This window comes from Apis mellifera, linkage group LG9 (genome assembly GCF_003254395.2).
Source record: "Apis mellifera strain DH4 linkage group LG9, Amel_HAv3.1, whole genome shotgun sequence".
Taxonomy (NCBI): Eukaryota; Metazoa; Arthropoda; class Insecta; order Hymenoptera; family Apidae; genus Apis; species Apis mellifera.
Genome location: NC_037646.1, coordinates 10,927,815 through 11,492,541, shown reverse-complemented (window position 1 = coordinate 11,492,541; position 564,727 = coordinate 10,927,815). Strand labels below are relative to the sequence as shown.

The 564,727-nt window shown below is 32.3% G+C and overlaps 57 protein-coding genes, 5 long non-coding RNA genes and 1 pseudogene across 171 annotated transcripts in view; 23 read left to right on the top strand and 40 right to left on the bottom strand.

The window, feature by feature from the left end:
• Window positions 1-6,009: 6,009 nt before the first annotated feature.
• Window positions 6,010-16,075, bottom strand: LOC408987 (sortilin-related receptor). Its single transcript, XM_006567389.3, has 10 exons — window positions 15,788-16,075; window positions 13,447-13,701; window positions 13,219-13,380; window positions 12,843-13,103; window positions 12,491-12,756; window positions 8,165-12,414; window positions 7,831-8,084; window positions 7,250-7,727; window positions 6,930-7,139; window positions 6,010-6,837 (listed from the first exon to the last, which is right to left on the bottom strand). The coding sequence occupies exons 1-10, from the start codon at window positions 16,049-16,051 to the stop codon at window positions 6,776-6,778; spliced, it is 6,462 nt and encodes a 2,153-aa protein (XP_006567452.1). The 5' UTR covers window positions 16,052-16,075; the 3' UTR covers window positions 6,010-6,775.
• Window positions 16,076-18,132: 2,057 nt separating this feature from the next.
• LOC411744 (spectrin beta chain) lies at window positions 18,133-47,814 on the bottom strand. 10 transcript variants are annotated; one of them, XR_003305321.1, is made up of 14 exons: window positions 47,661-47,814; window positions 35,939-36,127; window positions 29,521-35,427; window positions 29,344-29,435; window positions 29,162-29,266; window positions 28,931-29,073; window positions 28,695-28,753; window positions 28,085-28,141; window positions 26,442-26,537; window positions 24,589-24,744; window positions 23,543-23,810; window positions 23,178-23,360; window positions 22,329-22,410; window positions 18,133-20,297 (listed from the first exon to the last, which is right to left on the bottom strand). XR_003305321.1 is itself a non-coding variant. In XM_006567391.3 (13 exons), exons 2-13 carry the CDS (start codon window positions 36,072-36,074, stop codon window positions 20,294-20,296), a joined length of 7,206 nt encoding a protein of 2,401 aa, XP_006567454.1. In that variant the 5' UTR covers window positions 36,075-36,127; window positions 47,661-47,814; the 3' UTR covers window positions 18,153-20,293. The 10 variants fall into 10 exon arrangements, 2 of the variants coding, with proteins under 2 accessions (XP_006567454.1, XP_006567460.1); XR_003305325.1 differs by lacking the exon at window positions 24,589-24,744; XR_003305323.1 differs by lacking the exon at window positions 26,442-26,537.
• On the top strand, window positions 25,215-25,687 carry LOC113218986 (annotated as a pseudogene).
• Window positions 47,815-48,930: 1,116 nt separating the features above from the next.
• LOC409186 (vam6/Vps39-like protein) lies at window positions 48,931-52,781 on the bottom strand. Of its 5 annotated transcripts, none has more exons than XR_410900.2 (11): window positions 52,570-52,781; window positions 52,196-52,369; window positions 51,875-52,130; window positions 51,551-51,783; window positions 51,199-51,443; window positions 50,690-51,115; window positions 50,284-50,601; window positions 49,784-50,210; window positions 49,586-49,687; window positions 49,195-49,512; window positions 48,931-49,113 (listed from the first exon to the last, which is right to left on the bottom strand). XR_410900.2 is itself a non-coding variant. In XM_392710.6 (11 exons), the coding sequence occupies exons 1-11, from the start codon at window positions 52,637-52,639 to the stop codon at window positions 49,050-49,052; spliced, it is 2,640 nt and encodes an 879-aa protein (XP_392710.3). In that variant the 5' UTR covers window positions 52,640-52,781; the 3' UTR covers window positions 48,931-49,049. The 5 variants fall into 5 exon arrangements, 3 of the variants coding, with proteins under 3 accessions (XP_392710.3, XP_006567461.1, XP_016769446.1); XR_003305338.1 differs by having other exon boundaries at window positions 49,590-49,687; XM_392710.6 differs by having other exon boundaries at window positions 49,195-49,519.
• Window positions 52,782-54,505: 1,724 nt separating this feature from the next.
• LOC552359 (active regulator of SIRT1) lies at window positions 54,506-55,370 on the top strand. Its single transcript, XM_625281.6, has 4 exons — window positions 54,506-54,690; window positions 54,755-54,844; window positions 54,924-55,072; window positions 55,138-55,370. Exons 1-4 carry the CDS (start codon window positions 54,627-54,629, stop codon window positions 55,258-55,260), a joined length of 426 nt encoding a protein of 141 aa, XP_625284.1. The 5' UTR covers window positions 54,506-54,626; the 3' UTR covers window positions 55,261-55,370.
• A 543-nt stretch (window positions 55,371-55,913) lies between these two features.
• Window positions 55,914-56,504, top strand: Nrk1 (nicotinamide riboside kinase). The gene is given in 1 exon segment (NM_001134371.1): window positions 55,914-56,504. A coding segment is annotated over 1 exon segment (591 nt).
• A 1,071-nt stretch (window positions 56,505-57,575) lies between these two features.
• LOC552384 (COP9 signalosome complex subunit 3) lies at window positions 57,576-65,917 on the bottom strand. The gene is made up of 5 exons (XM_026442937.1): window positions 65,735-65,917; window positions 59,828-60,003; window positions 59,142-59,402; window positions 58,333-59,057; window positions 57,576-58,248 (listed from the first exon to the last, which is right to left on the bottom strand). The coding sequence occupies exons 2-5, from the start codon at window positions 59,880-59,882 to the stop codon at window positions 57,952-57,954; spliced, it is 1,338 nt and encodes a 445-aa protein (XP_026298722.1). The 5' UTR covers window positions 59,883-60,003; window positions 65,735-65,917; the 3' UTR covers window positions 57,576-57,951.
• Window positions 60,478-64,047, top strand: LOC726765 (dynein regulatory complex protein 11). 4 transcript variants are annotated; one of them, XM_006567403.3, is made up of 11 exons: window positions 60,585-60,691; window positions 60,894-61,054; window positions 61,354-61,564; window positions 61,652-61,929; window positions 61,999-62,308; window positions 62,375-62,659; window positions 62,799-63,043; window positions 63,115-63,402; window positions 63,525-63,650; window positions 63,718-63,835; window positions 63,910-64,047. In XM_006567403.3, the coding sequence occupies exons 2-11, from the start codon at window positions 60,986-60,988 to the stop codon at window positions 64,023-64,025; spliced, it is 2,046 nt and encodes a 681-aa protein (XP_006567466.2). In that variant the 5' UTR covers window positions 60,585-60,691; window positions 60,894-60,985; the 3' UTR covers window positions 64,026-64,047. The 4 variants fall into 4 exon arrangements, with proteins under 4 accessions (XP_006567463.2, XP_006567464.2, XP_006567466.2 ...); XM_026442936.1 differs by having other exon boundaries at window positions 60,587-60,691; window positions 60,783-61,054; XM_006567400.3 differs by having other exon boundaries at window positions 60,478-61,054.
• A 200-nt stretch (window positions 65,918-66,117) lies between the features above and the next one.
• On the top strand, window positions 66,118-80,588 carry LOC412815 (fatty acid synthase). The gene is made up of 9 exons (XM_006567404.3): window positions 66,118-66,427; window positions 71,744-71,944; window positions 72,033-72,386; window positions 72,455-75,603; window positions 75,686-76,142; window positions 76,213-78,060; window positions 78,154-79,064; window positions 79,149-79,379; window positions 79,482-80,588. Exons 2-9 carry the CDS (start codon window positions 71,830-71,832, stop codon window positions 79,581-79,583), a joined length of 7,167 nt encoding a protein of 2,388 aa, XP_006567467.1. The 5' UTR covers window positions 66,118-66,427; window positions 71,744-71,829; the 3' UTR covers window positions 79,584-80,588.
• A 248-nt stretch (window positions 80,589-80,836) lies between these two features.
• On the bottom strand, window positions 80,837-82,471 carry LOC412272 (2-oxoglutarate and iron-dependent oxygenase domain-containing protein 3). Its single transcript, XM_016914192.2, has 5 exons — window positions 82,362-82,471; window positions 81,471-81,908; window positions 81,254-81,407; window positions 81,060-81,186; window positions 80,837-80,987 (listed from the first exon to the last, which is right to left on the bottom strand). The coding sequence occupies exons 1-5, from the start codon at window positions 82,469-82,471 to the stop codon at window positions 80,845-80,847; spliced, it is 972 nt and encodes a 323-aa protein (XP_016769681.2). The 3' UTR covers window positions 80,837-80,844.
• Window positions 82,472-83,286: 815 nt separating this feature from the next.
• On the top strand, window positions 83,287-91,320 carry LOC409409 (serine/threonine-protein kinase dyf-5). Of its 5 annotated transcripts, none has more exons than XM_006567406.3 (10): window positions 83,287-83,439; window positions 86,616-86,860; window positions 87,278-87,399; window positions 87,477-87,689; window positions 89,020-89,367; window positions 89,489-89,647; window positions 89,753-89,881; window positions 90,062-90,316; window positions 90,730-90,944; window positions 91,103-91,320. In XM_006567406.3, exons 2-10 carry the CDS (start codon window positions 86,705-86,707, stop codon window positions 91,210-91,212), a joined length of 1,707 nt encoding a protein of 568 aa, XP_006567469.1. In that variant the 5' UTR covers window positions 83,287-83,439; window positions 86,616-86,704; the 3' UTR covers window positions 91,213-91,320. The 5 variants fall into 5 exon arrangements, with proteins under 5 accessions (XP_006567469.1, XP_006567470.1, XP_006567468.1 ...); XM_006567407.3 differs by having other exon boundaries at window positions 90,059-90,316; window positions 90,730-90,929; XM_006567405.3 differs by having other exon boundaries at window positions 90,059-90,316.
• A 4,105-nt stretch (window positions 91,321-95,425) lies between these two features.
• Window positions 95,426-98,736, bottom strand: LOC409073 (equilibrative nucleoside transporter 4). Its single transcript, XM_006567583.3, has 10 exons — window positions 98,567-98,736; window positions 98,050-98,204; window positions 97,715-97,843; window positions 97,564-97,638; window positions 97,256-97,479; window positions 97,072-97,183; window positions 96,825-96,992; window positions 96,561-96,748; window positions 96,216-96,456; window positions 95,426-96,122 (listed from the first exon to the last, which is right to left on the bottom strand). The coding sequence occupies exons 1-10, from the start codon at window positions 98,734-98,736 to the stop codon at window positions 95,737-95,739; spliced, it is 1,848 nt and encodes a 615-aa protein (XP_006567646.2). The 3' UTR covers window positions 95,426-95,736.
• A 665-nt stretch (window positions 98,737-99,401) lies between these two features.
• On the top strand, window positions 99,402-102,576 carry LOC410012 (WW domain-binding protein 2). Of its 2 annotated transcripts, XM_393499.7 has the most exons (6): window positions 99,402-99,612; window positions 99,912-100,246; window positions 100,361-100,513; window positions 100,684-100,878; window positions 102,193-102,278; window positions 102,362-102,576. In XM_393499.7, exons 1-6 carry the CDS (start codon window positions 99,557-99,559, stop codon window positions 102,407-102,409), a joined length of 873 nt encoding a protein of 290 aa, XP_393499.2. In that variant the 5' UTR covers window positions 99,402-99,556; the 3' UTR covers window positions 102,410-102,576. The 2 variants fall into 2 exon arrangements, with proteins under 2 accessions (XP_393499.2, XP_006567474.1); XM_006567411.1 differs by lacking the exons at window positions 102,193-102,278; window positions 102,362-102,576 and having other exon boundaries at window positions 100,684-101,363.
• Window positions 102,577-103,465: 889 nt separating this feature from the next.
• LOC552487 lies at window positions 103,466-105,324 on the bottom strand. The gene is made up of 2 exons (XM_624860.5): window positions 103,995-105,324; window positions 103,466-103,913 (listed from the first exon to the last, which is right to left on the bottom strand). Exons 1-2 carry the CDS (start codon window positions 104,748-104,750, stop codon window positions 103,698-103,700), a joined length of 972 nt encoding a protein of 323 aa, XP_624863.2. The 5' UTR covers window positions 104,751-105,324; the 3' UTR covers window positions 103,466-103,697.
• Window positions 105,325-106,216: 892 nt separating this feature from the next.
• On the bottom strand, window positions 106,217-109,126 carry LOC552499 (ubiquitin domain-containing protein UBFD1). Of its 2 annotated transcripts, XR_003305371.1 has the most exons (6): window positions 108,844-109,126; window positions 107,962-108,336; window positions 107,680-107,870; window positions 107,380-107,568; window positions 106,996-107,204; window positions 106,217-106,428 (listed from the first exon to the last, which is right to left on the bottom strand). XR_003305371.1 is itself a non-coding variant. In XM_624874.5 (5 exons), exons 1-5 carry the CDS (start codon window positions 108,854-108,856, stop codon window positions 107,094-107,096), a joined length of 879 nt encoding a protein of 292 aa, XP_624877.1. In that variant the 5' UTR covers window positions 108,857-109,126; the 3' UTR covers window positions 106,547-107,093. The 2 variants fall into 2 exon arrangements, 1 of the variants encoding a protein (XP_624877.1); XM_624874.5 differs by lacking the exon at window positions 106,217-106,428 and having other exon boundaries at window positions 106,547-107,204.
• A 1,045-nt stretch (window positions 109,127-110,171) lies between these two features.
• LOC551264 (upstream stimulatory factor 1) lies at window positions 110,172-112,224 on the top strand. Of its 2 annotated transcripts, none has more exons than XM_623655.6 (5): window positions 110,172-110,316; window positions 110,522-110,592; window positions 110,721-111,001; window positions 111,069-111,233; window positions 111,314-112,224. In XM_623655.6, the coding sequence occupies exons 1-5, from the start codon at window positions 110,276-110,278 to the stop codon at window positions 111,518-111,520; spliced, it is 765 nt and encodes a 254-aa protein (XP_623658.1). In that variant the 5' UTR covers window positions 110,172-110,275; the 3' UTR covers window positions 111,521-112,224. The 2 variants fall into 2 exon arrangements, with proteins under 2 accessions (XP_623658.1, XP_006567475.1); XM_006567412.3 differs by having other exon boundaries at window positions 110,176-110,448.
• A 340-nt stretch (window positions 112,225-112,564) lies between these two features.
• LOC551093 (V-type proton ATPase catalytic subunit A) lies at window positions 112,565-117,181 on the bottom strand. 2 transcript variants are annotated; one of them, XM_016914035.2, is made up of 13 exons: window positions 117,045-117,108; window positions 116,587-116,942; window positions 116,100-116,215; window positions 115,904-116,016; window positions 115,428-115,793; window positions 115,281-115,337; window positions 115,126-115,220; window positions 114,747-115,018; window positions 114,450-114,633; window positions 114,259-114,376; window positions 113,916-114,196; window positions 113,647-113,836; window positions 113,316-113,560 (listed from the first exon to the last, which is right to left on the bottom strand). In XM_016914035.2, exons 3-13 carry the CDS (start codon window positions 116,179-116,181, stop codon window positions 113,468-113,470), a joined length of 1,851 nt encoding a protein of 616 aa, XP_016769524.1. In that variant the 5' UTR covers window positions 116,182-116,215; window positions 116,587-116,942; window positions 117,045-117,108; the 3' UTR covers window positions 113,316-113,467. The 2 variants fall into 2 exon arrangements, with proteins under 2 accessions (XP_623495.1, XP_016769524.1); XM_623492.6 differs by lacking the exon at window positions 116,587-116,942 and having other exon boundaries at window positions 112,565-113,560; window positions 117,045-117,181.
• A 671-nt stretch (window positions 117,182-117,852) lies between these two features.
• On the top strand, window positions 117,853-119,386 carry LOC552514 (HD domain-containing protein 2). 2 transcript variants are annotated; one of them, XM_624890.5, is made up of 5 exons: window positions 117,853-117,971; window positions 118,097-118,277; window positions 118,579-118,700; window positions 118,849-119,017; window positions 119,111-119,386. In XM_624890.5, exons 2-5 carry the CDS (start codon window positions 118,227-118,229, stop codon window positions 119,339-119,341), a joined length of 573 nt encoding a protein of 190 aa, XP_624893.1. In that variant the 5' UTR covers window positions 117,853-117,971; window positions 118,097-118,226; the 3' UTR covers window positions 119,342-119,386. The 2 variants fall into 2 exon arrangements, with proteins under 2 accessions (XP_624893.1, XP_006567478.1); XM_006567415.3 differs by lacking the exon at window positions 118,097-118,277 and having other exon boundaries at window positions 117,872-117,971.
• Window positions 119,387-120,528: 1,142 nt separating this feature from the next.
• Window positions 120,529-123,367, top strand: LOC552524 (nicotinamidase). Its single transcript, XM_026443053.1, has 5 exons — window positions 120,529-120,883; window positions 120,987-121,253; window positions 122,050-122,311; window positions 122,623-122,769; window positions 122,856-123,367. Exons 2-5 carry the CDS (start codon window positions 121,012-121,014, stop codon window positions 123,243-123,245), a joined length of 1,041 nt encoding a protein of 346 aa, XP_026298838.1. The 5' UTR covers window positions 120,529-120,883; window positions 120,987-121,011; the 3' UTR covers window positions 123,246-123,367.
• Window positions 123,368-123,614: 247 nt separating this feature from the next.
• Window positions 123,615-125,697, bottom strand: LOC726639 (oxidized low-density lipoprotein receptor 1). Of its 2 annotated transcripts, none has more exons than XM_006567417.3 (6): window positions 125,364-125,697; window positions 124,919-124,995; window positions 124,626-124,844; window positions 124,442-124,546; window positions 124,053-124,344; window positions 123,615-123,906 (listed from the first exon to the last, which is right to left on the bottom strand). In XM_006567417.3, exons 2-6 carry the CDS (start codon window positions 124,986-124,988, stop codon window positions 123,756-123,758), a joined length of 837 nt encoding a protein of 278 aa, XP_006567480.1. In that variant the 5' UTR covers window positions 124,989-124,995; window positions 125,364-125,697; the 3' UTR covers window positions 123,615-123,755. The 2 variants fall into 2 exon arrangements, with proteins under 2 accessions (XP_006567480.1, XP_001122362.2); XM_001122362.4 differs by having other exon boundaries at window positions 125,405-125,697.
• A 400-nt stretch (window positions 125,698-126,097) lies between these two features.
• Window positions 126,098-138,672, bottom strand: LOC552546 (protocadherin Fat 4). Of its 2 annotated transcripts, XM_006567418.3 has the most exons (18): window positions 138,225-138,672; window positions 136,441-136,550; window positions 131,654-131,940; window positions 131,479-131,571; window positions 129,938-130,045; window positions 129,767-129,868; window positions 129,561-129,686; window positions 128,743-128,937; window positions 128,557-128,644; window positions 128,306-128,415; window positions 128,042-128,188; window positions 127,808-127,922; window positions 127,647-127,716; window positions 127,471-127,581; window positions 127,193-127,366; window positions 126,743-127,080; window positions 126,358-126,632; window positions 126,098-126,212 (listed from the first exon to the last, which is right to left on the bottom strand). In XM_006567418.3, the coding sequence occupies exons 2-18, from the start codon at window positions 136,505-136,507 to the stop codon at window positions 126,123-126,125; spliced, it is 2,496 nt and encodes an 831-aa protein (XP_006567481.2). In that variant the 5' UTR covers window positions 136,508-136,550; window positions 138,225-138,672; the 3' UTR covers window positions 126,098-126,122. The 2 variants fall into 2 exon arrangements, with proteins under 2 accessions (XP_006567481.2, XP_016769527.2); XM_016914038.2 differs by lacking the exons at window positions 136,441-136,550; window positions 138,225-138,672 and adding an exon at window positions 133,243-133,482.
• Window positions 138,673-140,283: 1,611 nt separating this feature from the next.
• On the bottom strand, window positions 140,284-146,421 carry LOC552561 (inactive ubiquitin carboxyl-terminal hydrolase MINDY-4B). Of its 2 annotated transcripts, none has more exons than XM_624937.5 (10): window positions 145,866-146,421; window positions 143,340-143,425; window positions 143,065-143,270; window positions 142,765-142,990; window positions 142,449-142,514; window positions 142,317-142,387; window positions 142,100-142,250; window positions 141,832-142,034; window positions 141,561-141,713; window positions 140,284-141,488 (listed from the first exon to the last, which is right to left on the bottom strand). In XM_624937.5, the coding sequence occupies exons 1-10, from the start codon at window positions 145,996-145,998 to the stop codon at window positions 141,443-141,445; spliced, it is 1,341 nt and encodes a 446-aa protein (XP_624940.3). In that variant the 5' UTR covers window positions 145,999-146,421; the 3' UTR covers window positions 140,284-141,442. The 2 variants fall into 2 exon arrangements, with proteins under 2 accessions (XP_624940.3, XP_006567483.2); XM_006567420.3 differs by lacking the exon at window positions 145,866-146,421 and adding an exon at window positions 143,509-144,697.
• A 2,190-nt stretch (window positions 146,422-148,611) lies between these two features.
• Window positions 148,612-149,962, bottom strand: LOC411491 (DNA/RNA-binding protein KIN17). Its single transcript, XM_394964.7, has 2 exons — window positions 149,498-149,962; window positions 148,612-149,416 (listed from the first exon to the last, which is right to left on the bottom strand). Exons 1-2 carry the CDS (start codon window positions 149,901-149,903, stop codon window positions 148,641-148,643), a joined length of 1,182 nt encoding a protein of 393 aa, XP_394964.5. The 5' UTR covers window positions 149,904-149,962; the 3' UTR covers window positions 148,612-148,640.
• A 2,129-nt stretch (window positions 149,963-152,091) lies between these two features.
• On the bottom strand, window positions 152,092-154,196 carry LOC100576167 (gustatory and pheromone receptor 32a-like). The gene is made up of 7 exons (XM_016914041.2): window positions 153,851-154,196; window positions 153,348-153,616; window positions 153,029-153,202; window positions 152,694-152,943; window positions 152,490-152,558; window positions 152,325-152,414; window positions 152,092-152,269 (listed from the first exon to the last, which is right to left on the bottom strand). The coding sequence occupies exons 1-7, from the start codon at window positions 154,145-154,147 to the stop codon at window positions 152,186-152,188; spliced, it is 1,233 nt and encodes a 410-aa protein (XP_016769530.1). The 5' UTR covers window positions 154,148-154,196; the 3' UTR covers window positions 152,092-152,185.
• A 77-nt stretch (window positions 154,197-154,273) lies between these two features.
• LOC107964982 lies at window positions 154,274-157,405 on the bottom strand. The gene is made up of 7 exons (XM_016914040.2): window positions 156,275-157,405; window positions 155,875-156,140; window positions 155,555-155,806; window positions 155,200-155,449; window positions 155,036-155,104; window positions 154,860-154,949; window positions 154,274-154,787 (listed from the first exon to the last, which is right to left on the bottom strand). Exons 1-7 carry the CDS (start codon window positions 156,554-156,556, stop codon window positions 154,635-154,637), a joined length of 1,362 nt encoding a protein of 453 aa, XP_016769529.2. The 5' UTR covers window positions 156,557-157,405; the 3' UTR covers window positions 154,274-154,634.
• Window positions 157,406-160,148: 2,743 nt separating this feature from the next.
• Window positions 160,149-164,880, bottom strand: LOC102653654 (helix-loop-helix protein 1-like). 2 transcript variants are annotated; one of them, XM_016917739.2, is made up of 4 exons: window positions 164,626-164,880; window positions 164,340-164,465; window positions 163,226-163,559; window positions 160,149-160,493 (listed from the first exon to the last, which is right to left on the bottom strand). In XM_016917739.2, exons 3-4 carry the CDS (start codon window positions 163,351-163,353, stop codon window positions 160,340-160,342), a joined length of 282 nt encoding a protein of 93 aa, XP_016773228.1. In that variant the 5' UTR covers window positions 163,354-163,559; window positions 164,340-164,465; window positions 164,626-164,880; the 3' UTR covers window positions 160,149-160,339. The 2 variants fall into 2 exon arrangements, with proteins under 2 accessions (XP_016773228.1, XP_006572697.1); XM_006572634.3 differs by having other exon boundaries at window positions 163,226-163,530.
• Window positions 164,881-166,673: 1,793 nt separating this feature from the next.
• LOC726535 (secretin receptor) lies at window positions 166,674-170,665 on the bottom strand. The gene is made up of 9 exons (XM_006567433.3): window positions 169,460-170,665; window positions 169,021-169,343; window positions 168,841-168,935; window positions 168,586-168,748; window positions 167,809-167,971; window positions 167,548-167,678; window positions 167,388-167,479; window positions 167,158-167,296; window positions 166,674-167,040 (listed from the first exon to the last, which is right to left on the bottom strand). Exons 1-9 carry the CDS (start codon window positions 169,557-169,559, stop codon window positions 166,777-166,779), a joined length of 1,470 nt encoding a protein of 489 aa, XP_006567496.1. The 5' UTR covers window positions 169,560-170,665; the 3' UTR covers window positions 166,674-166,776.
• A 707-nt stretch (window positions 170,666-171,372) lies between these two features.
• Window positions 171,373-205,910, bottom strand: LOC411490 (probable beta-hexosaminidase fdl). 14 transcript variants are annotated; one of them, XM_006567426.3, is made up of 9 exons: window positions 205,714-205,910; window positions 205,447-205,577; window positions 193,832-193,908; window positions 184,255-184,398; window positions 183,499-183,597; window positions 181,442-181,704; window positions 176,918-177,529; window positions 173,350-174,079; window positions 171,373-173,286 (listed from the first exon to the last, which is right to left on the bottom strand). In XM_006567426.3, exons 1-9 carry the CDS (start codon window positions 205,760-205,762, stop codon window positions 173,139-173,141), a joined length of 2,253 nt encoding a protein of 750 aa, XP_006567489.1. In that variant the 5' UTR covers window positions 205,763-205,910; the 3' UTR covers window positions 171,373-173,138. The 14 variants fall into 14 exon arrangements, with proteins under 14 accessions (XP_006567489.1, XP_006567493.1, XP_006567490.1 ...); XM_006567430.3 differs by having other exon boundaries at window positions 205,442-205,628; window positions 205,714-205,908; XM_006567427.3 differs by lacking the exon at window positions 183,499-183,597.
• Window positions 184,282-199,018, top strand: LOC100576355. Of its 4 annotated transcripts, XM_003250986.4 has the most exons (5): window positions 187,270-187,622; window positions 190,603-190,681; window positions 192,060-192,254; window positions 194,192-194,348; window positions 197,097-199,018. In XM_003250986.4, exons 3-5 carry the CDS (start codon window positions 192,079-192,081, stop codon window positions 197,469-197,471), a joined length of 708 nt encoding a protein of 235 aa, XP_003251034.1. In that variant the 5' UTR covers window positions 187,270-187,622; window positions 190,603-190,681; window positions 192,060-192,078; the 3' UTR covers window positions 197,472-199,018. The 4 variants fall into 4 exon arrangements, with proteins under 4 accessions (XP_006567487.1, XP_003251034.1, XP_003251033.1 ...); XM_006567424.3 differs by lacking the exons at window positions 187,270-187,622; window positions 190,603-190,681 and adding an exon at window positions 184,282-184,416; XM_003250985.4 differs by lacking the exon at window positions 190,603-190,681.
• On the bottom strand, window positions 201,545-205,425 carry LOC107964977. Its single transcript, XR_001704247.2, has 2 exons — window positions 204,825-205,425; window positions 201,545-203,046 (listed from the first exon to the last, which is right to left on the bottom strand). It is a non-coding gene; the product is annotated as an uncharacterized LOC107964977 (long non-coding RNA).
• A 775-nt stretch (window positions 205,911-206,685) lies between the features above and the next one.
• Window positions 206,686-209,199, top strand: LOC411299 (Golgi resident protein GCP60). The gene is made up of 4 exons (XM_394773.7): window positions 206,686-206,999; window positions 207,290-208,344; window positions 208,476-208,535; window positions 208,600-209,199. Exons 1-4 carry the CDS (start codon window positions 206,822-206,824, stop codon window positions 208,699-208,701), a joined length of 1,395 nt encoding a protein of 464 aa, XP_394773.2. The 5' UTR covers window positions 206,686-206,821; the 3' UTR covers window positions 208,702-209,199.
• A 408-nt stretch (window positions 209,200-209,607) lies between these two features.
• Window positions 209,608-217,774, bottom strand: LOC408988. 4 transcript variants are annotated; one of them, XM_006567436.3, is made up of 9 exons: window positions 217,378-217,774; window positions 216,558-216,694; window positions 216,331-216,462; window positions 216,177-216,257; window positions 215,821-216,048; window positions 214,884-215,087; window positions 214,594-214,788; window positions 213,207-214,522; window positions 209,608-213,086 (listed from the first exon to the last, which is right to left on the bottom strand). In XM_006567436.3, the coding sequence occupies exons 2-9, from the start codon at window positions 216,576-216,578 to the stop codon at window positions 212,477-212,479; spliced, it is 2,787 nt and encodes a 928-aa protein (XP_006567499.1). In that variant the 5' UTR covers window positions 216,579-216,694; window positions 217,378-217,774; the 3' UTR covers window positions 209,608-212,476. The 4 variants fall into 4 exon arrangements, with proteins under 4 accessions (XP_006567499.1, XP_392520.5, XP_016769497.1 ...); XM_392520.7 differs by having other exon boundaries at window positions 216,558-216,691; XM_016914008.2 differs by lacking the exon at window positions 217,378-217,774 and adding an exon at window positions 216,812-217,087 and having other exon boundaries at window positions 216,558-216,691.
• A 10,386-nt stretch (window positions 217,775-228,160) lies between these two features.
• Window positions 228,161-233,390, bottom strand: LOC552643 (transmembrane protein adipocyte-associated 1 homolog). 3 transcript variants are annotated; one of them, XM_006567445.3, is made up of 8 exons: window positions 232,906-233,390; window positions 232,207-232,410; window positions 231,849-232,144; window positions 231,570-231,766; window positions 231,430-231,490; window positions 231,174-231,360; window positions 230,965-231,094; window positions 228,161-229,156 (listed from the first exon to the last, which is right to left on the bottom strand). In XM_006567445.3, the coding sequence occupies exons 2-8, from the start codon at window positions 232,353-232,355 to the stop codon at window positions 229,004-229,006; spliced, it is 1,173 nt and encodes a 390-aa protein (XP_006567508.1). In that variant the 5' UTR covers window positions 232,356-232,410; window positions 232,906-233,390; the 3' UTR covers window positions 228,161-229,003. The 3 variants fall into 3 exon arrangements, with proteins under 3 accessions (XP_006567508.1, XP_625021.3, XP_006567507.1); XM_625018.5 differs by lacking the exon at window positions 228,161-229,156 and having other exon boundaries at window positions 229,695-231,094; XM_006567444.3 differs by lacking the exons at window positions 228,161-229,156; window positions 232,906-233,390 and adding an exon at window positions 232,501-232,856 and having other exon boundaries at window positions 229,695-231,094.
• A 92-nt stretch (window positions 233,391-233,482) lies between these two features.
• LOC726361 (ufm1-specific protease 1) lies at window positions 233,483-235,112 on the top strand. Of its 2 annotated transcripts, none has more exons than XM_001122104.4 (3): window positions 233,483-233,880; window positions 233,959-234,129; window positions 234,738-235,112. In XM_001122104.4, the coding sequence occupies exons 1-3, from the start codon at window positions 233,746-233,748 to the stop codon at window positions 235,095-235,097; spliced, it is 666 nt and encodes a 221-aa protein (XP_001122104.1). In that variant the 5' UTR covers window positions 233,483-233,745; the 3' UTR covers window positions 235,098-235,112. The 2 variants fall into 2 exon arrangements, with proteins under 2 accessions (XP_001122104.1, XP_006567506.1); XM_006567443.3 differs by having other exon boundaries at window positions 233,742-233,880; window positions 233,979-234,129.
• A 57-nt stretch (window positions 235,113-235,169) lies between these two features.
• On the bottom strand, window positions 235,170-277,305 carry LOC411301 (dynein heavy chain 10, axonemal). Its single transcript, XM_026442968.1, has 58 exons — window positions 276,994-277,305; window positions 276,838-276,916; window positions 276,550-276,694; window positions 272,449-272,706; window positions 272,324-272,376; window positions 271,468-271,701; window positions 271,264-271,374; window positions 270,864-271,135; window positions 269,687-269,843; window positions 269,337-269,600; window positions 266,993-267,183; window positions 266,319-266,914; window positions 265,920-266,239; window positions 263,001-263,313; window positions 262,662-262,924; window positions 262,441-262,590; window positions 260,131-260,591; window positions 258,683-258,962; window positions 258,362-258,606; window positions 255,608-255,854; window positions 255,252-255,524; window positions 251,613-252,043; window positions 250,977-251,140; window positions 250,554-250,901; window positions 247,661-248,052; window positions 247,466-247,603; window positions 247,151-247,341; window positions 246,879-247,054; window positions 246,542-246,795; window positions 245,935-246,462; window positions 245,437-245,595; window positions 245,104-245,367; window positions 244,747-245,001; window positions 243,542-243,812; window positions 243,160-243,437; window positions 242,811-243,075; window positions 242,517-242,731; window positions 242,271-242,459; window positions 242,014-242,205; window positions 241,478-241,932; window positions 241,207-241,402; window positions 240,919-241,135; window positions 240,514-240,826; window positions 240,140-240,434; window positions 239,567-240,027; window positions 239,177-239,454; window positions 238,955-239,109; window positions 238,108-238,860; window positions 237,693-238,031; window positions 237,402-237,603; window positions 237,189-237,331; window positions 236,949-237,110; window positions 236,576-236,879; window positions 236,264-236,475; window positions 236,015-236,182; window positions 235,768-235,947; window positions 235,522-235,668; window positions 235,170-235,437 (listed from the first exon to the last, which is right to left on the bottom strand). Exons 1-58 carry the CDS (start codon window positions 277,083-277,085, stop codon window positions 235,291-235,293), a joined length of 14,841 nt encoding a protein of 4,946 aa, XP_026298753.1. The 5' UTR covers window positions 277,086-277,305; the 3' UTR covers window positions 235,170-235,290.
• A 99-nt stretch (window positions 277,306-277,404) lies between these two features.
• Window positions 277,405-290,257, bottom strand: LOC100576504. 5 transcript variants are annotated; one of them, XM_006567441.3, is made up of 7 exons: window positions 289,983-290,257; window positions 287,087-287,410; window positions 286,797-286,994; window positions 285,557-285,659; window positions 285,398-285,483; window positions 283,908-284,012; window positions 277,405-280,788 (listed from the first exon to the last, which is right to left on the bottom strand). In XM_006567441.3, the coding sequence occupies exons 4-7, from the start codon at window positions 285,649-285,651 to the stop codon at window positions 277,988-277,990; spliced, it is 3,087 nt and encodes a 1,028-aa protein (XP_006567504.2). In that variant the 5' UTR covers window positions 285,652-285,659; window positions 286,797-286,994; window positions 287,087-287,410; window positions 289,983-290,257; the 3' UTR covers window positions 277,405-277,987. The 5 variants fall into 5 exon arrangements, with proteins under 5 accessions (XP_006567504.2, XP_006567503.2, XP_006567501.2 ...); XM_006567440.3 differs by lacking the exons at window positions 286,797-286,994; window positions 287,087-287,410 and having other exon boundaries at window positions 277,405-278,744; window positions 278,814-280,788; XM_006567438.3 differs by lacking the exons at window positions 286,797-286,994; window positions 287,087-287,410 and having other exon boundaries at window positions 289,983-290,256.
• Window positions 290,258-298,837: 8,580 nt separating this feature from the next.
• On the top strand, window positions 298,838-300,194 carry LOC102656282. Its single transcript, XR_410901.3, has 4 exons — window positions 298,838-299,020; window positions 299,342-299,461; window positions 299,730-299,975; window positions 300,099-300,194. It is a non-coding gene; the product is annotated as an uncharacterized LOC102656282 (long non-coding RNA).
• A 4,294-nt stretch (window positions 300,195-304,488) lies between these two features.
• Window positions 304,489-385,788, bottom strand: LOC102656338. Of its 2 annotated transcripts, none has more exons than XR_003305320.1 (2): window positions 381,780-385,785; window positions 304,489-304,663 (listed from the first exon to the last, which is right to left on the bottom strand). It is a non-coding gene; the product is annotated as an uncharacterized LOC102656338 (long non-coding RNA). The 2 variants fall into 2 exon arrangements; XR_003305319.1 differs by lacking the exon at window positions 304,489-304,663 and adding an exon at window positions 374,779-375,226 and having other exon boundaries at window positions 381,780-385,788.
• LOC102656274 lies at window positions 365,594-371,355 on the top strand. The gene is made up of 3 exons (XR_003305318.1): window positions 365,594-366,113; window positions 366,201-367,779; window positions 369,348-371,355. It is a non-coding gene; the product is annotated as an uncharacterized LOC102656274 (long non-coding RNA).
• A 1,139-nt stretch (window positions 385,789-386,927) lies between the features above and the next one.
• Window positions 386,928-392,094, bottom strand: LOC726289 (transcription factor AP-1). Its single transcript, XM_003250988.4, has one exon. The coding sequence runs from the start codon at window positions 391,358-391,360 to the stop codon at window positions 390,548-390,550; it is 813 nt and encodes a 270-aa protein (XP_003251036.1). The 5' UTR covers window positions 391,361-392,094; the 3' UTR covers window positions 386,928-390,547.
• A 2,257-nt stretch (window positions 392,095-394,351) lies between these two features.
• LOC552674 (shugoshin 2) lies at window positions 394,352-398,540 on the bottom strand. Of its 2 annotated transcripts, XM_006567448.3 has the most exons (10): window positions 398,354-398,540; window positions 397,818-397,948; window positions 397,606-397,748; window positions 397,352-397,499; window positions 397,051-397,286; window positions 396,914-396,974; window positions 396,537-396,817; window positions 395,349-396,454; window positions 394,877-394,999; window positions 394,749-394,770 (listed from the first exon to the last, which is right to left on the bottom strand). In XM_006567448.3, exons 2-10 carry the CDS (start codon window positions 397,924-397,926, stop codon window positions 394,749-394,751), a joined length of 2,229 nt encoding a protein of 742 aa, XP_006567511.1. In that variant the 5' UTR covers window positions 397,927-397,948; window positions 398,354-398,540. The 2 variants fall into 2 exon arrangements, with proteins under 2 accessions (XP_026298656.1, XP_006567511.1); XM_026442871.1 differs by lacking the exon at window positions 398,354-398,540 and having other exon boundaries at window positions 394,352-394,770; window positions 397,818-397,926.
• Window positions 398,541-399,187: 647 nt separating this feature from the next.
• Window positions 399,188-401,035, top strand: LOC409790 (multiple coagulation factor deficiency protein 2 homolog). Its single transcript, XM_006567446.3, has 6 exons — window positions 399,188-399,333; window positions 399,477-399,595; window positions 399,768-399,818; window positions 399,926-400,074; window positions 400,145-400,293; window positions 400,368-401,035. Exons 2-6 carry the CDS (start codon window positions 399,488-399,490, stop codon window positions 400,544-400,546), a joined length of 636 nt encoding a protein of 211 aa, XP_006567509.1. The 5' UTR covers window positions 399,188-399,333; window positions 399,477-399,487; the 3' UTR covers window positions 400,547-401,035.
• A 714-nt stretch (window positions 401,036-401,749) lies between these two features.
• Window positions 401,750-404,433, bottom strand: LOC552693. Its single transcript, XM_625067.6, has 8 exons — window positions 404,081-404,433; window positions 403,831-403,976; window positions 403,656-403,768; window positions 403,135-403,599; window positions 403,015-403,078; window positions 402,644-402,818; window positions 402,377-402,545; window positions 401,750-402,303 (listed from the first exon to the last, which is right to left on the bottom strand). Exons 1-8 carry the CDS (start codon window positions 404,396-404,398, stop codon window positions 402,044-402,046), a joined length of 1,710 nt encoding a protein of 569 aa, XP_625070.3. The 5' UTR covers window positions 404,399-404,433; the 3' UTR covers window positions 401,750-402,043.
• A 3,572-nt stretch (window positions 404,434-408,005) lies between these two features.
• LOC726215 lies at window positions 408,006-419,532 on the bottom strand. Its single transcript, XM_006567451.3, has 4 exons — window positions 419,358-419,532; window positions 408,851-418,482; window positions 408,520-408,759; window positions 408,006-408,446 (listed from the first exon to the last, which is right to left on the bottom strand). The coding sequence occupies exons 2-4, from the start codon at window positions 418,394-418,396 to the stop codon at window positions 408,393-408,395; spliced, it is 9,840 nt and encodes a 3,279-aa protein (XP_006567514.2). The 5' UTR covers window positions 418,397-418,482; window positions 419,358-419,532; the 3' UTR covers window positions 408,006-408,392.
• A 663-nt stretch (window positions 419,533-420,195) lies between these two features.
• Window positions 420,196-423,932, top strand: LOC409357 (COP9 signalosome complex subunit 1). Its single transcript, XM_016913990.2, is given in 7 exon segments — window positions 420,196-420,330; window positions 421,460-421,667; window positions 421,926-422,018; window positions 422,134-423,255; window positions 423,331-423,465; window positions 423,560-423,600; window positions 423,602-423,932. Coding segments are annotated over 6 exon segments (1,452 nt in total). The 5' UTR covers window positions 420,196-420,330; window positions 421,460-421,640; the 3' UTR covers window positions 423,636-423,932.
• On the bottom strand, window positions 423,461-436,583 carry LOC411822 (aldehyde dehydrogenase family 3 member B1). 13 transcript variants are annotated; one of them, XM_026442860.1, is made up of 13 exons: window positions 436,566-436,583; window positions 434,115-434,235; window positions 429,325-429,362; window positions 429,052-429,195; window positions 428,882-428,977; window positions 428,480-428,701; window positions 428,210-428,373; window positions 427,835-428,065; window positions 427,560-427,757; window positions 427,239-427,354; window positions 425,042-425,177; window positions 424,802-424,955; window positions 423,461-423,603 (listed from the first exon to the last, which is right to left on the bottom strand). In XM_026442860.1, the coding sequence occupies exons 1-13, from the start codon at window positions 436,566-436,568 to the stop codon at window positions 423,580-423,582; spliced, it is 1,647 nt and encodes a 548-aa protein (XP_026298645.1). In that variant the 5' UTR covers window positions 436,569-436,583; the 3' UTR covers window positions 423,461-423,579. The 13 variants fall into 13 exon arrangements, 12 of the variants coding, with proteins under 12 accessions (XP_026298645.1, XP_026298646.1, XP_026298648.1 ...); XM_026442861.1 differs by lacking the exon at window positions 427,239-427,354 and adding an exon at window positions 426,338-426,453; XM_026442863.1 differs by lacking the exon at window positions 423,461-423,603 and adding an exon at window positions 424,226-424,284.
• Window positions 436,584-439,070: 2,487 nt separating this feature from the next.
• On the bottom strand, window positions 439,071-445,014 carry LOC408989 (putative glycerol kinase 5). The gene is made up of 12 exons (XM_392521.7): window positions 444,772-445,014; window positions 442,796-442,889; window positions 442,606-442,705; window positions 442,373-442,532; window positions 441,980-442,094; window positions 441,277-441,470; window positions 441,025-441,151; window positions 440,775-440,879; window positions 440,450-440,544; window positions 440,191-440,354; window positions 439,720-439,853; window positions 439,071-439,414 (listed from the first exon to the last, which is right to left on the bottom strand). Exons 1-12 carry the CDS (start codon window positions 444,865-444,867, stop codon window positions 439,260-439,262), a joined length of 1,539 nt encoding a protein of 512 aa, XP_392521.3. The 5' UTR covers window positions 444,868-445,014; the 3' UTR covers window positions 439,071-439,259.
• Window positions 445,015-445,575: 561 nt separating this feature from the next.
• On the top strand, window positions 445,576-448,166 carry nAChRa9 (nicotinic acetylcholine receptor alpha9 subunit). Its single transcript, NM_001098224.2, is given in 7 exon segments — window positions 445,576-445,658; window positions 446,262-446,452; window positions 446,541-446,585; window positions 446,680-446,789; window positions 446,897-447,110; window positions 447,200-447,530; window positions 447,808-448,166. Coding segments are annotated over 7 exon segments (1,296 nt in total). The 5' UTR covers window positions 445,576-445,603; the 3' UTR covers window positions 448,158-448,166.
• Window positions 448,167-448,826: 660 nt separating this feature from the next.
• On the top strand, window positions 448,827-450,968 carry nAChRb2 (nicotinic acetylcholine receptor beta2 subunit). Its single transcript, NM_001098229.1, is given in 7 exon segments — window positions 448,827-449,045; window positions 449,176-449,220; window positions 449,335-449,444; window positions 449,743-449,956; window positions 450,079-450,256; window positions 450,341-450,493; window positions 450,604-450,968. Coding segments are annotated over 7 exon segments (1,284 nt in total).
• A 515-nt stretch (window positions 450,969-451,483) lies between these two features.
• Window positions 451,484-453,297, bottom strand: LOC408990 (neuralized-like protein 2). The gene is made up of 3 exons (XM_006567453.3): window positions 452,488-453,297; window positions 452,032-452,352; window positions 451,484-451,957 (listed from the first exon to the last, which is right to left on the bottom strand). The coding sequence occupies exons 1-3, from the start codon at window positions 452,849-452,851 to the stop codon at window positions 451,839-451,841; spliced, it is 804 nt and encodes a 267-aa protein (XP_006567516.1). The 5' UTR covers window positions 452,852-453,297; the 3' UTR covers window positions 451,484-451,838.
• Window positions 453,298-456,625: 3,328 nt separating this feature from the next.
• LOC408991 (glutaminase kidney isoform, mitochondrial) lies at window positions 456,626-467,190 on the bottom strand. 6 transcript variants are annotated; one of them, XM_016914089.2, is made up of 12 exons: window positions 466,827-467,190; window positions 465,178-465,275; window positions 461,089-461,124; window positions 459,944-460,043; window positions 459,627-459,769; window positions 459,125-459,498; window positions 458,667-458,947; window positions 458,374-458,550; window positions 458,080-458,240; window positions 457,438-457,581; window positions 457,182-457,322; window positions 456,626-457,047 (listed from the first exon to the last, which is right to left on the bottom strand). In XM_016914089.2, the coding sequence occupies exons 1-12, from the start codon at window positions 466,920-466,922 to the stop codon at window positions 456,864-456,866; spliced, it is 1,935 nt and encodes a 644-aa protein (XP_016769578.1). In that variant the 5' UTR covers window positions 466,923-467,190; the 3' UTR covers window positions 456,626-456,863. The 6 variants fall into 6 exon arrangements, with proteins under 6 accessions (XP_016769578.1, XP_392523.6, XP_006567518.1 ...); XM_392523.7 differs by having other exon boundaries at window positions 457,438-457,563; XM_006567455.3 differs by lacking the exons at window positions 465,178-465,275; window positions 466,827-467,190 and adding an exon at window positions 461,188-461,785.
• Window positions 467,191-473,098: 5,908 nt separating this feature from the next.
• LOC552749 (sodium/potassium-transporting ATPase subunit beta-1-interacting protein) lies at window positions 473,099-481,747 on the bottom strand. 6 transcript variants are annotated; one of them, XM_016914096.2, is made up of 7 exons: window positions 481,440-481,747; window positions 480,475-480,612; window positions 480,305-480,385; window positions 480,024-480,215; window positions 479,871-479,931; window positions 478,417-479,064; window positions 473,099-474,992 (listed from the first exon to the last, which is right to left on the bottom strand). In XM_016914096.2, exons 1-7 carry the CDS (start codon window positions 481,491-481,493, stop codon window positions 474,133-474,135), a joined length of 2,034 nt encoding a protein of 677 aa, XP_016769585.1. In that variant the 5' UTR covers window positions 481,494-481,747; the 3' UTR covers window positions 473,099-474,132. The 6 variants fall into 6 exon arrangements, with proteins under 6 accessions (XP_016769585.1, XP_016769580.1, XP_016769581.1 ...); XM_016914092.2 differs by lacking the exon at window positions 478,417-479,064 and adding an exon at window positions 479,431-479,479 and having other exon boundaries at window positions 474,854-474,992; window positions 481,440-481,740; XM_016914094.2 differs by lacking the exon at window positions 478,417-479,064 and adding an exon at window positions 479,431-479,464 and having other exon boundaries at window positions 474,854-474,992; window positions 481,440-481,738.
• Window positions 481,748-482,979: 1,232 nt separating this feature from the next.
• LOC408992 (NPC intracellular cholesterol transporter 1 homolog 1b) lies at window positions 482,980-495,738 on the bottom strand. Its single transcript, XM_016913943.2, has 22 exons — window positions 489,442-495,738; window positions 489,140-489,369; window positions 488,921-489,051; window positions 488,724-488,862; window positions 488,331-488,580; window positions 487,964-488,181; window positions 487,797-487,895; window positions 487,508-487,710; window positions 486,548-486,748; window positions 485,966-486,170; window positions 485,780-485,896; window positions 485,515-485,695; window positions 485,277-485,404; window positions 484,946-485,203; window positions 484,668-484,831; window positions 484,478-484,593; window positions 484,256-484,398; window positions 483,953-484,143; window positions 483,583-483,811; window positions 483,345-483,458; window positions 483,091-483,253; window positions 482,980-483,016 (listed from the first exon to the last, which is right to left on the bottom strand). The coding sequence occupies exons 1-22, from the start codon at window positions 489,668-489,670 to the stop codon at window positions 483,003-483,005; spliced, it is 3,723 nt and encodes a 1,240-aa protein (XP_016769432.1). The 5' UTR covers window positions 489,671-495,738; the 3' UTR covers window positions 482,980-483,002.
• LOC107964955 lies at window positions 486,755-488,348 on the top strand. Of its 2 annotated transcripts, XR_001704198.2 has the most exons (4): window positions 486,755-487,089; window positions 487,167-487,471; window positions 487,818-488,104; window positions 488,212-488,348. It is a non-coding gene; the product is annotated as an uncharacterized LOC107964955 (long non-coding RNA). The 2 variants fall into 2 exon arrangements; XR_001704197.2 differs by having other exon boundaries at window positions 486,755-487,471.
• Window positions 495,739-495,972: 234 nt separating the features above from the next.
• LOC725970 lies at window positions 495,973-525,915 on the bottom strand. Of its 20 annotated transcripts, none has more exons than XM_026442818.1 (31): window positions 525,802-525,915; window positions 522,046-522,823; window positions 519,814-519,998; window positions 519,604-519,722; window positions 519,135-519,342; window positions 518,796-519,040; window positions 518,094-518,652; window positions 516,671-517,024; window positions 516,524-516,580; window positions 516,140-516,305; window positions 515,773-516,000; window positions 515,437-515,566; window positions 509,513-509,658; window positions 509,108-509,375; window positions 508,247-508,390; window positions 507,927-508,109; window positions 506,467-506,721; window positions 505,510-505,680; window positions 503,182-503,368; window positions 502,324-502,590; window positions 501,717-501,997; window positions 501,444-501,638; window positions 501,242-501,350; window positions 500,972-501,151; window positions 500,751-500,869; window positions 499,367-499,543; window positions 499,113-499,300; window positions 498,104-498,516; window positions 497,926-497,994; window positions 497,773-497,856; window positions 495,973-496,901 (listed from the first exon to the last, which is right to left on the bottom strand). In XM_026442818.1, the coding sequence occupies exons 2-31, from the start codon at window positions 522,210-522,212 to the stop codon at window positions 496,864-496,866; spliced, it is 5,892 nt and encodes a 1,963-aa protein (XP_026298603.1). In that variant the 5' UTR covers window positions 522,213-522,823; window positions 525,802-525,915; the 3' UTR covers window positions 495,973-496,863. The 20 variants fall into 20 exon arrangements, 17 of the variants coding, with proteins under 17 accessions (XP_026298603.1, XP_026298604.1, XP_026298602.1 ...); XM_026442819.1 differs by having other exon boundaries at window positions 497,773-497,853; XM_026442815.1 differs by lacking the exon at window positions 495,973-496,901 and adding an exon at window positions 497,144-497,569.
• Window positions 525,916-526,846: 931 nt separating this feature from the next.
• Window positions 526,847-528,716, top strand: LOC411304 (reticulon-4-interacting protein 1, mitochondrial). The gene is made up of 6 exons (XM_394778.7): window positions 526,847-527,304; window positions 527,388-527,620; window positions 527,704-527,913; window positions 527,984-528,096; window positions 528,176-528,443; window positions 528,546-528,716. Exons 1-6 carry the CDS (start codon window positions 527,070-527,072, stop codon window positions 528,651-528,653), a joined length of 1,167 nt encoding a protein of 388 aa, XP_394778.2. The 5' UTR covers window positions 526,847-527,069; the 3' UTR covers window positions 528,654-528,716.
• Window positions 528,685-530,445, bottom strand: LOC411305 (tryptophan--tRNA ligase, mitochondrial). Its single transcript, XM_006567461.3, has 6 exons — window positions 530,350-530,445; window positions 530,125-530,289; window positions 529,684-529,946; window positions 529,404-529,525; window positions 529,041-529,311; window positions 528,685-528,943 (listed from the first exon to the last, which is right to left on the bottom strand). The coding sequence occupies exons 1-6, from the start codon at window positions 530,428-530,430 to the stop codon at window positions 528,712-528,714; spliced, it is 1,134 nt and encodes a 377-aa protein (XP_006567524.1). The 5' UTR covers window positions 530,431-530,445; the 3' UTR covers window positions 528,685-528,711.
• A 1,113-nt stretch (window positions 530,446-531,558) lies between these two features.
• On the top strand, window positions 531,559-548,493 carry LOC411306 (inositol hexakisphosphate kinase 2). Of its 6 annotated transcripts, none has more exons than XM_026442824.1 (12): window positions 531,559-532,155; window positions 532,799-532,925; window positions 533,069-533,192; window positions 533,310-533,389; window positions 533,573-533,748; window positions 533,906-534,111; window positions 534,250-534,531; window positions 542,713-542,788; window positions 542,923-543,088; window positions 543,256-543,480; window positions 543,573-543,722; window positions 548,471-548,493. In XM_026442824.1, exons 1-12 carry the CDS (start codon window positions 532,033-532,035, stop codon window positions 548,476-548,478), a joined length of 1,743 nt encoding a protein of 580 aa, XP_026298609.1. In that variant the 5' UTR covers window positions 531,559-532,032; the 3' UTR covers window positions 548,479-548,493. The 6 variants fall into 6 exon arrangements, with proteins under 6 accessions (XP_026298609.1, XP_026298608.1, XP_026298607.1 ...); XM_026442823.1 differs by lacking the exon at window positions 548,471-548,493 and adding an exon at window positions 545,947-546,042; XM_026442822.1 differs by lacking the exon at window positions 548,471-548,493 and having other exon boundaries at window positions 531,559-531,837; window positions 531,901-532,155; window positions 543,573-544,059.
• LOC552778 (mini-chromosome maintenance complex-binding protein) lies at window positions 544,588-547,508 on the bottom strand. Its single transcript, XM_625153.6, has 8 exons — window positions 547,209-547,508; window positions 546,820-547,097; window positions 546,226-546,549; window positions 545,784-546,106; window positions 545,521-545,700; window positions 545,192-545,435; window positions 544,943-545,116; window positions 544,588-544,833 (listed from the first exon to the last, which is right to left on the bottom strand). Exons 1-8 carry the CDS (start codon window positions 547,213-547,215, stop codon window positions 544,648-544,650), a joined length of 1,716 nt encoding a protein of 571 aa, XP_625156.2. The 5' UTR covers window positions 547,216-547,508; the 3' UTR covers window positions 544,588-544,647.
• Window positions 548,184-550,563, bottom strand: LOC725766 (NF-kappa-B inhibitor cactus). The gene is made up of 3 exons (XM_001121575.5): window positions 549,643-550,563; window positions 548,756-549,108; window positions 548,184-548,593 (listed from the first exon to the last, which is right to left on the bottom strand). The coding sequence occupies exons 1-3, from the start codon at window positions 550,002-550,004 to the stop codon at window positions 548,319-548,321; spliced, it is 990 nt and encodes a 329-aa protein (XP_001121575.2). The 5' UTR covers window positions 550,005-550,563; the 3' UTR covers window positions 548,184-548,318.
• Window positions 550,564-551,693: 1,130 nt separating this feature from the next.
• Window positions 551,694-554,647, top strand: LOC411845 (p21-activated protein kinase-interacting protein 1-like). The gene is made up of 4 exons (XM_026442941.1): window positions 551,694-551,880; window positions 552,391-552,553; window positions 552,632-553,376; window positions 553,638-554,647. The coding sequence occupies exons 1-4, from the start codon at window positions 551,803-551,805 to the stop codon at window positions 554,176-554,178; spliced, it is 1,527 nt and encodes a 508-aa protein (XP_026298726.1). The 5' UTR covers window positions 551,694-551,802; the 3' UTR covers window positions 554,179-554,647.
• Window positions 554,196-561,493, bottom strand: LOC411846 (neprilysin-4). 3 transcript variants are annotated; one of them, XM_006567466.3, is made up of 17 exons: window positions 561,369-561,493; window positions 560,205-560,256; window positions 558,229-558,287; window positions 557,979-558,160; window positions 557,524-557,772; window positions 557,171-557,376; window positions 556,878-557,054; window positions 556,710-556,808; window positions 556,486-556,630; window positions 556,157-556,371; window positions 555,894-556,070; window positions 555,663-555,825; window positions 555,532-555,580; window positions 555,388-555,455; window positions 555,152-555,288; window positions 554,852-555,016; window positions 554,196-554,619 (listed from the first exon to the last, which is right to left on the bottom strand). In XM_006567466.3, the coding sequence occupies exons 2-17, from the start codon at window positions 560,214-560,216 to the stop codon at window positions 554,443-554,445; spliced, it is 2,280 nt and encodes a 759-aa protein (XP_006567529.1). In that variant the 5' UTR covers window positions 560,217-560,256; window positions 561,369-561,493; the 3' UTR covers window positions 554,196-554,442. The 3 variants fall into 3 exon arrangements, with proteins under 3 accessions (XP_006567529.1, XP_395313.3, XP_026298725.1); XM_395313.7 differs by lacking the exon at window positions 561,369-561,493 and adding an exon at window positions 560,891-561,230; XM_026442940.1 differs by lacking the exon at window positions 561,369-561,493 and adding an exon at window positions 560,696-560,785.
• A 1,513-nt stretch (window positions 561,494-563,006) lies between these two features.
• The window catches only part of LOC409231 (dipeptidase 1), a 4,518-nt gene continuing 2,797 nt past the window's right edge, over window positions 563,007-564,727 (bottom strand). For 3 of the 4 annotated variants that reach the window (XM_623765.6, XM_006567464.3, XM_006567465.3), the window contains 3 exons: window positions 563,952-564,036; window positions 563,748-563,823; window positions 563,007-563,529 (listed from right to left, as the gene is read on the bottom strand). In XM_623765.6, the coding sequence (XP_623768.1) occupies window positions 563,295-563,529; window positions 563,748-563,823; window positions 563,952-564,036 (396 nt within the window). In that variant the 3' untranslated portion in view covers window positions 563,007-563,294. Of the gene's footprint in view, window positions 563,530-563,747; window positions 563,837-563,951; window positions 564,037-564,727 lie in introns of all 4 variants that reach the window. The other variant, XM_016913947.2, reaches the window with a different exon arrangement.

Below are 564,727 nucleotides of genomic sequence, written 5' to 3'. Positions count from 1 at the left end.
TTCTTCACTTTATAAGCTTGATTTTTAAGCTTTGCTTCGCAATATAAATTTATTGCTTGTATTTCGAGAGATTCTGGTTTAATGAGATTCTTGAAATTGAATTTTCTTCTCGAATTTTCTGAACGGATTACTATACGTGTTTCTTCTTTTTCTTTTTTTAAATTTTGCAAATAATCGAGAGAGAGAGAGAGAGAGAGAGAGGGAGAGACATGGTATTAATCGATTAGAGGGATCGAAGAGAATTCGAAAATTGCTCCGTCCCGTTTTAACACAGCTGGCTGATTACTGTTATTTCCCTTCAATTTTACACGGTTCGGTAAATTTCGTTTCGATAAATCTCATAAAACGATTCCATTATTACGAGTCGTATTGGGTAAATGGTGTGTCGATCGTTATCTCTCCTTTGTACAAACCAACCAACGTGTAATTACAACGCGTTATAAACGATGTTTGCATCGATAGCGATATGTATACGTAAAACCATCAATCACGAATTTACGATTGTATCAATCATTCTCGCAGCTGTTAATTAATTATTATTTCGCATAGATACGCGGATAGATAAGATCCATGATGATGCAATTTACTTTCGATCTCTACATATATAATTATTACGATCGAAATTATATCTGTGGAAAGAATTAAATTCAATTCTTGATAATCCTTTGATATTATGATACTCGCTTTTCTTTCCTCAATTTTCAATGAAAATTCTTCGATTCATTCGTTTGAACATTGGTTTCGATCAAACGAGTCGTAGGAGGGGCAAATTTTTTTTTTTAGAGAAGATCTTAAAATGGCAAAAATGGAACTACGTACGCGCACGCCGTGGCCGTAATTAAGGAAACAATTATTATTGCGGTACATTTGCGTAGCCCTACATTCTTTGTAAATATGCTTATAATATCTGAATATCTGGATTTTTATATTTATCGTCGAACGTTGAATTTTACGAAAATTATTTTTACATGTTTTTGTATTGTTTAATTTTGATCTATTCGGTGTTTGAATGTCTGTGTAATCTTGGTATTAAAATTTAGACGTCGAGAAAGATCGATTGAATTTTACGAAAATTATTTTTCAATTACGTTTTGCTTAATTTTGATCTATTCAATCGTCTTCTTTGAATGTCTGTATAATCTTGATATTAAAATTTAAACATGGAGAAAGTTTCGTATTATTTAATTTTGATCTGTTCAATTATTTCTATAGATGCCTCTTGGAATTTCTTTATAATCTTGATATTAAAATTTAGACGTCGAGAAAGATCGATTTGAATTTTATGAAAATTATTTTATTTTGTTTAATTTTGATCTATTCAGTCGTTTTTGAATGTCTGTATAATCTTGATAAAATTTAGACATCTAGAAAGATCGATCGAATTTTACGAAAATTATTTTCCATCTACGCGTTTCGTATTATTTAATTTTGATCTGTTCAATTATTTCTATAGACGATATATTTCTATATAAATATTTGTATACTTGATATTAAAATTTAGACATCTAGAAAGATCGATTAAAAATTATTTTATTTTGTTTAATTTTGATCTATTCAGTCGTCTTTGAATGTCTGTATAATCTTGATATTAAAATTTAGACATCGAGAAAGATCGATCGAATTTTACAAAAATTATTTTCCACTTACGCGTTTCGTATTATTTAATTTTGATCTATTCAACTATTTCTATAGACGCCTCTTGGAATTTCTTTATAATTTTGATATTAAAATTTAGACATCGAGAAAGATCGATCGAATTTTACGAAAATTATTTTCCACCTACACGTTTCGTATTATTTAATTTTGATATTCTAATATAATAACTATATCTTGATATTAAAATTTAAACATCGAGAAAGATTGAATTTTACGAAAATTATTTTCCAATTACGTTTTGCTTAATTTTGATCTATTCAATCGTCTTTTTTGAATGTCCGTATAATCTTGATATATATCTTAAAATTTAAACATCGAGAAAGGTTCATATTATTTAATTTTGATCTATTCAACTATATTTCTATAGACACCTCTTGGAATTTCTTTATAATCTTGATATTAAAATTTTGACATCAAGAAAGATCGATCAAATTTTACGAAAATTATTTTCCACCTACGCGTTTCGTATTATTTAATTTTGATCTGTTCAACTATTTCTATAGATAATATATTTCTATATAAATATTTGTATACTTGATATTAAAATTTAGACATCGAGAAAGATCGATCGAATTTTACGAAAATTATTTTTCACTTACGCGTTTCGTATTATTTAATTTTGATCTATTCGACTATATCTTGATATTAAAATTTAGACATTGAGAAAGATCGATTGAATTTTACGAAAATTATTTTCCAATTACGTTTTGCTTAATTTTGATCTATTCAATCGTCTTCTTTGAATGTCTGTATAATCTTGATATTAAAATTTAAACATCAAGAAAGTTTCGTATTATTTAATTTTAATCTATTTAACTATTTCTATAGACGCCTCTTGGAATTTCTTTATAATCTTGATATTAAAATTTAGACATCGAATAATATCAATTGAATTTTACGAAAATTATTTTATTTTGTTTAATTTTGTTTAATCTATTCAATCGTCTTTAAACATCTGTATAATCTTGATATTAAAATTTAAACATCGAGAAAGTTTCGTATTATGCGTTCATTTAATTCTGATCTATTCGCCAAGTTGCATCGATTTCTATAGAAACGCCTCTTGAAATTCAAAATGTAATTCACAAATATATATATATATATATATATATATATATATATATATGTACGTGTATGTAAAGAAAATAAATATGCAAAATGTACGATGTATGAAAATTTAGAGAATTTCCATAATCGTGTGAAAAGAAAGAAAAAGAATTGCCCAATCACGGAAAATGCCAGTCTTCCATTCCTTTATCCTAACCTTTCTTTACCTTCTATGATTACCCTACGATTATCTTCAAATGATCATCGAGCGAATAATTGAAATACTCGAAACACACTGGGACATAGGAAGAAATAACAAAAACAATCTTCGAGTTTTAGAATTGATCATTAATACAAAAGTTTTCACACAAGATTTTTACTTCCATCCAAAAAAAGTAAATCTAACCTAATTCATAAACCTCGAACGATTAATCATACATTTCCTCGCTACGTTCACATGATAACTTCGAACGATCGATAAAGAGGATTTATAAGAGGAACGGTTGACGGAATAAACTCTAGTTTTTTTTCTTCCACTCTATTCTTGACGTTAACGTTTAATCGTATTAATCGGAGAAGATACGCCGCTTCCACACTGGTGATTTTGGCAATTTCATTGTTTCCGGCTGAAATAGGGAACGGAAGTTTGACAATCGGCGGAAACACGTTGTTCGTATTGGCAAAAAAGTGGAACGACGACAACAGGTCTTTCTACAAAATTATACCCATACGAATAAGTTGTTCTGAAATACTGAATATCTTTATTCAAAAAATATATATCGTATATACATTCCCTAACTATGTCGAGCGTAGTTTTCATTCCTTTCGTAAATATATTCCTTTTTTTTCCTCTATTGTCTTGGAGAGAGAAAAAAAAAAAGAAAAGAAAAGAAAAGAAAAGAAAGAAATGGAGAAAGATGAATATAAATAAAGTTATAATATAGATTGTGTGCCTTAAATTCATTTATTTACACGCAAATATATTATATGTATACGTAATAAGATATTTATATATATATATATATATATATTATGTATATATCACTGTTATATTTCTATAACCCTTGAGATTTACACGTACAACCTAAGCTCCATTCCATATCTCTTTCGCTCTACCGCGAAATTTTTATTTAAAAATCTCGGCAATACCTTAAAATTCTTCGATTTCTTCCCTTCGTCTCGCATGAAAATATCAATGTTGCGTATATATATATATATATATATAGTATAGCAAGTTAACAAACGGTGAACGGAATGGCTGAAATTTTCAATCTCGAAGCACTCGAACGGACGCAGTCATATTTCGTTTTTTTTTTTTTTTTTTTTTAATATCATCTCTTTCTCGATTTCGTGATTAACATTTTTTAAGGTGATCGATTCGATTCGAAAATATCGAGTGAATATATCATCGCCAAAAAAAAAAAAAAATATCAAAAAACATTTTAAAAATTTTAAAAATTCCACGTATTTATAATTTCACGTGTATCGTAATTTCGCATATACGATAAAAGTTTAAAATTCAACCATCTCAAAATCTTTAGAATATATGTATATATTATATATATATATATGATATCTTCTTGTTTTATCACAATCGTGATAAATTTAGAGAAACGATGACATCGAGATACAACAACAAGTGGATCTCGAAACGTTGATTTTTTTTTTTTTTTTTTTTTTCTTTTTTTGGTGTTTGTACAAGCTATATCGAAACTGATAATACTGCTTAACACTTTCTGTTCTTTCTACTCTCAACTCGTCTGATCACTTTCCTCTTATTATCTTTCGCCTCTGTTGAGCAATAAATCGTTATTTGTATGGCACGACGATTCGTAAATCAATTAAAAAAAAAAAAAAAAAGCACATTCTTTCTTTTTTTTTGCCTTTTATATCGCATAGAGTGATTAAAAGAAGCAAGTCGGATTACAAGTTTGTCGAAATCGTTTGTTTGAGATTAATAAGATTAATAAGATTAATAATGATTAAACGTAATTAAAATGTTAATCGATATTAAATTTAATATATATATATATATATATATATATATATATCATAAAAAAATTATAATTATAATTATAATTATATATAAATTTAATATAAAATAATATTAAATATTCTGTAATCTTGCAAAAAAAAATCTTATTAAAATTTAATCAAGAATCAGTGCAATGATAAAAAAAATAATGCTTTAAAATAATTCGTATTCTTCGATGTGAGCTCGTAAATTTCCGAAATAGTTTCTTATAACACCCTAAGCATTAAAAAAAATATATATATACATATATATATAACATTTTAGATCATAAATATTTAACTGAAAATTATTCATAATTTTTTGTGCGTTTGTTTCATTCGAATAAGATAAAAAAAATTGATCAAAAAAAAAAAATCGGTGAATGAATAAAAATGAAAATAAAATTCAAAAATGGTAAGATATAAAATTCGAGTGCCTATACTGAATTTTCGATTTCATCGTTTCAAAAAGGCGACATGTCCGTCTGCCATCTCTCGATCGATCGAGCAACAAGTTATTATTCGTTATTTACAAATTTCGTGACAGCAATCAGCACCGACAATTTAGACAATCATCCGTCACTCTATTGCTTCCGTTTCCAACATTGTTAACGTTTATATTAAAAAAAAAAAAAAAAAAAAAAAAAAATTATACATAAAAATAAGCGCCACATATTTGCGATTTTATACACATCTCTAATGGTGCCACCTACAATAGCTCTGCTTGCTTTTTAACGAACCGAACTGCGAATCTTTTGTTTTTTTCTTTTTTTTCCCTTAAAAAAAGAAAATCGGAACTTTGACCATCATCGCAAACATTCGCCACATATATAAACGTGTATAATGACGATGTATATGTTAATTAGTAATTATGAACAAATTCGTTCATATATTTGTTCGTATATCACGAGTATACAAGGAGAAGAAAAAGAATGTGTGTGTGTATATATATATATATATATTATATATATATATATTACAAGGCAGAGGCAGAGCGAGTATTTTAAATACGGTGTCAAAAAATTGTCTTTCATTTGTCACAGTTATTGTGTAATGGCACATTTTTCTTTTTTTTCTTTTTTTTTTTTTTCTTTTGTATTGACAAAAAGTAAAAAAATTGACAAAGCATAAAACTCGAAATTTCAGAAAAAATTTCTTACAAGATGATACGTAATAATTAAAATAATAATTAAAATAATAATAATAATAATAATAATAATAATAATTATAATAATAATAATTATAATAATAATAATAATAATAAAAAGATAATAGTAATGAAAATTGGTCAGATAATTAAACAATTTTCTTTCATTATACATATAGTACAAATTCAATAATCAACGTTATACGTGGCATTTCTCGAAAAAGGGTTAAAAGTGTTGGGCTATTCGTACAAAATATTTGCTATATGTACAAATTCTTTCTTTCTTTTTTTTTTTTTTCTATCTTTTTCTCATCACCGCTTCCTTTTCATTTTCACCCTTGCACAGATATCAAACAAACAACAATATCAAATTTTTCTATATGGCCCACCGGTACGACGGTAAAATTAATTCAACATTTACATGTATATAATAGTCTACAAACGTAAGATAATCCTTTTTTTTTTTTTTTTTTTTTCATTTCACAAAGCTTTCATGTAAGTGCTCTAAACAGTCCATTCAGATCAATCTTGGTTTACTTCCTACAATTATAATGTGTACATATATATATATATATGTATGTGTGTGTGTTGTGTGTGTATTTATATATATGTTTTATTTGTATGTATATTTGTGTACGTCAGTCTTGAGCCACTTTCATAAAAGCTTTCCAATTTTACGATCAGGTCATCTTTTATCCAATATATATACATGTATATATACACACATTTATTTATATTTAAATACGTGTATAGCGTCTTAACACATTTCTCCTAAAATATAAATATTATGTGTACATATATATGCGTATACAAGGTGCACCTATATACTTAAATATTTTTCTGGATATGTTCATTGATGTAAACGTGTCATGTTGTTGTTGTTGTAGTATGTGTTAATTTTTTTTCACGAGCTTATGCTATTACTAGCGGCTCATCATCGGAGAAGCCTCGGATTACAGGACTATCTTCTTCTTCTAAAATTACAAAAATAAATAAATAAATAAAATTTTTAAATATTATTGAATTAAATCTTTAAATTAATATTATATAACAAAACAATATATACCTAAACCGTCGATAGTACCCGGGAAAGTTGCTTGTCCACGTCTGGTATCATAGTGACTATTGGCAAATTGTGTGAAACTGTTGGTCAATCTTCTATGTCTGACAACAAAATATGCCAACGCGGATCCCAAAGCGATAATCAACAAACAGATCGGTATCGCGAATGACAGGATATTGGATGTATTTATCGTCACTGGTAACGATGACACTTCTGAAATTTTTTTTTTTTTTTTGTTTAATTTGTACCAATGATACCGCAGTGTTATTATTATAATTAAAAAATACTAATTAAAAATAATTAAATATAATTCTCATAATTACCGGCACTATATCTAGTGCTAAAAATTTCGCTGAGAGGACTTTGGAAGCCTTCTTCGGTGACCAATCGGATGGCGAACGTATAGATAAGATCCGGTTTCGCATCTTTGTATATATACGGTGGCTGATCAACTTTATATATCTTGGCAGACGATTCTTTCATCACACTCGATCCCTCAACTACCAATATCTCGTAATGATATTTAACGTTGCTCAAAGTGGATGGTAAATCGTGTTCTTGCCAAAAAATAATAAACCCTTGATCCTTGTGCAGAACGTTCACCTGATGAGGGGGCTGAATGTCTGGCGCCGTGTAAGTAACCGATGGACTTGGTATAGCGTCTTCCACATCCGTGGATATTATAATTTTATACTTGCCGCCATGTTTGATCGAGTTGAATTTATGTCTCATTACGGTTTCATTGGTCGGTGGTAACGTCACTACGAAATGCTTATTTAGTGTCATTTCCGTCACAGTAATCTGGAAAAAATAATTTTAATAATTTTAAATAACGAAAAATTCGATATATTCGTTTTCAAAAGTTGATATTGAAGAAGTAAAAGTTTAGAAATTTCTTAATCACCGTGTATCTAATAGGCTCGTCGATGTTGGGACAACTGGCGCTCCAAGAGATAATAATGGAATTAAGATTGTCCGTGGGAGTGACTTTTACTTTCTTTGGTGCAGCTTGTTGATTGAAATGCGTGAACACCGTAACCGGTTGACTTAATGGCCCAGCACCGTAATCGCCGTTCACACCTACAGCGAACACGTAAGATTCGCAGGCTTCCAGTTCTTTGATGGTTGCCGACAAGTTCGTCGTTAAAAGCTTGTACTCTGAAAAATAATGATAAGACCAATGAGAATAAGATCCGTATTTATGAGTCACGCCTTATAATCGAATGATATATTCTTACCCTTGAAGAATTCTATCATGTTCACCGCATAATGAATAGCGTACTGCCATTTTATCTTTCTCGGATTTTTCGGCGGGTCCCAAGTAAGTTTCACCGAAGTTCCGTGCGGTTTCACTAGCTGGGCAACCAGGTTCGTAATAGTTGGCAAAGGTGTGCCGTCCGTGGCTACGGTGATAGTCTTAGTTTTACCCGTGTACGTCTTCCTCACAGCACTCACTTCGAACGTATAATTAGTTCCTGGAGCTAATCTTGACACCTCTATGCGATTAATGGATACAGGAATTGGCAGTAACGTAGGATAATTTGTCGGACCTTTCGGTGTAACTTGATAAGAAACGTCTTCCATTTTCTTCCATGTCAAAATCACGGAATGATTGGTCTTTGATTCCACTTTAAGATCTTCGATATTATCAATATTGGCGGACCCATCGAAATTTAAGATAGCCACGTTGGACGAGGCAGATTCTCGTTCCTTGTTCTTTGCTATTATCCAAAACGAATAATTTTTTCCAGCCTCGAACGGCATATTTAAAATGGCAGAAGTTTTTTGTCTGAAGAATCGTATAGGCGGGATAGGTGGCGCCACGAATCCTTCGTAACCGGTGATAGGTCCATTCGGATGCAAAGGACGTTGCCAGGTAACCTCTACGCTAGTTCCATTCCTTTGAGTCACGGTTACGTTCCACGGTTCCGAAGGAACGCCTTCACCCGTTGTAACAGTGAAATATTTCGCTGGAGGGAATACGGTAGATTGGCCCTTTATTCTAACGTAAACGGTGATGTTGTAACGGGTGTACGGTTTCAAATTGTTAAATTGATATTCCATATCGGCGACCCAATTGCTGGCATTGGTCCAATTTGCACCGGGTATAGCATATGCTATCGAAGGCAGGAACTCGAAAGTGATATTATTGGGCACAGGCATCAACCAATAGAAAACGAAACTTGTAGCATTCATAGATCGTTCGTCCACCCCCATCTCGAGCACTTGGTAAACACGCGAATTATTTTTCTCGCAATTGCTCTCGTCGAAACCATCCACGCAATCCTGTTTTCCATCGCAATATTGCGCTAGAGGGATACACCGTGTCTCGTCACAAGGGAACAAACCAAGGAAACAAGAGGGCGTAGCTGCCGGATTGGAATACTGTTCTTCGGAACAACCGAACTCATCACTACCATCTGGGCATTCCTCTACGTCGTTGCAAACATTTCTTATTGGAATACAAGTACCGTCCATACGACACATAAACTGATCCTCTCTGCAAGAGGAATGATCACTGCTTCCACAATGTATCTCGTCTTCACCCGAGGTACAATCGTTCGAACCATCGCAGAGCCACGAATCTTGTATACATTCACCGTTTAAGCACTGGAATTGATGTTCACGACAGACTTTCGACAGCTCGGTAGGATATATTACGGTCCATTCTTCGGCCTCCTCGTTACCACAGCCTATCTCATCCGAATCGTCCCCGCAATCATCCACGCTGTCGCATTTCCACCAATAAGGCACGCATTTCCTATTGTTACACATGAACATCCAACTGTTGCAAGAATTAGAATTGGGTAGGGGAACCGATGAATGCACAGTGATGGTACAGTTCACTTCATCGGATCCGTCGGCACAATCCTTGTCCCCGTCGCAAACCCACGAATTGTATATGCAACGATGTTTCTCCTTCGACATCAAATTACACGTGAACTGCCAACTTTGACAGACCATATCGTCACACTTGGCCTCATCGGATCCATCCTCGCAATCTTTCTCCCCGTCGCATTTCCAACTCTTCGATATACAAGATTTATCCGATTTGCACTGGAATTCGTCAGATCTACACGTGGTGGGATATTCTTTTTTGGAACAGTTCTTCTCATCGGAGCCATCGCGGCAGTCGTTCTCGTCGTCGCAGCGCCATCTATGCGATATGCATCTACCGTTGTCGCATTTGAATTGCGACTCGGAACACTGCGGATATTTGCAATTCATCTCGTCTTTCCCGTCCTTGCAATCCACGTCAAAATCACAAACCCAGTGCTTTGAGATACACTTTCCATCGCATTCGAAATTTGGCGTGCAACTGGTCAACGAGGCGCAATTGATCTCGTCCGAATTATCGCCGCAATCGTTGTCCCGATCGCAGTGCCACGAACCTGGGATGCATACGTCATTGGCACAAGTGAACTGATTCGGGGCACACGTGCTGGCCACTCTAGGGCAGGTGAAGTTGGCAAATGGGGCGATTCCTCCTGGACACATGCACTTGCCCTCGGTCATTTCCATTCCGTCGGGGCAAAGGCAGACGTGGCCGTGAGGCGCGCCCACGCAAATATGAGAACACGTATTATTGGCGCACTCGTTGGTACCGTGTTGCATACTGTGCGCGAACACCTTAAGATCCATCAGACCCGGCAAGTGGCCCAATATAGTATTTATACCGACACCGTGATCCTTGTCCGCGACAAATATCATAGATTGTTTCCAGTCGTCCCAATACATATTGTCCTTGAATACCGCGACAGCGAAAGGATGGGAGACCCTCTCGTTTTTAGAGATTATTTTCTTGAATTTTTTCCCATCGAAATCGCTGGACCCTATATAATCTTGTCTGGCATCCACCCAATAAATACGTTCCGCTATATGATCTATCGTTATCCCATTTGGCCACTCGACAGTCGGCTCGACAAACAATCTCTTCACGTCCGATCCGTCGAGATTGGCTCTTGATACAGAAGCATTTCCTGGGGCCCAATCGGTCCAGAACATGTAACCATTCATCGGATGAACTGCTATTCCCCTGGGTTTCTGTAGATTGTTAGATCCTAGGATCGTTCTTCGCATTCTCCCCATGGTCGATATATCAGTTCTTATTACTTGAATTCTCATCTTAACACCGTCGACAAAATATAACAAATTAGATACCCAATCGAGAGCCATCCCTTCTATAGAACTCAAGTCGGTTTCCACTAGGATTTCAGGGAAACTCGTACCATCTTTGAAGCATTGCCTACCTATGGTATCGTTAACAATGTCTGCCCAATAGAGACAATTGTTTCTCATATCGAATTCGATTGCTATCACATTCTTCAAATCGTGAATAGGCAATGTTTCTATCTTCTCCTCTATCAGATCTATTCGTGAAATGTGTTCTCGTTGAGCAACTAACAGAAATTCAGATTTCTCCTTCATAGGGCAAGGGATCTCGTCTGGCTCGAAATTTCTGGCCAAACCACCTACACACTCGTCATCGTTTATCTTGATATAACCCTTAGTTCGATTGTAAAATGCCCCAGGCTCGCAAGTGTTCGGTATAGCGTAAGGGTCGTAGAATGTTACGGATTTATCTCTGATACAGTGGTAAGGATTTCCTTCTCGCACGAAGCCAAAATCACACTGATAGTCGTTAAAATCGCACGGACATATTTCCGTTTTTATTGGCCGATCATAATCCACTCCTGTATAACAATTAACGCTCGCTGCCCTTCTTTGATAGGTCTCCTTCCGACCTAATACACAAGACATTACCGGTTGATCGGAACTCGATGGCGACCAGAATTTAAAGTCATCCTTGGTGCAATCTTTCTCGAATACGTTTCTCAGATCAACCTTGATAATTAGCCATTGATGCTGGCCACTAGCCGAGCCAAACATCGTGAAAACCGTAGTATTTTCCCCCGGTTCAGTCATCAATCCATAAACGCGCAGCATTTCTTCATTGAATTCATAAGATTGCCAAGTCTCCCCTTCGTTAGTTGAATAAGAAATATCTCTGGTTTCTCCACGTGACTTGAAGTATCTAACAGCTACCAAAAGACCACCGTGATCTCCTATGTTAAAGAAGTAGTAGTCCTTGAGAACCTGTTTCCAAGTAAGGCCAGCGTCTCTGGATACATACAGGGCAGGATGACCCTTGAGATTCGGTCCTATTACCCCAGTAGCCATTATAATGCCAGGAGCAGATTTCGAGCTCATAATAGATACCGATCTCGTTACCGGATACAATTGGCTAAAACGTTGGCTTAAATGCAATGAACAATCTTTGGCACAGTGAATTAGAAAACCTTCGTGATTTGCAGTGGGTGCCTTTATGGGATTCCACGTTACACCATGATCAAACGTTATCAAAGAAACTAAATGTTCCGGGCCGATGGATCCCGATTTTGGCGTTCCTTTTACTTGTGACGCTATATAAATACCACGGAGACCTTCTACTTTGTACAAGTCGGTAAATGGCTCGTCCGATACATCACTGGAAAAAAAAAAGCAGAGTTTTTAATTTATCATCGTTTCATACACTACTTTTATATTTTATTTGTTTTAATTACTTTAACCAACTGTCTTTCCAAGTGCTATTTGGGAAAAACGCAAGAATCCCTTCAAGAGATAAAGTGAACGTAGCTGTCTTTTGATCTATAACTTCTGAAATGTAAAGATTCGCTTGCGTTTCACTGTGAGAAGCAGCAACAAAAACTCTATTATACGAAACGTCGACGATATGGTAATTCTTGATTGGTAAAGCTGTATTGAATTCAGCTTTGATAAAACTAAAATTTTTGTAAGATACATAGAGATCCAAATGCTCAGTTTCGTTCTATGAAAAAAAAAAATTTGAATTACTTACAATTCAAGCATAAACAATATAATTCAAGTTCAATTCACTTAGTCTATTTTACATGCCTTTTTCTTTGACGTAGCAAACCTGTAATCGCCTCTAATTTGAAAATCTTCCACGTCTGAAATGATCAATGTAAATGGTTCTATTAAGCGTGTTACCGAATCATTTTGTAAATTATTTTGCAAATCAATCTGATAAACAGTATTTCTCCCATCTGAGTGCATTCGTTCAATTATCAATGCAGGTGCAGGAGACCAAAAAAATGCTTTTACATAAGGACGTAATAATGTCCATTTGTAGCCTGTATTCGTTGAGAACCATAGCTAAAAATATAACATCAGCATAGTAAATATATATATATATATATATATATATATATATATGTATAATACATGTATAATATGTACAATGTAAGGTTATAAAACTTATAAAACTTACGCTAGGTAAAGCGCTCATTTTATCCAAAGCAAGAACAATATTAACATCATTTTCATAAAATGAGATTTCACTAGGATGAAATCGTACTGACACTTCATTGATAGTTTCGCCATTGTCTGGTGTGATAAAAAGTAATCTATGTGTACTGTCCACAAAAATACACTGGAAGACATAAGATAAAATTAAGAGAATAAAGAAAATTTGAGGATACTAAAAAGATAAACTTACGAATCTGTTATATTTCGGATGATTAGTAAATTTGTCCAAAGTAGCGTATTGTTGGAAAGTGCTGAATCGGAATTTTTCGGTTATATTGACGAATGTATCGCCATAATTGTAACTTATGTACACAGCACTGGGACTAGGTGTGGGATTTTTGCTTCTTACTGGTGTACTGTCTCTTGCTAGACATATTATCACATTTGATCTTTCTCCCACCCAATGAACTATTAATTGTTGATGCGAATCATTTAAAGCATTGACCTGTAAAAAACATAAAAATTTTTAATTTTTTTAATACAACATTATTTTCAAAAATGAAATTATCATCACATAGTACAATAGTATAAGTTAAAAATAAGTTAAAAATGAAGAAACATATTTATTTATTTAGAAATACAAATTTTATTATTTCTTACTACTAGATATGGTTAAATGATTATGGCAATGATTTAAATAATATATCTATGAGATACGATAATTCGATTGATAAATAAAAACGAATGTTACATCATTGTAAATATATTAATTTATATTTGAAATAAATATAAAGAAATATAATAAAAAGAAATTTGAAATACATATAAAAAAATATAAATAAAAAGATATTTTTCATTTTTCATTTTTCTTTTTTCTTCTGTTCTGTGAACTTAAATAACTTCAAGGACATTGTTCCTGCAATGCAGTATATTATATATAGGAAAAAAAAAAGTGAAAGGAATTCGTAAAAATTTATTAGGTAATATTTGTCTATTAATTAATATTTACATATAATTATGTATGATTTATTATGTAAAATATTAATCTAACAAAAAGATAAAATTTTTATATCAACAATTTTAATCTATTTTGTACATATTATGTACATTTTAATTTATAAAATTTCTAAAATATAATTGAATTTAGTTTATTTTAAAAATATTATAAAAATATTATTTTTTATTTTTTATGACGTAAATTTAAATTTATAATTACAATTATTATTAAAAAAATGGTAAAAAAATGTATAGTATAAATTTTTGATTATAATTATTTTTAAAAAATTACACGTATTTTAAATACTATTACAAATGACGAATATCTTAATCTCTGTTTACGAATATAACATATTTTAACGACTTAACTTGATTAGTCATTATATCACATAATATTTCTTTGTTGTCATTCATATATATATATATATATATATATATATATATATATATATATATATATATATATATATATATTTACTTTAGATATATATTTTATATTGGATATAATTGCATTACTAGTATGACACATATATATAATACATATTATATATGTATATATATATATGTTTACCTATGAGTAACTGTCACGTATTGTTGTATCATCAGAAAACATTGATATAAATAGTATTAATCTGCGCTTCGAAGAAAATAATACTGCATTTTTTCCTCATTTATTTTTTTATTTCCTTCTACGTTTCTTTGAAATATTTCAAATAAAAATTTAAAATTTAAATTTAACTATCAAAAATAATTATAAGAAAATATTGAAAATATTCTTTCTGTCAATTTAATCTAATAATAATCGAAAAAGATAAGATAAATAATATAATGATCAATCATTATAATAACAATAATTTCGATTTTATTTACGACCGTATTAAATGTTATCTAGTTATCAAATATAATCAATGTTTGTTTAATACTTTTATATGAATGTATTGACACTGCGATTGGAATTGAATAATGCATACAATGCAGACATAAACTGATTATTAAATAATTATGATTATGATAATTATGATTAGACAAAAAGGAAAATCAAGTTTTTTGCCCAAAATTTATTGTTTTCGAGAAAAACAAATTTGAAAACTTGATACGCATAAATGTTAAAATATTTTTCGCCGTGTAACTTGTGCTTATTGAATTTAGAAACAATCATTTGTAATTTTTCTTGTATATATTATAAAATGAATGAAAGATTTCATGATTAAAAAATATTTAACAATCAATGAACGCTTAAGCCGAAATAAAGAAGACGAATAGAGCGGTTACTGACCTCTGCATGTCAATAACAGAACGACTATGACGCGCTACTCCGTTTCGTCAAGATTGATTAAATTTAGTCCGGAAGGGACATAATACGGCAATTACGTTCTCCGCTGTCTGCTGCACAAAGACAGCGTTGTATGTACCGCCCTTATTATCTGCCGCGTAAAATTCTAAAATCTCTCCTATCGGTGAATAACAAGTATGCAGTGATAAGAGAACAAAAACAATGTACTACTTTATGCGGCAAATGAATCGATGGAATTATCGTTCCGAATAGGATTAAAAGTATCGGAATGGTAATAAAACAGAAAATGATAATTGCATACCTTTGTCGTGATATTTGGATCATTATTTGAGATCTGTGAAGGAATATCCCTGCGCGTTCGACTAGCTGACGTTTCGCTGACATCCGAATATTCGTCTCGATTGATGACAAGCGGCTGTCTATAACCATAAGAATTGTAATCTTCCGTAATATGAAGAGTTTTTGCTTTGAGACCAAATCTCTGCCCGTTATTGAAACTCGTTAATAATATTAAATGCAAAAAAAGTGCAGAGTAATATAAGACCGAAGTCGTCCGACCGGCCATTTTGCTCAGACTAACTTTCTTTAATCATTATGTACATATATATATATACATTATATATAACTAAAGGTATATATCTATGTAGACATTTCACATAGAATGTTCTCAAGTCAAGCAACTATATATCCAATTTAATACAGATCAATGCGCATGCGCATTTCGTTGTATATCGGACTTTATGTAAAGTGAAATTAAAGAATAATGATAAATATTAATTACAACTAAAATTTTTGATAAAAAAAAAATTAAACTGATATTCTTTCATCATATTTTATTCATATTCTAAATATTCTAATATTTTTTTAATTTCTGTCTTTAATAAATGAAAATTGCCATAAGAAAAATCGCGCATTGGACACGTAATGACATCTTGTAGCGATTACGGATTATTTTTGGAATACGATTAAATTTAAATTGTATTAGAATTAATCAGAATTAATTAAAAAAAAAAACATTAAAAATATTATTAACGTATTGTTTAAATCAATACTAAAATAATAATATTTTAATCAATATATCTATTTTTTTTTATATAAATTTTTTAAATCGATCCATAATATTAATTACGAATAAAATGCAAATGAAAGAAAAAGTTGTGATATTTGTGAAAATTAATTGTTAAGAAATAATAATATTAATATAAATCATAAACTCGTGATGCAATTATCGTATTATAAACATAGTTATTGGACAAAAATATTCGTAATAAAATTGAAAGCCATCTAGCCTAGGGGAGTAAGTACTTTTAATGGTCATTCTCAGATGTAATAATAAAACTATATTAGATAATGACCATCACTTCCTGGAGGCATCATCAAGGTCTTCCTCTATTCACGATATGTATATTCAAATAGAATATGCGATTAAAAATGATTAAATTACGATGATAAATAATTTTATTATAAAAAATTTGTTAAAAATTTATTCCCCTAAAAATAATAAATCTTTAAAATTTTAATCGAATTAAATAAAAATGTATACTTAATAATTATACGTACCTATGAATAGTATTATAAAATTATAATGATGCTTATATAAGGAAATAGGAATATTCAAAGGATTTTTTTATAAATATAATTATCATATAGTTTTACAATTATCATATATTTTCTATCATAAACATTTTTATTTCTTATAATTTATCGTCCTTCATTATCTCGTATTTATATATATATATATATATAATCATATTTATATTTATATATAAAACACATAGCTATGAAATATTAAGTTTTGTGTGTAGTGTAGCAATGCGACTCCGAATAGTTTAAAAAATATCCACTAAATGCACATGCATTAAACTAGAAAAAAAGCGAACTTGTTTGTCGATTTCATCTCTTTCTTTTGATTAAGTTCTTTAATTATGGCTTTTCATCTTCTTGTCTAGGCGTACACTGCATTGATAATGATCGTATGTACAAATTAATATGAAGCGCACAGTATAATATAGTAAAAAAGATGAGACGTTTTACAAACGTATCCTCATGTGCTACTCAGAGGTCTTATTGCGAGAAATATATTATTCGCGTTATTAGAATAAAGTGCATTCCAAGAATAATGGAACAAGTCGACGTCAATTGAAATGAGTCGCATTGTAATTAGATGATATTAAAATAAAAATAATTTCCTTGTAAAAATAATTAATTCTTAAATAATCGTTATTGAAATAAAATAATTGCGAATATAAGTCTGAATATTAAATTGTTCTTATACTCTTTGTACGAAACGGAAAAAAGAAAATGAACATGATAAATATTTAAAAATATCAAAAAAAAAAAAAAGACAAAAAAAACGAAAAATAAAGCATAAAAATATCGCGTGATAATAATATGAATAGGATATCAGTTAGTATCAAGCGAGATACTTCCAAACAGAATCTTAATATCATTCTGAGTTTCTGAACTTGTCTAATTAATAAAAACTCGCTCAATAAAAACTGTATCACACACGCAGAAATATCTATAAAGAACAATTAAATATCTCTTTCTTTCTTTCTTTTTTTAATTCCGTAGAATCATGATATTTTTTAGGATCATATATAAGAGGAAATTCTTTAAATTATTACACAATGTGTGTTCCATTCGTTTTTTTTTTTTTTTTTTTTTTATAATCCTCCAATGCGTATCCCTTGCGGCATAGCATATATTTAACAATTTTTTTAAAGCTAATTTTTTATTTATATTTATATATAATATTTATATATTTATATATTTATATATATATTATGTCCCAAGTTAGTGTGCCGCTTAAAAATATATATATGGCAGTTATCGAAACGCAAACGAATCGTTTGCGGAGAAATATGAAATTAAAATAAACGTGCAGGGCGAGAAAGTGTACGTACAGTCGTTGCAAATGAACGTGCATCACGCAATTGAGCTGTTTACAATAGATGAAACAAAGGCAAAAATTATATAAATTATATAAATTATACAACGCTTCTTTCCTTCTTAAGACGAGCAACAAGTCGCATATCAAGTCACTGCACAAGCTCTGATATAAAAGTTCTTTCTAAAATAAAAACAATGTATATATAGTTCTATAACTTATATATAAGTAATTTTATTTTTTATTTTTACCTAAACTTTTATCTAATATAATATAATATAATATAAAAAGATTAAAAAATTTACTTTTCAATTATTTCAACATTTCAACAACTTGCAATTAAAACAAGAATATAAAATATATTCTAAGGCATTATTTCTTAAATTTTTAAAGCATTATTTCAACATTGAAATATCTAAAATATTAAAAAAGATAAAATATATGTAGAAAATATTGTAGAAAGGAATATTAACAAGTACATATTATGATAAAACAGATGACAGATCATTTGTCGATCATTTTTCATATTTGACTCATTATTATTTTCTTTCAATATGTAATTTTAAACATGAGCATGAATTCAAGATTGAATTCTTATTTCACTTTCAAATATCTGGAGAACTTTTGCAGCAACATGACATTAATAATAAAATTACAAAGACAAATGATCGTCTTAATGACATTAAAAAAAAACAATATAAAATACCACATATTAACCCTTCGCACTCCAAGCCTATTTTTCGCTCGGTCGTACCAGCAACTCCAAACGATTCCCATCCACACGTTCGATGGAATTTCTTACAATTAATTTATAATAATTTCACGCACAAATTAACGCATAAAATTTTTATATTTTAATATTTTATATATCTTTATATATAAAGGAAAAAAAATTAATGAATATTAAAGTCTATATTGTTGTTTTTTTTTTTTCAATATTTTATGAAGCAAGATGCATCCTCGGTTTATCAAAGCAAATAGAGTAATAGTACTTTTCCCTCTAACTTTTTTATTACATAATTATTTGTTTCACGCACTATAATAGTTTGAAAAAATCTAATTCACTTATATATTCTAGATACTTGCAGTTCTGCAGATTTTTCGAATACAAATTCATTTTCCAATTCTGTGCATGTTATCCATTTAACAATAAATCCGTTTAAAAATCAAATCGATAAATAAATATTGTCGCCGTTCAAGTTGCCGCATCAATCCAAGTGATGGCGAAGAAAGAAATCATCGTTGGAGCGCAAAGGGTTAAATTACAGGATCTATCTTGTATCGTGTTATCATTATTGCGTTGCCATGCAATTATGCCAAAAAAAAAAAAAAAAAAAGTGGAGAATTAATTTTGACGATCAATATCCAATATTCTTCGAGTAACTCGATCACGCTAACGTGGGACATTATTCGAATGTGTGTATGTATGTATGTGTGTGTCATTTTCTCAACTAGCGAATATATTGCAAAGTGTGTTCGAAAATTTTTTAAAAAAATTAAAAAAACGCAATCAGAGACTTTAAAAATGGCCTACACGCGCGTGAAAACACATACAGACAGCTGCTGAAATATTTTCTATTAATTTTTTTTTTCTTTTCTTTTTTTTTTTTTTTTCTTTCTGGCGAATAATATTCGAAGATGATAGGCGTATTTTCATAAAACGACACGAATGTTATAATAGCAAGTTGAATTGTCCTTCGATTCATTTCTTTTCTTTTTTTTCTTTTTTCTTTTTTTTTTTTTTTTTCAAACACCATGTCCGCGTGTATGTCTCCTAATTTTAATAATCAGCGTTGCTTTTTTTTTATTATTATTATTATTATTATTATTTGTTTTAACCACGTAGAGCGACGAAACATTTCTTTTAAACTGTGTGTGTTGTGCTGAGCGGCTTATACCGAACTTCACTGCTCCAGTTTAGCTGAAAATTGGCAAACAAAGCAAACGTTAAATTAAAAAAAGTGTTGACGCACCGTGCGTAGAGAAGGCGTGTGTTGTGTCTGTTCTGTTACAGTTTTAACATGTAACAGGTAATCTTTTTTATAAATGAGGCGTAGAGCTAAATTATTCTTATTTATCTTTTTATATAAATTTACGACGTATAAGTTAATAATAATATTCATCTTTTTTGAAAAAAAATTTAATAAAAATTATATGTGTATCTTGAAATCAAATCTTACATTTAAAATAGAAAAGTTGTAATCAAAAATGTATTATGTATTCCTTAACAAATAACATATTTAAAATACAATTTTCTATGAATTCTAAAATGTACAAAATAAAATAAAGCGCTCTAGCCTCTTTAAAATTTAATATTCACATAATATTGGGCAAGAATAAGTGTTGAATATCCAATAAACACAGTGTAGTCGATTTTTGACCTTTCCATTTTTCTTAAATTATTTAATTCAATTTAAATCATAATAAATTGTTTCATTTATACATCTTTTATTATTTAAAAATAATAAAATGGATAAGTTAAAATAGACCACCATGTATTATATATGAAGACAATAGTACTACGTTTTAAAAATATCTTCTGATGCTGCTAAATGAATGCTATACTATCGCTCAATGACACGAGCAAATACGGATGCTACACACATAAATGTGGACAATTAAAGTAAGTTAATGCATGAACCAGCTCTGTCTTTTTAATTGCACGCGTCTAAATGTCGCGTGAAGAGCCAAAATTTACCTCCAACAGTGTTATATCTTACTCAAAACCAAGATGATGATGATGATGTTTCTCTGAAAGTTTTTTTCCGATCAGCAAAAAAGCGTGAACAAATGATATAATATATGATGATATAATGAAGCAATGACAAAAGGATGGCCACAATATAATCCAACAATGATATACAGTAAATCATGTGTGTCTACGCATAGATAATAATAACATTACATGATACTAGAGCGAACGAAAGAAACGTTTCATGAAAAAGCAATGAAAAATGCGAATAAGAAGCACCTTGTGAACTGAGCTTTGATTTGGTGACACGATTAAAATGATTGTGTTTCATATTCTCTTCTCTTCTTTATGTATACTTTCTAGAATAAGCCAAATATATATTCGGTTTTTGAAGTGTTGAAATGTTTTGTCGCTAAAGTACAGCTGTCATTTAGGAATGATAATCATCCATTGCATTTCGTTGACCAGCAATGTTTCACTTTGTAAAAAAGTGAAACTGTTTCTTGATGGAATGCGATATTTTTTTTTCACTTTGCTTTCAATCTTTCTCTTTGATCCATATACATTTATACTTTCAAATATATCAATATTCCTTGACTCTATTAAGTGATATAGTTCATAAAATTCTACAGTCTTCAAATGCAATAATTTCTGAATTCATTAATAACACATAATATCAAAATTTTTTTCAATACTCAATCACATATATTCTTTCGTTAAATTTAATTTAAAATATTATTTTCTTTTAACATTAAAAACCCATAGAAAGTAAAGTAAACAATTAACAATTCTTTTTTTATTAAATTCATTAAAAGTTTCTAATTTTACTTCAGAAATTATTATCACATATATTTCTGATAATTAATGATTGTTATAGATTAAAGATTTTTTTCAAAAAAATATATACATATAACGGATAACGAGACATAACTGTAATTAGCGACTTGAATGAAAGGAACCTTATATAGGCGTGCATATGAAACACAGTTAAGCACTGTATGTATATAGTTCTCATCTTTATAGAGAACTTATAAATATATATCATTCCGCATTCACAATTGGAAGAACATTCCTCTTGTACCTCTCGAGATGTACTAATAAATGGAGAGAAAAAAAAAAAAAAAAAAAAAAAAATAATGAAATCAAAAAGTGTAACAGAAGGAGAGAGAGAGAAATACAACTGGTTAAACGATGATCAATGAAAATCGTGCAGTAGTACGACGGTAAAAAAATGATCTAATGATTGTTTATGCGACTCACCGCAATCTCTCTAAATGTTGTTCCAATTGTGTACTGTTTTCTTACAGTTCATTGGTTTCACACTTTCTACTTTTTGGCTTTTCTAAAATATGATAAAATATGCAAATGTGATCGAATGAAATGGAAAAATGTCTGCCAGCGTTTTAAACGTATTATCGTGAGATGGAAATGAAACATGGGAAAACCTCGAATCTTTCGAACAATCATATAATAATTTCCGAGGTGATCCTGCTACTCGATATAACGATGAACAATGAATATCGAGAAAAAAGGAACAAAATATATATATATATATTAAAATACCTACAGCTTCGAACACGGTATTTAATCGGGTCTTCGTTTTTTACTTTACTCTCAAACGCACTCGATGGCGAAATGCTAACGAAAAATTAGATCATTATGGATGATTAATGCAAGAAAAAAGGAAAAAAATGTTAGAAAGTCCATGGTTTAACATACACACCTTGTAATATCCATTACGAGCAATTAACAATGCTTACAACAATTCACGTTAACAATTGTCACAGCACTCGTAATAAATAGATAAATGAAAGTGATTTAAAAAAAAAAATCATCAGCACGAAGGGAACAATATGAAAGAACTTTTCTTTTATGAAATTGATGTAAATTAATTTAAAAATGAAACGATGATTAAAAGCAAAGAAGAAAGGATTGAACGGGCAAAAAGCTTCTCGACTATAAATAAATCCTCGTTTCGTATCGAATTCCATGAACTTTGTCGTCTTTTTATATTACGTGATATGTCGACGTCACGTCATCGCACGCGGTCACCCTTTTCTTTCTTTTTTTTTTTCCGAATGTTTCACATACTTCTAACGAGAGACTCACTTTTTCTTGAGAGTGAAGAAACTACGTCGTTTAGTTTCGGCTTGCGTGGGCGCGGGCAAAGTGTGCGCCCTGGATGTGCCCGCGCCTGATGTACCTTGTGCCGCTTGATTCAACACGGTAACCCATTCGTTCATTTCAGAATCATCTTTAGCCTGAAATAGGAAATCTGATCCGCTTTGTGACCTAAAAAAATTATACGAAATTTTACATTCTCGTTCTTCTCTTTTTATAAAATCATACAACGTAAATAATAACGAACATAACCTCTAGAACATAACCTAAGAAAGTAACAACCGGACAAATAGATCAAAAAGATATAAATTTGTCTATCCGTTTGTGCGGTCAAGAATACAGGTAGAACTCACTTTACTCGGAAGACGTGTTTCTTCTTAGTATAATCACTCGCCACGGTAATAGTAGCTCCTCTGAGATCGAGAGGAGATTCTCCCTTGTACGGTTGATCAGGCGCTGCCTTGTACGATTTTTGGTCCGTATATACAAACAAGCTTTGTCCACGTACAACCATGTACACCTTGTGCCAAGATCGATTAGACGCTTTCTTCGTTGTACTCTCCCATTCGTGCTTCCGTTGCAATACGCCTTCGAATTCATCGTCGGTGGGACTTCGTTGTTCTGTAAAATTGAATCCAATTTTAAAGAGGGGCAAAATTGATAATCCATGAACGAAACTACGCTACCTCGAAATTAAAATAAAACTCAAAGGATCAAAGAGAAGGAAGAGATAATCTACGTTACATAACATCCAATTTCCTTCCGGACGTACAACACAGGTTGCAAATATAATTATACATTCAGTGAAAGAGATCCATCTCGAGTAGGAGGAGCGAAACGGTTAATCGTTAGATTAGAGGTTATAAACGATCGCTGAAATGCGATTCAGCCACCCAAACGTGTACACGCATACGAGATACAATCGTCAATCGCAAACTTGATTCCGATCACGCGTGATTAGTGGGATGCATACATTATTAATAGTTTCCATAGCCCAGATTCTTAACACATTCCATTCTCGACACATCCCTCGTACACGTGCTCGAGACGTCATACGCACGCGCATACGCACGCGCAATACACACGCAATACACAATTCAGGAAGAACAAAGGAAACGCTTTCTTAGGATCCTTCTGGGATCGTAAAACGCTGAAAAGTAAAAAAAAGTAAGTTTAACGTTTTCTTCGATCCGTCTTTTTTTTCACCACCTTTACCTAGATAAAATAATATATTATATTATATTTTAATCGGCTAATGTTAATTCCTTGATTAAAATTATTTAATAAACTTTAGAGAAAATATTATTATTGGTGATTATTTAAAAATTATTGTAAGTAAGGCGATGGTAAAATAAGAGAAGCTCCAACGTGTGGCCGATGTGTGAATAGAATCGCTTACCAGAAATGCTGCGTTCATCATCACTCACGCCACTGCGATCTAAACTCGGCGACTTGGCGGATTTTCTCCAACGGAAGCTTCTGAACGGCGACTTGCTGCGACTACGTTCCTTACGTCTTAAAGTACCAGACTCGCTTCCGCTTCCACCTTTAGGAGCTTTCAACACGACACACGCAACACGCGCGATTATGTTATTAGCTACTTACACGTCACATCGAGAGCCTATCTTTATTTTATATATATATATATAATTATGATGAAAAGGAAGAATAGAAGGCGAGAATTTGTTAAATTCGTGGAAATCTTTTCGCTGCTCATGCAACATGCCCATGCGAGATCTACTTTTTTATCAAATTATGGCGAAAAGGAATCGATCTTCGAAGCTTTTTCTTTTTAAAGCTGGTCTTTGAGAAAAATAATCTCGAAATTCTACCAAATCGTCTATCTCATCTTTTGAAAAAAAAAAAAAAATTTCTTTCGTCGTTGCTATCAATCAGAAAATCAGAAATATTCAGAACGAATAATTAATAAGAGTTTGCATGAAAGTAGTCGAGAATCGAAATATCGAAAGTAACTCTGTCTCTCCTCTCTCTCCCAACTTTTGTTTCCGTTACCAGGGATAATATTTGCCAACATTCACGTTGTACGCAAAGAAACCTTTTTTTAACTTTTATAAGATCCTATTTTATCTCCTATAACTCAAGATGACGGCAGTTTTTGACCCGATGTTAAAAACCACGATAGAAACGTCCGATATCTGTTACAAAGATCAACCGGAAAAGATGCGTGTAACGGGTGTACAGATGATACCCGCGTTGATGACCGTAGCGCCAGCTTGGTCAGGCATTGCAGTAGTTGAATTAAAATTACGTGAAATATCTTTAAAACAGTACGAGGAGAAGTACTTGATAATGCTGTTTTATCCCTACGACTTCACCTTTATATGCCCGACGGAAATGATACAATTCAGTGATCGCATCGAGGAGTTCAATAAATTGGGTACACATTATTTTTTTTCACTCGTGTAACGATTAAAATAATAATAATAATAATAATAATATAAATGATGAATTATTTTCTTATTTTCTATACGCTCAACTCGAATTAGATTAAAAAAAAAAAAAAAAATGAGAAGAAAATCTAAATCTAATTTCATTTCAAATTGCAAACAGGTTGCGATGTAGTTGCTATTTCTACAGACTCCGTGTACGCGCATTTAGCATGGACCATCACGCCGCGGAAACAGGGCGGACTGGGCGAATTGAACATACCAATTTTATCCGACAAGAATCACAATATATCGAAATTGTACGGTGTTCTCGATGCTAAGGAGGGGATATCCCAGAAAGCATTGTTCGTTATCGACAAAAAGCAATTGATTCGATATATAATGATCAATGAAATCTGTACATCTCGTTCAGTCGACGAGACTCTAAGGATCGTCGAGGGGTGTAAATTCGTGGACGAATTCGGGGCCACTTGTCCCGCTGGGCCGAAGGATAAATTAAAAGAGAATTTGAATTATTTTACCACATGATATTCCGACGCAATACAACACTTTTTACACTACGTTTTTCTATAATTTTCTTTTAATTGTAAGAAAAGAGCGTCTTCTTCTTATATATATATTTCTCTTTTGTCACATTTATCTTGCGCTTCTTTTCAAATTATGAAATTAACCGTTTCGATGAAATCTTTTCGAACAGATTCATGCCAATGATGATGATTATATATATATATCGTTGTATTATCGTGGATTAATCTGATTAATTTTTTTTTTTTGATACGACCTTCCTTTTATCGTGAATGAATGGATGAATGAAGAGAATAATTAATCCTTGAAATGAACTTACTTGTTGGACTAGATAGACCTTGCGGAGGTTTCGAAGAGGTGGCAGGTGGCGTTGCTTCTCCTCGCGTGGATAGACGCGCAGGTTTCTGAACATGCACTATACACCATCACACCAATTTTAACATGCTATACTTTGAAAACGGATATTCAGAGCGAGAAAGATAACTCTCGATGGAAGCGAGATGTCGAGATACCGAACGTCGTATCTCTTACGTTATTTATGTTAAAAATAAGTGAAAGAACATTTATATATGATGAATAATGTTTTTGAAGCTTGTCGATGCGTACTTGTGGATGTAATAAGATGAGAAATTAATAATAGAAGTTAATAACACAAACGAAACAACATGGTCGAAAACGAACGAATGAACAAGCATCCGTTATTCGGAAGGAAAGATGCACGCACACGCACAAGCATATTTTGAAATTTCAGAATCGTTAGAATAAATAAATTAAGTTTTTAAGTGATCACCGGTGTGTGCTTACCTTTCGAATTATAAATTCGAAATAAATTTTTTAATCGAAAAACACGATTTCAATTCGTGAAATTGATTTTAACCTATATTTTTGCAAAAATCATTGTATTCGATTATTGTATAAGAATAGAATTTATTTAATATAATCAAATAAAATCGTGAAATATTTCAACGATTAGATTGCAATATTAACAAACTTTCCTGATGTTATATTTGAATAAATATCATTATTAATAATTTTTCTACATAAATAAGTCACTTTGTCTCGGGTAGAATGTCTCCATCACCTGCTAAAAACAGTTAATAAAAGCAAGTAAATGAACACAGCTTATCGATTATAGCGAAAGGCAGAAGTAATTGGCCTAAGAATATGCTGAAAGACACAAAGATCATCAGTGAAATTTATCATTTAACTCGAATTGTGTAAAAATTGAATCGAAGACATTTTTTTCTCTCCCCTCCCCTCCTTTTTGCCGAGAAAAATATTTATAAGTTTAGCTTGCGTAAAATTACTCGTTGTAAATATTATTACACAATTCGAATTAAATATTTCCACGATGGAAAGAAAGAAAACCGATCTGCCGTAAATCAGATGATGCCAGATGATTTAATTTTATGCTCCATCACCAGCTTAAAGGATCGATATAGCAGGATCTATATATAAAGTGCAATTCAATCATCAAATACCAGATTCTCGTTTGCGGAATAAGAGTAAAACGGGATGAATACAAAGTTGTGTTAAAACATTTTGAAAAAGCTTGATTATTGATTTTTAATAAATCAAAAGAGAATATACTGATATTCAATGAAGTGATGCTATTAAAGAAATGAATAATTAAAATTAGTACATATATATTATTATATATATATATAAAATGATTTCTGTTCATCCTGAAAAAGATTTTTAACCCTTTGCACTCATTAGCCACAATGAGAAAGACAAATGATATTAAAATGAATTGTAAAAAAGAGAGAGAGAGAGAGAATATGATTATAAAAAAATTAACAGACAATGCAATAAAAATGATGATGCGATAATTAAATGATGTAAACAATACGCTATATGAATATGAAAAAAATATAATAAGTTTTTTTTAACAATAATAATCATTTTATAATAAAATATCGAGTGCAAAATTGGCGATATTCATTTCATCAGGACACTCACCTTCCTTGGGCTTGTCTTGAGGCTGTGGTGTACGTGTAGAAGCCTTGCGAGGTGCCACTGTGGATTGTGCATTCCGTGCCGCATTTAAAGGTGCGTTCAGGAAAGGATTAATAATCAGGAACACCAGGATTTTCAAACGGGACGGAGCCACAATGTTGACAATAGGTTGGAAAAAGAGAAAGGCAAAAATAAACGTGCTGTTAGCAATTTCATGCTTATCCAAACAAACCAGTTTGTAAAACCAGTCGCCTAAGAGTTAAGTGTACAAAAATACGTGGAAAGCAAACTTGTACAATACAATATTGTATTAGTGGAACAAAAAAAAAAAAAAAAAAAAAAAGAAAGAAAGAAAGAAAAAAGAACATTTCTATTAATTTTATATAGCCGAATAAAGGTCTCTGTCGGAGCCCGTTTGATTTGAAATTTTCTCAGAGAATCATTTTAAAACACGAGAAAAAAAAACATTCAAGAAAATTAATCTTTTTATTCGATATCATAATTAGTCTTTTGAATAAATTATCGTTATCCTTTAACGTATTAAAATGCAACTTATATGGCACTCTTGTCAAATTACTTTTCAAAATATTATGCATACGTTTTATCATCTTACCATGCGACTCATCTTCTCCAGTTGGACGTTCCCCACTTGGTACACCCTCTGCTTCTGCTCTGTTTCCACAAAAATTATATTCTTACTTTACTATATTTACATCCAATTTGATTGCATTCTAATTTTATTACTCAATTATCAATTCAAATTCTATAATTTCATTACTGTAATAGCTTCTTTCTTATTAAACTATTTTTATTTTTAAATAAAAAAAAAAGAAGCAGTTTAAAAAATACCTCTCGCTAGGTGGTTCGTCTGGACTAGTTACAGGCGTTGCTTTAGCTAATCGAGCTGCCTCGGCTGCCGCGGCCTCCTCTTTCTTGCGTCTTTCCTCTTCTTCCCGTTCTTGTTCCCTCCTCTTCATTTCCTTCAACTCAAACTGCAACACGCAGGAATTTTCATCGAATATATTCGTTTCACGAATAAGATATCTGTAATTTTTAATAAAGGGATGGAAAAACACTGACCGTAGTGAGTCGATGCAAGGCACTAAACCTTTCTTCCTGCGCGGCTGCCGATTTTTCGAACGCTTCGTGTTTCTTGATCAGGTTCTCCACTTCGTCGATCGTGTGCTACAACAATTACACGTTCAGTTAATAATAATTTAAACGATGATCACACGTTAGAGAAATTATTCCAAATTACTTACGCCAAGCTCTTGGCTCATAAGGTACGGTTCTTGGGCGATCAACCACGCTTCGGCAACCGCAGCGTCTCTTGCGAATTGATACACCTCCAAAACTGTAAGAAACACGTTACACGTTAACGAGAGGTGTGTCAACAAGTTTATTTACCTTCAACGAAAATATTGTAATAAAATATTTACTCAGTTGCAAATTCTCCCAGCGTTCCTCCCATCTATGCAACAAGGCGTTTCTATGATCCGTCAGAGCTGCCAATTTCTCTTTGATCTGGCTGCTCGCGTAATGATTTCTAGCCAGCAAATCTTTTCCAAGATTGATGCACGCCATCAAGTTATCCTCCCTGGCGTCTATCTCGGCTTTCAAACTTTGATGATTGTTCATGAGCAGCTCAACCCCGGCCACGTCTCGAGGCTTCTCCGAGGTGTTCATCTGGCGGACCACGTCGTCCATCCAAATCATAAGTGTTCTGACCATGTTGAAGAATCGGAACAGATCACCGGTGTCCTCCAACTTGGTCCTCCTGGCGTCGCACAACGACTGAAGGTTGTTCCACGCGGCGACCACCTCTCCCTCGCGATTCGTTATCTCCCTAGCCTTGTCCCCCGCGTAACTCGCCTGCAACTTGGCGGACTCCTCTTGTATCTGGGTCACCTGGCTTTGCAACGTGGACAAATCCTGCATGAAATTGGCGTGTTTCCGTTGCAGGGCTGAAACGGAGCCGGCGTCCCGGCCCAACTCGTCCGACATCGCGTTCTGCTTCTCCAATATTCTTCCAAGCACGTCTTTGCAATCGTGGAAGAATTTGTGCAACTCTCGGCTGGCTTGCAACATCTGCGTACGCGTCTCGATCAATTCCAACAAATCCTGCCACACCTCGTTCAACCCGTCCTTCCATTCGGCGATCGTGGCAGCGTCCGAGTGGCCGGTCGCTATCAGGGAATCCGCGATCCCGTTCACGGCCGCCACTCTCTCCGACCCTATCGCCTCCGTGTCCCGCGCGAACTCCTTGAACCTTTCCCAGAGGAGCGTCACGTGGTCGTAATCTTGGCCCAACTCGTGGCTTCCAGCGACCAATTCCCTCTCGGCGATCCACTGTTCCAGATCGTCCACCTCCCTGTTCAGCATGAACAACTGAAGCGCCTCGTCCAACTTGGCCCTCCGTTCACCGGCCAGATCCTTCAGGCCTGCGTACAGCTTGTCCACCTGGGATTGTTTCACGGCTATCTGATCGCCTAGCGGGTGTTGATCGTTGATCAATTGCCTGGCAGTTTCGCCCAATTGGCGAATAGTCTCCGCGTAATCTTCGACCGCGTGCTCCAAAGACTCGTGCTTCTTCATCAGATTCTGGGCAGAGATCTCGTCCTTGCCGCGATCCTCGACCATCATGTACAACTCCTGCTCGCTCATCCAAGATTCCGCCTCCGTCGCGTCGAAGAAGTATTGCTGCGCCTTCTCGTTCTGAAGGAGGTGCTTGTTCCTGTCGTCCACCGCGTGCTTCAACTCCTTCCACTTCTCGGTCAGCTCGGATATCAGCTTCTGGAACTCGGGGCTGTCCTCGTGCCCTTCGTCTATCAGCTTCTGCCCGTTGTTGCAAACCAGATTGATCCTCGGCTCGTGATTCTCTATCTCGGTGCGCAAAGATTGATTCTTCTTCTTCAGCATGTGCACGTTGAACAACGAGTTCCCGTACTCGGTGCTGGTCGCCTGCGGCATCTTCTCGGCTATCCACAGCTTCTCGTCCTCCACGTCCCGCCTGAACTGGAACGCCTCCTTCTTCTTCTCCAACTGGCGCTGCCTGTCGATCAACGGCGCCTTCAACTGGGCAAACCTCTGGGCCACCTTCTCCTTCTTGCACTTGATCTCCTCCATCTTGTCCTCGGGCACGGTGCGCTGCAAGTGCTCCGCCTGTTTGTCCAACTCGGTAACCTGCCTCGCCTTCACCGCCATCTGCGTCTCGATCATCTGTTGCTTCTGCATCAGGATGTTGACCGAGGCCAGATCTGATCCCGTGTCCGTGCTCTCGATTTGCTTCTCCAACTCGTTCATCCACGAGTCGATGTCGTCGCAGGTCTGGTGGATGAGAACCTCCCGATTCGCGTCGAACAATCGTTCCCCTTTGTCGTGCGTGGTCGTTTCGAGCTCCTCGAATTGATCGGCCAATTCGGCCACCTTCGGCTTGATGATCTCGGCCAGGTCTGGCTTCTGTTGGATCAACTCCTCGGCCGCCTGTTGCAACTGCTGCAAGCGATCCTTGTTGCTCGCTATCTCAGCCTCGAACGCCTGATGCCTGGTCCACTTGCTGTGCACGGTCTTGGCGCTCCTGTAAGTCTCGTCCTGGGCGGTGATGTGCTTCTCCTGCACCCATTCGCCCAACTCCTCGCAATCCTGCAGGAACATCTGCAACTGCAACTGATCCTTCAGCTTCTCCATGTACTGGTTCGCCTTCTCCCGGTTTATACGGCGTCGCTCGTTGATGCTCTCCGCCTTCCTCTTGACTTTGTCGGCCGCGAAGTGTCCCTCGTCGACAAGCCGTCCAGCGTACTGGACCACGGAATTGATCTTCTCGTCGTTCGCGTCCATCGTGGTCATGAACGCCTCGTGCCGTTTAATCATGTGCTCGGCCTGCTCGAAATTGGCCGGAGTTTCATCCTTGGCGAGAATGTGCTCTTGCTGGGACAAAAGCACCTCTGCCTGGCGAGCGTCGCGGTCGAATATCTGCAAGTTGAGGGAATTGGACAGCAGGATCTTCCTGTTCACCCACATCTGGTGCAACTCCTCCCAGCCCATCTTCAGAGCGTTCAACCTCTCCCTGAGGAACATGTACTGGGTGTCGCCGTCCCCGGCCTCGCTCGTCAACCTCTCCCCGTACTCCATCATCTTCTGGTAATCGTCCGTGTAATTGTCGATCTCCTCCTTGATGTTCTGGTGTTGGGTCAACAGTTTCTCAGCGTCTGCCAACGTAGTTGGCGTGTCCTCGCTCGCCACGTCGGTCTGGGTCTTGGTCAACCACGCCTGGAAGTGGTCCAGATCCCTGAGGAATCTGTGCAGGTCGCCCGCCTCCTCGAGTTTCGCGTCCCGCTCCTTCAACATCTGCGTCAATTGCTCCCATATCGTGTGTATCTGGTCGATCCTTCCCTTGATCACCTCGGGATCCTCGAGGTTCTGCTGCTGGATATTCTGCGCCTCCATCTCCAACGCGTCCAGCTTCGCCTGGATCGCGGCCAAGTCGCGCTCCATCCCGCTCAATCTGCGCTGCAACGTCATCACCCCGGTCAGATCCATCTCCAGGCTGTCCGTCTGCTGGAGGATGCGTTTCTTGTCCTCGATCCAGGACACGGTCTCCCGGCACTCGATGTGGAACGTCTGCACCCCGTGGGCCGAGTTCAACTCGTCCCTCTTGTTCTCCGCCTTCTCCCTCAGCTCGGCCCACTTCTGGTTCAGCTCGTTCTGCCGCGCCACGATCTGCTCCGAGTTTGGATGCTCGACGTGCAACAACTGCCTGGCCAGTTGATTCACCACTGCGACGCGGGACGCGTTCGCGTACATCTCCTTCTCGAACCCGTTGTACCTGTGCTTCATTATCTCCACGTCCTCGATATCCTTGGCGGGGACCATCGTCTCCAGCATCCGATTCTTCTCCCCTATCCACTGCTCCACGCCGTCCGACTCGCTGAACAACTTGTACAACGACAACGCGTCCAACAGCCTCTGCTTTCGAAGCTTGGCGAGCTCCATCAACTCCTTGTACCTGGAGTCGATGGAGGCGAGCCTCTCCAACACCTCGGGCGACTTGGCGTCCTGCTCGCCGAGGGACGAGGCCTGTTGATGGAGTTGGTCGATGGTGGCTGCGTAATTCTTCAGCTCGTCCGTCACGTCCTTGTGCTTCTTCAGCAACGACTGCACGTTGGCCTCGTCCCTGCCGACGTCCTCGGACGAGACTAGCCGCAACGTGTCCAGCATCCAAATGTCTATGTCGTCCGCGTCGGCGAACAACTGGTGGTAGTCGACCGCCTCCTCCAATCGTTTCCTTCTGAATGCAGCCAGATCCAACAGGTGATTCCACATGCCCAGGATCTCGTGAAGCCTCTCCTGGATCCTGTCCGAGCCGAAGTGTTTCTGGCGGACCAACTCGTCCCCGACCGCTGCCACGGACATCAGTTGGGGCTCGTGGGATTGGATCTCGTTCTCGAGCGCTTTGTGCTTGGACAGGAGGAGGTTTATCGTGGTCAAGTCGTGGCCGATGTCCCCGGTGGACACTATCTGCTCCTTCTCCTTTATCCAATTCTCCTCGTCGGCCATGTCCCAGTAGAATTGCCACAACTTTCGAGACTCCTCCAGCCTGGCCCTCCTCTCCACCGCCAATCGTACCAGCTCGGCGTAAGCGTCCTCGAGTTGTTGCACGCGCTCCACTATGATCGCCGGGTCGCAAGGCCTGTATCCCTCCCCGTGGTCGAGGAATCTCTGGCTCTGTTGCACCACCGCCTTCACCCTCTCCCCCAACACGTTGATATCGGCCTCGACCAGGGAGTGCTTCTGCAACAGATCCTCCACGCCCATCAAGTGTTTCCCGTAATCGTCGGTCAACAGGCGCATCTTTATCTCCTCCATGCTGTCGAGGATGTACAACATCTCTTGGAAGTTTTGCTGCAGCTGGAGGGACAGCTCCAGCCTCATCCTCCTCGCGCGGAGCAGCTCCAACAAGTAATTCCACAGTCTGAGCACGTTGTCCTTTCGGGCGTTGATGCGCTCTATGTCGTGGTAATTCTCTGCCTCGAGTTCCTGGGAGACGGCCATCACGGCCTGGACCCGCTCCTCGTACGCGAAGATGTCCGTCTCGATGGCCTCGTGCTTCTTCGCCGCCGCCTCGACGGCCGCCAAGTCGAAGCCGAAATTGTCCTGGGAGACGAGGCGCTGGTTCTCGGACAGCCAGGTCTCCCTCATGCTCGCCTTCCGATTGAACCTCGCCGCCAATTGCTCCAACTTCTCCTGGCGGATCAACTCCTCCCGAAGGGCTAGCTCGCGCTCGTGCTCCGCCTTCTCCAACCTCTCCCACGCCTTGTTTATGTCCGAGATCATCTTCCCCTCCTTGGGCGTGTACGGTTTCTGATTGTTCGCGCGCATCTTCGACTGCAAGGTGAACAGCAACACCTCGAGGTTCCCCTTCTCGACGAACTTGGGCGGTTTCTCCACGGTTCGGTAGTTGGAGAATTGGGAAAGCTGAGACTGGACACCCACCAACGAATTGGCAAATCGGCGGTCGCCCAACGCCTCTATAGTACCCTCGATCCAACGCAACAGATCGCTGGTCAGGCTCTCGTACTCGTGTATCATGCGATCGTTCTCCATTGCAATGCCGACCACTTTGCCTATCCTTTTACCTTGCACCGTCTCCTGTTTCATCTTGGAGAAGTAATGGTAATACGTGACCACGTAAGTGATGATCGATTTCTCGTCCGGATGGTCCACGAAAATATCCTCCGCGTCCAAAAGTTTCGTCAGACCGAGCTTGTCCTCGGCCACGTTGAACGCGTTGTTCAAGTTGTATATGGCGTTCGACTTGGACAGTTTCTCGAACTGGATCAAATCTGGCCGGTGTTTGTGAATGATGGCGTTGAACGCCAACCCGTCGCGCCAAGAAGTCGTGAAATTCCTCACGTTCACGTTATGGTAACCGGCGGTTTTCATCTGGCACCAGAGAAGAAGCGCGTCCTTGGCCGATTTCGTTTCCTGATTATCCGTCTCCTCGATCGTGATATCCTGTATCTGGAATCGCAAGATTATGGTCCAAATGAGGCCTAGGGATAATCGCGGATTTCCATCCACTATGTCGTGCGAGCCCATGTTTTCCAAGTGGACGCGTTGCTCGCGTAGGAATTGCAACGCCTTGTCCACGTTCTCCAAACAGTGGATCCGCATTTTCCCTTTCGTCGGTCGCGGCAACCGTTCCCCGGAGAGGATCTCGAGAAGCTTGATCAGCATTTTCCCGTCGCGGAGATCGACGTACAAGTCCCCGATCCGGCAAGAGCATCGAACCAAGTGGGAGTTGACCCATTTTTGGAAAGTCTTTTTTTGTACCAATTCACGTTCACCTGAAATCGAACCAACGTATTCAAAACGTAAGATTATAAAAAAAAATTTTATTTTATCTTTATTTTTTTCAAATCGAAGGCTTTATCGCTTTATTCTCCTTCTTTTTATCTTCGATATTTCAATCTTTTTTTCACTACAATCTTTACGAGTGATTTACTTCGAAATATATATATATATTTTTCTAACGAAGAGAATTTTCTACGATGAATGTAAACTAAAATTTCACGAGTTTATAAAACAAAAAATATTTGTATCGATAATTAATAATTTCGTTATTCGATGCCTCGGTGTATAAATTTATCTTTACAATTTTAAATATATAACACACGGATCCTTGGGCAGTTGTCGGAACGCGTCAGAATTATCGCGAGCAAAAAATTTTATAATCCTAATTACGACGGCACGTGGTACAGAAAATGGCAAATTCGTCCTTGAGCGAGCGAGCGAGCGAGCGAGCCTCTCGTCGAAAGGCTATAAAAATAAAGAGAAGACAGGAACGGTCGAGCGTACCAGCTAAAGCTTTGATCCGTGAACGTTCGAAAAGTCTCGAACTCGAGTTTCCCCCGTCGTATTCGTACTCATCGACAATCTCTTGTTGTAGCGTCGGGTCCCAACCCCCGCGCACCACCGAGATGTCGGTCGTCATTTTGTCAATCGGACCAACAACTCACTTCTTTCTTACCCTTCGAAAGGGTGCTCCTGAAACAGAAACAGATTCATCGTCAATTTTTATCCCACCTTTTTTTTTTTTTTTATAAATCATACATCATCGAATCTCTCGAATACGTATCTCTCATATACACAACACTTTCACATCCGATCCCCACTTTTCTTCGACTATGAGAGGGCTGGATTGTTATTTTTAAAAACTCTCTATAGATCGACGTATTTTTCCCTTTAATAGTAAAAATATCCGATCCACTTTATCGTGCTATGTAACAACAATCCAGTCAAATTTTTTCAATTACGGATTTTTATAAATAAATAATTATTCTTTACAGTTTCCTCACTTCCCTTTAATGGTAAAAATTTCAAACGATCTGAATTACCATATTACATAACCACAATAATTCAATTAAGCGTTTCCCATCCAATTCTAATTTCCTTTTTCTCTTTTAGCGAACAAAAATTTCATCCGCTCTTATTACATTACTATAAACATGTTCGTTCGATAACAATACTTTATCCAAAATGTTTCAATTTTTTAAAAAAATTCTCTGATTAATATACTTATATTTTTCTTACTTCCCTTTAATAGTAAAAATTTCACCTGACCCATAATCTATATCATCCACAATAAATCGAATAAGCGTTCCAATCCTAATTTTCTCTTTCTTATCCCCCTTTAGAAAGTAAAAATTTTCATATATATATGCTTTACATATATTATTACATCGTGCCCATTCGATGACACGAGATACCTACGTAACAATAGCCAAATTGTTTCAATTACGGATCACGGTATCAGGAAGGAACGATTTAAGGATACGAAGAGAAGAGCCGGGACGAACGAACGGTATATATTCATCCGTTTGTAACGTCCATGGCGTATGCGACGCCATTGGCGCATATTTCGCACGTGTGACATCATTCGCATGATGTAATCGCACGAATCCCACACACGTTCTCATTACGTATACGCAAGGCAACGAGTTGTGTCCACGACTACGATACAGAATAAACGGTGTACGTGCACTTGACAATAAGCTGTGTAACGTTTCTTTCCTCAAAATCCTCTCTCTCTCTCCTCGCGATCGCCAGACGTATCTCTGACGTAACGATCGAAGATAAGATAAGACTTTTTTTTATTAGCCTTACTTAATACGATATATCGTGCAGTATATATCTGATAAATATAATATCGAACTTTCAAGAGATTTCGATAAAAACACCTCTCGCGTTTTTTTTTTTTTTTCCTTTTTTTTTTCATTCAATGAAAATACGATAATCGAGCGAAATCGTGAAATAACACGATTAAATCGAGCGTGTTTGATATAAATTATCGCTTGTCTCGAGAATTAAAGAGTTAAAACTATGTAATATTATTACGTAGAAATAATGTAATATTATTTCTAATATTTTTCGAAACTTGTACTCGAATTGTTAAATATTTTTAAACGAATAATTTTTGGAGAGAAGAAAGGTATGCTCTCTGCTTCTTAAAATAAATTCGCATTGAAATCGAAGCTCGATTTTGATAAACAATGGATGGAAATGGTGTTAATACAGAAGATCTAAATCAACATCTTTAATCTTTTTTAGTTGTATGATGTCCAAGCAAACTGGACGGTCTAAACGACTAGCAAACAGTTCCTAAACCAATAATCTCTCCTCAAACTGTAACTCTCCAAATTTTGATTTCATAGTGCATATTCAACACAATTTTGTGAAATCTTCAAACATACCCAAAGCCTTAAAAGTTTCTCCACTTTCTTTCACCCCATTTCAATAATCTTCGATATTAAAAATCTTGCTTGTATCGATAACCAATATATTCGTCAAAATTATTTAAATCACTTAAAATATTTGCGATCCAAAGAAACAATGGCAACAATCCAAAAAAAATTACCTAAGTAATATCGTGTAATTGTAAAAAGAGAAAAAAAAAAAAAAAAAAAAAAAAAGAAAAAGAAAAAGAAAATAAACGAGCCGTATCAGAGACCGTGGCAAAAGAATAAAGGAATTTTTTCAACTCGACTCCGGCAAGAAAAAGAACCTGAACTGAATTCTTATCATCACGCTTCATTTGCGCTCAATACTCTCGATTATGCAATTTCAATCGGCGATATCCTATAAAAGTCAATTTGCTCGATCGAGGCGATGAAATCATGTCCACGATATGTTTTATTCATTCCTTCGACGTATATTGATATCCTCTGCTCTGTTGGTAAGTAAGCAAGCAACGGGATTTTGACGCATCTCTATCTTACATCTAAATCTAAAAATCGCCGAAGATATCCAGAGATGTTCGATCGCCGTGTTTTTTTTTTTTTTTCCTTCTTTTCGAATTTTTTATCATAAATTAAACGAAAAAAAATTAAACGAAAAGCTTTCTTGCATACGAAGATAAAAAATCGAATGAATGAATTGAGAGAGAGAGAGAGAGAGAGAGAGAGGGAGATTCGTTTTTCTGCTTCTTTCGTTTCCATTCATCGTTTTCTTCCACCATGCTATTTCTATTACACGATAGATATACGATTACGTTTAATTGGTTCACCGCTAGTTCTACGCGAAATATATGCGCGGTTACGCTGTTGCACAATCTTTATTTACTGTTCCGGGAATAACTTCTGTAGTGTATTATTCTGAACGTATCTAGAATTAGTCACGCGTTCGTGGCATCGAAGAATTGCACTTTCGTACGCCTTCGCGAAATTAATCTTCCAGATTTTTCAACACGTTCGTCGATTCACAAATTCACGGTCGGTAAGGTAGAATATTTCTTTTTTAAAAAATAAATATATATATATATATATTAGAGAGAGAGAGAGAAAGTTTTAGGATTAAACAAATTTTACTTCTAATATTAGGCCCAAATATTGATCCATCAGGCTTCTGGGAACCGCTTATCGAGAAAATATTGTTTTTTCGAGTATTTTCCAATATCCGAGAGAATGTATTGCGATCCAGAGAATTTCTGTTCTCGGTCCAAAATCCTTCAACGTTCATCTTGCTCCGAGAGCAAGTGCACACGGCTAATATATCGCGCGGACAGCCGTGCAAAAACTCAAGGAAAACCACAGTAAGTGGATACGGGCATCGTTATTTCACGGCGACATTTCGCTGTGGAAGCGGTGACATTGCCAGTTTCAGCCAAGAAAGAGAGAACACCTAGGACGACATCGATACCCTTTAACGAAAAAAAATTCCGTCTCTATGTACTATGTTTCTATGCAAATAACCATAGAGAAAAAGAAGAAGAAAAAGAAGAAGAAGAAGAAGATAACTGCCTCCTCCTCCTCCTCCTCCTCCTCCTCCTCCTCCTCCTCCTCCTCTCAGTTGCTCAACCTTTTGATTTCTGAGGCGAGCGAGGCTGGGGTCATGGATGCCTCGGGATACGTCTGTAGAACGCACTTTCGAATTTCAACAAACCGTCTACGCCAACATTCATCAACTAATCTTATACCCGCCTTCCTTTTCGCGAGTAAATACACGCTTTCCTCGAATCGATAGTAGGACGAAACGAAGCTACGAATACGTTTATATTTTCCTGTTGTTTAGAAGGAAACTTTGCCCTCCGTTATCCATTTATCCAAATATTGAGTTATTTCACAGATCGTAAGATACGCTTACGATAAACTTATCGATTTTTCCCGATAAGGAACGACGAAGAGAAGATCACGTTATTCGCATATGAAAATAAGCGGCAATTAAAATTTTTCGAGTCACCCGGTAGATTGTCCGATCGAGATTCTCGATCGGCCCGATTTACAAAACTCGATCTGAATGGATCGAAGAGACGGAAGAGTAAAGCGACGTAAGAATGAATGGCATACTCCAAGTGTCTGTCGGACACTTACGGTAAATTAAGAGCAATTACGGGAGGCATGGTTTTAATGAGCATTGCCAGAAAGCAGAAGGGAAGAGAAACCGTTTCGACTACACGGGTAGAGCAGCAAGGGTATAAAGATTAATTCTGCCTCGAGAGCCGACCGAGAGTGGGCGGAGTGAAATGAATCACAAAAGTGAATGACACGGTGAGGAAGATTAACCTTTTGCTCGTTCTATTCTAATTCGCGAGAGAATTGATTCGTGGCGAAAGATATCAAGATTCTATGCTATATTTCTCCTTCTTTCGACGACAAAAAGACGACGTTTCAAAACATTGCGGTTCGACCTCCTCGAAGGTCAAACTTTTATATGTTTACCGTTTGAAGCATTCGAAGTACGAAGTACGGTAACAACTCATTCGCGAGTTCCAACTTTAAACTGCCGGGAGACGAGGGAGCCACTGTCCTAGTTAGTTGCGCGAAAACAGTTGGAAGAGACAGAAACGAAAACAGTGAAGCTCTTTGTCCTTTTGACGCGAGAAAGCAAAGCCTTCTACACTGTGAATTCTTCACAATTCCGCAACGTTTTGTAGTCTTCGCGCATATCGATTTGCGAGTAGACACTTTTCCAACAAACGCTTCTAGTCTCTCTAAACCTTAAAGTTTTTTTCTTCGTCTTAAAATTTCACCTTTTTCCGGTTTTCGACCGATTCTCAATCCTCAACTCCTTTGAAATTATCCATTAGAATTTTTCTTAATTTACAATTGCTAACGCGTGTCCATAAAATTATTTTAGGTTAAAGTTCCATCAATCTCGTAAAATTATATATTATTATCTTGTATAATTATTTTATTATTTCGAATACAGATACACGTAAATGATTATTATTACGCAGGAAAAGGAGTTTTTTTTCCTTAGTAAATTAAATTATATCATCAAGAATTTTTCTTCCTTTTCCTTTCTTCAGCTTCGCCTTCACCTTGACTCGAAAAAAAAAAGCTTCGTGACCTTTCTCTCTTCGGTCAAAGCTATTCTCACATTCGCTCGAAAGTTCATTGCCTAGACGAAATGATTACAATAACACGATTATCGAATCGAGGAAAAGAATGAATTCATCCGAGAACATCATAAGTCCATATATATATATAAAATATAAAAATACATATATATACATAAATTTATATATAGAATTAATCCAATCGGCTTTCCGTGTACATTAAAACCCCTCTCGAGGCGGGTGATTGTATATCCACCAGATGTACGTGTACCTGTACGTGTATTCGATGCAGTGCACAAAAGAGCACGATATACCGACTCGACACCGAAGGTAAGATGAACTCGTCACGAACACAGCGTCAGGCTATTGATTTTCCACCGGAGTCACCGTGGCGCCAATGTTCACGATATAGGTGTATTATATTATACCCTGTGCTCCGATCGTAACCTATCCTCTCCTTTGCCAATATCCACGGATATAAAATTGACGAAAATAATTAAATATTTCTTGTTCCTATCTTTCAACTTGTCTTCACAAATCATTGGAATATACAATCGATTATCAAAAATAGATTTTTACTACGATTCTTTTTTCACCGATATTTAATTTTATCGCAATATTTTTATCGCATCGCGCTTTTATTTAGAAATATATTTTCTTTAATTCGAATATCGTTACGATTATTAAAATTTAATAATTTCTCGATCAGTTTGTTGATTAAATCTTCTTATTAATTTAGAGAAAAAAAGTTTGTGAAGAGAAAAAAATATCGATGCAATTGGAACACGTGTATATTTTTCCAATCAATCAAACGAGAGAATGTAAATATAAATGAAAGAGAATAATTACTCTCTCGTGAATGGATGTCAATCGAAGAAAAAAAAAAAAAGATAGAACAAATAAACGAAGAAAGGAGAGAGAAAACGAAAAGGTAGATGGTTATTGTATTCGTATCGATCGTTTTTTGGAGTGCCACTACGTACAGTTAAGATATATACATATCTTCTCTGAACTTGCGTACAACAATCCCAAAGGGAGTACTACCACTTGACGAGTACCCTTATAACGTACTCGTGGTTAGAGTACTGTACTGAACGTACTTTCTTGAAAAAAAAAAGAAGAAGAGAAAGTATGATCATTTTGAATCGACGTTGACTCGAAATAAATAAAATGGGAAAAAACAACGATGAAATTATTCGCAACGGAAATAATAGAAAATATACGTTCGATTTTATAACGAAGGCGTAAATTAAACTTCGAATTGAAAGAACAATTAATTAAACGTGACTAGTTGCCACGAGACTATCTAACTAAGATATCTAAAGAGAGACAATGGGGCGACGAAAATCGAGGTAGGCGCGGAATGACCTGATTTTCAGCATCTCTGGCTCCAGAAGAGAAGGCCGTCCACAATGTGACTTTATCCGACCCGGAGGAGGGATCCATTCGCTAATGGGGTTAAGAGGAAGACTGGGCTATGCATCGACTCGAAAATCGTGTAAATAGGATACGGATAAGAGTCAATATCGTGTAATAACTTTTCTTAATTAATTTGTGGAACAAGGTTGAAAAGGGAAAATATGGGAAAATGTATTTTGAAATTCGATCCTATTTTCATTATTTTTATCGAATATTTATTTATGGATCATGAATCGAATTAAATGTTCAAATCTCTCAATGTCTAATCACCTGCTAGTTAATTTATTACAAATACACACGGATTTTGTATTTAAGATAATTTGAAGAAACAAAAATTGCGAAAAATTGCGAAAAAGGAAATTTATTTATTGAAGATTGTTAATTGGAGAAAAATTTCTTCATCGCTTAAACTATAACTTTTTCTTAAATGGAATATTATTTAATTAAATGAAATATAATTTTTCAAAAATCGAAATTTCAAAAGAATCATCACTTCTAAAAGATATAATTATATCTCGAAATATCTTCGTTTAGTGGCGTTCTCTATTAAGAAATCGTTAGCATAAAACCCATGGAATGACTCTATTTATCGATCTCGTGTTTGCACGAATGCGATGCGGATTGAATCTGCTTTTCTGAATCCCCGCAAGTTTGCAGGTTTTTGACCTTTCGATGCTGCACGCCGAGTCATCCTCGATAAATAGAAAAGCACGCCGGGTGCCAAAGAATTTCAGATCCGAGTAAACCAATAATCTCCGATCCGCCAGGAAATATCATATACAACAACTTTAGCCTGTTCTTTGTTTAATCGACACAGATTCTTAATAACCCTTCCTTTAGTATTCGCTCGCTAGTTTTTTTTTCTTTTTTTTCAATTGTTTTTGAGTTGATACAACGCACATATATAGTTTCTAATCCACGTAATATTCCATTATAATGCGTTGTCACGGTTATTTTAGTTTTCATTCATTCGAACGAGTAACTATTACATTCAATTTCGAAACGTTCGTATGTAAAAATTGAAAGAAACAAACAGCTGCGCAAATAATTGTTTTATAATTAGTAATAATACAATTTTTTCTATCTCTCTCTCTTTCATTGGAATTAAAAATTATTTTAAATAATTTACATCTTTCTTTTTTTCTTTTTTTATCGCCACAAAAAGACGACAAAACTTTCCTGATTGCGTGATTAATTCGAATAAATTCGAATAATTCAATGATTGTCGTCACAAGATTAAATAAAAAAAATCTAACCTAACCTAACATTTCATTTACAATTGTGATCTTCGATCAGATTTACATTTCCTTTGAATTCCGTTGAGGTTAATGAAAAGAAATTCCGATGATTTAACGATCATCTTCAAACACTCGCATGATCGAACACATTTTTTAAAATACTTTGATACGTTTCAAAAATCCTAAAATGGAGAGTTTTTATCGTAAAAATATAATTGAATAAACGTTTTTAATCTATTCTAATATTCCAATGCACGAATGATAAAATTCTTCGCTTCTCTCCTATATATATATTTTGGTGAATAGGAAATTCCAAGGGCAGAGGTTTATACAGCGTATATTTCGGGACGAATAAGTATATGGAACACGAAGGCCGAAAAAAAAGCGTCGATTAAGGCTACAGAGGCTGGTGCATAGGGCATAGCTAGTCGGCCGTTGTACACGAAATACGTCACGTCCGCATTTACGTTAATCTGCTGTCGGCCGACTTGGATACCTCCGTCATTTACTCGAACGTGTTACAACGCATCGTTTACCACTTAAATCACCGACCAAAAATTTCTATGTCGGATTCGGTAATACACCACTTCGAGTAGAATGTAACTAGAATATAACTAGAGAAAAGTGAAATCCATGGAATTATTATATATATATATATATATATATATATATCAAATAATGAATGATATAAAGATATATGTTTACTTATGTTTACTTCTTTTCTTTTTTAAGAAAATTGTATAATTCTTAGAATAAAATTGATATTCAAAGATTGAAAATTTTGTGGGATTACAGCGATTTCTATTTCTAAAATTTTCCAATGCACATTTTTTCAATTTTATTTTATCATGCAATAAATAAAAAATGCTTGATAAAATTTTAAATACATTTGTCAAGCGTTCGTTTCGTCGATACGATATAAAATATTTTTATATATATATTCATTGACAGAAAATACTTTTTTCGATTATTTTTAAAACGGATATCTTCACTTAATTCGGTCCCTGCAAAATGAAAAGTTTCCTCGTTTATAAATACGCTACCTGTGATTCATCCGTCCCGACAAGCGCAACGTAAAGAATTGAAAAAGCGTCTCGTCGAATAAGAAAGCAATATTTCCTCTTATAAGACATAGACGCCATTTTATATTCGTTTCAATTAACAAATTTGACGTCGGTCAATTAATCGATCACGCGATACAAGCTTCGAAGTAACTTGGTTGGCAAGTTACTTATCTCAAGAACTAGTTTCTTCTAATGATAAAAAAAAAAAAGAAAAGAAAAAAAAAAGTAAAAGCAAAAGCTTCAACAACGACGAATGATAAATAGCTGAAAATAATTATACAATTTTTTTAACATACATCAGTAATGTTATATAGAATTATATGTTTTGTGTACGATATAATAAATCAAACAAAAAAAATGTTATATATGTTACAGGACTTAAAACGTAATATATGTTTCATTCGTAATCTTTCTAATTTTCACACGATTATATTTCTCTGAGTGAGTGAGAAAATGATAATGATGTAATTAAAAAAAAAAATTGAAAATATAATTATAACAAAAATAATAACAATATTTATGCATAATATGTATTGTATGAAACGCGTTATAGATAAAAGAAAATTGGAAAATTGGATAATTAGCACGATTCAATATCTCTATAATATATTATTATGGGATGTATTTATTACATATTATGCTGCAATATCGTTTCCCTATGGCGCATAATATATATACATATAAATATGGATACGCTAATTAGAGCAGAAACATTTAAAATGTTGTGCGAATATTTTTAAAAGAAAGTAATGTAATCTATCTTCTTCAAGAATTTAACAATGCAATAAATATTTATAATTACGGCATATATAAATAAAATATATATTTATATTTATAGATAAAATTATACTTGTATTTACATAACGTAAAGAAACATAAGAATAAAAAAAAAAATATTAAATCTTTGCATATCATTTATGAATATATATGAATATTCAACGATTTCTTGGACACAAAGTAAAGTTTTCTGCAATAAATGCCTCTGAAATCGTTACAAAAAATTACAAGTTTCAAAATTTAAGTTTCCAAACAATCATGGAAAATATAGTAAATATCAAAAATAAAAAAAAATTATATAAATTATATATAAAACAAACTTAAACTTTTGATATATTTAATTTTTACATGATTGATTTGTATATTTGTATATTCCTGAAAATGATATGTAATTTATGCTTTTCCCTAATATAATTTTTTTTATATTATATATTTTTGTAATAGAAATTGTAATATAATTTTTCTACAATAAGAAAAGAAATTTAATTCTATAGATATTATTATATTTTTAACTTGTATGCAGTAGATGGTATTTTGACATACATTGTTATGATTTGAATGAAACGGATAGATGTCGCCAAAAACGCGACCCGGAAGGAGCGATCGGCACGACACTAATTTATTAATTTATTCCAAAGACGTGCACACGCCCAAGCCCGGCAACGGTGACGTAACTGTAAACATAACATCGAACGAGAACAAAAAAGAATCAGTGATTCGCAAAAAAAAAAATTATCAAACGATTATTATAACTTTTTTCTATTTTTAATCCTTCAATTTGTGTATATTAATTTATATATAAATTTTATAAACAAAACTTACGAATGTTATGAGAATCAAACTAGTAAATCAAACTATTTTGAAATTTACTTTCAAATATCAAAATGTTTTCAAATATCGTGAATGTAAAAACAAATATAAACATATAAATTTTATTTTTAAAATCTGACTAGAATAATTTAAATGTAGTGACTTTTTATTCTAATATCGTATACATAATAATTTATGACATTTTATCATCAATTTAACAATTTTTGACAATGACTCAGCATCAGTTTCGGTGATGACGAAATCGATTTGCACAAAAGAAAATGACAAACGTATAACGTATTAAATTAATTAAAGAACTATGATATGTAATTAAGTCACTTTTATTAATATTGAAACCAAATCAATATAAATAAAAATTATTCATCGCTATATTTATATATAATTATATATATATATATATATATATATATATATATATATATATATATATATTTTTAGATATATGTTTACAATTTTTATATTAAAATATATATAAGAATTATTTTGACATAAGTCCTATAAGAAAAGATCATAATTAAATATCTATAGAATTATCAAGATAAAATAATATATACATGTTGTATATATATTTTAAAGCGATTAAGATTAGATTATCTTTCGTTTAGCTTTTCCTAGAAATTATTTTTCAATATAAGATAGAATGAAATTTTAAGAACTTAAAATAATTAAAAACGAACAAAAGTACGATGACTATATTTTCAAACAATAATATATATTCGTAAAACCCTTTTTTTACTTTATATTATGTCACATATTTATAAAACACTGTAAAAATTTATTTTTAATCGATGATAAGATGAAAAAAACATTCAATTTTACACAACGGTATTCAAATACTTGACAGATTTTCAGTAGAGAAAATTAGGTCACCAATAGATAGGTCGTCTTGACAGGTGAATAAAACTGTTCAGAAAACACCATATAGCGGAAATTAAAGCGCTATAAATGAACATAACTCGAAAACACAAAAGTTAATTCCAGAAAATATAATAATAATATGATAATAGTATAAATTTATCGTACCATAAAACTAATTATACGCAAATAAAAAATTATAAATAATCCTATCGATGAGATAAAACAAAAGAACATTACATTATTTAATCGTATAATGAACACAGATTCGTTGTTAGAATCAATGCCGCATTTGATCAAAGACTTATAAGAAATAAAACAATTACGATAAATGACAAACGATCTCACGTACCAAAAGAATATGAATGCCGTTCGAGCGCTGTCAAAGATATATGTAATGAAATGCTGTATAATAATCCAGAAGTAAAGAGAAATCAGAGAAGCTAAGGCGGTACACGCCATTTTTATCTGTAAAGTCTAAGCCGTCACGAGACAACCGATTGTACAATTCAATTACTTTTGCGTTTTCGAACAGAAACCAAAAGAAACCATGTACCTACCTTCTCGTAAGGATACCCTGCAACACCGTTTTATTCCAATACTCGCATAAAAACCAGCCGATGTACACCAAAAACCACCGATAACGATCCACACAAATCCATCCACACATTCGACCAGCGCGCAACTGACTGAGCGCATACGGCGTCGACCTACGCCAGCGTAGCTAGTCCCAATTTTGATCCACCAATGAAACATAAGCGTAACATTATGAACATCTGCAGCAAATTGGTAATTTCATAAAATATTTTTAATATTTAAAAAAAAGTTATTTAATTATTTATCAAAAATGTATTACAACGATATGATTGTTGTACACTATTTGCAAAAATGCATAAAAATATATTTTAATAATATAAATTGTTTAACATAAAACATATCTATATATATTATTTAATACGAGTAAATATAATTTTCTATTATATTTAAAAAAAAAAAAAAACAATCCATGATCGATAAAATATCCGACAAAATGATTGTTATTTTTGAAAAATATTTTTCTTATATATATATTTTTATAATTCTATAAAAATTCTATAAATATTAAAAATTTTTGTGCAATAATGTTTAAAATACAAAAATATTTCTATCAAATTTTATTGAAACGATAGAAATATTTATTTTATTTTATATGATATATATTGTTTATATATAAATGCATAATTTTTTAATTGACAATAATATTTTATTATAAAAATAAATAAAATTATCTTATTAGCATAAAAAGATAACTAATTTATATATTTTTTAAATGGATTTAAATGATCAAAACGTATGTGATTACGGCTACACTTATACCTGCCTTGTAACAACCGGCGTAGGAATACAAGATAGCTTATGACATCACTAGTCCCGTTTACCCACATTCTGGACCGGGCACGCCCCATCCTTACTGTTAATCATTATTATAAAAATTTTAAAACAAAAGTTTATTAAAAATATAACTCATTTTAAATATTCAAGAAAAATTAAATTGACAATGAAGTCATGTAAATAAGAATAAGTGCATATAATATAAATAATTATATTTATATTTTTATTACGAATTATTATTTTCTTATAATTGATATTAATTGATATTAATTTTATACAATATTTTTCAATTAAAGGATAAAAAATAAAAAGTCTTTAATTATAATTTGTTTCAAGAATAACAAATGTATATAAATGTATATAAATATATAAATATATACAATTAAATCTTTTTTTAATTTTTTCTAACATAAAGTAATATTATAATAAAAATAAATTAAGAACATATCACAGTAAATATAAATAGAAAAATAATGGAAAATGTATATATTTATACATATAACATGGCAGAAGTACATCATAATGTACATTTTACATTACTTAATATAAATATATTTAAATTATAATACACATATAAGTTATGCTTTACGATCTTGACATGAATAATGTACAATATCACCATTCGGATATCTCGCAAATGCACTGAAAAATAATTTATATTTCAATTTATTTATATGATGACATTATCAGTCAATATTGATAAAAGATATATTGAATACTAACCTCTGATTACCGAATCTTTTTTTACAGACTGGACATATGTTAAATTCTGTCATAAGAACGCTTTGTGATTCATAATGCATACGTTGTTCTTGTACTTGCAAGTGTTCAGCATAAAGCAAACCTTTTAAGACTTGTATTCTTCGTTTAGCATTCAATTTTTCCTGTAAACTGACTTCTAAAAAATGCCTTATTCTACCTATAGAAACATTATCAGGTAGAATTTCTAATGCCTTTAAAGGATCTATCTTCGCTGCGTGTTCTTCGAGCAATCGAAGCGCCATTTCCAAATCGGGCTGTGCTGTTTTTTGAATTTCTGAACTACACCCTGATATAAATATGTACTATTCATTATTTTAAAATGAATATTATATTGGATATGATAAAATTTTACCTGCCATCAAATTTTCTTTATCATCAGGTTTCAATAATTGTTGAATAAGCATTACATAAACTTCATCAGCTCCATTAGATTGTTTTTGTTTATCTGCATTTTCTTCATATAAAAATAAAATAATTGTATATATTTATAATAATAATATAATTATATAATAATAAATAAATACTTTTTAATATTTAAGCTAATACCTACTTTGATATCTAGTGTATACTTTATTACAATACTCAATTGCTTTTGGTACATCATTAAGAAGACTAATATATATTGAAATAACTTGCTGATGACGTGCAAGTCGTTCAAGAATAATTGCGCGTTCTTCGAATAAATTATCGAATGGAAAATGAACTAATACTGTTTCAGGCATATAATGCTCAGATTTTTGTAAAAATTGTTGTAATTTTTGCCTAATATATTGAGCTGTTTGTTTTTCGGCTGGTGTAGCATTTTCACTCATACATGCTAAACATTTTTCTTTATATTGATGTATTAAAACATTATGGAACAAAAGATTAGTATCTTCCCAAACATGTACTACATGTTCTAAATATGTTATAACTAAATCCTTATGACAACGAAGAAGATAATCCAACACTTTTGCTCTTGGTAATTGTTCGACTTCCTAGAATTATAAACGCAATTTATAAAAAATATATTATAAAAACCTACAAAAAATATTATCCAATATACATTACCTGTATATCTTCTATAAAAATTCGAAGTCCTTGTTCTGGATCTTCATTCAAGACCCAACCAGCAAATTTTAAAATTAAATCTATATAATCTTTACCAAGGTGCTGCAAATATTGTATTGTTCTTGCAGTACCTTTTAGACTAGAATCATTTTCTTTTGCATGTTTTTCAAGAAGTTCTAATGCTTTTCTGTGTTGTCCTTTAGTTTGATATAATATAATAAGTTCAGGATATTTTTGATGCATTAATAAAGTTTTTTCAGCTTCTGCCAAATGACAGTGATTTAACCTGAGTAACGGTGCTACTAATGCATCAGTGGTCTATAAAAAATTTTTATAAATTATAATTGCATAAACATGATTGCATAAATGATTGAAATTATAGCTATTTATTATTGTTATAAATTACCTGCAAATAACATTTTAATAAAGTTGTATCTATTATTTTTAATAGCTGTTCTGTGGCTACTGCTGTCATATTTTTTTTCCCTTCTATCAGAGATTTTTCTTTGATATTATCTTTATCCTTGGCTTTTGAATCTCCCATTAATTTGTGTCTAACTTCAGTAAGAAAAACTATTAATGCACGTAGACCTTTTTCCAAATCATGATCTTGAAGTTTAGGTAATGTTGGATCACTGACTTCAGGATTATTACTAGATGGTGTAACTAAATCAGGAAATAACATAATTACTTCATATGGATCTGTTCCTATTTTTAAAAATTGGTCCATTGCTTCTTGAAATCTTTTACTACGGAATAGATGATGAGCATATAAAGTTTGAATTTTATATATTTGTTTCACTTTTTCCTCCTCAGATATATCTGACAAACTCTAAAATAACAAAAAATTTTATATTAAAATTAGACTAAATACTAGAATGAAAAAAAAAACAATAAAATATGTTATTAACATACAGTTAATTTTAATGCCAATTGAAATTGAGTTTGTTCAAGTAATGTTCTAATTTGGTGTGTTACATCAATTGCTCTCACACACCAAACATGACTAATTGATGCAACAAAAACTTTTCCTTGTTTACATCTATATATAAGCCTAGCTTTGTTTAAATCCTTTATTGTTTGTATGTGCAAACAACCTTCTGTAGTATATACTTCTAATCTATCATGTACAATTCCAAGTAGATAAGGATCATCCCAAGCTAAAATAATTCAATTTATATAATATTTGCATATCATTGCATATTCAAAAAAAAATCATATATAATTCTTAATTAATTAATATTAACTAATTATATATATTTTATACCTATTGCACTTGGTGTATCAGACCATTTTACTGGATTATGCTGAATTAATTCCCCTCTAGTATCCATAACAAATGATTGAGAATCTTTTCCCAACACAAAAGAATTATCAGATAATTTTGTAACACTTGGTTCAGGAGATTTTCCAGTTGGAAATAACTCTTTAGTTTTTCCATTTAAATCTAATATTGTATATGATAATCCACGAAAACCCAAAACTAATGTTTCACCACACCTTTGAAATAATTAAAACATATTTTTTTTATATATAATTAAATAATAAATTATTACAAACAAATTATTCTACATAAAATATAATATGATACCAAGATAATTCACGTGGTATATCTGGCACAGTTAATTCAAGATCATTAAATGTCTCAAATTTTTTTCCTTTTGATTTATATAACTGTAGCTTACGTTTCACAACAACACATAAGTGTACAATTGTGTGTTTTTCACCATTTATGATTTGATTTGGTTTTATGTCTAAACTGAACAATGTAGCACCACGAGTTTTTTGTAACTGATATAATTGTTGAAAGTTTAAAGAGTTTAAATCATGAACACATATTATATTATCTACAAAGAGATATGATAAATTATATATTCTACTCTTAATTTTAAAAATTAATTAATAAAAATACCTGTTAAAATTATTAGCAAATTATATTCTGGTATAACATCTATTTGTGTAATACGCTTTTTGTTAAAATTTTTACTATGACGTAATAATTCTAATTTATGATTATCGTCTGATACAGAAGGTACATTATACATAAGAAGATGACCTTCTCTTGTTCCAATTAATAAATTATCATCTATAATATTTTATTATTATTCACTATACTTAGATATTTATACAAAATAATATTAGAAATAAAAATTTAAATAACTTTAAATTCATTTTTCGAAAAAGCAACAAAAAAAATTTTACATATAAAAAAAAAAGAAATATTTGCATAAAACTATAGATTTAGAATTAAAAACATTTAGTTATTGAAGGTTATGTATTTCGTACCATACGCAGCCATAGACTCTATTTGAACAGATATATTTAATATTGATGTTTCTTCATAAGCGTCATGCATTTTAACGTTATTTATTATTTATTTTTCTATAAATCCACAAAATAAAGAAACAATTTCTTTAATATTAATAATTAGATTTCAAACAACTTGATATTTCGACTTCAACTATTGAACGGCATGTTCAAATAAATTGATATTAAGTAAACTGATTATCAATAAAATATATTTTTATATATATGTAATATTGTTATTTTTAGATATTAAGTATTTAAAAAAAATTTTATATTGATTCATGTAAAATAAAATTAAATTTAATAATCATAAATTTTTATGATTTTATGTAATTATAGTTCTTAAATATTTTTTAAAAATTATATATGACTTTTTAATAAAAAAAAAAAAAAGAATCATAAATTATTATAAATTATAATGTAATTATAATGTACAAATAAAAAATTATTGTAATTGTTTTTTATTAAAATATTACTATTCTATTTATATTTAATTAATATAAATAAAATATATTTAATTATATTCTGTATTTATAAAATTTATAAAATTAAATAGATTAATATAATTTTTAAAAAATATTAAAAAATATTATTATTTAAATAAGAAAATAAACAGGACGGGAAATGTATTTATTACAAATATAGAATATACAGAGCTAACATTCAATACATGTTTTTTCCTATACCCCTAGGTCACTAGGAATCTTTTATTATTTTTGTTTTATTCTTAATATTACTAATTTGACTTAGAGTAACATTACAACTCAGAGTAAAATTGGTAATGGTTGGAATTGAAATTAAATTTTAATATAAAATTACAAATAAGAAATAAAATTACAAAAAATAGATTATGGATTATATAATTGTAAATATATAAACTTACATTTTATATATGATTATATTTATTAAAATAGTTTATATAATTATACTTTGCGAATTAGAAATAAAAATGAAAAATCTATATTTTTTTATATTGAAGATATATTAGAAGATATATTATTATATTTTATATTAAGAATATTATAATTTTGAAAAAAAATGATGAAAATATATTTAATTGATATCCTATATTTTAACTGATCTGGCGCCAAGAATAAGAAAATAATAGAACAGAGAGAGGATAAAAATTATGAAATCAGTGCCTTCTTTATTGCAAATGAAGATAAATATAGATAAAGACAAAACAATAGGAGAAGGATAGAGATAAAGTAAGAATTAATTGAAAATCATTTTTTAAATGCCAAAGATCTTAATTAACTTTATCTTTTAAAAACAAAAGATAAAGTTAATTAAAAATTGAGAACCAACTTTTGAATACTTTTAAAAAGATGATTTTTAAAAAAGACATCTGATATTCAAGAGATGATTTACAATTTTTATATTTATATTTATACTAATTTTTTTCTTGTTTATTATTTTTGTTTGTTATTTTTGTTTTATTTGCGACACTCTGGAAATGACGCTGATTCTCGAATTTTTTTTCATTGACTATGTCTATTTTAAAAAATTTATTCATTTAAGAAACAGTTCTATCTATCTGATTAATTTTATAAGAATTATATTATATTATGTTATAATTTTTTATTCTTTGTCTAATTTATTGATTAAAAATTTTAAGTTTATTTGATATAATTTTTATATATCATAAATATATATATTTATTTTTTTATATAAATTTTTTTTATATGTCAATAAATATTATATACTATTGTTATGTATAAATATTATAATTACTATTGTTATTAATATATTAGCAACATATATAAATATATAAAAATTTTATAAAATGATTATTATATTTTTATTGTGTTCTAAAAATATAAACAAAATTTTTAATTCATAAATAATATTTAATTCATATATAAGTCTATTATCATATCAAATCTAAATTATAGAGATCGTATCATGATTTTTTATGCGATCAGAACACGAGACATTTTTGATTATGTTCGTTTTTCGTGATGATGTAATTTTTCATTATAACATGATGTTTTTTAATTAATATTTTTATATGTTATATAGAAATTGAAATAAAAATGTCAAATTCGCTTGTAAGAAAAGGACTTGAGTTAATGGGTTGTGAAAAAAGCATAAAACAAGGTATAAGTCTTAATTTGTACAGGTTATAAATTTATATCATGTGATATAAAATTTTTATTTATAGAAAGAAAGAAAAGAAAACATATAAAGTATAAAGGTACACTGGATCTAATCCCTCCAAAACACAGGATATTATCTAAAAATGATAAAACAGGTATCTATAATTTTTTAAATAAAATATTACATATAATCAATTATTCATTCAACTTATAAGACATAAATATTTTTTAAAGATCTTGGTACAATTTTTGGACGATCAAGTAAAATAACTGTCTATGAAACTCAAAAAAAATTAGCTGCACAAAAAGATTCTACAGATAAAAATATACAGAAACTTTTAATACTTAGTAATAATCGTATTGATCCAAATACAACAAATAAGGTACTCATTTTTATAAATTTTAAATTACTTGAAAAATAAATTTTAATCAAAAATTTTAATAACAGTTATTAGAGAGAGCCTTGAAAAAGAAATATATTCCAAAAGTAAAGAAACCTAAAGAATCTGAAACTACTGCATTTACTGAAGAAGATTTCAAAAAGTTTGAGAAAGAATATATGGATCAATAATAAGTAAATTGTATTTTTATTAAATAAATTGTATTTCCTAAATTATCTTAGATAAACAAGATTAAGAAAAAATATTATTAAATTCACTTAATAAATTTTATTTGATACTATATTATATGATATGATATTTATCATAAATATATAAAAACATTTTCATATATTTCATCATAAAGTAACTAATATAATAATAATCTATTATAATTTTTAATTATAAAATGTTTAACAGCGATCGTAAGAAGGGTAAAGCAATATTGATTGTGACTTGCATTTTATTTTTGTATTATACTATATGGATCATTGGCTTACCATTTATTGATGATAACAGAATACGATCATGTTTTGGTTCTTACAATATTGCATTAATGTTTCCTGCTATTTTGGGCTTATGTTTCATTGGTGGATTAATATTATTTACTATTTATCATGTTAAGCCATATTATTCAATTTATAAATCAAGTAAAACTCATGAATCATAATATTTATAGATAGAATTTTATTTTATATTAATAATTTTTGTTATAAAACATTTACATTGTATGTTTTATTATTGATTAAATAGGGAAATTAATACAAGTTACGTAATATTATTCATAATACGTTAGTTTAAGATAACCTATTCTAAGATACGATATAAATAACATAAATAATATAAAATGTCTTCAAAAAAATGGTTTGTAATTGGTATTTCGGGTACAACATGTAGTGGAAAAACTTCTGTAGCTACCCAACTTCATGAAAAGTTAAAAAACTCAATAGTGTTACACCAAGATAATTATTTCTTGTCGAAAGATGATCCACGACATGTATTGGTAAAAGAACTTAATCATTTTAATTGGGAATTAATAACTAGTATGGATATGGAAAAAATGTATTCAGATATTTTACAATTAATCGAATCTTTTCCGAATGAAAGTAATCCTTCCGAAATGATCAACAAAAATATATTAATATTAGATGGATTTTTGCTTTTTAAATGTAAGGTTATTTCAAATTTATGTGATCGTAAATATTTCATAACATTAAACAAAGAACGATGTTGGGAGAGAAGGAAAGAAAGAAAGTATGATCCACCAGATGTTCCTGGTTATTTTGAAAAAGTTGTATGGCCAGAATATATAAAGCACAAAGATGAATTAATGAAAGACAATGATTTGTATAATACAATAACATTCATTGATGGATCAAAAAGTAAAAAAGAGATATTTGAAATAATTTTTAACGAAATAAAAAAATTATTATCATAAGGTTTTAATTATTATTATACGTTAAAGAAAAATTACAATAAATATATACCATAAATTAATTTTAAATATTTAACTATCATTTAACAAAAAATAATGATATTATAAGTCAACTTCAAAAGAAATATATGTTATACTACATTCCAGAATATTTAATATAAATTAAAATTTTTAAATATTTTTGATAATAATTTAAATTATCTTTCTTAAATATTTTTTTGTTAACTTTGAGATAAAATAATTGTAATAATAAATCCTGTATAATAAATTTTGTATATAAATGCACAACTGATTTTTATTGAACTGAAAAACATAATAGTCTTATACTTACCTAGTATAATAATGCATTGAGTATTTCTTATTTCTTTTTTCATAAATGATAAATAAACTTGTATTTGTTTACCTTTCATTTTGTGAGAAATATATATATACACACACACACACACACACATATATATATATATATATATTTCATTGTTATATTATCCATATTGATGAATTTTTATGGATTTTTATAGAAATGCCCATATATTAAGTTAAAAAATCAGACATGATGGTTTTTAAATGTATATGAAAATACACGTGTAAATACATGGGAGATATTACATTAAGAAATTCAAAATTTATATGCTTAACATTTGTTTAATGAGAATCATTTTAGCTTGATAACTTGGTTTTTTCACAATAACAAATATTAATATTTTTATAGAATACTTATAACAATATGCAAATTAGATTTTGATCAAAATATTTTTATAGTGCAAAATCAATTAATTAAATTCATTTTCTTTTATATTTTTTTACATAGTTCCTATAAAATTTTTTTGTTATTAGGTTAATGTTTAATATTTGATATTTTCATGAATATACACGTGTATTTATTAAATAGGAATTTCTATAAAAAATTGTGATAATTTTGCAATAATGTATCACAATATTCTAACTACAACATGTACAATATTTTCTTTTTTGCATTGCATATAAAGCCTGCTTCAGATGTTAAGTAATTATTAAGGAAATAATTTTTAATTTTGTTTCATATGCATAGTATATTTTGTACAAAAATTAATTGTATAAGGCTTAGAAAATAAAATATATTTGAATTGGTAACTCCTTCACAGACACACTTTATAACTTACAATATATCAATCAGCCTTCAGTTTTAGATAGATCCAGAAAGGGTACTTATATGATTTATTATAAAAAGGACATTTTATAATTTTTCATATCTTTTGTTACTTTTACTACTTCAATAGCTTATAATTCCATATAATGACAAATAGTAATATTTTTTTTTTGTTTTGTACAAAATAGATTATGTTTAGCCAAATTTCGGATATCCATCTTCATCCAAAACAGGCTTCTAAATGTTCAAGTCCTTGCTTTCAACAAGATTTGCTTCATTTTTTTCTTTTTTTTAATAAAGATAACGCACAACGACGTGTATATGTTACATGGAATAGTTGCTATGTTTAGATTGACCTTGCACATTTGTTACATTTGTTGGAGCAGGACCAGCTGTTTGATCATCTTGATCATTTTGTCCACAAGCTTTTCGAACATATTGAGGTGTAAGAACAACTTCTTCCTCCATTTCAAGAACTCGTTTATCCAATTCCATACACGCTGCCATTTCTTTTTCTAGTTTTGCCAACATTTGTGGCGAATTATATTTTTCTGGATCATCATGAAATACTACCATACCATCTTTTTGATTGATTGTTGCAAAAATCTCACCATCTTCTATCTAAAATTATAAATATAAAATACTTTTATATAATATTTGAATATATATTATTATGTTATTAATAAATATTATTAATAAATTTACCATGTTTAATATATATTTTTCTGCATCAGCAGGTCCAGACAATTGAACTCTGCTAGCCACATCACTTAAGCTAAGAGTTAAAAAAGTTTTTGTCAACCTTTGTATGTTCTTTTTATATAAATAGCTCAACACTTGTTTCACCAATCCCATATTATGGTCTCTTGTAAATAATTGTTGATACTTGGTAATAATATTTTGCACTTCTTCACAACTATTCATTTGATAAGCTGTAGCTAATTCTTGATACTGTTGACCCAATGGTTTCATGTACCTATTAACCACTTGACTTGTGTACCTAGGTAAATTTAAAACTTTTCCATGCAGTATTAAAGAGACCAAAATATATTTTTTGTAGGCCTCTAACATAATATAACTAACTGCCATGGCAGGTGTTGTTACACATACTTCAAAAAAATATAATGCTCTGTCATAATTTTTTAATGCTGTATATATCATACCACCATAATAATAATAAAGTAAAAAATATTTTGAATCAAACTGTCCTTCTTCTTGATTGATACCAGTAACATCTATATCAAGAAATTCAAGTGCTGGCTTAAAACACTTAGAAAGAAGACATAGTTGACAAAGATCTGCATGTATTGAAGTAAGCTGACTATCAAATAGTTGTATTTTACGTATTGCACGGCATAAAAGTTCAATACCACGCAATGGTATTTGTAATTCAACCAATGTTTGAGTAAATAAATGACATAATTCGGCATCTGTAATAAAAATTATAAATAAAATAAAAATATTTTTATTATAATTTCAATATTCATGAAAAAAAAAGAAAATATAAATCTTACATATATCAGAAGCAAATCTAACTTGTTCTCCATTACAACCAATAATAAATTCCTGAACCTGACTAAATAATGGTTTATAAGCATCAGCATTGTTTGCACCATTAGGATTAGGCAGTGAAAATTTTACACATAGTACTGCCAAAATACCTAATGAATGTTCTTGCAAATTTAAGGTTTCCAAAACATTATCTAAGTGTTGTCCATTTTTTATTAGAACATCTGTACTTTTACTTATTATTTCGGATAGCTCCCTAAAATTACCTATGAAACATAAGATAATTAAATAATATAATTTAATAACTTATATTAATATAAAAATATTAATATAATAATAATAATAATATAAAAATAGTAATTTTACTTGCAAAATATTGATTAAAGAAATACATATATTTTTTTTATTAATGCCAAAAATTTTAAGAAAATAATTCATATGGTGCTATGAAAAATATTTAGAATTTGAATTATAAATAAATTTAATGTATAAATTAAATTTACATATAATCTGAATAAAATTACATTGAAGAATTATTGGATAACAAAATGAGAAAATAGTGCGAATTCGAATCTTATTTTTTAAAAAAGGATTATTTCAAAGTAATGCAAAATGTTCTAATAATCCTTTAGGATAATTCTTAGAGGTTAGGTACGTGAGAATGTAAGGAAGATCTGAACATCTGTCGCACCTTGTTTTGAGAGTGTCCGCACATTATTTACAAATAGCTCCAATGCTGATGCCATTACTGCAAATGGTTTCTTCTCATCACCACCTTTGGTCGGTGGTGAACCGTATTTACAGAAATTATTTTCGTGAACAAACGATCACTTAAGATGACGTTTTGAAAGAGGCACCCGGAATGCTCTGAAGCATGTTACGAAAATAGCCGGTTGCATCGAACTCCCTCTTTTATGTTATGGGTTACACAAAATTTGAATTGAAATATATTGAAATAAATATATTTTCTTTACAAATTTAAATTATTTTAAATTAATTTTTTAATTGTATATGTGTGAGAATCATTATAAATTGAAAATATATTCAATATATATATTCATTATATAAAGTAAAATTTTTGTATCTATTGCTTTAAAAATTATAATCTTATGATTAATGAATATGATTATTTTAAATACTACATTGTACTAATTTTTGTAAAAGTATTAAAGTAAATATTTAAATATATCTGTGTATCTTATTTTAAATACATATTACTTATTTTGTATAGGTAAAAAAGGAATTTTATGTATTGTTAACTTAATTGATGGTTGCTAGGATATTAACGATTTCTAACAATTCTAAAAATAGAATAAAGCAAAGTGTTTTCATTATATCTTTCAATTAAAATTCAATTGTATTTTCACTTTTCTTAAAAAAGAAAAAAAAAATATTAAATATTTTTTTTATTATTATGTCAAATATAACATATAATGAACTCTGGAAAAGTGCACAAATTGCTTTGGAGGAACTTCTTCAAGTGGATACAAATTTACAAAATGCTAAACCGCAAAAAGATCGTAAGAAAATTCATAATACGATTTCAGAATTATATGTAAGATATATTATTATTTATAATAAATTAGAACTGTGTTACGATCAAATAATTCAACCACAAAAACGATTATTAATAAAAAAAATGTTAGTTTCATGTCTCGGAAGAATTTTAGAATTAAAACATGAATTAGTCGAAATAGATATTTCAGAGTACAATTATTTTGATGATATTCTAATAAAATTAAATGTTACTCCACAAGAAATTGAAATTCAAATACCCAGATATTTTAAACGCGAACGTTTACAAGAAATTAAGGAAAAACGAAATTATATAGAAAATACTTTAAAAAATATGGGTATTTTGGATAAAACAATTATACCAAAAAAGATGACTGAATTGGAAGCAATAAGGCTTATACAGGTAAAAATTTTTTAAACGAAATTTTTAAAATAAAAAAGAAAATTATCTTTCTATAATTATATAAGAAAATTATCTTGAAAATTATCAATGTATAATAAAACGAAAATATTCGAACGCTTATATTTTTAACTACTTTTAACAAGTATATGTATAACATAATTTAATTAAAATATTTTTATTATAAATTATCGATGAAATACAAAGAAATACTTGTCACAGAATTAAAACTTAAAATAGTATAAGCATATGAATTCTCTCATATATGTTGTATATATTTATATATTATTTACATAAATTAGGCTCATGAACGTGCTAGGCAAGATCGATTAAAATTTCAATTTATGAAAGAAATTTGTCAAATAAAAGATAAATCTGCAATTAAAGCCGAAACAGAGATAAAAAATGAGCCGAACGAAACAATAGCTGCAATAAAAATTCAAAAAATTTGGAGAGGATATCTAACTAGATTTAAAATTCGAAAAAGATGTCTCGAGGAAATGTTGTTAATTGGTATCTTTTATTAAAATAATAAAATAAGTAGGAAAAATAAATATATAAACAAATAAAATATATGAATTATATATATTATTTTTGAAGGTATGCTTCAACCGAGTCAAGAAATTACTGAAAACGCCAAACAAGTTGAAAAGATCAAAGAAGAAAGATATGAGAAACAAATAAAATATCAAGAATTATACGAAAATTTAATGATTACAACTAAGGAAAGGATACATAAAGAAAAAAGCGCTATAATAGAGGAAAATATAAGAACTGAAGTTCGAAATTGGATAAAAACTTATTTCCAACAAACAGGAAAAATTCCTGATTTACCATCTGCAGAAAGTGGTGGATCCAGAATCATATTTAGCAGACAAGTAATTAATATTTATATAATATATATATTTTGATTTTTGAATTAAATGATTGTGTTGATTTTTATTTAGGAAACTGAAAGTACCATAAGTAAATCAACAGCAGTATCATCAAAAGAATCCAAAAAATCTAAAAAATTAAAATCAAAAAAAGATAATAATGTTGAACAATCAGAAGATGAAATTGAACAAGGTTTCAAATCAATCCCTTCTAATTTTCTATCAGAATTAATATATGCTAATCAAGAATATCAAGAAATATGGAAAAATAAAGATGAAACTATGAATGCAGCACAATTACCATATTTAGACATAATAGAGAATGAAACAATTAATGAAGTAGAAAATGAAGTTCGTATTACAGTTGATCAAGCACTCAGAGGTAAATTTTAGATTAATATATGTATAAAATGCAAAATGTTTTTATAATTTTATATTATATTTCAAGGCGATATTGAAGCATTACAAAATGCATTAGATAGAGATAAAGGTTTTAAAGGCAAACGCCCTAAAAAAAGTCAAAAAAGAATTCGCCGTAGTACAAAAAAAAATAAAAAGAGAAAAGAGAAGGATTTGACACCTGATAGAACAACAGAATCTTTATTTGAAGAATTATTAACTCAAGGAATTATTAAACTTCATAAAGAAATTCCACTTAATGACTTTAAAGGCGAAAAATCTTTCTTAAACTATAATTTAAAAGAAAAGAAGATAGAATCTTTGCCAACATTTGGTTAAGTGTTCAATATTAATTTAAATTTATTATACTTTTCACATTTCTCATCCTTATTTTAACTTATTAAATAAAATATATCTTTTAAAAATATAAATCTTTTAAGTAATCTTTTAAATTATGTTATTTCTACTAATAGGAGATATAAGACAATTGATAGCTGAATATTGTATACTTCCTTTGGGAGACAATACTCTTAGAGAACTTACACCATTAATAAGATCCGTATTAATAGCAGGTCCACATGGTAGTGGTAAAAAAATGCTAGTAAATGCAATTTGCACAGAACTTGGAGCTACATTATTTGACATTACACCAGCTAACATTGCTGGAAAATATCCTGGTAAATCAGGATTAATTATGCTTATGCATTTGATATCAAAGGTAAGAAAAATGAAATAAGAATAATTACATGAGTTATAGAGAAAATAATTTTATATTTTTTATGTATAAAGGTATCTCGTTTGCTTCAACCATCAGTGATATTTATGGAAGGAGCAGAGAAACCATTTGTAAAAAAAATTCTAAAAACAGATAAAACTGATCCAAAACGTTTAAAAAGAGATCTTCCCAAGTTAGTAAAAAGTATTACAAATGAAGATAAAGTGATTCTTATTGGAATCTCAAGTTCACCATGGGATGGAGATCAAAAACTTTTATATCAAACTTATGACAAAATTATATATATTCCTAGGCCAGATTATGGAACTATGTCTCTCATATGGAAAGATTTATTATATAAAGTATAATTTTATTAATTTAAATTGTATTAGATATTAAATTTTTATTAAAAAATATACAATATAATATATTTAATCTGTAAAATAAGTTTTTATTATTAGAATATATATATTTATATTTATAGCATTCTGGAATTAATAGACAATTTGATACAACTATTATGACTAAAATTTGTGATGGTTTTACTATTGGCACTGTATTAGCATCAATTAATGAGGTATTGGAGGAAGAATTATTATTTTGTAATAATGTAATTATTATATGTAACATTTTTTTTTATATTTTTTTTCTAATAATTACATATAAATATCATATAGGTAATGACTACAAAACGAATAATGCAATTAAGAACTCATCCATTGACACACGGAGAATTAATAAATGCATTGAGCTCAAAAGATCCAGTTTTTTGCGAGGAAGAATCCGCGTTTTTAGGTTTGTATATATATGTTCTATAAAATAATATTAATATTTATGATTAATTTAATTTACGATAATTCTAATTATAGCATGGCTTTCAAAAATACCTATAAATCGTAAAAAACAACGAGCACTTGAATTAGAGCTTCAAAACTTAAAAGAAGAAAATGAAAAAAAGAAAAAAAAAGGAGAAAGATCTTCATAAATAAATTTATATTTATATTAATTAATAAGAATAATTAATAATTTATAATAAAAATTAATTAAATTAAAATAATAAAAAAATAATAAAATAATAATAAAAATATTAAATATAATTCGTGAAGTTTTGTTACTTCTCTAATTTGCTAATTTTTATAATCTTATTGATTATTCAATCTTATTTTACAGATCTTCGTCACTGTTTATCGAGCTCTTGTAAAAATGCAAAATTTATTTACATAAGTAAAAATAAACGTAACCACGATTTACGTTCGAGATCAAAGTTTCAAATATTGATAAATCTAGTATTATTTTAAATAAAAAATAAATTCACGAATTCGTGAAGTATAAATAAGAAAAAAATCAAAATGAAAATAGATATTATTAATTATTTATTTTATATTTTTTTTGTTAATAATAAAATTTTTGTTAATAACTTTTATTATTATAAATTATAAAAATATCATCTGCAAATCTATATATGCTATAGTAAATATATTTATAATAATATATCATTATATATCATTATATATCATTATATATCATTATATACCATTATATATCATATCATAATAATACATTTCATAATTAACGTTACTTTATCATTAGTTTTTATGGTGTTATTAGTAAAATAATATAAGTTTTTATGATTAAAAGGATGATTCATATTCACATATTAGATTGATAATAGATTCAAAATTTGATTTCATAATCATTTCTTCTTAATTGCGTGTTAATTATGTTTCATAATTTTATCGAGATTGTATTATTAATATTTGATTGTATAATAGCTTTTGGAAGCGTAAATCTGAGTTAGAAGAACGACAATTGCAATCTGACAAGTTTTTATTCATGAACGTCCCTTTTGTAAGAGAGATAACTAGAATAAGATTGTTAGCTTTGGATCGTGACACAAAAGTCTCGTTAAGTCTAAACTTATACAGGTTACATGTTTCTTTCTTCAGTTCACGTGATACAGTACGCGGCGAATAAGTTTTACGATAAGACAGTGGCAAAGATCTTTCCAAATTGTTATCAAAAAGAAATGATGGGGGGATAATATTACATATAATATTACTCATATATTACATTACTAAAATATGTTACATTAATTATAATCCTATTTTAATTATGAAAAAAAGATATATCATGTAAGATTTTACATTTTTTTTAAATATTCAAATGCTAATAACAGAATTTATTAAAATAATTAAATAAATTATTATTAAATAAATAATTATTTAATATATGAATTTAACTTGTTTTATGTAAAAAAATAGATATATAACTTTCGTTGATCAATGCCAATAACAATATAATTGTAATATTTCTCTTGAATAGAAAAAAAATTAAAAAATTGAGACAAATGAAAAAAATTATCTAAAATTTTCAAGATATAGACAAAGCAATTCGTCAAAAAAATTGAATAATCAATTTGCTTTATCTGTTAGAATACTAATGTGTTATATAAGATATTAAAGCAAAAACGTACGAGTTTTTTCTAATATAAAAAAAGTAATTTTTTTTTTAATATATGAAAAATAAAAATGAATTCACTGCACATTTTGAATTTTACAGAAAATTTTGAACCTCTTAAATAACACATTAAAAATATCAAAAAAATTTTTTATTTCCGAAATTCTTTAAAATTTGCACTTTTATTAAATATTTTTTAAAATGACACAATTGTTATAAAAAAAAAAATGAACAGACTTTAATGTTTACAAATGCTCTCGAAATCTGTCGATTACGTTACTGCACTAGGATATCGATTCCTCGCGTCAGTTCATCGTGTTATAGCGGTGAACTATTTTATGCTAGTTATCGATATTGATAACATAAAAATTATATAAAATAAGAACGTGACTAATTGACATGTGATAACAGCATGTACACAGATCGATCAAGACTAAAATTTAAACAAAATGTTGAATCAGTTGAGAGAATAAACGTAATTCAACGTAAAAGCGGAATATTCGTAACGGAAGATGGAACGCCGGTTCATTCTCGTGCGCTTGCGTACCGGAAACGTGAATTCCTATTGGTCGACGCCACATGGTCTGATGTCAGACCATAGGGTCTGTCCAATTCAATAATAACGAGATGCTCACGAGCTAGACGTTAGCCAGTTTTCTGCGACGTGCCCATGGTGCTTATACTGGTTTTATCGATAGGGAAACTGCACGTCGCGTATATATAAAATTACTAAATAGCAGAGCCATTTTTCTATTTAAATATTATTACACATTTCGTTATTCCTTCATTATTGTCATTACAAGTTGATCGACAAGATCTACTCTATTTATTTCTAATTTAGTGGTGAACGTTAATTAAATACGCAGGATTTTTGAGCAAAAAGGAAAATAGAATTCAATAACATTTATCAGGATTATATCCACGTGTGAGGTAAGTGGTTAAACGATATTTCACTTTAAATAAATTTTTAACATTTTATTACTAATTGATATAATAAAGTACACTTAATTTATTAACAATATAATCCAAATTATTGACACTTCAAAAAATTCTTTTCAAGTCTTTTTAAATATTAAAAAAAAAATTATTAAATAGAAAATTAATCGATTATATTTACTTATCAATTATATTCACAATATACATATTATCAGATAATGCAGAACATTAATTTTTTAATAAAACTATTTAATATTATTATAATATTAAGATATAAAATTTTATCAGTGAATATCTAATTAATGATTAAATAATAAATTGTTATCATTTTCTGTTTAGTTATACAAAATAAATAAATATTTTATATAGTATAAATCTTATATATGAATTAAATATTAATTAACAATCAATGAATTAAATTTGGTTAATTTTTCTAATTAATAAAATTTCGACTTTTTAATAACAATAATTCTTTCGATTTCTTTCTTATATTAATCGAAAGTTTTGAAAATAAACACGATTATCAATAATATATAAAATAATTATAAATTTTCTTAGTGATATTAAATTAATAATATTTACATTTTCACGAATTGTGTATATATATATATATATATATATATATATATATATACATATATTACATATATTTCCAACAAAATTATATTCTATGAAAGATTCTTTTGTGTTTTGTAAAACAATTGAAATTTGAAAAAACTTTCATATAGATATAATAGATATAATAATCATAATAATATCAATAAATCTAATCATTAGTGAATATTGATTGATATAATACTATTTGAAACGAAAAAAATATCAGTAAGAAAAAAATTTATCTAAGAATTGAATTACTATTTATTTGTTATCTAAATTAAATTTGAAAAATTATTTTATAATATATATAATATTATCATGATACTATATAATAATTATATATTTTTCTTACAAATAAAAACATAGTGATATATATAATGTGATATTAGCTAAGTTAATATTTGTATATCTATTCAGCACGAATGACGAATGAATAAACGCATTAAATTATAATTTCGCATTAATATTAAATTTAACTTGTTTAAATTTTTATTATTGCGTTGTATACTTATCTTGTATTTTCAACGAGTAGACGGTATTAAATTATCATGTTATTAAGTCGTAAGTGCTTTTTTTTGATACATATATATTAAGTATAATAAATAAAAAACAAATTATAATAATTATTTAAAGATATATTTTTACTTATTCTTTTTATAAACTTAATTTTTTTTATAAATTTTTTTCTTTTTGTTAAAATTTTTATCACTTATTATGAATATTGTTCTAAATTTAACTCTTAGAAAAACAATGTTTTTTATCTAAGCTGACCTAACAATAAGTTTGTTTATATTTTTTCATTTATGATTAATAAGTGATTCTATTTTTTTCTACAAACTTGTAATGAAAATATTTTTTATTTTTTTTAAATAAAAAAAAGTGCAATTAAAAATGATTATTAATTTAACAAAATATCAATAATAAATTTAACATTATAAATATAATTTTAAAATAATGCAAATTTATCTCGAGATATATTTATATAAAAAATATTTTATGAAATATTTAATGTATATAAATATTTTGTTATTATTTTTTTTTTGTTGCATCATTATTTATTTTTATATTGAATAGTAAATTCTTTTTATTATGAATTTTATTTAAAAAATGAATTTTGAATAAAAAAAATATCCTAAAAATATAAAATATCTATAATAAAAATTTTATACATTTATTGATATATTTTTTAATATATCATTAATATATTATGATTATTAATAAAATATTATAAATTTTATACAACAATTTAATTTATTTAAATTTATTTCACAAAATTAAAAAGTAGAAAATTTGATTTTCATAGAATCAGAAATTGATCATAGATATTTTGATCTTATGCGCATCTATTTTGCGCAACACGTGATACGTGATCAACTAATGCTGACAAGGAGAGGTTCCCAAGTATAACGCTGACTTCTTAATGAGTTTTTACACAATAATAAATCTTAAAAAATTGAAACCAATATATTTGAATTTATGTGTAATATTTGAATATCTGATTTTTTAAGGCAAATTTTCAATAATTTAACATTGAAATTATCTTTTTATCTTTCTTATATTTTGAAATAAGATTTTATCGTAAAACGATTATTATCAATTAGATCAGTATAACTAATTATTAGAATAATGGTATTCTTTTTGTTATCGATTTAAATTTATCTATAAATATTAAACTATAAATTACTATATTTATCATATTAAACTACAGTTATTTTCTTTTTTTTTTTTCATTTCATTGTATATGTTATAATATTTACGATTAATCTTAATAAATATTTTAATTTTAATAATTATTTTTTCAAAAAATATAAACATTGCGACTTACTACAGAATATAAGAGTAAAGAGATAAGTTTAAATTTATGTAAAATATAAATTTGTAATTATATATTTTTACGTGATGAAATTATTTAATTATAATTTGAATTTTATGGAATATATTTTTTTAATAATAAAATTAGCATTTATAAGCTTGCAAATTATATATTATTCTTTCAGTTTTTTTATATTAAAAATTAGTAATATATATATATATATATATTGATTTATATATATCACTGTGTAATATATTATAATTAATTTGTTAAAATATTGACTATATTATAATTAAAAATATAAAATATTATAATATAATATTGTTATATGTACTCAAAAAATATTTAAAATATATACATATATATATATATATATATATTTCTGATATAGAATGTATATATATATATATATATATATATATGATATTTTTAAATTAAACATTCTATATCAGAAATTTTTAATTTATCATTATTATTGTTTTATATATTATTAAATAATCAATTAAATAAACATATTTCCAAGTATATATCATAAATAATTAGATTTTGCGATTAAAACTATTCATAATTTTTTATAAATAATTTAATTTAAATCTTTTTAATTTTTAATAAATTTTACATTTTAAAAGATTTCATTGTTACGGTAATTTTAATAATTTTAATAATTTAATAATAAAAATATATATTAAAATTATTTGATTTAAAAAAAATATACTTAAAATACTTAAAATAAATTTCAAATATTTTTGACATTAATCATATTTAATATATATAAAGAATTGATTTTTTTTTTTATTATCAATTCAAGAAATATAGTTTTAAATTTCGAAAATATAAAAAGAAAAAAAATTTAATAATCATATATTATATGTTTCCAAAAATAATTTAATAAATTATTATATATTTTTAAAATCGGAAGATATTTAGCAAAAAAATAAAAATGTAAAAATATGTAGATTCTAATATACATATATTAAGACACAAATATGATAGTAAAAAATGTACACGCACGCAATAAATGACTAAAAAGAAAAAAAACATTTCAGATAACCTTAGAAAAAATAATGTTAATTTTTTTGTTTGATAATACGATATAAATGTAACTTAAGTTGTTTCACAGTTCATAAAATTGTTGATATATTATCAATATATTATCAATATATAATATGTAAAAATAAAAAGATAAAAATAGCACATAATTACTTTTTCTCAAAAATTTCATATTTAAATGAAAGATTTATTAATTTATTTAATTATAGTCTCGATATATTAATACTATTTAAAAATAAATATTAGCAATGAATATTTTATTGTATATTTATACATATTTAAACTATTACCATTTTTAAACAACTGAATTGCAATATCATTTTATTATAATATATTAAGAAATTAATAAATTTAAGAATTATGTGAATATGTATATTTTATCTCTTTAATATATAATATATAGTATATAGTGAAATTTTCTTTTGTAGATTAATAAACGTAAATTTTTTTTCTACAGCAATAAAAGATATTTCATCCAAATGATTTCATCCAAAATTTCATCCCAATACATTAATCTTTTAATTTAATAAAGGATTGTAATTAATTATAATTATATTAATTAAGCGATTGGAAATATATATCATGCGATCATTAATATATAATTTAACTATAATAAAATTTAATTAAATAAAATTTTAATTAAATTGAATAACAAAACAATACATAATCAAATTGTTTAATTGAATTATGTTAATAAATTATGGTGTAACAGTATAATGGATAATGATATAATTTATCCGTTGAGGTCAACGTCGTATCACGTGTTCTACTATTACGTTTTAATCAAAACCAGATCGGATAATCATGTGAAGATAAAAAAATGTTAATTTTATCACTTATTATGTATGTTATGCGCAAATATTTTAATATATTATCATTGATTATATGACGTTAATTGATATTAATTAATACTATGATTCATTGTAACCTATAATAAAAAAATATTTTTTTATTTTTTATTTTTTTAATATCATCTTTTTTATTATTTTATTATCATATCATATAATATTATGATTTATCATAAATTATGATAAAAAAACATTTTTTTTATTTTCTATTTTTTTATTCAGTAAAAATATTTAACAATATCCTTTATTAAAATCATGAATTTTGATAATAAATTTAACAAATTTTAAGAATACCCTCACGCATAATTTTCAAATTATCGATCTATTATTCAGTATGGCGATTGGATTTTGAATTCAAAGATCTTTTTTATATGCGAATCTTAAAAATATCGATAGTTTTTTCCTTTATTAAATATAAAATCTATTAATAAATATAAGAAATAGTTATATAATATTAAAATAACATAGATAAGATAAATATGATAAATTTTAATTTAAATTTTAAATAAAATATGAAATATTTATAAGAAATAACTGTAAGTAACACCAGACAGAAAGATAATGTTGTATCTTTCATGTATAAAGTCTTCACTAAACTGATTTATCCCGAAGTGAATCCAATTGAAATCGCTCAATTGATCACATGACGAGAAGAGATATTTATTACAGTAATTTAATACAATTGCTGAGACGTCTGAAGTATTCAACGGAACAGCTGATTCCCGTCATTTTATATTTACGGAATTTCGATTATAATTAAAAAAATAATTTCTGTAATTATTATATTTCTTAAAATATTTTTATAAAAGAAAATTGATATATAAAAGTTAAATAATTTGTTCTCTTAATCTATAAGTTATATATATAATGTAGTATAATATTAATATATATGTATATATAATATTAATAATATATAATATATATATATATATGATTAATTTAGAATAATAAGTTATGTAATATATAAAATATATTCAAAGTGATGTTATTTTTCTTTTTTAGCTTATAGTCCACTAGGCTCCCACGTCTGATAAATTCTGCAAAATAATTTAAATATTTGAAGAAATTAACTATTAATATTTATCATAATGCCAGCTCAATTTGAAAGTGCAAACACTCCAGTTGTAGGAGAACCAACTATGATGAATGGTGATACCACTCCATATAATATAAATGATGAAATTGTAATTAGCGGTTTTTCAGGTGAATATTTACTGATTACTAATCATATTTATATTTATGATTTGTAAAAATTTTTTTAATTGTTTTAAATGCTCTCTTTTTTATATAGGACGTTATCCTGAATCTTCAAATGTTGAAGAATTTAAGAAAAATTTATTTGAGGGCATCGATATGGTCACAAATGATGATCGTCGATGGCCTTCCGGTATGTATGGCCTACCTGAAAGGAGTGGTAAATTGAAGGAACTCAATTTATTCGATGCTACCTTCTTTGGTGTTCACGCCAAACAGGCTCACGTAATGGACCCACAATTACGTATTCTCTTGGAAGCAACTTACGAAGCAATTATAGATGCTGGTATTAATCCAAATGATATTAGAGGATCTAAAACTGGCGTATTCATTGGAGTTTCTGCATCAGAATCAGACGAATATTGGACTAATGATCCAGATCAAATTAATGGTTAGTATATGAAATCTTTGTTTGATAATAACAAAAACAATAATAATAATTTCAATATATATTTATAGGATATGCATTGACTGGTTGCTGCAGAGCTATGTTTCCAAATAGAATTTCATATTCATTTGATTTCAATGGTCCTAGTTATGCTGTAGACACTGCATGTTCATCATCCCTATATGCTATGCATCAAGCAATCGCTTCGATTCGTTCAGGAGAATGTAATTCTGCTATTGTTGGCGGTTGCAATCTTCTTTTAAAGCCTACTCAATCTCTTCAATTCAATCGATTAAGCATGTTATCTTCAGATGGTATGTGTAAAGCATTTGATGCTGATGGTAAAGGATATGTCAGATCAGAGGCTGTCTCTGTACTATTTCTACAAAAAGCAAAAGATGCACGCAGAGTGTACGCCACAGTTATACATTCTAAAACCAATACTGATGGTAACAAAGTCCAAGGAATCACTTTTCCCAATGGAGAAATGCAGAATAAATTAATGCGTGAGATTTATGCAGAAGCAGGTATTAATCCTGCAGATGTTTCTTATGTAGAAGCTCATGGTACTGGAACAAAAGTTGGTGACCCTCAAGAAGTCAATTCTATAGCAAATCTGTTTTGCAAAGGTAGAAAAACTCCTCTATTGCTTGGTTCTGTTAAATCTAATATGGGACACTCAGAACCTGCTAGCGGAGTATGTTCCATATCGAAATTGCTTATTGCTATGGAAGAAGGTATAATTCCAGGTAATTTGCATTTCAAAATTCCAAATGCAGATATACCAGCATTGAATGATGGAAGTATACAAGTTGTGGATAAAAATATGCCATGGAAAGGTGGATTAGTGGCTGTAAATTCGTTTGGTTTTGGTGGAGCTAATGCGCATATTCTTTTTCGTACACATCCAAAGCCAAAATTATTACCAGTTCTAGACAGTAAAGTACCCAAATTAGTAACTATATCTGGTCGTACTGAAGAAGCTGTAAGAGTTTTTTTAAATAAAGCTCAAGAATATGAAAAAGATGATGAGTTTATTGCTCTACTTCATGATATTTATGCAAATAATATATCCAATCATTTATATCGAGGATATTCTGTTATGGGAAATGTTAAAGTTGAAGAAATTGATCAATATGTTGACAAGAAACGTCCTATTTGGTTCGTATTTTCTGGTATGGGATCTCAATGGCCAGGCATGGGTAAAGATTTATTGAATATCGAAACATTTCAAAGAAGTTTAAGAAAATGTGCTGAAGCTCTAAAACCTGAAGGAATTGATCTAATGAATCTTATTCTGAATGGAACATCTGAAACTTTTGAAAATGTTCTTCATTCATTTGTATCAATTGCAGCCATCCAAGTTGCTCTAGTAGATGTATTAACATACCTAGGAATTCAACCTGATGGTATTGTTGGACATTCTGTCGGTGAATTAGGATGTGCTTATGCAGATGGTACATTTACACCAGAACAAACGGTTTTGGCAGCATATTGGAGAGGAAAAACTATCATGGATTCAAATTTACAGCTTGGAGCAATGGCTGCTGTTGGATTAAGTTGGGAAGAAATAGCAGCTCGATGTCCACCTGATGTAACACCAGCTTGTAATAATGCAAGTGATTCTGTAACAATTTCTGGTCCAATTGAATCTCTTAAGAAATTTACAGAAGAATTAAAAAAAGATGACATTTTTGTAAAAATAGTAAATAGTTCTGGTGTTGCTTTCCATAGCAAATATGTAGCTCCAGTAGGACAAAAGCTTCGTACTATGTTAGAAAAAATTATTCCAAATCCAAAACAGAGATCTTCCAGATGGATTTCTACATCGATACCTGAACAAGCATGGAACACTCCATTGGCACAGCTTAGCAGTGCTGCATATCATGTAAACAATTTATTATCACCTGTTCTGTTTTATCAAGCATTATCTCATATTCCGGAAGATGCGATAGTTATTGAAATTGCACCACATTCTCTGTTACAAGCAATTTTGCGAAGATCATTGCCTCCATCTGTGACCAATATTGGTCTACATAAACGAAACCATTCAAATAATCTAAACTTATTGCTAGAAAATATAGGAAAAATATATATGGCAGGAGGACAACCCAAAGTTTCCAAGTTGTATCCACCAGTTAATTATCCAGTTGGTCATGGTACACCTATGATCAATAGTTTGGTTAAATGGGATCATTCTATGCAATGGGATGTAGCTACTTTCTCTTCAGCAAATTCGTCCTTTGGAGAAAGTGTAGTAGAATTCGATCTAGCGAAAGAATCAGATGAATATTTAATTGGTCATAATATTGATGAAAGAATTCTTTTCCCTGCTACTGGTTATCTATTAATTACTTGGAAAACCTTCGCAAAACTACGAGGAGTTGATTACGAGCAATTGCCAATTATATTTGAGAATGTAAAATTTCAAAGAGCTACTATCATGCCAAAGGAAGGAGTTGTGAAATTTTTAATCAATATATTTGTGGGTACTGGTCAGTTTGAAATTTGTGAAAATGGATCTGTGGCAGTAACTGGAACAATTTCTGTACCAGATGATATCAATAAAATGTTATTAAATATTCCTGCACCAATTTTAAAAAAAAGTGAATCATTGGAATTGAATATAAATGATATTTACAAGGAACTTAGACTGAGAGGTTATCATTATAGTGGAATCTTTCAAGGTATTAAATCCATTTCTAATCGTGGAATTTCTGGTAATCTTCTTTGGAATAATAATTGGATTGCATTCATTGATACTATGCTTCAATTTTCCATCCTTGGAAAGGATAACAGAGGACTATATGTACCTGTTCGTTTGCAATATGCTGCTATCAATCCTATTGTTCACTTAGACTTTATCAAAAATTATAAAGAAAATGAGGGTGTTCCAGTATATTTTTATTCAAATATTGATGTTATTAAATCAGGTGGTATTGAAATCAGAAAAATGAAAGCCTCTTTGATTACAAAAAAACAACAAAATCGAATTCCCAAATTTGAAAAATATTTGTTTGTACCTTTTGAAAATTCCCAACCATTAGCGCAGGATCCAGAAAAAGCCAAGCAATATGCTCTTACTGTACTTCTACAAATTGTTTGTGAAAATATAGGACGTAAAAAAACCAAAATTGTTGAAGTAGCTGGAAGTCGTCCTATAGATTATCTATTTGTGCCTGATATAATTCAGTTTTCTAATTCAGAAATCCAACTTAATGTAAGTATCATTAATATATTTACATTATTTACATTACAGTGTAAAAAAAGATTGAGAAAACTTATAAAGTTTTTTTTTTTAGTTTGAAGTACAAGTGATAGTAAATTCACGTAAACAATATAGTGGTTTGGAAGAATTTAATGTTACTATTGCAATACGTAATGAAGAGAAAGAACCGATCGCCGAAAATTCACATCTTGTAATAGCTAGCAACATATTGTCTAGCAATTCATGGAATGTTTTGAAAAATCTGACAGATAGTTTGTTAAATAATGGATTTCTTTTTTTGGAAGAAACAAGTCAAATTGATGTTAATTCGGCTAATTTATTAAATCAAAATATGATTCATATTGCCACACAAACTGTTGCTGGAAGCTCATATCATCTATTTAGAAAAAAAGAACATAGATCTGCTCCTATTGTCATACAAATAACAGAAAAGAATTTTATGTGGTTAGAAGGTGTAAAAGCGGCCTTAAAAAAAGTTGTAAGTGAGAATCAGGAACTTCTCTTGGTTAGCCAGGGTGAAGAATTACTTGGTAAATATTATCCAATATTTTTATCAGGATACAATACTTTCATAAATTTTAATAATCATAATATGTATAGGTATGATTGGATTCATGAACTGTATTCGTTTGGAAGATGGTGGTGCGAAAGCAAGTTATGTTTTCATTCAAGACAAAAATTTACCTAAATTTAATTTAAATGATAAATTTTATACCCATCAACTAAACAAACATTTAGTAGCTAATGTTCTAAAAGGAGGACAATGGGGAAGTTATAGACATTTACAATTGGATTTACAAAATGAAGAATCTCTGCAAGTTGAACATGCCAATATTAATGTTTTGTATAGAGGTGATTTAAGCAGCTTAAGATGGATTGAAAGTCCACTCAGCTATTATCAGCCAGAAAAATTTCCAAACACATTATTATGTTCTGTATACTATGCACCATTAAACTTTAGGGATATCATGTTAGCAACTGGAAAATTACCACCAGATGCTCTTCCTGGAAATCTAGCTTCTCAAGAATGTATATTAGGTCTTGAATTTTCCGGACGTGATCCAAAAGGTCAACGAATCATGTCTATGGTAGCAGCGCGTGGTTTAGCTACTACTGTTGTAGCTGATCCTGATTTCATGTGGAAAGTACCTGATAAATGGTCTCTGGAACAGGCAGCAACTATTCCTGTTGCTTATGCTACTAGTTATTATGCTCTATGTGTCCGTGGTCGCATGAAACGAGGTGATACTGTTTTGATTCATGCTGGTAGCGGAGGTGTTGGACAAGCTAGTATTTCTATAGCCTTGCATTCAGGATGTACAGTATTCACTACTGTTGGAACTCAAGAGAAACGAGATTTCTTGAAGAAAATGTTCCCTCAATTGACTGATAAGAACATTGGCAATTCTCGAGATACCAGCTTTGAACAATTAATACTTACCGAAACTAATGGACGTGGTGTAGATATAGTGCTTAATTCATTAGCTGAAGAAAAATTACAAGCTAGTGTCAGATGTCTTGCTATAGGTGGTCGTTTTCTTGAAATTGGAAAATTTGATTTATCAAATGATTCTCCTCTTGGGATGTCTGTATTCTTAAAAAATGCCTCTTTTCATGGAATACTTTTGGATGCTATTTTGGAAGGTGATAGTCCAGAGAGAAGAGAAACTGCAAGACTTATCAATGAAGGAATAGAGAGTGGTGCTGTTCGACCACTTCCTTCAACAGTTTTTTCAGAACAACAAATTGAACAATCTTTTAGATTTATGGCTACTGGCAAACATATTGGTAAAGTTTTATTGAAAATTCGAGATGAGGAAAAGCAAAAAGTTATACAGCCATCAACAAAGATAGTTTCAGCTATTCCACGTACATATATGAATCCTGAAAAATCATACATAATAATTGGTGGTCTTGGTGGATTTGGTTTGGAACTTTCAGAATGGATGATCATACGTGGTGCAAAATATATAGTCTTAACTTCAAGATCTGGAATACGTACTGGCTTTCAGTCATTGTGTATTCGTCGCTGGCGTGAGATGGGTGTACATGTTAAAATTTCCACGATAGATATAATAACATTAACTGGAACAAAACAACTTATCAAAGAAAGCAATGAACTTGCTCCTATTGGTGGTATATTCAATTTAGCAGCTGTTCTACGAGATGGTCTCATTGAAAATCTCTCAGAATCTGATTTTGTAATATCAGCATCGCCTAAAATTACCATAACTAAGAATTTAGATATAGTATCACGAGAATATTGTTCCTCGTTAGATTATTTTGTTGTGTTTTCATCTATTTCGTGTGGAAGAGGTAATATAGGTCAAAGTAATTATGGTTTATCAAATTCTGCTATGGAAAGGATAGTAGAAAATAGACAAGCAAATGGTTTACCTGGTCTTGCCATTCAATGGGGAGCTATTGGTGATGTTGGTTTAATTATAGGTATTATACATTTTTTTTATAAATATTGATTTCATGTTATATTTTTCATATTTATATATTATATTTTGTTTTTTTTTTTTTTTTTTTTTGCAGATACAATGAATGGTTCTAGTGATACTGAGATTGGTGGTACTTTGCCTCAGCGCATACAAAGTTGTCTTGATACAATGGATATCTTCCTTCAACAACCACATCCAGTTTTATCTTCCATGGTTATAGCAGATAAAAGAGTAGAAGTTGGATTAAAAGTTAGTGTAGTCGAAGCAGTAGCCAATATCATGGGTATTAAAGCATTGGAATCCATTAATCCCAGTGTTACTTTGGCTGATCTTGGAATGGACTCCCTAATGGGAACAGAAATTAAACAAACTCTCGAGAGAAACTATGATCTAATATTGTCAGCCTTAGAAATTCGTACTTTGACATTCAGAAAATTACAACAACTTGACGCTCCTACTTCAGAAGAACAAGTGAATACTACAGATTCAGAAGAAGATATTGTAGAAGATTTTCTATTTCAAGTTAATTCTTTGGAACTTGTACCTATTAAATCTCTTGTACAGTTGGAAACAAAGAGTTCAAAAGGACAACCGATATTCATTGTTCACGCTATTGAAGGAACACAAACACCATTTAAAACTTTAGCTAGTGAATTGGAACGACCTGTTTGGAGTTTTCAATGTATTGAAAATAGTCCACTAGAATCTGTATCAGCATTAGCTGCTTTTTATGTGAAAGAAATGCAAAAGATTCAAGCTAAAGAACCATATCATATAGCAGGATATTCCTTTGGGGCTTGTATTGCATTTGAAATGGCTGTTCAATTAGAAAAGGCTGGAAATACAGTAGTTTTAACGCTCCTTGACGGTTCACCGGCGTTTGTGAAATTACATTCTGTGGAAATTGGAAAGCTTACTAATCAAGATGATGTGAGTGCAAATGGTTACAGAAAATCTCTGTCGTATTTCATCAAGCAATTTAATAAGAAAATCAATTTCATTCAGGTATTTTTATTTTTACGAATATATTATTTCATAATTTAAAAATATATATTCTATCTTTTTTTTAATTTTTTTTTTTTTTTTTAGACTTATGATATCTTAAAATCTGTATCCGATGAAGAGTTATTAGATAAAGTAGTAGAAATTATAGACCAACCACAATTGAATGTTAACGATTTAAAAGTTGCTGGTCTATTATTCTACAAGAAACTGCTGGCAGTTTATAATTATAATCCAAGTGTATTTAATGGAGATATTTTATTAATTAAAGCCAAAGATAATTTTGTTGATTTAGACGAAGACTACGGTTTATCAAAGGTAATTACATTTAAATATGCAAATAATAAATAATAATATGGAATAAATTTATTTTATTTTCAAAATTTTTTTTATTATATTTTCAATCTTTTTCTTTTATAGATTTGTAAGAAAAAAGTAAAAATTGAAAAATTACCTGGAAATCATAGAAGCATTTTAGCAGGAAAGAATGCATCACAAATTGCAAATATTTTAAGAACGTAAAAAATATATTTCTACTTATAAAATTATTCTAAATTCAGAAAATTATTCTGTAATATTAATATCATTACTTAAATGTACATAAATGTTGCATAGAAACATTCCAAAGAGCTCTTAATGTACATCTTGATGTACATGATAATGATCATCAAAAAACTTAACGTTTAATTTTTAATATGATTCCTACATATATTTTTTGTAAAATTCCTTTTGTACAAATGTTTCTTATCTCAGGTCTTTACATGCATTGTTTATATCATCTACATTATTAAGTTATGTAGTCAATTTTTCTATTTTCTATCAAAAATATCTTAGATTGTGAAATGATAAATAAGCATTGAGGGGGATGGGCGTGTATAAAGGAATAATTGTGTAATTGTGGTCTATTACATAATAATTTCTACATACTATATGGGTATTATTAAAAACATTTTCAAATATTAAATATAAATATTTATAATATATATTTTTTAGATATCTACTATAAGTTTTTATAATGGTTTTATAGTGGACAAATACCATTATTTAAACATATAGTATATATACATAGAATTGTTTTATTAAATTACATCGTTAAATAATTTCACTAATCTAGATTTCTAAAAAATTGACATTTTTACACAGAATAAAAAATATAAAAAAATATTAAAATATGAAAATATTAATAGTAAAAATAGTAATGATTGGCAATTCATACGTTTTTCTTATATGTACACTTTTAGGTAGTGTATTTAAATAAATGTAATAAAAAATAAAGACATTCCAGTGATAAATTTCAATATATATTCTATATATATTTGTATACATTCAGAATATATTGCACATAACAATACTTAATGCTTTATTAAAAGCAACCATTTACATTATATTTTCTCATTAGTAATAAGAGATTGGTTTGTTAAATAATAGATATGTACATGTTCATAATTTTAGTTATCATTAAACACATACAATATGCATTTGTTATATGTTATATGTGTTCTTGTATCATATTGATAAGTGAATAAAGAATATTTCAAAAAAATAAACTGTTTATTAATTCAAGAATATCACTTATATTGTGCTTTTAAAAAAATTTATATAATAAATAAAAAAATTTTTATATAATAAAAATAAATATATAAATATTTCTAATATATTCTATAAATAAATAATTTTTTTCATTAAAACGGAACATTTTATTTTTTGTTAAAATAAAATAAACATTTTATTTATTTAAAATTAAAATGAATACATAATTTTCATTCATATAATAATTTTTTTTTTATTTTATTCGATAATTTGGATCGGAAATAGCGGCATCTGGATTACATGTAAAAGATATGGTTAATGCATATCGAATACCCGATTGTACTTTTTCAACTGCATGTAAATTTTCACTACCTGAAGTAAACATAGATAATCTACCTATAAAATAAATTTAATATTTTTATTATTTATATTTTCTCTTGTAATCAATCTTTTATAATTATTGTTTACCTTTACGAGGTTCTATTACTGTTTTGACATTATTTTTATCAATAAATACAAATCGACCTCCTTCAAAATCTCTTCCAAAATCATTCAAATAAAGTAAAGTTGTATAATGAAAAGATTTATATGTTTCCTATGTTAAAAATTTAAATTTAGAAATAAATTTTAATTTTTAATAAAATTATGATAAATTTACATACTTTGTCAATATGAGGATGCCAATATTCATCATGTATAGTTTTTGCAGATAGATTTGTCATTCGAGAAAAAAATGTAGGCTTTGTTAAAAATATTTTATTTGAAGGTATTCCAAAATTGTGTGCTATTGCATGTTGTATCTTAGTTTTTATTGTTCTGTAAATATTACAGAATTATAAAATTGAAATTCTTTGAAAGAATTATAAATAATTTACATACTTATAAATTGCAAAATCAGAACTATTGAATATTTTTTTTGTTTCTGATAATGTGTAAATATCTATAAAACCTTGACCTTTACTTAATGCACCAGAATGGAGATCTAATATACTTGCACCACCATCAGAACCACCTAAATTCAAACCATTTACTGCTATTTTTAATAATATATCACTTTCTGTTGATAATACTAATTTATCCATAACTATTCTTCCACATTTTTCAGGTACACATTCAGGATATTTGTTTGTTTCTGCTTCATAATCACTTGAACATTCAATATTTAAAGTACGACTTAATAAAATTTCTTTTTGTTTTGCTAAGTAAATTTCTTTACCCTGTTTACTACTATACCAAATTATGAACAATACTGGAAATATAAGGGCAGAGCGAGACCATACTCTTTGATAAGGAAATCTTATAGAAGATTCATATTTTCTGCAAAATAATATATTTTTTATAATATAATATTTTATAATTTTGAAATAATTTATTATGCTAATTATATTGATATAAAATATATATAATGATATATATTTATAATGAATTATATAAATTGGTTTTTTTATATATAATATAAATAACTTAAATGATATTATGATATGATATTAAATAATTTTTATATGAAAAATATTGAATATGATATATAAAAAATAATTAGATAATATATACTTATATATCTTTCATTATAAATATATGAAAATATAACCTGACCTAACCTGTATGTTAATATAAAATATATGTTCAAATTATGTTAAAAATTTTAATAAATAAAGCATTACATTCTCTATAAATTAAATAAATTGATAATGTTTTTAATATATTTTAAATAAATAAATAATGTTTGTAATAATATTTTAAATTTGGATTTAATATTTTTACGTTACATACATTTTACTATTTTCAACTGTATTTTCTTTTATATTTTTTTCAAATTTTTTTTCTTTTTGATTTTCTTTTTCTACTTGCTTCTTTTTTCCTTTTTTAACTTCTTGTGTCATTTTTAATAATTATTTTAATAACATCAATCTGTATATATTTATATTTACTAAATTCTTTTTTGAATATATGACATATATATATATATATATATATATATATATATATTATATATTATAACATTTACAATATAGTAATTTAGCAATTACTATATAAGTTATTTCTATTAGTAATAATACATAAATTATTTATATTATTTTAAAAGAAATAAAAAATTATGATTATATATTTTTGTATACATGAATTTTAACAATGTATAATGATTTTAAATTAAAAATTTTATAGTAAATTCTATATTTACTTAGAAATAAATATATCATAAGTAATATATGTTTTTTTCACTAAATAAAATTAAAAACTTAAATATATCATTATCATATAACATTAAAAAATTTTTAATATCTTTAATATTTGTATGATTTATAAGATATTTTTTACATTATTCTATTTCTAATTTATTATGCGATAAATAGTTATTATTAATATAATATAATTAATCATTAAAATCAAACTTTGATACTTTTTAATTCAAATTCATTAAATATTCTACAGAATAAAAATACCGCTACAAGTACTATTTATTCATATTTATAATTTATATATATTTATTTATTTATTTGGTAATTACTTTAGATTTTTAATGATCGATCTTCTATATAATAATTTATAAATTTCTTTCACTATTTATTACTTTGTATGTATTTATTTTTATTTGTAATTAATATTTATGATTAATATATATACAATTTCAATATTTGATATTTATTTTATTTTCATGAATGAAATTTCATGCGACTAGCTAACGAATCATCATGACATGAGAATTAAAACAACCATCAATGGTTTAAGTTTCAGTTAGTATTTGTAACCATGACTACACATGGTAAAGCATGGCCGCTCGATTAACAGTTTGTGAAGAAAGATTGCGCAGAAAGTAGGTGAAATGCTGTTGAACCAGGTAGTTTTCATCGTAAGTAAAACTAAAGTTCATGCTTCTATCTAATAATAATATTTCGACAAAAGATACCACTAATTATTAACACTTCCGGTTAGAGTTCCGATATGATAAACCTAAATTTAATTGTTTTCTAAATTTCATAAGTTTCAAATTTCGTCATATTTATGATATAATAAAACAAATTTTTGAAATATTATAAAATAAATTAAATATTTATAAAACTAATATATTATAACTCAATAGCACGAAAGTTTTTAAAATTAGATATTAATTGTAATATTTGACTGATTGATTTTGTTTTTTTTATGTCGGCTATACGAATAATATAACAAGTACTAGAAAAGAGTTGAAAGAAATTAAAGTAAACGGAATGAACGAACTATTATTTTTCATACATACCATATTTCTTTTCGTATTTTTTTTTACAAATTATTAATTATGGAAAGTATTACATATTATATGCGAGAAATATTTCATTTGAAAATCGATGATATAAAGTCAAATTTTAATAGAAAAATTTATATCTTTTTAAATGTTAAAACTGTTAGTATAAGTATCACTTTATAACAGTTTAAAAATTTGAGAATTTATAATAAAATTTCATAAAAAAATAATTGTATCAGTTTTCCATTGAATTTTAAAATTAATCTTATAATTGATTTCATATAATATTTTTGTTACGAGTAACAGTTTATTGTACGACTTTATAAGTACACATTATTTTAATCATCTTTTTATCTACGTATCATTATTGCTTCTATAAAACTTTTATTCTTATAAAATATCATTTGCAAAATATATATATTCCATATATAAGAAAAATAAATTAATGAATAATTATGATTTTGGATAGAATAGAAAGTTCTACAATGATCTTTATATTCACGAATTTTCTTAAATCGTGCGACCTAAGAAAATCTATATCCTCGCATGACCGACCTGTCGCATGCGACAGGTTTAAGAAAATACTAATCTCGATACACGTAACCTAAATTATGATTGTTATGGGAGAGTAATTTATTAATATAATTGTAAGACATGTAATTGGAATTATTACATAGATTATAAATTTGTAACTATTTTACAAAAATAAAGTCAAGAATAATTTAAAAACAGAAAAAAAAGACGTTTTACAAACGAGTTATCAGGATTAAAATTATTTCGAAAATAAATAAATAAATAAATAAATATATATATATATACATATATATATGTATATATGTGTTTGTGTGTGTGAATCGATGATTTTTTCCATTGATATAAATTTTTTATTCGTGTATTACATAAACTGAAATCTACATTGTAACGTCATACGATGAATCGATCAATCATCACGATGAAAAAAAAAAAAAAAAAACGAGAAATTATTCTCTAAAGAGATCGTATTTTAAATACGTTTCACAATGTAAAATATCTTTAAAACAAATAGTATTACATAAAGATTTGACATTTTTTTTTTTAACATCAATTAACAACTTATTCGCGAAACTTATTAATATCCATTACAATGTTTAAGATACAAACGAGAGATGCGCAACCATCATTTTGATTTCAATGAATCGAATTTGACGATTCTTTAAGAGATAATTATATTTCTAATAATGCCATGTATGTATATATATATATATATAACTTGTGCAATTTCGAAGGAGACGATGTATAACGAATAATTATTATTTCGTTATGCGATGCTCGAGTATCGCGTTTAAATATACGTGTAAAAATACATGATGCATGAATTTAAATATTAATAAAGTAAAGATTTTTATTACTATTTAAGTGATGAGTATCATTATTTTTTTTCTCGAAATTACGTTGAAACGTTATTATTTTTACTCGCCACTTGTAATAATAATAATAAAAAAAAAAAAAAAAAAAAAAGAAAAAAAAACACTTAATAACGGATGATGCCATATTGCGTCAAATGAAAATAATATTTTCTATTACAAAATGGTAATAATTGAGTCAAAAGATTTTTATTACTTTGAAACTCGAGACGAGCATAAAGTGTGAGTAATTTGAACTGAAAAAGATTATCGTGAATAATATTAAAATGACATTAACTTGTGCGATAGGTTTTCAATGAAAATATCTTGTTGTTGGTTAATGGAAAGATAAAGCAAAAAGAATTATTATTATTATTATTATTATTATTCATATATTATATATTATCTTATTGCACAAAGTACACGTGTCTTTAAAAATCCAAGTTTATCGATCCAGAAAGTAACAAGTGTCATTGTTTGAAACATGTAATTGAAATTCAATGTATATATATAATCAACATGTCTATGTCTAGGCGATTACGTGTATATACCCGTACATAGCGTTTCATATTTCACGAACGGTATGTCAGCATTTTTTCCCATCGATACCATTTACGTTGGCAATAAAATAAAAATTTAATTCGAGAAAAAAAGAACTTTTAAATAGTCGTATACTTATTATTATTCGATCAATTTCATTTTTTTCTCTTTTTTTTTTCAAGCAAAAGGTTTTCTCGTATCACAAAATTATCGTCCACAATGAACAGGAATAAAAATCACTTTCAATAATTTAATTCCTCCCTCCCTCCTCTCCTCCTCTTAAATTATACAATATAATATCATCGAATTTATTACGTAGAACAGAATTTTTTTGTATTAAAACATTTTCTCATGCAAGTATTACATTTACATATATTATTTTTAAAATATACGTGCAATAATAATTTACGTGGAAATAAATAAAAAAATTAACATTCGTTTCTTTATCTTATATATGCATATACAGATGTATATATATATGTAGAGAATACATAGAGAAAAATATATATATGTATTGGTTATTTGAATCAGAGTTATTTAACTATCAACGGATCAAGATGATAATACGACTTGTAAATCAAGCGGTTACAAAAGGTTATCGGATATTTATTATTAATACGAACACGCGGCCCACTCGATGTTACATAATGGAGGCAATTAAAATGTAATCCTGATAACGATATATATTAAGCAACGTATTTATTACAAAATCACTCGGCAAACACTCGGCATACATAATTGATCGAGTTTACGTTACGCAAGAAATAGATATTGTTTCGGAAAAAGAAAAAGAAAAAATAGGAATTTTCAAAGCGGTTTATCAATATATATCGAAACGGAGAAATTTTAAAGGAGAATGAAAAAATAATTTTTTTGTTACAGAGATTAATATGATGCATCCAGAATGCTTTGATACGAACAATTGGCCCACAAGCTGAAGAGATGCTTTTTTTCGTCGAGCGTCGATAAAAATGAATCGATACATAACGTTAAATCAATTAGGGGACGGAACGTTTGGTTCCGTTGTTCTTGGAGAACGTATCGACACTGGGGAGAAGGTTGCCATAAAAAGGATGAAAAGAAAGTATTATTCCTGGGAGGAGGCGATGAACCTGCGTGAAGTTAAAGTAAAAATGAAAGAATACAATACTTGTCTCATCGTATATTGTTTCGTATATAATTGAGAATAGGATAATAATGAAAAAAAAAAAATATATATATACATATATATATATATATATATATTTATTTTAACTTTTTGCAACATTCACCTTGTTCGTTTCAATGACTTATATAACCAATATGTTTTTAAAGTCAATATTGCTATCATTTAATTTCAAAGACATGACACGGTTAATTATTCGAGAATAATGTGCCGATGGTATGAAAAGTTATTGTAAATATACCCAAGTATAGCTGTCAGGTGTACTTAATTCGATATTCCATAATTTTTCCACGGATAGACAACATAGCGTAATTGAAATCAATGAGGTGAATCGTATTGTAAATACAATATAATTTCAATTTTTCCTCTCTCGTCGCAGTCTTTGAAGAAACTTAGTCACGCGAATGTAGTCAAATTAAAGGAGGTAATTCGTGAAAATGACGTATTGTATTTCGTCTTCGAATACATGAAGGAGAATCTCTACCAATTGATGAAGGACAGGTAAGGGAGGATCGTTAAAACGTTGTTATTTAAAGGATAGATTTTTTTTTTTACGGGCATAATGATATACAACATAGGGACAAACTTTTCCCCGAGCCGGTGATCAGGAATATCGTGTATCAAGTGCTTCAAGGATTGGCGTTCATGCATAAACACGGCTTCTTCCACCGTGACATGAAGCCTGAAAATTTATTATGCATGGGACCGGAACTCGTGAAGATTGCTGATTTCGGTCTTGCCAGGGAAATACGATCAAGACCCCCCTACACGGATTACGTGTCCACGAGATGGTATTCATACTTTCAATTTTTCAAACAAAAATCTTATTTTCTACAGAAATAACCAATAACGAAAGTTATTGCATTAAATATTATTATTATTGGATTTTTCTTTTTTTATTTTCTTAAATAATAATTCAATAATAATACTTTACACAATATATACACAATAAGAGAATAACGAAAGTTATTGTATTAAATATTATTATTATACAGTTGGATTTTCATTTTCTTAAATAATAATTCAATAGTAATACTTTTAATATATACACAATGCTAGAACTCCCCTATAAAGATTATGTATCCACTCAACACTTTTAATTTTTTAAACAAAAATCTTATTTTCTAACAGAAACAGCCAATAATGAAAGTATTAAATATTATTATTATACAGTTGGATTTTCTTTTCTTATTTTCTTAAATAATAATTCAATAATAATACTTTTAACATATACATAATGCTAAGACCCTCCTTAAGTATCCATGAGATAATATTTACTTTTAATTTTTCAAACAAAAATCTTATTTTCTACAGAAACAGCCAATAACGAAAGTATTAAATATTATTATTATACAGTTGGATTTTTCTTTTTTCATTTTCTTAAATAATAATTCAATAATAATATTTTTAATATATACACAATGCTAAGACCCCCAATACGGATTATCCACGAGATGGTACTCATTCAACACTTTTAATTTTTCAAATAAAAATCTTATTTTCTACAGAAAGAGCCAACAACGAAAGTTATTGCATTAAATATTATTATTATTGGATTTTTCTTTTTTTATTTTCTTAAATAATAATTCAATAATAATACTTTACACAATATATACACAATAAGAGAATAACGAAAGTTATTGTATTAAATATTATTATTATACAGTTGGATTTTCATTTTCTTAAATAATAATTCAATAGTAATACTTTTAACATATATATATATATAATGCTAAGACCCCCCTTAAGTATCCACGAGATGGTACTCACTTTTAATTTTTCAAACAAAAATCTTATTTTCTACAGAAACAGCCAATAACGAAAGTATTAAATATTATTATTATTAGATTTTTCTTTTTTCATTTTCTTAAATAATAATTCCTCCCTATAAAGATTATGTATCCACGAGATGGTACTCACTCAACACTTTTAATTTTTCAAACAAAAATCTTCTATAGAATTTTCTACAGAAAGAACCAACAATGAAAGTTATTGTATTAAATATTATTATTATTGGATTTTTCTTTTTTCATTTTCTTAAATAATAATTCAATAGCAATACTTTTAACATATACACAATGTCAGTCGCTTGTATAATTGATTTATAATAAATGTTTTCAGGTATAGAGCGCCGGAAGTTCTACTCCATTCGACGACCTACAACAGCCCGATCGATATTTGGGCGGTAGGTTGCATCATGGCCGAATTGTACACGTTCCGGCCACTTTTCCCCGGGAAAAGCGAAATCGACGAGATTTTTAAAATTTGCTCCGTGATCGGCACGCCGGAGAAGGACGATTGGCCGGAAGGTTATCAACTGGCGGCCGCTATGAATTTCAAATTTCCAAATTTCTCCCGGACTTCGTTGAGCGTGTTGATACCGAATGCCGGTCAAGAAGCGGTGATACTCATGGAGGATATGCTGCAATGGAATCCCATTAAAAGGCCGACGGCGCAACAGTCCCTAAGGTGGATAGAATTTCTAATCGCCCCTATATAAGAGAAACAGGGGGGAGGGGGAGAGAGAAAGAGAGAGAAAGAGAGAGAGAGAGAGACGTATATAGGATTATAAATCTAATTTTACCCTTAGGTATCCCTATTTCCAGTTGAACGTGCCACGTGTAATTAATAGTACAAAGATCGGGGTCGCGGCGTCTCAACGTGATTTCGTAATAAACAAAGTAAATCTTCCACCACCGGTTCTTAAATCGTACAATTATTCCCAGCAGGACGGCTTGATGGGATCCAGGTGAATTGATATTTCTCTTCAAATATCTCTTTCTATTCTATCCGTTCAATTTTGCCTGAAAAAGTTAGCTAGCATTGTATAAGTGGATCTATCTATCCTTTACAGAGCCCAGGAGAAAATGATACAACCGAAGGAGCAAGAGAAAACGATACTCCCGCTGGTGAATCATAATAGTTACATGCGCCAAAGTAATCCTCAAAAGTTGGACGAGGATGATTTTGCCGAGTTGTTGGGGTGCGTTGCACGAATTTCTTAAATTCGAGAGAAAAAAAAAAAGAAATATATACATATATATATATATCTGGTATTAAATGGAATCTCACCTCCACTGTTGTAATAATATAAGCGGTATTCTCTCTCGAACGTCTAAGTCTAATTGTAAATCTAATTCTTAAATTGTGTCTACGTCAGTAGCAAGATCGTTCCCGAGAACGTGAACTCAAAGCTAGTCCCAGAACGAGTATACAAAGAGAACCGTGCCAATTGGAATGTGAATTATTTGCCAGAAAACCCGAGGAATTGGGTGTTGCCGGCTTGGAACGAGCCAGCCCCTATTAATTGGAACCAGTTGCAACCGAATATGAAGAATGGTCGAAAAGTTTCTGGGAAACAACATTACTTCAGCTTGGCTCGATACATCGCAGGCCAGAGCGCGAGCTTATCGTCCAGGTATCGAACGTTTCGAGATCTTCTAAAACGAATCCTGACCCCTTCCTCGCTGATAATACTGGGATGTATGTTGCTCTGCTGTCTGATCTGGAAAAACGAGTTGCTTCACAAACATTTCACGTGTCTGGACCTGATAGAATATTTCTTTTGACGTGATCATATCGTACATACATATATATATACATATATATCGATATTCGACAGACATATAACTTATCTTTTGAATTAATACCACCAGAGTCTTTCCTCCCCAAAATTGAATTTTTTCCTCTTAAACAAATTTATATATTGTAAATTTGAAGGTGTTCAATAAATTAAATATCGAAGAATTTTTAATACATTCGAGTTTCTATCTAATTTATTCGACCGAAGTCTCATCTAATTTGCTCAAATTTTTCTTTTCGTGTTTAAAGAAACGGTGATTCCGACCAGACAAAGCCTAGATTAATGCGGAATCTTGTTGGTCAATCGGTGGAGAAGTACGAGGAATTCACCGATTCTTTCTGGATGCCTACTAGGAACTCTATTGAGAATCAAGCAAAACGATATTACATTCCACGAAATCGTTACATCGCCGATCAAACATTAAGATTGCCTTATCCTAGCGTTTACGGTACGCAAAATATTAGTAAGTAATCGAATGAATGAATTATTTGAAACGAACATGAGTTTTTTTTTTTTTTTCTTTGTCAATTATCAATTGTTAAACTATATATTCTATTATTTGATCCATACGCTTTTTACACATACATGTATACGTATAATAATAATTCATGAATCCAATAGAAAATACGGATAAAGGAACTCTACTACCGAGCAATGGAACCGTGGTGAACACGAAAGGCAGCGGAAGCCTTCATGGTAGAACCGACTGGGCTGCTAAATATCTCAAATGACTGTTTCAAAGTTACGTATACAATTTGTAACTGTGATAGAATGGCATTTACCTTTTTTTTTTCATTCCATTATAAGAGAAATCCAGATGGAGGATTTAAAAAAAAAAAGAAAACAGAAATTTGGTGGCCTTTAAGAATAATATATCACTTTGGTGATTAATTATTTAAAAAAAAAAAAAAAAAAAAAAACGCTTAAGTGATCACACTTTTAAAATAATTGATATCTAAATAAAATAATAATCGATCTTAGTTTACTATAATAATAAGTAGGAAGAATCAAAAGAAGAAGAAGAAAAAAAGAAAAGAAAAGAAAAGAAAGAGAACAAATTTATTAACAAGTATTATTTTATTTTATTACTTGGTTAAGTAATAGTATTTTGATAATATTTATTAATTAAGGATAGAATTCAGTATATTTATTTTCCTCTCTTTTTTTTTTTTTTTTTTGTAAAAAAAAAAAAGAAAAGAAAAGAGATAAAATCATTTATTTGTAAAGGAAACTGTCGTAGAAGGCAGTGTATCTGATTAATAATAGTGGTAAAGAGTATTATACTTGGATAAGATATATTAAAGAATATATATATATATATATATATACATATTTATTATTTGTACATATTATTAATTACGATTTGGAGTAACTTCTGATACGTAGAAGACTAATGTAAAAATTCGATCACATTTCCTCCTTCTTTATATATTCTTGTAATTAATAATACACTTTTAACGAATACAATATGAAAATTTATTCAGAAAATTACTCCATGTCGCGTCTATCATACGAATAAAACATTGTAATGAAAAATATGATTATCAAACAAAAGAATTCTTCATATTTTCTACCCACAATCTTTTAGAAGAAGCATTCTTAATTCTGTACATTCATATTCGATATACTCTCCATTTTTTTTTTTTTCTTTTACTCATTTCATATTTACTTCATTTTTAATTATCTTCGTATAAATTCTTCTAATTAAACGTTCGATCGTTCGTGAATATATTTTTATTCACGTGTCGTTCCTTCTTTTTTTTTTTAAATTTCTTTTTCTTTTTCTTTTCTCTAATAATAATAATAATAATAATAATAATAATAATTTCAGCGGATATATCTTGGAACTTATTGCATAAGTTTATGATACGAATAATAATACGAATAATGATACGAATAATAAAGTCAATAAAAAATATACCGCCGCAATCGCGCAACAAACCATCTAAAATATCTTTTTCTAAGTTTATAATACGAGTTTGTAAAATTGGAGTAGTCTCATAAAAAAATATCTCGGAAAGGAACATGCAACGTGAAAAGATTCGCCTTAACTTTATTACATTTCGATCCGCAATGAATTTGTACGCATCATCGTTTTTTTTTTCTTTTTTTTTTTTTTCTTTTTCTTTTTTTTTTTTCCCTGTTCGTAATAAGTCTCGCTTCTCTTCTCTAAATTCGAAAATTTTTCGAAATTCGACCAACAAATGTTAAAAAAGTAAGGATTACTTAAAACACCTCGAGTCTTGACAATCTTATTTCATATATACGTTATACGTGTACATTATTTTAACGCTTTAAGAAACGGAAAATAACGTGTCTTATCTTGTTGTGCATTCTAAAAATTCGAAACAATAAAAAAAAAAAAAAAAAAGAAAAAGATATCCATAGTACGAGAGAAAAATTATTATTATTATTTGAATATTTGAATCGATGATACGATACGATTGATATGATATTAAATTTGTATTATCTCGAAGAATTTGCGATGCAATGTTATGTTATAGACAATATCCTTACTTTATGTATGCTTTACGTATGTTTTTTTTGTATTTGTGTGTATATGCTTCATCTAAATTCGTCTCTAGGCATATTTGGATACACGAGATACATCTGCATAAAAGCTGGTTTGGATGGGTGGTATATTTGGTGAATATTACGCATATACATTTAACCATTAAGATGTAACTTTTATATTTGAAGTAATCCATCGTCAGAACGTTCGTAAAAATTCGCTTCCGAGCCTTAAATTGTCGGTAAAGTCCATTTAATTCACGAGCTTGGATGAGCTTCATTATGTGATTTAATTTAAAAACAGAGACTGAGTAAGTGAGACATACGGACGACAGATGGAGGTAGAGAGGTAGAGAAAGAGAGGGGGGGAAAGGGAAGGAGAGAGAAAGGGAAGGGGGAATTCGTCTACAACAAAGAACCTATGTCCCTTTTTTTTAATAATATGTTTAACTTCTAATATCAAGACGCGTGAAAATATGGTCTTAGAAATTTGCAAGTGTATCTATCTGGTGTGTCAATTTCAAATTCGCTATAAAGATCAAAAATATTTGATTTATAATCCGTTTTACACAACAATGTAGGTAGATATGTTTCGGGCGTATAACATAGATAAAAAACTATGCGCTCGAAAGAAATACATGCTTTTCTTCTTTTCTTCTTTTTTTTTTTTCTTTTTTTCTCTCTTTTTTTCTTTTTTTTTTTTTCACAAGGAAGTAGTGTTGCGAGTATATAAGTATCTTACATTTACATTATAATATTAATTAATTCACGCAGACATGTAACAATTTCTTACAGTATATACTGGCACGATAAATAGATCGTGTAAATTTGCTACATTTCAACCATTGATCTAACAAGTGCAATTGATCAGAAACTACCGAGAAAGACACTGAATTTCGTTTTCGATTCAATTCTTTGTGTCCTATTATAGTCCAGTTGTGTCCTGGACAATTCTATTTAATCAATTTAAAATTAACAAGTTCAAATAAAAAAAAAAAAAAAAAATTCGCTATATATATATATATATCGAACTATATATGAATGATTTAATACGTAAATGATACGAGATTTTAAATACGAGATTTTCAATACCTCTATGTTCTTTTTTTTTTTTCTTTTTTTTTCTTTCTTTCTTTCTTTTTTTTTTCTTTTTTTTGCTTGAGCAGAAACTTAGAAAATGTTAGTTTCTTATTTTTTAAAATTATCCATATAAACAACAAAATATCGTGATTTTTTAACACATTAGGATTGTCTCTATAATTGTTTGTTGTTTAAAAGGATTTAAAAAAATTTCTTACTCTCCTTTTTACGAATAACAAATTGTAATAACTACATATATTTAAATTTTTTTTCTTCTTCCCATTCAACGATAAAAATAACAGCAAGTTCATTTAACGAATTAATCATAATAATATGAAAGACCTTATATCTTATCATCGAAGAAATCTTTTAAATCTTTTCTTTCTAATTTAAATAATTATCCTATAAAAATTAAATGGAAATATTTATTCTATTTTATTATGTAATCTAACTTAATTGCTCTGTTTTTATATTTTATTGACTGTTAATTTTTTTTTTCTTTTTTTTTGTTAAAAATACTTTTCGTCATTCTTCAATGACGAATGAAAATCCGAGTAAAATAATCACTATATTATTTAAATATAGAGAAGAAGGTAGGAATATAAAATAGAAATGTAAAGATATTAATTTTTGATCTATATATAACTATAAGAAGAATTTTTAATAACAATTACAACTTTAAAATTTAAAATGAAAGCCAAAACAATAGCCATTCTTTAATTAATGTCTTGCATTATTAATGCCTTTTTATTTAATAGACATTTCTTATTTGCATAGTACAATGAAAAGTTTTTGCATGTATTTTTCCATTTTAGCATATGTGTATTTAGCAATTTAGTCTAACTTATTTTCCAATTTTCAAAAACTATATGTTATTATATTGTTCAATATTATTAGTTTTAAAATATTAGTAAAAATTTAAATTATATTATATTTTTGATTGTAACATAATAACGTATAATAATAATAATAAAATTTAAAATTGCGTTTGTTATGTTTTTTACTTATTGAATGATTGAATAGAATAGAATTTATATACATTAAAATATAAAATGAATTTTGTAGAGAGCTTAATTTTATTATTTAAGATTTATATATTATTAAAATTTATTTATAAATATTTTAACACAATTTCATAACTTACTTCTTTCAAATAAAAATAAAATACTGCTTCATATTACTTATATATGTATATATATTTGTTGATTTTGTCTTAATTTAGAAAAAAAAAAAAGAAATTCACAAGTTTCCTTTCAAATTCAAATAACAATTTCTAATTTTTCTAAAATTTATAATATTTATATTCATATTTGATACAACATTTGCAAAAATTATTCATTTGATTTTTTCATAATTATTTATACATATTTTAATCTATATCAAGATTAAGAAACACATATCTCTACCTTCTTCTTCTTAAATTATAAGATTCGAGTGTGCGTGTTCAATCTGATGGTTGATTTTGTGATTCATTTTAATTGAATCTATTGAATTAAAATTTTTATGTAAAAATTATACTCTCTGATTTGATTGATATGTTTTAAAAAACGATGTAAAGAAACTAATTGTAAATAAATAAAATTCCTACTTGTAATTGATCTCCTAGAAATTTTATCCATGCAGAACACCACGCAGATTCAACACAGCACACAATTTTCCATGTCCTAGTGTTGCAAAATTGCATTATTCACCGAGGTGGTAACGTTAAAGGAAATTTTCGGCGATATGGTGGAAGATTCCGTCATACCGGTGGTTAACGAACTAACTGTATTATTGGACATCAAGCTAGATGTTGATAAAAAATTTGATAAAACGGTAACGGTAGTATTTACCTTCGATGTGACGTTTTCTGTCAATGTGAATAACGTGAAAAACGTAACATCTGTCAAACTGTTTGGTGTCGTATTGTTAAATGGTATTGATGTTAAGCTTGGTGCTTTGTAACACACGTCTTTCGACTGAACTGGTAACTCGAAACGAGTGTCCAATATGTATGCGAATAACGAGCCCACTGTCAAACCTGTAGTATATGACAAAGTCATGATATTACCTGAAAAAAAAAGAATATACAAAAAAATTATAAGAAATTAGTTATTATTATAAATCATAGTTGGTAATAATATGTTATGCATATATGTTATACCTGCTAATTCTCGATGTCCTTCTGGTACTTTAGTAGGTGCCTGCATCATTGGAATGGAACCAACGATACCATTTGTAACACCGAGCAAACAAGAAAGCAACAGTGGATATCCTTCATTAGCAAGTATTGGAGTTCTTCTAGGTAACGCACAAAGTAAAAATAAAGGAATCAATACAACTCTAACACTGGAGAACAATAATAATTGAGTGCGTTTCCAATCGTAAGGGATCATTGCAAGCATCTAAAATGTTGAATAATAAAAATACTTGTAAATATATATATATATAAAATATATGTAAATAATATATGTACATAAAGAAATATATTGTATACGTTAAAATCTACCTTGCCAATCACATCAGAAGCGTTGAAAGCAGTCATCAAAATTACTGGCATCCACGATCCAAGTTTACAAGAAATAATTTCTGACATAATTCCAGGGTATAAACAAAGTGTCACAAAGTATGCTAATCCAATACTGCCCATGTATGGGAATATTATTTTTGCCACTTCGAATCTTGCAAGTAAACCCTCTAAAAAAAGTTTTATTGTGTTATTAATCTTATTTTTGAAGAGAATTATTTATATCATAAATAAAATATCTTGTACTTTTGATTTCAGGCCACGGTTTACTGGCTTGAGTTCCATATGTACCCCTCATAACGACTACATCTTCGACTTTATACGTAGGACCAGCACTGCCTGGGGGATTTCCTGATGGTGCACCAGGTTCGTATACAGGATTACTGAACGAAAACGGCGAATATTGATTTATCCCTAAAAGAAAAATTATCTAATTTACTATTATATATAAATAAATATTTTAACACATATTGGAACATATATTGTGATTTACCATTTAACTCGGTATTTCCGCTCGTGGATTCATTTCCTAGGGGGCTAGTTTGAATCTTTAGAACGCCATACTGACCTTTCGAGGGATCTCCAATCTGATCCAATGGATCCATCTATTTGAAAATAGCAAGATCAATAAAATAATAATTTCAATGCATAAAAGTTGAATGACAATTGATACATACTAAACCAACATCTTCCGTTGGCTCTAACGTGATACGATTCCTTTCTTGACACAATGTTATGTAAAACTGCACGAAATCAGTCTTGCGAACTTTTTGATTTAATACGAAGCACATCAGGATCGTGCTGTTCGATACAAAAAAAAACATGGATGTATTGCTGCGTTCATCGTCCAGCAAAGATTTGGTTAATAACCGATTGATAGAGACCCAAAGACCGGCAATGCCTACAGAAAAATGCGTATTCATTCCTTGATGTCTTATCGATTTATCATTTTAAAAGAAATTATTTGATTATTTTCATCTCTCACTTTCTCCAATCATCACAGCTTGTGTGTATCGACTGGGAAGCATGGAAGTGTACCCGTAAAAGCTTGATTGTTGGACTGATTAAAAAATTACAAGATTTATTATAAAATAGGAACTTTCAACTGGAATTCGTGACAAAAAGTATTTTTTTACCGGTGCAGCCGAGCGATACTATCGCAACGATGACTAAATTAATCGTGTAAGAAGTAGCCACGTCAAAAGGCTCCCACCAGATCTCGGATATCACAACAAAATTTAGAGTAGCAAAGGCTACTAGATATCCTGAAATTTATTTTTTTTAATATATCAAAAAATATCTTAACACAAAATGATATGCATCAATTAAAAATTTGGAATCATTATTACGAAACACATATTATATTTGTATTGAAATTAAAAAGAAAAAAAATATTACAAATTTATAATCTTGTCAATTTAGAGAATGACTATTAAAATGATTCCAAAATTTTGCATTTATTAACTCTTACCGAAAGTTATTCGCGTATTTAAAGATAACGTTTCAATCAAAATATTATTTGCAAAAACCGCGAAAAAGGCCATAATAATATAGACGACTGACATATCGAATATTACGGTAGTCCCGGGATATCTCGCTTGAAAAAAGTCCACTGCTATGATAAAACTGCAAGAAACAAAAACATCTTCGTTATATAACAATAACAATAATTTATGAACAATAAATTTATTTAAATAGTGTAATAATTTTAATTAACAATATATTATTAAATACAGCCACAATTTCAATAAGTTCAGATAATAATCTGATAAGATTAATGGCCGATTTTCAACGAAAATGAAATCTAGATTCATGGATAAAATACATTAAAATACGTCAAATAAAAATGATTTCTGTATTTTAATATTAACATGCATAAGCATCTATTATAAATTTGATTCTAATTTTAAAAGAATAATATAAATTATAGTCACAAAGGTCTTTGACATTCTATTGTCGATACATAGAGAAAGTGATTGCGGCATGACCTGTTGTATGGTAAGAGAAATCCTATACCGCCAAGTATAAGGGCAAAGTAAATGAAGTTGCATTTGTCGACTGGAGGAGACAAATGTGTGAATCCATTGGAGAATTTAAATTCATTCATGCCCCTCGCTTTTCCTAACTGCACATAGCCTCGGCTCAAATTTTCATCCATGTCTAGATGATGGACGCGTATTACGAATAAAAAATCAATTAATCGTTGATCGTCTTATGATTCCATTGTTTCGAAAAAGTTTCAATTGGCAGTTTTTACTTAAAAAGATGGATTAATTCTGCTGTTTCCACGCACTTTCTATCAATCGGTCAATTGCACCTGATCACTACCTTATTTATTTCTTTCCGCGTAATACATACGTGATTGTCTTCATACACTAGCGCATGCTTTGAAATTTTGCGGCATTGATTTCTGCGTGCGCACCGCATCTTTTCTTTCTAATATACCGCGATATTTGAATACAAAAAATTATATTTTTTTATTTTTTATTAACATTTTAATATTTTGATTATTTTATGAAAAAATTTTAATGATATTTTTTATAATATTAATTTCGAGAATTAATATAAAATTACAATTGAATATTTTCATTATATTTTATAACATTAGTATTTATATATCAATTTGTTAATTATATCTTATTTGCATATAGCATATATATATATATATATATATATTATATATATATATATAAATGAATCTTATTTGCATTTAGTTAAATATTTTAAAAACTATCAAGAAGATTTAAATTAAAAAAGGTAATTATATATTTATATAAAATATCAATTGGTTATATAAATGTGTACATATATTGTAAATACTATGTACTTACTACTTATTACATCGTTGAACATATTGTATTGAGATAAATGCGCTTGCGCACTGCGTCATATAGTCATACTTATCATTTATGAATCAGCTGACGAAGAAAGATTGTTCCTGCAAATTTTAACCGTATTGAAAGAAAAAATAAAAAAGTATGTCGTTAAACACAGCGCACGCTAACGGCGGTGTTTTAATACACGCTGGAGAATGGTAAGTTGTAAAATGTATATACAAATTTTAAGGATGTTATCGTTCTTTCACATGTTCTTGCTTATGACGTTTCTACAACGTAGTTATTATCGTGGCCTTCCGAATGCAACTTCCTTTTTATCAATAATTATTTCTCTGAATAAGACTATTATATAAAAAATATATAATATATTTAATCTTTAAAAAAAAATATTTAAAATTAATTAAATTAATATTTAAAATCATATTTGTTATTTATTTTTTTTCCTACATTACAACTAGTATGATATACATAAATGATAAAATATTTATTTATTTAGCATATTATTATTCTGTGATCATGTCACAATGGAATTCCATGGACAAGAACAAGCAGAATTTATTGGTAGCAAACGTGGCAGATTATATTTAACTACACACAGAATGATTTTTAATGCCAAAGATCAAAAGGAAAAAATGCAATCATTTAGCTTCCCATTTATAACATTGAGTGAAGTTGAAGTAGAACAACCAATGTTTGGAGCTAATTACATCAAAGGTAAATGTCGTGCTCAACCAAATGGCAATTGGATTGGAGAATGCAAGTTCAAATTACATTTTAAAAGCGGTGGTGCAATAGAATTTGGTCAAGCTATGTTAAGAGCAGCAGCAATGGGTAAATTTATTATCATTAATTATAAATTAAACATAGAAATTTTAATAATTTCTTTCTTTCTTTTTGTTATTATAATATTTTTTTTTATATATAAATTGTTTTATTTATTTTTAGCTCAACAAAATGGACCTGTAAATGATGCTCCACCACCATATCAACCTCCAACATCAAATTGGTATGCAGCACCACCACCTGCTTACCAAGCAGCACCAACAGGATATTATGGATGGCTACCACGAAATGATGCTTTTTCAGATACACCACCAGGTTATTCTAGTTTTCTTTAAGATTTTCTCATAATATATAATATTTTCATTATAATATATAATATATAAATATATTGTGTAATATATATCATATCAATTTTAGAATTAACATAATTTAACATTTTAATGTTTCATATATATATATAAAGAATATAAATTTATATTATATAGCCAATAGCGTATATATGACGGATATGCCACCTCCATATCCTGGTATAAATACACCTTATCAAGGATATGCAAATGTACCACCACAAGGTGCATGGGGAAATTCCAGTCAACAGCCTGGTTGGACACCACCTCAACAAAATGGTGCACCTGGATGGGCTAATCCAAGTTATAATGCCCAACCAATGTCCCAAGCAGGTGCGTATCCAAATTATGGACAGCCAGCATATAACAGTTATTCGCAAAATCCTCCTCCATATACTCCATATTCTCAAGGTAATAATTATGTTCAATCTGGCTATTATCCACAACAAAATCCTTACAATCCTTATCCACCCAATTATTAATTTTATGTATCAAGCTATATGTATGCATGTTTATATCATATTTTATGTGATAAAATTTTTGAAAATAATTTTTAAAATAAAATGTAATAAATATATTAATTAATATGTGTTAAAGACACAAAAAAAAAATATATATTATACTATTCTATATAATATAAAAATTACATGTAATATACATATTATAATGAATATTGAATTATTTTTCGATACTTTTTTTTTTTATCAATTATTATTGTAAATTAAGATATTATATTTTTGTTGCTTTTATCATATAATAGTTTTGTGATAATCATTATAATATAAAAACATAGTATGTCATTAAAATTTAGCCAAATATGTCTTGCTGTTTTTATTTAACCCACCAATTTAAAATATTGCTTCATTATAAAAATAATATTATAATTTTTTTTTCGTCAAAATAATCGGAAAATAGTGTCATATTTTTTATTTCATTTAGTGAACTTAAGGTTTTGAATATTATGCAACATTATTGCACAATAACTTTAGTAACTGAAATAAGGTTGACTTTCACTATGCTCAGTTATTATCTCATAGTTGTCAAAGATAGTTCGAAAATTTACGAAGTTTTATTAGTTGTTAATTGTTTTTAATATATTTAGTATAAATTATAAAAAGTAACAACTTATTAATTTTATTATTTTTTTCTTAATATAACATTAAAAAAATCTTAAATTATTAAGTAAAATCAAAGTGTTCTTTTGTAATATAATGCTATTTGAATTGAATAATATTGTTTGAAAAATTGTATTAATTTAATAATCTTTTAGACAAAATATTTTACATATACAAACATATATATGTATATATATTTGTCATATAAATATTAAAAGTATAAATATCACAAATATATAATTCTCATCAAAAACATCTAATTCTAAATATAATTCTCAATAATTTTAATTATATATAATCAAATTTAATAATAGTCATAAAATTATATAAAAAGAATTAAATTACAAAATATTAAAATAATTTGTTTAAATATAAAATATAAATAACTTTTATTAAAAATGCCAGATCGATTTAAATTTACTATATCAAATATATACAAATGTATGTACTTTTTATAAATTTAAATATATTTTTAAATGAAAATTATTTTATTTTTTTATATCAATATTTTATTTTTTTTTATTTTTTGCAGATGCAAAAGCAGCAGAAGCTGCTCAAAGTGCTTATTATGATCCAAATAGACCACAATGTGCCTATGTTCCACCTCCTGCATACTATGTAAGTAAAATATTATTTATTAAATTTTATTAAAAAAAATTTAAGGAAAACATTAAATAGATATTTATTTGTACATATAATAGGAAAGTCCACCAAGTTTCCAGCAAGCAACAGAGAAGAAAGATCAATAATAATGTATCCTCAGTGTGAAAATGTTGCTGAAACATCAACACAATGTTGTTGTTCAATTAGTATTATATGTATAATATGCTGCTACATAGCAACAAATATATGCATTCCATTTTAGATTCTGCTGTATTGTTGTTTTGGTGTGTAATAAAATGAAATAATATTTCTATCTTTCCTATATTATTCACAATTTTTGAACATACTATGTATTGTACTTTTATGCTTCAAAGTACACAAGTATTTATACTTACTATGTAAATTGTATAAATGATCTATTAAAAAAAGCTTTGTTGTGTTTTATGCAATTAAATGGATATATAAAATAAAAAAAGTTGCTATGCATATATACATATGAAAAAAAATCACATCGAAATGCGTTATCTTTACTCATATATTTTATTAAAAATTATAAAATGATATAAAATTATAATATATTTATATATGTACAATACATTATATATATACACATATATATAATTAAATATAGAATAACAATTGATTGCCTTTTAAGTAAAGTTTATATATTAAATATACATGTAGAAAAAATTTCGATAATCAAATCATGTTTAATTCATGTATATTACTTCTTTATTAAGAAAAATAAATTGTTTTATGATTATTTGTAGCATATATATTCAAATATGTATTATTTATATATATTATTTATTATATAAATATTAAATATATATATTTTTTAATATATATATATAAATTAAAATATTAAAATAATATAATAATACAAAAATAATTAAAGCATAAATTATTAATTATTATGATCTAAAATCTTATTAACTTTTATTTCGACTAGTTTTAATTATGGCAAAAACAATGCATATATATATATTTATATATATTCAAAAAGTATATATACTTAATATAATCTACAAGAATTAGAATGAACAAATAATCTAAAATATTGCAAAATTAATCTTTTATAGATTGTATGCATTAGTAAATATGTATAAATACATATAAATATATATATATATATATATATATATATATATATAATATATATTCATTATATATTTAAAATATTTTCTAAATATTATATTAGATAAGAATTTCATATATAAATAATGTAATAACAATTTAATAATTTAAATGTCTCATAATATTAAAGTTTTTATGTATATAAAAACTTTACAAATATTCAGTTAAATATTAATATATAATTGGATAATTTAATAAGACACATTTTAAATTTTTCAATTTTACAATATAAGAATTTTTAGCTACATAGAAAATTATTTATATAGTTTGTAAAATGTATTTTGTAATACATAAAGATTATCCATATTCAGAAGTGACTGTCAAGCTGAAGTTTTTTCCTATAACATAAGTGCTATGATACCAAATTCTTGTATCTAACAAGATAATATCTCCAGCATAAACAGTAAAATTAAAACGAGTACAAACATTATCACATTCTGGAGTTGGAGCAACACTCCACGTTTTATTACCTATAATTTGCCCTTGCCACATTAAACGCGATATATAATCTAGCTGTAAAAATGAATCAAAATCTATAATTAATTAAAAAATAATTGAAAAATAAATCCACAAAATTATTATTATTATACATACATGCATAATGGCACCTTCTTCATATCCTAAAAAAACATAATTGGAATAAGGAACCTCTGCATCCTCTGGTAAAAAATGAGGAAGATTGTAATATTGTTTCATGACATCTAAAATCTGAAGGTGACAATTTTTCCAACCAACATACCAAGGATCTTCACCATTAAGTTGCATAGCTCTTTCTTCATTCATAGCAAAAACATCACGTAAATTAGTGAAATTACTTTTAAAATGTAAGAACTGACATTCATCTACTGAATCATAAGCACCATCAATATTCTCATATAAGTCTTTGAAAAATTTCCAGCTAAATACTTTTGAAGCTGGCCAATTACTTGCAGCATGTTTTATTATCATAGGTATAGAAGAATAAGCATATTGTTTGAATTCTTCTCTTGTTAAATTTGATAAGATCAATGCTGAAGTAACATCCCGACAATAATCACAATTTGATATTGGTCTTGTAAATTCCCATATCAAATAATTATTTGGTATTAAACATCTAGTTTCTCGAATACTTTTGATTATATCAAAATATAAATATTTAAAAAGTATACTTAAAAATATTGGTATAAAAAATGTAAAGAAAATTTTTTTAAAACAAACATAATCTGAGATATAATTTTTTTTATACTTTGCATTATTTTTTACACTTGCAGATTTAAGCTCTGCTAATGATGCACCTTGTTCCAAAAAGCTCTCAGTTAAAGCTACAAATGCTTTTTGTATATCTTCTAACGTATTATTATTTTGTTTCATTATAACAATCTCAATAAGTATTCAGTACTTAATATAAATTTAAATAATTATTGAGAAAAATAAAGAAAGAGAGACAGAAAAGAATATTTTATATTTTTTTTTTTCTATTATCAATTTCCGTGGTATTTTATTGCTGATTTGTTCATTTATATCTTACTTATATATTTCAAATTAATAAGAAAATTAATCTTGTTATCAACATCATAATATACAGATAAAAATTGCTTTTCAACACATTTTTTTAAAATTAGTTTTTTTTCACAATTTGTTTAATCGCATAATCACATTTCATTTATTAATATTATTAGCATTAAAATTTATGCTATAGAGAAAACATTCGATTATATGGAAAATGTTTATTATATGTTGGTTAGAAATATATTCATATTAATAATAGCAAATTGACATGATATTTTATTATCTATATGAAATATGAAAATGACATTCGAAGAGAAATAAAAAAATAACGTTAAAAAAATAATTTAAATAATATTAATGATATAAAAAGAGATTGCCACAAACTATACATACTATATATACATTATCTTACATATAGAACATCATTTGTGTAACACATACAAATACTATTTTAAACCTTGAACCGTTTAAGTAAAATATTTCACAAGAATGTGAAAGTTTATAATTCATTCTGATTCAAGGATTTTCCAAATAATTCTTACATTCAATAATATATCCAATAAAGCGTATGAGTTTATTTAGTTTTGAATAATTTAAAAATTTAATAGAAAACTTCCTATTCACATATCTATTGGATAAATATGAATAGATTTAAATATTCTTTAATTATACAAATAATAAATTCATATTTGATATATTTTGTTTACAAAAATTATTTAAATTAACAAATATTTTAATATATAAAATTAATAATAAATATCTGTTTTAATTGAACTTATAATAAGTAAATGAAAAAAAAAAAACAATACAATAAAGAAGACTTAAAATTGTTTATTTTTTATCAAATCACACAACATGATGTACAAGTCTTGTTTTAAATGGACATTGAAATTTTCAAATGTGCAAATAGTTATGAATTCCATATAGATATTATAATAAATATAAGTTTGATTTGTTGTTTCCAAATTCTCATTTTTTCAGTTGTACATGTTATACAGTATAAAACCTAATTTACAGCAGTTATAATACTAATGTTATGTAATAATTTACGCTCGTCGAGATATACAGTCCACTTGAATTTTAGAATATAATAAAATTTTGACATAATTCATATTCTCCTGGACAATTTTTTGTTTTTATGTAGGCCAATATCAAGACGTGTGCAATTATATTTTGACAAATTCGTTGTTTTTTAATCGAACATTCCTATTATTACATTTTTTATTCATATAAAATGCGGACTATATTTCTTGATAACTTAATTTATTGCAATTTGATGAATGCTATTTATAATTCGTACTTTTTAATTCTTTTTTAATTAAGTCAAATTAATTTGCAACAGTTTTGTCTTTAATGTAACATTTAAGAAAATAAATTTATAAAAATATGAAACAATTCATTTTTTTGAATATTTAAATTATTATAATTTTAATCTATATATTATATTTAATATTGTTAAATATATTAAAAGTTGAATTATTTCTCGACGAACTTCAAAAGATTGTAAATGCAACATCATAACTTCTTTCTTCACTTCCTCCTATAAATGTAATTTTACAAATATTTCACTTTTATTTTTAAAATTTAAATTTTCCTATTTAAATAAACAAAAAAGATGAAATGCTTTTATCTGGTCTTTTAAATAACAATTCTTTTTTTTTCTTAAAATAATAAAACATTTTTTTTAATATAAATATATTTTTGTAAGAATCAAAAAACCTTTGTTCATTAAAATGATAATTTTTTTTCCCTAGTATAATAAAATGTTTTTTTTTTAAATATAAACATATTTTTTTTTTAAACTTAAAAAAACTTATTATATTTACAAATCTTACATATGATTCAGAGAAATCAAGAGAGAAAAGTTACAGTTACAGTATTAATTCAATATATTAAAAAATGTTAATAAATCCAAAAATCACAACATCATATAAACATTTTTTTAAGAAATTATGATTTTAAAGTATATTTAAATACAAGTCAATTTCTATAAAATAATTTTATCATTATTTTTAACAAAATTAAAAATTATCTAAGAAAATTTCCTTAATAGAATATTTTTATTAGAACATATCAATTATTATCCAACGCAAAATAAGTTACTTACTGTTAAAAATGTGTGACTAGTACAGTCGTGTTTGTATCAATGCTTACACCTGATTACGCTTTGTTTTTGAAAAGACAGAAATTTCCTTCAATATTTGATCAGAAGTAGCACCACTTGCCAAGAATAGCATCTTTTATAGCCGATATATATTGCGCAGGAACCCAATATATCCAATATCTCGAAGCTTCAGTCGTGCCTAGTTGTATAGCCTAAAATTTAAAAAAATATTTATGTAAATCATTTGCTTTTATATTAATATTTCAGAAATTAATAAAATATTAATATTATTAGAAATTAATAAAAATTAATAAAACTCAAGCTTAATATTTCAAGTAGATAGAACAATTTATATAATGTAATTCAGAAATTATGAAATTGACAGACCATAATATGGTATTCTGGATGATCATGTATTGGTTCACTGTGTACACCTTTTATGGAATTCATAGGTATTTTATCTGTTCTTTCTTTTGTACCAATCCAAAGCTGATCTTGTTCCAATTTAAATGTTAATCTAACTTTACCACCAGATTTATTTAACATGCCAGCCAATGGAAATTCTGGTAGTGGTTCCTAGAATTAAAAATAATTAAATTAATTATAATACAATACTAATAATTAATTTAATAATATAGACATAAAAATTATTTTTATTATATTTTAATTAATATAAATAAATCTTACCTTACTATCTAATATACCAGGCATCACATCATCTGGCATACCTTTATCTAATACTTTCCTATGCATTTTCTGTTGAGATAAAGGTTCCTTATTTGTAGTGGAAGCTGCTTCATCTGATAAATCCTGCTTTGTTGGAATTGAAATGGCTAATACATCATCTAATTTTGATCCTACTACCATAACTTTGGCACCTTAAAATTATTATTATAATAAAAAATGTATATTAAAAATCAATTTTTTAAATTTTTTAAGAATAAAATTTTGTCATATTATAAAAATTACCTTTTGTGACACCCAAACTTCTTAATGTTTGTTCATCTTTGGCTAATCCTTTAATCATAACTTTTTGCATAGCTTGAGGCACAGATATGATGTTTTGAAGATGAGCCTTTAATTCTGCCACTGTACCATCAAGTGGAAAATTTACATTAATCCTTTGCTTATTATAAATTACTTTGAAGTCTATATTCTCTTGGGGTGGATCTTGCGAGGTAGTTGCAATATTACTATCTGTTTTTTGTATATCTTGAATCTCATATTTTGATGTTGAATCTTTTGTTTCTATCAATAAATTTTCATTAGAATTTGTGTTTGATACTAATTCAGTATAAGAAGTTGAGTTACAAGAGTTGTCGTTGCTTTCACTTTTTGCAGCATCTATAAAATATGAAACATTTAATGTATTTCAAATATATATTTACATTATTATATCAAATATAATATAATTTCATGTAAATAAAAATACAGTTATTTTTAATAAAAATAATTAATAGATTATAAAAAAAAATAGAAATTCAAAAATCGTGCAAATTATAAAAGAAAAAATTTTATGAATGAGAAGGTTATGTTTAGAATGACACATATTAATGAAAAAACAGGAAAAACACAAATTATTAATAAAATTAATAGATGTCGAATACTATATTTTTTAAACGATTTAAAACTAAATTTATAAAAAGTTCTATGAAAATAATGATTATTTTCACGAAACTAATTCAATATATACAATTGCTCACTGTAATATTTTATAATATAATTTTTTCGGAAAGTAGATATTAATTATACTTAAAATAATTAAAAACAAATATAAAAAACAATGATGAAAGATATTTATTGAATAAAAATTATTAATAAAAACACGAAAATCGTCAAGTTAGCACGTACCGACGTACTCCATGATGAACTGTATTTCATTGACCAATCAAACTATTGCAGAATCCGTTGCAGTTCCTGCCATTCGTATTTACTCTGATCTTTGGAATGACTTTCAAATTTTCAAATATGTTCTAAAAATGTAAAACGAAACTACTTTCTTTATTTAAATTTAGCTTCAATTTAATATAATATAATAAAATCTTTATTTTTTATCATTTAAATGTCATCAGGAATTTTTTAATTATATATATAAAAAGATAATTGTATATAAGGGTGTTAATATAATCCGTTAATATTAGAACTCATCTTTAGAGAGTTGATTTTAAAAACCAAAACAAATATAAAAACTGATATATGTAAATAAGTACAAAAATATCAGTTTTAAGATTTATTTATTAAATTACAAGAAATTGAAATTTGCGTTAGATAAAGCGAGACAGATAGATCAAGTAATTTTATTTTCGTCACATTGCCACTTCTCTATCTCTGTTTTACTTTATTTAACACAAAAATTGTTTATAATTTAATAAATAATTTTTAATTGACATTTTTATATATCAATATTTTTATTTGTGATTTTTTTTTATTATTTTTATGATTTCTAAAAACCTATTATATTAATGAATATTTTAATGTTTTGTATATAAAAATGTATATAAAATATAAATATAGTAAATATGTATTAAAAAAATATATTTTTAATTGTTCTTTAAGAATATTTAGTTTAATAGATAATTTTAATTATAAATTTCAATAGAAGATTTATTATTCAAATTTATTGTGATCATAATTATGAATAAATAAATAAATTCTCAAATTTTTTTTTAATATTTGATTTATTTTTTTAAGAAATTAATAATTATTTGATTATTTCAGGTAAAAATAAAATTTCATATATTTTTTTATTTTATTAATTTTTACCATAAATTTTGAAATATTATGTAATTATTTTAAATCCTCTATATCCAATATATACTTAAATATTTTTTTTTGAAACAATATTAGATGACATTAATGTATATAAGTTAAATTTTTGTTTTTATAGATTTTGTTTTGTTACAATAAGTACGACAAAAAAAATTTTCATTAACAACAAATGTTTATTTTTATTTTATTTTTTAATCTAATTTCCTTAATACATATTACTTAAAAGTCTTATAATTTTTTATATTAGATATTAATTAAAATATACTATTCTATTTAAAAATCTTTATTTTTGATATTACAAAATAAAAAAAAATTTTATCTATAAAATGATAAAATAGATAATTTTAATTACCAATAATCGGTATATTTGATAAATTTTAAATTGTAAATTATGATGTAAGGTGGCGTAATAATCAGAAATCGCCATCTTGTGCACCACATGACCTCGTTGCCGTGTCCCGTGACCAGCTCACGTGAATTTTGACAAATTCAAACGTTTTTGGTAGAAAAAAAAATGGATATTTTGGAGCAGCATCTCGAACAACAGGATGTCAGGTAGTGTTTATGTTAAATATCGACTGGCTGATAATGCGAACACCTATCCCTCCTGTTTCGCTCGAGGTCTCCTCAAGGTCATCACGTAGTGCACAGTGCGCACTTACAAGACTTAGGACAACGGTCGTGGAAGTAATAGGCATAGACGTAACTCTAAAGATAATTTACATATCCATTCTTCAATGTACTTATGTTTGTTTTACAGTACTGTTAACGCAAAGGATGACGGTGGCACAGGAATTGTTATTGAAGAAGCGGAAATCGTAGACTGCGAAGGTAAATATATTTTTGTCATGAACATTTAGAAATATATTTTTCAAAATTGTTAATTTACATATGATTGAAAATTAATTATATTTATTAATTATTATAAATATATAATTTGAAATATGAATTTTTTATAGGAGAAACTGTTGCAGAAGATGGAATGCGTTATCAAGAAGCACTTGCATATAGAGTAGTTCAAGTAAATGGAACTACTGCTGGCAATGAAATAGAACTGCCAGTCACTCAACCAGGAAATAACACTGTACAGGTCCTGACATCCCCATTAAATGGCCAGTTTTATGTTATTGGAAATGCCAATGATGTTTTCACGACTGCACAAACTTCTAGATCATTGGTTCCTAGAACTACTACTTTACAAATAGAAACACCAAGGAATTGTACCACTGTATTAAAGAAGGTAAATATTTTATTTATTTTTTAAAAAAATTTTGAAAATCTCTTTTAACTGATATGTAATATTTTAGAGAGATGATAGAAGAAGAGCCACTCATAATGAAGTTGAACGTCGACGAAGAGATAAAATAAATAATTGGATTGCAAAATTAGGAAAAATTATTCCTGAATGCAATGCAGCTGCAAATGGGAGTGGTAGCGGTAGTGGTGAAGGAAAAGCAAATTATGAAACTCAGGTAGTAAACTAAGATATTAAATTTATGATTTTAAAAATACACATATAAGGATAGTAATATTTTATGGATTTCTTGTGCAGAGCAAAGGAGGAATTTTGTCAAAAGCCTGTGAATATATAACAGAATTAAGAGCAGCCAATCAGGGATTGGGTCAATGTTTACGTGATAATGAAAAACTACGGCAAGAAATAACTGCTTTGAAACAACTGGTTGCGCAATTGAAACGTGAGAATCTTCAACTCAGATCACAAATCTCGCCCTCTACAGGAACGAACGTTGACGTTTGAATCCTTAAAGTTGTTAGTTTATAATACATTGCTTTTTTTTGTAAATATTAGGATACATGACCTGATCGATGATTAAAAAAAATATTTCCTCTTTGATTTCATGGAAGCCGAAATTTCATTATACTATTACACAAATTTTTTGAAATATCGATCCTAATGGTATGGTCATAATTACCGTCATAACTTTGTATATCTTTACGCTACTCTAGATTTTTAAATAACGTGATGTGAATATAGCATCATTTGTTTTACACCAAATTATATTTGTTTTTTGATTAAATAATTTGATCAAATATTGAAATGTTATAATCTTAATATATTCATGAATACACTATGGGTGACAATTTATAATTATCGAATAATGTCAATGAAGTTGCATCTATTCGTTCGTTGCATAAAACTTATGAAAAAAAATTTTATTTTTATGTATGCATGAGTGCGTTGGATCGAATTACCTCGTGTATCTTGAACGAGCCAAGGCTGTGAATATTAAACATTGATTTGAATTTTTCGGATGTGCAATTTTAAATGAACTAATTAAAGTTAATTTAAAAAAAAAAAGAAAATAGACAAAACGATTTATTACAGTACAATTATGATGCAAAGTATGACGACTGAATCTTTACAAATATCATTATCAAATATTTTTTATTTTTAATACTGTTTTCAGAAATATAGAATGCATATTTCGCAAAAAAAAAAAATAATCTAGGAACTGAGAATGTAAAATAGATTAATCGTACACGTATAAATGTGTATATATATTTATATATGTATATATACATGTGTGTGTACATATGCATATACGAACACATATAGCAATAAACATATTTTTTTCAATCCATGATTCTAAACGCTATGAAAATGCGTTGGAATAAATGAAAAAATTAAATATTGATTTGTAATATATCGTTAATGTACATACCGCGAAGGTTATTGTTATATTATATTATTATTATTATTATTATTATTATAATTATTATTAAAATGAAATTTATCGAAATATCAGTATTTTTATTTAACCATTAACAATTTTAAATAAAATTTGATCTTTTTATGCGTAATATTTATTCGTTTTTTACATATGATACAATGGAAATGTCGAAGTTATTGGAACACTGTTTCTTTTTAACGATAAAAGATCTTGCATTTTAATAGTTTTAACACTTTGACACTTTTTTTTTAAACTTTTAGACCATATTTCAACGTTTAAAATAACATCTACTTTTACGTAACGTTTGTAACCGCCACTTAACACGTTTACATAATACACTATTATAATACAATATTTAATACTCTTTAATTCCATTCCTTTGTAAAAAGCTACCACATCAGCCCATGCTACAACGAAGTAAAAAGCAATTACTTTCTTCTTTTCAAGAGAATAACAATGTATGGATGAATGGGAAGCTTCTTACGATATTTTTACTTTAACTTTGCATACATACAAAAATTTTTTCATAAAAAGGAATCTATTTATCTGTATAAACAGATTCTTCCATGATTGAATTCCATTCGCGGAAAATTAAATAATCGGAAGCTTAACTCGCCAGACATCGCATCATTTATCCCAACAATTTAAAATAATTACATATAGATTCATTCCATATATGAATTAACTCATTATAGTACTTAATATATAAATGTTTGCTGAAATTGGAAATACATTTAAGGATGTCCTACAACTTTATTGTATATATTGACTTAACATCACGAATGATTTTTTTGTTTAAACATTAGATTTATACATATAATTTATAATAGATTTTATATTTGTAATTTTTTTTATATACAATTTTTTAATAATTCTTGAAAATTAATATAACTGTTTAATGTAATATAATTACAAATGTTATATTTTGCTCCAGTAAATCCAGGACATCCTTAAATATGACCAGCATAAGATTCCTGAACATAGAGAACTTAATTTATATAAATGTTTGAAAATTAATCTTCTAAATTTCTAAATGCCTGTTGAATATCTTCATGTAATTGATCAAAATCAGCTCTGATTTTTGCTTCACCGTCTTGTACTGGATCCTAAAACAACAACAACAAAAAAAAACATAATTTACATTATAGATTTTAAAATGAAGAAATAAAATTATTCTAAGAACAATGTTTACCTTGAATTTCATAGAACTCAATTGATAAAGAATATTGTACATGCTATCTTTAATGACATTCCATGTTATTTTATTATCTGATTGTGCCGTAGATTCAACTGCATGTCTTGCCATATCATAAAATGCGATCATGTTTCGTAACATTCCAACAGTTTTATAAAATGGACAAAAACGATCATATGGCGAATAACTGTATAATAAATAAAAATAGAATTTAATATATATGATCAAAAATAATAATATAATCATAGTGAAAAAATAATTTATACCTGTTTTGTTGCAAAAAATCATCTTTTAAGAGTTTCGCAACTTCTAAAGTAATTTTATCTGTCTCCGCAAGAGAAGCTTTACCGACTAATTGTACAATTTCTGATAAATCTTCTTCTTCCTGTAAGATTTCCTTTACTTTCGTTCTCAAAGGAACGAATTCTGCAAAATTTTTGTCGTAGAAATCATCTAAAGCTCGAAGATATTTACTGTATGAAATAAGCCAATTAATTGATGGAAAGTGTTTACGTTGTGCAAGTTTTTTATCAAGACCCCAGAACACCTAAACAATAGATAGAAAAAATAATAATGTAAAACAAAAATAAATATTAATTCAATTAGTACCTGTACAATACCCAAGGTTGCACTAGTAACAGGATCAGAGAAATCACCACCTGGTGGTGATACAGCACCTACAATACTGACGGAACCTTCTCGATCGGGATTACCTAAACATTTCACTCTGCAAACAATATATAATGTTTTCAGTAATATAATCAATTAATATATATGCATATAAAATAAATTAAAATTACCTTCCTGCACGTTCATAGAAGCTAGCTAAACGAGCCCCAAGATAAGCGGGATATCCGGAATCAGCAGGCATTTCAGCTAATCGACCAGAAATTTCACGAAGTGCTTCTGCCCAACGAGATGTTGAATCGGCCATCATAGATACATTATAACCCATATCTCTGAAGTATTCTGATAGAGTAATACCTGTAACATATAATTATGAATACATATACAATCGAATCGAAAAATGAAATATATTATATCATAATTGTATTGCTTTTTTTTTATTAAGTGTATATATATATATACATATATACCTGTGTAAATAGATGCTTCACGAGCTGCTACAGGCATATTTGAAGTATTAGCGACTAAAGCTGTACGCTTCATGATAGATTCAGTGATACCATCAATTTCCACTGTTAATTTAGGAAAATCGCGTAATACTTCAGACATTTCATTACCACGTTCCCCACAACCAACATAAATAATAACATCAGAATTTGAATATTTTGATAAAGCTTGAGAAATTACAGTTTTGCCACAACCAAAAGCACCAGGAATGGCTGTAGTACCACCTTGAACGCATCTACAATTTTAATATTATAAGTATCTCTTATATTATATGTATCTCATTATATATATATATATATATATATATATATATATATTTATATAAACAAAATAAATTCTTACGGAAAAAGTGAATCTAATACTCGTTGACCAGTAAGTAAAGGATGATTAGCTGGTAATTTTTCAGTGACTGGACGAGGTTGTCTTACAGGCCATACCTATATATATAAAACCGTATTATTATATGAATATAATAATATCAAAAATTATTTACATACCTGAAGCATAGTATATTTGTGCCTCTCACCATCAAATTCTGTTTCCAGAATAACATCCTATAAAATAAAAAATGTATATTGTGATATATGTATATATCAGATATATAATTAAAATAATTAAATCAAATTTATTAATTTATAACTTACAGATACTGTATAATTGCCAGCAGGTGCAATATAAGTCACAGTTCCCTTACTTTTTGGAGGTAAAATCATTTTATGTTTCACTAATGTATTCTCATAGACTACACCAAATAAATCTCCACCAGTGATGTGGCTTCCATTTTTAATATTAGATGGATTAAATTCCCAAGCAGCAGTTCTTGATAATGCTGGTACATTAATACCCTTTGGGATGTAAATAGAGTTTGTAAGCTCATTGATATCTTTCAATGGTCTTTGAATACCATCAAAGATACTGCCAAGAATACCAGGTCCAAGTTCTACAGATAATGGCTTTCCAGTACGTAAAACTGGATCACCCACAGTTACACCACTAGTTTCTTCATATACCTATACCAATATATAAATATATATGTTATAATAATATAATAATAATATAATTTAATATATATATTATTATACTTATATACTTTCAAAATATATAAAAAATCATATTATACCTGTATAGTAGCCATATCACCTTCTAAACGAATTATTTCTCCAACTAGTTCATAATATCCTACTCTAACCAACTCATACATAGCTGATCCTGACATTTGTTCAGCTGTAACCACTATAAGAAAATAAAAAAGAAATTATTTATTAAATCAAAAATATAAATTCAGTAAATTAAAAAAATATATATTATAAACTAACCAGGACCAGATACAGCATATACATAACCAAATTTGGTTTCTCTCTCCTCATTACTAATTTTGAGTAAGCCTTGGCTCGTCATTGTGAATTGTTATTTAAGTAAAACCAACAAATAGCTGAAAATAATTTATAATTATAAAATATAAAAAAAGTTATGATGTACAAAGAGAAACATTTAATAGAACAAAAGTTAAATTAACATTAATTTAACAATTAACTTCTGATTATATGTAAAAAAAAAAAAAATACAATAAAATGCAAAATATATATGTTAATCATTCCAGGAAAATGTAAGTTTTGATATAAAAACAATCCTAAAGAATAATATTCAATTCTAATGAATAATAGAAAGGTATAATTATGATTGATGCCACTTCAGTCTGACATCTAATTAATAGCAATTCATTGCACACTAACAAAAATATGACAAAACGAACATAAAAAAATAACGATCGTGGACAATGTATTTTGAATTGAATGTTCTTACACGCGGTCTAAGTCAATTACGGTCAAAATCGGTGAGAAAGTCGATGTCAGCTAATATATCCATTCATCATAAAATTCACGTGAGCAGTTCATTTAAAAAGTAGGCGTAGCCCTTTAAGCCCGCGAGACGTCTGCTCGCTTAATATAATGTCGAATCCAATCAAGATATTACCATAGAAATAGAATGGCTTAACTCATTTTTTGAATAAATATATATAAAATCGATGATTCCGTGTAATTGTAGACAACGAGTAAAACGCATAAATTCTTATGGTGATCGAAAAACGATGGCGCATTCAAACTGGCACGATCGATACTATACGCGCCAGTCTTTTTTGTAAAAATCTCTGGTTTCCTCTATATAGTACGAAATCGTTATAATTGCTTTGACTATATAATTAATTAAGATGAAATAACATAATCTATAATCAATGAAATAGATGACAATAAGAAACTTACGAAACGAGAAACGAATCGAAGTAAGTCCAGTCTACAATAGCAAGTCAATCTTTACAATCGAGCTTGCTATCACAAGACAGGTCAGCTGACTGAAAGATGTGTTCGTTTTCAATTATTTGGCTCCGTATCTCAATTAAAGCAGTATTTTCAAGTAAGCGAAATTTTTTATCTTATATCATCCTTAATTTAATATAGGCGATTTTTCATAAATATTTTATAAAATGTTAAATTATGAATAAAATTAAGTAGAATATAAAGACCAATTTATTTAATTTTTATTAAAAAAAATGTTGTCTATCTTTTCAAAATAAATTAGTTTCAATTTTAAAAAATAATAATTAAATATAGAAGCATAATATTTAAATATATATTAAATATATATATATTTATTGCGATTATACTATAGTATATATAGATGTATATACACTATATACATGTATGTATACATATATATATATAATATATAATTAGATAAAGTTAGAAACAATTGAATAAATTGTTTCAATTAATAGACATTTATATAGCGCAATAATTATAAATGTGTAAATAAATATTTATATATTTATGTATTTATTCATTTTTAAATAGTTTTAATGAAAGTTAAAATAAAAATTAAAATTAAAAACTGTCAAGGTAAATTAAATTTTATTACTTTATATATATATTTCTTTTTAAATATTTTTCAATTTCCTGAAATTTTTTTGCATAAAATTTCTTTTCAATAAATTTTAATTAATTATAAAAGAAAAAATTTATAATATAATTTTCCAATTTCTCTTCCTCTTCCTCTCCCTCTCCTTCTTTTCTTTCTTTCTCTGAATTTTAATATTTCGTTTAAAATGGTAGAAAGTTAAATGGTAGATAGTTATGTAACCTAGGAAACAATGAATTTGACTTTGGATCGTTAGTACAGTGAAGTATCACTATGTAAGTTTGTATTCGTTTAGTACAGAGTATTTCAAATATAAAATTGCTTGTACGAAGAATTGATATATATCAGTTATATTATCATCATTTTGTTATTATTTATAATATTCTTTTATTATTTGTAGAATTGAATTTTAACAAATAGTTAAAATTTCTATTTTGATTATCACTTAATGGATGTTTATTGTTTAAATATCTAAGTGAAAAGAAAATATTTAATTCTCTAATAATACATATCAAGAAATTACAAGAATCATGGATATCGAGAAATTACAAGAATTTATGGAATTGGTTGGTCGATTGAAAGTAAGTTATTGCAATCTTTTAAAATAAATCCATCATTTGATGATTTATGATCAATTTTTAAAAAATTGTTTAAATGTTGTATAATAAACGAATGTTAAATATTTTCTATTGATTTTTATTTAATTAAATATGAAATTCAAACATTATTATATTTTTATATTTTATCTATTATATGTTATTATTTTTTAGGTTAATTATCATTTCTTTTTATTTTTTTTTAATTAATTAAAATTCTTTATGTCTTAATATATATTATATTAAATATATATTATATATTTTACATATTTATTAATTATTTTAGCATATGAAAAGAACAGGATGGGTTCTTAAAAATGTTTCTGATCCAGAAACAATTGCAGGTCATATGTATAGGATGGCTATGTTTTCTTTCTTGGTAGATAATGAAAATTTAGATAAAGTCAAGTATGAAATATCATTTATATTATATGGATAAAATATATATATTAATAGAGTTCTCGTTAATATCTATTAATTATTATTTTATCTATTATAGAGTTATTTTTTTAAAGATCTTATTTATTTATAGATTTTATTACTAAATTTATTACAGAATTATGCAAATGGCTTTAATACATGATTTAGCTGAATGTATTGTAGGTGATATAACACCTTCTTGTGGTATTCCATCTGAAATTAAGCATAAATTAGAAGATGAAGCTATGGAAGATATTTGCAAACTTCTTGGAGATAGAGGACCTATGATATTGGAAATATTTCGAGTATGAAATTGATATATGTTTATATATACATATACAGAAGATTATAATTTACATTTTTTTTATAATTAAATTATTTTTATTTTTTATTTATAGGAATATGAAAAACAAGAATCCCCGGAAGCAAAATATGTTAAAGATTTAGACAGATTAGATCTAATTATGCAAGCATATGAATATGAAAAAAGAGATAATATTCCTGGAAAATTAGAAGAATTTTTTACTACTACAAGCGGCAAGATAAGGCATCCTTTTATTCAAAAATTAGCATCTGAAATTATTGCAAGAAGACAAGCTTTATGTTGTAATTTAACTACATCAGTATAACTGACTTTGTATTTATGTTTAAAAAAAAAAAAAAATCATCAATTTTATTATTATATTTAATAGTTACAAAAAAATATTTATTTTCACAGAGAATAAAGATAATTATGCCTTATAAACACATGAAAAAGTAAAGTAAATTAGTATATTTTACATAATATTTTTTTTATTTTCTGTGAAAATAGTGTATAAATAAAGTAATCAAATTAATTTAATAATAATATCTATAGTAATATTTAATACTTAATTTATAATATTATTATTAATATAATATTAAATTATTATTAATACTAATATTTAATATTTTTAAATTTTATAATTTCTTGCATACATTTTATTTTTTAAAATAATATTTAATTCCATATATAAATAATAATTTTATATAAATAAACATCGACTTTTTATAAATGTTTTAAAAAATTATTTAAGTTTATTATAATATTAAGAAGATAGTTCATTATTAAGTTATTTATTATTAATTAAAATTACAGATTAATTTGTTTGATTTTATAATTTTGGATTATAATTATAAAATATTTAAAAATTAAATTTATTATTGCATATTTATGAAAACTATAATTTTTATGCAAAAATAATATTTAAGAAAAAAATTTAATTGTGGATAATATTTAAACAATTCTACAATTAACAATTACTAATAATTTTTTGAACTTTTTCTATTTTTATAACACAATTTTTTAAATAATATGTATATATGTATAAATACATAAACATTTTTTCAATATAACATTTTTTCACTTATAAAAAAGTTATACAATAAACATATAATCAAAAAATATATATTTTTTTTTTAAATTGAAAATACATTTTTTTATAAAAATAAAAAAATCTTAATTTTTATATATAAGAATAATTAAATTTTTTCATGTTAAATTATACAAAAAAATTTATAAAAAATACATTTTTATAAATGTTATAATATATATAATATTAGTGTCTTCAACTTTAAATTGTAGAAAAATTTTAAGATAGAAGCTAGATTTTATCAATACTTGATTGTCCTTAATTTTTTCTTGATGAAGTTTTTTAGAAATTTAAAATATGAAAAATTATTATTATAAAAAATTATACATTATATATATTGAATTTTAAAATTAAATAAAAATTGAAAAACTAAATAAATAAAAAGTTCAAAAAAACAAAATCAGAATAATAAAGAATATATAATATTTTTCATAAAATTGTTATTTCGTAATATGTAAACGAAATAAGTTATCACCTAAAAAAATAAAGTCTAATGAAACCAACCTATGCAAACACATAGTCAAGTTACGATTCTTATAATTGATTGAACTTATCATATCTATTAACTATTACCAATAGCATATATCAGTATGTGTTACATTTGATGAGGTTATACACATACAAGTAGTTTATTACCTGTACTCTCCAGATGCCAATTTAACTAACGTATAGTACTTACATATCACATGCTTTATGTGCAAAACAATTAACCTCTAATATCTTATAATAAATTATTTTTCAACAATAAAAAGGAAATAAATTAAGAATTATATATTGATTGTAAGTAGACAAGTATATTAAAATAAGTAGTATATTTTTAGGAAAAAAACTGTTGCAAATAAATGTAAAAGTAATTATAGACAAGTAATATATTATTTTAAAGTGAGCTTTTTATCAATATTGTCAATATGGAAGTAAAATGTAACCAATCAACGGTTGTTGAAAAAAAAAAATGGTCTATTGAAAAATTTCTGGCTGAATTTGATTTATCAGAAAAAGATGGTAATTTGAATTATGCAAATTTTCATTCAATTTGTGTTACGCTTTTTTATCCAAATGAAATCAAACAAGATGAATGGAGGATTCGAGAGATATTTTGTTCGTTTGATCTAAACAAAGATGGTATATTGCAGCAACAAGAGTGGAAAACGTAATTATAATTTATCTTTTTTATACGTAACAAATCAAACAAACAATATTTTAATTGCACATAGTCCTGGAGAATTACGTAATGGGCTTGCTGTTAAAAATGTGAGCATATATATATAAATACAGTACTAGTGTTGTAAGTAAAGTTGATCTATAATATGTAACTTTAATTTCAATTCCAAATTCTAAGTACTACAGAAAATTGGATAATTAATCATACAATATATTATCAAAATTCAATTAATGAAATGAGGCAATGTTTTTATTTTTTATTATTTTTATTAATTTCAAATTATTAAAATATCAATTTATGTTGATTTAAGATTATTTCTGAATACTTATCTTCATGATATCTGTATCCATTTATTATCAAACAACTGGAATTATATAAGCACATGAAAAATATAGTAAATTGGACAAATTGAACAAACTTTTTTATTAATTAATTCTTAATTAGTAATTTAATCTTAAATTTCTGATTTGAGATGGGCATATTTTTTTATGATTTAGAATTTGGGATTGATGTTAAGACTGAAATAATGAAAATAATATCATTAGGACTTAAGATTTAAATTTATCTTAAATTTATCTTAATAAATATTTTATATAATTATATAGTTTTTACATTACATAAAAAATAATAATTATCATGATAAAATATATGAGATAATTTTAAGTATCTAGAATAAAATTTCAATTTAAATTTTCAATCAGAATTTTTTGTATCAATATTGTATCAATATAATAATTTTAACGAATTAAATATAATCATGTAATTTATTTGATTTATTGAACAGATTCTGTGATTGGTTACGAGTGATACTTGAACCTGTAGATGCACTTTTGATTGTAGACATTCAAAATGATTTTATCGATGGGTCTTTAGCCCTTCGTACTTGTGAAGCCAAGCAGGATGGAATTGATGTGGTGGAACCAATTAATTATTTATTAAAAAATGGACTTTTCGATAAAATTATTTATTCGTTAGATTGGCATCCGGAAAATCATATTAGTTTTTATGAAAATTTACATTTACGAGAATTACATCCAGATTCAAAGGTATATAAAAAAGTTAAATTTTAATAATTTTATTGTCCAAGTAAAATTGAATATTTTTCTTGAACAAACTAGATAAAAAATTATACAAATGAATGAAACACCATTTATTGTATTATGATAAGAATATTTAAAATTAATATTATTATTTGATCATTTTGGTATTAATTTTAAATATATAAAAATTTTCGTTTTAGATTAAAAATAATTTATATATATTCTTTTCGTTTCGTAAAATAAAAATTATTTAAACATTTTTTAAGAAAAAAAAAATGTCATCCTTCTAAAATAAAATATTTTTAATTATGTATAAGGTTACAAAAGACAATGCCAAGCTATTTGATACAGTGGTTTTTGCGGATCCTTATTTGGAACAGATACTCTGGCCTAAGCATTGCGTAATGAATACATGGGGATCCCAATTGCACAAAGATCTTTTGATTACACCTAATTCTGTGCAGGTATTTTAAATAATTTTCGGAGCGAAAAATTTAAATTTAAATTTGATAAAAAAAATGGGTTGATTATAATTAGCTTCGTTTTTTAGGTACGTAAAGGTCAAAATTCAGATATGGATGCTTATTCCGTATTTTACAATAACAATTATAAGAAAACAATGGAACTGCAAAAAATTTTGAATGAATTAGGTGTGACACGCATCTTTGTATGTGGCCTCGCTTACGATGTTTGTGTAAAATTTACATGTTTAGACGGACTTCAATTAGGCCATGCTGTGGCTGTTATTGATGATTGTTGTCGTGGCGTTTCAGTCCCTAATATTGAAAAAACAAAAAAACTAATCCATGAGAATGGAGGACTTATTACTAATAGTCACGATGTTCTTGAAATGATAAACGAGGGAAAACGAAGTCTTATTATGAGTCATCAAATTGCAAAAACAATGATTTGCTGCCATGCAGCAAATTGTATGAATTAATATCGTTTAACAATTAATATACACATATATCCTGTTTTAGTAAATGTTCCTATAAATGGTTCGTTAAAAAATTTAAATTTTTTAAAATATTTATTAGATTTAATTTATTATTTTTTCTTATTTTTTTCTTATACTTATTACTTAATAATGATTATTTATAATCATTCCTAATTCATTGTACTTAATTATTAAATTTTATTATAAGTTTTATTATTTAATAATAATTTATATTATTTCGATAATTATATCGAAATAATAGTAATAATGATATAATAATTATATCATTACTTAAATTAATTTCAATATTAGTTGAACTTAACATGCAGTATTTATGATATATATGTATATATCTGATATCATATTAAGTTATATATTGTGTTTACTTTATTTTTATATACATGTATTATATTTTTTAACATTATTAAATATGAATTTTTGAAAGCAAATAAATATATATGCAATAAACATAATGAATTTACATGTTATTAAATAGTAGTTAGTTATTTAATGTTATTCGTTCAACATTTTTGCAGTTTTCTCAATTTTTTTTGCCGAATCATCATCTTTTGTCAATTTACAAGCATATTTGTGTCTTGCACCACAATCATCACTTTGATAAGAGTACAATCTAGATGTAGAATTGTAGGATAATTTTAAACATCTAAAAATGTATTAAGTAAAAAAAGAAATAAATATTTATCTAAATTGAACTTAGAATATTTTAAAATTAAATTTAAAATTAATAATTATTAATCATTAAGTGTATTTTTTAAATTTATAATTTTTGATATTAAAAAATAATTTTACCTGCCATCACCAGGAACAGTGTATTTAGTATTTTGATAAACTGGTTTTGCACTACTAGCCCAGATCCAAAGAAGACCTGGATTTAATCCTCCTGTCCAAAAGGTTTTACCTTTTAATTTAGAATTCGTTTGTAAATTAACTATTACGTCGTGCTTTTCGTTATTAGTATCAAATTCTAATAATTGGCCGCCCATTCCTCGACAAAGACTTGCTGACGACTTCCAGTCGAATTCACGATTGCTAAAGTGATAGCAATTCTGGCCGATTTTGGAATAATTATTGGGACAAGGTTCTAAGGATGATAACGAAGAATTTTTATAAAAATGAGAATCAATTAATGACTATAAATTAATTTACAAGATGAGAAATGGGGAAAATTTAAAACTTACCTTTTTTATTGATATTTCCAGAAATTACATAATACAAAAGTTCTTCTGCTCTTTTGAGACGATTTTCTAAAAAATCTACTCTGTAGACAAGTTTCTCTATCGCACCTTTATATCATAGAAGATAATTTATATAATTCTAAGTAGGGAAATAATTATTCTATTCATTTCTTTATTATAATTTTACCAAGTAAATAGAGATCTGTTTCAGAGACTTCTCGTTTGTTTGGCATCGATATTTTGCTCGTAACGGTTAAACTTTTATCTCCCAATTTCATCACTTTCGACATTCTGGTTATTTTTGAATCGGAAATAGTCCAATTTTCTAGAATTTCACCCCATATTCCTAATGGCTCAATTATTGAAACGTTAAGTGAATTTATAGCGGATACCGAATATAAATTGTCTAAAAATATATAACAAATAATCTTATTAAAAGATATATATTTTTATATAAAGAATTTAATTTTTTTCGTATACCTGGAATTTCCATAATACATAATTGAAAAAATAACATGGAAAGTAAGCAAAAAGATAGTTTATGTTTCATGGTATATCTGAAAATAAGAAATTCGATTGATGCGAAGCAGAATTATCTTTAACTTTCTTAAAGAAAGTTTAAATAGTTGATAGATCATTCAAATCGTTTCTTCGATATTTTTTTAAATATTTTAATTAATATTCAATTGCTAATAATTATATTCCTTTTAATATTCTTGAAATATCATTTAACACGTTAATTTGATATTTCTTTCATTTATTATAAAAGGTATATAAATGTAAATGATTATATTTTTACAGACAACTCATTATGAATTATCATTATCATTAATTATTATTTAGAAATTAATTTGAGAAAAGAAAAAAAAAAGATATATCAGGAAAGATGCAATACAACGATAAAAGATTAAGATGCATTACGTACGTAATATTTATAAAATAAAGATCTCTTAATTATTATCATACCACATTTGCTTCTTCTTGAATATCACTCAGTTGCTCGATCCACTTTCGTTCACGAGCGAAGTAAGACTATCGAGAGCCGAGGTTCGTGCGAAACACTTTCTCTCTCTCCTCTTCGGAAAAATGAGTCACTTTCTTCTTTCTATTAAATTTGACCGTTACTCGTTTTTGCCCGATTTGTCCTCTCGTCAGATTTTTTTCCTTCCTCATTTGATTAAAATTTTAATCAAATCAAAATTATTGTGATTATTTTCTCGAAAATTTTAGAAATTTTAAAATCATATATCGTATTAAATTACACAACTCGAAAAATAAGAATAACACGAAGAGTTCGTAAAAGTATCGTTCTACTGACACGATTCTTCGGATGAAACGAAATTTTATCTTCTTCTGGATAGATGTTCGTCGAGTTAAAAATGTAAATTAAAAAAACGTCATTATTTCTTAATTTTTTTTTGTATTTCTTTAATAATAAAACAACTATGGATAAAGAACGTATTATCATTCGATGCATTATCTGCAACTAATATACATTTTATATGTACATCGATTTAAAATTCGTTATCTGGCAACGATATTAGAACATTTTTAACAGTGTCCGCTTATCAAAGGAATTTATTTATTGAAATAACCTATCGATGAATAATTTTTCGTTCGATGAATAATAAACGATAATTGGAATCATTTTCTTTTCTCTTTTTCAGTCTTTCTCGTTTCATGGTTAAAAATACACGGTAAGGTTAAGTCGTTCGTTCCCGATCTGACTGTTTCTGGACATTGTTTCCGCCGTCACTTCCACGCTATCCACTGTCTAAAAGAGGAAAAGAAAATAATAATAACAAAACCATACGATAAATCCTATTAATCGTATACTATTGTTCATCGGTTTATTACATAAATATGTACGCATTTTCGTAAAATAGAAAGGATAGAATAGAAAGGCCTGTATACGTTACCCTGTCATCGTCGTCCCAGGATAATTTTTTAACTCTCTGCGAAACGGAACAAGCAGGCCACGCGGGCACCAACGAATCTGGAACATCTCCGGAATAATTGGAAGATTGGCAAGAGCTAGCGTTTAAGTTCGTTTTCGCGCTTAAGTCATTCATGTTTTGCACTAGACCGCCGACGTTAGGTATGTTGGACGTTGCGGACAAACCTGGAGGGTTTGGTGGGGCGGGGGCTATCTTATGTCTCGCGTAAACTGGTATTTGTCTGGCTGACGTCACGCCTAATTAACGTAGAGAAAAAAAAAACGAAGAACGGACGAAAGATGAAACAATTTTTCAATCGTTTCAATTGAACGAATAATTATTTCTATTCTATAATTTATTTATTTACTTTTGATCGTGGCACTATAGTTCCTCGCCCCGAAAACAGGATTTTCGACATCGCCACTGTCGTTATTCGCCGGCCGTGTTTCGCCGTTGATGCTGTCGTCCACGATCTCCCGATCCATTCCCTCCAAATCGTCCCCGGCCTCCTCCTCGCCGTTCTCCTCTCCGATATTGTGCGCGTCCTCGGCGCGAGTCCCCCTTCGAGGCCCAACTTCCAGAGCGTCCTGGAGCATGTTCGCCCCGAGCACTTGCGGCGTCGGGCTGAGGGCAGAGGGGACTGGCGATTTTTCTCGATAACCGGTCCCGACCGAGCTCACGGAACCGCTCGTCTTTGGCCTTTTGCTTTTGTTCAAAAGATTGTAGAAAAATTGTAGAAAAATTCGGCAGCAGAGGAATATGCGAGATAAAAAATTTTCTTCTTTTTTTTTTTAATTTAAAGAAAACGTTTACTTACTTCTTGTATATGTACAATATCAGAACGAGTATTATAACGCCAAGGAGGCCCAAGACAGCGCCGAAAACGGCGACAAGGAGGACGCTGCTTCCCAGCCAGGCGGGTGCCGCTCTCGCGGCTATCGGCAAGGATCCGCTATTCGGCACGTGCACGATCACCGGGATCATGCTGGATCTTGAAGAGAGAGGAAGGAGAATCGGAAGGAATTATGAATTTGAATTACAGCGGGGATAAATATTAGTTTTATTCATTTGACTTGTCTGTTCGATATATGTAACCTGGGAGGGCGGCCAGAATCCGAAGCCACTGCCACTAATCTGGCCAAGGAACCGTTAACCGTTGCTACCGATCTCAGAATTAATTCCCCGTTGTCGCGTATCTCGAACGATCTGAATTACAATTGATCTTATTATTTATTAAAATCATCACATATATTCACAATATATTTTCATACCTTGCATCTGGACCTCTAAGGGATAAACTGATCTTGTCGTCCCTGTCGCCATCGGCTGCCTCCAACTTTCCTGAGAAATATAAGAGTTGTTAAAGATAATCAATTCGTAAGGAAAAAAGGAAAAGATATATAAAAGTAGGAGGGGAGATTGGACAGCTCACCGACAATGGATCCTTCTCTCGACGTCGCCGCGTGAAATTCGTATCTGGGATGGCGAAACCGAGGTTCCCATTCGTTCACGTCCTCGACGGAAACGTTCACGCGCGAGGTGTCGTTCTGTTATTGCAAACATATCCTTGCATTATTTCCGAAAATTTAATTTAATATATCGTTTCAAATTTTTTTTTTCTTACTCTCTAAAATTTGAAAGAAAGAAGGGAAGAAATTGTACGCACGTGGTGCCCGTCGGTGACGCGGACCAGAAAACTGTGCTGCACCCTCCTCTCGTAATCCAGAGTACCTTTTAAAATCAATTCGCCGGAATTGGTGATTGAGAATCTCTCGAGATCTTCGATCGCCCCCACCAGCCAAAATCTTAAATTCTGAAAGAGAAGAGAAGAAAATAGAGAGAGGGGGATTGGTTTAGTCGATTCTGATCTTCTTAAGAAAAAAAGAAAAGAATCTGAGAAAATCTGAGAAGAGAAGAAAATCTGACTTACGGAATCTAATTTATTCACCCCTGTCGTTAACAGAACACTTCCTGGAGGAGTGTTTTCCGGGATGCTGGTTTGATGATCCCTTCGTATAAATTTGATAGGTAATCTTCCACCTAATTTAATTTATAACAATGTAATAATAATTGTGCTTACAGTAATTGAATAATTTCTTATAACTATATTAATATTTAGTACAACTATATTAATATTTAGTAATTAATATTTAGATTTATTGTAAATCTGATTATCTTCACCAGCGGTTGGCTCCACGTTCCAGTCGGTCTCTCGAGAAACAACTATGGTGGAAAGGGCGTATTTGTCCGGATTGTCCAATTGCGTAGCCTGGAAACAAAACAGAGATAAGAAATTTAGAGAAGGATATATATGTATATATTGAACGTTTAATTTATTAAACAAATTTGTATTGCGAGGATGTTTGCCTTGACGACTATCGTTGCTGGGGACAAGAGTTCGTGTTCGTATAACGGCCGCGTTATGGCAACCTCGGCTGTTTCCGGATTCAGGGTGAGAAATGGAAGAATACCTCCTTGAATCGTGTACTTGACGGGAGCGTTAATTCCTACGTCTTGATCCATCGCTTTTATCGCCATAGGATCTACCTTCAGCGTCTTTCTCTGAAAGAAAAAAGAAGAGAAAGTGAAATTTATGGCTTCATGATTGTTATTTTTAATCGATTTTCAAACTCTTGCCCCGGTTGAGTCAATAATTCGATTTTTCGATTGACTATTAATTTCTTAAATAATTTCACCTTATTTTTATACATTTTTTCATGCAAAGAGAGAAAATTTGTCGAATATTAAACTATATATATCATATTGTTTCGCTTAATATTTTAGAAAGCAAAATCACTGAGATGCGTTTCACTAATTGAAGTGTCATTCGCTCTTCTCATTTCCAAAATCTTATGTAATCTTTTTAAATATTAATGATTTAATTAATTCTCTATTATTCTTATTTTTTACATCTCTTACTTAATTTTTATTAAATTTTTTTATGAGCAGAATTTTCATTAAATTCGATAACGAAAAATCATCTTACAAAACTCGAAAACTTTGAAGATAATTTGAGATAAAAAAATCTAGCCATTCGACAATTATAGTTAAAGAATTTAGGAATCGAAGCGAATTCTAAAAAAATCGATGGTAAATAAATATTGTCGGTATTCGAATTAATAATAATAATAATAAAATATATAATAATAATATAAAAATATAATAATAATAATAAAATCGTGTACCGTTTTAATGTTTCGAGGAACGAGAATTTTGTATTGGTCACTTTGAAAGGCGGGATTTTGGTCATCCGCGTCGATGACATTGACGTAAAGTGTCGTAGCGGATGATTTTGGCGGGTTACCTTGATCCTACGCGAAGAAAACGACATTTAATTAATAAAATTCATGGATCATACTTAAGAGACATATTGAAACGATTAATGGCTCACTTGTGCGCGTATATCGACAGAGAAATTGGCGAGTGTTTCGTAATCCAGTGGTTTCCTTAGGACAAGAGTACCTTCCAAAGCGTTCACGAACACGAAGTAATCCTAAAAAAAAAAGGAAAAAAAATGGAAGATCTGTTTCACCCAAAGGATCAAGAGAACGAAAAATGGTACCGAGTGTGGTCCAGGCAAAACTGCATACTGTACGGTAGAAAATGGTCCCGGTTGATCCGCATCCACCGCTCTTACACCTTGAAGAACCCTTGTACCCACCACTGTCACCTATTTCAATTATCAACAATAATCATTAATAAGTAAAATATATATATATATATATTTGAAGAACCTTCATATCCAATAATATGATCTATTTCAACAATATTTATTATTATCAACAATATTCATCAATAAGTACAAAGAAAAAAAGATATATATATATATATATATATATATATATATATATATATATATATAATAATATATACAATACATGGTTCTTACACTTTAAAGAACCCTCATATCCATCACTATGACTTATTCCAGTTATCAATAATATTCATTAATAAGTAAAAAGAAAAAAAGACATATATATATAATAATATATGCAACACAGTTCTTACACTTTGGAGAATTCTTTACTGTGACTTATTTCAATTATCAACAATATTCATCAATAAGTATAAAGGCATAAAAAAAGGCATATATATAATAATATATGCAACACAGTTCTTACACTTTGAACTTTCCACTGTGACTTATTTTAATTATCAACAATATTCATCAATAAGTATAAAGAAAAAAAGACATATATAAATATATAATAATATATGCAACACAGTTCTTACACTTTGGAGAACTCTCTACTGTGACTTATTTCAATTATCAACAATATTCATCAATAAGTATAAAGAAAAAAAGACATATATATAATAATATATGCAACACAGTTCTTACATCTTGAAGAACTCTCATATCCACTACTATAACCTATTTCAATTATTAACAATATTCATCAATAAATAAAGAAAAAAAGATATATATATATTATGATATATAATAATATATGTAATATATGGCTCTTGCAACTTGAAGAACCTTTGTACTTACTATCATGATCTATTTCAATTATCAACAATATTCATCAATAAGTAAAGAAAAAAAGATATATATATATTATATATATATTAGATATATAATAATATATGTAATACATGGCTTTTGCAACTTGAAGAACCTTTATACCATGATCTATTTCAATTATCAACAATATTCATCAATAAGTAAAGAAAAAAAGATATATATATTATGATATATAATAATATATGTAATATATGGCTCTTGCAACTTGAAGAACCCTTGTACTTACTATCATGATCTATTTCAATTATCAACAATATTCATCAATAAATAAAGAAAAAAAGATATATATTATGATATATAATAATATATGTATCAATTATAAAAATCATCAATAATTACAAAGAAAGAAAGATCTTATATATTATTATATATAATAACATATGTAGAATAAACCTACCACCATGACCTATTTCAATTACCAACAATAATCATCAATAAAGGAATAGATCAATAATGAAACAATAATCACTGAAAAGAAAAAAAAGATATAATATAATATAACATATACATAAAAAGAAGAAAAAAAAAAAGCGAAAACAAAAGTTTGTAAAAAGCGAAAAAGTTGAATCTCTCACCTCGGAGATGTTTAAGACGTAAGGCGCGTTCACAAATTGAGGCGCGTTATCATTGGCGTCAGTCACGCGAATGTTGACCGGTATCACGAAGCCCTGAAACAAATGGAATTGATCAGAAACGATGTTTCCATTTCTCGACGCTCGCGATAGCACGCTATTAAAAAGGAGCAAGTACAGGGTCTAAAGTGTGCTTCCTCTCGCAGATCACGTTCACGTAAACGCTCGCGGGTCCGTCCACGCCCTCCTTGTCCAGGGGTCTGATAAGGGTTAAATTCTTCGAGTAGGCGGAGAAAGTGACGGGGCTGTCGAGTTCCTGGAGCCTGAGCTCGATGTCGCCTTGGGGCCCGGGGTCCCCCAACACCCCGAGCACGCCCACAGTGTCACCGACCGGCAAATCTTCGCCCACGAAGAGGTGTGCGGCCGTTGCGCCGTTCTCCAAGAAGCATCTCGCGTCACGGATCACTTAAAGATGAAGTAAATATCGTTGAAGTTAGAATTCGGGCAGGATACATGTATCGAGAGGTGAAATGTATACACGGGGGAAAAAAATTGTTGAAAGATAGGAGGAAAAGGAAGAGGAGGAGTTTCGAGCGAAATGATAGGTAAGAAAGTTGAAAAAACAGGTTATAACCGTGTGGAGGGACGATATTTCTTTGCTCGTTTCGAGCGTGGAACGAATCGTGTTCCTTCAATTTCACATTCAGGTAATACCGTGCGGTTTTTGGGTTTCCGGACTTTTTTGTCAACCGATTCACCACTGATCTCTTCCTCTGTCCCTCTTTTGTCATTAATTTGTTCAAATTTTTCTTCGTATCTTTATTCTTATTATAAATACAGTTACGCGCGGAGAAAATAAAAATTTGAGAATATTTTATGAAAATTTCTCTTATGTTAATTACTTTCGAGTCTTTTCTTAATTGGGCCACTTCTTTGTGGAAATCTTTGGCTTATTTTCCTCGTTTCCGTCGTATCTTTGTTCTTATTCGTATAAATACAGTTACGCGCGGAGAAAATAAAAATTTGAGAATATTTTATGAAAATTTCTCTTGTGCTAATTACTTTCGAGTCTTTTCTTAATTGGACCACTTCTTTGAGCGGAAATCTTTGGCTTATTTTCCTCATTTCATTTTATTCTTATTCGTATAAATAAAATAAATTTATGCGCAGAGAAAATAAAAATTTAAGAATATTTTATGAAAATTTTTGTTACGCTAATTCTTTTCTTAATTGGACGACTTTTTTAAAAGGAAATCTATTTGGCTTGTTTTCCTCCTTTTCCGTCGTATCAAAAGAAGAGTTGAACATATTGAAACTTTCAACGACTTATCCGTTCAAAGACAATCACATGTGAAGTAAAAACAAATTTGAGGTTAGCATAAAAATTTCTCTTATTCTAATTACTTTCGATTCTTTTCTTAATTGGACGAAAGACTTCCTTGGATGGAAGTCTTCGACTTATTCAAATCGTATCAAAAAGAAAAAGTAGAATAATATATGCAACGACTTCTTTAGAAGGGAAAAATATGATAATCGTTCGTAATAAGATCGAAACGAGCAGTGTTAAGCGATCATTGCCTCGTGCTAATTCGTCGTGCATCGAGGCTCGTCTTGTCCGTTATTTCTTCGACTTAACGGTGTTATTTGTGCCGTTTTTACATCTATTGAAGTAAATTAATAATTAATCGATAACTAATAATCTGTAAAAAAAAAACGAGAAACGGAAATTAGAATTCATCTAGAATCTACGAAAATATCTAATCTTACAACTAATCTTCGATTCGTAACATCGAAACATCGTAATTTCCCTTTTATCCCAACGTGGATACAAATTTCAAATATTAAACCAACTATACCACGATGTTTTTGTTCCCGATCAAGCCACCGTAATATTATATATCCGTATTAGAAATCCACGTTACAAACGAGTGGTACGAGTTGTTATTTACATATATTCGCGAATACACACGAAAATCCGACACCGAACACACGTATATTACTTGACGCATGCGCGTAGCGCGTGTGTATAGGAAAAAACGCGTGTGCACAGAAGTCATTTAACAGGCGCGCGTGCACGAGGGGTTAGACGTGTGCGCTCCCTTGGAGCGAAGTTCCGCCAGCTCACGGCGTATCGACGATGCAACGTTCCGCGGTTGCCTTTCGTAATCTTTTTTCCCTCCACAAGACTTTTCCAGAAGAAATTGCACGTATATTTATATATATATATCTATATATATTGTTACTTCCAATTCGATGGAGAAAATTTATACCTCTTTACATTTATTATACACTTTCGAATCGATGGATGAAATTTATCATAATAAACGACACTTAATCGTGCACGGGCTCGATTATCGTGCGCACGATAGCTCAATAAAAACGATAACTCCGAAATTTGAAACTTTATTTTATCGGTACCGGGATCGTTTCGAACATTACGCTTCGATGCTCGAGCTAATAAAGCGGAACGAATTTATTCGTTTTTTAGCCGTAGAAAAAGGGGCTAATGCGAGTTCGCACGATTATTACGCCAAGTGAAAAAGTAAACGCGCGTTTAAGCGTCGTCTGGATGTTTAAGTTTCCCGTCTATCCGGATAACGAGACACGCAAATGAAAGGGTTCTAACAACGTCGCGTTACGAACGTTCTATCACGAAGGTTGAGCTGTCTGTGAGAGAACAACAAACCCTTAATCGAGACTTTGACTCTACTTTATCCATGGATGGAAAGAGATAGGATCAAAGAAGCTCGTGAAAAGAATGGCGAAACGGGGCAGCGGAAATATACAGCCGCCTCTCTTTTATCACGGCCCAATTATCGTGCGTGCAAAAAAATGGCCGCCAATTTCTACGAATGTAACGGGGAGAGACGTTAAAAAACCATATCTCGATTTTCGCAATGGGACCACTTTCTAAGTCATTCGATCCTTTATCCTCCGGTGGATATGTCGCGGGAATCGTCGAAGGGAAACGGACTGTTAACATCGTTGCGCAACGTGATTGCGATTTCTTTAAACGCGACGCTCTTCGATTCGACGTTTCCATATTTATGCAATAAGTTTACGATTTGCTTCACAGGCGCAAACTTTCCAATTTTTCGAATATAAATTCCATCTTTATTCTCTCGATATGTGTTGAAGATTATTGTTCAATATAATTGCCATGCTTTTCGATTTCACATTTTTATATGCAATATTATAATTTGCTTCGGATGGTTTTGGAATATAAATTCGATTTTTATCCTTGGATAAATATGTCGTGAGAATCATCGAAGGGAAACGGATCTCTAAGATTACTGTGCAATGTAATTACAATTTCTTCGATTCGACGTTTCTACAATAATTTGCTTTGGAGAGGAGAGTGTTTCCAATTTTTTAATATAAATTTGATCTTTACTCTTTGGATATATGATGCGATTACTGTGCAATTTTTTTAGATGTTCTTCGATTCGACAATTTTATGATGCAATAAATTTATAATTTGCTTTAGAGAGATCAGAAGCATAAAGTTCCAATTTTATATGAAATATAAACTCTTCTAATCTTTATTCTCTGGATCATATAATTGCGATTCGATATTTCTACGTTTATGCAATAAATTTATAGTTTGCTCTAGAGAGATCAAAAGCGTAAATTTTCCAATTTTTGGAATATAAACTCGATCTTTACTCTCTGGATATGTACCATATGATTGCGATTTCTTCAATTCGACATTTCTACGTTTATGCAATATATTTATAATTTACTTTAGAGAGATCAAAAGCATAAAGTTCCAATTTTTGGAATATAAATTCGATCTTTATTTTCTGGATATGTGTTAAAATTGTGCAATATGATTGCGATTTCTTCGATTCGACGTTTTTACGCAAATAAGTTTATAATTTACTTTGGATCAGAGGCGCAACATGTTTCCAATTTTTTAATATAAATTCGATCTTTATTCTCTGGATATATAATGCGATTACTGTGCAATTTCTTTAGATGTTCTTCGATTCGACAATTTTACGATGCAATAAATTTATAATTTGCTTTAGAGAAATCAGAAGCATAAAGTTCCAATTTTTTAATATAAACTCGATCTTCATTCTCTGGATATATGCTAAAATTACTGTGTCATATGATTGCTATTTCTTCGACGTTTTCGACGTTTCTATGCAAATAAAGTTTATAATTTGCTTTGGATCCAAGTGTTTCCAATTTTTGGAATATAAATTCGATCTTTATTCTCTGGATATGTTTTAAAATTACTATGCCATATAATTGCTATTTCTTCGATTCGACGGTTTTATGATGCAATAAATTAATAATTTGCTTTAAAAAAATCAAAATCCAATAAAGTTCCAATTTGATTTCTTCGATTCGATGTTTCTACGTTCATGCAAAAAAATAATTAATTTGTTTTAGAGAGATCAGAAGCATAAAGTTCCAATTTTTGGAATATAAACTCGATCTTCATTCTCTGGATATGCGCTAAAATTACTATGCCATATAATTGCTATTTCTTCGATTTTTCGATGCAACAAATTAATAATTTGCTTTAAAAAAATCAGAATCGTAAAGTTCCAATTTTTCTCTAAAAAACTCTAAATTCTTTATCTTTACTCTCTGACAAATATATCAACGAGAATCACCAAAATCGAACAAAACTACTCCAATTACTGATTTATTTCAATTAACACGATAATTATACTATAATTACTTCGATTTCTTCTCTTCTCTGTTCCTATAAATTTCCGACTCGCCCCCAATTCTTTCTTCCAGGCTCGACGAATTCGATCTGTCCCATCTTCAGAGCCGCGATTCGATCGATCGTTCGCACGCGATCAACCGTGCGATGAAACGAAAGACGGCGCTCGATTAAGGATCGCGATCAAAGCGGAATGAAAAGGGGGGAGGGAGGGAGGGAGGAGGGAACAAACGGATTGTGGATCGAGAAGGCGGCGTGAGAATAGCGGAGGGAAGACCCACATTGTCCCGCGTGTAAATGCAGCGTGTAACAGAGAATGGGCAGGATCTTCAGAATATTCCGTCTCATGGCGATCCTTCAAGGACATCCTTCGTCGGTTCGGGCAACGCATCTGCAAATTCGTGCAAAATTTTATGCTCAATGAAACGTATTATACTGCTCTACTAAAATTAACACGGACTCATAATAATAATATATGAAAAAGTAATTAAATAATTTTTCAATTCCTCTTCTAAAGACAAGAGAATTAGACGACAAGCTCGAGTTTATCGAAATTGATCGAAGCGAGTAGCGTGACTACGAACAATACTCAAAGAACGCAAACATTTGTCCGAGGATCGATGTCGAATCCAAAGATATCGAAGAAAGAAAAAAAAAAGAACTGTAGGAAACCGTGGCGAACATAACGCGTGGTTAGAAAGCATGCGAAGAAACTTTGCTTTATTACGTGAAACCTAGATACGTGGAACGACATTAGCATGGGGGCAATTAGGTGGGGGTGGCGAGAGCGATAGTTTGCCCATTTCTTGCCTTCCTTCGAAGGCAAAGGAAGGTAACGTGAATCGAGTTGAGCGGAGGTAAAAGTGGACTCCTCGAAGGTGGAAAGAACTCGTTGATGGGAACCAAATTCCCTTCCCTCGGAATTTAGATTTAGATCAATCTTTTATATATTTTTATTAAAGTATATTATTCTATGAATAATATTATATTTAAGATTCCATTATGAAAAAGAAATCTTCTTACATTCTCCCTTTTTTTCCCTTCCATTCGTTCGAACGAACGGAAATGGTTGCTCGAGAAAGATTACAGAGAACCGGCGATCTATGTCTTCTTATCGAGTGGAAGAAAGAGAGAAGATATTCCGAAGAGTTGAAGAAGAGGACAGCTTTTATATTTTTATTAAAGTATATTATTCTATGAATAATAAAATAATACGAGATTATATTTAAGATTTCATTATGAAAAAGAAATCTTCATTCTCCCTTTTTTTTCCTTCGTTCGAACGAACGGAAATGGTTGCTCGAGAAAGATTACAGAGAACGGGCGATCTATGTCTTCTTATCGAGTGGAAGAAAGAGAGAAGATATTCCAAAGGGTTGAAGAAGAGAACAGTTTTTATATTTTTATTAAAGTATATTATTCTATGAATAATATTATATTTAAGATTCCATTATGAAAAAGAAATCTTCTTACATTCTCCCTTTTTTTCCCTTCGTTCGAACGAACGGAAATGGTTGCTCGAGAAAGATTACAGAGAACCGGCGATCGCCTTTTTATCGAAGAAAGAGAAAAGATATTCCGAGGGAGAAGGGTCGAAGGAGAGGACAGGCTATTCACACGTGGATAACGAATCCATAAGCCGGATACGTTATGTGGGCCACGATACTTGTCAAATTCACCGACCGTAAATTCAACGCGCGCGCGCGCTGCCACCGTAAAATCCCCCCCCTCTCTTCCAACGATTCCGATTCCGCTCAAGAATCGCGGCCCGATGATGAATCACTCCGCTCCTTACTTCCGTTCCTGGCCTCTGCCGCCACTTTCGCGATCGAAAGTGCGTGGAAATCGATTTTTTCTTTCCTCGACCGAAAGGACAGGGGAGGGGGGAAAGAACGATTTAATAATAATATTAAATTTCATCGTATCCTCCAATTTTATTATTCGAGGAATAATAAAATAATGAAAGATTCCGTTTACTTGGAGGATTAAAAGAGAAACCATTCTACTTACATTCTCCTTTATTTTCCCTTCTTCAAAAACAAACGTTCAATTATGATTCACTTACCACAATTCTCTTGGACGATCGCTCCTCATTATCATCCTTCAGAGCAGCGCCTCCCCCGGCGGCAGTGTATATATGCTCTCTCAAATCGGCATCGTTAACACTCTTTCCCTTCTGTTCTTCTCAACGGAGGTACATTTCGAACACTTATCTTGGTCGGAGAACCACTGGGTGGACGGGCACTGTTAAATTTTTCCGATTCACGAAAATCGAGGAGAAAAAGAAGAATCTTCGAAAAATTTTCGTCTCACTACCTTTCGATAATTTACGATAACCTTTGCAATAATTACTACATTTCCTTCCGTCCACGATCCTTCGAATCTGTCCGCGGCGATCGATTCGAATATTTATTCGGAAGGAAGGAAGGAAGGAAGGAAGAAAGCACCTGTTTCCCTGCAACCAACTTTTTTGACCGGCCGCTGCGAAACACGGGCGAGCAAAGAGACGCGGCAGACAGTCACTCGGGAAGTCGCGGGCTCGCTCTATCGTTCGGGAAGAGGGGGGAGACCGGGCGACCAACCGAACGCGTTTCTGTGGCCCCTGCCTCGAACAGGTGTTTACTTTCGTTGGCAGGAAATTGGACGGCTGCGTGTCCGCTCCGCGCGCGACTCCCGCCCTGCTCGTTTCCTTCCCTCTTCGCCGCCACCGAAATTTCGTCTATGGGAAAAACGTCTATCTATCCGAAAACACGGTTACGGAAAATTGAATTCTTTCTCATTCGTTCCACTTGCTTTAGGCGAGGCTCCGAGAATGATTAATCCTTTACGCTCTCAGCCAGAAGATTCGATACGATTCGAATCTTCTTTTCTTATAAAGAAGCATAATATTTTATCGAGCGATTTGAGTTTTTTTATCTCATATTAGATCGAACTCGCCTCGAACTTTTTTTTGTAAAGAAGAATAATATTTTATTAGATTTAGAGTAATTAGATTTTTCTTGTCTCAAATTACATCGAACTTTTTTTATAATATAATATATTATATTATCGAGTGATTAGAATTTTTTTGTCTCAAATTAGATCGCTACGAACTTCTCTTATAAAGAAGAATAATATTTTATCGAGCGATTTGAATTTTTTTTGTCTCAAATTAAATCGAACTCGCCTCAATTCGAACTTTTTCTCTTATAAAGAAGAATAATATTTTATCGAGCAATTTAAATTTTTTTTGTCTCAAATTAGATCGAACTTCTTCTTATAATATATATATTATTATCGAGTGATTAAATTTTTTTTGTTTCAAATTAGATCGAACTTCTTCTTGTAATATAATATATTATATTATCGAGTAATTAGATTTTTTTTTGTCTCAAATTAGATCGAACTTTTTATAATATAATATATTATATTATCGAGTGATGAAAATTTTGAGTGAGTGAGTGAAAATTTTTTTTTGTCTCAAATTAAATTGAATTCGCATCGATTCGAATTTCTTTTCTTATAAAGAAGAATATTTTATCGAGTAATTAGAGTTTTTTTGTCTCAAATTAGATCGAACTTCTTCTTATAATATAATATATTATATTATCGAGTGATTAGATTTTTTTTTTTGTCTCAAATTAAATCGAATTTCTTATAATATAATATATTATATTATCGAGTGATTAAATTTTTTTTGGTTTCAAATTAAATCGAACTACATTTTCAGCTGAATCAATCTGAGGTAAGTGTAAAAATGGAAATATTATTTTCAAAGTTTATTTAATTTCGTAATACATGGAATACAACAAAATTTATCACTAACAAAATTATTTCTATTCTAAGTTAAAGAATAACAATGAAAAGAATAGAGATATAGAGCAAGAGAAGGTGACGAAAAATAAGAATAATAGACGATGAATACGAGGACACGAAAAAAATAAGAAAGACGTCGAATTTTATTTCTATACTTGCCTCGACGAACCGAGGCGATATGCATTCTCGATGCATAATCACTTTATTCGTTAATCAAATTATCTCAACGAAATGCATTCGACAATCTCCACTCGATAAACTTTTCTTTCTTACTATACCGAAAATATATCAGGATAAAAGTTCTACGCGTGAAATAATTTAAGTCGGGCAAGAAATTCATTTCGTACGGGAGTTCGGCCGAGCGGAAAAGGCCTCGGGTTAATTATCCCTCCTTGTTTTGGTGTCGTTGCGAGGAAGAAAAGAAGGAAATGGTAATGAAACGCGTGCGAATTTCGTGGATTTTTATACGAGTCGCGGGATACGGCAAGCAAATTTGTTAAGAAGATTGAGTCAAATATATATGATACATATATGTGTTATACAAATATACGTTTGGCGCTTCACGCGATCGCGTGTCGATGAAATACGAACGGAAAAGTTCGATATCCGATTTTGGCCAATCTTCGTACAACGATATATCTTAAAGAAATCTTTTTATTCGAAGATTTCAAGCAGCTAAAATCGACTACAATTTAAACGAAAGATATTTTATATTAATTTTCTAAAAAGAAGAAAAAAATATCCGATTTTGGCCAATCTTCGTACAATAAATGTAATGTATCTTGAAGAAATCTTTTTATTCGAAGATAGAAACGATTTCAAGCTAAAATCGACTATAATTTAAACGAAAGATATTTTACATCAATTTTTTAAGAGGAAAAAAAAAATATATCCGATTTTGGCCAATCTTCGTACAACGATATATCTCGAAGAAATCTTTTTATTCGAAGATAGAAATTCAGATTTCAAGCTAAAATCTACTATAATTTAAACGAAAGATAATTTATATTAATTTTCTAAAAAGAAGAAAAAAATATCCGATTTTGGTTAATCTTCGACAATGACGATCATCTTATATCTATACAACGATATATCTTGAAGAAATCTTTTTATTTGAAGATAAAAACAATTTCAAGCGACTAAAATCGACTACAATTTAAACGAAAGATATTTTATATCAATTTTCTAAAAATAAAAAAAAAATATCCAATTTTGGCCAATCTTCGACAACGACGATCATCTTATATCTATACAACGATATATCTCGAATAAATCTTTTTATTCGAAGATAGAACGAAAAATATTTTATATCAATTTTCTAAAAAGAAGAAAAAATATATCCGATTTTGGCCAATCTTACGATACATCTCGAAGAAATCTTTTTATTCGAAGATAGAAACGATTTCAAGCGGCTAAAAATCGACTACTAATTTAAACGAAAGACATTTTACATCAATTTTCTAAAAAGAAAAAGACAAAAATATACATTCACATCAAAGGCGCTCCGTTCCACTGTATATACGCATCTTGCCACCTGTGAAAATATAAAAAGATATATAGAAACGTCTAATATAACAGACGGAGAAAATATAGAATAATTATTCACTTGGAACGAATGAGTTTCTCCAAAGGAGTTGCGCCCATGTCCGTGCATTCCTTGCTCGACCCCTCCAACTCCGAATCATTTCCGGAAGTTGACCTGGTGTCCACGGTCAGAATGGCGTGGCTTCCGCCGCAAGTGAAGTATTGAATCTCGAACCTTCATCGAAAAATAAAGAAAAAAAAAAAAAAAACAAAAAACGAGAGAATTATTTTAAAAAATATTCCTCTCTGACTCCTCTTTCTTTTTCTTCTTCTTCTTCTTCTCTTCTTCTTACCGTCGCTCCGCGTGGTAATTTCTGAGCAGCTCGCGGTTCGTATTGAACAGGACGCCGTGATGGCCGTGGCAAAGGGTGACCCAGATCGGGAGATTGGGGGTCTTCAAGCGGGAGCCCGGTTGTCTGCCTGTCGATTGGCCGTCACCCTCGTGCACCAGGAAGCCCACCTCGCTCCTTGCCAGCACTCCCCATTGCGGCACAGCCTTGCGACGAAGAAAATAAGAATCGAGATCGAGGAAGAGGAGAAGCGAAGAAGGAGGAGACTCACGTATGTGTTCTCATCCCCAACGTGCAACACCCCGTTGTGAAGGTGAGGGGAAGCGCGGCCCGTCAACGAGAACACCACCACGCTTATGGAACCCTCCTCGGGGCAACCGCCCAGCATCGAGCCCCTCGGATTTTCCAGATCGATTTTCACCCTGGGAAAAAAATTACTCATTGTTATTATTCCAGAGATAGAGGATGGAAGGATGCGTTTCGTTTACTTGGACAGGCCTCTGGAGAGCACAGCGCTGTACAGCAGCAATACAGCACCTGGGCTGCCCTCGTCTTGAAACTGTTGGATCGAAACGTGTACAGATTCGAGATATTCGTGGTCCAACGTCGGTTAAACTTACCAAGTACAGGTATCGCTTGATGAATATCTCCAAGTCGTCCAAAGATTCGAATTCGAACAAATGGAGCTGGGGAAAATTCGATTTTGTATAATATTCTTGGAACAATTAGCGAATAATATCTAAAAAAAAAATTATTCTCCGTATTCTATAAAATCGCTTCCCAAGATTCGAACAATTTGAGAAAAATATCGTGAAAGAAAAAAAAAAGAAAATAAATTTTGAAACTCTTTTAGGAATCAATCGAATCAATAGAATTTCACAAATCAACGGAATAAACGAGTTTAAGGATAATTTATGTATATTTATATATACGTACGGTCTCGGTGAGACCATCTTGAAAATATTGCACGCTGTGCTGCACGTAGGGGGTCTCTTGCGGGAGGACAACCACCGCCGTGGGTGCGCTCTCGTTGCCGGCCGCGCTTTGACCCGACGAGCAACCAATATTTTGCACGGCAAACCCGCCTGCGGAACGCCAGATAATCTCCGCTACGGTCGACGTCAACGCTTCGATCTGCCTTTCGTACGACGGCTTCAACAGGCTGAATTTTAAAGAAAATTTTCTTTCGAGTCGTAAGAATAATAATAATAACGATAATAATAATTTTTTGAGAACCTTTCGACCGGGCCAGCGTTGGATTTGAAGAGGAAATGCTTGAGCATTACGGCTTGCACGGCAGTGACGAGGGATCGGGTCGTGTTTCTCGCCGCTCGTAATCCAAACGCCAAGCTCTGCCCGTAAGGGCGCAACGTGAATCCGGTCCTCGCCCATTCAGGCCTCGGTGGGGTGGCACAACTTCCGAAAACCAACGTTCTTAGGGCCTAGAAGGAACGCGTTTTTAAAAAATTCAAAAAAAAAAAAAAAGGCCTTTCAGAGATCAAGGAATTTACCATGCACGTCTTCTCGTCGATCGGTTTGCCCCCGACGACAGCTGTTTTGATCAGCGTTCTCGTGTTCCTCGGGTATATAATCTTTTCTGGAAAAAGAAAAAAAGAAAGGAAAAGAGAGAAACGGGGAAGAGTGAGAACCTTGGTCAATTGTTTCGGAAAAATTCTCCACCTGGATACAACTCGTCGGGCTCCGCCATCAGAGCTGCGCACCTCGCCGATCTGGTGGACAGCGACATTTGAACGGCGATTTTAAATTTTTTAAAAGGGATATGTATATATACGTATAAAAAAGAAAGGAAGAAAAAAAATTTTTTCGACGAAGAAATTCAAAAAATTTAAAGATTCGAAATATATATATATTTCAAGATGTTTCGAATAGTTTGGGAAACGTAGGTTGGAGAGCGAAAGGGGAGATGGAGAGCCGTAAGGAGGATTGTCACAGGCGACGATGCTCACTGGCACAGGCCTCGCATCAAACTATCAAATATCAATTGGGATTCGTGCCGAATTCCTTTTATATATAAACAGATAGGACGGCGACCAAAATTGCCGAAGCCGCACGAAACGCGTCACTTTGGACGTCCGAACACATATTTGCCCGCGAATATAGGCGATAGACATGCCCTAATAACGTCTATCCATCGTATTTGCCGAACGACGTGTCCCTCATGCAACCTGCTCAAAACGGCTTTTCTCTTAAACGGCGCCCGTAAGCAGCAGCGAAATAGTTGCTCCCCCTTTCGTTAAATAGGGGAATAAATTTCAAGCGCGAACGCGAACGGTGCATTTTCATGAGACTTCATGCGCGCCAGGCATGGAAGCGCAGCGACTATAGATATACTTTTACATTTCTTGTATATAATACTAATATTACACGTATTTATTATACAGTTATAAGATCGTTTTTAATACAGAAAAATACATAAACGTACGTTAGATTTGGTAGATAGATACGAAAGTTGTCGCAAAATTGGATAAATTTTGTACGCAATTGTTGTTTCCAATTATTCGAATCGTTGGATACGAAACTAGCTTCCGCAATCTTGTATCTGGAGCGGAGGTTAATCGACAACGGAAAATACTGTATCTCGTCTTAAACCGAAATAATAATCCGTGTTTACCGAGCGATGGTAACTTTAACTTTAAAGTAATCGCGTATATGTACCGGTATACCGTTTTTTTGCAACTTGTATCGTTGTCTCGCGTGACACGTGAACTTTAAAAAAAACATATAAACGTAGAAATACGTTAGGAGAATCCGCTGCTACCTCTTAACCTATTTTCTGTTACGAGATTCACTTCTCTCTTACGTATAAATACGTAATAGTTTCGGTACCTGTCTCTGGTTATTTTTTTGTAAAAAAAAAAAGTAACACTCTTTCTTTCCTTTTTTAAATTTAAATAATATTATTCATTTCGATAGATAAAAATTAAAAATTATTAATGAAATTATTGATCCAATTGATCAAATTGAATTTTTATTTATTTAATATTAAGTAATAATATTGTTCCTATTGATCATAATAATATCGATAGAAGAATTAGATAATATAATTAATAATAAGAAAATTGAATTCCTTGTTATTCAAGCTTTAACCGAAAAAAAAAAAAAATAAAAATATTCGATTCGAAAATATTCGAATTTCTCTTCTTCGATCTTCCTCATATCTTCCAAGAAACGATACGAGTAAAATATTCGCGTATAGAATAGTAAAGAATAATCGAAATAGAATTTTGCACCATAAAATGATGAATAATGACGGACCGTGAAATAACATCTTATTTCACAGGCCAAGGAGTAACGGGGATTTGCACTCTGACACGTATACGTTTGCATATGTATAGATGCGGTCTCGAACGTGCTTCTCAGAATCGCGTGCTCGCGTGTAATCGAGTCTATCGAATTACGAATTTCGCGTCGGAGCAAGCATCTGCATTTCCCGATTACACCTACCGATGTAATGCAGTTTAATTCGCCCTCCCCACCCCACACATTCTTCATTGATCTGATTCGAGCAGCTAACACTTGACGATTCTTGACGACAAAGTCATCGACGAAACGATGGGGTTTTAAATTTAATTCGTTCGTTCGGTAAGCATTTAATATTTTTTCCACGCGTTATTATCGCCTCTTAATTATATCGCGTATAAGCGAGTTTACTATTTTACAGCGTCAAATCAAGTTGAGATAAGATTATATGCATTATGTATCAAAGAAACGAGGGTTTCCTGCGTACAAAGGATAAGTTTTGAATGGGAATGGTTTAATTTTATTTTTTTTTTTTTTTTTATGTATTAAAAGATGGAATGAAATTTAATGGATTAGTGATAAAATAATAGTGCGATGATAAATTGCAGTTTAATTAGGAAAATTTCATCGCACGATCAATCATCAACGAAATTTATCATGTTTGGACGAGGAGCCGATTTCTCGAGGATCGATCTTCTTAAGTTTGGTTTGAAGCTCGTTTGCAAACGAGTTTCCCGATCGATCTGACGTTTGATAAGTAATTTAGGGAATCGTACCTTTCTGGCGAAGGTACGCCGGCTTCTCCGAACGCATTTCCGTGCACCGTTTCTTGCCACGCACCGATGACGAACACGTGGACGTCGAACACGAGTTGCTACTCTCCTCCATTTCCTCCGATCTTTCCTCCATATCTTCCACTTCTCTCGAAAATCCACACTCGAGCGAGACTCGGGAACGCTTTAAACTTCGACACTTAAAATCCAAAATGGCTTCGTTCGAACGTAAAACGACATCGTCGAAGCTGATTCAACGATTCTCTCTATGAAAAATGATTGTAATTTATTGGATAATTTTTTTGAATGAATTGAATATTTTTAACATTTTTTAGAAAGAGAATATCGAAGAGAAAAGCAAGAAGAGAGTTTCAAGCGTTTCAAAAGTTTATCCTTCGAATCTTTGCGAAATCGTTGTTTTTTTTCTTAAAATGGTGTTAACAAGTGGAAGAAGCAATCAAGTGTTCTTTGCTGGATCGAGCCACCTAGACTGACAGGAGTTAATAATTCCAGTAGCTTTTGAGTCGGTTCATCGCGCCGCGCACGAGCTACCATCCCACCAAGGTGTCGGATACGTATATGCATAATACCATGAACTCGAGAATTTGAAGGCTCGAGTAATATAACGTTTCAGGAAATCCGTGATTCAATACAGGTGAAAAAAAGGTTTCGTGCGTCAAACTGACGCCCGAAGTTTTCTTAACTTTAAAATTTTATTTAACTCAAGTTCTGATGGTATCGATCGATGAAAATATCGAAAGATTGAAAAGATTTATTTATTTTATTTTATATGACATAAAAATGTAAAAATGTGTACAATGTATAATATATAAAGGTACATGTACGAAATGCACATAAAATTTGTACATGTAGAAATACAAAAAAATATATAATATGATATGATATGTAAAATATAAATATATGTAATAAAAATATAATTTTTTTCTTTAGTATTTAATCGGTAACGCTATCTTTCTGGAAAGTATTCAAACTTGTTGCGAATTTTATTATAGACACCAAAATGAACTTTATTGATGATCTTTAACTACTAATGCCATCTCTTTGAAAAGTATTCAAATAATTTATACGTTATTATCAACAGTAATTGAACTTTGTCGAATTGTTTAATGTCGCTTTAATGTTGTTAGCATCTTTGACAGACATCACAGTTTAGTTTAATTTATAGAAAAAATTTCTTGATTTTATTCAAATAATATATTTTATTGTCATTAACTGTATGTAAAAAGTTTTAATATATTTCAAAGAGATGGTAGTATTAGTCAAAAACCGTTAACGAATGTAATTTTGTGTTGTCGATAAGAGTTTGAACATTTTTCAAAAAGATAGTGCTATTATTATTAGTTAAGTTAAAAAAAAAGAATGTATTTTAAAAATATATTTTTAAAAATATTGTAAATACATATATTTTTTTATATATAAATTTACTTTATACGTAAAGATTATTCTCTGAAATCCTTGATCAATTCAAATGTACTTTTATATATATACGTACATGCAACCTCGTAGAATAATTATTTCGATATCGCAACTTGATTCGCCTCGCACTATCTCACTTTTATCGTAATTACCAATCTTTGCATGAATTGCATGCAGAGATTGTATCATTCGATCGAAATAGATAATTATGAACAATGTTTATAATTCTGTTTTATCATATATTCTATTGAAATCTTAAAGAGTAATAAATTGAAAGAATAAATTAGTTTTTGTCTTTTTTTTTGTATGATATTAAATTTAAGTAATTAGAATTAAAAAGAAATATAGATTAAAGATGTCTTTAAGAAATATATGCATAATTTTTGTATATAAGTAAGTAATTAATATATTAATAATTGAAATATTTTGTTTTGATTAAATTTAAAAAATTTATCATTAGATTAAATATTATTAGACCTTATATTCTCATTAAATCATCAAACTTCGTGACGAGAACATGATTAATCCACTCTATCGTAATTATCAATTTTACTAGACTAATTAAGTTCAAGTTCATGCTGAACTTGCTGTTTGAAATAGGCACTTATATATTCGGCCTTCAAAAGTTTCGAATTCGAATGTATCTTGTATTTATATATGTATGTACATGCACACTTGAAATATTTAGAATACGCGCACCTTTAATTTGCACACAAGGTATAATCATAATATGTATCATAATAATTAAAAACTTAAAGTTGGATATCTTTTTAATATTAATTATTTAAAAATGAAATTTAGAAGATTTTCTTTTAATATTTGATATCTAAAAAATAAAACAATGATTATTTTTGACTGATTTAATTATTCGATAATTTATTATTGATATGTAAATAAAAATTATTTGTGATATGTATATAACATATAAATATATATTATCAAAGTGCAAAATAAATTGAACTTAGTCTAGGCTAATTGGAAGGCGTATTATTAGAAACGAGGTTACAGATTACGTGCAACTACGACTATTTGATTATTGAATGATCGATCGAATTTATATATTTGTGCAAAGATAATTATCAAGTTTAAGATGTTTTCTATATTATTTATATATTTTTATAAAAACTTGACACAAAAAATATAAGTTTTAAATGTATATTAATATATAATATATTATACAAATAAAATATTTAAACATATTTTACAATTACACAAGTATCAAAAATTTACAAAGTAAAAACGAAAAGAGAAACGTGTTCTGTTTTATGTATTAATCAAAATATTATTAATAAATAATATATTTTATCACAAAAATTGAATAAATCTTTGTAATTTAAAAAATCATCTTACATATTTACAAATTTGTTCATATGGTAATTTTTTTACTATAGTATTATCACTTTCCAATTTTACATCTATACTGTAATGTTCTATGTGAAGCTTATGCACAATACCCTTCATTGCCTTATATTTTCCCCAAAGAATTATAACTTCTTTTCCTATAGCGGGTATTACAGTTTCTAGATATTCTTGATCTATTTTTATAACATGATTCTCAACTTCTTCAGGTGATCGCAATTTGACTTTTCCAATGAAATTGGAATTTTCAACAGATTGAATAATGCCTTTAGATTTATAATATTTATCTCCAAGAGTCTTAGTTATTACTTTTACCATTAAACCCTCTCTTAACCATCCTTCCATATTATCATTATCATTGTTAAGTTTTGATTCACCTTTTTCTATTTTTGCTGAACTTGTTTCCTTATCTGTATATTCTTCATTTGATTCCTCAGATTTTATATTAGAAATCATGGAAGTCGATTCATTACTAGTAGAATCTTTATCTATTTTTTCTTGTTTTATAATGGGAAGTAATTTTGGTTTTTTATTTATTTTCATATTAAGAACTAAAGGTGCATCATTATCAAGTCGTTTAAGTGGCTCTTTAATAGTTTCAGATTGTTCGTTACTTTCTTGTTGGCCTTTTTCTACTTGTTTTTCTATAAATTCCATCATTCTTTCTTCGTCATCTTTATCCATTTTTTGCTTTTTAGCTTTTCTTTCTTGTGCTGCAAGTGTTTCTGGATCCCTGTCAATGTATGTTACGTACCAACCTAAAAACAAAGGAAGCAATAATTAGCATTAGTTTTATTTAATTAAATATTTATTATTAATAGAGATTTTATACAAATTACCTTTCTCCGTTTCATCTACAACACACTGTCCAGTACGTCCAAGCCATTTAACAAATGCAGTCAATGTAAGCCAAATTGTAGCATTCATATGTATATGTCCTCGGTCTGAGATATATTCTTGATAAACACGGTTAGCAGGCACTCTTCTGGTACCAAATTGTCTTTTTAATAAATTTAAATAACCCTGAGAAAACTCTTTTGAAAATTGATCCATATAACGAGAAGCATTATCAGCAAATAACAATAATTGTCTATGATGAGATTCTGACATTGTATGACACTTGAATCCATTTTCGTCTCTGCACTGTTTTTGACACATTTGACAATACCATCTTAACTTTTGCAAGCCTTTTGCCTTAATTTTATTAGCAATATATTTTGGCGTTCCTACTTCGTGTTTACCCATTTTAATATCTAACTAACCTAAAATTCGTACTCTGTGTACATATCGTAAATTAGTACGATTCTGCAAGTATAGAGGGCAGAACCGTTAGTATATATGCGATACTAATGCACTCTATATTATCTATAAAATTTTCTTTCCTTGATATAATTATTTTTTATATATTTATTAATAATATTTTATTTCAACAATAAAAATTTCAATAATATAAATCTTTCATTAATAATTAATAATTGAGATTAATATGTGATTTTTTCGTCATATCAACATAATATTTTTATTTTATTCTATTATCATTATATTATTATAAAAGTTTTATTTCTTTTAACTTGTAAATTTTTATTGGTAAAAAAACAATAAGATTTTTTTCTACTAAAGAAATAAATGTAAAAAAAAAAAAAATTCAAAACCAGAAAAATTTTATTTATATTTAATTGTTGATTAACATTGATAATTTTTAAGAATTAAAAATAAATTAAAATTGAAGATAGATTATTTAAAAATTATAATAATTGGTAACAAAAGAAAAAATTAAATATAAATAAATAACTTACATGTATGTAATGTAGATAAAAAATATATTGATTGAAAAGAAAGAAGAAAATAATTAAAACTAAAAATTAAATCTAAAAAAAAAAAAAAAAGGTAAATTTTTAATCCTTTTTATTTTTTATAAAAAAAATTGGTATCTTATTCTTTTTTTTCTTTTTTTTAAAAAGAAATTTATTAAAAGATAAAAAAAAATGAAACAATAACTATGACATATTATAAATATAAATACATACATAATTAATCAAAATAAAATCGACAATTTTTTTTATTTTCTTTACAATGTCCGAGATATATTCCCTATTCGATATCAATAAACATGTGGGGGTAAACGTTTGGCGAAGATACAAAGTGATCGAATACCCACACCCTCGAGTAGGAGTGGCCGGAGTCCTGTTGTTAAAGTAAATCCGTTTCGACATGATAAACGACGTTTGCGGATTATTAGAATCGTTGCAGTCTGTTTGCGTTTACTTTTCTAAAATGACCATCTTTAATCCATCCCATATGCCTTGGTCAAGGGAAACAATTTTTTTGTTTTTATTCAACCATCTCCAATCGTTCCTCTTCAAATATTATCATTATATTATTCTTATAATTTTATAAAATCGATATTAATATATTTTTTTTTATAAATTAAATGAAAAACAAAAATAATATAATATTAGTAAATGATTTTTTATAAAAGTGACTGCATTTATATTATCATATACATATTGCAGGATTCGATCGCAATGACTGGAATAATTTAATCGACAACAAAGCTGAGATATCTCTCACGAATGTTAGTTAACGAAAGAGAAGAGGATTAGAGATGAACACTGGTACTTGCACCCATCTAAACTGGTCTCTCCGTCCCCTGGGTACAATATATCAATTCTCTTCACCCCACCAATGTTGCACAGTAGCAGGTGGCTCCTGACGGCCACGCTCGTTCGCACCCTTAATTCCCAATTAATGTTATACCCGTCGTAAACGTATGCTTTACCTATGTTGCGTAAGTTGTAACATTAAACTGAATTATATATTATAAATCATGATAAATAAAAAATATAGATTAACGTAATGGAAAAAAATCTGAAGCACAATTTGTACAATTTAATGGAAGTTTTTTTCTTTCTTTTCTTTTTCCTTTATTATTTTGGAAATAATATTGTTATTAATATATATATATATATTTATAATATATAATTCTAAAATTGTTATTAGTCACGATTAAACAGAAAGAGAACAAATTTTCATTTTTCATTTTTAAATACTATCTTTTAATATTGCTGTAATATATAAGAGAAATTTAATTCTGATTTCAGAGACTCTTCAAGCATAATTTTCACAAATTAATGATCGATTAGGAGTGGCTCTCAGAGGTAACTGTCTATCTTCACCGAATTACGAGCTATCGAGTTTCAAGATTACCAAATTTCACGGTCTAACGCCTCCATCTGGAATAGTATGGGGTCTATCAGGGGTGTAGTGTAATTGAGGTATCATCCCTGTCCACGTCCTAATTGGCGGAAAATTGTTAGGGCGAATGTCCAAGAAACTCGAAATTAAATATATTTAATCACAATTCTTTCAATTATTTCATTATATTTACTTTTTTCGAAAAAATTACGATTCATAATCGTAATTTTTAGATAAAAGCAATCTTTTAAATTTTTTTTCCACTCAATACAATTGACTGATATCTTTAAGAGTATAATTAAATAAAATTTGGATTAAATATCGATTTCCATTCATGAGAGTATCGATTTGTCCGAATTTGATAAGTCTCCCACTTGGATCATGACTACGAGATACGTGGTGATCGTTCCAATGACCTAAAAACACAGATTGCGTTAAATATATAAATTTTATTCGATCAAGTATACGTACCCCTTGGATAAACGAGTGATCCAGATTGAAGAATCCGTATGCCGTAAATACCACTGGATTTTGTATCAATTGTAGAGTGAAATCTCGAATCTAAAAGGATCATTTTCAAATCTTGAATTTTATATGAATATTTTACATTTTTTTCTTTCGTATTCAAATTTTTACCTCTGCTTGAAATTCTTTCGTTGCGAATGGTTCATAAAACTCGCAAATAATGTTGCCAATATTTACTGCCTGTAAAAATTTATAAATGGTTCGATAATTCTTAAATATTTTAATATAATTCGATTTTAAATATACACGTAGCATAACCTCCTCTGGAAGGTTTATCAATTTGCATTCAATACATTCAATAGAAAATGCTCATACCTCTGAGTTAGTGCTGGCACAAACGTGATTCACGTACAAGATTTGCGACCCGTAGATCAATATCCAAAAAATCACGGAGATCAATTCCTGTAGAAGCTCAGGGAGGGTAAAATTCAGCCATATAACCCTGTACAACAGGTGGAGAAGATTGGTGGTGAAGACAACCGACACTGTCATCTGTATCAGGATCTGTATTCCAAACGTTTGATTCAGAAAGGACACGATCTTGATTATCTCCAGATGGATTTGCCTTTGGGAAAAACATAAATGTAAATCGATAAACTTTTATCCAATATGATAATTCTCATTTTGAATTCTCATCGAAAAAATCTCACTTTACTGCTCTTATAGTGTTCGTGTTCCTTCTTACGTGTTCATTCCTGTACAAAGCGAATCTGTTGTTCTCGAAATTGTTCGTCATTTCCAACACTCTTTTGTGAATTGGCGATTCCATGATTCTCATACTACGAAGTAACTCGTTCAACTGACGAAACTTTAATTTCAAGCACCTGAATAACATGCGTATTTTATTTTTTAACGTTTCGTTGAAATATCGCTGTTTAAATCAATCTTAAGGCAATCTTCAAGATTAAAACGCGTTTAAGATTGATTTAAACACTCGTTTATTTATTCCTTGAATATTTAGTTTCATACGTGACCCAGAAACAGAAGGAGATGGTGCTGACGCCGAACACTATGAACGGAATGTTCGGTAAAATGGAAAGGCATAATTTAATAAGCGCTGGCGTGGTTGATTCGTAATGACAATGGTAGATCAACACAACGAAGATGAGCGTGTATATTCCAAGGAATATGTATCTTTTGATCTGATACATCATCAGGCAACGATGCTTCGGTGACAATCCTATGTTTTCCATTTTTTGATCGCTTAATTCTACAAGTGACACTATTGTTCGTAATTGCTAAAAAATGAGACGATGTATCAAAGTTACAAAATCAAAAAAACGTTTCCTATGTGAATATATACATAAGAATTTACATATATATATATATATAAGAATTTCTGTTGCAAAGAAATTGTAGAGGTTAACTTATCACAATTTCGTCTATTGTACAAAATTTATATTTGAATTTATTTTCAGATCCAACGAAAAGAATAATAAGAAGAAGAAATTCAAAAAAGCTTTTAAAATCACCTGTGCTTTTATCCTGGTAATGATAATCAACAGTGTTATCGTCCAAATATTCGCGTGGAACATCCATTGAAATATGAAACGACTTAGCTCGAACGTGCTGATGACATAGTATTTGTCGTAATAAGGCAAGGTTAATTTATTGATGAAGTAGAATAACACAAGATTGCATAGCGTGTAAACGTATTCGAGTTTCTTCGAAGGTTTCTTTGCCTCGATACCGGTCAGGCCCATGCCGAACACGAAGTTTACCACCATCAATGGTTTGATGGTTTCTTTGAGCGTTTTAGGCTCGTACATGGCGAGTGGGAAATGGAACTGGATCAACTTAAACGCTTCACACCTTTGTTGTTTATTTTATTCATACATCATCGTATTTACTCGACAGGTAGCAATAGATTGTTATCACGTCATGATTATCGTATAAGTAGTGCTGCTAAGTAATAACGAGCACAACAATTGCTCGTTCGTGTCCGAATCGATATCGCGGTGAAAGTATTGTTAACAAGGTTAATGATTAATTAGTTTATCGAATGGAAATGCGGTTGCACGGTTCAAGTGTATGTCTTAACAATATTGTAAGAGCGTTTTTTTGAATACGATGTTCCGCAAATGTTACATCTATTTCTGAAAAAAAAAAAATCTGGAACTTTATTAAAAATTAATAATTATTCTTTTGAATTTAAAATCAAATCAATTGGAAAAATATTTAGCATTCACTGCGTTTTTTAACTGCGTAGTTTACATTGTTTTATTTATAATCTTATTAATCGACAAGTATGAAAAATTATATTTGAACGTCGATCGAACTTTGATTCGTCGTTTGAACGTTGCTCAAATTGTAACTCGTCATATTTTCCATCGAAGTGTGGTTTTTTATCGATGAATTTTGGCTCCATTGTATCATGATAATAACGTAAGACAATATGAAACTTATGTACTGAAAAAAAAAAACTTTTGTTAAATCTTAATAAACTATAAAAAAAAAAATCGTATAAAAAAGAATACTAACATGGCGAATGTAACAATAATTGATTTTATAATCAATAGTTTTTGATTCTTCAAGTCGTGTGTACGATATTTGAAAACAGAATTGGAGAAACTGCGAACAAATGAATTATTACGTTATTACGTGTTTTTTTTCAACAAAATTTCACTCGACATATCAGACAGTTAAATCTTGTTCACCTCGTTTTTTAATTCGATATCTTTTTCGTCCAAGGGATACGAGTGAATAATGTTTATTGTTTTTTTAGCCTGAAAATCGAATAGATCAAATTTTAAATTTATCACTTAGAAAAAAAGAAAAATCACATTTCCAATTTATAAAAACGATAAATACAATTTCTAACCTCATTTATTGTACATTCGCAATAATAACCTATATAAATGATCTTTATAAAATTTCCAAAGCTATTCCATACAAATATTATTAACGTTTGTAACAGTTTCTTAACATTGGTCGTTCTTTGTATTTCTTCGTATATATAATATGTATGTATTATTATGTAAATCATAATTGTGAATGTAAACGTCAATAATTGCATATTATAAACATCGTTCGTCATCTTCGATATATTGGAAAGTTGCAATTGCGCCGATCTTGAAATTTTATAAATTTTAGCAAAAATCTTTTTATTCATCCATGTAATCCGGAATATTATATTTTTAATTAAATTTATTTAATCTCGATCGAATTTCATTTACCTAATTTGTTGAACCAGACGAATTTTCTCATCGGATTGCGATTCCTGTTTCAAACTTGGAACGTGGTTCGCAGGAAATATTTGGGAGCCGAGTAAAAAACGTTCCAACGACCAACTGTTCAATCGAGATCTATTCTTAAAATTAGGATTCGACTTGAGGATCTCATCTTCCTTCTCCATTTTCGTTCCACCGTTCACCGACAGAGTCGTTGCGAGCAGTTGATTCGTCTGTTCGAATCTTAACCTTAGCCAACTGCAATTTTCGAATATCAATTTGAAAAATTCGATCAAAATTGATATATCGTAATTCGATATACGTACTGTATGAATATATCGTAGTCGTACAAAAGGAGTGACTCGACATTTATAATGTAAGCGTAAGAAACATTGATAATTATTTCGGATATTCTTTTTCTATATTTTAATATTAAGTTCAAGAATAATCCTACTAATATAATCCAGTGGATTAACCATACCAAACCTGTGATCTTTACTTTACGATACACGCTGCGATACTCGATTTCGATCCCGATTTCCTTCAAATTTTCGTCCACTTGGTCGATGCGATTCCGTAACGCGATCATATCCTGGACAAGAAATGAAAATCAAAACTCGAAGAAAAAATTTCTCAAACAACTAATATATAAGAAGAAGAAAAAGAAACTGGAACGAAAAATCAAAGAAAAATGAAGATTCTGAAGCTTCTTTGAAGATCCATTACCTTCGATTTGTACCAACCCGTTATCGTTATAGTTATATATCCATAGAGAAAGATGAAAAGAAGAAACGTGTACGTGATTCGTTCTTTGTTGTACGGTAAGGCGCTCAAATTACATATCTCCAGATAGAATATGAAATAGACGTACGTGAAGAACGAAATAACATTATAGATCCAGCTGAGCAAGAATTTCGACAAACTTTTTTTCTTATTCTGGTAATAACGGAATGATGTCGCGTAAGATAACACGATTATTATTCTCGTCGCTTCCTCGTAACTTTTCATCCTCTGTTTATCTACCTGTATTCGGAATGATTAAGAATTATATTAACGATGAAAATATAAGAATAAAAATACCGTTACACGTATGTGAACCTACGCGGATATTTTTTTTTTAAAGAAGAAAGAAAAGAAGGCACGATTATTCTGTTCGCTCAAAGGTTATGATTAATTTATAATAAAGAGAAAAGGAGAAAAAAAAAGAATATGACTCACGCAGGTTCGAATTAAACACTCGTAATTTTTATCTAAGGTAATTATCTGTATTCAAATCGAGGATAGAACGACATCGACTCTTTCCTCGTTTCTTCGTTCGACTAAAGGTTGAAAGTTGACCCAGAAGAATTGCAATTTGCGTAATTGACGTAAGAATGCGTAAATACGATGAAAAGAGAGAGAGAGAGAGAGAGAGAAGAAAAAGTAATTCATTTCGTAGCATCAAGGCTTGATTATCGAGGGATACACGTATAAGTTGGTCAACTTATAATGCAATTTCGAACGATTGCGATCAATTTAAAATATTGCTTTTAAAATTGTGCCATTTTAGTTAGCACGAGAAAAAAAATATTCTATTTCTTCCTAAATATTGCATACCAATTGTGCTTGTCGTTGAGATAATAAATTACGAGCAGATCGATACTTTAAGATCGAGAGCTTCGAATTTAATTTTAACATAGAATTTTTACCACTTTTACATTATTATATTTTATATTACGTATTATCGTAATTCACTATGATTCTGATCACATTTTTTTTTAAATTTTCATTTTAACCATTTCAATAATGAAATAGTCTGAAGGACAGATAAAATTCCCGATAATTTTTTCTTTACTCTTACCAATAAAATTCCCATTTTCTTTTTTTCTCCTTTTTCTTACTCAATATATATATAAGAAATATTTTATCACCTATTGTAACTCTTTTTAAAATTAATCGTAATTAATCCAACATTAAAATAACATTAAAATTTATTCGCTCGATGATAATTAATTAATTTTTTAATTTTAATAACAACGAAGAAACTTCGAACACGAATTAATCCCTTTTTTTTTCAACTTTTCGATACGTCATCGAACGAAATAATTCGTTCTGTTTAGCTCAAAGGAAAAGTAGAGAGAGGGAGAGAGAGAGAGAGAGAAAACGAGGAAGATCGATGAGCCGTGAAGTTGGAACGACGAGCTCCCTGGTCGAGGAAAGTCTAGTTTCGTAGGACGATGATCGGTAAGTGGCCGGCCCCACGATTCGGAATACGGAGGAGAGACGAGGATTTAGAGGATATATATATATATATATAGAGGCTCGTGGGGCGTGGCGAGTACCCATGGGAATCGGGCTAATCCACGGAACGAGATTGATTTAAGAGTTTCGATCCGGTTATTTGCGAATAACTGCGCTTCCAGGGGAAAAAGAAAAAAAGAAAAAAATTGGTGAAACAATAGATCGCTCCGATTCGAAAGAATTGGAAATGTTTCTGTAACGTTTTATATCGGAGATGATTAAAAATAATTAAAAATTTGTTCCAATTTTGGTTAATATGTATATATATATATATATATAACGCGTTGAATTATATTAATTAAATATACATTTACAGGTATATAAATAATAAATTATATTGACAAGAAGAAATTTACATACATTTCCAATGATTAATAGTTTCGATTATATTATCTACAAAGAGAGATCGAATTGTATGTAATGAGCTTGGAGAGGAAAAAAAAAAAAGAAAAATTGGTCAGAGATAATTAAAAATTTGCTCCAATTTTGGTTAAGATGAATGCATATATATATATATATATGTGTGTGTGTGTGTGTGTGTGTGTGAATTGTGATTATATTAATTTAATATATATTTACAGGTATAAATAATAAATTATATTGACAAGAATTTTTCAATTAACAATTTCAATTATATCGGATTATCTACAAAGAGAGATCAAATTGTGAGGGGAAAAAAAAAAGAAAAAAAAATTGGTGAAACAATAGATTGCTCCAATTCGAAAGAATGTTTCGAAGAAATGTTTCTGTAATATAACGTTTTATATTGGAGATAAATAAAAATTTGCTCGATTCAATTTTGATTAAGATGGATGCATATATATATATATATATATGTATGTATGTATAAATTGAATTCTGATTATATTAATTTAATATACATTTACAGGTATAAATAATAAATTATATTGACAAAAAGGAATTTTTCCAATAATTAATAGTTTCGACTAACGTTTTATATCGGAGATAATTAAAAATTTGGTCTAATTTCTAATTAATTAAAATGAATGTGTATATATATATATATATATATGTACAAATTGAATTTTGAATTTATATTAATTTAATATACATTTACAGGTATAAATAATAAATTATATTGACAAGAATTTTTCGATTAACAGTTTCGATTATATCGGATTATCTATAAAGAGAGATCGAATTGTGAGGGGAAAAAAAAAAGAAAAAAAATTGGTGAAACAATAGATTGCTCCAATTCGAAAGAATTAAAAATGTTTCTGTAATATAACGTTTTATATTGGAGATAAATAAAAATTTGCTCGATCCAATTTTGATTAAGATGGATGCATATATGTATGTATAAATTGAATTCTGATTATATTAATTTAATATACATTTACAGGTATAAATGATAAATTATATTGACAAAAAGGAATTTTTCCAATAATTAATAGTTTCGACTAACGTTTTATATCGGAGATAATTAAAAATTTGCTCTAATTTCTAATTAATTAAAATGAATGTATATATATATATATGTATAAATTGAATTTTGATTATATTAATTTAATATATATTTACAGGTATAAATAATAAATTATATTGACAAGAATTTTTCGATTAATAATTTCGACTATTTCGGATTATTTAAAAAGAGAGATCGAATTGTATATAATGAGCTTGGAGGAGGGGGAAAAAAAAAAAAAAATTGGCAATAGATTCGAAAGAATTGGAAATGTTTCTATAATGTAACATTTTACATTATAGAAGGAGGTAATTAAAAATTTATAGATAATTAAAAATTCAGTCCAATTTTGATTAAAATAAATGCATTATATATATAAATTGAATTGTGATTATATTAATTTAATATACATTTACAGATATAAATAATAAATTATATTGACAAAAAGGAATTTTTCCAATGATTAACAGTTTCGATTAACGTTTCATATCGGAGATAATTAAAAATTTGCTCCAATTTTGGTTAAAATATATGTATATATATATAACGTGAATTGTGATTATATTAATTTAATATACATTTACATATAAATAATAAATATTATATGTAAATGTATATATAATAATGTATATATATAATAATATTATATAAATAATAAATTATATTGACAAGGAATTCTTCCAATGATTAATAGTTTCGATTATATTATCTACAAAGAGAGAGATCGAATTGTATGTAATGAGTTTGGACATGAAAAAAAAAAAGAAAAATTGATAGAGATAATTAAAAATTTTGCTCCAATTTTGGTTAAAATGAATATGTATATGTATATATATAAATTGAATTGTGATTATATTAATTTAATATTTAATACATTTACAGGTATATAAATGATAAATTATATTGACAAAAAGGAATTTTTCCAATGATTAATAGTTTCGATTATATTATCTACAAAGAGAGAGAATTGTATGTAATGAGATGAGTTAGAAAGAGTGGAAAAAGATTTGTATACTTTCTTCTTGTATATTCGATTCGAGGCGGAGGATTCGATCCGATGCAAAAATATAGTGATGATTCGGTTGTCAGGCCTCGAGGACGTGGTTCAAGTAAGCGATGTAGCAAATGGCGAGTCGAAGGATCTCGATCTTTGATAACTTTTTGTCCGGTGGCAAGGTAGGCAGAAGCTTTCGAAGCTCGGCGAAGGCTAGATTGAAAGCTTCCACTCGAACCCTTTCTCTGCGAACAACAAGCAACAACGGTGTTATTAAGGTGATAAGAAAGAGATGTTGAAATTATTATTATTCGATGGAGTAGTTATTTTTGATATCTTTTTTTTCTTTCCAGTGACTCGATTTTATTTTAAGGGGAAATGGATTCGATGAAAGGAAGAAATCTAATAAATCTGTAAATGTATATTAAATTAATTCGATTAAGGTATTTAAAAGCCGCTAAAAATCGATTAAGGTATTTAAAAGCCGTTTTTAGGCTTTAGGATTAATGAGAAATGACAAGGAATGATAAATATTTATGAAAATATACGGGAAAAGTTCTTTGAAAGTAAAAGAATTGGATGAAAGGAAGATTGTTAATCAAAGTATATTTAAGAGCCGCTTTAACAATTAATAAGAAATAGTAAGAAATGATAAATATTTATGAAAATGTACAGGAAAAAAAAAGAAAAAGAATTGGATAAAAGAAAGAAATGAAGGAATTAAAAGCCGCTTTAAAATAATTAATAAGAAATGGCAAGGAATAACAAAAATATACAAGAGAGATTCTTTAAAAGTAAAAGAATTGGATAAAAGAAAGAAATGAAGAAATTATTAATCAAAGTAATTGGTAAGGAATGATAAAAATGTATAAGAAAAGTTCTTTAAAAGTAAAAGAATTGGATAAAAGAAAGAAATGAAGGAATCGTTAATCAAAGTAATTGGCAAGAAATGATAAAAATATATAAGAGAGATTCTTTAAAAGTAAAAGAATTGGATGAAAGAAAGATTGTTAATCAAAGTATTTAAGAGTCGCTTTAACAATTAATAAAAAATGACAAGAAATGATAAATATTTATGAAAATATGCAGGAAAAGTTCTTTGAAAGTAAAAGAAAGAAATGAAGGAATTGTTAATCAAAGTAATTAAAAGCTGCTTTAACGATTAATAAGAAATGACAAGGAATGATAAATTTTTAAAAAAATGTAAAAGAAAAGTTGTTTAAAAATAATTGAATAAAAGGAAGAAATTAAAGAATTAATTATTAATCAAAGTATTTAAAAGCTACTTTAATGATGAATACAAACAAATAATGATAAATTTTTAAAAAATGTTCTAGGAAAAATTAAAAGTAAAAGATAAAAGGAAGAAATCAATTAATTGTCGATCAAAATATTTAAGAGTCGCTTTAATAATTTAGAAGGATTAATAACGAGTGAAAAGGGATGATAAATATTTTAAAAAAATGTACGGAAGAAACTTTTTAAAAGCAAAAGAATTCGATAAAACGAATCAAGAAATTAATCAAATTAATTAAAACCCATTTTAACGATTAATAATAAATAATAAGGAATGATAAGAATGAAACTTTTAAAAAAGCATACAAGAAAAGTTCTTTAAAAGTAAAAGAATTGGATAAAAGAAAGAAATCGAGGAATTGTTAATCAAAGTAATTAAAAACCGCTTTAACAATTAACAACAAATGACAAGAAATGATAAATATTTATAAAAATGTACAAGAGAAGTTCTTTAAAAAGAATTCGATAAAAAAATCAAGAAATTAATTGTTAATCAAATTAATTAAAAGCTGCTTTAATAATAAATGACAAAGAATGATAAACTTTTGAAAAATGTATAGGAAAAGTTCTTTAAAGTAAAAGAATTAGATAAAAGGATTGTTAATCAAAGTATTTAAGATTCTCTTTAACGATTAACAACAAACAACAAAGAATAAGACAAATATTTATAAAAATGCACAAGAAAAGTTCTTTAAAAGAATTGGATAAAAGGAAAATTGTTAATCAAATTAATTAAAAGCTGCTTTAATAATAAATGATAAGAAATGATAAACTTTTAAAAAATGTACAGGAAAAGTTCTTTAAAATAAAAGAATTGGATAAAAGGATTGTTAATCAAAGTATTTAAAATTCTCTTTAATAATTGACAACAAATGACAAAGAATAAGACAAATATTTATAAAAATGCAAGAAAAGTTCTTTTTAAAAGAATTGGATAAAAGGAAAATTGTTAATCAAATTAATTAAAAGCTGCTTTAATAATAAATGATAAGGAATGATAAACTTTTGAAAAATGTATAGGAAAAGTTCTTTAAAATAAAAGAATTGGATAAAAGGATTGTTAATCAAAGTATTTAAAACTTTCTTTAACGATTGACAACAAATGAAAAAGAATAAGACAAATATTTATAAAAATACACAAGAAAAGTTCTTTAAAAGAATTGAATAAAAGGAAGATTGTTAATCAAAGTATTTAAGACTCTCTTTAATGATTAACAACAAATGAAAAAGAATAAGATAAATATTTATAAAAATGCACAAGATATAGTCCTTCAAAAAAATTGGATAAAAGATTATTAATCAAAGTATTTAAAACCTTCTTTAACGATTAACAACAAATGCCAAAGAATAAGACAAATATTTATAAAAATGCACAAGAAAAGTTCTTTAAAAAAATTGAATAAAAGAAAATTTTGTTAATCAAAGTATTTAAGTCTCTCTTTAATAATTAACAACAAATGACAAAGAATAAGATAAATATTTACAAAAATGCACAAGAAAAGTAAAAGAATTGGATAAAAGAAATTAATTATTAATCAAAATATAATAATAATAATTCTCTTCTTTAATAATTTAAAACAATTAACAACATGCAACATGATATTATTAAAAAATATACACAATAAAAGTCAATATTATATCTTTCTTCTGCAAAAGATGAAAAATTTCTCTCTTTCTTTACCTCGTGGCGTGTGCAGTTCGATACTTTTGCGTCGCCCTTCTGCGTCGACGTCTTTCCTCCCTCGAAAGAGTGCCGGCACCAGGTGCACCAACCCCGTTCACTACCACACCGTGTCCACCGTTCGCCATTTTCTCCCTCCCGATCAATAGAAATTCTCCCGTGATAATTTCCTCCTTCCTTTTTCTCCCTCCCTCTCCAAATTTCGCATTCCACCTCTCAGCCGAGGTCGTCTCGCTAATCGTCCCGAGAAACGTAGAAAGATGAAGGAAGCTCGAAACCGTCCATTTCTATCCCCTCAATCCTCTCTGAAATCGAGATCGACCAACCATCGTTTCTACGAACGATAATTACGAATCGAAAAATAATTTATCAATCAATTCCTACAATTCCGAATTACGATGTATATACATTTATTGAGTCATCGTTCCTTCGAGACGAAGTCGAGCCTCGAGGGAATTCGGGGGTGAAAGGGTTTTCCTAGGGAAAAGTAACAAGCCAGGCAAATATTTGTCCACATACTTATATTCGAACGCGTGAAAAATGATCGACGAGGAAGGGGATCGATTTTAACCCGTCTCCTTAACACGTTAATCGAAGTGGAACGAGAGTTCTTTGTAATGCAAAAGATCATTATATTATAATGATATTTATAAAGGATAGGAAGATCGAAAGGCAATGGTGAGAAAAGGGAAAAAAAAAAGAAGAACAGTTTCGACTCTCGAGGGACTCTTAAATTTCGCGTGGAAAACCGACGAAAACGTGGTGTTTCTATTATTAAAAAAAATTCGGCGCGAGAAACCCATCCCTTTTTAATTATTCACGCGGAAACAAGGCCCGGTCTCGTTCGATCTGATTTTTATGGTAAACCGGCAATTCGTATGGACGTGTTCTCGCGTTCTCCTTTTAATATTTCAGAAAATTCCCCCCCAGATTTCCACTTGTCGTTCCACTTTTATTGCCGCCCTTCCCCCCCCCCCCCCTTTCCAGCCACAATCTCGTCTCGCACGTTCCGATTCCGTTCGAATCTTTTTAACTTGTCTCGTTTTCCTCTTCTTCTTTTATTTAACCGAAGAAAATTATTGTGAGAAAATAGAGGAGAAATTCAGGTACTCACCGTTATAAAATCAACATGTGAACGACATCCCTCATCTTCGATCAGTCGTCCGCTCTTTTAACGTGATGCGATTCATTTTTTCCCCCTCTCCTCCCTCCTTGATATTTTAATATCAGCGTTTTCGTTCTAAAAAAAGAAAGAAAGAAAGTACTTTGTTCGATTATTTCGTTTGCAACGACAAATTATTATTATTATTATTATTTTCGTAAACTTGATTCGAAGGGAAAAGGTTATGTTTCGATCGAGGATTAATTTTTCTTTGATTAATTTTAAAAAAGAAACTTACTTTCAATATTATAATTCCAGATCGTGTATCCTAAGTAAATACCATCACCGATTTTCAATTCAATCAAATCCCTCGATAACTGTATATTTTTAATTTTCTTCCTCTTCAAAAAAAGAAAAAAAAAAAAAATTTCCACCGAGCGCGAACCGAAGCAAGAGAAGCTTTACACGATTTATACACGTACGTACGTGCGAGGAGATCGACGACGTCTCTGATAAGATGCCCCGTGGCGCGTGGACAGGATGCGCCCCGAGGGCCGATTTCAAGGATCATCTCGTTGCCCGCCGAAACCACGCCCTCCCACGAAAACAAACCTCTCTCCGTTTCATCCTTCCCCTCCCCTCGCTCGCTCTCTCTCTCACTCGCTCACTCTCGCTCTCTCTCTCTTTCTCAGCATCCCCCTCGATCATCCAATGGAAAAGCGGGAAACCGGGGTGGAGACCGCCCCAAAGTGGCCGCCATTGCCATCAATGTTCCAGACCATGGAACATTTCCGCACCTGGTGTGGAAGGCGAGCGAATGGGTGGACCATTTTATCGATCATGCGACTTTCTCTCGAAACTATTATATACATAGCATGATTATATATAAGAATATATATATATTTGGAGAGAGATATATTTGGATAAAAGTGGTTGGACGAGCATTTGATTATTCTCATTTCTATATTTCCACGTTTTTTTTAAAGATTCATCCGAATCGTTAAGGTTACGTTAAAAGATATTTAAAAATTTATTCGAGGTTTATCCAAACACTGTAATTACGCAACAATTGTGCGTAGAAAAAAATCTTTATGGGATGGGCGTTAAAGGGTGCGAGTAATCATCGTGTTCGCAGGGCGACATAATGTACACGTTATCGCAACACGTGTCGCTGATTGTATAGTCGCGACGAAAGTCGAGATGAGATGATGAACCGCACTCTCGATTAATATTTCCTTTTCGCGGTTAGTGTCATGGGATAGTTCACGCTCCAACCCCTGCCTCTTTTTCGACAACCCTTCGCGGCACGTGACTTTTCAGAGGGTGTTACTTAACCAAAAAGGGTTCATCTTGGCGAATCTCTCTCCTTTGCGCGAAATACAAATCTAGAGACTTGTGCGTTTACGCGTTTTGACGCGATTTTGGGCTTGGGATTTCAATATATTAGAGAAGGAGAACAGTTTCGTGGAAATTTGGAATCTTTAGGATATAATCTGTTGATAATTAAGAAAAAGTTTCAAAATTAAATACAAAGTAAGCGAAAGTTTTATGTTGTTAACTTTTTATACAGCACAGATCAGATGAGGTGATGTTAAGAACGATGCGATCGATATTTAATCGTTGGCGTAGCGTTAACGGTTGAAAATATTAGGAAAAAGATATTTTATCATAGACGATGTATATAGAGTAGATTAATTCAATGTAATTTTTCTTCCCCATATCTCTGGAATTCAATTCGTCTTCGACTCTAAGAATAGGATCGAAAATCTAATCTAGAAATACATTGTAAAAAGAAATGATGGAAATATGTTCAAGACATCTCTTGAACTTCTCGGTTGCAGTCTCGCGGTAATGGTAACTATAAACAAGGAGAGAAAATAATGGGAGAAGGATAGAAATAGTAAAAATATCGAAATCAACGCCATCTGTAGTGTGCCGCAAATGAAACGCACAGAGAAAGGATAGAAGATAGTGCGAGAAGGATAGAGATAGAATAAGAATTAATCTTTAACGCCATCTCTTGAACGTTTCGTGAAATGATTTGTCGAAACGACGTTCTTTGCGCTCAAGAGATGGCGTTAAAGATTAATTCTTATTCTATCTCTATCCTTCTCATACCATTTTCTATCCTTTCTTTGTGCGTTTCATTTGCGGCACTCTAGAGATGGCGCTAATTTCAATATTTTTACTATCTCTATCCTTCTCACATTATTTCCTCTCCTTGTCGTATATATATTCTACAATTTCACGCGTAAGTATTATATTATCGATAAGAATGATCGTGTAATGATATTTTAATCTGGTACATTTTATCGTTGATAATATTTTATATTTCATAAATATATACTTTATACATTTTTACGATGTTAAAATTAAAATTCCTCTGAAAAAAAAAGCTATGTAATCATCTATCTATAGGATATAAAATTGTTCTTTCTTAAAATTCTTTCTACTCTGTCTCCATTTCTAAAACATTTGGCCAAAAGTCATTCGATCTTCTATCAGATTGCAATACAGTTTTCAAACTTGTACTGGTGAGATGATCGTAATCGTTCGATTTTCTGTAGCGACGAATAGCTTTTCTCCTTTTTGATTCTTGACACGTGGACACGAAAATATTTGCATTCCTCGACCATCTTGTTCTCCATGCTCGTTTAATTTCCGTTCTGACTTCGACGTTCAACAAACAATAAAGCAAAGCAACGAAAGAGCCCTGGAGATATATATATATATATTTGTTTTTTTTAAATAATAATTATTTTCAATTATAAATTTACACATTTTTCAAAAAGTTTTCAATTTCCTTTCTTTTTAAGGATAATCGTATTACTTGAAAAGAGACGAATAATTGATCGAAGAAGAGCCAAACGAGTTCCATGCGTTTATCTGCATGATACGAAAAGCCCAGGAATAGCGTGTAGTGAGCGCCAAACAACGGTACCAATACCAGAGTAGATTTGGCCCACCTACTGCGTTTGAAAAAAAAAAGAATTAATAAACTTTATAACAGTTATAATTATCTCGAGAAAAATAACTATGATAACAAATTTTTAAATTTACCTGTATTGCATCTTTTTTCGTTGCAGATGTACTGACGTTTTGAATTTAATGAACAGAGCACGTACTATGTTGAGGAACAGTAGGAAGTTGAACTGAATAACATTTATTTGATTTTATTCGTTGGTTCGACGTTCGTCAAAGCCACGCGAGAATCACTTACCAAGTTTGATATCATAATGGGAATTCTTATAAGCAAAAAGAGGGAAGGATTGTCGTGAATGGTCCAGCAAAGCGTGTCCTCGATAGTGGCGCGAATTATTATCCAAGGTACAACCACGAAAACAGGTAATCCTTAATTAATTAATCGCGTAAATAGAAAATTCAATTCTAAAATAACTAAATTCGATCGAACTTTGAAACTTTGATCTAATTCCCGTTGATTTGATTAAATCACGTACATCAAGTAGACAAGAGATCTTACCCCATCCCATCAAAACGTACAAACTGATCGCTTCGCTATCCGCGCAGAATGCCCAAACGATCAAATTGTGCAAGTAGAGACCCTCCATCAGGATCCAAGAATAATTAGCCACGATAAAGTATTGCCACCCGCTTGTGACCACCTTGCAGATTATTATCTGTAACTAATTCGATCTCTATGTATATATATATATATATATATATATATATATATATATATATATATATATACAGGATGTTTATAAAAATATGGGACACAATTTGAAGGATAATTAAAACAATAAAAAAATTATATATATATACATATATCCATATACAGATAAGGCTTAATTAACGAGTTACAAGCATTTTAATATACATAAATATTGCAATGTGACTATGCAACATTTTTATATCATTAAAAAAAAGTTTAATTATTACAAATTGGAATCTAGTGAATAATTAATTATTCGACAAAAACTTATTCAAGACTGAGTTTAAATAAGGAATTACATAATACGTACATTACACTGAAATTCATTTGAAATAATCGATCGTATATAAAGAAGTATGAGTATATTTACTTTGATCGAGGGGCTCCGCTGCATCGCGATACGGTACTGCCGCGCGTCCTTAGTTAAGTCTTAACGGTCATTCGTGTATACAAACTTTTTTTATCGTTTTTATGTCTCCACGCTCCAAACATTTGTCCCACACTTTTATAAACATCGCGTATACCGATTCGGTTTCATCTTTTCTCTGTTATTTATTCTCTTTTTTATCGAACATTTAAGCCTACGTTTCGTTTCTTGATAAAAGCATCGTTTCCAACGTAAGTGACGTCCACAATTCGGCTGATACCATCGACGAACGTCCAATCTTTGACCAGTGTCATGAACGCTCTCATTATGAACGAGGCGAACAAATGCATGTGCAATCTGTTCCTTGGATTTCTCAGTTTTCTAAGAAGAAAGATGGTATTAAATATTAATTTACGAGCTAATATTACAGTATTGGACGAAGGAGAGAAGAAAAAAGAAAGAAAGAAACGTACCTGAGCAACGAGAAAATGATCATCGCTATGATCAACATGGCGAAGGACGTGGAATATCCAATTTGAGAGACGATCCTGACGACGGGCAGCCATTTCTGACGGGAGGTGAAAATTCGATTCAGGACGATTGAAATAATAATAATAGTAATAAAAGGATTTTTTAAAAAAAAAATTCCTTACGTTCAACAAGGATTCAAAATTTTTGTAATCTCGCGATCGAAGTCCTAATAAATTCACACGATTGGTGAACTCGTCGGACAATTCGCACAAGCTCTCGCGAATATTTTCAGGATTTGAATACCAAAGGCAAACTTTCGTCGCCATTGTCGTTGCAACAGGTGTATCCGAGTTTATAGCTGAATTGGTCGCGGGATCTAATTGGTTTAATGGGCCGGTTTCGGGTTGACATGGTAAAACGGTAATGTCGGATGCCTTGTACAGCCAGCAAAACAGATCGTCAAAATATGACGGGCAATGATTAGATTGCGACGTGATGTTTCCGTCTATTCGTTTGAAAAGAAAAAAAGAAAAGAGAAAGTCAATTTTTCCCACGAGATCTTTTTCAGTGCAAATTTATATCTTATCGGTAAGAAAGAAAATGTATGTACCATGAACTTACATTCCATCAATTCAATGCATTTTCGTTTCGGTTCGAGCAAAAAATGTTCCGCAACCGATGCTTCGTCGATCGTAACTTTCGATCCCTCGAATTCGGCCATCGTGAATTATATATATATGTATGTGTGATACACTTGGTAAAAAAAAATTAAAAATTTAAAAAAATACAAAAAATGTCGAACTCGATCGAAGAAACGGATAGAAAACGGCAGGACGGTGATGCGAGTCTTTCGAATTCTGAAATTGAAGTGACTAGCGCCAGTGGATTAGATAGACAGGGTATAGAAATGTTTGCAGACGCCTCACCCTCGGTCTTCTTCCTCCTACACGTACGCTCATCCGTAGCGAGAGAGAGAGAGAGATACACGGATCGTAAGTAGTACGAGTCAACAACTCGTCGGCCGAAAGCGTCTCTTCCAGTCTCTTATCGTAATTTATCAATCCCTTCTTCCCTTTCCAATCACGATGGATACGTTCTAATGTAATGTATTTTCTATATACGAAAAATAATTACATTTATCAGGGGAAGGGGATAGGACAAGCGTCGCTTATATACAATTTAGAAGAAAAAAGCAATGAATCAAATCGATTAAACATGGCGGTATTATGGTCGATCCATCAAAACACGGCGATAGTTCTGTAGCCTGTCAATATTGATGATAACACGAGGAGATGATCGATCATCGAAATTCTACCAGAAATCCGAAGGTGGGTGAAGGTTATACACACACGGGACGTTAAGTGGAAATGAAATAACTATTTACATAGAATAAATAATAATAATAATACGTGTATCCAAGTGTATACTTAGTAGAAAAAGACATTCTTACATATTTTTTCCCCTTCTCTCTTCAAGTAAAAATAAAAAATTATTAAGAAGTCGACGATTATTCGATAATTTTCTCTCTTTAATGATTACAAAAAAATAACTTCTCGTAAATTATATCGTTATAAAAATCGTTCGTATCATTTATCGATATATTCCTGGACGGAGAAGAGAATGGACGGGGGAGGAGAAATTCTCGGCGGGGGGGCGTGAAGAAAAAGAACGTGGAGCCCGTATATTCAAAATTTGTTTTTTTTTTTTTTTTTTTTTTTTTTTTTTTTATGTTAAACTTACACCAACCACGCTTCACAACAACAGATCGTTATCTCCTCTCTCGTGGATCGAACGCGATTCGATTTCGATCCCGTAAAAAAAAAAAAAAAAAAAAATATATTTCCCATTCAAAACAATTTCACATCGGACATTATTACTCTTAACTAAATTCTAAAATCGTTCTTTTCCATCTCTCCTCTTTACGAATCTTTCCTCTCTTTTTTCTTTTCTTTTTTATTACAATCACTTTTTTTTCGCAATAAACATCACGCGAGATGACACGGTATTACAGCGGATGATTTTCGCTGCTCGGAAATCGAGTTTCTCTAAAAGTTACTTCTTTCAATTTTACAGTTATCAATGGTCGGTAAGTCGTAGTTAGTAAGTACATACATATACATCATCCTTTCCTTTCTCCTTCGATTACATTATTACTATCTACTATCCTCGTTTCCCTTATTATCATCAATCTTCTAAAACGAACGATCGTGTTATTTACAAAGTTTTCACGGCTATTATATATCCGTCGATAGGCCATTTTTCTTTTTTTCCTTGAGACGTATAGAGAGAGAGGGAGAGAGAGAGAGACGCGTCTCGTCAACACGATTTTACAAATATACGCGAGAGATAAATTCATCGAGAAACGAACGAACGAACGAACGAACGAACGAACGGCCTTTGATTCGGACGTTTCTTCTTCGTCGAGAAACGTTCTCTTATAAATAATCTAAACAGAGTTTCCTCGTGATCCTCGTTACAAACGAGAGAGTATTATTTGCGTAGTAGTACAAAGTGTCTTTATGGCTTCTTTTTTTTTTTTCTTTTTCTTTTCTTCAATGATCTCTTTGGCTTCGAGGGATATGATGCGTGTGCTGCCAAAGAACTGGAATTCCTTGAACATATGCTCCCGCACACCTCTATTTCGTTTTTTAATTTTTTATAACAACGCTCTTCGCGGAGAACACACGCTCTTCTCGCGTTTTTTCTTTCTTTCTTTTTTTTTTTTTCTTTTTTTCTCTTTTTTCAAATTTTATAGCAAGTTCTATGTAGGACCTAGAACTGGCAGTTTCAAAGAGGGAAGCCTACGCGGAATGGCGTCATTTTCACGCATCTGACGGCCACGTTTCGCTATGTCGCGTTACGAAAAAACTAATACTTCCAATTTTCCTTGATTCGGGGAAAATTCGACATGAAGGATTGGAATCCTTTTTCCCGCGTTCCGTTCAAAATCGATCAATCGGTTACACAGGTCTCTTCTTTCTTATTAGTTACTTTTGCCTATTTTTTTTTTGGAATGTTTCGTATTTTTTTTTTTTTCTTTCCTCCATCTTTCTCTTTTCCCTCGGTGGAAGTATCGTATCGGTATAACAGTCTTTCGAAAAGAAAGAATCATCTTCTTCTTGTTAATCGTCGTTTTCGAAATTCATCCATTCACGACGAAACGACGCGAGAAAAAATTTCTGCCGATAACATTACACATAATATAATATATGTCGACATATTAAATACACTTTTCTTCGGAATATGACAAGAAGATGAACAGAATGACGATCGATCATCATTTTTCCATTCCAAAAAAAAAAAATTAAAATATTGAAATATCGCTCGAGCAAAATTTCGACACAATTTTTTCAAAAGTGCAATAAGAGTGGGGGGGAGGGCTGGGGGGTCGGACCAACCGTCGAGGCAGATGTCGACGAACGAATCCACAAATTTGCTTGTCCCGCTGCGCCGCGTCAAATCTGCTACGACGATCTCGACGATTCTTTCCCGCCTCGATCGAGATCCTTGGATCCCTAGGAACGCGTTTCATTCGGTGTTGTTTTCACGGTGTAAAACGGAGTCGTTTCCACTCCCACGACGAGTAGAAATTACAAATTGGAAAGGCACTTTGAACGAAAAGTGTGTATGGCGAGGTCGGGCGCGACGCAAATATAAAATTCGCGCGTATTCCTCAATTGACCTTGTTCGTTTCGACCTTTCTCTAACCTGTCTATATAGTGCGCAGCGTACAATATATCTCGTACAAGTATAAAATATCTTTTTCCCTACTTTTTCCTCTCTTCTTTCACCTGGAGGGGGGAGTGGACGAGAGAAGGAAAAACTCAAAGCACATTTTGCTTTCCTCCTGGTCATCTTCCTCGGCAAGAAAACCTCAGGAGAAGAAGAAGTTGAACAGGTTGGATAAAAAAAGAGAAAAAAAACATTCGTTCCTCTCTCAACAAGTACAAGTAAATCATTTCCTTCTCTCTCGAGATTCTTCGATTCTCCCTTTCAATACAAAATTTCTCGATCCTTTCCTCCCCTCCAACTATATCGTTGATATTCCCTTCTTCTCCCTATTTCTTCCATTTCACTCGGTGCTGCTTTACCAAGCCAATCTTCGAAAATCCTTCGATCTCTCCCTCCAGGATTACTTCTTCTCTCGAGAAGATTCGGGAGAGCGGTTGATGAAAAATCGTTATCGGACGACGACCATCTCGACGCACGACGAGAGGACGAACGAGGCGGGGACGAGATCGTCGCATCCACCGGTACAATTCCGCTGCTCGATCATCGTTGCCGGGATCGTGACGAACGGTCAGAGACATTTGCCCGGGTTCTGGGAGCACCATTGCGGCCACATCGCCTCCGTCTTCAATCCCCGGCTCGTCAGAAGCTCCATGTGCGCGGCCAGCCTCGTGTACACGTTCTCGTCCGTGGAATAACCGTTGGTCGGCGTGTCGCTCCTGCGGAAAAGATACAAATTAGTCGATGCTCGTCGATATCTCCCCTGCCCCCCCGCCACTCACCAGAGTCTCTCGGCTAGGGCGGACGCCCTGGGCCACAGTCGGGGGCCCAACGACGCGTCGCCCGTCTGCTCGCTCCATATCGCCGCCTCCCCGCCCAGGACGAGGCCCCAGTGCTGCTGGGGGTAGTCCCGCCACGGCCTGTGGTTGTAGACGGTCTGCCAGGTGCGGTACTCGCCGCAGGCCGCCTCCCCCGTCTCCCTCCACCTGCCGAACCCGCAGTCCAGGTACCAGGTGTCCACGTGCGAGAGGATCACCCTGAACCCGTCCTCGAGGAGGTCGGGGGTCTCGGGCCAATTGCTGCCCCCCCACGACTGGATCACGTGAATCTTGGGGTCGAAGTAGGTGGTGATGTACGGCCTCTTCGTGAGGGGGGAGCTCCACAGGATCACGGCCTTGGGCGTTTCGTCTCGATTCGCTTTGACCAATCTGTGCAGCATCTTGGTCTCGAACTCGGCCCACATTGCGTGGTGGTCGGTCATGTTCTGGGCCTGCATCGCGGCCGTGATGTTCCCGTACTGGGCCCAACAGTCGAGGTTCACCTCGTCCCCGCCGAGATGGACCACGTCCCGGATCCCGGTCAGCTCGAGCAGCTCCTTGTACAGGCCCTCGAGTATTCGGTACGTGTGCTCGTTGATGGGATTCAACTGGCCGCAATTCGGCTCGCCGCAATACGACGACCATGGCTGCTGATCAACGCACAGTGCCAGCTCCCCGTAACCGTACTCCGTCCCTGAATAAATTGACCGGATCAACGCCGGTGATCTTGATAGGCGGAGACCTCGCGCCGTCACGAGAGGTGTTTTATTTCTTTTCTCGTTGTTCGATTATGTTATTGTTGTAGAGAGGTTTCGATCGAGGAAGGTGGAAGGATTTTTTGTTTTTTATTTTTGTAAGAGGTGATCGAACAAAATTTTTTACATTTTTATAATATTGGAAACGAACGTTAAACGGTAACCTTTCATCTACGAGCGAATTTGGCGAGAGATTAAATTGAGATTAGAGGAATCGTACGAAATGTTATTTTTTTTAATAATTCAACACTTTTCATCTTTTATAGAGGAGTTAAAGGAGACATTGAAAAGTATCATTCCAAACCAGATATCATTGAATTTGATAAGAAATATCGTTCATTAACAATAATTAAATCGAGAGCTAGATCATATGAATCATATGAAGTATTATTTGTTTGAATAATTCAACACTTTTCATCTTTTATACGAATTAAAGGAGCTCGACATTGAAAACTATCATTCTAAACCTTTCTAGGGATTTAGTGAGATACATTGTTCGTTAACAATAATTAAATCGACGCTAGATCATATGAATCATAGCAGGTATTATTTTTGTTTGAATAATTCAACACTTTTCATCTTTTATACGAATTAAAGGAGCTCGACATTGAAAACTATCATTCTAAACTTTTCTAGGGATTTGGTGAGATATATCGTTAATAATAATTAAATCGAAACTAGAGGAATCATATGAGGTATTATTTCTTTGAATAATTCAACACTTTTCATCTTTTATAGAGGAGTTAGAGGAGCTTGGCATTGAAAACTATCAACCAGATATCATTGAGATTTAGCGAATTTGACGAGAAATATCGTTAACAATAATTAAATGGACGCTAAGATCATATGAATCATAGGAGGTATTATTTCTTTGAATAATTCAACACTTTTTACGCGAAATCTTTTATACGAATTAGAGGAGCTCGACATGGAAAACTATTATTCTAAACCAGACACTTTTTAGCGAATTTGGTGAGATATATCGTTCGTTAAATAACAATAATCGATAATAGAAAAATCATACGAAGTATTATTTTTCTATAAATAATCTAACACTTTTTATGCGGAATCTAGAATTTTGATACGAATCAGAAAAGCTTGTGGAGCTATTCTTAGCATTGAAAAGTGTACATTAAACTATCATGCTACACCAGATACTTTCATTTCCATTTTAAATAATTTTTTTAAATAATTTAACAATTATCTCACTAAGAATTTATGAATTAAAGAAGTTTGTCAAGATTTTTTTCAACAAAAAAGCTTTAAATTGTTACCTCAAACCAAATATTCTTCCATCTCAAGATCCAAGATGAATTTGACGAAAAATATCATTGATTAATGATCAATGAATCAAACAAATTACTTTTCAAATAATCTAACAACTTTTTCACAGAGTCTACGAATCAGAAAAATTTGCAAAGCTTTTCTTCACTTTAAATTATCATCCCAAATATCCTTCCATCTCAAGATCTAAGATGAATTTGGTGAAAAACATCGTTCGTCGATGATCAACGAATCGAACAAATTACTTTTCAAATAATCTAACAACTTTTTCTACGAATTAGAAAATTTTTGCAAAGCTTTTCTTCATTTTAATTATTAATCAAACATCCTTCTATCTCCTTCGAGATCCAAGATGAATTTGGTGAAAAATATCGTTGATCAATGATGATCGAATCGACAACAATTCGAAGGAACTCAACGAATCGAACAAATTACTTTTCAAATAATCTAAATTTTTCACGGAATCTAAATTAGAAAAGATTGCAAAGCTTTTCTTCACTTTAAATTATCATCCCAAACATCCTTCCATTTCCTTCGAGATCCAAGATGAATTTGGCGAAAAATATCATTCGTCAATAATGAAGCTTTTCTTCACTTTAAATTATCATCCCAAACCAAACATCCTTCCATCTCAAGATTCAAGATGAATTTGGCAAAAAATATCGTTGATCAATGATGATCGAACCGACAACAATTCGAAGGAAACGAATCGAATTAACAAATTACTTTTCAAATAATCTAACAATTTTTTCACGGATTAGAAAAGATTGCTTCACTTTAAATTATCATCCCAAACACCCTTCCATTTCTTTCGAAATCCAAGATGAAAAATATCGTTCGTTAATGATAATCGAGAACAATTCGAAGGAACTTATCTAACCATTCTTTCACAGAATCTACGAATTAGAAAAGTTTGCAAAGCTTTTCACTTTAAATTATCATCCCAAACATCCTTCCATTTCCTTCGACATCCAAGATAAAAAATATCGTTCGTTAATGATAATCGAGAACGATTCGAAGGAACTTATCAAGGGAACGAATCGAACTTTTATTACTTTTCAAATAATCTAACAATTTTTTTACAGAATCTACGAATTAGAAAAGTTTGCAAAGCTTTTCACTTTAAATTATCATCCCAAACATCCTTCCATTTCCTTCGACATCCAAGATAAAAAATATCGTTCGTTAATGATAATCGAGAACGATTCGAAGGAACTTATCGAGGGAACGAATCGAACTTTTATTACTTTTCAAATAATCTAACAATTTTTTTACAGAATCTATGAATTAGAAAAGTTTGCAAAGCTTTTCTTCACTTTAAACTATCATCCCAAACCTCCTTCCATTTCCTTCGACATCCAAAATAAATTTGAATCGACAACACTTCGAAACTCATCGAACGCATTTTCTTTTATTACAACCAAACAATATAGAAATCTAGAATCCCCGATTCGCGAACCTTTTCAACCCTTGCATGTCTCTCTCCAACTCACCCCATTGCCAGCCGGCGCCAGCGTGCGCCGGCGAGTCGATCTCGACGAGGACTCGGACGCCGCGTATCCTCGCGTAGTCGGCCAGATCCTTGACGTCGTCGGGCGTGTAGATCTGGTCCCCGCTGTACGCCCCCCACCTGGCCATCTCCGGGAATTGGGCCGAGTCGAAGGGGAAGCTCTGGGAATCGGATATGTGCCAGTGGAAGGTGTTCAACTTGGACGCCGCCATCCCGTCGATCACGCGTTTCAAACGCTCGACGGGGAAGAACTGCCTCCCCGTGTCGATCAGCAGTCCCCTGTAGGGGAACGTGGGCTTGTCCTCGACCGAGGCGCGGGACAGCACCCGCAACCCGCCCTCCCTGCCGCTCGTCTCGTCCCACCAGATCATCTGGCCAAGCGTCTCCAACCCGTGCCTGGCCCCGAAGTAGCTCCTCCCGACCACCCGGGCCTCCAACACCCTCCCCTTCGCCGCCAGGTCGACGGTGTACGACTCGTCCACGTCCAGGCTCGGCCCTGTCGCTGCCCCGCTCCCCGCGGACAAGTATATCACGAACGCGTCCACCCCTGGCCTGCTCTTCGCGCTCGGCGTCTTTATCAAGCTCCTGATGTTGCCTGCAACCAAGGAAAATACGTGTAATCGTGCGCGATTGTGTAAGGGAATGTTGAGATGAGGATGTTGCGGCAGATGTTTGTAACAGAGTGTACGAATAAGTTCCTTTTTCTTCTTCTCGTCTTTGAATGTTTCGTTAGTAAGGTCGGTTTACTTCGAGTGTTATTATAGGCGAGTATAGTATATTTCATATCACTTTGTATGAAATGTCATTGATACATGTATATATTATGGGCGATTAAAATCCCTTTAGACGACTATAGTTGATCTGCATAAGGTGTCACTGATATGCTATAGGCGATTATAGTTACTTTGTATAAAATGTCATTGATATATATATATATATATATATATTATGGACGATTAAAGTCGCTCTACTTAAAATGCCACTGATGTGCTATTAGCGATTATAGTCACTTTGTATGAAATGCCATTGATATATATATAAATTATGGACGACTAAAATCCCTTTAGGCGACTATAGTTGACCTGCATAAGATATTACTGACATGCTATAGGCGATTATAGTCACTTTGTAAAATGTCATTGATATATATATATATATTATGGACGATTAAAATTCCTTCAGGCGACTATAGTTGACCTGCATAAGGTGTCACTGATACGCTATAGTCACTTTGTATGAAATGTCATTGATACATGTATATTATGGGCGATTAAAATCTGTTTAGGCGACTATTGTTGACTTGCATAAGGTATCACTGATATGCTATAGGCGATTATAGTTACTTTGTATAAAATGTCATTGATATATATATATATATATATATATATATATATATATATATATATATATTATGGACGATTAAAGTCGCTCTACTTAAAATGCCACTGATGTGCTATTAGCGATTATAGTCACTTTGTATGAAATGCCATTGATATATATATAAATTATGGACGACTAAAATCCCTTTAGGCGACTATAATTGACCTGCATAAGATGTTACTGACAAGCTATAGGCGATTATAGTCACTTTGTAAAATGTCATTGATATATATATATATATTATGGACGATTAAAATTCCTTCAGGCGACTATAGTTGACCTGCATAAGGTGTCACTGATACGCTATAGTCACTTTGTATGAAATGTCATTGATACATGTATATTATGGGCGATTAAAATCTGTTTAGGCGACTATTGTTGACTTGCATAAGGTATCACTGATATGCTATAGGCGATTATAGTTACTTTGTATAAAATGTCATTGATATATATATATATATATATATATATATATATATATATATATATATATATTATGGACGATTAAAGTCGCTCTACTTAAAATGCCACTGATGTGCTATTAGCGATTATAGTCACTTTGTATGAAATGCCATTGATATATATATAAATTATGGACGACTAAAATCCCTTTAGGCGACTATAATTGACCTGCATAAGATGTTACTGACAAGCTATAGGCGATTATAGTCACTTTGTAAAATGTCATTGATATATATATATATATATATATATATATATATATATATATATATATATTATGGGCGACTAAAATTCCTTTAGGCGACTATAATTGACTTGCATAAAGTATGATTGACATGCTATAAGCGATTATAGTCACTTTGCATAAAATGTCATTGATATATATATATATATATATATATATCAATGACATTTTACAAAGTGACTATAATCGCCTATAGCTTGTCAGTAACATATATGTATATATATATATATATGTATATATATATATATATATACATATTATGGGTGACTAAAATTCTTTTAGGCGACTATAATTGCGACTATAGTATAAGATGTCTTTGATACACTATTAAGCAATTATAGTCACTTTGTATGAAATGCCATTGATGTATATACATATTATGGGTGACTAAAATCCCTTTAGGCGACTATAGTTGACCTGCATAAGGTGTCACTGACATGCTATAGGCGATTATAGTCATTTTGTATAAAATGCCATTCATATATATATATATATATATATATATATATATATACACATATTATGGACGACTAAAATTCTTTTAGGCGACTAAAATTCTTTTAGGCGATTATAATTGCGACTATAGTATAAGATGTCATTGACATGCTATTAAGCTATTATAATCACTTTGTATAAAATGCCATTGATATATGTATATATTATAGGCGACTAAAATTTTTTTAGGCGACTATAATTGCGACTATAGTATAAGATGATATACTATTAGGCGATTATAGTCACTTTGTATGAAATGCCATTGATATATGTATATATTATGGCCGACTAAAATCTCTTTAGGCGATTATAATTGACTTGCATAAAGTATGACTGACATGCTATAAGCGATTATAGTCATCTTTGTATGAAATGCCATTAATATATATACATATTATGGGCGACTGAAATCCCTTTAGACGACTATATATTGATAATTGATTTGTATAAGATATGATTGATATACTATAGGTGATTGTAATCACTTTGTATAAAATACCATCGATATATATATATATATATATATATATATATATATATATATATATTAAAGTCGCTCTATTTAAAATACCATTGATGTACTATAGGCGATTATAGTCGTTCTGTATAAAATGCCATAGATATATATATATTATGAGCGACTAAACTTCCACTACTTAAAATGCTACTGATGCTATAGGCAACTATATTTGCCCTGCATAAGATATTACTGATACGCTATAGGCAATTATAGCCATTCTATATAAAATGCCATTTAAATATATGTAAATTATGGGCGACTAAAATCTCTCTACTTAAAATGCCACTGACATATATATGGCTGATTAAAATTGCTTTAGATGTCACTACTGATATATAATACTATATATACTATATATAATACTATGGGCGACTATATAAAATTGCTCTACATAAAATACTATTGATATACTATAATCGCTCTATTTAAAATGCCATTGATATATTATGATATATATATGGTATGATATACTATAGTCGATCTGCATAAGATGCCAATGATACACTATAGGCAACTATTATAATCTCGTTCTCCATAAAATACCACTGATTATTTTATGGACAATTAAAGTCGCTGTGCATAAGATATCACTGATACACTATGACTATAGTCGCTCCGTATAAGATTATACATTACTAGGCAACTACTGCAGTCATTCTCCATAAAATACCATTGACGTAATATTATGGGCAATTAAAGTCGCTTGCATAAGATATCTCACTGATATACCATAATCGCTCTATTTAAAATGCTATGACTATAGTCGCTTGCATAAGATATCTCACTGATATACTATAATCGCTCTATTTAAAATGACACTGATATACCATGACTCTGCATAAGATGCCAATGATACACTATGCACAACTAAAATCGCTCTGCATAAGATACCACTGATATACTATAACCGACTATACACTTGCTCTGCATAAAATGCAATTGATATACTATATTTATTCTGCATAAAATATACATAAAGTCAATCTATATAAAATATCACTGACTATATATATATTAAAATCGCTCTATATAAAATGCTATTGATAATCACAAAAAAATAAATAAATCATTGATGATTTTTCTCATTCCAGCTCAGAAGATCAAAACTGACTTTGCGTGCAACTGGAAAAGAAAGAACCATATCTCGCGAAACGCGAAAAATTTGAAGCCGAAAATTTTAATTCAAGGGACGACGATAAGGTTTCTGGTGCAAGTTCGACGAGAATCCGACCGAGAGAAGAAAGATCGAGAAACGATCGATCGATATCCATGTTGTGCCTGATTCGCGCTGTGACGATAAAATCTCGAATTTAGAAGAAAGAAAAAAAAAAAGAACTTACTTGCACGTAATAACTCGCGAGAAACGAAGAAGAAGGAAGAAAGATATATAAATCATGATTCGTCACCGATGAAGACGTCCTTGGCGTGCTCCAACAGATTCCTCGTCTCTTGATCGCTGGTGTTCACCGTGACGAATTCGATTTGCTGCAGGTGTACGATCACGCTCTCCTCGGCGAGCAGCACGTTTCCGGTCGGCCTCGGCCACAGAAGCCTCGTGTTTCCGCCGCAGAGCGCGATGCAACTTGCCAGCGAGGTCCTCGACGATCTCACCGCCCTCCTCTCGCATCTCCCGGCCACGCACACCCAAGACCACGGGCTCTGAAACGTCCTGCGATCCGAGTCGCACGAGTTTTATAAACCACAATTTCCTCCCATCTTTCTCTCCTTCCTTCTTTTTTTTTTTCTTTTTTTTCACCACCCTCCACCACCTTTCAATCTTATCGCCACTTTCGTTTCCTTTTAACACTCGATCAAGCGTCAGACTCATCGTGAGACAAAAGTAAGATCGACAAAGAAGCTGTTGGATGGGAAAAGAAGGCAGGATCGATCGAGTGTGACGGTTAATCTCTTTTTAATGGCGAGTTACACACACACACATATATATAAATAATAACGAAAGTTAAATAATACGATGATAATACGTTATCGATAATATCTTAGAGAAGAGTACGAGAGAGAGAGAGAGAGAGCGAGCAGTGTATAAAGTGAGCGTGAGAAGGGGATGGAATTAAGCGAGAATCGTAGAATTAGCGTCTACGCGTCTTAAACATTCCGAACGAAACATGGAAACTCGATAAAACCGATGATATTAACACGTTGGAAAGAAAAGAATTTCCAATGATTATTAATTTCTTCCTCGATCGAATGCTTCAATTTATAATTTGATAAAAATTAAAATCCGAAAAGGTGGGGAGGAAGCGAAAGAATAGAGATGGAAAATGATGGAAAATGAAAGAAACGAACGGACGAAGTGGAGTTGGACGACCGATCGTTCCGTTAATCCGCGGGACGGTTGATCAACAAGTAACAAACGTAAAATGACGAAACGACGCTTGGAATAACGTTGATAATCCGATCAGCTAGCGACACACATTCGATAAATATTCCGCAAGAAATATTCCGTTAGTCGAAAGAGCTGTGTCACAAGCTCTCGAATTACGATTTATTCCAATTACGTTATTCGATTTTTTATCTTTCTTTTAATCCGATTTCCAGACGCGATTTTCACTCCGACCGGTGGATAACGGTCAACGATCGCTCAATTTATGCCGTTCGGAAAAAGCAGCTCGAAGATGTCCACAGACGAATCAATTAAGTTGAATCTATTTTACTTTACTGGTTTCCTGGTCGCTTCTCGATTATCCACCATTTTCGAATTTTTCCAATACTTGGATTTGATATACTTGTCTATTTAGAAAATAATAATAATAATAATAATTTAGAAAAATGTTGAATTTTAATTTCAAGAATCGTGGATAACGATGAAAAGGAGAGAAATGTTGCTGCGTTGATTATCGGTATATAAAGCACGAATATAAACACCCAGAAAAAAATATTACACACATATTTACATTCTCCATACATCGAAACATCGAACAGAGAGAGAGAGAGAGAGCACATAGAATAACAATTTCGCATTCCTCGTCCATTCCGATCTTAAATAAATAAACAGAATTATATACTCGATCAATATGAGCGAAAAAAAGATGATCGTTGCAAAGGCCAAGCCGGGCAATTTAAATAGAATGGGCAAGGAGGGGGAGGCATGCAAAGGACACTAGGAGGAGAAAGCAGATGGGCGCCGTGGGTGTGGAGTGGGGATGCGTCCCAAAGAATGCAGAGCCGAATGAAGAAAGCGAGATACGCGACGATAGATCGGTTCCTGGACGAAAGAAAGACAGAGAGACAGAGAGAGAGAAGCAAAAAACGGATGGCGTTCGACGATAGAGGGCAAACTTCCTGGGGAAGGTGAAAGAGAGAGAGAGAGAGAGAAGGTTAAAAACAAAAACAAGAAAGAAAAGAAAAGAAAAGAAAAGAAGGAAAGCGTTCTTTTTCTTCTTTTTTCTTTTTCTCTTTTCTAGCAGGTAGAGACATCCCTCCTCCGGGTTGGGAAAGACGTTACCTAGGCTCTTCCAGATACTCGTAGAGCCGTTCTCCGGGTCTCTTCGTGCTTTCATTACCGACCAGGAATGTAACCAAGCCTCGTTGCAACTCCTTCAGTCTTTGATGTCGATCACCGAGATGCGGAAGATAATGAACGAAACGGAATGCGGCAACAAAAGTTATAAACAAAGATTAAATAAATAACGAGGCGTCGTGTGATTTTGCATCGTGTGAGTTGGGTACGGGTGGTAGGCCGGGTGGGGGTAGAGAGGGGGGGGGGCGGGCGGGCGGGCGGGTGGGGAGACTCGTTCGCGAGAAGCGAAGAGGAATAAAGAGCGAAGATAAACACGCGTGTACACGGAGTGGCGAAAGGAGAAGGAATTAAAACGCGATTACTTTCATCCTTCGTCGAACTTCGTGAACATCCTTTCCCACTCTTTGTACACGGTAAAAATAAAATGATCGAAATCGAATTTTTTATATTTATAAGATTAAAGGAAAAATGTGGCGAAGAGAGGATGAGAAACAGAGATAGAAAGAGAGAAAGAGAGAGAGAGAAACGTTAAAAGAAACGAAGGAACGAAGGAACCTTGCGTTCTTTCTTCCTCTCTAATTGGACGAGAGCGCGACGAGAGAAATGAAGGATCGAAGAGTGGCGGCGTTGGCGCCGATCTTCGAGTCTCGAGGCGAGCTTTAATAGGCGATAATAGACGCGGACTGTGTTATCGACCGGGTTCGGCTGGGTGGATCGTATTGTCGCGTGTACGTTACTCACCGTCGCGACGAGAACGGCTGAAGGGAGGCGAGTGGCGGGGCGTGAGCGTACATCGCGATCAGCAGGATCCCGGTTATCAGAACAAGGAAAAGGAGGATCTTCCTCATCCATCCGCTCGACATGTTGCCCACCATCCTTGCGAATCTGCGAAACGAATAACAGGTGAAATTTTACTTTTTTTCTTATCTTTATCTTCGTTTTTTTTTTTTCGCTACAACGAATCGTCAAAAGTGTTGATAAATGAACGAACGAATGAATAAATAAAAGATACTGCGACTCGATGTCGATCGATCCAACGTGATGTAAAAGAAGTGAAGTTTTTCTTCAACCTAAATAACGATTAAAATCACGAAATCGATAAAATCGGACACCGCCACCGTTACAACCTGCGATCCTCGAGCAAGGACTGATTGAAATTGGCTTTGTTTCCAGTATATATATATATAAATTTTACAAATTTATCTATTTTCAAAAGTAAATAAGATATCGAATTTACTAATCTTATCTGCTTATAAATATGACTTTACGTCGATATATATATATATATATATATATATAAATATTATTCCAACGTGTCTTTCTTTTATTTATTAACATATCACGATCCCAACACAGAGTTACGAGACTCTTAAATAATTACTCGCGGAAAAATAACTTTTACAATCTAGAAGAATTGCGCTTTCATTTATCGCGTTTTAAACAAACCAGTCTCCAAGTGAAAAAAGTAAATAAATAAACAACTTATCAATCGAGACAATTTTCCTTTCCTTTCTTTCTTACTTTCTTATTTACCTTTCCACGTGAATCCGTACGAAAGCATCGTATACGAGGGAGCAGACGTTCATTTCGAGCAGTGTCGATGCATCGAAGCTAGAGAGGCCTAGAAGCGACTTATTCCGTAGTCTCGCCTCTACTAAGCCGAGGGACCAGCACTCGTTCGCTATTCGCGTATCGAGAGACTAAAGTTTTCGTGTTAACGAACAACTACTGGCTCGAGAATCGATTAGAAACAACCTGTATGGTGTGGTAAATCAACTCGAAGGACGGGCAAAAGTTTTCTGTCGCGCAACTTTATCCAGTTTTTAATTAATAACGTAAGATATGTCGTAATAAATATTTCGACTTGGATTTTTTTTTTTCACGATGATGAAATAGTTAGATAATTTTTCCTTTTTCCTCTTCTTTTTTTTTTTTAATCAAAACATCACTTTTTTAGCAGGAGATGAAATCAACGTTCGAAGTTTTTTAAACGTTTTTCATTTCTTTTTTTAAATACACAACTTCGTAATGGAAAATTTAAAAAGAAATTGACGAACGTTCAGAATTTAATCGTTTTATCCGAGGGAAAGAAAAAAGTTTGCCTGGCAAAATTGTATTCAGAAAAATGGAAAATTTAAAAAGAATGTTTCATTAATGGATTAATTCTTGTTAAACTCACAATTTTCGAATTAGATAAATTTTAAAAACGTAAGATAACAGGTTCAAATATATTTTCACAAAACGAAATCACCGAATAGAGATTCTTCTCTAAAATAAAACGTTCACCTTACTCTATCGAAAACTCTTTTCTACGTAATCGCGTAGAAAACGAAAGAAATAGGTCGCGGACTGAAAAGAACCGGAACACACGTATATTTCTTTGCACGATAAACACGGCAATTTAATCCTAAATCAGCTACGAAGCACGATCGTTCGTTCTTTTCTCTAAAAAATTCCGTTACAGATTAGATATCGATATTTATGATAGATATCGAATTACTCTTTCTTCCTTTTCTTTTCTAACGCGAAAGCTTAAAGCCAACAAGTTCCTTCTGAATTGGCCGACAAAACGAGGACGTTTTAGCGCACAAAGGGCGGCTGCGCTGGTGGTGGTGGTGGTGAGAGTCCAAGCGTATGTGTGTGTGTGTAACGCCGAAAAAGGAGGCGGTGTTCGAACACAAAGGCTTTTTGTTTCAAGCAGACGGACTCGTCCCGATACACGGCCCCGCTCGTGGTTGGACACGCGTATAAACGTGACTCACCACCGTTGGGAACCGACGCTTTTGTGCAATTAGGTCCGACGACGACCCTTTCTCCAAGGCGTGTCTTCCTCCACCACGAAAATAACACATTCGTCCCTGCTCTGATTAAGAAAAGCCTCGATCCCTTTCCAACGGAGATTGTTATTCGAAATATGAGGAAGAAAGAGACGGAATATATATCGTTGATGCGTTTTTCTACTTTTTTTCTTTTTTTCTCTCTTTCGACAAATAATAACACTCGATTATCTTATGTACTTTATATACTCTGTTTTAAACGTTACGTGTATTACGTAGTGGAATCTCGCCAATTTTTATTCCCCAACACTTTTTTTTTATCGCTTCAGAGAAATATTAACTTAGAGAAAGATTTTGTAATTTCAAATTCGAAATTTTGTTGTTGTGAATCGAATATAAAAGAATTTTCTTCTCTGTAAAAGAAAAATTGTATTAAAAATTGGATAATATCGCTTTGGATCTCATCTCGTAAGAGAGAGAGAGAGAGAGAGACATTCATTAAAATCAAAATTAAATCGATTAAAACAGTACTTCGTACTCTGTTCGAACATTGTTCCAATCTTGTTTTTACAGGAAATTATAGGTGCAGTGGCTCGCCAATCTATTCGAAAAATTCTTTTATCTATCGTTTCAGAGAAATATTATTAATCGCAATTGATTTCATCGAGAAAAACTCTTATCTATTCCACGTATTGCATAAACCCTTTCACTTAAAATCAAAATTAAACCGATTGTAACATCGTTACATCCAACACTTTCCTTTTTTTCATTCCCGAAATTTTGTCCACACGGTGAGAAGCAAAGCGAGCGAGCGAGCGAGCGAGAGAGATCTTCTCGGTGAGGTAACGCGGAGAGGAGGATGGAGAGAGATGGAGGGAAGCGGCAGGTTGCGCCCCCGATAGTTGCACGTGTACGGTTGGAGAGGTCTCGTCCTGCGGCGCGAGGCGAGGCGAGGCGAGGCGAGGCGAGGCGAGGCGTCGCGACGCTCCGCGGCGTGCGCCGACGGCGTACGTCGCGGCGTCACTACGGCTGGTAGCCAGGCAACGCGCATAATACCGACCACCGTGAATAGTTTGAAACGAAACGGTCGCGGGAGCGGATCGACTCCTTCCTGCCACGATCTTTCTCTCTCTCTCCCTCTCTCTCTCTCTCCGTCCTTCTTTCTTTCCTCTCCTCCCTCCCCTCCGTTCCGATCCATCGTCGCTGTCGTCGCCGTCGCCGTCGTCGTCGTCGTCGTCGTCATCGTCGTCGTCGTCGTCGTCGTCGGCGAGCGCGCTCGATGGAGAACGGAAGTGGCACGCGACGACACCGAAGGAGACCGAGGGAACGCTTGTACGTACACGCCGTGCACGTTTTCATGCCGCGTTTCCATATCGTTCGAGATCGAGTTAGTAGTATCTATCTCGTGGCGGTAGTTTATTCGAATTTCGAAAGGCGTTCATTTCTTTTCTTTTCCGTTCTCTTTTTTTTTTGTTATTGTTGTTTTTTCGCGAGAAAAGAATGTTTGTTATTTTTCGGAGATAATTTTTTTTATGGTGGTGATGGATTGGGTTGTATTCCTCTGAGAGCGAGTGTTTCTCTTCTTTTAATTTTCGATCGTGTTTTGAGAAATTCGATCCGTCGCGAAAGGACGAACGGTCGACGAGCGAGTCAAAAGTTGTTGTTGTTGTTGTTGCTGTTATTGAAGAAAGTTGTATACCTCGTTTTCGTCGTATCTCTCGTGGAAAAATTTAAAAATGAATCCGTCGTTTTGCTTTCCATCCATCCCGATATATCGTTCGATAATAATCGAGGAATAATCGAGGGGGCGGGGAAGGAAGAAATATACATCATCGCGGTTTGATGAAGTCAATTACTCCTTTGAATACTTCATCTTTTTTAATTGTCGAAATAGTGAGTTTGATACGATGCGGTCACGCGTGTGCGTATACGTGTACGTATGTGTGTGTGTGTGTGTTCAGTTTCAATTTATCGAGTAAGATGAGTTATGTAAAGTCATTTGAATGACGAAGGTTACCTTTAAATTATTCTTTAGGTGTATTTTTAACAGCGGTAATATCAGTCTGTAGAAAAGAAAAAGGCTCGAACTTTCTACAAATTAGATTTGTTAAAAAAACGAATGGAACGGTAGAAATAATTGGCCCACGTCCAAATATATGTACCACGTTCAGATACGACGATAATTATATACGCGACTCGACTGGATTTAATCGGTAAGATAGCACTTGATGTAACACGGCGTGTTATAATACGCGTTAAAATACGAGAGTTCGAATCGATGGTGTAATAACCCGCCTTTGCTAGTACATGCTGGTTTTGTTTTCGCGTAGCGTCGTAAATAAATGCACGGGATTTTCTTTCGATGTTATAAAAGGAGAAAGGTCGGCAGGCGCCGCCGTTTCATACATCGAGCCGAGCTAAAAGTTTCGACGATCCAGTGAGTAGGCTCGCCACACAAAATCGATCGTGTATACTCGTGAAGGACGAAACAAATGGCGCAAGAATTCTATAAAGAAACTCTGTTCGCTCGAATATCATTTATCTTGCATTTATCGCGGTTAATTTCTCGCGGTAATTTGATACAAAAAAAAAAAAAAAAAAAGAAATTATAAATTTTCGACACAACGTCGAAATATGATTGATGAGAATGAATAGTTGACGATCGATTCGAAAATCTTGCAAAATAAACACACGAGACAGTATATTTGTTGTTGCGTGGCTATTTTAATACCGTGTCAAGGAGTTAATTACGTATGCTCAAGATCAATCTTCGTCCCTCGTTAGAACGGTATGAAACTGGGACGTATTGTAATTCCCACGTGAAATTCCTTGAAACGTTTAATCGAAGCCTTCCATTCATTCCTCTTCCCTCCATGCTAATTTCTTTCGTCACGAACGCGTATTATTATTATTATTATTATTCCCTTCGAGCTTATTTTAGGTCGTTAACTTTCATCGAGTTTTTTCCTTCCTTTGATCGTGCGAATTCCACAAATATGTTTTCAAACCAATCGAAAATTCACGGATCGAAAACAGATTCTTAAGAATCTTTTCTCTCTTAATTAGGTTATCTTTAACCTCGCTCGATCAATTCGTCGAGTAATAAAATTACTTATTACGTCAAACTAATTGAATGTAACATTGCACAATGAATATATGCACAAAAGTAGGAGAATGTTGTTGCATGCAAATTTACCATATCGCGATATAGGTTAAAAAGGCGAGGACGAGTTCGTTGTAACAAACTGTAACACCGTCCAATTCCTTTTCTCTCGCTTTTCGTCGTTGAATTCACGCGAAATCGACGCATGCGCACTCTCGCCTCGGTTAACCGTCAAACCGTCTATCTAGCACCACTCTGCTTTTTCTTCCATACGAAAAAGCCAAACAAAGCATAACCTCGCTTGATCTTCCGAGAGAGATTAAAATTATCCTCGATCGGACGAGTCGCTATCGAAACTTGTTATTTATACTTATTCGCTTAATTTCTACTTTTTTTTCTCTCTCTTTTTCGTTCAAAAATTATTCTTCGTTCGCTTCCAAACAAATGGAAAATATTTTAACCCGAAAATACTACGTGTGTTTGCGCTACCGCTGTGCGCATACCGCTGCCAAATATCGCGATGGAACGCGGACCAACAGGTTGAGGGGGAAATGGAGGGGGCAGGGGGGTGAAAGAGTAAAAAAGGAAGGGATTAAAATTGCGCAGGTAGTGAGTCCGCGGTATGCGAGGGAAAAAGGAGGATTTCGATGGGAGGAGTGGATCGAGGACCGAGTAATTCGATGCAAATGGAAAAGGGGGAGGGCATCGAGGACACGGGTTCCACCAACCTCGAACACGCCGCGAACGAAAACGAGTCCTTAGACTCGTATAGATTCGCATGAAGGCGAGAAGGCGAGGGGTGGCTTTTAGTTGGAATTCTCGCAAAGGGCGTGATCGATAAACCGCGACACCGTTTCACAAAGACCTCCGTGTGCCTTTTCCCCTTCCCTCCTCTTGTCTCTATTCTACCAGAACGGACTAGAGCGACCCCTCTTACTCTCGATTGATCTTTATTTTCTGTTCTCTCTTTTTTTTTTTTTTTAATTCAAAACTCGCCAGACTCGAGACAAATTTGTTGTTGTTATTATTGTTGTTGTTAGATATTTATTGGAAAAAAGATAAAGATAAAAATCATGCGAAAAGAGAGGGGAGAAAGAAAGGAACGTTTCATTCAAAGCAGAGTTGGAAAAAATAACTGGTTAAAAATTCCGAATAAAATTACTTTGAATAATTATTTAATTAAAATGCTTGAATAACATTTATTTGTAGCCACTTACAGTTGATCCGGTTTTCGTATAATCTCAACCGTTATTTGCAATTAATATTATGCGAACGATAAATTATTCAAGTAAGTTTATTCTTGAATTCAAATCATTAAATTTTCCCCCCCCATCACTGTCGTGTATTTAAACCTCGACGCATTAGCACAAGCATCCAGAGCATTCTAACGTCTATCGATACGATATAAAAATTTTTTTATTTTTTCATAATATGCGTAACGATAATCTAATTTATGTAAATGCAATTTTGCATTCGAATAATTAAGATAATAATTGTACGTATACTATAGATAGTTTCGAAAATAATTCATCTTAGATTATTATCCTTACTAAAATAACATCGAATAACATTTATTCGTAGCTGTTATAATTGATCCAGCCTTTTCCCCAACCGTTATTCGCGATTATTATTATATTATGCGAACGATAAATTATCCAAGTAACTTTATTCGTATTATTCGTAACTGTTCCAACTTCAACTATTAAATTTTCCCCATCACTGTCTATAATCTAAACCTCGAGGCATAGAATCCAGAATTATTCTAATGTATTGATAATATAAAAAGAATAATAATATAAAATAATAATATAAAAGAATATTGATTACGAAAAATTTGTGAAAGATTCTTTACAATTAATACTTAAATGATAACTAAATTATCTAAATTAATTACATTTAATTTGTAACAAAAGTTTAAATTATGTAAATATAATTTCGTATTTAAATAATTAAAATAATAATTGTACGTATACTATAGATATATACTTTGCGAAAATATTTTAGATGATATACCCTTAAGGTGACTTTGTAAACGAAACTAAACAAAACTAATTTTTACGATTTCGAAGTAGACGAAATTATAGCTTGTTTACTACTGCGTAATGTCAACAAAGTGGAGACAGGCAGTCCTAGGCGAAGGACACCAACTCGTCGAGACAAAAGTAACCGGTTAAAAATTTCGAATAAAGTTACTTTAATTATTACAGTTGATCCGTTTTTAATAAAATTTTTTTATAACATTTGCCATTACAATTATTTCCAATTATTGTTATTACGTTTCGAACGATAAATTATCGAAATAATCTTGTTCAACTATTATATTTTTCCCATCACTGTGAGTGGAAAAAAATCTCGTGAAAGAAATGTGGCTCTGATTAATTAATTTGAAACATCTATTTTTACATTTTTGCATATATTAATCCGAAATCGACGATCTTTATCCAGAGTTTGGTAAAAAGTAACTAAATTAAAAATTTCGAATAAAGTTAGTTTTTAAATAATTACTTATTAAAATCCTCGAATAATATTTATTAGTAATCGATCCGCTTTTATATTAAAATTACTCGCGCGATTATTTATTATCCTTTCGATCAATTATCCAAACGGAATTTTATTATCCCGAGTTTTATTAAATTGTGAAAAAAAAAAAAAATTAAACGTTTCAGGGAGACGTCTCGACTGACGATGACGATGTTTGTGATGGACGACACCTCGGACGGGCGCAATGGGACGAATGCGTGGCACCAGGAGGACGTCGTTTCGTCGGAATACAACGTGACGACGACGGCGAGCGGAGCGGCCAGCAAGACGAGCCACTTCGAGACCGATTTGCACGGGAACGTTAACATCCTTCTAGGCGGGTGAGCATTTATCGATCGATCCAACTTTCGACCAGTTTTTAAAAAACACGTCAATTTACTTTTGAATATCTTTTTTCTCGCGAGCAGAAATCGCAAAGAATTCGTGTTCGAATTTAAACAATTTGTTTGTCCGAGAATCATCTTGGTGGATTTTTGTCGAACAGGTTTGGAATGAAATTATTTCGAACAAATTATTCCCCGTTCAATTATTCAAAGATCCGTATTCAAATATTTTTCTACCATCCCATGTATATACAAGTATCCCAATAGTAAAATTTGTTCCCAATTTATGGGAACGAATTTCCATAAATCGTCTCTGAAATAGAGATAATTGTAAAATATAATTCGATATTATTTTCGTTCGATCAAGATTCGATTAAATCTTATCGCATCGGACTATTAAATAAATTAATAGCGACACTATTTTTTTCCTTCTCTTTTTTCCTTTCTTTCTTCGCGAATAAGTTATCTTGGTTATTTTCAACGATTTCATCGAATAACATGATTGATCAACGCGTTACGTAACGCGCGTTGAACGACGTAGACGCGTTGCATTTAAAATTTAAATAACACGGCGAGCTGCGAACGTCTGCGAATTCAGGAGAAAAATTCTGGCGAAATGGATGTTAAGAAAAAAAAAATTTGCACGCGTTTCTCCTCTGCCCGTAATCGCGGGGGGAGGGGGAGGAGCGTGTTAACGGACGCCCGCAGCGTCCCGTCCTTCCCTGCTCAATTAAAGTCTAATGAAACTTTCTTCGCCGCTGCTATTCCCGACAAGGTAAAGAAAAGATAACATCCGGCGAGAATGCTCTAGCCTCCTTTCTACACCACACGCCGTACACGCCGTATTTACCGAGCGAACCACCGGCGGATCAGTGTTTCTCAAACTCAAGGGCGAGCGAGGAGCGAAACTTTTCACCGAATTTTTTAAACTTTTTTTTTAAACAAATCTTGAAAAAAAGAGGGAGAGAGATTATATTAAATTAAAAGATAACATACAACAAAAAAAAACCACTCTCTTTCTCAACAATTTCAAACGATGACAGTTTTGAGTAGTTTTGAACGAATTTATCCTTCATTGAATTTACACGTATCAGAATCAGATCCTCGAATTCAGTTGAATGAGGATAGGACGGAAATAAATAAGGAGAACGGGTCGTGTTATTACGGTAACCGTGATCCCTTTGTATCGCGAAGAATAGCCCGCCGAATTGCCACGGTTTGCGGTCGTAGAAATTGCGCCTCGAGCCAACCGTGAAATCGCGGCCTCTCGTCCTTTTACGCGGTTCCTCGAGTCGCGGATTCTTTCCTTCGCTCCTCGAACAATTTCCAACTTTCGAAAGTTCGATATTCGACCCGTCGAGAGACGCGAGCGCGCGCGCGCGAGTGAGTGAAAGCAATAATCGTTATCGCGCGCATCGTAAAGAAAAGGAAAAAAAGAAGAGGAAGAGAGAGAGAGAAAAGAAAAGAAAGAAAGAATAATCGCGAGTTCGCTGCTTCAGACACGGGAGTTTTTGCAACACCGCAGTTAATGGAGTTAGGTTAATCTTTTCAACGGTTACTCTTTTATTACTCACGTTTCCAGGAAGAATCCTCGCTTTCTCGACGGACGTACCATCGTGTAATCGATTCGGGAGACAGTGTTTCCTGTCGCCTACAATATAGAGCAGTTCGGTTTTAATTCGGTCGAGTTTTTATTCGTTCGTTAGAGGAAATAAAATTTTCTTCACACGTTGTTTCTATGGTATTAAAGTTGCCGAAGCTTGTACGGACGGAGGGCTATGATCTAATGGAGTTAGGAGGTTAATCTTCGGCGGTTTCAAGCATGGCAGGAAAGGTTAAACGCGCGCTAAATATACGCGGCTCGATGGTCCCCATTCCCTCTCCTGTGCTATGGTTATTCTCACTACTATGGTACGTGGTCCGTTTACTTGCAGGGCGATGCTGAGCGGGGTTATTATGGTTGTCCTCCTCATGTGCTACTGCTGTCACAAGAGCATTCGAAAGAATCGGCCGCAAGAGTACCCGCAATACTGGAGAACGGAACCAGACGCGCACAGCCTCGAGGTGTTCACCACGGAAGCGCATGCCGCCGTGAGTATCTCTGTTTCCATCCATTTCCAGCCCAGAGATCGATCAACACGAAACGAAACTATTACTATCACAATTTCACCGATGCACTTTTCCTTCTTTCTTTCCTGCGAAAATCAACCCTTTCAACGTTTGTATCGTTGTACCGTTTTATAAATCTTCCGATATTTCTCCGTTCCAAAAACACTTTTTTCGTCGCGAGTCACAGCAAGGCAAGCTTCTCTCTTTAAAATCTCGCGATTAACGTATTCCGTGAGGCCATTAGCACATACGTCATTTTTTGCAAGTATAATAGAAACTAGTCGTGTCTACGAATACACGCCGAGTACAGAAATAATTCGCTCGCAATAATTCGCAAATTCTCTCTCGGGCAAAGAAACGAAGAAGAGGGGGGAGGGGGATAGGGCGATAAGTTCGAGAAAAATGGCGTGGAACGGTTATTAAATACGCGATCGCGTGGCGTTTATTGCGCTCGGTCTGTGTACGCGAGCCGTGCACGCCCGTTATGTAAGGGCTCGGTTAAAATAGCATAGCGAGCACACCGAACTTTCCGTGGTCCGATCGGATCGAGGTGGATTTAGGCGGCGGCCGCGGCGGCGGCCATATCTGCCCGAAACGGCCTCGAAACAATAGCTTATCCCGCGCTTTCGAGCCGGGCCAAAAACTAAAATGGCGGGAAACGGCCCCGCGTTTCATCGAGAATTAGCGAGCTGAATTCGTTTCGATCGAATGAACGATTATGCGCGTATTATAAGCTTTTTGAGATCGCGCTTTTTCGCTTCTTTATCGACTGAGCCGATCTTTTTTTTTTCTTTTATTTGATTACTTTTGTGATTAATTACAATTGATGATCGCGCTTTTTCGCTTCTTTATCGACTGAGCCGATCTTTTTTTTTTCTTTCTTTCTTTTATTTGATTACTTTCGTGATTAATTACAATTGATGAATTCGAGTTTATATAAGTTTTTTAAAATGTTTATTCGATGTTTTTGATAAAGTTGAAGTTATACAGTCGATCTTCGAATAAGTCGATTCGACGTTATTAATTTTTAACCAGTGAAACTTTAACTTAAGTTTTACTTTTTCGACTCGTCGATGCCGAAGCCACTGGTTTCCTAGAAATTCGTGGAAATTGCGGCGCGTGATGTCGAGGAGATACGAAGCAGGCTGTCCGATCTAAAAATATTGGAAAATTGGCAATGACGTAGCGTTCGGGCACCGCGGGAATAACTAAGATCCGAGGGAATAAATAATCACGCGGTAGGATGCTAATTAGAGTCTAGACTAGCTGGTAATTAACGTCCAGATGAGTCAACCAATTGTATATCAAGGCTTATATAATCGAGTAATTAATAATTCGTGGAGAACATTTGGATTGTCATCCGTCCGGTAGATCGAAAGATAAAACCAATCATTCCTTATGTTCGTTCCCTCGTAAATCAATTAAATTTTCAAAATTAACCATGGAAAACATATATATATATAAGCTCGGTTGAAAATGAAATTCTCGAGGCGGGAAAATTATTTAAATTATTCACCATTTTCTCTAGAATAATCTGTTTAAAATATATTCCGTACACATTGTTGTTCAAAAATTCTTTCACGAGTCGAAAATAAAATTCTTTGATTTGAATTTATACTATTCACAATCGAATCTTTTCGACAAATCATTCGAAATCGTTTTCCAAAAATTTCCTTTTTTTTTCCAGTGTTATAAGAGACAACAACAACTATTCCATGCACTGTTGTTCAAAAATTTTTTTACGAATCGAAAATAAAATTCTTCGATTCCAATTAATTTATATTATTCACGATCGAATCTCTTCCTCGACAAAATCGTTCGAAATCGTTTTCCAAAAATTTCCTTTTTTTTTCCAGTGTTATAAGAGGCAACAACAACTATTCCATGCATACTGTTGTTCAAAAATCCTTTTACGAGTCGAAAATAAAATTTTTCAATTCCAATTAATTTATAAATTTAAATTTATATTATTCGCAATCGAATCTCTTCCTCGACAAAATCATTCGAGATCGTTTTTTTTTTCCAATGCTACAGGAGGCAACAACAACTATTCTATGCACTGTTGTTCAAAAATCCTTTAACGAGTCGAAAATAAAATTTTTCAATTCCAATTAATTTATAAATTTAAATTTATATTATTCGCAATCGAATATCTTCTCCGATAAAATCATTCCAAATCGTTTTCCAAAAATTTTCTTTTTTTTTTCCAATGCTACAAGAAGCAACAACTATCCCATGCACACTGTTCAAAAATCCTTTCACGAGTCGAAAATAAAATTCCAATTAATTTAAATTATAAATTTAAATTTGTATTATTCACAATCGAATATCTTTCCCAACAAAATTATTCGAAATCGTTTTCCAAAGATTTCCTTTTTTTTTTCAGTGCTATAAAAGACAACAACTATCCCATACACACTGTTCAAAAATCCTTTCACGAGTCGAAAATAAAATTCCAATTAATTTAAATTATAAATTTAAATTTGTATTACTCACAACCGAATATCTTCCCCAACAAAATTATTCGAGATCGTTTTCCAAAGATCTTTTTTTCCAATGCTACAGGAGACAACAACAACTATTCCATGCACACTGTTGTTCAAAAATTCTTTAACGAGTCGAAAGTAAAATTCTTCGATTCCAATTAATTTATATTATTCATAATCGAATCTCTTCGATAAAATCGTTCGAGATCGTTTTCCAAAAATTTCCTTTTTTTTTTTCTTCCAGTGCTGCGAGAGGCAACAACAACAACAACAACAACAACAACAATCGGCGACGACCGATGGAAACCGGGACGAGAGCGCATACGACGCTTTATCCTGCCCCGTAACCCCGATTTCCGGCCCCGGCCCGCCCCCAACTTACGACAGCCTGATCTTCGATCCGAAAAGCCTGGCCACCGCCACCTTCTCGATGGAGAAGAAGCGCGAGGGTGGAGAGACACCCGGGGCCATCGTTCCCCCGATGGTGTCCACGTTATTGGGGCTGAGCGCGAGATCGGGCCTGGAGCCGAGTAACGAGGCCGTCGAACAGCAAGCATCGGACGAGGGATTGCCTTCCTACGAGGCCGCCTTAAAATTGGACGCGAACGGTTACGTGTGACCGTGCGACCGGCCCACGTGTGAAATCCCAGACGATTTTTCGACGATTGTGTTCCTTAACGTTGTGTTCCTTTCCACGAGGGAGGGGGGAAGCGAGACGAAGAGCGAAGGGACGACGAGGAATTGGATGGAAGAAAGAAACGGGATTGGAAATTAGATCCATAACGTCTTTCTTTAGGCTTTTAGAACGGAGAGAAAGTTGAAGATCTTAGCTTTGATTAATTAACGCGAGCTTAGGAAAAAATTATTTCCCCGATTCCCGTAGGTTTAGAGAGAGAGAGAGAGAGAGAGAGAGAGAGAGAGAGAGAGAGAGAGAGAGAGAGAGAGAGAGAGAGAGAGAGAGAGAGAGAGAGAGAGAGAGCGAGCGAGCGTGGTTTCGATGGACGTGGATAATAAAATATTGGTCCGCTTCTAATGTTAAAAGACGCTTGGTTCTTAGAAAGAAATAAGATCCCTGACCCGTCGATTCCCGATTCTATCGATACGAATCGTAGGGCGAACAAACGAAAAAAAAAAAAAAAAACGAGAGCGAACGAAACGAAGGAAAATCCGCGAAGCGATTTATGTCTCGTCTCGTTGTATAGATTACTTTCGAGTTTCGCGTAACGTAATAATAATAAACTTGTGTATAATAACTTGAGTTAAACTGAATAAACACCGGGGGAATAATAATAATGATAATATAACGCGAGTTATGTTAGCTCGCTAATCTTCTTAAAGATCCGCAGAATTGATCCTAAAAATATACACAAAGCTTCGAAACGTTACTTCGAGCGAATCAATCGATGTAAATTCGTATAAATAAAGGGGACGGTGTTACGACAGAATTATTATTCTGTCCCCCGAAGAGAAAGATTCTAATCCGATTCTAATCATTTAAATAAAAAAAAAGAAAACAAAATGCAAAGTCGAGAAATCGATCGTCTTATCCTTCACCAGGCGAAGGCCACTTTAGCAGTCCTCAAATCATATCGTTGATCAGCTTAAAGACCACTTTAAGGCGGGCATGAATTACGCCTTCGTTTATGGTTCGTTCGCTGGAGCTGATCGAGTGTCGCGAATTCGTCTACGCCGTTACTCCACGCGATTCGACTTCGACTCCTCCTCGGAGTGCGCGTGCGCGCGCAACCAGCGAATATTTCCCATCGTTGCGCGACGAAAAATCGCTATTGAACGGGCGACAATTTTTCGACCGAGACGGCGATCGATGAAGGTATCAAGAGGTAATTTTTCGTGTACGGGAGAGGGGAAAAAAAAAAAGAAAAAGAAAAAAGAAAAAAGAGCTTCGATCGAGATAAAGCGGAAGGTAATAGAACGATTCGGTTTTTTAACTCTTCTTGGAGAAATGGAACGCATCGATTCTACTCGGCTCGGATTCGAATAATTTACTCTCAAGGCTGTTTGCGAATTAATTGTAACGATTTGTTTTCTGAAAGAGAGAGAGAGAGAGAGAAAGAGTTAATAAAGCGAACTTTTACTTAATTATCGGATATCTTAATGATAACGAGTGTGTTACAAAACACATTCGTCTGGTGGAAACAAAAGGGACGAAACAATTTTATACATTATCTACTTCCTCTCGAGTTTTTCTCGGTTACGTAACAAAAAAAAGGGGGGAGGGAAGAAACGTTATTTAGAGAAAATTACAAATCTGAAATGACATTAATGTTAATTTCAATAATGTAAATGATAATGAGCGTGTTACACTTTGCTTATCGTCGTGCGAATTATTTAACGTGTTTCGAAAAGGAGGAACTGATAAAAGATAAGCATCATTATCGTTATCGAGTAAGTAATTTCAAATTAGCATAAAATTAAATATCGCCATCCTTGTAGCAGAAATCTATTGATTTCTAAATGTAATTGAATGATAAAAATTTTAAGATTGAATTTATTTATTTATTTATTCTTATCGCGTGTGATAATACATATATATATATTATTTTTTTTTATATCTTGTAGATATCGACATTGGATAAATGTCTTATGCTCGTTTGTGTATTTTTTTTTCTCAATTTTAATTATTTTGAAAAAAAAAAAAAATACCACGTATACGAGAAATCATTCCATTGATGCACAACATCGAAAGGAAACGTTATCTCGGTTTATCCTTAGTTCGCTCTTATCAATTCCTCTTATCGTAAACCACGAATATTTTTTTTTCCACATAAATAAAAACTCTTTCCATTTATTACATCAATTAATTCAATATAATAACTAATTAGTGTAACATAATAATTTGTGTAACATAATATAAGAAACGTGACGTAACTAACCAATAAAAGTATTTGATAATATATACGGGCTAGACACGATTTCTACATTATACGATAACCTTATCATTGTTTGTTTTAATTTCACTCCGGTTATCATTCGGATACGATAGTGGACGAAAACCATTTTTTCGTTCGAAAGTTGGAAAGTTGGAGATAAGAGATAAAAATAAAAAAATCTCGCGGTTTTCATTTTTCCATCGCCTCGAGCGATGAGCGAAAAAGAAGAAGACGAAGAAGAGATGGAAACGATCCTCGACGATTTCCGCCGATAATAAAATATCGTTTCACGCCCGTTTCTTTTTTAATCGACGAGCATCGAGATATCCGAAGAAACGAAATCGTATAACTCTCCCTCGAATATCCTATCGAACGATCAGACCAAAATTTAACAATAATTCGACGTATATATTCCGTGGTTGGATTTTTAACGAGAACGAGACCTGTTGACTGGAAGAATACTCGATAAGAAGCTCGAAACTAGTGACCCGTTCTCGCTCGCTCTTAAATTCCTCTGTGTTATTCTATAAACAGGAACAGTTTATGTGTATACATATATATATATCTCTGTCTCGATCGATCTCTGTCTCCTTCCTTTTCTACGGTGGCACGGATATTTTATTATCCGCTCGTCGACACCGTTCCACGACAGGATAATCGCGTGTTTTACAACGTAAGGGAAGACCAGCTTTCGTTTTTTCAAAGTCTTCCCTCCCTTTTCCCCTACCCGTTTAAGGTTAATAGGATATTTTCGGTTTTAAAGGGGCATCGAATAGCGTCGACTAACTTCGCCTAGCGAGTTGAATTCAACGGTCGCGCGCATGCGCCGTGGTGCGAACGTTTTTCTTCAACAAGTTTTTGCAGAGTAATGAAATCGCTCGCGATCTCGAAAGGACGTTAAGACGCTCACTTAAAGTGAGATTCGTTTTTCTTCTTTTTTGTTTTACATTAATATTTCTCGAGAATTATTATTGTTTGCCTCGAATTTTATTTTGAATTGTAAAGAGAGAGAGAGAGGGAGGAACAAATTAAATTTTTTTTTTTTTTACGTTCCGCTCACGACTCGGATAAGGAACTCGTTCCATTTCGGTTCAGATAGGCGAGTTGCTTGAACAAATAACCGATCCACGAGCAGCAGTAGCGGCGGGAAAGACAATGGCAGAGGCGAGCCAAGATCGTCTCGAGTCGTTTCCTCGTCGCGTATGTCCTCGAAACCGGTGAAAGCGGCTCAACAAAGAGCATCAGAGTGTCGTAATTATTATATTATTCCGAAGCAAACGCCATTTAATTCTTCTCTTTCTTTCTTTCTTTCCTCTCTCTCTTTTTTTAATCCAATAACAGAGATTATTCCATCTTTTTTTTATCCTCAGAAAAGAAAAATTCTATCTTTAATCTATCTAATCCTTATAATCTCCCCACCAAAGCGAGATAAAATCCAAAATTGATAAATTGAATAACAGAGAATAAAGCTATTTTTATTCGTCCTTTAATCGAACGATTCTTTAAAGGAAAATAAAAGTTGCAACGAAAGTTTTTGTAACGAAGGAACGACACGCGTGACGATAAATTACAAATTAATAACGGCATTAAATTACGGCGTGAAATTTTCGTGAAATAATAGGACGATAAATTCAACAAATTTGCCTTTATCGAAATCGTTCGACGCAGATTATTAATTCTGGAGCAAGGAAAGAAAAGAAAAGAAAAAAACAAAAATACGACACGATAACTACAACTATAAAATTAATTACACGCGTACTACGTAATAATAATATCTCATTTGTTATTAATCTATTTTAAGTTTCCTGTTTGAAATTTCTTTTTTTTTTTTTTTTTATTAAAAGTTTAACGAATTACGAAAGTTAAACGAATAATTCTAAACGATCGTGAAAAATCATCCGAACGATAAAACCGAAGCCAAAAATGAACGATTGAATTTCGATGCTTGAATTTCAAAAAAAAAAAAAAAAAAAAGGAAACGCGGGAAGAAATATTAATTGGACAATAAAATAAAAAGCGATTTTATGGCCGTTAAATCCTCGTCGAACGATTTGTTCTTGCCGTATATTTATCAAAATAACGATAAACTTTTAAACTTATTTATATATAATTGGACAAGAAAAAAAAAAAACGAAGAAGATTTAAAAAAAAGTAAATAGTTGCTTTATGATCAAAGATTCGAAAAGTTTAACCGATTCAGCCTATCCGTTATTCATATATTTAAATTATTTTATTTCTTACTTTTCGGATCGATCGCCTATTTCACGAAGAATTAAAGTAAAAAAAAAACATCGTTATTAATATATGCAATTGCGAAGATTATAAAAAGTTGCGTTATACATCAATACTAGTTAACGATTTAAATATTTCTCACTTTCTCTCCGATCGATCATCGTATTTCATAAATAATGTCACGAAATAAATTGGTTCCTTCTAAAAAGAAAGAAAATGGGAGGGGGAGGGGGAAGAGAAACGGATCGATCGAACTTCGTGCAAACAACGATAAATAAAGCTTATTACCGCTATTTATCTTCGCTGTTAACCAAGTTTTCGCTGCCTTTGGACTTTATCGTGGAAACACGCTTTGTTCGATAAATTCGGCCAAGTACGTTCTTCCGATACCGCGCTCGATTTCATTGCCCCCGAAACCTTGAACGACGCTTATTAAATTGTGCAACTCATCGCACGGCCAGCTTCCTTGTGCGTGGATCTACATTGCGTGGGTGGCCAACAACAATTACGAGAACGTCCAATCCGATCGTCTCCTCTCTTCGACGCTCGTTCTATAATAATCTTCCTATCTCTCTCTCTTCTATGCGTCTTCTTCATCCCATCCGAATTATTTCTTATCTCCATTTCTCGATCGATAATGTAACGATTATTATTAAATGTTCGAAACGATTCCTTCATTTCCCAGAATATTATTACGTTCGTATGATTGATAATTTTAACAGGATGTACTATTTTAGCTCGACGAGATAATTTTATATATATTCCGTTTCCGTGTTATAAAATTTAATTTTAAATCTTAAAATCAATCATACATTCCCAAGTGTATATTTTTGAGAGAAAGTTCTATTTTCTCCCGGAGATTTTTCCCCGGGATACGCAACGAGAACTCATTTTTCGATGGAATCATAAGAAGCTACATATATATATATTTATATATATCATTTTTCCTTTGCGAATTTTCTACGTATTCAACGGGAAAGGAAGTCCAGCCTGGCCTAGTTTCCCCGAGCTTCCCTGTACCCACGTACGTGTATCTCGAACAATGTGAAAGGACTGCTGATACAATGTCCACTATACATAAAACAGAAAAATAGAATCTTTTTCTAAGTTATTCCAAACTTATATTCTTGAGAGGTGACAAAGAAAAAAAAAAAAAAAAGATCATCAGAGAAATCAAACTTTTTTCAAAGTCGATTCAATGGAACGAAAAAATCGATTTTTGTCTGTTACCGATAGCAGGTAACAGGGGAGAAAAGAAAAGAAAGAGAGAGAGAGAGAGAGAAAGAAAGGAAGGAAGAAAGATAAATTTGTAGATAATCACGATGGCGCGTTAGTTGGTAAATGGAAGATGACTCTGGCCAGGGAGATCAAACTCGATTAAACGGGCCGAGCTATAGGTATATTCTGATGCTTGCCCTACAAAACTTGAGGACCTGGTTATGAAATACGCCCTCGGCTAAATATAGATACACCGATACCGACGAAAAGCTTGCAAATTGCAAACTTCTATCATTCCTTGTATTAAAGAGATATATATTACATAATATTAAATATATGATATAGATTGGTATCAAAGATATCAAAACATGTTATTTTTTTCATCGATTATTTTATATCGATGTGTTTAGAATTTAATATTCGATAATTCGGGACGAAAAAGAAATACGAATGGAATTTTAATTTGAATTTTATTGTCGTTAAAGAAGATAATTGACGATGAATTTATCGATAAAAAGAAATTATTTCTTCAAATTTCCTAATAAAACGTTACAACAAGTTTGTTCCTGTTAGTGGTTTAATTTAATTTTAATTTAATTCTAATCTGGAACTAACCTAGATTTTGTACCACGTCTAAATTGAATTAACTATCACTTGTCGGTATCGTGTTATGAGTTTATTAATTAAATAATAATGAAAGCATCGAAAAAAAAAAAGATGTATGACGTTCGAATTGTTAAATAAATTTTTTTTTTTATCTTCTTCAAAGTCTTTAAATCTCATTTAAAAATGGAAAATTTAAAGCAAAAAATTATTATAAATAGTTTTTGAATTTTTAAATCTCTTAAAATTATTTTCTAAACGAGATCACAACGAAACCATATTTTCTTATGTTTTTATATTTTTTCAAAAATGTTTGATTTTTAAATTTTTGGAAATATACGAATACCGTTTCTTTTTTTTTTAAACTTTCTCTTTCTCCACAATTTCGTTTTCCATAGGATTTAAAACGGAATAAAATCATGAAATCGAGCAGATCAGATATATCGAAACGATCGAAACTCGAAAAGTGGAAAATTCTAATTTCAACGCAGATAATATTAATCCGAACTAAATGAAATTCGGCCGATCCGGCGTAATTACGTGCCTCGTAAATATTAACAAAGGATTCGTGTTCCTGGATTTCGATGTGAAATACAATGGAATCGTTTTTAGGAAAACGAAAAACCCGTGACTAGATGGAAGTAACGAGCTTCTCCTTCCCCTTCGTTCTTCTTTAAATTTAAATTTATTCAAAAAGAGATAAAAATTTCGAAATTCGGTCTACGTTACTCTCTACAGACGAAAATAATTAAAAACGCAGCTTAATGATACATAGATGAAGAAACATGGAACGGGAAAGTTGCTATTAAAAAATTATAAGATGATTAAAAACGGAATCCGCGATTTTTTATTCTAATAGAAACGTTAACGAGATAAAAAAAAAAAAAAGAAAAAAAAGAAAAAGATTAAAGAGAGGAAAAAATGAAGACAATAAGTTTAACAACCGTTTTGTGAATTCTGTATTTTCCACGCCTCGTTTGGCGTGGAAAAATTAACAATTATTAATAAGAGATTGAAATGTTAAATACCTTTGAAATGATGTAAAATAATACACAACGTAAAAAGAAACAAGAAGCACGTTTATGCGCGTGTATCAAGATTTCATTCGAATCTTTTGCAATACTCTAAACAGATTAGCGGTAATCACGTTGCATTTAAACATCGATTAGCGTCAAGCCTTTAAACCTTTAAAGGTCCGCAGATTTATTAAAGTGTCAGTGGCGACAGCGACTGCAATGCGAGTCGATCAATTCTTCCTTCGAAGCGATCGCGTCCCACTGAACCATCACGTCACGTTTTCTAGAGAATTTCTCGCACAGCATACTACTACTAGAGAGTCCTTTCCATTCACCTGTGTCCCTCAAAGTGTACACACCTAAGTGTCAATATACGGTGGTATGGCATGTAAATATATTACGCTTTTGTAATGTATATATATATATATATATATATATGTACGCCGCACGGACGAACGTTTGACCATAGTGCGACAAAACACAACAAACTAATAAAAACGGATCGACTAGGGGTTGACAGGACAAAAATGTGGCTGGTGTACGAGGTCGAAAATCGATGCAGCGGGAGGAACGCGTAAAACGCGGCGTACCACGCGATTAAAACAATGCCGGATCAAGAGAGTACTCACCTAACCTTGCTCTGCAGGATCGCTTCTCCGGTTGTTGTATCCGCGTTGTTCTCCCTACGAGGAAACTTCCATGTACCGGTTCCCCTCTTGATCGATCTCAGTTCAGTGTTTAGGGAATACCCTTCGATGTGTACACCTTTAGGGGAGGCATTGAGATGGAGAAACGTTCATGGATAACGGTATATCCCTGCCATGTCGAAAAAAACACGAAAAAGATCCACACAATTTGCCGCTCGCACGCGCGCGCGCGCTCACTAAGCTTTTCTACTCACAATCAGTGGCACACTGAAGCCGCTGAAGTGTACTTCGCCTCGCACGCATCTGTCCGCCAGGTCTGACGAGATCTCCCACGGAATCGAAAGCGTCCGTACGCTTTTGCCTCTCCCGCGCCTCTACATTACGCTTCGCACGCTAAAAGATAACCAACTCGCTACACTAACGAACTACACTCGCGACACTCGGTCGCCGACTAAACATGTTGCTCCCGAATCCAGAGACATCTGCAGATAGGGAATGGAACTAGTAGCAACGTCGGTGGATTTTAATTGAACCATCGACCGGTGAATGAGGAAAGAGTATATAACGAAATATACATGTTCGTTAATTTTTACGTAGGTGAAATAGTGAGAGCAACTTGAAGGTCAAATTAATTTTTTTAAATGGAAAGTTATTCTCTTTTTATCTTATAACATTATTACGATATTATGAAGTTTTATTTTAAGAAAAGTCGTGAAAGGATATTAAGTAAAAATTAGTTAGTGAGATGTTTTATCTATAAAAAATTAATTATCTTTTTTTTCAAATTTTAGAATATTAAAAATTTTAAGACTCTTTCAATTTGATAGTAAAGGAGTAAAATAAATTTCAAATCATTGAAATTAATCGCGATTAAATTAATTTGAATTAACCGCGAAAATTTTGTTTCGAATTAAAAATTGGATATTAAAAAAGTCAACAATTTAAAAATGAATTCTGTGAACAATTTAATCTATTTCAATTCGAATTTTTTCCACTAGTATTACGAAAAAAATTTAAATCTATTTTTAAAAATCATTCTGTTTTCTATTAACTTCTAGTCAGTATTATTCGACGTATCTTAAGATACGACAATTGATCCACATAAGAATTTGAATTATTAATGTTGTATGTATATATATATATGTGTGTGTGTGTGTATGTGTATATAGTATGTATATATATATATATATAAATGCTATTGTAAAAATAGTACTGCATGATGATATATTTGCGAATACAGTACTTTTCTCGTTGCATGATTTTCACAAAAATTTTAGAAATGTTTCCATTGCGGTGTGCTGTCAAAAATAGAAGGTTAGGGCAGTTCTAACAACAGTATTTGACGTGTCAGTGCAATTGCAAATGGCGGGCACCAATGGTGACATTTTCTCAGTAGGAAAGAAAATCGAGAAATTGACGATATCAGGAGAGGAATCAACGAAAAACGAGGATGATAGCGAAAATGGAAAGAAACTGGTACCTCGATTATGGGGTTTCGAAACTAAAGAATTATACAAAATTGCAGTTAATTTCTACAAAGGTAAATCAATTATATTGACAGTTTATTAGAATAGTTTCGTTATTCATTTCTTTAAATTAATATTAGAAAAATGACATGTCCCTATTTATACGCGTTATTACATTGTTATATGATATATTGCCAACACATTAAAATATTGAATACATGAAAATTTTACTAATGATCATTGTGTTGATTTTGTGTACTTTTATTTTCTTTTTATTGATTGAAAGTAATAAGTAGATAAAAATTAATTATTTTAATATTGATATAATTGATAATAATTTATGCAAATTGTGTGATAATTATAGAGAAGGAGGGTAAAGCTGTCCATTTGTCTTATGAAGACAAATTAAAACTAGTGGCTTTTACTCAACAAGTAACACATGGGAAATGTACTGCAGAAAATGCACCACCTTTGGGTGTGTTGGATGTAATTGGAAAGGATAGACGATTGGCATGGCAAAATCTAGGAGATATATCTAAGGAACAAGCAATGGAAGGATTTATAGTTTTGTTAGATAAATTATGTCCATTATTTAGAACAGTTGTAGAAGCACAAAAAAGAGATATTGAGGAGAAATTGCGACTGAAGAAAGAGGAAGAAGCAAAGAAATTAGAAGAAGAAAGAAGATTACAAGAATTAAATGAACAAAAAAAGAAAGAGGAAGAAGCAAGATTAAAGGAAGAAATTCAAAGGAGACAAATTCAAGATGCCTTAAATCAACAAACGTATTATCAATTTAAAATGTATGCAGAACAACAATATCCTGGAAATCCAGAGCAACAAGGTGTACTAATAAGGCAGTTACAAGAACAACATTATCATCAATATATGCAACAATTGCGTCAGAATCAGTTACTCATAGAAGATCAAACCCCAGAAATGACCACTGCCACTATAGAAAATACTGAAAAGGAAGAAGAGAAAGAAACAAGCGAAACAGCTCAATTAAACGAGGAAGATTCTGATGATTTGCAAGATTATCCACCTATAGCTCCACCAGAAATGTGGACTAGAGGGGGTGTAGAAGAATTTAAAAATACTATTAGGAGAGAAGATAGCGATGCAGTTATTAAGGTTGGACATGGAGAAACAGTAACAGTTAGAGTACCAACGCATGAAGATGGCTCTTATTTGTTTTGGGAATTTGCAACAGATAACTATGACATTGGTTTTGGAGTGTTCTTTGAATGGTCAAAACCGGAAACCAATCAAGTATCGGTACATATTAGCGAGTCTGAGGATGAGGATGAGGAGGATGATGATTATGAAACAAGAGATGATTTAGAAAGTGGAATAGCAAATGGTTCCATTCCATCTGATTATAAACCATCGCCACCACCTACAAGTATGGTGGTACCTGTAAGTGTATCATGTATCATTATCTTCTCTTCTAATAGTATCTCTTCTAATAGTGATAATAAGATAAAAGAGAAATATAACTATTTTTATATTAATAATATTTTTATGCTATACATATAATATTTTTACAGACTTTTAGGAGAGATTCGCAAGATGAAATCTATGCAGGAAGTCATAGATATCCAGGACAGGTAAATAATATTATTCAACATATTTGTAAATTATCATATGTTGTTATATATTTATTCGTTACAGGGTGTATATCTTCTTAAATTTGATAATTCATATTCACTTTGGCGAAGTAAAACGCTTTATTATCGAGTCTATTATACACAAAGTGGTTATGTGCAAAATTAGCTTTATTAAGAAAAGAAAAGCCACTGCAATTCACTGATCGTACAATTGTTGAGAACTAGCCTGATACGATGTTTTGCCGATATTGCTAGTCCGACTAAATGAAGAGTCCTATCTATTATTTCTGTTCACAAAACCAAGTGTTTGCAAAACGAAAACAAATATACATTATTATAGTTATGTAAAGACACTTTATTGTTTAATGTGGCAAGCAAAATGGGCACAAGTATAAAAGAAAGGTTCCTATTCCCTTTCCTGTTGATGTTTGTAAAAATGAGGAAAAAAAAAAAAAAAACGAAATGTATAAAAAGTAAACCGATATATTAGTGTCATATTCGATTGTATATTATGCCAGTAATGTATCGGTGACTTCGTGCATAATAATTGTTTTCTTATGGTAAAGATTTTAATCTGTTTTTGTTATTATCTCACTCGTATCTGTATCTTATACTTTTATTAATATTATCCTACGTTTTAGAAAAATACATTGAAATCAAAACATTCCAGTATTTTACTTTTCCTTGTCGTAATTTTTTATACGTGAAAAATTAATCAAAAATTGCAAATACTTTGACGAAATAAATTTTTTTTTTTTTTTTGTGTTAACGTTTATTGTACCATAATCATAACGTTTGTTTTTTTTTTTTTTTTTTTGTTTTTACAAGAATGAATTGTATATCGTCGTTAATAATAATTATAATAGTTACATACGTAGCAGTATATAATTACAGGCTTCTTACGCAAACGAATATGCGTGTATGTATCGCATATAAACACGTTCTCAATTATCGCAATAATGGACAATTCGCCGTATATTAAACAATTTTTTTTTATTTAGAAGAGCACTTTTTGAGACGGCATGAGTATGTTTTTGTTCTTAAATATTGTACGGCAATGAGAATTGTGTTACACCTCTTTTTTTTTTTTTTTAATTACGAATTATCGCATGTTATTCGCATCAACATCAAGCAATAATCTGAAAATGTACTCTTATTGGCATATAATTTCGTGGTAGCCAAATTTTCGTATTATTCTTTTAATCGAAATATTTTATATATTTTTTTATTCGATTTGTAAACGAAGTAAATTTCGATTCGTGTTTAGGGATAAACACGATTCGATTATTCTTATGCACTTATGTAATCAATGTTTATTCACATATTTTTCGTCGATTATCTTAAAGCCTAGATCTGCCACTATTAAAACTATGGATCGATGAATTTTATAAACGTTGAAGGCTAGAGTAGTTCGTTGTAAGAGACACTTTCAAATTGTAACAATTCAATTTTGATGCTAGTCAATGTGCATCCTATTAAATAAAATCATTTATCATTAAAATTACTACGATGTGATTTAACTCGCCGTTAATTATTAATTTTATTTTTATATTTTTATTTTATCATATCAAATTGCAAAAAATGCAACTCTTTTTTTTAAATATTTTGTGTTTAATAGTTATAATACTTACTTAGTTGTAATACTGTTTGCTATGGAAAGTGCCTCTTTACGGTTGATTTTGGTCAGATGTGCTTATCGAACGTTCTACCGTATGCGGAGCAAAAAATTTGTCATACGTTGTTTATATTAATAACTTGAAAAGTAATTACACGCGTTATCCTGAGATGCCTTAACATTTACATATCATGAATATCGAAATCAATTATCACATGCTTCGTCGATCGTCGATTCAACAAGTTGCGACAAGCCTATTTTCTACGGCGATTCAGCTATGCTTTCGTTCGTTTGAATTTCGCGCTAAAATGGCGGCGAGTTCTACTACTTGCGATTATCGAATCGCGCTTACGATTCTCGTTTAATAGTTTGAAATGCGAATGTGCGTACATCGTGTGATTCGGAAGTGTCAAAAGTCGGAAAAAATATCGTGATTTCGTGGAAACTTTTACAGTTTTATGGAAGATTTTGTTACTTGGACAAGAATTCTATGGCTGTGGATAAAATTTCGTCGTTTTTCTCCCGATTTAACAACCAGAATTGGTAAATACAAATACGATGAATTTTCTTATTGTATATATACTTACGACGCATTAATGAATTTTCAATCCATTCGAATAAACGTTTTTTTTTTTTTTTTGACTAATAAACGATAAAATTACATATCTAGAAACAGAAATTTGTATAACCGTATATAATATTTTCTATCTATCCCTTTCTTATTACTTCGAAAGAAGTCGTATTTCGAAGAAAAAATTGTCCACCTTTCTATCAAATGATTTAGTTAATATTGAATAGATCGCGATAAGTAGCACTTAATTAACTTTGCTTTCCGTCGACGGCGAATAATCGTGTAAAATTACACGTACACACACATGTATATATTACAGATTTCAAAATCCCAATTAATTTACTAGATTAAAAATTATCGTGGTATAATTAAGATTATTAATGGTTTTTCTACCAATTAGCAATTAGTAAGTATCAAATAATACTTTTTATTAACATTAATAATTTTTTAATTCATAATTCGCAAAGAATGGAACGAATCTTCCATCCATAAATTGAATAGAAAAAACATTCGTTTCTTTTTTTAGAATCCTAATTATACCACAATCTTTAATTTTTTTTTTTCTTTAATATATAATAATTTCTATTAATGATTATCACGATCAGCAATTGGCATCGATACACATTATTCAAGTATATGAAAAATATCCTCCTAAAAGCATTAACAATGCGTTTTGTTTCCTCGTGTTAATATTATAATAATTATATATGTATGCATATATGTATGTATGTATGTATGTATGTATGCATGTATGTATATATATATATCGTGTGATAATTACAAAGTTCTCGATAAAAATATCGAGAGACCGGTAAAAACGATCAGAATTACGCACAGCTTCTTTCTTCTCTGTTGCAGCGAGCAAACGTGTAGACAAAAATATATATATATACGTATATATACTTATATATATTTTTTTTTCTTTTTTTCGTAATTTTATTTGCACGGAGAAGCGAAGACTTTCAATCGTTTTTCGGAACGGATTTTTTCTTTTCGATTTTTTATTTCTATTTTGCTTGTAAAATCTACGTATTTTCTTCGTTTATATTTGAGCGAAAGTTCTCTTTACGAACGATTGCATTTATTCACGAATTGTTTTTGCGCTTCACGCTTTGGAATGTTCTCGAGTGATAGGGCGCCCTCTTTCGAAATACATATATTCAGTCGAAATATTTACCTATCTCGATATTATCCCCTTCGTTACTTTACGTAACGAGGAATTATTAGTTTAATATCATCCTATCGAAACAAGGACCGAAATACCTTATTATTCGAGAAGGATTATAGAATAATGGATCGAATCGAAACTCCACGAACATCGGCACAAACGTGTTATCGTTTAATACAATCGATTAAAAATCCTTTATTCGTCCTCATATTTCTTTCCCTTTTAAAATCTCTCCTCAAATCTGACGACGCATATATATATATATATATATATATATATAACCCCGTCGTATAATTGACGCTGGCTCAATTATAAATTTTACCACGACGTTTAGAGAAGAGTTATTTTCTTTAAAAATGACACGCGCGATATTGGCAACACCGCGGGCGTTACACGCTCGAAGTTTTTTTCTCTATCTCTACAAAGAAGGAAAGAAATATCGATCGATCTTTCGTTCCGAGACGACACGCTTGAAGCGAAGGCGGGCCCGTGTAAAATCGCATTTATTACGGTGTATGTACAGGATGTTGAAAATGTGGCAGGACGGATATTTACAAATTCAATTCATCTCCCTTCCATCTCTCTCGTTACAACGACGTCTCCATATTCAGATTCGCCCATTTGTTGTTGTTCTCCCCTCTGTAATCCTCCACTCTTCCTGTGAAACTTCGACGGAAATTCGCCTCGTTTCTCGCCGATCTCGTTCGCCTCTCCGTCAACGAGCGTTGCAATTCCCCCTTGCTCGAGGATCCGCACGACCCGTCCACCGTTCGATCCGCGCATTTCTCGCCGCGGCTCGTTCCCCCCTCCACCTTCGCCCCCTCGTAAGGGGGGAACGACGTGCCGTGTCGGTACACGCGAGTTTGGTTCTGTTTGGCGGTGAACCGTATCGCGTCCACCGCGTCCGTGGACGCGGAGAAGGCGTACGGATAGGGATGCTGGCGATCGGGCGGGCAGGAAAAGAAGGAAGGGGGGCAAGAGGTGTCCGAGTAACGCTGTCTGCGGCAATCTTGGAATCGGCGCCGGGACGATCTTCGATCGCACGCGAGGGATCGTCCAAGCTGGCCGAGGACTGTCTGATTCGGCGCCTCCTCGGTCGGGGTCGAGTCCACTTCCTGCCGCGTTCGAACCAGGTCCTTCCCTCCGAAAGGATCGCCCGGGCAGACCTCTTGTATCGGGCTCGCGAATATCAGAGTTCTGAATCGAACAGAATCGTACGGAAGGATGCTGCTCGCGATTCATGTCCCATTTCGTTCCATTCGGGAATTCGAAACGAAAAAAGAGGAAAATCGTTGGAAAAACTTTGAGAAAACTTACCTGCTGCTCCCCCGTTCCTTCGATTCCTCGTCCGTCGACGCTTCGTTCTCCAACAATTGTTTCCTCCTCCTTCCCTTCCCGTCCAGGCTCTCCCTCGATCTCGAGAACGAAAGATCGAAAATTTTCTCCCCGACGTTAGTTTTGGGCAAGACCGGTCGTGTCAGGGCGCAACCCTCGTGATACGACGCCCGATTCTCCAAACGTCTGTCCTCCTCCTCCTCCTCCTCCCCGTCCGAGAAATTTTGAAGCTCCCTCGCCGTGATCAGGGTGTACCTTCGTTTGTTCTGCTTGAGAATCGACTTTAGGCAGAAATACGCGTTCGTATCTGCCGCGAATCCGTCCCCCTCGTCCGACATGGGATTCGCGATCACCCTGCTCCTCGCGCTATTATTGCATATCCTCTTGGGTATAGCGCCCCTGCTCGCGTCCATCCTCGACGGCCGAGAATTCGTTTCATCGAGGGAGCAAAGGGACAATCGAAACTTCCCCTCCTCCCTTCCCCGCCCACCGACCACCTCACCGCGCCCGTCCGCCCCTCCCGTCCCATCCTCGACGCCACCGCCGCCAAACTCCTCCTCCTGCTCGCTCTCCAATATATTTCTCAAACTCTGCCCGTTCAATCTCAAGAATCTCGTGTCGGCCTCCAACGATTCCGACCTCGATCTGAGATTCGGCTCGGACATGTCACGAGGCATGGTCATCGCCGTAGCCATCGTTCTCGGCCCCCTTCTCACGCTTTGGAACCCTCTCCTCGAGCCCGAGATGGTACACTCGCTCGTCGACCACATCTCCGCGGTTTCCAGCCGCGCCTCGACCAAGTATTTCCCACAACTCGCGCACTTCCCGCTCGCCGTAGTGTCTCCCGCATCGCCGCTCGTCCTGCAAGTCGAGGTGGAGGGGGGACGCGCCTCGACGCGCGCCGCCGTCCCCATCAACGGCAGCCCGGTCGCGTCGTCGTCCTCCTCGTGCGCGCCTGTTTCGAGAACGGAGGCCGCGTGGCACGGACAGGAACACTCGAAGAAAGACGTTGGACGATTCGAATCCTCGTTGGGATCCAGGACGCAGCTTTGATCCGCTCGTCGATAGAGCAACGCTTCCGAATAGCTCGGCACCATCTCGGTTATGGCCTCCTCCTCCTGTTGGGCCTCCGTCGAAGATGGACGGTGATCGGGTGCTGGATCCATGAGAAGCGCCTCGCTGTAGCTCGGGGCCAGCATGTAAGAGCCCGGTTGATTGATCGTTTGCTGGCTCATGGACGCGTGTATCGGCTCGCATCCGCTCGGTGTGTCGTAGTTGATTCCGAACAGTTTGGTGATCTGGTGATTTGGTGAGAGAGAAAAGAAGGGATATTGGGGGGATATTGCGTAGAACGATAGTCGATAGTCACCTGATAATCGGCGTATTGTGTTTTGTACTCTATGATCACTCTCAGGGGCCAGCTGAGCAACAGAGCGCTGAGACACCAGTACACGTAGCGATTGGTGAACCAAGGATTGCCGAGAACGGCGACAAGCGTCGTGGGATTCGGATTGTATCCGAGATCCAGGCCCTCTCTCATCTCCATGTAATCGTCTCTCAATTCCTTGCGAGAGGAAAAGTAGGGAACTTGGTTATCGATGGTCGAAAGGAATTCGTACGGATAGATATAATTCGATCGATGGAAATAATGTGTCGTACTTGCTCGGCGAAGAATCTCGATCTGGCATCCTCGAATTCGGTCGCCGATCTCATGTTCGAAAACGCGAATCCCTTGCTGAGATTGATCTTGGTGATCGGCACTTTTGGATCAAGGATCAACTCCTTGCTGATGTCTTTCACCCCGCAGTAGTCGTAATAATAGAAGGATGTCGCGGCGTGAGTGTTTATCCTCTCGTAATAGACCTGGAAAAGAAGAAAGAGAGAACGTGAGAGAAGTGTGGAACAAAGGGAGGACAGATGGGCCATCGCGATTCGATCGCGTCAAACTACATTCCTTCGTGCTCGAGTAGAAATTATTGAGTCGTTCATAAAGTAATTTCGTTTTCTTCATACAAGTGTCGCTAGTTTATCCGACCAACTTCATTTTAGACTGGAAATTATTGGGTTATTTGGAAGGTAATTTCGTTTTCTTCACACGAGTGTCGCTAGTCGAACGTTTATCCAGCCAACTTCATTCTAAACCGTGTTATTATATTATTTCGAGAATTGGCATTTCATGATTTATAAGAAAAATTCGTTCGATTCCGTTATATTTTTCGTGTGTGATAACAACAAGATAAAAGAAAAAAAGAGCATTTACATTTTTGTTATCGAAAAAGTGAGAATGCCGTTCAGGCAAGAAAAAAGTTATGTGAAGTTTATGGAAAAGATGTATTAGCAGTGTGAAAACTGATTTTCAAAATTTTGTTTCGACAATTTTGACGTTAAAGGTGCGCGAGTTCCGAACAACCCAATATATTATTTTATCTCGAAAAATTCGATCCCGTTCGATCGAAAGAAAAGATAAAGAGGAGAGAATGGTCCCATCTTTCCTCTCGACGAATATGAGGTCGCGCGTATCAACGATTTACCATCCCGCGATTTCCTTTCGTCTGGATTACGAGATGTGCGTTGCACGTTGCGCGCTATGCGTTACCTGCGTCGTCGTGTAATTGTCCCCGTTTCTGTACCGGGTAATTTGTCGTTTACGCCGCACGTAATGGTAGGAGACAGCCTTCCACCATATAGTCGGTTGCGCCAATTTCAACTGCGTTATCTTCGACAACACGCTGTCCTGGCTCTCCGCGTGTAACAGATCGATTCTGATCGGCGAGTGATAACACTCGACCAGATAGACCAGATACAGCATCCCCATGAAAGCCACCTGAAAACCAATCTCCGTATTCGTAATTCCTTTTCATAATTTTCAAAATAATATAAAGAATATTCGTTCCTCGATTTTTTAACGAAGAATTAAAATTTGAAATTAACTTTTAATTTGCGATTACTTACGGGGATGTATATATAGCCATCGTCGCAAGGGGACACATGTCTCGTGCTTTTAATCGGATACGTCGAGAAATTGATTATCACCTACGAACGAATTATTATTCAAGAAATCCCTCTTTTTTTTTTCTTCGGTCGAAGGAAGAAGCGTAAGACGTACCTTGGTGACATTCGCGCATCTACACCACGTCACTGCGGCAAGACATCCGTATATCAACACAGACAACACCAAACATTTGCAATTCGGTTCTTTTTGCAACGCCCCGCAAAGAGTTTGGGAGACTGGTCGCTGCTACACAGACATATATCATCGGTTCAGATAATCTTTCACTTTCGCGGCACGTTTACTTTTTCGAATAAAGTTATGAAAATTGGAATTGAACGTACTTCCTCGTTTTCCCGATTCATCGTTGAAACGATTAAGCCAGGTTACTTTTCGGACGTGTTCTCGGATCAAACTTGAAATCTTCCCATCTCACGAATGCTCTTCGGTCTCCTCTATTTCCCCGGTGCTGCTCTTTCTACTGAAAAAATCGAATTTTATTCGGAATCCGAAGAGAAAACTTTCGAAATATTAATTTTTATCTCTCTCTTCTCAAAGGACACGATGCATCATGTTCGGAAGAGAAAGTTGCACGCACGGATTCTTCTTTGAGAGAATGTTCGGCGAGTACGAGTTGAAATTAAAAATTCAGAGACCCGCTCTTGGCTACTCGAGTGCCAACTGCAAAGTTACACGGCGATCCTAATTACAGCGAATCCCAAGGACCACCCGGTTTCTCGCGACTCTCCTTTTTCCACGAGCTCTGGAGGAAGAGTATCGTCATCGTTCCCGCCTTTCAACCCCTCGCGCCTAATTACTCCCCTAGGTCCATCTACCATCCATCGCGTGCCCACCTCTCGATCGCGTTTTCCTTTCCTCGATCGCGTTCGAATCGAACGATTTCCCCTCCCTCCCTCCCTCCTTAAACCTCGAGAGGTTTTTCCTCCCAAATGAAACGATCGCCAAGGAAGAACCCACTCCTGGCTAAGGTAACGATGTTTGCCTTGCTGTTAACCGCGCTCAAAGGTTAGCAGCCGCTCGAACCACGAAGAATCGTTTATCCCAAGGCGAGGGAATGAAATCGATCGCGGGTGTACGGGGAGGGCGGTTATAGAGCAAAAAAAGGAAGGGAAGCGAGCGATCGCCTCGATCTACTTATCGTACGTTTCTCTCTCGTTCTCGCCTCTCGATTCCTCTTCGACATCCTTCCCGTGCTCCTCGTCTCTCATCTCACTCTCCTCTCTCTTCCTTCCACCTTCGATCCACCACCAATATATCCTCCCTCCCTTGACGAAAATACGGATTGTCGCCAAAACGTGTATATATATATACACACGTCGATGATGGAAAGAACAACGATCGAAGGGAGAGAGAGAGAGAGAGAGAGAGTGAGAGAGAGAGGCGAAGGATGATGGAAAAAAAAAATGGTGGAAAACGGGCGAAGCGGAAGTGGAGGACGGTCGGAGCCGTAGTTTCGGCTGGAACCACCCCGATGCTACCCCTACGGCTAACTGACACCGTCGTCGATACGCTTTGCTCGCGGACGCGGCATCTCTACTGACGCCGCGTCTCCCCCTCGTCGCGCGCGCCCCCTCCCCTCCCTCCTCCTGGCCCTCGCCCGCGTCGGCGTCGGCGCCCACCGACCTCCCCAGTTCCCCGCGGCTGCGCTCGCTTCCGCGTTCCTGCGTCCTCCAGTGGCCCGCCTTTGTCTTCGTATCCATTCACCTCCCGTCCTACCTACGTAGCCAGGACGACGATCGGCCCTCCAATTCCTCTCGACCACGAGTTTTCTAACGAGGATTGTTAGCGTGTATTTTTTTTTTCTTTTCCCCTCCTTTTTTTTTTTCTTTCTTTTTTTTTTTTTTTTTTTTCTTTTTTTTTGATTCTGGATTTAGATTTGGAGGAGGGGATTTTTTGAAGGATGAGATAATGGTTTTAGAAAGTGGCTGGGTTTTCTTAAGGGTTTGGCGCAGTTTTCACGGTTGTGGAGATGTAAGAGAGATGTAAGGGGATTGGAGAGAGAGAAAGAGAGAGAGTTTCGGCCAATTCCTCTCAATTACGAGTTTTTTTAACGAGAATTGTATTTTTTTTTTTTCCCCCCTTTTTTCTTTTTTTTTTTTTTTTTGGTTCTGGATTTGGATTTGAAAAGGAAGAGGGTGAATTTTTCGAGATAATTTCCGAGATAAGAATTGTTAACGTGTATTTTTCTTTTTCTTTCCTCCTTTTTTTTTTTTTTGATTCTATATTTGGATTTGGATTTGGATTTGGAGGGGATTTTTTGAGGCATGAGATAATGGCGCAGTTTTCACGGTTGTGGAGATGTAAGAGAGATGTAAGGTGAATTTTTCGAGATAATTTCCGAAATAAGAATTGTTAACGTGTATTTTTCTTTTTCTTTTTCCCTTTTTTTTTTTGGTTTTGGATTTGGACTTGAAGGGGAAGGAGATTTTTTGAGGGATGAGATAATGATTCAGAAAGTGGCTGGGTTTTTTTAAGAGTTTGGTGCAGTTTCCACGATTGTGGAGAAATAAGAGAGATGTAAGGGGATTAGAGAAAGAGAAAGAGAAAGAGAGAGAGTTCGAAAATTTCGGCCAATTCCTCTTCACCATGAGTTTTCTAACAAGGATTGTTAACATGTATTTTTTTTTTTGTTTTTCTTTCGGTTTTGGATTTGGAGAGAAAGGATTTTTCGAGATAATTATTGTTAACATGTATTTTTCTTTTTCTTTTTCGCCCTTTTTTTTTGGTTCTGAATTTGGACTTGAAGAGGAGAATAATAGATTTTTCGAGATAATTTTGGAGATAAGAATTGTTAACGTGTATTTTTCTTTTTCTTTTCCCCTTTTTTTTTCTTTTTTTTTTTTTTTTTGGTTTTGGATTTAAACTTGGAAGAGAGGATTTTTTGAAGGATGAGATAATGATTCAGAAAGTGGGTTTTTTTAAGAGTTTGGTGCAGTTTCCACGATTGTGGAGATATAAGAGAGATGTAAGGGGATTAAAGAAAAAGAAAAAGAGAGAATTCGAAAATTTCGGCCAATTCCTTTTCACCATGAGTTTTCTAACAAAAATTGTTAACATGTATTTTTTTCTTTTTTTTTTTTCTTTCGGTTCTGGATTTGGAGAGGGAGGGGTGGATTTTTCGAGATAATTACAGAGATGAGGATTGTCAACATATATTTTTCTTTTTCTTTTCCCTCTTTTTTTTCTTTTTTTTTTTGGTTCTGGATTTGGATTTGAAAAGGGAGAGGGTGGATTTTTCGAGATAATTTCCGTGATAAGAATTGTTAACGTGTATTTTTCTTTTTTTTCTTCCTTTTTTTTTTTCTTTCGGTTCTGGATTTGGAGAGGGAGGGGTGGATTTTTCGAGATAATTACAGAGATGAGGATTGTCAACATATATTTTTCTTTTTCTTTTCCCTCTTTTTTTTCTTTTTTTTTTTGGTTCTGGATTTGGATTTGAAAAGGGAGAGGGTGGATTTTTCGAGATAATTTTCGAGATAAGAATTGTTTACGTGTATTTTTCTTTTTCTTTTCTCCCTTTTTTTTTTTTTGATTCTAGATTTGGATTTGGATGTGGAGGGGATTTTTGGAGGGATGAGATAATGGCGCAGTTTCCATGGTTGTGGAGATGTAAGAGAGACGTAAAGGGGTTGGAGAGAAAGAAAAAGAGAGAAAGAGAAAGAGTTCGAAAGTTACGAGGTTGGAATGGTTTCCCCCTAATGGGATGAGGGAGATCGAAGATGGCAAAGTAAAGTGCTTTTAGTCTCGGCAGTTTTTATGACGCGAAAATTATGATATACTCGATTCTTCGTGGAAGGAAGTTCAATTATTGAAATTCACGATCTTAATCGTGTTTATTCATTGTGTATAAATTTTTCGTAGAAAAATACAAAAATCGTGGATAGGATGAGAAATATCGAAGATTAAATCTGAAAATTACGTAAGAAAATTAGAAAAATTTAAGAGAGAGATTTAAATATGATTCTAATGAATCTCCATTAGTCCATTGTATCTGTCGTTAATGTTCATCTCTGGCAGAAAAATTCGAAAGAAAAGTCGTGGAGGATATATAAATCCCCTCCAACCCTTCAATAATTAAACCGTTTATCTTTAATGAGAGAGAATTCGAAAATTACGAAGCTAGAATAGGATAAAGAATATCAAAGAGTCATCTCTCGGAGAAAAATTCGAAAGTCGCGGACGATTGTACAAATTGCAATAATTAAATCTATTTTGCCCATTCGATGAAAAAGAATTCGAAAATTATAAATCTAGAATGAGAAATACGCGTGAAAATTACGAGAGTTTAAATATAAAATTTATCCATTGTATCTCTCTTTAATATTCATCTTTCGCGGGAAAATATAAAAGAAAATTCGTGGTCGAGGGTTGCAAAAATCTCTTCCTTCGTCTCTCGATAATTAAATCGTTTGACGCGATTGTTTATCGAAACAATCGAAAGGTAAAGCCAAAAAGAAGCCTAAACAAAAAAAGTACGATTCTCTAACCTTCGAGCAAATTTAAGAAAAACCGCCGAGATTAAATTTAAATTACGTAGCGCCGCGACTCGCGTTTTTCTTTCTTCGCCGTGGTGAAATGAATTCATAAAGGCGGGGAGCACGTCTCTCGATTTCCCTTGGAAAACGAGACGTCAATTCCACCCTCGATTATTTTGAAAGAAAAACGAAACTCTCTCCCAACTTTCTTTTTTTCTTCAAAGAATCCTTGATCGAATGCGAGATCGATTAAATATACTCGATTTGACGCTTTATTCCTATTAACGAGATGTAATAAATATTTTAATTCGATTATTAATTGTTAATTGTAACGTTTATATTTATTAATATATGTTTATTAATATACGTTTATTGTCGTTGGAGAGAAGAAAAGACGTGGCACAAAATAAACCCGATTTTTAAATTAACTTGAAAGCGTCGGAGAACTCGCGCGGAGGGAAGCGAAACGTTGGGCAAACGACACGCGTGACGGTCGAGGCATATGGCGATACGTAACGCACGAGGTCCTTGTAGCGCGACTTTTGGAACACCCACTATTTGTATTGCGACCACGTTGAACAAAGCCACGTTTCGGCGCCGTCTCGTCGCCTATCTATTGATTGCAATTTGAGATAATGGGAGAGCGGGGAGAGAGAGCGCGCATGCATCCGAAAATGTGCGCTCCGACAACTTCGAAATCCTCTTCCCTTCTTCCACGCCCCGATCCTTCGGATTATCCCCCCCCCCCTGCGCGCGGCGCACAGGTGTCGTCTTCCCTTTACGTCTCTTGGAGGGAAGACGATTGGAAAAATCGATCTCGAAACGAAAGTTCGATTCGATTTTTTTCGATCCCCGAATTGCACGGAGATTTTGATTCTTTCGTTCGTTGAAATCGATGAAAAACGAAATTGGAACGTAAAACTCGAACAGTCAAAGTTGAACGAAATTCTTCTGAATTAGAAACAAATCTTGACGCAATAGTATCGACATGCGTAAAATCATAAAGAAAAAAAAAAAAATGTTAAAAAATATTAAAGATCGAACGGAAATTGTATTTCGTAAATCTTAGGTTGATCGTGTCGATTTGAGAAACAGGGAGAAAAAATTTCGACGGTAGAACGGAGGTTTCGTAAGATAAGCGAGACGTTCGGCGTGGGTTTCTCGCTTAATGGCTAGAGTATCCTTGAACGTCGGGAAGTAGGTCTTCAGGCGCCGTTTAGCCGGCGTAAGAAACGCGTCCCAAGCTCCGTGGGAGAGCACCCACCCGGGAAAAACAGAATAGAAGCCGACAAGGGGGGTTGGTTGACATGGTTCCCGACATTACGAACCAGCTTTTTCTCCGGATAAATTATACCATGGAAATATCAAGTGTCAAATCGAAGCGTTTCAACGTCCTTGTTCTTTTTTTTTTTCCTCCCGATCGAATTTAACGCTTCGTTATTGAAAAAAAAAAAGAAAAAAAGAAAATTTATTCGCCGTGATTTTAATATAACGCGATTCACAAGGTATCTTGATTCTTCTCGTTGTTTATAAAATAGATATAAAATCGTTTCAAGATAATTTTTGTCGAGTTTCGAAATTAATATATTACGAGATAATCAAAACAACACCCGATTATTTATTCGAGTCAATTAAAAATTCTACTTCTCCTCTTCTTTAATTTTCTTCGTATAAAATAAACGTATGAAATCCCTACTTTCCTACGTTTCAAAAGTAGAAACTGCTCTCTTCGACGAAGAGATTGTTTCGCGCTCTTGAAGCGTTTCAAGGGTACGTGTCGGATTTCAACGAAAAGGTCTGGTAGTAGGAAGTTCGCCGTGCAACGTGAAACGCGCGCCGCTATTAACTAGAAAAGAGCATATTAGGAGGGGGAGGGAAGAAACGCGTGTTAAAGCCGCGTATAATAAACTGTGCAAGTGTCAACTGTAAAGAAACATCGCACGCCAATTAACCTCGTTTCCCCGTAAAATAATATTTCCTTTCTTATCTCTTTTCCCTCTCCCCTCCTCTCCGACCGTGTAGTTTTTTCTCTCAACCACAACACGAGACTTATTCGCTTTATCGCGATACACAACGATACGAAGTGGAACGAACGTGCAGCTTTGTGTTTACATTGCTACGAATACGTTCGAGAGGACGATTTAGAAAACGAAGAAAGAAATAAACTCTCGAACAAATAAAATTTAACTTTCGATGGAAGGGAATAAATGACGCGACGGATATTCGATTTTTTTGCCGAAAAAAAAAAATAAACAAATATTGAACACGAGGTATATGGAATAGATTTCGATAGTATAGCGGCAGAGAGTTGCAAACATTTTTACGAAGGGAAAAACGAAGGGAAGCGGTTTTCGAAACTCCACGAGTTTCTATCCAAACACATAGGTACGTATGAACGCGGGCCAACCGAGATACCAATCCAATTTTTTGGATCCCGGCCAAAACCGCATTTTCTCTATAGCTCGAATCCTCGTAGGTGTATGAATAACGATCGGTATCAAGGATTCCGAATACGTCACAGGATCATCGACGAAGCGGAACGTTCGTTCGATTTACCAATTTTTTCTCTTTTCCTCGTCGATTCGAAAATATAATAATATTCGAAAAAAAAAAAATAAATACTTTTTTTTTTTTTCTTTTTTTTTTCCAAACATGGAATAAACCGATTGCGAGAACCGTTACTAATTATCTGGTGGTGAAAGTGGCGGCGTATTTAGGCCAATCCCCTTTTTTATCTTTCGCTGGTGGGAACATTGTTTAAACGCTGCTCGGCACGTAGCGTGTCGGGGGTTGATTAAAATCATGCAAGACTTAATTAGGCCGGTATCATTAGGGGAGAAGGAGGTCTCTACTCAATCTCGATAACGCGCCTATGCTTGGTCAAGAACTCATTTACGTAACAAATTCTTCATCCTCGTCCAGCCAAGATATACCTGTATGTATGTATCTCTCTACGGACTCGGCCTGGCTGGAAGCTTTTTCCCCCGTTCCAACTTATCTCCTCCTCCTTTTCGAGAGGGAAAGGAGAAGGAAGAAAAAAAAAATGATAGGTGATATTTCCTGCGCTCGAAGAAGAGAAATTTTTTTCGAAACGAATTTTCCAATTTTACACGCTCGAATAGTTTTCACTCCAAACAGAGAACCGTTTCCCTTCCATTCCACGAATATCGATAGCATCGTTTCGTATACATAGACCCCGTGAATGAATATTTCACGATCGATTCGCAGAGGGGTATCGATTAAACTCGTGAATTATTGAACTAACGATTCTGGCAGTGTGATGTAAAAGGGGATATATCCATACGTTTTTCCTTTTCCTCTCCGCTTTTTCTCTCCGTATTGCATAAAAAAAGGGGGAGGGGGAAATTTTTCTCGATTCTCCTCTCGCGCAAAACAGAAGAAGTATTAGGTCTACAAATAAGTTTTTTCTCCCTTCTTTTTTTCCAAATTCAAAATTTTATTACGCGAATCAGGCATAAGATTACCCGATTGTTTCACTCTCCCAATCTTTTCGTCTATTCTTTCCACGTTTGAATCGGATTTTCTCGGTGCACTCGAACGATCATCGTCTTCCCAATTAAAACTTTCGGCTTTAAATCTTGCTACTATTTTTTTTTCGTGAGATACAGTGTGTTCTCTTCCAGTGGCAAACAAAGTTTCGATAACTTGATCTCCTATGCTGGAACGCAAAAAGTAAGTGACTATAGACGCCCGTAGTTGCATCTTATACAGAGCGACTATAGTCGTTAGTAGTATATCAGTTGCATTTTATATAAAGCAATTATAGTCGCCCATAACATATCAATGGCATTTTATCTAGAACGACTAGAGTCATTCATTAGTGTGTCAGTTGCATTTTATGTAGAGTGACTATAGTTAGTATGTCAGTGGCAGATTATAGTCGCCTATAGTATCAGTATTTTATCTAGAATGACTAGAATCATTTATAGTATATTAGTGGCATTTTATGTAGAGCAAATATAGTTAGTGTGTCAGTTGCATGTAATGTAGAGTGACTATAGTCGCTTATAGTATATTAATGTAAAACTATAGTTAGCGTAAAGTATAGTCAGTTGCATGTAAAGCAATTATAGTCGCCAATAATATATTAATGGCATTTTATATAGAATGACTATAGTTAATATATCAGTTGCATTTTATGTAGAGTGACTATAGTTAGTGTATCAGTTGCATTTATAGAGCGATTATAGTTACCTATAGTATATTAATGGCATTTTATAAAGAACGACTATAATTAGTATAAAGTATAGTCAGTTGCATGTAAAGCGACTATAGTCGCCAATAATATATTAATGGTATTTTATATAGAACAACTATAATTAATGTATCAGTTGCATTTTATGTAGAATGACTATAGTTAGTGTGTCAATTGCATTTATAGAGCGACTATAGTTGCTTATAGTATATTAGTGGCATTTTATGTAAAACGACTATAGTTAGCGTAAAGTATAGTCAGTTGCATGTAAAGTGACTATAATCGCCAATAGTATATTAATGGCATTTTATATAGAACGACTATAGTTAATGTATCAGTTGCATTTTATGTAGAGTGACTATAATTAGTGTGTCAGTTGCATTTATAGAGCGATTATAGTTACTTATAGTATATTAATGGCATTTTATGAAGAACGACTATAGTTAGTGTAAAGTATAATCAAGTTGCATGTAAAGTGACTATAATCGCCAATAGTATATTAATGGCATTTTATATAGAACGACTATAGTTAATGTATCAGTTGCATTTTATGTAGAGTGACTATAATTAGTGTGTCAGTTGCATTTATAGAGCGATTATAGTTACTTATAGTATATTAATGGCATTTTATGAAGAACGACTATAGTTAGTGTAAAGTATAATCAAGTTGCATGTAAAGTGACTATAATCGCCAATAGTATATTAATGGCATTTTATATAGAACGACTATAGTTAATGTATCAGTTGCATTTTATGTAGAGTGACTATAGCTAATGTATCAGTTGCAGATTATAGTCACCTATAGTGTATTATTAATATTTTATGTAAAGCGATTATAATCGCCTATAGTATAATAATGGCATCTTATACAGAGCAACTATATTCACCCATAACATATTAACATTTTATGTAGAATGACTATAATTAGTGTGTTAGTTGAATGTAAAGCGACTATAGTCGCCTATAATATATCAGCAGCATCTTATGCAGAGCCAGATTATAATCGTATCAATTGCATTTTAGTTTGCAGATTTTAGACGTAATACATCAGTGATATTTTATAAATATCGACTATTATAATTGCCCGTAATAACGAAACGATTAAAGACGAAAGAACGGTGTTTCGTCTTTATACACCGCGAACCAATTCGAATTCACCTGTCATTCGATCGTGGAAAATGGGGAAGGAAATTATCCCGCGCGCGTAACAGAACCAGCCTGTTGCCCGTTGTCTCGCGACAAGAGCAAGGATGTGTCGACGCGCTGTGTTGATCGCGCGAGAGAACCGCGCTCGTGTGTTGCCGCGCAAAGCGGGAGGGGAAGAGAGAGGAGTCATCGTGCAATCGAACGGAAAGAGAAGGATGATCGGTGTACTGTGACTAATCATTGGCCGCCCCTAGCCTTGTCCATGAAAAGGTGGTGCAAGTTGGAGCGCGAATAATGCGCATGCATGCACTTTGTATTTATAGCCGCGACCCTATCGCAGCAGAAAATTTAAGTGGCTCGAGTCTCTCTATCCTCGCTTGCCAATCGTTCCTCCCTCGATTCTCTCTTCCCTCGAAAAAATCTCCTGCTTATTTGTCCACCCACCGGACGCGTATTTTCGAAAATTTTTTTTCCTTTCTCTCTTTCCTTCGTCCGTTTCTCTTTTCATTCTAGAACGTTCTATTATTAATATCGATCCGTGATCAGCGAATGGTGGAACGGATTGCGTTGGGATTACGGAAATTGCGATATCGGTTAAGTTTATTCGAAACCACGCTACGTGTTACTAGGTTCAACGATTATATTATAAGAACGGCTATGTTCGGCTAAAGTTTCGCTGGAGAGAAGATAATATTGATATCGATCGAGGCTCGAGGCAAGTGTTCGCTGTTTTTCAATCGGGCGAGCTTGTAAAAATTACGTTGCGAGAGAGAGAGAGAGAGAGGGAGAGAACTTTGCTCGACCTCTATAACGTTAACGTTTGTTTTTATTTTTGTTTCGTCAAATTATATTTATCAAATTTCACTCGAAGAAACGGTGGAACAACAACGTTCGCTTGGCCAATGTCACCTTGGGAATGATGATGAAAAGAATCTGCGAAGAATCGTTCGATTGAAATGTTATTTTATTCTCATTAAATGTATAATCGTGTTTACTCGCGAGCCGAAGTATTGCCTTTCGCATCCCATCGGACAATTATAAAAAAAAAAAGAAAAGAGGTCCGATCAGACATCACAATTAAGTTTAAAACTGTCTGAACGATAGAATAATAAGATGTCCGCCAGTGTTCTCTTTTTTTTTTCTTCTTTTTTAATCAATCAATTAATCGCGCTATACAACAGTGAAGCGCGATTAGTGAATCGACACCGCAAATTGACAAGAGATTTTCGCCTCCTCTCTTTAATATCTCTTTAATCGAAAAAAACACGCGATTTATTTACACAAAAAAGAAAATCATCACCACGAATCTCGAGTTATAAAACGGTCGAACGAGATATGATATAATATAATACGGGTAATGTATTGCTAGAAAACTTAGCCGCCAAATGATATATCCTAGAGGGGAAAGAGTAGGGGGGGGAGCGTTATTTAAAATTATATGTATATATATATATGTATAATAATTCCATCGTGCGAGCACCTCTCATCTCGAATTTCGAACGACGATAAAATCGGTTTAAAACCGGACGTAAAAGTCAACGTTACAAATGGTAGAAAAATCGCGGTTGCTTCGCGTTTCACGGCGAGAGAGAGAGCAAGAGTGGGGAGGGGAGATAAAGTGGGGATAAATGGATGGATCGATATGGAGGGGAAGCGAGATGGGAGAAGAGGAGAAACGTTTCGGTAAAAACGATTCGAATAGTGATCGGTGCGTCGTCGATGGCTCGTATCTTGATTCGAGTTAGGTTACGCAGAATTTCAATGGATATTATTTATCGCCACATTGTTTCGAATGAGATTCGTATGAAATTGAAAAAAAAGGCAGATGAATTCAATAATCGTCTCTGCCTAAACTAGCACGTTCACGGACATACAATATCGATAAATATAATGTTTTATATATATATATATATATATATATATATATATATATATATATATATATAATACATTGGTATATAAATAGCACGATCCTTTACACTAGAATACAGGGTGTATATACATGTTACACGATGGATGGAGTCTCTCGTAAATAGTTTTTAGCGGAGCATCGAGGAGTCCCTCTTGGATTCTAACTTTTTCTCTCTTTCTTTCTTTCTTTTTCCTCGAGAGCGTCTATCTATCCGCCATTTCGGGAACCACGTACTTTCATATATTGTCCTTGCTCGTCGTTTCGTAAAATGCTTCTTTTAATTGCAAAAGTAGGAAAATAGCGAGGGACGTTCGCAGCGGATCTTTCGCGAAAGTCGAAAGGTCTCTATCTTTGGTGAAGAGGACGGAGAAAATAAGTTGTCAAAAAGTTGATGAATTCAATCGATGAAATCTTTCTTCTCGAGAAATTCGGCAGCTCGCCGGCCAGCTTTCCACGCAATGATATCCTTCTCTCTTTCTTTCTTTCTTTCTTTTTTTCTCAACACTCGCCTGAAACGCTTCTTCTCTGTCGAATCAAGTACGAAAATTTCGTTCGCTTTATGATATAACAAAAAAAAACTCGAGAGCTTGTTATTTTGCCTCTTGAAAAAAATAGCTCGTAGATAGCGATAATTAATTGTTTCGAAATGCTATCGCGAAATAAAAATCGAAAATCGAGAATGTTTGATCGCATTATCGCAAATGGACGGGAAAAAAAAGAAAAGAAAAGAAAAGAAAAGAAAACGACGTTAAAGTAACGACTAGATTCTTTCAATGGATTCGTTCGTACGGGAGGGGGAAGGGGGGATCGTTCGTTCCAGTTTTTGGTTGTTTAAAAGGGGGGAGAGGAGGGAGGGAGAGGATCGAACGATTTTCGAACACGTTTTTTCCACGTGGATTTCACGCGGAAATAATTTCACTTTCAATGAAATTGAAACTCGAATTAGGTTGAACTTAATTGATCGTTGAAATCCCAATGCGAGTGGCTGGTGTGAATCGAGCCACGCCACGATCAGACGATTCATTGTTGATAACCATTTGCCTGGGCTTGGCCTTCTTGACTGTCTATACTGTAACCGGTTATGCTATCCGGGCTCTGGAGAGACGCCGCGTAAAGTGGATTCACCGGTGTCGAATTTGTGTCGAATTGGGTCGAGTCATAGACACTGTGATTCTGTGAACAAAAGAACAATTCTCGTTGCAATTCTCGTTCTCTGCTTTTCGCATAAATCGTTTGAGAAATGATAAAGTACGATATATATATATACGTATATAAAATGCTTTTGATCAAAATTTTCTCGACACTTTTTGAAAGAGAGAGAGAGAGAGAGAGTGTGTGTGAGTGTGTGTCAAAGTTTAATTTAGATATCTGTGTAAAAAATTACGACGTTCCATTTCCAAGAATATTTTATCTCGTGCAAAGACCGTTAAAATTTCCACTACTACTTATTATATATAGCACACATACAACGTAAGGATTGTATATTTTCAAGCTGAATGCAAATAAATTCACATGTTCTCTATAATTCTTTTTCCTTCTTCTTCTTCTTCTTCTCTTCTTTATCTGAAAGTACTTGAAAAAAAAAAATAAAATAAAAAAAAAAAAGCGATAAGGTTCGGTGTGAAGGACATTGGTTGCAACACAAAACAAAAAAAATGTTAGCGTTATATCCATTGCCACAAGTTAGTATAAATAAATAAAACCAAGTGCATCGGCTACATTAATGAGTTTAATTAAATCTAGACATGCTGTATATATACAGATAATAATAATAAAGCATCTTGTGCGCTTCTCTATTTTACACTATGATACATCTATTATAGTATTAATTTAACAAATATGCATTTTTTTTCATTTTTCAGGTTTTTTTTCTCCATCCTGATACGAGCTTTCTTTCTCACTTTATATCCTTAAAATCGATAAAAACGAATCGAGAGGTTAAAATTCTCTTATATATATATACAACTACACTTAGTGACTTAGACTTTAGATCAGTTATTAAAAATGAATATTTACAACGATTCAGTCTGTGTATAAAATTTAGTGTCGGAGGGAGAAGGACTAGGATCTACTTCGGTAGATTTTTCGTTTGACTGGACATTCACTGTCGGCGATGTGAGAGATAATAAATATTCGCTCAATCCACCCGACTCTTTTTTCTTCGTGTCTTTCTTCTTCTGTTTCCTCAACATCTCTTCACTCGTTGAAGAAACAACAGGTTTGGACAACAATTGTTGCGTGACGTGTTGTAAAGCATCCGTCGAATCGGACGTGTCTTCCACGTCGATCTCCGACATTTCGGTATCGGTGTATTGCTTCAAAGAACTCGATTCTTTTTTTTCCGTATTATGCGAAGCTTGGTTGGCAATGATATCTTTCACGAAAGCCTCCTCGTTACATGTGCTATATCTGGTTTCGTTGGAACCGTTGTTACTGTTATCCAGAATGGATTGCAACGTATTCTCCAATGGTGGAATATCGAAAAATTGGCTGGGCACGTTCCCCTCCGATCGTTTTCGTTCGTGTATCAAGCTATTCTTTGTCGTCAAGGAAAACAAATTGGTATTGCTATCGTTCGAGCCGGGTTTGTACAAGAAGCTACTAGCGGTGTTTGGCGAGAAAAGATTCGAGACGCTACTAGGTCCACCATATTTGAATTGCGACGTAGAATTGCTCTTCCAGGCATTGTGAGTGAACTTCAGATCTAGTGCACTTTTTTTGTAATCGATAAAATTGTCAGATTTCGTTAACGGATAATTCTTGAAGTCGGAACTGCTCTTTTCTGCGCTTAGCCGTCTTGTAAAACTTTTAATGCCAGACGTGGATTGATACAAAGCGGTTGGAGTTTCATAGGTGTGTCCGCTACCATTTTTAGAATCTTTGGTGGATGTTAAGGAGTGCAGAGAGGTTTTATGCTTTGAGGAGGATGATTTTAACGCTTGTGAATCGTATAAGGGCATGTGAATAGATGGAGTATGGACCTGATAAATATAATCGCTGTCGGTTTTTAACGAGGAGAAACTCTGTTGATGCGGCAGAGACACCGTATCTTCGTCCATTGCATCGTCCACTTGTGCCTTGTATGAGAACATTATCGAAGGTTGTGAAACCCTGTAACAAAATTTTCTTGTCTTTGTCCTTGTACGTAAATTTCAAGGATATTCAATTGTTTCCGGACTTGATAGCTTACCCAAAGAATTCGGACAGGAATGTGTGATAAACCAAAGGTGTAAACAGGGTCAAATAAACCGCTGCGGTAAAATCCACGACGCATAATCCTATGGGATTTTGCGTGTAATTTAAGAAACCTGCTCCGATTGATTGTACTAAGTCTAGCATGGCTAATGTACCGGTGTAAACGTAAAAACTTTTTCTTGCTGTAACAAAAGATAGCGTGTAATGTGTAATACAAAAAGCGTTAAATGTTGACGAGTTGATCAACTTACTTGGAAGGGTTAAACGGTCTCGTAACCGTGTCCATGGCAGTATTAATATAAAAAGATATATCTGTAACAAAATTATAATAAACACTAGAATTGCTTATAATCGATTTGCGTATAACGATGTTTAATTATTGTAAATTTACCATTGTAAAAACAAGACTGCTGCAAAACCAAAACATCATACCCCCATGACCAAACACATAAAAATCTCTACTAGGAATATGGAATGTATCGTCTGGTATAACTAATTCCAAAGTTCCTTGAGTTATGGTAAAAGCCAATGCTATTAACGATGTAGCAAGTAATACCCTACGAATACTTGAGCGACTATCCAAATGTCCTACGAATAAATACACAGTCATATATAGGAAATTTTTAATGTGCAATTTTAAATAATAAAATCAACTTCAAAATCAACTCACCAAAAGCTAAACCAAATATAACCACGCTCATCTCTGTGGACAACAGAAAAAATCTCACTGTTACCCACAGTATTTTATCTGCTTTGCCACCAACAGTGGCTGCTGCATTTACAGTCATTGAAACAATACATCTTATTACTGAAATCACTACATTACAAATGACAAGTCCGTAAAATGCTAAAAATATTGGACTACTCGTTGCTCGTAATTTAAGCCGTGCTCTATTAAATCTCACTGCGATAAATAAAAGAAACAAGAGATTTGGTATCAATATGACAATATCCCATATTCGTACTCTGGAAAATAGAATAAATTGGATCAGGAAATCTATATAAAGCATTGCAAAATCAATGTTTACCTTGAATCTTTGATTTCTTTGTATAAGATGAACTTGCAAAAGTGTTCTTCATCGTTCATCGGTGAACTGACATTAGGAATCATTGTACTGCTCAAATCATACGTGTGCAACCAACTTTCGGATACTTCTTCACGTACTGCACCATACATATTTCTCGTTTTTTTATATACCTTATATTTAAATCATGTCTCAACTCATCTTTCACTGGTAAACAAACAAATAACGAGATATAGATCAGATAACGTAAATCAGATGATAATTAATATTAAGAATGTGAAAATGCAATACGCTTACGAAAATTATACAATCCTTGCCCAATAAAAAGAAAAAAATATAAGTTAAATTATCTATACCGATCAAATACTTAAACGAACTATTGCAAAGCATCATTCGCCAATTAAAGTGATAATAAACATAACCTAAAATACTTGGCAGTATTCCCAAGTGACGACCTTCAAACCATTTAGAAAGCAATGACCGATTCAGACAATGATATATAAACATTGAATCAGTTACGAACTTATTCCCGCGAAATAAACGCGAATTCTCATTGTTTAATCGGTGAAAAATCGATAAATGGCGAAGCCTATTGTACACCTGTCAAATTGACACAACGCTACTGTGACAAATCGCGGGGAATTCTATCGTTCTAATTGGTTCATGCTAATTAAATAAACGGGCATAATTTATGCGACTTACCCATTAGGTGTATCTATAAAATCACCGATCTCATCTTCTTCGTGTAAAAAAAATTATAACTCGCCTTTTGATTCGCACCGTCTTCAACGTTTTGTTTGTTGCAAGTATTTCGCGCAGTACTTTTTTCCTTGATCAGCCAATTATACGTCCGTTCGCCTTATTCGTGCACGCTCGTCTGAATCAATTGTCATTTTGCTATGAGATTCCAGTGTCCATTCTGTCGATCAGCTTCACGTTGATCGGCCTGTTCCTCTCTTTTTTTCGCTCACAGAAACGCCACACCGAGCCACCAAAGAGCGTATACTTGATAACCAGTAAGATGAACGCGTAACGAAGTGCGCGTGACTGCGTATTACGTACTTTACCGTTTCTATCAAATATCCGATTGCACGACGAAAACGACGAGCCAACGAAAAAACGTGTTTCCAGGTGACGCCACAATTTATTGCCTATCATAAAGGCTACACTGTATCTTCTACACGGGAAATAACGACTTTCCAACTATACAGTTGCTTAGATTATGAAAGGTTTCTTCGCTTGGCGGACGCTTTCACTGAATCATTACATATTACAACGATGATGATGTGCGAACCAATTAGATAGGTTAGGTGTTGAGAGAAAAATACACGGAATGGCCGCGAATTGCTGTTAAACCGGGAAATACGAAGCTTCGCGCTCTATTTGTTATTACGTACGAACCTACGCTCTGTTTAAATTTTTTCGAACAGACGCGATTACGAAAGACGTGAAAGTAAGTAGATTGGTTTTTTTCGTGGTTCGGCGAGTGAAAAGGAACGGGTATTATACGGATGTTGTTCGATAATTTTTATTGAATAAACAATGACTGTCAATTATTCAAGCGATCTGTTGAGAAATGTTCATCAGAATGTTCTTCTACCGGAAATTGGCCAAAGTTTCTTGGTTAAAGGAGATTACGAATATTGGCATTATTGTTGCGATGGTTTTAACGATAAGGTGTGTAATGGTTGTCACTTCGTTAGATTAATTTTGTATAGAAAAAAAAGAAAAAAAAAGATGAAATGTTGAATTTAGGGTTGGGGTTGTGGATATAGGACATTGCAAACAATATGTTCGTGGATTATCGAGAACGGGAACTTGGGACAATCCGTTCCAAGTATCAGACGTATACAGGAAGTGCTCGTCACGCTGAATGACAAGGAACAACCATTTATTGGATCGAGGGAATGGATAGGTAGTTTTGAAGTAAGTCTATTTTTTGAATTAATATTAGTGTTCTCTTCTATAATTAAATTATTATTATTATTATTATATAATAAATTATTATTATATATATAGTGATTTATAACCTAAAATTTGTTACTTATCAATTTACTAATTCTAATTAACAAATTACATATTATCATGCAAGAAAATCTTATCGAATACTTAAAGCAATAAATATTTTTATATTGAATCAAAATATTTCGTGCAAAAATAATGTGAAAATAAGAGTAAAATTTATTTACCCGAACCGAATATATATTTATCGATCATACGTATTTGATTTATCATTTTTATTTATAGAAATCAATTAAAAAGATAATAAATATTTCTTATGGTTATATTTCTCATCATATTTACACGATTTTTCTCTTTTTTTTTATTAGTAGTCCATTTTTAATATACTTACAATATATTATAACATTGAAAATCATTAATTTCTACAAAGTTTATTTTCAACGCTCTAATCAAAACAGCGATAACCCAAGAATGTTAAACATTCGTGATATGCTCATTGATACAAACAATGAATACTCTTCTGTGAAATATGATAGAAGCAAACAAATTGATTCGAAGTATGAATTCCGTAGGTATGCCTCGTGTTGAATCATTTGTACGACATTCTTAGTAAAATTGTGCATGTTCCAAATGGTAAAGCATTGCGGGACCATATTCCTACTATCAAGAAACATTTTGAGGAATTTGGTAGTCCGATCATGATGGGCGGAGACAAGGATTGTTCCAGTAAATGCGTTTTAGGAGTCCATGAAGGGTCCAACAATACATATTTTTTAATCTTGGATCCACATTTTATCGGCAGAGCACGAACGACCGAGCAATTGAAAAATTATCATTGGATAAAATGGCAAAATTTGAATAATTTTATCGACAGTTCTTTTTACAATCTATGTTTGCCTCAAGTTAAATTTATAAATAGAAATAATAAATAATCTTCAAGCATATTATATATGTATATATTTTCTGTTGTATATGAAATTGGATAAATGTAATACAATGGGGAATATTTTTAGAAAGATTTTTTTTAATAATTATTAGAAGGATGTCTACTGTACATGACGTCTTTATATTGTTTTCATTGTAAAAAAAAAAAAGTAATTAATATCACTGTAATCCTAATCGCGTTTAATCGGTATTTAATATCAAACAAACTCCTTGCAACACCCAATGAGAAATGTGTTCCGCCGTGGCGAGATTTGCTTCAAAAACCAAACCTACTCCCATAGCATTTCTTCTATTAGACGTGGTATATACCGGCGTTTTAAAAGTATTCTGTAATTTATAAAATCGTACCTATTAATTAATCTAAACAGTTTCGATCGATCATATTCGAATTGATTAAAATTAATTCATTGCCTGAAGCCTGAGTCTATGAGCCTCGATTGGAATGACGATTAATATCGGTAATTCTTCTATCAAGATTTTCGGGAGCGATCTTTTCAGACATTGTTCATTTAGATCCCATCTGGCTCCTTCCAAATATAATCCACTCACATAACAACCCTATATTATTTAATTAGGAATTATTTATAAAATGACAAAGAAATATCAGCATCCGAATAAATTATCTTTTTTTTAATCAAATTAATAAATTTGCATTACCTGATCAGGTTTATCTTCTACGTATTCGGGTTTGGTGAATTTCGACACTGCTGTATAGATGAGAGAACGATCCAAAGACCAATTGTTTCTGTGGCAGGCCATTTGCACAAGGGCTGCCAAATAAGTTTCTGGGATGTGCAGGCCAGCTAACCAGAGAACTATGGGTTCACCCGTAATAGCCTAGCAATATTAAAAAAAAAAAAAAGAAGAAAATTCATGAATCATGAATTCTAAGTTAACATCTTACCCAATTATTGTATTGTTGTATCCTCTTCTCAAAGTGTTCTATCCATCCAGCCAATGTTTTCTTTGTATCTGGCGCTAGCATGGCCCATTGGCTTGGTAATACACCGTTATATAACGCTGTAGCTATACTTTCAAGAGTCATATCCATTCCGATTTCTCCAGCGATAGCCTGACAATGCGTATAAATATTCGATTAAAGGATTTGAAAAATATTATACGAATAAAGGAGTACGTTTTCATCGATACATACTTTCTTCAGTTGAATCAATGATCTTTTCATCATCCTGATCAGTTTATTAAATCTCTCCAATTCTTGAAGAAGAACGATCGAGGTTGGCGTTACGGTTGGTCCAAAACTTTTTCTCACTTTATTAATGTCATACTCGACAGGGATTTTTTCCAATATATCTTTCGCAAGATTATCGATAAATTCGTCTTTGCTTATTCCAGTCGCGCTAACTTCTAAATAAGAGAATAATTTTCTTCGATTATTAATTTGAATAGACAAACTTATCGTTTCGAATCGATTACTCTTATTACGAAGAGTAAGCTTATTACTTACCAGTTTGGGGCTGCAGTTCTATAAGATTGATCCACATTTCTTTCGCGGCGTGAGTGAAATAACCAATTTCGGCATTTGGATGCAATCCAAACACGTCCGGAGTATTGACAAGCGGCAGTTGATCGATGAACTCGAGATAATCATCACGATCCCCTTCTGGTGGTATCACGTAATCGAATTCTTCGTCCACGTAAAAGTGGAAAGGTTGAAAGCTGTCGAAAAGGAAGTCTCCAAAATATTCGTCCATGTAAGTCTCGGATACTCGACGATCGTAGCAATCTATTACTCGTCCACCGTACATTACCTACGTTATTATTTCATTAAAATTTTAATTTTTCAAGTTAGAACTTGGGAACAAAAGTTATTTACGTACTTCACCGATCAAATACTTTAAGCTGTTCCAAGGAAGTTTGGTATCATTCGTTTGAATCGCTTTGGTTAAATACGTATCCAGAATAATGGTGCACACGTTGAAATCCGACTCGTTGAAATCGTAATTTATGTTCCAGCCAATCTTATCGTACCTCCTTCTCTCCTAATTAATCACAATTTTTTAAAAACGATGAATTCATCATAATATATAATATACTTTATAAACTGTAGTTTAACTCACTTGAACGACCGCGTGATAGAAAGCCAACACGTAAATTATATGTTTGTAAGCGGGATGAGTGCAACTTTCCAACACTTGTGGTCTCATTTTTAGATAAGTACTTTCGAGATTCAACTTCAATCCACTGGGTGGTTCCGTGACCACTAAGTTGAAAATTTTGTTTAAAATTCTTTCACTCGGTGGAAATTGCAAGCAACTTGTTCCAATCTGTACCTTTCAAAGATTGTTGTAATATTCCAATAGGAAAATTGGGAGTTGGATCGGTAGTGAGCCACAAACGAAAATCTGGATGAGGCTTTCCGATGTTCTCCAACAATTTTTCCAAATCTTTGGTGAAACTCAAGAGTAGATGGCAGTTTTGCAACATGAGCCATTGTCCTCTAGCAACAGCACCCTCTAGCAACTCTTTTGCGGTCTGGAAAGCAAAAGATATCGCGTTATGAATCTCTTCTTCTTATCAATTACGAATAATTTGATCAAACGTTAACAAAGGATGACGATTACAATTTCCTGGCCCTGGCCAAGGGATAAATATTTAAATCTTCCACCGCCACAGCCGTATTTGTCCGCCAATTTCATTAGCTCCGAAGTTGGATCGGATCCAGGGCTCAGTATGAAAACGATAGGCATAGTTGGTGTGCTCTGCTCGAAGATTAACTCGAAACTGATGTGCGGAGGGGTGATGTATTCTTCTCCCATGATGTCGGTGATGTAATTGACGATGCTTCGATAAACTCGATCGACGCGAAAACATCTCATCAACATGAGTTTCTCGAAAGGATTTAACTTTTTCGAATAATCCAGGGGAAATTCCACGGATTCCGGGGAATCCATGTCGAACCACTGAAAGATTAATATTTATTTTTTAAGAGAATTAATGCGAATTATTCGAAGTTGGAAATATTTGATTTCCACTTACTGTTTGCCATTCATCCGTATGCGTACCGAGTTCATCCGCGATATTTCCAAACTTTTCCGAAAAATCGGTACTCAATTTCAACAAATCGGCCCATCCAGTCGCTGGCAACCATTCCGTAGGATTAATCTTAGGCGCCTTCTCCAAACTGATACACCCTTTGATGAAAAATTCCAATTGTTGTTGGCTCACGTTGTTTACACTTTGTTCCAACTTTGTGCAAATTTGGAACGAGAACAGTAATTTATGCTTCTCGAAGATTCCCGTGCACCCGTAATCGTAAACATTTTTCGTCAACATTGGGATGATATTCTGCAGACGGCGTTGCAACGTCGGATCCGGAAGCGCTTTCCTCAACGAGTAAATAAACACCTCCACGTAACTGATCAAAGAGTATTGATACATCGAGTTAACCGTAGCCATATCCGCCAGAACGAAGAAGAGTATCGCTCCTCTTTGAGCCACCGATCGATAACCATCTCGAAGCTTGTTCACGTCAATGGCTGTAACCTCGGCGAGATACAATTTTCTCATCACATCCTCGGCGCTGGCTTTCGTATTTTCCAAAGTTTCGATCAGCTCGATATTATCCAGCATGTTTCCCTTGTTCGTTGCTATTTCAAGAAGCAAACTGTCTTCCAGTTGCTGGAGAAGATTCTTGTTCTCGCTTGTCTCGGCGATCAGAGATTCGCGTTGCTCCTCGATGTCTGGCCTCTCTGTTCGAACGACCACCGACAACAATTGGTCTTCCAAGCCCTGTAATTTTTTAATTTTTCAATCGATTCATGCGCGTTTTTTTTTTATTTTTGAACGGATAAAAACAATTTGGAGAGAAAATTGGAGAACGAACCCCTAACGTCACCATGTAATTGATCACTGTGGCCTTGGAGTATACAGCAGGATCGAATATAGGATTCGACATCTTGGTGGTAAGGTACATTCGAAATTTCGGGTCGTAATCCACTTCTTTATCACCGAGAAGGACGAACGATCTGCCTCCTATAGCTATAATTAAAATTTTATTAATCATCATCATTAAGCAGAAATTAAAGAATATAAGATATAAGTGTACTCTGTATGTTCTTGGATAGGACGTTATCCAACACGGGATCGATTTCATCGACGTCCTGGAAGAGAACCGGTAGACCATACTTTACCGCCAGTTCCACCTGTTTCAAGAAATCTGGATCGGTGAACGATAGAATTTTCAAATGCTTGTGCTCCTTCTTTTTGATCCAATTCAGAGCTTGTTGCTGAGGATCGATGCAAACGGGGAATCTCGATGCCCTCAACGTCAGAATTCCGTTTTGTACGGATAGCTCGTCCGGTGGTAGACCCTCGGATGTCCATCTTGAACAAATTTTCGCTTCTTTAGAATTTTCGATTTTCCATTTTATATATAGAATTCGTGACATTTTTCTCGAATAAGAGAAAACGAATAAACAATAAATAAATATCTTACTTGCTAATTTCAACATCGTTAGTCAGTTCCGTTTGAATCTTGTACGTATCCATGAAAGGGATCTCCTTAGTCACTATACTGTTCCACCAATCCTCGTACACCATGTGATTTCTGTACTCGTACGAGAATGGACCGCAATAAGCGAGAAATCCAGCGGAGAGAAGACAATTTCCAATGATCTTCTCTATCTGAATTTTCAAGTTCTCCAAATCTTTTTTCCATCGCTCGTTTTCCGAGGACAATCCGCTGATCAATTTATCAGCGGCTATCAAACGTCTCTGAAGCAGATCGGTCTCCTCCTGCAACTTTTGCCTCTCCTCCATAGCTTTCTCGTATTTCGCGTTTAAGTCTGTGATGGTTTTTTCCAGCCTTCGTAATTCACGTTCCTCCTTTTCCAAAGCTTTTCGAGCTCGTTCCGATTCGGCCTCCAATTCCTTAACTCGGTCTATCTTTGGTTTAACCTTGAGAAAGAGGATATCAAAGCGTCAAAGGGAAAGAATTTATAATTGTCGAGGAAGTGAATAAAAGTAACTATAAAGCAACGAAAGAGAGCTCAGAAGATTAAAGAAGAACCTCTCTGAAAACGGCACAGTAATCCAGCACAGCGAGCACGAATCTGTACAAGCCGTATCCTGCTTTGCTGATGTATTGCATCTGATCCAATTTCGTGGTCTTCTTCAGATGCGCTTTAACAGCTTGCTGCTGCTTCAAAGTGATCTTGTCGCAATTCATCTCTTGCAATTGTCTTAGAAACGCTGGATCGCTCATCATTCCTTTCGCACTCTTCCAAGAGATTTCTTTCACGCCTCTTAGAATCGCCACACATTCTGAGACGATCTGTACGGGTTCAGGCGGCGTTGCAAACGATCTAGATTGTTATTTATTTAAATTATTTAATAATTCGCGTTTCATAAAAGGAAAGAAAGAAGGAAAGGAAAGTAACAGACCTTATCTCGGTGATGTCCGCTTTATCCAGTTCTCCAAGGGCCAATCGGGCCGCGTCCAGGGCAGGTTGCGCTTCGGCCAACGCCTCTTTGGCTTCCGTCTCTTCCTTGTTAATGATCTTTCTCTGTACTTCTATCGCCTGCCTCTCCTTCTCGCTGAACTGCTTTTTCTCCATCGCGATATCCGTACTTTCTCCTATAGAGGCCAACAATTGCTCGCAATTCCTCGTCTGGTCGGCTACTTTTACTCTTTGCACGGCTAGAATCTCGTTTAACTCGTTCAAAGTCATCGAAGCCTCGGCGATCTTTTGCAGACCTTTAAAAGTTCGTTTTGGAAAGAGATTCTTTTTCTTTTTCTTTTTTTTTTTTGTTATCCTTCGAGTCCTTCTTTCCTTTTTTTCTACCAACCTCCGGAAAGTCGATTGCATTGCGAGTTTATGTAATTCTTCGTTTCCACCAAAAGCTGTAGAAAGACGTTTATAAAATCCAGATAATGCTTAGGCGTCACATAGTTTCTTCGCCGTAATTTTAATTGAAAATCCACCGTGTACTCGCAGACGGATCTATGAGTGAGCACCATGTGTTCCACTATAATGTCTCTGAAACTTTCCGGTATGTTTGGATTCTGAAACGAATACGAAGGTAATATAATGGAATAAATAATCTAATAGTAAATGGAATCGAAGAGATAATTACGTCGCTAAGAGTGACATTGGCCACGGAAACCAATGCTTGTTCGGGCCAAGGGAACATCCAATCTATGGTGGTACTGCTGACCAGGCCGGGATAACTTCGACACCTCGTCCTTAACAAATCACCAGACGGACTCATCGAAAGTGCTATTCGTAAATTTTGAAGGCTCGTTTTCACGAAATACGACCACACATTTTCTCTGAAAGATAAAATAATTCTTCGTTATCGGACGAATATCCGTATGAAAATTCGAGATTAAAAATTCGAGTCGAACTTGCTGACGCCAAAGCCAGCCTCTACCGCTTGATTCCTGCAAGAATGAACTATTTCGTCCTTCTCCTCGTCCGTGAACAAAGCGGGTACCACTCCGGTCAGCAACATGTTGTTTACCAGTTCCAAGAAACTTTCATCGATGATGTGAGCGGAGGTGAACAAAAACACGATCTTTTTGTTATCCACGCCAACCATGTTGTACAAATTCTTCATGTCCTCGCGAAACGCGGGCTCGTTGTAGCCTCGAGAGAGACTAATTTGAAATGTTCGAAAGCCTGCAGCGTACGCTGCCAATTTGATCACCGACTTCTTCCCGCTTCCGCCTATACCGATCACCAGAACGTGGCCTTTGTGCATCCTGAGGGCACGATGTATCCTGGTCAGATGCTCGAGCGCGTCGTTGAAAAGGACCATGTGCAATTTGCTCACGTTTCTTTCATTGTAATCCTCGTAAATCTGAAAAGTGTTTTATATCAATATATTATATTAATTTGGTTTAAATATCAGAAAGGAAAAAAAAACGTGTGAATCACGAACCTCCAAGAACAAACTGTAGACAGCCTCGTAATCCAACAGATCTTCGTAGAATCTTGGCTCGTCCTCGTTAATCGCGTTTCGAAAATCACCGAACAGCAACGGATCCCTCATCGCGTATTCTATCACTTTACGATCCTCTTCCCAATATTCTTCGATCTTTTTTTGTATATGATCGGTTACAATTTTCGTATCCTGTAATCAGGAAATTATAAATAAAGATGTAAATTTTCCTGTAAATTTACCTTCTCGATACTTGCGTTTTCGTTTATCAAACGATCGCATATAATTCTGATGAACTCGTTTCTCCAAAGTCTAACGATCTGTTTCACCGTTGGCAAATAATCGGGATGGGATTGAAGAAGACCCGCCATGATCCTCGACAAATCTCGCATGTTGAAGATGTAATGGAATCTGTTCGGCGTTGGTAATAGCTCAGCCAAAACTATCTGGAAGAGAATCGAATTTGTACGAATCTTAAATTTTAAAAAGAAATCGAGAAATACCTTATAAAGTTGCAAAGTAATTTGCACTAAAGTTATCGCGATATCTCGCACTTCCTCTGAAAATATCTGCAGATGCCCGATCAGAATACTCGTGTAGATGTAATCGAGGGTCTCGTCCGCGGGAAATACGACATTGTAGATGGAGAACATGGAGATGAATCTCGGATCCACTTCGTTCCTTCCTCCACCCGGTTTTCCCATTGCTGCCAAATAACCTGTCGTCGCGAAAAATAATTATTTCGACTATTCGAAGTCCAAAACCATCTATTAATCTTGATCTAGGATCGAACTTACACATGTCTTTCATGTACATCAAGGAAAGATCCTTTCCACGATCGTAAAAGCCACCTTTCTCGAACAAGAATTTGAGAAAAGCGATTGGCTGCTGAGTGCCATAAGTGTCCACCAATGGCATGTTCATATCGTCGATAAAGATCAACAGTTTTTTACCAGGAGGTGGCCCGTAAGTTTCTCTCGTTCTTTTCTCCACGGCAGCCTCTATATTTCTTTGCACGTCCATCGAAGTCGTTCTCGACGAGAAATTTATCATAAGTTGATTCTGATCGAATTATATCGTGAAAAATTGAAACATACTCGTATAATAAATTTAAATTATTGATAATTAGAAAATTTGGAAATTTACGTATTTTTCAGCGCTCAAGTGTCGAAGAAACTCGTGAATGATAGCAGTCTTCGAGGTACCGGTCTCTCCGACCAAAAGTGCTGGTCGTTCTCGTTCGTTCATTATTTGAACGAACCACGTGGTTCTCAAAGTGTCCATAGTAGGAACTAGGATGTCGGAAAAATGTTTCTTCCTGTCGTGTACATATTCGGGAACCATTAACGTCCATGGGACCCAGATATTTTGTTTCAAGTCCAAAAAGTAATCGTACAACAATTTATTCGTCACGGGAATGTATCCTGTGTCGAATTATTCATCTTCGAATTTATATCGAGTTTTTCTCCATTTTACGCATCGATCGATAATTTTTTTCACTTTATTATTTCTATCTTTATCAACTTACGCACAGTAGCTGGTTTTTCAACGGTGTCCTGGACAAGCATGAAACCGCAAGTTTTCTTTACAAAATCGTCGAACTCGGGTCTATTCTCGACGACCAGGGAGGCTCCCAAGGACCAGTACAAAGCTTGAATGTACATTGCTTCGAAACTTTCCTGCCTGGTGTATTGTGGTTCCAATTTTATTTCTTCCTCTTCCTCGATTTTGAAAAGAGAGGCCAATTCAGTGTCCAAAACCACGAGAAGGGCATCGAACACGTAGCAAAGTTGAACTACCTAAATAAACGAGCAACTCTCTCTCGTATATACAATTATGTAATAAATATGACTTCTTGTTCGATCTTTTACGCGATTGAAATCTACGTTACTAATCAAAATTAAACGATAAAAATTCCTTTCTTGTATTAGGTTATATCATGTGAAATTTTAGAATAAATAACAATTAATTGGGATTTGTAAACTCTACTTAACCTATATTTCGCTTAGTATATTTTGCTGTTATCCTCTTATATTTTCTTTGTGTAATAAATTCTTTTTTGTATTAATTTAACTGTTTTTTGAGAAGTGAACAATATAGTATTTAGAACGAATTTAGAATTCCTGTTTAAGTTAGGAACTGAAGTATATTAAATATTAGGTTAGTTCGGAGAAAATTTTATCAATGAGAGGATTATTCGTTCGATGATGGTTTCAAAAATTTAGATCTGGAAATGAGATAGATCGAAATCAATATTAAACAAAGATAAATCGAAAGTTAAAGTGAAATTAATCCACAAACAAACCGCAGAATTAAGCGTATCTTCAATCACAATTTTCAGACATTTTTGGGTGCAATGGGTAAAGTGAAAAAAATTGGAAAAGGAGGATCAAAAGTTGCGAATCGAAATATGAAATTTTAATGCATCCATTATATTCACCAGATATTTCACCAACCGATTATCACTTGTTTCATCATGCATAATTGTTTTTAAAAAATGAAATATTTCGAGAAGTTTTAATCGTAGCATTCGAAAAATTTCTTCACGCTATGAAGTTTTATAAAAATAAAATATATCAGTTGAAATCTATATTGTTTTTCTTCCGATCAAAAATTTCACGTGATATAACCTAACAAATCAGGAATGCGATTACGCAAGGTTACGCAATTTTTTCTTTAATAATCCTCATAAGAACCGTCCAACTAATTAACGTACGAACGTCTAATCGATACCATGTTCAATCCGGTTTGCGGTATAATCATCTTAAGCGGTTTGAGCTGCTGCAATCCGAACATTCCATCTATAATGTATGTAATCGCTGCATCCACGTATTTGTCGAACATCGCGGTCAACGTTTCCTGATCCGATTCGCTCTTACTACGTATCCATTTCTGCATGTAAGGGTGATAGCCCAGATTCTTCGGATCCACGTACACCATACCTGCCCTGGACACGGTGGCCGGTGAAGCGTATTGCAGGTCGCCTACCTTTTGCCAAAAATAGTGCGTGAAAATAACCGTTCGATTGGCAGATTAAATCCAACGTGCACGACGATATCCGCGAAAAGATCGGATAGAAAAGTGGATCACCTCGAACAATAAACTGCAATGGCCTAGCATTCTGATTCTCTCTTGGTTAGCCAGAGTGAGTAATTTGTTGTCGTCCATTACGGAATTCATATTCTCGATCCAGAGGGCGTCCACATCGCCGTCGAACAGAATGTATCTTTTCTCACTCTTGCTTTTGTCGTCCAACGGTTTGTTCACCTCTCGAAAAATTTTGCTCAACAGGCCGTCCGTCCAATCGCGCGTATCCGGATCCAACACGCCATATAATTCGTTCACGGTACACGCCTAATTAAATAAAAGTAAGAAAGAGATTATCGATTCGGTTTTTATTTATTTTTTTAATCGAACGGATACCTTTGGGTTCAAGGTGTAGAGTTTGGTAGGCATGCCAAGTCGAGTTTGCGCTTTGCAAAGCGTTTCGATCACGACGGTTTTTCCGCCTCCTGTTGGCCCGATTACCATCGTCGAGTGCCTCGTCATCATCACTTCGTACAGTTGAATCACTTTATCGACCTGTTAAATTGGAATATTATTGTTAAGAATAAAATACTGGGAAGCTTGAATTTCATATTTTCAATCGCTTGGTTTCAGCGATTATTATTAATTAATCTAGAATTTTTGCCAAAATCCCAATTACATTTTCCCCAAAATAATTACCAGAAGGAAGAAGCAAGACAGAAGGTTAGAATTCGGTTAGATTGCAATGAAAAACAATTACAATATTCGATTAAGGCAATTCTTTTTCGTGTAATGTATTTAATATTTCGTAAATAATTTCAAAGTCAGTTTCGAGTTATTTTCTTCGAGATAAGTCGATCGTTTTCGTGATAATAATTCCAAGATTAAAAATACCTGTTCGGGTAAGTGCACGTAACTTTGTTCTTGTATCACATGATCAACGGCGTCGTTAAAATCGGGATAATGAACCCTGGGGCAGTCGAGCTCGGGGAACAGATCGGCTATTAATCCAAGGAAGAGTGGGACATCGTCGAAGATGAATTTAGGAAGATTCATGTCTCGTAGCGCTCTCATCAGCACCAGATTCTCGGACAAGTCGCCGGAAGTCCTTTTCAAGTGGCCGGCCATGTTGAGCACCGACTTGAGCGCCCTCAACCCGAAGTCGTAGTGATTCTGCTTGCTCAGTTGCTCGCGTGCCAATTTGTACAGGACTGTCATTTTCTTGGCCAAGACTTTGGCGGTCAAGAAGCCGGAGCTGAACAACTTGATCTGACAGATCAGCTCGTTATCCGGGACTATGCACACCACGGGCCTGAACAACGCTTTCACGGATTCTGGAAGTTCCGTTCGACCCGCGTATCCCGGATTCATCGTGATGAATATGCCGACTTTCGAGTCGAGCGCTATATCCACGCCCTCGAACTGACACATATTTTTCGAGAGATATTAGATACGATCTTTCTTTCTTCTACTTTGTTGTTGAATTTTTGTTTAGATTTACCGTGAATCGAGACGCTTTCGCGATCAAGGCGGATCGTATGGTTTGAAGTTGCGTGGAGATGACGGACAGCACCGATATATCGATGCGATTAAATTCGTCGAAGCATCCCCACACACCGCACTGCGCCAGTCCACCCAGCGTCTTCCCTATCGCCACGTAATCCATTCCTTCGCCGCAATTAGTCACGATGCACAATAATCCCAGAGCTTTTGCCAAATCTTTCGTAGTCTCCGTTTTCCCCGTCCCGGCGGGACCTTAGAAGAGGAGAACGATATTTTTCTCTCTCTCTCTCTCTCGCTCTCGCCAAGATAATATATACGGCGTCGAAAATATTTACCGGCGGGTGCTCCTCCCAGATGCATCGACAGGGCTTGCGTGATGGTCAAGTATATTCTATCCGTCAAAGGCGTGACCACGAGTCTCCCGTTCAATCCCATATACTCGTAACCGTATTCGAACACGCCCGTGCATTGGTGTACCCAAACGTTGTCCAGGCTTCGAATCCAGTAAAACCTTGACGAAAAAAAAGAAAAAAAGAAAAGAAAACGTTGCTTTATCGATTCGATTCGCGGAAAATCGAAGCAATCGAAAGGAATAGATTGAACGAACCGTAACTGACTCTCCCATTCGAACTCGGACGGATCTATGATGCTGTCCCTCACGAAACCTTCCACGATGTCTCTCATGTGTACGTCGATCGTCAACACCATGTCGAACTTTTTCCTGTCGTTGTTCGTCAACGTGTCGGCGCCCATCAACGTCACCACCTCGTTCAACTGATTGTTCAACTGCTTCAAATACTGTGAAAACAATATTTATGAAAGGAAGGATAAGAAACAAATATATATAAATATAATAATATATAATTTTATATATATATAATAATATAATAAATAATATATAAATAAAAACAAAATGGCTCACGTTCTTCATCGCTTCCATCTGGCCGTGAGAAATTCTCACGAACACGTCCTCCACCTCTGCGGTCCACCATATTTGATTAGCGCACAGCACCATATTCCCTTGAAAATCGAGCATCCATTCCGTTCTTGGCCTCCTCACCTACGTAAAAACATCTTAACATTTTAAATATTAATTCGAAAAATTTTCCCCGCTCACCTTCCCGTAATTGAACACCGCTTTCTTGGTGAGGAATCGATTCGACCTCTTCATCTCCTCCAACGCGAGCACCATCCACTCCTCGATATTCCCTTCGGCCAACACCACGTTCCTGAAGTCCATCACCTCCTCCTCGGCGGAGATCAACGCCGTCACTATCTCGCGCTCCGTCTCGCTCAACTCGAACCTGAATCTGTCCAAATTGTCGAACATCTTGCCCACGTGTTCTTGAATCGCGATCGGTATACCGCTGCCGAGGATGTTCAACAATTCGTCGTCGCTGAGGAAAGTGAACCGCGGGAAAACTGCCCGTTTGCTGTTCAAGTAATCCGTCAACGATTTCTGACACTTGTCCAACGCGACTATCATCGACTCGAACTCTTCGTGTCGACCTGTCCATCACGAAAAGATCCATCTTCGATCTTCGATCCAACGAATATAAAGGGTGTCCCAAAATTAACGCAAGATTTTAATTAAACATAAAAGAGAGTTTTAGATATTTATCTTTTAAGCGTGGAATAACGCATCGAGCAAACAAACACCCTTTCGTTGAAATTTTTCATCACGATCGTGGCTGAATTTCGTCGATGCAGCGTTTAATTTCCTCTCGTAATGAACGTATGCTTATGGGATCGTCGACGCGGACCTTTGACTTCGAACAACCCCGTAAGGAGAAATCTAGTGGCGTTAAATCGCACGATCCAATTCTGATCGCCGAAACGAGAGAGCGCGCGAACGTCTCGCGCGGCAATCGAATCGTTTCATCGGCCGCACGGCGCGTGCCACCGTCTCGTCGAAACCGCGCATTGGCCACGTCGACGTCGTCCAATTTCGGCGGAGAGAACCGCGTTATCGCGTCGCGACGTCGAGCGCCGTCAACGGTCGCCGCTCGACCAGCCTCGTCCTCGAGAAAGCACGGTCCAACGACGCCTCCTGGCCAAAATCCGCGCCAAACGACGACGCGTCGCGGTCGCGTTCGTTTCTCGCCAATCACGCGTGGCCTCTCCGAATCCCGAACGCGGCAATTTTGCCGATCAACGAAGCCGTCGAGATGGAAACGCGCTTCGTCGCTTGGGATCGTTTCGCTGGAAAAACCAGCATCCGCTTTTTCGCGATTAACGATCCATTGTACGAACTCTGTTCGCCGTTCGCGGTCGTCGGGCTTCGGTTGTCGCGTTAATCGAATTTCGCAAGCGCGAAGACACGGATCTTTGGCGAGCGTACGCCGTAGAAAGCTCCTCGAAATTTGCGATTCTCGTCCACGACGTCGAATCGACGTTCCTGCCTTTTCACCAATGCTCTCGCGCGTTGCTTCGATATCGACGTTCGAACGGCTCCTTTTTGGACGACCGATGCGATCAGCGTCTCCAACTGATCCACTCTCCGCCAATTTTTCAATTAATCTTTCCACGGTCGACGAGATTGAAACATCACTTTTATCATATTTCGTATAAAATTTTCGAACTTCGGCCACCAAACTTGTTGTAAACCAACGTTGTTGTATTGGGTTGGCAACTAAGTAATTGCGGATTTCGCTCATAGATGGCTTCAGTTGAATTTTTAGGTTTGCTGGCGTAGTCCAAATGTAAAACACATTTTGTTATTTGATAATTGGCAGTTCACCAATCAATCGGTAAAAAAAGTTTTTTGATCGATTGTGTAGTTTTCGTTTGGCGTTCGTTGAAAAATGGAAAATCAAAAGGAACATTATCGTCATATTTTGCTTTTTTATTTTCGCAAAGGGAAAAACGCAAGCTCACAAAAAGTTATGTGTTGTTTATGGCGACGAAGCCTTAAAAGAACGGCAGTGTCAAAATTGGTTTGACAAATTTCGTTCTGGTGATTTTTCACTCGAAGATGAAAAACGCTTTGGTCGTCCAGTTGAAATCGACGACGACCTAATCAAAGCAATAATCGATTCGGATCGTCACAGTACAACTCGCGAGATTGCAGAGAAGCTTCGTGTATCGCGTACATGCATCGAAAACCGCTTAAAACAACTTGGCTATGTTCAAAAACTCGATACATGGGTTCCTCGCGAACTGAAAGAAAAGCATTTAACGCGACGCGTTAACAGCTGCCATTTGCTAAAGAAACGTAATGGAAATGATCCATTTTTAAAACGACCGATAACTGGCGATGAAAAATGGGTTGTTTACAACAATATCGAGCGGAAAAGATGGTGGAGCAGGCCACGTGAACCAGCTCGAACAACATCAAAAGCTGGTATTCGTCGAAAGAAGGTTTTGTTATCAGTTTGGTGGAATTACAAAGGAATTGTCTATTTTGAACTCTTACCACCCAACCGAACGATCAATTCTGTTGTCTACATCGAACAACTAACGAAATTAAACAATGCGGTTGAAGAAAAGCGGGCCGAATTGACAAATCGAAAAGGTGTTGTATTCTATCATGACGATGCCACGCGCATCTTTGGTCACTTGGCAAAAATTATTGGAGCTTGGTTGCGATGTTTTGCCACATCCACCATATAGTCCTGACCTTGCACCATCCGATTATTTTTTGTTTCGATCTTTACAAAATTCCTTGAATGGTAAAAATTTCAATAACGATGATGATATCGAATCGTACCTGATTCACTTTTTTGCTAATAAAAACCACAAGTTTTATGAACGTGGGATTATGATGCTGCCTGAAAGATGGTCATTGATCAAAATGGGCAACACATTATAGAATAAAATTACTTAGTTCCATGAAAAAATTGTCTTTGATTTTCTAAAAAAAATCCGCAATTACTTAGTTGTCAACCCTAAACTCTCAAACTGTTCTTCTTTTCAGCCTCGCCAACAACTCGATGCAAGAATCTTGCGTTAATTTTAGGACACCCTGTATTTACAATCGAAATTCATCGATGAAGGAATGTTTCCACTACCTTTCACCATGCAACACTCGAGCACGTTCAATCTCTTCGAGGTGTCGTTCATGATCTTCTTGAAGGACTTGTCGATGTCGTCGAACCTCTTCGCCTCCTCGGGCAGTTGCATCCTTATGTCACCGCCCACGAAGATACCCTCGAGGTACAACCACCTCTTCTGCAGCTGGAGCCACAACTCGAGCACCTCGGAGATGGTGTGCATGGTCGTCTCCCATTTCTGCACGGTGTCGAGGAAAGGGCCGATGAACTGGGACGCGGCCATCGCGTTCACGTTCATCATGTTGTCCTCCAGAATCTGATTCATCTCGTCCGTCGGACCCAGGATGAATCCACGATCCTCGATGCCTGGGGAAAAAAAGGAACGAGATTTTTAGAACTTTTTCTCGAAATATTCTTTTCTCTTTCTCGTTTCATAATTACCCTTGTAATGTTTGATCACGGTGAATTCCAACATTTTCCACACCTCGGCCAGGTCTTTCAAACCCTTCTCAATGGACAACTCTTTCACGGCGTTCATCACGATCTCCTTGGCTATGTCTTGGTACTTCCCCAACTCCATGGCGAACATGTTCTGAAGGGTGAACCTATCGATCGAAACGTTTGAGTGTTTTTAAAAGAAAGAAAAAGGAAAGGGAAGGGAAAAAAAACGCGGGTTCTCTGGAATTCGAATCAGCGAGACCGAGAACTCACCCCTTCAACGTCTCTATCTCTTTCTCTGCCATTTTATATTTTACAAAAAGTTTCTCTCTCTCTACGTATATATATACATATAATATTATACTATTATTTCATATATTGGCAGGATAAAAATTCTGTAAAAAAAAAAAAAAATTAATTGTATTCGTAGGGGTACGATTCTGAAAGGGAGAAATTTAGAGGGGAAAAAAAGAAAAAGAAAAAGGGAAAAATCACTGAAACACTTTGGAAACACTTTGGAGTATAATAATAGACGCGGTAGAATTAAAATTATTCCTCCTCCTCCACCCTCTACCACCACCACCACACCCTTATTTCTCGCAATTTCTCTCTAGTTCTCGACCGTTCTTGCCGTCGCACCTCTCCGGGTCCATATCGAAAAATTGCCCGGTCTTGGTCATCAACTGTTTCCAATGCCTGTCCCTCATCGCCTCGTTCTTCAACTCGATGAACAACGGGACCGAGTTCTTGAAGCTCTTCATGTTCGCCTCCAACGCGTGACCGATGCTCAACTCCTTCACGAATTTCGGCAGTCGGCGGAATATCCTGATGAAGTGGTCCATACCGTCGATCAATTGTTGGGGGTTCAGGTTCACCCATAAGGTCTGCGCCCATACGTCCCTCATCTCCTTCTGCTCCTTGTACAGGTCGAACAACAGCTCCATCCCGTCGTAATCCTTCTTCAGTTTCAGGAAAACCGAGTAATCCGTCGCCGGAAGATCGAACAGGATCTCGGAATTGACCAGGTTACGATGTTTCTCGTCGTGCCTCGCGATCAATTTCCCGTATTCCTGAAACAAATTTCGATTGGATTGACGATTGGTTTGGGAAAGAAGCACTTTGTTTAAAATTCTTCTTAAAATTATTCTTATTTTTCTTAAAATTCTTTTTTAAAATTATTTTGCTTATAAAATTCTCTTCCTTATCTTGGATAAAAATAGAAGGAAAAATTCAAATGGAGATATATTTGGTAATGGGAAAGAAGCACTTTGTTTAAAATTTTTCTTAAAATTATTTTTATTTTTATTTTTCTTAAAATTCTTTTTTAAAATTATTTTGCTTATAAAATTCTCTTCCTTATCTTGGATAAAAATAGAAGGAAAAATTCAAATAGAGATATATTTGGTAATGGGAAAGAAGCACTTTGTTTAAAATTCTTCTTAAAATTATTCTTATTCTTATTTTTCTTAAAATTCTTTTTTAAAATTATTTTGCTTATAAAATTCTCTTCCTTATCATGGATAAAAATAGAAAGAAAAATTCAAATGGAGATATATTTGGTAATGGGAAAGAAGCACTTTGTTTAAAATTCTTCTTAAAATTATTTTTATTTTTCTTAAAATTCTTTTTTAAAATTATTTTGCTTATAAAATTCTCTTCCTTATCATGGATAAAAATAGAAAGAAAAATTCAAATGGAGATATATTTGGTAATGGGAAAGAAGCACTTTGTTTAAAATTCTTCTTAAAATTATTTTTATTTTTCTTAAAATTCTTTTTTAAAATTATTTTGCTTATAAAATTCTCTTCCTTATCTTGGATAAAAATAGAAGGAAAAATTCAAATGGAGATATATTTGGTAATGGGAAAGAAGCACTTTGTTTAAAATTCTTCTTAAAATTATTCTTATTTTTATTTTTCTTAAAATTATTTTGCTAAAAAATTCTCTTCCTTATTTTGGATAAAAATAGAAGGAAAAATTCAAATGGAGTTATATTTGATAATGGGAAAGAAGCACTTTGTTTAAAATTCTTCTTAAAATTATTTTTATTCTTATTTTTCTTAAAATTCTTTTTTAAAATTATTTTGCTAAAATTCTCTTCCTTATCTTGGATAAAAATAGAAGGAAAAATTCAAATGGAGATATATTTGGTAATGGAAAAGAAGCATTTTGGTTAAAATTCTTCTTAAAATTATTTTTATTTCTATTTTTCTTAAAATTATTTTGCTAAAAAATTCTCTTCCTTATCTTGGATAAAAATAGAAGGAAAAATTCAAATGGAGTTATATTTGATAATGGGAAAGAAGCACTTTGTTTAAAATTCTTCTTAAAATTATTTTTATTCTTATTTTTCTTAAAATTATTTTGCTAAAAAATTCTCTTCCTTATTTTGGATAAAAATAGAAGGAAAAATTCAAATGGAGTTATATTTGATAATGGGAAAGAAGCACTTTGTTTAAAATTCTTCTTAAAATTATTTTTATTCTTATTTTTCTTAAAATTCTTTTTTAAAATTATTTTGCTAAAATTCTCTTCCTTATCTTGGATAAAAATAGAAGGAAAAATTCAAATGGAGATATATTTGGTAATGGGAAAGAAGCATTTTGCTTAAAATTCTTTTTAAAATTATTTTTATTTTTATTTTTCTTAAAATTATTTTGCTAAAAAATTCTCTTCCTTATTTTGGATAAAAATAGAAGGAAAAATTCAAATGGAGTTATGTTTGATAATGGGAAAGAAGCACTTTGTTTAAAATTCTTCTTAAAATTATTTTTATTCTTATTTTTCTTAAAATTCTTTTTTAAAATTATTTTGCTAAAATTCTCTTCCTTATCTTGGATAAAAATAGAAGGAAAAATTCAAATGGAGAGCGGTGAAAGGGAAAGAGGGGAATATGTGAAAAATGATTGGTCGATAAATCATTGGATTTTTTAATTATTTAAGTTTAAGTTTAATTTACAAGGGAGAGAAAAATTTAATATAATCACGAGTGAATTAAAATAGACGTTTTGAGATGTTACGTAAAATTGAAATTTAAAGGCTCGTTAATAAATTTAGAAGAGTAATTGTCAATAAGTTGAAATTGTGATTGATCAATTAAACGGTTTGGATTTGTATTTTGTTCGAATCTTTAGAATTTTGACGTACAAGAATTTCAGAGTTGGAGATTGAAAAAGTAAAAGTAAAAGTAATTGAAAATTTTGAATAAAGGTGGTTCAAGTAATTGGTTAATTAAAATTGCTCGAATAATAATTATTCGTAGCTTTTATAATTGATTCTCTCTTCTTCTATGACTTTTCGAATATTTTTCATAATTATCTCGAGGAAATAAATTATTAAAGAAAATTTATTCGTAACTTCAATTATTAAATCCTAATAGATTTTATTCTCGTGTTCCAATCAAAATTGACCATTAACCCGTTCAAAAAATAAAAGTTAAACCTTACAAACAAATAATATTTCAGATATGATATAGTTTGCAATCGTATCTGATTTCGTTTCCTTCTTCTATTCGAAAAATTTATCATTTTTCTATCGAGAATTTCCCTTTTTCCAATTATTATACTCCTTTCATCACTCATCTCACTTACCTCTCATCAATATCAATCAAAAGCGTTTCTTTTTGAGAATTTCCCTTTTTCCCATTATTATAATAGTGTTCTTAATTCCTTTAAACGAACCATTAAAACGAGATATTACGCAATACCTCAATTATCAAATTTTATTCCCTTTCATCATCCATCAATCACCCCCCATCAATATCAATCAAAAGCGTTTCCCTTCAAGAATTTCCCCTTTTCCAATTATTATAATAATGTCCTTAATTCCTTTAAACGAACCATTAAAATGAGATATTACGCAATGCCTCAATTATCAAATTTTATTCCCTTTCATCATCCATCAATTACCCTTCATCAATATCAATCAAAAGCGTTTCCTTTCAATCAAAAGAATTTCCCTTTTTTCAAATATTATAATAATTCTTAATTCCTTTAAACGAACCATTAAAACGAGATATTACGAAATTAACATCAATTATCAAATTTCATCCCCTTTCATCATCACCAATCACCTCTCACTTAACAATATCAATCAAAAGCGTTTCCCTTCAAGAATTTCCCTTTTTCCAATTATTACAACAGTATTCTTAATTCCTTTAAACGAACCATTAAAACGAGATATTACGAAATTAACGTCAATTATCAAATTTCATCTCCTTTCATCACTCACCAATCACTCAACAATATCAATCAAAAAGCGTTTGATACCCCCACTCACCTCCATCTTGACCAATCCAAGCTCCAGATCGTCCCCCACGCTTCCAGGCCCGTACGCCTCGAAGTCCCTGGCGAACTCCTCGAGCTCCTTGACGAACTCGTATATCTGATCCTGGGTCATCCCCGAGAACCTGTCGGAGGTGCTCTCGAGGGTAGAGGCTCTGTACAAGGCGCCGAGGTACAGGGACTCCCAGTCGCGTTGCAAATCGTAAGCGGCTTGCTCGTCGTCCTCGGGGAACGATATACCGTGGCTGCGAAATGCTAGAAAGGTTTCCTGCGAAGGAAATCATGAGCGTCGAGAAGAAACGAAGGAAGCAAAGAGGTTTTCGTTCGTTTCTCCCCATTTTTGATAGGAACCTGGCACGTGGTGTAGCAAACTTCCGCTTGGATGGCCATCTTCTTTATGTCAGAGATCGCCTGCATGACGGACGTGAATCGGCTCAGACCTGTGATCACCAACTCGACCTCGGTCCGCAACCCGTCCATTATCACGTGCAACTCGTTCATCTCGTTGATCGTACGCATCAGCAGGTGGTTACCCAGCGTCTGCTTCCACTCCTTCGCGTGTTGCTCGATGCCAACGAGGAGGGAGCTCAGGTTGATGCTATTGCAAATTGGAAATTGGAAATTCGAGTTTCGTTCTTTTTTTTTTTCTTTTAATACATATAGTATATATATCGTGATACGAATGTGTATTAGGGTGTGTCGTAAATTTCTTTTCTTTCTTTCTTTTTTTTTTTTAGTACGAAATGAATGTTTTGTTGTTTAAAATTGACTTATCACGTTATATTAGAGTATCTCATAAGTTTCTTTCTTTTTTCTTTTTTGATACTAAATGAATACACGATATTTTGTTTAAAGTTGATTTAACGCATTATATTAGTCTCATTGTTTCAAGTTTCTTTCTTTTTTTTTTTTTGATAGTAAATGAATACATGATGTTTGTTATTTAAAGTTGATTTAACGCATTCTTAAGTTTCTTTCTTTTTTTTTTATGATACGAAATGATATTTGTTGTTTAAAGTTGACTTATCACGTTATATTAGAGTATCTCATAAGTTTCATTCTTTTTTCTTTTTTTTTTTGATATAAGGTTTGTTTAAAATTGATTTATCGCATTATATAAGAGTATATAAGTTTCTTTTTTTTTTTTTTGATATTAAATGAATATACGATTAACGTTTGTTGTTTAAAATTAATTTATCGCGTTTTATAAGTTTCTTTCTTTTTTTTTTTTTTTTTTTTTGATACAAGGTTTGTTGTTTAAAATTGATTTATTGCATTATATAAAGTATATAAGAGTATATAAGAATATATAAGTTTCTTTTTTTTTTTTTTTTGATATTAAATGAATACACGATGTTTGTTGTTTAAAGTTGATTTATCGCGTCCTATAAGTTTCTTTCTTTCTTTTTTTTTTTATGATACAAAATGATGTTTGTTGTTTAAAGTTGACTTATCACGTTATATTAGGGTATCTTATAAGTTTCTTTGTTTCTTCTTTTTTTTTTTGGTAAATGAATATATGATGTTTGCTGTTTAAAATTAATTAAAGTTAACTTATCACGTTATATTAGAATATTCTATAAGTTTCTTTGTTTCTTTCTTTTTTTTTGGTAAATGAATATACGATATTTGTTGTTTAAAGTTAATTAAAGTTAACTTATTATGTTATATTAGAATATTCTATAAGTTTCTCTGTTTCTTTTTTTTTTTTGGTAAATGAATATACGATGTTTGTTGTTTAAAATTTAAAAATTATTTATGGCATTATTATTCATCGCGTTTCTGCTCTATTATTTTCAGGAATCTCTATCATTTCTATTTTTCAGGAAGCGTTATTTCCTTTTTCCAAAATTGTTGGGATTTATTAGGATATCCTATAAGTTTTTTTCTTTTTTTTTTTTTTGATACGAAATAAATACACAATATTTGTTGTTTAAAATTTATTTATCCCGTTATTATATATGAACTGTTCTGTTCTATCACCTTCTTCCATTCCTCAGCAAGCGTTCTTATCTTTTTTCAAAATTGTAGGGATTTACATTACGATATTACGTTGTTACGACATCCCATAATTTTTTTTTTTTTGATATATAAATACGAAATATGAATACACGATATTTGATGTTTAAAATTGATTTATCGCGTTATATTAGCTATCCATAAGTTTCTTTCTTTTTTTCTTTTTCATACGAAATCAATATACGATATTTGTTATTTAAAATTGATTTATCGCGTTATATTAGAGTGTCTCATAAGTTTCTTTTTTAATATGAAATATGAATACACGATATTTGATGTTTAAAATTGATTTATCGCGTTATATTAAGATATCCCATAAGTTTCTTTTTTTTTTTGTTGATACGAAATCAATATACAATATTTGTTGTTTAAAGTTGATTTATAGCGTTATATTAAGCTATATCATATTGTATATATATATACAACATAAGTTTCTTTTTTTTTTTGTTGATACGAAATCAATATACAATATTTGTTGTTTAAAGTTGATTTATAGCGTTATATTAAGCTATCCCATAAGTTTCTTTTTTTTTTTTTGTTGATACAAAATGAATACATGATATTTGATGTTTAAAGTTGATTTATCATGTTATATTAGGGTATCTCATTTCTTTTTTTTTTTTTGTTGATACAAAATGAATACACGATATTTGATGTTTAAAGTTGATTTATCGCGTTATATTAAGGCATCCCATAAGTTTCTTTCCTAACACGTTAGAAATCACTTTAATCCACATTTATTTTTATACGAACACGCAGACATATCTCTTAGCCATTCATTTCTGATATCAATTTCAATCCTCACACGACTGCTCTTTTAAGCTACGTTTCGTTAGTCTCTTTTAAAACATTTTTCTACACCGTTCGAATATAACGTGAATACTCAAAGGAGCATACTACGCCTCATCGCTTTAAAAAAAAGTTACTGCAGTGATGCTATCCATCCACGATTACAATTTAAGATTAATTAAAACTGGCAATTTTGACTCGAAGCCATGCTGGTTGAAAATCCTCGAGACGATAGACGCCACTGAGAACAAGATAACTCAGGATAAGATTAATCATCTTAATGCGTTCGTTACGAACCTTATGCAATAGAGGTTGTAGCTGGATTTCATCTCCATCACCTCGTCGAGGATGTTGCTGTAGAAGGAGAATTTCTCGTCGTATTGGTGGAGGGTTGGCTGGGTGGCCGCGTATTTCTCCGCTGCGAGATTCTTGTCGAACGACCACAGATTGCTGTACTTCCTCCACCTTTGCAGATAGTTCCACGATTCCAACGCCAATTTATGGGCGGTCCTTTGAATCATTATTATCGTGTCGTTCACCATCTGAAGCAGAGACAGAGAGAGAGAAGATCAAATCTCGTTTTGTTCCAGGAGGAGGAAAAGGGTCGAATGAGTTCACCTGAATGCTCATCAAATCCTCGAAGAAGGTGAAGTTGACGAACGTGTCGTTATCGGCCTTCCTCTGAGGCTTACACTCCAAACAAGTGCCGCTCATCCATCTGGGGAACAATTTCACCTGTTCCAACAAATTTCTCTCGTTCTGCAGTATTATGTTGTAGATCTCGGTCGGGGACGGTCTCAGGACCACCTCCGAGGCTATCAGGACAGCGTCCACTTGAAACATCGGTTTTATGTCCGTCAACTTTTTGTTGAAGTACTCGAGATTCTTGGTTATGCATCTAAAGCGAGGGGTTGAGAGAAGAGATCGATTTGAACGATTGTAGTTCAAAAAAGAAAGAAAGAAAGAAGAAAAGAAAGACAGGAGAAAAGAAAGAAAGAAAGAAAGAAAGAAGGAAAGAAAGAAAGAAAGAAAGAAAGAAAGAAAGAAGTAAAGAAGGAAAGAAGGAAAGAAAGAAGGAAAGAAAGAAAGAAGGACGTAAAGAAGGAAAGAAGGAAGGAAAAAAAGAAAGAAGGAAAGAAGGTAAACAAGATAGAAAGAAGAAAACAAAGAAGGAAGGAAAAAAAAGGAAGAAGGAAAGAAGGAAGAAAGGAAAAAAAGGAAGAAGGAAAGAAGGAAAGAAGGAAGAAAAGAAAGAAAGGAGGAAAAAAGAAGAAAGAAAGAAGAAAAGAAAAAAGAAATAAATAATAAAGAAAAGAAAAAAAAGAAATAAGAAAGAAAAGAAAAAGAAAGAAATAATAAAGGAAAGAAAAAAGAAAGAAAGAAAGAAAGGAAGAAATAAGAAAGGAAAGAAAAAAGAAAGAAAGAAGAAAAGAAAGAAAGAAAGAAAGAAATAAGAAAGGAAAGAAAACAAGAAAGAAATAATAAAAGAAAGAAATAATAAAAAAAGAAAGAAAGAAAGAAATAATAAAGGAAAGAAAACAAGAAAGAAATAATAAAAGAAAGAAAGAGAAAAAGAAATAAGGAAAGAAATAAATAAATAAATAAATAAATAAATAAATAAGAAAGGAAAGAAAGAAAGAAAGAAATAATAAAGGAAAGAAAGGAAGAAAGAAATAATAAAGGAAAGAGAAAGAGAAATAAATAAATAAGAAAGGAAAAAAAGAAAGAAAGAAATAATAAAGGAAAGAAAACAAGAAAGAAATAATAAAAGAAAGAAAGAGAAAAAGAAATAAGGAAAGAAAGAAAGAAAGAAAGAAAGAAATAATAAAGGAAAGAAAGGAAGAAAGAAATAATAAAGGAAAGAGAAAAAGAAATAAGAAAGGGAAGAAAGAAAAAAAGAAATAACAAAGGAAATATAATAGTAGAAGAGCTACAATTTAAATATTTCAAAATCAAAAATTAAAAAATTAAAAATTACTTTCATTTATAAAGTTACGTTAAGGATAATCATCTAAGGAAATTGAAAAATAAGAAAGAAATAAGAAAGGGAAGAAAGGAAAACTCACGTTATGAAAGCGGAGAATATTTTCTTCTCGTACTTCTCGTAATAGAGTTGCATGGCGGCGCATCTGCCGGTGTACGTGCCGAATATAAGACTTTCCAATTTGATGAGAATAGGGCTGGTCGATTGGTATATCACGGACATGGCAGTGGCCAGTTCGACCCTCTTCGCCTGCATCTCTTGGAAGAATATCTTGCACGGTAGCAACATTATCAATTGGTTCTCGTCGTCGTAATATTTGGTGGGAAGGGAGAACAGGTCGTAATTCTGTAAACCGTTGAATATCCTGTTGTCGAGATCGCTCTTAATGTGATTCAATTGCTCGACCAACGAGTTCAAATTTTTCAACAATTTCTCGCACTCGTACGCGTAATCGGATATGTTTAAAGAGTTCCAATTTATACGCATCACTCCCGGTTGTATATGCTTCTCGATGTCCAACAGGGTGTTCTTCAATAATTCTATCTGCGTGTACAAGAATGGATGATAATAATTCGTTCTCGTCTAATCTACTTTTTTTAGTTCGCTGGAAAGAAGTACTCGTACAAAAATTTATATACTTCTTTGGACAATTTATCGTTCGAAAGATAGTATAATAATTATTGTCCAAATAGTTACGAATAAATTTATTTGGATAATTTATTGTTCGAAAGATAGTATATAATAATTTCAATGATAAATGGATCGATTACAATAGCTAGGAATAGAAATGTTAGTCGAGCATTTTAATAAGTAAGTAAAATTAAAGAACAACTTAGTTCAAATTCTAGCTGATCTCTAACTAGTTATTTTTTTGAGTTAATAAACTCTCTGCATAGGGTAAGAAAGGTCTTAGGATCATCTATCTCCACTTCAAACGCTTTGTTGATATTATATAATAGTAGAAGAGCTACAATTTAAATATTTCAAAATTGTAAAAATTACTTTTATTTATAAAGTTATATTAAGGATAATCATCTAAGATTTGGAAGTTGAAATATTATCTCTAGCATGTAATTTTATTCAAAATTTTTAACTAGTTATTTTCTTGAGTTAATATCTTTGCAAAGGGTGGAGAAATTAAGGAGAGGTCCTTTGCTAAGACTATTTATCTCCATCTATTTCCTTCAGACATTTATTACTTTGTTTTAATATTTAAAATCGTAAAAATTATTTTCATTTATAAAGTTACGTTAAAGATAATCTAAGGAAATTGAAATATTTTCAAAATTATCTCTAGTATGTAATTTTATTCAAAATTTTCAACTAGTTATTTTCTTGAGTTAAAAGTAAGCCTCTGCATAGGGAAAAAGACATGCTACGGTCATCTATTCCTTTGTTGACACTATATAATAATAGAAGAGCTATATAATTCGAATAATTAAAATCGTAAAAATTATTTTCATTAACAAAGTTACTTCAAATTAGATTTATAAATTAAACTATCTTCATGAATGTAATTTTATTCAATCAATTAGTTTTTTGAATCAATACCTCTGCAAACAAAGATACTAGGATCATCTATTTCTTTGTTAACATTACATAATAATAGAAGAACTATATAATTCCAATATTCAAAATCGTAAAAATTATTTTCATCAACAAAATTATTCGAGTACGAAATTACGAAATTTATAAATTAAACTATCGTCACGAATCATAATTAGCCTATTACGAGAAGTGAAAAAATTTTTATATCATCGACACGTTAGAATAATCATTCTGGATTCCACGTCTCAAGATTTAGATACAGCAATGGGAAAAATTTAATAGTTGAAATTGCGAATAAAGTTACTTGGATGATTTATCGTTTGCATAATAATAATTGCAAATAATATACCAAGATTGTAATAGCTACGAATAAGTGTTATTCAAACAACCATTTAAAGTAACCTAATTTCTAACCAATTTCTTTTTTGAATCAATGTCTCCTCAAGAGAAGTCCTTTAGACTTACCTGTCTCTCCATTATTCATTATTCACACTGCACTCACTGTAATAAAAATGCTATAATTTAAATATTTCAAAATCGTAAAAAGTCACGTTAATCGTCCAAACAATTTCAAAATATTTCCCAAACTATCCATAATTCTAGCTTACCCAAAATTACATTTACAAATCAACGCGTATTACACGAGAAATAAGAAGAAACAAAGATGATGAAATTACATTTACAAATCAACGCGTATTACACGAGAAATAAGAAGAAACAAAGATGATGAAATTACATTTACAACTCGTATTACACGAGAAATAAGAAGGAACAAGGAACATGAGACTTGTTTCCAGCGAATGAAATAAAAAATAAACACGAATATAGATATATTCGCTCTTACGTCCGCTTTATCCATTTTCTCGAGCATCGAGTTGTACCTATCGATCAATTTTTGCATCACGTCGAGGTCGTGCCTCAACCGATTTTTCTGTATACTGGCGTCTTTCACTATGGGCGACAGCTCGAAGCCCAACTGCTCCATCAACTCAGCCTGCCGAACAAAGAGAAACAACCGTTTCATTTTCCAACCTATCGAAAATTCCACCAAGAATTCACGCGTACCTCGTGAATGATTTCGAACAAATTCCAATCGAAGTTCACTTGGAAACGTAGCTGGCACTCGATGAGAATCGAACCGCTCATGAATTCCGTCCAGGTGATCTTGGCCATTTGATGATGGCCCCCTCCTCCCTTCTCCGACGAGGTGCCCGACTTTTGATCCCTGTGGCTCGAGAACCCTCCTCCTCCTCCTCCCTCTCCTCCTCCTCTCCTCTGCCCATCCGTTTTCGTATCCTTCAACCTCGTGATCCCCGAACTGCCGGTATCTTCATTCGCGAAAAAAAGAAAAAAGAATTAGATATCCAATCGACTATTTTAAAAAGAGAGAAACAGTTGGCTCACCGATGCTCGGCTTCGACATCTCGTAGTCGCCCCTGTGAACCGACTCCTGGGGGGTCGATCCAGGCGAAGCGAACTCCCTGCTCCTCGCCCTCGGATTCGATTGGATATTCTTCGTCACTGGTTTCTCGGTAATCGGGAACGGCAGCAAACCTAGTGAAAACCGCGTTTCAGAATTGAATGATATATATAAATATAAAGAGTGTCGCAAAATTAACGCAAGATTCTTGCATCTTGAGTTGTTGGCGAGCTTGAAAAGAAGAACAGTTTGAGAGTTTAGGGTTGATGAAAATGGAGCGTTATATTGAGTTGGCAACTAAGTAATTGCGGATTTTTTTTAGAAAATCAAAGACAATTTTTTGGAATGGAACTAAATAACTTTATTCCGTAATGTGTTGCCCATTTTGATCAATGAATCTTTTGCCATCTTTCAGGCAGCATCATAATCTCACATTCATAAACGAAAACTACGCAACCGATCAAAAAACTTTTTTTACCGATTGACAGCTGAATTGCCAACTATCGAGTAACAAAATGTGTTTTACATTTGGACTACGCCAGCAAACCTAAAAATTCAACTGAAGCCTATGAGTGAAATCCGCAATTACTTAGTTGCCAACCCAATACAACAACGTTGGTTTACAACAAGTTTGTAAATTCCGAAGTTCGAAAATTTTATACGAAATATGGTAAAAGTGGTGTTTCAACCTCGTCGAGCGTGGAAAGATTAATTGAAAAATTGGCGGAGAGTGGATCAGTTGGAGACGCTGAACGCAGCGGTCGTCCAAAAACGAGCCGTTCGATATCGAAGCAGAGAGCGTTGGTGAAAGCCAGGAACGTTGATTCGACGTCGTGGACGAGAATCGCAAATTTCGAGGAGCTCTCTACGGCGTGCGCTCGCCAAAGATGCATGTCTTCGCGCTTGCGAAATTCGATTAACGCGACAACCGAAGCCCGGTGACCGTAAACGGCGAACAGAGTTCGTGCAATGGATCGTTAATCGCGAAAAAGCGGATGCTGGTTTTTCCGGCGAAACGATCCCAAGCGACGAAGCGCGTTTCCATCTCGACGGCTTCGTTGATCGGCAAAATTGCCGCGTTCGGGGTTCAGAGAGGCCACGCGTGATTGGCGAGAAACGAACGCGTCGTCGTTTGGCGCGGATTTTGGCCAGAAGGCGTCGTCGGAGCGTGCTTTCTCGAGGACGAGGCTGGTCGAGCGGCGACCGTTGACGGCGCTCGACGTCGCGATGCGATAACGCGGTTCTCTCCGCCGAAATTGGACGACGTCGACGTGGCGGTTTCGACGAGACGGTGCGATGAAACGATTCGATTGCCGCGCGAGACGTTCGCATGCTCTCTCGTTTCGGCGATCAGAATTGGATCGTGCGATTTAACGCCACTAGATTTCTTCTTACGGGGTTGTTCGAAGTCAAAGGTCCACGTCGACGATCCCACAACAGAGGAAAGTAAACGCTGCATCGACGAAATTCAGCCACGATTGTGGAAAGTGATGAAAAATTTCGACGAAAGAGTGCTTATTTGATGCGTTAGATGCGTTATTCCACGAATAATCCTATACGATTCGCTTGAAAGATAAATATCTAAAAACTGAAAACTCTCTTTTATGTTTGATTCGAATGTTGCGTTAATATTGAGACACCCTTTATATTGAGTTGGCAACTAAGTAATTGCGGATTTTTGTTAGAAAATCAAAGACAATTTTTTCATGGAACTAAATAACTTTATTCCGTAATGTGTTGCCCGTTTTGATCAATCACCTTTTGCCATCTTTCAGGCAGCATCATAATCCCACGTTCATAAAACTTCTCGTTTTTATTAGCAAAAAACTGAATCAGGTACGATTCGATATCATCATCGTTATTGAAATTTTTACCATTCAAGGAGTTTTGTAAAGATCGAAACAAAAAGTAATCGGATGGTGCAAGGACTATATGGTGGATGTGGCAAAACATTCCAACCAAGCTCCAATAATTTTTGCCGAGTGACCAAAGATGCGCGTGGCCTTGCATCGTCACGATGGAATACAACACCTTTTCGATTTGTCAATTCGGACCGCTTTTCTTCAACCGCATTGTTTAATTTCGTTAATTGTTCGATGTAGACGACAGAATTGATCGTTCGGTTGGGTGGTAAGAGTTCAAAATAGACAATTCCTTTGTAATCCCACCAAACTGATAACAAAACCTTCTTTCGACGAATACCAGCTTTTGATGTTGTTCGAGCTGGTTCACGTGGCCTGCTCCACCATCTTTTCCGCTTGATATTGTTGTAAACAACCCATTTTTCATCGCCAGTTATCGTTTTAAAAATGGATCATTTTCATTACGTTTCTTTAGCAAATCGCAACTGTTATTGCGTTAAATGCTTTTCTTTCAGTTCGCGAGGAACCCATGTATCGAGTTTTTGATAGCCAAGTTGTTTTAAGCGGTTTTCGATGCATGTATGCGATACACGAAGCTTCTCTGCAATCTCGCGAGTTGTACTGTGACGATCCGAATCGATTATCGCTTCGATTAGGTCGTCGTCGACTTCGACTGGACGACCAGAGCGTTTTTCGTCTTCGAGTGAAAAATCACCAGAACGAAATTTGTCAAATCAATTTTGACACTGCCGTTCTTTCAAGGCTTCGTCGCCATAAACAGCGCGTAACTTTTTGCGAGCTTGCGATGCGTTTTTCCCTTCGCGAAAATAAAAAAGCAAAATACGACGATAATGTTCCTTTTGATTTTCCATTTTTCAACGAAAACTACGCAACCGATCAAAAAACTTTTTTGACCGATTGACAGCTGAATTGCCAATTATCGAATAACAAAATGCGTTTTACATTTGGACTACGCCAGCAAACCTAAAAATTCAACTGAACCCATCTATGAGCGAAATCCGCAATTACTTAGTTGCCAACCCGATACAAATAACGTTGCCTGAAACCTTTATCAGGATCGGAGCGCATCATCATCAGTATGTTCCTCCTCATAGTGTTTATCACGATCATTTGCGCTTTGTCCATCCACTGTTGGAACTTCAACTCCTCGTACGATTTCAATTGCTTGGACAGATCGTAGTACTGGTTGAACGCCAGGATCTTCAGGTGGCTGTACTTCAGCTCAGCCACGTTCTGGATCGTCAACACGGGTTTCCTCAGACGGTGGAACAATTGTCTGACCCAGTATATCGCGCCAGCCATCGGGGGATGATTCCTCAACAGGGGGGGACTTCGTTTCCCTGATCGAGACAGAAACTCGAAATTCGAAATTCGAAATTCGAAATTCGAAATTCTCTTAGAAGATTTTGAACATTTTACCTCGATTGAATATCCCCTCGACAGTGCTGACCTCCTTGCTGAATTGCTGCATCACGACGTCGAACTTCTTCATCAACTGCTGATGGATGCTTGCCCTCGTCTTGATCTCCTTGAACTTCATCAACATCTCGAGGGCGGACTCGGCGCTTATCAACACGTGGAAGCACTCGTCGAGGAAGAATTTCGCCTCGTTCTCGAGGAAGTGGACCTCCTCGAAGAAGAGGGAGAGGGTCGCCTCCCAGTTCTCCTTGTTGAACTCGTCGAATATGTTGTAGTCGGCGTTCAGTATGGGGACCACCAATCTGTCCACCCTCTTTATCACGGTGTCGATCTGGGCCGGGTCGCTGATGATCGACTTGAGGTAGGGGCCGAAAATGTTGTGGAAGTCTTGGAGGACGTTGGCGATTTGGTTCAAACCGTCGCAAACCGAGGCTATGTACTCGGTCCCTTGGAACAATCGCTTCTGATCGAACTCCCACCGCTTCCCCTTCCCGGATATCTCGATGTCCTCGCGGCTCTTCAAGTAGGCCTGCTTCCAGCTCTTCAGCATCGTGCAAGCGGTCTCCGTCTTTTCGAGAATCTTCTCCAACGGGTATCTGTTACGGTTGTCGATCGATGTTGTTGTTGTTGTTGTTTTGATGTTTGGGATAATGTAAATAAATAAATGATATTACCTGAACAGCATGTTTATGGATAAATTCTTGATCACGTTTTGGGACAATTGCCACGAGATCCTCTCCATCAGACCGACCATCCTCTCCTCGACGCAGTAATAAGGGGATAATACCCAGATCATTCTTATACCTTCCATAAGGGGGACGATGGATTGCATGATCGTTTTGAAGCAACTCGACTCCGTCATCAACTGTATGTCGATTATTTTTATCAGGTTTCATCATCAGGATATTTTATTCGTTAAATGTTACAGGATATTAAGAGATTAGAAGATATTAATAAGACGTTTCTTCTAAGACTTTCTTTCGTATCGTGTTAAGAGAAGACTAATTGGTTTCGACTTTATGCTTTAAAAATTTCGAAATATTATTCTTTGGATTACATATTGATTTTTAATAAAGTAATGTAAATATATATATATTTCTATTTGTTTTTTTTTTTTAATGTTACAGGATATTAATAAGAGATATTAATAAGACGTTTCTTCTAAGACTTTTTTTCGTATCGTGTTAGGAGAAGACTAATTGATTTCGATTTTATACTTTAAAAATTTCGAAATATTATGGATTGAATTTGGATTACATATTGATTTTTAATGATGTAATGTAGAATATATATATATATTTATATTTCTATTTGTTTGTTTTTTTGGAACATTTATATTTTATCGCTGAATAGATTTGCAGAAATCGTCAATTTAATTTTGCCTTTTCGACTTTAAAAATTTCGAAAGAATATTATTCTTTGGACATTACATATTGGTTTTTAATGATGTAATGTAGAATATATATATATATATATATATTTCTACATATATATATATTTCTATTTGTTTTTTTTTTTTTTTGGAACATTTATATTCTAACGCTGAACAGATTTGAAGAAACCGTCAATTTGATTTTGCCTTTTCGATTTTAAAAATTTCGAAAGAATATTATTCTTTGGACATTACATATTGGTTTTTAATGATGTAATGTAATGTCGTTTTTTTCTGGAACATTTATATTCTAACGCTGAACAGATTTGCGGAAACCGTCAATTTGATTTTGTCTTTTCGACTTTATGCTTTAAAAATTTCGAATTAAATATTGGTTTTTAATGATATAATGTAGAATATATATATATATATATTTTTATTCGTTTTTTTCCTGGAACATTTATATTTTATCATTTCTAAATGTCTAGATATATCTATTTTTACGAGAATCCGTCAATTTGATTGGATTAATTTATATGTAGATCAATTATTGTGAAATGGACAAAAGTTAAATTTTCAAGGCAACATTAAGCAAATGACGACTATTTAATGATAAATGCATGATCGAAAACAAGTTATTTTCACAATTGTGATGTGATAACAAATGATCCTTTCAATAAAAGGATGTGAATCTTGCAGAGAAAAGAAATGATTTTTGTAAGTGAAACACTGTCTTATTATTTTATATAAAATAAATAGATCTAGATAAGAGAGATAATTTCAACAGTGATTTTTTTGGTGGGTATTTGGAAGGTTGGGAAATATTTTCGAAATTTATCCAAACAAATATATTTTTTTTTATATTTATATTTTTGCCTATTATTAGCTAAAGATATTTTATGGCCAAGTCTTGGAAAGATATGGAATCGATAAAAGGGAATAATAAGAGGAATAGAAAGAATTAATGTAAATGAAATTGAAGATTCTGACGATAAGTTTCATAAAAGAAAAAGAACGGGTATTATTTCAGATAGTGAAAGCGAAAGTGTAAATAAAACATGCTGATAATTCATATAACGCGTTTTAAACAATCAACTTTAAACAACAAATATCTTGTATTCATTTCGTATCAAAAAGAAAAAAGAAAGAAGAAAAAAACTTATAGGAAACCCTAATAAATTCCCAACAATTTTGGAAAAAGGAAACAACGAGACTTTTTGAAAAATGAAAGAAGGTGATAGAGCAGAATGACTCATATATAACGCGATAATCAACTTTAAATCAACTTTAAACATCAAATATCTTGTATTCATTTCGTATCAAAAAAAAAAAAATTTATAGGATATCCTAATAAATTATATCAACAATTTTGGAAAAAGGAAATAACGCTTCCCGAGAGATGAAAGAAGATGATGGAGCAGAATGATTCATATATAATGTGATAATCATCTTTAAACATAAAATATCGTGTATTCATTTCAATCAAAAAGAAGAAAGAAAGAGACTCTAATATTAATATAAGCGATAAATCAACTTTAAACAACAAACGTGTAATTGTATGCGTATCGAAAGAAAAGAAAGAGACATCCGAATATTTTTAATTCTTCCCGTCTATTGATGCGCGAATACGGACGATCACCTCTTACCTTGAAATGTCTCAAAAGGGTGGACAAGAATCGATTGTTGTCCCTGGCCTCGGTGTAAGTTTTCCACAGGTCCGAATAGAAAAATTGAAAGTTGGATGCGATTGTCGATTGGACTTTATTCAACACGTTCAAAATCCTTTTCGCCATAGGGGTTTTCAATTGTTCCACCAACATTAACAATCCTATCTCCCGATCCTTCCAGTACTCGCTCTCGGCTATGGGCCCTTTACTGGCCGGCACTTTCATTTGAAACGTTTCCACCACCTGCGTTATTTTTAAAATTCTTCCATTTATGATTTTCCATTTTTCTTCGAGCGAGAAAAAAGGAAGGAAAAAGATATCGTTTACACCTTTTCTATGTGCACGCCCCACACCATAATCACGTCCTCCAATTGCTCGATGATCTCTTTGTTTTTTTCCAACATTTCGTCGGTAACGTTGGGATCGTCTAGTTCCGGTATATTGGGCATCGTGAGCAATATATCGCCTTCGATGTGCTCCAACGTCCTGCGGGTATTCAAATTGTATAAATATTCTTTCCAAATTTTTTCTTATTCGACCCTTTAATTGCGGTTTTAATTTTCGTGCAAACGAAAAGGATACTTTTCTATATATTTTGACGAACGACTTATAATAACTCGGTCGATAAGTAGTTCGAATATATTATTGCGACGAATGCCAAGAGTATTATAATATTTGATCTTTTAAGATATTTTAAAAGTAGAGCATCGTGAGCAATATATTCGATGTGCTCCAATTATGAGTATTCAAATTGTATAAATATTTCTTCCAAGTTTTTTCTTATTCAATTCTTTAATTGCGGTTTTAATTTTCGTGCAAACGATACTTTTCTAAATATTTTGATGAACGACTTATCACAACTCGGTCGATAAGTAGTTCGAATATATTATTGCGACGAATGCCAAGAGTATTATAATATTTAATCTTTTAAAATATTTTAAAAGTAGAGCATCATGAGCAATATATTCGATGTGCTCCAATTATGAGTATTCAAATTGTATAAATATTCTTTCCAAGTTTTTTCTTATTCAATCCTTTAATTGTGGTTTTAATTTTCGTGCAAACGAAAAGGATACTTTTCTATATATTTTGACGAACGACTTATAACAACTCGGTCGATAAGTAGTTCGAATATATTATTGCGACGAATGCCAAAAGTATTATAATATTTGATCTTTTAAGATATTTTAAAAGTAGGAGCAATATATCGCCTTCAATGTGCTCCAACGTTCTGCGAGTATTCAAATTGTATAAATATTCCTTCCAAGTTTTTTCTTATTCAATCCTTTAATTGCGGTTTTAATTTCCGTGCAAACGAAAAGGATACTTTTCTATATATTTTGACGAACGACTTATAACAACTCGGTCGATAAGTTCGAATATATTATTGCGACGAATGCCAAGAAGAAGAGTATTATAATATTTCATCTACTTTAAAGATATTTTACTTAAAAGTAGGCGCAGTTAAAGGGTAAACACAATATCGATCGATGGATCTTAACCAACCATTCAACGTTTTCCGTCAATTTATCCAGAAATGCCAAAAAGTCGTTCTTATTTTGATGCAACGATATACGTATCTCCTTCATGTGCGACACCTTGGTCACTTCCTTCTCCTCCTCCTCTTCGAAACTAACTTCCTGCTTGGGTAACCTCCGCCTCACCGCCGTTGAACGACGCACAACAAACTCCTCCTCGCCTTCCTCCTCCACCTCGGCTATCCTCGCCAACGCTATCGACATCCTTCGATATTCCGACGGTTTCCTGAACTGTGCGCTCTATGTGCGTTCCGCGGTAACGATAAAATTAACGATCTATTTCACTTATCCTCGTTTCTTTTTTTTTTTTTTTTCGAAAAAACGATCGGAAAAAAAGGATTATTATCGTTGTTGTTATATATACGCACTCGTGCCGCCACTATGTCCGTGAAACTCGCCTCCTCGATCTCTTCCTTCTCCTCGTATATGTCAACGAGCTCCGGCCCTCTGAATTGAGAATGGATCAACGGTCTGAACACCTGAAGGAGAAGAAAAATTCTTTTTTTCTTTTCCTCGCTATAATTTTTATATTTTATTTCGAGAGAGAGAATTTTTCAGAGAGATAACAATACCTGGGTGATCATTCTGTGCATCGAAATCAAGAACTTTCCATTAAGGGATCCGACTATCAAGTAATGCGTCATTTGCTCGTTGCACTCGGCGTATGAATCGAAGCTCGGTATACCGTCGTGGGTCGTCCTCATGAAGTAGAACAGTGTTACGTTCTGCAACTCGGGCTTGCTACCGTTCACCTCGCCGCAGAACATGTGAAGTATCGGCGTTTTTCGCACTTTCTCCACCAATTTCTAAAATTATACCTTCCTCTTTTTTTTTTTTTCTTTTTTTACATGCGAATCCACGAAAAATAATTTTTGTTAACTCGCGCGTTAGAAATCTCGAACAAAGTTACTTTTTTTTTTTTTTTTACGTGCGAATCCACGAAAAGTAATTTTTATTAACTCGCGCATTGGAAAGAAACGTTAGAAATCTCGAACAAAGTTACTTTTTTTTTTTTTTTTTTTTACGTGTGAATCCACGAAAAATAATTTTTATTAATTCGCACATTGGAAAGAAACGTTAGAAATCTCGAACAAAGTTACTTTTTTTTTTTTATGTGTGAATCCACGAAAAATAATTTTTATTAACTCGCGCATTGGAAAGAAACATTAAAAATCTGGAACAAAGTTACTTTTTTTTTTTTTTAATCTGCGAAAAATAATTTTTATTAATCGCGTGTTAGAAATCTCGAACAAAGTTACTTTTTTCAATTTCAAAATTATATTATCCGCTTTTCGTACAACCTCGAACTCGCGATTATTTAATAATCGGAATAATATTATTCGGATCACGACTCGTCCAAGTAACTTTATTCGACCCTTCGAATTTTCAGGGATAATTCGTTCAGAAATAATTCGCCCCGACAGATACTTTGATCATGATGTACTTGTCCTCCTCGCCCGGCGGCGGCACGAAATCTTTTTCTGAAAACGGAAAGAAGAAGATCGGAACAAGGATATCGAGAATAAATAAAATTATCGATTATATATATATACCGTATTCCTCCTTCTTTTTCATATCGACTCTGTCTTCCCACTCCTCCTCTTCGTAGTCCTCCTCCTCCTCGTCATCGTAATCTTCGTCGTCGATCGTGCTTGTCACCGATTTGTCCTCCGAGCGGAGCGTGACTATCGACTCCTCGAGTTGGCGCAATAACGCAAGCGGATCCGTCACTGGCGCTTTCGGCACCTTCTTCGGTTTCTTCGGTTTCTTCTTCTTCTTCTTCGGTTCTTCCTCTTTCTTTCGCGGCTTCCCTGGTTAACAAATTGTCCTTCGATGTTAAAATTTTTTTTCTTAATGTTTCCTTGCTACTTTTCCAATCAATTAAACTCTTTTTTTCGTTATATAATTCTATTCTCACTCAGTGCTCGATATTATAATTGTGTATATCGTGTCGTGTGAAAATATTTCATTTTAATTAAATATCTACAAGTTCGTGGAAAAGCTTTTAAATGTTGATTGCTAATAAAGGTTGATTTGCTTCTAAAAAGCAGTGTTACAACGACGAGAAGGAGAGCAAGAAAGCGAGCGCGCAATGGATAAAATTATTTTTTCCCGATTTTGCTTTTTATTGTGATTCATTGTTAAAAATGTATATAATGAAAAATAGGTGAAACTAAAATAGGTAAAAATAGGTGAGACTAAATATATAAAATAATGAACGTTGTATTTAATTAATACAGAATAAAAAAGAAGATAATATAATTTGAAATAAAATAGGAAGAAAATTGATGAATAAAAATGAAAAGAACAAAATTACAAAATAAAATATATTTTGCAATTACAAATGTGCTGACTTTATTCATTATTTCAATCTGAATCCGATGATGAATCGCATAGGAAGGGTAAGGTTTATACTATAAAATGTATTATAAAACAAGAGAGATAGTTTATTCTATTGGATCTATTCTATTGGAAAAAAAAATGCAAAACATGACAACAAATTCCTTCAAATTATTCTCAGATCATATCCTCAAGTATACTCTTAAGCACAAAAAAATCTGCGTATCTGCAGGTGTAGGAAAAGAGTTGTAGCGGACAATTGAAGTTAGAATGCGCTTCCAACTTGACGAACATACGATAAACCGGATCTTGAGAATTGGAAATGATATTCCAAAGAAACAAATGTTGAGGGAAAAAAGAGAATTTATTAAAAAGAGAAATTATGGCTATTTTTTATTATCCAATAAATATGAAGCTAAAAAGTAATTTAACAAAGTAACTGAAAATTACAAAATGAAAAAAGCAGTGTAAGAAGAGGTATTGTATATCAAAGATTGAAAGAAATAAAAGATTGCCAACTAAAGTTAAGAATATTATTATTATTGCTTATTTCTTCAAAATATAATAAAGAATAATAATAAAACACATATATTACAATATAAGATAGATCAGAATTAATCCATAAATATCAATGGCCAGATTAAAGAATCTGTCGAGTAATGAATCTGTTATGGACGGACAGATTATTTTATTAGATGTACAAATAACTTTCTTTTTCTACGATCGTAACTCGTGACCGAATACGAATCACTTCCCATTCGTGATCAGAAAGAGCGTTCTTTAACCCTTTCATTAACTATAGTTGCTTTCGATAAAATACCAATGATATATTATGGACGAAATCGCTGAATAAAATATAGTCGATCTACATAAGAGGTCATATATTATGGGTGACCATAGTCGCTCTGCATAAGATGTCATTGATATATTATGGACGACTAAAGTCGTTCTAGATAAAATATTACTGATATACTATAGCCGACTATAGTCCCTCTGGATAAGATACCACTGATATATAGTGCATAAAATACCACTGACATGTGTATTACAGGCAACTAAAGTTGCTCTAATTTAACTCTAACTAATACTAATGCTCTAACTAATACTTAAAATGCCACAAATATACTATGGACGACTATAGTCGCTTTGCATAAGATGCTATTGATATATTATAATCGCTTTGCATAAAATGCCATTGATATATTATGGCCGATTATAGTCGCTTTAGATAAAATATCACTGATATATTGTGGCCAACTATAGTCGCTCTGTATAAGATGCCATTGATATACTATGACTATAGTTGCTCTAGATTAAAATATCACTAATATACTATGGGTGACTATCTATCTAGTCGCTCTATTTAAAATGCCACTGATATATAGCACTAAAGTTGCTCTACTTAAAATGCCATTGATGTACTATGGCTACTATGACTATAGTCGCTCTGCATAAGATGTTACTGATATACTATGGCTACTATGATTATAATCGTTTTGCATAAAATGCCATTGATATATTATGGCCGATCATAGTCGCTTTAGATAAAATATCACTGATATATTGTGGTCAATTATAGTCGCTCTGTATAAGATGCCATTGATATACTATGATATGACTATAGTTGCTCTAGATAAAATATCACTAATATACTATGGGTGACTATCTATCTAGTAGCTCTATTTAAAATGCCATTGATATATAGCACTATGGGTAACTAAAGTTGCTCTACTTAAAATGCCACTGATGTACTATGGCTACTATGACTATAGTCGCTCTGCATAAGATGCTACTGATATACTATGACTATAGTTGCTCTAGATAAAATATCATTAATATATGAGTGACTATAATCGCTATATTTAAGATGCCACTGATATACTATGATTATAGTCGCTCTGCATAAGATGCCACTGATATACTATGATTATAGTTGCTCTAGATAAAATATCATTAATATATGAGTGACTATAATCGCTATATATTAAAATGCCACTGGTATATTATGACTATAGTTGCTCTGCATAAGATATCACTGATATAATATGATTATAGTTGCTCTAGATAAAATATCATTACTATATGAGTGACTATAGTCGCTATATTTAAAATACCACTGATATATTATGACTATAGTCGCTCTCCATAAGATACTACTGATATACTATGACTACTATGACTATAATCGCTTTGCATAAAATGCTACTGAGATATTGTGGACGATTATAGTCACTGTGCATAAGATGCAAGTGATACATTATGCGACTAAAACTGCTCTGCATGAAATGTCACTGATACAGAGCGACTACAGCTTATTTTTTGCGTTCCAGCTTAGGAGATCAGGCATCGAAGCTATCGAAACGTTACTATTTGTGCGCCATTGGGAGAGAACGCGGTATCTCGCCCAACGCGAAAAAGTGGTAGCAAAGATTTGAAGCCGGAAATTTTAATTGGAAAGACGACGATCGTCCGAGAAAGTACGACGAGGAGACGAGTGAGAGGAATCGATCGACTAAAGAATCCGACCCAGAGAAAAAATCGGCGGAAAGATTGCGAGTCATCCGACTGAAACGATCGAGTAATCTTATGCCCGTAATATTCACGTAATAAAATCTCGAATTTGGAAAGAACTTATTAGCACTCCTATTAGTACAGTTTTTTTTTTTAGCAAAGTTTTACGAATCAAATAGAAAGTTTCTACTTTCGTGTTTTCCAATTCTTATCGCGTGGAACATATAAAAAAATCATCGACGAATCGTTATATGAATTGCGTGAATTTCTAGCTCCAAGCTCAATATTTAAAAAGAAAATAAAAAAGTCGATAACTTATAACTTACTTAAATTATAAAACAAACGTTTTCGTAATAAATAAAAATTTAAACATTTCTCGATAAATTTACGGAATAATTGGAAATGGAATCGATTCTCAGCCTATTATTTATCCGCGTATTTTCGATCTGCAAACGTTTAAAAAATAGTATTTAAACTTTCATTATACGTTGCAATTATTTTCTACACATTTGAATTTTCTCCATTCAATGTATAACACAATAATTTCTCCAACGAGGATTCCTTCGAAAACTTCGAGTCGAACGAAAGTGCAAGCAACAAAGCAACAAAGCGCGCAAAAATCGTTTTCCAAGTCAGCTTCTACTTACGACTTTTCCCTTTCACGGCTAACGCCGTCAACGCGGCCAATTTGCTAACGCTCGGCTTGCCTGCTTGCAATCAACAATTGTCGATCATTTTCGACAGATGTTATCGTTTACAATATTCTACGAAAACGTTTTTAGAGGAAAACTCTCGTCACTCACTTTGCCAGACCGGCACCTCTTCCTGATACTTTTCCACCAAATACGTGCAATAGAAGAAGATTATCTTTCTCTCGAGGCTCGTCACGCCGTAAAGATCGAGTATCAAGAAATTCAGCAGCTTGTCCTCCAAGTAACGATTGTTCGCCTGTAAAAAAACATCTTTCCAATTCCACGCGATTAAGGTGAGAAGGGGAGAAGGGAGGGGCAAGTTGGACAAAAGCTCATAGGCGTTGTACGTATGCGGGACAGAGAAAGAGAAGTTTACGGGCGCGTTGTTGCCACATTTACGTTCAAAAGTTTGTAGAACTGAATCTCGTAGCCGGGTATCCCTAAGAATTTCATCACTCTGTCCCGTATCCACATCACTCTGTGAAAATTAATCGATTAATGGATACGATCTTTCGATTCATTCTCTCGTTCCGATTATATTATATCGTTATATACCGATAATCCAAGTGTATTACGGAAGGCCTATCCAAATCGTACAGATCCTCCTCGTCCTCGGTGTGGGTAATCTCCTCTTCCGATTCGGTCATGTTTTTCTTCTCTTACAACCGACTTAAATAAAACGATAATTCTATCTCTATATATATTTATATCTAGAATAATTCTCCTCCTTAATAAATACTTCTTCACGAGAATAACGAGTTTTTCGAATTCATCCTCGAAGAGAGAGGTTGCGCGCACTTTAACCTACAACTTTCGTACTTCGCGAATCGATTAAACGGTTACGAGTTACGAGCGTAACTTGATGTATCGATGTTGCCATGGCGAACAAGCGATACCGACCGATATACACAAGTTGAAACATTCTCGAGCTCGAAACGTTGGAGATGGGTCGAATGAAACGAGGGATTTTTCGCAATTTCGAAAGGAAACGTGTATTTAAAAATCGTACGCGTGTGTATCGGTGTTACATAAAGTTGTAATTTGATTACAATTGCTTCTAGCGCGCTTACTGCTAACGCATTTAATAACGAATCTAATAACAACAAAGTTTTTTTCGGAACCTTGTCCCGCTCGGTCGATCAAGTCGGGTTAACTTTGTACGGCGAGCAACGCCGTTTTCGCATCGAATTTATTATCGACCGAGCACGATGCGCAATATTTACGAGCCTCGTCTCGAAGCCTTAATATTACGCGTAATTTATACTCTATACTCTACGTAGCGTTAGTTTCTTTAATTACAAACAAGATTTCTCTTCTTATCAACTTATACATAACGAAAATATACATATCGAAAATTCATTCCACTCGAATTGTTCGAGAGAGGAAAAAGGACATTTTCTTTTTAATTCCCGATAAAATAAAATCGTGTCTCGATAAAATCGCTTGGATTAGAGGATGAAAGAAGAAAGAAAAACGGCATCGCATCACAGATTTCGTTTTTTAAGTTTCTAAAAAAGTTAGTTGAACCGTTAAGAGAGAAAACCATTCCTTACACCGCCTTTCCCTCCAAGGTTTCGTTCTTCCTCTCGAATGATCTCTCCAAAATCCCCTCCTCCTCCTTCCCGGCCGCGCGTGGCTCGATCAAGCCCCCCAAAACTGCCTCCACGTACTCCTCCCTCCCCTCGTCGGTGTCCAACGAGAATCCCAACGACGGTACGAACTCCGTCTTCACCACGTTCACCGTCCCCTCGCCTTTCACCTTCGTCGCCGCCGTCGTCGTCGTCGAGGGCGTCGTGGAAGCCTCCTCCGTCGTCCCCTCGTGGAAATCGACCGCCCTCTCCTCCCCCGGAAGATCGAAGATATCCTTAACCCTGTAAAGGCTCTCCCCTAAATTCTCCGCCAACCGATCGAGAATCTCCTCCTCCCTTTTGGAGGATCGAGGTACCCAACTCTCCTCCCCTCGCCTCGTCGTGGCCGCGAGGACGTCGTAGAGGATCCTCGCCCTCGATTCCGCCTCCTCCTGTGCTCGTCGTTGCTGTTCGTCCCGCGACGAAGAAGAAGGGGAGGAGAAGGGTCGAGGGACTCGGTCCAGCTTCAACAGCTCGGTCATCAATCGGCGCAGGCTTATCGCGCCCCTCTTGCCCCCCTCCTCGGCCGAAGGATTCTCGACTCGAACAGTGGTGGACGACTCGGTGGTGGTCGAGCGAGGCGGCTCCACCGATTCTATTATCTCCAACTCCCCTCCCTCCCCCCAGTCACCGATCACGTCCACGGGCACCAGTTGCTCCCGTTTGTTCATCGTCAATGTCACCTGGTACGGCGAATTATTATTATTATTATTATTATTATTGTTGTTGTTGTTGTTCATCGTCAATGTCACCTGGTACGGCGAATTATTATTATTATTGTTATTATTATTATTGTTGTTGTTGTTCATCGTCAATGTCACCTGGTACGACGAATTATTATTATTATTATTATTGTTATTATTATTGTTATTATTATTGTTGTTGTTGTTCATCGTCAATGTCACCTGGTACGGCGAATTATTATTGTTATTATTATTATTGTTGTTGTTGTTATTAAGGGTTTCATTCTCGATCCGATTCCTCCACTGGATCTTTCCTGCCAAGGGTCCGAGAGGATCCGAGGTAACGTTGCTCGAGGCCTCCTCGTAATTCTCCCCCCTTTCGTCCCTCTGATTAGAGTCGCTGATCAGAGTCGCGAAGGTGGTCGAGGATTGCTGGGAAGAGGTTTGGAGGAGGGTTGCGTTGAACGAGGGATCTAGTCCGATCGAGGAAGGAATGAATTCGTCGGAATTCGATCGATAGGGAGGGGAGACGGGGGCAGGGAAGGTGGGACGGTCGTCGGTGGTCGTTCGTTCCTCGTCGGAATAATCGCGAGCGAAGGACGATTCCGTGGTGTAAAACTCGAGGGAGGCGGAGGAATCGGGCACGTTTATCCGAAACTTGCCTCGAGGGGGGGAGGATCGATCGACCGCGTCCCCCTCGTTCGAAAGTTCCGTGACTCCGCCGCTCGAGGTAGGTGAAACCGTGGAAGATTCGAGAAGATTCCTCGTAGCTGCTACGATAGTAGTCGTGGTCGCTTTTACAGCGCTCTCGACGACCAACGAAGGGGTATCGGTTGCGGCGATGATGATGGGATCCTCCTCTTTCTTGGCCGCAGGCAGCAAGAAACCACCCTTCCCCGTTTCGTCCCTCGACGGATCCTGGCGAGGGACCGAGATCCCTCTGAACGATTGCCGCAACGCCTGGCCAAGCCCTATGCTACCCCTCGTCTCGAAGTCGTCCTCCAATCCACCACCCCCCCTCTCCCCGCTCCCATTTCGAGCTCGCGGCTCGAGATCGACCACCCTCACCCTGAACCGCCTCCCTTCCTCCTCGTACTCGTAATCCTCGTCCCTGGCCTTCTTCGTCGCTTTCCTCGACGTTTCCACGATCCTCCTCCCGTCCTCCTCCGCTCTGGGGCCGACGTGCGACAGTGGCGGCGGAGGAGTGACGAAACCAGTCCCCTTCCCCCCCGAGAAGTAGTAATCCGAGCTGTCGATCACCTGGTCGAGGGTGTTGTAGGCCAGGGTGGAATGGAGGGGTCTGAAGGTGGTGGGCACGGTGGGGGAGTAGAATCTTCTGGTGGTGGTGGTGACGGTGGGCACGGTGGGCGCGTAAGAGGGCTGGAACTGGCGGTTCGTGAACCGTCCTTCTCCTCCTCCATCATTGGTTCGATGATGATTCGCATCCTGGAGGGATACTGCTCCTTTTCGCCTGCCCTCGTATCCAGGATCGCCGATCTTTTGGACTCGAATGATAGGCGAGTCTTCGTAGAGTCTCGATGATCGATCATCATCTTGGGACGATCCTCCATAGAGCTTCTCTTGGCGGCCTGGTTTTTCGTGGCGATAGGGGAGGAGGAAATCTCGGGGGGAGGGTGGAAGAGGGGCGCGGTGAGGTTCCTCGAAGTTGGTCCTGAGATCGTTGCCCGTCGGGGGGGAATCGATAGGGGGGGAGTAGTCGGATAAGCTGGCCCTCTGGTAGTCGACGATGCTACCGGTTCGATCGGGATCGACGAGGCCGTCCCTTGTCACGTCGGTGCCCGATCGAAGGCTTATCATCGCGTAAGCGTTCCGTATCATCTCGTCGTCGTCCTGCTGGTAACTGTTCCGATTCACGTCCACGTATTTCCCGCTCGACGAGCAATCAACCTTGGTCCACCAGTCGCAGGTGAGCAACTTTTGACTGAATATCGAGCCGATCGGGCAAAGGAACGAGGAGACGAGCACGTCGTGGCACACGTGGAACACTTGGCATCCCGCCACCTCGTCCGCGTAGTAACCTGAAATTTAATTTTTATCTTTTCTTTTTTCTTTTTTAAAGAGTTTGTGAGATGGGAGAGTTTTTAAAAAATTGATCTCGTAGTTTTAGTTTTTCTAGAGTTTCGATCGAGTTGGCTTAGCCGAAGAAGAGAATCGAATGTTAGCAGTTAAATTGAATAGCAATTTTTTTTTCTTTCACTTTCGGATAAGTAAGATCAAATTGTAAATGGAACTCGATAAATTTCTTGGAAGAATTTTAACGAGTCGTCTGTTAGGATTTCTTTTTCTTTTCTCTCTACGATTGAACGCGTTCGTTCCTTTGTTTTTATTATAATTCGAAACAACGATGAAACGAGCTATGTTTACGTTCGACGCTCGTTACGTAAACAGTACGAGGAGTCGGTCGGTCGTTCGTTCGACGACGTCTACGCCTCTTCTCTCCTTTCGAATTATCTAATAGCGGTCGATTTCTTCCGCGAAGAGAGGGCTTCGGGAGTGAAGTTGGAAATCTCGATCGATTCGATATGAAAAAAAAAAAGGATACGAAGGGTACGTAAGAAAAGGATATAAAAGAAAATTTAAAGTTCAGCTGACGGTTATTTAAGCAACGTTTTACGATTGTTTAAGCAACGTTGAGAAAAAAGAAACTGGACGAGGATAGATTATGATAAAATGATTTATTTTCGCGCTCGTGTAACTATCACTTTCTCATCGATATACGCGCTGGATTGCAAGTTGGTAGGATGAAAGTACAACACAACTATTAAAACGTATTGAACTTAGCCGAAGAAGAGAATCGAATGCTAGTCGAATTGCTAGTAATTTTTTTCTTTCTTCCTTTCTCACTTTCGGATAAGTAAGATCAAATTGTAAATCGAGTTGGATCGATGCAAATCTTTTAAAATTTTTTCGTTATAAAAATCTGAATGATAAGTGAGAAATTTTCCAAATTCGTCCGAATTAAGAATCTAAAATTTTTCTAAAAATTAAATTTTTCATTATAAAATAAAATGTAATATATCTGAACGATAAACTAGAAATTTTTCAAATTTATCCGAGTTAAGGAGGATTTAAAATTTTTCCAAAAATTAGACTTCTTCATTATAAAATAAAATATGATATATCTGGACAATGAATTTTTTAAATTCGTCCAAATTAAGGAGGATCTAAAATTAGACTTTTAATTAAACTTTTAATTAAATTTTATTTTTCGTTATAGTAAAATATAATAAATCTGAATCTGATAAGCGAGAAATTTTTCAAATTCGTCAAAATTAAAAAAAGATTTAAAAATTAGATTGTTTTCATTATAAAATAAAATAAAATATATCTGAACCATAAATTTTTTAAATTCGTCCAATTTAAGAAGGATCTAAAATTAGACTTTTAACTTTATTTTTCGTTAAAGTAAAATATAATAAATCTGAACGATAAGCGAGAAATTTTTCAAATTCGTCAAATTAAAAAAGATTTAAAAATTAGATTGTTTTCATTATAAAATAAAACGTGATGTATCTGAACAAGTTAGAAATTTCTCAAATTCATCCACGTTAAGGAAGATCTAAAATTAGACTAAAATTAGACTTCATTTTTCGTTATAATAAAATACGATATATTCGAACTCCGTGCAACTTTTCATACGTTCCGCCATTTTTCTCACCGACCCTAAAAAAAAAACAGAACGATTTGCACTCATCCCGAATGGCAAGCATCGCGACCGCCTCCTCCCGGGATACGTTCGAATTATCGTCCGACTGGCCTTTTATCCCATTGTCGGTTGCCCGCTTTCGCCGACATTACGTTCCTTCTCCGCCTGACAACCTGTACAAGACGTTGTCGGCAGATGCATTGCACAATGAAGAAACTATGCGCGTAACTACGCCACCACAGTTGAGCATCATCAACTTTCCTCCGTCTTTTGGAACTCGTTCAAACACACCTCCCCCCTCCCCACTCCTCCATTTGTCCGAACGTAATAGATCCTCGTCGTCGACGGCGCATTAAAGCGGACGAAACGGCTTATTATTCTCGGGTGAATTGCGAAAATAAAACGTTATTTATTTCGGAAAAATAGACGAGGAATTTACATCTCTTTTGTCCTGGAATCGGTGCGTATGTATAAAACTCTATGGCGTCTGTATTTTCATAAATATTTCTTGAACCCTGCCAAAATTCGTTGGATGCTCGTTGGATAGAAAGGAGGATTATCCTAGAATCTGAACGTTTTATTACACGCAGAAAAGTCGGATACTGCATTTTATTCGCTTCTTTTATTTTTCGTCTACGCGATAATACATCGAATATATCGTAAAATATATAGACGTTGAGGAGGTTAGCTTCGAAGAAGATAATTTTCATTCTTCGTCGCATAAAAATAGATAAGCTCCAAACAAACGAATCGAGTTAACCAATTTTCTAACTTTCGAAAACAAACGATTCTCGCAAACATCGTTCTCGAGGATCCGTTACAATTTCTTATTCAAATTCATATACGACGCGTTTGTCGAATTTCTCGAAACATTGTATTCGAATCGACGACTCGGCGACAGAGAAGAGGATTCATGAAAGTGGCACTTGGCCGAAGCCGGCGACTCGAAGATAAACACGTTTCCAACGTGGAGATATTTGCCTCTCCATGTGGAAAGTGCGCGGGCAAACATTTTCGCGGGATTTTTTTCTTTTTCGCGACAAGTCTCGCCGAATCGCGGTTGGGACCGGTGACCTATTGCAAAAGCGAACGTCGAGTGAATACGCTGCACGTGCCTCCCCCGTCCGCGTGAGAACGATCCTTGACATCGATGCCGCGCGTGGAACGGCGTGAAACACGTGTAGCACAATGGTAATCGATCGCAATCGACGCATGGACGGACGGGCTCGATGCGTCGTTTCCATGCTTCGAGTCGAGAATATTCGCGAATGTTTCCATCGATATCGACCGAGCTCGACCCGTTTTTAAAAGTAAATAAATATCACGCGCGCGCGTATATGTTTTCGACGATCGATAATTATTTTCTAAAAAAAAATTAAAGAATCCATCCGTTTAATTATATTTTAAAATTAAAGAAAGATACTTATACTGGAATGGAAAGGAGATTGGAGATTGAACGTGATTAATGAATAAATATATAATTCCATTCACCTCGTGACCGTCCCTCGCACGTGAATCCCGTCTGAGGAAGCGTCGTGTACGCCGGATAATCGATGCCTGGCTCGCCTGGTACATTCCTTCTGATATCTGACAAATCTGAAAGAAAGAAACAAAAGCGATGCGGGACCGTCGATCAATCGTGGATGCACGTATAAAGTTTATCGATCATCGGTGCAGAAATCTCGTAATACATAATATATATATATATATATAATAAATATCAGGGAAATGCCGGTGAACATTTGATTTGAACTTTGAATTGGGTCGAGGAACTGTAATCGAGCACGGTATGCATTCTGCATATTCGAGAACGAAAGGTGTGTATCTTGAATTACGATTGTAAATGTTATTACGAATATGTCGAGTCGATTATCCAAACGAAACGGAGAAAAAGAGGAAGAAGAAAAGGCGTCGATTGTTGGTTTTGTTAGATTAGAAAGAGCGATAGAAAGAGTCACGTGAGCACCGATGGAGAAGAAAGAGGAGGAAGAGTCAAGGTCAAGCAAATCACGCTTGAAAGAATAATCGAGTGTATTGTGATATTTAGAAGGATGCGTTTTACTTGGAAGCGTGATTTCCTTCGTTTTTCCTTTCACGCAACCGTCGATAACATCCCGTTTTCTCATTTTATATTATCGACCGAGCAGATTTGACGAACGGTGGTCCGCTTCTCTCGACAGGAATATATATACATATGTATGTATATATAATCGAAAAGAAAATTTACAACATTGTGCAACATTGTTGTTCATTGGGATAATTGATGAGTTGGTAAACAATAAAATCGATGATGGAATAGTAGGATCGTTAACAAGGATCGTTAACTATCTTGTGTAAAGTGATTTTACGAGAATAGTTAATTAATGAAATGTAAAAGTGTCAAGGAGGAATCTCTCTCTTAAGTTAATCGCAATGTATCCCAATATATGGAAAATAATATTGAATATCTATTAAAGAAAAAAGAAAAAAAAAAAAAAGAAAAAAATTCTCATTAACGTTTCTCGTAACATTTTACACCTTCGGATTTTATTCCTCATTTTTACAATCACTTTGTCGGTTTCATTGTTCCGTAAGTCAACGATTAATTTACATTCGGCATCGTTTTTCCATCTTTTTTCTTTTTCAACACCGGATAACTCAAGACGAAGGATCGATAAAAAGAATATGTTAATCCTGTCAAGGTGATAATAATATTATTCATCTTCCCTTCTTCACACTTGACTAATTATACAATTGACACCGATTCTATCGACGCAATATTCTTTCGCCGATATCAAACACTTACTTGTCTCAAAATATAAAATTTTCAATCGTAAATCGCGCAATTTTTATTCTTTATTCTTTCAAAATTAATAAATTAATTTATCTCTGTTTAATTAATTCCATCGATGGAATCAGATTGACATGTTAAAACTCGATTGGAGGAATTTAAGTATAAAAAAAAAAAGAAAAAAAGAGATGGAACAAATCGAAATCTCTACCTGTTTTCTCCTGATAAGGATTGTACTGGCCGCCAGCGGATCCAAAGCTGTCGAACGCGCCCTCTTCTTCCGGATCGAAGTATTTCCTGAAACGAGATCGTTGCTCGTTAATGGTTAATGGACACGCGTCCTCGCCAATACGCGAAACCAGCGCAATACCTCCCCCTTGTCCCATCGATGGCTCTTCGTGACAGGAAGCTCCTCCTTGGAATTTCATGTTCAAGACTGGCGTGAACGTTGCACAAGACCAGCATCACGAGACCTGTGCAAACAGGAGTGCCGTGCATACACACACACGCACACATACACACGCGAGCGCGCATGGTTTACGATGTAAATGCAATCGTTTTCCCACCCATTTCTCCGCCCTTCTTTATCCACTTTCTTTATCCTATTTCTATTTCACTCTTCCATGTAGCGACATCTACAATAACGTAAACACGCTTCTCATCTCCTCTGTCGAGACTCGATCAATTTCACTTTCGAACGAATGGACGACGTTTCTAACCTATTCGCCACTTTGATCGCATCCGATCGATATCGCGCGAGATTCCACCAAAAATGGAGCGATATAATAGCGTGACGATCCATCGATCGATCAAGTTCGAAAGTGGACGAGCGTAACTCGTTCAGAGAGCATAGAACGCTTGCTTGCACTATTCCATCTCGAGCATATTACACGGGTTCAAAAATTTTTTTTTCTTCGGTTTATTTGAGCTTATCAAAGAGATTTAATTTTTAAAAAATGATTTACTTTTCGTTAAAAATGTGACTAAATATATAAAAAAAATTAATATAGAATAAAAAAGAAAATAAATAATAATATATGAAAATACAAATACTTGTATTTTCATGATTTAAACCATTAAGAAACCGCGCAAAATATCTGATGGAAAAAAAAAGTTGTAGCGAGCAATTAAACTTTGATAAATTTGACCTTGGAAATGATATTTTAAAGAAACAGATATTGAGGAAAAAATACTTATTATTTTCAATTATTGAAATGAGACCGATCAATTGCTTATATTTTTGTAATTTATAAGCGTTTAAAAAGAATTTTAATTAAAAATTGTAATTTATATAGTTATATTTTACATTATACATTATACTGAAACAATTATTTTTTTGTACATTTGAAAATTAATTTTATCCGATTAATATATATATATATATTTGAACCATCCCGTGTCGTGGAAATCTGGAAATTCGCCAATCCATGTTAAGAAAAAATTCGAACGGTTTTCTAAAATTCATTCTCGGATGTCTGCGATTGCGGAAGATTGGTTAGCATCGTTATGATCGACTTTCGCCGTTAACCGGTGTTAATCGTTCGTTCCATTCGTGACCAATAAATTCAATGATCGAATATTATTCAAATCGTTGTAATTTTCTCACTCACTTTTCGATCGATTCTAAAATGGATGATTTCGTAAAGTATAGCCTATTTTGTTTAATGTCCCCTTTATTAGAACTGCGTAATAGCACAGAGTTGGTTAATTTATTCGAGAAACAGGTTATGGTGTCTCGTTGCTTCGGTATCAATGGCAAGTCGATGAAAAGGCCGTGATTTACTAGGATTCGTTTCTTAATTTCGTTCCTTTTATGAAACAAATTAAAATATTCAATTATCGTATCAAATTTAACGAAAACAAATTCGAAATAACGCGTATGCCTACATCAATACTTTACCTCGATTAATTAATCGATACTTGGTATACGAAAACGAGGTTAAATTATACTTTGACGAGAATCGAAGCCTATTTCGATTTCGACGAGAAAAGAATTCTACAATTGTTCTTTGTCAAGTCACAGAAGTCATATTTTCGTTTTTCAATTTTGACAATTCAGAAATTTCAGAATAATTTGAGATAATTTGGAACAGCATCATCCTTCCCTCAACGATCTCTCTTCTTTCCATGGTAATTCGTAATTTCCATTCTCCGTCCACATTTTTATTTCATCATATTTGCACCAACTGACAACACTGAATTTCTCTGACGCACTCTCTGGTTACTGCAACAGACGGTTTCCTTCTGTTTCATTACGAAGAAAGGATCCTCACGAATGACGAAATTTTTACTGACGCAGTCGCTACGCTAACCTATAAATTCTCCGGCTATATTATAATTTAAGATGTAACGACATGCTGCCATCTAACGACAATAAAATCTCTACTTCGAACCTCGGAAAGATGGAATAGAACACAAAAGAATACTACAATCTTTTCTTATTAGTCGTCATTAATTATTATTCGTTTTTCGAAAAAATGAAATGTAAAATATAGAATTAAAATTTTTTCTAATCGAAAATGCGAAGACACGCTTTTTATCGCCTGATATCCTTGCTCGAAATAATTAATTAATAAATTCAAGCCATTCTTAACAGCGTTCAATCATTATTCCTACACTTGCTTGCACGAATATTGGTCAAGTTCGATACCTATTCGTTTAAAAAGATTTTTTAAATCTCATGACCCTATTTTGTAACAAGGAAATAATCTCTCTTCTTCCTAACTGTTACGTTAAGAAAGATATTTTTAATGGATAAAAAAGTAAATCGAGAAATTTTGTAAAAAGAAAAAAAAAGTTAATGCGAAATATTCAATCGCGAAGAGTCCATTAGGAATAAAGATGAGAATTTATATAGAGAATTCGAAAGAAATGTTACCGCGAATCTCGAACGAGTGGAAAAAAATTTTTAACCAAAAATTTATCGGAAATAACAATAAGATTGAAGGGAATCTCGCGGAATGTTAGATTTTTGGACGATTTCGAATACAGATATCGGATTTTCGACACTCGTATCGAGAAAATGATATCGGGATGGAATGGATAGCCTGGCTCTCGCAAGATCGTGGCGCTTTCTCGCCGCGTAACCCGATTAAATAAAAAAGTGTAGCGCGGAGCGGTGTGATTGGGAATGCGACATAACGGGATCACGCGCGGTGGGAGGGGCGGTTATCGTTAGAGGGATCGAAATTGCACGGATTCCACGCGAATCTTTGTTGAATCGAGAGAGGAAAAAAGAGATCCCCCGTTCGCGGTAGCGATGTTGGCATTAAAAAGATGAGCGCAACAAAGGTCAACATGGTTGGATGGTTTCGAGAAGAGGAGAGGAGAGGAGAGGATTCGTGGATCGTGAAAGACCAGGAAAGTTTGCTTACGTTTTCACGTTTTAAAAGTCACTCGGTTTGCTATTTTAATTACAGACATCTCGTTACATTATTATTATTATTATTATTATGTGTATATATATATATATTTACGTATTTTTTTTATCTGCTCGCGATTTTCATTTTTCGATATTGCAAAATTTGACTAGTTACACTTGTGAGAAAATTAAATTTAACTCGAAATATATTTGTTTGTACATAATGTTGTTGATAATTCATCGAATGTATCGATCGAATTTTCAACTAAATTTTCGTTAATTAAAAACGATTTTATCGACGAGTTTTTAAACTCGGTTGCGTTCTTGCGGAGAAGGGGGCGATCGAATTTCTCTCGTAGTAACGAGAAATTTCGACAGCGAAAATTTCAATTTCTGTTTTATCTAATGCATTGTGACGATCTTCGTGTTACGTACTTCCGATCGATTGAATACCCCGATTCATTTGTACATTCGTAACAGAATTTCGTTGTGAATAGGCTCGTGAGAATATATTTGCGTGTTCCCCGTCGTCTCGTGGAATTTATGAATCATCAGAGATTTCACTCGTTCGTCCGATGTACACGATAATGTGGAGAAAAAAAAAATCGGGGATGCAAATCGGAACGCGTTCAATGAATCCTATCGTGTATAAATCAAATATTTCAAAATTCGTACACATCGTGTAGGGATCGATTGTTTCGCCAATTTACGATATATATATATACGCACCAATACGTATATATAATGCCAATCGTTATAAATCACACACCCACGTAGAAACCTTTGCAGAATCGAAACAATGGCTTTAACGATCATTCGAGACTCCGTCATTTTCGAATTTTCGATCGAAAATGATGGAAAATTGGAAGAACATTCGTCGTTATTATAAATTATAACCTATAAATATTTCCACTGCCCTTGAAAATACACCGTTCAATTAAACGAATAATACACGTAATCATCATCATCGATTACGTATATAATCATTGAAACATAAGAAGAAGAAGAAGAATCAATTACACACAATATCCCTTTCCATCCACTTTTTCTTTCGATCGCACTCTCACGAATACCTTCTTATATGAAGACATATATTTCAGCTACTTCAAAAAAGAAAATCTAGAAAATCTAACGCAGTAAAAACTAAACTCGATCCCGTAAACCCGATATATCTGTGAAACCACAAACTGCACGCCCCACCACCATCGAGGACAACGGATCGATCGAAGCAGGCGTAGACGTAACTAGAGAAAAGGCTGTGGCGCGCGAACGAGAGACAACGACGGATTTCGACGGTCGGCCGACCGATGGACGGACAACTCTTACCTGTTGCGCGGCGGACGGTTGGAACGATCGAGTCGGTTTCGTATCGATCGAAGAAATACGAAGGAGACGCGAAATTGGAGAAGCGCGTGGAGATGGTCGTCGCACTTACACAGAGCGGGCAGCGTGGTCGGCATTTTCTCGCGCGTTGCATCAGTGTGTCCCGGTGATGTGAAGCGTCCGACGTGGAACGTCCGTCCGGCCGGCCGATGTACCAGCCGATGCACTGCGAGCCGATCTCCTCCCAACGGCTCTCTTCTTCCAACCTTCTTCTCGACCATAGAGGAGGAAGGGATCCAAGCGCCTCTTACCTTTCTTCTTCTCGCTTTCCACCTCTCGCATCCCTCTCCGATCCCACCAACTTTTTCCCCGCTCCCTTTGATCCTTCTCCAAATTTTTCCCTCCTCCAAGTTTTCTTCTTTTCAGTTTTTCTTTCTTTTTTTTCCTTGAAATGCTTTTTCAAACTTTTCGAGTTTCGATTCGGATTTTTTTTATTTTTTAGTTCCCGATTTTTCACGCTCTTTAAATTCTTTTCCAAATTTTTCCCTCCTCGAGTTTTATCGAATCTTTTTCCTTTTTTAGTTTCCGATTTTTTCTGCTGCTTTTTCAAACTTTTCCTTCGAATTTCATTACGAATTTTTTTTCTTTTTTAGTTCCCGATTTTTCACGTTCTTTAAATTCTTCTCCAAATTTTTCCCTCCTCGAGTTTTATGAAGCTTTTTATTTTTTTAGTTTTCGATTTTTCACGTTCCTTAAATCCTTCTCCAAACTTTTTCCTCCTCGAATTTTTCCCTCTTTGAATTTTTCCCTCTTTGAATTTTTCTCTTCTTGAATTTTTCCCTTCTTGAATTTTTCCCTCCTTGAGTTTTATGGAGTCTTTTTTCTTTTTTAGATCCCGATTTTTTCCGCTCTTTAAATCCTTCTCCAAATATTTTCCCTTCGAGTTTCATTTCGAATTTTTTTGTTTTTTTCTTCTCGATTTTTTTCCTTAAATCTTTCTCCAAATTTTTCCCTGTTTGAGTTTTATGGAGTTTTTTTTCTTTTTCAGTTCCCGATTTTTCACGTTTTTTAAATCTTTCTCCAAACTTTTCCCTCCTCAAGTTTTATGGAGTTTTTTCCTTTTTTAGATTCTGATTTTTTTTGCTCTTTAAATCTTTCTCCAAACTTTTTCCTCCTCGAATTTTTCCCTCCTCAAGTTTTTCCCTGTTCGAGTTTTATGGAATCTTTTTCCTTTTTTAGTTCCCGATTTTTTCCGTTCTTTAAATCCTTTTTCAAACTTTTCCCCTTCGAGTTTCATTTCGAATTTTTTTTCTTTTTTCCTTCTCGATTTTTCACGTTCCTTATATCCTTCTTCAAACTTTTCTGTTCTTTAAATTCTTCTCCAAACTTTTCCTTCCTCAAGTTTTATGGAGTCTTTTTCTTTTTTTAGATCCCGATTTTTCTCGTTCCTTAAATCCTTCTCCAAACTTTTCCCTCCTCGAATTTTTCCTTGAATTTTTCCCTGCTCGAGTTTTATAGAATCTTTTTTAAATCCTTCTCCAAATTTTTCCCTTCTCGAATTTTTCCCTCCTTAAGTTTTTCCCTGCTCGAGTTTTATGGAATCTTTTTTACATCCCGATTTTTCCCGCTCTTTAAACATTTTCTCCAAACATTTCCCTCCTCGAGTTTCATCAAGTTTTTCTCCTTTTCTTTTCTCGAACCGATCGTGATCATCTTCTTTCGCCTCGCGATCGATATGAACGTATCCAGAGTAGCGTTCGAGTGGAAAGCGTGGCATCTGCCGTTTTCGTTTCCACGCTTCGGATTCCCCGACCGAAGGCGAAACACGTCCCAAGTGTGCTGTGCGGAATCAAAATGGAAAGTGGAGCGAACCGATAAAGTTATAGCGAGGCGGTCGTCCGTCCCAAACGTTGCTTTGTTTACGTCGATTAACCGACAAATATTCGATGGATATTTTCGAAGGAAGGAAATCGATAAATCGCGAACGTAGCAGTACGAAGGGAAACGAAACGTCCCACGTTCTTTTTCGCGTTTATTTCCATCCCCTGGCGGCGGACGAGCAAACTATCTCTCGTGCGCGCAAAGCCAAATGAACACCGCGCATCGATATCTCGCCGAGTGTGTGTAATTGTCGAAAGAGGACGCATTATGTAAGTTCGATGACATTGCCTCCGTTCGCTCGCCTCCACTTTCCTCCTTTCTTTTCTTCCTCCGTTTACGCATCTCTCCTCCTTCTCTCTTCCTCCTCAAGCTTTTCGCCTCGCGTTCCATTATTCGTTTCTTTCCTTCTCTCATATTATTTCCTTTCAATTTCAAATTCATTCGATCAAGATAAATTTCTCTTTCAATTTCAAATTCATTCGATCGAGATAAATGAGAAAACGCGCGTGATTTTACACGTTTATCATCCTTAATTATACGTAATAGTTGATCCTTGCATCGCGTGAATTTTCGCGGAGGAGGGGGGGGGGGAAAAATAACGATCCATTGTTCGCTCGTTCAATTTATACAGTCGCGTGAGACGACAACATTAGAAAGGTAGGATTATATTCGTGTATAAATCGTGTAATAATGTAATTTCATCGTTTTTAATCGTTTCATATTTATCATCTTGCTATTTATCATAATCAAGATAAACTTCAGATTCGATCGAGGTAGACTCTAAACACGTTCCACATTCATCCGTAGATCAAATCTAAATCTGATTCTACTTCGAGCTTTCCACTTTTCTAATCCCTTTCCCTTTTCCATCTGCCAAATACTCTCTCTCTCTCTCTCTCTCTCTCTCTCTCTCTCTCTCTCTCTCTCTCTCTCTCTCTCTCTCTCTCTCTCTCTCTCTCTCTCTCTCTCTCTCTCTCTCTCTCTCTCTCTCTCTCTCTCTCTCTCTCTCTCTCTCTCTCTCTCTCTCATTTTTCTTGAGATTGCTTTGAAAATTTTAACAAACTTAAAGATTATAATCTCATTGGTAATTCTACTTCGAAGGAAGATCGTCTCTCTCTTTCTATCTTTCATTTTTCTTAAGATTATGTCATTACTCATAATTTTATTTGGAAGAAAGATCTCTTTCTCTCATTCTTTTCGAGGTCGCTTTGAAAATTTTAACAAACTGACTTTAAGATTATAATCTCGGTAATTCTATTTCAAAGGAAGATCGTCCTTCTCTCTTTTCGAGATCGCTTTGAAAATTTTAACAAACTAGCTCCAAGATTATAATCTCCTTGGCAATTCTATTTTTGAAGGAAAATCATCTATCTATCTATCTACCTCTTTCTCTCTCTCTCTCTCTTTCACTTTTTTTGAGATCGGTTTGAAAATTTTAATAAATTAGATTTAAAATTATGGTCTCGTTGGTAATTCTATTTCAAAGGAAGATCATCCTTCTCTCTTTTCGAGATCGCTTTGAAAATTTTAACAAACTAACTAGCTTTAAGATTATGCTATTGCTTGTAATTCTATTTCGAAGGAAGATCGTCTCTCTCTCTCTCTCTCTCTCTCTCGATTCGAAAAGCTACTCTCCGCTTACGTAATCCCGTTTTCTGTCTCTCTCTCTCTCTACCACCGATCGTTCTCGTTATCCATTGGCCAGCTTCGATTCCTTTCCGAGCATCGATCTCTGCCTTCTCCCGGGGATCGATCGCGATTCAACAGGCCGACGATGGTCATCGATCGGCATCTCAATTAGGATGCAGCATCCGTGTTACGCGCCGCGTTGCATCATCGATCGCGACTACTCGTTACGAAGCTTGGAAAATTTTTTCGTTTCTTCTTCGGCGGCTTTTTCTTTGTATCGTTTTATATCATTTTTTCTCGAAAGAGAAGGAGACGACGAGTTTCGAAAATTCGATCGAGAAGAAGAGTTGAGAGGAGAATGAAAGATTGTTCGAAAAAATTGTTCAAGGACGATGAAATGTACGGGACATTTGTTAAGAAAGATAGAAACGCGATAGTTTGTTTATTGTCGCTCGAGAGAATGAAAAGCGAATGAATGGTAATTATTTCGAATAGGATACGTGAAATGTATAAATAGAATTCTGGGGAATTTTGATCGAAGCGAAATGAATTATTACTAGATACGAGAATGGATATTTTACCGATTGTCGGTCATTTTTTAGTAGATCGAGTAGATTCGATAATATATTTATTTGTTTTAATTTGTCAATGTTTCTTATTCCCCTTTCTCTCCTCGAATTTAAGTGGAATTTAAACGTTCATTATAGAAACGTAAAGGCGTAATTGTTTGAAATCCATATATTCTTCTCCATGTATTCTTCTTTATATTCTTATCCATATATTCTCTCGTTTCTTTTCTTCTCTTTTCTTTCTTTCTTTTTTCTTTCATGTATTATATCGGATTAATGTTGAAATGATGATACTTTCTATTTATAATGGATCTTTGCTAACGATTCTTTGTCCATTTTGTTCACGAGTATTTTATTTTTTTATTTTTATTTTTTTCCTTTTTTTTTTTCCTTTTATCCTTAAAAATAAGAAGACCATAAAAAATGATTAGGTAACGGAATGATGTACTTTCACAAGGATTCCAAACTCTTTTGTATCTCGGAATTGCGTCAAATTCGCCTCTCGTAGAATCTCCTATTACTTTTGAAACCTAACCTAACTACGGTTCAACGATTTGTTTGGACAATTCGTTCCCTCGCGTGTGAAAGATGGTGGGGGGAAGGGAGTGAGCAAAGCGACTTCTTGTCCTACGCATACACGAGTATATACATTTTCTCCTTTTCAAAAGAAACAGCTCAAAGCACAGAGATAATAAATCCAGAGGATCGCGTTCAATCGATATCTATTCGTCGAGATTCGTCGCGTTTCATCCGTGAAAGAGCACTCTATTCGATTCGAGTAAAGGGAATTTGAAAACAATCCCCTCTCCAATGTGGCAGAGAGCATGCGATTTGTACGGTGGTAAACAATCGCTACACTCGTGTCACGTGACCACTCTCCGCGGATACAAGCGCCACTGGATATTCCGTCGTCCAATTAGCAAATCGCAGGAAGGCGTAAACTGTCTTAACGATCGAGCAAACTCGAGTGGAGCAAACCGTGTAATCCGTGGTCGTAGAAGGATGAGAAGGAATATCGAGATGCTCGAGAACCAAGAGTCGAAGTATATTGCGTCAAAACCGATTGTGAGATCCTAATTAAAAAGATGTTTTTTTTTTTTTTTTTTTTTTACGTCGTTTTAATTAACGATCGAGCGGTTTAACTACGATCCTTGGCACGGTTCCTGTTTGAATAAAACGCGGCAAGATGTCAAGTAAAGACGGTGACATTTCCAAAGCGAGGCTTTTTTTTCCTCTTTCTTTCTTTTTTTTCTTTTTTTTTTTTTTTTTTTTTTGTAAGGAGAATTGTAAAGATGATAAAATTTCACGGTTATGAAAATTTCTAAAAACTGAAAATCCCCTTTGAAAAACTTGCCGCGAAACGAATGGCCGCGTCTCTCGAACCGGTGACGTAACCGGGTATAATAAACGTTTTGCGGTGCATTCCTTTGGGGAAGGAAACGGTACCGTTTTCTGCGTGAAAGCAATCACGTGGACTTTTGTCGTGGTCCATCTCGGTGGTTGGCGCGCAGGCGAAAGGACGGACGAGTAACTCTTCTTCTCTTGGTGGTGTGCTACGGCATCCAACGTTACGCGAGAAACGTTGCCGTTCTTCTTCCACTTTACCAACCGAGGGAATTGGCGGACGGAGAGGGGCGAAGGAGGGAGGGAGAGGAAGATCGTGGGCAGCAAGCATGCGCCTCCTCTCTTCCGTTTCCACGTGAATTTCGTTTCGCCTTGGAGCGAAATGCCTCGTGTGCGAGTTGTTGCGAGTGAATACGATTCATGAATCATTTTGAGAATTATTTATCGGGATACCGGATGGAAGGATGGATGGATGGAAGTGTCGGTCGATTCGTATCACGATAATAGGTTAACTTGAAATTTCTTGGTTAATCGTCTGTGGATAATCGTCGTGATTGTTATTACAATTTGCGTGTAAATTTGGTAAACGGGTCGAGAGCTTCGGTTCTTCTCTCGCAAAGACAGAAACAAAAAAGGGAGAATGAGAAATCTGTGTATAAAATTGTGTTAAAAAATGTTTAATAGCTAATTTCTACGAGACATTGCGTTATTTTATGTTATATTTTATCGCCGAGGATGTCATTTATGAGCTACTTAAAAAATTCGAAATTGCTGTCGGTATCTCATTACAAGATAATGATAATTCGTTAAAGTTAATGATCGATCAATAAAGAACAAAGATACGGAGAGAACCACTGTTTGGCCGTTAATGAATTCTTATTGAGAAAGGTCGCTGCCTAGTCTTTCTCTCGTGAATGACCTCCAGAGAGGTTGGAACGAGGCCAAAACGAAATTCGATGTGTCCCGGATGAAGGGAGAAAGTTGTTTTTGTCATTCCAGATCACAATGGCGCCAGGACAGATTCTTCAACGATTACAAAATGATCCATACCATCTTCGACGTAACTTCCGTCTTGTCCAAAATTTTCTAAAATTTTTCTCAAACAGATTTCTCATAAAAACCTTAAATTTGTCAGAAACGGGCATAATCTCGGGTTAAAGATCGTCGAACTGTTCAAATGTCCTCGATTGCAATTGACATGAAAAAAATATCTAAAATTTTAGAAATTTCGAGAGAAACTGCAATTTTTCTTCTTTCTAGGAATTTCTAAGAGAGAGGTGATGTCACACATGGCATAACAGCATTCGACGAGCTAACAAATCTTTGTCATTAAAACGCGATTATTCGATCGATACTGTTAATCGATAATATATACGAATCTGTTTACGCGCAATTTAATCTTCTAATCTTCCTTTTACTTGCTTGACGATTGAGCAACGAACGTGTGTTGTCGTGTTCTTATGCTAAAATAGGAAACACTACTTCTAGAAGATAATTAGATTTATAAATGCATCGAGGAAAAATTTTTATCATTTCAATTTAATTTTATTAATACTTACTGTATATAATATTTTTTTAGAATTTTTTTTCGTCCGATGAAATAAAAGTTATCGAAACGTGGATATAAAATATTTCAAAAGATCGTGATTTTGAAAATTGTGAAACTCTATATGCGATTAATTTAACGTAGTGACATTTACATAAATTTAGAAATATTACGATAATTCTATTAACCTACTAAACTCAACCTGTATATATTTTTAGTTATATAATATTTAAGGAATGAATTCATGATTTCGAAGAACGAGAAACTGTTTTGATATTATATTTTTGATAATTTTATTCTTTCTTATTCTTTCTTATTCTTCTGTAGATTAAAGATTGTAGATAAAATTTTAATTGGTTTTAATAAAAGATATATTATGAAAAATTTAAATTTCGAAAACTCTATATAATAAATAATTTTTGAATTAATTAATTTATAAATTTAAAAAATAAATTTAAAATTTAAAATGTGTTAAAGTGACTCGTATCAAAAAGATTTATCATTCATAGATAATATCACGTCACGTTTTTGTCTATTATAACACATTGTCTATGAAACACATTGACGTTTATGAATAAAAAAAATATATATATTGTTACATTTGCAAAATGCAATTTTAAATAATATACAAAATCGAATGAAAGAAAGTAGGTTCGATACGTCGGTATCGACAGAATGTATACATTCGGTCGATAATGAAGAATGTCAAGCTCGAATGGATAATGTAAACTTAGAATAAAGAAATATTTAAAATTTCTCTTCCTTTGTCATATTATTAAAAACTAAATAATATAAAAATGCACAAAGAAATATCAAAATAATAATATAAATAAAAAATATGTATATGTTTATTTATCCAATATTATAATTAACTATAATTAATAATATATAATAATAATTAATATATTTATTATATATATATATATATACATATTTTATTAAAACAACTTATATAAAAAATTAGAAATATTTATATGTATATGTCATATATTATAATGTATATTATAGATATGGATATATATATGTATAATGACTATAGTTAGTTATAAAATAAATGATTTTTCGTAATCTATTTTTATTATAATATATTTAATCTAATTTTATTCTAATATATTTTTAATCAACGAGTCTTCGATGTTTAGAAATCTACAATTAAAGTATTTTATGTTATATTTCAATTTTTGCATTAGAAATAAATACGAAACCGCTCCAACCAATCAGAAAGCTTCTAAGTTTCAACGGTTAGACGAATTAGTGTTCATGATTCTGTGCTGTCAAGAATGTTAAGAAAGCACGCGTTACACCGGTAGAGTTACGGTATATAATATATAATCGCGTGGAATTTCATTTTGTAATAATTTATAGATTATTAATGTCTTTGTTTGATTAATATGTGTGTGTTTAATTATTTATCAAATGATGTTATATAAAGTCGAATTGTTTTTTAAACCGTTTTGTCGTTTCTCACGCAGTTACGCAATTACGAATTCGTTATTTGTAATTCATATTATAAATATAATTTTAAAGTCAAATTTATATTTAATTATTGCTTTATTTTAATATTATTTTAATTTTATACATTTGTCTTATATTTTGACTTTTATTTTATTTTATTTGTGCAAATATATTTATTAGAATGTGCAATAGGTTATCCACACATCACGATTTTCATACGAATATGGTAAAATTTGAATTATTTTAACAAAAGACGTAATAATTATTATAAATTTTTTTCTATCTTTTTATTTATATGGAAAAAAGGAATTATATAGATCAGATTAATCAGTTTTACTAATCAACTCGTTTATTTCGATTATTTCTTCGTTGAATCTATCAATCTTTAGCATTTATTCGTACAATGTATTGTTTTTATTTTGATTTTACTCTTAAAGCTGAGAACGTTTTTTTATAATTTAGTTTTTTTAGTCCAAGAATTTTTGTATTTGTTTTGATATTATGATCGATATTTCTTGTAATACAATTTTTTCGGTAAATTAATTTACATTCGTCCATTCGTATTCGACATATTTATATTCATTACATATATTCGACATATATTCGACATATTTTGATTTGTTGTCAAATTTCGATCGTATCCTCTTTCCAATTCGATAATCGAAATCACAACACGAAATGTCATTCTTCTCTCGAAACTCGTGGCGTTTAGACGTTTCGTTTCAGGTACGTAATTAATTTATTGCGTTAAATATTTCTGTAGTTATTCTTTAATTTTTTGTATATTATTGTTTAATTAGTATGTTTATTCAATAATTTATTGAATATTATTATAATTGTAATTCTTTAATGAATAATTTAGCTTTAGTAATTTTCTTTATCCAACAATCTTTTGTATAATTGATGAAATAGATATTATTATTATATTAGCTTCTAATAAAATTAAGATTTAAATCTATCGTTATCTTATTATTATTATTATATTTTATATAATGTAATTATATATCTTATATATTTATTTTAAAAATTTGGTTATTTTTTGTACAGATAATTAGCTATTAAAATAACTGTCAAGGCGGGAAAAAATTTTCAATATGGACGCTATAATAACCGTTTGACAAAATGATTGATCGGAGAAATAATAACATTTGATTTCTCGTATCAAAAGTAAGATACACTTTTATTTTCTTTTTATTGAATTGTAAATGATATATATTTATTAATATATTAATTATTAATTAATAATCAATACATGATTTATTAAAAATAAATCAATTAAATTTATTCTTTTACTACCTAATTTTCAATTTACAGCTTTAGAAGAATAAAAGTATTTTCTTTAACAAATGCTTAATAAAAAAGAAAAAATCGAAAAAATATTTTACTTTTTTTTTAATCTATTCCTTTTTGCTAACATATATATATTTTTTTTCAGATCTCACGCAATGCAGCCAATAGAGTCAGTGTTTGTTTTGAATAATATTTTAAATATTTTTTAAAACATAATATTTCAATTTCAATTTAATTACATTGGCGAAATTAGAATCAGTATTTGTTCATCAATTACAATATAAATAGATGGATTGATAGTTTTTTTATTTTTATTTTATTTTAAATATTCGTTTTCGATGGTAGAGTCAGTGTTTCAAAAGCGTAAGGAGATCAATCATTACACGAAGAGGTAATTATCTTTATGTATTTTCCATCAATTTAGAATTCTGTCTTTTCTTATTTCAACGTTTTAACCTATAATCATATCGTACCATACTTTAAATTACGTACTTTAAATCATTTTTTATTGCAGTTGCCCATTTTCTCTTATTTGATGATGACTTCATTTGTGATTTCACAATAAGGATGAGTCAGCATTAATGGGAATGCAAATTCTTCTCGTCTAATGGTGAGTCGCGTGCTTTTTGGTTAATCCGGTCACTCAATCGTGTCGTAGGACAAAAGGTCTGAATCGACACTGGGTAACTGGGTAGTTTATCTAGAATATTGCACGAGTACAATGACCATGGATATTGTATCCATGAGTAATAACATTTCATTATGTCTTTATTTATTAGTTTAGGATAGGTCTTCTTGCATACCGGGTTTTATTACTTTCAGTTTGCAGTAATTTGTAAAATTAAATGAATACATGAATATTTGTAAAATAATCATACGAATATACATTTATAATGAGAATATTATAATGAATATTATTTTTATTTTCTACGATTCTAGAAAAATGTAAATTTTATATGCAAGAAGACATTTCGCGACAGGTAAATTTCTGAATCAAAGCAACACAAGGTTTGATCATTTCTTTTGCATTTTCGAAAATGTGCTTTGATGAAGAGATCACCTGAGAATATTTTAATTAATATTTCATTTAGAGTCAATTATTTTTAATTATCCTAAATAAAATAATTAATTGTTTATTGTTTTTATATATTTATATATATTTTTAATATTAAAGTAGATTTTTTTTAATTTTATAAAATAAAATAGAATGTTAAATGAAAAAGTATTAGCCCGTTACATACAAAGAATATATAATAATATTTTTTTAGCTCAGGATTTTCAGGTTTAACCCTTTCCATGCTCATTGCCAGGATCTCATTCACCAGGTGCTATTTGATTGAGAGAAAGACGATGGGCATGATGACCACGGTTTATAAAAAAGTTATTAAAAACTTTTTAAGCGACTGACGATGCGTTAGCGTCGTGCACGACGTATTTTCTACATTGTGTGTGCGTATATGTGATTAGAAATTGTGGAATTGCATCTTTTCGATCGTTATTTCCTTCAACTACAGATAATTTATAATCCCAATATTAAATCCGTAATTAAATACAGCAGATATATAATAAACAATTGCATCACTGATCATTAATCTCAAATTACAAATTTAATATAGATTTAATCTAACGATCATTCTTTTACAAAACATTCAATCGTAGATATTCACAATTATAATGTTTAAGTACGCATTTTCACGCAATGGTCGCCGGCCAGTAGTCAGTCGATTTCAGGAAAACAGTACGTAAAAGAGCGTGAATGTAGTGTGTCAAGCTCGGAGGCGTCACGAGACGCTTTCCCTAGTATAGGCTTTTTGCGCCCTAGTATTATGCGTGAGAATCGTAGAATGAATGTGTTGGTATGCCTGTTCCGCCATTTTTTTACATACAGGTTAGGTAGGATAGATAAAGTACACTTCTGGTGTGACCGTTAATTCAGCGCTCGTGGTCGCGAAGCATAATTTCGAAACGAACGTCGAGCTCGAGATTCTACGCTGCATCGTTGACCGTCCGTGTGCGCTTGCGCGGTTTCTTCGCGATCAAACGAATCTCGAGTCTAGATTTAAGTTTTACTGGGCATCGCGCTCGAAGAAGGAAGAGGCCTGAAATTGTCACGAAGAAGGCCATAACGAATGATTTCTCATTTTTTGGATCCAAAGAATGGGAAGTCATTGTTATTACTTTGTCATTGTACTCGTTTTTTACGTAATACGTAATTGTATTATTGTATATTATATTGTATACATAGTTGTAATACATTGTTGTGTTGTCTGGCCAATCACATGCAGGCTCACCGGTTCCTAGTCGTGATTGGGCATCGCGATTTTTAATTAGTGTTGCGATCGATTAAGAATCGGGTTGAATTAGAGTTGCGTTGAAAAGAGGATTGTTTTTAATTTCTTTGATTATAAATTATTTACTATTTCTCAATGTTTTCTTTCATTATTTAAATTTGAATTTTATTCTTAATTAATTTCTAATTGAATTAAATATCTTATTGTTTCTTTTTTTTTTATTTGAATTTAAAATTCTGTGTATATGATATTGAAGAAGTAACTTTTTAATTTATATAATTCATCAATGTAATTATTAGTATTGCGTTGATAAATGATCGCGCATTTTACAGCAGTATTGCGTACACAAATTGCCCGTATTTTTTTCCATTATGGAAAAATATTCTTGCTTTTTACCTGAAAAAGTTGCATAAAGGTCATACGAAGAAGGTAGGCCTCTGATACGATTGCAATCTTCCGTTATTAGTGTTGCGTATATAATAAAATATAAATTCACAAAGTAGTTTTATTAAAGTTTCGTAAATAGTTGAAGAAACATTTTAACGATATATACTTTCTCTGAATGAATCTTATATCTTTCTTTTTTTTTTCTCGATTAAAAATTGTAATAAAACAAAGCACTCTTCGGGTTTTGAAAAAAATAGAAAAGATATTCCAATCGCGGTTTGTTTATACGTTGAGTGAAAAATTATTTTGTTAGAAATATTGTTAAAAAAAGTACCGATGAATATCTTTCGTTCAAAATTAAAATGAATAACTTTACAATATTTTGATAATTTTTTCTTTAAAAATTGATGCTTTCTTTTTTCTTAAGATATAAATTATTTTTTAATCATCAGTTAATTGAGTATATATTACAAGTATTGAAAAAAGTAAATAGAAGAAAAGAAGTATAGTTATGAAGTAATATATTTATATTATTACTTCATTTGCTAAAAATTAATTATCTATTAATTACTGAATTTCTCCAATTCTATTGTATAATTTGTTTCCAAGAATTCTTCAATAAGAAAAAAAAATATCTCATTTTCTCTCATTCATTCATTAAACAAATCTTTAAATTTTCATATAGAGATAGAATCAAAAAAAAAAAAATATATTTAGCTTTTTGATGGATAGGATTTATAAATTGTATGTATTTAATCTTTCTTTTTCTCATTAAAAAAAAAGGCACCTTTGCTTTTCCTACTCTGATTCTGAAAGTTTTCCAAAATAATGTTTCCATTTTTCAAAACCATTTCCAAACTTCCTTCTTTAACAACAATCAAACTCTCGTTAGCTCCATAATTTGTCTCATCAATTGGTTATTCTTATTTAATTCGTGTTGTGTATATAAATTCTTGAAAATTGTGGTGGAATTGTAAAAAAAAAAAATTTATTAGATTTTTGACTAGACAGGATTTATAAACAAAATATTTAATTTTTATTACAAGTAGAGACGTGAAAGGAATTTTTACAAATGTTTAAAAATGCTTAAGTTTGTTTCAGGCTAGAAAGAAATATCAGATAAAATTAAGTGCATGCATAAATAAAAATGCGTAGATAATTAATAGGCAATGTAGTATATCGCTTTGTGGGAAGCTTATTTCGCTTATTTTCATTTTTTTACGCTTTTAATTATCAATTATTTTTCATTTTCACAATTACGATGAAAATGTAAAATATTGATGGAAAGTCGCTTAATTCAGATTTTATTTTCAGGTCTTATTTTTAGTCTTCCGCGCCATTTTTTCTTTACGGTTTATCGTGTTGCACAACGATCAAACATTTTGAACGTTTTGCCTACGAAACGTAAACAAAAAGAATTTATTTAAAGATAAATAAACTTTCGAAAGAAGGGTGGGATTCGTGGCAATCTATAAGCGATAAAACCTGAGAAATCATTATTATTTAATATATAATATATAATCACTGATATTAACTATACAGTGATACAATTACGTGTTTTATAAAAAAAATAATATGAGCTAATTGGTTGCGAGTAGTTAAATTTATTAAATTGATAGATATATATATGTAACATTCTCGTTTCAGTTTTTAAAAATTATAAAATATAAGCACAAATTTTTATTTTGTATTTTTTGAATTATTTAATTTTGTGCATGTATTTAGAGTATAACGTACTAGATGGCGTAAAAAACACTCTTGTCTCTATTAACGTCGATATTTCAGGACATGACACAAAATCCCATAAGATGTCACGACTGTTCTGTTTCTCGTCTATAGAAAGAATAAAACGTACCAACATTCGCGAATAAAAAGAAAACGACATTCTCGAAAAAGTGTACGTACTATTAAAGTTGCGAAATTGTATAATTTTATTTAATTATACAAAATGGAACAAGTATGGAGGATGCATTCGCGCGATATAGAGTTATCTAAAGTCAAGCGTGATAAATACAGAGATAGGATGTAAAAAAAGGTACGAACTGTATATATTTTTGTAATAAAATATTTTAAATCTTTTATTTTTTTGATTCATAGGCCGTCGCATATGTTTACATTTTTGTTATAATTTGTAAATATAAAAGGGAAAAGCAAATAATCTTGACACTCGCGAGATGGCGCTGATAGTCAGTTCTTCTCCTTCTATTCTTCTCCCATTATTTCTCCTTTTTTGTACGTTTAATTTGCAGCACTCTGAGAGATGGCGTTAATTTCACAATTTTTAAGCTATCTTCGTCCCTCTCCCCCCCATTTGTTCTCGTCCACACTCGTTATTAGCGCGTGACTACAGACGAGGTATGGGATGTCGATTCAACACACTTTCGTCATTTCTCTTTCAAATCTGGAATATATATTAAAAAAAAAAAAGAAACGTTAACCAATATTCGATGTTTGAAGTATTTTATTTAATGAATAAACGAAGCGATATCGAATCGCAAATATTTGAAAATCGTAGCAAAGTTTAATTTGAAATTTTCAATATCAATAGAGGAGATAAATTCATCGCGCCGCGAAATTTTTATGTTCCAAGCGTACGTGCATCGGCTCGTCTCAACATTATTCGCATATACGGGTAAGAACCGAAAGGGGAAAACTCGATTTCCCCCAGTCTCGAAGCTAGTCTCTCGGATTGTCCAGTTATCGACGTTATCTCCACTCTTTAAAAGGCAACTGTGAAAAGCCTCGAGCAAACCGTTCGCGGTATCAATGCCGCTCGATCCAATCGTTCCTTTTACCCGATCATTAGGACCTTTAAAAAAACCGCCTCGTTCGAATACGAATCGTTTCTTCTTCCCGTTTTTGGCTCCGTCTTCGTTGGGACACCGTCGAACGCCCACGATGTAAAGATTTCGGAACGAAAACAGAATTTATTTGCATTTTTTATCAAAGATCGAAACTTTCGAGATCCAAAATTATTTATTTATTTTTTAATATTTATATTTACGTAGTTACTCGAGAATTATTTTCTCAAATACATTTTTATATAAAAATAATTTTACCGCGTTTGAACAAGTTACGAACCAACTCTTATCAATTAATAAAAATTTCTTCGTTTATTCGATTCGAAACATCGTGAGAAAACATTTTGTTGAAATTTTTCGAACGGTAATGATTCGAAAAACTGTCTACACGTTATATATACACCAAACCGATAAGATAATGATATACGAGCGTGCAACGAGATAAAAAGTTTGTTTCTACGAGATGACATTATTTGGTCATTCGAGGCTAACCCAGATCGACTCGCGTAACGTAAGTCTCTCTAAATCACTTCGTACGAAGGTCTCGAAAATTTAACAGATATAACTAATCGATTCAACCGCATTCCATTATTTCGAATTCGTTTCAAAATTCTTGCAAATCTTTCCAAATGAAATTCTATATATATATACTTTCGCGAATCTTTTCCTAGAGAACCGTTTTTATTATCGCGTATAAATATCATAATTCATCGCGGGGGGGGGAGAAGGTGAAAGAGAAAAATTAGCCAAGTTTCCAAAGTCCATCCAGGCAATGATACGCGCGCGTGCGCTCACGAGTGACTCAGATAAATTATGAACGGCGGCGAGTCCCTTCTTTCGCAGGAAGTTCTCTCCCTCTCTCTCTCTCTCTCTCTCGCCGCATCGATTGTCGCGTTTAGAGAAAAATTTTTCCTGGAAACGCGCGCGAGATCCGCAGCGTGTGTGTGACTCATCCTCCAGATTCAAGGTCATCGATCCGCCCACCGAATCTCTCTCTCTGTCTCTGTCTCTGTCTCTCTCTGTCTCTGTCTCTCTCTGTCTCTGTCTCTCTCTGTCTCTGTCTCTCTCTGTCTCTGTCTGTCTCTGTCTGTCTCTGTCTGTCTCTGTCTCTGTCTGTCTCTGTCTCTGTCGGAGAAAAAGTCGAGGAAAGGAATGGAAGGAGGGTTTTGGAGGGAAGAAGAAGAAGTCGGAGAGGGGATGGGATGAAAAAAGTTTGCGAAAAGTGGGAAGAGTGGAATTGGAGTGGAGCGAGGAGTGAAAATAAAAAGGATGTTTCGTTCGCTACTTTTTTTCTTGAACTAGATTATTTTAAAGTCGGGAAAGTTTGTAAGGAAAGGCGATGATGATAAGAATATTATTTAATTCTGTGAAATGTATTCGAAAGATTCGTGAAGATTTTGAAAATCGATGCGAGAGAGAGAGAATATCGCGATAAATAAATGGGGAAGATTGTGCGATGCAATGTTTTTCGAGAAAACAAACGAGCCTCCTCCTTCTCTACCTCCATCTCCTCCTCGGCTTCTGAAAGATTCGTGAGAATCGCGTTATAAACCACGGTTCAAAGCGGCTCAGCCCTGACCTCGGTTATAGCGTAATATCCAAGTCTGCGTCTGGCCTTGATTTCTTCGTCCAGAGCCTGTTTCCTAATCCAAACTAACTTCGAACGTTGAAAAAAGAAAAAGGAAGCAAAAAGAGATATTCAGAAATGAAGATATATATACAAAGGAATTACAGATTTTCCTTCTTTTCCTTTATTGCATGAATTGGTTTCGAAAGTTTGGTCAAAAAACACGCGCAAAATGCCATCCGAAACACGTCTATTCTTTGTCTCGATACAGAAAAGTATGAGTGACGCGCTAGCCTCTCTCTCTTTCGACCGACTGCTACGCTATCTGTCTTCACGGCCTGTTGTTATTTAATGGTGTAACAGTATATAGTTAACGGCCGAGTTATTGGTATACGCGAAGAAGAACGTAAGAGACAGAGATAAGGGAAACATTCCTCTCGGTCTCCTTCGACGCGATTAAACCGATGCTAAATGGCATTTAACTCTTCCGCTACTCTCAGCCGGCCGTCCATGTAAAAACCCGCGTTGTTTCACGTTCCAATTCTAATTTCCTCTTCTCTGTCTCGTTCTCGCTCTCTGTCTCGCTCTCGCTCGCTCGTATTGTTACGAGGGAAAAAGGAAGAAAGGGGTGGGGGAAATTGTAATGCGTCTTTCACGATTCTTTTACCGAACTTTACACCTTTGCGTCTTTTTTTATTAAAAATAAAATTGTAGATTAAAAAAAGTGGATAATAATTGCAGTATCATTGAAATATTATTAGATACAGAGATAAGAGATTATCGTGTTTATATACTTTTTTTTTTCTATAAAAAAGAAAAATCTATCCGCTTTATAATTGTCGCTCGATCGATGATAAAAAAAAGAAAAAGATATTTTTCATCGACGATAACAAACGATATAAGCGATTCTTCCGATTCTTTTTTTTGAAAATTCCTTACCCTTTTTTTTTCTTTTTCTATACTGTTCTATGAAAGAGAAAGATCATCCTATTTTTCATCCTCGACGACGATGACTAACGAATTTTCTTTTCACAAGTTATCCACGTTTCGTATCCATCTTTGCTCGCACGAAGAAAGAAAATGAAGAGATAAATAAAATCCTGAACGGGTCGACTTTCGTCCGAACTTTCCATAAGAAAGGTGGGAAACGGGGTGGGAAAGGGGTGGTGGAGGGGACGGTGAAAGGCGGTGAGAGCACGACCCAGAAAATGGGCGCAACAGGTGGTGGTTGGGCGAGCAGGTATGCGAAGGGATGACGAGTCGGTGACTCACGGGGTTGCACCGAGAATGTTGATCCTTCCTCCCCGAACCCTCCCCCCTCTTTACCTGGATGAGTCACATTCCATTGCACGCCCGCAGCGCCACCGACATTTCCTACCATTTACCTCTACACTCGACCCATTCTGATTTTCTCCCTCTCCTTTCGAGACTAACCCTCGAATAATTCATTCGATAATTTATCGACCGAGTGGAGGATGCGAATCGAGAGAGATCCGCGTTGACGCACGGCGGAAGCGAATTTTCGCGGAACAACGGCGACTTGTTTTCGCGAAGGAATGAAAGAAACGCGCCACGCGAGATTAATACACGAGCGCATCGTATACGTGCACGTAACAAGTCGGTTCCGAGTAAAAATTTCATTCATTGCGATTTCTTTTCCTTTTCCTTTTTTTTTTTTTTACGGCAAAGCGAAGTTCCGGCTTCTCCGATCCGATGATTCACGGCAACTCGAATTCCTCGAGACCCGGCCTCATTCACAGGATCGATCTCTTCCGAGAATCGAGAAGAACCCATCCGACGGATTCTTCCTTCCTCCTTCTCGTTCCATGTATAATTTTACTTACCTTTTACTTACCTTTGGAGAGATCTAGATCTGGAAGGATTTTAGACGAATTGTTTTATTAGAAGGGGAATCGTAATTGCGTAGTAATCGTAATCGCGGAGGGAGTGGAAGAATTTTCACTTTGAACGGAGTAGGTAAGAAACCGATTCCAGACAGCTGGCCGCTTCATTAACGATCACGTAAAGTGATTCGTACCTGTTGGTATGCCACTCTATTCGTACCCGTCGCATAGATACGTGAGTCACGTATACGTATACCACGATTCGATAAACAACGTTCCAACCGAGATCCCGTGTTTTCGATAATATTTGAACGGTGTCCGGTTACGGTATTCCCTGTCCTTAAATCGACCGCGAGTTGGTGTTCCATCTCTCGTTCCTTTTTTAAAACTATCCCCGACGATATAACCGCAACCGTTTTGTTTTCCTTTCTTACGATCGAACACGTGGCCGTGGCTCGCTCGAGTTCCACCTCGAGTTTGAAACCATCGAGTCGCGATAATTGGTAATAAACCCCCCCCTTTCTTTTTTTTCTTCTCTCTTCTTTCTTCTCGGTCGTTTTCGAGCTGGAAAGAAAAAGAAAGAAAAGAAAAAGAATTGTTACATAGAAAATTGTCGAGAAGAGAAAGACTCGTGGATTTATATATATATATATATTATATTATTTATATATATATAAAACGCGATTTCTCGCATCCGGATGCGACGATAAGGATTTCGACTCGATAAGCGAGACGAAAAAAAGGGAAAATTGGAGCGCGTGGAATGTGCGATGTCCTTTGACGAGATACAGAAAGAGAGAGAGAGAGAAAATTCATCTTATCCGTTCCTGTGTCGCGTACGCTCTTATCAACTGCACGCTTATCGTTATCTATTCATAGATAACGCGATAATCGCGGACACCATTGCACGACCTCGTTTCGCCTCGTAACCGTTGTTTCATAACGTAGTCCCATCTTGTATCCCTTTCTTTATGGAAGGAGTGGAGGAATGGAATGAAATCACGTCTGTTTCTGTTTTTTTTTTCTTTTTTTAAATTCGAAAATTAAAAAGAAAATACTTTTTTCCACCCATCGAATCGAAATATAGCGTAACGGATTCAACGATTTACTACCAGTGTAGTAATAAATAATAAAATTGGTAAATAATTGGCGGTGTAAAGGAGAGATCTAATTATATTTAGAAATTGAAAAAAAAATACGTACGATTTTGCTTTTCAAGGAACGCGATATTTGTTTTTTTTTTTTTACTTTTCTGTGTTTTCCTTTTTTCGCTCGCTTATTATTATACGTGGCAAAGATACACACGCGCGCGCGCGCGCGCACACACATACGCAATGTTTACAATGTTGCAACGTGTTTTTTTCGACTTATCCGAATGATCGAAAGATCCGATTATCGATATAAACGAACGCAACGTGTTACGAGGCAATTGCGATTCATTTCTTTTTTTTTTTCTTTTTTTATTTTTCTCTCTCCCTTTCTTTTTCGTTCCTGCAACGAAACGCGCGCGTTTGACACGAATCAAGGTTTTTTCGCTTCGACGATCAATTAACAGGATTCGCTTTCGCCGTTCACCGAGCAGAAAAAAAGGAAGTATATTTATTTCAGCAGCAAGGTCGATCGCGGCTCGAAAACCCATCGCGTTTTCTATATCGCGTAATAATTACGACACCGAGCGCATAAATTCTTCTACGTCACGGTTGTTGCATGCGAGAAATATTGTGTTTTCCTTTTAGGTTACGTGTTAATTAACGCGAAAAACAGAGACACCGTAAAAAGATTCGAATCCTGCCTAAAATAATTTCTCAAGGATTTTTCCCGTACGTTACGTTTCTTCGATTACAACTTCCAACATCACTTTCGAAGGAAAAAGGAAACTAAACGTTTTGGACGATCTAGAAACTAGGACTGTAACTGAACACGTATCGTACGATACGAATCAATAATTGAATTCGTTTCGTAAATTTCGACGATTACTCTACGCTTTTTATTCTCCCGTAGCTCTCCGTGTCGAAACAGTATCGCGTGCAAACAATCGAACAAATGAAAATAGATAGATGGGTGGATAAAAACGAGACGAAAAAAAAATCGATGGAAATCGTTAGAACGTTCGCGGCGCGTGGCTGTTACGCAACGAGGTCCGTGGCGTTTCTTCTATCGAGGTGTGTATACCACCTCATCACCATAATCGAGCCAACGTCACCGAGATAAACACAGAGCGGTCGCGTCACCGCGCACACGCGCATGCGCACAGCACACCTCGCTTTTGCCTCTTTCCCTGCGTCTTCTCCACATTCGCCACCATTCCTCCAACCACCATCGCGGCTCTCTACCTTACCTATCTTACCACGTATTAACCTACGTCATCGGTTGAGTGAGTCAGAGCCACGATCCTCGCAATGCATACCGGCTTAGCGTAATTGCGGTAAGCATGCAACGCGCTCGGCGAATGAGGCCGTGAAAAGGTTGTGCCGGAGCGGTCGGAGGGGGGTCGCCTTCTAATTGCCCTGGATAACAAGCTTTCCTATCCTCCTTCTTCTTTTCTTTTCTCTTTTTCGCAAACGAGGAGAGATCGGTTAATTTCATGGATTCATCTTTTTTTTTTTTTTAGTAATAGATCTCGAGGTGGAAAAATTCTTCGGTATAAAGTTTTTTAAAGTATATGGAGAGGTTATTTATCGTGGATTCGTCTTTTTAAATAAATTTGTTGAAAAATTCTCCGCTATGGAATAGATTATTAATTTTATTTTACTTGATGCTTATGATGCATTATAGCGTCTGTGGAGAGGTTATTTATTTATTTCACAGATTATATTTCACGGACCTTTTTGAGTAAATTCTTAATTATGGGATAAAGTTTCTCGTTATTTCGAGGATACGTTTGTAACGATGCTTTTGATATATTGCAGCGTCTTTGAAAAGGTTATTTACTGTTTCAAGGATTCTTAAATAAATCTGTCGAAAAATACTTGGGTAAGAAATAAAGCTTCAATGGAAACAACAGAGGGAAAACATCAATAATGCTTTACTTTACTTGACAATACGTCAATACGTACTGTTTCGAGGATATGATAACGATCCTTTTCACGTATTGTCATCTGACGAGAGGTTATTTTACCTGTCTGTTCGACGAGAAAACGACGAGCAAGAAATACCGCCACTATTGCTATCCGATATCTCAACTTTGCACGATTTATTTTCACAATTTCGAAACGATCAACAAAAATCCTGTTCCATTCGATCATTTATTATACGTGTCCTTATAAATTTACAAAAATTCTACTATAGTTTCAAAGTTTAGTTAACATGCTCAAACTTCTTTTTACCTTTCATTTATCTTCTCAATCGAACAAGAATCGATTTTCCTCGAATCTCGCCGAATTTCATTTACAATAGTAATTTTATAGAATTTTTTCTTCTCGTATATAATGTTAAGTATACGAATAATGTTCTTTCCCCTTCTTTTCCAAATTCGAAATTTTATTATTATCAGGCACAAGATTACCCGATTCTCGAACGATCGTCGTTCTTTAAATTAAAATTTCCGGCTTCAAATCCTTACTATTTTTTTCACGTGAGATATAACTTTTCCTCTTTCCTTCTTGAAGAACGAAATAAGAACGCTCTTTCGAATTAAGCATTTGAAATTCGAATTCGAAAAATTAAAAATCGTAGAAAATAAAAGGGAGAAGAAACTTATTTGATAACAACTTTCGAATGATATCAATCGAAGAAACTGTAAAACCAACTTAATTTCTCGAAATCGCAAGGAAAGGATATCGAATCTGTTTCGAAATTTAAAATTCGAATTTGGCCAAAAATTAAAAATCGTAGAAAATAAAAGGGAGAAAGTAACTTATTTGATACAACAACTTTCGAATGATACCAATCGAAGAAACTGTAAAATCAACTTACAGAATTTCTCGAAATCGCAAGGAAAGGATATCGAATCTGTTTCGACGAAATTTAAAATTCGAATTTGGCCAAAAATTAAAAATCGTAGAAAATAAAAGGGAGAAGAAACTTATTTGATACAACAACTTTCGAATGATACCAATCGAAGAAACTGTAAAATCAACTTACAGAATTTCTCGAAATCGCAAGGAAAGGATATCGAATCTGTTTCGACGAAATTTAAAATTCGAATTTGGTCAAAAATTAAAAATCGTAGAAAATAAAAGGGAGAAGAAACTTATTTGATACAACAACTTTCGAATGATATCAATCGAAGAAACTGTAAAACCAACTTAATTTCTCGAAATCGCAAGGAAAGGATATCGAATCTGTTTCGACGAAATTTTTTGAGAAAAGAGGCAGCGAGCTCTCAATTAATTATTCGATATCCTTTTCTCCTATCCTTATCCTCCTCTCTCTCTCTCTCTCTCTCTCTCTCTTTTCCATTCCACTCCTCCGCGAAAACACGAACGGATACCGTTTTTCCCCGAGCAAAGATAAAATTGTACACGCCGTGGGGAGAAAGGTGGCCGTAAAATATCGATATAACGAGCCGTTATCGGGCCCGTTTGAGCGAGTCGGCCCCCTTTTGGGGGGGAAGGGAGGGGGAAGACGATCGAAAATAATAAATTGAAACGGTTGAAAAAACCGACGGGACGTAAATTCCCTTTCCCCTCGATAGAGGGAGGGGAAGAAGAGAAGTGGACGCGCTCGATTTGGTCAGGAGTGGAGGAGAAACAGTTGGATTCGCGTGTTTCGTTGGAACAAGTTCGTGGGCGAACTGGTATATCCCATCGACCAACTTCCACCTTCCAATTGGGGAGGGGAGGGGAGGGGAGGAGGGGACATAGTTTTCGTCCATAATTTTTTTTTTTTTTTTTTACAATGTATACCATAATTTATACGCCTTTCCAACTCTATCGTTGGTAATGGGGGAGGGGAGAATAAACGCTTTTATTTAAGGAATGACGCTTGATTTCCGGTTTCTCTTTCTCTCTCTATAATCGAAATATAATCGAGGAGAATCTGATTCTAGAAAAATTCTAGAAAATAGGTAATAGATGTTCGAAATTATTTTTTGAAAGCCTTGTTTTTATTATCAGGAAAAGGGAAAAGTTTGGGAGAAAAGTTTTGTTAAGGAAAGGATGATTTCTGGTTTCTTTCTCTCTTTCTCTCTCTTTATAATCGAAGAGAATCTGTTTCTAGATTCTAGAAAATAGATAATAGATGTTCAAAATTATTTTTTGATAATCTTGCCCCATTTTTATTATCGAGAAAAGGGAAAAGTTTGAGAAAATACTTTATTAATGAAAGAACACCGATTTCAGATTTCTTTTTCTCTCTTTCTTTCTTTTTCTTTATAATCGAAGAAAATCTGTTTTTAGACTCTAGAAAATAGGTAATAGATATTTGAAATTATTTTTTGAAAGCCTTGTCCCGTTTTTATTATCAGGAAAAGGGAAAAGTGGGGAGGGAAGGATGCTTTATTAAGAAGTGCCCGATTTCCGGTTTCTTTCTTTCTCTCTCTCTTTATAATCGAGGAGAATCTGTTTCTAGATTGTAGAAAAATTCTGGAAAATAGGTAATAGATGTTCGAAATTATTTTTTGAAAGCCTCGTTTTTATTATCGGGAAAAGGGGAAAGTTTGTGTTTGAGAACGATTTGTTAAGGAATGATGCCCGATTTCCGGTTTCTTTTTCTCTTTTTCTTTTTTTCTCTCTCTATAATCAAGGAGAATCTGTTCGATTCTAGAAAATAGATAATAGATGTACGGTGCATCGTCGAGTTCAGTAGCAACTGTTGTTCGAAATTATTTTTCGAAAATTTTGCTTTATTTTTATTATCGGTAAAAGGGAAAAGTTTTGGAGAACGCTTTATTAAGGAAAGAACGCCGATTTCCGATTTTTTTTTCTCTCTTTCTTTCTCTCTATAATCGAAGAGAATCTATTTCTAAAAAATAGATAATAGATGTTCGAAATTATTTTTCGAAAGCCTTATTTTCATTATCAGAAAAAGTTTGAGAGAACGCTTTATTAAAATATGACGCTTATAATCGAGAAGAATCAGTTTCTAGATCCTAGAAAATAGGTAATAGATGATCGAAATTATTTTTAGAAAGCCTTGTCCCGTTTTTATTATCTGAAAAAGGGAAAAGTCTGGGGAGGGAAGGATGCTTTATTAAAGAATGCCTGATTTCCAGTTTCTTTCTTTCTCTTTCTTTCTCTCTCTCTTTATAATCGAGAAGAATTAATTTCTAGATCCTAAAAAATAGATAATAGATGTTCAAAATTATTTTTCGAAAATCTTGTCCCGTTTTTTATTATTAGGAAAAGAAAAAAGTTTAAGAAAACGTTTTATTAAAAAATGACGCTTATAATCGAGGAGAATCTGTTTCTAGATTCTAGATGTTCGAAATTATTTTTCGAAAATCTTGCCTCATTTTTATTATCGAGATAAGAGAAAAGTCTGTGTAAGATATCGGCCAAGATGAAAATTTTCCTTTTCTTTTTCAAAGAGATAGATCAGAGAAATTGTTTATCCTCGATATTGAATATTTCCATCCTTCCGTCCGTTTCGCAAGAAGAAGAAGAAGAAGAATAGAAGAGCAAAAGAGGCGCCGATCATTGCCTCATCGGTGAAAACCTCGATATAGGGAACATTCCCCGGGAAGCGTTTCGCAGAAACGAATCGTCATCGTCGTCGTCGTAATCATCATCCTCGTTTATCGGAACGCAAGAGAGGAACGAGAGAAACTCTAGCGTCCTATCTAGCGTCGTCCATCGCGGCCGCAATAGGTGGCTATGAATCGATTTATAGAGTTCGCAGAATTCGATCCGTTTGGCAGGCGGAGCGGCCTTTTCTCAGAGGCGCTGGCGCTAAATCCCGGCCTACATACACGGTGTGCCAAGATATCTGCTCTTCCCAAACTCTCTAGGACGAAAGGGTGAATCGGGTCGAGCGAGAAGGGCGTCCTCCTTTTCCTTCCTTTCCTCCCCGATCGATCCCCGCACATTACGCGCGCGCCTCTTTCCCCCCTGACATGTCCATTCCCGATATCGAGATCGATGACGAGAGAGTTAATCGGCGAATCGAACGGAAATCATCGTCCGAAATAGAAGAAAAGGCTAATCCAAGTCGCGCGATCTATATATTCCGAACGCCGTACACGAGATCCGCTATTAATAAACCGCTTTATAAGCGGTTTTTCTCCACTGTTGCTCGAGATAAAATTCGAATCCTATCCTATCGAATTCTCTCGTGAAATTTATACGTATCCTTCCTGGACTCTCCCTCTCGAGAAAGAGAATTATTCGTCTCTCCCTCTCTCTCTCTCGAGAAAGAGAATTTCTCGTGTCTCGCTCTCTCTCTCCCTCTCGAGAAAGAGAATTATTCGTCTCTCGCTCTCTCTCGCCCTCAAGAAAGAGAATTATTCGTCTCTTCTTCTGCCTTTCGAGAAAGAGAATTACTCGTCTCTCCCTTTTTCTCGAGAAAGATGAATTACTCGTCTCTCCCTCTCCCTCTTTCTCAAGAAAGACGAATGTCTCGTCTCTCCCTCTCCCTTTTTCTTGAGAAAGACGAATTATTCGTCTCTCCCTCTCCCTCTTTCTCAAGAGAGACGAATTTCTTGTCTCTCCCTCTCTTTCTCCCTCTCAAGAAAAAGAATTACTCGTCTCTTCCTCTCCCTTTCTCTCGAGAAAGAGAATTACTCGTCTCTCCCTCTACCTCTCCCTTTCGAAAAAGAAAATTACTCTTTTCTCCCTCTTTCTTTCTCTCAAAAGAGACAAATTACTCGTCTCTCCCTCTTCCTCTCCCTCAAGAGAGAAGAATTTCTCGTTTCTCCCTCTCCCTCTTTCTCAAGAAAGATGAATCTCTCGTCTCTCCCTCTCCCTTTTTTTCGAGAAAGAGAATTTCTTGTCTCTCCCTCTTTCTCTCCCTCTTTAGAAAAAGAATTATTCGTCTCTTCCTCTCCCTTTCTCTCGAGAAAGAGAATTACTTATCTCTCCCTCTCTCTCTCCCTCTTTAGAAAAAGAATTACTCGTCTCTTCCTTTCTCTTTCTCTCGAGAAAGAGAATTACTCTTCTCTTCCTCTCTCTCTTCCTCTTTCTTTCTCTCAAGAGAGACAAATTACTCGTCTCTCCCTCTTCCTCTCCTTCAAGAGAGAAGAAATTTTTGTCTCTTCCTCTCTCTCAAGAGAGGCGAATTACTCATCTTTCCCTCTTCCTCTCTCTCTCTTTCTCTCCCTGTCCCTCTCTCTCTCTCTCTCTCTCTCTCTCTCTCTCTGTCTCTCCCCCTCTTCCTCAAGAAGAATGTCTCGACTCGAGACAGTGGAGGAAGAGAAAAGTTTGTCCGAAGTTTAAAAAAGGAGAAGGAGAGAAACGAAAGAAGAGAGAAGATAGAGGTAGATCTATGGAACCGGATGTGCGTTACGTAAACGTTACGGCTGTGGCGCGAATGGCGTCGAAGGGGGTCGTTGGTGGAGCGAGGGCGAGCAGGAAAAGGGGAGCAGGAAGGAATTGAAGAGGGGGAGGGGAGGGAGAGAGAGAGAGGCGTTTCAAAGGCGGCGAGGAAGAACGGAGAACCACTGACAATTGTTGCCCCGCGCGAAGAATTAACGATTGTCAGCCGGCTGATACCGGCTCTAGCCACCACGAATGTTGCGCGCTCGTGCAACGGCCGCCAATCGAAAAGGATCGTATTGTGTTGCGGAGAACGAAAGAACGCGGAGTTGAGAGGAGGAATGGATGGATGGATGGATAGAGATGGATAGAGATGGATAGGCGGATATGGGAAGGGGATGGAGGGAGAGGGAGATATTCTTGTCAGCGATGGAAAGTGTTACAATGAAGCGTTTTTTTTTAAGAAGCGAGATGAAGAGAGGGGAAGGAGAGGGAGGGAAGGAAAGGTTATTTCGTATTGTATTCCGTAGAGGAATTTGTTCGTCGCTCCCTTCCTTTTCCAGAATATATATATTGTATATGTATATGTATTTTTTCGAATCGGTTGGAAAAATCAGGGAAGAAATTATTGTTGGGGAAGATTGGTTATTATTCTTTGGAAAAATAATGGTTTAATTGTTTATTTATAGGATTTAATTATTTGGGATAGGATTTAATAATAATATTAAATGATTAATAAATTTTTCGGTAATTTTGAAAAAAATCTATTGGAAGAAAAACTATTGGAAAATGGCGAAATAATGAAGGAAAGATGATTTAATTATTTATTTAATTTCACAATTTTTACGGGGAATTTTTCGTATTGACTCGAAAAATCATGATTTTGGAAAAATTGGAGAAGAAATTATTATTGCAGAAGATTGGTTATTATTCTTTGGGAAAATAATGGGGGGAGCATCGTTTAATTGTTTATTTATTTTATTTATAGGATATAATTATTTGCATTTAATAATTATTAAATAATTGTTAATAAATTTTTCGGTAATTTTGAAAAAAATCACTATTGGAAGATAGGGAAATAATGAAGGAAAGACGATTTAATTATTTATTTAATTTGTATTTCGTAATTTTTCGGATCGATTCGAAAAATTATGATTTTGGAAAAATTGGGGAAGATTGATTATTATTCTTTGGCGAAATAATAGAGGGAGCACGGTTTAATTGTTTATTTAGAACATAATTTAATTTAATTTGCATTTAATAATTATTAAATATATAATTATTAATAATTGTTAAATATATAATTGTTAATAAATTTTTCGGTAATTTTGAAAAAATCACTACTGGAAGATGGGGAAATAATGAAGAAAACACGATTTAATTATTTATCTAATTTGTAATTTCGAAATTTTTATGGGAAATTTTTCGAATTGGTTCGAAAAATCGGTGATTTTAAAAAAATTGGGAAAGAAATTATTGTTGGGGCAGATTGGTTATTATTCTTTGGCGAAATAATGGGAGGAACACGGTTTAATTGTTTATTTATAGAATATAATTTAATTATTTGCATTTAATAATAATATTAAATAATTGTTAACAAATTTTTCGATAATTTTAAAAAAAAATCACTATTGGAATATGGGAAAATAACGAAGGAAACACGATTTAATTATTTATTTAATTTATAATTTCGCAATTTTTATGGGAAATTTTTCGAATCGGAAAAATCGGCGATTTTGGAAAAATTGGCGAACTCATTATTGCAAAAGATTGATTATTATTCTTTGATAAAATAGCGGAGGTTTGATCGTTTATTTATTTACAATTTAATTACTTGTACTTTGCAATTATTTTTCGAATCGATAATCTTGAAAAAATTGGCGAAATCACTGTTGAAAGAACGATTCAATTATTTACTCACGATACAATTCAATTTTGCCTTTCCCAATAATTACAAAAAATTTTGAAAAAAATTGGCGACATCATTGTCGGAAGAACGATTCAATTTATTTACTCACGATACAATTCAATTTTCTGTTTCGTAATTATCACGGGAAATATTGAAAAAAATTGGCGAAATCACGATTGGCGACTTGTATTATTATTCACCGAAATAAAAATAAAGGAAGGGAGAGGCAGGGTTTCCGCACGAAAGGCGAAAAACCTCGAGGTTCGCAGGTTTCCAGGCGGTGAATAGAGGGGGGCCGGCCTGCTGGCTGGTCGGTATTGATTTTCGTCCGGTTCCCCCCAGAAAAAGCGAACGGAAGGGGCCATTTGCTCACTTCGTCGAATTAGTCGCCCGAAAGAATTGCATTACGAGATTACGAACCCTAAATGCCCCCCCTCCTTCCCCACTTATCGACTTTGCGATTCTCCAAAAGACAGACCCAAAATTATCAATACGTTATCCAAGACAGATACAAGAATATCCTCGACGACCGTGTCGCGAAACGAAGCTCGACTCGACTCCCAAATAATCCTCGACAATTCTGTCCACTAATTTTCCCCGACGAAGAAAAGAAAAGAGGATAGAAAATACATACGCATAAAAATAGAAAATAAATCGCATGAAATAATCGAGCGCGACGATCGACGTAACTCAGTCGCGGCGAATTTGTTGCGCGACAGTGGTGGGGGGATTTGCGAACCGTCCATGACCCAGACGCAGGGAGCGCAGCAATCGGTATCGACAAATTTGCCGACAAATCGTGCGGTCGAGAGCCAATATCGCGGAGGTGCACGGGCGAGTTTTATTCAGGCGGCGTGCACGCCTCGGAATAATGCAGCGACGTGCGCTCGCGCGTCGAATATCAATCGCGATCTACGTATCGCCTAGAACGTGCCGCGCCGCCTGTCCGTCCGCCCGCCCGTCCGTCCGTCGCGTCTCTCCCCACCACCCGTTTCTGCCAGCTGTTCTCCTCCTCGCCCCACGCCCCCACTCCTATCGCGCCTCGAGATCCGCAACGCTTCGAATCTTCTCTTCGAATCGCCCCTTTCCACGCCCGACAAATCTCCCCTATTTCTCCTTATAATTACTCGAATAAATTCCCTCTTTTCTTATCAACCAGATCCTTCCTTGTTGTTATTATTTCTCTTTTCATTCGAGTTAAATATATATATATATATATATATATATATATATATATATGAAAGAGAAGAAAAGAAAGGAAAAAGATGTGTGTAAATGAGAGTTTGGGGCGACAAAGGAATATTCGAGCGTGATTAATATACAACGATTCGGGCCTTCGCGAGAATGGCCACGTGCTCGAAGCACGCCTCAGAATTTCAATAGGCGATTTTCCACGTCGTATCCTTTCTTATTATTCGATAATCGATCTTAACTCGACTTCGATCGCTTCTCAATTTCGATATAATACGTCGAAAAGGGAGTTTTATTATTCCTATCCCCTCCCGTTTTTTTTAAACAATTCTCGCTCTTCCTTCAACCTCTTCTCCAATCGTTCGAGGATACTTCTCTCCTCGATTTCTTTTCCTCTTCTCCATTTTAGGAAAAGTTTATCATTATATTTTTATCATTATATTTATCATTATATTTATCATTATATTTATCATTATATTTATTATTACATTACCATTATATTTATTATTATATTTATCATTACATTATCATTATATTTATTATTACATTATCATTATATTTATCATTATATTTATCATTACATTATCATTATATTTATTATTATATTTATCATTACATTATCATTACATTTATTATTACATTATCATTATATTTATCATTATATTTATCGTTATATTTATCATTATATTTATCATTACATTATCATTATATTTATCATTATATTTATTATTACATTACCATTATATTTATTATTATATTTATCATTACATTATCATTATATTTATTATTACATTATCATTATATTTATCATTATATTTATCATTACATTATCATTATATTTATTATTACATTACCATTATATTTATCATTATATTTATCATTATATTTATCATTACATTTATCATTACATTACCATTATATTTATTATTACAGGACACCCTATAGAAATGCATGTCCATCGTAGCACGAATGTAACAGGATGAGGGAGGGGGGGGGGGAAGGGTCAGCAGGCGACCAGCTGTTCCCACCAACGACGAGGGTCGCGCGATATTTAAATTCTCGATCGAGTTTGGAACGAATTTCAATTGTTTCGAAGAATCGAAATCATTCTCTCTCTCTCTCTTTCCCTTCAAACTCGATCGTTCGATCGGAAAGAAACGGAGTTTCTTTTTTTTATCGGATTGTGCAGAGTTCGCTACGAGATCTTGCGCGGACCTTGGTCCAAGAAGCGATACGTAATTGGCACGGCTCGATGACGAGGTTGACCCTTACCAATCGCGGCCTTGCGCTTTTATCATCGTTAAACGCGAAATCCGGTGGCCGCCGGTTGGTTAACCGGCCAATCTCGGCCGACGGAACACGGCTTCCTGGAAATCCACGTGAAATTCTCACTCTCTCTCTCTTTGTATCGATCATTTCTATCTTCTCTCTTTAAAAGTATTTGGTATTTGGTTAAGAGAAATAAATTGATTCGTTGAAATTGAAATTTTGTTCTGCAGAATTTTTATCGAAATGATTGATTAGTATTCTTTTTTTTTTTTTTAATTTGACAATTCGTTTTTATTTTCTGAGAAATAGATATATTTTTGCTTGTTTGTTTGGAGGGAAGTTTTTAAAGGCGCGTTCGAGATGGCTCGCCTAAAGTTTCTTTAAAGAGAAGAACTAATTTGGTTGGTTTTTAATTTGGAATTCCAGAATTGGGGAACCGATTTTCGTTTGTTTTTGAAAAGTAGATCGATTACGAATATATAATATGGATTTTATATTTGAAGGGAAGTTTCGACGGAAAGAAATTTAAAAAACGTGTTTAAAAAGGGGTGGCTCTTCAAGAAGTTTTTGTTAGCGATCAGTTTGTTTAACGAGAAGGTTAAAATTTCAATAAAAAGATCAATTCTATGTTTTCTTCTAAATTTGACGTTTGTTTCTTCATCAAAAATAGATCGATATACTATTTTACAGCATTTGGAAGGAAAGTTTCGACAGAGAGAACTTTTAAAGAGAGAAGCTTGTTGAATTTCCGCTTAAAATTTCAAAAACTTTCGACAGAAAGAACTTTAAAAACATCTTCGATAATTCTCCAAATTTCTTTAAACACAGAAGCTTGTTGAATTTTCGCTTAAAATTTCAATAAAAAGATCAATTCTATTTTTTTCTAATTTAATATTCGTTTCTTCATCAAATATAGATCGATATACTATTTTACAGCATTTGGAAAAAAAGTTTTGACAGAGAGAACTTTTAAAGAGAGTAGCTTGTTAAATTTCAATAAAAAGATCGATTCTATATTTTCTTCTAATTTGATATTCGTTTCTTCATCAAAAATAGATATACCCTACTATTTTACCGTATTTGGAAAAAAAGTTTCGACAGAGAGAACTTTAAAAGAGAGAAGCTCGTTAAATTTCCTCTTAAAATTTCAATAAAAGAATCGATTCTATTTTCTTCTAATTTGATATTCGTTTCTTCATCAAATAAAGATCGATATACTATTTTACAGCATTTGGAAGGAAAGTTTCAACAGAGAGAACTTTTAAAGAGAGAAGCTTGTTAAATTTCAATAAAAAAATCGATTCTATTTTATCTTCTAATTTGACAATCGTTTCTTCATCAAAAATAGATCGATATACTCTATTTTACCATATTTGAAGGGGAAATTTCGACAGAAAGAACTTTTAAAAGCATCTTCGATGGTTCTCCAAATTTCTTTAAAGACAGAAGCTCGTTGAATTTTCGCTTAAAATTTCAATAAAAATCTATCGATTCTATATTTTCTTTTAATTTGACAATCGTTTCTTCAAAAATCGATATACTCTATTTTACCGTATTTGGAGGGGAAATTTCGACAAAGAGAACTTTTAAGAGAGAAACTTTTTAAATTTTCCGCTTAAAATTTCAATAAAAAGATCGATTCTATATTTTCTTCTAATTTGACATTCGTTTCTTCATCAAAAATAGATCGATATACTATTTTACAGCATTTGGAAGGAAAGTTTCAACAGAGAGAACTTTTAAAGAAAGAAGCTTGTTAAATTTTAATAAAAAGATCGATTCTATATTTTCTTCTAATTTGACATTCGTTTCTTCATCAAAAATAGATCGATATACTCTATTTTACCATATTTGAAGGGGAAATTTCGACAGAAAGAAATTTTAAAAGCATCTTCAATGGTTTTCCAAATTTCTTTAAAACAAAAGCTTGTTGAATTTCCGTTTAAAATTAAAAGATCGATTCTATATTTTCTTCTAATTTGACATTCGTTTCTTCATCAAAAATAGATCGATATATAGATCTATTTTACCATATTTGAAGGGGAAATTTCGACAGAGAGAACTTTAAAAGAGAGAAGCTCGTTAAATTTCCTCTTAAATTTTCAATTCAATTTTCAATTCCAAAATCGAAGAACCTTTCTGAATTATTCCTTTTCTCCTCTTAATTTATCTTAAAAAGATCTCCTCTCTCCACTTCCCCCCAATACTTTTCCCTTCTCCAAAATCCCCTTCTGTATATCAATATCCTCTCCTATCTTACCTATCTTGTTTCAAAGAGACGTTTCAACGATCAATAGAAGACATCTTTCTCAAAAAGATCATCTCCTTGGAAGAAACCCGAGAAAATTCCAAGAAAAGCGAAGCTTAATAAATAATTCTCGAAAACTTGGGAAGAAAAAAGAAGAAGAGGAGGAGGAGGAGGAGGAGGAAGAAGAATAGGAAATTTATGAAGAGCAAGAGAAGGGAGCTAGGAATAAATATCGTCTCAGGGTTGGGATACGCCCGTTTCCAACAGAACTGGCCTGGTTCCATCCTCCCGCGGTGGGGAGCGCACCCCGCGAGACCACGCGTTTCACCCTTCAAACGCGCTCCTTACGTAATTCGTAAGGAGGAGGAGGGGGGGGCACACTTAAAAATAAACCGGTGAATAAGACCTGCCGCGCGATTACGCGCGGTGTCAACAGCTAGAAGGGATTTATGGACGCGTTCGCTTTTCGAGGAAAGTCTAATGACACAACGTTATGCAACCAGCCTCGCCTCCTCTCTCTTTCTCTCTAACGAGGTCAACGTGATAAAACGATTCACTCTTTCTTTGTCTCTCTCACTCGGTATTTTCGGAATTAGATAACTTTTCTCAATCTTTCTCCCCGACTCGAATTTCGAAAAGTGTTCTCTCTCGACGATTTGTCGTGTCTTCTTTCAAAAATTGTAATTCTTTCTCGAGATTCGATACTCTGGAAGAGTGAAAGTTAGGTGGATGGGTGGATGAGGAAGGAAAGGTTAAAAAGGAAAATGGAAATGAATGAAGAAAATTTTCAGGGATTTGAAAAGTGATGATGTAATTACTAAAGTAATTATATCATATCGATATAACGATATGATAATATTAATATACGTGTAATGATAGTAGAGTTACTCGTGAAACTTCTTTTTCTTAAAAATCATCGATAAAAGGGATCGATTTTTTTGTTAAATTAAAATTTATTAAAAGACAGTCAAAATTTAAAAAATGAAGAACATTTATAATATATAACGATCGATCCATTTTTCGTACGAATTTTATTCAAGCATTTAGAATTTTTATTGTTATATTGTTGTTCCTTAATTTTATTCAAGCATCGAATTTATATTATTTTATATTATTTTATTTTATCGTTGTTTCTCAATTTTATTCAAGCATCGAATTTATATTATTTTATTTTGTTTTATCGTTGTTCTTCAATTTTATTCAAGCATCGAATTTATATCATTGTTTTTCAATTTTATTCAAGCATTTATATTATTATATTTGCCTATCGTTGTTCTTCAATTTTATTCAAGCATCGAATTTATATATTTTTATTTTGTTTTATCGTTGTTCCTCAATTTTATTCAAGCATCGAATTTATATTATTTTATTTTGTTTTATCGTTGTTCTTCAATTTTATTCAAGCATCGAATTTATATCGTTGTTTCTTAATTTTATTCAAACATTTATATTATTATATTTGCCTATCGTTGTTTCTCAATTTTATTCAAGCATTTATATTATTATATTTGCCTATCGTTGTTCCTCAATTTTATTCAAGCATTTAGAATTTATATCGTTGTTTCTCAATTTTATTCAAGCATCGAATTTATCTCGTTGTTCCTCAATTTTATTCAAGCATCGAATTTATATTATTATATTTGCCTATCGTTGTTCCTCAATTTTATTCAAGCATCGAATTTATATTATTATATTTGCCTATCGTTGTTCCTCAATTTTATTCAAGCATCGAATTTATATTATTTTATTTTATTTTATCATTGTTCCTCAATTTTATTCAAGCATCGAATTTATATTATTATATTTGCCTATCGTTGTTCCTCAATTTTATTCAAGCATCGAATTTATATTATTTTATTTTATTTTATCATTGTTCCTCAATTTTATTCAAGCATCGAATTTATATTATTATATTTGCCTATCGTTGTTCCTCAATTTTATTCAAGCATCGAATTTATATTATTATATTTGCCTATCGTTGTTCCTCAATTTTATTCAAGCATCGAATTTATATTATTTTATTTTATTTTATCATTGTTCCTCAATTTTATTCAAGCATCGAATTTATATTATTATATTTGCCTATCGTTGTTCCTCAATTTTATTCAAGCATCGAATTTATATTATTATATTTGCCTATCGTTGTTCCTCAATTTTATTCAAGCATCGAATTTATATTATTATATTTGCCTATCGTTGTTCCTCAATTTTATTCAAGCATCGAATTTATCTCGTTGTTCCTCAATTTTATTCAAGCATCGAATTTATATTATTATATTTGCCTATCGTTGTTCCTCAATTTTATTCAAGCATTTAGAATTTATATTATTATATTTGCCTATCGTTGTTCCTCAATTTTATTCAAGCATTTAGAATTTATATCGTTGTTTCTCAATTTTATTCAAGCATCGAATTTATCTCGTTGTTCCTCAATTTTATTCAAGCATCGAATTTATATTATTATATTTGCCTATCGTTGTTCCTCAATTTTATTCAAGCATCGAATTTATATTATTATATTTGCCTATCGTTGTTCCTCAATTTTATTCAAGCATCGAATTTATATTATTTTATTTTATTTTATCATTGTTCCTCAATTTTATTCAAGCATCGAATTTATATTATTATATTTGCCTATCGTTGTTCCTCAATTTTATTCAAGCATCGAATTTATATTATTTTATTTTATTTTATCATTGTTCCTCAATTTTATTCAAGCATCGAATTTATATTATTATATTTGCCTATCGTTGTTCCTCAATTTTATTCAAGCATCGAATTTATATTATTATATTTGCCTATCGTTGTTCCTCAATTTTATTCAAGCATCGAATTTATATTATTTTATTTTATTTTATCATTGTTCCTCAATTTTATTCAAGCATCGAATTTATATTATTATATTTGCCTATCGTTGTTCCTCAATTTTATTCAAGCATCGAATTTATATTATTATATTTGCCTATCGTTGTTCCTCAATTTTATTCAAGCATCGAATTTATATTATTATATTTGCCTATCGTTGTTCCTCAATTTTATTCAAGCATCGAATTTATCTCGTTGTTCCTCAATTTTATTCAAGCATTTAGAATTTATATTATTATATTTGCCTATCGTTGTTCCTCAATTTTATTCAAGCATCGAATTTATATCGTTGTTTCTCAATTTTATTCAAGCATTTAGAATTTATATTATTATATTTGCTGATCCTCGAAATTCGACTTCTCCTCTTTTTCGGATAAGAGATTGGATCGGATAGGGACGAAATAATTTCTTTGAGTATCTCCAATTTTTTTTTATTTTTTTATTTTTGAAGGAAAACGGTGACGCACCGTTTTCCTTATCGGAGAGCAAATTCGTTGGATATCGTTTCCTTTTTATCCGCTTCCTCAAACGATGCGTTGTGCATCGATAGCACCGGGAGGGTAAATAGATATTATCGTTCGAGGAACCGACCCTCGTTATTGGTACTCGTCCGACGATAAGATTAACGGCAAGGTGAACCTTGAGGAATCGATTCGTAAAAATCTTGATCGATCGATCGTTGGGAAAAAGAAAAAAGCGTTTCAAAACGAGATATATATGTATTCTTGGAATCGATATTGACACGTGTATGTTAAAGAGAGAAGAGAGAAGAGTTGATGAGAGAACTAGGAATCGAAGGTCGGAGAGAGAAAAAGGAAATAATGGACGTTGTGAGAACCACCCACAATGATCGTTCCCATTATTTTCCACCGTCGTTTGCGTGCTCGATTCCGAGATCGAAATAGTAAGGTGTAAGGGAAATTTCAAGGATTAAAAGTAATCGGTTGTTTTAAGATTCTCTGCGGTAAAAATTATCGATGAGAAAGCTGATTATTATTACTGGTTAGTTTAACGTGTAAAACGTAAAGAAGAGAGAATTAAATTCCTTGCAAATAAATTATTCTAAAATTAAATTCCTTGCAAATAAATTTATTCTAAAATTTTCCACGATAAAAATCATTGATGATAAAGTTGATTATTATTGAATATTATAAAGGAAAGAGAATCGAAGAATAGAATAATTAAAAAGAAATATCGATTCTTAAATTTATTCTAAAATTTTCCACGATAAAAATCATTGATGATAAAGTTGGTTATTATTATAAAAAAAAGAGAATCGAAGAACAGAATGATTAAAAAGAAATATCGATTCTTAAATTTATTCTAAAATTTTCCACGATAAAAATCATTGATAAAAATCATTGATTATCATTGGATATAAAAAAAAGAGAATCGAAGAACAGAATGATTAAAAATAGATATTGATTCTTAAATTTCTTACAAATAAATTTATTCTAAAATTTTCCACGATAAAAATCATTGATTATGATTGAATATAAAGAAAAGAGAACAGAATTATTAAAAATAAATATCGATTCTTAAATCTCTTACAAATAAAGTTATTTTAAAATTTTCCACGATAAAAATCATTGATGACAAAGTTGATTATTATTGAATATTATAAAGGAAAGAGAATCGAAAACCAGAATGATTAAAAATAAATATCGATTCTTAAATTTATTCTAAAATTTTCCACGATAAAAATCATTGATAAAAATCATTGATTATCATTGGATATAAAAAAAAGAGAATCGAAGAACAGAATGATTAAAAATAGATATTGATTCTTAAATTTCTTACAAATAAATTTATTCTAAAATTTTCCACGATAAAAATCATTGATTATGATTGAATATAAAGAAAAGAGAACAGAATTATTAAAAATAAATATCGATTCTTAAATCTCTTACAAATAAAGTTATTTTAAAATTTTCCACGATAAAAATCATTGATGACAAAGTTGATTATTATTGAATATTATAAAGGAAAGAGAATCGAAAACCAGAATGATTAAAAATAAATATCGATTCTTAAATTTATTCTAAAATTTTCCACGATAAAAATCATTGATAAAAATCATTGATTATCATTGGATATAAAAAAAAGAGAATCGAAGAACAGAATGATTAAAAATAGATATTGATTCTTAAATTTCTTACAAATAAATTTATTCTAAAATTTTCCACGATAAAAATCATTGATTATGATTGAATATAAAGAAAAGAGAACAGAATTATTAAAAATAAATATCGATTCTTAAATCTCTTACAAATAAAGTTATTTTAAAATTTTCCACGATAAAAATCATTGATGACAAAGTTGATTATTATTGAATATTATAAAGGAAAGAGAATCGAAAACCAGAATGATTAAAAATAAATATCGATTCTTAAATTTATTCTAAAATTTTCCACGATAAAAATCATTGATAAAAATCATTGATTATCATTGGATATAAAAAAAAGAGAATCGAAGAACAGAATGATTAAAAATAGATATTGATTCTTAAATTTCTTACAAATAAATTTATTCTAAAATTTTCCACGATAAAAATCATTGATTATGATTGAATATAAAGAAAAGAGAACAGAATTATTAAAAATAAATATCGATTCTTAAATCTCTTACAAATAAAGTTATTTTAAAATTTTCCACGATAAAAATCATTGATGACAAAGTTGATTATTATTGAATATTATAAAGGAAAGAGAATCGAAAACCAGAATGATTAAAAATAAATATCGATTCTTAAATTTATTCTAAAATTTTCCACGATAAAAATCATTGATAAAAATCATTGATTATCATTGGATATAAAAAAAAGAGAATCGAAGAACAGAATGATTAAAAATAGATATTGATTCTTAAATTTCTTACAAATAAATTTATTCTAAAATTTTCCACGATAAAAATCATTGATTATGATTGAATATAAAGAAAAGAGAACAGAATTATTAAAAATAAATATCGATTCTTAAATCTCTTACAAATAAAGTTATTTTAAAATTTTCCACGATAAAAATCATTGATGACAAAGTTGATTATTATTGAATATTATAAAGGAAAGAGAATCGAAAACCAGAATGATTAAAAATAAATATCGATTCTTAAATTTATTCTAAAATTTTCCACGATAAAAATCATTGATAAAAATCATTGATTATCATTGGATATAAAAAAAAGAGAATCGAAGAACAGAATGATTAAAAATAGATATTGATTCTTAAATTTCTTACAAATAAATTTATTCTAAAATTTTCCACGATAAAAATCATTGATTATGATTGAATATAAAGAAAAGAGAACAGAATTATTAAAAATAAATATCGATTCTTAAATTTATTCTAAAATTTTCCATGATAAAAATCATTGATAAAAATCATTGATTATCATTGGATATAAAAAAAAGAGAATCGAAGAACAGAATGATTAAAAATAGAAACTCCTTACAAATAAATTTATTCTAAAATTTTCCACGATAAAAATCATTGATTATGATTGAATATAAAGAAAAGAGACTCGAAGAACAGAATGATTAAAAAGAAATATCGATTCTTAAATTTCTAAAATTTTCCACGATAAAAATCATTGGTAAAAAGAATCGAAGAACAGAAATGATTAAAAATAAATAATATAAAATTAAATAATATAAAATAATATAAAATAATATAATATAAAATAATATAAAATAATATAAAATAATATAAAAAATAAAATAAATCGATCGATTCTTAGACTTCTTACAAATAACCAAAGTTACTGTGGTTTCCAAAAATATGATTCCTCCTCGATAAACTAAAATTTATCCTCCTCCATGTTATCGAATTCTCTTTCTTCACTTGAATATCGATGAGAAAATTCACCTCGACTGCTCGTTTAATCGTCGACTTATCCACTCTCTTTCGACGTGACCGACCAATCCCGTGAAAAATTAACAAATCTGAAAATCATTCTCTGAACGTTCTTCTCTCGTCGTTCAACGCAGTTCAACCGGCGGATAATCGACGAGAGAGGCTTTGCATCACGGATTTCGTTTCTTAGGTGTAATTAGCGGATGGGTTGTGCACACTTCCGCTAATAAAACGCTTTTCCAAGAAACGTTTCCCTCCGCTTAAACGTTTAAAGAAAAACGATCGCGGGAAATGCAAATTTATTTCTCGAAACAAGATAATTCTCTTCTAAAAAAAAAATTCCTTCGAGAAAAGCGGTTAAAAACGAAACGTTGGGAAATTTTATTTTGCTTCGATTCGAGGGACGACAGGCAATCATTATCGTTCCGGACGGAATTAAAAATGACGTTGACTCAGTAACGACTTGGATCGATCGATCGAATCGAATCCTCCTCTGATTCAACGAGCCAAGATTTGCATGCAATTGCGCACGTCTATTCTCGATCGTGCGGATAGATTCCCGATAACGGTTCGTCGTTCCTTTTCTTATTCTCTCTTCTTATTTTATTTTCCCGGGGGCAAATTGTAATTTCGTCATCGACGAAGGGGGAATCGTGGATGGAATTTCGAATTACGCGTTGGCTAAAATTAAAATTCGCTCACCTTTCGAGCAACGAGACTATTAAGGATTAAGGAGAAGGATTTCGTTCGATTCAGGGATAATCTCGTGTGCAAATTTCGTGTGGATATCGAATCGGATAACGTTTGCCCGTTCGTTTGTGCCGCCTTACGCGTGATAATAACCGGCCGATAAGTCACGGCATTTACGACTTCCTCTCCGTTCGTTCTGTACGTTCACCCTTCAGCCGCGAAACCGTTGTCGAGTCTATAGAGAGGATGGGGAAAAAATTTGAACGGTTTTTCGAGAGATATGAGAAAGAAAAAGTGGAGGTAAGGAATAAGAAGTTGGATCGATACGATTTTTTCTTATGATTCGATTGAATTTGAATTATTTCTTATGATTCGAAAGAGCGTTCTTTCGTTTTTAATCTTCTTTCGTTACTATGGGCGAGTATAGTCGCTCTACATAAAATGGTGTTAATGTAGTATATGATGTAGTATAGAATATATATAGTATAGTATAGTATAGTATAGTATAGTACATGAAATCTAAAATGCTGTTAATGTAGTATATGATGTAGTATAGAATATATATAGTATAGTATAGTATAGTATATGAAATGTAGTATAGAAGACTATAGTTGCTCTGTATAAAATGCAATTGATAGATTGCTATGTATATAAAATACCATTAATATATAATTATGGGCGATTATAGTCTCTGCATAAAATGCCGCTAATGTAGTATAGAAGACTATAATTGCTTTGCAAATGCAATTGATACATTATGGACTGCTATATATATAAGATGCCACTGACGTGTATAATACTATAGGCGACTATAGTGGCTTTGCATAAAATGTCACTAACGTAATATAGAAGACTATAGTGGCTCTGCAAATGCAATTGATACATTATGGACTGCTATGTATATAAGATATCATTGACGTGTAACTATGGGCGACTATAGTGACTTTGTATAAAGTGCCACTAATGTACTATAGAAGACTATAATTGCTCTGCAAATGCAATTGATACATTATGGACTGCTATGTATATAAGATGTGTAATACTGAGTGATTATAGTCGCTCTGCATAAGATGCCACTAATGTATTATAGAAGACTATAGTTGCTCTGCATAAAATGCAATTGATACATTATGGACTGCTATGTATATAAGATGTGTAATACTGAGTGATTATAGTCGCTCTGCATAAAATGCCACTAATGTATTATAGAAGACTATAGTTGCTCTGCATAAAATGCAATTGATACGTTATGGACTTATGATATGTTATGTATATAAGATGCCACTGATGTGTAACTATGGGCGACTATAGTCACTCTGCATAAGATACCACTAATGTATTATAGAAGACTATAGTTGCTCTGCAAATGAAAAAAAAATTGATCCATTATGGACTGGTATATATATAAGATGTGTAATTGACATGTAATACTGGGCGATTATAGTCGCTCTGCATAAGATATTACTGATGTATAATACTATACTGGGTGACTATAATCGCTCTGCATAAGATGCTGATATACTATGGGCGACTATTTATAGTCGCTCTCCATAAAATGTCACTGATATACTATGAACGATTATAGTCACTCTGCGTAAGATGCAAATGATACACTACGAGTGACTATAATCGCTCTGCATAAGAATCAACTGATAGACTACGAGCGACTATAGTTATTCTGCATAGGATTTCATCATTGATATATTATGACTATAGTCGCTCTGTATAATAATGCCATTGATATATTATGACTATAATCGCTTTACATAAAATACAAGTGGTATACTATGGATGACTATAATCGCTGCATAAAATACCACTGATATACTATGGCCGATTATAGTCGCTCTGCATAAAATACCATTGATATATTATGACTATAATTGCTATGCATAAAATGCCACTAACTATAATATTATGGGCGACTATAATCTGCATAAGATACCACTGATGTATAATATTATGGGTGACTATAATCGCTCTACATAAAATGCAAGTGATACACTATGGACGACTATAATCGTACTCCATAAAATACTACTGATGTATAAATAGTAACATATACGACAAAGTTATTCTATATAAAATACCACTGATACTATAATCGTTTTGTATAAAATGTCACTGATAAATTATAATCGCTCTAAATAAAATACTACTAATTTATTATAAGCGATTATATCGCTCTGACGTATATAATACTAAACGGGCAACTAAAATCGCTCTACTTAAAATGCCACTTTTATATACTATAGGCGACTATAATTGCTCTGTATAAAATGCAACTGATACACATTAAATGCTACTTGTACAGAGTACAAGCTACTTGTAATTGTACAAGATATCATTGACAGACGACTAAAACTGCTCTACGTAAGATATTACTGACATACTATGGGCGATCGCCCTGCATAAGATGTCGCGTATTGTACATATAACGAGCGATTGGAGTTACTTTACATGGAGTATCTTTCTCTGGAATATAGAATTTTATCATTTGTTTCTCACCAGATTAATAATAAAAATAATAAAAATTACCAAAAAAAAAAAAAATAAAGCGGCCGCTTTTATTACGATCTTTCTCGAATACTGCTCACATTTTTGCCAGTTTTCAGTCCTGAGGGACAATTTCGAGCGATATGACGCGCGAGAAGCATCGTTCGCGTCGCCGTTTATTTTTTGCGTTCCAGTTTATAGGAGATCGGGTGTCGAAGCTGGCGAAACGATTTGCGCGCCACTGGAAGAGAACGTTGTATCTCGCGGAACGTGAAAAAAGTAGCAAAGATTTTTAATTTCAGAAAACGATCTCGAATTTGGAAAACTTATCTGCACACCTAATATTATTACGCAAGAAAATTCCATAAAATCATTATTGACCAAAATGTACGTGTATGAAATTCGACGAGATATCCACAAATGGTAATAGTTGTTAACAATTACTAGAACGATAGTAGAATTTCTATAAATTATAAGGACACCTTTTTTTCAAAAATCTGCAATGGAACAAGATTTTTCTTCGTCTCGAATTGCGAAACGATATTTAAGAGACAGCGATATAATAAACGAAACGAAAGGAAAGGAAAGATCTCCTGCTCGATCGGTTCTAGGATCGGCGCGTCGGTGTCGATTTCTTTTTCTCGAGGAGGAGCGTAAAAGGAAAAGTGGCGGTTGGCGAAGGATGGCCGGCGATTGCGACATCGTTCGAGCCTCTGTCCAGAGCTCGTCTGTTTACCAGGCGAGGCGAAGGTTCCCCGATTAAAAGGGTCAGTGAGCCAGGGTCGCCTCGTCTCGAATCGAATCCGAGAACGAGCGCGCGCTCCCGCTCTCCTCCCCTTCCCTCCCCTCCCCTCCCGTCGTGAACGCGGCTCTCTCTCTGCCTATCGCATAATCCGAAGGCCAACGCGGCGAAAGAACGGGGTGAATGCGTTTTTTTTTCCGAGAAATTGAAACGAGAAGAAACGCGTGGATCGCGTGCGATTAAATCCGACGATACAATCATCGTCCTCCTTTCAACATATTTTTTTTTCCCTTTCTCTCTTTCCTCCCTTCCTTTCCTCGACATTTTCCTTCCAAGGATCTTCACGGATACGTGCACGATATTGTAACAATCTTACGTTAAAATGGAAGGTAAGATGGTAATTGAAAAACGCGTCGATTAATTTCAAAATCGTTGATCGAACAACGGCCACCTATCTTTTCCTTTCGATCGTCTAAACCACTTTCTACTAACAAGAGAAGTGAGAAGCGGCCGAGTTTCTCCGTGCGAATTCTTTCCTCGGTCGGTAATAAAGTGAAACAAGGAGGAAGATAGAGAGGCGAGGAAGGATCCTTCTCGAGAGAGAGAGAGAGAGAGGGGGAAGAGAGAGAATTGACGCGTTAAGGAAGGCGATTGGTAAGAAGGAAACCCTTGGGCATAGGGCATAGGAAATTCGGCAACAGGCCAATTTTCCAAATCCGGAACGATGACTAAGAGGTCGCGAGGCGAGGTTGGCCAATCGCGGCGCCGCTCAATTTTAGCACCGCCAATCGGCTGCCACCTGGTTCGCAGAATCGCCACCCCGAGTGTCAACAACGGGCCACCTTCCTCTCTCTCTCTTTCTCTCTCTTCCCCCTCCCACTTTATCTCGTGTCCTTTCGTGCGTTTCTTGATCGCGGGCCAGAGAGCAGCCGCTGCCTCGCCCCACCCTTCTTTACCATCCGATTCGATCCAGCTCGGTCGATCCAGCAGGTTATGCAACCCGACCGATCTTCTCGCGTGGGACGGAGAATTTTATTTCTCTTCTTCAATTTCGTCTCCATACTTGTTTCTTTCTTTCTCTGCTCTCTTCTCTTTGTCACCTTGGTCGAGACAATGTGTGTTGAAATACGATACTCTCGGCCGGTTTGTTTAACAACATTGGGAAGACTATTCGCGGCAAGAGACAAATTGGGAATTATTTCCCGAGCGAAAGAAAGGAAATTGTTCTTCGTTGTTCTTCTCGAAAGAGACTCGTCCTTTGATAGAAACGAAAAAAGAAATTTCGAAAAAAAGGAACGAAAGAGGAGGGGGAGAAGAATCGCGTATTCTTCTTTTTCCTTTTTCTCCCTCGTATCTATTCTCTCGATCTATCGCAACATCGTAACGAGCAAACGTTAGGCCGACGTTGGCTCGTTTAACAAAAGCCACGGGGAAACAAACGGGGACAAAAGAGTTGGAAGGCCTTTCCATACAAATTAAACAACGTTTAGTTTTATTACCACGGAAACGGTTCATTGTGGTCACGAGTCGGTGAGCAGCATCGTTTTTCTTTCTTCTTCGGCAATTATCACCTTCCCTTCGTCTCTCCTTTCTTTCTTCCTCCCCCCTCTCTCCCTTTCCTCCCCCGTTTTGTTCCTCCTCCTCCTCCTCCTCCTCCTCCTTCCTTCGTCCATAATAGCTTAGCTATTCCCGGACAACGGAGGATAACTAACATCTCCCGTAAAAATTCCCTTATCCCCGCCAAGATAAATGGATCCTGCTTTCGAAATCACAATATGAATCGTGACCGCTTCTCCTCTCTCTCTCTCTCTCTTCTTTTCGTGGAAGGAAGAGGAAGAGGCGACGGAGGAGGTAAGAGGAACGATTTGTTTCTGGGGCCCCCTTAAGCACCGGTCCTTACCTATTCATAGCTCGTACAGACAGAGAGAGATAAATAGAGAGAGGAGAAAGAGAGAGAGAGAGAGAGAGAGAGAGAGAGAGAGAGAGAGAGGTTCGTTAGGTGAATGGGTGAATAAATTTGAGAAGTTGGCGGGAAATGGAAGAAGGAGCGAGGAACAAGGACGAACGTGTTGTTGTTGTTGTTGGGCGGAGAGAAACGATTCCTTCGATTCCACGAATTTAAAGAACTCGCTATAAGAGAAAGAAAATTTCGAATTATTATTATATTTCTTTTTTATTCAATTCGTATTTTCGTAATTATTCTCAGGCGGCCGAGTTATTTGGAACGCGGGTATCGCCGTTTAATTGCGAGAACTCCTCCTCTCGAACGAGAGAAAAAAGTGAAAGAGGGAGGGGAGAGGATCGTTCTTGATTTAAAACGCGAGGCAAAACAGAGAGCGAATTAAAGAGCGGATAGGAGGGGAGTAGCAGTCCTCTCCTCCTTCTCCTTCTTCCCCGACCGCGACGATCGAGTGTCTTCGATTACGACACACGACGAGGGCCCTTAAACGTTTTTGTCCTTCCCTCCTTCCCTCTCTCTTCCCTCGCCTCGAGAGAGAGAGAGAGTATCGTTTCTGGCGAAGAGGAGATAAGGAGTGAGCGAGAGAGAGAGAGAGAGTGAGAGAGAGGGAGAGGCGTGGTCGCGTAAATATTTAGGCTGTCCGGCCGGAGGGAGTGTGTTTTATTTCCACGATTCCTTGCGCAAATAAACGGATCGCCGGCGACGGATCCGTCGAACGAGACTCGAACATCTGTTTTCGTCCCGCCACCGTTTTACACAATTTCTATTCGATCTCCAAAATAGATCCGACCGATCCGCGGTCAATGAAACGATCCCATTGAGATTTCCTTTTTTTTTCACGCGAATTTTTCCAGATATTTTTTTTGATGAAAAGAAGAAGTTGTTTCGGGAAAATGCGAAATCCGAGGAGGTCGTGTTTTCGTGCGAAGCGAAGACAGAGATCTTTCATCTTCTCACTGGTTTCTATCAATCTCGAACACCCGAGTTCGAGCCATTCCATTTGGATACCTAGCTTTCATGCAATCATGCAAGGATTTATAACAGAGAGAATAATTAATTTTGAAAGAATATATATTCTAATATCCGATGCAACGATCGTTTTCTGGACCATTTCCAGAGTAATATTCCTAGCAAAAAAGCCAGCCCCCCTCTTCAATGTGAGGAACGTGATTCTATAACCTGCGTTGAAACATTTAATATCAATTTTTTAACGAGCACAAATTGGAAAGCACGCTCAAAATCTAATCTGAGAAAAGATAAGAAAATGCAAGAAAACTCGGTTCGCTTTTTAAACTAAAGTACATTAAAATCGATCGAGATACAAAAGTAACGTCAATGATCACTCACGACTAGTCGTTAATAACCCCTGGAACTTGACGCGACGTGAAATCGAAAGAGAAAAAAAAGTAAAAAAAAGAGAGGACGAACGTCAATGTTAACGACACGTGTTGCCCGTGCTCGCGCGTGCACTTTGATCCGTGACGAAACGTACACACCGGGCGAGATGCGTACGCGGAGGAAAGGAGGAAGCGAGTCGAAACCCTGGCCTGTTGTCGACGAGCAGGAGAAACTTGTGCACGGGCCGGGAGGAGAAAATCGAGGGACGGAGGGTGGGCGGGCGGAAGGGAGAGAGAAAGACGGGAGGGGAGGGGAGGGGAGAGGGGTGTGTCACGGCCGCGCAACAAAAACACGGCGAAAGAAAATTAACTCGAGCGCACGTGTTCGTTTCCTTTGGGCGAATCTCACGTGCGCTTTTCGTAAACTGTTCGTTCGTTCGTTCACCGCGCACGGGTTTAACCGGTCAAGGAGAGCCGGGTTAATCGGCCTCGCGTACAACGAAAAATCCCCTTTTTCGAATCGGCACATCCTCGGAATTTTTTCTCTTCTCGGATCGCGAAACGAGAGAAGACGAGAAAATAGAGAAAAGACGTCTGTCGAGCGACGACAGATGTCGCTCCGTTCAAAATGTTTCGAGAGAGTTTGAGAAGGGGGGGAGGGAAAGAAAAGAAATATTGCGTTCGAATGGTGACTCTCCTCGGCCGATTTTCGAAAGGAGACGAATTTTTTTAAAATATCCCTTCGCACGAATAGAATTCCTAACCTCTTTGCGTATAATAATCTTATAAAGCGTGGAATAATATATACTATCGAGTGGTTAGATTTTTTTTTATCTCAAATTAGATCGAACTACATTTTCGACCGAGTCAGTCCGAGTTCGACGGTCGATGGGAATAGAAATATTATTTTCAAAGTTGTTTTAGTTTCGTAAGCACGGAACATGAAACGAACGGTAAAATGAAATTAGTTCGAGGATGAGTTTGATTTTTCGTTATCGAACAACGAAATTATTTCTATTAAAAAATAATAGTAAAAATAGAGATGCAGTAAAAGAAGAAAGGTGAAAGACGTCGAACGACACTTTATCGCCATACTTGCCCCGACAAACCGAGGATCCGTTTCACTTTTTTTCCGGTAATCACTTTATCACTAAAATATCGCGCGAAACAACGATATAAGCTTTAATACTCGACGAATGTTCTTTCTTCACGCGCAAAGATGCACAAAATATCAGAATGTAAAACTTTCACGCGTTTCATCGGCCAAGAAACTCAGCGAACGGGTGTCGTTGATTCGGAAAAAGGCCTCGAGCGCAGAGGGCGTTAATATCGCGCGTATTAGAATAATTTTTCGAGCGGTCGATCGGTGGCTCTCGGGTTGCGCAAAACCGCGCAACGGATTGCAAAATGGCGCGATTTATGGGAGGCGAGAGAAAGATAGAGAGAGAAAGACGGCGAAACAACGCATCAATTAGCCCGAGAAGCGGGAATGACCATGATTACGATCGTTCACGGTTTAATCGGCGTTATTTCACGTCTATTTTCACGATACTTAGGCGAGGTCCGTTGCTGACATCATTGAACATTCCTAATCACCCTCTCGATTTTTTCTTTTCGATTCCCTTGCGTTTACCGTCCTTCTTTCACTCCCCTTTTTCCTCAAATTGGAACCAAGTTTCCAGAATCGATTTACAATACCTTTCTAATGGAGAAACCGATCGTCGTTGGTTTTTCGAAAATAAGAGATGTGAGACGAAGCAATACCAGTTGTTTCAAACGATATTTTTTAATATATCCGCTACTAAGTTAATTATACGTTTGAGGAAAGAAAAAGAAGAAACCAAAATCCGCTATTAACGTTTAATTTTTTTTATTGGTCATCGTTAAGAATGGAACCTTTGCAAATTGCACGAAGCGAGGAAGAAGCTATCTCTCCATCCTGATACCGGCATTCAACTCTCTCTCTCTCTCTCTCTCTCTCTCTCTCTCTCTCTCTCTCTCTCTCTCTCTCTCTCTCTCTGTTTCTGTCTCTCTCTCTCTCTCTCTCTGTCTCTGTCTCTTTCTCTCTCTTTCTCTCTTTCGCTCGCTCAAATATGTTGTTGCATATCGAGTATAACGAAATATGCGTTTCAATCCTTTCGAACTCGATACGATTTTTTCTATTCGAAATGATTTCACCCACAAATCGGAACTTTTATATTTCGATATTTATATTTATTTTCATATATAAAGAAGGAAAATTCGTCGAGTATTAAAATTGTACCGCTCGATATTTTATCAAATCGTATTATTCATCTAAAATATTTTCCTCTATTAACTTACTCTCTCTTATCCCTTACAATCTCTTATTTCATCTCTATCTTCAATTTCGTCGAATTGGATGACGAAAAATCGGCTTCCAAAACTGGAAAACATCGAAAATAATATTATTCCTATACGATCCAATCTAATTTAATACAACGAGATCTAACTATTTTATATTATTACTCCTCGCTTCGTAAGATTATACGAGGAATTATTATTAATATTCTAAATAAATTATCGCCGTTCGAAACAGTCGACACTCGAGTTGAAACCATTCGAGCGCAAAGGGATTCGTCTACGAATAATTCGTTTCTAATAAACGAAGATGGACAACAATCGATCGAACATCGATCAGGAAAAATATTGCGAATGGATCATCGAGGACAATGATTTACACGTGGTTGAAAAGAGAATTTTATCTCGATTAACGCCATTTATCGAACGAACGTCAGAGACTCGTCGTTGAGTCGGCCTTGAAGAAGATCGATCTTCGTGGAAAAGATCCTCGATGGAGGAATAATTCTCTTCTTCTCTTCCTCCTTTCAAACTCGGGGATTAAGATGTGTGGAAGAATATCGTCGCGAAAGAGTTGACGTTTCGAGAGTTGAATCGGTTTATAGTTTTGATCGAGACGAGATTGAAAACACGTCGATGGAGGCGCACGTGGCGATCGATCAAGCCTCCTCCGATCCTTATCTTCGAAACAATCGTCGATGAGTCAATCGGGCGGAATGCCCGAGGAGGGAGAGCGAGAGAGGCAAGTGAACGCGTTTGTCGCTTTCGATCGACGAGCCATTTGCATAGGATCCGCCCAGATCGTGCCGCGATCGATAAATATCGGGATGAGCCGAATGACTTCACGCGCAAGGTGCGCCTTGAATAAACTTATTATTATTATTATTAAGTTTTCTCGAGAAGTTTTGTTGTTTGAGAAGTGGCAGGGAAATCTTGTAGGATTAAACAGAGAGGAGAGGGGAAAAGGAAGATCGAACGGAGATCGATCTTCCTTACAAATAATTAATAACGCGTTTCTCGATCTTTTATCTTTTCTGCTCCAGAAAACGATCTTTCTTCGAAATGGAATTATTAAGGAGATTATAATCTGGAAATTAGTTTGTTAAAATTTTCAAAGCGACCTCGAAAAGAATGAAAGAGAGAGAGAGATGATCTTCCTTCGAAATAGAATTACAATAGCATAATCTTAAAGCTAGTTTGTTAAAATTTTTAAAGCGATCTCGAGAAGGACGATCTTCCTTTGAAATAGAATTATGAACGAGACCATAATCTTAAATCTAATTTATTAAAATTTTCAAACCGATCTCAAAAAAAGTGAAAGAGAGAGAGAGAGGAAGAGGTAGATAGGTAGATAGATGATTTTCCTTCAAAAATAGAATTGCCAAGGAGATTATAATCTTGGAGCTAGTTTGTTAAAATTTTCAAAGCGATCTCGAAAAGAGAGAAGGACGATCTTCCTTTGAAATAGAATTATCAACGAGATTATAATCTTGAAGTTTTGTTAAAATTTTCAAAACAATCTCAAGAAAAATGAAACAGAAAGAGAGAGAGAGAGAGAGAGAGAGAGAGAGAGAGAGAGAGAGACGATCTTCCTTCGAAATAGAATCATCAACGAGATTATAATCTCTAAGCTAATTTCTTAAATTTTTAAAGCGAATTCGAAAAGAATGAGAGAAAAAGACGATCTTTCTTCCAAATAAAATGATGAATAATGGCATAATCTTAAGAAAAGTAAAAGATAGAAAGAGAGAGATGATCTTCCTTTGAAATAAAATTACCAATAAGATTATAATCTTAAACTTAATTGTTAAAACTTAATTTGTTAAAATTTTCAAAACAATCTCAAAAAAGTGAGAGAGAGAGAGAGATAAATAGATAGATAGATAGATAGATAGATGATCTTCCTTCAAAATAGAATTATCAATAAGATTATAATCTCTAAGCTAATTTGTTAAAATTTTCAAAGCGATCTCGAAAAGAATGAAAGAGAGAAAGAGAGAGACGATCTCCTTTGGAAATAAAATTACAAGCAATATAGCATAATCTTAAAGCTAGTTTGTTAAAATTTTCAAAATCATGAAAAGTGAAAGATAGAGAGAGACGATCTTCCTTTGAAATAGAATTAGCGAGATCATAATCTCGAAGCTAATTTGTTAAAATTTTCAAAGCGATCTCAAGAAAAGTGAAAAGGACGATCTTCCTTCGAAATAGAATTACCAACGAGATCATAATCTCGAAACTAAAGTTTGTTAAAATTTTCAAAGCGATCTCAAGAAAAATGAAAGATAGAGAGAGACAATCTTCCTTTAAAATAGAATTACCAACGAGATTATATATATAATCTCGAAGCTAGTTTGTTAAAATTTTCAAAACAATCTTAAGAAAAATGAAAGATAGAGAGAAACAATCTTCCTTTAAAATAGAATTACCAACGAGATTATGTATATAATCTCGAAGCTTTGTTAAAATTTTCAAAGCAATCTCAAGAAAAATGAAAGAGAGAGAGAGAGAGAGATGATCTTCGTTCGAAATAGAATTACCAACAAGATTATAATCTCGAAGCTTGTTAAAATTTTCAAAGCAAAAAAAATGAAAGATAGAAAGAAACAATCTTCCTTTAAAATAGAATTACCAACGAGATCATAATCTCGAAGCTTCTTAAAATTTCCCAAGCGATCTCAAAAACAATGAAAGATAGAAAGAGACGATCTTTCTTTAAAACGAGATCATAATCTCTCGAAGCTTGTTAAAATTTTCAAACCGATCTCAATAAAAGTGAAAGATACATAGATAGATAGATAGAGAAATATGGAATATCGGGAGGAAAGAAAACTGGATCATCTCGGAAACATCTCGAGCGACGACGTACGAGCCGTTGCGCAATACGCGGTGGAATACGCGATCGAAGCGTCGGAAAGGCCGTGAAAACGAATCACCGATACGAGCGTTGCGAACGCGCTGTGCCCAGTTATATTAATTATACGAGGAGCGGAGAGGAGCAGCGAGTCGGAAGAGCGGAGAGCACGGTAGCAACGAGAGGAGACGCGTCATCGTCATCCTCCTCCTGGTTCTCCATCCGGCTGGCGCCTTCGCCCGCCATGTCCGCATGTAAATTAATAAACGACCGATCTCGGCCAACGAGGGAACGCAGAGAACGTACACACACACATATATAGAAAGAGAGAGAGAGAATCGTGGTTGATCGTCACTGTCCTTGGCACGTTTTCTTTTAAGGATCGGCCACGTTCTGAAAAAGTACCGTTTCTTCCACGAAATCGCAATCTCCGCATCGTTTCGTTCGTCGTTCCCCTTCTCTCTCTCTCTCTCTTTCTTCCTCTCCTCTCAATCGAATATCTCTCGACTTTGATCCGAAGATGTTTTCCCACTTCTGCTTTTTCTTCCTTCTTTTCGCGTGCAAACACGAACTTCCTGTTTGTACGCAAATACCAATATTTCAATACGCTTCGTTTCAATTCTATAACACGTTTTCCTTTTCCTTTTTCTTTTTTTCAAAGAGAAACAATACCATGATGTTTCCACGAGGCTCGTTCTTCTTCTCGATTTGACAAAGAATCACGTTTCGAGAATAAAGAGAATTCACTGTGTTAACGTGGAACATAGAGAGAGAGAATATAGAGAGAACACACAGAGAGAGAGAGAGAGAGAGAGAGAGAGAGAGGTGGACCGAATTTTTTTCCCCGATCGTCGATATGAGAGCCACTGTCCACTGGTGGCTGACAGGATGTGGGAGGCGAATGTCAAGGCTAAACACACTCGTCGTAACCCCCTCTCTCTCTCCCTCCCCCGCCACTGTCCCCTCCTTCCTCCTCGACTCTCCTCCCCCACATCTCATCCGATTCTGTTTGCACTCCGATTTTCGCCGACGTTCTTTTTTAACGTCGTTTTCGTCCCCCTCTCCTTCCTTTTCCCCGTCTTCCTCTCCTCTCCTCTTCTCTTCCTCCTCTCCCTCTTCCTCTCCCGTCTTTGCTCGTCCTCCGAAGGCAAGGCAGAACCCGCAGAAAATAATTCTCTAACCAAGGACCCAACGGGCTTCGTTGTTACGTTCCTGCGGGCCCCTCCCCCTTTTTCTCCTCGTTTTCACAAAGAATTCATAAGAATAAGTGCGTAGGATTCTCTCTCTCTCTCTCTCTGGTTGTTCTTTCTCTCGAGATTTATCGTTATCGCGTGCGAACGATCGTGGACGGCAATTAGACGAGGTGGCAGGTTTTAGCATGCTTATGCGGCTGGTAGCGCCGCTCTTTGTCCAGCGATGCTCTCTGCAAAGGAAAACAGAGCGAGGTTTTTTTTCTTCTTCTTCTTTTTCTTTCTTTCGAGCGAGACGTGTTACGTTGCGACACGACAGAGTCCGCGCGTTTTCTCCTTCGCGATTTATCGCGCGAACGTGCGAAGAACGGGTTATGTACGGTTCAGAGGGAATTGTAGAGAGAGAGAGAGAGGGGGTTTTAAAGAGCGTTCGTTGGAAATTTCTAGATCTAGTTTTCGATAAAGAAAGTTCGAGGGTAAAGCAGAGTGGAGAGATAGAGTTTATGGTTTTGTAGAATTTTTTTTTTTTTCGAGGAGAACGTGCAAAGAACGATGGAATACGCGCGATGGAAATTTCGATCTAGTTTTCGTTAGAGCGAAAGTTGGAGTGTAAAGCACGCGTAGATAGAGATTCGTTTACGATTTTGTCTCGTTTCGAATTTTTCAAAGAACGATTTATACGCACGTTGGAAATTTCGATGTAGTTTTCGTTAGACCGAAAGTTCGAGTGTAAAGCAGAGTGGAGAGATTCAATAAAGTTTATGGTTTTGTAGAATTTTTTTTTTTTCGAAGCGACGTGCAAAGAACTGAAATATGCGCGATGGAAATTTTGGAGAGCGTCGTTGGAAATTTCGATCTAGTTTTCGATAGACCGAAAGTTCCAGTGTAAAGCAGAGTGTAGAGATTCAATAGAGTTTATGGTTTTGTAGAGTTTTTTTTTTTTCGAGGCGAAGAACGATGAAATACGCGCGATGGAAATTTTGGAGAACGTCGGAATAACGCGATGGAAATTTCGATCTAATTTTCGATAGACCGAAAGTTCGAGTATAGAGATTCGATAGAGTTTATGGTTTCGTAGAGTTTTTTTTTTCGAGGCGAAGAACGATGAAATACGCGCGATGGAAATTTTGGAGAACGTCGTTGGAAATTTCGATCTAGTTTTCGATAAATCGAAAATTCGAGTGTAGAGATTCGATAGAGTTTATGGTTTCGTAGAGTTTTTTTTTTCGAGACGAAGAACGATGGAATACGCGCGATAGAAATTTTGGAGAATATCGGAATAACGCGATGGAAATTTCGATCTAGTTTTCGACAGACCGAAAGTTCGAGTGTAGAGATTCGATAGAGTTTATGGTTTCGTAGAGTTCTTTTTTTTTTTTTTCGAGGCGAAGAACGATGGAATACGCGCGATGGAAATTTTGGAGAACGTTGTTAGAAATTTCGATCTAGTTTTCGACAGATCGAAAGTTCGAGTGTAGAGATTCGATAGAGTTTATGGTTTCGTAGAGTTGTTTTTTTTTTTTCGAACGTGCAAAGAACGATTCATACGCGGAAATTTTGATACGTCGAGTAAAGCAGAATGTAGAGATTATGGTTTGAGTTTTTTTTTGTCGAGGCGAATGTGCGAAAGAACGATTTATACGCACGTTGGAAATTTCGATGTAGTTTTCGATAGACCGAAAGTTCGAGTCGTTAAAATGTAGATAGAGATTCGTTTACGATTTTGTCTGTGTTTTGAGGCGAATTTTTCGGGGCGAATGTGCAAAGAACGATTTATACGCACGATAGAAATTTTGGAGAACGATTTATACTTCGTTGGAAATTTCGATCTAGTTTTCGACAGACCGAAAGTTCCAGAAATTCGATAGAGTTTATGGTTTCGTAGAGTTCTTTTTTTTTTTTGAGGCAAATGTGCAAAGAACGATGGAATACGCGGAAATTTTGATATGTCAAATAAAGCAGAGTGTAGAGATTATGATTTGAGTTTTTTTTTTTGTTGAGGCGAATGTGCGAAAGAACGATTTATACGCACGTTGGAAATTTCGATGTAGTTTTCGATAGACCGAAAGTTCGAGTGGTTAAAGCGTAGGTGATTCGTTTACGATTTTGTCTCGTTTCGAGGCGAATTTTTCGGGGCGAACGTGCAAAGAACGATTTAGTGTAAAGCAGAGTGTAAAGATTCCATAGAGTTTATGGTGGAGTTTCGTAGAGTTTTTTTTTTCGAGGCGAACGTGCAAAGAACGATTTATACGCACGTTGGAAATTTCTATCTAGTTTTCGATAGACCGAAAGTTCGAATGGTTAAAGCGTAAGTGATTCGTTTACGATTTTGTCTCGTTCCGAAGCGAATTTTTCAGGGCGAACGTGCAAAGAACGATTTAAACGATTTAAAGCAGAGTGTAAAGATTCCATAGAGTTTATGGTAGAGTTTTTTTTTTCGAACGTGCAAAGAACGATTTACACGTTGGAAATGTCGATCTAGTTTTCGAAAGTTCGAATGGTTAAAGCGTAGGTAGACAGAGGACTCGTTTGCGGTTGTGTAGATTCGTCCCGTTTCGAGGCGAAGATTTACGATCGTTGATTCGAGAGGATTACGGTTCAAATATAATGGGAGAAGGAGAAAGGAAGGGAGGGGGAATATGGCTGTTGAGTGAGTCAGACGGATGACCCAGTATTCGGGAAGAAAAGTTCGAGAGAGGAGGAATTTCAAAGTTGGAGGACGCGGTGTGAAAACGAAAGGCAATAATTAGCTGGTGGCGCAAACGAGGGACAGCGGTAATTGTGGGGACTGAGATAATGGGTCGTCATGGAAACCCTCTAGTGGATAACTTTCTCGCTGCACTTCTTTCCCCCCTCCCGGCCTCCCGCATCCCCACCTTGTCCCTCGCTTGGAACGAGCACGGCCAACTCGGTGTTGGAAATTGGTCTAATAAACGTAGCCGCTTAACGCGCCTCTAACGGTACTCGTGCAACAAAAACCGAACACGGGAGGAAGGGAAGGAAGAGAAGAAGAAGAAGAGAGGAAAAAGGGAGACTTATTTATCGCGGCTAAGAAATCTCGTATCGTTGCGTGATTCCCCTCCATTCCCTTCGAAGAATCGGCCAATGTTAATCGTTTCCACCTTTCGATCCCGTTCAATTATTTATAACCGATTATCTAAAATTTATGAACGAAGAAGAGTCGCCACTCATACTTTTTTAAAATATTCGAGATACCTTTTCATTTTTCAAAAGTTTTTAATTTTCTTCCACGCGAGGAAGAATTAGGAAGATTCGTAATTCGGACGATTAAACATCTCGTCGAGTAAATCATAAATTTAAAAGGATTTAAAATCGTTCGAATAATATTGTTAAGATATTACTTCGCACATACGGCGAGTAAAAAAATTTCGCTTTCCTTCTTCACGCGTTTAAATTAAAGATGTGAATTAAAGATGAAAGATTAGTAAAAAAAAGAATATTCAATAACAGGGATTAAGATTAAGGAGCGTTGATTACATCGCGTGAAAGTTTTCATTCGGGCACTCTGTATTTAAACGATACAAAAGATGGAAGTTAAAATCACGGATGCGGTGTATATAAAAGTTGATTGGAGTTACGCAACGCTAAGTTCTTCCTGCTTGGAAGAAAGTGAAACGGATGCCGCCCACGGATGGCGCGGCGAAACCTTAAGCCTCGTTCAGAGCCTCAACCGAGTTTACCTTTAAGCCAAACACCGACACTTTCGTCGCCTTTCTCGTTCTTCCCTTTGTTTAAATTAAACGGGTGGAGAAAAATTCTTCCCAACCGAATAAAATTTCCACGGAAGGGCGTAGAATTTTAATAGGATATACGCTTATACGAGTCCCCCTGCGCTTGTCGTAAATTCGACCAAGGGTGTGGTGGTGGGGGACGATCGACGGTGGCGCTACGGCCAGATATTAAATTACGTTTAATAACATTCAGAAGTTGTAAGGCCGCCACGGGAATGGGGCGAAAGCGATTATCCTTTGTGTAGGGGAGCCTCCTCCTTCCCCTCTCCTCCTCCCGCGCGCTATGTTAATTGCACACGTGTGCGCATATGTGCGCGCGCATGTGTGCGCGTGTTGGCGCATCGGTGAGAATACGGCTCGACTTTTTTTCATTAATTAAGAGCGCCACCGTCGAATGCCTTCAACCATCCGTTGACACCGTCATTTTTCGGACGCTTTCAAATCGCGATTTCTTTCCTTTCTTTTTTTCTTCGCGACTCGAATTAATTTACCGTTATATCTTACATCTGTTTGATAATCTTTGTATAAATAAGAGAACGAGAAAAGAGATGTTCGGAGAGGGAGAAATTTTAGTTAGAAATTTATCTTTCCTCGACATCTCGGGAGTGGAAAAATTCGGCGTATTGGTTGGCTCGCTGAGCCGAGGCTATGAATCGTTTACCTTTTCAACCATAAATCCTCTTAAATAAGACGGTACGGCGTAACGACGTTGTAATGACACGGTAGCCTTTCACGAAAGATTATGGATTTAACTGCATAACAGTACTCGATCGTTGCCCATTTGTCAATCGAGCAAACTCATCTTTCCCAACGAAAATACTTTCCAAATGTATTTCGCATAAATCTTTGTCTTTTTTTTTCTTCTTTTTTTTTTTTTTTTTTATGTAACGAGACTTTTAAAATCTCTCTCTCTCTCTCTCTCTCTCTCTCTCTGGGAACGAGGGAAGGAAAACAAGGCGATAAGAAGGCGAACGATCCAGACTAATCTGGGCAAAATGGTTGCCCGAAGAGTCCATTAAGGGGAATCCTCAACGGCCGATCGCTTTAGCGGTAATGCGACGCTTTCTTGCATTCGAGCCGGATTAAGGCCGCATCCGCGTAACTTTTAACCAGGCGATCAGCGGTGATGAGGGTTCGGAAAGGGCCCATTAAGCCGGGTTTTCAGTTGCCCCGCGATAGGCAACGTTGTACACGGTTTCTTGAAAATTTTACGATTTTACGATATGATAAATTAATCGATCGGAACAAAGTTGTAAATATATTTTCTTCAATTTTAATATAAAGAAGAGTTTAAAAATATTTTTCATCGGATATTCCTTTTATCCATTATTCCTCTCCCACCCGTTTCGGCGCGGATAATAATCGAGGAGAATATATCTCGAAACGAATATTCGAAATGCTGCTCGCCCATGCGGAGAGGAAGAGAGTGGCACGAACTGAAATGGTAAGAGCTTTGAGAACGAGTAGGTTAAAGTGTTAATGCCGTATGATTGCCGTCGAGGCTCCGGCCCGACGGGGAATAAGTAGCTTTCCTGCGTTAAACCAGCCATGCGCTCTACCGGGTGGCCAAAAAATCCGCCGATTTTATTGCGTATCTTTTTTCTTCCCTCCCTTCTCCCTCGTCCCCAAAGGAGGGAAGATTCGTTTATATATTATAACTCGTTGGAAATTCGGGGAAGACGAACGCGCGAAATTTCGAATCGAAAGAGAGAGGCGAAGATTGTTCGTCGAAAAAAGCAATCGGTTCGCGTTTTCTTCGGTTTTTTACCGTTTCGACTTATCGCATCGGAGGCAGAGATTAACTGGTGGATAAACGGCGCGGATTAAAGTTGATTCGCGGAGGGAAATATTCATACGTAGAGGGGGTATTATGGAAAGCGCGTGGAAAGTTCTAGAGACAAGTTCTCTGGATAAGTTAAGTTGCGAGACGCGATTCTCGCGAGTCTGCGCCGCTACGTGCGCTGTGTGCATCCTGGCTCTCCACCAATCGCGTTCGTCCATCGACAAACGGAGAGGACACGTCCATCCTGTCGCGAACCATCCACCGATATCGCGATTTCCAATCTTGTCCTTCGAGGGCATCGATTGTCGTCTTCTTAACGGGAAGGAAGTGATTTTGAAAATCGTATTTATCGAAATTAAAATTTTGCGAGGCTTATCTTTTAAACGAAGGAAAAAGTTGTACGATAAGTAATTTGGGAATTTTGAGAATTTAAGAAGGAAAAATCGAAGACTTTTCTCTATACATTCTTTTTTAATATTGTATTCAAATTGCTACGAAGAAAATGAATATTATCTCAAAAAACAAATAAAAATTTATTTATATATATCATCAATAAAGCTTCTAACTTTACCCTTCAGACATAAAAATCTATATTCCTACACAAATTAATAATTTAAATAGTTTAAAAAAAACATTATATTTTCAATATAAAAACAATCTCGTTTAATTTATAAATAATTCCAAGATAAATAAAGAATCTAATTACATAACAAGCTAAATAAAGCTAACAGCTTTGCATAAATATTTATTTTAAGCACAAAATTTTGAATTTTATTAAATTAATAAATCGGATATTGGTTAATATTTATATAACGTTTAAATTGCATTAATCCTATCCTTGAAACAGAGTTTTAAATAATTTTGAAACTTGATCGAACAGCGATTTAAATCGACTTCCGCGCGTTGAGCAAAATTCTTTTCCAATCTTTTAAAACTTCTCTTCGATCGGACAAAATTTACGAAACGCTGCAATTTATCATCGAAAGGAATAATCGTGGAGCGAAGCGTGAAAGGAAGAAATCGAATTTCAACTGTTTCTATTTACTTTCCAGCGGGGGCGTACAAATATAGAAGGTCGGAGTTATCGATAAGCGGTCTCGAGGAGCGGAGTTTTAGCGGCCGGTGTCGCGGCGGCGTTCGGTCAACGTGCGTGCGGCCCCCGCCAGTCTGGGCGTCGGGACGCCCGGCGCCACGTCTCTACGCCCCTGCACCCTCCACGCCCGCGGACCCCTCGTAAATCCAGGAGCGGACCACGCCGCCGCCTCTCCCCCGTTCTCGCCCGCTTTATCGCCGCTCGGGGATCGTCAACGATCGTATAATTTCCCCTCCGCTTCTTTTTCTTCTTTTCTTCTTTCATCGTTCACGCGATCCTCCACCCGCTTCGCGTTATCTCTTCTCCTCGCGCGACATTCTTCTGTACCTTTCGAGTACCAGCGATTTATTTTTTATTTTTGTATGAATATTTTTTATTATTTTTTATTTTCGTTGAATATTTTGCAAGTTATTCGTGGAATTGTTTAGATTTGTAAAAGCGATTTGTTTATAATTTCGGTGGAAGAATAGATGAAACTCTCTGTTTTGTAGGATTCCATGATTAATAAATCTAAATAAGCAATATAATATTGAAATTATTATTGTAAGTTTTAATCATGAAATTAAACTAAAATTAATAATATTAGTTGGCTAATTAAATTTAACGAAACTGGAGATCGTATGTTTGATGAACATAATATAAATCATAATAATGATATTGAAGTTTTATTAATTAGATAGGAATTTGTTTAGATTTGGAAAAAAGGATAATGTGATTGATTTTTGTATTCGGGAGAAAGAAGGATAAAATTTTCAGTTTTATAGGAGAAGTTTTATAGGAAATTTATTTTTGTGGAATTTAAGAAGAAATGTTTGTACGAAAAATTATTATAAAATGAAAGAACGGAGAGAGTTTCTATTTTTCTCGGTTTAGAAAAGTTTTATGCAAGTTTTATAAGTTTCGTTGAAATTTTATCCGTACACAGAATTATTTAGATTTGTAAAAAAATTAAGTAATTGATTTTTATAGATGATTCTGTGAAAGAGTGATAAAATCTCTCTGTTTCGAAGTTTTATCATAAACGATTCATTTTTGTGCAATTTAATATTTATAGATTAGAATTATTTAGATTTGTAAAGAAAAAGTGATCAATTTTTATACATTCGATGAAAGAAGGACAAAACTCCCTATTTCTTTCGAAAAGTTTTAGAACCAACTTTACGTTGAAACTTCTATGATACGGAATTATCTAGATTTGTGAAAGAAATAAAATAATTTCGTAAAAGAACGATAAAATTTCCTATTTCTCTGTTTCGAAAAGTTTTATAAGTAACTTTACGTTGAATATCTATGTGACACGGAATTATCTAGATTTGTAAATGAAATAAGATAAAGAAGAAATAAAATGAAAAATAATAATATATAAAAGAAAAATAATGAAAAAAATAAAATAATTCGGTGAAAGAACGACAAAATTTCCTATCTTTCTCTGTTTCGAAAAGTTTTATAAGCAATTTTACGTTGAATATCTATGTGACACGGAATTATCTAGATTTGTGAAAGAAATAAAATAATTCGGTGAAAGAACGACAAAATTTCCTATTTTTCTCTGTTTCGAAAAGTTTTATAATTTACGTTGAATATATACAATTTTACGTTGAATATCTATGTGACACGGAATTATCTGGATTTGTGAAAGAAATAAAATAATTCGGTGAAAGAACGACAAAACTCCTTATTTCTTTCGAAAAGTTTTATAAGTAACTTTACGTTGAATCTATATGACACGGAATTATCTGGATTACAGAAAAAAAAAAGTGATCAATTTTTATACTTTCGATGAAAGAACGACAAAACTCCTTATTTCTCTCTGTTTCGAAAACTTTTATAAGCAACTTTCCGTTAAAACTTTATCTATATGACACAGAATTATCTAGATTTGTTACAAAAATAAAATAATTCGGTGAAAGAACTCCCTATTTCTTTCGAAAAGTTTTATAAACAATTTTTCGTTGAAACTTCATCTATATAAACTATCTGGATTAAAGAAGAAAAAAAAAGTAATCAATTTTTATACATTCGATGAAAGAACGACAAAACTTTCTATTTCTTTCGAAAAGTTTTATAAGCAACTTTACGTTGAAACTTCATCTATATGACACAGAATTATCTAGATTTATAAAAAAAAATAAAATAATTCGGTGAAAAAACGACAAAATTCCCTATTTCTTTCGAAAAGTTTTATAAGCAACTTTACATTGAATATCTATATGACACGGAATTATCTGAATTAAAAAAAAAAAAAAAATCAATTTTTATACGTTCGATGAAAGAAGGACAAAACTTCCTACTTCTTTCGAAAAGTTTTATAAGCAACTTTTCGTTGAATATGACACGGAATTATCTGGATTAAAGAAAAAAAAAAATCAATTTTTATTATACGTTCGATGAAAGAAGGACAAAAATTATGCGCGTACCCCGGGCAGAAAGAGAAAGAGAAAGACGAGCATGGAAGGCGGATAAGAAAATTCGGGGAATGGAGGAATCGTGGCCGTGTCTAGCGTAAGAATTGTCTGGGATGGAGAGGCAGCTCCGGTTGGAAAACAAAAGGGGCGAGAGAGCATCGAAAGGGGGGTACGCCGCGACGCGGTGGGGTCGCTCGATTTCCGTCCTCTCCCCCGTTTGCATGGCCGAGGGGCATGGGATCGATAAAGTTTCGAGGGTTCACACACCGTTCCCCCTTGTGTTGTCTCGACCCCGGAATTACGAATTCTTAAGCCGCCGTATCCGCCAACGTTCGCGATCAAAATAAACTATCCCCGAAGAAATTCCCCGGCCAATTTTTTTTCCTTCTCTTCGCCCGAGTGAAAATCGCGCGTATCACGACTTGCCTCCGTCCATTTTATCATGTACGCTAAAATTTCGAACGAATAACGATCCTATAACTATATATTCCTGTTATTATAGCTTTGTTCGATTGGTAGGTTTCATAACAATTTTATTCTTAACTTCGAGTAAAAGGGTTGAAGAAATTCTTCTCTGTCGATATAATATCACTCTTTTTTATTTGAAAAATATATTATTCCTATTCGAGAATCGTGTACAGACCAAGTATGGTGTAGGAGTAGAATAAGGATAAAATATATATATATATATATCAGATATTTATTCCAAGTAAAGTATAGAAGTAGAATAAGGATAAAATATATATATATCACATATTTATCCCAAGTAAAGTACAAGTAGAATAAGGATAAAATATATATATATATATAATACATATACCAGATATTTATCCCAGATAAAAAGAAATAAAAATAGAAATATATATATATATATATATATATACATATCAGATATTTATCCCAGTAAAATAAGGATAAATATATATACCAGATATATATACCAGATATTTATCCCAGATACAATACAAGGGTAGAATATATATATACCAGATATAGTATAGAAATAGAATAAGGATAAAATATATATATATCAGATATAATATTATTTATCCCAGATAAAGTATAGGAATAGAAATATATATATACATATCAGATATTTATTCCAGTACAGGAGTAGAATAAGCATAAATATGGAAATTTAAAAAATATATATATATACGTACGTATATATTATATTACGTATATATTATATAATATTACGTATATATACGTAAATATTTATTCCAAGTTCAGTTCAGTAGAATAAGGATAAATATATATATACCAGATATTTATCACAGGTATAATACAAGGGTAGAATATACATATACCAGATATAGTATACAAATAGAATAAAGATAAAATATATATATACTAGATATTTATCTCAGGTAAAGTATAGGAATAGAAATATATATATACATATCAGATATTTATCCCAGTACAGGAGTAGAATAAGCATAAACATGGAAATTTAAAAATATATATATGTACCAGATATTTATCCCAGATTCAGTTCAGTAGAATAAGAATAAATATATATATACCAGATATTTATCCCAGGTGCAATACAAGAGTAGAATATGTGTATATATATATATATATACCAGATATAATATATGAATAGAATAAAGATAAAATATATATATATATTTATTCCAGGTACAATACAGGAGTAGAATAAGGATAAAATATATATACATCAAATATTTATCTCAAGTATAGTATAGTAGTAGAAATAGAAGAAGGATAAAATATATATACATCAGATATTTATCCCAGATACAGTACAGAAATAGAATAAGGACAAACATGGAAATTTAAAAATATATATAACCCAGATATAGTATAATATAGTATAGAATAGAATAATATATATATACACCAGATATTATCCCAGTACAGGAATAGAATAAAGACAAACATAGAAATTTAGAAATATATATACCAGATATTTATCCCAAGTATAGTATAGGAATAGAATAAGGATAAAATATATACATACCAGATATTTATCCCAGTACAGGAGTAGAATAAGGATAAAATATATATACACAAGATATTTATCCCAATACAGGAATAGAACAAGGACAAATTTAGAAATATACACGTACCAGATATTTATCCCAGATATAAAAGTAGAATAAGGATAAAATATATATATATATATAGGAGTAGAACAAGGACAAGCACACCAATATACATACAAATATACACGTACCAGATATTTATCTCAGATACAAGAGTAGAATAAGAATAAATATACACCAGATATATATCCCAGTACAGGAGTAGAACAAGAACGTGGAAATTTAAAAATACAAAAATATATATATATATACGTAGAAATCGACGAATTGGCGAATATTTGGTCGGTTGATGGGCGGATTTGTGTGTAGGGTGTTGTTTATCCCGACCCCTCTCTCGGTTCACCCCTAGAACGTCCTGTCGGCGGGGGGGCCGAGGAGAATCGGGAACCGACAATGTGGACGGCGATGAAAATTTCAACCGCTCCCCATCGCACGCGCCGATATCACTTTTATTCCCACTGCCCCGACGATAAATTGCCCTCCGTCCTCCCCCGCCGACAGGGGTGGATAGCCTAGGAGAGATAGCGCGCCAATGTTTGGAAACAGAGGGGGAGGGTGGAAAGTCGCGGAGCCGAGTTGTTTTTCCTCTTCCTCGGATGGTAAAGGGGGATGGAAGAAAGGGGTGTTTGGCAGGAGATGAGGCGTGACCGTGTTTTGCACGCCAACTTCGAATATAAGAAAGAATGTCTCGTCTGTCGAGAGATTGGTTTAAAGATCTCGAACAATGTTACGACAAAGTAAACTTTGCTTGTTAAAATATTTGATTAATATATTTTATTCGTAAGTGTTTTAATCGGTCCGCTTCTCGTTTGTTAGAATTAATTCTTTCCTTTGTTTTTTTCGAAAAAAATTGACAGTGAATTTTCGAGAGAAATATTCTCTCCCTCTCTCTTTCTTCTTTTTAAACTTGTACATAGTTAATACGACTATTAAGAATCGTAAAGTAAAAAGTAATCAGTTAAAAATTTCGAATTCTTAGCTGTTATATTCTTCCTTTGTCTAGTTTCGAAAAAAAAATTGACAGTGAATTATTAATTCTCGAGAGAAAAACTCTCTCTTTCTCTCTTTTCTTTCATTTACTTGTACAGAATTGGACTATAAAGACTCGTCGAAAAAATAATCAGTTAAAAATTTTGAATTCTTAGCTATTATAACTTTCCTTTGTCTTCTCGAAAGAAAAATTAAAACTTTATTTGTATTAATTATTATAATTCATATATATATAATTCATATTATTATAATTCATATGTTTTTCATATATAATTTCGTCTGCCACTATAAAAAAAAATATTTCCAAACATTTCCAATTACGTTTCGTATTAATTATCGAATTAATTATCGAAGTAACTTCGATTATTAAATTTTCCCCATCACTGGCGAGAGAATATTCTTAAACGATATTCCTTCGAAATATCGATTAGTCTTCCTCGTCGAAATTAAGATTATCTACTTCGATTTCATGGAAGAGACCCACCAACGTCGACTTAATTTCCTTCGCTAGAATCGATACTTCCGCTTTCTTCTTCTTCTTCTTCTTCTTCTTCTTCTTTTTCTTATTTTCTCGATACGACAAACCGTCTTTTCGTGAAAGGAAACCCTGGAAAGGGATTAAAAAGACGAAAAGAGAGAGAGAGAGAGAGAGAGAGAGACAAAGCGAGGCTCGTGCGTGGATGGATTATCCGAAAGGTGGTTGTCAGAGCGGAAAGAAAGGGAGGGGAGGAGGGTAGTCTTGCAGGCGCCGTCTGGACTTTCACCCCCTCCGAAACACGAGCGCATACGTAGATAGAACAAGCGTGGTGGAAAGGCGCGAAAGGCGGACGGAGCTCGATTTGAACTCCGCTCCGCTCGTACGCGTGTCACCCTCGTAAATGGAAATTGGATGGAAATTACAACGGTAACCCGCCACGCCGACCATTTTTTTTTTTCGCTACTCCCTCCGTTTTCGGTACTTTGTTCGACAAAACGATCCATATATATATATTTTAATCCAAGGAAATAAAGTCATACGAGAATTTTGAATCTCTCCATTTTCGGTATTTTGTCCAAGAGTTATATTTTTTTGTTTTAATCCAAAAAGTTTGAAAAAAGAGTAACAGAAATAAAGTCATACGAGAATTTTGTCCAAGAAAACGAATTATATTTTTTTGTTTTAATTCAAAGAGTTTGAAAGAAGAATAGAAATAAAGTCCAAGAAAACGAGTTATATATTTTTGTTTTAATTCAAAGAGTTTGAAGGAAGAGTAACAGAAATAAAGTCATACGAGAATTTTGTCCAAGAAAACGAGTTATATATTTTTTGGTTTTAATCCAAAGAGTTTGAAGAAAGAGTAACAGAAATAGTCATATGAGAATTTTGTCCAAGAAAAGGAGTTATATATTTTTGTTTTAATCTAAAGAGTTTGAAAGAAAGGTAACAGAAATAAAGTCATACGAGAATTTATCTCTCCGTTTTTGGTCCAAGAAAACGAGTTATATTTTTTGTTTTAATCCAAAGAGTTTGAAAGAAGAATAGAAATAAAGTCATACGAGAATTTTGTCCAAGAAAACGAGTTATATTTTTTTGTTTTAATCCAAAGAGTTTGAAAGAAGAATAGAAATAAAGTCATACGAGAATTTTGTCCAAGAAAACGAGTTATATTTTTTGTTTTAATCCAAAGAGTTTGAAAGAAGAATAGAAATAAAGTCATACGAGAATTTTGTCCAAGAAAACGAGTTATATATTTTTGTTTTAATCTAAAGAGTTTGAAAGAAGAGTAACAGAAATAAAGTCATACGAGAATTTTGTCCAAGAAAACGAGTTATATTTTTTTGTTTTAATCCAAAGAGTTTGAAAGAAGAGTAACAGAAATAAAGTCATACGAGAATTTTGTCCAAGAAAACGAGTTATATTTTTTTGTTTTAATCCAAAGAGTTTGAAAGAAGAATAGAAATAAAGTCATACGAGAATTTTGTCCAAGAAAACGAGTTATATATTTTTGTTTTAATCTAAAGAGTTTGAAAGAAGAGTAACAGAAATAAAGTCATACGAGAATTTTGTCCAAGAAAACGAGTTATATATTTTTGTTTTAATCCAAAGAGTTTGAAAGAAGAGTGTTTTTTCTCCCTTTGTTTTCGGTATTTCGTCCAAAAAAACGAGCTATATATTTTTATATATATTTTTTTTTAATCCAAAAAGTTTGAAAAAAGAGAGATGAAAGAGTAACAGGAACAAAGCTACATTTTTCTCCATTTTTCTCTCTCCATTTTTGATACTTTGTTCGAGAAAAGAAACTATATTCTTATATATACATATAAATTTTGAATCTAAAAAATTCGAAAAAAGAAGAATGGAAAAAGTAACATAAATAAAGGTACGACGGGCGAGATCGAAACTGTCTCGAAAATAGACAAAGAGAGAAGGGAATTGCAATACTGTAAAACGACACACGATCACTTTTCCTCTTCCATTTTCCATATTTTGTTCGAAAAAACGAGCTATATATACTTTTATATAAAAGAATTTAAAAAAGGAATAAAGCCATACGATCATTTCTCTCAATTTTCCGTACTTTGTCCAAGAAAACGAGTTATATACTTTTACAACACATATATATTATTTTTACAATCCAAAGAGTTTGAAAAAAGAAGAATCGAAAGAGTAGCAGGAATAAAGGAAAACAAAAAGAAGGAAATTAAATAAAATACCGTAAGAGGATACAAATCACTTTTCCTCTTCCTTTTTCAATATTTTGTTCCACATTTTTACATATATATATTTTAATTTAAAGATTCATCAGAAAGATTCATCGAAAGAGCAAATAAAAAGGGAGGATGACCGAGGCGCGAATGCAAATCAAAAACCGTCTCGAGAGCAGCGGCCTCGATCGATCGATATCGGGCAATATTTTCGTTGCCTCAGCGTTGCGGAAACTTTCACGCGCAACTCCCAGAATCATTTCTCGGCCCGTGATTCACTTAGCGCCGTCCAACTTATCCCTTATCGCTTTTTTCGTCACTTCCTTCATCCGTCCTCCCCCCCCCATTCTTATCGGCCGACGCCGCTTTCATCCGGGCCGAAGAAAAATCCTCGACGAAAGGAATTTGCGTTGTTCGTTTCGAAATTCGAAATTCCATTCTCCCGCGAATAATAATTTTCGAATCAAGAACCGAGGAAAGAATCCTCTTCGAGAAGAGTAATTTGGAAAAATTGGTGAAAATTTAACAATAGTCGAAATTTAACAACAGTTGAATAATAATTTCGATGCAAGTTGCTTGGATAATTTATCGTTCGAAACGGTAATTGGAACATAATTGCACGAGAAATGGATCGATAATAGTGGCTACGAATAAATATTATTCGAGCATTTTAATTAAGCAATTATTACTACGAAGTAACCTTGTAAAATTTTAATGCCAAATCCTGTTTTATATATATATATATATTCAATAATAATAATTGGAAATAATGAATCGATTATAATAGTTACGAATAAATAACGGGGAAGATTTAATAATTTTGAACTCTACGAATAAAGTTAATAATTTATCGTTCGAAACATAATAATAATTGAAAATAATTGTCGAGATTGTACGAAGAGAGAATCAATTGTCACAGTTGCGAGTAAATGTTATTCCAATATTTTTATTAAGCAATTGCTCAAAGTAATCTTATTCGAAATTTTTAATCTATTAATACAGATGGATACAGATTGATTTTAAAATATGCGACGAATATAGAAAGAAATACGTGTGAAAAATTCTTTGCAACCAGCGATGAAGAAAATTTAATAATCATAAGTTACGAATAAAGTTGGTTCGATAATAATGAAGATTGGAAATAATTATATCGTCAAAAAATTATACGAAAACACGAATAAATATTATTCGAAATAACTTTGTTCGAAATTTTTGACCAATTAATACGGATGGATATAGATTGATTTTAATATATGTGACGAATATAGAAAGAAATACGTGTGAAAAATTCTTTGCAACCAGCGATGGAGAAAATTTAATAATCATAAGTTACGAATAAAATTGCTTCGATGATAATGAAGATTATATCGTCGAACGAGATTATACGAAAACGCGAATAAATGTTATTCGAAATAACTTTGTTCGAAATTTTTAATCAATTAATACAGATGGATACAGATTGATTTTAATATATGTGACGAATATAGAAAGAAATACGTGTGAAAAATTCTTTGCAACCAACGATGGAGAAAATTTAATAATCATAAGTTACGAATAAAGTTGCTTCGATGATAATGAAGATTGGAAATAATTATATCGAACGAGATTATACAAAAACACGAATAAATGTTATTCGAAGTAACTTTGTTCGAAATTTTTGACCAGTCAATTTTTCGTTCGAGTCTCGATGCCTCCCCGACTGTGATCAGAATCAATTCGTCTTTCGACTCGGACGGATGAACGGCAGGAAGTTGCCGAAAGCTCGCCACGGCTGCCGTTGTTTTTATTGGCGATCGATCGATAAACATTTACATTTGACGTCCCATTTCCGAAATCTCAGAACGCCCAGAAACGCTCCACTTCCTACTCGACAACTGTCTCGAAACGATAAAACAACTCCCCGTCCATTATTTTACGATTTCAAGATTCGAGAATCTGGGTCGAGTTTTCTGAAAAAAGAAAAAAAAAAATTAAAAATTCTTCTCCGTCTTACCTTTCTATCGTTTATTTTTAGAAAGAGATAGAAAAAAAAGAAGGAGAAACTTTTCTTCTTTCGAAATTTAATAAACGAGGTTATGTTGGTATCGATCGATATGTCAGAGAGAGAAAGAAAGAGAAAGAAAGATATTCCTTCCAACAATTCCTTTACCGAGCGAGCGAATCCGTCTCGATTTTTAAAAAAAATTTCGACTTTTTTCGTGAAATGGAGAAGGCAGGGTTGGAAATATAACCGCGTAATTTACACGTTAATATATCGCTGAACCCGGGCATGAAATGTACACACGGACGAAATTGCTTTCACGGAGGATACGTCAGGGCTTATCCCATTTGGACAGCTGCCAATGTACCAATAGGCCAACTTGTAGGATGCGCCGAAAATAACAGGAGACTAGCCACGAAAAGTTTCAATGTACAAGAGCTGTCAATTAAATGACAGCCGGCCAGGCCTCGTTAACTCGCCTCGAGGAACCGACCGAGTAATCGTAATCGTGAATCATAAATTTTCGATGAAAAAAATAAAATCCTTGAATTTTTCCTCCACGTGGTGAATATACATATATTGCTAGAAAAGATATTTGTTTTCGAGCAACAACAAGGAAGGTTGCTCGAACCTTCCTTTTTCTCGAGACGTTGGTAAATTCTTCGAAATTATTGTTGTATCGTATCCGTGCGAACGGATGATGAATGGACGGTGGTTTCGGCCGTGTTAGATACTTGGAGGCCAAGTTACGAACGATCGTTTTCTATCCAGCCCACGCGAGCAACGCAATCAACCAACAGAATCTTCGCGGAAATAAATATCTGGTTTGTATTAATCGTTGTTCATATATTTCACGGGGTTAATAATTCTCGTCCAATAGATTGATATTGCTTCCCGAGAAATTCTTCGTTACCCTTTGTTTTCACTCTCAACCAGCAATCCAACATATTCGCGAAGAATCGAAGTTTGAAACGAGTAAAAAAGAGTCACTGTATATGTAACTCGATACAGTATATTTATCGATTAAAAGTTTTTTTTAAAAATAAAGAATAATAAGATTTTATAAAAATATTTTAAATATGTATCAAATCGAAGTTGAAAAAGATTAAAAAGAAAAAAAGAAGCACGGTTCTCGAAACTCTTATCGGATGATTCCTTCAAGCGATGAAAATATTTCTTGAAAATTTCCTATTCCATGAATCCATTAAAAATTCCGCGATAAAGCGTCAAGTTTTTCTTAGAATAAAATAATATAAAGATATGTATTTAAATACAATTAAATAAATCTCTTTATTATTATTTTAAACTTTTCTCGAAAATATTTCGTCAATACGAAAAGTTGTAAAAAAAAAAATATACATGGAGAATCTTTTCCAACCGACTCTAAAAGATCACGAGATTTCGATTTTCTTTCCCCTTAATTCTTTCTCGCTTGAAACGAGCTCCAATGGATTTTGCACGAGTCGATTCCACGCTTCTTCTTCTTCTTCTTCTTCTTCGAGAGAGAGAGAGAGAGACAGAGAGAGAAAAAAAGGTTCGTCCGTCGTGGAAATCGAGCCAGCGAATCTCTTTTTTCTCCCCCCTCTCCGTGGTGGAACAGGAGCGAGCGAGAGCGTGAAACGAGACACGCACAAAGTTTGAAACGAGCGGTGTCTATTAATAGCGCCAGGGCTGATGAAATAAAAAGGCAGAAGCGTGTAGGTGGGCGTGAGAACGCGTGGTCGTTGGAAGGTCCTCCCCGGTTATTGCGTTGGAAACAGACGACGAATTCGCGATCGACTGTTGCGCAACCATCGCCGCATCATCGCAGGATGGATCCTCCATTCGATGATTAACGACACCACACCTCTTGGCTCGAGAGAGCCAACGAGAGAGAGAGAGAGAGAGAGAGAGATTCCTCCTCAAGTTTGTCGATCGAACCGCGGTCCGATTTACATAACTCGTGCAAACTCGTGCCAACGAACGCGTGTGTCGCGAAGATTTATGGATTGTTTCGCGTAGTTCGATCCTCGCGAGAGGAGTGGGTTGGATTCCGTTGGATTTTGAATGGGAGAGAGAAAGAAGGAAAAGGAAAAAAAAGTCTTCCTTTCTGCGATAACAACGAGAGAAATTCGATCTCTCGCGTCACGAGGGAAGCGAGGCTCGGGAGCAAAAAAACGTGCAAAAAAGAGAGGACGAAGCGAACGTTCGGCAACCGAGCCAACAACTCTTCTAATCTCTCGTTTTCGTCCGCGTATTCGAGAACGGGCAGTCTTATACCTCGCGTGTTATATATAGTTACCAACAGAGTTCGCCTCGATAATTTATCGTTTGGAACAATATTGTACAATAGTAGAAAATAATTCTAAAACGCGGCTGGATCGATTGCAATAATTACGAATAAACGTAATTTTTTATGACGACTTCAAAAAAATTATATACGGCTAAAAATGAGTGTGGAAATAAATAATAAAATTTAATTATTTATTCCATTTTATAACTGTTCCTCTAACTTTATACATATATGTATTATATATAAAACGTTGCAAACCGATATATATACATTTTGCACCCATGCGGGAACACGTGAAATTTCCTTTGCTAAAGCTACGCGATTCCAAAACCCCGCTCGATCGATATTATCTCGCGTTGCTTCGGTCAGCCAAGCAAACTTCTATCTGGAAACAATTCGGCACGTAATTTTATCGATTATCGGAGGAGAGGGGGAACGGTTTCGAGGAGAGTTAGTTAGCACGCGAGATTTTATTCGATCTGGCAGAGGCGCGCGGGAAATTTGGCAAGCGGCTCGGATATTTGCGCGCGAAACAAAAATCGCCCCGTGTGCACAATGTAGAGCGCGGCGCGTAGTAAATAATTTTCCAAAATCGCCCGCTCCGTATATATATATATATGTATATATATATATATATCTCGTGAAAGAGATATAAATAAATATACGAACACAGCGTATTTCCGAGAACGTGGCCGTCTTAGACCGCGTGTAAAGGAATGCGTTCTAGAACGTATGAAAGGGCACGAGCATTTTATTACTTGTTCCATTGTTGTTTCGAAATACCTCGTCCCCGATCGCGATTCAAACGATCGCATCGATTCGAAGGGAGGAGTCGGCATCCAAGAAAAGGATGAAGAGAATAGAAAAAAGGAGGGGGAAAGCGAGAGATTTTTTTCTTTTTCTTTCGAAACGAAAATTAAGTTAAGGAGAGAATTATCCGGAATTTGCAAGGAAGAGGAGAGAGAGAAAGAGAGATTGCGGTGAGGCGATTAGTCACGCGTTTGGCAAAGGTGGTATCGCGGACGAGAGAAAAGGCGGTCAACGATTCGACGGAGGGCTACTTGGCACTGCTCGCCGCCCGTTTGGATCAACAGGAAGCGGCACAACCAGTGGTGACGTATCCAGGGATTTCCTTCTACTCTCCACGGATGAAACGAATTCGAAACACCCGGAACCCAATCTTTGCACGCGGTTTAATTATACGGGGATTGAAAATGGGTCAATTCGAGCCGCAGTACGAGAGAATAGGAGGAGGAGGAGGAGGAGGAAGTCAGAGGAGGAAAGCAAAAAGATAATAAAATCCGATCGATCCGTTTAAACTCGTTCTTGTCCAATCCGGTACAAAGCGTCTTTATCTTTTGTTTGCGCATTTACGACGCGTGGTTGGGAATGGTCACGTTCTACAATAACGCCAACGACTTTCGAAATGGCAGCTTTTTCCCCTGAAAACACTTGCGCGTAGAAAATACGCCGATTCCGAGAATCTCGCTTTAGAAGTTTATTATGCTTTTCGCTAACGTTCCTCGTTCGCGCTCCGTTACGCGATGAATTTTATAACGCGTTCCCCCCTCCACCCCCGATTGTAACCATATCGTGCGAGATTTCGTGGTGTAAAAAAAAAAAAAAGAAAAAGAAAAAAAAACGAGCGTTTTTCCAATCGAATGCCGAGGAGAACGAGTTTTTCTTTCCTTCGAGTCGCGCGGTAAAACGTTTCTTTTTTTTTTTATTTTCGACCCGAAAAAATTTTCGACTCGATTTCGATGTCGGTTGCACAACGAAGCGTTATTGTTGTTGTTGTGTTGTTGTTAGGGAAGAAAAAAAAGAGACGAGGAGCGAATAAATTACCGATTGCGCAACCTTTGTCGTTATCGCTGGATTTTACGCGTGAAAATTTATTCACAATGGTGTGCAATTAAACTTAACGATCGAAATTCCTGACCCGAACGAGCCGAAACGTTTTCCTTTCAATCTCGTTGATCTCGCCACGAATCGCTTTTCACATCTTTCGCGCCGATTTCGATTTCGTAAATCGATCGAAATTTCGATTAAGAATGAAAATTCTTTCTTTCTTTCTTTTTTTTTTTTTCAATTGAAAAACGAAGCTATTCTCGTCTATCTGGAAAATAGTATCGAAAGTATCGTCGTATCGCGTGCAGATAGAAATATCGAAGAGAGATTGCGCAATCTTTCTCTTTATCGAAAAACACGTAGCCGTTATTCTTATAATAATCGAGTTTCGCGGTCGAAACGGACATTTTTTTTCTCCGACGATTCCAAAGAGAAACCGCTATTAATTATACCGGACACCATTCTTGAGATAATTGATTTTTCTCTCTCTTTTTTCTGCCTACAATTATACATATTTGGTTCCGAGCGTTTCTTCAAACGAATATATCCCTCGTTCTCCCCCCAACCTAACCTTTATTTCGAGTCGCCAGCCAGTTCAACACGAATAACAATTACGCGAATAATAATTTCCAATTCTAACCTATATCGTCTCGCGCCGAGTTATGCGACCGATTGTGTTTCATTGACACCGCCCACGCGCCCGACTCGGTCACGGAAAGCAGCTTTCACCTTATTTGTTCCAGACGAAGAAAAAAAAGCACTTAAATAACAACGACAACAATAATAATATTAACAACAACAACGACGAACACCGAGTCGGTAACCGAGTTAACCAATTTTCCAGTTTTAAAAATTCTACGATCCCTCCCTTATCGACGTAACTTCGAGTTGTTCGATCGAAACGTGTGTGTGTATATATATATATATATATATATATATATATATATATATATATATACACATATATATTTCGACAATCCAGAGTTGGTAAACGAAGTAGAAAAGTGGGAAAGCACGCGGTAAAGTTTACTCGCGACGACGGGTACGATCGCGCGGAGGTTTGGAGCTGAGCCAAAACACCACCGTGTGTTCCTCTCCACGTCCGCTGGACCAGTTTTCTTTATCCGGCTTTACACCGCGAACAGATTTCGAAACGACCGGTTCTCCTTCCACGAAAACGAAACGCCCGTTTTCGGCGGCGGCGACGGCGGCGGCGGCAGCAGCAGCGACGACGAAAATAAAGCGGCACCCGCGATATCCTTGCGAACTTTACGATCCTGTAACGGACGCACGCACACGCGCACGCGCACATACTGTCCGCCATGTTCGATGAAGGTATTATAACGTGGATTGGGCAGAGGGCCTCCGAAGCGAAGCGTCTTCCTCGCGTTCTCGTCGCACGTGGCGAGTTGGGAGGAAAAAAAGAGAAGTAATTTTGCATCGGGTTGCAAAACTCGTCGCGAATTATCGTTTCGCAACGATAATCGACGTAAGTAACGTTGTTAAGATAAGAAAAATACCTCGCAATCGTTAATTTCCAGAATCAAATATTTATTATTATTATGTTACGAAATAGGATCAGGTGGAGTATAAAGGATCGTTTACAAAGCAGAAAAGAGAACAACGAAGAAAGGAAGCAGGAAAGGTCGTTTAGCTAGGCGTATCTCCAATCGAAGTGCCATAATTCGCATAACCTCTTATTTATATAAGTCGTGGATAAAATAAACACCGATTTTTTCTTCTCTCTCTCTTTTTTCGCGTGCATTTAATCGCACGTGCGAGATAAATTATCGCGCGTATTCGTAATTCGATATTTCTTAATCACAATTTCGCGGAAAAATTTCTTTCGAAACCGAAACCGAACTTGAAGAAAACTCGAACCCATTTTAGAAGCTCGTTTCGACTTGATCGGAAGGAAGAAAGGAGCGTGTCGAAGGATCCGTATTCCGAATTCTTCCTAACCAACATTCGCGCATGACAACAATGCCCGCCACTTTCCGGTTCAACCTCTACGCGGATCTGTTACGTGATTCCCGCAACGCGTCGACCGACTCGACGTTTCCTCGAATCGGAAAGTTCCACTGTTCCGTGAAATTTTTAATCGAGAAATTGTTGGACGGGAAAGCGGGATGCGTCGAATTAAATTTCATTTCTCTCTCCTCTTCCTCCCATCCTCCCTTTCGTGTTATTTCGACAGGAACTCGTTTCGACGAGATTCTGGACGGACAAATTGCGGGCAAAATAAGACAATTACACCTCTCCGTTGAAAACCGTTAAATTCGTTGCGAAATAGCATAGGAGTTGCGTAAGCAAAACCGGTGAATCTGCTTTTTACCAAGTGGAGAGAAAAGTGGAGGGGGATAGACTCGATGTTTTGCAAGAGTTCTGTTTGGAGGAGGACGAGATTTTTTTTTTGCCATTCAAAAACGTTATTGGGATTCCACTATACTATACATTTATATATATATATAATAATAAAGAGCATATCGACACACGTGCATTCGATTAATTCCAAGCTAAACACAAAAATTGGTATAGAAAAATCTGAATTAAAATTTATTTAAATTTGTAATAAATTCAACGATACTCTCTCTTGCCTCTCTCTTCTGAATTTCAACCAAAGTTTATACTTTGGAAAAGAAATTTTGAGAGAGGAGAAATACAACACTCGATCGATCTGTAATACAACGATTCTGAAGATAGACGTGGATAATAATATAGGTCGTTGAACCTGGGGACCACGTCACGCCTCTGAAAGCCCGTTAGATATCTGGGCGAGAGAGACAGGCAGGAGCCATCGGCCAACCTTGATCGCCCGTATCTGCCATTGAGAGGAACGGTAGTCTACCAGGATCGTTCGATTCCGGATCGGTAGGCGGCACGTTTTCACCGGCCTTGAACATCAGACGTCCGTCAAACAGAGGAGGAGAGACGAATAGCCGGGCGTATAGGGGATCGGGCAGAGTCGAGAAAGGGAACTTGTGTACGCAGCCAGGTCACGTTCCACCTTCGTGTGTACTCCCTGCTTTCCCGCCTCTACGCCTATTCCTACGCGCCTTTCCGACCGACAGAAACGAGACTCCGCGCCTCTTTCATCCTCCGTTCAACGGATCCAGATCCCAACTTTGAAGTGTGAAACAATCCAAAATTAAAAGGTAAATGAATCAGTGGTATTTAAAATTTATGAAGAAAATAAGTAATAGTATATATAAAAATTATACATTAATATTTTATCAAAATATTTCTTTTATCAGACATATTACTTTTTTAGATATAATATATAAAATATTAATTTTTAAATGCGATTTAAATGTTATTATTTATTAACTAATATCCAAATTTATTAATTTAATTAATACTATAAAATTCAAAATTTTATGTGCTTAAGACACTAAAATAAATTTAATAATTTATATAAAAATTATTAATTTATCGACAGGGTATGAACCTGTTAGCTTTATTTAGCTTATTATATAATTTATTTTTTTAATTAGTTAATATTTTATTTAAATTAGATTATATAATAAGAAATATAGATTATTTATAAATCTAAAGTTAAAGTTAGAAGCTTTATTTATTAATATTTCTTGATTAAATAAATAATTTTTATTTATTTGTTATTTAAATAATCCATCTTTGTCAATGTCGACGATTATTTTATTCTTAACGCGGAAAAATAATTAATTTTGCCCGTGGGAGGATGAGAGAATGGAATCTCTGTAATTTATTTATAGACAATTCTCGAGATTGCATTAGACAGGAAAAAATACCACCACGTTCTTATTTTTCAACGAGATTGGCTGTAATTCTGAGTCTTTTAGTTTAGTTACCATTTTTATTAAAAATTTTAGATTCGTAAACTGGGTAATTTTCGTTTCGTTCACGACGCTTAGATAACGTGCGAGTTATATTATTGACCTTGAAATCACCTCGACAAAATTTTCGTATCTCGTAGATGATAATACGTAGATTATTATTGGTTTAACTAATACTAATAATATATATATTGTGAAATAACAATTTAAAAATAAGATGGCGAGAGAAAAACGTAATCGTACAAGCTTAGAAAATATTCCTATCGATTATCTTAATTCTTTTTCTATTTCTCGTATCCGTCCATCCGTATCGCTTGCTTAATATTGCGATCATTACCGTAATATCTACGCGCAATAACAATTAATTTTATCCAATAAAGCGGAAACAATATACAACTTTATCGTCGAGATTCTTCGAGATAATATCCTGGTGTAATTTATTTCGACAATTCGAGGTGCATTAGACAAGAAGAAATAAAAATAAAAATAAAGTAGCGATAAGTTTTTATTTTTCAACGATATTGGTATATATATATATATATATCGAATTTTCAGAATTTAGTTTCGTTTCATAACGTTGCAAATAACGTGAAGGTTAAGCTAACCTTGAAATCAAAAATTCGAACAAGCTTGAGAAACGAAATTTTCTGTACTTCGCGGATGATAATGCGCGTGGTTCGTGTATTTATACGAAATAACTGGGAATTCAAAAATAATAGGAAATGGAAAAGGAGATATGCGATGGTTAAAAAAAAGGAAAATATTTGGAAAATATTCCTTTACGCGTTATCTCGACGTTAATTCTTTTTTTTTTTATTTCTCGCATCCATTCATTCGCATCCCCTTGCTTTCAATACGCGATATCTCATTTTTAATAATAATAATTAATTTTGCCCGATCCCGAACAGAGAAAACACGCAGGAATAACATCAACCAAACAACAAACCCTCCCGATCTCGACACTTCTTCAGGAAGGTGTATATCTGTGTGTGAGAGAGAAAGAAAAAAAAATTAAAAAAAAAAAAAAAGAGAAAAAAAAAAGAAGAGGCACGGCCACGTTTTCCACGTCGCGTATCCTTTGTTCTCCTGTTGTTGCGCGCACGGTGCATCGACGTGCAAACTGCGCAGCGAGCTAATCTCGGGGAAAAGATAAGAGAATCGTGGGAGCGCGAGGAGGACGGGTCGGGGAGAGGGGAGGGAGGAGTGGAGGGGGAGGGCGGAGGGGGGCGGAGGAGGCGGAGCACGTGGCGCGCGATGGCTAGGTCAAACGCGCACAATGCCCGAATAAACCGAAACGCGACAGCCAGCGTGGAAAATACATCGGGTAATTCCGAACTGACAGACGTGCCACCGCGTGCACACGTGCTCCCCGACCAACACTGTTTTCCTCTCCCCCCTTCCCCTCCTCCTCGTATCGTATTCCATCGTATTCCGCTTCGAGAGATCGAGGTTACGATTATGAATTTTCCATCTCTCTCTCTCTCTCTCTATATTACGAATGAGAATCGAAAAGAAAATTTTCGAAGAGGAATTAACAATATTATTATTAATCGTTGAAAATTATTGGGGCGTGCACGTCGCGCAATCGCTTTTCCGCAGTAATCGTGCAAACTCGATCGACGCAGAGCGAGCGAGTTTTCGCGAAATTGCGTCTGAGAAGTGAAACAGAGACGAAGGGATCTTTTCTTTTCCTTTTTTTTACGGTTTCATGGGTGGTCTTCTCGCGTAATCTCTCGATCGGCGTGGTACGGATGCGCGCCATCCACGAAACGAAGCTATACACACGGTTCAAGAAACTTGCCGCGCTATCGGTCGGAGACTTTCTAGGAAAGTGATGGCTTCCGTGTCGAACGAGCGCGACGGTATTCCGCGTTATCGTTCGAAAAGTGGCCATTTATCGTTCCGCCTTAAGGCGATAAGTCTCTTGCGTTTCCTTCGAAAAATTCTTACCTCCCTCCCTCTCTCTCTGTCTCTCTCTCTCCTCGATCGAAAAATTGTTTCCGCTTTTATTATTGTTCGAGTAGAAGATAATTTCAAGGATCACACTTGGAACGTTAAAACGAGAGAAAGAAAAATTAAAAATTTCGAAATAATGTTACCTTCGATGTATTTGATTATCCGTTAAAAGGCTCGGACAATGTGTATTTATTCGTAGCTATTACAACAGATACACGCTTTTCGTGTAACCTCGGCCGTTTATATGCCTATCGTAATTATCTCCAATTATTCATTACATTTCGAACGTGATAAAATTATCCAGGCAATTTATCCAACTAACAATTTTCCTAAACTTCACCAATCTTTAAATTTTGAACAGAACGGAGAGAGAGAAGGAGGAAAGACGATTATCGAAAAGTTAATTTATCTCCGCTAAAGGAGAAAAATAATTAAAGATAATTCGGTGACGATCACGCGTTGCGATCGAAGCGCGTCTCGAGGCGAGGCGAGTCGAAATGCCGGGCGCGGAACGAGGAGAGATGGCCGAGGATAAGAGAGCGCGCGTGTGTATACACACACCGTTCGAGGGTCGTTCGCAGCATTGTGCGCAGCGTGGAGGACTTTCCAGTTAAAACGTGCAAATAAACAGCGGGAGTGGCTCGAATTAAGCACGACTCCCGCAGCGGCCGTGAGGGAAAAGGAGAGCAAAAAAGATGGCGGGCAAAAAGGAGAAGCTCGAAAGGGGGACGCGAGAGGGCGACAGGAGCGAGAGGGAGAAGGAGAGAAGAAGAAGGAGAAGGAGAACGGTGCCAGAACCCGGGCAGAAAGAGAAGACGGATGAGTGACACAAGGTGGTTGGTGCGCTTACTTTTCTCTAGCGATGGCACCGACCAACGATCCTTCTCGCTCTCGAACAACGACAAATCACACTGTTCTAAATTACTACAATTTTTAAATAGATTATATATACATTTACAATCCCTTGCAATTTTCTTTCCCTTCCTCAACTCGATCGAAAGAAAACAGATTCAATCGGAAGAATAAAAAAGACGAATGGAATCGACTCTCTCTTTTTCTTCTCCGAATAAGGAAACGAGAGAGAAGGAGAAGGATGGAATTTGGAATTTAGAAAAATTGGATCTTCGAAATTTTCGAAAGAATATTCTGGGCGTCGAGTAGGGATCGTGGCCATCGCTGACTCTCTGTCGGTGCATCCCCCAAGATAAAGTGAAAACAAAGCGGCGTGGGATAATATAACGAAGAGAGCGGAGAGGGCAGCAACACGAAAGAGAGGACAACGAACTTGCCCCGTAATACTTGCTGCGTATATAATCGGCCGATTCTGGGTTAAGCTTGACAGAAGTTGGTGCGCAGAATGTCACGTGCGTGTATTTATCGCGGGAGAAATTGCCAGCTTGGTTCGCGTTCTCGTTCAAACACCTTCCGATAAACCGCCCGTTCTTTTTTTCGAGTTCATTCCTCGAAGGGTGCATTCTTTCTCTTCCTCCACCTTCGATCTTCTTGTCGCGCCCGATTTATTTCATTTTTATCTCTTCAAGAACTTCTCTGCTTCGGCAAGAATAATTCGTTATCGCGTTAGAAATCGTGTTTCTGGAAGATTAATTTTTCTCCGAATTGAAACCTTTTTTTTTTTTTTTAGTAAATTTTTTCAAGAAACGATCAAATTTTGATTAAATGTTAAAGAGAATGTTAGAGATAATTCTTACGAATTTAATAAATAGATGTATTCGTATCGTGTTGGAAATCATATTTCTGGAATGTATTGGATTTTTTTTTTTTTTGATAAATTTTTTCAAATTTGCAAATTTTGATCGATTAAATATTAAAGAGAAAGTAGAGATAATTTTTATGAATTTAATAAACAGATAGCATCGTGTTGGAAATCATGTCTTTTCTTGAACTGAATTTTTTTTTGTAAATTTTGAATGTTAAAGAAAAAATTCTTCTATCTAATAAACAGATGTATTCACATCGTGTTGGAAATCATATTTCTGGAATGTATTGGATTTTTCTCTTTTTGATAAATTTTTTCAAGAAATGATCAAATTTGCAAATTTTTATCGATTGAACATTAAAAAAAAATTCTTACGAATTTAAAAAACAGATAGCATCGTGTTGGAAATCATGCTTTTTTTGGAATTGAATTTTTTTAATAGAAAAGTAAATTTTTTAAAGAAACGATTAAATTTTGAAATTTTGATGGATTGAATGTTAAAGAAAAAATTTTTACAAATTTAATAAACAAATAGCATCGTTGGAAATCATGTCTTTTCTGGAATTGAATTTTTTTAGTAAAAAAGTAAATTTTTTAAAGAAACGATTAAATTTTGAAATTTTGATCGATTGAATGTTAAAGAAAAAATTCTTACGAATTTAATAAACAAATAGCATCTTGTTGGAAATCATATTTCTGAAAATTGGATTTTTTTTTTTTTGATAAATTTTTTCAAGAAACGATCAAATTTTGAAATTTTGATCGATTAAATATCAAAGAGAAAGTAGAGATAATTTTTACGAATCTAATAAACAGATGTATTCACATCGTATTGGAAATCGATCGAGAAATCATATCTTTTCTTGAATTGAATTTCTTTTTCAATAGAATATTAAATTTTTTAAAAAAACGAAATCAAATCTTAAAATTTTGATCGATCGAATGTCAAAGAAAAAGTTAAATATAATAATTCATACGAATCTAGCAAACAAACGTGTTTAAACTTGGCAGATTACGCTTATCTACGTTCGGCTATCCCAATTTCCAGAAAAAAATATTTTATCATACCTAAGACCACCCACTTGAGAAACTTGTTCAAACAGAGGCTAAAAGGTTTGGAGAAAGCGAAAATCTTGACGATTACGAATTCCAAATTACGCCATACAGAGAGAAAAAGAAAGACAGTACTCGAAATTCCTTGGCGCGTATCAACACAGTAACAGATATATCTCCTTGCGCCAAGGAAAAAAATCAATGAGGATTCCGTCCTCGAAACGAAGATGAAAACATTTTCGTACCTTTCGATTCGATTCGTCTTTCGACAGAAGAAACAAAGGTGTCGGAAAGTTTGCGAAACGCACGAAACACTAGAACGAGGAAGTGGTCCACCGGGTCCAATATATTCGACGGTTTTGTATTTTATCTTGCATTCCTTGCTTGGCCAGCCCAGAAGGGTTCGCGCGACCTTGCCCGGTTCCGTGAATAAAGCGGCGCGCATTTTTCACCTTCCATTTATTACCCATCTCTGCGAGCATCGTAATCTAACGGTTGTTTGTTCAAATATAATTCGAGCTGCATTAGGAGGAGTACACTGGCGACACCTTCCCAATTTTCTACGAGATTCGTTCGTGTGTATATATAGGGTGTCTCCAAAGTTTAGAACTTTTTCTAAAAATTCTTGGCACTCGTAAACTGTAATTTAAATTTTCGTTTCAATTATCGTGGATAACGTGGAGGTTCAACGATCCATACGATGACCTTGAAATCAAAATATTCGAATTCAAAAATACGGGGAGGGGAATAATTAAAATCGTAATTCGAACGAGAAACAAAATTTATTTCACAGATTTATAGACGACAAGTCGAGCAGTTTATATTACAAAAAGCTTGTGGAAAATATTTCTGTATGCGTGGAATTTAAATCCATCGACTTTAATTTTTCTTTTTTTTTTTTTTTTTTTTCGAATGTTTCAAAGTGTGAAATGCACAATGGAGGATAATAGGCTGTAATTATTTTAGAAATGACTTGGAAAAGAGGTACAAAGGTCCCTTTCCATTCACTCCGGGGAACTTCTTTTGTCCGTTTCTCCTTTAACGGCGTCTCGAGCAATTGACACCGTGTCCGACACGCGATAAATCGGGAAGAGGAGAAGAAAAAAAAAAAAAAAAACGTGCATTTCGTCCGTTTCTTTGTTTTCCGTTTGCCGGCCGATATATCTAACCACGGCCTTCGAACTATTCCCTTATCGCGAGTCCACCGCTGGCTCCGCATAATCTGGATCTTTGTCAGCGATTCCAAACAAAGCGGTTCGAAATCTCTGTTTGCTCGACCGGCACGCAATTCCTTATCTAACGTAAACTTTGCCTTTCTTTGTTTCACGGGCAGAAACAGAGTGAGAGAGACAGAGAGAGAGAGAGAAGAGAGAGAGAGAGAGAGAGAGATTCCTCGCTTCCTTTTCAACGACCATCGACTATGATTTCTTTTCGTTTGGGGGGGAAAAAAAAAAGAAAAGAAAAATCGATAACGAGGTTTCCATACAAATTTTAATTAACGTAGATAAGATTTGTCGACACATGGATGGTAGAAATTTTCAAATATTGAAAAATAATATGTAATACGGCGTATTATATATTTCGTTATTTCTGTTCTTTTTTTTCGAAGGATCGATAATCCTTTTAGCTTTAGTTTTAGTCAAGCTATCTTTATTAAAAATAAATGTATATATATATAAAATAGAGTTTCTAACGAATTAGTATTTTGAAATTCGTCGACGACCGCTATTCGTCCGGGTTAAATACGTCAGTGACGTTCTACGAAATCTATTGGCTCGTTAACCGGTCACGTGATAAATTGGTGCGCTGCCAATCGGCGTATTGCTTCGAATCTGGCAAAATGCCATTTGTTTACGTTGAACGTTCGAACGACTCGATATCGGTTTTTGATTCAAAGTGTTCTCGCTTATATCGTCGCGATACCTTCTCTTCTCTTCTTTCGTTTATTTTCTTTCTTTTTTTTCTCTCTCTCTCTTTTCGAAATCCTTTTTCAATCAGTCCTTTCGAGGCTCATTTCGGTCTCTTCGGCACTTTCACTTTTCGATTTGGTAAATTACACGTCTGTAAATGGTAAAAGGAATTAGTTTTCAATTATTCATATTTATCTTGATTTACATTAACTCGAGAACCCATAGAATATTCATTACTTTTCTCAATATTCTTTTGGGCAGAAGAATGAAATTTTACTTTTAAATATCTCTCGATCGGAATCTCGATTGTTTCGAAAAGTAACATAATTCTTAACAATTATACTTTCCTCCAATTAATTAATCAATACAATCTCTAAAATTCTCTTTTTCTTTTTAAACATCTTATCGATCGATAAACGTTTCTTTTTCGTCACTATTAATTTTTTTTCTTTAAACAAATTTTAAAACATATTCATACCAACAAAGATATAAAGAGATTCTTGAAAGCATTTTTTTAGGACGCGTTTCTTTTTTTTTCTTTTTAGGGCAACGGTCGTTCAAAGCGCGTGATTCGTCACTATCGTCGTTTCTTTATTCGAATCATACCGGTCGGTGTTGCGCGTATATCTCGGATGCATCGATGAGCATTTTGCAAGCCGCGGAATCCGTGACTCGATTTTCAAAAGAAATATGATCCTTGCCTGCGCGTCCTCGTTACGCGTGCACGTGAAGCGAATGAAACGCATCTCGAAAAGGAATTCCACTCCGAATGGAGGCCGGCGTTGAATTAGCATAAGAAAATTGGAAGCCCACTTTCGTATATATCGTGTATATTTCGGGGCACGGTGGACGGGATCGACGGCGCGGGTCTCCCTTATTATGCGCTTCCATTTGCATCCGAATCGATCCGTTTCGAAACGTGTCCAACGTTTTCCGGATGTCGCATTTTCATCGATAACAGGCCTCGTTACACCTCGTCTCTTTTCAATATCGAAATTGAAAAAGAGAAAAAAGAAATCCTTGAAAGCGTTTTCAATAAACCTTTTTTTAATAAACCTTCGAATTACCTGCAATTCACCATCAATTCGATGGATGTTGCTTCTATTGTCTATATAATTTTTTTTTTTCAAATTTAAAAGAGATGAGATTTTTCGATCATTCGTTCGAGTCAAATTTTAACGGCTTTGAGATTCGCGTGCACGTTCGATGGGTATTGTTTCGTGATCGTTTTCAATCGTTTATTGTCTTTTTAAAAAAGATGAGATTTTTTTGATGATAATTCGTGTGGAAAAAAAAAGGATACAACGCGCGGAAATGCAAGGCGGGGAAACTGTTTCTCGGAGACACAAAACCCATTTTCGCGTTTAACACGACCATTCGGAAGCGACAATGACGGGAAACTGTGCAAAAGTTTTCGATTCTTCGATTCTCGGAAGTCGGAGTCTCCGAATATATGCAATAAACGATATTTCACGATGGAGCGGAATAAATTATGCGAGGGGAGGAGGGAGAGGGGAGAGGGAAGATTGGAAGGAATCCGAAGCGTTGGACGAGGATAGAGATAGCGTGGTTAATAACATGCATGAAATAACGCAGCTGCGCTATCAAAGATGTCGTTTTGCTCGCCGCCATTACGCCACTAGGTCACTGGTACTGTACGTATTCCATTATTCCTGAGAGAGGAATTATGGTATTATTATCGCGAACTTACACACTGTAACAACTGTGCCGCGCTTGAGTTTAACGACTAATCCCCCAAGCCTTTAACTAACAGCTTTACCACCGACGCTATGCCCGATTCAATGTAGATTTCCTTTGTGTCCCATAGCGAGAGATATACCTCGTTCCGATCCAACGGATTTTATGTTTATACTCGCGGCTGACGCGAAACGATATATACCTCTCCTTTTTTTCTCTCCTTTTCCACGTTCCCCAATCTAAACTAACTTAACCTAACCTAACCTCGACCGAGACTCGACACAATCTTCGCACAATTCTGGGTAAGTAATCGCAGGATTCGCCCGCTATTCGATTCGATACGAATTTTTAACATTAATTTTTCTCGGCAGGAAAGGAGAGGGGGAAACGTGGCGGACGTGTAACGCGCTGTAGACGCGCGTGCTCTTTGTTTACCCGCGCATTCCATTGCGCATGCACACACGCGCGCATGCGCGCGCACACGTACATACGCACGCACACAAGGGAAGAATCGGTGCGCGCGTGCATGCGTAGAGGCGTGCGTGCGAATGCATTAGCCGCGAGTTATCTACATCACAAAGCATCGCCGCTTAGTTGCCCTACTTATCCCGCGCCTCGACGCTTAATAACTCTGGGGAGCGTCCAGATAACGCGTCACGCCTCACCACCGCGTTCTTCTTTTCTTCTTCTTCTTCTTCTTTTTCCTTTTCCCTCAATTTTTTTCTTTGTTTTTCACCGATCTCGAGAACTCTCGACTTGCGATTGACGATCCATTGTCATCGCGAAACGAACTCGTTGTTGTACAATTTAAGATATCGGCTCGAAAGAAGAAATTTGAACTTTTACGATGCGTTATAGGTAGAGGAAAATTACCGTAAGAAAAAATAATAGTTTAATAGTGCAAAAAGATAGTATATATACATATATACCGTGAATTTTATGATTAATTTTTCATCGTAGCAAGTAGCACGGTTTCACCGTTTCACAAGATAGAAGTGGAGTAGCCTAATCCGCAGTTCCTTCCTGATTAAACCGCATCTCGAGCTCCGTACCGAATTGAAAGTTTTTTTGCGTTGCCTTCTCCCTCTCTCTCTCTCTCTCTCTCTCTCTCTCTCTCTCTCTCTCTCTCTCTCGTTAAAGAATTTTTTCCTCGGCGAAACGAGATATAGAGATTATTCAAATATTCTCGGATTTATTAATTTAGAAATTGCTCAATTAACATGCTTCGAACAATTAGTCTCAATTTATCAATCACTATATCGGCAATAATATTGTATATAGAAATCCCGTAATCGAAATCATCGTGCACATAGATAAGGATATTTTTCCACGACCTCGGCAAACGGTCGATTATTCATCTTCTTATCGCGTGGGAAAGGTTATCTTTCCAATTCTAAACGACGTATGTACACACTTTCGTACACAAGGAGCGTAAAGTTGGATGGAGGGAGGGGGGGAGAGGAGGGAAGAGGAAACAGGGATCCGTAAAAAACGGAAATGCGTTTTTTTTCCCTATGCAATTATTCGTAAACGTATTGCAACACGTGTTAGAACTAATATATATATGTATTTGTATATGCACTCGTAAACACGTTTAAATAATCGCTCGTACGAAAGAATTTGCACGAGTTTTCAACTATCTAATCTTGAGACACGATTAAGGAGGCAAACCGGATCGATTTTCCAGTCACAGGTGCGGAATGTTTACGATGATTTTTGAGTTCCTGCGATAGAAATATCGGAGGGGGAGGAGAGAAAAAAAATACGAAAAAATTATATTATTCGCATAATTTTCGCGCGTAAAAGTATAAACAACGTCGATGCTTATTTCTCGTTAATTTTCTATCTTTAAATATGGATTATTTTTTTTGTTTTTTCATGTACATCGAGTACACGATAAATTTGCATACATTTGACTTAGTTGAAGACGTAGCAGCGAATCGAAAGAAGAACAGATACGCGATATAAAAGGTAATAGAGTCAATTTTCTCTGCAAATTGGTTTCTCTTATTATTAGCTCCTTCTCTTCCAACTTATATAATAAATCCATACCACTGTACATTGTACGCGCGAGCGAGGATCATTACTCTGCTTATCTCTGAAACAGGTTTTCTTCTATCCTCGAGCGCTTTTAATACACACTCTGTGTATCTTCGAAGAAGAAAAAGAAGAATAAGAAGAAGACGTTTTTAACGTTTCCACGCAAATACTCATAAAAGCATAGACAAATATCGAAAACATCTCTGTTTTTCAAAATTTTCAAAAAGTCCACTCGTCGATCAATTCTTTTTTTTTCCTTCCTGTTCAATTTTCAAAAAGTTCACTCATCGATCAATTCTTTTTTTTTTCCTTCCCGTTCAATTTTCAAAAAGTTCACTCGATCAATTCTTTTTTTTTTTCCTTCCCGTTCAATTTTCAAAAAATTCACTCGTCGATCAATTCTTTTTTTTTTTCCTTTCCGTTCAATTTTCAAAAAATTCACTCGTCGATCAATTCTTTTTTTTTTCCTTCCCGTTTTTATTTTAATCGAAGGAAAAAAAAGAGAAACAAGAGATAATCTGATAATCTGCTTTTAATACACACTCTGTGTATCTTCGAAGAAGAAAAAGAAGAATAAGAAGAAGACGTTTTTAATGTTTCCACGCAAATATTCATAAAAGCATAGACAAATATTGAAAGCATATCTCTGTTTTTCAAAATTTTCAAAAAGTCCACTCGTCGATCGATCAATTCTTTTTTTTTTCCCGTTCAATTTTTAAAAAATTCACTCGTCGATCAATTCTTTTTTTTTTCCTTCCCATTCAATTTTCAAAAAGTTCACTCGTCGATCAATTCTTTTTTTTTTCCTTCCCGTTCAATTTTCAAAAAGTTCATTCGTCGATCAATTCTTTTTTTTTTCCTTCCCGTTCAATTTTCAAAAAATTCACTCGTCGATCAATTCTTTTTTTTTTTCCTTCCCGTTCAATTTTATTTTAATCGAAGGAAAAAAAAGAGAAACAAGAGATAATCTGTTTTAGAATAAATATATAAACGGAGGATCGAGATCCAAGGATGAAGAGAGAGCGACCAATGGATAAGGAGGCACGGAATTCGCGATAATAACGCTTGAATCGTATACGGGTGTATCTGCGCTCGTCCTCGCATTTTTCGCCATCTTAGAGAAGTGTGTTGCATCGGTTAAGGAGATCTAGACGCGCAACCTTGCCAGCCGAGCGCGACCTTCGTGTCGAATTATCCATTCGAAGCCGTTTGCCGCGTAATCGAACTCGATGCGGATTAATCGAAGGGGGAGTCCTCCGTCGCGGCGGACGATCGATCGATTGGAGATAGAATTCGATGGATGCTCCACGGATTCGTTTCAAATCGAGCGGATATAATATCGATTACAAGATAATACGTGTGCGTATATTTTGTTAAATTCTGTGAAAGAGAATCGTGAAATATTAACTGCGAGTTAAAATTCGAATGCGCGAAATAGAGGGATTAGGTTAGGTTTGCTACGTTCACTTTTCAAATATTTTCAGCTAGATCTGAAGAGATAAGTGGAAATATTTTTCCATTATTCTCTTTGGAAAAAATGAATTGAAATTCATGCAGAGAGAGGTTAGATTAGGTTGTATTTTTAGCTTTTCAAATATTTTGCTAGATTTGAAAGAGTATCGTGAAAATATTCCATTATTCTCCTCGGGGAAAAAATGACACGAATTAAAATTCATGCAGAAAGAGAGGTTAGATTAGGTTGTATTTTTACCTTTTCAAATATTTTGCTAGAGATATTTGAAAGAGTATCGTGAAAATATTCTCATTATTCTCCTCGGGAAAAAAAATGACACGAATTAAAATTCACGCAAAGAGAGAGGTTAGATTAGGTTATATTTTTACCTTTTCAAATATTTTGCTAGAGATATTTGAAAGAGTATCGTGAAAATATTCCATTATTTCTCCTCCGGGGAAAAAAATTACGCGAATTAAAATTAACGCGAGCGATAGATAGAGAGGTTATGTTAGCCTGTGCTCGCCTCTCATTCGCTTTGAAAGTTGCGATACTTATATCACGATATCTTTCGACTCGTTCGTCTCGAAAGATCGACGGAATGGAAAAATAATGGATATTAATCGAAGGAAATTCAGAGACTTGATTATTGTTTTTCTGCGACGGGCACCGTTCTCCAACAAGGTTATTTCTGCCTTCTCGTATTTCAACTCGAAACCGGACTCGTGCCACTAATGAATCGCGGTTCTTTCCCGCGCATTGCATAACCCCGTCTCTCTCTCTCTCTTTTTTTTTTTACATACATTTTTTTTTACGTTTCATACGCTATCGATTTGCGATCACACGTGCACGCATCTCGCGTCATTTCGATTTATCGCACACATACAACGTGTAACAACGGCAGACTTTTTCCTTTAATCTTCCTTTTGAAACCAATCGTTAATATTTCCAATCTAATCGTCCATCTTCCTCCTTCTCATTCTTACTTATTACGATATATTTCATTTCTTTCTTTTTCTTTTTTCTTCTTCGAGAGGGGGGAAGAAATTCTCGATCAATCTATCTTTTTATTATCTTTGGAATGTTTTATTATCGGCTCGGGAGAAGAAATCCGCGCTATTCCCCACTAGGGGGAACTATCGGTATAGCGATCGTGTAAATTGAACCATCGCTTTCAACTAGGAATGCGGGGAGAATTGGCTTGACCTATAGTGCACTACAGTTTCATATTTATCGCCAATGTTCACGGCAACGTACCATAAAAGAGCGCCGAGAAATGTGTGCTATTTAGCTCGTCGAATTAACGTTCGCTACGTGCTAAAAATGTGCACAATTTCTCTCGAAATAGGCAAGAAACCGAAGGAGAGATTTTACACGACGACGTATTCTTTTTTTTTTTTTGTCTTTTTTAATGCGATAATCATAATCATTTTCTTCCTCTTCGATTATTCTTTTAAGAATAAGTAAAGAAATCGCGAATTCGACGCGAAAAAAGAAAAGAAAAAGAACTTACCTATATATCGTTGTCGCGTGGAGTTTAGGTTAGGTTAACCTTTAACGAAGCACGAAGTCTTAGTAGAATCTTATCCGATAATTTTAAGGCTATTACACGTCTCGCCGAGCAAAGAATTCAAAATATTCTAGAAATTTTCCTACATCCTTTTGTTATTTCAACTTGGGAAGACTTAAAGAAACACCGAACAATCGTATCCAATAATTTTAAGACTATCGTATTTCACCCGTATTTCACGTTCCAAAACTCGTTTGTTTCGGGTTGCTGCAAGTCGATTTATATAGAACGAAATGAACGAAATCGTCTATGCAATCTCGCGTGCATACGCGTGAAAGTTAATCGGATAATCGAAACGACACAAAAGTTTCGAGAATCTCCTCGCGAAATATCGACTCGATTCCCGTGTCTTGAGTTTATCGACGGAACGCTACACCCGTCGATAAACTGTACAAGTTGATACATTCGCGTAATCGTACGGTATATAACTATACACATGGCACATAACTATATCGCGGATTGGCAAGCATTCGTGGCGGTTGAAGTGGCGGCCAATTTTGCATACGTTGGTCTTTTTCGATCGAAATACGTACGTATTCGAGCGGATGATACGAGCTCGAGGTTTCCTTCCTCCGCCAACTGACTCTTTCCGTCCCGTGCGCACCTGTACACGATATTTCCATTGGAAAAAACAAAACCTCTTTCCTTCGTTGTTCGACTTATCTTCGACGCATTCCAGTGGAGCCAAGGTAAACGGAGAGGAAAAAAAGAGAAAAAATAAAAGAAAAAAAGAGAGAGAGAAAAAAGAAGGAAGAGGAATATCGTTCTTCTGCGAGCACGTACTCGAACAACGTAATCAATATTCTTCTGTTTCCTGCCTTCCCTCGTCTTCTATCGATCGGGATGAAAATCGTGGATGATACAGATCGTGATCCTGTCGTCTGAGAAATTGAACAAAACGAGAGAGAGAGAGAGAGAGAGAGAAATAGTTTTTATTTTTATTTTTATTTCATTATCGACAATTTATTTTTGCACAATTTTTTCAACTTTTCTTTTTTTCTTTCATGGATAAAAAATTGAAAGGATGGATGGATAAAAAAAAGAAAAAAAACGAAGAAGAGGTCGTTTTTTCCGTTGATCGATACCAGGATCAATCGTGATCGATGAGTTAATTAGAGATCGATCAATTAGAGAACGGGGTCGAGCCAGTTACTTCGTGGAAATTATGCCCGCTGGCAAGCATCGCGATTTCATTTGCCTGCTGGCTGGTTAAATAAAAATGTGAGGACACCGCGTCGTGACACCACGGCCTTTCTAATTCTACTCCCAATTTCGATTCTCTTCTCTTCTCTTTCATTCTCGATCTCTAAGAACTCTGGTTTGTATTGTATTTTTTTTCTCTCCTTTTTTTTTGAAATCTGTACTTCTTTTCGAAACGTGGCTCGTCGATATTTGCCGAATTATTCGAAGAGATTCGAGAAGATTAAGGAACAAGCCCTCCCCTCCACCTCTCGACTCGAGCCTCGAAGGCTTTTGAGAGAAGATTCATTGGACAGGGTCTGTAATATTTCATCACTGAAACCACCATCGTACGAAATGAACGACGCCGATTTTTTTCAATCTGACGTCTCGAAAAAAACTGTTTTAACCCTAACCTATATTAAAAACTATATTAAAAAAGCATTGTCGCATTAGCACGATCCACGAAATATTTCTCTCGAATCAAGTGGACAAAAATAAAAACTCGATATCAACTCGAGATTACAACCCGTATCGATATCGATTAATCGCAGCGAGTTGTTTATTAAATTCGACTATCGACGGCGAAAGGATCAACGCGTCAATAAAACGCGTCGATTACGAATCGATACGATGGATCGTGTTTCGCGAGATAACGCCCCGATAACATCGATAACTCTCCGATTATCCCGCTTTTTTTCTCCGTTTCATCCTCGAACATTCCACGAGCTCCGAGGAATTTTTCATATTTTTCGACCGATCGTTCTTGCAAAATGTTCGTTGGAGAAGCGAACCGAATTGGACCGATTGTAAAAAAACGGTTTTAAAACGTCTTCGAGTCTTTCTCGAGTTTGCCCGGTGTGTTTATTGCTCGGCGAGAGAAGGAACACCGCATGGGAAGAAAAAAGACGAGGATAATAACATTTTTTGCGCGCTTTATGGTTTGGCTTGGGTTGGGTTGGGTTGGGTCGGGTCGGCTCGCCTCGGCTCTCCCCTCCCCTCCCCTCCCCTCCCCTCCCCTCCCATCCCCGATTAAACGCGAAATTTAACTTCAATCAAGAAGCAAGCATCAACGAAAGGCTGAAACGCAAGACCGATTGCCGTGAATTATTCATGAGCGACGGACGAGCCGTACGATCGTTTTTCATATTCTAAGCGTTTATTTACGAGGCGAGTTTATTCCACGAGGCGAATCGTTCGTCTGGGGCACGGAACCGAGACAATGTTGCGATTGATTCTTAATCGATAACGACGATCTCGGTCGTAAGGTCGTTTCGCCGGCATTATTAATGGCACGTGGCGATAAATCGGCGAGGAATATCGCGAAGAAGAAGAAGAACAAAAACAAGAAGAAAAAAGAAGAAGAAGAGAAGGAGGAAGAAAGGAAAAAGAAAAAGAAAAAGAATGACGCGTTAGTTATAATTCATATACACTGGTTCTGTCCGCGTCGCGAGTCGTGGAATAGCGTTTAACACCGTTGTTGTATCAACGAACACTTTTACTTGGGTGAAAAGGAGGGAAATAGAGTGCGTTCAAGAGTAGAAACAATATTTGGTTTCTCGTCTACGATATATGTGCATCGCGTCGTTTACATTAAACTATCGAGTTATTTTTATACTCGAGGACGTGGAGCGCTCGACGCGAAACAAAGCCGGTTCGAATCTGGATAACGCAAGGTTTCGCGAAAGAAAAGCGGTGGATGTAGAATGTAGGAAGGAATAGCTGGCGGTGGCGCGTCCTTGATCGAGCGTCGCGAATCGTCGAAAGAAAAAATGGAAACCGAGTCGAGAACGGTAAAATCTGTAAAATCTCGCTCGATAATAAAAAAAAAAAAAAAAAGTTGGATTTATTCAAAACGCTGTTTTTACGTTTATTTATTTATTTATTATTCCGATTCAAACATGGTCCATGGAATATTCCTCTGGTATTATTATTATTATTAAATATTCGTTATTAAATATTCGTTTTCGACCGCATTCCTCCAAATCTATACATCTGTATATCTATATATCTTCGAATTCAATTACACCCAATTCCGCCCACGCCTTCGCTTTCACGCAGCGCTCGTTTATCGCGAGCATCATAAACGCCCGTTTACGCCTGTTAAAACAACGAAATAGTTGATTTTCAACGCGTTCGAAACGCGTAAGTGAAAGTTTTTCCACGATCCCTCCGTGATTATCTGCTCCTCGACTTAATATTTTTACCTCGTAAAAATGAACGAGAATATAATAACACTCTATAGAAAAAAAGGAAACATTATTATTATTATTATTAACTGATAAAATATCGATTTTATATTTTATTACCAATTATCCAACTTATGCAACTTATTCCGTTACTCGCCGAGGATTTACGTGTAGCACGGGTTCCGGGAAACGGAATGTTCGATTCGGTTAGCCCGCAAAAATTCACCGTCTTAATTCCTACCGAGAAACTTGCCCAATTGAGCCAATTAGCCAATTGCGATAATTAACGCGGCGCACCGATGGGACGCGAGTTGAAATTCCGGTTTCTTCCTCGCTTTAAAACGCTTATTCTCTACGATCGTGTTCGGGATCGTAGTTCATCGATTATATTACGCGATCTTTTAAAAATTCCATTCTTTTTCTCTCTTTTTTTTTTTCCTCCTTCTCTCGTTTCCTTTTCGAACCTTTTCGACGAAATACGAAAATTTTTTGACGGAGGTATATTAAATCATATAAAAGAAGATATAAGATATAAAGGAAAAGAAGAGGAGGGGGAAGAAAGAGCGAGTGAGTGAGTGAGTGAGAAAGAGAGACACGGTTTACGGGCGAAAAAAAAAAGAGACGCAAAGTTTATAAGTTTTAATATAGTGAAATTTTATTCTTTTCATCGTATTTCATTCAAAAATAAAATTATTCGTAAAAAAAGATTTCTTCGCTTTCTCGATCGGTAGACAATATATATATATATATATATATGTATATATATATATAACATGTACATATAGGTCGCGATACATGTATAAATATATATACATACACGCCAATATATTTATACATATATACGTGTGTATATATATATATATATATATATATATATCTATATACATATATATAATTCTTTTATAATAATTATTACATATTACAATAGCAATATTTACTCTCGTTTATAGGGTTATATTTAACTCTATATATGCGATTCATTTTATCGCCGCGTCGTCATCATCACCGTACCACTATACTTATTTATTTATTTATTTATTTATTTATTTATTTATTTATATGTCACGCATACGCATACGTGTACGTATAACGATCGAGCGATTTTATTATTACGTACACGTACGAATACCGATTTTTTTTTTTAACGGGGTTATTCTCGCTTACATACTAAATCACATTGTGGTTGTTTTCACCTTTTACTTTCATACGTTCCTTTGTGCCACCGATTTTCTCCGCTCGTCTGTATATTTATATATATTTATTATAAAAAAAAAAAAAAAAAAAAAATTATCTGGCATTACATCTCAGCGTATATTAACTTTATTATTTGAAATTTTATCAAAAAATTTTTTTCCTCTTTTTCCTCTTTATCCCTCTTTCGTGGAGTGGAAGATTTTTTTTCGATCGACCACTCTCCTCGTTTTCTTTTCTCTGCTCTCTACTTTCGTAATCGAGTTAAAATAACTACAAAAAAAAAAAAAGAAAAATTTGTTCGACGAGAAGAAATACACAAGTTCGACATTGTTCCAAATTGTCTTGTGACTTCTATCGTACAATATATATTTTAATTTATTATAGTGTTATGTAACCCGGATAGAAGTAGAACGAAAATTCTACTATGTCTATATATATATATGTGTGTATATATATTGAAAAATAATTTAAATATCGAATAACAAGAATATTTGGAACATTTTGAATCATTGGTTAATCGATGTAGTTATTGTGTTCTTTTTTTTTTTTTTTCTTTTTTTTAATTCGCTTTTTCTTTATTACTTCGTGAAAAAGGCACGCTGTTAAGTGATGGCCGATTCGCCCTACTAGACAACTAATTTCTCTCTACTTTCTCGTGAATTCTAGCAATGAAAGATCTCGTAAGAAAAAAAAAAAAAAAAAGAAGGAAAATCTGTTCGTTTCTATTTTTACGAATACAATTCTTCGTTTTTTGACGAAGAAGGTATACAACATTTTTTTGTATATAACGAAAAATAAGAAAAGGAGAAAAACGACCGTACCATACGTATTCCACTCGTGGAATAAATTAAAAAGAAGAGAGGAAGAAAAAAGGAAAAAAAAAAAAAAAAAAGAGAGAACGAGACTTTTGAAGCAAGAGAAAACAGAGCACGCTTATCTAATGTGTATATAAAAAAAAAAAAAAAGAAAATAAATATACATATATGTTAAAAATTGTCAAGTTATGTGCCGAAAGTCAAAGGAGGGGAAGAAAAAATCGAATATTCAAGCTTTTCTAAAAAATTTTTCTCGAAGAATTGAGAAAAAGAAAAAGAAAAAAGAAAAGATCGAGTTTTGCAAAGTGAAAGACTTACGTGAAATCGAAATTACAAAAAGAAGAAGAAAAAAGAAAAATAGATTCCTTCCCTTCATTTGAACCCACCATTCTTCCAATGGTACCCTATATATATATATATATATATGTATACATATATTATTACAATACGTGTATCTAAAAATATCGAATAAATTTCCTCTGTTCTTTCTTCCATCGAATTGCAATCTCCCGACAACAACGAATCATTTCCAATTCGTTCAATTTCCATTACATCTACTACTTCAATTAAGCCTATCTTCTCGTAATCGAACGAGCTCGCAGCCCACGGAGGATCCCAACACAGTTTTTTTTTTCGTCTTCTTCTTCGTCGTTTTTTATATTTCGTTTGTATATTTCATTGTCATTTCAATAAAGTATGTATATATAAAAAAAAAAAAAAGAACGAGTGATAAAAACGAGCAATCACGAGAGAACGTGTTTTCTATTATTTAATCAGTGGAAATTGAATTAATAGATTCCACCGTAAAAATACATCCATGTGATTTTTTGAAATATTTTCAAAGAAAAAAAAAATCCAATTTTTCTTAAATATTTCTCGATTCGAATCCCGATTTTCCCGAATTTATCTCGTCTTTGTTATCGACAACAAAGAAAAATCTCAAAAAAACACGCGATCATAATAGAAACGCATGATTGCTCGATCATTGCTCTTCTAAAGAGTCGAATCGAAAAAAAAATATCTCATCTCAAGTCGTCAATTTACGATTAATCGTAAAAGTGTTGCGACACTCCGGGAGAAAACTTTTTTTACAACAATTATGTTTGCGTAATGGCACAACGGTAACGCCATGCGATTCTGTTACCACTTGCTTTCTTCGATTGAAAAAAAAAAAGAAAAAAAGAGAAAAGAAGAGAAAATTACAACTCGAGTATCAAGAAGATAATTTTTAAGATAGAAAAGAATTTTTTTTTTCCCAAGCGTTTCTTCTAAATGCAAGTCCTCGTCAGCACGTGGTAACACAATCGAAACCTACGCACGTATTATAACATGTCTCTGTTGTTCTTGTTTTATGCGGATCTGCGAGTATCACGCAGCGTGCATAAGTTACGAGGGCATACTGGACAAGACTAGATGCACATATGACGAAACGACTGTTCCAGAGACATGAAAAAAAAAAAAATGTCTTTGGAACCGTGGGGAATATATGCAGTATCCGGCTTAAAGGCTACGAAGAAAGAAAGAGAAAAGAAAAAAAAAAGAAAAGGGGAAAAGATCGAGAGATGTTTCGCGGAGAGTCGCGTTGTGGGCGAGGTAACGCGCCACGTTAAAATCAAAAATGGAAAATTCGATAATTTTTTACCCGACAGAAAGCGGGTATCCGAAATATATCGAAACGCGTGAAACGAGGTACTTTTGAACGCGGTGATTTCAACGCCAGCAACTATTTTCAGACGCTAACGCTATTTTTTAAAAAAAACAATGATGGTTGTCCGTCGCAAAACATGGTTAAACATGGTCCGTTTCAAGATATAATCGTAAAGAACGAAGTTGTCGAGAAGAATTTTACAAGCTCGCATTTATTTGGAAAAAAAAAAAAAAGAAAAGAAAAAAGAGAAACTCGAGAAATATTTTTACAGCACCTTCAAAACGACGATATCTCGCCGATTCTTGTGAATACGCACCGTGAAACATCGATCAACATTATTAGAAAGCACTCGTTTCTTAATTTTTTGGCTATTGCCAAACGCATTCGACACATTCGTTTTTTCTCAAAATTTTTCTTAGCCTATTTATTGTTCTTATTTTTTTTTTTTTTCAATTCTTACGCTCTACTGTGCAACAACAGATTTTCTTTTTCTTTAATACATCTTGTGAATACTTCGAATGAAGTTCTTTCTTTTGATTATCATTCCAAGAAGAGAGAAAAATTAAGAATTATTCTGCGTCGAAGAATTAATAAATATTCAATTTGCGAATTTATTATTGTGAAACGATAGTTTATGATTGAAAAAATTGCCACGAAATTCTAGGCCAGTTTAGGAAGTTCCTTCCTAAATTCTTGAGATAAATCGGAAAAAAAATTTTTCAAAGAAAATTATTTCTTCGGAAGATTTCATAAATTCTTGCTTATTATGTAATAATAATATTTTTAAATATATTAAACATATTACATCTACATATTTTTTGTTAAAATATGAAGAAAAAGAATGATAGAAATAAAACCAAAAAAAAAAAAGTTTTAATAGAGAGAAAACTAAAAAAGAACAATGTTAAAAAGAATAAAATACGATAATCAAGCATGAAAAAACAACAATCGAGAATCCAAAGATTCTTTGATCGATTTAATTGATTTCCTCCTCCGACGAAAATATAATACAATTAAAAAATTTCTAAAAAGACAGCTGGAAGATTTGAATCTCCCGCCAGTATTCGAGGTTCTCCAAAATGGCCGCGCTGCCAAGTCCCACCCACTCTCCTTTTACTCTATCCTTTTCCTCCCCTCTTTGTTCCTCACTTCACTTCTCGTAATATATACTCGACGCTATTTCTCTCTATCTCTTTTTTTCTTTCCCCTTCCTTTTCCACCACGGTTCCCACTTTCCCTACAGTCTTTCTATAATCGTCACGCAACGCGTTTCACGTATGCATAAAAAGCAGACACACACAAAGAGACACGCGAGTATACGAATGATTATCTTCTTGTTTTTTTTTTTAAATTAAAAAAAAAGCGTCTCTCTATTTTACGTCATCCGGTACATCAAGGCACTCCCTTTTTCTTCTTCTTCTTCTTCTTCTTCTTCTTCTTTTTCTTCTCCTTCTTCTTTTTCTTCTTTTACATCGTTAAGCACGATCATCACCGTGTCCTCTTTTCCCGAAAACAATGAAACAAACGAGAAATTGAAAACGACGTAATCCAAACGACATCGATATTCCATGGTAAAAGCTCCTCGTTTCGGTAACAGAATACAATATCGTCGCATTTGTAAAAGCGACCATAGACACCATCAGACGAAACAATATACGTCGGAGAGTCCCGCCCGATGCCGTCGGCTCAGAACTGACCCGAAACTGCCATGATCTGACAACCAGAATGCACGTGGTCCATCACCTGCTCCTTTAACCGGCACACGTGCTCTTTCAATCTATGCACCACAGCGCTTAATTCGCTGTTCTCGCCCTTCAGCAATTTAACCTTATCTTCCAGCCTGGAAATACGTTCAAGCTTACGCCTGCGACATTTGGATGCCGCCACGCGATTCCTTTGACGTTTCCTCTCTAACTTGATCCTTTCCTGATTCTCCATGTCGATGGGAGACATCGGAGGTGAACTCGATACGCTTGGCACCGTTTGGGGTTCATCCTTGATCTGCATCACACCCTGACTCACTGACGATTCTGTACTTTGTACACTGTTCGGCGGCTCCAAAGTTGTATACGTAGCTCCATGAATACTGCCAGGTTCTTGTGAACTATCCGAATGGTGTAACTCGTTCAAAGCGTCGACGAAACCTCGAGCGTACAATTCTTGCGCCTCGGTGACTGCTTTCGGGAACAAGATTTGCGTAGGCGTCACTAAATTCGTTACAAGACTATCTTGTTGGGCGATAATGAACTTCTCCAATTCTGGAGAACTCAGTTTTAACATGTTCAAATCTGGCGAGCTCAAAATCGGAGTGACGTTATTTAACGCTGGTGGTATAGGTCCTAATCGCGGCTTTTTCGCTTCAGGTCCTTGTCTCTGACATTCGTTCAGATCTAACGTAAGATTACGTTTCAATTGACCCATGTTGTTCTCGCGATTCACGGCGCCGTAGACGCTCGTGTCCTCGTAGAACGTTTGCTCCATTGTCGAACTTCGCACCATCGATGCCGCGGGACTCACTGCGTGACGATTGAAAGTTTACAGCTCTGAAAACGAGCCGTGCGCGACTGGGACACTATGTATCGCTAACTCCGTCGCTCAACACACGCGCACACACTCACCGCCACTGGAAAAGCGCGATCGGTCACGTTCGATGATCGATCGTCTCTTTATGTATCTGTACTCGTCTCTTGTATTCACTATGCGTCCGCGTTTTCCACCCGAGCACTCTCGTGTATCTAGTTTTTCTTTTTTTTCACTCTTTGTTACATAACCATGCGACGGCCGTGTTCGAGAAATTCATCGACGCTATTACAGCTTTTTTTTATCGCACTCGCTACACGGTCAATCGTCACCAAATGTTGTTCGATCCACACTCTGGATACGATTCATAAACCACCTATTACGTTTGAAATACTCGCCACATATATTTTAACGACGTAAGTCGAAGTTGAGACGCAAAAGATGCGTATTTCGTTCACTGACTACGCGGTTCGCAAACGCGTCGCGCATAGATGCAAGTCGTGCCTGTCCGTTTTGATTTCAGAGGCCGACGGCAACACGAGGACCGATCTGGATCAACTGTCAACACAACAATGACTCACGACACGCAATCCGATGAACGTGATGTTCTGCGCGTGTGCACCTCTAGAACAGACTGCAATGTACACCGAATGCGGATGTCACTCGGCTGCACAGCACGATGTCTCGACAACTTGTGAACACCCAACTAAACGTACAGCCTTATATCCCGTGACTCATGTCCACTAAAAATAGCTCAGTCGTCACTGAGACGAGCGGTGATTGGCTATAGCTAACGTCATCTGTCGTTTACTATTGGTCAGACAATCGGCGCTACTAGGAAATGGCCGACGCATGCGCAATTCCACATTGTTATTCCCAAGGAGGGAGAGTTTGAACGCCGGTACGCGCGTCAAAGACACAACTTTTACTCGCTAAAAATTTGCTTTATTTTCGAGACTCGATAATACTATGCATCCTACAATGCATAAACAATGTAAGATGTTATTGAACAAGAAAAATATTACAATTATAATTCCACGAGAGAAAATTTAATATACATTTTAAATCTCTCAATGTTATGCTCCTTCATATATATTTTTTTTTAAGTTTCCTAACACTTCCACTCCTACGCGAGTGGGTGTTTTTCACGTTCTCGTAGCGCACGTTACGAGATCTGCTTGTTTTATATTTCGCCTTTGAAAATGTCCAATCGCTATTTACAAATTTAATGCCTCCTTATTTTTTAAATAATAAATATTTATATAAAACGAAAGATTCTAAAAAAATTAGCAACTTTGCTGTTTTGCATTTTGATACAGTAACTGCACGTAATTATATTTGCATGGATGAACGCTTTAATGCTAACCATCCATTGCATAAACTTATATCAAGCGAACTACAAGTCAATACACTAATTATGATTGTTTCACGCTATCTCGCATTTACCACATAATGCTTATAATTGAGCGAAATGTTCTGCAATCTTAATTAATAATTATTCATTGGAATACTACAATTCAAGATCAATGTTTTCTTAAGTATTCAACTATCGAATTTATTTTTTCGAAGAGGATCATAAATTAAATGATTGTATAATATATGTTATATTGGATATATTTTATTCAATCTGAATAATTTATTCGTTGTCAAAAAATATTATTTCAACTCATCTGAGTAGATTTTCCTATTTATTTTACAAAGTGATCACTTGTTTACGAAAATATGAAAAAAATTGTCCGAATGAATTCTTGAATGAAAAATTAAAAATTAACTTAAAATGCAAAAAATATTTAAATATAATTCGAAAAAAATGTTAATAATTAACGAATTTATATATGTTGTTCCTTATATTTTATTTTGAGAAAAAAATTAAAATAATGTTACATTTAAGATATAAAACAATATAACATTTAAAATTTATCTAATATGAAAATTTTTACCTATTTTTTTTTTTTTTTTTTTAGCATTTTACGCAATATTACAACGATATGAATATGAAAATAGCTTTACAACAAATTATATAGGCTATGTAAATTAAACGTCGAGTTTAGATTTTAGTAACAGAAAAAGTTCCGCGTGCGTACACCCACGCCTTGCGATTGCTACCAGGTAGCGGTTCAATTAAGTTTGTGGCAATTACGTCACGGTGAATTGTTGTAGCTCTTGATGTGGTACAACTTTATTTATAACTATATTTACCATATCAGACCAGATTTTAACTGGTCAAAATAATGAAATATAAAATTTTAAAAGAATATATTTTGAAAGAACAAAATTAAAAGATATTGCAAAACAAAGTAAAAAGAATAACAATAAGTTAAAATTACTTTATAAAGATCTCATAAGGTCGATAAGCTATCAAATCACAAATCGGATAAATAATAAACTTTTTTTATCTTGAAATTAAACAAACATAATTAATTTCTATACTTCAGATTTTCTACAATGTATGTGGCTAGGAATAGTTAAATTCATTATATACACTTCTTGCTTCATATTTGTTCTACCTTTTTTATTTGTCCATCGATGTGACCTTTCTGAACGTTGTCAATAAATCGATTGTTTTTAAATTGTATTAAAATTTAGATTGAAGAATTGCTCAATAACCTTAAAATTTGTATTTTCAATTGCACCTGTAATACGTATTTTTAATCATCGATTCTTGACAATTTTATATCTTTATAAAGATAGATTTGTTATAAAATATTGTCATGTAATTAATATAATTATTATATATTTTTCAAGTTTAAGAATAAAATTTACAAAAAGTCGTATAATTTAAATTTTAAAAATTATTCTAGTAAGTAAATATTACTTGAAATTAAAAATGGTAATCATGTGATCTTTGTGAAAAAAATTAACGAAATTTCGATTTTATAATAATCATTATTCCACGATCGAACATTAAGAATAAAACAATATTTTCGTTGATTCTGTTTTCAAATATAACTTAATGGAATAAATAAGAAGTTTATATTTTTAAATATTTATTTACTCATTAAAACTGTAGTTAAGTATACAAAAAGTACAATATACGAACAATACTACAAAAGGAAGTCAAAATCATCGAAGCTATGACTACGTCAAAGCAAGCCGATTTTATGTGAATAATTAACAATAGGCTGTGGTATAACAAAACTGTGCGCAACAATGGAAGCAAAATGGTTCGAAGAATTAATTTGTTTTACACTTATAAATGTTTTAGTAAAATCAATTTCTCTATTTTTTGGAAATTTTTCTTTTTAATAATATTCGTTATATGTTATTAATAACTTATTTACACGAAAGGGAACGTCGATGTACTTTAAAAACACACTATTGTGTTTTATCAATCATTCCTCGAGTGTGGAAAAATATTATAGTATAATTATTGATTCCTTCGTAATTTTCTGAAATAAAAAAAAAAAAGCAATTATTTAAAATAATGTAATAAAAATGTACAAAATTCTTCATATTCAATCCTCAGGGAGGAAGATAAAATATTATATTACTCACTTTTTCAAACTAGGCTCATGAAAATTGATTGGAACACGTTTTCTTCTAGGACGACTATAAGAGCTATTGATACTCAAATTACTTTCTGAATCACTTGAATTGGAGCGAGTAGTTACAGAATTTCTGCACATATAAGTATTTCAAATTGTACATAAATATATACGAAATATCTGAATTTAATATTATTGCAAATAAAATAAATTAACTGGTTTTCCAATATAAATAATTAAAATTTTTTTAAAAAGAAATATTAAACTACATTAATTGATGACATCAAAAATTTGATTATATTTAAAGAAATGAATATAACTTGTATATATTTATATACATTTAATTAGTTAAAAAGATAATCATGTCAGATTATATCAAAATTATTATATATATAAAATTTTTTTGTTTAATCGTTTTTTTTTTACAATAATATCTTTCAGACATTGTATATATATATATATATGTTCATACTGATACTTACAAAGATTGACTGGAATTGAGAGACAATATTTCATTCGATTTAACATCGAATTCATCCAATTTTTGCAACACAACTTTAACAGCACTTGGATCTTTCACAAATTTATCTTTTTTTTTCTTTTGACAATTATTTTTCTTTAATAACGATGTCTCAACAAAATCATTACATTGTGTCTGAACTATTTTCACTTTCTTTTGCCTCGAAGATCTGGATTTTTTTTTTAATATACTCATCTCTTTATCATCATAATCATTATTCGTAAGCAGTGGTAGTTTTACGGTAGACTGGTTGAACTCGGATTCATCTAAAGTATTGTGCGAAACCGATGGAATTGGATAAATCTGGGATATTTTTCGAAGAGTGGTTGTTATTTCTGGTTCTGGCTCAATTGTAATATTTGGTTTTAAAGCAGATTGTTCCAAAACTGGTAATTTTAAGTCATTTATGTCGAAATTCATATTACAAGGACGTTGCGTGTAAATCAAAGTAAAATCGTCTTCATCTTCACTTTCAAAATAGCGTCTTCTTTGTGTCACAAAATTTTGTAAATTCATAGATGGATTTTGAGATTTATATTCATCATCATTTGAATCTGTCAGTAGCGTTACATTGCGAAAAGTATTACTTTCATTCTGAGACATGTCAAATTCATTTTCATCATTCATTTGTTTACTGTTATTAGAGTTATACAACTGACTTGAATGTGTAATCGACATAGACATAGATTTTTCTTCATCGAATATATCGCTCGATTCTGTTAAACTCGCAATATCTTCGTTAGAAGTATTTATACTATCAGTCTTATTATTTTTATTAATGTCAGAAGGCACGACTTGAGAATTGTTAAATAACCAACTTGGTCCTTCAAGAGGATCCTCCCAATTTGACGTACAGTTTCTTGTTTCATTAATTTTTTTTTTTTCTTTTCGATCTGTAATATCCAACTCATTATTGCTCTGTTCATCTTTGCTCTCGATTTTTTCATTTTGTTCAGACTCATTAGAAGAAGACATTTCTTGTATAATTTGTGTTTGAGAATCTTCAAGATTCATATCACAAGTATGTTTTGATGTATTAGCTTTTCGATTATTTTGATTTTCTGTTAACTATATATATATAACAATTAAAATATAAATTAATGTGAAAATAAATTTTAATCAAAAAAATAAATTTATTAATGACACAAACCATACGAATATTAATAGTATGAGAATTTTGCAATAATTTCGATACGTCATTAAGTTTTACTCTAGGACTTCCTATATGCTCAAAATTTTCAATACTATATCGAGAATTGCTATTTCTCAAACTGTTATTCCTCGAAGTACTATTTCTTGAACTGCTATTTCTCGAATTGCTGCTTCTCGAATTGCTATTCCTTGACAATTTTGATTTTGATTTTGACAGTTTTCCTGAAATACTTCCAGAATGTCTATTACTTCTTTCGCTTAATCTTCGTTCATTTTCATCTAAAAATAAATAAAGTGTTTGTTTTAATCTTAAAATCAATTTTTCAATTAATTAAAATCCATATTTTAATGTGAATTATATTAAAAAAAGCATACCATTATCTTCTGGTGAAGTAACAGTTAATCTTTCAGGCATTCTGTATGTGCGACCATTTTTCTACAATATAAAATTCTTTTAAATAAAAAATCGTTCATTGTTTTTTAAATTTTATTAAATTTAAAAAAATACTTACACAATTACGTCTTTCAGAAACTCCATTAGGAGGAGACCTTAAACTGCTTCCTTCTTGATTTCTGGGTGGTGTTGTTACCTCTGGTATTATACTTAAGTTTGATGAATTATTAATATATTGCATATTTAGTCTACTTAAATTAATGGTAGGTTTTGTAATGGTGTAACCGCTCACCATAGGTTTCACCACTCCTCTAGTTGGAGATTTTGTTGACAGTCTTTTTATTGATTCTCTTTCTGCAATATATATAATTTTTTTTATTTATTTTAAAATTTAAGTATAATATAATATATAATCTTACTTCCAGCAGAATTAAAAGACATTCTCATATTGGCAACAGAGTCTGTAAATTCTTGACAGGATGAAATTGTGTTTGTTAAATAGCTAGTCATTGTTACTAGCATTTTAAGCATTTCTTTAGCATTTTTTAGGACATTTGATATAATAGCCTGAAAAATATATTTAATATATAAATAAATATTAAATATATAAATTTAATTTTAACATATTCATATATAAAAATAAATATTTCCATGTTTAACATGCTTAACTTACATCACGTTTAGTACAAGCTGAACCTAAATTTTGCACCTCAGCAATTAAAGCAACATTTTGAGAAAATAATAATTGACATTCATGCTTTTCTCTAGATAATGCTTTTGCTAATGAATTATTGTTCATTTTTAATTGTTTACATACTGTAACAATTAAATTTTGTTATATATCAAAGGTATCATGTAATCTATAAAGAATTTTCCAAAACTTACATGGTTTGTAAGACTTAGTTTCATGATAATTATTTAAAAAATGCCTTCTTTTACTTAATACTCTCTTCTGTGGTTTTTTAATTTTCCGATGTTTTAATATTTGAGGCATTTTCCATTTATAGTTTGGTCTTCTAAAATATGAAAAAAATACCAAAAAAATACAATACTCTTAAAAAAGTAATAAATGAAATTTCACATTATCTTACATATTTTTGACCATTTGTTGTAATCAGACATATAATATTATTTCTTTTTTTAAGTAAAGAAGAAACAAAAAGTTATATATTTTCTAATTATTTTAAATTAAATAAAATATTTAAAAAATAAGAATTTGAAATTAAAGGTATTAAATTATATCTCAAATTATGGGTTATTAAACACACACAATATTTTATATACTAATTTATTTATTTCAATACAAGTAATAATATAAGACAAATTAAAAGGTACAGGCAATAAATTTCTGAATTCTGAAATTGTATAAAACATAAAAGTTAGTGCTAAAATTAACGAAACCGCGTAATTTTGATACATACCTGTTTAAACAACAAAACTTTTCAAGTTTCTCTATTTATAAACACTTTATTGATAATATTATTTCTTTTTACAACTTTATTATAGTCATAAATTATTTAGCAATTTTTTAAAATAATATAATCACATCTCAAATTTGATATCGAAAGAAGCAATACATTTCCGCCATTGTGAAAGTACGAATCTCACAACGGCGGGATTAACTCATTGATTAGAAGTAAAATATTATTTATTTATTTTTAAATTTTGTATAAAAATAAAATATATATTACTATAAGGATTTATTTCAATTTTTTTTACATTTTTTTAACTAATTAATATTTAAATTTAATTCAATATATAAATAAGAAGCACTTTTACAGTCATTTATAGAAATTCAATTTGTAAACATATTTTTTATTAAACATTGTTTTTTTAAAACAATGTATCTAATAGAATAGATTTTAATTTACAAATGCATGAACTTTCATTATGAAAAAATTGATTGATAGATTTTGAAGTGATAACTTGAAAATAATTTTGTTAATTAATAAACAATTTCTAATAATATTATAATTAATTGATTAATTTTTACTAATTGAAATTAAATATTATAATTTTCATAAAATTTTTAACTATTAAAATTTTATTTATTAAATAATATCTTAAATTATTAAATGAAATTTCATTTATTAATTCTATTTTAATCCATGCAAAAATTATCAATTTAAAAAATTAAAAACACATAATCTCTTTTTAATTTATAATAATTTTAATTTCAAATGATGAACTATAGTTAATGACAATTTATTATTCATATCTTTTATTATATTTTAAATATATCGAATGAACTATAGCGGAAAGTAATACTTGTGGTATCTGTCCACGTCAGTATATAACTTTTGTAACGTAACCTCAAAATTTGTAATCCGGTATTTGATCTTGCCAATGAGCAAGATATTTGCGTACATGTCAATTTTATATATTGTGTAACATAAACAAGGTATTTTTAATAATCTTAAAATTTATTATCACTTTGTGATTTATAATATAATACAATATAATCAAATATAATGATATGTATATATTATATTTCTTATATATTTTAAATATATAATTACATATGTGTGCATTTATGTGTTGTAGAATATTGCAATATGAATTGGACATTGTGCCTTTTTATAATCGGATGTTTTTGTTGTAAATATTTATATGCTCAACAACAAAGAATTCCACCAGGTGTATCACCTCAACATTATCAACAAGTAAGTTTTTCTCTTCAAATAGTCAAAACATATGGTTACTATTATGTAGAAGCTTAATTCAAACTTTCTGTCATTTAATGTTCAAAAATATAATATTTTTAAATTGCATGAAAATATTTTTTTTTAATTATTATTTCATTTATTAAATTAATTTATATTTAATTTATTTTAGCCTCAATTTCAACAAGTACATCAGGTACCACAACAAATTCCTCAACAACAGGTATATTCATATAATAATGAAAAGAAATTTAATAGTTTTTATTTTATTTTAATTTCTTAATTATTAATTATTAATAAAGTAATTATATTATTGTTAAATTTATAAAGTTCCAGCAAATGCCAGGACAGGTACCTATGCAACAAGTTCCTGTTCAACAAGTACCTGTACAACAACAGCATATTCCAACTCATCAGGTACCAATTCAAGAACATGGACAAGCAATACTCAATGCTGCTAACATAGTGCATGAAAAAGCGTATGTTACATATATTTAGAATCATTATTATTAATCATTTAAACTTTAATAATTATTAAAAATTTTGCAGTCATATTGCAGAACACATGGAAGTTCCAATAGATACTAGTAAAATGACAGAACAAGAACTACAGTTTCATTATTTTAAAATGCATGATGCAGATAATAATAATAAGTTAGATGGTTGTGAACTTATAAAGTCTTTAATCCATTGGCATGGTATGTATTAATCAATTATTAATTATTAAATTACTAACTTTATGAGGAGAATATAATAAATACTTTATATGTAGAACAAGAGAAGAAAGAAATAGGTGGAGTCAATACTGGACCAAAATTATTTAAGGATGAGGAATTGGTTACTTTAATAGATCCAATACTGTCTTTGGATGATACAAATAATGATGGATATATTGATTATCCTGAATTCATACAAGCACAGAAAAATGCAGGAGCTACTGGTCGACAGTAATTGCATTCAATAATACAATGTTCAATATTATTAAATAATATTTTTATTTCATTTTAAACAAACATACAGTCCCACTTATAAACATTATCATAATTTTCACTTGTTGTCATTGCAGTATCAATAATGATACAAACTTCTATTTTTTTTATATTATAATTGAAATTATTTCTATTCTGTTAATATTTTTTCAATTGTACAATATTCATATCTAAGTAAATATTATTTTTTTTTATATACAAATTGAACTATTAATTAAAATTATTATTCAGATATACCTGAATATAATAAATAAAAATAATTTATAATTAATATATTATAAATTAAAAATAATTGATTTTTTAAAACAAGACTGTCTTTTTTACTGAAAAATGATTATTTTGTTTGATAAAAATTATATATTTTGAAAGATTAATTACTAACTTTAAAAATATAATGTAAAAGAATTTTAAGAATTATTTTCTTTAATAAATGCAAAATTTGTTCAATCTACTAGTTAGCTGATTATTTTAATATTATTGAAAATAGTTATAATATAATAGGAAAAATATATAATATAATTTAAGTTCTTCCATTTTTTTAAAATATTTTATACACATTATTGAATTTAATTAAGGTAAATAATATTATAGTACTTAAAAATATGATTATTTGAAAATTTTAGATGTGCATATAGAATTATAATATAATAATTTTTATATTTGCATTATATTTAATAATAGATTAATCGAATTTATGTGTATATATACATGTATTCCTTTTTAGAAATACAAAAAAATTTAAATAAAAACATTTTTATAGAGATAAACAATTAAATTAAAATATAAAAAAACCACAAAATAACAATCTTTTTAGAATAGATAGTTATTATAATCTTGAAAACATTGATTTTATTATTGAGAATAATTATGTACCTTATGTATTATATGGCTGTAAAAGTTATGTATAAATATAATTTTGTTACAAGTTGATAGTTCTATTTTTTCAAATATATTGTCTTAAATTTCCAAAGACAAAATTTCATTATTAAATTCTTTAAAACTTTTTCATATTATGAAAATATTAAAAGTATTTTATATCAGAAATTATTCTATTTGATAATTTTTAATTTCTTTTTGTATTGTCAATATTTTCAAAAATCAAAACTTATATAATCAATACTAAATTAGAGTAAAGAACTTTAATTGATGAATATAAGTTATTTGATTAAAAATTTATTTCATGAAATATTTTAATATATTTCTTGTAAATATAATATAAATTTAACAAAATATATAGAAATTTTACAGCATATTAATAAATTTAATACAATTATTTTTAATACAAAATATATTGCACATTAAAAAAAGCAAAAAAGATTTCATAAATATAAAGTACAAAGAAATATTTTCAATTTGTTTTAAAATCAAAGTGTTAAAATAAAACGTGTTTTATTATATAATTATTTAAAACAATATAAAAATATCGCTAACTCCTTCATCTAAAAAAATTCATACTCACTTAAAGATACATTCCATTTACTAAATAATCCGCATCATAGGCATATGGTCCATGTCGTCTTCCACGTCTTCGAACAACTCGCAATCGACAAGCAATTAACGTAGCTGTAATAGCTATTATTGTAAGTCCTAAAGCCAAAGATATAACTGCTCCCCTAGGTTTTAGAACTTCATTTTCATTTGCTTTTAAATATTCTGCTATTAAGGTATTTTTCCTATGTTCTTTAATATGATCTTTTATAACCATTATACTTTTATGTTCTAAAATATATATGTGTAAATTAATTATTTATAATAAAATTTTGAAGTACAAATAATTAATCAAAAAACATACCTTTTGGCTCTTTTGTTTGAATATGATTAAATTTTTGCGTTTCATCTTTTAATGTATTTTGTTTATTATTTTGATTAATTTCTTTTTCATGTAGTACATGTTTATCTTCTTGATAGATTTTATTAATATCTTTATTTTTTGATGAAACTTCTTTTTGTTCATGTGATGTCTAAGATCATAATATTTTATTTTATTTATTTAGTTATGTATTATATTATTATGTATGATTCTATTACGATAAATTTTAAAATCATAAAATATATTTACATCACAAGGAGGTGTTGTTGTAATAATAACACTTTTTTCTATTTCGAATATTTGCTTTTGTTGCACACTTGATATTGAAGATGAAGATGGATAAACTTGATTGTTTTGCCATTTACCTCTATTTGAGGATGGAAAATGTGATATATATGGATGTTTTATATCTGAATAAATGCCACTAAATAATTTAAAATAATTAAAAATTAAATATAAATATACTTTCTATTTTTATAATTTCTTAATATTTTTTAATAATTATTAAAAGTTTCAATTAGATATTTATTTAAATATCTACTTTTTATTTAACTTTTTTTAAGTCTTTATTTTTTATTTAAATATATATTATTCAATTAGATGTATATTAGATATATTACCTGTCTATCTCTTTTTCTCCTATTATACCTGATCCTTTATGATTAAAAATATGTGATTGATCTTCTGCAAATAAAATATTTTAATAATTCCATTTTATTCATAAAATAATTATTACTTACGTTCATAAGGATTTGAATTTCCTTGTTCATGAAATGAATTATAAATGTCTTTGTTTTGATCATACATAGATTGATAATCCCATGCATATCCTGGTGCAGCAAAACCTTTATGTATTTGAGGTACTTCCATTCGTTGAACTGAATATAAAAGGGGTTGTTGTGGAATCATTCTATGAGATAAATTAGGCAATTTCCAATTAACTTCTGGAATTCGAGCATACATAGGAGGAAGGGATTTATGTTGATCAATCATTTGTTGATATTTTATTATATCAACAGGTAATAATGGTGAAGGTGATTGAGGTCCTTGAATTATAGAAGGCAAAATTGTTGGCTTTTCTGTGGGACATACTAGATCTGCTGCTTCATCAGATCCATCTGCACATTGCGGTATACCATCACATACATTATATACTGCTATACAATCTCCAGATGAACGACACTCATATTGATTCCTACTACAAACTAAAAAATATAATATATTTATTTTTTTGTCTTATGAAATTTTGATTTTTACGTACTTTGCTTAATAGGTAGAGATGTTGTCAATAATGACTTTGGTGTTAAAGTTGTAATTAATTTCATGGATGGTTCTGTGAAGGAATATTCTGGTGGTGCTGGATCTGATAATTTTCTATATATAAAGAATATTATTATTCTATTATTAAAATATAAAAAAAAATAATTATTGCTTACCTAAGAGATTGTAATTCATGTTCTTGTTCCTTTTCTAATTGTGAATTATAGTTGCGTACTGCACTACTATAATTAGCATGATTGGTAAATTTACATTTAAAGTCATGTAATGGACCACATTGAAAAAGATAACAACTTCCAGATTTCTGTATAATATACATTTTAATTTATTATTAGTAAAATGTAAATAATTTAATTATTAAAACAAAAGAATTTTTGTTATTTTTCCGCTATAAAATTACTCATATACCTTTTCTTCAAAAATAAATACATCACAACTTTCAGTATCACAGCAAAACTTTAAACAGTCTTCTCTAGAATCAACGTCGTATTCTTTTAAAAATTTAGCACCCATATCTCGGGATTCCTGTGTTCGAATAATTTTATCTTCGTGAATTTTAAAACTGTCGAGGCACATTTGATAATTGTTTCTGAAATTAGTGCGTTTTTCATTTTTTTTTACTAACGTTTCACCAGATACACATAATAAAATTGTAAAAAAATGGAAAAACACTTGCAAAGCTTTGTAAAACATCATCTTCTTGTCATTTATAAGAAAAACGCGCATGCTTTTTGACTTTCCATTTTGATCAATAACTTTATGTATCATCTGATTAAACTAGTCAAGAATCTATACACGCAATATATTAAAATTTTAAAACATGTAATAATTATTTATTTAAAAAATATTTAAAAAAATATCAAATATGTACGATATTATTTTAAATTATATTAATAATATTAATATATTTTTATGAATTCTTTGAAACCGTATATTATTAATTATTAAATAGGAAATTTTATTTTTATTTAAATTATTAATAAAACAATAACATGTAGAAAAAATATGTAAATAAAATTGATCTATTATATCTGGTATTTTATATTATATTTTTGAATAATATATGTTCGTATTATATATATAGATATATCAATTCAATTCAATTTTGAATTTGTTGTATATAAATATAATTACCCATGAAAAACAGAAATGTATTAATGTAATTTTTAAAATTAATGAATTGTTATAATTGTATAATTTTATTATATAAATAAAAGCAGATAAACAAACAATAATTAAAAAGGATATTAAAGGATTAGAAAAAGACATAATTTTTTTTATTTATTATTTCTTTAATATATCAACTAAAATTTTGCAATTGCATACACTTCTGTAGCCTAAGTACAATAACAGAAAATAATCTATTGATTCATACAATTTATTTTTATTAATTAAACTTCTTATTCTAATTATGGAATGGTTTTAGTTTTAGATATGTAACATTTTTCTTTCTCCTATTTTTTTAAAATATCTATTAATCTATTTTTTATAATTTATTCGTAATTTCATATAAATTAAACAATTTTTTTAATAAATTTAAACAATTATAAAATTTTATTATTAATTTCTTTTTTATAATATATATATATATATATATATATATATATATATATATATATATTTTATATATATATATATATAATATAAAATGCTTTTAAAATTTTTACATATATTATATATTGAATATAATGAAATTTAAAAAAATGCTACAAATCTAAAACATATTCATAGCTTATTTATAATATATATCATACAATTATTTTATTATGTTAATCACACATTGTGTATAAAACTATAGCAGAACTGTATAAATAATTTATTTGATTTAGAATTGCACAGCTAATGACCATTTTAAAAATTAGTATTTTCTGATAGAATAATTAATTGTAAACTTTGTAAAAATATACAATTGCACTTATTTTTCTATACAGATCTGCCCTATCTAAATAGTGCCATTATAGATGATAATTTAAATGTTAAAAAATATAAAAAGATTATAAATCAAAAATAGATGGATGTATATATAATATTGACTTATGAAAAATTTTTTCATTGATTTATAAATGTTTGCATAAATCCACCTCTATAATTAATTTGATTTACAAATTGATAACTTGCACATAAAAATTTTAAATCTTTAAACTAAATAATAATATTGCTATCAATGATAAAAGAACTTTTTTTCTTTTCACTTTTTCTTTTTTCTTTTTTTTTTCTTTTTTTTAATATAAATTATTTTAACTGATAATATTTGAATCAGTGCAATCTTATAATAATTTACATTAATGGAAGTCAGCAATTTAATTTTTTTAAAAAAAACCAATGTTCAACTAAATAAAGCATATGTTTTAAATGTAATCATATTTAAAAATATCCTGGTTCTTTAATAGATATAACATTATTAAATTATTTGAATTTAAAGAAGAATCTGTAATATTTAAATCTCTAATGAAATGTAATATCATATGATAAATTGCTACATTTATGATTTTGATATATTTAAAATTTGTATAGATATCCACACAATTAATTCAGAATATTTAATTTAGTTAATAATTAGTTTTTTTTTTTTGTGAAACATGGCATAAAAATTAAACTGATATATTTTTTATCACATAATAATTTATACTTATAAAAATTTTTTAGACTTTGTTTTTCTTCATACAATGTACAAGTGATGCATGTTCATATTATGTTGAATATATGTATATAAGTAATATTATGCATATTTGAACTTCTGATGCATATAAATTTCTTAAAATTTAGGCACATAGAACACACAATGATATCATTAAAATATCTGCATAACAAAGCTTCAATCAAGAGAACATTTTTCTTAGTTTATATTATTATTATAGAGCTTATTTTAAATATATATAAATGATTTTAAAAGACACACTTACATAGATAAATTGTAAATAAAATTATAGTAAAAGTTGTAAAATAAATTTGAGATTTACATATTTATAGAAAAATTATTCGCATTATACTTATTATGCAATGGTATGTAATATTAATGTTCTCATAATTGCAACATGTATTATGCATATATTATACAAGAATAATAGAAATATATATATATATATATAATTTTTTTCATTTAATCTTATATGATATACATAACACGATACGACAAATACTGTTAGGTGTATTTTAAGGCACTCGTGCAAATAAAATATGAAAAATTAAAACAAAGTTATAAGAAACAAAACATTAAGTGGAATAACAATTGATAGACTTATATATATATATATAAATATATTATATTTTCTTTTTATTTGGTTGCATTTAATGATAAAACTAGATCTTTCAATAAAGTGACTTTTACTGCATTTTTATTCTTTGGAATGTAAACCGCGAAAAAGTAAATTATAAAACAATTGTAGATATAGTCTGTTAACCCTGTATTAGTATAACATCTATTTTTTTTGTAGCCTCTTAACAAGGAATATATTTATTCCATCTTTTTTTATAACCAGGAACTTGTTCTTTGCCACTCCCAATATGTGTATATTAATAGAATAATAAGAAAAACATTTATAACATTTAAAAACAATTAAAAACTTTGTTATTTGTAAACAGTAACTTATTAGGCACATCTAATAATTTTAATCAAACATAAACATGTGACAGGGGAGTGAATAGATATATTATTTATAAGTTTTTTATTGAACTATGAGATGTTATTGCTTATACCAATTAACTTTAAATGCTTATATCAATTAACTTAATCTATATTATTAATCTATTCTTATTATAAAAATTTATACTTATTAAAAATAAATATAAATAGAATCAAGATTTGATTTAGAATGAGATTTAATAATTTATATATAGGATACCTTATTTTCAGAGAATATATATATATAAAATTTTTAATTTTAAAAATTAAATTATATTATGTTCATTCATTCATATTATATAAATTTTTTTGGCATTTTAACATTTCATAGTTCAATTTCGTTTCATAACATACATATCATATAGAGATATTATTTTGACTACCCCTGTTTCAAATATATAATTTTATATAAATGTAACCATATATAGTTTTAGGTCTATTTAACATTGCAAGAATACATACTTTTTAAAACAAGAATAATAAACATACATACATATATGTTTATATATGTATATATATATATATATATATATATATATATATATATATATCATATATAGACACATATATATTTATGCATTGTATATATAAGTCTTTTCACAATATAAATAAAAATTCATAACGAGCACATTCACTTATCATATTTTCATTTGTACAAATAAAAGACTGTATAGTCTTCCAAAACTATAAATAATATAACATATACATTTATTTTTTTTTTTTTTTTTTTTTTTTTGCTAAAATCTTTGGCTAAATATCTAACTACTTAAAGTAACTTTCAAGTAACTTAACAATTAACATCAATCAACAAAGCTTTCTTTTTTTGCAAAGCTCACAGATGTTAATTTCATTGTTTTTATATGTAGATGTTATATAATGATATAATTATATAATATGATTGCCAAGAATAGTAATCATATTGAAAATATACAATTCCATTGAGATTAAAAGAGTCACAGAATTCATTTTGTGTTTATCATTATAGTACATTTTTCAAAGGTACTCACATCATTTGTTTCAGTATACATAATCACAGGAAATCATCTAATGCATCTATGCAAGCCAAAATAATTTATAGTAATTCATTACTATAAATCATTATTCTTTTGTCTTATGATCCGGTTGCACATATTCAACACATTTTGCAACATCCTATAAAAAATAATAATTAAAATAAAATATTTTGAGTTTAAAATATAAACAAGTATATGAAATAAAATCATACCTGAACCGCAATTTGCAAAGGTGTCAATTCTCCTATAGAACAATCACTGCGAATGACATTTGCTGGCAAAAGCTTTGGACATGGTTTACCAGTAAAAAGAATAAAAAGCGCGTGTATACTTTTACGTTGTGTCAATTCCATATAACGATGTTGATATCCAGCTAAATGTCGGCGATGTCGTGAAGTTGTGGGAAACCATCTTTCGCACAAATTGCAATATCTTTTATGTTTTATTGTTGCCTGTAATAAGTTATTCAAATTAACTTCATCATATTAATTAATATAAAAATTTATTTAATTAAGCAATTAAAAGTAATAAATATTTTTATACCTTTTCATGATAAGCTAATTGCGTTATAATATCAGCAATTGTCATTTCACAGTCTTTATAGGAATGTTTTTTATTTTCATCTATTTTTTCAATCTGACTTATCATTTTACTTTCCATCAACTTTACATCTCCTATCATTTGTTCAACTTCTTCTTGATTCGTTATAACAGGCGGAGATCTGGAACTATCTCTATCTGAATTGGAATCAAAATTTAAAGAAAACTCTGGCACTAATAATGGCATATTATCCTCCTTTGTCTTTGTATCATTTTCCTTCTGATATTCGCTGCTATTGTTTTTTTTCTGAGATTTTTCCTCCTGCAATTCTTTCGTGTTGTTATGTAATGGATCAGAATTGTTCACAGATGCCTTGTTACTCATTGTTGTTTTATCAAATTTTTTAGAAGCTTTTAACGAAATCGTTGTCAATTCGGAAATATTATTCTCTTCATGTGTGGAAGCTGTAGGGCAAACCAGGGAAAAACTTTCATCCTGTTTCGAACAACTTTCTTCAATTTCTTCCGTTTTCATTCTACGAGGAGATTTATGCCCTTTCTTTTCTAAATTTTTAGATGTTCTATCCTTTTTTACTTCATCATTTTCCTTGTTAGTACATACCTTTTCAAATTTATCTAATGATTTTTCAAAATCGTTAAAACTGAAACTTAAACCTTGCTTCTTCTCAGCTACTGTTCTCAATCGCGATTTTCTTTCATCTATATCTACGTTTTCCGGCCGAGTCAAACATTTCTTCAATGTTTCCTTAGCAGCTAATACTTCTTTAACTAATAAATCATTGCAATAAAAATAATCATTTGATTCTTTTTGCGAATTATACGATTGTTGATTTTTTATTAAGATATGATCGTTTTGATCAAAAGTATCTTGCGAGAAATGTTGAAATTCATCGAAATATGATTCAGTCGATTCTTGATTAATATATTTGTTCTTAGAATGGGACGCATAGTCAATTTTTGATGCAAATATATCGGAATACATATTATTGTTATCGATAAGCTCCAATTCTAATTCCAATTGTGTTGGGATTGCATTTGCCATGTTTATTTTACTAGTATTTTCAGATTCAGAATTCTTTGGTTCATCATCGCTACTATTTGGTGATGCTGGTAGAATTTCTATGGTAGTTTGACTTTCATCAGAAGAATCGATTTTAATTATTGTACTATCATTATCATTATTATCTAAACACGTGACAGAATCTAGAAATTTATCTTCTACAAGAGATGTACTTCCCTTGGTCCCAAATGATGAGTATTTCTTCTTCACAACCATCAGATCGTTGTTTTCGTTCGTTAAAATATTTCTAAAGGAATGTTTCGTGACAGTCTCTTTTATTTCATCCTCGCTCTCATCATTATAATTACAATAAGTTTGTTCATTTTGAGAAAATAATTTCTTCTTCCCTTTCTTCTTTAAATTTTTACTTTCATTGTCGTTTGATTTGAAAATATTATCATCCATATTATCATCTAAGTTATCATCGAATTCGGTGATCATCGATTTCGAGTGTATTTTTATAAAACCAGAGTCCGATAATCTTCTCTGTTTGCACTTAGTGGGAGATAAATTGGATACTGAATTAGATCTAGATAATTTTATTTTATTATTGTCAATTGCAACCTCATTACTAATATCATTATCTTTATTATCGTTTACGTGAGTGGTCGTATCAATGATACTTTTCGATTGCTTCAAATCTTTCACCATATAATCCAGAACATTTAATCTTTGCAATTTTACTTTCGGTTGCCACTTTGAGGTTTCGGCGATCGAAGTCTTTTTACTTTTACTAATCTCGCATTTAAATTCCGCCCCGATCTGGGTTCTTTTTATTATAACCTTAGGAATTTTCTCGATAATGCACTGAGGAAACTTTTTCTTTAATTCGTCGTTAATTGCCGTATTCTTATTGGCAGTGTGTTTCGAATCTTCTTCCCTAGTTCTTTTGGTTTTTTTCAAGGAAATTTTAGAAATATTCGAATCTTTCCCTTTGCTTCTTTCTGGCGAAAAATATTTATTTTCTTCTTGTTTTTTCAATTTTAGTTTCGGTATTCTTTCGGTTTCCACGTCGCTGGACATCGATTCGTGAAAATTTGTATCTTCTTCCTCGTCGGAAGAAGTTTCCGCTTCTTCTTCTTCTTCTTCTTCGTCTTCTTCTTCGTCTTCTTCGTCTTCTTCTTCTTCTGTCCCTGAACTATTCTCCATCTCAAACCTTTCACTCTCTTGCGTTTTAAGCTTCTTAATTCTCATCTTTGGGACAGTTTTCTTGGTAGCTTTCCGTTTTAAATATAATTTCAAATCTTTCGACGATATATCCTCCAATTTTATCCTCACCTTGGGTACCTTATTTTCGTAATTACTGTACTTCAAAGTATACGATTCGACGTCTTTGTTATCCACATCCATACTTTTGCTTTGATCCGGGGATTTGTCGTATTTGGATTTTTCCAAAATTTCCACCGTCGGGGTCACCGATCGTGACCTATTCTTCATAATGATCACCTTCGGTATTTTTGGACGTAATTCGGATAATAATTTCGTATCGTATTTATTATTATTGTAAGTTTCAGAAGAATCTCTACGATCTATTGAACGCTCCGATTTCAAATGTGACGGGTCGGCTTTCTTTATAATCAGTTTGGGTATCGCCTCCACGTCCGTATTGCTATCCGACGAGTTGATTAAATTTTTATCCTTAACCCTTTCTTCACGGATTTCCTCTTCTTTCTTCGATTCGTCTTCTTCAGTCTTATTTTTCCTAATTTCAACGTCCACACCTGTTGGCGAGTTGGCGCAATACGCGTTGAAAATAAGCGTCTCTTTCTCCACCGACGAATCTTGATCGCAATTCATCCGCGTCAACAAATCATCTTGTTCATCGTTCTCGATCCTCGTACCGTCACTTCCTATCGTTTCCTCGACCAAAGTTTCCTCTATATTTGACAGAATGACTTCTATCTCGCCTTTATTCGACACGGTCTCGGTGATACATTTATCCTCGATGTCGATTTGATCCTCTGGGAAACCGACAAAATTTTGTTCCTCGGAAAAATTTTGCTCCTCGTCCATTATTTGATCTGAAGAATCCGCCGTGTTAATATTTTCGTCGTATTCAATCGTTTCAACAGAAATGTAACGATCGGTCAACTCTGTCAACATCAATTGAGATTCGGGTTCCTCCTGTTCCATCACGGAACTGTCTTTCAACGAATTGTCGTCGTTATTATACTCCAAAACCTCGCCATCTTTCTCCCTCACCTCCTCGTTTAAATCTTCTTGATTTTCGCTAGGGATTTCAACCTCCGTGATGAATTGCACGCCCTCCCTCTCGCAATTCTCCAACGTATTTCCCTCGTCTCTCTCACATTTTTCGTTCGCAATTTCATCGAACACGTCACTCGGTTTCTCCGGATTCGAAAATTCTTGCGAAATTTCATCGAATCCGTCGTTAGATTCTACTCGAACTTCTGAAACTTCACTCGTCGCGTCAATTATGGACTCTGTTGTAACTCGGTCAGTTTCTGAACTTTTCTTAATCTCTACGCTATCCATTATACTTTCAAAACTCTTTTCAATTTCTGGAGCAGTTTCACCATCCAACGCATTCGTATCGATTCCTTCTTCCTGCTGTTCGATAATTTCTTCCAAACTAACCTTTTTGTTCTTCTCCTCTTCGACATCGCACGAAGCAAATTCCATATTTTCGTCCATCGAGGATTTTTCTTCTTCTTTCGAACTTGACTCCTCCTTCTCTTCATTCTCGCCAATAGTTTCATTTTCCAATTCAATTTTATCATTTATTTTATCAGCGCATTCATTTTTCGAATTTTCATTCTCATTCGCTCGAACATCTTCTTTCAATTCTGAATCATCCAAACATTTATCCTCCGCATTTTGGTTTTTATCATTTTCATGATCCGATTCTGCAGAGGTTGGCGCGATATTCGATTGCACATCAGGTTCATTGTAATTAGTAATTTCTTCCTTACCTTTATCAAGAATATTAAATTGAACCGTGTCTCCTAGATCTAAATCTTTGTCTTTGTTCGACAAATTATTCTCCTCACTCTTAGATTCCACATCTAATTTCTCGTCGCCGATCGTCGATTCGTCTTTCTGCGATTTCGTCACACAGCTCGTATCCTTTCTGCAATTACTCGCCTCGGAATTTTTATCACGGTCCACGATCTGTTCGTCGGAATCGCTGCTGCTGTACATCTTGTCCATCTTATAATGATCAGTCCACACGGCATTATTGTTCCTAATGCTGTGAACGTAGTCTTTGTACTTAACGTGGTTCTTATTGTAAAACTCGTCCGAATTGTTCCTCTTCCTATCGTAAAGGTACCTGGTGTTCTTATACTCGTACTTGTTCCTCTCGCTGGCGCCGTGATGCCTCCTCTTCTTGTACAATTTACGAAACTTGGACGAGTTGTAACAATTGTTCCAATTCTCCGCGTAGTGGGATTTCTTCACGGAGGAGTAAGGCAAGTCTCGTTTACGCGCCTCCATCATCAATTCGTGATAAGTGAACCTTCGATTAGGACTATACGATATCTTTCCATCTTTGGTTGTGTATACAGGAACTGTGTGCAGATCTTCCATCTTATCTATACTCGAGAATATGGGATTTATGTACCCGTCGCTGCTCCCAAACATTTCACAGTCTTCGAAAATGTCGTCTATCTTTGGCTTCTTCCATCTGTACGCCTCATCCTTCTCAGATCCCTCGTCAAGCCGGTGGTCCAAATCCATACCGGAATATTTGGCCGAATTCTTGAAATCCAAGTTGCTCGGATTGCTCCTCAACTCGGCAACATTGCTCTCAGCCAGTTTCGCAGAAGTCCTCGAGAGACACGCCAACTCCTTCTCCGTGGTTACATTCGAGACGTCGATGGAACACGCGGCACCTTCCCCTTTCTTCCTTCGATTATCCTCACTATCTTCGTTCTCCAGCTTATTCTTAATTTTATTATTTGCATCAATTATGGCACTACTAGTTATTTTCGGTTTCACCATATCCACGGGATCAGCGTCATTAATACCTCTCGACGCATCGTCGCACAACGCTTTATTTGTGCAAGTTTCCTTAGAATTCGTTTCCTCGTTCTCTTCTCTCGAGTCTTTCTCACCTTTACCCTGCTCCCTCGACTCAATGGGATCCAACACGGCCTTTTCGAGTTTTTTCTCGTGATCTCTGCTCGACAACTCGCTTTCTTTGGAATGTTGGCATTCCAACGCGAAAGGGGGGATCTCGTAGAGGCTACGGTCGTCGTACAACAGTCGCTTGGTCTGCTGCTCCTTCGCGTTTCTGTCCGTACACGAAACGTTGATCTCGATTTGGATACCCTCCAACGAATCCTTCACGTGCTCCTGTCCATTGTCGGCCAGGATCAACTTCTTACCCACGTCGTTGTCCTTGATTTTCAAGTTCACGTTCGCTACTTGTATGCCAAAGTCGGGGGGGCCCAAACCCTTCAACGGATGCCCCTTCTTCCCTTCCTCCTGGAGATTCAAATTGGTTGCAGAGGTTGCATTTTGGTCTGGACACGGATTTTTGCGCACCTCGTTGCTCTGCTTCTGTATTTGGGAACATCTCACCACCTTGTGACCGCTCCTCGACCTCTTTCTCTCCTCCTGGGTATCCTGATGCAGTATCCTCTCCTTCGCTTTCCTGTACTCTTTCAGCAAACGCATCTCCTCGGCCGTGTATCTCACGTCCCCGTCGACCGTCGTTTTCAAATCTTTCTGCAACAATTTACACGTTTGGGATTGAATGGTTTCGTGGAACGTAGGTTTACCGGCCACGCGTTTCCTGTTCTCCGCACTCTCCTCGGGAAGCTCTTTGGTAATGCTCGTCCTGAAGGACTCGGCCGACTTTAAACCCGTGATCCTGTGATCGTGTCCCCTCTTCTCGTTGTCCTTTATCACAGCAACGGAACAGTGTTTGCATTGAGAGGTGATATGGCACGCAGAATGCTCTTCTTGGATCGAACAATCGTCCAACCTTCTCGCGTCTTTCGATTGTTTCAAATGATCACCGCTTTTCTGGCTCTTCTCCCTCCAACCGGTTCCCTCTCTCGCCGCCCTTTTCCTCGCATTCGGATCGAGCTCGCAGGACGTGTTCGTGGACACGTCCTTTATCCGTTTCCTCCTGCACGACTCTTTATCGCTTCTCGACTCGTCATCGGACGCCGTTGGGCTCGAATTTGCGTTGGAATTGTCGCCACGCTTTTCAATTCTCATCAACGCTTCCGTCGATCCTCCTTTGCGCTTCCTCTCGTAATCCTCCGACTCGTACTCGATGGACGCTAGAATACCCCTTGCGTCGTCCTCTTTCCCTCCATCCATCAGACAAGGTTTTTTCCTCGAACTGTTTACCTCGACGCTCTTCTTACTCCTCATTTCCGCCGATTTTGTTTTAGAATTGTTGCTCGAGAGATCAAAATCATCCACCTCTTGCTCGTTCGAGCTATTGCTCTTGCGATGGTGATGATGATTGTGGTGATGATGATGATTGTGATGAGGAGGACGATTGTTATCTAGCTCCAAACTGTCCAGAGATCCGTTCTTCGCTTTATCCTCGCTGTTCAACTGCGTGAAACTGATTACAGGACTGTTTTGCATCACCTCTATGGGATTCGTGGATATGGACAAATCCTCTATGTTCTGAGACGATTCCTCGGTGTCGGAGTGAATGGGGGTGTTCAACGTGGTGGATATAGGAGTGCATTCGGACGTCGGCAAATCCGGTAAGCTGATATCGTCCGGATTGTGCGACTCCTCGAAGCTGTGCTGTTTCTTCAATTCTATATTGTCGTCCAGATTCTCCTTCTCCGACAACACCCTCAACTCGTTGCTGCTCTGTATTGCAGGGACCGTTTTCATAGTCTCAGATATGCTCGAGCTCTTTTTCTCAATATTATCCAAAGATGAGGTGTAATCAGCGGGCAGTATAGGATTTCTATCGGCTTTGTTCTCCTGCTCTGTACCCTGGCGAGCTTCAGTTTCTCCATCGTTATTCGACTCCCTGAAAAACGGTATCCCTTTCTGTTTCTCCAACGTTTGTATAACCTGGTCATCAGGCGCCCCTAGGATGTTGCTTATCTCTAAATTGTCCACTATGTGAATGGTGGGTATTTCGTCGGGGCCGTTGCTGATGCAGTGTATAATGCTACCAGGTTTTACAACTCCTTCCCCTATGGTTCTTTTGGAAGTTTTTACAATTTGAGAATTGTCAGACGCTGAATAGGATATGGTCAAACAATCTTGGGCAGTTATTACGCTCGCCTCGGCCTCCTTGTTGTTACTACTGCTTTCCATAACCTCGTTTGAACAGAAATTACTTACTTTCCTCGAGACCACCTCCGCACTTTGAGACGTTTTCGACGAAAGATCTATATTTTCGTAACTCACCACGACGACCGGGGTTGTCTCGCTTAGAACGGCGTCAGGCAGGTTGGCCGTTCCGTCTTCGTCGTCGGTTTCGTCCCAATTGGCCAAGAATTGCCTGACGTCCAAATCCGGTTTATCGGCAAACTCTTTCGACGTTTTTTGCTGCGTCATCGTTTCGTTGCTGGTGTTGGTGTTGGTATTCAAAGTGTTAAAGCTGTGGCTCTCGCTCGTTTGTACTTTTAATTGATTTTGATTGAAATCTTCGTGTATCGAGAATTGATTCTGCTTTTGGAACGTCTCCGTACAAGAAGAAGAAGAAGAAGAAGAAGAAGAAGGAACGTGCTCACCTTGCTGGGGAATCATTAATTGGTCCGATTGCTGTTGACACTTTTCGTTAACTATACCAATGTCTTGACCCTTGTTTTGTTTATCGATGTCTTTTGATGTTTGCTCCATGATCGGTGCATGCTGCAATTTGGGAAAATTATCCGGCAGATAATTGGAATTTATCAACATACCATTCTGATCGAACTGCAAATTAATAGGCGGCATAGTGTTTATCGGTGTTGCTACGTGTGGGGTTTGTTGAACTGGATTTTGATATGATCCAGACGATTGCTGTAATTTCAATACTTCTCTATATCTGAGAACACATTCTTTATATTTGGGATGGGATTGATAACCAGGTATCCTGCTCAGTTCTCTAAGATGATTTTCTATTGAAAATTTTTGCATTGCTATTTTGTGTTGATATACTTGATGCTGCGGAGAAGAGTTGTGTATAAAGGTATTCTGCATCCTGTTTATCATTGCAGTATTATCGGTGGTTTCTTGACATTCGTGGGGCATTTCTGCAGAAATGTTTCTTGGAAATTGCGAATTGAAATACGGATTTTGAGAGGATGATGCCATATTTGCGTTTACGTTTAAATTAGGCATCCCTTTGGACAACATATTCCCATTCTGATATTGGAATTGTTTGTTGTTGAACTTTTGCTGGGGAATGAAATTTTGCTCTTGATGCTTAAGTATTCCTGAATTCGGCATGTTCATATTATTCGTCCTTGCGTGTTCTTTCACGGGATATGGATATTTTTGATGCTCCGTAGAATAATTGTAATTTTGCATGGAGTAATTGTGAAACATTCCCGAAGATGTTACATAATTTCTATGCATTAGATGATCCTTATGATATTTATAATCTGGAAAATTTCTTCTATGATCTATAGTGGGCGCATTGGGTAATACAGGACTCATTACTTCTTTACCTTCTAAATTATCTTTTCTAAAATTACAATTATTTCCAAAATGTTTATTTTCGATCTGATAATTAGATGAATGTACGTTATCTCTATACGATGTATTATTTTGATAGGATCCAAACTTCTCCCATTGTTGATAATTAATATTGGGATCTGAATTGCAACACAAACCTTTACAAGGGATAAACGAAGAAGAGGGGCCAGGTTTTCCGGGAGGTAGTGAATTAATATTAGTATTTCTTGGTCCCATATTTCCAGAGCTTGATCCAGTTCCTAGTGTCGGTCCATGTCTGGAACCAGGCCCAAACATAGAACTGGGACCAGTTCCAGTGCTGGGATTGGTCCCAAGTCCAGAATTAGTTCTAGGTCCAGGGATAGACCCAGGCCCTGTTCTAGGTCCAGAAGGTGCATTTAAATTGCAGTTTGGTCCGTTTAGATGACCTATAGGTCCATTGAAAGGCACCTGATTACTTCTGTATCCTATTTCATCATTTATAGTTCCAATTGTAGTGTTTCTAGGATCCACAGAAGCATTTATATTATCTAACATAGGATTTCTTGTATTTGAAGTACCATAATGGCCAATGCAATTCTGCATTTGCACCATAGATGCGAGAGGGCTATTATTTGGAATAGTTGAACCATTCGAGGCATTGTTAAAAGATTGAAAATTTCTTGAATTGTAATTTGCATCATTCTGATGCTTATTTAGGCCCTCTGAGTTAAGGCTAATTGGATTTAACGTAGGACTGACACCAGGAATGAATGTAAGGTGACCAGAATTTATATTTTGCGTAGAAGATGAAACTTCATTTGTTTGTGAGGTATTATATTGGTGCCAATCTGGCATATTCCCACCGTAGTTCATTGTACATTGTTTTATTACAAATTTTCTATATTTATCTCATTCCCTTTATTCACAAAAAATAATTGCACTAGAAGCAGGAACAGAACCTGTAGAAAGAAAATTAATTTTTAATCTTTTTAATTTCATCTAATTTATTAATTTATCTATATAAATATATCAATTTATTTTAAGTTATTTTAAAAATTATGTTTTATTACGTTACAAAAAAACATAGTAATTAAAAAAGAAAATGCATTTTTAAAAATGATTAAATCATCAATATGTTAGGAGTATATGCCTTGATACAATGCTTCTTATTTATATATATTTTTAATCTATTTTATAAAATATTATTTATATTATAATATATAAATTAAACTTACATTTCTAAATATTTTGAAATAAAAATTTCAACGTATTTGTTCCATTTTTGAACAGTGTTCATCAACACTTATCACACATTACTACTATATACAAAATTATTATGAATCTTATTTAATTTCAATTTTAAAAAATACGATTTTACATAATTTTAAAAAATTATAATTTTAAAACTGTTGATTTAATTACATGAATTATAATTCTAAAATTTTTCATCAATTCTTCTAATTATATACTATTCCATTCAGATTTAAATAACAGTTGCCAACGATGAATCTTATCGCGCAGTAAATCTTTTTTAAAAATCAATTTTTTTTTGTTTTACGCGAAATTAGAATTTTCGTGAAACGATTCGATCAAAGACACATGTTTTCTACACGACACATCTGTCATCATAAATGCACCTCAGCAAACGGACCTTGAAGGTACAAAGGTTGACAAAGTTCACATATTTTAAGCAAAAAGTTTCGTTAATAGTTTGTTAACCATCTATAAGCAAAAATATATATAAATTCGAAATATTGAGATTGTAAAATGCAGAAATTTTCATTTTTTAATTTATTTATCAGATGTAAAAAAAACGAAAATGATAAAATCTTACCTGCACGTTAACGCAACTCACAATATACACGCCATATTGGACATGACTACTAGACAGACATCATGCGTCTTTTGGAGCCAGGAGCTTAGCTACGTTTACGTTTCATTTTAATCGTTACCGTTGGATCGTATCGATCACACTTTTTGTTCCTCGTGAGATAATTGAAACGCCCAAAGGTGTGTTTTCATATTACCAAAATATTTGACTATCATGAATTTTGTATAAATTTATTATTCGTTTTCGATGATTTATTATTTTATATAAGTTTGTATAATTGAAACAAAAAATAATACAAATATTAGAATTACAAAATATAATAATGCAAAATATATAATAATTTTTGTTTTTACAAATAATTATTAATTTATAATAAAATAAAAGGAAATTAATTATTAAAAAAGAAATTAATTTATTTAATATTAAAAATATTATAATATATATTTTTATGAAATATATCAGAATAATATCGTTATATTATTGAATTATTAAGAATTTTTCTTGTAAGCTCATAGTTATTATAAATGTTCAATCTGATCGAAAAAGATAAATATTTTGCATCATAATTGATCAATATATTATATGGCAAGTATTTTTAAAAGTTTAAAAACCAAGAATAGTTTTTCTATCATATAAAAATATTTCCAAAAATATTTATATTTTAAAGTTTTGTTGTTCATTTGTTTTATAATCATATCAAAAAGAATATGAATTATGCTATTATTATATTAATTATTAAATATTATTGATATGAATAATATATAATATAAAATATAATATATAATATAAAATAATAATAACTATTCATTGTTTTACATTTGATACTATAATGAAACAAATTTGGCAACAATGTCAAGTCGATATAAACATAACCTAGTCAATCATAATTCAATCTTTCACGATTTATAGAATATTTGTTTATTGTAATTTATTGTCTTCAAAATACAAGGGATGGTGTTTACAAGAATACAATTAGGTGAATAATTATTATATAATATAATAAAATATGTAATAATATCATAATAGGATAATTAAATTTATTAAATATTTATATTTAATTGATATTTTTTATTTTTATGTATAATATAACACTTAATTAAATTAAATTAAAATTTTTGACCAATGAATATTTTTTTTTTTAATTTTTTATAAAAATATAATATTTAATATTATCTTAATAATTATAATCTTAAATATATAATCATAATCTTAAATAATCTAATACTAAACATACATATATACATACACTATATAAAAATAAATAATACATTAAATAAAATTTCATAGTTTTTGCATTAAAATTAATTTGCATTAAAATTAATAATATTATTCATTATAATATTATTATATTTCTAGTTTTAAGAAAATGATAAAATCAAATAATTTTATATATATATTTTTAAGATGGAACAAAATTTACTATATTTTTTAAATATAAATATATATTACCTAAAAAAATTATAATAGCATTTTTTAACTATACATTTAAATTAATAAATTATTAGTAAATTAGTATTTGTAATTTTAAAAACAACTTTATTTATATGTTCATTTCTATTTAATATTTACTTAACCTCTTTTGTTTGTAATATTACAAATTTTTTTTACAATTTTAATTTTTTGCCTATTTTTAAAATTTGTAAGAAAATTTATAAGAAATTTAAACTTGTTTTATTTTTATATTTATTTAAAATCAATATAAATGTTTCAAATGTAAATATTATATTAAATTTTTCCACTATTTATATACAATGTTATTTTAAATATTATTATTGATATTATATTATTTATTTACTATATTATTTATTTATTTAAATTATTATTTATATTTAAATCAATATTCTAGAAAAACATTTATCATAATTGCTCTACATACATTACATCAAATAAGTAAAACACACATCTTACATTAAAATTCACATACTTAAAGAAACGGCGTTGCCAAATTAAACACTATGGTTCATATTTAAAGTAAATATTTTATATATTTTATACTTTCGATGCAAAATATCTAAATTGATTTAATAAAATTTATTAAAGTCTGTATATATAAAATAATATATTTATATAATTCTTTAAAATAATAATATATATCAATATTTCAGATTAATTTCGCATAAATGAAAATTCGTCTGATTAGAATTATGACAGTGGAAAAGTGTTAGTTGCTGCATGTTACCTGCCCTGTATGTATGTATATACTTCAGTCCTTTATTATACACTATTCTCGGAAAGTTTTGTTTTCTTTCATAAATTCTTGACCGTAACAGAAAAGAAAACATTGTCATGCCGTTGCAAGTTCACGATGTTCAGGTAATTTTTTAGAATAACTTGCAATAATTGTTACAAATAGGAAATTTCATGCACATTAAAGTCATGACAAATTCAAATGTTCGTTTTTGTGCATTTTTTTTTTATATTGTAATTATTATGTTGATTCAATAATATCTTTCTTAAATCTTTTAATCTTTATATTTTTAATTTTCTTAACTTAGAATATTGCAACTTACAAATCTTTTTATTCAAATTATATTTTTATTTATATTTTTTATTTATATTTTTTATATATAGCAAAATGTTGTGGAGCCTATGCAAGTTGATGCTCCTGCAGAAGATAATGATAATGCAGAAGAAGAACCATATATTGTGGAAAACCCAACATTGGTATATCTAATTTTCTATTGAATCTTTTATTTTTGATAGTTGTTAATAATTTTTGTGTAATTCTGATTTTACAATGTAAGTATATGTCAAAATATTTTATTTTGATTTTTTTCAGGATTTAGAAGTTTATGCTAATAGTTATACTGGTCTTGCTAAACTATATAGACTTATATATATAGCTGATCACTGTCCAATGTTAAGGATAGAAGCATTAAAAATGGCTATATCTTATGTGATGACAACATATAATGTTTCCTTGTATGTCATACTACATAAAAAATTAGTTCAAGCTGTAGGTACACCTGGATTACCAGATGTTGCAGCACAATCAACATCTCAAGACATGTTAACCTTAGATCAAGCTTGGGTTGAATTTCGTTCCAAAAAGGCTGCTTTGAAACTAGAAAAATTTGATACTGATCTTAAAAATTATAGAAGTAATTCAATTAAAGAAAGTATTAGAAGAGGTCATGATGATTTAGGAGATCATTATTTAGATTGTGGGGATCTTGTTCATGCCTTAAAGTGTTATTCCAGAGCAAGGGATTACTGTACTAGTGGGAAGCATATTGTTAATATGTGCTTAAATGTTATTAAAGTTTCTGTTTATTTACAAAATTGGGCTCATGTATTAAGTTATGTAACAAAGGCAGAAAGTACACCAGACTTTTCTGATGTTCATGGCAAAGACAACAATCAGTCTATAGTTACAAAATTAAAAGTTGCAGCTGGTCTAGCAGAACTAGCTACTAGAAAATATAAAATGGCTGCAAGACATTTTTTGCAGGCATCATTGGATCATTGTGATTGTCCTGAATTATTATCCCCTGGAAATGTTGCCTTATATGGAGGACTTTGTGCTTTAGCTACATTTGACAGACATGAATTACAAAAACAAGTTATCTTCAGCAGTTCCTTTAAGTTATTTCTAGAATTAGAACCACAGTTAAGAGATATAATTTTTAAATTTTACGAATCGAAATATGCATCTTGCTTAAAATTGTTGGACGAGATAAAGGATAACATACTTCTAGATATGTATATAGCACCACATGTTAATGTATTATATACACAAATTCGGAATAGAGCATTGATACAATATTTTAGTCCATACTTAAGTGCAGATATGAGACGTATGGCAACTGCTTTTAATAGGACTGTATCAGAATTGGAAGATGAGCTTATGCAATTAATTCTTGATGGCCAAATACAAGCTCGTATAGATTCACATAATAAAGTAAAGTTATCATTATCATCATTTAATATATTTATAAAAAAATAATTTTTAATTTAATTTATTGTATATGTTTAGATATTGTATGCCAAGGATGTCGATCAACGTAGCACAACTTTCGAGAAATCTATGAGTGTAGGAAAAGAATATCAAAGACGCACACGCATGTTAATCTTAAGGGCTGCAATGTTAAAACAACAGATTCAAGTTAAAGTAATTATATTTATTGTTTTTAGAATTTGATAAAATGAAAAATAAACAATATTAATATTATAAAAATTTGTTTTTATTTTTAATATTTTTATAGAGTCCACAGCGTGACAGTACTCAAGGGGGAGAGATGTCGGTTACCTGGAAACAATAGTTCAGTGGTAAGAAATTGAACTATGATTTATACTAATGTTTTAATTGATAATTATATTTATATAGATGACCTGATGTGGTTATTAAGATATGAAATAGTACTTTGATACCATATTGGGCAATGAATGTTTATGATGCTGATATTGAATTCAAATCTTCGATAAAAGTTACAAAATATGTATATAATGCATTATACTATAAGTAAAAGCTAGTATTTTCAAAAATGTGTTTATTATGAACAAACCTTTGATAAAATATAATGTATACTAAAAACTTTATTATCAATAAATACACGAATACCTTTTTTCAGGCATGAATATTTTCTTTTCCATGTTGTTCATTTTTATCTAATAATCATAAATATCAAAAAATTAATAGTAATAATAATAAACATATTTATATATTAATTAAATATATTTTACATATTAATTATTATATAAAAAAAAAAATTAAAACATTGTACGAAAAATATTCAAAAAAATTTTCAAAGAAATTTTATGTTTTTAATTTTATAGCTTTATAAATAAATATACTTATTATTTACTTATTATTTTTTACATTATATAGAAAAGCTAAAATTAATCATACAAATTATATATATTATTATTTATGTTATATAGAGTTCGTAATTGATAAGTTGATAGAAATCCATTAATTTTCTTCTTGAACCTGAAAAAGTATTTCTATTATATTAATCAACTTTTAGAAAGAAAAAAAAAAAAGATAAAATTAATTGTAATATATATATATATATATGCAATTTTTTGTTTTTATTAACTTAATTATAGTGTTAATATAATGAATGATAACATTTCTCAAATATGCATCCTATTATACAAAATTTCAATTTTTGATCTAATAAATTATTTTTATACATAATGAAATATAATTTTCAAATTCAAATTTTTTAGATTTATATATTTTCAAAAATAAATCATTAAATAAATATGAAAATTAAATTATACTTTTATTATAATTTTCTATTTAATTCAAATTATTTTATACTTATAATTATATTTTATTTTATTTATATTATATTTATATTATTATATTTATTTTAATTATATTTTATACTTATAAAATTCAATTCTATAAATATATTGTGCAATAATTTTTGTGCAGTAGATTATAACAAATGAAATTATTACAAATTAATAAATGCATTAATTCGCCTAAATTTATATACCTTTAATATAATTAAAACACTGTATGTGGCAAGAATTCCCAAACCAAATGCTAAAAGATGTGGAAAATATTTAATTCCAGGTATATCAGGCCGTTTTGCCATTAGAATTTGTAAGAAAGATAAGTTTTTATCAGAATATGGCGGATAACGGCCTCTGCAATGAATTATAATAAAAATTATTTTACATATTTACTCTTATATTAAATTATATAAAATATAATTTTACAAAATAATATTTACGATGCTAATGTTTCTTCTAGTTTATTGAAATATTTAATAAGACAACCTTTTTTGTGTACAAAGGTATCATAAGTATATTTTCCATGATAACATCCCATACCAGAATTGCCAACACCACCAAATGGTATACTGTCAACTAAAAAATATATATATTTATTTGTAAAATTTAGAATTATATCTAAAATGGACTATATTAAAACAAAAGATAAAAAAGATATTTCATAAATTTAACATATGTAGTATATAATGTTCATGTAAATGTAATATAGTGTGGATATAGGAGATTATGTATTTCACTAGAAATTTAATTATTATATATTTATATATTTATATTATTATATATTATATATATATTATATATTTAATTATTATATATATATATATATAATTATTTAAATTATAAAATTTTTCAGAAAAACAATATTTTGCACAATAATTTTTGTGATTTACTAATTAAATTTCTATTTAATTATATATATGTTTTTGTTTAACTTTGCATAAATAAAATACAATTTATGATATGCAAAATGATGTATATTTTGAGTTGTATCTATAAAGAGTAAATGTAATTTTGCTAAAAAAAAAACTATAGGTGTATTATTTTTAATCTTATTTTATGTTTTGCTGTAACACAATTAAAAATTCAAAATATAGTATATTAAATGCACTTATATATCAATATATACAAAAATATATTAAACTTAAACATATAAACAAGAATTTTGTTACTATATATATATATATATATATATATATAGTATATATATATATATATATATATATGTATATATATGTATAGTAACAAAATTTTTGTTTAATATATATATAATAGATTCTGATGATATAATTAAATTATTTTATCTAGTTTTAATACTAAAATGACATGTTAAAATTAATTATATAATTATTAAATTAAATATATAATTATTATTAAAAATTAAATATATAATTATAATTTATAGTCATAAAAAATAAAATTTTTAAATTGTCAACTAATTTTTAATTTTAATTTATTTTATTTACCAATAGTTTTCATCCATTTTTTTTATCTTGTATCCTCTGCATATTTCTTTCTATATTTAACATACTGAATGATACTTGATTTTGCATCTTTATATATGTACATTATAATATATATATATATATATATATAATATAATTATTTATTTCAATCGAAAAATCTATAATTTCCCATTTTATTGATTTTATGATCATGTCAAATCATCAGAATCTAATACTATATACATATATTATTAGTAAATTTTATCAATGTTAATAAGACAAAAAATCCAATACCTGTTGCATGCATCATTACATCATTAACACAAGCATTACCACTACTTGTATTGTTGAGAAATATTGATATAGTATTTTCATCAGTGCTAAATATGTATAATGCTAATGGCTTCTCCCTGCATGAATATTAACCAATTATTATTCAAAATAATATGGTAACTTAACATGAACAGGAGAATTAGCCTATTTGAATTAGTGATATTACAGAAATAATCATAAAGAATTATAAAGAATTATAAAGAATTATAAATAGCAATTAATTGTTATAAGTAATAATCTTAAGTAATATTTTTATTTAAAAAAATTTTTACTTTTAGAAGTAAATAAGAATAATTAAAAAAAATTAAAAATATTACATAACAATTATAAAGACTTTAAATAAAAACTATTAGAATATTGACATAATATGATAATTTAAATATTTTCTTATGCAAGCAAATTCATGAATCTTATTTATAATCTAAATTTATATAAATAAAAAGAGAGAGAGAAATTTGTATTTTTATAAAGTTTTTTATCAAGTTGTATGTAATTATTTATGCATTGTAAATATTCTAGATTATTACTATAATTTTCACCCATCACCAATACATAAAAAATTTATTTATACAATTCTTAATTTTCAATTAATGTATAATATAATAATAGTATATATAATTTAAAAATACAATAAAAAACCATTATCTTAAATTAGTTGCAAAAAAGTTAATAAAAAATATTAAATTCAAATATGTTAAATATGTTAATAAATTATGAAATAATATAAATTTATAAAAAATATTTTCCAAAAATTAGTTAAATTAAATAATTATTTAAAAGATTTAAATAGGTAATATTATTTATTTGATAGTACCATATTTATAAAATAAAAAAATTTTTCTAATAGCCTCATACAACTCACCACAATATTGCATTATTGTATCATTTACTCCTACGCTTCCACTACGAGTTTGATTTATTATTAAATCCTGAACTCCCCTGTCCTTGGAAAATATATATATTACGAGTGGGGATTCACTAAACGTGAAAATAAATTGCTATATATTCTTGTTTGTTATTTTTTTAAATAAATATAAAATTTTATCAATGTATTATCATAAATTGTTAACATACATACAACTTTTATAAATAATTTTATAACTAATTGAAGTTTATGATTATAAAAATTTGTTTGCATTTTCATTAAAATATTTATGAAAAAATAAATACATTAAAGATTTACCGATTATTTATAAATTTAATTGCTTCATAAGCATTATTCACATTTATGATTGGTAATATTGGACCAAATATTTCATCTTGCATCACAGGATCTGTAGATTTGATATCAACAAGAATAGTTGGAGAAATATATTTTTCATTAGGATCACAGTCACCACCTATCACTATTCTACCATTATTTAAATATTTGATGAGACGCCTATAAAAATATAAGATTTCATAATATAATATGCAAAAAATAATTATAAAATATTTATAAAAAAAAATTTATCTTACTGATAATGATGTTCATTAATTATACGTGATAAATCTGGACTTTCCTTTGGATTATTACCATACCAATCTTTTAGAATTTCTCTTGCTTTTGTTACAAATTTATTTTGAATTTCTTCAGTACAAAGTATATAATCAGGTGCAATACATGTTTGTCCAGCATTAACACATTTGCCCCAAAGTACTCTTTTCACAGTTATGTCTATATCTACTGTATTATCTATATATACAGGGCTAGAAATTGTTTCAGGATTGTAAATATTTATATTACAAAATAAGAAAATAGAAAATAGAAAATAAAATTATATATTTTATATAATATATTTATATATAAAATAATATTTTATTTTATATATATAAAATTATTATATTTTTTACCTTTTACCACCAAGTTCTAATGTTATTGGCGTTAAAAATTTATTTGCTGCTTGATGAATGATTTTTCCGACACTAGATGAACCCGTATAAAAGATATAATCGAATCTTTGCTTAAGTAATTCTGTTGTTTCAGAAATACCTCCTAATATTACATGAACACATTCCTAAAATATATAATATTATTTTAAAATATGAATGAAAAGATAAGAACAATATTTTTTTATAATTATTTTAAAATAAATTTTTGTAAAATTTATTTGGAACATATACTTGATCTAAATATTTTGGAATAATATTTGCAATAAGTCTCGCTGTAGCAGAGGATACTTCTGATGGTTTAACAAGAATACAATTTCCAGCAGCTAATGCACCTGCTAAAGGAGCCACAATTAATTGGAAAGGATAATTCCATGGTCCTATAATAAGAACCACACCATATGGGTCTTTCTTAATTTCAACTCTGTCCATTATGTTAACCATATCTTTTGGAGGCTTAAAGATATAAACAATTAAATATTTATTCATCTATTTAAATTAATAAATATATATGTGTATATATATAATATATATATATAATATATATTGTATATTTTATATAATATTTTTTATAATAGTATATTTTATATAATAGTATATAAAAACTAGTAAAAAATTATAAAATATTAAAAATACTTTTTCATCAGCTGACCATTCCTTAAGACACATGAGCAAATGTTTGATTTCTCCTTCAACAATATTTATTTCCATAATAACAGATTCAAATTTGGACTGAAAAAAAAAATATATAAATCTGTAGATATATAAAAATAAAGTAAATTTATATAATTATTATATATATAAACCTTGCGTAAATCAGAAGCAAGAGCAGATATAATTTCTTGTTTACATTCTTGTATCATAAGTAGTGTTTGTTTTAACTGTGTTTGTCTCCATTTTAATGATCTTGTCTTACCATTAATAAATACATTTCGTGTACGTTCAACAAGCTGTAAAGAAATTTTTTATATTTAAATGCATAATAAAAAATATTAATTTTTTTGTATTATTTAAAAAATTTTAACATTAAGATTTTTATTTTTATTAACAATATGAAATAAAATAATCAATATACTTACACTTGCATAATCCATTATCATTTTTTCATTAGACTGTGCTAAAATAAAAAAATATAATTATTATTATAATATTAAAGTTATATTAAAGTTATATATTATATATATAACAATTATTATATATGTATATCATTGTTTTAAAGCATCAAAAACATTTTATTATTATTTATTAATTTTTTTTTTCGTGTTGCTATAATATTCCAATAAAAAGTTGTTATATGTCAACGTTATTTCATTTTTATGTAAATTTATGTAAATAATTATGTATATTTATGTAAATAATTATTTTAATTTTATATAGACTTCTATACACATTAATTTCACTAATTTGCACTATGATTGATTAAGATTAAAATTCATATTATATTCATATCGAATTTAGGTTTGGAAATTTCGATTAAATTAAATTCAATTGAATAATTAATATTTCTATCTATCAATATAATATTAATTATTATATTCATTATTTAAAATGTAATAAAATGTCAATTTATTATAAAATTTTAAAAATAGAGAAGAAAAATTACATATGAAACGATTAAAAAAACAATTTTAAAAGATAAGATTAATTACATATGAAAAGTTCTATTAGAGCTTAGAATATGATTTCATTGACTATGGTTTCTCTCGAACAATACGATAGTATTGTATTAAATGATATTCGTTCAATAAAACAAATTAATTACGTGATAGATGTCATTAATTACTTAAATTATTAGTCTATATCATAATACAATTTATATTCATTTCTAAAAAAACTGTTTTGAATTGAATTTAATTTTTTTATTTTGATTTTAATTTAAGAGATTCTATTTTTTTTTTTTTTTTATGAAAAAAATTTATATCTAAAAGAATTATAAATTGAATTCATTTAAATTCTTATATAATTTTATTTATTTTCTTTATTATAATATACATAACCGATAATATACATAAGTTTTTTATTTAAATTTTAACAAATATTTCTAAAAAATTGATATTTTCAAATTGTATTTATTGAAATTTTACATATTATTAGAAAATATAAGAATCATCTCAAAATGAAATTTAATTAATAAATATTGTGATTACAAGAAATATAAGTAATATTTATTTACGATACGAAATGATTAACTCAGGATTTCATATTATATTATAAAGAATTAAAAATTTATTTATTATAATACTCAACGATATCTACATGGTTAATAACATAAAAATTTGAAATAATAAAAGTAATTGACATCTTAACAAAAGATGTCAAAAGTGACTATCTTAAAATAAAAAATACAAAAAGATGTTTGAAATTTTAAATTTAAATTACATTATTACAAAAAGACATCTTTAAAAGTAAGAAATAGTCATCATAATTAGATTATATTTAGACAATATTTTCTGAAAGATAATAAAATAAGAAATATATCTTTGAAAGATATATTTATTGTTATAAAATATAATTCTATGGAGTTTAATATTTTTGTAATGTACTGTACATGTAATATATTGAAACTGAATCGATAAAGAAGATATTTCTTTAGTTTCTTTTAGTTTCTTTGAAAGATGTCAGCACTATAACTATTTGAAAAAAAATTATAATAAAAAGATACTTTTTATGTATAAATCATTCCTAGGACTTTTTATGTATAAAATTGTTATAAGATGTTAATGAAAGAATATTTTGATTGGTTAATTATATGTTAATTATGATATATTAATTATTAAAATAAAATATAAATAATTAGATAAAATCAGACAAATAAAATCAATATTATATTTTTTCACTGTTATTTATGAATTAATGACGAAATAATATTTATATAACTATATAAATATTTAATATGTATTTATACATAATTTAAAAGTAAAAAAAAAATGGAAATCAATCAATCATTTTAAAAATAATTAATTGACAAAGTTTTTTCAAAAGTGCAATTAAATATGTTAGAAACATATTGCGTGTGCAAATGGTGCGTATATTTTTTCGTAAAATTCCTACCATCAATCTTATTGTAAATCTTTGTTGATGGTTCTACATTAATTTTTATATAGTTCATATCGTTGTTTTGTCTTTTCTCGAAGATTTGTGTCGTTTTCTATCTTAGCAGAAAGAATAATAATTCTAAAAATTGTAAAGAGATATATAAAAAATTTTAATACTAACCTTTTAAAATCCTCAGTATTTAATTATTTTATTATTATTATTATTATCATTATCAGTGATATTTGAATTAAAAAAAAAAAAAATTACGAAAATGATTTTTTTGTTTGTTGTGATCTAAAAAAAACATTTTCACTACATTTTATAATTTTCACTAATATAATGTAGATTTATAAATATATAATTATTTTTTTAAATATATATTTTGTGCTAATCAAAATAAAATTGAATAAATAATTTTATTTTTTAGAAAAAAAAAAAAGATAAATAAATATAAAAAAAAAATTAAAATAAAGATTCGATATCATTCATATTTTAGGAACAGATCATATCTATGATTCACATGATTCATTATTTTTTAGAAATATTTTTAAAAAATTTATATTATATATTTATATTATATATTTATTTGAACATTATTTATATCTTTTTATATAATATAAAATAATTAAAAAAATAACTTTTATTATTAATAAATAATCAATTTTAATTAATCCATGTTTGCAATAACGTTTCCATGTAAAGATTCAAGGATGATCTTTCAAAATTTACCTTTTACTTGTAATCGAATGATATACTTTATTACATAAACACACGTACACGTACAAACACACACTTTATTTAAAAAAGTTACTTTTACTTATATTCGTTAAATTTATTTATATTCGTCGTTTTTTGTCACAAATGATTATTAATTGATTATTGATTGTTTATGATAATTTATTCCGAATACTTAGAAATATTAACTTAACGCAATTCTACGGCATACTCATTTCAAACTTCTCTTCAACTGGTTTTTATATACACTGTAACGTTCCGCCTCCATGGTACGTTTGTTTGCGCCTGCGAACTCGGATGACAACGAGATAAGTAATTCTATTTATATCATTAAATTATATAATTTATTAAAATAAATATTTAATAAATTTTTAAACTTTAATTTTAAATGAAAAATTTAAGATTTTTTTTTTTTTTTATAAAATATTGATCAATTAGACAAAAATTAGAAATAAGATTTTTTATATTTTTGAAAAAAGTTTGAAATTTTTGATAGAAATATATAAAAATAATTGTATAAAATATAAAATCCGCAACAAATTTTTGAAATTTATTTAACAGAGAGAAAAGAATTTAGAATCTTTTAGAATCTTTATAAAAATAGAATTTTTATTAGCAGAAATGGAACTTGTAAAACTATTAAAATTTTATTCCAATAATAAAATTTTAAAATTTGATGAAAATTTTTTAATTACTATTTTTTTTATATTTTAATTATTTCTCGTATTTTACTTTACGTTATTTTAAGTAAATTTGCAGTAAATCTACGTTTAAAAAATACCGATATGTGATTTGATCTCAAAACTGATTATGTGATTTTAAACGTTCAGATGTTTATATTTATAAGTTAAGTTATTAAGTTATTAAGTTTATATTTATCATTTATATATATTTTAAACGATTAAAATTTTTTAAACTATATTTCAAGAGCAAGGAAAAATATTTTGAGGCAACAGAAAAAAAATATATAATTTATGCATCTTGATAAGATTTCTATTAAATAATTTTTTTATTAAATTTTTTTTATTTATCATAAATCTTAGGGAAATATCTAAATCTCAATAGTTTCAAATTGTATATCTTAATTGCTTAAAAATAAATATTTTTCTGTTTTCTTATTCTTTTTCTATCTGAAATTTAAAAGATTACATAAATCTACATTTTTATTAAAGTTTTATATTAAGATATATTTCAAATGATAGTTAAATGACATTAAAAATATGCAAATTAATTAAAAATTTTATATAATTATATTAATAATTTTTAATTAATTAATTAATTTAATAATTAATTAATAATAAATATATTAATAAAATTTTTTTAAGTTTCCAACGTCTTAAAATTCTTAAAATTTCAATTTCAGAATATGTATAATACGTTGTAAAAATTATCAACATAAATAATTATATATTAAAAGTCATGCATTGTAAAATCTTTTATCAAAATTCTTTATGATAATTATATTGCATATTGAACGTGCATTTATATATGTGATATTGAAAAAAATTATATATGTGAATGAAAAAAATAAAAAATAAAAAAAATGAAACACAAACAGAAAATTTTATTTTACAAAAATCTTTTTTTTTTTTAGTAGTAATTTTGTTTGAAAAAAAAAAAAAATAAAAAATTTTTTCACTTCACACTACAACTTTCTTTTTGATCATTTAATTTTTAATTTTATATTGTTACAGATGGAAATACAAGGATAAAAAATATATATGTTATAAATAAAATAAATGGATGATAAATAAAACATAAGTTAAATAAATACGTTTAAAAATTACTTTAATAAATTTAATTTAATTTTCACTATTTGTCTGTTTTTCGATGCAAATCAATAAATTATGCTAAGAAAGAAATCGAATACATTTCTTGTTACATACGTAAATTATTAGAGATTAGATAACGAGTACATTTTGACATGTATTCGATTAAAAAATTATTGTTATCGACATATTTGTTGTCATCTAATTTTCTCCGATATATTTTCGATTTATTATTGTTAGAAAATAGAAAGATAGAAAAAGATGGAAAAGAAATAAAAAGAAAGAAACGGAATGATTTCGACGATAAAAACGGGATAAAAATCACTTACCCATTGTGGGATCATCTAATTCCGATTCTATATCGATTTGACATTCTTTTGACTTCATGTTTTGCTCTTTCGGAGAGATTTGCCCTTCCTCTAAATCTCCCACTTCGATTTTCACTTCCGTCTGAAATCAAAAAAAAAAAAAAAAAAAAGAAGGAAAAAATCGAAAAAAATAATATTGGCCAATCATATTTTATTTTTAAATATGTAAATACTCTTTTTTCTCGTGTAATTATCATTGAAATGAAACTTAAACACCTTGAATGCGCTGCATTTATTTACAACGATAATTATATAAATTTTTCAAATTATGCAAAAGCTTTTACGAAAAAAAAAAATATTACGCCAAATCACGAATTCATTTTTATTTGCCTCGTTTTATTTTGTATTTAAAAAATGAATATTTATCCGAAGGATAAATTTTATATATTTTTACGTTTTCATTAAGAAAGAAAATTTTTTTTTTTCTTACAACTAATTTTCACACGATTATGCATGTATATGTCCACTATCTTTCCATTTTTTCTTTCGTCCAAACAAACTATAAAATTATTTTTTCAATCTAAATATAACCGATGACGAAATTATTATATAAATAAAACGATAAAGAACGAAATTCAAAATATGTATTGCAGACGTAATTGAACGTGTACTTACATAATTATTGTGTTTCAGTATTAAATTTAACGTGAAAGCATTAGAAGGTGTTCAACCATAGGATATCGGAGATCTAATAGGACGATGTTGCCTTTCACATAGCTATAGTAAGACTGAATGCAACAGTATCCTTTTCTGATGTTACACCGGTATATAAAATGCTAATCATGCAAATATAAGGCAACGTATATATATTCTATTTGCAAATTAGTACGTTTGAAAATAATATTAAACACATATTAAACGTAAAATTTATTTCATATTTTTATATATATATAAGTCTTTAATTTATATAGAACATTTATTTATTTTTAATCAAAATTTTTTCTTTATCAATTTTGATTCATTGTTTAGATTCATTGTTTAGATAAATTTCTTTAGATAGATATCAATATTTCTTTAGATAAATATAATCAGATATCAATAACTTTTAATTGAGAAGTTAAGATTAAGGATATTTGTTTATATTTAAGGATATTTGTCCTCATTGATTTTTTTTTTTATATATTTTTTTTAGAAGAAATGAAAAAGAAAAAAAAACTTCTTTTTGAAAGATTTGAGAAAAATACATATAATATAATAGTACATGTGATATATTGAATAATGTATTGAAGATACATTGAAAAAAAAAAATATAAATTGAAATATGAATATAAATTGAAATATGAACATAAATTGAATAACTTCTTTTTTTTTTTTTTTTGAAAGAGTATAGAAATGCAGAATGCAGAATTCTATTCACTTGGTGGTTAAACCAGTTTTGCCTTCTGGCTGATGAAAAGAATGTTAAAAAGTAAACAAGAAAATTTGCATATTATAGAAATAGAAATAGAAGTAAACAGTAAAGAAATGACAAATAATATGAATAATAAAATTATTTTATCCAGGTAATGAATTTGTTAATATATCTAGATTTGAAATTATTACTATATATCACATCATATAAATTATACTTATAATTTCTAACGTTATTATTTGGTTTATAGTTAAGAAAAAAAATCTAATCATGAATAATAAATTATTTTCAAATAAAATGAAATCGTGGATTCATCGTGGATTATTATTATTACTATATATCAAATCATATAAATTATACTTATAATTACTAATGTTATTATTTGGTTTATAGTTAAAAAAAAATCTAATCGTGAATAATAAATTATTTTCAAATAAAATGAAATCGTAGATTCATCGTGGATTATTATTATTACTATATATCAAATCATATAAATTATACTTATAATTACTAACGTTATTATTTGGTTTATAGTTAAAAAAAAAATCTAATCGTGAATAATAAATTATTTTCAAATAAAATGAAATCTTGATTTCATTCAATTATAGTAAATAATAGGCAGATGTTGTAAAAGTTCAATGTAACATTTTATTTCTAACTAAGTTTAAAACTTGTATCGAAAGGAGGAAATTTCAATAACGTTTGTATATTCATATTGAATAAACTTTCAACTTTACCGAATAATACCAAATAAATATAGATGGAATAAGATTATTTATTCGTTTATCAAAATTTTATGATATTTTACGATATTTATTATACAATCTTAATTTGTTTCTTAAATTTTATTATATTAATTATTTTTCTTAAGAATATATATATATAATAGTACAACATTTTTGTTTGTACTTGTTGAAAATAAATTTTTCAGCATTTTTTAAATAAAATAAAAAAAAAAATTATTATTTCATGAATCATATCAAAATATTATAATTTAACTCTTCGAATCTACGAATAAAATATGTACTTATCATTTTTTGTTTAATGATATTTGTACTCACCATTTTTTATTTTTTTTTTAATCTTGTATTCTACCTCAAATATTTAATAATATTAAATAATGATATTTGCGTTATTCCTAAAAATTCTTTTTTTTAACAGATAAGCACTGTAAACAATACGAAATGACTGTTGAATTCAAACTGAATTGATAAAAGTCATTTATCGGACGATAATTCCTACAATAATATATGCATCAAGTAAAAAAAATTAAGGTCGTTTTTATTTGAATATAAAATACCGGCAGCCATATTTGATTGAATAATGTTCTTATATGGTTAAATAATGAGCTATATATATTTTCTTTTTCAGCTATATAATATTACATAATATTATCAATAATTGTTTTCTTTATAAAATCAAGAATTAAGAGATAATTTTTTAATAATAATTTTAAAATATCATACACTTTCAAAAACAAGAACTTTTCTAATTACATGATGGTAATAGATGAAAAGTAAACTTATTATTCACAAGATATTATAATAATATCTTAAAATCGATGACATATCAAATAAAATGCATGATTGAGGCAATTGAGAGAATATTAAGATATCCTGTCTTTATATTGCATTTAATCATATTGATTCAGTTTTTGATTTTTCAATAATATTAAAAGTAAGTAAATATATATTTTCGCATTTTATGCTTAATATTGATTTTTAATTATGAGAATCATTATAAAAGATAATTCGCAGCCTCATTCGAGGTCATGTAAATTCATAATATTTCATACAGTTTAATCCTGTCAATATTTATATATTATGAATTATTTTTCATGAGAATTATCATTATTTGTAAATTTTATAAATACATTGTATAAACATATAATACATTTAAAGATTTATTTACTTAAGATATTAAATCTTAAATAGTTTAACACAATTTATATTATAATAGTTTCTAATATGCAATTATTATCAAACGGAACGAAAGTTTTCTTTAAATGGTTTTGTTACACTTTCTCACTTTTCTCACATTGTTTCTGAAATAGGTTCTCCATTTAACTTTCTTCAAACTTTCTCTATGGATTCAGATGTATCCGGCTTTCTGCTCGTGCAAACGCTTGTATGATGTAAGCGTAATCGAGAAAATGCACAATCTCAAACGAATAATTATATAACGTATACGTATTAAAGCATATTTTCTTTAAGAAAATACAAATTAATGAATATAAATTTTTTTCGTTTTTACAACGTTATTTCATTGTTAAAATATATATAATGTCTAAATATTTTTAAATCTAGCGATTTATTTTTCTGCTTCTGTGAGTTTTCCATTTTTTCTATTTTTTCTCTCTCTTTTTCTTTTGTTTTTTTTTTTATTAAATATATAATTTTACATGAATCATATTTCCATGAAATATGTATCGCAAAGTTCACCACGTCAGAAGAATAAAAGTTTAATCAACAGATTGAATCGTATATTTTACACGATGGAAGTTCGTAATAGAAGTTGGTTGAAGGTTCCATGAAAAAATGCTCGAATGATAGTGTAAAATGCTGTTGTTCCAATGTAATGTATAATTTTCTTATGTGCTCAGGAACTCAGAATCATCCATTTATCAGTGTCGACAATGTCTGCATCTGCATAAATACAATTTTTAATGACATTGATCAAGGTCACGCCTTACTTTTTATCTAATTAATCGACGAGAAAGGAAAATTCGAATTTTGAAACAAGCAGAATTATTTTCTTTCCACTAATAATTTAAAGTTATGCAATAATTTAAATTAATAATTAAACGTAGATCTAATCGATCACTTTTTGAAATCAATGTTTTCTATTTCGTTCAAATTGAGATGTAATGCATAATACAAATTTAAGAAATGATAATGTTATTTATATGAAATTAAGATAAGATTAAATCGTAATTCTGATGATAAACTGATAAATGATGTATGACTTATTCTACTAATTGAGATAACATCAAACTTTATTCTATATCTATTTAGTAAGAAATAAATTTCAAGAAATATGATATGACGTTTTTTTTTTTATAATTATGACTTCAAATCAAAAATTAAAAAATAAAATTTCTTTATCCCTATTATTATAATTTTGAATGATAAAAAAGATAATTTTCCAATCTGAAAAAAAATTAACTAAATAGGAATACGTTTTCATGAAAATTGAGAAAAATTCAATTCATTTGTAATTTTTAAATAAATTATGATTTTATTCCTCTCTCTAATTTCACGTGAAATTTAGTGCAATTTAAGTACTAAATTTAAAATTCAAAGCATCGAGTTCAAAAAGTGATTAATTTGGCATGGCTCTTATTGTACACTCTCAGGAAATTTACTGCTTAGCAATAGGTACGAGTTTTGCGACCTCGGGGCCCCGAGCACGATCCAAAATAAAAATACACGATCCTATAGTCACTACAATATAATGTAGTATAATCATGCTCACACAATGAATGGCATTGAGTGAATTGAATGAATGAATTTCTTTGATGATTAATTTAAAAAAGAAAACAAAAAAAAAAAGAATAAAATTAATAATTCATGTTTTTTTTTTTTTTTTTTTAATAAAAATTGCATTACATTTATTACAGTATCTTATTACAATACCTATACATATGTACATTAAGTCAGTAAGTAAACCTTATTATCATATGGTATCGTAATTTTTAATATATTTTCTAGGTAAACAGAAATTTTTCTTTTATTTCCTGTGGCAATCGTTGGCCATTATTTAATCTCGGTATACCATTTACCGAGTCTTTGGAGAGCTCGTTTCCATTCAGCGACTATCGGTCGATATCGTTCTCTGTTTTCATTGTTTGGCATAAATATTGTCTCTACTTTTCGTAACTTGAATATATTTTCCTTGCTCTTCCAAACGCCTAAAAAGCGGATCGAAAAAATTTTTATAAAAATTATTCCTTTTTTTTAGCTTAGTAAGCTAATATTTTATATTTCCCTCGATAATTATGACAAAGTGAAAATTTTGTAAAGGTTAACGTTTCGATTGTTATTATAATTATCGTATGAATTATAAATGAAACGTTGTGCGATATTATCTTCAATCGGTACGGTTGGGTCATGAACGATATTATAGCGAACAGTTTAAATAAAATTAGAAATAAGCAAACGATACATAACAATAATATTGTCAAGCTTTATCTGTCGTCTTAGAAAATTTACATACCGCATTGTAAACCAGTGAGAAATATTATTCCTAAAATAGATATTTCCGTGCTTGATGCTCGTTCCACTTCTAAACCTGTTAGGTCGGCTAGCAGTTGTAATATAAAATCATTTTTGGATACTCCACCATCAACTCTACAATAAATTACAATATTTATGTATTTAATATTGATCAATTGTAATTAAATATTTACTATTTAATCAGATTCAAAGATAATGTAACAAATACTTTTAAATATATACAATGTAATGATATATATAATATTTACAATGATTTTTTATATTTTCTTGCTAATTTAATAAGAAAACATTCTTAAGAGATAATTATTGATCTTCATTGATAATTATACAAACAAATTATAATAAATATTTTCTCAAATATGAAATAGAGAGAAATATTGAAATTGAAATGATATTTTGTATATAATCAAGAAATTCTTTAAAGTTTTTCTTTAACGTATTCATTACTGACCGTATTCTCTTATAAGTGAAGGAAGTTTCTGAACATAATGTCTCATAAAGTAGTAACATTCCAAAAACTATACTTTCTAACAACGCTCGAACCAAATGATTCTTTCTTGTGGTAGGTTTTAGGCCTATGAAACCTGCCGCTGCCCTGTAATCATTTATCGGCGCCTGTGAACAAAGAATTCCTCCTCTTATCGAATTGTTTTTATCGAATGAACGATTATAAATTATAAAAAATTATAATAATAAAATACCGAACGTACGTGTAATCCACTGAATGCAGGAACGAAATACACTCCATCAGAATCGTTCACCGAGTTCGCGATATTTGCTGTTTCTGCTACTTGGTCGATTAGACCTGAAACAAACTGCATCTTTGAAATTCTAGCGTTTCGTTGACCAGTTTACTTCAAATTATACTATTTGATTAAAAGATTTTCCTTTCTTGTTGAATAAGCGATATTAATCTTTTTTTTTTTTAAGAAAGAATCGAGAAAATATTAAAATTAATTATAAAAAAAAAAATATGCAAATTTATGGAAATTTTGATCGTAGTAGAGCAAAAAAATTTTCATCATAAGAAATTACTTATTTCTTTGGCCCACTCAATGATACCTCCAGTTTCGTTCCATGCACCTTCTGCCATGTATACTAATTCATCTCCTGTTTGCCACGCGATCAGAGGATAAAGTCCTGTTAAAAAAAAGAAATTAAAAATCAGAAGTGGATTTCTTTTTTTTTTTTTTTTGCATAAATAGTATTCATCTTTCGAATTCATTTCTTTCTTAACTCTCTGTGACTGTTCTCCTTCGAGATATTATATAAAAAAAAAAATTACCTGCGACAGAAGCGTGCGGGATATCACCCGTGTTCACGTTCAAAAACGTGCCAGTTCCCATGGTGATTTTCAAATCTCCCGGTTGCATACACATCGAGCCGAACAACGATGCCGATTGATCTGTCGTCTACTTCAAATAACACGATTAATTTCAAAAATTAACTTGAAACTTGTAGATAAATAATTTTAATCGCCCGAAAAAATTTTCCTTTCGATTTAATTTAAATTTTTGAATAATATTATACAACTTACTGAACATAATATCGGAATTTCGACCCCGAATAAATCTTTTGGGGTACTGCCGAAATTTCCACTTGTCTCCACCACTTGGGGAAAGATATCGTGCGGCAATTTAAGCAAATTTATCATTGAGCTTGACCAACATTTGATAAATGGATCAAAAATTCCAGTCGCGGATGCACTCGAAATGTCTGTCACGTGTTTTCCTATAAAAAAAGTGTACAGTTTGTTAATATTATGTTCATCAAGATTTCCTGAAAGATCGATTCTAATAATCAAAACAAACGCGAAAGAGGTCGATGTACAAAAATGTCGATTAAGGCTTATTTATTAAGTTGTAAGTTAATTAAAGTTTGGATTGGACGAAGCGAGATACAGGATAGAGTGTTCTTGTCTTTGTTTCCACTGTCATTGCACTCTATTTACATCTCTCTTCATTTAATAGAAATTTTAATTTTACAACTTAACAAATAAGTCTCGATATTCTTGAATATCACCTTTTATGTCTTCAGATTTTTATATCCATTCGAAAATATCCATAATTATATAATAATAACCGGTTTTATTATTTTTAAAATTCCTTTGGAAATAAATAAATTAAATAAAGTAAATTATTATTTTTATTTTGTAATAAAATTGGAAAGTTGAATGAAAAATTGGGTGTAAAAGAAATATATATATATATATTATTAAGATATAATAAGAAAATGAATACCAGTGAATTTATATAAAAGCCAAGAATCAATTCCACCAAAAAGGACATTTCCATCGTTCATCGCCTCTTGCAAACCAGGCACGTGTTGCAGTACCCACACTAACCTTAGCGACATCTAGTAGTAGTGTCGCAAAACAAATGATAGAAAAAAAAAAAATAAATAAACATAACGATTAAATTAAAATTTTTTAATCTTTTAAAATTAACTTAAATACTTAACATAAATATAACTAAAAATCGATAGGAAATGAAAATAAAGTAATAAATAAAATATTTAAAAGATTAATATTTTGAAGACATTTCATTTTCTATCTTTTGATTTGAAACCAACTGGTTTGATTGAATTAAATGGATTATTAGACATGATGAGAAAAAGAGAAAGAGAAAGAGAACCTGTGTGTTCATGAATTTAAAAACGCTCATTCCAAGGAATCGTTTGTTCCTGGAGAAAGTGTATAAGATCTTCGATCCTATTTTCAATATTCTCATTATTATCGACGAATTCCATTCTTTGACCAAATCGTCAGCACGTAGATCTTTCCACGTGATAAAACTGAAACATTTGATTAAAAATCATCGTATCATTCGCACAGAACGATAGAAAAAAAAAAAATTAATACACTCACTTATGATAATGCCTTCCATCTTTCGAATTCCACGTGGTGAAACTGCCTCGTTGTGTCGAAATTCCGATACCAACTATCGATTCCAAGCTCACTTTTGATTCTAATGATGGTAATAAAAATGCAAATATTTCTCATTCTCTCGAAACGAGAATTTTTCTACGTTTTTATTGAAATTATCATTCAAACTCACCTGTTAGAGTATTCTTCATTACACTTACTATAGTTGTCCACAACGCATCTGGATCTATTTCCACATAATTCGGCTTTGGATACAAAAGCTGGATCTAACAAAAAGAAAAAAAAAAAGGGATAAATAATTTTCCTCGAACGAATTAACAAAAAACCAAGAAAAATATATACAAAATTATATATATTATAGTAATAATTTTTTTTACAAAATTATTTAAATCTTTTCATATTTTGATGCTTTATAAAAAAACTGTCGTAAAAATTATTCAAATATTTTTAAATCCTCGTTAAATACAAGAAATAAAATACGAATAATGAATAATGAATAAGAAATCGGTAATAAATCTGTAAATATATTTCTTTCTAATGATAATGAAGCTATTCCTGGTTCCTTTTATTTTTTTTTTATTACAGTTTCTCTTCTTCCGCCTTTTTTCTTTTTTTTCTTTTTACACTCCTCTTTATGCAGATTTATTTTTTTCGAGCAACTGCATAGAAGGGCAACGAGCTTAACAAACAACGCGACGAATATCGGTCAATTCGCTCAATTGTCGTTGATATGGATTAAATCATCTCGATGTATGCGTAACAAAAGGACGGATGTGCACCGAGAGTGTAACACCGTTGGAAACCGGTTTGTACGTGTTGGAAAGATAATTCTGCGGCGAATAAGGGAGAAAGAACGTGAACGTTTGTCGATTAAAAAATATGATGCAGAAGTTTTTTTTCCCCGTCAATCAGAGCGCAAAATAATAGCAAAAATAAAAGAAAAACATTCTCATGATAAATTATTATATTTCTGTTTTTTTTTTCTTTTATAATTACAAGATAAAATTTTATAAGATTATTCCAATTATCGTTCGAGCATCATTATTTTTTTTTACTAATTTACAGAATTATATAATAGTATCTACGTAAGAAGAAATATTTTAATTCGTTTAATGATTAATTTGTGACAATGAACGTATTATTGTTATTATTTTTATTTCCTCAATTATCGTATCATAATCGAAAGATTAAGAAAATAATACCGGAAAAAAAAATTAACGATTAATTAAAATAATAATTTATCGGTTTTATAATGTTCCTTGAATTTATAATTTTTTTAATAAATTTATAATTTAATAATTTTTATATAAATTTTATAAAAATTACAATAATTTATATAAATTTATTGTAAATATTAATGTAATATCAGTATAAAAATTTGATGTTGTTGTTTTTTTCACAAGCATGTATATGTTGTTATCTCGAGTCTTAAGGTCAATATATAAATATTCAACATACGGCTATAACGCATTCTCTTATATTCCAATATCTTCGATTTTATATCTAGGAAAAACTAAAATAAAACTATAATTCTACAAGTTTATTGAAAATTATTCATACGTTCCAACGTAAAAAACTTATAAATCATTGATCGAAGTATATTTTTCAATTCATTATGTTTCAATTTATTATGTTTTTGTATCTAGTTGTTACATCATCATTTTTATATTTACGTGAAATAATTATTTTTTCCCACGCACGATGATTTTAATCCTTTGCTATGAAAACATACAATAATTATTTCGAATGGATAAACATATGCTTAAAATAATTCTTATTTTAAAAATAAAAGAAAAACAAATAAACGTATAAATGTTTTAAAACATTTATTATTGTTCGACATATCAATATATTCTACTCTATTTATTTCAAAGTTGTTTCATTTAATATTTTGTATAATATATACATGATATTTACATGAAAGTTTTTATAAATCAAAAAAAAAAACCATTACTGTTAAAATATTAATAATTATAATATAATGCTATTTAATAATAATTTTGCAAAAATATTCAATTGCATTTATTTTAACAAATATATTTTTACAAGACGTATTTTATAATTGATGGAAAAATATAAAATTATAAAATTTTTTCCCATTTCTTCTAAAAAACATTTCTAAAAACCCACAATAACAGTAAATCTAACCTTTTCCGTTGAAGAAGCAATTGTGTTTCCTTCTTCATCTAGTATATGAAATCGTACGTTGGTGGTACCGACGTCGAGCGCCCCGATGTATCTCATATTTCTTTGACAACAATTCAAATTTACCTCTCATTCGAATCGTCAAAGATTATTTCAATGCACGTGGCCCAGAAACGAGTGTAGGTCGCAATACAGAGCGTGTTCGCACGAAGATACGCGACATACTGGCGCTTATCGCATGTGGATTACGTGTTTAAAAGAAGAACGTAGTACTACGCATGCTCAAACAGCCACTTTATCGGTATTACGTTCGCGTAGGCGAAGGCTTACGTTGAGAGATGGGATCAAGCATATTGCAAATAGGTTCAAATCTTGATTGAAAGGTTTCTAACGCCTCTCTAACGAGTACTTTGTTAACATAATACTTTTTATTTAACTAGAGAAAATAAACGAAATAAGTTCAAATACTTTCTATTGTAAATAAAGGAAGATCGATCAAAGTTAGTATCCGAATGAATATAAAAGACTGATCTTGAGTTTTATATATATATATATATATATATTTATATTTATTTTTATCTGTTCAGCAACGATTAATTTATTTTTTTTTTTCTTGACTTTAAGTTTATTCCTGATCATTGCTCCACGAGAAATTTTCGAGAGATTGAATTTCTCGATAATTGCTCGACAACTGTCTATCTGAAAATAAGTGAAAAGCATTGAACCTGGGGGGCGTCTCGCCTATCTCCGGCTTCGAATTTCACGGGGCGTCTGATAATCGTTCTGTCACGAACGAGAAATCGTTCAGTCGACTGGTGGCTGTTGGCTCATTTCAATGAAAATGAGAATAATAACAGCTCTTGGATTCCTCCTTTTTTGGCAGAATTCGGGTAAAGTGTCATCAAGTATCATTATCGTTTCCCTTCCTCATCCGAGACACGGAAATTCCTTCGTTAGCAATAAAGTCGCAATAACAGTGTTCCTTGGATTTCGAGAAAGTAGAATTGCGGTTGTAATTCGGCACATCGAATAACGACGAGAAACTAATTAAGAATAGAAGATAAGAAATTTACTATTTCAGATTTATTATTCAATTCTTATAAAAAAAAAAAAAAATCATAATAGTTAATGATACCTGAGAATGGAATTAAGAAATTTCACAAATTTCTAAATTTTATTTCCATCCCATTAATTTTGACTCCGGCTAAAACCTATTGTTCGAATAGATAAGTAATCGTCGTTACTTTCAATCTATCGTGACGAATCAATTTTAATTCTCGATTCTCTTTTGTTTCTTAATCTTTTCTTTTTTTTTTTTTCCAATTAATTCCACGAAAATTTAATTAGAATTTTAATCACAACTGTTACCTTAATTCCTTTCTTTCTTATTTTATCAATTTTCCCATATTATCGTATTTGATTAGAAGAAGAATCATCGTCCGAATCAATGATGAAAAAAAAATTTGATCTCGAATTCGAATATATTTTCTCAGCAAGCTTAGAAAACGACAATGAATTCGGATTCTCGTATCTGTTAAATTGCAAGAATTACGACCATCCAACCACCTTGTTGAAATTGAAGAGATATCTTTTCTGCGAGTACGATCCTAATGTCCGACCGATCTCGTCCCATCAAATCGCCAACAACGTGACCATGCAACTACTTCCAAAACTGATGGAATTCGTAAGCCAATGAAATTCACCGAGAGAATAAATTGCCAACTCCAACATCTCATCAATTTGTCACAGCCACTGTTATTTATTTTGTTTAGGATGATTGGACCAGCGTGATGGAATTGCACAGTTGGATGACTCTCGTGAGTTGTTTTCTCTTCCGAAACAATTTTACTCTTTGTCAATTTTACTTCAATTCAAAGAATTCAAACACATTCTTTTTTTTCTTTTTTCTAGATGTGGACCGACTCTCATCTGTCATGGAAGCCTAGCGACTTCGACGGGATCAATTATATTTACGTGAAGAGCGACGATATTTGGGTTCCCGACATTTCCGTTTACAATTCGTGAGCAATTCAAAATGATCTTTCTCTCTTTTAATTTTTTCCAAGAATATTCGACGATTAAAAAAAAAATATATATATATATATATATGTTGCTCCTATCGAATAAGAGGCGACATGACGTTCGATCAAACTGGTATACCACCGACCACGTGCCTGGTGTTCAGTTCGGGTTCGGTAAGCTGCGTACCATCGGTGAAACACGTTGCCAAATGCGCGACAGATTTCTCCTCGTGGCCCTACGACACTCATCGATGCCGGATTAATTTCGGCTCGTGGGTCCATTCAGGGGAGGAAGTGAACATTTTTCTCGACAAAAAGGGGGTAAATTAAAAAATTCACGACTACGACTATTGAAGGTTAGATTGTAACGATATATCACTTTCTCTATCTTCCGACTTATCACTTTTCAGTTCCACATGGACGGGTATACGAATAACTCGAAATGGGATTTCAAAGTGATAAAAGCGACCAAAGTGTTGAAGATGTACGCTTGTTGCCCGAACGACACTTATCCGATGATCGTTTACGAATTCTCCATAAGCCGACATTACGGCATATTGCACGCCACCTACGTCATACCTGCCGTAACGATGATGTTGCTCACGTTGACGGTATTATGGTTAGACTCGAGATCAACGGAGAGAATGATCGCAGCGAGCGTGAATTTGATCTGTCATATACTTTGCATGTCCGATTTGCATTGGCAATTGCCTCATAATAGCACCAATCCTCCTAATATACGTAAGTAATTTCCTAAGTGTGAATTGCAAATGAATTGATGTAACGCAGATACGATACATATTATATATGTATGATATTTACGATAATGAAATTTCTTGTGTATATAAAATTAAGTTAAATTAAACTTTACATCGTGCAAATATAGTTGTTAGCATGTGAATGTATTATTTTAAGTAAATACATAAACACTAGTAGTATGGAAATATAATTGTTCAAGTCAAGTAGGAAAGTATATATGTATAGATATACTTTTTTACAAAAAGTTTATTTCTTCCAGTGCTCTACTATAGAGATTCGCTTGCCTTGTCCGTATTCGCTTTAATTTTAACCGCTCTGCTTCGGAAAATGCAAGAAATGAGCATCGAGGTGCCATATTGGATTTCTACGACAACATCGTTCGTCTTGAACAACAGAGCCGGGCGTTTCCTTATTCTTACCGAGAACGATACCAAATTGTCCAGCCAGGGGATACTTGGCGAAGACGTTGAGAACAATTCGGAAGTTTCGAAATCTCGGACTAAGGAATCGGCGTGGAGACATTTCGCGGCCATAATCGAGTGGCTCTCCTTCTTCATCGTGATTTTCACTTACATCATCATTCTGATCACTCTTGTACCATCCACGTGAAAAATCGAATCCCCCTACGTTCTTCATCAGTAATCGATTGTAGATTCTCATTCTCAAAATAAATAATAATTTATAACGATGTTTTCTTTTCTTCAATATCGTATTGATAATATTTGTTATCCTTTCGTATCTTTCGAATGGTATTTTTAAAATTTTTTTTTTGTGAAATTTCAAATAAATTTTAATTTGTTCAGTATCTTATTGATCTCAGATAATTTACAAGTAAATAATTAAGAGTAATAATCAAATAATTTCTGATATAAATTCTAACATGTAAAAATATAAAATCTTTGAGTTTTGATAATAAGAATATATTTACATCTTATTCTATAATTTTGCTTCAAAAATAATTATTAATGAATATTGGTAATAAGATCGATATTATCTTTAGGAATCTTTCTTTTTTCTTTATTTTTACAATTTTACGCTAATTTTCTAATTGGTCAAAGATTGGTTTCGATCGATAGCCTATTTATTTTTTTATTCCAGTAATGAACCAATTCGAAAATATCCGCATCTGATAAAAATCCGATAAAACGAACGAAAGGGGGCGGTCTTCGATGTCCACGGTTTAACATTTCACTGGGCGTGTTCACTCACCCTTCTCGATTCATCGATCTATTACTACTAGGCATTGTCTGATCTGTCATTTCGTTTTGTTCTCTTACCATGTTAAACATGAAGAATATATTCCCCGTTTTATTCGTGATCATTAATGTTTTATTACATGGACAAGTGATCTGTTTTGTTTGCAAAGACATCACAAGCACTTCTGCACTTTACAGATTGAAACTGTATCTGTTCTGCGATTACGACAGGGACATTATTCCCGAACAAAAAAATGCCACTAAAATCGATTTTGGATTAAGCATTCAACATTATAACGTTGTAAGTATTTCTTCCTTTCCTTTTTTTTTTTCTTTTTTTTTTTGCAAAGTATATGTAAATAAATCGAAAATCGTCAATTTTTTCTTTCTACTTTATCCGTTCGTCATGCTTCGACGTCATCACGCGTCAGGATGAATATTCGCACACCGTCGATTTCCACGTTATGCTAAAATTGGTGAGTATAATAATAATAATAATAACCGGTCAAGACATCCGATTTCAATTTTTATAATTTTCTAAATTTTTAATTGAGATTGAAATTTCTCATATAATTTGATATAAACGACAGATGTGGGAACAGAGTCACCTCACGTGGAAATCATCCGAATTCGATTCTATCAATTCTATTCGCGTAAAGAGTTACGAAATCTGGGTCCCCGATATCGTGATGCACAGCGTGTAAGTTGCTAGCAATTGAAATGGGTATGACGTAAATCGTTATCATATCCGATCAATTTTTTTTTCTTCTTCTTCTTTCATAACACAAATTATATATGATTAACATAATCGTTCAATATTATTATGATTATGAAATATTTGTTTTGTGCTCGCATGTGTTTACGCGAAATTTAATTAATTAATCTTATATATAGGAAGATTAAATTCATGTTAATATCTCGTGGATCATCACGTTGTATATGAGTTGTGTGTACGAGCTTTCCCTCGAATTCTTTACTTCCCAATTTTCGACTTTTAGAACAAGCGTCGGTATCGATCTTGAGATGCCCTCTGTCGAATGCATAGTGTTCAATTCTGGCACTATACTTTGCGTACCGTTCACTACGTATACACCTGTTTGCGAATATGATCACACTTGGTGGCCTTACGATATATTGAACTGCACTATACACATTGCCTCGTGGTCCCACGGAAGCAACGAGATTAAATTAAACTCTTTGGATACTGAACAAGTGTGTATAAAATTTTAATGTTTTTTTTTTAATCGAATCACTTTAATCTTGTACAATAATTCGATAGAGCTTTTAAAGATGGAAAACTCGATAAAATTATCGATGACAAATTATTTCCCTAGATTTTAGATGATATGTACAATAATAACACGGAATGGGAGATAGTGCATATGTCTCACAGCGAGAGCACGATAGATTCCAAATTTGGTTTAGGTTTTACCACTGATTTGTTATCTTATAATATTCTGCTGAGAAGACATTACTCCATGAACAGTACGACGTATGTGACTTTGACCATAGGTGTGTAAAATAGGTAGAAAAATATATTATGATAAGTGGATGGAGTAAAAAAGAAAAAAAAATCATTTCACATTTAAATTACAGTATTAATGACCATGACATTGATGACATTATGGTTAGAGCCAAGTTCTACGGAGCGTATGATCATAGCAAATCTGAATTTTATTCTGCATCTATTTTGCTTGTTAGATGTGCAATGGAGGATTCCTTTCAATGGAATTCAAATGCCAAACTTGAGTAATGCCTTAATTTTTACGATTATTATTAATTAAATTCGAATAATATGAGATATATACTTTGAAACTTTGCGTTATCTTGAATTTTCTTTCTTTTTTCTTTTTTTTTAGTGGTGTTCTATGAGAAATCTCTTGCCCTAGCCGCATTCTCGCTTATGTTGACAAGCATCTTGCGATATTTGCAAGAATTACACGTTGACGCTCCAACATGGATATCCTCCGTCACTGAATCGGTTTTAAAAAGTAAAATAGGACAAGTGTTTTTGATCACTATTCTGGATTCAAAAGTATCGGCAAGGATCGAAATGAACGAGGATGATAACACGAGTTTGGTATCTCTGGATAAGAAACAGTATACATGGAGACACACGTCCGTTTTAATCGGATGGAGTGCTTTTTTATGCATTTCATTTGTTTATATAATTATGCTAATTATTTTTATACCAAGAAACATATATGAAAATTTTATAAGTTAACTTATGGAATGTAACTTGTGTTAATCTTTTTCTTTTTAATTTAGAAAATTTACATTAGAAAGAAAAAAAAAAGAAGAAAAAAATTAAATATTCATCAAATAATTTAATCGTGAATCTGTATAAAATGATGTATAAAAAGATAAAGTATTGGGTGTTTTAAGAAAAAGTTTTGATTTTTCTTTTTTCTTTTTTTTCTTATAAATACATTTATTTTGGAAAAACATGTCGTATTTAATTGAATACGTCAATCGGATCTATTTTTGCATTTGTTAACAGTGCGATCAAGTTTATCTTATTATTATATTTGTTACATGAGTTATAACAATAAAAAAAGAACGATATGATATACATCGATAATTCTGCGTGTAACTTATTTTAGATGAAACTTCATGTACGATTTATGATGCATCATGAAATGTGCGAGTAATTTTAGCGAACAATAGAGTTTTTAAACTTGTAAAAATTGTAATTGTTAATAAATGCTAGATGCAAGAATAAAAAAAAAAACGTGATACTCCTTTGCTTATCAGAATTTACTCGGTGTTTCGTTAACAACTTCTTACATTATGTACATGATACGGTTTAACATTCACGTGAATTACATATGCTACATACACGATGAAATATACATGTTGAAAAAAATGAAAGAACAGCTAACTGGAAGAGTGAAAATAATTCTAAATTCGCTTTAGAGTTACATTTATCTTCTCTAAAGTATAGTAATTGGAATAAATGAAAGAACGATTTATACGCGATAAATACGTTGAAAATTGTAGAAAAATCGAAATGGTTGAAGAAATTATGCGAATACTAAAATGCCTATACAAAGTGAAGTATACGATCAAGAGACAAGATGGAATGATGTAAATTTCATTGTGATTGATATAATAGATAATCTTTTAGAACCCTTGGAAGTGGAAGTGAATCAACTGCATTTCTTTTAGTATACTGTAGTATAGCATCACGACAGGCACTTTGTAGGGTAGATACTGCTGAAACATATAATTATTAGCAAAAAAATGAAATATTTAGAAAAATATTGTAAGAAGAAAAAGTAACATACCACCATACAGTTGAACTATCCTAACTTGTTTTGTGGTACCATATACATCTACTACAGCGCGTAAAGGTCCTGCTTTATATGGTATGTCTTTTTCACATACACCTTGGTCTTCACCATTAATTATGAAATGCATTTCTGCTTTGTCAGAACCAGCTTGTGGCACATACATAATTCCAATACGACTACCAGCATCTGTGGGTAATATATATTGAGAAGAATCAATTGTGTTTGGTCTGAGAGCATTAAATGGAATAACTCCACGAGAAGTTTGCACATTTACTCCATCCGTGATCAATTTCTTTTCTTCAGATGGGATTTCACCTTAAAGAGAATACATATTAATAATTAATAATATTTAAAATTAATAATATTTAAAATTGTATAAATTAAAATTATAGATTTTTTAAATATAAAACTTAATTAACAATGCTTAAAACCGCATACAACTAAGATTACCATAAATCCTTTGAGCATAGCTATCAAAACCATCCCATAATCCATATAGACTTTTTGTAATGGCAAATATCCATGTATTTCCAAGTTTAGCGAGATTAGGCATAGCAAATTCTGGTAGACTATTATTCACAGATGCAGGATCTATTAGAGTCAATCCCAATCTCATATGTCCACTCCATCCTCTTTCAGTCTTTTCAATTTCTACCAAGAATATTTCACCTGGTTGTAATGGTTTTTCACTGAAAGCCAGAGAGTTTGCAAAACTGGCAGTGCGATACGCCACTGTGTTATCCTCGCGTAGCATGATATTTTCCCCGTGAGTAGGGTGAAATCTGGTTACTATTTTTCTAGATTTCTCGGTCATCGTACTATATTATAATTAGCTAAAAAGTTGACTCGGAGCACCGGTACTATGAGTTTTCGAGGATATTGCACTTTGATTTTACGAAAAACCTCATTGAGAAAGAAAGAAGAATAATTTAAGGCGCTCCGATATTTCGCAGAAAAGAAATATGATCGATTTAAATGATACATTGGAATGCTTTCGATAATTCACATGATTGTCCGAGGAATCTAGCGGCTGAAAAGTGAGGTTAGACGTCCATCCTTCCAATACATTATTAAATTATTTTTTAATAGTTTATGTTTCAACACTATCGTGATATATATTAATTAAAATTCGTTGCCATAACTAATAATTCGTTGTCGAAATTTTATACTGAAATTGATTTCCAAGAGAAAATAAAGATAGACACAAGACTGGCGACAAACTGACGGATAGGATAACTACTATGAGAACCGAAACAGAAACAGCTGATTGGATATATGTATGACAGTAATGTATATAGGTAAATAATAATTAAAATACCTTGTTATCAAACATTGTAATTATCTATTTCAAATTGAATTGTAATTAAGAGGGAAAAAAAGATATATGTATAAATATATGAATTGAACAATCAAATATGAATTATATTTGAAATAATTTTAAATTCAATATAAAAGAATCAGATTGTTACAATTTTTTCTAAAATTATTTAATGTGAAAAATAATTTTTATTATAATTTTAAAAAGTAACATTGATCGTTTATACATCACGTTGCAAGATAAATAAATTTTGACTATATTCGAAAATTGATAATTTTAGGAAAGAATTAATTAAAATATTTTTATTTAAAATATTATAAAAGATTTATATCTAAAATTTATATGAAATTTGAAAACTTTGATAATATAAATAAAACATATAAAAAATAAATAAGAAACTATTTATTTTAAATTATACATTTTATATATTTAAATTTATATAAATCGATATCTCATACTGATTGAACAATTTATGAAAAAAAATGTTATTAAATTATTATGCAAATAAAAAATTTTTTATCTTTTAATTTTATAACATATAAAATTTTATATATATTTAATTTTAAATAATTGCAATTAATAGATCGAAAATCGAACGGTGAAAGTGTCGACATCTTGCTAGTAACATAGTAAACATATAAGTACAATTCGAGGTTCAAAATTGATGTGTTAATATAGAAAAAAAAGAACACATATATTACGTAGATCATTTATTATACTTAAAATGCATATGAAAAATTATTCAAACTCATTAAAACAATGGAAAAAAAAAAACAGGAAATATTTTCTTGAAATATTTACTTCTCAAGTAATTTACAATTATGGAAATGTACGAGTTATATCTAAAACATTTCTTCCAATATTTTTTTAATCAATCATATAGATATCATAGATTATAAATAAATACAATGTAAAACATTTCTACAAACAACACAAACAATTTATATTTCTTGTTTATATAGTTCCAAAAATAAGAATATAAAATATAATTCAATCAAATGCTAATAAATGTTATGTTGATAAAAATTATTGTCTATTTTTATCTGAACTACAATCGAAAATTCATAAAATATGAAAAAGGTATTATAATTTGCTAATTTTTAACTTATATTAGTCTGGTAAAAATAAATTCGTTAATTAAAAATAAAAGCCATCATAAATATTTTTTCTGTATCATAGTATATCTTTATTGTCTTTAGTTCATTGGAAGAATATTCTGATACATATCAGATATTTGAAATAAGATTATATTTAGTTGGACGTTTCGAAACATTCAAATGGCGGAAAGTTTAAATTTTGATTGACATTTTCGCGAAGAATGAAATTTTTGAAATATCTATGATTCTTCTAAATATTAATTGCTTTTTTTTTCATTTTTATTCATTAAATAAATTCATCTTAATCTTTTTCTCCTAATTCTTAATTTATTTTTTATTATATTTATGCTAATCTAATTTTTTTAGTATTTGTGAATTTTTACCAATTCCAAATAGATTAAAACAAAAATTTTTATTTTCTTTTAAGATGAATATTTACTTATGTGCAAGTTTTAATATTTGTGATTTCAAATATTTTTTATTAATTAGATGCAAAATATTGATATGTTACATATACTCAAAATTAAATATTCCAAATTGAAAATAAGATCAAATAAAAAATATAGAAGAAATTGAATGAGAATTTTAATTTAAGATTTTAAACAATCCTATTTGGCAGGAATTTATATACGCACTTAAAATGGTATTAATTAGAAAATCCTTAATACTATGAAAATTCCCTTTTGATGAAACATATATTCTGTTTCCCAAAATTCATAAAAATTATTCCTGTCTTTGCAATTTTGATATATATATATATGTATATATTTTCGCTTAGAATATATTTTATTTAGCACAAAGAATAGGAATAAAGAGAATACGAAATAAAGTTTGGAAAGTTTTCTGCTATATACTTTGTATAATTACAATTTTTTTCGTCGACTTTAAGGCAAATTTCGAGGTAATTGACGAAATATGATATTGACACGAATTTCTTATTCGGCAATATTCGAAAAATTTAATTAATTTATGAAGCAGATAATTTAAATAGAAAAATCAATATTCCTTTAAGATTAAGATTAAAAGATGTTAAATAGCACAATTTATAAGATTTATCTTTCTAAATAAAGGATTGAAGAAGATTAAAAAGCACATCGATACAGGAAACAGAAATCATTTCCGATTTTTTTCTTTTTATCTATTAAAAATTCGCGATTTCTGTTTCATTGATTAATGAATAGATTTTATGCACAGGACACGGAGAATCACAGTTCCGGTTGCTTCAAAATACGCTAAATCATTGAAGACCACATAAGAAAGATATAAACCTATTTTTGTAGAATTTTTTGATTTTAATAATTAACGAGAAACAATTCAATAATTTTCAAATAAAAATAAATAAAATGAAAAATCTATATAAAAATATATGAAAAAAGTAAGTGAATAAATAAAGTTACGATAATCGATATTTTTAAAATTTTGAGAAAGATCTATTTAATATATTTATGTAATATCAAATTATACGTGGTCTTCATATTTTAACGAAATTTTATGAAAATGGAATATACAAATTAATAATTCATAATATCGCAAATTCTATCATGGATATGTAGGAACGAGTATTACATAAACGAAAGAATACTGGAAAATAATTAAACGTATTATCCTTCTCCGTTCAATCATTCAGAATCTATTGGTAAATCTAAGCGCATAGCACCTACGTGTAAGTACATTACATAAAAAAAATAATGAAGTATATCCTATCATAAGTATGAATTAAATCATGTAAAATTACCCTGAATGTAAATACTTGGCCATTTCTCACTTAAATCCTTGCTATTTCGTAAAAGAATAAATTTTAGGTTCTAATGTTAAACATTTTTTAATGCCATGTTCTTTTCTAGTAATAAAAAAAAAAATAAATAAAAAAGAAAAGAATAATAACCAAAATATTAGAATAAATTATTCATATACATTTTTTAAAATCCATGCACATACATACATTACCAAAAAAAAAAAAAAATAGAAGAATTAAGACACACACACACATACATACACACAAAAGAAACGTCTACAAATATCAGATGTGTAAATAAATTTGAAAATGTTATTTCCAAAAAATTATATTCCTTTGAAATTAACATATAAATATAATATATAAATTAAATTTCTATTAATTTACACATCTGATATAATTTAATGTGTCTAGAGGTAACAGACTTATGGAAAATTGTTTCTAAAACTGCAAATTGATTCTTCTAATGGTAAAAATGAATTAAATCAGCCATAAGATATGCTTTTTGTAAGAAAATAGTCGATTCACCGTGATCTCGAGACCTCTCCGTCCTTTTCTTTTTTTTTTTTTTTTTTTTTTGTTATAATTATATCACGCGTTCCATTTTTTTGTTCAATCAATCATCGTACCGTGTATCTTCCCAAAAATAAATATCCTATCTAATGCCGCAATAATCTTATGGTAATGGCGTTTGAATTGCAGATTCAGCGACTGTTCGGGAATTCCTTTCATCATTATTGTTATTCTCCTTTTCTTCATTTTCTATTTCAGTTTTTCGGGCCAAAGCGTAATTATTCAGATATTCTACTACTTGCATGTGTCCAAATGTTTCTGCTTCATCGATCGGCCTCTTTCCCCACCTGAAATATTTTAGAAAATGGTATATTATTTTTTATTATACATATATTTATATATATATATATATATATTTTCAAATAAAGAAATTTCTTGATTTCTGCAGGATGCAAGGATAATAAGAAACAGAATGATTTACCTGTCCTTAGGATCGTGAGGAACTGCACACTGCTCGATAAGAAATTCGACACAATCTAAATGTCCCTCACTGGAAGCTAAATGCAAAGCTGTCCTACCGTCGTAATCCGACAATGTCATATCCATACCGCTCAATCGATGCCTAAGAATTGAATTAACGATAAGATAAATCCGAACAATTATTCTTCAAATTATCAATATATTGAAAATATTGAAAATATTGCAAGAGTAGATCAAGTAAATTATTTTCAGAATACCTTCTCATCGCTGTGACATCGCCACTGGCCGCGCTGAACAAAAGATTAACGATCGACAATCCTTTCGTCTCGTATTTGTGCCTTCTCGGATCCTTTTTATTAGTCGCATGCTTCAAGTTGTCGTACCTGTGATCATAGTAGGTGCTACACTAATCGGGACGGGATGGAAAACGACGGGAAACCAATGAACACAGACGATGTAAAGAAGAGAGTAATAGGCAGATATGTATTTGTTCAGGTATGGTATATATTCGTGCAGGTGTCGTGTTTGTTGTGAGCAGGAATTGTGAGAAAAGCAAAGGAGGGAGAATAAACAGTTTGATTAATGTGAGTTATTATTGTTTTCGTGATTCGAAGTTAGCACTTTGCAGCAACGATAATTCAAAAAAAATGTATAAATATATATACATATATATATATATATAAAAAAACATCTAAGTGGACATCTATCAATCATACAATCGTTTGGATTTTTGCTAAATTCTGTGTGATTGCAGCTAATAACATTTCATTTTTTATTCTTTTTATATAAACTAATTGTTTCTTTTGCGATCATAGTTAGTGCGCATAACCTAACTAATTGTAAGTGTCAGCTGCATCTATGCAAGCACGCTATAAACGAATAATAAATAGCATGTGTACCTATGAAAATTAAACTCGGAGACGAGTTCCTCGCAAAATTGGACACCTCTGCAAGAATTTCCGAGGGGATCCAACGGTGGTGACCACGTGCAAATGCCCATCACGTTTGGTATCACTACCAAAAGACTTCCCGACACTCCCGACTTCGCTGGGATACCAACCTATATATTCGAATTTTTCGATATTCGATATTAATTAATGTAAAAATCAGAAAGATTACGGAAAGTAACGTATATCACGGATAATTATCCTTAAATTTAAATCAAATTAAAATATTTATTCGTGGAGTATCACCTTGAATGCAAATTGGCCACTGTAATCGTACATTCCACAGCTGTGCATCAAACTTAAAACGTCTCGAACGCTGTCAGGTTTTAGAACTTTTTCTTCGGTTATGGGACAAATGCCACCGTTAGCCAAAGTGGCTGCCATTACTGCCATCGTGTCGCAGTTGGCCTCCATGGAGCAGCACTATCCAAAAGAAGCACATCGTTCGTTTAATATTATATTCTTACGTGAAATAAAAAAAGAAGGAGAGAGAAAGAGAGAAAGAAAGAGAGAAAGGAAACAGAGGAAAAGAATTTTACCTGGAAATAGAAATCCATGATTTCTCTCAAATTTGATTTATCGGGATAACAATTGTACTCCCTCATGTAAAATCCAAGCGCGTAATTTCTGTCAGCCGCTTCTCGTTCCGATAAAAATACAGCGTTGTTGAAGCCCATGTTCTCCCCACCTGCTAGCCTCTTAAAATAATTCATCGTGAAGTCGAATTTTTCGGCTAAAGTCATTTCAGGCTTGATCAGAGACTTCAAGAGAGAACAGACTAGGATCGCGCCAGCGTTGATCATGGGATTATGGGGTTTCTCTGTAAAGGACCGTGAACAAACAAGGTACAAAAATAGCGGGACGAAACACAAGGTAAAAGGATAGCAAAGAAAACAAAACAAATTGAAAACGATAAAAAATTTGTCAAGAAATTGTCAAATGTCAAATTAAAGATAGTTATAAATACCGCGTGTTCGAAAAGTAATCTAAAACGTACTGTTGTAATCCAACACCAGCTCGTTGAAGTTGCGTCCGGACGGTTCCTGGCCGACATACTGATGGACAACTTCCTGCCCCAACCTGTCCAGAGCGATCGCGTAAGTCAGAGGCTTGCTGCAACTTTGCAAGGTAAAGGGGATCGAGGTGTCACCGATGCTGAACCTCTGCCCATCGATCGTGCAAACGGAAACGCCCCAGTAATCCGGATTCATCCTTGCCAGCTGTGGTATATAAGAGGCGACCTTGCCCTCCGAGTTCGACTTGCATTTCCAATAGAAGTCCTCTATGTGCTTGGTGAAACCCGACCAATCGGGTATGATGAATTGGTGCCTGAACGCCCGTGAGATCAACACTATGTTCGGATTTATAATTCTGTAATTAAAAAAAAATTTATTCTATTCCATTAAAATCTTTTGTAAAAATCTTTTGATTTTTTATATTAAGAAATTTGCGTGTTTTTAATTGTTAATCAATTTTTAAGGAAATTCTTGGTTCTAAACCTTCTAAACTGATCTCTGCTCAATTTTTGCGTCTCGTGAGATACACCTTCGTGACCTCCGGTCTTCAAGTGTTCCTTCCTCAAGTTATCCGTGAATTCTTGGAGCCTGGGATCGTCGTTTCGCAAACCGGTAGTCCTCAGAGCCTGTAAATGATGACGCAAGGATTATAATTAATTTATATCATTAATAATTTATATTATCATGTGTTATAACATTATTGTAACATTAATTTATATATAATCCATAACATTAACATAAATTTTGAATTTCAGATGAAACTGATATCTCATCAGAGGAGGGACGAGTAAATTACTCACGGCCAAAAATTTGCCCACTGCTAGAAGACCGGTATCTTCGTTTTTAAACATATCAAAGAGGACATCTTCCGCATTAGTCGCCTGATCTTGATCTCTAGTACTGAAATAGAAATATAAATTGGACGATTATTACATACACGTTATTTGTGTACAATTTAATCGGACTTCTGAATCGGTGAAATTCTCTAAGACAGGAGAGTAAAAATGCGATACAATCAGAAGGAAGAATATTATTGATGAATGATATTGTTTATTTTTCCAATTATATCATTGTTTACTAACTAAATACAATAGAGTTGCACTATTTTATACGCTACTCTATTTATATTCATTCTAACTTTGTTGTGGCATGCAATTTGCATCTCATAAAATAACAAATTATTCCCTCGCTTACGTTTATTTTTAGCTTTATCACTACCATATGCGAAAGACATAATTCACTATAACATGCAATTATATAAGTGTGCATAATTCTACATAAATCTGGAATCATGCCAATATTCCCATTAACCAGATCCGTAAAGCACGTTCTTGCACATTTGAATTTCCTCAAAAACAAAAGAAGGATATATAAGCATAAATAAAAAAAATTGTCATCTGACTAACGACGTGCTATTTGGTGTTAATCGAATGACGTACTTACGTCGTCTTTGCTTTGAGTTAGATCAATAATACCGTTCGTACAAAAACAGAGAGTTTTTAAGGGAAAACATTTAAAGAAAATATTGTCATACGATATAAGAATTTTTTCAGGATTTGGACGTAAGGTTTCCCTAACTTAAGAGCTCTAATTCCGCAATTTCAATCCTATTTTAAAATATATAAAACGTAGAATCTATATATAATAATATTGGATCAACTGGATGGATCGTCACTGTATTGATATTTTGTAAAACAAACCGTATTACTTTTTTTACTCATAATATTACATTAAGTATTATATATGCACCAATAGTATTATCACCAGAAAGCTCATTACTTGTTCTTGTATACTTACTTAAGTCTATCTCTAATGTATTTAAGAAAAAAAAAAAAAAGAAAGATATCTATTGTCACTTTGTGAAAAAGAAAGAAAGAGAAATCTAGCAACAAACTTCTAGGAGAATTATAATTGCCGACAACAACAATAATTACACTGTACTCACTACATGTAATGGCTGTCATGAATGAAGCTGTACTCGCTGTAAAAACAGAAAACAAGAAGAGAGTGATGAGTTAGACGGTTAATCAAGGATCATGTTTACCTAAGAAAACGCGCCAGTATCTGTTTAGAATTTTCATTATTCCTCTCCAACCAGATCGAGTACACGATTTTCGTTCTAAGCGAATAATATTGAGAGTCGTTCAAATAATTCATCGGCACTATCTCCGAATCGTCGTGCGTTTGATCCACGCAAGGCGCAACCATGTTTGCAAAGCGATTGATGATTTCGATTTTTCGATTCCGACAACTTGCAATTTGGCAATTTTTCTTTTTCTCTCTCTTTTCGATCGAACAATTGTTTTGTAATCTAAACTTTATTATATATATATCAAGCGATCGATTAGAAGTTTCAGATTAGAAGATTAAAAATCAGACAGATATTTTTTTGTTCACTTGTTACAACGTAAGTGAGTACTTGTTCGAGAAGCGAATAAATAGAAGAAGGAAACGCGCATCTTTTATACCAAGACCAGGAAAAATTAACCGAGACCCCACTCGAACTCGCGAGAAAACTCGGTCCAAAAATATCAATTTCGTACGGGACAGCGGAAATTGAAAACGTAATTTCGCATTACGAAACGTGTTCAAATAAACGGCGGGGACAAATAAGTTGGGTAAATTGGTTAATCGAGCAAACAAGGAATTTACAATTCTTTTTTTTTTCCTGTCTCTTTTCTCATTATTAATATTAATAAAGTATTAAATATTATTATTACATTATTATTATTTTTAAAGAAATATAGGGGAGGGGAGAGAGGAAGAATTTGAAAATCGGGGGTAAATGTTTAAGTAGTTGTTTTAGAAGGGATTATGATCGTAATTGGATGCGTCGATTTTACGATTGTTACGAGTAATAAACGACGAGTATATATGATTAATCCAAAGTAAACGTGATACGTGCTAATATATCGCGAATAACAGTTGATTGAACATTGAATTAGAACCATTAGAAAACTCGAGGAGGTTAGTGATAAAAGTTTCTTAATTTAACCTAACTATGATGCAAACGATATACGATGCACAATATGTATCGACGTAAGGTAAAGAACACCTGCGAAGGAATTTTTTTTTTAAGATTATTTTTCTTCCCGAAGTTGGTAACGAAGAGATATTCGATTCTATTGCTTACTTCATCTCACTACGCGGTACGAAGATAAGTGAATTTTTATAAATTTCTATAATTCTTACCGGAAATACCATTTACGAAAATTGGAACATTCGATCAACGATTCACCGAGATCGAAGCTGTCCATTGTTCCGAACGAGAGCTCGAGCACTGATCGATTCCTCTTCTTAAATCAAGAAGCTTTTTCTTCCCCGATCCAACTCTCCTTTCTCAAACGTCTTTATCAACCGAGGATCAGGATCCATTCTCTCGAAAGAAAGAGGAACGAACAGAGGGCGAATGTGTTTGTATTTATAAGTCGGTATCGATTTAAATTGCTCGATAAATTATTGCACATCCGTGAGGTCGGATGTCTCGAAGGATATCGACGGTTCTCAATCGATTATTTCGATACATCTATCGAAGAAGAAGTCGAAAAGAAAGAAAACATACGGAATACGAATAAAAATGATCCGATTTCGGAGAGTGAATCGAGTGAAGTGAAGAAAATTTGAAACGAAGAGAGAAAGAGAGAGAGATAGGATCGAGTCCTCTCTTCTTCCCCCCTCTTTCTTTGCGAGAGGATTCTAATTAACAACAGCTCCGCGAACAAAAACCGATTGTGAGAACCGATGTCGGTATCGATTACTATGAATTTATTGGCTCTCCATTGTGCCCCATTTAACGGTATCTATTTCTTTATTGTTAAAAACGATCGCCTTTTTTTCTTCCCCCTCCCCGTCTCTTCATTTAAACGAAACGAAATTAATAAACATCCGCCAAGATTATTGTTGTTGCAGCACGCCCATTATTGGCCGTGGTTCAACCGCTCTGACTCTCTCGCTCGCTCAATTATGCAATCGAACGTTGCGGGTAATATCCGTCCCTCCGCGTACATACAGCGGCTGCATCCCCCCCGTATCCCGATCGATCGCCTCGGATCCAATAATTCTGTGTAATATAATAATTTAAGAAGAGAATAATTTAAAAAGATCTTTTCGATTTCGAAAACGAAATTGTTTAAATTTGTTCCAAATTGCAAGTTGAAGGGGGAAAGAATTGAATTTTAAAAAATTAAACATCTTGAAATATTTTTTTCAAGTTTAGTTAGAGGATAGTGAAATAACATAATTGTTATTATTATTTAAAGGTAAAGAATTACAACGTTTTCTTATCTAAAAATTATCCATAATTGAATTAAATTCTTTCGAGCTTGAGAATATAGGGAATTTTAAATTTTCTCGAACTTGGAACTTTCTTACGCGTTATGGTGAGAATAATTTAAAAATGTCGATCTTTTCGTGCCATGATTTCGCAAACAAATCGTTTAAACTTGTTTCAAATTGAAGGGAGAAAGAATTGAATTTTAAAAAATTAAAAATCTTGAAATTTATTTTTTAAGTTTAGTTAGAGAAGATAAGAATAATTTAAAATGTCGATCTTTTCGTGCCATAATTTCAAATTGTTCCAAATTGCAAGTTGAAGGGGGAAAGAATTGAATTTTAAAAAATTAAAAATCTTGAAATCTTTTTTTCAAGTTTAGAGGATACTGAAATAACATAATTATTATTTATTATTATTATTTAAAAATCGAATTGCAATGTTTCCTTATCTAAAAATTATCTACAATTGGATTAAATTCTCTGGATTTTGAGAGGCAAGATGTTGATCAATGGTGCAACAAGAATATAGGGAATTTCGAATTTTCTCGAACTTAGATCTTACGCGTCACGGCGATTTAAATAACTTAAAAATAATTATTTAAAAATATCGACCTTTTCGTGCCGCGAAACTTTCGTTTCACAAACAAAATTATTTAAACTTATTCCAAATTGCAAATTGAAGGGGGAAAGAATTGAATTTTAAAAAATTAAAAAATCTTGAAATCTTTTTTATTATTATTTAAACTTGTTCCAAATTGCAAGTTGAAGAGGGAAAGAATTGAATTTTAAAAAATTAAAAATCTTCAAATCTTTTTTATTATTATTTAAACTTGTTCCAAATTGCAAGTTGAAGGGGGAAAGAATTTTAAAAAATTAAAAATCTTGAAATCTTTTTCATTATTATTTAAAATTGTTCCAAATTGCAAGTTGAAGGGGGAAAGAATTGAATTTTAAAAAATTAAAAATCTTGAAATCTTTTTTTCAAGTTTAATTAGAGGATATTGAAATAACATAATTGTTATTATTATTTTAAACAATTACAACGTTTTCTTATTTAAAAATTATCCACAATTGGATTAAATTCTCTCGAAAACAAAAATATAGGGAATTTCGAATTTTCTCGGGAAATTTAGATCTCACAGCGAGAATAATTTAAAAATGTCGATCTTCTCGTGCGATGATTTCGCAAACAAATTCCAAATTGCAAGTTGAAAGAATCGAATTTTAAAAAATTAAAAACCTTGAAATCTTTTTTTCAAGCGTAATTAAAATATACTTAATAAATAACATTGTTCTTATTTAAAAATCGAATTGCAACGAGTTCCCTCATCTAAAAATTATCCACAATTACATCACAATTGGATCGAATTCTCTCGATCTCGAATCGAAGATGTTGATCGGCGGTGGACAAGTGCGACAAGGACAACAGAGAGGATCTCGAATTTTCCCGGGGAACTTGATCTTAGCGCGCCGCAATTTTCCTCTTCCGCGGCCGAGAGGTATGCGAAATTCGAGAGTCGTAATTGCCGATCACCGTAACGGGACACCCCCCCTCGCGGATCGTGTTGCTCGTAATAAAGAAACGAGCAGAGTCGCGGCTCCTTCGAGCGGAAACACGTACGATTTTCAAACAAATATTCGTGATAAAGAACACGCACGATCAATCGAATCTCGAGTATGGAGGAGGAGAGTTTGTCAAAAGTTTCTCTCTTTTTTCTCGCGTGAAAATTATCGTAGGAAAATGAAAATGAGGATTAATTACCGGGTTTGGGCTCGTTCTAATTCTAAGGCACTTCCGAAAGCAGCGTCCAAGTACTTTAAGGTTCCCAGCTTCTTCGACGCTGGTACAGCGGCTCGCCTCTGAAAGTAGAAGAAACTAATCAGAGAGAGCAGAACGATATCAGCATAATTTTTCTCTTCTCCCGCCTTGCGAAACGATATCGATCGATGCTTTGTCCTAGTTCGAGGAAAGAAAGGAACACGAAATACCTCTTCCTTTTCAAAAAGAGCTCCCTCTCGAATTTCTTTCCTCGAAGAGGAAAGGGTTCTGAATCCTCCAACCAACGTGGAGAAAAGGGGGAGGGGTCGAGATAAAGAGACAAAGAGGAGAGCATATTTCTAATAACCGGTCCAACGATCGATGAACGAATTTCGGGTCGGTGAAAAACGGTGGCGAGGGGCGAGAAAACGCCGGTTGCCAGGCAATTCCGTATTGATCCTTTGATGAATCAACTAAGCCGAAACCCACCACGTGTCGCTTCGTCTCAAACGGATCAAAATTTTAAATGAGTCCGGAAACGAGGAGAATAAAAACGCTCGCTTAGTTGAACTATTGATAGTTAAAAGATTTGACATATCATATCTCTCTAACGTGACGAAATATTCTCATCCGATTTCTTGAATACGCGTAACGCAACGCTGTAGCTTTGTTAGCAACAGAACTCGAATATTTTTATCACGCGAGAATGAAAAATTTTTCCAATCTCTAAATTTATTTTTCTCTCTTCTTAATTCTTTTAGAAAAGTAGAATTATTACGTCGAATAAATAATATCGGGACAAATTAATCATTGAACATTGTTGAAAATGCGTAATTTATGCGATAACGCTAATAAATCGTCGACACAAGCAGCGCGTCCAAGTATTTCTGTCGTTGAAATGGGCCATTGTCGCCACCCACGTGGACACCGAGTTAACGCGTCCACCTCTTGACGTGATCGATACCTTTTCCTTGAACTGCGTTTAATATTCATGTGCAGAGAGAATATCATTTTCCTTTTTTCCCCTTTCTCTTTCCATTTTATCAAAATATCTCAAGAAAATATGACATTACACGATTACGCGATTCAAAGGTGTTTCGATTTATTCAACATATATCTCTTTCTAAGAGTACATAATTTGGAAGAAGGAAAAATTTATAGAAAAATATATTTCTTTCATATCCACTCTTTCATTTAAAACGTCATCTCTGCCTCTCTGATTGATCAATCAGCCACGATTCTTGTTCACTCGAGAGAAGAAACGCGAAAGAGATGTCCAACGTCTAATCAACAAATCCTCTGATCCCCGAGAACTCTGCCCCAACTTGCCTCTTTCGCTCTGAAATCCCAAATCTAACGACGTTACGAATCCTTCTCTTAGAAAGAAACTCGAAATTCTTCTTAAAAAAAAAAATCCTTCTTCCACTTTTCCGCGAATAAATATCCAAGAAGGAAACGAAGAGAACGACGAGATTGTTCGAAAATCCTAAAAGCACTTGGAGGTAACCAATCCTTCTAAACCGAGCTGTCCAATCGATAAAGTCGGAAAGAACTGTAACGTCGACGAGAGATCCGCGACGAAAGAGCGAGAGAGATAGAGATAGAGATAGAGATAGAGAGACAGCGTGGAGAGATCGCTCTGTTCCACGCACCTTATTGCTCGTGTGCAGCTTTCTTAATCCGTTCGAGCCAGCCTTGACGATTTTCAGCATCCTCACACCCCTGACGATCGCCTCTCGACGATTCATTCGCTTCGCGTTCGGTATCGAGACGGGATACGATTCGATCCCGAGATTCTTGCCTCGTCGAATTCGATTCGATCGAATTGTAATATAAGGATTTAGGAAAGTGAGTGGACGACAGGCGAGTGAGTGGATAGACTCGAGTGGCGCGTGAGAGAGGGGGAGAGGGGGGAGCGAAGGAGGATCGTGTACACTCGTTATTTCGGCACACAGGCACACAAGCGACGAGTGGCGGCGACGCGAGAGACCCTCGACGTCCCGGCAATAACTAACGAGATACTGAGACGAGAAAGGGTCGGTCGTATCGGCGGCAGGGAAAGAAGCCGGCGAATAGGGCACATGCGCGACTTCGCAGCCGGCATTGAAATTCACCAGACGACGAACCGCTACTCGCCTCTGTTGTTGCATGTTGAGTTTATAGATTTTTTTTCTTTTCTTTTTTGTTTTTTATGAGAGTCGTTCGCGTTAAAGTTGATTTTTGCGAACAGGTTTTTTTTCTCGTTCATTCGAAGTTGCGTTTAAAGTTTTGTCGCTTTCTTGTTTTGTGAAGAGATTTCCATTTTTTTTCCTCGCTCATTCGTGATTCAAAGTTGCGTTTGAAATTTTGTTGTTTCGTGCAATGTTTTATAGAACGAAAAATAAATATTACTGAATGGAAGCTGATTTTTGTGAAGGGGTTATCATTTTTTTTCGTTTATTTGTGATTCGAAGTTCGAAGTTTAAAATTTTACGGCTTTGTGTACTCTTTATATACTAAGCTAATTTTTGTGAAGAGATTTCCATTTTTGATTCCATTTAAAATTTTGTGATTTCGTGAGTTTTATGAGGAAAAAGATTTTTTGTATGGAAGCTGATTTTTGTGAACAGATTTCCATTTTTTCTCGTTCAATTGTGATTCGAAGTAGCGTTTAAAATTTTATGGCTTCAGGTTTTGTAGAAAATAAGTTTTATAGAAAAATAAATTGTAACTGATTTTAGAGAAGTTTCCATTTTTTCTGATTAACTTGTTGACTCGATGTTGGGAGATGTCATTTAAAATTTTCGTTTTCTTTTTTGGTTCAGTTTGAGAATTTTACAGGAAGGATAGATCTTTGTTTGTAAAGAGTTTTTATTTTTTTTGAAAATCTTTGATAATTATTCGTGATAATTATTTTTCTTTGATAATTATTTCGAAGTCGTTATCATTTAGAATATCTTTCGTTCAGCACGTGGATCTCGAAAGATGGATCCTTCTTGCATGGAAAGTTAATTTTTGTGAAAAATCTTTGACAAACACCGATTCATTTGTAACTCAAAGCTGCGTTGATGTAAAATATTATTTTTAATCAAGAAAATTAACAACAATTTGTCACTCACGATTAAAAGAAAAAATTAAAAATTAAAAAATTAATTAAAAAAAGTTTGAAAGACTCGTTTAATTAGACAGATTTTAATCATCACATCACTTCGAAGAGTAAATTAGCACTGGAAAAACCGATTTAAATTTTCTTCTTTCGATAACGTTTCACCCCTTTATCGTTTTAATTGAAATCAATATCCATTTTAATAAAAATGTATCTCTTTTTCATTACCGACAACTGTTCCTTGTTTAATCTAGATAAAACTTTATTCTATCATTCCTCCGCTTCGTCCTCCTCCTGTGAAAAAAACACCGCTTCAATTTCGATGTAGATAAAAAAGGACAACGAATCGATCAAAATGGCGGAGAGCACGAGTCAAAGAAAAATAATAATTTCTTAATCTTCTAATTACTTTTCGTTTATTGTCTTGCAAAATTATTGCTTCGCTGTTACAATTGTACAAATTTCTTGAAATAAAGAGAATAAAACGTTACAAACGATGAAATAAAATCGTGTATAATCCTGAGCGTGAATAATCAAAAAATATATATATATATATATATATATATATATATAAGTACAAGCTGGTGGTATTGAGTCTTATTCCTCAGTAATTAATTGAACTGCTAGCTGCCTTTAAATAAACATAACTATATATATATAACATAAGTATACTCAACGATATACATTTCGCTTTTAATAAACAGAGCGTGTATACAATTATACAATAATTGCGATGATACCGTGCAATGAAAAATTTCGAGTTTTAATCTCGCAGGAGAACAATTGGAATCAGATTTATCAATCTTGAAAAGAGATAAAACGATTTCTGAAATTCGATAATTTACGAGAGAGTATTAACAATTGGATTCATTGATTAATCTTGAAAAAAGATAAAACAATTTCTGAATAATTCTTTCTTGCTTTATATTTACAAGAGAGATTATTAATCCAGAGATTATTAATACCACTTCTTCTTATTAATGATAATATTACATTTGAATTAAACATAAATGAAATTATTACTATTTTGTTTGTTATTAATCTATTTTTCTCCCTTTCTTTACCTATTAAAGGTATATTCATTTTGAGATTTTTCAAACTTTCACGCATACATTAATCAAACATACTCTTACCAAATTTTATTAGACTTAATAGGAGAATTTTCAGTAGTATTATGTACACTTTATAACATATTAACTTATTAACAATCATTGTTGAAAAAAGATAAAACAATTTCTGAACTCGATAATTCTTTCTTGCTTTAGAGAAAGAGATTATTAATCCAGAATTATCATTTCTTCTTATTAATGATCAAAAATGAAATTATTACTATTTTCTTTGTTATTCATCTATTTTTTCCTTTTCTTTATCTATTAAAGATTACATTCATTTTGAGATTTTCAAACTTTCACGCATACATTAATCAAGCATAATTACATTTGAATTAAATATAAATGAAATTATTACTATTTTGTTTATTATTAATCTATTTTTTCCTTTTCTTATCTATTAAAAGTATATTCATTTTGAGATTTTCACGCATACATTAATCAAGTATAATTACATTTGAATTAAACATAAATCAAAAATGAAATTATTATTATTTTGTTTGTTATTAATCTATTTTTTCCCTTTCTTTATCTATTAAAAATGTATTCATTTTGAGATTTTCAAACTTTCACGCATATTCTTGCCAAATTTTATTAAACTTAATAGGAGAATTTTCAGTAGTATTATGTACACTTTATAACATATTAACTTATTAACAATTGAAATCGTGGATTCATCGTTTAATCTTGAAAAAGAATAAAACGATTTCTGACCTCCACAATTCTTGCTTACTTTAAATTTACGAGAGAGTATTAATAATTGGAATCGTGGATTCATTTGTTTAATCTTGAAAAAAAATAAAATGATTTCTGACCTCCACAATTCTTGCTCACTTTACATTTTCCATTGCACGGTACCAGATTGGTACGTAAAAATTCTACAAAAATATTCGTATCTAAAATATAACGTCGTCTCGATTGCAAATAAAAAAAAAAAAAAAAGAAATTCGAATCGAGAGACGATGAATTCGAATAATAATAATACAACTTTCTTGGGCAAACTTGTCGTCTCGATTGCAAATAAATAAAAAAAAAAAAAGAAATTCGAATCGAGAGATGATGAATAATAATAATAAAAACTTTCTTGGGCAAACTTGTCGTCTCGATTACAAATAAAAAAAAAAAAAAAAAAAGAAATTTGAATCGAGAGATGATGAATAATAATAATAAAAACTTTCTTGGGCAAACTTGTCGTCTCGATTGCAAATAAAAAAAAAAAAATTCGAATCGTCGAATAATAATAATACAACTTTCTTGGGCAAACTTGTCGATTACAAATAAAAAAAAAAAAAAAAAAGAAATTCGAATCGAGAGACGATGAATTCGAATCGTCGAATAATAATAATACAACTTTCTTGGGTAAACTTAACGTTTAAAATTTCTAGAAGAAGAAGAAGAAAAAAGTAATGAAAAATACCCTGTTCATCGAACTTACTCGCTTGAATAAACCTTATAACAATAATAGTTGCGTTAAACCTTAGAGATAAGAACCTTAGAAAACTACGTGATCGATGAACCGATACTTGGAGACCGATATTTGGAGATTCTCGAATAATAATTAATTAAGTAACGTTAAGTACTTAAGGAAGGATCGGTAAGGATCGATCGTCCTAGTTAATCGATTAATTAAATTAAACCTAAGATTGTACGACAGTCGGCGAAAAAAGTGTTTCGAGGCAGTTTTTACGCTCAGTTATTACAGGAGAAAAAAAAAAGTATTATTTACGAGTATTACATTACATTACAACTTAACAACATGTCGATGTTTAATACTTTGGTTTTGCATTTCACACGTCCATTTTCATTATCGTTATCGACGCGGCACATTTTGATTTGATTCCACGTGAAAAAATAATTGTCTCTTATTGCACTTGTCATGCTCAGAGCGTTTAAACAACATTTATCAACGAATTTGTCCAGCGACCAAAACGCTATATCGATTTCTCCTTTTTCTTCTTCACTAATCGAAATTGGTCACCGAAAAATTCCAATCTTTTTTTCCTCTCACAACAACATTCTTTTATGGAAGACTATTTTTATATATAAATACGAAATATGGCGGAGCGCCATATTTAAAATTTCATTTCTCAAAAATAGAATAGGCTTGGAGAAAATCTTTTATCTTTTAAAAATATTGTATAAACGTTCCATATCCGAAAGGATGGCTCGAGAGAAGACTATATAAATAAGGATGGATGGCCCTGATGATCGTAGATGAATATTTACAGATATGTTCTGGAAAGATCGATTGATAAGATAATCGATGTAAAAGTATCGTGTGTAGAAAAAAGAAAAAAAGAAGTTTCTAAAATCGCACAACAATCAACTTTGTTGTATATATGTATATATGTATATATATAAAGCGTGTGAGCTCATTTTTCTCGCGTGTATAAAACGATATACAATTTTCCCTTATCGAAACATTTATCAGAAAAAGAAAATCGACGTCCTGAGATAAAAAAGGCGAAGCTTAAAAAACGCTTAATTACTCGTCCCTCCGATAATTAAGAAATTACCAGAGAGAGAGAAAGAGAGAGAATAAGAGAGATCTTTCGCAAAGAATCGATATACGAGATGCAGAAAATTGCATCCGCTTATGTTCGAAGTAAAACTTCGAAATCTAAGAAGAAGTCACTTCCTTTAATTAATTAAACAAGAATAACTATATTAAAACTCGTCAAAAGAAAAAAGATCCACGAATTAAACGTGGTTTAATTATTTCCTCCTTCAAAAGAATAATCAGAAATCGAAATCGATTCGAAGGAACCTTCTTCATATCACGGTATCCTGTAAAGCTTCGAAATCCAAGAAGAAGTAAATTAAACAAGAATAACTATATTAAAACTCGTCAAAAGAAAAAATACCCACGAATTAAATCGAATTAAACGTGGTTTAATTATTTCCTCCTTCAAAGAGACTCGAAACTGAAGGATCCCTCTTCATATACGGTGTCCTGTAAAGCTTCGAAATCCAAGAAGAAGTACACTTCTCTCAACTAATTAAACAAGAATAACTATATTAAAACTCGTCAAAAGAAAAAAGACCCACGAATTAAACGTGGTTTAATTATTTCCTCCTTCAAAGAAACGAGACTCGAAAAGTAAAAAATAAAAGATTCGAACTCGATTTTTTTTCGAAGGATCCCTCTTCATATCACGGTGTCCTGTAAAACTTCGAAATCCAAAAAGAAGTATACTTCCCTCAACTAATTAAACAAGAATAACTATATTTAAAACTCGTCAAAAGAAAAAAGATCCACGAATTAAATCGAATTAAACGTGGTTTAATTATTTCCTCCTTCAAAGAAACGAGACTGGAAAAGTAAAAAATAAAAAGAACAACCAAAATCGAACTGAAGGATCCCTCTTCATATCCTCTAAAGCTTCGAAATCCAAAAAGAAGTATACTTCCCTTAACTAATTAAACAAGAATAACTATATGAAAACTCGTTAAAAGAAAAAAGACCCACGAATTAAATGTGGTTTAATTATTTCTTCCTTCAAAAGAACAATCAGAAATCGAACTCGATTCGAAGGATCCTTCTTCATATCACGGTGTCCTGTAAAACTTCGAAATCCAAAAAGAAGTATACTTCCCTCAACTAATTAAACAAGAATAACTATATTAAAACTCGTCAAAAGAAAAAAGATCCACGAATTAAACATGGTTTAATTATTTCTTCCTTCAAAGAGACTCGAAAAGTAAAAAATAAAAGAACAACCAAAATCGATTCGAAAGATCCCTCTTCATATCACGGTGTCCTGATAAGCTTCGAAATCCAAGAAGAAGTATACTTCCCTTAACTAATTAAACAAGAATAACTATATTAAAACTCGTTAAAAGAAAAAAGACCCACGAATTAAACGTGCTTTAATTATTTCTTCCTTCAAAAGAACAATCAGAAATCGAAATCGATTCGAAGGATCCTTCTTCACGGTGTCCTGTAAAACTTCGAAATCCAAAAAGAAGTATACTTCCCTCAACTAATTAAACAAGAATAACTATATTAAAACTCGTCAAAAGAAAAAAGATCCACGAATTAAATCGAATTAAACGTGGTTTAATTATTTCCTCCTTCAAAGAAACGAGACTGGAAAAGTAAAAAATAAAAAGAACAACCAAAATCGAACTGAAGGATCCCTCTTCATATCCTCTAAAGCTTCGAAATCCAAAAAGAAGTATACTTCCCTTAACTAATTAAACAAGAATAACTATATTAAAACTCGTTAAAAGAAAAAAGATCCATGAATTAAACGTAGTTTAATTATTTCCTCTTTCAAAAGAACAATCAGAAATCAAACTCGATTCGAAGGATCCCTCTTCATATACGGTGTTCTTTAAAGCTTCGTAATCCAAGAACAAGTACACTTCCCTCAACTAATTAAACAAGAATACAATAACTACATTAAAACTCGTCAAAAGAAAAAAGACCCACGAATTAAACGTGGTTTAATTATTTCCTCCTTCAAGGAATCCTTCGAAGGCTCGAAAAGTAAAAAATAAAAGAACAACCGAACTCGAACTCGATTTTTTCTCGAAGGATCCCTCTTCATATCACGGTGTCCTGATAAACTTCGAAATCCAAGAAGAAGTATACTTCCTTTAACTAATTAAACAAGAATAACTATATTAAAACTCGTCAAAAGAAAAAAGACCCACGAATTAAACGTGGTCTAATTATTTCCTCCTTCAAAGAGGCTCGAAAAGTAAAAAAATAAAAGAACAACCGAACTCGAACTCGATTTTTTCTCGAAAGATCCCCCTTCATATGACGGTATCCTGATAAGCGGGCGGCCCGCTGAGAACGAACTGTCTCTGGCTCTGCCTGACAATATCCGTTCTGTTTGGTACCTGGGGCGTCGCCCTCACCCCGTGATAATTGCTGTAACTCGACCTCGCGCTCGCCGGCCGATTGTTGTAAATATCGTCCAAGTCCTCCCCGTTCAAGCTCTGGGTGCTCGTCTGCTGGAACGTCGGGTTGCTCTGCCCCTGCCACTGCATCGGGCTCAGCTCGCTCGGCTGCCAATTGTCGGCCAGGTTCCTGGTCGACGAGCTGTTCGCGTTGTCCCAATTCGTGTAACCGGCCGCGTAATTGTCGCCGTTCGAGTAACCGTTGTTGGACCCGTTGTCCTGACCCCCCGACGCGTGATTGTGATTGTGATTGTGATGATGGTGGTGGTGGTGGGGATGGTTGCCGGCCCACAACGCGGGGGTGGAGACGGCCATGTTGACTGCCTCCCCGTGTTGCCAGTTCGAGTTCCTGTCCCTGTCCCAACTCATCGAGATACGGTCGTAGTTGAGGGTGCCCTGGGACAACGAGTTCACGTTCTGATTGGTCAGGTTGCTGGCCACGTTCCCGGCCGTGTTCGCGTACAGGCTCTCCTGATGGTCCATGATCCTGTTCACGGGATTCTTTCTCCTCGCCGACGACTGCCTCGCCGACGACTGCCCCCTCCTGCTCGACCTCCTCGTCCCGTCCCGCGAGATCACCGACCGCCTCTTCACCCGCCGGGGCGTCATCGGTTTCGGCGACACCCCGTCGTCGTGGATCGCCGGCTCCGGCTGCGAGTACTCGATGCTGTACAACGGCCTCGGCTGCTTCTTCTTCCTTAGCTTAGCTTGGGCTGCGCTCCGGACAGAAAATCGTAACCGATTGGTCAGCTTGGTCTTAGCTTGGTTTTGCAAGGGGAGGGGATGGGGGATGCAAGAGTTCGTGCTTGGAAATCGATATTTCGAAGTTTCGAATAAAGATTTATTCTTTTATATATATATTTTGTTTATATTTTTGTCCAAGCACGAACTTGCGAAGATGAGATTGGACGACGATATTCTTTAAAAAAAGGATCGTTAGTGTTATTTAAGCGTTAATAATCCTCGGTTCGGATAAAAAAAGAAAATCGATCGAGGAGATCGAATTCTTTCACACGCGTGGAATAAGAACGAAGATATTAATGTTGTTTTTTTTTTTCTTAATAATCCCTAACAACGATTTTATTCTCGATAACAAGATTCAAGAGAAGAGGAGAAAGTATTAATCGAGGGACAAAGACACTGAAAATAATAATAATAATAATAAAAAATAGTTCCCCGAAAAATTCCATGAAAGAGTACCAGGAGGAGAATTAGTTAAACAGAGAGAGAGAGAGAGAGAGAGAGGAGTGAAAGAAAAGAGTGGGGGTTAATAAATAAAAAAGCAAGCAAGTAGTAGGCATTGCACGTTTATTGTCGCCAATGAACTGCACCAAAAAAAGGTAAATTATATATGATACAGATAAAATAAATTATAAAATTAAAATCTACGGTTTTCTTAACGAAGGTACAGTGGGGGGGGAAAAAAAAAAAGAAAAAAAAACCGACACTACTGTACAAGCTTCGACAAAGGAAAAAAAAAAATAAAATAAAATAATAATAATAATAAAAGAAATTTTCGATCGTCTACCACTACACACACGCGCACGTACACGTACACATACACACGCGCGAGCGCGCACACACATACACATTGCCTGACAACCTTATCTGAAGTGACTCGTTAACATTATAAATATTCGATTTGAAATACGATTATTATATAATATATGTTCGACTAATAAAATTTATCTATATACGGTGAAAAAAAAAAAAAAACTATCACACTTATAAATTAAATTGTATGTGAATATGTACAACGTTCATTTAATGAGCAATTTATACGTTCGAATAAAAATTGAATCGAATCTATCTATGTAATATAATTTTGAGAATAAAAATATATGTATATATATATATATATATATATATAGATTCGTTGTAAAGAAAATTACAAAGAAACCAAACCAAAGATCTTTTTTCCAATCAGATATGACGAGAAAAATTCATTATTGCATGGTCTGTTGTTCTATTGTCTAATAGCTATATATATATATATACATATACATATATATATGGATGTTTAACGTTATAAAAATTAACTGTTCGGGATCGATTGATTGCGTATATAATTCTTTTTTCCGTACAATTCTGAGAACACATACGATCGTATCTATAATTATTGTCTATTATCGGATCGCATTAAGTATTCATTCGATCGATCATTGTGCGCAGCGCGCCATCTACAACGATTGATAAGTCGATCAAATCATTCGTAAACGGATAATAGATTGATATTTTGTTTTCTTTTCTTTTTTTTTTTTTTTTTTTTTGTTTGTTTTGCTCGATCACGTTTTATATCCGCGCTCCGCACGTCCGAGAAGGAGAAAAATAACGTAAAGCGATGAATAAGCGGAATTTTTTTTTCCTCCCCGCTGAAACTTTTTCCACCTCAACGCGATTCACTTTTCGCGAGCTCGTCGAATTTCTTTTCTACTCATCACTTTCGTAATTTTTTTTTCATCTTCGACCAACAAATCATCAAAATATTGTAAAAAAATATATTTCAATCTTAATAAAGGTTGTCTGTGTAAAAGATCCTTTCTTCTTCTTCTTCTTCTTTTTTTTTTTTTTTTTTTGTCACTTCAGAATTCACTTCATCACTTCGATTCGTGTTAAACATCCTTCGTTAATCGATCCATGGAATGTCAGAAGTAGTAACAGTAATATACTTCGTATACGCGATATCTTACAAATTTTCGATTGCATATTTTGTATAAGTATGCAAAGAAGAAAAAAGAAAAAAAAACGTACGCGATTGTCGTTCGAAAAGAAATGGAGATAATAAAAACGTTCCGTAAAAAAAAAAAAAAAAAAAAAAAACAAGTACTAGCATGCATTTACCAAACACTCAGACACATTCTGTTGAAATGAAGAAATGTTTCGCAGCACCTTACATATAAAAATATAAACAACAAAGTTCTTCGTCACGTCGCGAATACTACAAGCTAATTTCAATGCAGTCTAAGGATTTCTATCTCTTAATAAGCCAGGCTACCTCGCATCATTAAAGAAATTCTTAATAAGTACCATTTGTGTAACGAGAGAGAGAGAGAGAGAGAGAGAAAGAGAGAAAAAAAAATAGATATATTGAAAAAGGAAAAGAACAATTCTACTATTGTATTCGTGAAAATTTTACATGATACGAATCGTATCAATCCATCCATGCTATTATATATTTTTAAATGCAATATTTCATGTCATGTCAATATCAAAAACTCTTCTATCGAACACAACTTTTTAAAAGTTACACGATTAACGATATACATATATATATATGTAAAAAGCTCGAATAAAATATTTTCAAATAACACGATTCATATATAATATTCTATATACGTATCACAGTGCGTGTATCGATATAAAAATGCATTGTTATTAATACGATACAAATCGTATATCGAAATATCTATGAGCAAATGTAAAGTTAAAAAGAAAAAAAAAAAAAGAGAAAGAAAAAGAATTAATATGAACACGAACAAAGCAAACGCTACTTGAACACACATTATATATATATATATATATATATATATATATATATTTCACGTTAGAGGGAAACGTGATCGAAGTATATTAAAGAAAGGAAATGGTAAAAATTATTACGCGTTACTGTGATGTTAAAAACTGTGATTTAAAAGAAATATTCTCTTTAGACTTAAACGAGAAGAAATCAAATCGGAGAAAGCACCCTAAACTAACCTACTCTCTAATCGTTCTATCTATTTGGCAAGGATAGGAATTCTATGTTACATCTTCGAATTCGCTAAAGAAAGAAAGAAAGAAAAAATAACCTCAGTCCATATGCTCTTCTAATCGATTTGAGGCCGACGTAATACGCGTCCTACTTCGCAATATTGTAAATATTGATGGAAGAAAAAGAAAAAAAAATCTTTCCTCGATACATTTTAAAAAGAAATCGTCACAAATTAAAAATTTTGCGAAAAATCATACGAACGTGTAATAATACGTAGAAAAATTATAACGTATAATTAAGATAGTTACTTAGGTTAAAATACTTAGGTTAATTTTCTAAAAATATTTTTAAAACGAGTCGTACCTCGAATCGATTAATATATAAAAAAAAAAATAAAATAATAACTACTGATATTTCTCTGATATTCCTAACAATCTAAAAATTACTGGCATATAACGATAAAGGTCTACTGTCTCTTTTAGACCTATTCTGTTTCTCTTGGTCATTCACATTCTGTTGATTTTCAATTGCCAATCTTGGATCAGAATAAAACGACCTCATCGGCTGTTCGCGAACATGATCGATAAAGACTCTAGGCTTGTTGGAGGCTTTATTTTGCTTTGCAGCGGCAGGTCGAGACTTGACACACGGTGATGCAACGGGACTATACTTGGACGAGTGCGGATAATACAATTTGTTTTTTTGATATTTTAATTTAGCGGCACTGTCCAACGAATCGTACTCGTCATAAGGGGACACAGGCCTTTGCAAATGATCCAACGGATTTGAATAATCGTTTGAGTAATCAACGTACTTCAAATCGCGATTGGACAGATTGGTTCGATCAGTTTTGATCGTGTCGTTTCTAAAACTACATTTACTTCGTCCAGAGCTGTTAAACGTTTTATCGTTATGTTTTGGGAAGCTGGTATCGTGACAAACGGATTGATGAGAGCTAGCTGTGCCTGCGGGGTAATTTTGAGCGGAATTTTTGTGAGGGTGGGCAGGTGATGGAAGAGCCGAGTAGCTAACGTACATAGGATGCAACGGCGTGTGGCCTGCCAACCCAAAGTCATCACCTCCCACAAAGTCAACTGAAATATGACGTAGAATCGATTGCATTAGATCGGATTTTATTGTGTCTGTGGCATGAGCTTAGTAATTCTTTTTGAACAGAATTAACTTAACGTAGTATACTTGATACTTAAGTTTCGTTTCAACATGGCCAATGTTATAATTTTTTATATTTATTTTGCATAACATGCTGTATCAATGAATTCAGAAATGGATCCGCGTAATATCCAAGCTCGACAGAAGTTATTTTACAATTACATTCGCAAAAGAATCGATGAATAACGAGAATAATAAATAGGTGCGCATGAAAGAAACTATTTTACTTCGTGCTTTAAAAAAAAAAAAGGAGCAAATGCGTGCAACCATGAATCAGGCAAAGCACTTACCAAAGTGGAGGATCAAATCCACCAATGAAATCAACTGTAACCGACAACCCTTTTTTCAAGCAATAATAAATCTTAAACTTACTTAATTAAATAAAATAAAAAAAAAAAAAAATAAAAAAAAACCAGGATAATTTACTATAATTTTTTTCCATAGAGAAACATATTGTTTTGATATGATTTTTATAATAAAAAGATTTATCATTGCACGTTTTTTTTTTTTTTTGATTTCATAAAAATGAAGAATAAAGTTTAGAATATTGTTCATATATCTCGTTTACCGATACTAGAATAAAATTTACCACAGAATGATATTACGAGATAAAATTCAAAATAAAATTCTCATTCTACAAACTACAATTCTTATACTAATTTGATTTATACTAGTTTATTATAATTAAAATAATGAAAAAAAAAAAAAGATCTATGGGTTTTATACTTACAGCTATCATCTTCCTCCAAAAAAACTTTACTTAGATAAATACCACCAACTATTGCAATAAACTGGAATAAAGGAAAAATAGTTATTTTAAACGTTATAATTAATATATGATAAATAATTCATGATATGTTAAATTATAAAATTGATAACTTACACCTAAGATGCATTGAGTAGATGCGTGTAAAATTTCAACTATTTCATAATCTAGTACACAATTTGTTACATTTGTAGGTCGGGCAGGTCGAAATAATTCTGGTTCAGTAACATCATAAATAGCTTTGCAACCTGGTCCATTGACATGCCACCAAGAAAAACTACCAGTACCAAGATTTAAAATATCACTATTCTGAAAGATTAATTACATATAATATAATTAAAAATTGATTCAAATTATAAAAAAAAGAAAAAAAAATTATATAAAAAATTAATACTTACTTTATCCAATACACCTACATTAAGATAGAAACATATCATAAATATATTCCATCCCAACCATAGTGTATTCCATATACAGTACTGAAATAAGTTTAATATTAATATAAAGATAATTATCCTTTCATTATTAATTATTAAAAAATCTATTATTAAAATAAAATTGCACTTACAGATATAATATATTTTGGTCTATATTGAAAAGCCCCAAAAAATCCTAAGATTACAAATATAATGTTAAAGAAATTGACCAGTATCGGGGCCCACATAAAGCCCAGAAAGTCGAAGACTTGACGTTCTACTGTGGTGATCTATAAACAGAAATTAACAATCTTGCTTAAATTTAATAAATCATTAAGATAATTAAAAATATCTTAATATTAATCTCTTTAATTTCTGTCAACTCTATTTTGCCTTGTGTGTTCTTAATCTATATCAATTACTCTGTGTTCTAAATACCCAATTAATCTGATGCTCTAAATATGAATGTTCATGAACTACTTTACTACTTTGCTTGCTTTTAAGTAAAAAACTTATTTCAAATAATGATCTATTATTTCGATTATTCAAATTTTCAATTTATTAAAGCTAAATTAATAAAAATGATTACTCAATAACATTGAATCTATAAATTTTATCAACGTATTGTGTTTGCATCTATCGCATTTCGTTTCTTATCTATTGAATTTTTTGAATTTGCAAAAAACATCTTCGCAATGCAATGTAGAATTCTATCGACGCCAATCGACAAGAAAGCGCTTAGAAAGTAAGTAGTAAAAGCGGTGTTAAATGGATTGCCCAGTTTCTATTCGAGGATCTCTATTTTACAGAGATAAACCACGCGACCCATGGATCGATAAAACGATGCGATAATCGAGCAAGTGTAATTGTTTCATCGAGGTCCGATATCGTCGATAAAATCGTTCAAATCGTTCGTTCAACGCGTAACAAACCACAACGCAATATATTTTAATTCTTAAAAAATATTTAATAATTAAAATCTTTCCAGCAATCAAATCTTTTTGTGAGAATATCAAGCTATGAGTCAGCGCAAGAAAAATGAGAATTGAGCGTGTCACAGGATGATGACAATTTCCTTTATCGGGAAATAAAACATTTTTCTTTCGATGACACTCACGAGTTGTAAGATGCATATTGTCAATAGGAAATGCCTTCGATTACAAATTCCCATGTCATTTGGCCAGACGGATGTTTTAGCGTGCGAGGCCACAGTTTCTTTGGTCACTTGATACGAACGATCTCGTTGCGCGTTAACTGCATCACTGTGGCATGTTCTAATGCGCCGCCATATTCCCACGACACTTGTTCCGTCCCTTTCTCACGACTGACTGGTGCAAGTGACATGCACTATACTGCACAGTGCTGCTCGCAATAACGGCGACAAAGACGATAACGATGGAGCGGCAATTTCAAATTCAAAATAAAAATTTAATTGTTCTTTTCAAGCTGGATGTTAAAAATCGAAAAAATCAAATTGTCAATATTAAATATTAAAATCTTGTTCAATGATTTATAATATGAATATTTTAGAAAAGTAATAGATAAATTTTATATAAATCTAGCAAGATTTGTTTTATTTTAACAAAATTAGAAACATAGATTTTTATTGTTTTTTTATTTTATTGAATTTAGATAATAATGCTGCAATTAATTCATTATAAATTAAATCATTAAATTATTTAGTTTAATCCAATTTTATATCTTTCTATTCGAAATATGTTTATCTATATATTATAATAAACTCACGTATTATTTATACGTTCTTATATTATGTCTTCAAAGTTATAAATATTTCTTATAATATAGCCGAAAATTTAGAAATTTATATTCGTATTCGGTTCGGCTTGTATCGAACTACCGAGTAAATATCCCCTCTCCAATTCGATAGTCGATAGACAAAATCGCAATCTGCGTGTTATTCCACTGACGAAAGTCGCAGATATAAGACGTATGTTATATAACTTATTTTATGCGTAGTATGTATTATTTTTACATATCACTATTATTGTTCTTATACTATCGTTTATTTAATTAATAATTTTATTGGATAAATTTTTCGAACATTATCATAATTGATAATTCTTTAGCAATTAATTTATTTTTTTTTTCTTTTCTTTTTTCATTCATCTATTTGATCATTAGAATGATAGATAGTTTATATTATTGACTTTTAAAGGACAATTTTTAAGTTTAACTATTGCTTTTATTTAATGTAATCGATTTTAATATTATTTTAACGTTTTATTTATTTATTTTCTTTTTTTATGCAGATTATGCAGTATATATATATATATATATATATATATATATATATATATATATATATATATATATTTGCTGATTATTACTATAACTTTGAAGACTGGAAAAATTCTAATAAATTAAACCAATAAATCATCTTTTAATGATATGTCAAATTGTATTTATCTCTAGATAAGATATTTTTTTTTTAATTAATGTAAGGTTAGATCATTTTTAATTAAGATAAGGTAAGATTAATTATATATATAAATACACAATAGAAAAATATCGATCAGTATTGTTAAAAAACAATGCTATTTAATGTAATAGTAATAATAAAAATAAATTATATATGAGTAATGAAATTTCTGTACATTTGCTCTTATTATTAAGAATTAATTAATATCTTTTTCTTCTTTTTTATTTTGATTTGATCCTCTTATTTTGATGGTCCTGCAACATGTATGTGTTATATATTATATATAATGTATTTGTATGTAAAAATGTCGTAGTACTATCTTACTTACCTATAAAACTTAATAATACTGGTAAAAATATCAAACCATGCGCAGCACCGAAAACTACAATGCTTAGATACATTCGGAAAAAGAATACTTCGAAAATTTGAGTTTTAGCAAATGCCAGTACCACGATTCCTATAATTTTGGTCAATGTAATTCCGGAGAATACCTATAACGAAAAAAAAAAAAAAAAAAAGAACACATTATTCGAAGACTGAGATTGAGTAAATACTAAATACTACGCAAATTATTGTACATACCGAACTTCCTGTATGATTAAGCGTATCAGACGCACGTTCAATTTTAGTTTCCTTCTTTGATTTTAAATACGAATGTATAATGTGACTGCAAAATTCTACAGATATACCAACAGACTGTAAGTGTAAAATTAAAATTTTAATTTTAATAATCGAGTTTAATTTTGTATTTTTTTTTAATTTTGTAATTTGTTATTAAAAAATAAGCTATATATATATATATATTCTTGTATTGTCATACCACGACTAAATTGACAAGAGAAACTGCATTTAATTCTATATGCCACCAATACATAAGTCCACCAATGTTTATAATGATCATGCATACTGTCAATAGTACCGTTATAGCCGAAAATAAGGATAATGTTAGAATCAATGTCACTACGAAAATGACACAAAGGGAGTAACCCAATGAAATTAATGTTTCTCTCCATATCGTAAGGTATTGCTCGTAAAATACATAGAATACACTGCAATAAAAAGAATACCATAATTTTCATTACATTACAATATAATGTAAAAAATATAAGGATAAAGAAATCGAATTTTACAGAATTGAAGAATAAATATTTCAAAATGTGTGGAAGCATAATAATAAAATATGGACAAACCTGTATGGAAATACAGTTACATCCTCGTGTCCCAGATTATTTATCATAGTTGTAATATTATTGGCAATCGTTCTGGCAAATCTTAGAGCTTCGTACCAATCGGATGATTTTTTTAACGGGGTATGATATCCCATGAAATAACTATCTCTGACATCTACTAATCCGTCTTTATCCGTCTTATAATTCAATGCCTAGAGTTTGTAAATAACAAAAATGTCGATAAGAACAAAAAGAATTGGATAGATTCGTATCTGTAATTCCATTGTGAAACAGTTTTAAAAAATTAAAAGATAAAAATCTTACATCAAAATATGCCGCTCGACCAGCTTTTGCACATCTTTCATCCGGGATATCTTGAAGAAAATAAGGCAGATATTTTCGAAAATCATACGCGATTGGCCGATTGTAATCTGTTATATTGATTTTGCAACTGTCGCATCCTTCGACTACGATAAAATATAATATAATAAATAAATTTTGTAAATTAAACTGATGATGAAAAATATGGGAATTGGCAATAATTACATTGCGAGTGTGGACAAAATGATTCGTTTGCTTTAAAATATTTGCAACAATCGGAAATCTGCGACCAATCTATGTAATCGTCCAACCAAGATGAAGCTGCTTTCGATAAGTACGATCTACGATCGGATAATTTGATTAGATTAATGAAATCGAATGTTAAAAATTAATTCGTGTAAAATATTATACAAACACTGCAGATTGTTTAGATGCCGAGTAAATTTGAGTATACAGAGAATTACTGTTGCAACCTTGACCACCACAAATTATATTTTGTACCGTAGGATTGCTGTAATTCAGTCCAGGCGTTACTATAAAGTAAACAGGTGGACCCATCGATAGAAGATCGTCCATAAACTGGAAAAAGAAATCGATCGATCTTTCATCACGTCATTGCCATTATCGTTATTGTTCAAAATATCTTTTCGTAAGTATCTGTAAGTTATATGCACACATAGTGTAGAACATTACCTCGAAGTATTTCAAAACATAAGAATCTTCGGGCATCGAAAGTTTTTGCTCCAATCCTATACCAATTTGCGGCACTATTACGATATGCGTTATCAGAGAGATGAAGAATATTATCAATACGATTATTCTGACCGGCGTTTTCATAAGAAATGGCGTGTAATAGCGTTCAAAAATAATATGCATGATATTGAATTTTTGCCCGATTATAAAATTGTCCGTCTTCGTTTTCAGGCAACAAAGCACGTCGAAATATCTTTTCTGAAACATGAAGTGAAAAATTTGAAAATTTTTCTTTCTTTCTTTTTAGAACAAATACACGTCGAAATCTTACCTCGAATCTTCGCTCGTGAAGCGACAAAAGACAGACGAAAGCTGTTATTTGTAACAGAAAATTGATCAAGATCGATACCGATGCATAGAGTGCAAAAGTATTTACAGCGGGCATTGTCGATAATGTTCCTAAAAATAAATTATAGTAGATTATAGTAGATATTCGCGATAATTCGTGAACAATGAATTGGACAATCGACGAATTATAATTATTCGAAAATCAAACTATAGATACTGACCAATCAAAAAACACAAACACTCGGATATACTGGTGAGTAACATTGACGGACCAACTTCTCCCAAGATTCTTCCGACATGTTCGTGTATGGTTTCGTCGTCGCATTTTGGATTTTTCTCGTACGTGTGAATCAAAATAAAAATATTATCTACGCCCACAGCCAATACCAAAAATGGAATTACCTATAATATGTATTATACATACGTATTACATAGAATGTAAATACAGGAAAAATTATTTTACATTCGATATTTTTCGATACTCGCTTCAATGGTGAGAAGTGTCGTTGGCACTCCTACATAACCAAATATACCAAGAGAACAGGCAACCGACGCTATTACAATGACAACGCCCCCGACACTCAACATTATTTTGCTGTTTGCCTGAAATCGATTATGAAAAATTCGATTCAACTTGAGAAACATATATATTTCGAATCAAAAGAAACTTACGAAATATTCTTTCACGGAACATTTTATCTCGCTCAGAGCCAAGGACACGTATACGAACATTATCACATAACTGATCACCACTGTTATTGCCTCTGCTCTCGATGATCGTTCCAATTCATCCTCGATCGATCTCTCCGTCGTATACGCGACATCCATGAATTTTGGTCTCTTTTTGGCGTCCCATTCTTTCATAAAGTCGATGAATCTAGAGAAAGATTTTTAGATTGAATCGCAATTCAATTTTTCAATCTAAGGAATATTATCAGTACTATATGTTTTGATACTTATTGTAATTGATGTCATAATCTTAAGTTTGGAAGAATTTCGAATAAATCAAGGAGTAATATTATTATCAAATCTCGATCACGTGTAATAAAGTAAAGAAAGAATATAATTTTTCGGATATCTTCGATATATTCGAAAAGTTCACAATAATATTTATTCGAATAATTCTTCCAATATAATATTCAATTTATCTTGACATCATTTACAATTTTAAAATGATGAAAAATATATATTTTTTATCGAATCGACATTGATTGAACTTTCTCTTTTAAATTTTAAAACACCTTATACATTTACCTTTGTTCCCACTTGAGAGCCGATTGGAGGACTGTTTCGTTCAGCGAGTTTTTCACCAGAAATGACAAGATTATACCTGTCGATTTGATGTAATCTTCTGGCGCGTAATTAAATTCACCTTCGCGTAGGAATCCTCCGTAGGCAAGCGCAGGAAAAACTGGGCCTTTGAATGGCGCCATACACTCGTTATTGTACTCATTTCTTGAGGAAAGAAGAATGGCGAGTGAACACGTATTAAGAATCTTTCTTCTCGCTAGTGATTTTTCAATCGTAACGTAAAATAATCAGAAATATTAGATCGTTCGGAAAGTAATTTCCTTTCTTCACACGAGTGTCGCTAGTGTGAAACGTTTATCCAGCCAACTTCATTCTAAACCGCGTTGTTGTTATTATTATATATTTCGAGAGTTGACATTTCACGATTTATTTAATAAGAAAAATTCATTTCATTCTGTGCGATTGTGTTTTTCGTGTGTGATAACAAAATGCAAGATCAAAAGAAGCATTTTCGACATATATTTTATTTTTTTATTATGGAAAAGGTAAGAATACTGTTCAGGCAAGAAAAAAATTATGCGAAGTCTATGAAGAAAGCGTGTTAACAGTATTGTATTAACAGCCAGTGTCAAAACAAAAGTTTTCAAAATTTCATTCGGATAATTTCGAAATTAAAGATGCGCCATGTTTTGACGAAGACCAGTTGAATGAATGAAGACAAAATAGAGGCACTGATTGAAGCAAACCAACGAATAACAACTCGAGAAACTCTTGCTACGAGATTGAATTTGTCGAATTTCATAATCATTCGATCGTGAAACGACATAATGTTTCATTGTCATGAGAAGAAATGGAAATTACTTTCCGAACAGCCCGGAATATTTTTCGAACGAATGGACGGAGATTGAAAAATTTTGATACTTATTCGTACGTATGTTTTTTTCACACTTGGTTCACACTTACTGGGCACATTTGTACAAATGATTCAGATAATTGATCTCATACTCGCTCGAGTTGTCCACTTTGTTGAAAAATTTGAGATCGTTTTGAAAATAACCCCATACGCTTTGCACCGTGCACAAATCCAAAGTGACAGGTCCTGTGAAATTGTTTTGTACGGGAGCATAGCAAATCCGTTCCAAACCTTCCCCTTCTTTTTGCCCGAGCTAAAAATTGTTCCATCTAGATTTCCTATCTGTCGAAAGAGACACGTGGATCATGCGCTGTTAATATGTATACATATTATATTTACTTGCAATATTTCATGTTGTAGATCGTATACAGCCAGCAAAAATTCTTTGTTGAAGATTGGACCAAACTCGAGATGACCAGTCGTTGTATCGTGATATATCTATATATATATGACGAGTGATGAAATCGTATGAATGACGATACAAAAGAGAGAGAGAGAAAGATTACCTTATCGAGACCCACAGATTTGATATAAACTTGCTCAGTTCTGTAGAAAGGTTGGAAATGAGAATCAAAGTAATTTTTCTCGATCCTTGCTCTGCTTGTGGGTGCTGCCCAAATCTCTATAGGATTGCTCGTTATCGACAGGTATTTTATTCCGAAACTTAACCTCACTATTATATATACGAATATTAATAAAATTATTATCGGATATTTTGCGAATACTGAAAGAAGAAAAAATATTATATTTATAGGTAAGACAAGAATGTGAGTAAGAAAGTAAGAAAAATAAGAAGAAGAGATAGAAAAAGAGAAAAAGAAAAACGTTAATTAAGCTTTAATCAATGTTACGTCATCGAAGAAACATACGTACTTTTGCCCCAAACGGTGAAAAATATTTGAAATATCTTGCCCGAGGAGAGAAAATGATTTACAGATGAATAAAAACCTGTCATATTTATGATATACGCGATTCCAAATATCAAGATGAGTGCAACGATTGCGATCGCTGTTACGATTCCGTAACCGTTCAATCCGAAAATAAGGAAACTGTCATTTTGTTTTTGTATCTCGACGACCGGGCAAGACGTTGGACAATCGACGCAGCTACACGAGGATGAACCCTGTATCAATTGAAATGTTAATTGATAAAAATACCCTATATAGAATATCTATGAAAGATATTCGAAGAAATTTAAATTTTTTTTTAGAAATTAGATACGATTAGAGATGGACAAGAATACTTGAAATATTTATTTTAACTTACCTCGTATATTTCGTTGCACTTTTTCACCGATGCATTCCATAATTTCATCGATTGGTTTTTCGATGAAAGTTCCGTGATGAAAAGCATTCGAAAGCTCACGAATATATTCTGATCAGGATTACCTTGATACTCGTACCATCTGCAAATAATTCTCGCTTCAATATCTCTGCGATTCGTAATTTTTTTTTTTTGCTTACAATTTTGGCGTGCACGTGCTAGCGTCGTAAATTCCGCAAGCCAGATCCATAGCTAATTTCCCACTCTGAGGCATGACCACGTATTTGCAAGAATCGTAAGTTTTGTTCATGTATTCCTCTTCGACGTAAACCTTTAAAAAAAAGAAAAAAAAAGGAATCGAAAACAATATATGTAATCCAACTCTGAAAGAAGCAAAGTGAAATAAGAATATCTCTCACTTCGATCTCCTCCACGTATTCTTTCCTCTTTCCCGATTCCGTCGTGTAATTGTTACCCGTTTTCGTTACGCGGAGGAACTTACTTTGCTCGGGGCTGCACACCAGATCGCACAGCAATTTGTATACATTTTTCAAACAAGTTGGACACCTGCCGAATATACTTTCGGCCATGTTCAAATTCTCGATCAACGTTTTAACATTGTCGGCGTCGCAACACAATTCCGGTGAGTCTGAAACGTTAACGCAAAAGTGAAAGAATCAGGAGGAGCGTAACGAGGATAGATCGATCCTAGAAAGGATACCTTTGCCTTCAAAGTAATGGGGGCATTTTTCACGGAGATTCGAATTCGATTGGGGATCGATCGGTTCCGGAGGATCGTTCGATGCACACGTGCGGCTCACGCCCAACTCCGTGAAACCGCAATTTCCGCGCCATACACAGTGATACGCATCTGTTTCACATCGCGCCAATTGTAACGCGTAACACAACAAGAACGAGGATAAAACGAAGCGTAATCCGCGTCGATTCATAATTTCAAAACGAACAATCTCAAGCGTGAAAGAAATTTTCAAATTTTCAAACTTTCAGATCTTTCTAGAACCGGATACATATTTCTTCTATTTCTTCATCTTCTTCCTTCTTTTCACGCCCGCGAATTAACGTTACACGCACTAATGTTACGTATTAAATATTTTTTGTTCGACCAATCGATGAATGAAATTTAATTTTCGAACGGAGAATGAATGCTCGATCAAGGGAATACGAATCCGGAATAATTCCAAGATAATACCGAATTTTCGATTTTATTCGAACGATACGGCACTTATCGTCGGGCATCTTATCGTTCGATTGACTGGCGTGTACACGCAGAGGATGGCCTACCGTTATAATTGAAGTGAAAGAATTTTAGTAGGGGAATGTAATCGAAATAAGATTTATCGAGAAAAGAATGAATTTGTGACAGATTAATATTGTCAGAAAATCGATAACGATCGTTTCAAAAGCTTCGCACACCTGCGCCTTATCGACATCTCGTTCCGATACGATTCGACGTAAATTACGTACATCGTGTTATCAATCTATCGTTATTATACGCCGATATATCATCGTTTCTTTTGTACACACTTATGCATTCTTCCATCTATTCGTATCCCATTGCGAGGAACGAAATGTTCGAAAATGGAGATTCGATCGACGCGCCATCTCGATCCTCCAAGAGACTCTATATTCCGAGGAATCGAGGAAAGGAAAGAAAATAATTAATGGATACGGAACGGAATAAAGCAACTTTGAATTTACCGAATAATCATATTTTAATGACTCAATGATTGTACAAATGGATCATCCTTGAACATTTCCGCATAACCGAGGAACGATAACAATAAATACAAGGAATTACCGTAATAATAATGTTCAATTACTAATGTATAATTACACAATAGATGGAAACGTAAACAACATGGTTTACACTGCGCGTTCGCGTATTTCTTTTTTTTTTTTTTCTTTTTTTTTCTTTTTTATTATACTTACAAGGTTTTTTCCCCCTTTTTTTTTCATTTCTTATCTTTTTTATTCTTTTTTTTTTTTTCTTTTTTTTTTCCTCCCCCTTTCTTTACCCATCGCATCCAAGATTTCATCGCACAAAAGAGTCGCGTGTAAAGACGTATTTTACGTGACACAATGAAAGGAAAAAAAAGAAGATGGAAAGACTTCATAGTTACATATAGTTTACTGTAATCGTTATCCTATCCCTTGTTTCGTCTTTTGCCACGAACAGCCCACTCTGTTCCAATTTGCTCTTTTTTTTTTCGTATTCGCATTTTTTTTTCTTTTTTCTCTTTTTTTTCTCTCTCTCTCTTACTCCCGCTTATATATTATACAATAATAATTCTATCGTTTAAAATGTTCGGATTCGCATCCATTCGAACGGTTTGTGTCCGTGTGTATACTTTTCCGCCATCTCTGTCTTCCTCTCTGCACGCATGCGCTCGCCATACTCTCTATCTCTTTCTCTCCCTTTCTCTCTTTCTCTTCTCCCTTGCTCATCTCTTTCACGCGCACGTATACGTACACTTCTCTCTCTCTCTCTCTCGCTCGCTTTCGCTCGTTCTCACTCACTCTCTCTTCTTATCCTTCTCACTTTTCTCTTCATTCCCACCCATCACCCCCTTTCCAATATAACAGTATCGAAGTTGTCGTCGTCATAATTCAAGTACATTATGTTCAACGGTATCGATAAAGTTTTTTATTTCAATAAAATTTGTGGATAATGTCAATAATATTGTATAATAGATGATAATTATTCGACGATTCACTGCGATTTCGGGGCGAAAAATATGAAACTCGTTACTAGGCCAACTATGTTTTACCAAGATACGTCTCCACCTACGTTTCGTCCATTATTCGCCATTTTTCTCGTTTCATCCGCGTGTTTCTCATTCCGGCCGCATTCATTTTATCTTAATGTTCAGGAACTTTGCGCGTTTTCTCGAAACCTATATCCTTCCTCGGGCCCAAGATTCTCTCTATTCTATTACTCTCCACCTTCTCCTCCGCAAAAATGCGCCGATTCTCTCCATTTTTTTTTTTTTTCAATTTATCCTTAATCAAATAATAACGATACTTATCGTTGTTTATTAAAACGCTTAATCAACGTGATTAACGATAATTATTAACGCTTTATCCCTCGCCCTAATTCTTTCTCTCCTTCCCTTTTCTTTCTCTCTTCTTCTTCTTCTTTTTCCTCCTCTTCTTCTTTGATTTGAAACGAAAAAAGAAAAAGCAAGCTAATCTTCAAAGCTTCGCCGTTGATTGTCAAAATTTAATACGAAACGTTTACAATTCTCTTTCTTTTCTTTTCTTTTCTTTTTTTATCGTCAAGTCATCATTCGATCATCGAGATAAAACGTTTCGCTCGTAATCGATATTGGATTTCGATCTCGACTCTCGAGAAAAAATGGTGGAAAATTCTCTTAAAGTAAGTAAGTAAGTAAGGATCGAGCCGATTACATTTTCATCTCGCGATTTTCATTATCAGGGGAAAGAGAATCTTATCTATAGCGTGGAGCGTGTAGAATGAATGTAGGATCTGTCACGCTGCGGATCGAGAAAAAAGGGAAATGCCAAACTTTTTGTTCGGAGACGCATCTCGGCAAAAAAATTTATACAATAAAATTTGTGTCTGTGTTCTTGTTTTTCCGTGTCTGTGTATGTGTGTGTGTGTGTGTGTGCGTGTGTACGTGTGTTGGTATTAGTATCAGTAGTATTAGTATTAGTATTAGTAGTAGTAGTAGTAGACAATGCAATAACTCGAGCAACGGAAAATCTTCTGTAGATTTTTTTTCTTTTTTTTTTCTTTTTTTTTTTTTTCTTTTTTTTTTTTTCTTTTTTTTTTAAATCCGCACGCATGACATCTAGTAGTAATCGATAAATAGGTATTTTGTTATTTCTCTTCTCTCTGTCGTGAAATATATTAATCGATAACATTACGTACGTATTGTGTGTATATGCGCACGTGTGCGATTATGCGATTGCTAATGTAAGTGTGTGCATATGTTGTTTAATGTGCGCACGTATATATGTGTATATGGATGTCGAATGAGAAAAAGAGCACACGCGATGATAATTGAGCATTGAGCGTTTTAGAATTTTATTACCGCACCTGTGTCGTCTAACTTTTTTTCTCTTTTTTGGTGATGGAAAAAGAAATATATATATATATATATATATATATATATATGTATATGTGTATATCGATCGATTTGCGGTTTCGACCTGTCTCTCTCCTCTCCTTTTCTTTCTTATCTCGTTTGATCTCTCGTTCTTTTTTTTTTTTTTAAATAGAAGAATAAATGAACGATATAAACGAATTTGAAATCAGTATCTATTTTTATATTTACGAATGTAAAATAAATGTTAAAATAATCCCGTTGCGACGTTTTAACAATTAACGTTCTAATTACGAAACTACACACGCAGGTGTTTAGATAAAAATATTAATGGATTCCTTTTCTTTTTTTTTTTTTTTTTTTTGCAAAGATAAGATAAATACAAACATGTGCGAAGATGACTTTGCAATAGAGGCGAGTTCAATCTGAAAGTTTAATCTTTCCCGGTCGTCATCGAATGGGATCGTGACCGAATCGATCAAAATTAATTAGATAATAGGGATTAATGCGCTTTTTTCTCATTCTTTCATTGTTTAAAAAATGAATGTCGCGAAAAGCGATAATATAATAAAATCTCTCGATACACTCGGCCGTGTTCCTTCTATTATACATATTCGTTCGGGTGAAATATATACATACATATTTTGTTGGATAAATCGACAAAAAAGAAAAAAAAGAAAAATTTCCCGGAATTCTAAATCGGTAATGTCGAACGTGGAAGGTGTAGTGTTTATATGAAGAAATATACGTTGGAAGACGTTCGGTAAAAAATGCGACCCGTTTCGACGATAAAAATAAACGATGTATATTCACTCTATAGGATAAACTCGTCCGGAATAAATTGTCTCTACACTTTTGCGTTTTGTGCTTCTTATTTTCTCCTTTCCACGTTGGAAGGATATTCGAACGATTATAGATAACGTTTACGAAGAAAAAGAAAGGAAAGAAAAAGAAAAAAAATAGCGAGAAGGAATAGAATGTAAATAGTGAGAACGAAAAGAAATAATATCGAAATTTACGCTTCATTGTTCGTTTCGACGATGAAACAAGTGATCAAACTTAGATAGAGTAACATAAAATCCTCTTGTTCGACACAATCGATTTACATCGTTCAACGCGTAATTCCTCGATGAAGTGTTCGTTTCGAAGAAAATAAATAATATAACTTTTTTTTTTTCTCTCTTCCTATGCATCCGTATATGCGTGCCATTCATATAAATAATATATGTATACATAATAATTTTTATATATAGGATGATTCCAAGTGATGTTCAAAAATTTATGGATACATTATTCGTCTTCTTTTTTTTTTTCAAAATTCTATCGCGTTTCTGTCTCAGAATCGGAATCGGAATGTATTCTCTTCGTTCATTCGAGGGAGAACGAGAAAGTAAAGGAAAAGTGTAAGCGTACACGATGTGCACCACGTGCACTTATATATATGTATATATATATATCCTTATATTTATGAACAACCATTTACTCTCATCCTGTATATATTGTATATATATATATATGTATAATATATACCATATATATACACACACCCACGGGCGCACATACGTTCACGCACGCACATACGTATATATGTAGATATACATGTAGATATAGATATACTTTCTGTTTTCTAATTTACAAGTATTAATCACTCGATATCGTGTTAACTTATTATTTAGTACTCATTTAACATTGCGTTTATACGTCGAATATCGTTAATTTTTGTGATATATATTTATATATATATATAATATAATATAATATAATATAATATAATATAATATAATATATATATATCATATATATATATATCATCGATGTTACGACGGTATTCCACACGGACGTTTTCTTTCTTTTCATTAACGTTTCTTTTCTGTTCTCTTTTCCTTTTCCTCGTTTTAAACAGATCTTAAAAGCTTAAACGCGCGTATATATATCACCATAATTGATTCTCTTTAAGATCAATAAAGATATACCGGTTGAGCGGTAGGTCGGTAAGTATATTTACTCGCTCTTCGCTCACACGTTTCATTTAACAACGAACATATTATATATTTATATATAAGGTCGTCGACCAAAGAGACCTTTCCTTTGCAAAGCCTCGCGAACCTCGTCACCCCCTCCCCCCTCCCCTCTCCCTTAATATTTTTAGCCTCGAATATCCTTATCACCGGTTATATTATAATTCATTGATTAACGTTAAAAATAAAATTTCCCATTTTACGAAAAGAATACTCGAGTCCAAAAAATGAGATTAAAACTCAGCGTTTGTATCCGTGTACGTGTATTATGTATATGTGTGTGTGTATATTATATGTATGAATGTGACCAACATGTGGAAAACCGCCTTTCCTCATATACCATACATATATGTATATATGTATACACATATATGCATGTATACGAATTGTGTCTATATACTCTGTACGTGCCACCGTTTTCAAAGTTACTTATTTCGAAGTAAAATACGTGGTGAAGACACGTACGCACAAACGCGTGCATACGCGCGTACACACGCGACATACATATGTACACACAATAGTTGTACGTTTTTTTTTTTTTTTTATTTTTCTTTTCTTTGTTGAAATCCATATATGTATATATATATATACGACTTATCTCGTTAAATTTATTTTTTCTTTTCTTCTTCTTTTTACTTGTTCGCTAAATTTATACTCGTCGTTTATTTTTTTTTTTCTTTTCTTTTCCTTTTCTTTTTTTTACAGACATATATATATATATATGTATATATATATATATATTATGTCTCAAATTAGTCGACCATAACGATGATGCGTGTCGTTTCAACAACGAATACAGAGAGAGATGAGGAAATATGATATAATAACAGTAATAACTACGGCAACGATATTATTATAATAATAGTATATAATACAGAAATAATAATATAATGATAACGATGATAATGATGGCGATGTAATCGATAATTTAATCATTTAAATAATTAGAATAAAAAATAATGACAATCTTAAGTGGAGATAATAATAAATAATTAAATAATAATAATAACAACGAAAATAACGATTAAAAAAGAATCTTGATGATTGATATATAATATGCGATAATATGAATGCTGTACACGTAACGATAATCATAGTAACGACAACGACGACAATGATAATAATTATAATAATAATAATAAATAATAAATAATAAATAATAATAATGACAATATTGATCGCATCAATATTACATTATATACAGAGTTTTATTATTACGTGGTGTCGCATTGCCGTCCACGCAGAAAAGAAAACATCGTGAAATAATTACAGTCGAGACGAGAGTCGAGGTATAAACGAAAAATCGCTTTACGTACGTGCTTGTATGCATGCAATAAGTTGTAAACAGCAGGAGAGCAGCAATAATCGCAGAAGTAGTAATAGCAGCAGCAGCGGTAGTGGTAGTGGTAGCGATAGCAGTGGTTGTAGTAGTAGTAGTAGTAGTAACGGTAGTAATTGTGTGGTGGTTGAAGTCGAAGATGTTAGTATTAGTTGTGGTTGCAGTAACGGGATGCGGCAACAGCGTTGGTAGTGGTAGATAATGATCGATGTGTGCGATAATATCATTAGATAAAATCTCGCAAATTTCGTTAAATTCGTTTTACTTTCTAGCACGCGTTGCACATTTCCCCATCCATAAATCGCGAAATAGATAAAAAAAAATGAATTTTGTATTTAGAAGATCGAAACGAAAAATTATTATTTCAAAGATATTTTTTTTTTTAAATAAATATTCACGTTCAACAGCGTGGGCAGATTTATGGACAAGAACGTATATACGACGCCTATAATATTACGGCAATTTATCACTTTAATGATTCGATTTTTCGATCGATACATATAATATCGATAATAAACTAAGATCGATGCGTCTATCCAATAGTGGATGAAAGATTAAGATATAGCCGGCGAATAAGAACGTAAGTAAAGAGTACTTTGAAATTGTCATCACTCGCGCATAATAAAGTCATGCGTGTATCGAAAACATTCTTCGGTCGTTCGATCGATTGCGAGGGAAGTGTGTTTCCCGCACAAGTTCTAAAAGCAAAGTTCTCTCCCTTCTTTAAGATTCTCTCCTGTCAAACAATTGAATATCGTTCGTTGTACAGAGGAGTAGCACCAACGACATTTTTTTTTTTTATTATTAATTTTTTTTTTTTATATATATATATATATTTATACATATATATCAACGCGTAGCGCGTTTTGGAAGACGAAAAAACGAGAAGAAGGAGATGGTGGTGCGGAAGTTGGTGTGTTAGTGTGTTGGGAAACGCGTACAGGGGCGAGAATAGTTCCTTTTTTTTTTTGTCTTTTCTTTTTTTTTTTTTTTGTCTTTTTAACTATTCCGCGTGGGCGGCAAGCGAGCGCTAAGTTAAGTCTTTACAATTTTTTTTTTTTTTTTACGCGATAATCGAATAGTTGTTTGCTTTGTTGTATTTTCTCTTTTTTTTTTTTCTTTTTTTTTTTTCCCCCTCTTTTTAAACTTAACCTTGATGGTTTGTCAATCATAGTTAACATCTATTTTTTTTTCTTTTTTTTTTTTCTTTCTCCTCTTTTTTAATTTAAACGTGGTTATTACAGTTAGATTGTTGAGCACAATTATTGATTTCTATGAGAGACTTTCGGGAGGCGCTATGAGACGAGCTTATATCCCCAAACTCGCTCGCCGACTTACCCTTACGTGGCAACGTCGTGGACTCACCTAACGAGGGTAATTCCCGCGGTTTCCAAATCGGCGAACCTTCAATCAATAACACGTATACATATATATAAATATATATATATATAGCGGATTACGCGATAGATAGAATGGAAGAATAACAAACAACGCGTTTAATTTTTCGATGATTACTACTTCTCTTGAGTGAAAAAGAAAAAAAATTATTACTGATAATAAATAAATATAAAATTGAAAAAATTATTTTTTTTTTTACATATTCTTACCAAGTTCCTTGACCGTGATCGGTTGATAATTTTCCGGTTGATGAGAAGATTGGATCAATCTCGCCTGACTACCCGTACTTCCTGCTGAAATTGTCGAAGTGGTGCTCAAAGTCAAATGATTCGGCGTACGGCCCAAATTCGCCTTCTTCTCACCTAAAAAAGCTTGCGAGTCTTCCTCACCCTCCGATTTCGTCCCCGAGTCCATCTCGACCTTTATCTCCCCTGTGCACGTTTAACGCGTCGACTTTTATATATTCCGTGAAAATCGGTTAAGGACGAGGAGGTAAACGCGTTACGTGGTCTGCCCCGTCATGAGAAAAAACGATCTTACCGGATGTGTCGCTTATGGTCTTGCTCCGGGAGCGAAATGTCGTTTGCTGTTGGTTAATAGCCGAGGCGGCCCCCGCCTCCTCGTTGTCCTTATCCTCGGAGCTCTCGTGCTCCACAGCCTGTTTCGATTGGCTGTATTTCCGCTTCACGTTGTGCGACGTTGTCAACAATTGCTGTTTCTTCTTGGACAACGTGGCCGCCCCACTGCCGCCGTTGCCACCGTTTTGCCCCACCTGGCCCGTTCCGCCCGACTGTTTCTCGAATTTCTCCACGTGGCCGGTCGACATTCGTGGGGAAATGCTGATCGGTGGTTGGCTGAGGTTTTGTTTCGTCGACGGTATGCTCATGTTCCGGACCGATTCTCGAATAATTTGACGTATCGTTCTCAAAAACGCGTTCCTGAATTCCGTTGTGCTGGGCAAATAAAATAATATCGATTATATAGACGATATGTATATATATATCCTTTTGCATTCGAGAAGTGATCACTCGGGCATCACTTGGATCGATAACTCGAACGATAATATTTATTTATTTGTTTGATCTTTTTAGAATATCGTGAATAAATTCCTAACCTCTTTAACGTATAAGAATTATGCGAATTGATACGTAAAATATTATATATAAAAATTTTATAGGTTAATTTCTGTGTGAAATCATTTTAAGTTGTAAGAAATTTACCGAAAATGAGAAAAATCGTCTCGAGTTATTGTACCGACCGAGCAAAGGGATATATATATATATACGTATATGTATATACTATATATATTTTGCGAATGAGAGAAATGTGTTTCGATTTCATGTGCCAATATGTAATTACTACTACGTGCAACGAGAAGCGGATACGTATCATATTTTTATATACGTAGAGCGTGAAAATGTACCTGTGTCTCGACAAATTAAGATTTGTCGGGTTGATGCGGTTGATATTCGGGGCAACGAATGCGTGTGTATGTTTCTCTTTTTAACATTTTAAAAGAGGGAATAAATATAAATGTTTTAGACGATACCTGTTGGAAAGCACATATACTTTCTCCGATCTTCTCTGTAATTGACTTCTTAAATGGATCAATTCCCACAAGAAATGAGACTCCATGTCTTTGGCGGAGCTGGCTCTAACTTGCACTTCCGTTACAGGAATCAACACTTGATAACGTATTATCTCCACTTCGCTGGAATTCGCTTTCGTCGATACTCCCTGATCAAATAAGTATTTGTATTATACTTGTTACGTTACGTCTGTTGAGAATAAAATTTTATTTACCATAAGTTTCTTCTTCTGCCTCAATCTTTCCTTGCACAGGAATACGACGGCAGATTTGAAAACGAAACACATCGCGTGCAGTTCCAGACCTTTCTTGATTTTACCAAGAAAGTCGGAAATATTGAGCCACTCGACACCTCCATAATACAAAAGATCTCCCGGGCTTAAATCGATCGGCTGAAATGAGAAAATAATTAGATGTAAAAATTAAAGAATTGCCTTACGTTCATTGGTGGAAAGAATTCGCGGATCTGATTGGTTGAATGTGAGAGGAATCGCCTATTTTTACACGTTTCTAACCTAGTATTTGTCACGTATATTTGTTCGATTGCGACAGAGAGAGATAATAAAATGACAATATGTATACAAATTCTAAATATCGATATAATATAAAAATTGTTTTATTTCTAATATGTAGGCTAATTTTGGTTCGTAACTATAGTTTAATTTATTGATGTATTTGTATATATATACGAATAAGTTAGACATACTATGGATATATTAATATCATATCCAAATAAACTTTCAATTTTAAATGATTATTCTAATGTAACTTCATAAATGAAAATAATTTTTATGATTTTGAAATTATATATTCAAATTCTACTACTATATACTGTATTAGCGTGTATCAATCAATAGGCAGTCCTAACAAAAGACTCCTCTTTCTTTTGTATTGTGAGATTTCTTATCATTAATGATACATTATGTATAGATCTTTTAGATTATTTAATTTATTTTTATAAATTATTTTTAAAATTATCATAATTAATATCCTTATATCTATCATTAAATCTTCTTTTATATAAATTACATTTATATTTAAATTTTTTAATAATAATTTTAATATTATTATATTATTTAATATTATTGGAAAAGAATATACAATAAACGATATATAATTACGATTAAATTAATTGTAGAAAAATAATTTATTTTTCTAATTATAAAATATTCAATAATTAAATCTTTTGAATAAAATCCTATCAAAAATAGAAATCCACACAATTATCCTTTTTAATGGATAAATATAATATATTTCTTATACTCCTAATCTTCTATTTATATAAAATATATACCTGCTACACATATAAATATTAATGATTTAAATATTATATGAATAAATAAATGTAAAAATACTAATTCATTAAATCCTAAAGCTACTATTCTCATTATAAATTCTAATTAATTTAGTGTAGAATAAGCAACAATATTTTTTTTATGTCTTCAATTCAAAATTTGCCATTAATTCAGCAAACAATATTATTAATCTAGAAATTAACAAAATTAAAATTTAATAAATCAATATAACAAATTAATAAATAAATTCTAATTATAAAATATAAAATTGAAGGACGAATTAGAGATGAAATCGGTCGTTTACCTGCTTGCAAGATTTTTGATGTTGCCTGAACAAGTGATCGAAGATGGCTCCGTATTCTTCGTGAATTCTTTGCATCTCGTTTATGTGCTCCGCTACTTTTTCCATACCTTTTAAAGCCTCTGCAATCCACGATACATATATACATATATATATATACGATTTACGAATAAAAGAAGAGAATAATTTTCTTTGTTTCTTAAACTGATTATATTTGGATTTACCGATCAAGTGTTGGTGTTCTTCGCTCCTTTCGTCGGTGAGATTTCGAAGTTGTTGCAAGAGCAAAGGATATTTCAATATTCGTTGAATAGGTTTAATCAAGTACGATTCTAATGTCGACGAGTGTTGCTGCCTTGGATTTCGCGCTTGCAGGAACTCTTGTAAAGCTTGGTTTCCTTCATCTGTAACGGATACGATGATCTTTTCTCTTTTTTTTTAATCAATTCGCAAATAAACAACCCGTCGAAAGGATTAGAATCTCTCTTACTTACTTGGATGTAAAACCTTTTGCGCCTTTGAGTGGCTAGCACAAAACGAACTGTACAACTTGAAATGATTTACGTAATACAAGAAGGCACTTCCAATGGAAAACAGGACACCCTTTTTTGACAAAAGAAAAACAAAAATATAATAGATTTTTTTCAGAAATTTTATAGATGAATAAAATATAATATAGTACGATAAATTGGCTACCTTAAATTGACTAGGATGATCGAAATTATTGAAATCAGCTTCCATCTCGATCGCGTGATCAAGATTTTGTAGAAATTGCCGTTGAAACGTAACAATCTCTTGTATGTTCCCGAACAATGCGTTTATCTCTGCATTCGATAGGAATGTTTCGCGTTTAAGGGGCTCTAAATAGTTCTCCAACAAATTATTTAAATTCTGGAAGAATCAAATTTTCGAGTTATTCTTCATCTTTCCTTCTTTCCTTTCTTTTCTCTTTTAACAAAATTCTCCCACCTTCACGTAAGTACGTTCAGTCTCAATTAATTCTAGAATAACTTTCTTCAGTTTCTCAGCGTCGCTCAACTGCCTGCTCGGCGTCAAAGCTTGGGAATGAGAACTAACAACGCTTCCGGTCGGGCTCGACTTTCGCGTTTCGCCGGGCGATCGACAGATCCCCGTCACTTGTTCCGCCGTTTTTAACAAATTCTCTATCTCGAACGAATTCGTCCGAGACGTTTGTTTACCATTCTCCATGTGAGATGTCGTTGTGCACTCCTGCATGATACTTTCTTTACCTGCGTATTACACATATACATACATATATATATTTTCTTCAATAATACAACATGGAAGATTCGCAAACCAATATAAATACATATCTTCGAAATTAAAATTTTATAATTCAATTTGGCAATTTCTATTGAAAAAAATTATAAAGTGAAACTTATATTTTGAATAACAATTAAATTACGATAAATATTTCTCACTTCATCCAAGAGCCAATTAGATATAGAAATCAATCATTTACTTAATGATTTATCGATCGAAAGAATTATATTTCTCACGAGCCTTCCATATTACAATGACACTAAAATTATAACCATAAATGGACATTGCTTACTCCATCCAGGAGCCGGGACGATTAACCCAGAGATCATTTCTTCGCTTATAACAGGGGGGTCGGAGGGTGGCGGCGGGCAAACCAAACTCTCGATTATGTCGTCGGTCACTCTCATTATCCCCGTGAGATCCGGGGGCTCGGTCCTCGAGGATCTCATCATCATGCACAAACCTACCTCCTCTTGCAACACGCTTTCCAGGTACATCATGTCCAGGTCGCTCACTATCGCTCCGTTGATCACCATGATTTCGTCACCTTTAATGATACCTGATGAGAAGCAAAAAAAAAAAATATATCCTTGACCGAGATGAATAATAAATTCACTTAAAAGTGGAAAGTGAATAGGAAAGGAAAAAGAATAATATTCCGTTCGAATAATTTAATTACCTGCACTTGCTTTTTATCGATATTATCTATAAATTTTATATATATATATATATATATATATATATATATATATGAGTGTATGCTTCGTTTGACGTGTCTGTTGTTCGATAATAAGGGAGTGACAGCATAAGAAGAGGAAGAGGGGAGGAAGAGGGAAAAAAAATCAATATTTTTCAATGTCATTCCCCACAAGATATCCTGCGGACAAAAAAAAAAATAAAAAAAAATATGTGATTAAGGACGGTCGACTTTGTGTTTCCACGTGTATCTCACCTTCATTCTTAAATTAGATCAAAGTGGGGCGGAAAGAAGGATCTTGGGCTCGATCGACTGGGCTCCTCTATTTATATACAATTTATATACGTCGAGCCGCCACGGTTTTTTCATTGGAGAGATGGATGGAAATTGCGCGCAATCGATCGGACGAAAGACGTTCGTTCGTTTCTCTTCAACGAGAAATATAAAAATTACCATTCTGCATCGCCACGCTCTTATCCTCGACCCTGCTCACGTAACAGCACAGCTCGTCCTGCCGGTCGGAATTCTCGATCAGCTCCGCCTCCACCGAGAATCCCCACATTTGTTCCAGGGTGTTCCTTTGCAACTCCACTTGGTACAGGATCTTCGCGCATACCTCCACCACTTCGTGCGTGTGCAACTGAAATATTATATATATTTTTCGTTTAAGAATTCTTCTTGTTCAATTTAAAATTAAAACTTTGTAAACTTCGATTTCGAGGGATGAACAAAGGATTCCAGAAATGAGTGTATCGGACTTGAGTAATGGAATTGTATGCAAATATAATTTCGAATTTGTGCAAAGCATGAAGATTCGAATAATAAGAGAAAAATTATTCTTTTTTTTAAATATATATGGAGATTTAATTTTTAGAAGACAATACTGCTTTTTATATTATAATTTATTGTTTCGTTAAAAATTTATGTAGCGAGTAAATATATGTATAAAAAAAAAATTAACGTTTTCAATTCAAATTAATTAAGATCATTATAAATTATAATGATTATATGAATAATTAGATTTATAATTAATAATTAGATTAGTATATATAATTATATTAATAGTATATATAATAGATAATTAGATTAATAATTAGATATATGATTATAATGAATAATTAGATTTTTTATAAATTAAATTAAAGTTTAAAAAGTAAAAAATTGCGTTTAATTTAGTATAGAATAAAAAATATATGTAAATATACAGATATAGAAGTATTTGTGATTTGAATCCTTGAATAATCGCGCAAAATATCTGCGTGGCAAAAAAGTTATAGCAGGCAATTAATTTGGAAAGCGTTTCGATAAACTGGACTTTGAGAAATGGAGATGGTATTCTAAAGAAACGGATGCTAAGAAAAAATACATATTAAAAAAGAAGTTATGGCTATTTGCTACGAGACGTTCTCGATAATCTTATCCTATAAATTATCCGATAGATGTGGGCCAGATATGGATACCTAAACAGTGATAATTTAATAATAAAAATGATAAAATTGAAAATTGTTAAATGGAAGAAGCATTATAAGAAGATATATTGCGTATCGATCGCTCAAACATTGAAAGGAATAAAAAATTGGCAACTAAAGTTAAGAATTATTAATAATATTATTTTATATATATATATATTATAAAATGTAAAATAGGTTAAAATTAATTCATAAATATCAGTGGCTAAATTAAAGAATTTGTTAGCCGTAAACATTAAAATTAATTTTAATATAGTTTTGTGAATTAAATATGACAATAAAAAAAATAGAGAATTTTTCACACATTCGACTCTTATCGCGTGAAATAATGTGGAATATATGAAAAATCATTGACAAATCATTATATTGCGTGAATTTCTAATGTAAACTAGTTATTTAATTTTAATTTAATTTATAAAAAACATATTGGTCATTATAATTTATAATGATCTTAATTAATTGAAAATTAAAGACTTCTTAAAAAATTATTGAAATATGATACGCGTATTTTGTTCAATCTATAAACGTTTAAAAAGAGGATTATAAAATTTTAATAATAATTGTTATACGTTGCAACGAAACAATTACTTTTTTTAATTTGAAAATTAATTTTGTTGTTAGTTAATACATATTCGAATCACTATGGTGTCGCTTGTATCGATGCACGCATGTGTACACATCCCAGCAACATGTTCGATATCCATAAACTGTTAAAAAGCAATCACAGAAGAAAGTAAAATAACTTTCAAAAATAGAAAATAGAATTATGAATTTTTTCCGTGATATATTCTCTATATCTTTTTTCTCGATTAGTTTAATGTAATATACATTATATAAAATACTCACTATACATTCACATGCATTATTCGAATCACTGTGGTGTCGCTTGTATCGATGCATGCGTATACATCGCGACGTGTTTCGATATTCGTAAACTATTTAGAAGCAATCACAAAAGGAAAAAATAAAATAGTTTTTAAAAATCACAGAATTTCGAATTTTTGTCGAGACGTATCTTTATACGTATCTTTTCTCTCGATTAGTTAACAGTTTAACATATAAAATACTCACTATATGTTCATATACATTATTCGAACTACTGTGGTGTCGCTTGTATCGCGTCACGATGTTTTCATGTGTATATGCATCGCGGCAATGTGTTTCGATATTTGTAAACTGTTTAGAAGCACGGAAGGAAATGAAATCCCAACTTTCGAAAATTATAGAATTTCGAATTTTTATCGTGACGTGTTTTCTACGTGTCTTTTCTCTCGGTTAATTTAACACAGTATACATTATATAAAATACTCACGTATGTCTCTATCAAGTCGGTTCTATGTGGTACGAAATAATTATGATCTTCCATGTCGCGGCGTTTCTTCACGCGAACGAAATGTTCCATCGGGTTAAGATTCTTCCTGTTGCAAGCGCTTGCGAGGAATTCTTCCACTGTCATAGCATCGCGCACAAATACGGATACCAACTGTAAATAAAATATATAAGCATAACGATAAATGACGAAATGTGTAGAGAAAACGAGTCTATCGATAAAACAAAATAAGCGAATCTTCTATTTGCTATTTCGAACAATTTTCAGAATTTGAGGAAAATCATTGAACACGAGCGTAATTTTCGAGTTTTTTTAAAAGATTTAATCCATAATAACAAACAATAAATGTCTTAAAATTTTTTCCGCACTCGATAAACGTGTCTTGATTATAAATCAATCACCTTAGAAAAATAACCTCGAATAATTCTACCAACAATATTCTTCATTACATCACAGACAATCGTGCATTGTTGGTATAAATTAATACCCAAATATACTCGATTCGACTATACTATATTTATATTCGCGTATAGAAGAATAAAATCGTACTTCTTTCAACTTATCATAGATCGGTAAAATTTAATAGTTGAAGCTACGAATAATCTTACTTCGATAATTTATTCTTCGAAATGTAAAAATAATCGCGAATAACTGTACTGTCAAATGGTTGAGGTTATGCGAAATTATAACAGATCAACTATAATGGCTACGAATAAATGTTGTTAATTATTTAAACTATAACTTTATTCTTAAACATTTTTAACTTCTTTTTTAGTTACTTTCTTCGAACCTCTTCCTAACCTCTTTAGCTTCTCTCATTTGAAATAGACTCGAAGAGAAAAAAACAAAGAACAAAGATGAAAAACGTACGAGAGAAATAAGATTTGTCGTGTGACAAATAGGAAATTCTGATTGGAAACTTTTGAACAGTTATCCTACCTGATTTTCCGGCACGAAAACCTTCACCGTCTTCTCATCATCTCTGGACGAAATTTGAAGGGATCTCCTGCTCGATCCGCTGTTGGATCTCGACAACAATGGCGGCCTTCTCTTGGTGGCCCCTCGCCCCGCCAACAGATTGTTCAACAGGGAAGGGCTTCGCGCGCATATGAAAGCGTGAAACGACGACACGGTGAACACCCCTAATTTGTTCAACGTCTGCTTCGTGGCGCGGGACACGTGCGTCAATAAACTCTGGGGGAGAGAATAATCAAGATTGGAAATTATCGAGGTGATGATGATTCTCGATATTATCGGGGCTACCCCCTACTAATCTAGCGGAAACTAAACGGCTCGTTCAAGTTTTACAACGATCTATTTACGGTTTACGATGATCGATACCAGCCTTTCCCATTTCCTGTATAACGGCTATATAACGCGTGCATTAAATTGTGCATTGTTAAGGCGCGACAAATTTTTTTTTTTTTTATTAAATCGCATTTCGCGACGTGAAACTTGATACTCAATACTCATCTTTTTTGCGTATGGAGGAAAAGACACGAATGTGAAATATTCGTTTTAATTTTTAGAGGGAATAAGTGAGAAAAAGTGTGAAGAATTTTATATTGCGTAAAAATAAATGTTATGAATTGTGCAGTATTTTTTACTTTTTCTAAATAAATGTCAGACTCGGATAACTTAAATTAATAGAATTTTGTATTAATCTACAAATATAATAGATAGTGTCAAATATAATAAAACAATAAGTAATTAGAATATTTATAAATTATACTTTCTGAATCTTTTAATTATTTTATTATCGCTAAAATATATCTCACATTTCTTATTTCATTTTCTCTTATCATATTATAATCAAAAACAGGAAAATCTTCAAATTTTCATTAATATACTGAAATTGCGATTATGACTTATCTTTCCTTTAAAAAAAATTATAAAATAAAATTAAAGTAAATTTCACTTTGAGTAGAAACTTTTTATTACGAAATATAAAAAGTTTCAAAAAAAAAAAAGAAGATAACTATCAACAACAATTGCTATGGAAGAATGTTTTAGTTGTTATAATATTTGAAGAAGATCGTATGAACGGGTCGAAAGTTTGATGTCTCATATTTCTAACCTATTTTATATTCGATACCCTTTCCTCTATATAAGCTTTCAGAGAATCCTTTACCACATCTGTGAATTATATTTTTTTTTCATAAATTTTTTTTATATAGAAAAATTGAAGGTAATTTTTCTTTAACCTCTTCAAATCATTCATAAATAATCATCAATTTCAAATTTTTTATTATTAAAAAATTCTGTAGTGAAGAATTCTTCATTTTAATTTTTTTTTTATTTAATAATAATTTTTAAAAAAAACTAAACAACTAGATTTTTTTATCTTGCAAAAATGGACATTGAAATTTCTTTTAACTAATCTTAAATGTAATCCTTACCTTTGGATTCGGTAATTCGCCACTTTGTAAACTGGCCATGTAACATCTGAGTCGGAATTGTTCACAATGAAGTCTCTCCAAATTTTCTTCCCACTGAACAATCTGATTGTTGATCTGCTGTTTCGTCTCTACGTCAGACACGACGGATTGCTGAAGATCAGCCATGTGTTTCAATTTGTGGTCCTGTAAAAGGAAACGCGAGAGAGGGTATTGAGCGATTTTCTCTCTCTGTCTCTCTCTCTCCGTTCTTTGACGGATGAGAATAATGCGCATAAATTAAAGCAGAGTTATACACGTGTGTATACGCTCGACCCGCTTACCGATTCTATCGCTTTCTCTAAGCGAAATATTTCTTCCTGCAATAAATGAAGGGTTCCAGTTTTACCACGATGACGCGCAAACGCGGCCGCACAAGCCGAATGTATACTGTTCACCCAGTTCTCGAGTTCCACTTGACACGGAGCCTAATGCAAAAGTGAAAAAAATTCCGTCACTGAATTTGTAACTGATAATGAAATAATTATTATCGCCGATAAATAAATAAAAGTTTTCACTTCGATGTGATAAATGTATTTATTTCATTATTTCTTTGATCGCGATGAATTGAAGATAGAATAGTTGGAAAATTTTTCGAAACTAAAAAAGTTTTATCTTTTGAAAAAATTAAGAAATTTCAGAAATGAAAATTTTCATCAAGAGAGAAAAATTCGGCGATGGAAAGATATTCTAAGTTTTAAAAATTTTGAAACTGAGATCTCGAAAAAGAGATATTCTTCGAGAAAGTTTTTCGAGAATTTCGAGTTTTCAAGAAAAGAGTTTCGAAATTTCAAAAAAGGATATCTCGAAAATTTTGAGACCTTAGAAAAAAAAGATTTTGGATTTTGAAACTTTTGAGAATTTCGATAATTTTAAGATCTTAAAAAAAATCAAAATTTCGAACGTTAAGAGATCTTAAAAAAAAAATGAATTTTGAAAATTTTCTCAGATCTCAAAAAAATCTCAGAAAAAAAGAATTCTGAATTTTAAAACTTTTGAGAATTTCGATAAAAAAAAAAAGAAAATTTTTTCGATTTTTTTGCAAGTTTCGAACATTTCGAGATCCGAAAACTCCGATTTTTCAAATGTAAAAATTTCGAATTTAAAAAAAATTAATTCGTCCTCTCCTTCCGCGACGAACGTACCTGAAATAAATAAGCATCGCCGAAAGCGGTGCTCAAGCAAAATATGTAGTCTCTCTTCGGATGTTCCGGGATCGGTTGCATTATCGCGCCATCTACTATGATCAAATGCTTGGGCGCCGCCTCCATGGTTCTACTTTCTTGGGATTCGCAAGGATAGAAGAGAAGCGTGGTCCCCTTCAGGCAAACCCAATAACCTTTCCAACCCCTCTTCCTCGCTAGCTCGATCTGATGCTTCTTTCGCAACAGCCATTTCTTCACGCTTAGAAATCTGCGATTCGAACATTCGAAAACTTAATCCTATCTTCCTTATTCTTCCCTCCCTCCCCCTCTCACTCACTCTCCTCTATCGAACGATCATTCCGTTCGCATCGCTTTTGTCGACCATTGCTGCTACGTCCCACTTACCCAGCTTTTCGTACCGCCCCCGTACAATTGAACGACGCAGCTGCTGTACCAGTCTGTTTCCCTCGATAGGGCGAATTTATCACGCTCTCCCCGTCGTCGTCGTCGCTAACCGCGGTAGTTAGGGACATTTTATCGTCGTCTGACATCTACAACATTTCACCGATATTACTTATCTATCCCATATATTCCATCCATCGGGAATATTCTTTCACGAATAGAAGAGAATAACAACATGTATAATATGTGTGTGCTCGTGTACGTGTGTGTATATGTGTGTGTGTTGTGTGCTGTGTGTATACAACTCGCCAGTGTTTCGTGATCCGAATACTGATCCGAGTGAATATTTAACCAATTACATTTATAATACGTGTACGAACGTTAATAATTATACAACGTTATATATTCAATATTCGTGTGAATATTATGAAAATAAGGACGATGAGATAGGACGATGTGTGTGTGCGTGCGTGTTCGTGTGCGTGTGTATGTGTTCTTCAAAGATACTGGAGAATCATCAGAGTCGAAATACGAAAAAAAAAAAGAAAAAAAAAAGATATGGAAACGTGAAGGGGAGAGGGGACGGGAGTTCGTATTCTCGTTGATCGAAATTATCGAGCTACGCGTATATCGTGAGGATGCTTGCCATATATATATATACTTGCAACAATACTTACATTACATTATCCTATCATCGTAACGAATCATCCTACATACATACATAAAAAGATCATCAAAGAAAGGCAAAGAAACGGAAAGATAGAAAAACGTGGTGGGGAAAAAAGAAAGAAAACACAGTGACAGAAATGGAAAAAAACGTGCAAAAATTTGATCATCGAGTCCTTCTATTTACTGCTCAGTCGGTAAAGGTAACAACAACGCGACGACGGTGACGGACTACTCGGCGACAAACAGAGCGGAGTGGGGAGGGAGGCGAGAGGAGGGGGAAAAGAAACGAATAAAAAAGGAACGCGGATAACTCGGATGCCTCTCTAACCTTTTTAGCGTAATTTGTCATACCGCGTAGCTTCTCGCGTATCCCCCTAAGGCCCTCTCCGGCCCAAAAACTTACGACTTTTTTCAGAAAGTCGGCGTTGCACGCGTCCGCCGTCATGTGCGGATGATAATGACAGTAACAACCCTCCTTCAACAGCTTCATGTTTTTCTCGGCCGTCCCGTTTATCCTGAACATGATCTCGCGGCGTGCGATGCTCAGTCCATCGATGTAACGTTGGGCCCAAGTGTTCAACGCCCCGTTAATTATTCTAAGCAATTTGTAATAATAACCGTCCCCGAGACCGAAATTCACCTTCTCCCGAACGTTCTTGCAATTGAACCAATACAATTTCCTCGTCTCATTTATACATATCACGCTGATCGTGTGCCTTTTGCAAAGGCAAAAGTACTTCTTGCAATACTTCTTGTGCAGTTTCTTTAGATCCGCGAAACTTGTACACGGGTAGAACAAATTCAACGTACTATTCATACACTTGATCGACCATCTCGGCTCTACCATTATCTTCGTACTTCGTTACACGTTGACGACGAAGTGTAATCGAACCGGCCGGAGAGAGAGGGATATATATTTACATATATATATATATCTCCTCGAATGTAATTGCGAATATTTTCTCTCTCTCTCTCTCTCTCTCTCTCTCTCCCCCTGTATAAAGTTTTATATCCAAATTAATTTTTTCCTCGACCCGTTCGTTTCTATTTCGATCGATGCCTTTGTTATTATTATTATTACTATTATTATTATTATTATTATTGTCTTTTGGACGGGGGGGAGGAGGAGGAGAAGGAGGAGGAGGAGGATGAAAGAAACGACGAAGATAACGATTAATCTCGTTCAATCGTTGAAAAGATTTCCTCGATTATTTAATTCGATTCGAAGTCGAAGGAATCCGTATCCGTTTTCCATCACTCGCTGCGCAAAAGGGGACGAGTCGGAGATTGCCCAACGTTGCACGAATCATCGTAACTGGGATTTGGATGGGGATGGTCGGCCGTCCTTTTTTCCTTCGTTTCTTCTTACCGTATCTTGTGTATAATATCTTGTGTATGTCGCATAGAAGACGGATAGAAGGACGAGGATCGCGGGTTCACGCGAATTCTTCCCTCCGATTGAAAATTTGCACGATCTTCTTGGTGAACGTGACTGTGTACGGCTCGAACAGTTTTCTCAACAGATGCAACATCTTGATCACGAACGTGCACACGAAATAAAACAGGCACAATCGTCGTGCATTGTGCATCCTCCTCCCTCTCATTCGGTCATATCGCTTCGGTATATATTTTCAAGCATTTTTTCTCTCTCTCTCTCTCCCTCTTTTTCCCTCGTTTCTCTCGAACGAAATCCCCCAACGATTCCGGACTCGTGTATCGTATATGACGAGAGACGAGATAAGACGACGAGGGGATGATAGACAAGGGGGGAGAAAAGCATGAGATGTATCTCTTTAATATCTTTGTTTTTCTCTCTCTCTCTCGTTCTCGCTCGCTCACTCGCTTTCTCTCTCTTTTTCTCGATAATTCACACGTCAACGCAACAACGTGCGTACGTTGTTTTCGTTCGAAACACGACACGAGCGTGCTCGTTAAGCAACATATGGGAAAGCTACGTAAGGTACCGAGATCGATAGATGGAAAATATTTTTCGATTATTATTATTATTATTGTTGTTACTATTATTATTATTATTATATTTGTACATTCGATAATTACTCTACTTTTCTTAAGGCAAACCGTTTTTTGCACTTTTACAGATCACTACTGTAGGATCCCTTCTTCTTCTTCTTCTTCTTTTCCTTCTTCTTCTTCTTTTTTTCTTTTATTATTATTATTATTATTATTTTCTGCTTCGTAAAACTAGAACACGAATCTATTTTTAAAAAAATCGACGATCTCGTGGAATATATAATCGTAACCTTGTACTATATTTGATTTTCTCTCTTTTTTATTTATTATTATTATTATTATTATTATTCAATTTTAAAAGGATCCCTTCTATCTTTCTTATCCAATCTCTTCTTACGTCGCTCACAGCTGTCGCAGAATCCTCTCCTTCTCGTTCGACACTTTCGATCGATCCCTTCAATGAGTAAGCGAATAAATGAGATATCCTTAAAGGGGGAGGGGAGGAGTGTCGACGAAGAGAAACATTATTATTTCAAAAAAAAAACTCTTAATATACTCTCTTCTCTTAAAGTAATATATCGATATAGGTTTTTTTTTTTCCTTCTTTCAAAGATAAATATATATATATATATATATGTATGTATATATATATATAGAATACTTTTGCAATATACGCGTATATAGAAACGATCTCTCTGTATAAAAATATTTCACATTTCCTCGGTTATCACTTCGGTTCACTTTTAGCGTTGTATTTACATATTATCAATATATAATCAACGAATCACGTACTTTGCCCCCTCCCCTTCTTTTCTATCATCAAAATTAATAATCTTCTCTGCAAATCCTTCGCCCCCTCATTTATCCTCTTCCCCCTCCATTTATCTCCTCTTCATTCACACTCGTCCATTCATCATGTTCTCAAATTTCTTTGTACTTCGGGGAAAAAAGAGAAACATTCGAATATTTATATCTCTTCCTATATTCTCTCTCTCTCTTTAATTTATAAATCTCTATATATATATACACATATATATATATTCTTTTTTTTTCCTTTTCTGAAAAATCGTTGCCAAGCCAAGTTGCTCGAGCAGAGAGGAGAACGAAGATATAATATACATATATATGTGTTATATGTATACCAGGTACCCTAAAATCATTCGCACGCACGAGACGTGAAACAAAAGATCAATGGGACCAGCAAACTCGACCGAAGAGTTTCATAGCTCGACACACCACGTGAGCCAGCACGTGTGTCGAAGAGTAAGTCAAGTAAGCGAGTAAAATTCAATCCTTCCGGGGGAGGGGGGAGGGAGGAATTATCTCCGATCTCTAATCTATCCAACAATCTCCTCCCGTTGCAGCTCCACCGACCCTGGCGGCCTCCCGTAACTGTAGATATCCAAACAGTGGAACCGCAGTCATATATACGTGCACGTATATACGTGTATAACTATATATACATATACATAAATACATACATATATATATATATACTTCACTATCAACGAAAAAAAACAACAATCTCAACGATGAATCGTGACCGAAACCGAACAACCCGAGGACGCGTGAGCGAGACGGTCTTGGCTAGCGTCACCACTTTTGTTATCCTTCATCTTCGCGTCTCCTTGTATCCTCCTCCTCCTCCTCCTCCTCCTCTGTGGATCCTCCTCGAGGAGAGGAGCCGCGCTAATCGTTTTTTCAAGCCAGAGGAGGGAAACGAGACGTGTTCCTCCCTCTCTCTCTCTCTCCCCAATCGATCGATCGTAATCTTATTATCCTCGATCGTTATCGAGCTCCTCCACTCCACACTCTCGTTCGTGTTACGCGAGTCCGTTGTAAGGTTGGCGCGAGCGGCAAACGCGAAGAGGGTTGAAAAAAGGGTGGTCGTAATGTCGGGCCGCAGCCACGGACAGTGAGTTGCTCCAGACTGGGGCGCTGGAAGAACAGCGAGAAGCGGCCGAGCTGCCACGGCCGCGAGGGGGAATCAATACCCAGAGCAGCTCGCTCGGCACTCGCTTCTCTCGTTCCTTCGCGCCGGAGGCCGGCCAAGGGAGGGCACGCGGTTGGGGGGTGGGGAGGACGGCTGGAGGGGAGTAGAAAGGAGAGAGGGGCTGGAGAGAGGCCGGTGGAAGGGGCGAGCGGCGAGGGAATGCGAAGAGGCCGGAAGCGTTCCGGCGGTGGGGTGGGGAGAGACGGTTGGAATGGGAAAATGGGTGACGGGGTGGAGTGGGAGGAGAGGGGAGCGACGAGAGGAGGGAAATAAGTCGGTTTTGCCTGCCTTGTCGTTGTTTCGAGATCGCTCTCTCTTTCCAATTTCTATGCAATTTCGTTTGTTTGTATTTTTTTGTATATGTATGTGTGTATATATATATATATATATATATAGGATGAATATATGTCGTTGGGGATTCTGGAGGGGGAAAAAAAGAAGGAATACGTGTAAATCTATACGTGTACGTATAGTGTATGTATCGTATACAGGAATAGAAAATTCACCCTTCGTTCGTTAATACTTTACGTCGATATGTGTCGCGTTATAAAAAAAAAAAGAAGGATATAAGCAAGTCGCGTAGCGGCAAGTACGTTCAAGTACGAGTATGTGCATAGAAATAGGCTGAAAGGTGACTCGTGCAAGACATGTGTAGAGTAGACAGGGTCAGTAGGTTATCGACGTTCAACGGATAGATACGTGACTTTTTTTCTTTCGCTATATACCGATCCCCGCGCGATTCTTTGTATTCATTAACATGCATCATCCTTCCCCCGTTATATGCTCGCTGTATATATATAAATATATAGCTTTACGTACATATATACGTATGTGTATATATATATTTATATATGTATATTCATACCTGTGCGACATTTACTTTACGGCTGAATTATAAATAAAACGTTATTATTTATCCCCGCGTCTATAGGTCAGTTCTGGTAGGAGTGCGAAACGGGAAACTGTTTCTCCCGTGGAAATTTTTCAAAAATAAAAAGAAAAAGAAATTTTTCTTTCCACTCTAACTGCGTCTAAATGGATGAGAAATTAATCGAATCGCGTTTTCGAAAACCGCATTTTACGAGTCTCGCGTCTCGATTTTCGAACGACGGATTCGGACGAGCTTCCTTTCGATTATTATCCGACGACGGAAAAATTCTTATCCGTCGCGAGCCCACTCCAAAAGGGGTATTATTTCCATCTTGTAAAAAATTGTTCGGCTAACCGAAGGCAATAGAGAATTGCTGAAGTGGGATATTGATATATCGGGTTGATAAGGTCAACAACTACTCACCTCTGAGGACGTCAAGTAGCAAATTCTCGAGTCTGTGCTCTCCAGGGAAGCTTGTTGAACAATTCCGTATCTGCCATCCCGATCGGACATATAATCCGATCTCACGCTGTCCTGTCTATCGAAAGTGCCTCTGGAAAGTGAGAAAAAAAAAAGCACACACGCACACGCACACACACACACACACACGCAAAGTGTTACATCTCGAAGATACGTTGCTTGCTAACGATAATAATAATAACAATAATAATAATAATAATTCTAACCCCTCTTTTTTTTTTCTACGATTCGTTGACGAGATTTCGTCCAAAAAAAATTATTATTGTTAATTATGTTCACCTTTGCTCCAAAGAATCGGTCCGATTCGATTTGTATCCGCTGTCGTTAAGGCTTCCCTCGTGTCTCAACGATGGCAAAGAGTCCCACGGGGAGTCCCGCTTGTGCCCCGTGTAGCTTGGATTTATCGAGCTCGAGGCGCCGGAGCCGAGGGTCGAACTGCCCGATTGCCATCCGTCCGAATGACGAAACCATTGCGCGCGTGCAGACTCCCCCACGCAGCTGGTGCATCTTCAAGTTTCAACCAGGAAAGAAAAGAAAAAGAAAAAAATATCTAACGTCATTCGATAGTCATTGGATCGGTCGAAATATTATTCGAAATATAAAATCTCGAAAAAAGAAATCTCAATCTTCGAATAATTCGACTTGCCTCGAATTATAATCGCTGAGATATCCACGATCCCGATCGATCTCCCTGTCCCTCTTCTCCCTGATCATTTCGTTACGATCGCTGTAATAACCGTCCCTGTCCTTGCTATTCTGCCTTTCGTAACGATACGACAAAGGCAACGTCGACGATTTATTGGAACTTGAGCCTGGAAAGCGGTAGAACAACGAGAGATTTCACGTATACGTAGAGAAAAAGGATCGTAGAGAAACGAAAAGGAAGGGAAATCTATCTGTCTTTTTCTACCGTGACGACCAATAGGGATCAACAAGTTGGAGGTTGGTTCGGCTTCGATTCGCGGAGCACAACACGTGCAAAAAACTTGGGAAAGGGACGTTACGGAGATAAGATAAGATAAGAACTTACGCCTTCGTGAAACGTGAGGTGTACGTTGAGTGTTCAACGGTATATTTTTCGCGAATTCTGCAACAAAATTCGAATATTGAGTTGATCGCGAACGAAGGGGAAAAGGAAAAAAAAAAAAAAAGAAGATTTAGCATTTGTTAAACTCACCTAAATCCTCCATGCTTTGCGTGAGCAACGCCTCGAAAGTGCGCAAACTGTAACTCTCAGCGTCCATACCCTTGGCAAGTGTGTTCCTAAGATGCATCTCGTACTCGAGCAACAGCCTGCTGGTCGGGCTTCCGGGGGTCGACACCGATTGCATGTTCTGCTGTTGATAAGCCTGGCTACCGTTGCAACGACGGGAATTGCAGTGCGTCGGTTGTTCCATATCCGAGTTTCCATTGGAGGAACTCGGAGTGGTCGCGTAACACTGATTATCGAAGATGACATTATCCGATGGCGGCGACATATCACCTGTGCATCGATTACGTTCCGAATCTAAATAGGTCCTGGCTCTCCCGCCTACGACAAACAGGTGCTTCATGCAGGGATTCGTGTGGAATGAATATTGTATTCAGCTGTCGTAAAGAATCGTTACGTTTCGTTCACGTTCCGTTCGACGAGTATATTAAATTGACATGCGCCATGCATCCCTGTTAACGCACCCCTTTATTTATTTATAGATTTTTTTTTTTTTTTTTTTTTTTACGCTCAGAACAACGCGAAGCCGATACGAGGGAATCGTTGCTCGCGCACATTTGGTGGTTTCGGGCAGAGAGAGAGAGAGAGAGAGAGAGAGATAGGAGAGAGAAAGAAAAAGTAAATTTTTTCGTCGATTTCGATTATTCGAATTAAAATTTATAAGTCGATAAAGGTATGCGGTATTCACGATTCGTATGCACGACGCAATGTACATGTGTGAAAATGAAAGGTAATGATTTTAATTCTTTTTTCTTTTTCCTAAGAGAAGATGTTTGTGGATTTTTTTGTAAATAATATTGTTGTTTTTCGAGAACAGAGATTCCTTACGTACGAAGGAATGTTTCTTTCCTCCCTATTATGTACAATTATATTTTGATGTGTTAAAAAAATAATCACGCTTAAATTTTGATTTCTCGAGATGAAACGAATAGATTATTGCAAAATTAATTAATGAATCCTCAATTCCGAGAATCGAAGGTGAAGAAGAGTTGAAAGTAGTAAAAACTTGAATTATGACACGATGTGATACGATTCATTATAAGGCGAGGGATATAAACGCAAATATACATAAATTCTTTTTTTTCTTATATCGATAATAGTTGAATCACGTGCAAACATCGAGTAAATTAATTATAGGGTGCTCTTTGGAAGAAAACTTTTTTGCGTAGGGAAAAAAAAATTAAAAATTGTCGAAATTATATAATCTTTACATTATAGTATATACGTATATACGTATATGATACGTGTAAAAAAGAATTTCACGCCTTACGTTGTGAAAATGTTCGAGAGAAAAGAATGGAACACGATCGAATAAAGCGATTCGAGAATAGAAGAAGTAGAAGAAGAAGAAGAAGAAGAAGAATCGAAAAATAATCGCAATGTTATGTACCGGCGTATTGACGTCCCATGTCATGCACGCTTCTAGTCGTCTGGAACTTGTTATTATACGTTGGTCGATACAGATGGGCGCAATTTTCGTTTTCAGTCTCTTGCATTATATACTTCTGATTATTATTGCTCGGATGATAATGATAATTATGATGGCTATGCCTCTTTCTCGTCATCTCTGGGGACGTGACCGGGCTATCGATACTCGGCATGGGTTTCAGCATACGTTTCAACGTGTTCGAATCTAAGCTAATCCCACCGTTCTGCGCATTCTCGATTCTCATATCGTCCGTACTCTTGCTTTTCGATTTCTTCCCACTGTGATTATTGTTCACTATGTTGAAAATATTGCCGTTTTGCATCTCCAAGTCTGTGTAATCGGCAGACTTCGTGTGATGTAATTGCTCTTTTCGTAACGACTTATTTTGTAACGTGCCGCCTGCTTGTGTACCTTCTGATTTGAGCATCTCGCTACCATTTTGTTGAGTAGACGAGTCTTGACTTTGCTTTTGACCTTTTTTCGGTGATATCGCAGCGCCTTTCTCTTCCGGGCTATCGATCTGCAATATTTCATTCCTCTTATTTCTCTTTGCTCGGTCGGTATGTTCGTTAATCGCGTCGAGTCGAAGAGAATGAAAAATACCGATCGAAAAAAACGAAATCGAGCGAAACTAGCGATCGATCCTGGAATTAAACTACTTACTTGCGAGCCAACCGTGACAGTCTCGATGCCTACGTTCGCCGTCTTTGGCGTTGTCTGACATGTCTCGTTCTGTTTCTCCTTTTGCTTCGATTCCCCTGCTTTCGCCGTTTTCCCCGGCGTCACGTTCGCGTTGTTGACGTTATCGTAGAGGGAGGCACTGGACGTTGCCGCTGTTATTTTATCACGGCCCGGCGTCATCTCCACCTCGGTCGATCGCGCCATCGTCCGTGGAAGCGTGGAGGTAGCTGTCCGAGAAAATTATTAATTATTAAACACGAGTATCGATTTGATACGCGATACGTAATATCGTGGAATGTGAAATATCGACGAATATCGTACTGCAAAAACCTCGGTATCTGGCTTCTTGGCTTCGAAATCTGGCTAGTTGTTCCGGTGTCATGCAAGTGCATTGGGGCTCCCTGGATCTGCTCGGTGACGCCGGTGTCGATAAAGGCTTTCTCCGTGTCTTGATCTTTTGTTTGTTAGGCGGTTCGAGCTTCAACGAGTAAGAAGAGGACGCTTTCCTTGAAATCTTGAACGACGGTGACTGTACGAAAAATTAACTAATGACTGTAAATGACTCGACGATGTATACGTCCGATTTTTTTTTTTTTTCAGAAATTCCCTAACCCCAAATCCACCCAATCTTCTCTCCTCCCCTTTTCTTTATTTCCATTATGAAATAAAAATAAGTTTATTTCGATCTTATCTCGGCTGCTCTCGCGATCACGACAATGATTGTGCAAAGAGAAAATTATTGTCCCGTGCAAATGATACAAGAAATCAATCGATTGCGTTATAAACTTACGCAACATTCTCTGAATTGTTTAGCGTCTATCGGAGAGGTAAAATTCAATCCCCATGTATCGTTGGTCATCGTGTCTTTCCAATAAACGAAACACTCTGACGCTTGTCCAATCCGCGTACCTGGAAACAATTTCGGAAAATATTTATCCCTCCTTTCCAATGTATATAGAGGAGAAAAAGGGGGGGGAAAGAAATACCATAATCATTTTACCTGGTTGTACCAATCGTACGTCCAAAATTTTGTCCACCTGACTGTTGTACGCGGTAATATGGAAAATACATTCTGGCGAATCTTGAATGCACGTGATATTTACAGGAACTAAATCCTCGGAAACCTGCTGCCATTTCACGGTCCCGGCCCCGCTTGCGCTTACATGGAACACTTCGGCCCACAGTCTAGAAATTTTGATTGCTGAATTGTGCGTTGTAATAAATATGATTAATCGCATTTCGAAAAAATGATATCGAAGAGGTCGACTACTCGAAAGGAAAATACGGACATAAGATCGAATCGAAACGAAAGGGTTTATTATATATCGTATTCGATCGTTTTCCGACAACAATATCGTTTGTAAGAAGTGTTTTTTTTTGTCTTTTATTCTTCTTCTCCTTTCCTCCCTTCTTCTTTTCCTTCTTATTTTCCATTTCTCTTTCTTTCACTCTTTGTCATAGCATTTGTATAAAAATCATCTTTAAATTATAAAAAAGAAAAAGAAAAAGAAAATCGACCTAACCTATACAAGATATCAGGTAATCGTTCAACTAATTTCCCCCTCGCGTGTTCAACAGGTAATTCTGAATGAAAAATTGCGACATGCAAATGTGTGGATTCGTTTCATTCTATTGATCAATTTTATTTCATAACAATACATTTATATCGTTTAACGTTTAATCACAAATTTACATTTTCTCTTTCCATCGATGAAAGAGATACGAAAATGAAAATTGTCGAATATTTAATATCAAAGTAAAATCTCTCATCTTTATGGAATCTTTCTAAATGTTCTAATGTAAATAATTCTTTCTTAATAAAAATAAGCACGCGGGTGAAATTTTTTGAAATTTTATTCACCGTAATATCTTGCATACGAAAAAATGGCCATTTTCCTTTCCTTGTATCTTCGTTTCCCGTTTATTTTTAATCTTCTGAAAATTAAAGAATATTTCGAAATTCGAACGATCTTTCGATCGATTCTTAAAAAACGCATGCCTGGCTTAGAACCTAACCTCACAATAATTCTATCTCGTTTTGTGCAAACATTTCCTTTTTTTCGAATTTATTGCAACGTGCATGCAAAAATAATTAACAACGAGAAATATTATTAATTAGTCATGAATCATGCGATAAGAAAGACACGGATGGAGAGTGTTGCTGATTAACAGCAAACAAATAATTATTATAATTTAATAATTTAATAATTTCAAGATTGTACGATTATATCAGTGTCTTCCTTATTTTCTTTCTTTCCAAGCTTTTTTTTTATTAACTTTAAGCGCAATAAAATTGCATAGTGGACGTATCGCAACGTACGATCGATGGGGAAAAAATTGATCGAAGATCGAAGTTAATTGATCAATTCGTATACATCGAATGCAGAAATCGTACGTTGCGACACACGTGTGCAAAGTAGAAATAATATATTTGAATTAAGGTGGAATTCAAGCTGAAACAATAATGAGCGAAAATGGCAAATAAATGAATAGAAGAACAAGGATAGATAAAAAATAGGATATGTAATCGAAAAGAAAAATAAATCGAGAATAGAGAGAAAGGAAGAGAAAGTGATTCGACCAAACTCGTAGATGAATGTAAAATTCGAGTTTATATATATATGCGTGTTAGGAGAGACAGAGAAAAACAGCAGAAAGATAAATAAAATAGAGAATTTAAAAGAAAAGGGGAGGAAGAGAGTAAAAAGAAGGGAGAAGTGAGAGAAAGAACTCAGGTAGAACAATTTAATTAAATATTTAACCAATATTTTATCGATCATGGAACACTATACTTGGAACGAGTTAAATATCAAAAAATGAGATGGAAATACGTAAACATCTTCATTTTTGCAGAGACATTTTTCTTCTACTTTTTTCGAGACATCGAACGAGGAAAAGAAAATATCCGTACGCGTTATGAAGAAATGAGAACACTTTGTGAAGTTGTGAAATTTGATCTTTTAAATTATTGTTATTATTATTTTTACGAGCGAGAAGGAAAACAGTTCCGAGCGAATATGTTCTACCTGAGAAGATAAAAACTGTTGTGCGTCTCGATGTATAATATATGTGTGTGTGTGTGTACGTATGTGCGTGTATATGCACGTGTTCCGTAGAGGAGGTGGGGATTAATGTGTTAGACGAGAGAAGTAAATAGCCTTCCCAAAAAAGTAAAGACTGATAATGGAGTCGAATGGAGTGGTTGAATGGTTGAATGGTATGGTATGCGCACCTCTTCCTTTCTCTTAAGCTTCCGCACCTGAGCAAGTGGCCAGTGTCACCCCTTCGTGCTCCGCTGCCGCCCATTCCGCCCCTCGCTCCAGCCTGCCATGGTGAATCCTCGTAACGATAAGCCTTTCTGATAAGAGGAGCACAACTGCAAGACAACTTATTGCCCATTCTATTCACGTTATTCTCTTATACCACCTTGTGTAGATCCTTCTTCCTTTCTTCGCGCCACCTTTCGATTCGACCGATTCACCTTCTTCTTCTTTTTTCAACGACTGTCCCTTTCTATCTCTCTCTCTCTCGTTTGTTTTTGTGCTTTCCGTTATCTCTTCTTCGTTGAAACGTAACAACGTTTAATCGTTCTGTGCGTTTTTCTTTCTTTTTTTTTTTTTTTTCTCTTTCGATCAACGGTCAACGGTTCCTTTCTTTTTTTTTTTTGCTTTGCCTTTTTTAATTTAATCGATGTTTATCGAAATATCAAGAGATGCTTTCGCTTTTTTTTTGATTGGCTTGTCTCGATCGACGTTTGGCACCGTTTTTTTTTCTTTTTTTTGTTATTTTCTTATTTTTTGTTTTTTTTTTTCTTTTTACCACCGATTACTATTAAACCGATGATTATTATTTTTTTTTTTTTATTTCATTCTCTCTTCGTTCTATTCTGGGAAGCACTGTATAACAGGGACAATACCCCGCGATATGAGAAAGGACGTAGGAGAAGATATCTTTATTGTCACATCATTGCAGGTGTTCGAAAGTTCATCAGCTTGTCCCTGACATGATCGCTGAAAATATATATATATACAATTATATAATATTTAGAAACTGCTTCAATGCCTGTCTCGAATTTTTTTCTCGGGGATTACGATATTATATCTCTTTAAAGGGCGTTCAACGATCAATCGAATTATAAAAAAGAAAATTTCCAACGAGAGGAATCGATCACTCTCGAGTATAATCATCATAAATAATCACGTTTAATCACGTTTTATCGATCGTGTAAATTATTTTTAGGAGGGGAAGTAATTCTTGGAAAGAAAGGAGAAAAATTCCTCGATAATTTGATATAAATGGAATCGTGAAATGCGCTGTAATTCAATTACATAATTGCCAATAAAACAGGTCGATTCTTCTCAACTTATTATTTTCCGCGTCGATATATTATAAAAACACGATTTGTTTGATAACGACAATAATATATCGTATTCTTGTTTCGATCCAAAATTGTTCTACCCTCTCTACCCTCCCTTATTATTTCGACAATCGTGAAAAAAAATAATTACACGATGTCGCACGATGGTGCATGGACATTAGCAAGGTCAATGAAGCGGAACAAAATGTTGCGTGAACGTGTCATGGATAATAATAGGGGTGGCGTCGCCGAGAAGGTTACTGAACCGATACCGACTTTTCACCTACATAACACGCATTACAACACTTTCATATACTTCATATTCAAGGATAATTATTTCTCAAGTGTTATCGTTTTCCTCGACTTGTACTCCAATTATCGACACTTTTCAGGCAACGATATACGATATACGAAGATAAGTGAAAAAGTTAAACGATATCATCGATCATATACGAAAATATATCAATCTTTCTACTTGCGTATTCAATTATTAATCGTCGATTGATTTAACAAAGAAAAAAAAAAAAAAGAAAAAGAAGAAGTCGGTATTCGAACAAGAGACAAGCGTTAGATTGCAAACGTGTACGTAATCGAGAAATTTCGCACTTGTCAAAAACATGGCAGTTTCTCGAGTTAAAGAAGATATTATTATTATCGTTGAAAGGCAACCATCTCGATCAGTTTGGACAGGAATTATTATGCAATTGAATAGCACATGTCACTGCAATTTGTCGTGTTACCGAACAACAAAGGACACCGCCTAGTCCAAGGTATCTCACAGTCCAAGTAAACACTGCACCAGGTAGGTTGCACCCATTCGCTGTCCGGTGCTCAATCAACGCCCCTTGTCTCTCTCTGATTCTTTAACCAGCAGGATATTATATATTCCTTTCTACTCGAACTCCTCCTCTCTCTCTCTCTCTCTTATCAAACTTTCCTATTTTCTATCCAACAATGGATACTTTAGTAGTAGTACTTTATCGCATACGCTTTCCGTCCTTTCTACCTTCTTCGCGATTTTCAATCCCTCTCCGCCCTCTCTTTTTCTCTCTCTCTCTCACCCCCACTCTCCCCCTCTCTTTCTTCCTTTCTCTCCCTCCTCTCTCCCTCTCCCTCCCTCTCTCTCTCTCACTTGCACGTAAAGTACACGTATCTCCTTGATCACTCCCCTCCCCTCCCCTTTTCTTTTTTTCTTTCTACCTTCATTTGTCACACGTTCGCGTGTTTCGATTTGATCTCGAGAAGAATCGCGAGAAATAAACTCACCGTTGGCGGTAATCTCGTGGAAGATGGATACGGTTGAACGTGTTCTACGTTGCCCGTTGAAAGAAAAAGAGAGGAGGGAGTGGAGGAGGGGGGCAAAAATGACAGAAATGGAAGGGAAAAAAAAGGAGAGAGAAGAGATGGCGAAAAGGAAATACGGGAGAGAGAGAGAGAGAGGGAGGGAGAGGGAGGGTAAGGGTAAGGTGGAGAGGAGAGATGGAGAGTAGTAAGAGACGGAAAGATAAACGAATAGAGGTGGGAAGGGGTTAGGAAAGAAGGGATGGGCTAGCGCGGTTACGACCGGGGTGTGAGATGCCCACGGTACCCACCCTTTCCCGAAAATCAAACGATTCGCGATCACCTGTGTCAAACCTGTGTGAAGGGAGAATGAACACACTCGAAGCGAGGCGACGATACACCCTCCTCCTGATGATACACCAGGATCCAGGAAAGAACACTTTGTCAATTTCACCGTGAATTGTTATTCGAGGAAGGAAAATGGACGATTATGCGGCCGAAATTCCCGGTATTTCGCGCGAAATCCTCGCGGGCGACGTAGCCATGGATACTGCAGGATCGGGTGAAAGAGGCGACTGCCCCGTTACCCACTACCCCTTCTTCTACGAATGCGCGCCCCTCGACCGAAAATGTCAATATCCTCTCTCGCTGCGCCCGCGATGCGCTCCATGTTACTCTGAACAGCCCTGTATGCGTTTTCCCATTCCCCTTCCCCTCCCCTCCCTCTAGCAACCCCTACGCCGCCCCTTTCCTCCTACTCCTACTCCCACTCCTACTCCTACTACTCCTCCTTCTCCACCCCCTCACCTGTTCCTTCATTCTCCCGATTTTTTTTTCTCCTTTCTTTCTTTCTTTTTTTTCCTCTTTCTTTTCCCTCTCTTGTCATCTCTTCCTCACCCACAAATTCTTTCTCTTTTGTATGTATGTATGTATGTGTGTGTATATGTATGTATATGTATATATATCTCGCCCTGCCTCCCTCCCTTCTATCCTCCTCCCTCCCTCTCTCTTTTTCTCTTTCTCTCTCGGTTTAATCATTCCTTTTTCCTCCGATTCGATGTTTGTCGATTCGATGTTTTTTTTCCCCTCCCCCACTTTATTCTATCGGCAAGTAAACAGAAATGTCACGTAGAGATCGGAATATTTTTAGGGGGGGAGGGAAAAAAAAAAAATTCGGATTCACAAGATTCAACGCTTTCTTTCTCCTCGCTATCTTAATTAAAACTACACTTATTTCTCGTCCCGGTACGGAAATGTTCACTTACAGTTTCACTTGTACAGTTAGCTTTTACGTTGTATACGAATCGATTATAAGTTGAACAACTGTTCGATCATTCTCGTTAAACTCACCGTGAAACAAATGCAGGGTGATCGCTGTCACCGTCGTTGTCGCCGTCGTCGTCGTCGTCGTCGTCGCCGTCGTCGTCGCCGTCGTAGTCGCTGTCGTGCCTCTATTCCGAGGCGTAACCATAGTGATTAGCGATCGATAACAGGCATGCGCGTTGTCAAATTTACTCGTAAAACGAAAGAACCACCCTTGTTTTACTCTCTCGTATCAAATGATTCATTACTAATAAAGATTAAATCGAAACTACATCTCCGATGATCTATGCACGTTTATTTCGCTCATCTTATTCTTTCTTTCGTTCATTATCGCGTGTAATATCGGGCTCGAGTGTTAACTCGAGATTTCTTTTTTTCCTTTTTCTTCTTCTTTTTTTTTTTTTCCCCAATTAATTCAATTAATTTAATTACACTTTAGATATAGATTTTATCCTTAGAAGCAACATCTGTACGTGATTCAATGATGCACGTACATATACGAAAGTTTTCAAAATTATCGTATATAATTCAAATATCATATATTGAAAAACGATTTATATTCTACAGTATTATAAATATTGTAAAAGTTTCAAATACAATATTATAGAAAATATCTATTGAGAAGATTAAATTTATTTTTAAATTTCAAAATTGAAATTTTTTTCAAAATTGAAAATAAATTTTAATAAATTATGGATGTATTGTTTTTAATACGTAATGCGTATATATTTTAATGATATTATGTGTTCATAATATACTTTTAAATATATGAATTGCGCGATAAAAAAATAAAAATTAAGCATACATTGGGGAAAAAAATTTATAATTTAAAATTTGTTTAATCTGTGATAGTATAATATTTAAAACAGTTTTTTTGTCGGAAAAAATTTGTATTAGAATTTTTGAGCGCGGTATATTTCAATTTAATAGATAACGAAAATAGAAAATAAAAATATTTAAGGAAATTGTGTAACATAAAACTTAATCGTACATTATAATTGTTTAATTTTATGTTTATATGTATATATATATATATATATAAACGAAATACTAAAAAAAAAAGAAATATACGACAATGACATTCAACTATCAATATATAGTCATCTTGGATGTATCATGAAAATCTGTTGAAATTAAATTTATTAAATTATCCATCTTTATAAAAATTTGTGTAAATTTATGTTGTCAAATTTTAAAAGAAAGTATTTTTGATATTGTTATAAATATAAATTAGTAGCATCTTTCGAACATAACCTATATTTTTTTCGGTGTTTAATTGAAATCAATTTGAAACGATGTTAAAAAAAATAACATTGAATTTTAAAACAAATATACGTTTTCTTAGTAATTTATCAGCAAAATGTAAAGAAAATATTGAAGATAAAATGCAAGCTTGGCAAATTCATTCGTATGGTGGCTTGGAAGAACTAAAACTCTCAAATGTCAGAATTCCAGTAATTAATAGACCAACAGATATTCTTGTGAAAGTTGAAGCTTCTAGTGTAAATCCTATAGATATATATATGACACGTATGCAATATTAATATTTATATTAATTATTTATTTATTAAAGTTTATGTGATAAATATTTATAATTGAATATTTTCTATTAGGAGGATATGGTGCAGTAGTTTTAAATTTATTGAGAAAAGCAAAAAATCTTACTAGTAGGCAATATGACGAATTAGAATTGCCATTAACTTTAGGTAGAGATTTTTCTGGCGTAATAGTTTCAAAAGGACATGGAATTGGAAATAAATTAAAATTAGGTGATGAAATATGGGGTGTAGTTCCTGTGGAACAACAAGGTTGTCATGCTAATTATGTAGTTGTTAATAGTTCGCATGTAAGTAATGTTAATTGGCTAAATGAGCAAAAAAAAAAAAAAAAAAAAAAAAATGTATAAATCAAAAAGTTATTTATCTATAGGTTACTTTGAGACCTAGAAATTTGTCGCATATTGAAGCAGCCAGTATATTATATACTGGTCTTACAGCATGGTCTGCATTGTGGATTACTGGTGCATTATATTGTAAAAGTATAATGCCCCTAAAGAAAAATAACAAAGTTTTAGTATTAGGTGGTGCAGGAGGAGTAGGAACTATGGCAATACAACTTTTAAAGTCTTGGGATATGCATGTAAATTATTCATCATATCAATAAATTTATTATTTCTATAGATATTGAAACATAAATTAAATTGATTCAGGTTGTTACTACATGTAGTAGCGATGCTGTCAATTTAGTACAAAAATTAGGAGCTGATATTGTAATTGATTACAAATTAGATGGCGCTGATTCAAAAATAATTAGTGAAGGACCGTATGTATTTTGTTCTTTAAATTTTCATTGATTCATTCTATGCAAAATGATATAAATTTCTAATTTATTTCTAATTTAGTTATACTATAATTTTGGATTGCGCTAATCAAGGACCAGATATGATAAGATTAAAGGGTTATCCTCATTCTACTTATATAACTTTAAATTCTCCAATATTAAAAAATACGGATCAACATGGATTGATAGCAGGCACAGTAAAAAATATAGGTGAATTGTTGAAATATAACATGTCTATTGTTGAAAATAGAAGTACAGTGAAATGGGGTTTTTTTACACCTTCAACATCAGGAATTAAAACACTTAAAGAATTGGTTGAAACTGAAAAGGTAATATTCATTTCCATATATCATTTTAATTTTAATTTTAATTTTAATTAATAATATATATACATATATATATGTACATATATGATTTTTTATTTTATCCAGCTTATTCCTGTAGTTAAAAAAGTATATTCATTTCAAGATTTGCCACTAGCATATGAAAGAGTAGCTCAAGGTCATTTACGAGGTAAATTAGTTATTGATATGACATAATATTATATCAACAATTAATCCAATAAAATTATTTCGTACAATAAATATGCATTTTATATTATATTTTGTTTACTATATTTTGTACTGATTCATTAATACAGAGAATATCATTTTCAAAACCAATTTTATTTCGAACATCATACCAACAATCATTAGCTATTTCGATCGCTTTTTCCGTGCCATTCTTCAAAATTTCTTCTAAATACATTGGATCTTTAATTAATTTTGAATATTCTTTACGAATTGGACTTAATTTTTCTATAATATAATCTGCCAGCATCAATTTATATCTATAGCATATAAATTTAATTAATTAATTAAAATAAAATAATTTAAAATCGTACAACGAATAAAGAAGAAAAAAATTGAATTTTTTAATGTACATACTTTCCAGTATCTAATTCTTCTACTTCAGAACATATTTGATCCTCAGACTTTCCACTAAGCATTGAATGAATAATAACTAAATTTGAAACACCAGGTCTTGTTTCTGGTTCATAAGTTACTTTTGAGGTACAATCGGTAACAGCTTTTTTTATCTTCTCCAATAATACATCAGGTTCATCTAATAAATCTAATCTACTTCTTGAATCTTTCTCAGACTTTGACATTTTCTTTAAAGGATCGCGAAGAGATTTTATACGTTGACTTGCATTTTCTGCAAAATATATATATATATATATTCTATTAAAAAAAAAAATAATTCATATGTTTATCATTATATATTTTTTGTAGAAATAAAATTTTTACCATTAACTAAAGAATGAGGTACAGGAAAAGTATCTCCAAATTTTTTGTTAAATTTAATAGCTAATTCTTGTGCTAATTGAATATGTTGAACTTGATCTTGTCCAACTGGAACATGTGTTGCTCTATAATTGAATATAAATAATTTCTTTGCGAAATTAATTTTAATTAAGTAATATAAAAAATTAATATGATATGAATAATTAAAACAATAAAATATTCTAAGATATTAAGCATTATTAAGACATTTTAATTTGATTATTTTTGTGTATAAAATACTTACTTATATAATAATATATCAGCAGCTTGTAAAACAGGATAAATATATAAGCTCAAAGGAATGACTTTTAATGTCTGACTTTTTTCTCTATATTGAGGTAAGCGAGATAATCGTGCTTGAGTTGAAAGACATCCCAAAATCCAACTCAATTGTGTATGCATGGGTACAGTAGATTGTTGGAATAATATACTCTTCTTTGGATCAATACCACATGCTAATAATGTTGCTGTCATTTTAAATATATTATCATTTAACTCTTTTGGATCCTATTGAATTATATTCATTCTCAATTCATATTTTTTTTCTTTTTTATTTTTGAAAGATTTTTAAATTTATACACATGTATTATTATTCTTATAAAACAATAATTAATAATAAAATAAGATTGTTTATATCATTATTGGTATATATTAAACACAAAATATATATTTAATAAATTCTTACATGTGATAAAGTAATAGCATGCATATCCACAATGCTCCAAATAACATTTTCTCCATTATCCTGGAATTGTATCCATTTTTGTATGGCACCAAGATAATTTCCCAAATGTAAATTTCCAGTTGGTTGAATTCCCGAAAATATTCTTTTTGGATAACATTTGGAAACCTACAATTAATTGATATATTTAAATAAAAAATTAATACTTTTAATGTTATGAAACTTAACCTTTTGACTATATTTTTTTATGAATATATATTTGGAATTAATTCTTTGAAAACTATGAATATTTTTTATTCTTTTAAACATTTTCAATAAATTAATACATTTAAATAGATTGTTATTTGAAATTAAATTTAAAATACGTGCTTTAAATTAAAACACTAAAAAACTTATCTAATATGAAACTAAATGTATTCTATATTTTTTTATTTATATATATTAATTTATTTATTATTTATATTATTATTTTTTATTTGTATATATATATATATATAGTTATTAATTTATGTTCAAAATTATATGTATAAATATTGTATATTACAATTTGCGGGAATTTTAAAGAACATGTATATATATATATATGAAACAAATCAAATTTTATGTAATTATTATTATAGAATTTGAATATTGTTTATTTTTGCACAATTAAAAGAATTCATTATAATTATATTGTAATAAATATATTATATTTTTATTTCATATGCATATAAATACAATATATAAATATGTAAATTCTGAATACTATACTATAAAATTTTGTTGTTATAATATTGAATATCATTATTTTCAATGATTCAATGATATGAACAATTTATTTGAAATAAATTTTCTGATATATTTTTCTTTAATTCTTTTTTTATTAGATGATACATCATTATATATTTTTATAGATACTTTCATATGTCTTCCTAGAGAACTAATAACATTTTTTACCAGAAAATAACTTCCGTTTAGCAGCGCTGATTAAAGAAAACTACCAATGAGTTTGCCAAGCTTAGTAAAAAAATATGTTTTAAGAACTATACTTCATTCAATGAAAAAAAATGTCTAAAGTAAATAAATCAAATGTAATGTTTTGAAATTATATAATATATAAAATTTGAAATTTAAAATATTAATTAAATAATATATCAAGATTAAGATTAGATTAAGATTACATTATATCGATACATAAAACTATATTAATTCTTACTTAAAATATACTGATGATCATTTTTCATGAAAATAGAATCACATTATATTATTGTTAAAATTTTTATCTTAAAAATTATTTTATTGAAATTTAATTTCTTTTTATTTTAATTTAAAGATAGTTTAAAAATCATAATATTTTATTATATATAATTTATATCTCAGATTTGTGAATCCAACTTTATTCATTTTAACTTTTACTCATAAAGTTTTATTTACATTCGGTGACTCAACTAGTTGGATAAAGTATAATACTTGGAATATATTCTTTTGTTAGGATTGGCAAACTCGATGTGATACGCAATTTCTACTAATATTAGTGTCATCTAGTAGAAATTATTAGAGCTAATATCTTCTACCACAGAATTTTCTTAATTTATATATACCCTTCAAAAAAGCAATTTGCATAGTGATTGTTGCACAGCTGATCTCGTAGTATCATTTAGAACAATATTTTTTTGTGTGTGTTTTTTTAATACTTATGAAAAGTCGATTGTGAAAGAACATTACAGATATTTAGAGGTTTGTTTCGTATTTGTTAATAATCATATCTTATTATTCTTTTAACATTGTGACACATTCAAGGAAAATGTATTAAGCAAGTAATTCAGTAATAGTGAATGGATGAAAAGTGTATCGTCGAGATTTACAGAAGTAAAAACCGTGTGAATAATCTGTTTTGGTGTTTGAGTTTTATTTATTGGATAGTCAACGGTTATGGTATATTTGTCGGGTACCTGGGGTATGGGAGAAACAAAATCGCAGTGCCATAATACAAATAATTCCTCCTTTCTGCAGGAGAATGATGAAGAAGTCGCATTATTACCACTTAAAAATCAGGTGATGATAATTTGTTTTATTTAATTATTCTAATATATGTTTAAAAAATATTGCCTAAATAATCTTACTATCATTTATTTTTTATTTTTCTATTTTTTAACGATAATATTTAGTAAGAAAGATTGTTTTCGTTTGTTTAATTTTATGAATCGAAAATTTAGCAATTATATTTTTTTTTGCTTTTATTTGTTTTTATTTAATACATCATACAATTTCATATTCATGTTTATTCATTATTTATTCACGATTATTTGTGAATAAAATTATTTATTTGTTATTCTTATTAAATAAAAATATAATAAGAGAATATATTCAGAAAAATTATTAGAATTATAAAAAAAATTAGAAAAAAAAAAATAAAAGATAGTTAAAAAAAAATGAAATTATATATATACATATATATATATGATACTATGATTCAGTAATGATTCATTAATAGAATTCTATGTTATGCATTTTTTCATTATCTATTCATCGCAAATAAATAGAATTAAAAATAACAACTATAAATACATTTAGTTACAAATTGCATAAATATTTGATCAATGCATAGGATTTTTTATTTGTTATGCTATATATTTAAAAATAAAATATTTTGTTTTGTAAAAAATATTATAACAAAATAATTTTATATGTTTTATAGGTTGGTGGGCATACAAGATTACTTTTATTAAACCAAAATACTATTTGTAAACCATTAAACTATAAAGAACTTGACTTTTATCAAAACATTCCACAAGATATTCAAGTGTTTGTTCCAAAATTTAAAGGTAAAATGATTTTATTATTTTTTATTTTTTTCTTTTTCATTTTTTTTATCTTCTAATGTATTTTTTTATTATTATTATTTTTTAATTAACTATATTGATATTGATTAATTGAATTAAATAATCAAATTTTTTTTTTCATCCAGGTGTTTTGCAAGCTTCCAATAGCGGTGAAGTTACATTAGATAAACGTTATAGTCCTAGTTTTAGAGAACATGATAATAGACAAGGACATAATTCAAGTAAAAGAAAAAGAGAAGATGTATTAAGGTATATTTGAATGTTTTTATATTAAAGTTACATTAAATTAATTAATTAATAATTAATATTTTAAAAATAATAATAAATTTTAATTATTAATTATAATTATTAATTTTTTTGTATTAGAATGAAAATTCATCGTGATAACACATTAGCAGGGATATTAAAACCAGGAATGCATTTGGACAATGCACCAAATAGACAATGTATGTATGTAAACATTAAATAATATTTTTGTATAAGAAAGTTATACAAAATTAATATTTTTTAAGAAAAGAATAATATAAGAATTGTAATATATATGATTAATAATTTTTTCTATAGTAATTGATAATTTTTAATAATTGAAAAAAAATGATTGGTAATTTTTTTTTTTTGTTTTCTTAAAGATTTCCTTTTATTGGAAAATATAACATCACAATATACTCATCCATGTATATTGGACCTGAAAATGGGAACCAGACAACATGGTGATGATGCATCTGTTGAAAAACGTAATAAACAAATTGCAAAATGTGCTGCTAGTACATCAGCCTCTTTAGGTGTTAGATTGTGTGGAATGCAGGTTCGTGATATATAATATAATATTGAAATGATATATAATATTTTTATATTGAAATCTATATAATATTAATAATAAAAGTAATAATAGCAGTAACTTTATTTATAAAATTTTATAGTAAGATATTACAAATATGATACATAAATGATATATATTATAGGTTTATCAAGCCAATACCAATCATTATGTGAAAAGGGATAAATATTGGGGTAGAGCGTTAAATGAAGAAGGTTTTAAAGCAGCATTGTATCGTTTTTTTCATAATGGTTTTTGTTTACGTACGTTAGTTATCGAAAAAGTGGTATCACGATTAGAACAATTACGACGTGCAATAGAGAGACAAAGCAGCTATCGATTTTATTCGTGGTAATTTTTCGTTGGAATATTTTCAAGAACACTATTATTTAGGAGTTAAAAAGAAAAGTACTCAATTCAAATTTTTTATCATGAATATTATATTAAAAATGTTAGAAATTCATATGCTCTCTATTAAATTTGTTTTAGTTCATTATTAGTCGTTTATGAAGGTTGTCAAATGGATTTTTCGGGGTTCGGTCATTCATCATCTTTATTACAAATGGACGAAGATTCAACAAATTCTAGTTCTATTAGTGATGACGGTCCTCATACTTCGGATAGCTGTTACGATGGTGACATAAGTAACAGTTCCACAGATTATAATCTTTCAATCGAAGAAGAAATCGGTCAAACGAGTACTTTACACAGAGGATTTGACAAGGCAGCAACTCGAGAGGCCAAACGTATCGCCAGATTTTACCCTACAAGGTTTGTAATTGATATTTTTTTTTTCAATCATTAGCGGGTAAACATTGTTGTTAACATTTTTAGATAAAAAAATATTGATTGTTTCGTTTCGATTCGTAAATATTTGTAAATATTATTATATTTAATATCAATATTAAATTTATAAATATTAATAGATTATAATAATAAAATAGATTTAAAAATAAATTGTATACATAATTTTCTTTAAAATTATATGAATTTAAAAATATGAACAAATAAATATGGTATATTTCAATATGATTTACAAAAAACGATTCGATACGGAAAGATCTAAATTAAATCTGAATTAAATTCCTAACGTTGTGATTTCGTCAAAAATTTACAGCAAAATATAATTTCAGGTGTAAATCTTTGTTTACATTTTTTTACGTTTTATGAAATAATTTATTTAGTAGTATTTAATATTATTATATTTTTATTTATACTTATTATATTTTATATATATATGTATGTATATTATTTTGATGTATTACAACAATAGGAATCTAACAAATATTTCTTTTTCTTTTTCTTTTAAATATTATAATTAGATGATAATTGCACATATCAATATAAACAATTTAATACATTTAACCCTCCGATATATTTAAATAGAAATCGAAATACACAATCTGGTGAAGTATGTATGTATAAAGTATATCATGCGTATATTTTTTAATAATTTATCCGAATCTACATATTATATATATGTGTATATATATATTCTTTTTTCTTTTCTTTTTGTGTATATGTTTTCTTTCTTTAAATAAATCATTTATCATAATTTTTATCGAAACTTCTACCAAAGTAATCGAACAAGATAAATTACATTTGATAAAATTTAAAATAATTGCATATATCGAGATGTTCATATATTAATATTCATTTTCAAATTGAAAATATAACATACTCCATCAGAAAATTGGAGGGTTAGCTATTACGACGATTTCAATGTATATTCAAATTATTTATTTCAATTATATTTTGTTAAAAACCGGTTTAGAGAAAATATCGCATTTTCAGTCCCTTAGTGTATTGATACTCACAATAATTAAAAATTATTCTACGTTATATAGCATTATAAATATTTCTTAGAATAGATATACACATTTTATAGTTTTTATACATTGTATAATTTTTTTAATCAAGTAAACAATGACTCTTTTGTGAATAATCACTATATTGTACATATTATAGATTCGAAAATTTATTATTTGTAATTTAAAAGTTCAATGGTTCTTTCAAATGGTTCTTTATTAATTTTTTATTAATAATTTTATATATATATTTTATTATTTATATATGTATATGTATATATAATTTAATTAAATATATATATGTATATATATATAAAAAATATTGAACAAATATAAGAGAAATTTTCATTATATTCGCTCAGACTAAGAAATATTTATTTACAATAATAATTATATAATTAATAACTGATATAAACAATTTGCTCTATTTACATTTTTCTTTAGGAATCAACTAAGGATAAAAATCATAACTTATTTTCATCGAATCATTACACTAAAAAACTGATATTGCGATATTTTCGTAATTTAAGCATGTATATTTCTGTGTACCATCACTTTTTAGAAAACTGCTCTTTATTACGGCCGAACTATAATAAAGCGCGGCAATACCAGTCCCTAATCGAGCCCAGTTTCTTACTAGGGGAGGATCAAAGCTGAAAGTGGTGGATTTCAAAATCCTTTCGTAGGTATATTGTTGCTCAAGTGTAGAGTACAGCTCTACAAAAGTTATTAGGTGCAAATATTTCTGCACTAAAATGAAAAAAAAAAAATTAAAGGGACATTTACATTATATCATGCGTATGCGCATATATGTATGTGTATGTGTATATGTATCTGTATATGTCCTGCATATGTATATGTATATATGTATTTACGAAAAATATTTTATATTTTGTAAGATGTAGATTATATTCATAAAGGAATAGATAGGAAGAGAAACTTGAATAGAATTATTTCTTTGTGATTTAAATTTAATATACATTTAAACATTTAAAATTTGCATTTTAATATTGATGTTTTTACAAACGATTTTTATTTTAATAATAATCACATATATTTTAAAAAAGTTATGAAAAAAAGTATATAAACGCAAGGTATTTCAAAATTATTTTGTTATATATTTGATAAATGAAGGATACGAGTTATTAATCGAAATTATGAATATAAAAAATTAATTTGTTTATATATATTTATTTCGATTTTTATTTTTTATTTTTTTAAAGGAATATTACATTTTTTTTTTTTCACTAGTTTATATGAATATTCTGTATTCTGAGATCTTATATATGTATGTATACGCAACATATATAGATATACATGTATGCATACATCTGCAAGTGTGCGTGCGTGTATGTATATCTATTTTTTATCACTCATTGAATGTATATTTTTTAATTTAATTAATAATTTAACTCGATTAATCTTATGCAATAAACGAAATTAGGCAATACATGACGTTTAGTAAGTGGTGAATTTTATTATTATATTGAAAGTATATTTATATAAATTATTTGTTTATCTTTTTAAGTTTGATGTATATTTATATATGTATATATGTATATTAACATGTATATATTTTTATTTTATGACACAAACTAAAAAAGATAAATTGCTAATATATGTATAAAGCAACAAGTGAGTTTAAAAAAGTATAAATAAAATGGTAAATAATAAAATTTAAAAAAAAAATAATAAATTATATAATATTTATCATTAATAAATTATAATATTATATAATATTACCATTCCATATTAACCTTTTTATAAAATTTTCTTTGTAAAGCGAAAATCTATATGTTATAGGTTATACGCAGACAATGTAGTACAATACGTAAAAGAATGTAGAATAGCTATAAATGTTTTTTTCACGAAAAATGCGAATTATGCATTCACTTTAAAGACTTTCTATCGTAATATATAATTTATATTAATAATTTATATAGATGATTAATATTTAACGATGAAATATATTTAAAATGCATATTTGCATATTCATATAGGTTATAATATTATTAAGAATTATTTGAATCACATATATTAAAACAAAATTTCTTGTTTGTATCATAAAATAAGAAAAACAATTTTTTTGAAAAGTAAATTTCGCCATTTACTTTGCATCCTGTATATGAGATATAAACATTCTCTTTTACTCGAAATATATGACCCACAGGGCCTGCATGCCCGCTATGGTCTGGGCAGTAAAAGGGTTAATAGATGGTAAGAGGTCATACATTGTACCATGTGAAATCTAATGACAGGGCTGTGTGAAAACTTCGTTGTATCTCATTGATTAAAATGGAAAACATATTAAAAATTTAAGAGATTTAAGATGATTAAATGAAAACTTTAAATTAAAATGATAAAATTCCAGATGATAATTCATAAAATTAAGATTTTATCTTATTTCAAGCATTTCTATGTTAAACATGTATCTAAATATAAGAAATGTATATATATATACATTTATATATGTATATGTATATACATATAAGAAAATTTTACGATGTATCTAATAAGTTAATTTGCGTTTTAATTGTCATTATTTTTCAATACATTCGATACATATTACGTACCTATGCATGAAAAAAAAAATTAAAATAATAGTAAGTATACATGTAAACGTACCTATAAGTGGAGGAAATTATACATAACGTTTGTTACGTTAAATATATTAAATTCATTTAGTTAAGGAACGATTAATCGAATTACTCTTTATTATTATCACATTTACATTATATTAAATCTGGTAATTTTCTGGAACAAAAAAAAAAAAATCAATAAAAAAGATAAATATTTTTACGCATTTATTATATATCGCATGCCGAGACATTTCGAACTTTTTGCGCGGCCCATAGTAAATCTTTTACATGTTTTAATATTCGATAATATCTGAAGAGAAGGAAATAAACCAAGCAATAATAGTTAATAATGCATTCTATGCGATGACCAACTGACAATCCCAGCAGTGAGGAGACAGTTTTCGTTGGATCTACGGACAGCTTGATCGACAGGATGCTCCAATCTCCCAGATACGAACAATGGATGGTTTATGGCACTTCGAGCGATGAATATTGCTTTGGGCAAAGTTCGGACAATGATACGCAAGATGCTAATTCTGATATTGAAATTAGATCTGATCCTGGAATAAAGCGACAAAAACATGGGCACGAATTATTTCACATTTACGAGAGAGAAAAGAGAATAGAAAAAGAACTCAAACGTGCCAATATGTCGAGCAGATATTCGTAAGTAGTTTTGCTAATCGCTGTAAAAAAAAAAAAGAAAAAAAAAAAAAAAGAAGGAAAAAAAAAGATTATTTGACATTCGCTTGAAACTAACTCAAATATCGAATGTATAAATTGAAAAAAGAAATGATGTTTTAATCCACAGATACACGTCTTATCCTTATCAAATGAAAAAGATGAAACAGAAATCTCAGGAGGCATTGGTCGACGTGAGGATCATTGATTTTGCGCACACAACCTTTGTACACGGTTCTACCATGCCTTGTAACTCGGCTCACTCTCCTATGGTGCATCAAGGTCCAGATTGTGGTTTTCTAACCGGTCTGGATAGTTTAAAGCGACTTCTACTTGAAATTTTAACTGAAGGTTAATTTAACTGAAAAAAATCTTGTTATAAACATTTTATGTATACATATAAAGAACGAGGCATAAAAAAGGAAGAATTGACGAGGAATCTTTAATTTATATTATAAAAAAAAAACATTGATGACACAAAAACTCTGATTATCTTATTAAATGTGATTGATTTCTGTAAAACAAATCTGTACATATGTATTTTGAATGTATGATTTTACATAGCAAAAATTTTATTACTAAATGTACCAGTGAGTATATATGTGAGAAATTTATGAATCTGTATTGAAAATACGTGAATGTGAATTGCAAATACAAAAAAGTATTATTTAATAATTCATATATTCATCAGATGAATATATATATATATATCTATATATACATATATGTATATATATAAAATGCATATATATATACATGTATATATGTATATATATATATGTACATAGCTTGTACATTACGCGAGAATCGTTGTCACACGGTTATTATATGTACATATGATTCTTAATATAAAAATATTCGAAAGAAATATTTTTAAGAAACAATGTATTTATGTATTTTTCCCCTTCTAGATTTATCAATTTAAATCGTGCAATTCGTTCAACAAACTTATATATATTAGTAAAACGTATAAATATTTTTTACAAAATATTAAATACAATGACAAATAATTTAAGCGATTATTTGACCATATATGAGAAATGATAATATATGTAGCTAATTTATATACGATATAATATATATACATTCTTCTCAATATATTGTCGAGTTATTTTCATCGAATCAATGTAATCTAAAGCAGTCGACGATATACGTAAAATTTTTTTCTTCAAACGGATGCGTGCGAGATTTTTTTTAAAATATTTTTCTAAATCGACCGATCGTACAGATTTAAGCGGCCTTTCTTCTTTTCCCCACTTACTCCACGTATCGATCTTCTTGAAGGTAACGAAGTTGAGTTACTCCTAGGAGACCATTGCCTGGTACTAAATCGTATCCAGTTATCGATGAAACGCGAAAGGAAAACGGCAATGCGCGTCACGCTCACGATTGTTAAATGAAATGAAAAAGCTTCGTAGTTAATATGTGGAATCAATTGTTCTTATAGAATATTTACCAACTATTCGGATAAACACCTGTGTTTATCTTGTGCATTATCGAATTATCTGTATTATTAAGAAAAACTTTCATAGAATATATTTTTTTCTCTAAATGTAATAAAAAAAAGAATCGAATTTGTGTTTATTTTTTTTTCTCTCTCTCGAAATTAATAAGATAAATAATAAATGATATCAAGGAAGCAATTAATTATTAATAACGGTACGCGAAACCGTTACTTGATCTTGGTGCGTAAAACTTGTTTTTAAAAAAATTACAAAATGAATGAATGATACGAGTAAAATTAAATAATCTTTTGCAACACGTGCAAAAGAAGGGGGTGAAAAAAAAGAATGTTGAACGAATCTATATCTGAAAGGAATCTGTGTGCAAAGAAGAAAAGAGGAAGAGAATCGAAATGGGGAGACGGTTTTAATTCTAATGGAACGTAATTGCTGTGTTAATGTACACAAGTAACTGTACGACCGTACATACGAGATGCCGTTTTATTCGACTACTTACGTATGTATGTATACCAAGGCGCGCGGCACGCGTAACGTTCGCTTCGATTCTTCTCAGTATGCGGTATATCACTAATATACATGCACGTGCAATAATGTGTATACGTTTCTTATGACTAGACAAGTCATAAGCGTGACTGCTGATCGTACTCTCGTTCGCGATCGAAGTCGAGAGCGAACGAATTTTAAACGAGACTTTGCATTATAAAAAAATTAAGAGGAAAAAAAAAATATATATATATACACATATATCCACGCTCGAGAAGTGTAAATATCGAAAAAAGGGGAAGATGAAAACGATTGAAACGTTAATCGTATCGATAATATAATAAAAAATTATATTAAAAAAAAAAAATAAATAAATCGAAAGATGGTGTATGATCCGGTGTCCGAAGAACAGAAGAAACAATTTTTTAGACAGTGTTATGCCGCTCATTTACCTGGGTAAGATTTGATAGGTAGATAGGTAGACACGCGTAATATTTGCTAGAATATTACCGATGTTTAAACGGATATCCGATTACATGTTGTAATTTGATCATGTTTCTTTCTTTTTTTTTTTTTCTTTTTTTCTCTCCCCCCATCTCGTACGCGAACCGAGATAGGTTCGAATTTCTTGCCGTGCGGCAAACACTTGCATCGGTATTGAACAGTATTAATTGAATTTGCAACGTTGATTGTTAACGCTAAATATTTTCTAGTAGCACCGTTTATTTTTGATTGCGTAACGTAAGCGAATAGAATAGCGTGCAATACACAATAGCGCACGGGCTAGCACACGGGCTTTTAAGGTGTAGAGAGATTGATTTTTGAAGTACCATGTTGGAACGGTTTTTCAATTGTTGTTAATAGTCGGATTAGGCGTAGATAAGGGACTAGAGGAACGGATGATCGGGAAAGATATCGAATGTGAGTTTAGTTTTCTTTTGTTTGGTCATAATCGAATCGAATGCAATAGGTAGGTGTAATAGTTTTAAAAAAGTATGCAGCGTAAATATAGTGTAGAAAACGTTGAGCGCGTCTTTTTTTCTATCATATATGTGTGAATTAATAATTGATAATTAAGTATGTAATTACGTTTTTAACGATATAATTTTCATGATAAAATTATGATATGAACAAAATGAAGAGAGATCTTGCGAAATATTAATGTCATAAAAATTTGATGGTCGACTCAAATAAATCGATACGCATAAGTAAAATTTCTGGTATTTTGATCGATGGAATTAAATATTTGATGTAATGAAATATGATCAATAGATCTGCGCGCGAAACTATTTTTTAAGCAAGTTGAGTCATATAGTCGAGTTATTGTTAACTATAGTAAATTTTCGTTTTGTATTTCTTCTTTCTCTCGCCTATTGCACCGTTTAACTTATCCGTATACTTCCGATTAATTTGCATATTATTGATCGATTCGAAGAAAAACTTTCATTCAGGAATTTAAAGTGAATAAAAATTATTTCATTGTATATTCATATTTATTTTCATTATATATTCATTGTATTCATAATTTGTTAAATGAAAGAAGTTAAAAAAAACAATATATATCAATAAGAAAAAAATAATTGTTAAATTATTCGATCTAAAAATATTAATAGAATTTTAAAAAGAAGAGAATTAATCAAAAAATTTTAAAATATCCAAACTATCTTGTTTATGCTTTTCGTAATGTTTCTTCAATAGAACAAAATTTTGCTCTGAATCAGTTTTCAATGAAACACGTGCGCATGCGCGCTTGAATAAGCGCGAAAAATTAAACTATGCGTTTAATCGGCTGTTATAATTTTTTCATTGAATAATATTTTTATTCATTAGTCGATCGATGTCATTTTTTCCATAATTCTATTACAATTATTTCATCTACAATTTCGGATCAATGGAAATTATTGTTTCATTCAATAAATCTATTTTATTTTTTTCCAGCTATACAGGACACTGTCCCACTCTTAGATTTCGAGTTGGAAAACGATTTGGAGCATGCACTCAAGAAATTATGAAGGTAAGAATAAGCAAATATTAACGATCCGATTTCGCATTGAGAAAAGAAAAAAAGAAATCGAGAAAAAAATAACGGAGGAAATTATTCACTTGTAAAATTAATCAAAACTTCCATGAGCATATTGCATCATACAGGAATTACTTGAAAAGAAAATTCTCAAGACAGGACCTTACAGACCCAATTGTGAAAAAGATATGCGTGAAAACACGACGATTCTTTGTGAAAAAGATACAAACACGGATTGGAAAAATGAGAGGCATCTCTTAAAACCTCCTCCTCCATACATCTTAGGATATACTGGTAAATAAATAGATATAGATTTGATCTTTATCGAGTTAAAATTAATACTAAAATTAAAAAATCGTATAATTTATATATATATATTGTATCTGTTGTATATATATTGCATATATATTGTATATATATTGAAAGTGAATTAATTAAAGTATTTAATCATTTCATTGTAGGGTATATTCCTGGTTTTAATACTAGATATGGTCTATCTTTTATGCGAGCAGTGGAAGAAGGTACTAGAGAATGGCGTGAAAATCAAATTAAATTGAAAGCTCGTAGAGATCTTACTCAAACTGCAGAGAGAAACGCTACCTCTAGAAATCTTTTATTACAAACCCAAACTGATATAAATGTTCTAACCGATCGTGATAATGATAAAAATCGACTAACTACATTTCGTATGTACTATATTATACGATCATGTTTTTTGCAATTTTCAATGAACTTAATAAATAATAAAAAATTTAATTGAACTTAATATTGTTTACAGATTATGAAATTTCTCCCGAAAGACCACCAATCGTAGGTTATACTGGCCATATTCCGGGTGTCAAGGGAGAAGTTGCGCTTTCGAAAAGATACGCACAAGCTGCCAAAAAAGGATTGGAATTAGTACGAAAGGAACGTGAACAAAGAGTTGGTAAATTAACGGATGCTAATAGTGTAGAAAAAGTTTTAAATGTGGCTCGTTTAAACTGACCTAACGAGGGATCGGACTTTGATCTCTACAATTTCTCGAATTTCAATATTTCCTTAACAGAATAATATTTAATATGTCTCGAATTTCAATTTTTAATTAATAGAATAATATTTAATATATCCATAAATTAACAATCTTTTTTAGATAATCTTTTTTAACGATAATCTCTATTTGACTAGAATTATTCCATTAGATATAATTTATGTTTCTAATTTCAATTTTTAATCAATTTCACGCTGCCGATAAGGGATAAATATCCAAATAAAATTATCAACAGCTTTTACCTTGGCTTCTTTTCTTTTCTTTCTTATAGTAAAATAAATCATATATACTATATCTTTCATAATATTAATCTTATTAACATTTTACATGAAATAAGTGACTTCTATGATCTTTCTTTGGTAATTATAATATATTAGATGTTTAATATCAAAACAAAGACAAATCGACATTTTAGTAATATAAATAATCAATCAAGAAATTCTTGAAAATATTTCAAAATTGACAATATTTTTTAAGAATTAACTATGAAAATAAAAATAATGCTATTTCCATTTTCTAGAGAAATATTATCTTAAATATACATAGTATATGAATAAAGCAAAATGGAATTTAGCAAATATATAAATTAATAATATATACATAAATATTACTTTTTATAATATATATTCTAATATTATTTTTTAGATATGTATTAGCAAATAGTTTGCATAATTTATGATAATTCATAATTAATAATTAATGATGATAAATTATTAGGCTGAAATATTAAATAATAAAATTTTTAATAAAAAATTTTTTATTAAAATATATAAAAAAATAATCTAGGATTATACTAATTTTTTAATTTTCAATCGAATTAAATTTATTTTTTTTCTGGTAATCTATTTAATCTTTCTATTTCCATTTGGACTGCTTTTTTCCAATATTCTATAGTTAAGGTATTTGATCCATATGACAAAGATAATAATCTAGACAATACCATTAATGAGTGTAAATTGTCAACATTTTTGTTTATTTCTTTCCATTGTACGAAATCATTTTGAATTTCCTAATGAAAAACAAAAATACATATCAAATATATATTTTTTTATGTATATATAATGAAATATTTTATCAAAATATGGATAATTTCTAGAAGTTAAAACAATATTAATTACCTTTATAACGTCTTCATCATTTAATTCGAATTTCGTATCCCGTATTACTTCTAAATACTGTCGAATATTTATCAATCGATTTTCATCTCTTAAATATTGCTCCGCAATTTCTTTTACTTGAGAATATAAATTTTCCGATTCTGAATCTATTTTTAGAATTATTTGAGTTTGACACTAAAATGGATATATATTATTCATAATTAATTTAATTCATTCATAAATATTATTACATATAAATTTTTTTCATACCGGAATAAAAGATTTAGCTTCTGATAAAATTAATACTGGAATATCAGTTTCATATTCTATTTTATAAAATTTAAAATCATATGTCAGTTTTTGAAAGTTAATCAAATCGCAAATCGCATTGTAATTTTCTCTTCCAGCTTGTGTTATTTGACCAGTAGTTAATCCTGTTTCATCTATTATAAGATGTGTATTGTCGCTCAGTTGGAGAACTCCACTAGTTAGTCGATTACATTCATAATCTTTTCTAATAATAAAAAAAATATATAGTAAATTAGATAATATTAAACATTTATATGGAAAAAATTATATTTAAATTAATATTTACTTACTTTGGTATTAAATTCAAATCATTTAAATTCTCCAAAGTAATTTCCAATAAGTGACTTTTTTTAACAAGTAAAGTTAAAAATTTGTATAAGTCTTTGGGAAATTCTTTATATTTAATCACAGGGAAATGTGTTATATTTAAGGGATAAGTACCAAGACAAAAATAATCTCTTCTCATATAGCTAAAATAATGATTTTAAAAACGTGTTAATCAGATTTTTATCGTGAAATAAAATAAAAAAAATAATAAATTAAATATATTTACACTGAGGAAAGTAAATGACAGATTAAATAATCTGCAGCTAAATGATCTCCAAACAGAAGTTCACTTAATATTAAATGAAGATCATTTCTTATTAATTCTGCTTTAGACGTTACTTCTGAAACAATTTTTATGTCTTGTTTAATTGATTGGATTATTTTTATAGCATGTAATCGCGGAACAAGAGATGCAGGTGGATGATGAACAGTTATTTCAGCTTCTGTCATAGTCTCATCTGAATGAACAATATTTAAAAAAGGATCCAGAGATATAAAAGCTATTATTTCAATAATTTGATTCAGCTTTAAAGTCACATCTTCATATATCTGTAATTTAATATAGAAAAAAATATAAATTATATGACAACAAATTTCATATATGATTTATATAACATAAAAATTGTTAATATTATATGAAATATAAATATTAAAAATTCATTAATAACCTTTACAATACAAGCTTTACCATCATTTATAGGAATAGGAAAATTTAATATATATTCTTCTGAAACTAAACATTGCCTTGTATCAGATTCTATTTTCTTATTATCATCAATTTTTTCTTTCTTTCGTACTGATTCTGAACAATCCATAAGTTCACAATTATCTTCATCTAAATTTCTTTTATACTTATTAATTAATTTTGAATAATGTAATTGCTTGCATGTTTTTTTTACCCAATCATTTAAACCTGGAATTGATATTACAATACATGTGTGTCTTTCTGAATTTTGGTTTTTTTCCGACTCCAACAAAATTGTTTCATGTGGCTAAAAAATATATACAATAAAATTATTAAATTTCAAATAAAAAGATATTAAAAATATATTTGTATTATATAATTCTTGAATATTCATATAAAATAATAATGTAGGCAGTTGTATACATGAAATAAGCTGTTCTTTTCACATTTCACACCTGAAACTACCATATATTTACTATAAGCCTCATTGATATACATCCATATAATTTTAATTTTAATATGGACAAAAGAATATATTGAAAGGCCTTATGAAATAAAATTTTAATTAAATAATTACCAAACATTTTGCTGTATCTATATACATCCCAGATTTGAGCTCAAATGTTTCAGTTTGATTATTCTTCACTTCATATTGTTGTAAATAATATTCAGGATCATGCATATCTTGAATCATCCCTTTAAATCGGACTAATTGTTTATCTCTGAATTCATGAAGGGGAGCATTATTTAATAACGGAATTTCATTTAAAGTATCTAAATTTTCCAAGATCACATTACAATTCGATCGATTTGCAATAAAATAATCAGGTGTCCAATCCGTTATTTTAAGTGAAGCTAAAATAAAATATTAACACAATATACTCTTAATATTTATTTTTTGATTAATTTTATTCAACGATGATTTAATAATAGCATACAAGTATTTCAATAAAAAAACATACTTACAAATCATTATAAAGTTATAACACAAATCCCAGATCTTTGTTGAAATCAATTATAAAATAACCTCGAAAAATCTTATTAAATAAGAAAATATATCAAAGAAATAAAAAATCATAAAAATATAAATATCCACTAAATACAATTAAATCTTTTTGGATTATTCATAAACTTCAAATATTTAAATAAAAGATTTATACATAAAATACTCTTTTAGATATCTATATACAGATACATAGTAACTAGTAACGCTTTTCCTTTAAAGAAAACTTATACGTAAACTTAACAGATATTAGAACTATCTTTTGAGCATATAAATTTTATACTAATATAAACAAAGAAGAACAAATATCAAAAGAAAGATAGAGATATGTTAAAAATTTTAGAATCAGCGCCATCTTCAGAGTGCCGCAAATGAAACACAAATATAAACAGGAACAACAAATAGTAAAAAAAGAATATAAATAAAATAAGAATTGTTTATCAATTTAGCCATTTCTTAAATGTCAAAAAACGTGTTTTTAAAAACATTCAAAATATAGCGTTTCAATTATTATTCCACTTTAAGCAAAGAATAAATGTTATATCTGATTTTTAAATTATCTTTAATATTCGTATTATTATCCTTTTCTTATCTTATCTTTATCTTCCTTTTATTATTTATTGTTTTTGTATATATTTATATTTTGTTTATTATACTTACTTCAGATATGACTCTTTCAGAATTTTTTAATAATTTCTATTCTTTTTTCTTTATTATTTTTCTATATTTAATGCATGATTATAAATGGGATACAAGATATCAATTAATTGCTTTTTATAATATATTATAATTTTTAAATGTAAATAAAATACAGATTATATTCTCTTATTTTGGAATATACAATGTCCAAAACAATGACTTTGCAAAATATAATTAATATTAATATAATTATCATAATATAAATAATAATATAAAATTAACAAAATTAATTTAATTTATTAATTTACAATTGATAGCAATTAAATATTAACTGATATTAATTAATTAGTAGTTATACAACAAAAATTAATAATTTTCTTAAAATTATTGATTAATCGCGAAATCATTGTTGTCAAAATCAAGAAGATAATTCGTTAACGTTTCTTTGACAATATTTTTGTATATTTACTGTTAGAACTTCGAGCTAACTGATATGCCGTCTTTCCACCATAGGTTTTTGTCCTTAAACAACTTTCACTTTTTTGAAGAAGAAACGTAATCATTGATTCATATCCTCGTTCTATAGCTATATGAAGAGCAGTCCTTCCTGTCAAACCCTCCCTGGCCTCAGTATTCGCACCATAATCTACCAGAAGTCGTACAAGGTCTAGATAATTCGATGAAGCGGCAATATGTATACACATTTGTCCTGTAACATAAGATATTTTATATTAATATGTAATTAATATTAATATAATGATACAATAATATATATATAATTCATTTAATATTTAAAAAAAAATGTTTTATTTGAAGGAATGTTTAACAAAAAAAGACTGAAGAATAATAAAACAAAAAGTTGATCGATTACCTTCGTAATTCCGTAATTCAAAATTTTGGGGTAAGGTGGGCACCTTTCTTCCAGGACGAAGATAATAATATTCCATTGGATTTAAAGGACTAATGAGGGCATATGCCGATTGAAAATCGCCGATCGAACATGACAAATGAAGCGGTGTGTTTCCACGAAAATTTGTCACTTCTAGATTTGCACCAGCCAGAACTAATTCTCTAATAATCCTCGGTTGCTTTGCCAGTACGGCCAGGTGCAAAGGTGATTGACCATCACTATTCAAGATATTTAAAAGATCATATTCTGGTGTCGTTTTTATCATGGTACATGCAGACTCTACAAGACCTTGCATTATGGTCCAATGAAGTATTCTGAAAAAAAAATTATTAATGACAAATACAATTTTTTTTTCATTTATTATTGATAACTAAAATATCGATCACGATCAATAATAACATAGAATATTTTATTATTAATTGATAAAAAAAAATGATATCATCGTATGTGATTTCCCATGTAATTATAAAAAATATAATCAAATTTTAATTTATTTATTTTTTTATTTAACTTTATTATTTTATTTAACTCTATTAACTTTCTTGATTTTTTTTTTTAGCATCAATCAATAATAGTAGAATTTAATCTCTCTTGTTTAAATTTTTATTATTTACAGTAACAATTGATAAATGAAATTAGTAGTAAATGAAATGGTATCAAAATAACTTATATATTAAAAAGATATAATTTTTGAACTAATTAATTTCTAAACTTAAAATTAATATAGATTCTATTCATATAAATATTTTTATAAGTCAAAAAAATAATTCTAAGTCCTTCTTTGATAATTCTTTGATAATTCTTCAATTATGAATTATTGTTATAATACTTGTGTTAAATGTACTTACGGATCACCTTTAAGGGTCTGTGTGTAATTGCTCTGCCATAGTTCATTTAATATAAATTGCTCATATTCATATTGCCTCATAGTCATGTCTTCGACATTTCCCGAAAACATTTGGAAAACAGGTTCACTTTGTTCATTATTTATTATTTCATTATTCATTAACTGATTTAAATCATTGTTTAAGTCAAAATTTGTATTTGTGTTTGTACACGATGATTGATAATAATATTGCGGATTATTAGTTTGGAAATTTTCATATGTAGGATTAATAGGACAGTTTGAAGAATAATAATTTTCGTACGTTCCTTGTTGTGGGTAGTAATAATAATCTAATGGTACCCATTCTAAATATCCATTCCACATCTTTGTTTTTTTTTTATTAATATTCAATCACTAAATGAAATTCACTTTTTTTCTCACTCGTGATAAATGACAAACACTGTATTTATACCTTTTTAAAATTTCGATAGTCACGTATCTTTTCAAAGGAATAGTTAAAGTCGCGATCTTTATAATTTCACTTGATTCTTTTCTCCTTGAATAAAAATATCTTTATCTTTATTTTATTCGTCCACAATTATATTTATACTTTAGAAATAAAAATTTTTTTAACGACAGAGATTGAATAAATAAAAATTTGCTTATTCGATAAAAAAAAGGAAAACAAAATAATTGTCAAGTTTACTAAATAAAAACTCTGCTCAATGCGATTCCTAAGGACGAACTAATCGAATATAAACTGACGCGCCAAATATTTTAGGATGGTGTGTCCTAGACGCGAGTGGAGGGGGAAAATAAAATCCATGGGAATAGGAAAATTCATTACTTTCAGGTAGTAGTAAATATATATAAAAGGTACATATAAAAGGTAAGGGAGTTATAATCCATCTTTTCAAATTGTTTATTCTGTAAAATTTATTTAAAAATTTTCAATTTTCTTCTAAATTTTCTTCTAAAACAAAGAGTTTTTTAATTTAAATTCTAGTTTAAATTTCAGCGAATTTTAATTCAAAAAAATCTTAAAAAATTATATAAAATTCCATTTCATAAGCTTTAAGTTTTAAGTTTTAAATTTAGAAATCGGAAAAAGGTAAATATACCTGAATATATTCTAATGTTTCGAACAAGGAACAATTAAGGAAAGTCATATACTTTTCCTATATATATATATATAATAGATTAAAAGAACCGTTATAAATGACCGTTATAAATGAACCGTTAAATCCTTTGATAAATCTACGAAATCTAAATATTACGATTATTGAAAATTTAAAAGAAAAATTTATTATGATTAATGAATTTTTACTCATTAATTATATTAAATTAATATTATTCATTAATTAATTTATTTATATATTAATGCTTTGAGAGAAAAATTGAAAATAAATTAGAATATGATAAATTTTGCTTAAAATGATTAGTTTTTATTGTATTGTAATAAAAGAAGTATGAGTGAGAGAGTGAGAGATAATGAGTGAGTGGAGAGATAGATAGATAGATAGATAGATAGATAGATAGATAGATAGATAGATAGATAGATAGATAGATAGATAGATAGATAGATAGATAGATAGATAGATAGATAGATAGAGGGAGAGGGAGAGGGAGAGAGGGAGAGGGAGAGAGGGAGAGGGAGAGAGGGAGAGGGAGAGAAGGAGAGGGAGAAGAAGAGAAGGAGAGGGAGAGGGAGAGAGGGAGAGGGAGAGGGAGAATAAAAAGTTTCTATATAAAATTTATATATACTTTGTTCATAATTGTAAAAAATCATTTTTTATAATTAATTTATAGTAATTATAATTAATAATAATTTATAATTAATTTATATCATAAGAAAATTTAATTATAATTTCAATTAAACTAAATATTATTAAAATTATTCTTATTCTATATTGCATTGATAATTTTTATGATAAAAAGAAAATTGATTCTAATTTTTATATAAAAAGAAAATGCATATTATAATTATTCTATAATTATAATTCGTCTATGAACTTCACAAACTACAATATGGTTGGATATCTAGAAACATCATAAATCATGAATGCCGGTAATACCGGTAACGGTAGTCATAATAATTGTCATTGTAAGTTTAGACGCACGTGCAAAAGATATGATTTTATAATTATAATAATATAACTTATATATAGTAAATACTTCAATCATGCCAGATTTATTTGAAGTAATTGTAGGAACATACGAGCAATATTTGCTCGGTTACAAAGTAAATAATATCGTTAATGTAAGTATGAATATGTTTGTCTTTATTATTTAATTATAGGTTATATTCAATATTTAAACACACTTTTAAAATGAATTATTTAATCTGACAGATGTATACCAATATTTTTTATAAGTATATATATTATAAAATTAGTCGATAACAATTATTTATCATATATTATATATTAGAAAAATCTCAATTTATTTATAATGAATATTTTATAAACTTAATGATTGAATTTAAGTTAATTCTAATTATTCAATTGTTTATATTTGTATATTTTTTTATAATTGTGTATATTTTTTATATTTTTTTTATCTACATAATTATATTTTGTTCAAATAAATTGTTCTTAATAAAATAAGATATTTTTTGTACATTTGTGTGATTTTACATCAAAATTAATTAAGCAAAGACATTAAATTATTATATTTTTCAATTAAAATACAATATAACTGATATAACTTTTATATTTTTTTTATATTTTTATAATTTCATATTTTATTAAAAAGTTTGATAATTTTTCAGGAATATAAAATGGAAAAGACTTTCGCAACTCATAGTCATAGCAGTAGTATACGTAGTGTTGCGAGTAATAAATATTATTTAGCTTCTGGTGGAGCAGATGATTCTGTTTATTTATATGATTTGCGTCACAGAGTAGAATCAGGTAGATTAATACATCATAATGGTAAGTATAATCTTATATAATTATTTTCTGCTCAATATGTATTAATTTTATATAAATATTACTTATATGTTTATGCAGATACCATCAATTGCATCGCATTTACACCTGAAGCATCTCATTTATTTTCATGTAGTAATGATGGAACTATAGCTGCAGTCCGATGTGGAAATTGGCAATTGGAAAAACATTGGCAAAAACCACATAAAGGTTTAGCAGTTAATACTTTAGCTATTCATCCAACAGGAAAAATAGCATTGTCTACTGGAGCAGATGGTATTCTTCGTACTTGGAATCTAGTTAAAGGAAGACAAGCATATGCTATAAATTTAGTACCAAGATTGAAATTAGATGCAAAAAATGTAAATGTTCTTAAATGGAGTCCTAATGGCGAAAAATATTTAATGGCTGTGAACCAAAAAATAGATGTATATTCTGTAGAATTAGCAGGAATCGATACTGAAATTGAATTTGATTCAAAAATTGTTTGTGTAGAATTTTTACAAGATGATTTAATTGCTGTTGGCTTGGAAAATGGTCAAATTAAATTTTACGATCTTGAAAAATCCGTGCAAACTGTAGAAGCGATTGCACATGATATAAGAGTGAAATGTATGGCTTTCAAGAAGGATTTATTAGTTACAGCTTGCAGTTCTGGAGAAATTAAACTATGGAAATATAGCAAACACAAATTAAATATGATAAAAAAGGTTAATTGTGGTGCTCGAATTACTTGTTTATCTCTTGCAATGTTATATGAGAATCTTGTGTTTGATAATAAATTATCAAAAGAGGAACAAAAAATACAGAAAAAAGAGAAATTTTCGTAAGTAGTATTTTATTATTTTTTTTTTTTAAGTTATAATGATTCTGCTTTATTTATCATTTATATTTTTTAAATAGATACTTTTTTCATAGTATTGTGTCAATTATATTTTTTAGAACTATTTTAATTGATTAAAGAAGAATTTAAATATGTAATATTCTATTAAAATAAAATAAATAGCCATAAATTTGGATTATTTTAATATTTCAAACATATCTTTATTACAAATATACTCATATACATATATATTTTTATATTTAGGTTTCGGCAGGAAGTTATTATTGAGAACGAAAGTGATTTGGATGAAACAATTACAAATAATAATAATAATAATAATGCTTCTCAATTATTGAAAAAAAAATTAAAAAAGAAAAGAAGTATAGAAGAAGTACAAAATCCAAATATTCCAAATAGAAAGAAGAACAAATCGATTATAAAGAAAAAAAAGGCAGAAAATGATGTAATATTTGAGTTTACACCGAAAAAAAAAAGTAAATTGTCGAATAATAATGATAATTGCAATTACATTGATGATAAAAATAAAAAGAAAGAAACTTTTTCAAGTAAGAAAAAAAAGAAACGCCTTATATCTTTAGAAGAAAATAATAATGTAACTTCTAAAAAAACAAATTGTGAATTGACTGAAAAAATTTTGAAACGGGATAATATAACATTCAATCAATCAAAAAAAAAATCGATAAAATCAAAAGAAAATGATGAAGTTCCTGTGAAAAAAAGGAAAAAGGAAATAATTATAAAAGATAACGGAACGAATTTAAAGAAAAGAAAAAAAAAACAATGAAATAATGAATTATGCTGTTTCAATTTAAAGATATTATATTTGCATTCTGTACGATATTTACAGAAAATAAATTTTATTATAGAAAATATCTAAAATACTAATTCATTTAAATTAAATATTATTTTTTATAAATCAGTCAATATTTAACTTTTATTGTTTGCGTATTTTTATTATAAATATTATATAATACGCAAGACTAGTGAATAATGTTGAAGAAACAACAAGTTTTAAATAATGTTTGATTATATACTCCATATAGATTAATTACCACAGAATACATTTTCGAGATGGATTCATGGGACTTCCATTCGGACAATTCCATGCTTTTGCGAATTCCGCATTATTTGATAAAGTTCCTATAACTCTGAAATGATTTGGCGCATGAACTCCTTGTATCAATTTAGATTTTAATGCCCCATTTGTGTAATTCCCACACCAAACCTATGAAACAAATACATATCTATGAATATTTCTCATTGTACCTTGATCATCATATATATAGCATATTATATGTACTATGTCATAAATATATGTATTTATGAAAAATATCAAATTTAATCATTCTGAAAAATTATTGTGTATATGAAGATAGTATTTTAAATTCACGAATAATACTTTTAATAAATGACAAAATATTTAAAAAAAAATTGTTATTATTTATAAATATACTTACTTGCGCGAAACCTATAAAAAATAATTGTTCTTGATTATAATTAGCAAGACCGGGTAAAACTAGTTGATCGGTATTTCTTTTTTGAAATCGTTGATATGCTCTGTAAGCTTCTCGTATACCGCCGTTATCTGCTATATTCTCTCCTTGTGTATTAATACCATTTACCTAAAAAACATTAAATATTTCATCGAATAAAAAATATATGCATAAGAAAAAATAAATGTACTATTCATTTTTGATATAAATATATTTGATATATATTTATTTCTTTTTATTTCTCAAAAGGACAGTGATACTCACTGTGAAATTATGACCTAATTCTGGCAAATGATAGTTACTATATTGCTTGATTATACATTGAACTTTTTCATGATAATGTCGTAACGTCTGATTACTCCACCACTGTTTAATATTTCCATTCTCATCATATCTACGACCTATTGTGCATAATTTTATTTTTTTTTTATAAATTTTGTTTTTCTAAGACTTATTTAATCGTTTACAATTGATATATAAATCAATTTTCAATACATTACCTTGATCATCAAATCCATGAGTTAATTCATGACCCATGATTGCACCCATGGCACCATAGTTGATAGACCTATAAAACATATTTTGTTAAATTTTAATTATGTATTCAAAATTTAATTGAGAACCAATTGCATATTGATACATACTCTAAACCATTTCCATAGAAAGGAGGATGCAGAATACCAGCTGGAAAAGCTGTAAATTAAAAAAGCAAAGTAATAGATTATCATAGAAATACAAAATGATATTATTAAAAAAAGTATTATTTAATACTTACTAACTGAATTTAATATTGCACTGTAAAACGCATTTACTGTCGTACCGGTCGATATCCATCGATTTTTGTTTGGTTTTTTACGCAAATTATTTAAACTTTTCTTAATTGCAACATCAGTTAGTATCAAAAATGTATCAAATAATCGTCCAGGTATAACATTCATCTGGAACAGAGATTCATTCTTCAATCTTCTCAAGTTTTAATTTAATTGAGACGCGAGTAAGTACTTACCTCTTCGTAAAATTTATTTAATTTTTCCGAATTAGTAATCCAATCCGGAATTCCTACAAACGGTCTAATCGCATGCAACTTTCTATGAGCTTGAATTTTCGTATCAGCGTCCATCCAATCTAATTCGGTCACCATCTCATCAAATGCTGCCTTAATATCGAGCAACATTTCCAGAGCCTGTAAATCTGTTATCTTTTCTATTTCTATTTCCCTCTATCACTTGTATATATATCAAAAATAAAAGAAATCGTATCACACTAAACCTTTTGTCGAGATCGATCGTCGAAATATTTTTGCGCGTAAATGTAACTGAGAGCCATGCCAAAGTTTGCGTTTGCACTTAAAGTACAGACTTTCCATCTCGATGTTCCCTCCTTTAAACCGAAAACTTTTTGCGAAAATTGAAAACCGAGATCACGGAATCGTTGTAACGTCAATGGAGAAATTCCTGCGTAGGTAATCCACCATATGTATCTCACTGAAATATTTTAACTATTATTTAATCGATAATATCATTAATACAATGAATTGATATGACTCAAAATACAGTCATCTAAGATTTTACAATAAAATAACCGATATATATGTATACCTATTGTAGCGAATGGAGTGACTGCTAATAGTTTAGGTAATTCCTGCAGATATTTCAGATCCATTACAATTACACGATCCATTTTAATATCTATTGTCACGTTTGTATTATCAAAAACTGCTTCCAAATATTTAGTCCAATTCCACTGAAATAAATCAATTAAAAAAAAATTTAACAATTTATCTAATAATTTTTCCCTAATATATTGCTCTTCGTAATTTAACCTGTTGCACGTGCAAATCTGTCCACTGTTGCAGCTCGTCGATACTGAAATCGTAAATAAGATGATTTACGCTTCTCCTCTCTTCCGGCGTTGCCATGATCTAAACAAATACGTACAATTTGTAAGAATATTTATTTGCTTAAATTATTATTAAAAGTAAAATACTCACGTGCGCGATATTTGTGGTGAAATTTAAAATTTCATTGGCAAATTCGATACTTTCATTCCCTACGTCTGCCAATTCGACCATATTTTTTATATAATTTTTATATTCCATTAACTCCGACCTAAAGCGCAACGGATCAACAAGATAATGTTCGCTGAATCCTGGCGACACTTGCTCTATCTAAAATTATCTAGGTCAGTTGAAAGATAATATTTGGAATCGAGATTGGAATTAAAGCAGTGTCTAATAATCTAACATGATTACATAGAAAAGAATCATTGCTCCTGTAAGCTTACCATTATCTTGTTTTTTGTCGTGTCTTGTATATCTTCACTAATGTACAATTTGATAAAGAGATTCAGTCCTAAAACTCGTTGCGCTCTACCGACAATATATGAAACGTCCAAGGGCAACGTTTCATTTTTAAAAAGCGGATCTCTTGGTAATCCGAGCCTGTCTAACGTTTCATAGATAGGTTTCAATCCCATAGCTTCGACGCTTGCTAAAAATAACTCGTATTATACATACTTAAATTCATTATTATTTGTACGAGTTTCCTCGTTTTGTAATTACCAGCATATTTTTCTTTCTTTTTTTTTCTCTTTATTATTTATTTATTAAAATTAATAATCGATCGGTTTTTCCTTACTTGTGTTCATACAAGTTTTGTACAAATCTCTAGCCAATTTAACCGGTCTCAAATTGTTGTGTTCATCGCCTGTTTCCTCGAGCAAAATTCTCAGATTTTCCAATAATCGTTCCTTGAGAAAGCTCAATTGATCCCAAGACGTTTGACTCTGCGGTATAGGATTTTTTGAAACCCAACCGCTGCAAGCAAATTTGTAGAAATCTTGGCAAGGATCTATCGATCTGTTCATAGCATCTATTATTCTGGCGGCTGGAACGACCAATAAATCTTACATTCATATTAAATCCGATTATTATTGTGAATAAACGTAAGATGATTAATATGACTATAAATTATATCCTTATGTAAGGATAATTCCAATTGAAATGATAATATTTCTTTGTGTTTCGATTACATTACAAGGTTAACCTAAGATGGGGGGGGGAAAAGGAAGGAAAACCTTGATTTCACGGTACCTGTCCTCACGCATTCCTCCGTCTGGCACATCTCATTGTATTTCTTCTCTTTATGAAAAATAGATATTTGCAAGGCTAACGTCACGAGCAATCCAACCACGATTACAGTTAATACACCAATGATTATAGCCAATTTCCTTCCATTCTTAATTAATTTCCTCTTACCCTTTGCCTCGTATTGCCTGTTAATGCAAAGCCATCGATATTTTATAATGCAAATTTATTTCCAAAGGCATAAACTGATAATTACCACGAAAGTATAGAGTCGTTTGCCGTGTATCTTTCATTATTCACTTCCGGATCGTTTACCTGTAAAAAAAAAAATAAAAAAAAATAATAATGATTTTATCTAGTAAAAGGGAGATTATTTGATTATTAAACGCAACAACATTGCGGATATTTTTTCCTTTATATATAAGTTGCAATCTAAAAAAGCAGCAAAATAGATATTTCCTATTTCGATGATGCTAAAGATTGATGTACTCTCACCTTGGCCTAGAATTGTTGAAATTACTTTACCATTATTTCCCCTGCCTTTAATCTAGATCCCAACCTTTGCTTCTTTTTCCATTTATAGATTAAAGAAGGACATGGAATAATTATATATAGATATTGCTGATACCATTGGTAAATCTTTTAGCTAATTTTTTATAATTTTTTAGGAGACAAATGTTCGTACCATCGACAAACATTGTAAAACGAGAAATGAAGAAATATTTTTAATTACCGGTTAAAAATTTGCATAATCATCAGTTATAGTATTGTTAATTGATAATTTACAAATATGCTACATCTTTGAACAAATGTTCCAGATATTATAATAGCTTAGAAATCTCTGGAATAAATTAATAGAAGATAATACATTCTTTAAATAAAAAAAAAAAAAAAAAAACATGTCACAATATGAAATAGTTGGTGATAGCATAATAATATATATTCGTGTATATGTATGATAACTTCTCTATCCAATTTGTTGATGTATCACATAAGAACTATGCTATCAGAAATATTCTTCACACTCTAATTGTAATTCGATATTATATGGTTGCATCATAAAGAAGTAAAATTTAATATTGTAAAATTATCTTGCTTTGCAAAAAAGAAATGAAAAAAAAAGAAAAAAATATTGTCCTATATTGGGAGATCCAATGATTGAAACAAAAAAAAAAAAAAATAATCAACAATGGTTGTAGAGATACAAAGGGTTTAGAGAAAAACATCTCGATTTTATATCATTTTATATCATTCAGAAATTGTAAATTAAGTGTGGGAAGATGTGGAAGCGAGCAATCTTAAAAGATGTAACAAGACTGTAGCACAGACTATGTAGCAGACAGTTTGAACATTGTGTTCTTTTTTCACTCCCGTACGCTACAAATAGAAAGAACGCTTAGATGGATAATCTGAATATGCTTTAACGTAAACGAAAAATTAAGTGGAACAAATATGATGATATTCGAGAGTAAAATTTATCATGTAAATTTATTATATATTTATATTAGAAATATTCTAACTTTTTTCACAGGAAGTGTTTTGAATTTATTTATTTATTTGTAATTTGTTTTTCTACGAAATAATTTGCTATGTAATGCAATCAAAATCAAACGGAAAATAATCATAAACAAATTAACATTGAATCTCTCTTCTTGCTTCCAAGAAACGGTCAAGTCTCTAATATTGGATCTTTATTATATGTGTTTTTATGCACGTATCTTCAAGAATTATGCAATTATAAAATACATTGTACGTACATAAATCAAGTTATATAACGATATTAAAACAAATCTGTACTAATTATCATGATTAGATTTCCCATATTCTTCGGCGAATTTTTCCTCGAGTTAAAAAAATGAATTTGATTATTATAATTAAGAAAAAATTATTAATCGTAAACATGTAGATAGAGAACATATGACGGTGATGCCCGATGCTGCGATTTATTCAAGGCGCATGCGATGCTGCAGCTTTTGTCTTGTATATTTTATGTATGACAATGAACGATCAAACAAGAGAAAAAAGTAAGAAGAATAAAAAGTAGGAACAACAGCTATTGTCTCTTCTAAAAAAAAAAAACAAAACAATATTACAATCACAAGTTCGATTATTTGATGTGTTGTATATTATATGCATGTGTGTGTGTGTATATATATGCAACTACACATGCAAATACACATGTATATTCGAATGAAAAAAAATATTTGAAATTCGTCAAGGTTGTTATCTCACCTTGTATCTCATTTTTCATTCCCCTTGTCTTTTTTTAGCCGATTGATTTCGTCTGAAACAAAAAACAATCAAAGTCGTCTTGCATTTTAGAGATATTTTATACGATAAAAATACACTTATTTACATATATTTTTACAAATTATAACAATTGAAATTATACGATTGATACTTTTCATAATATTCTGTTTTTTTAAAAAACATTTTTCTTAATATATTTTCGAAACTAATTATTAATAAAAAATGTGTAGTTTCAAAAATTTAAATCTTTCGATATTTGTAGTTACGTCAAGAAGGAAGGAAATAGAAGGAGATAAACATAGAAAAATTTGCGAATGTTTCACAACATGACAAGTATATCTGTTTGATTCGAAATTAACCATAGCTATTTTTATTTAGAACCCTCTCTTTCGGAAGGATTACGGTTCATCGAACGTAAAGCAAAAAGGGAAGGGAATGGCCGAGTAGATGTTTACAAAGAAACACGTGCTCACGTTCTAAAGTTCTGAGTTCATTGCCAATGGTTACTTCCTTTCGTTCGTACCGTGATGCGACATCATTTTTTAAAATAAAATTTGTCTTGGTTGATTAAAATAATTAAATGATTAAATGACACAATATCAAAATATACCATATATGTTTTTTTATTATTTATAATTATCGTCAAATAATCGATTCATCACACTCACCTGTGTTTTTCGTATTCTTAAAAAGTTAGATTTAGAAAAATATTAATATTAATTTCGTATCGATAATTGTTTTCATATGTCTTCTCTTTACTCTCATATATCTTCATTAATTCATAATTAATTGTGCAAAATCGAGATTGAAAGAGAAAACGAATGAATGAAAAATAATCAGAAGAAAAATAAACAAAAAAAAATTAATAAGTATGTTCGCAAAATAAAATAGCCTTTTATATTGTCAAATCAATTCGTCACAGCCATTAGATCGTATGATCGCTAATACCGCACTCGTTTTTTCCTTCTTTTTTCTTTTCGCTTCAATTCTCGATTCGATATATATATATATATATATATATATATATATATATATATATATATAAAACGATTGCGATTTGTACTTAGTATTCGAACATTTTGAAACTCGGAGAAAAAATAATACAACTCGAAAGCGATCGTAAACCAAACTGTTCTTTCGACTTACAAACCAACGAGTATAATCTTCGAATCCCCTACCACTTCGCGCCACGAAATCATCCAAGAACAGATTTTCTCTTATTCTCTCTTTGCTTCAAATGAACAGTCAATTCTCGATCATTTCAACGCGGGCTTTCTTCCAGACATGCCGTACTGCCCTCTTGTGCTAGTTGATCGAATGAGACGTTACACTTATAATTAATCGATTATCGAATAGATCGCGTGACAGTGTTTTTGGGAAAACACGAACAAGTTAACTATGCTTGAATAATTAAAGATTGTCCTTCAATTAATATTTCCACATTTTAGATCTTTGATTGTGCTAAAATTTCTCATGAACATCTACATTTCTGTAATTAATGTATAATTGATGATAACATGAATGATACAATAACAACATGTTATTTGTAAGTATAACTATATTCTCGAATTTAGATACGTATCTTATAACCAACGGAACTGACTTATTAATCGAAAAGTAGCTGCTATTTGATAGTTGGTAATCGTTAATCGATAATCGATAATTTGTAATCGATAATTGTGTAAAACAATCTGAAAATTTTTTTTCTTTATCATGCTATTTCTTTTTCTATCATTACTTTTTTCTTTGTTTTTTTAATTTCTATAGCATTTCTCTTCTTCTAAAAATCTAATCGTGATTTATCTTGTCTTTTTCGATAATTTTATCACTTACTAATTTCTTCGTTAGTCACATATTATTATTTGGTATTATTATATATCTTTCGATTTCTTTTTACTACACATTTTCTTTTCATAATATTTTTTTCTTATTTAATTATTATATAAGTTTTTTGAATATAAAAAAAATTAACAAAATATTATACTTATCTTTATTACTTGTAAATTTATAATTGCGTAATATAACTGCGTAATATATCGTTCTATATCGAATGAATCGATATTATGATGACATATAAAAAATATACAAAGTATCTTAAAAATGTGAGAATATCGATTAAATTTCTGATGTAATTTTTTTCTGCAAAAATTTTGGCTTTGTGATTTTGTTAATAACAAGTTATTAATAATTATTAAAAATAGTAAATTCAAATAGATATAGATCGACATATAGATCGATTAAGTCCAAACTATATATATATCAAAGAAAATTTGTTAAATATAATAAATATTTTTTTATTAAAAAATAAGTCATATTTCTTTCATGTTGCTCGTTCATATTCGAACAGCAACAGATATCCAATGCTATTGTAACCTATCGTAACTTGATTAGTTTACATTCTCTGTGATTGGTCAGTTTATTAACAATTTATTAACAAAACGATAATGAAAGTTTTTGAAAATGAATTATTTCAGGAATATTTAGTTAAATATATAAATATTCCCATATTTTTAGAATATCTTGTATATGAATATAAATATATAATATTCATTATACATAATAATTTACTATATTATAATATGAATACACTTTATTCATATTAATATAAATATATAAATATGTAATTATGTAATACTATAGATGAAAATATGTATTTCAATATATAAATATATATGTATATATTTATACGAACATTATTTCGATGTTCATTTTATCGTGCATAGACATTTTGATTATGAACGAAACGATTACAGTTAATTATATTTTTTATTTCTTGCTGCACAGTTAGGTGACTCGTTAACTGTGGCGCAAAGGATGTGAAATTAAATACATTCGTCTCGATAAAGATATTACATTACACGTGGATGGTGAACATGAAACGTTTATAAGAGGTTATATGCGAATTATTAAAATGTAAACGATAGAAAAAACAATTATTCGGATGATCCGTGACTACTTTATTAGAAAATGTAAAACATAATAATTCAGGTACAAAGAGAGGAAACAATAAGAAATAGATGATTCGACATTCCGAAAATTATCCATTATCGAAATATTGATGTCGAACTGTTTCTAAGCATCATGGTATCTGCAATAGGCGGTATCTTCTATCAACTCCTGAGGAATCAATTCCTCTGCTGGAGATTGATGCGACATGGTTACAGCGTGATTCTCCACTTCTTTCAATACTCTCAATAAATTTCCACCCACCAATTTCTTAATATCCAAAGCCGACCATCTTCGATCTCTCGTCAGTTCGGCCAATAACAAAGGATAACCAGAAACGTCTGGAAGTTCGACTGGCGGACTGAAAACATACCGCATTCATTTTATTTTTACTTAAAAATAACGTAATTCACAAAGAATCATAACATAAAAAAAGGAAAACATTTTTTTTTTTACTCTATTAAAAATATTCTTATGTTCTAATAAAAAATTTATAAAATTATTATAAAAGATCGCATCTTTAAAAAGTTTAAGAAATAGATTATTAAATTAAATAGATTATTATCCATTCATATTTACCTTGATATTCCATCATAACCAGCTCCAAGACCTACATGATTAACACCAGCTATTCGCCTTATATGATTGATATGAGCTATAAAGAACAACTATATATTTTTTTCTTTTTTTTTTTATTTTTTTATGCAATATATAAAAAACAATTATTTGGCATTGATCAAAATGAAAATTTTATTTTTTAACGATATTTTAATATATACATACCTATTACATCATACATAGAAGCTTTATCTCCACAGCTTAAATGTGCACTGTCAAAGCTTACCATAACCAAACCACCATTCACCGACTAAAACAAAAGATAAGACACGGTCATACCAGCATTCTCGTTCTTGCCTATCTACGAGGTATTGTTTGACATACTAATCAATGTACTTTGGTCATGTGGACCAAGTATTAGTAATTTTAGCAAATAAAAACTTAAATTAATCAAGATATTTTTCTATATTTAGTATTCATAATGAAAAACATAAATTTTAATATAATTTTAATATAATTTTATATATACAAATAATTTAATTTTTAATTTTTAATTAAATAATTAATAATTTAATTTTATAATATATAATTTTATAATATAATAATTTAATTTTTAAATATTCTGATATATAAATTATTTATATTGATTTTAGATAATAAATAATATTATTATTGCAAAAAGATATATATAAAATATGGATAGAAGAAGATTTAGTTGAAATAACGAGGTTATAAATTATTGCATTCAACAACGGCCATTGATTGATTGATACCATATTGGTGATATAATTCATGTGTTAGCTCTCAGGGCTTTATATATTTTATTTTGTACAAAATAATTAAAAATTCCATGTAATGAAAAAATAATTAATTAATTACAATTTAAATTTAATCTAGTTTAAATGTCATTTTAATGATATTTATTTTACAGAGTATTTATTTATCTATAAAGATATATATTACTATATATTAATAATTTTTCTGTAGAGAACGTGACACAG

Coding starts and splice junctions, on each gene's coding strand:
- LOC411490 (XM_006567426.3), bottom strand. CDS start 205,762: ATGCGTGCGAGGCGAAGTACACTTCAGCGGCTTCAGTGTGCCACTGAT. Junction 193,909..205,446: donor AAGCGATCCTGCAGAGCAAG/GTTAGGTGAGTA, acceptor TCTATATTGTAG/GCGACAGGAAACACTGTCTC. Junction 184,399..193,831: donor CGAGGATTCTTCCTGGAAAC/GTGAGTAATAAA, acceptor TTCGTTTCGCAG/ATTCGCAAGGATGGTGGGCA.
- LOC408992 (XM_016913943.2), bottom strand. CDS start 489,670: ATGAATCGACGCGGATTACGCTTCGTTTTATCCTCGTTCTTGTTGTGT. Junction 488,863..488,920: donor AGCACGTGCACGCCAAAATT/GTAAGCAAAAAA, acceptor AATTATTTGCAG/ATGGTACGAGTATCAAGGTA. Junction 484,594..484,667: donor GCATCTAAACAATCTGCAGT/GTTTGTATAATA, acceptor ATCCGATCGTAG/ATCGTACTTATCGAAAGCAG.
- LOC409790 (XM_006567446.3), top strand. CDS start 399,488: ATGAATTGGACATTGTGCCTTTTTATAATCGGATGTTTTTGTTGTAAA. Junction 399,596..399,767: donor CACCTCAACATTATCAACAA/GTAAGTTTTTCT, acceptor AATTTATTTTAG/CCTCAATTTCAACAAGTACA. Junction 400,294..400,367: donor GTCTTTAATCCATTGGCATG/GTATGTATTAAT, acceptor CTTTATATGTAG/AACAAGAGAAGAAAGAAATA.
- LOC411305 (XM_006567461.3), bottom strand. CDS start 530,430: ATGTTTAAAAGAATAAAAAATATTCATAGTTTTCAAAGAATTAATTCC. Junction 529,947..530,124: donor ATGCTATTACTTTATCACAT/GTAAGAATTTAT, acceptor ATAATTCAATAG/GATCCAAAAGAGTTAAATGA. Junction 528,944..529,040: donor GAAGAATTAGATACTGGAAA/GTATGTACATTA, acceptor TATATGCTATAG/ATATAAATTGATGCTGGCAG.
- LOC726215 (XM_006567451.3), bottom strand. CDS start 418,396: ATGAACTACGGTGGGAATATGCCAGATTGGCACCAATATAATACCTCA. Junction 408,760..408,850: donor AATTAGCTTATCATGAAAAG/GTATAAAAATAT, acceptor AACTTATTACAG/GCAACAATAAAACATAAAAG. Junction 408,447..408,519: donor CTTTGCAAATTGCGGTTCAG/GTATGATTTTAT, acceptor TATTTTTTATAG/GATGTTGCAAAATGTGTTGA.
- LOC411822 (XM_026442858.1), bottom strand. Junction 429,196..429,324: donor TGATAATGGATTATGCAAGT/GTAAGTATATTG, acceptor ATTTCTTTACAG/CTTGTTGAACGTACACGAAA. Junction 424,956..425,041: donor CTAGAAGAAACATTAGCATC/GTAAATATTATT, acceptor AATTCATTGCAG/AGGCCGTTATCCGCCATATT.
- LOC552674 (XM_006567448.3), bottom strand. CDS start 397,926: ATGCCTCAAATATTAAAACATCGGAAAATTAAAAAACCACAGAAGAGA. Junction 397,749..397,817: donor AACTAAGTCTTACAAACCAT/GTAAGTTTTGGA, acceptor TAATTGTTACAG/TATGTAAACAATTAAAAATG. Junction 396,818..396,913: donor TACTTCACCAGAAGATAATG/GTATGCTTTTTT, acceptor ATTTATTTTTAG/ATGAAAATGAACGAAGATTA.
- LOC552499 (XM_624874.5), bottom strand. Junction 107,569..107,679: donor CTGGTATATTAGATAGTAAG/GTAAGATTTATT, acceptor TTTTAATTCTAG/GAACCACTACCAGAATTTCC. Junction 107,205..107,379: donor ATCCAGAATACCATATTATG/GTCTGTCAATTT, acceptor TTTAAATTTTAG/GCTATACAACTAGGCACGAC.
- LOC411744 (XM_006567391.3), bottom strand. CDS start 36,074: ATGACGACCGACATCTCGGTGGTGCGCGGGGGTTGGGACCCGACGCTA. Junction 35,428..35,938: donor ACGGATCAAAGCTTTAGCTG/GTACGCTCGACC, acceptor GTTCGATTTCAG/GTGAACGTGAATTGGTACAA. Junction 23,361..23,542: donor AAACACGTCTTCCGAGTAAA/GTGAGTTCTACC, acceptor TAATTTTTTTAG/GTCACAAAGCGGATCAGATT.
- LOC409073 (XM_006567583.3), bottom strand. CDS start 98,736: ATGGATGAAAATTTGAGCCGAGGCTATGTGCAGTTAGGAAAAGCGAGG. Junction 98,205..98,566: donor TTTCTCTTACCATACAACAG/GTCATGCCGCAA, acceptor TGTTTCTTGCAG/TTTTATCATAGCAGTGGACT. Junction 97,184..97,255: donor CAACGGAAGATGTTGGTTTA/GTATGTATCAAT, acceptor ATTTTCAAATAG/ATGGATCCATTGGATCAGAT.
- LOC726765 (XM_006567400.3), top strand. CDS start 60,551: ATGTCAAATATAACATATAATGAACTCTGGAAAAGTGCACAAATTGCT. Junction 62,660..62,798: donor AGAATCTTTGCCAACATTTG/GTTAAGTGTTCA, acceptor TTCTACTAATAG/GAGATATAAGACAATTGATA. Junction 63,836..63,909: donor GGAAGAATCCGCGTTTTTAG/GTTTGTATATAT, acceptor TTCTAATTATAG/CATGGCTTTCAAAAATACCT.
- LOC409186 (XM_392710.6), bottom strand. CDS start 52,639: ATGCATGACGCTTATGAAGAAACATCAATATTAAATATATCTGTTCAA. Junction 51,444..51,550: donor TGATACACCAAGTGCAATAG/GTATAAAATATA, acceptor GAATTATTTTAG/CTTGGGATGATCCTTATCTA. Junction 49,520..49,585: donor TAAAGAAAATTTGATGGCAG/GTAAAATTTTAT, acceptor TATTTATATCAG/GGTGTAGTTCAGAAATTCAA.
- LOC552384 (XM_026442937.1), bottom strand. CDS start 59,882: ATGGCATCAGCATTGGAGCTATTTGTAAATAATGTGCGGACACTCTCA. Junction 59,058..59,141: donor TAGATTTGCTTCTGATATAT/GTAAGATTTATA, acceptor TTTTTATTACAG/ATGCCGAATTATGTCATTTA. Junction 58,249..58,332: donor AAAAATATATATTAAACATG/GTAAATTTATTA, acceptor TTATAATTTTAG/ATAGAAGATGGTGAGATTTT.
- LOC100576167 (XM_016914041.2), bottom strand. CDS start 154,147: ATGTACGAGCCTAAAACGCTCAAAGAAACCATCAAACCATTGATGGTG. Junction 153,203..153,347: donor TCCTTCTGTTTCTGGGTCAC/GTATGAAACTAA, acceptor CATGTTATTCAG/GTGCTTGAAATTAAAGTTTC. Junction 152,559..152,693: donor GTGCCAGCACTAACTCAGAG/GTATGAGCATTT, acceptor AAATTTTTACAG/GCAGTAAATATTGGCAACAT.
- LOC552778 (XM_625153.6), bottom strand. Junction 545,436..545,520: donor GATTTGAATTTAATACCAAA/GTAAGTAAATAT, acceptor TTTTATTATTAG/AAAAGATTATGAATGTAATC. Junction 545,117..545,191: donor AAGCTAAATCTTTTATTCCG/GTATGAAAAAAA, acceptor TATCCATTTTAG/TGTCAAACTCAAATAATTCT.
- LOC409409 (XM_006567405.3), top strand. CDS start 86,705: ATGAATCGATACATAACGTTAAATCAATTAGGGGACGGAACGTTTGGT. Junction 89,882..90,058: donor GATTTTGCCGAGTTGTTGGG/GTGCGTTGCACG, acceptor TGTCTACGTCAG/TAGCAAGATCGTTCCCGAGA. Junction 90,317..90,729: donor AGCGCGAGCTTATCGTCCAG/GTATCGAACGTT, acceptor TCGTGTTTAAAG/AAACGGTGATTCCGACCAGA.
- LOC100576355 (XM_003250985.4), top strand. CDS start 187,570: ATGGAGAACGGAAGTGGCACGCGACGACACCGAAGGAGACCGAGGGAA. Junction 187,623..192,059: donor AGGAGACCGAGGGAACGCTT/GTACGTACACGC, acceptor TAAACGTTTCAG/GGAGACGTCTCGACTGACGA. Junction 192,255..194,191: donor GTTAACATCCTTCTAGGCGG/GTGAGCATTTAT, acceptor GTTTACTTGCAG/GGCGATGCTGAGCGGGGTTA.
- LOC726639 (XM_006567417.3), bottom strand. CDS start 124,988: ATGAAACATAAACTATCTTTTTGCTTACTTTCCATGTTATTTTTTCAA. Junction 124,345..124,441: donor TGGAAATATCAATAAAAAAG/GTAAGTTTTAAA, acceptor TATCATCCTTAG/AACCTTGTCCCAATAATTAT. Junction 123,907..124,052: donor ACTGTTCCTGGTGATGGCAG/GTAAAATTATTT, acceptor ATACATTTTTAG/ATGTTTAAAATTATCCTACA.
- LOC552487 (XM_624860.5), bottom strand. CDS start 104,750: ATGAAACAAAATAATAATACGTTAGAAGATATACAAAAAGCATTTGTA. Junction 103,914..103,994: donor AAGAAGGTGCCATTATGCAT/GTATGTATAATA, acceptor TCATTTTTACAG/CTAGATTATATATCGCGTTT.
- LOC726361 (XM_001122104.4), top strand. CDS start 233,746: ATGACTGTCAATTATTCAAGCGATCTGTTGAGAAATGTTCATCAGAAT. Junction 233,881..233,958: donor GCGATGGTTTTAACGATAAG/GTGTGTAATGGT, acceptor TGTTGAATTTAG/GGTTGGGGTTGTGGATATAG. Junction 234,130..234,737: donor AATGGATAGGTAGTTTTGAA/GTAAGTCTATTT, acceptor TGAATTCCGTAG/GTATGCCTCGTGTTGAATCA.
- LOC408987 (XM_006567389.3), bottom strand. CDS start 16,051: ATGGCCGGTCGGACGACTTCGGTCTTATATTACTCTGCACTTTTTTTG. Junction 8,085..8,164: donor CATGATAGAATTCTTCAAGG/GTAAGAATATAT, acceptor ATTATTTTTCAG/AGTACAAGCTTTTAACGACG. Junction 6,838..6,929: donor GGGTACTATCGACGGTTTAG/GTATATATTGTT, acceptor TTGTAATTTTAG/AAGAAGAAGATAGTCCTGTA.
- LOC726289 (XM_003250988.4), bottom strand. CDS start 391,360: ATGGTGCGAAGTTCGACAATGGAGCAAACGTTCTACGAGGACACGAGC.
- LOC726535 (XM_006567433.3), bottom strand. CDS start 169,559: ATGGCCGAATTCGAGGGATCGAAAGTTACGATCGACGAAGCATCGGTT. Junction 169,344..169,459: donor ATGCATTGAATTGATGGAAT/GTAAGTTCATGG, acceptor TCAAACGAATAG/ACGGAAACATCACGTCGCAA. Junction 168,936..169,020: donor ATTTTGAATCCTTGTTGAAC/GTAAGGAATTTT, acceptor ACCTCCCGTCAG/AAATGGCTGCCCGTCGTCAG.
- LOC408990 (XM_006567453.3), bottom strand. CDS start 452,851: ATGACCGAGAAATCTAGAAAAATAGTAACCAGATTTCACCCTACTCAC. Junction 452,353..452,487: donor CTATGCTCAAAGGATTTATG/GTAATCTTAGTT, acceptor ATTCTCTTTAAG/GTGAAATCCCATCTGAAGAA. Junction 451,958..452,031: donor GATAGTTCAACTGTATGGTG/GTATGTTACTTT, acceptor ATGTTTCAGCAG/TATCTACCCTACAAAGTGCC.
- LOC408988 (XM_006567436.3), bottom strand. CDS start 216,578: ATGAATCGGGAAAACGAGGAA. Junction 216,258..216,330: donor GATGCGCGAATGTCACCAAG/GTACGTCTTACG, acceptor ATTCGTTCGTAG/GTGATAATCAATTTCTCGAC. Junction 216,049..216,176: donor ATGGCTATATATACATCCCC/GTAAGTAATCGC, acceptor ATTGGTTTTCAG/GTGGCTTTCATGGGGATGCT.
- LOC725970 (XM_026442805.1), bottom strand. CDS start 522,212: ATGGGCAATAAGTTGTCTTGCAGTTGTGCTCCTCTTATCAGAAAGGCT. Junction 509,376..509,512: donor GGGGCGGTACGAAAAGCTGG/GTAAGTGGGACG, acceptor TTCGAATCGCAG/ATTTCTAAGCGTGAAGAAAT. Junction 502,591..503,181: donor GAGCGTGGCGATGCAGAATG/GTAATTTTTATA, acceptor GCTTCTCATCAG/GTATCATTAAAGGTGACGAA.
- LOC725766 (XM_001121575.5), bottom strand. CDS start 550,004: ATGTGGAATGGATATTTAGAATGGGTACCATTAGATTATTATTACTAC. Junction 549,109..549,642: donor CAGACCCTTAAAGGTGATCC/GTAAGTACATTT, acceptor TTTTTTTTTCAG/AATACTTCATTGGACCATAA. Junction 548,594..548,755: donor TGAATTACGGAATTACGAAG/GTAATCGATCAA, acceptor CTTATGTTACAG/GACAAATGTGTATACATATT.
- LOC408989 (XM_392521.7), bottom strand. CDS start 444,867: ATGAGATACATCGGGGCGCTCGACGTCGGTACCACCAACGTACGATTT. Junction 442,095..442,372: donor TTAAATTCATGAACACACAG/GTTCTCTTTCTC, acceptor CACTACTACTAG/ATGTCGCTAAGGTTAGTGTG. Junction 440,545..440,774: donor TGAGTGGGCCAAAGAAATAA/GTAATTTCTTAT, acceptor AGTTTGTTTCAG/GTCTAATCGACCAAGTAGCA.
- LOC552643 (XM_625018.5), bottom strand. CDS start 232,355: ATGTATGGTGCAGTACGTGAAGAAGTATCCGAAAGTTGGTTGCACACG. Junction 231,491..231,569: donor GCAGTCTTGTTTTTACAATG/GTAAATTTACAA, acceptor ATTTTGTTACAG/ATATATCTTTTTATATTAAT. Junction 231,095..231,173: donor TTCCTGTCCGAATTCTTTGG/GTAAGCTATCAA, acceptor ATTTTGTTACAG/GGTTTCACAACCTTCGATAA.
- LOC411301 (XM_026442968.1), bottom strand. CDS start 277,085: ATGACCGAATCGGAAGAGGAGATTACCCACACCGAGGACGAGGAGGAT. Junction 241,403..241,477: donor GCTGGCTTTGGCGTCAGCAA/GTTCGACTCGAA, acceptor TTTATCTTTCAG/AGAAAATGTGTGGTCGTATT. Junction 240,435..240,513: donor GCGGACATCACCGAGATAAG/GTCTGTTACTTT, acceptor ATAACAATCTAG/ATCGTTTGCAACGCCGCCTG.
- LOC552749 (XM_016914096.2), bottom strand. CDS start 481,493: ATGGGAATTTGTAATCGAAGGCATTTCCTATTGACAATATGCATCTTA. Junction 480,386..480,474: donor GACCAAAATATATTATATCT/GTAAGTGCAATT, acceptor AACTTATTTCAG/TACTGTATATGGAATACACT. Junction 479,932..480,023: donor CTACTCAATGCATCTTAGGT/GTAAGTTATCAA, acceptor CCTTTATTCCAG/TTTATTGCAATAGTTGGTGG.
- LOC411491 (XM_394964.7), bottom strand. CDS start 149,903: ATGGGTAAACACGAAGTAGGAACGCCAAAATATATTGCTAATAAAATT. Junction 149,417..149,497: donor TGTAGATGAAACGGAGAAAG/GTAATTTGTATA, acceptor CTTTGTTTTTAG/GTTGGTACGTAACATACATT.
- LOC411306 (XM_026442822.1), top strand. CDS start 532,033: ATGGTATATTTGTCGGGTACCTGGGGTATGGGAGAAACAAAATCGCAG. Junction 533,193..533,309: donor AAAAGAGAAGATGTATTAAG/GTATATTTGAAT, acceptor TTTTTGTATTAG/AATGAAAATTCATCGTGATA. Junction 533,390..533,572: donor CAATGCACCAAATAGACAAT/GTATGTATGTAA, acceptor GTTTTCTTAAAG/ATTTCCTTTTATTGGAAAAT.
- LOC411304 (XM_394778.7), top strand. CDS start 527,070: ATGTTAAAAAAAATAACATTGAATTTTAAAACAAATATACGTTTTCTT. Junction 527,305..527,387: donor TATAGATATATATATGACAC/GTATGCAATATT, acceptor ATTTTCTATTAG/GAGGATATGGTGCAGTAGTT. Junction 527,914..527,983: donor TAAAGTCTTGGGATATGCAT/GTAAATTATTCA, acceptor AAATTGATTCAG/GTTGTTACTACATGTAGTAG.
- LOC552546 (XM_006567418.3), bottom strand. CDS start 136,507: ATGAGACGGAATATTCTGAAGATCCTGCCCATTCTCTGTTACACGCTG. Junction 131,572..131,653: donor GGAAGCACACTTTAGACCCT/GTACTTGCTCCT, acceptor CATTTGTTTCAG/GGCTTCGTGATACCGGTCAA. Junction 128,189..128,305: donor GGGTGAATAAATTAGATTCC/GTAAGTCAGATT, acceptor CTTCTCTTTCAG/AATTTAAGATTTTGGCTGGT.
- LOC552514 (XM_624890.5), top strand. CDS start 118,227: ATGGATATCGAGAAATTACAAGAATTTATGGAATTGGTTGGTCGATTG. Junction 118,278..118,578: donor AATTGGTTGGTCGATTGAAA/GTAAGTTATTGC, acceptor TAATTATTTTAG/CATATGAAAAGAACAGGATG. Junction 118,701..118,848: donor GAAAATTTAGATAAAGTCAA/GTATGAAATATC, acceptor AATTTATTACAG/AATTATGCAAATGGCTTTAA.
- LOC410012 (XM_006567411.1), top strand. CDS start 99,557: ATGTCGTTAAACACAGCGCACGCTAACGGCGGTGTTTTAATACACGCT. Junction 99,613..99,911: donor TTAATACACGCTGGAGAATG/GTAAGTTGTAAA, acceptor TTATTTATTTAG/CATATTATTATTCTGTGATC. Junction 100,247..100,360: donor GTTAAGAGCAGCAGCAATGG/GTAAATTTATTA, acceptor ATTTATTTTTAG/CTCAACAAAATGGACCTGTA.
- LOC408991 (XM_016914089.2), bottom strand. CDS start 466,922: ATGAATCGTCGAGAGGCGATCGTCAGGGGTGTGAGGATGCTGAAAATC. Junction 465,276..466,826: donor AGCTGCACACGAGCAATAAG/GTGCGTGGAACA, acceptor TTCTACTTTCAG/AGGCGAGCCGCTGTACCAGC. Junction 459,499..459,626: donor AGCAGAGATCAGTTTAGAAG/GTTTAGAACCAA, acceptor TTTTAATTACAG/AATTATAAATCCGAACATAG.
- LOC552359 (XM_625281.6), top strand. CDS start 54,627: ATGTCAAATTCGCTTGTAAGAAAAGGACTTGAGTTAATGGGTTGTGAA. Junction 54,845..54,923: donor ATCTAAAAATGATAAAACAG/GTATCTATAATT, acceptor TATTTTTTAAAG/ATCTTGGTACAATTTTTGGA. Junction 55,073..55,137: donor ATCCAAATACAACAAATAAG/GTACTCATTTTT, acceptor TTTTAATAACAG/TTATTAGAGAGAGCCTTGAA.
- LOC411299 (XM_394773.7), top strand. CDS start 206,822: ATGGCGGGCACCAATGGTGACATTTTCTCAGTAGGAAAGAAAATCGAG. Junction 208,345..208,475: donor CTACAAGTATGGTGGTACCT/GTAAGTGTATCA, acceptor ATATTTTTACAG/ACTTTTAGGAGAGATTCGCA. Junction 208,536..208,599: donor GTCATAGATATCCAGGACAG/GTAAATAATATT, acceptor TATTCGTTACAG/GGTGTATATCTTCTTAAATT.
- LOC552561 (XM_624937.5), bottom strand. CDS start 145,998: ATGGAGGAAAGATCGGAGGAAATGGAGGAGAGTAGCAACTCGTGTTCG. Junction 143,271..143,339: donor TCGACGAGAAGACGTGCATG/GTAAATTCCTTG, acceptor CGTTCCTTCTAG/GCCCTAAGAACGTTGGTTTT. Junction 142,388..142,448: donor TCAAGCGATACCTGTACTTG/GTAAGTTTAACC, acceptor TCGATCCAACAG/TTTCAAGACGAGGGCAGCCC.
- LOC412272 (XM_016914192.2), bottom strand. CDS start 82,471: ATGACACAAGAAGTTAAAAAAGGAAAAAAGAAGCAAGTAGAAAAAGAA. Junction 81,408..81,470: donor TCTGATTTTGCAATTTATAA/GTATGTAAATTA, acceptor TAATATTTACAG/AACAATAAAAACTAAGATAC. Junction 81,187..81,253: donor GGCATCCTCATATTGACAAA/GTATGTAAATTT, acceptor TTTTTAACATAG/GAAACATATAAATCTTTTCA.
- LOC107964982 (XM_016914040.2), bottom strand. CDS start 156,556: ATGAAAAGTTACGAGGAAGCGACGAGAATAATAATCGTGTTATCTTAC. Junction 155,807..155,874: donor GACTACGATATATTCATACA/GTACGTATATCG, acceptor CGAAAATTGCAG/TTGGCTAAGGTTAAGATTCG. Junction 154,788..154,859: donor ATTATTGTTACATTCGCCAT/GTTAGTATTCTT, acceptor TTTTTTTTTCAG/TACATAAGTTTCATATTGTC.
- LOC100576504 (XM_006567438.3), bottom strand. CDS start 290,151: ATGGTCGAGAAGAAGGTTGGAAGAAGAGAGCCGTTGGGAGGAGATCGG. Junction 285,484..285,556: donor ATCGATGGGACAAGGGGGAG/GTATTGCGCTGG, acceptor ATCTCGTTTCAG/GAAATACTTCGATCCGGAAG. Junction 284,013..285,397: donor TCCTTATCAGGAGAAAACAG/GTAGAGATTTCG, acceptor TCTTTCTTTCAG/ATTTGTCAGATATCAGAAGG.
- LOC102653654 (XM_016917739.2), bottom strand. CDS start 163,353: ATGGCGAACGGTGGACACGGTGTGGTAGTGAACGGGGTTGGTGCACCT. Junction 160,494..163,225: donor CGAACTGCACACGCCACGAG/GTAAAGAAAGAG, acceptor TGTTGTTCGCAG/AGAAAGGGTTCGAGTGGAAG.
- LOC551093 (XM_623492.6), bottom strand. CDS start 116,181: ATGACGAGCCAAGGCTTACTCAAAATTAGTAATGAGGAGAGAGAAACC. Junction 115,338..115,427: donor CTGGCAATTATACAGTATCT/GTAAGTTATAAA, acceptor TTTATTTTATAG/GATGTTATTCTGGAAACAGA. Junction 115,221..115,280: donor ACAAATATACTATGCTTCAG/GTATGTAAATAA, acceptor TTATATATATAG/GTATGGCCTGTAAGACAACC.
- LOC552693 (XM_625067.6), bottom strand. CDS start 404,398: ATGCGCGTTTTTCTTATAAATGACAAGAAGATGATGTTTTACAAAGCT. Junction 403,079..403,134: donor AAATTCAAATCCTTATGAAC/GTAAGTAATAAT, acceptor TTTTATTTGCAG/AAGATCAATCACATATTTTT. Junction 402,819..403,014: donor GGAGAAAAAGAGATAGACAG/GTAATATATCTA, acceptor TAAATTATTTAG/TGGCATTTATTCAGATATAA.
- LOC552524 (XM_026443053.1), top strand. CDS start 121,012: ATGGAAGTAAAATGTAACCAATCAACGGTTGTTGAAAAAAAAAAATGG. Junction 121,254..122,049: donor CAGCAACAAGAGTGGAAAAC/GTAATTATAATT, acceptor TTTATTGAACAG/ATTCTGTGATTGGTTACGAG. Junction 122,770..122,855: donor TTACACCTAATTCTGTGCAG/GTATTTTAAATA, acceptor TTCGTTTTTTAG/GTACGTAAAGGTCAAAATTC.
- LOC551264 (XM_623655.6), top strand. CDS start 110,276: ATGGATATTTTGGAGCAGCATCTCGAACAACAGGATGTCAG. Junction 111,002..111,068: donor GTACCACTGTATTAAAGAAG/GTAAATATTTTA, acceptor GTAATATTTTAG/AGAGATGATAGAAGAAGAGC. Junction 111,234..111,313: donor AAGCAAATTATGAAACTCAG/GTAGTAAACTAA, acceptor TTTCTTGTGCAG/AGCAAAGGAGGAATTTTGTC.
- LOC412815 (XM_006567404.3), top strand. CDS start 71,830: ATGCCAGCTCAATTTGAAAGTGCAAACACTCCAGTTGTAGGAGAACCA. Junction 76,143..76,212: donor CCAGGGTGAAGAATTACTTG/GTAAATATTATC, acceptor TAATATGTATAG/GTATGATTGGATTCATGAAC. Junction 79,380..79,481: donor AAGACTACGGTTTATCAAAG/GTAATTACATTT, acceptor TTTCTTTTATAG/ATTTGTAAGAAAAAAGTAAA.
- LOC411845 (XM_026442941.1), top strand. CDS start 551,803: ATGCCAGATTTATTTGAAGTAATTGTAGGAACATACGAGCAATATTTG. Junction 551,881..552,390: donor AAGTAAATAATATCGTTAAT/GTAAGTATGAAT, acceptor ATAATTTTTCAG/GAATATAAAATGGAAAAGAC. Junction 553,377..553,637: donor CAGAAAAAAGAGAAATTTTC/GTAAGTAGTATT, acceptor TTTTATATTTAG/GTTTCGGCAGGAAGTTATTA.
- LOC411846 (XM_006567466.3), bottom strand. Junction 556,071..556,156: donor ACGATCGATCTCGACAAAAG/GTTTAGTGTGAT, acceptor ACAGATTTACAG/GCTCTGGAAATGTTGCTCGA. Junction 555,017..555,151: donor AATTAGGTCATAATTTCACA/GTGAGTATCACT, acceptor AATGTTTTTTAG/GTAAATGGTATTAATACACA.